This window comes from Euleptes europaea, chromosome 2 (genome assembly GCF_029931775.1).
Source record: "Euleptes europaea isolate rEulEur1 chromosome 2, rEulEur1.hap1, whole genome shotgun sequence".
Taxonomy (NCBI): domain Eukaryota; kingdom Metazoa; phylum Chordata; class Lepidosauria; order Squamata; family Sphaerodactylidae; genus Euleptes; species Euleptes europaea.
Genome location: NC_079313.1, coordinates 62,851,900 through 63,419,957, shown reverse-complemented (window position 1 = coordinate 63,419,957; position 568,058 = coordinate 62,851,900). Strand labels below are relative to the sequence as shown.

General features: G+C 41.9%; 2 protein-coding genes across 5 annotated transcripts; both read left to right on the top strand.

Annotated features, from left to right (window-relative positions):
• The first annotated feature begins 86,909 nt into the window (after positions 1-86,909).
• On the top strand, positions 86,910-392,438 carry PDE4B (phosphodiesterase 4B). Of its 4 annotated transcripts, XM_056867746.1 has the most exons (16): positions 86,910-86,980; positions 88,299-88,531; positions 317,181-317,375; positions 323,553-323,589; positions 325,198-325,268; positions 326,900-326,949; positions 355,705-355,817; positions 377,502-377,595; positions 380,269-380,447; positions 381,976-382,074; positions 382,192-382,356; positions 383,010-383,109; positions 384,327-384,481; positions 384,598-384,720; positions 387,512-387,694; positions 391,588-392,438. In XM_056867746.1, exons 1-16 carry the CDS (start codon positions 86,939-86,941, stop codon positions 391,951-391,953), a joined length of 2,205 nt encoding a protein of 734 aa, XP_056723724.1. In that variant the 5' UTR covers positions 86,910-86,938; the 3' UTR covers positions 391,954-392,438. The 4 variants fall into 4 exon arrangements, with proteins under 4 accessions (XP_056723724.1, XP_056723725.1, XP_056723726.1 ...); XM_056867747.1 differs by lacking the exons at positions 86,910-86,980; positions 88,299-88,531 and adding an exon at positions 149,142-149,633; XM_056867748.1 differs by lacking the exons at positions 86,910-86,980; positions 88,299-88,531; positions 317,181-317,375; ... (1 more) ...; positions 325,198-325,268; positions 326,900-326,949 and adding an exon at positions 339,734-339,871.
• A 28,499-nt stretch (positions 392,439-420,937) lies between these two features.
• Positions 420,938-555,626, top strand: SGIP1 (SH3GL interacting endocytic adaptor 1). The gene is made up of 23 exons (XM_056867431.1): positions 420,938-421,194; positions 452,997-453,060; positions 458,565-458,589; positions 463,759-463,815; positions 469,076-469,130; positions 469,971-470,146; positions 487,983-488,007; positions 494,961-495,012; positions 496,559-496,644; positions 498,952-499,044; positions 503,429-503,503; positions 507,882-508,343; positions 515,460-515,587; positions 516,984-517,110; positions 524,646-524,705; positions 525,931-525,990; positions 539,167-539,278; positions 541,546-541,701; positions 547,386-547,518; positions 548,090-548,292; positions 549,023-549,087; positions 552,841-553,005; positions 555,157-555,626. The coding sequence occupies exons 1-23, from the start codon at positions 421,185-421,187 to the stop codon at positions 555,177-555,179; spliced, it is 2,412 nt and encodes an 803-aa protein (XP_056723409.1). The 5' UTR covers positions 420,938-421,184; the 3' UTR covers positions 555,180-555,626.
• Positions 555,627-568,058: the final 12,432 nt, after the last annotated feature.

The following is a 568,058-nucleotide window of genomic DNA, read 5'->3' as shown; positions in this document are numbered from 1 at the left end:
GCCCTGACCTGGATGGCCCAGGCTAGCCTGATCTCGTCAGATCTCAGAAGCTAAGCAGGGTCAGCCCTGGTTAGTATTTGGATGGGAGACTACCAAGGAATACCAGGGTTGCTGTGCAGAGGAAGGCACTGGCAAACCACCTCTGTTAGTCTCTTGCCATGAAAACCCCAAAAAGGGGTCGCCATAAGTCACCTGCGACTTGAAGGCACTTTACACACACACACAACTGAAGTTATAAATGCTCTCTTTGTACTCTTTTCATAAACTTAGATGAATTGCTGTAAAATATTTTCATGGCAATCATTTAATATCAATATTACAGCAAGTGTTTTACAGCAATACTTATTTTACTCTGTGCACTTATCTATTTTGTAATCATAGCATTATGTTTTCCTAGAAAACTGTAAGTTCAGTGTAACCACTTAAACATCTAATTCATATGAATTCATATTCTAATTCATAGTCATGTATTCATTTTAACATGCTTTATTTTGATTTGTGCTGATTGCATTCCTGATTTAACTATGTAGGGTTAGAAACAGCTAATTCATCAGAGCTTTAGTTGAGCACACTGTTAGGGGGTGGACAAACCCTACCTTTCCTGCCTTGAGACTGGTTTCCCTCTTTGAATGAAACTGTAGGTAGGCACAATACGTCTCTGCACAGATATGTATTATTGCCTTTCCACCATCAGAGTATCTTTATTTACAATATACCTTGATTTGAAATACAATGGCCCTCTTTTCTCTTCCTGTCATGCCAAACCATCATCATGATTTTTATAAAGCTAGTCACTACAAGAAACCCCCTACTCAATATATATGTGTGTGTGTGTGTGGGGTGTTTCGTGAGTTTCTTTTCATCATGCTTTAGCAGCATCCCACTCTAGCAAGATTAAGAATCAGCAGTTATGGAAATTACTTTCCAAAGGCTGATAGAGAGGCCATACAGTGGATATCCATGGTCTCACCAGCTACCTTGGAATTAGTTTATAGAATTGTAGCAAATCAGGAAGTAAAATACCACCAGATTTACCCAACATTTGATCAGTGAAGGGGATTAAAACCACTGGATACTAGTATGTTTTTATTTTCCAAAAACTGAAGATATTTCTCCATCAATATTTTTAAACATTAAGAAAACCTTCTCTTTGAAGTATAGAGCAACCTAACCAGATATCTTTCAGAGAGTTGCCAGGTGAGAACGGCTTTTATGTGCCTGAAGTTGATGTAAATCAGTCAACAGGGTTTGGGATAGAAAAAGTAAAATTGTGCATATGTGGTCAGACCAATGTTGGATCCAGACTAAGGTGTCCATCGGCACAAGGCCTGTTGCCTGTGAGCTGTGATTTTCCCACCTTCCTCCTGTGGCAGCCTAAAATGTCCCCTGAAAGTTCCTGGATTTGGAGGGCAGGAGCAGGATTTGGAGGGCATTTTGGGTTGCCACAGGAGGGGAAGGCAGGGGAATAGTACTCTGTGGGCAGAAATTCCCAAGCCAACGTATCTTCCTGGTGTACTATGAGTCTTATGGCCTAGGGCATGATATTGGTAAGCCTTAGCCACCCTAGGCTTAGAATCTTAGATTGCTTTTGAATGGTCTTTGAGTCTTTACAAGGTAGTAATTACAGGCAATTTTACTTGTTAACTTGCTAATTTAAAATGCTACTGTAATTTCTATTTCCTATCCTCATTTCAATCAAAGGGAAGAGGCCATCCGCTTGTACTTCCTCTTCATTGATAATAATGAAAGCCCTACTCTCATTCAAAGTAAATGTTTTTAACAGTTGTTCTCTTTTTTTCTTTATATAAGGCAATCAAAGACTGGATAGTATTATAAAAAATTGCTATGGTTACCTTATCCATTGAAATGTGTGAAAAAATGCTGGAAATAACTGTTAATCCTAATTCCTGTGCCTCTTTATCATGTATATGCACATTAATTACAATAAAGCAAACACGTTTATGATATGTGAATGCAATATAGTAATTTAGCTTTTCTCCCCCAACATGAGTTAATTTTGAAGTGCAAAATTAAGCATAATAAAATGGAAGCCAAGTGTCCAGGTGTTTCCTCTTTTCTACTCTTATTTTCTATTTGTTACAAGCCATAAATTGATAAATGAGCATTAAAATGTGTCTTGTCTTTTAGCCTGAAACCTTTGAGCATCTCTTTCTCAAGCGCCCTGAAGCACTTTCATTTGGTCCTCTACTTCTGGAGCCAGAAATAGTGTTGGAAGATCTCACTATTCACAAAGCAATGAAAAATGAAGACAAACAAGACTTGTTAACTGTTAATTCACTGTTTGCAACCGTTCAAGACTTGGAGCATGACTCAGCTTGCTCTAGTGGCCATTTCAATAGTGATAGTCTCCTTGATGCCGAAACCAGTGAAGGGACTACAGGACAATCTAATGTAAAATATGCAACTATTATAAGTAACTCCTTGTCAAGTGGGCTTTATGAGCCACCCAAAAATCTAGACAGTTCTTTTGAAACTGGTTTTCGAGGCCACAATTCTTTAATTCCAGCTTCATTTTCTAACGGTTCTTGGGCAGTGGGAAGCGAAGCATTTCTGATATTACCTGATGGCTGTCCAGACCCACCCAGAAAAATGGCATCTGTCTCTGCTGCTTCATCTGAGGGCTTCTCAGAACCTTCAGACCAGGAAAGAAGTTTCACTGAGGAACACAGACTACAGAGCAGCATGTTTTATTTAGGGATGAGTTCAATTGAGAGAAGTGAAAATGACATCTTTTTAACAGAAAATTCAAATGTGATGTGTCAATTTCACACTAATGCCCTTTTCAGGGGCATGAAGTTTCCTCAAGACACCTGCTCTGATCTAAATCCTTTCATCAGCAAATGTGAAACCTCTGTTCAGACCTTTATACCATACAGGCCACAGTTTCAGACACTGACAATTAAACTACACGAGACAGCTACTAGCAAAATATAAACTATCACAAAGCCTATGCTAGTTTCAATAATGATGTTAAAGTTCAAAGTCCAGTGGGTGGGACCCAAAAACACCCTTCCACCTGTGGAAGGTGACTTCTGATCACTGAATGGCTGTTTAGTGTGAAGTGTACATCACACTGAAATGTTGAGTAAGCAGAGTGGCAACTAAACCCCAACATGTGCTTGTGCAAGTAGTTGCCGAACTTCTTGTGCACATAGATATAACCGTGCAAATTCGTATACAAGCTCTTCTGGAAGTGTTAGCAGAGTGACACTAGTGGCTATTTTCCTTCTCATGGTTTTTTTATGCACCCCAATGTGTTTTTCTGGCTAAGGTCCCCATTGCAAGGTATTTTGCACAATAAGTAAATCTGTTACTCATTGTGCAAATGTTACACTTTCTCAAGGGCAACAACCCAACATTTAGGACCTGAGAAAATATGATTCTTCCACCCGATAACACTACAGTAACCTTTGTATGAAATGTGGCTAACCGAAGATCATGGCATCTTTTGGATATTGTCTGTGGTGTCACTAATTTGATAAACAACAAACGCCTTCCCAATCTCTTGATAACTGCTTCACTTCATTAACTTTTGCTTTCATTTTTTAAAATTAAAACATTTATATTTCTGCAGTGACTGCTCTTCCCTACTGTGCAAGGGAAATACAGAAGAGGACATTCCGACATATTTAAATAAATAAAGATTATCCCTCCCCTTCCCTCCCCACCATATTATTATTATTACTACTACTATTACTACTACTACTACTTTTGAGTATCAAAAGGTAAGTGGTCCATAGTAAACTTGCAATGATATAAACCTATATAAATTTGTGTTCTATCCAGTTACACAACCAGTCCATCTAGTTTAGTGCTGTCTATTCTACATGACCACTGCTCTCCAGGATCTAGGTCAGAGAAAGGTCTTTCCCAATAACTGGGAACTCTGGCATGCAAAGTATGTGTTCTACCTCCTGAGACATCACCCCTTTGTGTTACATCATGTTCATAAATATTCGTGTGATTTCTTATGAATAACATGAATAACGTTTCAAATAGTATTTGAAATCTGACCTGCAAAGCACCATTGTTTTCAAGGGAATTGTCACAGGATCTTACAGTTAGCTTTAAGACAGGAGGCAAACAAAATGCTGGGGGAAAACTGCTATAGCAAATTTCCACACACACCCATTTCAATCTCTTGTGCTGTCTAAACCTTGGAACAGCTGGATTTGGTACTGTGTAGGATTTTGTCCAATCTCTTCAACCCCATGCACCAGCATAAATGTATTTAATAATTTAATCCTAATTAAGCTGAACTCTGTGATCACAAACAAGTAATCTCATCTTTTACTTGAAAAAAGAATCAGAAGGCAAACACCTAATAAAAACCAAAACTGCTGTTATTCATACAGGAAATTGATTAGAAAATCTTAATATTTTAAGTCCATAATTTTCTGCAAATATAAAAATATATGTATACAGTTTAAGTACCAGTCATTTTTGAGAATTACTAAATTGTATTGAAATCCAATAATTAAGTATTAATTTGATATATTATTTGAACAAAAGTAACACAAAATTTCAAAGCAATGCCAAAAACCTTGGAACAGTACAAGCTTTTATGAAGTGCAATAAAAAAGTAAATGTCATTTGGAATTCTGAAACAATGTAACCTTTGGTTTTCCGTGATCTTTAGCTTTCAGCTAACCACTGTGAGATCGACGTTGTCTCTAAATCAGTAATTTTATTTAAATATAAAACCCCTCAAATTATCTGAACATTGTGTCCATCAGCAGGTAGGGTCAAAGTAACCTAGCAGCGCTGTTGATTTCAGACTCCAAAAGCCTTCGACAATATCCTAAAAGGACCTTCATCTTACATACCACATAAAGACATAATTAGTTTCTCTCTTCCTAATTAGTGTTAAAAGATTTGCTAAAGGTCCACTATGGAGCTTTTCAGCTGACTAGCTATTGGAACTTTAATTTACTTAAAAGTAAGCGTATGCTACAATGGAGTCATTACACTTATTAGTCCAAAGTATGCCAAATAGAGATCATTGTTTACGCTTTAGTGGGTATGGTAATCACTGGTACTACTTTGGAAGTAAGTTTTCGTGCAATTGAAGTAAAGGATCATGGAGGGGGTTTCCATAGGACAGGAGCTCTTCCATAGCGCTCCCCTATGACTCCCAGCAAGACACTTCTAACATTTGGAAGACCCTTGTGTGTGACTTTTAACAGCACAATGGAGTATAGACTGAAAATAAGATTAGAGAAGTATTTGCATGTGTCCATAAGCATTTTGGGTTCCCAGGCTATATTAATAACTAAAAATACTTTTATAGGAGAGCCACATATTGTTGGGTGTTATTGTTATTGTTGGATTATTATACTAATTCTTACTGGTTTTCCTGTCTGGACAGGAAAATCTAGAAGCTAAAGGATTACAATGGCACAATATCTGTAAACCTTATGTTTGCCCAGTACAAGCTTAAGCTAAGGCTACACATGTTGTGTAGAAGACAGTAGAAGTTGAAACAGAAGGAACTGTGGGATGAGGTAACAATTTGAAAATCTCATACCCATATCTCCCCCTCAATGAACTCCCAGGGGCTTAAGTCCTCCTGGCCAATATCTCCTGTTCCTTTTCTCCCCTTTAACCTACTCTCAATATTTCTCTCAATAACTTGCTTTCAGTATTCCTCTGTCTAGTAGAAGGTTCATGTAATCAAAATCGCTGAAAAAAATCAACCTATGCAATAACTGCTGCAATCGTAAAAAATCAGAAATTGAATGAATTTCACAATTATTGCCCCAACCCACACAGTAACTAGGCTTGTTTTATGTGTTCATATTTCATGCTACTTGTCACATTACAGAGCTTGTAGAATAGGATCAAACCAAAACAGATATAAATACCCATTAAAAATTAAAATCTGTGGTTATTTTAACCTTTTCCTCACTTCCAGCTTAGCCTTATCTATCAAAAGTCAGCTCAAACCACAACAAAACACACATTACTACCTATCTAAAGAATACACATGCCACAAAAATCCTTCTCTCTCTGTGTGTGTTATGTCAGGCCAGTTGTATGGGTTGTATAAACAGGAGAAGTATTACTATAACAGCATGAACAGCTTGGGGAAATGCCATAAAACATCCATTTTGGATTTTCACCTCTCTCTATTCTGACCTTTTTATTAAAACCTTGATTTTTCTCATTGCTGTGCCTCTGAATTCTGAATGCTGTGCCTTACTTTTCTTTTCTTTTTTAATGTTGCTTACCTAGCTGTAAATCTTTGAAATCCAGGTTAGGAGAATATAGGGCCCAAAGGATACACATATTTCTAGAGAAAAATCAAGATTTTGATGGTCTTGAATGGATACCTTTTGATGCCTTTTGTTGGTCTTTGGATACCTTTTGATGCCTTAGCCATATTTTGGCTTTATTTAAAAAATAAGATCAAGTAGCTATTCCTTCAAAATGAACCTACAACCCACTAGGGTTATTTCCCTACTGTATCACTCATCACAGTGGGAATCAGCAGACCTAACATTGCTTCTTAATAATGCCACATTCTTTTTGGTGTTCTTGTAGTGCAATCCCAAATGTTATACTGTTATAAACCCATTCAATATTTAGGACTGAATCGTCAATCCTATGTTTTAACTGCAACCACCAATGAGAGATTACCTGCATTCTCAGTAGCTTGTTTCTTTATCTGTGGATCACTGTGGTATAAGCAAGAGGAGTAAATATACACTCCACCTAGAATGATGATTAAATCTCATCCATACTTACCTGACATTTCAGAGTTGTGCTTCATCACTATATTCAATTCCTGTAAAACTGGAAACACTTACATATTCCAGATCTACCATCTGCTACATTCTATCTGTGCCCTCAACCTAATCTTTAGTAATTATTGTAGCTAAAGTTAATGACAATGATGACTGGCATCTGTTGTTTAAGGCCTTACTTAAAGCTGCTCTTGGTAGTTTTTCAATCCTTAGCCTGTTCAACAAAATGATACCCTTGTAGGGTCTTTTTAGAGAACCGTGTAGACACTATCCTGGTATTCAAATTGTCTGTGCAAGTGAGAAAAAACCCCAATTACAGTTACAATTTTGCTGACAAACTAGCTGAAGACATTGAGCAGGACTGGCAAATGAGCAGTCTGGATTAATGTGAATACTTTTTTACATTTGAGGAAATTATGTGTGTTATGTGCCATCAAGTCACTTCCAATTTATGGTGACCCTATGAATTAATGACTTCCAAATCATCCTATCATTGACAGCCTTGCTCATGGACAGCTGTGGCTGCCTTTCTTGAGTAAATCCATCTCATGAGGAAATGTGGTCACAAGAAAATATTGCAAATTTAGATGACAGTGTCGATCATTATCTAACAGCGCATTCCTGAGTGGAATGGCTGCACCTGTTATAGAAGGCAGTGTGGCTGCGCTGCCTCCAAAGGAGGTTTCCCCCCACACACTGGGGCCGAAACCTCCTCGCAGAATAGGGTTGCCCGGGAGATATGGCACCTAAAAGAGGGCATATCTCACCAAAATTAAAAAGGGGCGTTCCCAGCCCGAAAGGGCTCCTCCCCCAGCCCAGCGCCAGAACACCCCAGGAATGCCCCAGGAACGTCCTCCAGCCAGTGTCTGGGCCTCCCCGCCGGCATCCGAGGTGCTTTGTGTGGTGCACCCCCTTTTTCGCCTTCTGAGCTCTTTCAGGGAAAGAGCTCAGGAATGCGCTCTAAATTTGCTTATTAGTTAATATCTGGAAATCTGCTGTGAGAATCAGAATTTTTGTGAGTTACCAATAAACTCTATCCTAAATCCTGTGGATGTTTTAGGTCATTAGGTACAGTAAGAGTCACTTTGTCCAAACCCTGTTAACAAGAGCACCATGCAGTTACACCTACGGTAAATTTAAGTCATGTTATTTTTAATGATGCACATCATCTTTACTCTCTGAAAGTTCCTTTGATGTGCTTCTGAATAATTCTTACTATATATTGTCGAAGGCTTTCACGGTCAGAGTTCATTGGTTCTTGTAGGTTATCCGGGCTGTGTAACCGTGGTCTTGGAATTTTCTTTCCTGACGTTTCGCCAGCAACTGTGGCAGGCATCTTCAGAGTAGTAACACTGAAGGACAGTGTCTCTCAGTGACACTGTCCTTCAGTGTTACTACTCTGAAGATGCCTGCCACAGTTGCTGGCGAAACGTCAGGAAAGAAAATTCCAAGACCACGGTTACACAGCCCGGATAACCTACAAGAACCAATTCTTACTATCTTTATTCAGAAGTGTTTTACTGTAGTAGGGAAGACTTAATAGAAAATGCAATACTTTAATCAGAGCAGAGCTCACAAAATGTGAAGTAAATAAAATGCCAAAGTTGTACAGCTGAGCCAACTGATTTTCACTGAATGAACGTTGAAGGTGAGATTTATTTGTATACAGAAGAGAAGGAGAGAGGGGTAGGAGTTAAATGAGACATTATGCAGATATATTTTCTACCTCACACTATCCATAAGTACATGCACATCTGCCTTACATTATCAGACTATTAATCTGTATAGTTTAGTACTGTATTCTCTAGCTGGAGGAACCTTTGGAGATATGCAGTGCAGGCCTTTCCTGGCCCTGCTGTATGAAATACATTTAGCCAGATATGCCCGGGTTGGATGTGAGGTTCATACTGAGCTATGGATCTCATCTTAAAAATTGTGTCACAAGTATGTTTTCTACACCACCCTTTTTTATTTTGGTCACGAGGTGTGGGAGATCAGTGGTTACATAAAAGAGAAATAGTCAAACATGTTACACCCTAAGATGGCAGAGGAATTTCAGCATGGCAGGCTTCTCCTGACCCAAATAAAGTTACCTGTATTTTTTGTTCAACAATTTGATAACAAAGCTCTTAGGATACTTTCTCATGTCTTATTCTGGAGGAGAAGCTATTGTTAACCCTCAAAAGATGTCTTGTGACACTCTAAAAGGCACAAATTTTCATTAACTAGAGTCCACTACATCAAATTGATGAAGTGTGTCTTCAATAGAAGATAGATTATTGGTCAAAATATATATAGATCCTGCTGCTTACATCCTACCTCCCCACCCCTGTATGAATGTATGTATATAAGTGTCAGCTGAAGATGCACATCACACATCTGATGAAATGGGCTCCCATCCATACAATAAATAAATCTGCCACAATAAATCTGTTATTGTTTATGGTACCACAAAATTTATTTTCATTTTTTTACACATCCAGGTTACAGAGCTAATTATGTAACACCATGCTTCAGTTGACATAATAGAGTCAGGAATCTGGAAAGAGCCTGAACATAAGGTTCAGTTATGATCAATGTTTGGCCAATCACCATATTTGGGTGTGAGAAGGATTCTTTCCCCACATAGACTAGTGACTCTGGGGTGGTGGGAAGAATTGCTTCCTCCCATTGCAAATTGTTTGCCTAGCTTGTTTGATTCTGTGGGAACTATTAGGTCAGCAGGCATTATTTTCAGTCAACCTCCTTCCTATTTGTGGCACACTATGAATGGATTGATTTTGGTGGATGGCTGGTAAGTTGACATTTTGAGGATGGGTGAGATGCCTGCAAAATAGTCCTTTCCAACTTCAGTTCTGTAACTTTCCAAATGCCTCACTGTACTATGTTCAGTGTGCATGCCTGACATAGGTCTATTCTTCTGTAGGGGTTCTGAAAAATAGGAATTACTGTGACCACCTTTGTTTGCTTTGCTTGTTTAAATTAGTGGAGCACTGGACTCAGAATATAAAATGTGAATAGCTTTCTAGTACTTTCCAGTACTTTCAGCATCAAACAGATCTCTGCTACAACTGTAAATGTATTCTCCCCATTGCCATATAGACACTCTGACACAGAAATATGTTAGAAAAAGATTTAAATGATTTAAATATCCACTTGAACATTATAGACTTGTAACACCTGTTCAGATGGATGTGCAAATACACTTGAATGTTTAACAATGAAAGTCCAGTTATGGCGATATCTGTTGCAGCAAAAGCAACAGATTGCCAAGTGGCCTTTTGAAGACTAACAAATTTTGAAGACTAACAAGCTTTTATGAGCATGATTTGGGTACATTTGTTAGTTTTGAAGATGCCACAAGACACTATGTTGTTAATGAAATTATGGTGGCTTGTTACAAGCTGTTTTCGCTTTTGTTGTCATAACTTGGGATATTAATCACAGTTAAACAGTTGGCCACCATGCAACAGTGTAGAAACCCAAGAAACAGAGGAGGGTGAAGGCATGTTTGTGAGGAAGAGCAACATATGAACTGTGATTCGCAAAGAAAACCCCACTGGAATTTTTAGGACCATACAGCATGCTGGCATGTAGAGAGTAGTCTAGTGTCTAAATTGCACATATATGAGTGTATTTTGTTCAGGAAAACTTAAGGGCTGGTGCTAATGGTAATTTTTAGCGCATCCCTTCCTACTAACGTACCTCAGCCACTGCTAAGTGCAAAACAGGGTGGATTCTTTCAAAATTGGCTGCTAATACAATTATTTTGCTGACAAGGTATTTATCCAGGTTATACTTGAATACCTAACAAGAAGGGTCATACATACTAGTTTTTATTTAAAATATTTCTGTACAGCCTTTATAATAATATTTTCCATGCAAGTTACATCCATGATATATTTCTGGTTACTTTCAAGAATATAACTGAGTCATATCGAATTCACATGTTCTATTCACTATTACGGGTCATTTGAAGCTAAATATTATGTATTAATTTAATACACTCTATTTTTAAAAAATTGTGATTGTATAAGTGCAGCCTTGTTTTTTTTAATATATTTTGTGTGTCTATAGAATTGGGGTTTGTTAATTGCTCACACTTTCTGCTTGACTATCCTCAGTAACTGAATGTAAATTCTTTTGGAGCTTTATTCCTGCCAAAATTGCTGGGCTTTGAACCAGGGTTGCTGGAATGTAAATTTAGGTCATGCTCTATTAATACATGCCAGAGTACTTTTTGTATTTATTTTTGTGAATAAAATGTTTACTGTTGAGGTTATATTTTAGTAAGTTTTTTAATACCCTGCTCGGTGTGGAATATTTGCTCAACTTTTGGAACAAAAAAATACCCGGGGAATTACAAACAGATTAACTTGCTGCTTCTTTTTGCTGATACTAAAAAGAGAACCAGTGAAGCAATTCAATGAGTAGAAGAATATAGGGTATGAAAAACAATGTCCTGCAATAGAGCAAGTGAAGGGTATTGAACTACTATGCACTGTGAACTCATGGGTATTTTTGGAACGCTTAGCTGATGTAGTTTATTTCTATCCCAGCTTTTCTGCCTAAAAGAGATACCCAAGGTCCTTAACGAAAGACAAAATAATGTACAAAATACGTTAAGAAATGCCAAGCCATAAAAATGGATTAGACTTCCTCCATTTCTTTCACATTACTCTCTTTCAAATGTATAGTTCTCAATTAGCCTATCAAATCACATGATATTAATGGATAAATCTCAGTTGTTATGATATACAAATGGTAGGATTGCTGTTGCATGACAAACTACTCTGGCTAACACCCCCTAACCTCAGTAGAATGGCACTAATATATCCCATTCATTTTTGATAGTTGGCAGTTGTCTTCACATCTCTAGCAACATTGAACTAATAGGACTGGAAACTGGAAGATAATAGGACAAACCAGTCCCTGCTACTAGTAGTTACAATGTTGAGGTAGTAAGAGTAATGGCTATGTCAAAACAACATCGGGAACCATCTAAAGAAAGCTAAAGAAGTGTCCCAAGCTTGGAAGCCTTTAATTGTATGCAGGTCTCCTTGATTTTGGAGGGAGTTAAGAGACCTATGTTTCTCTGGATTGCCCCCATCCTCATTTTCCTGTGGGAGGTGCTAACACAATATGGCTTCTGAAGGCCTGACTTCATAGCAAAGCTGTGAGAGGTTTGTTTTACACACATTCCCACACCCAGTGTGAAAAATGTTGTTTATTAGGATTAAATATCCCATTGTGTAACTGCCACTCGTCCCTTTCCAGGGCATGTTGACACAACTGTACCAAGAAGCAGTTGATGTCAGAACATAGCATGAAATATACTTTGGCATTTTGTTTTCAACCTAATTTAATGATCCAAAATACCTGAGGCTGAAAGCAGATGTAGCTGAATACATACATTCCATTCCATTACTGATTTAAGATGTGGCATTTTAACTTGGGAATGAAATTTTCAGATTTTTATTTCGGGGGTTGATTACTTTCTAGGGATTACCATGGCCAGAACAGGCTGTTGGATAAAAGACAGATCATGCCAAAATACCTTTCTAAAAGATGGATTGGTTGGCTATTACTTCTGCTCAAGCTAGATTGATATATTTATGAGTCAGATTCTGTTGGATTTCTCCCCTCCGTTCTTTCAAATTGCTCTGTTTTTTGTTCTCAAAATACTTTTTTATGTGGCAATTGTGTTTTGGGGGGGGGGATTTTCTCTCACAGTGAGTACTGTGAAGTAAGCCAATTACAAAGCAGCATTTAAAGGGGCGGGATTTGATTTGAGTTTGGGGACTGCTGGTGCAGAGATTCCCGACTGGAAAGTGTGGGTCCAGCGAACAACGGACCTCAGGTAAAACTCCCATGCATAAATGACCCAACATGCCCACTTTATGGAAATCAAAATGTTCTATATAAGTATCTGAGAGCAGAAGTTGTCTTCCAGCTATTCTGAATTGCTCGATCCTTCAAAAGAACTAAGTCATTAGTTTTCACCTGATGTGTCTGTGCTGTGCCTTTTGGCATTTCCCTGTTTGTTCTAATGTTCTCTGAAGCATGATGACATTTCTGTAATAACATGACTTATTTTAATGAAAGATACAAAAAGCACTACTAGGAACAAATAGGGAATTGTGTTTTTATCTTAAAGAAACAGGGTCTTAACATTCTTTATAAATAGGAATAGAAGAAGTATAAGAAAATAATTGTTTTATAGCACAATAGTTTTCAAGCATAAATAAGTCTTTAGTAAGATACAAAGTATAACAGGCAAAGACAACTTAGTTAAGAAAGACAGACAGATATGAATCATAATTTGAATGAGTGGTTAATACAAGTATTGCAAATATCATTAGTATAATAAGGGCCAGAGTATCATCGGGGTAAGACAGGGCATGTGGGTCATGTGGGTTATCCTGGACACAGATCATAGTACTGTGGATACTGTTTTATTTTATTTCCTTTTCCCCTTTCCCCTTTTTGCTTTCTGTATCCCATAAAAATTAATAAATGTTTTTTTTTTAAAAAAAAATCTTTATAAATAGGCATGGCCAAACAATAGAAGGCTTCTGATAGAGGAGACAGTGAAGCAAATTTTAGACCTGAGATAACATTTATCTTGTCTCTGAATTTCAAAGAAAAACTAAATTAAAATCTTTTTGTTTAAAAGCATCTTGCTTTGTTGCACTTGGCTGCCATCTAGCGGACTTTAAAATGAGTTTCAACTACTTCAGTGAGATAGAACCACTATACTGTGATAGTAAAAAACTAATACTTCAAGATATTCATTTTTATTTATGTTATTTATAGTCCACCTTTCTCACTTGGATGCAAGGTGGATTACACAGAGTGAGTCAATACAATCAGCAGGGTGGGACATTCAATAAACAATGCAATAGGATTAGGATTGTAGCAACAACCTGACACTTAAAAACAGAAGCAAAACCTTAAGTATTAACATGACACATTAAATGATGAAAAAATTACATAGTAGGATTCTACTTACAGCAAGCTTATACATAGTAGTATAGACCACCGTCCTTAATTTATCCTAGTAATTTTGTGTATCATTTTTTACAGTGCAACCCTATTACCCTCTTGAATAATTCAGTTTGCATAGTTTGCAGTAAGCTAGGAGAGTGGGAGCCTTCCTGATCTCCTCAGGCAGGATACTCCATAAGATGGCCCTCTAATTTATTTATTTATTTATTTATTTATTTATTTATTTATTTATGCTTTAAATTTCTATCCCACCCTCCCTAGCTCAGGACCGGTAACAACAACAATGGAGAAGGCATGGGTATGGACAGTTGTTGATTTTGCCCATTTGCAGGTTGGTACCTGCAGAAGGCCCTGCTCAGGTGAGCAAAGTTGTCATGGCAGAGCATAAAGAGAAAGGCAGCCTTACAGATATGAGGGTCCAAGGCCATGAAGGGCTTTGTATGTGATAGCCAAAATCTTAAATTGAGCCCAATAAGTAATGGGCAGCCAGCAGTGTGACTGCAGAACAGGAGTAATATACATGCTCCATCTAGCTCCTAATAATTGCCGAACCATGGCTTCTTGCACCAGCTGGAGTTTCTGAACTGATTTTGTGGGGAGACCAATGTACAGTGCATCATAGTATTCTAGACTTGATGTTACCGTGGCATGGATCCAGGTGGCCAGATCAGCCGTATCAAGGTAATGGGCCATCATACAGGCTAGGCTAGGATATTGAGAAGATGGATAAGAACTATAATGGGGAATGCTGGGATTGCAAAGAGGTGGACCACATCTTTTATCATATGTGTTGGATGTGCAAAAAGTAAAAAAAAAAACTGGGAAAGAAGTACATACAGAAATCCAGAAATTCTTAAAAATTAAATTTGCTATGGAAGCCAAGAGCATGCTATTGAGCATTTTGCCCAAAAAAATATTCCAAAGATCTTGGAAGAATTGTTTAGACACCTCTACTGCATCACCAGGAGATGTGGATAAGGTGTCATCCACTAAAGGTATTATTAATATTTTAAGATATACTGCATAGATATATCTGCATGGATTAATAGTTGAAGATGTACTGCAGAACACTGGTTCAAAAGAGGTAAAGTTCATCATCATGAAACATGTGTAGTCCCACATGGGTTACACTTCTAACAGCCCATTCCTGAGAATGGGGCTGAAAGTCTATAGGAGGCGATGTGACCTTGCTGCCGGCGTAAATGCGTGTAATCATGCGATTACACGCATTCACACCAGCGGCAAGGCCAGTCCTGCCGGCGGCCAAGCACCCCAGGACTGCGCCTCCCCCCTCCGCCGGCGCAGCCTCTCCATGGCACCAGCAACGGTGTGGAGAGGCCACGCCGGCGCAGGGGGGCGTTCCAGGGGCGGCGCGGAGGGAGGAGCCGCTGCTTAGTTGGCTTCCTATCCCCTTTCAGCCACTTGCGCCGGCGGCCAGAACAGCGTTGCTGCGCATGTTATTTAGCAGTCGCAGCCTCGCTGTTTTCAATGGGGTGAAAAGCCCCAGTTTAAAAAAAAGCTGCGAAACGGCTTTTTTTTTGTTTAACGGCGTCAAGTAAACAGCACATGTAAGTGTAGATGCCAAGGAGCAGCGTGTTCTCCAGGTTACAGAGCTGTCAGCTTTCACTGGTCCCACTAGCAAACTATTTAATATCAGTTATTAGGTGGCGATATTCATGCCCATTTCTGCACACTGAGCCTCTGTTAAAAGGACAGAACATTTGTTTCCTAGCCAGTAGCCAACTTTATATGTGACTTGATCTGCAAACTGAAGTGGTACTATTGAGAGACTGGTTCACTGCTCAGTGAGACCACGCTTCACCTTTCTAAAACATATGAAAATATCTTTATGCTGTGTTTTTATGATAACTTGCTTTCATGGAACCTACAGTCTGGCCAATGTGTGAGGATGAAGTTGGTGTTGCTCTTGGACTGTATGCCCAAGCATGCTTCCTGAAAGTATTTCTCAGACATAGAATAAGGCAGTTGGTTTGCAGTGTTTCAAGAGACTGTGTGTTGACAATATTTTAAGGATTATCTTTCAATTCAGAAATAGAGAATCCCTTATAAGTAAAATTGTCAGAAGATTGTTAGGCATTAACGTGGAGTTAAGTGTACTTAAGCTAATTAAAATCAAATAGACTTAAATATACTGAACTCTGTGGCTTAACCGTTCTTTAAAGGAATCCAGATTTTGAGAGTATGATACTTCATATTAATGCCACTGGCACATGTAAATGTTTTGTGGAAAAGAGAAGGACAGTTAAGTTGTATGTGTATCTAAACATCACAGCAAACAGAAATCATTACTGGATTTTCACCATGAGGAGACAATTCTTCATTTACCAATGTTAATTCATTTATGTGTAAAAAATAAATAAAATAGGCAGATAGCAAATTGGGTATGCCCATTTCCTGTTAATTCAGCAGTAACTCTAGGACTGGAGTACAGGCTTTACTGAAGATAGGTATTGCTGTAAGTTGCACATAGGTTCCATAGGAGATTATTCAGTTTGAAGTCAAAGATGCATTGGTTGCAGAACCACAAGCACTTGATCAGACATACACTTTATTGATAGGCTCCTCCAGAATGGATGGTAAGACATACCTCTTGGTGACATTGCACTACTTTATTACAACCAGCAGCTATATTTTCTTTATATTGTACAGTGTCAGAATCAGGTCACTGACTAATTACTATGAAGTGAGTGTACGGAAGAGGACATTGAAAGTAAATTAGGGACAGGAAGAGGAGAGAGCTGAACTCCCATCGCCCCAGTTGTTTTTAACCCAGTGAGGCTTTGAGAACAGAAGTAATGCCTATCGAGGGTGGAGGGGAAGCTGGGCATAAGCACTTTTGGAGTAGTGGTGAGTATGGGCTGGTGACGGGTTTGGCACCATCTTCCCACATGTCCCAATATGCTTTCTATTACTATGGCTTTATAGAAATTAGGCACAATTCAAAGAGGGCCAAGCTGCCAAAATATCTGATATCACTCAGTAACGTGAAGCAAATTTGTGAATTGCTTATATTTATAAGTTGATTTGAGTTGCTACTAACGTAAAGGGAAGCAGAAAATAGTAGTAACTGTAGTACTGTAGAGAGCCAGCGTGGTGTAGTGGTTAAGAGCAGCGGTTTGGAGTGGTGGAGTCTGATCTGGAGAACCGGGTTTGATTCCCCGCTCCTCCACATGACCAGCGGAGACTAATCTGGTGAACTAGATTTGTTTCCCCACTTCTACACACGAAGCCAGCTGGGTGACCTTGGGCAAGTCACACTCTCTCAGTCTCACCTATTTCAAAGGGTGTCTGTTGTGGGGAGGGGGGGGAGGTGATTGTAAGCCGGTTTGAGTCTCCCTTAAGAGGTAGAGAAAGTCGGCATATAAAAACCAACTCTTCTTCTATTAGTAGCTGTATGGAAAAGGACTTTCAGCAAGTGCTAAATCCTGTATGTTAACCTGTTCTTACCAAAATGTTCTTTTTGCCAATCCCAAACCCCAAATATTGGCACTAGACTGCTGTATGCAAGAAAAAAGTTAGCAAATATTAATGTGGAAAAATGTATGTTGCCACCAATGTGAAGACAAAAAGGTAGTCAGAAGCAAACATAGGTGTGAAAATGGATAATGAGACAAGGGACCAACAACAATATGGTGACAGTTATGTATCTTAATGGTTTCTTTCCCCTGCTGCCACACTGTCAAAATACTCAAAGTATTCCTCGCAATTCTAGGTTCTTCCTTAGCTGACCAGGCTCGGTAATGTCCTTACTCTACTTTCCACCTTTATCCTGTCTCAGAAAGGATAGCAAGTTGTCCCCCTCAGGGCTTCAGACTGTTCCCACTTATTTCATTAAATTTGGTCTGGAGTTTCTCAGCAATCATCCACACAGGTATTTCGCCTTTCATCTCATACTGCTACGTGGACCTGCTTATCTTATTCAACATAAACTTTTGTTATCTCAGCCCCCTACTACTACCAAACTCAGCTGGCTACCAGCTAATTACATTAGTTGCCTAGGTTACCAAATGGTCACGGTCCCCTTCTGTACATTACACATTACATCTCTTCTTCTTAACTATAAACATTCAGAAACTGTGCTCTCCATTGCATCTGATTACCCTAAACCTCCAATGGATGTTTCAAATGTTAATTTCTTCATCCAATTCCATCTGCCCCTTCCCCAACAGTATTTGCCAGCTGTAGCTGCTGCCAGGTAAAACAAGGAAGAAAGGGTGGCGATCATTTACAGATTAACTAACCCAGTGTGTCTAAAACGATTTTGTCACCTATGCCTTGTGAATAGATAAACCATTTTCAATTAAGAGAAACCTAGAGAAACTTGGGTCTAGAGAATGATAGCTCCTTTAACAATTCATTTTCCCCGTAATGTTTTTGTTTGTATTGTTATTGACCTTTTATGCATAAGTTGTTTCCATCTCGATCAAGCCCCAAGTACTTCAGGGCTTTGTTTTCATTATGCATGTATTTCCCAACCTTTAGAAGTCACCCCGTTCTTCCCTTGCATTTCCCCTGCGTTTTGTGGATGCTGTTTTACCCCAAGTTTAATGTCTGCCTCGATCCCAAACTGAAAGCTGGTCCTGTGCATACTTGTCAATTCAGGGTTTTCTCCCCGTGTCCATTTTTGCTTCTTCCTCCCACTTGTTTCCCCCACCCCCGCATCCAACCCCTCCCCATAAAGCTGGAATACTATGAGGCTGCTTATTTGGTCAGTTTCACAGCAAATGTTGGTCAATTTCAGACCTCAGCCTGATGGAACAGGGTTTTTTTTGTTGCAATTAGTGAGAATACTGAAATAATTACAAACGACCCATGAGGCTGTTTATTTGGTCAGTTTCACAGTGAGTGTTGGTCAGTTTCAGACTCCTGCAGAGTGATTTGAGAATTCAATTGCAAATACTGTGCATTGAGAGAGCAGCATATCTCGTGTATAAAAAGCCATTGTAATGTGTAGAATGTTTTGACTTGTGCATTGCAATCTTCTTTGAACCCATTGGGTGCAACCCGGGTGAAATATATTCAGTTTAAAAATGAGGACAATCTGAGTCTCCAAGTTCTAAAACCAAACGACATCAAAACTATAGCTTGACATGCTTGTTAAAAAATTGGATCCCTCTGGATGTAAGTGCAGTTCTGGATTGCCCTCCCCGCAAAGTAACCAGATTTCTTGGAATAACCAGCCCTGTGAAATCTCAGTGTAGATTAGTCATTTGTTTTGTAACCCACTCACACATGCTTTAAAATGTAAAAGGCTCAAAATTAATACCTACCCAACCTCCCTTGCATCAACTGAGACAATGTTCTTCCTGAAGCAGAAAGCAGCTCCTCAGGGAACCTTGACTCATTAACCTGCTTGTAATTTTTCCAGCATGATAGTGCTAGGGCAGCCCAGCCAAGTTTAAATCACACGTTTTTTAAAAGGCAGAACAATCAAGCTGGGCTCAATGTGTCTTCATAGTGATGCCTGAAGGCAGGAAGGTGGTTACATTCTGCTAAGCTTCAGTTTCTGATGGCTACCCAAGATCTAAGCACCACTAAGAGACAGGAGTTAGAAAAGGGTAGGACATGGAAAAATGGAAGAAAATCAAAATGCTTGTTATAAAGGGTCACTGTGTCCTGATGTTATGATTCCTTGCAAACTGTAAACAAATGCTGTTCAATAATGAAAGGCAGAAGTTTTTAATGTTCTTTTTGTTGGTACTTCTGTTTTAATTAGAGCTTACCACTTGCAAATGCTTCATCTGGAAGCATCTTGATAAAATATTTCAAATATCCTTACAGTTCCTTCATGGAAACAGAAATGTTCAGGATGACTGTTTTTCTGTATTCATAGTTTGATTAGCACACAGTTTCATCCCTGATCATTCAAGCCAATGCAAACAGAAATGTTCAGGACGACTGTTTTTCTGTATTCATAGTTTGATTAGCACACAGTTTCATCCCTGATCATTCAAGCCAATGCAAGCAGTTTCCCCCAACCCGGGTTACTTTAATGTGCGATGAACCCAGGTCCAAGCAGGGAAATCCAGCCCATGCATAAAAGACCAATAACATCACATTACACCTCTATTAAAGGGACATTTTTCTTCAGATCAGTTGGCAACTGTAAACATGGTCAGAAGCAGGACAGAAAACCATCGCAGATGCAAACAATTTTGTTTTCTTGGTATCCACATAGGAACCCTAAGGGGTAGCATCAATATATATGCTACTTTGGTAGCTTTGTCTCTGACAACAAACGTTTTTCAAATCCCATCAGTGGAAGGAGCCTGTACGAAAGAACATTCTTAAAAATGATTGAAGCTATCCTGGACCAAGCATCGGTTCCTGGTAGGTTGCATTATCAGGGCCATAACTGCATTAGTGTAGAGCTCTAAATTCAATAGAGTTGGACATAATAATGGTATGAGTGTTCCTTCATACATGAGAGTCTAGCAGAGATTTAAAAAAATCAGTTAAAACAGAATCAACAGCAAAAAGCCCAGGCTACTGTCATTCTCTTTAATGGATTGGATACAAAAATATTGAAAAACAACCCTTAATGATTAACATGTTAGGCTACAAATGCTCCAGGAGTTTTATTACAACAGATTAACAGAGAGGCTACTCTTGTGGGATTTGTTACCATCAAAAGTATTGCAAAGGTGAAATGGATACCAGAATATTAAGATAAACTCAATATTAGATATTTATACCACTGTAAAAATTGTAGATAAAATAATCCTCATTTTAATATAATGCCCAACTGCTCCTGATTTCTGTGCAAGCAGCCTAAGACTGTAACTAACAACAAATTATGGACATTATCGTAAGTGATGCTCAGAACCGCTTTTAGTCTCTGTGAAAATTATAACCTTGTCCAGGATATCTGACAGTCTAATCCACAAAAGCAAAGCAAGTAACACAGTTAAGCTCCTCATATGATGGAATATATCTTAATTCTCTGACCGGATTAAATCTATGGGAAAGTGTCACAGATCACAGGTAATAAATTAAATGTAGGCATTACATCTATGCATTCTAAAGGTTTTTCTGTTGGACTTGCTTACGGGTGCCAGAAATTTACATCTGTGGCTAGATAGGCTTGCCAACTCCCTGTAGAAAACAAAGTCCTGTCCTTTTAACAGAGGCTTAATGGGATGCTATTTACCAGGAGATGTTATTTACCACCATGCTATGAAAAGCTTCAGCAACCAGTTCCCACACATGACACTTCTATTAAAGGTACACAACATTTTTCTCCAGACCTGTTGGAAACCTCACAGCTAGGGTTGCCAACAGGCCTGAAGAAAAATTTCCTGTGCCTTTAACAGAGGCTTACAATGTGGAAATGAATAGGCGGTAAATATAAATAACCTGGTAAATAATATCCCATTATACTTCTATTAAATGTGCAGGGCATTTTTCTTCAGTCCTGTGGGCAACACTATAGCTAATTCCTAAAATATATATAATCAAGGCACAGGCACCAAGGACTGTGCATCTGCTAAGTAGTCACAGGAGAAATGAGGATGAAACTCATTAATCTTTGGAACTACCCTGATCTCAGTAGATCTCAAAAACTAAACAGGGTCAGCCCTGGTTTGTATTTGGATGGGAGACCACTAAGGAATTTCAGGGTTGCCAAATAGTTTGAAGGTACTGGCAAACCACTTCTGTTAATCTCTTGCCTTGGAAATCCTACGGGGTTGCCGTAAATCAGCTGTGACTTGATGGCACTTTACACACACAATAATGGGGGCCAGAATAGAAGCACAGGCTAAATATAAACGCTTCTTAGGTAGTAGATCTGGAATTAAGAAATTACAGCACTTAACTATGTAAATACTTGTTAATGAAGACCATGCTTTCTAGAGTATGCAGAAGAGCAAATGTACAGTTCAACCATTCAGCTTTGACTCCGTCGATGCTATTGTTCATTTTGACTGCAAAGTTTCCAACTTTTCAAACACCCGTGCCTTTAACAGCAGCTTCCTGCATGATATCAGCAGTTGATACTGTTTATTTCCACTGGGTGAAAATCTTCTCCTGCAGATTGCTGTTAAATCCAAAGCAGAACAACAAGCGAAGATGTTTTTCAGGTGAGTTGGCAACTCTGTCTGGTTGTGATCCTGGAAACATAGTCCTCAGAGTGCCACACCAGTGCAATAATGCAACTTAGGACAAAGTTTACAGAGCTGTTCTGGTGTATATCAATTGTGTTGTACGATGGAAGAATTGTCAGAGAAAAAAACACAAGCAAAGCATCACGGGAGATGAACATTACCATTCTTGAGTACTATATTAGTATATCCCTGGCAAATTAATACTTTCGAAGATACACCAACATGAAGCACTAGCACAGCCTCTGTAATTCAGAATTAATTCAGAAAGGAAAATCAGAACAGCAGGCAAAGAGTTTTATAAAATTATGTTATTGCAAATTGAAAAACAAAAACAAAAACCCTGCCCTACTTAAAGACATGGTACAGTTCCAAAAGTATAATTCCAACTGCAGGTAAATGGGAACTCAAATTAAGAATGTTGCATTTCATGCCTGTTTGTGATTATTTGTTTTGCAAACATAAAAATATTGTGCAGTACAAGCAGTCTGTTCTCTTAAATGCCAATATATATTTTTCTAAAAAATGTTAATAAACTTAAATATTAATGGTTCTATTAATTGTATTGTTATTGCCCCACAAATCAATGGCAATCCAGAACCAGGACTTCTTTGTACAATCCTGTTAGTACAGGCCTGTGTGATGGAATCAATATACCATGACTCACTCTATACTCAAATATAAAAAGAAGAAATAAAAATACCTTACAAGTAGCATAATGAGAGAGGCGTTGTTGACCCATTTTTGTTACTGATGTTGCTACACTCCATAATATTTGGACATGCTCTGATCGCACCCAAGTTAGATTACTATAATACACTTTACATGGGACTGTGTTTGAAGACAGCGTAGCTTCAACTGGTCAAGGCTGCAGTGGTCAGGTTGCTAACTGATATCTCCTATAGGACAGGGGCAGTCTCAGTAATACTGAGACCTGTACACAAGTCAAGGATGGGACCCCAGAATCACTGGGTGCAGCAGATGGGGCAGCATACCCCATAGCTGATTGCCAGCCACTGCCTGAGACTCTTTTGGTGTCAGAACCAATGTTTGGACCAGGCACGAGTGCATGTCTCCTTGTAGGGGAGTCTGGGGATGTGTGATTCAGGGTAGTCTGAAGTTTATTTTGTGGTACTGCTTCCCCTATTTCTTAATCTGCGTTTCTCCTGGGGGCACCACACTTTGGAGAAATTAGTGCAAAAACTATGCTTTGGACCAGGGAACAGTCCTTGAATGTAAGGAAGAGTCCCTTAATGTGGGGGTGTATGATATATGTTAGGTAAAGGTAGTCCCCTGTGTAAGCACTGGGTCATTCATGACCCATGGGGTGATGTCACATCCCAACATTTACTAGGTGGACTATGTTTATGAGGTGGCTTGTCATTGCCTTCCCCAGTCATCTACAGTTTACCCCCAGCAAGATGGGTCCCCATTTTACCAACCTTGGAAGGATGGAAGACTGAGTCAACCTTGAGCCAGCTACCTGAAACCGACTTCCATCGGAATCGATCTCAGGTCATGAGCAGTGCTTTTGAATGCAGTACTGCAGCTTTCCACTCTGTGCCACAGGGCTCTATGATAAATGTTGGTCCATAGTTTATTTCTGTGTGCAGCGCTTTTTAAGTATCATCAGTATTTGTGGTTGGATCAACAAATAGGGAAATAAGGAACATGTTGAATTGTTAGGCTGCTGTTTACCTAGCCTTCCTGATAGGGGTGCCATCAAAAAAATAGGGATTGGCGAAAACCTAGAGTGTCAGTGATGTCACTTCCAGGTTTTTGCCAGAATACAAAGCATATTCTGTCTGCACATTCGCCCCCCTTTTTTTGTTCATTTGAGCAGCAGCAGGGGATGGGAAATGGTAGCAGAAGTTCACCTGCCATAATAGAGTGAGTTAGTAAGCTTAAGTCAGCAGCCAGAATCAATCAAGCACTGATTCATACAATGCAGAGAACAAGGCCTCTAAGAACGTAGCCTGTGGGAATGGGAAGGCATCTTGGATGGCTGAGCTCAGATTCAGATGGCTCCACCGGCTTCCATCTTCCCTGAACTATGTGCCATGCAGCATGGGCTGGGGAAGCGGGCAGCTTCTGGAAGAGTTACCAAGCTCCAGGAGGGGCCTGGCGATCTCCCAGAATTATAGCTGATCTTCAGATGACAGAGATCAGATTGCGTGGAGAAAATGGCTGCTTTGGAGGGTGGACTCCTTCCACAGGCTCCACCCTTAAATCTTCACAAATTTCCCAACCTGGAGTTGGCAATCCTAGCTGCCAGCCCTGGCGGGCTGAGCAGACATCCCCCCCCCCCAGCCTCCATCCCTTGCCAGGTGTGTTAAGTCCTGCTGGCTCCACATCTTCAGCATGCTGTCAGACCCAGCTGGCAGAACAGTCAGTGTAGCAAGTCTGAGGCTGGGGCCTGGTGATATCCAAGATATTTGGGACACTGTGACATGTGCTGCCTTCAGTCCCTGTATTGCTCAGGCCATGCAGCATCACTCCTGGCCTGCAAGGGATGGCTGATTTCACACAGGTGTGGTTGGCAGGGCTTCCCAGCCTCCATCCCTTGTCCTGCCTAACTTATTGCAATACCAGCCAGCAGAAGGGACGTTGTGGGGGAGGGGAAGTCTGCAGCTTGGAGGCAAACAGGGCAGTTTCAGTTGGGTGGGCTGCCAACCTCCAGGTGGTGGCTGGAGCTCTCATGGGATTGCAACTGATTGCCAGGCGATAGAGATCAATTCACCTGGAGAAAATGGTTGCTCTGGAAGATGAACACTATGACATTATACCCCATTGAAGTTCCTCCCCTCCCCTCCCCAAACCCTCCCTTCCTCAGGCTCCACCTCCCAAATCTCCAGGTATTTTCAACTGGGAGCTGGCAACCCTACCTGGTGCCCAGGGCAGCTGCCTGTGGCTATGAGTGTTTCTACTACAGTGAGCACATTTCCCCCCATGCTGAAGCAACTGCACTTCCTCTGTTTTACTTCTGGCTCCACCTTAAAGCCCTAAATGGCCAAGCTAGGGTGTTTGAAGGACCACCTATCAAATGACACCTTTACTGAGGCCCTGCACTGTATTTCCTTGCTCTGACATATGGTGTGTTGGCATTAGAAGCAGGGCTTTCTCAGCTGTAGAACCCAGGGGTGGAATGCACTCCCAGCTTTTGCCAAGGTTGCTGATATTCTAGTGCTAGGTGCAGACTTATTTATTTGTTTAGGTCTTCAGTTGAGTTTTTATTTCTCCTTCTCTTCCTTTTTTTAACTTCCCTTATTTTCTGTTTGTTTGGGGGTTTTTTTTGCTGAGTTAGGGTAATGTTTAGCTTATGTTCATTATTTGTAATTGTTTTGGATTTCATTTTATGTTGTATCTCCCCACAAACTGGGATTCTAAGGCTGCAGTCCTGAAGGGGGGGAGATCTCCTTAGGTTTGACCCTGTGCAGACGTAGGTGCCACAGAATAAAGTGGCACCTATGATGGCACAGGGGCAAACATGGCAGTGTCTGGGAGCCAAGGAGCTCTGCTGGGCCCCACTGCCAGCGCAGCCACTCTGAGAACTAAAACCTGGAAGAGAACGCCAGCATGGGGGAGGCATTCCCAGGGCGGAGCTGTCTTTGGGCAGCTTCCTAACCCTGTTCACCCTGGGAATGCACTGTGGTGTGACTGCGCCACCTTTTTTGGTGGCGCAGCCTCACTTTGTTTGATGGGGCATTTCCCCCCTTTTGTTTTTTTAATTATTTTAAAGTGATTTTCCCCCCTCTGTGGTGGCCGAGAAGCCTCAGAGGAGGCAGCACGGATGTGCCGCTCTGGGCTGCTGCCTAACTGCCCCCCCCTTCAGGATTGGGCTGCCCATCTCAGTTTAATGCAGGGGTGCCTGTATTTGGACATCCCAACACACTAGAGTTTGACTTAAAGTCTTCCCAAATAAGGAAGCTTTCAATCACACTTTGCACACATTAGGAAGAGGAAGGGGAGTGCGCAAGCGTGACAACAAACTCTGTTCATGCCTGTCAAAACACATGAATATAGCCATTATATTTTATTTTTAAATTTACAGTCTAGTTATACATGGAGAAGGATTGTGTGATCTTTGTATTAGATAAGAGACATTAGAATGATGGTGTAAAGAAAGATTTTATATAGAAGCCTAATTACTGCAACTTACAGAATTTAAAATGAGGAGACTGTCGTCCATTGGGGAATGGAGGATGTCTTGCTGTCAAGCTTTAAGCATAGTAAGATGTAAAAACAAGGACTGCATCAATGTGGTTCTAGTCTGGGTAATCAGATTAGATTTATCATTGCAATCTGGTCACACAGTTACATATGTGTAAATTGCCTCAGCACTTCCTGGTTCTCCTTGCCAGGCCACATAGCTGACAGAACTATTAATGGACTAGTGTCACTTTGTGATCCACACAGTTTTCCCCCTTTATTTAGAAAATTGATGTCACCTCTCCAGAGACCTGTTGGTGTGAATCACAAGGTTACAAAAATCATAAAAGAAAAAGAAGATCTGTTTTTTATATGCTGACTTTCTCTACCACTTAAGGCAGAATCAAACCGGCTTACAATCACCTTCCCCTCCCACAACAGACACCCTGTGAGATAGGTGAGGCTGAGAGAGCTGTAAGAGAGCTGTGACTAGCCCAAGGTCACCCAGCTGGCTTCATGTGTAGGAGTGGGGAAACCAACCTGGTTCACCGGATTAGAGTCCACCACTCATGTAAACGAGTGGAGAATAGAACCTGATTCTCCAGATCAGAGTCCACCGCTCCAAACCACCGCTCTTAACCACTATACAAGCATAAACATCATTAGTATTAAAACAAACCACATACAATAATAAGGCTCTTGAGCTAGAAGAAAATTATTATAACAGCTAAAAAGGATGCTACATCTCAGTTAAAAGCCTGAGTAAAAAGAAATGTTTGGGCCTGATGCCTAAAGGACAATGGAGTAGATGTCCAAAGAGTCTCAAGGGGGAGGGCATTCCAAAGGTGAGGTGGCACCACAGAAGAAATCCAGTCATTACCTTCTTCTCCTCTAATGTGGGGACACAGACTGGAGCTTGGAAAGAGGATCTTAACTGCTGGACAGTAGGAATTGAAAGGAAACAGAACTTGCCTTTTTATTGGGCCCAAGCCAGGACTTTATAGATATGTTTGATTTTTATTTGGTTCATGTTCTGCAGTATTTCTAAAAATGCAGCAAAGACACACACCATCAGAATATTACAATGACATTGTTTTAAGAAGAATCATTACTTGTATAAAGAAAAGATATAGTCTATTAATTTACTAATATATAAATGCATTTTTCTCATAAACAAAACTAATTGACTCTAACTCATATGGGCATGTAATGCTCTCATGTGCGCATGTAATGATCAGTTTCTTCCTGGACATTTCATAAAAGTTTTCAATTTCTTCCTCATCACTATCTGTAGTTGGGGCATAAATTTGAACAATTGGTTATACTGATACGCTTTCCATGAAGTCTGATTGATATTATTTGGTCAGACTTTGCATTATACTCCCAGACTGTCTGTGCTACATCTCACCTCACTATTAAAGCAACTCCGTTTCTTCTATGTTTGTCGTTCTCTGAGTAAAACACTGTAATTTTTTTGACTGAAAATGTCCTAATCCAGTCCAGTTTAGTTCACTCACTCCCAAGACTGCAACATTTAAATGTTCAATTTCTCATTTTACAATTTCGAGCTTACCTTGATTCATACTTTTCATGTTACATGTTTCTATTATATGTGTCAAACAGCTTTGGACTTTTCTTTTGTATCCATTCATGTCAACAACTGAACATCCTTTCGGCTTCAGTCCAGTTGCGTTATTAAGAATAGTGTTAGTCGTACCTGTCCTCATCTCTTCCCCAGTAGCTGACTGAGTGCCACTTGATCCAGGAATTCTATCTTCCAGCACTATTTCTTTTTCCATTTTGGATTGTCTCATCATAGGGTTTTCGAGGTAAAAGATGTTCAGAAGTGGTTTATCATTGCCTTCTTCTGTGCAGTACTAACCAGGGTTAGCTGAAGTGCAGTACTAACCAGGGTTAGCTGTTCTCTGCCAGTGTTATCTTCCACTACTGCTGCTGCCCTATAGTTACCCTTCAAGGACTCCTCCATCCCCATCACTGTTCGTTCTCTTCTGCTGATGTGGCTGTTGATCTCTGAAGGGGGTGGATGGTTTGTATTTTCAAATTCATTGAGCATGCAAGAACGGAATTTGTATCCTGTCTTCAACAGAGTAGTCCATTACAGATCTATAATAATTGAACATCTTGCTACTTTAATTATTGCTCACACACCAATCTCCTGATGGTTCTGATTTATAAAATGTTTTATCAGAGAAATAAGCAATTGGATAAGGGAAATCTAAAAACTCAGTACTGACAACATAATGCTCAGGGCGGGGAAAAAAAACCCTGACTGGTTTTAATGAAGTAATTGTTGTACATTTACATTATTTTTATTGTATGTAGCTTCAGGCAGTTTTTTTAGTGGTGGCATATCTAGAAAAATAAATATTGTTATGAAATTAACAAATGCTAACTGCTAACTAGATAGGTTTATAAATATTTTAAAACTAAAATTTACATTTGTAAAATGTTACTGCCTACCACTGAAGAGTAGCGGTTGCATTTCCTTATTTTAATACTAGTTTAGATGTTTGATTACTGCATATACTTTTACAATGGGTCATCAGGGTGTTGAAATTCAGACAATAATTTCACATATATAATAACATGTAGTAGTTATATTTTAATAGGGGTGAATCAAATAATCAAGTCTCACAGTTATATAATAACCTTAAAGAGTGTAGCCGCTAAAATGGATACATACATTATGATTTTTATTCTGGGCTTTCTGAGATCCTGAATTCTTTTTATCAGTTAAACCCCTTCTTTATAGAATGCTTTTGGCACTCTGCCATGAGGCTAAGTTGAATAGTTCATAACAAAGGGTTTACACTGCATTTTCTTCCAGAGAATCTTCTGCACTTAGTTGCTTTTGATGACATCTGCACAATCAATTGCAAATTGTTTTAACCTAACCATGACCGTGGGGCTATTGATTTAGCCTCAACATATTTTATGGGTTTTTTCCCCCTCATCCTGTTGCTTCAAGAAGAACACTGAATCAAAGGACAAGGCAGGCCTATGCTAAAATATGTTACGTGCTGGCCACTTCTGAGCAATTAGAACATCCCAGAGCAATGGTAGAGGGTACAGTTTCCTTTAGAAGAGAAAGCCCTGCAGACTTAAAGTATCTTTGAAATAATTGCTTTGTTTACAAATACAGAACGCAATGGGAGCAGACAGGCTCCTACAGCAAGAATCACATGTGCTTAATGTATTCTGTGGAGTAGGTAGGAAAAGAACCAAGTCTAAAAGGGTGCCAAGAGTGAGCAAAGTCAAGGAGCCCATAAAAGGCAAGAGAGCTTCCTTTAACATCTTGTCCAAATGAGGTGAACAAGGAGCATATATAAATTGATGATAATAAAGGTGAAAAAGACTATGAGGATTGCTAGAAATATTCAGACAAATTATAAGAATTTCTTTAAATTCATTAGAAGCAGAAAACCAGCCAGGGAAGTAGTGGAGCTCTTACATAATAAAAGTGTAAAAGCATTGCTGGGAGATTTCAGAAAAAGACTTAATGAATTATTTGCATCAGTTCTCACTAGAAGATGCCAGAGTTACTGTTTGAGGGGAGGGTGCTGGAAGAATTGAGTCAAATAGAAATGTCAAGAAATTTAATTGCAGGACTAATAGACAAATAAAAAACTAAGAAGTCATTGGTTCTGGATGATACGCATCCAAGGAAAGAAAAGAAAGGAATTCAAATGTGAAATTGTTGATTTTCTAACAAAAAAGATGAACCTTGTCACTAAAATTTGGTAGAACTTATTCCTTGCTGGGGGGCTGAGCTGGTGCTGAATGACTAGCAATGATATATCTCTTTCAATGACTCGTCTCAGCAGAGAAAAAAAGGCAAATTGTACACCAAAAAATAAATGTTCTTCTGCCTTCATAGGTGTTTGGTATTTCAGCCTCAAGGCAGTACTCTGTTCACCCTGTATGGTTGAGAGTGAGAATTAGTTCTTTAGGCAGCACCCCACAGTATTTCTTCTCTGTCCCATGCTGCAGTTCTGAACTCCTTATTAGTTACATGGCAGAATCTTCCCAGGCCTTCTCTGCTGCACTCAGACAGATCACCTATGCTTCAAAATTTCTCCCTGCCTCCCATGAGAAATATGAATCCTGGCTGGCCAGAGGATGGAAGCTGCAGCTCCCAAATGTCCCCTCTCTCAATATTACTGCCCCAACTAGCCCCATTTATAGGGCACTGAGCATGGTATTGCTTTTTTTGTGGGCCAGTCAAATTCCTTTCATGTACCTCCCCTGCTCTTACTTCTTTGCCAGGCTCCTCAGCAGAGTCTGCTCTTCTGAGCCTCCTCAGTAGGGTCTGCACATAAGTATTTTTTTTAAAAAAACCTGATATTCATCAATTACCCATTCGCACTGATCAAGGCAGCCAAACTCACGACATTATCCCACTTCTCAAGAAAAATCCAAGAAAGCTTAAATGGATCACAAATGACAAGTTAGGTCAACAAAAGAATTACTAGCATACAATTAGCAGCACATATGGCCAACTATTTACATATAATCTAAGTATTCCATATCACCAATAAATATTTTAGACAAAAATCATCCCCATTCAGACCATCACTATTGACAAAAGGCAAAGGCAATAGTCTCTCAGCAAACAATTGTGCTGAAGGATTCCATGTTTGCAGTATTTTGGATTCACAACAGACTTATAGGCTCATTTCCATGAGGATCACTTGAAACCATCCAATAAAATATCCAATAAATTTGTCCATCCAAAAGAGTCATTTGCTAAGAACTTCTGCTTTGAACTGCCATCATGTCCAAATGTCCAGTCCACAAACCAGATCTTCTGCCAGTCGTTAAAATAATCCTTTTCTTGGGGCACTCTCACATATGCCTCTTCCAGACAGCTGACCTAAGGATTACAATGTCTTTATCTGATTATCTATTCCAGGGGTCCCCAACCTTTTTGAGCCTGTGGGCACATTTCAAATTCTGACAAGGCATAGTGGCTGCAGAAACAAAATGGCTGCCACAAAATGGCTGTTGCAGGAGGCAGAGTCAGCCACAGCTTAACTTCAGTAACACAGCGCAGGTCCTTGTGCTGTGGTGGCAGCTACAGCCAAAGCAACATTTTAAAAAATCTGCACAGCCAATCAGATGCCTTGCTAGACAAAAGCCCTACCTGGTCCCACCCACTTCTTAAAAGCACTATGTGGGCACTGAAAAAGTGTTGGTGGGTGCCCATGGGTACCACATTGGGGACACCTGATTTATTCTAGCTCTTGTCCAGGGATCAGTTGTATAATACGGGGACCTGCCTCTAGATTATGCCAGTTGTTGGGGGCCCCATTCCACCTAGGGGAGAGCCAGCAAGTTGTAGCAGTCACAGCAGAGTTCCCTAATCTGGTACCTTTGGACACTTCCATAGACAATGCCACACCAGCCATATGCTTCAGAAAAGACGGCAGGGCCATTGCCTTTGAACAAATAAATGGGCTTTTCACTTGGATCCTCCTTGCTGCTCACTGGAGAAGAATCCAGGAGCCTGTAAACAGAACTTCTACATCAGTTGTTACGCAGTGAAGGCTAGGGATCACCAGTGGAGTGGAGCACCCATTTTCTTCCTTGGCTGTCTTCTCTCTGTGTGTGTTTTATTCTTCCTTCCCCCCTTTGGTTGTTATCTTCTGTGTGCATCTTATCCCCCCCGAGCTTCTTTGTGCATGTGTGTTTATCCTCATTTCCTTTCTGTGTGTGTACACTGGTGCTTGGCTCTGCCTCCAGTGGTGCTTCCCACCCTACCCCAAAATTCCAAAAGTGTCCACAGCCTCAAAAAGGACCCATAAAAATAGGCCATAAAGGGCACCATGGTATGGTGGGGGAAAGTGCCATCAAGTTACAGCGGACTTATGGCAACCCTGTTGGGTTTTCAAGGCAAGAAACATTTGGGGGTGGTTTGCTATTCCCTGTCTCCGTGCAGCCTGAGAGAGCTATGAGAGAACTGTGACTGGCCCAAGGTCAACCAGCAGGCTTCATGTGGACGAGTAGGGAATCAAACCTGGTTCTCCAGATTAGAGTCTGCCACTCTTAACCACTACACCACACTGGCTTTTAAAAATGGGACACACAGTGGAATCCTAAGCATGTTTTTTTTTTTTTTTGCTGTCAAGTCTCAGCTGACGTATAGCAACCCCTGGTGAAGTTTTCAAGGCAAGAGACATTCAGAAGTAGTTTGCCATTGCTTGCCTCTGCCATCAGCCTGGAATTCCTTGGATGTCTCCCATCCAAATACTAGCCAGGGTTGACCCTGCTTAGCTATTGAGATCTGACAAATCAGGCTAACCTGGGGCTATCCAGGTCAAGGCACCATGGTATAAAAACAGCATAAAACACAACTCAGCAGTCTAAAATGATATTCATAAAACCATCCTCAGGTTAAAAGCTACAAGATGAAACCCCTCAATTTAATGCCTGTGCAAAAAGCAATATTCGGTTTGGTGCCAGGAAAGTAAGGTAGGTACTGGGCAGTGCCAGATTTAGATAAAGAAAGGCCCTAGGCTATTCCCATTGTGAGACCCCTCCCAATCCCCCACCCTCACGGCTAGAGGAAGATGGAAGAGTGTTTTAAACAAAATTTAGTGAAGCCGAGGATGATGACGGGTGTTTAAAATATCGCAATTCACAATTCTTCCTCTAAAGGACATAAGATGTTATTGTTAAATACCATGGTGATTGAAAAAAATATTATATGCCTTGGCTGGGGGCCTCCTAGGCTTCAGCCTGCCAAGCCTATAGGTAAATCCAGCACAGGTAGCAGGTAAGCTTCAAGCATTCTAAAGACAACATACCACCGCTGCACTGAGAAGGCCCAGGGTCTGGTCCCTATCTGCCTTACCTGTGCACGTGGGGGTACAGAGAGCAAGGCTTGGGAAGAGGATCTTAACAGTTAGTAGGGTTGCCAGGTCGCTCTTCCCCACCTGTGGGAGGTTTGGGGGGCGGAGCCTGAGGAGGGCAGGGTTTGGGGAGGGACTTCAATGCCATAGAGTCCAATTGCCAGAGTGACCATTTTCTCCAGGTGAATTGATATCTATCGGCTGGAGATCAGTTGTAATAGCAGGAGATCTCCAGCTATTACCTGGAGGTTGGCAACCCTAACAGTTGGGCTAGATAGTATGGTAAGAGGGAGCCCTTTAAATACCCTGGCTGCAAAGCTGTTTATGGTAAGAACCAGAGCCTGGAATTGTGTCTGGGAACAGACACGCATAGGACATAGGCCTCATTTTTTAATTCCGTTTCCCTTGCGGCACTATAGCTACATTAAAGGGGAAAAAAAAAGAAAGATTGGTGTGGGAAGCATCATCTCTTGGATCCCTGAGATTCATCGTTCAGCTTTTTAGGCGAGATGAATATCCACATTACCAAGCCGGGGCATTTACGCCTAACGCTGTCTGGGTGAGCAGAACAGCATCGACAGGTGGTGGCCCTAATAGCACTAAGGCGGGAAAAAAAAGGCTCTCCCTCCCCCCCCCCCCAGTGCAAATGCTATATTCAGTACACTGGCTGGGGAGAGCGGAAGAGCTTCATGCAAGCCAGTCAGCCAGCCTGCTGCGGCTGCTTAGAAAGAGGCGCTGAGGGGAGACGGAGGCTGCTGGGCTCTGGGCAGCAGAACGGCCAGCAAACACCACAGGTTGGGGGCACGGAAAGCGCGTCCCTCCCCCCACCCTTCGTGAGGGACGCTCGGCGGAGCCCACCGGGGAAGGTAGGAGATCCCTTCGCGGAGAGAATTGGGGGGGGGGGGCGGATAACAACAACGCTCGAACGAGGCGGAACATTTCAGCCTCCTCACCTCGCCCTTCATGGAGCCGAGAGGACCCGGCCTTTCCGTTTTCTGGCGGGCTTCCTGTTTATGCCGCCTTTGGGAGGGAAATGTAGTAACCGGGGAGGTGTTGGGGGGGGGGGGAGCGGAGAGCGCACGCTTCGCGCCGCGGACGGAACCAATCGGGCTGGGATGGGGGCGACGCAGGTAAAATAATAATAATAATTTAAAAAAAGGTGGCGGTTGGGTTCACCGAACCCCGAAGACAGCGCAGCCGCCCCCCGCCTAGGTGTACTGGTCTGTGTTGCATCTCCCCGCCTGGGTTGCCTGGTTGGCGGTTGGCGGCTGCAGCTCCTCTGGCTTTTCAAAACCGAACCGCCGAGGAGAAAGAACCACGTCCGCGCGCTTCGGGGCGGCGAAAGGTGCCCCGCCGGACTTTTCTTCAGCGGGAGGGGGAGATTCAGCCTGTCCGTTGGCTGCGCTGTGAGGTCGGGGACGGGGGAGGCGAAGCGCGCCGTCGGTGCTGGTTGGCAGGACCGCAGAAAGGATGCTAGGGCAGAAAAAGCCTTCCGGTTGCACGTGCGGGCGCAGGAACAAACCCCGGGTAAACGGGAGAGAGCTCGAGAGTTGAACGAACTCCTTTGAAAAGTTAAGATGAACGCTCTTGACTTTGTCCTGTTCGCGGTTGTGCTGCCCTTATTTCCGTGGTTCTCTGGGCTTTGCCCTGCTTTGCGTGGGGGCACAGGGGCAGAGAGAGTGTTGGCTGGAGAGAGTTTATGGATGGCCCTGCTTATAAATCTCAGGTACTGCAATCCCACTGAGTTTAATAGGACGTTCACCCCAATTAGTGCACAGGATTATAATTGTCGTCCATTTTTGCACGTGGTCTTGATTGAATGTACTAAGAAAACCATATATATTCTTGCATGTTAAGATATATGAATGAGTTCGGTTTAATTTTTAGCCAGCAACTGATCATTTTGACAAAAACACACACATTAAAATACATAATACTGTATGAGACATCTGGAAAACCATTCACTTTGAGTTTTAGTTCCACATTGATATAAGCTATTCTCTTTAATGTAGGAAAATATGTGTGTTAACAAACTGCTTTTTCTTTTTATTTGAAAAATCATTTAAATTTATTTTGGTTGTATTCAATTGGTTGTATTCAATTTAATTGCTCCCCCCCCCTTTAGTTTACTACTTTTTCTGGTCTGTTGCTGTCCAGTCATTGTAATATAATGATATGACATATAGATTTTAGTTTCTTGTCAGATCTAGCTGTAGCAACACTGAAGCTGCTAATTCTGCTTGTTATTTTAAATATCATTATAGGAGTGTGTGGTACACTGTCTTCTCTTTGTATGTGCCAGTTCAAAAACTATCCAGTTGACTCGTAAAGTTGCCTCTATAAAAAAAAAACTAGGTAGAGATGCTGTCATTGCTGGAAGGCTTGGGGACTCTTACCTCCCTTATGGATTAGATAACTCGCTTTAAGCATATACTCATGTTTTTAATTTGGACTAATTTGGACAGAGACTTTTTCCTTTGCTGTATTGCGTACTTTATCTTTCTCCTGTTTGGTTACTAGATAATTTACGTTTGCTAGTTTTTAAAGAATAGCCATGCTTGTTCATTCTGTGGCAGCAAAATAAGCAGAAGAAGAAGCTGGTAAAAGGCACTCTTGGCCACAGCTGACACCTGCTTATCCAGCAGTAGGCCTGGGTCCAAGAACACCCCTAGACAATGGACCTGGTCCTTCAAGGGGAGCGCAACCCCATCCAGAATGGGTGACACTTTAAATCCCAGGTCAGACCTTCCACCCACCAGTAGCACTTCCATCTTGTCAGGATTAAAATTCAGTTTATTAGCCTGCATTCACTCAAAAAATGCCTGAGTGATACTATGTGGAAGAAGAAGAGTTGGTTTATATATGCCAATTTTCTCTACCTTTTAAAGAGAATCAAACCAGCTTACAATCTTCTTCCCTTCCTCTCCCCACAACAGACACCTTGTGAGGTAAGTAAGGCTGAGAGAGCTCTAAGAGAACAGTGACTAGCCCAAGATCACCCAGCTGGCTTCATGTGTAGGAGTGGGGAAACAAACCCAGTTCACCAGATTAGAGTCCGCCGCACATGTGGAGAAGTGGTGACTCAAACCCGGTTCTCCAGATTAGAGTCCACCACTGTTCCCCACTATACCACGCTGGCTCTCAAGAGAAAAAAAACAAAGGTTTTAAACAACGACAATCGTAGGTAATAAAATATTACATATCATCTTCTGGGTTAAGGCCATTTAGTGTTAATGTTCACTCTATATTGTTCAGTCTGCTTGTTTCTAATGTGCCAGCATTGGATAGTGATTCTGTTTGAAATGTTTCCAAATCTAAAATACTGTGGTCCTCTAAATTAAAAAGCTTTGCAAAAAGTTGTTCAAACTCTCTTGTTTGTTTGTTTGAAGTATTGGGAATAGGATATGAAGGCATCCAGTTTTTCTAGTAGGTGCTGTGTGATGCCCAGGGTTTTCACATATATTGCAGTGCTAGGCTTGGAGGTGATCCTTTGTTTGGTGTAATACCTCTTGCCAGTCTGTGAAGAATGACTTTTTAAAAAGATTAATACAAGTGATTCAACTACTGGATTTAGAATCATGCAGTACAGGGTTTGGGGACTGGTGGTTTTAATCCAGCTCTCACAAGCAATTTGCGTAGGCTTGGGGACGATGAGGGAACAATATGCTGTCTTTTTCAAGTTACTGTGAAATGGCTACCGGGGGTAGCTTTCTTTAATCTCAAAGTGATATAGTTGTTGAATCATTCCTGACTTTCTTTTGTGCCGATCTAGATTACAAAGATATTACCAGTACATTGCCAGTTGATGAGTGGTTTGTAGGTGGATTCTTTAAAGGATGACTTGATTAAGTGTGTTCATAAAAACATTGACATAAGATGGAGCAACGCAGGAATCATATTCATACTCTTATTTGTAATGGCACTTATTTTTGCTAATGTTACTAATGATATATCCTTTGTAGGAGATTCATTGCTGTTTAGAAAATGTTTTTAAATTTGCCAGTCTCCTATTTGCATATACATTTTGTGTCTGCTACAATAAAATTTCTTTAAATGTAGTACTGTTTAGTTATTTTCCAATCAACTTTGTATCCATATACTATTTATAAAAAGGGAAACTTGGTTGAGTTTAGAAATGTGTTGTCATGATTGCATGATTGTCATCATCTCTATATGTAAAGCAGGCATTTAAGATAATGCACAACAGATGGAGCTTGTCATCTGATATCAAACACAATTCTTTCAATAGAATGTTACGCACATTTTTAGCTGAAGGCTTTCACGGTCAGAGTTCATTGGTTCTTGTAGGTTATCCGGGCTGTGTAACCGTGGTCTTGGAATTTTCTTTCCTGACGTTTCGCCAGCAACTGTGGCAGGCATCTTCAGAGTAGTAACACTGAAGGACAGTGTCTCTATGCATATATGTTGGTCTTTGGACTTTTGAACACAGATAAAATGAGAGAGAATTGTAGCCCTCTGTGTTCAGGAATATTTTTAAAGAAATCATTGTACCCCTGGGCAAAAGCCATTATACAAAACGATAATAGCTACAGAGGTGGAAGACCTGGCTGCCTGAAATATTTTTTTTTTATAGAATATACTTTTCAAAAAGCAGTTACTTTAAAGATGAGCTGAATTCTGAGGTTCAATCAGTTATGTTTTGCTACTTTATTCTTTACTCTAGACAATTACTTAGTATGCATGTGCGTTCCACGATACAAAAAGCCACATGCCCCACTTTACCCTTTGAAAAACACTTGTACCTCCACGACTCCATATTTTAAAAAACTGTCTTTAGGATTAGGAGAAAAGGTGACATGAAAAGTAGCAGTACACTGATGGTGAATATTTAGTTCAAAATTGCTTTACTTGGAAGAAATCTCTGATTTCATGGGAGCTTATCATGAATGTGTCCTTAGGGCTGCAGTTGATTTAAATTTTTGTGGATCCTGGGTAAGACTACTGTACCTCAAAATTCTAGACCTGGTCATCATGCAAATCTTTTACGACAATCCTTTTTCAATGAAGGGGAACCCATTGATAATACTCAAGGATATCCCTCAACATTTCATGATGAAGAAAAACATGTACAAAGAGTTCACTGTGATACTTAAGAGGACTGGAATAAGATTTTCCTGGATATTTCCACAGGGACTTATTCTTACCTACAAAGGGGTCAGAATTACCATCATTTCACTGGAAGACACTGAAAAATTCCTGAAATGTTATGAACAAGATCTAATCAATACTATTCCAGAGCAGAAGCAAGAACAAGAAGAAGGGAAAGAAGCTCCATCTTTGAAACTTGGACAAAAAGGAACAGATATAAGAAACTCTAGAAGTGGTGGAAAAAATCCATGGAAAGAACAAACCCAAAAGACATCGTACAACCTATGGGTGAAAGAGAGACTCAGAGAGCTTACTATGGAATTTAATAATAACCAACAAACTTTAGTTATTATTGATCTAATCCTTTTACTTTAATGATTATTTTTGAAAATAACCTTTCTACTATTATTTTAAGTTAAAAGATAATATGTAACTGTTATATCTATTATAGTGATAGAAAACAGAATTGAAATTACAGTTTGGAACATCCTAGTAGGATTAGAATTTTAAATACAAAAGAGTGTATAAATTTATAGCAAGATGAAGGAAGATGAAGGGGAAGTCTTTTTATTATATTATATTTTCTTAATGATGAAAGAGCTTTTCGACAATATTGTTAAATTTCTTCTTATGCTACCTATTCATAAAATGTATATGTTGTTGAAAAGTATTCCTTTACAGTATAATATTTTGAAAAATAAAAAAGAATTATATATATATAAAAAAATCTAGACCTGGTCTAAACATGCCTGGGGTGTGGCAAGAAGGAGTATTTGACCAAAGTAAATGTGTGTGCTTGGGGAGAAGGACTGGTAGCTAGTCAGCGTACCAGAAAGAGCTCTTATCTGAGGGTATAAGAAAAGCAGGAGACCAGAACACCCTCTTCAGACAGATACTTAGTCATGGAAAGATGTGGGCATGGGACCTTGCATAGTCTTGAACCTTCTAAAAGAGTAGCAAAAGTTCCATCATAAAGGTAGAAGGCAGGCATGCTTCTTGCTCCGCTTGTAATTTATGCACTCATTTTACTGGGACTGAGGGTAATGGAGAAACCCATTCCTCAAAGTAATTTCAAACTAGCCCTTAAAACACTCTTTGCATGGCGCTTTCACTTCTACTCCTGGGGATTCGTTTCTAGCCCTGGAAGCAGGACTGTGTTCCTTCATATTGGCTGCTTTGTATGCAGTCTTTTATGTTCTGATGTCATATGCTTATAGGCTACTTTTAAATATGTGGCTTAAATTGCCTTTCAACATCTCATGTTACTTATGTGACTATGTGATCACTAATCTGGAATAGAAAGCAATAGAGAAATGTGTGTAGTTCAGATGAGCACACTGATCAATATAATTTGGGAAATTCACATTTTAAATTATTTAAACAAAATTCCTAGAATCATAGAGTTGGAAGGGACCACCAGGGTAATCTAGTCCAACCCCCTGCACAATGCAGGAAATTCACGACTACCTCCCCTCTACACCCCTAGTGACTCCTACTCCAAGCTTGGAAGATGGCCAAAAAACCCCTCGAGGATCCCTGGCCAGTCTAGCTTGGAGGAAAATTGCTTCCTAACCCCAAAGTGGCAACCGGCATTACCCTGGGCATGTCAGAAGGGCCCATGAGAGCCAAGCACTGACTGAACCCTTCCTGCCCTCCCGCTCATGATCTGCCTAAGTTCACAGAATCAGCATTGCCTCCGCTTAAAAACCTTCTTCAGAACTTTCATGTGAAATCTTTCTTAATGAGTAGTGAAGACATCCCCTTAGTGTTCACCCTAGGTATTAAATACCTAAGTAGGTATTTGGGGTATTTGCTGTGTTTCTTCAAAGAGCTTTCTGAAAAGGAACCCCACAAAATTCCAACTTTGTGCAATTTCACTCCCAGGATTTGGTACCAAAAAGGATATCACTTACATAGTTTGTATAAACAGTTACATTTTATTTTGTATTAGGAATGTACCTCAGTTTCCATAGGGTCAACATACGTTATTATTTGTTATTTATTAACAATATTTTTACGTCACTTTTCTGCCCTTATTGGGCCAGCAAGGTGGCTAACAAATTAAATGTACAAATTAAAGTCTCATCTTAAAAGTAATTCCCTTCACAAGTGCATCAAGTTAAAGACAGAGCTTAAAATAAGTACAACAGTTAAAATATTGGGGAGGAAGGAGGGAATGCCAAACAGAACAAAAAAGTCTTCACCTGTTGGCAGAAACTGGCTACAGAAGGGGACAGATGAATCTCCCTGGGTAGAGTGAGAGCTTTTGTGCCACTACTGACAAGGCCCTCTTCTGGGTTGCCACTCGCCTAATTTCAGAAGGTGGGGGCACCCGAAGCAGGTGCTCCAAAGATGATTGCAGTGATTGGGTAGGTTCATAATGAAGTAGGTTGTTCTTCAGGTATGTTGATCCCAAACCTAACAGGGATTTAAATGTTAGGTCCAGCACCTTGAATTGTGCCTGGAAACAAACTGGAAGCCAGTGTAGATGAGCCAAGATTGAAGTGATATGGTCCCTATGACCCACCCCAGTCAACATCCTGGCTACAGCATTCTGTACCAACTGAAATTCTGAACATTTTTTTAAGGGTAGCCCCCTGTAGACTGCATTGCAGTAATCTAATCTAAATGTAACCAGGGTATGTACCACCGTGGCCAGATGGTTCGTGCCTAGGAAACGCCATAGCTGGCTAACCAATTGAAGCTGGTAAAAGGCACTCCTGGCCACAGCTGCCACCTGTTTATCCAGCAGTAGGCCTGGGTCCAAGAGCACCCCCAGGCTATGGACCTATTGATTCAAGGGCAGTGCAATCCCATCCAGAATGGGTGTCACCTTAAATCCGAGGTTAGAGCTTCCACTCACCTGTAGCACTTCCATCTTGTATGGATTAAGCCTCAGCTTATTAGCCTGCATCCACTTCAAAACCTGTGGGCAGGGATAGTTTGTAGACAAATATTAGACATATTCTCTGTGTTTTTTCATTTCTGAAGTTTTGTCCATGCCTTATTTGTAATGAGATGTGTTTATTTTGCTGTTGTATCTATTTTTTTCTTTCCTTTCAATGAAAAAAGCATTTCCAGTTGTAATATTTTTTTCCTGTTATATTAGATGAAATTTTCAGGAATTGTACCTGTCATCCAAGGGATCATCCTATCAAATACATTTCAGATTGAAAAATTCCCAGTTTTATAGGCAGCTAAATTAAGTTTTTTTTTAAGTAACCGTTTTTGAATCTATAAAAAGATAGAAGACTTTGTATACCTACCCTGTTATAATGAAAAGGCTCTGTTGCCTCTGAGGGAGCAGATCATCGAAGGACTATGGTACAAAAAATGCCAGGTGAAATTGCACAGAGGGCAGAAGGCAGCTAGTTCCAAGAGGGCACAATAGCAATACAGAGGGGGCACAGATGCTTGTAACCCCACTAAGATAAAGTCAACCAAGCATGGCTGGCATTTGTCACCCCTGGTTCACTGAGCTAGCAATTACTGGAGAAAATACTGTGGAAAGAAAAACCAATTGGCACCATTCTTTGTCCATGTTCAATTAACCCCTGAGGTTATATGTTTTAAAGAACCATAATCAAAGTTATGACTTTGGGTCCTTTTTAAAATGAAATCAGGAAGAGCTTCCCTCAAGCTATTTTATCAACACAGTGGAAAAGAAGAATTGTCAGCACAGTTTTTTCCTGCTGTAAATTTCAGCTTGGATAATGGGGGAAGCTTCTATGTTGTTTTCATTTCTCTGTCTTTTCTAACTCTCCCTCTCTGACCTTCTTGAACTGTCTAAACCAGGAACCAGTGAAATGAATGTTTGTGTTGCCTATTTACATGACCATGCTGAATGTAACAAATTAGGCTTTTGGAGGGGGGAGGTGAATAGTTTGAAAATAATGCATTCCTATTACATTCCAAAATATAATAGGACTTCTTAGATGTCCCTTAGATCAGCCTCTGTACCAGGTGACTGGGGAATGGCCAATGTAACACCCATTTATATAAAAAAGTTGCAGAAGGGACCCAGGAAATTACAGGCCAGTTAGCTTAACAACTGTTCCAGGTAAATTGCTGGAAAGCATTATTAAAGATACAATAGTCAAGCATATATAGAAGGGCAAGCCCTGCTGAGCAAAACCCAACATGGCTTCTGTAAAGGTAGGTCTTGGCTCCCTAACTTTTTAGTGTTTTTTGAAAGTGTCAATAAGCATGTGGACAAGAATGAACCTATGGTAGGGTTGCCAGGTCCCTCTTCACCACCAGCGGGAGGTTTTTGGGGTGGACCCTGAGGAGGGCAGGGTTTTGGGAGGGGAGGGACTTCAGTCTCATAGTCTAATTTCCAAAGTGACCATTTTCTCCAGGCGAACTGATCTCTATCAGCTGGAGAGCAGGTGTAGTAGCAGGAGATCTCCAGCTAGTACCTGGAGGTTGGCAACCCTAGCCTGTGGACATTGTGTATTTGGATTTCCAAAAGGCTTTTGACAAAGTCCTCCACCAAAGACTGCTAAGCAAACTTCATAGTCATGGAATAAGAGGACAAGTCCTTTTATGGATTGAGAGCTGGCTGAAAAATAGGAAGCGGAGAGAAGGAATCAATGGTGAGTTCTCACAATGGAGGGATGTGAGCAGTAGGGTCCCTCATTGATCTGTGTTGGGACCTGTGCTTTTCAACCTGTTCATCAGTGACCTGGAGTTGGGGGTAAACAGCGAGGTGGCCAAGTTTGCAGATGACACCAAATTATTTAGGGTGGTTAAAACAAAATCGGACTGTGAAGAGCTCTAAAAGGATCTCTTAAAACTGGAGGAATGGGCGTTAAAATGGCAAATGAGTGAGTGTAAAGTGATGCATATTGGGTCAAAAAATCCTAACTTCACATATACACTGATGGAATCTGTGCTGGCAGTGCCAGACCAAGAAAGGGATCTTGGGGTGGTAGTGGATAGCTCAATGAAGATGTCAACCCAGTGTGCAGCTTCTGTGAAAAAGGCAAATTCCATGCTGGCCATAATTAGACCAGGAATAAAGAATAAAACTGCTGCTATCATACTGCCCTTGTACAAATCTATGGTGAGACCACACTTAGAATACTGTGTACAGTTCTGGTCACCACACCCAAAAAGGATGTTTCAGAGCTTGAGAAGGTGCGGAAGGGAGCAACCAAAAATGATCAGGGGGCTAGAACAACTCTCCTATGAGGAGCTTTCTCCCTCTCTCATAATACTAGAATGTGTGGTCATCTGCTGAAGTTGGAAGGTGACAGCTTCAAAACAGATAAAAGGAAGTATATCTTCACACAATACATAGTTAAATTGTGGAACGCTCTGCTGCAGAATGTGGTGATGGCTGCCAACTTGGAAGGCTTTAAGAGGAGAGTGGACATGTTCATGGAGGATAGTGCTATTTATGGCTACTAGTAAAAATTGATACTAATCATGATGCGTACCTATCCTCTCCAGGATCAGAGGAAGATGCCTATTGTAGTAGGTGCTGTTTAACTCAGGCATGATAATATTGCTGCAGTCATCTGGTTTGTGGGCTTCCTGGGGCACCTGGTTGGCCACTGTGTGAACAGACTGCTGGACTTGATGGGCCTTGGTCTAATCCAGCATGACTTTTCTTATGTTCTTATGTTTTAAAAACCTTATCCCATGACTTGTTGTTTAAAAGGACAGCTTTTTCTTATGGATGAATAACTTGTGAAGCAGAAGAAAGTTCTCACAATGGGGGAAGTGAGCAAGTGGGGTCTGGTAGGGAACAGTATTGTGACCAACGTTATTTAACTTGTTCATAAATAATATGGAGTTAGAGGTGAGCAGTAAAGTAGCCATATTTTGTAGGTTACACCATCTTATTCAGAATAGTAAAAATTGGGATTGCCAGGCTCCCCCTGGACACTGGTAGGGAGTGAGGGATTAGGGTTGTGAGCTTCAGGTTGGGAAACTCCTGGAGATTTGGGGATGGCACCTGGGAAGGATAAGGACCTCATCAGGGTACAATGTCATAGAGTCCACCTTCCAAAGCATCCATTTTCTCCAGGGGAACTGATCTCTGTAGTCTGGAGATGAGCTGTAATTCCAGGGAATCCCCAGGTCCCACCTTGAGGTTGACATCTGTAGTAAAAATTCAGTTTGTTTCCAAAAGGATCTCTCCAAGCTGGATAAGTGTAAACTGATGTATGATACCACATGGCAAAACCTCCTAATTTCACATATACCCAACTGGGTTCTAAATCTGTGGTAACTAATCAGGAAAGATATCTTGGGTCATTGTGGGATAGCTCAATTAAAACATAATCTAAATGCACAGCAGTAGTAGAAGGGATTATATAAATCCCTGGTGTGACTACTGTGAACAGTTCTGGTTGTCCGATCTCAAAAATGATATAGCAGAACTACAAAAATTACATTAAAAGGCCACCATAGTGATTAAAAGGTAGAGCATTTTGGAACTTTTAGCTAAGTAAAAGATTACTGAGAAACACAATAGATTTATAAAATTATCCCTTTGCCCACAAAACTACAAATTGGGATCACCCAATGAAATTTATTATCTGAGCAGACAAAAGCGAGTATTCCTTCATACAGAACAAAAAGTAGTAGTGGCCAATAGCATAAATTATTTTGAAGGGGTTATATAACGTTTGGAGGGAAGGCAGTATGGTGTAGCCCAATCATATCAGATCTTGAAAGATAAGCAAGGTCAGACCACCAAGGAAGACTCTGCAGAGGAAGGCAATGGCAAACCACCTCTGCTACTTATTTGCCTTGAAAGCCCCTGGCTGTGGTCACCATAAGACAGTTGTAGCTTGACGGCACTTATGTACATAAATATATGGAAGACAAATCTGTCGGCATCTATTAGATGTGGTGGCCTGATGATACCTCAATGTATGGAGGTAGTATGCCAGTGTGCATCAGTTGCCTCAGCCTTCAAGCCTGCTTATGCTGAGAGCATCTGGTTGCTCACTGTAAGAAAGAAGATGCTTAATGGCCATTGTCAACTGATGTTCTTAGAAGGGTAATGAGATGTCCAGATTTTTTCAGAATGTGAGTGAGAGGCTGTAATGTTTATGCTTTCAGTTGGTGGAGAAAATTAGCACTGTTTGTCAATAGAGGCATTTAACAGAAATACAAGCATTTTCACATTGTGGCATTGGATTATCTGAGGAAAAAAACAAATTTGGCAATATTGTGAAAGCCATTTTAATATCATTACAGGACACTAACATCAGAGTGGTCCAAATAATGCATGGATACTGGGATATATCTAATTAGTTCCATGAAATTCATATTCAGTTAAACAGCTGTGGGTAGAGGCAGCTATACAAATGGGAAATTTAGTCTATTAAAAATATACAAATTGATTTGAATTACTTAATATACCGCGTATAAGCCGAGGTGCCTAATTTCTCCCCAAAAATGGGGAAAAATTAGGCACCCGCGTATAAGCCGAGGGTCGGCTTATAACCCCTCCCCCCCTGCAGGCTTACCTGGGCACCCGGCAGCAAGTGACGCGGGCCTGGCGGCGGCGGTGGCACAGCCCGGCAGGGGCCGGGGCAGCCTCCCTGCAGCCGCAGGAGGCCGCCCCAGGCCGCTCTCGGCAGGGAGAAGCGGCGGCGTGGCCGGGCGGGCCCAGGGCAGCCTCCCTGCAGCCGCAGGAGGCCGCCCCAGGCCGCTCTCGGCCGCAAGAAAGGGCGGCGCGGCCAGGCGGGGGCCGGGGCAGCCTCCCTGCAGCCGCAGGAGGCCGCCGCAGGCCGCTCTCGGCCGCGAGAAGCGGCGGCGCAGCCCGGCGGGGGCCGGGGCAGCCTCCCTGCAGCAGCAGGAGGCCGCCCCAGGCAGCTCTCGGCCGCGAGAAGCGGCGGCGCGGCCCGGCGGGGGCCGGGGCAGCCTCCCTGCAGCCGCAGGAGGTCGCCCCAGGCCGCTCTCAGCCGCGAGAAGCGGCGGCGCGGCCCGGTGGGAGCCGGGGCAGCCTCCCTGCAGCCGCAGGAGGCCGCCCCAGGCCGCTCTCGGCAGCAGGAAGCGGCGCGGGCCCAGCGGCGGCGGCAGTAAGTTCCCCCCTCCCTCCTCCTCCCCCCTCCTCCCCCCTCCCCCTCCCCTCCCCTACCGTATTGACCCGCGTATAAGCCGTTCGGCTTTTTCAGCCCTTTTTTGGGGCTGAAAAACTTGGCTTATACGCGAGTATATACGGTAATGTGAATGTATCTAAGCACCTATTCTATGATGTTCCATAATGAGGATGGGCCAGATGAATTCTGATATAATTAGGATGAGAGGGAACATCTTCTCCCAGTAGTTTATCAGGAAATCTTATCAAAGTGTTTTGGAATTAATGAAGAGCCCTGAAACTCAGCTAATGCTGCGGTACCATTCTGCATGATAGTTGATGATATTCAAACAATATTGTCATTGAAAGGCATAACATTTAGAAAGTTGGTTTTAATTTATATGCTGTATGAATATGATTTTTAAAAGCCTCAGTTTAGTAATGCAGAAATCTCACATCTAAAAATGCATGATACAGAAGAAGCTGTAAAAAGCAGCATCAGTTCTAAACCGAATAACTAAATTGCAAAGCACTTGCCATGATTGTGACAGACGGTACCAATAAGGTGTCATACATAATAGCTGTGTTTTAAGAGTGTCTATAGATAGCAAAGAGCTATAGCAAAGAGGAAAAAATATGAATGATTAGGTTATCCCATTTGTCAAATGAGGTTTTAAGAGGCGAGCTAATGAAGCAATTAAATAGGGTGCTGAGGAATTCTTTTGAGATAATTGGAATCAGTTAAGTATTTCTGTGCTGCGTACTAATTAATTATCTACCGTGGTGGTTTAAAATATATTGCTTTTTAATTATTTATGTTTTCATCCTGTAAATGGCCTTGGTGTGTTGACAGGATCCAAAAATAAGATAATTGTTTCATTTTATTAAGAGTTAGAAATACTTTACTCCTAATAAAACTGACTGGTTAGATTCAGAGAGGATAGAGCGAGAAGGAATATGTTTCAAGAACAATGGAGAACTTCTATAAAGTCCGATATGGACAAATCATAAATTAAGATTAGCATAATCCCAGGATTTTCCTTATTTTTCTTTCCCTCCACTTCTGAGTGTGAATGATTACTTATGCAGACCAAGTTAGCCAAGTGTGTGTGGGGGGGTGGTAGCTGCCCAGCACTGAACAGCTCCCCTGCTCCCCTCACTGGCTTCTTCAGTCCACCATCTGTCACCAGAAAAGGCAATGGCTGGATCCAAGCCAGGACCCCCTTTCTCCCTGGTATTTGGCATGGGGATCTGCAGGTGCTGGCCAGCAATGACAGGGTAAAGGTGGCTGCACCATAGGGTTGCCAACCTCCAGGTACTAGCTGGAGCTCTCCTGCTGTTACAACTGATCTCCAGCTGATAGAGATCAGTTCACCTGGAGAAAATGGCTGCTTTGGCAATTTGACTCTGTGGCACTGAAGTCCCTCCCCTCCCCAAACCCCACCCTCCTCAGGCTCTGCCCCAAAAATCTCCTGCCAGTGGCAAAGAAGGACCTAACAACCATACTGCACCGCATGGCCCTCTTGCTCAACTGCTCAGGTCAGAGCTGGCTGAGTGAGGCAGGTGGATGGGTGGGCATAGTGCCCTTCCTTTGTATTTGGTTCTGGCCAGCTACAAGCAGGCATGCAACAGCAGGAGAAATTATTTATTTAAAGCATTTCTTTGCCAGATAGGTGGCAACCCAAGAAAGGGCCTTCTTGGTTGTGGCACCAAAACTTAAGGCAAATTTTTTAAAGGCATTTATTTACTGCCTTTCTGTCAAGAGATTCCATATCATTTACAATTCTGAAATATAAAAACATGAAACAGTAAGCAGCAGAAATTTTCTCAGCCCATCCATTGATGCCAGTTCAGGAACTGGTTCTTTGATCACTTGAGCCTGGGCATCTCTCTTGCATTCCCCTCTGATTTTACATCTCATTCACTACAACTTGCAAGGTGAAGGGGGAAGAATTCCCCTTTTTTCTAAGGGTACCCAGGGCATTAACTAGCCTGAGAGATGGTGGAGCAGGAGGTATACCAACTGCATTATTTCAGTCAATCGGCGGTTTCTTTAGGTAGTAATTGCATTAGCTTCCTGGTGTGAGTGTGCTGCTCATTTGCCTTTCCTAGGCCATACAAGTTTTAGTGCTGCAACTTTTATCTTTCTCTTGTGTTTTTAACCAACAGCATCATATACAATAATATAAGAAGAAGAAGAAGAGTTGGCTTTTATATGCCGACTTTCTCTGCCACTTAAGGGAGAATCAAACCAGTTTACAATCACCTTCCCTTCCCCTCCCCACAACAGACACCCTGTGAGGTAGGTGAGGCCGAGAGAGAATGACTTGCCCAAGGTCACCCAGCTGGCTTCGTGTGTAGGAGTGGGGAAACAAATCCAGTTCACCAGATTAGCCTCCCCCACTCATGTGGTAAAGGTAGAGGTAAAGGTCCCCTGTGCAAGCACCGGGTCATTCCTGACCCATGGGGTGACGTCACATCCTGACGTTTCCAAGGCAGACTTTGTTTGCAGGGTGGTTTGCCAGTGCCTTGGAGTGGGGAATCAAACCTGGTTCTCCAGATCAGACTCCACTGCTCCTTGGCATAACCAATGCCAACGAACATCTCTTGTATGGAGATGCAGTTAAGAGGGACAGCTACACTTAGTAACCCTCTATCTATTATCCAGCTTTCTTGAACCTGAGGGTTCTGACGTAAAAAAAATACCGTATATACCTGTGTATAAGCCGACCCGCGTATAAGCCGAGGTGCCTAATTTCTCCCCCCAAATGGGGAAAAATTAGGCACCCGCGTATAAGCCGAGGGTCGGCTTATAACCCCTCCCCCCCGCAGGCTTACCTGACCGGGCTCCTGGCGGCGGGAAGTGGCGTGGGCCCGGCGGGAGCGGCCTTCATGCAGCCGCAGGAGGCCCCCCCAGGCCGCTCCTGGCTGCAGGAAGCGGTGCGTGCCCGGCGGGGGCGGCGGCGCGGCCTCCCTGCGGCCGCAGGAGGCTTCTGGAGGCCACTCCCGGCCGGGGAAAGGCGCCGCCGCCGGTAAGTTCCCCCTCCCCCTCCCCTCCCCCCCTCTACCATATTGATCCGCGTATAAGCCGAGTTCGGCTTTTTCAGCCCTTTTTTGGGGCTGAAAAACTCGGCTTATATGCGAGTATATACGGTATTTACAATGCCATTCCTCGGTCATGAAGTTCCTAGACACTAGTTTACAAATCATGTTTTCCAATAAAGGCTCTCACTGCTTCAGTGTGTTCTCTGTTCTCTTGGAAGAGAGGAGTCCACTTCCTCCCTTTTGTGTTCACCTCAGCTGTTTCCATAGTGAGGCACACACTTTAAGAAAGTGGTGGTAGATTCTTCTCCATAACCCCCCCAAAGGGCTGAAAATCTGCATCCTCCTGACCTGTGTCCTCCCACTTCTGGCAGTTTTGTGGATAGATCCACCCATCAATATTAAACTAGAGCCACGGAAGCTCCCAATTGGGATTAGGCCTTGGGGGAGGAAAGAAGTTTAACCCTTCCCGTCTCTATATAGTTGTATTAGCCTTGGAAGGGTAAAAAAAATAGGCACCCTTTCTTTGCTTGTCTGTTTATCTTCCAGAGTTCATAACAGATGGGGAGGAATGATGGTTCTGTGAAATCAAGCTGTTACATTCTCTCCACAGCACGGTTCCAATCTGAATTTGGGGTTTCCGAGGTTCCAAATTGCTTGGTAGCTTTATTGCTTGGTAGATTTATTCCTTCAGTTTGGCTCCAAGACTTTGGAAATAATAATAAGTCAAACAATATGTTAAATGCCAACTGGGTATTATTGAATAAGGTCTTGTGGACTAGAGTCCACTTTGCCAGTCTTTCTGTTTTATTTTGAAAGAATAATCTAGGACAATTCCACAGGGTTTTTTTCTCCCATTGAGGTCATGTTGCCAGTGCAGCTGTTAGTCAGTTTGCACTTGCCACAAATATTGCAGGTGTCACAGGGCAATCTGTTTTTTCACTCTCATTAGCTACAGTTTCCCATCCACACATCCAGCATTGCATGCTGCCATGATTCTCTGCCCCACATAATTTGGGGGGGAGTGCATGGGTAGCACTGCTCAAGAATAGCCCATTTCCAACCCCCCTTAAAAAACCATGCATTTGCTTAGCTGCAGCACTGAAGAAGACACTGCAGCAGATCCCCTTCCCTCATCTCATTGCAATTAATTTGTTCCTCCTATATTTTAGGCTCTGATGCAATGCTGATCAAGATTCTGACCTCAATCTCCCTCCATTTGGGTTCCATTTCAGTGCTGGGTTGAACAAGCAACTAGTGCCAATTCCACCCCTCGCATCTCCCTGCTTTTGTATTGACACAGTCTAGTTGTGCCCTGGCCCCTCCCAACTTTTCTCTATAGTTCTGCTCTGTTTCAGCACTGGCCAAGACACTGGTGTCACTTTCATCTCTCCCCATTGGTGCCCATACCCAGATCTCAGAAACTAAGCAGGGTCGACCCTGGCAAGTATTTGGATGGGAGACCTCCAAGGAATACAGAGGCGGGCAATGACAAACCACTCTGAACATCTCTTGCCTTGAAAACCCCACTGGGGTCACCATAAGTCAGATATAACTTGACAACAACCACACGCTCTAGTTAACTGTGCTGTGATGTTGCTCTGACACTCCCCCCCCCCACATCTCAAGTGTGGAGTCCACTCTGAAAATGCAGAGGAATGGGATGTTTCCTACCATTCAAACACAAGGTGCCCCTTTCCTTTTGAACAAAAGAAAAAGATCTTCCCAGCAACATTATACTGGGGAACATCTTATTTTATCAGTTTTTAAAAAGTGTTTATTTGCAGAAAGAAAAGGAATGGGGGATAACATCCTGTGGAAATACAAGAAAAGTGCCTGAGTCTGATGGCTGAAATGGGGAGAATCCTTTGTCAGGAATGAGCCTGGGTTACCTTTGAGGAAATATTATAGTTGTGCTTAGTTTCTCTTAAAATATATATTTTTTGTTTAGGAGATTTATATGCTGCCTTTTCAGAGTTCTGCTCAAGGCAGTTTACAATTAAAATAATAAAATGTAAAGATAAAAACAGCAAGCCATTAAAACAAGCCAAACAAATATTGTTTATTATCTTCTGAATCCAGTTTTTAATTACTACTATTTATTGATCATTAGAATGCATTTCATGGTGAAGCAAATGTTACAATTATGAAATTGAATAAGGAAGTATGCTAAAATTTGTATTTTTGTTGGTGGATCTTGAAGTAGTAACAAATGCAAACAGCAACAAAATAAGGATAGATTTTATATTTTATGTCTAAAGGTACAAATTGTCTGGCTTATATCATTAGCTCTACTAGATATGTTTACATTGTGGTTATTTCAGAGCCTATCCCAAATGAATTGAACTTATGATTGCTATGGTACCAGTACAGAGCACAGAGAGAAAGCGGAAAGGCTCAACACCTGTTTTGCCTCAGTTTTTTTATATGCCGACTTTCTCTACCACTTAAGGCAGAATCAAACCGGCTTACAATCACCTTCCCTTCCCCTCCCCACAACAGACACCCTGAGAGGTAGGTGAGGCTGAAAGAGAGTGACTCGCCCAAGGTCACCCAGCTGGTTTCGTGTGTAGGAGTGGGGAAACAAATCCAGTTCACCAGATTAGCCTCCCCTGCTCATGTGGAGGAGTAATCAAACCTGGTTCCCCAGATCAGACTCCACCACTCCAAACCACCGCTCTTAACCGCTACACCACACTGGCTCTCAGGCTTTTCCCTGAAGAAGAGAACAGGCTCATGTAGAGATGGTAGTAGGCAAGGCATAGCATCCGGGTAGCTGGTTGACATGGACAGAGAGGTTGTTGAGAGGCACCTGGGCGCACTGGATGAGTACAAATCCCCCGGGCCAGATTGTGTGGACCCAAGAGTGATCAAAAAACTAGAGAGCTTGCAAAGTCTTTGTCCATTATCATTGTGTCACAAGACTGGAGGAGGGCAAATATTATGCCAATCTTCAAAAAAGGGAGGAAGAATGACCCAGGAATCTACAGGCCAGTCAGTCTAACCCAGGGGTGGGGAACATCAGACCCGCGGGCCGTATAAGGCCCACAAAATCATTTGGTCTGGCCCTTCGTGGGTCCTGGCAGATCTCTAGCTCAGAAGGATCTAAGACTGGTGATCTGCCCCCTCCCGTGGACAGGAGTAGCCTCTATTCAAGGCAGATGTGAGTTTGTTTTGCCGAGAAAATGAACACTTTCCTCCTTTGCAGAACAGTTGTTAGCTATGGAGCTGCTAGGATTGCCCAAGAAACTGTGTTAACCCTTTCCCACCCAGGCCATGGAAAAACATATTCCCTCTGAACTACAAGAGGGCTGGGGGCGGAAGTGGCAACAATGGAGGTGTTAAAGGGGGGGAGTTCTTAGCCAGTGTGTCCTCATTTCATGCCTGCAGGCGGAGGTAGCAGGAGCCGGCTGTAGAATCCAGCCCTGACCATGCAGAGCAGGAGCAACTCCAGCTTGCAGCTGTGCCACCAGGTGGGCGAGTGTGCCACTGGTTGGATGCCTGCCTGCTTGGGGCTTGGTTGGCTAATTTTTAAGTTGATAATTTTGTATGGCCCGCAAATGATGTTATAAATATCCAAATGGCCCTTGACGTAAAAAAGTTCCCCACCCCTGGTCTAACCTCTGTCCCAGGGCCGATACTGCCAGACCTACCTTGTTTCCTTCTTTGATCATATGATGAGCTTACTGGATTGTGGGAACACCATCGATGTTGTTTACCTTGATTTCAGTAAAGCTTTTGACAGGGTTCCCTGTGATGTTCTGATGGGTAAACTGGAGCACTTAAGGCTGCCTCTAGGATAATTAGTTGGATAGGGAACTATACCCAAAGAGTAGTTGTCAATGGCATTTCCTCTGATTGGAGGGAGGTGTAAAGTGGGGTACCACAGGGCTCGGTTCTGGGCCTGATACTTTTCAATATTTTTATAATCTGGATGAGGGGATGGAAGGACTACTCATTAATTTGCAATGACACCAAATTGGGAGGATTAGTAAACACCCTAACAGATAGAGATAGAATTCAATGAGATTTGAACACACTGGAAAAGTGGGTGGAAGTGAACAAGATGAAATTCAACAAGGATAAGTGCAGAGTTCTACATCTGGGTAATAAAAATGAGAAGCATGCATACTGGATGGGGGATACAATTCTGGGTAGCAGTGTATATGAACAAGATCTTGGGGTATGGCTGGATTGTAAGCTAAATATGACCAGTCCGTGTGATGTAGTAGCAAAAAGTGCTAATGTGGTCTTTGGGTGTACCAACAGAGGCATAACATCCAAATCTCAAAATGTACACTGCATTGGTCAGGCTTCACCTGGAGTACTGTGTGAAGTTCTGGAGGCCTCAATTCAAATAGGATGTGGACAGAATGGAGTAGGTGCAGAGGAGAGTGATGTGGAGGGGCCTGGAAATAAAGTCCTACGAGGAAAGGCTGAGGGGTAGGATTGCTTTCTAGGTATTTGAAAGGCTGTCACTTAGAGGAGGGCAGGGAGCTGTTTTGGTTGGCAGCAGAGGATAGGACTCACAATAATGGGTTTAAACTACAGGTGGAAAGGTACTGGCTGGATATGAGGAACATTTTTTTTACAGCAAGAGTAGTTCAGTAATGGAATCAGTTGCCTAGGAAGGTGGTGAGCTCCCCATCATTAGCAGTCTTCAAGCATTGGCTGTATGAACACTTGTCAAGGATGCTCTAGGCTGATCCTGCATTGAACGGGGTTGGACTAAATGGCCTGTATGGCCCCTTCCAACACTATAATTCTATAAATGTTAATATGTTAAGCAGAAGGTTTACTGCTAATATTTTCTAACCTGGCTCTACAATATAGAAAACCTTGTTAAGATGAGTATTGAAGGTTACATAAGAATTTTAAAATGAGTGCCCTGCGTTCTTATGCAAGTAACAAGACTGATGTGAAAGGAACAGTGTAGTTAAGGTTTTTCACAGTGGGTAGCCGTGTTAGTCTGTTTGCAGTAGTCAAAAAGGGCAAGAGTCCAGTAGCACCTTAAAGACTAACAAAATATTTTCTGGTAGGGTATGAGCTTTCGTGAGCCACAGCTCACGAAAGCTCATACCCTACCAGAAAATATTTTGTTAGTCTTTAAGGTGCTACTGGACTCTTGCCCTTTTTGGTTAAGTTTTTTATGAGCTTTCTAGTTTCATTCATTGTGTGCCAATCCTGCCTGTCTTCATTGCCCATCTGTGCTGTCCAGAGTGGAGACAGAGAGCTGTGCAATACACTTGTGGTGTGGGGGAATGTTTATTATGAAAAAGATGTGAATGGTTGATATGCATTCATTGGTGAGCCAATTTTCATATTTGAACCTTTATCAGTTAGAGACTAGTATGGTAACATGCTATTCCATCCAGAAAACAGACAGATGTATTCTAGCCACACACAGCTAAAATCCACCTACAGGAATCTGTGCATGACAGCACGACAGCGTTAAAGGGCACAAAGATTTCATTGAACATTTATTACTCATGTAAGGTGAAATTCTTTTGTTACTGTGACTAAGCTATGCTGGAACTGAACAATATCAGTGAGATGCTGAATTTTTGAAAAAAATATGAGCAGTGAAAGAGCTGTTCATGAGGCTTTGTTACCAATGTGAAAGTTTCCATGATGTGAGGCAAAAAAGTAATACTTTGGAACATGATGAATAAAGTGTCACGACTGCTACACCTGTGTGTACAGTTTTTTTCAAAGACTGTGTGTGTGCTGAGTGCCGTCAAGTCGCTTCCGACTCATGGCAACCCTATGAATCAATGTCCTCCAAAAGGTCCTATCATTAACAGTAGAGCTGAGTATATTGATAAACCTGAACTGAAAGGTCTTTTCATTGTCTTTCTGGTATAATTTAACCTGAATGTTAAAAGTGGGAATAAAGCTGAAGCTGGATAGCCGATCAACAAAACAGCCAAATTGGTATTCAGCTTTTTTTTTTTTTTTTTTGCTTTGACTATCCCCAGGCTTTTCCCTACGGGAATTTTTTTATGATCTCTGGGGAAGGCATTTTGGAGATAGAGCTCCCAAATTTTCAGGGTAGCTTCAAGGGACTGTCCTTGCATGAACCCCAAAGTTTGGTGAAAATTGGATCGGGGGTCAAATTTTATGGGGTCCCGAAGGGGTTACCCTCCTCCATAGAAAAGCATGGTAAAGTTTACAATTTGTTCATGATTTTCTGTTCCTTGGTCACATTATTAGAAGACAAGAGTTACTGGGAAAAAACAACATGAGATGGATTGACTCTATAAAGGAAGCCACAGTCCTCAGTTTGCAAGACCTGAGCAAGGCTATTAACTAGGGTTGTACAAAAAATCTAGTTAGCCACATCTGTGGAAAAGTTGTCTACAGTCTGTGCAAATTTTCACTCTCTTATTACCATTCTCCAAATGACATTTCTAGGAATATACCTCCATGTTTAGTGGCTTATTTTGTGTATAAAAACAGAAATAATCTATAATATTTAGCAAACAATATTGTTGTAAATATTAGTATGCTGATTTTTAATTTCATCCTTGCAACTCTAATTATTTTTCTTGGAATTATTCTTGCAGAGGTGCCTGGGTTTCACTCTTCTGATGTGCAACTCCTGCTGTGATTTATGGATTAGTCAGATGATATTGTTGCCTCCCTGTGGAGTGCTATGCATCTTAAAGTTCTTAATTTACCACAACAGAAATGATACATAGTTATGAAGAGGCTAACCTTTAAAACCCTGCATATATAAAACTTTTTCTGTATTAGAAATAGGTCATGCATTGCCATGATTGTGTTGCAACTACAGAATCAATTACTTAATTACTTATTTGTACCCAAAAACAGAGATTTAAAATTGATCATTGTATACACTGAAGCATTTTCCTGCACTTTCAAAGGAAAATTTTCTATGCTTATGATTAATATCTGAAAGTGCCATGCCATTTGGCTCATTATGATATGACTAAGGTGCCTGATTTAACCTAGGTTCTGAAAAGAATAGATGTGTCCTTGAGTTTAAAATTAAGAAGATTAAATAACATTATTTAGTCTGATGTGATGAACCTGGATACAGGGGGATGCCATATGTCAGAAGGTAAGTGTGAAAATGAGTGCTTATGCCCCTTTACTTTGAGCAGAATTTTATCAGCTTCCAGTCTTAGACAAAAACAGTTGTGTTGGTCTATAGCAAAATTCAAAACAAAAGGCATGTAATAACTTTTTGGTTTATCCTGACCTGGATGGCCCAGGCTAGCCTAATCTCATCAGATCTCTGAAGCTAAGTAGGGTCAGCCATGGTTTGGATGGGAGACCACCAAGGAATTAAATGGTCACAATGCAGAGAAAGGCAATGGAAAACTGCCTCTGGTAGTCTCTTCCTTGAAAACCCTACGGGGTCTCCATAAGGCGGCTGTGACTTAACTGTACTTCACACGAACACACAATATTTATTTTGGTTGGTCTTAGTAAAAGATATCACATGGCTTTTGTTTTTAGGCCAGAGGATAGAAGTGGAGGTTTGTGAGACGAGAACAACACAAAATCAAATTTGGAAGGGGGAAAAACTTTTCTGCAAGAATAGTGTTCTATATACAGTCTGAAAGGATTTTAGTAGGTGATTTCATGAGGTTACATAGGAGAACCCTAGAATGCCTGCAGTACTAACTAAACAGAATTATAGAGAGCACTTTCACAACATTTTCCTACCTTGCTGTTCTCATAACATACAAGGTGAGAGAAGAGCATTTCATACCTTAACTGGATAGATTCTAAATAGATTTCTTTACATATGAAACATTATTGGAAGGGTGTTGAATGTTTCATGCTCAATTGCAATAGCTAGAATTTTTGTGGCACATTGCATTCTTCAAATTAAAAAAAGGATATTTGTCTTAACTAATTGTCAAGAGCTCAGTCCTACAAATGCAGCTATTAATACACTGTTTAAAATATTTGTATAATTTATGAACTTGAAAAATACTAATGCCATTTTAAGGATTTATTAAAGTGTTATTGTTGTATCAGTGCTATGTCCCGTCTGTTCAAGCCTATCTCAAAAATAATACTGATTTTCATAGAATTCAGATGGTGCCAAGAGGATAACTGTGTTGTCAATCCTGGTTTTAATTTAAAACCAGAGGGTTGTTATTCAGGATGTTGTCAGAAAGATGCTACTGCAGTTAAGAAACAGTATTATTTGTCTACTGTCATGTAGGTCAAGGATTTATCTGGGATAAAAGCATAATTCTAGAATTATGCTGTTTAGCAATAATGCTAAAGTGGCTATAAAACTGTATTCATTTTTATTGCACTATAATTTGGATCACTTATCTATGTACAAAGCAGTTTTTATGAAAAGGTCCCTGGTAGAAAAAAACTCTACCTCAGCACCAGAATAATTTAAGTCTTCATCCCTGAGGAAGGGAAGATTCCTTAATGAATTTTAAGAGCCTATCTGATAAATTAATCTTGGACCTAAGAAGAAATTAACAATAGTTGCTGGGAATTCCTACAAAACTAATTTATATTTAAATTGTTTTTGAGTCTCAAAAGTTTTAATAATATCCTTGGGATTCTTTATGCTATTTAAACATTTTGAAAATTTGTCAGTCTTATGCTCCTACTTTTAAAATCTCCAGAAAAATATGTTGAGATTTAACCTATTCATTAATTTCATTATTTCATTAATTTCTAGCATCATGTCTTCATGTTTAAATCTTAAAATACAATATATTGTTTACATTACATCATTAGTCAGCATAATATACCCTTGGAATATAGAGGGTAGAGAGCATTTCTGCACTTGAAGTCATTGGAAAGGCTGGAAGTGTGGCAAACACTCTGCTGTGTAGCCAAAAAAATGCAGGAAGTGCTGCTAAGGCTTTGCTCTCTAGCCATTAAAAAGGCTGGGAAAGGTCATAGAAAAAGGCAAAAAGTGCGACGAGCAAATCTGCACTAACACTGAAATCTTTGACAGAGTAATTCAGAAACATAAGTCTCTGGCCAAGAATATCCAGGCTTTCTTTCCTTTTAAAAGGAAATTTAAGCCTCTGCTGTATACTTTGTAGTTCATATGTGTAGCTTGGTTTTACATTGAATATTTCTGCATATGTACAACAGTAATACCACAGTTCATATGTTCTAATATGTCAAAGCCTGTAACACTTGGATCTGTTAAGAGCTTTCAGTACTGTCAACCCTAATACAGTTTTGGATTACCTTTTGGAGTTGGGACTGGGAGGCACCTTTTTATGGCCATTTTGGTCCTACTTGAAAGGTAGGTTTCAGAAGGCAGTTCTGGCGGACATTTATATTAGATTACTGTAATATACTCTATGTGGGGCTGCCCTTGAAAATTTCAGAAGCTTCAGTTGATACAGAATGCTGCGGCCAGGACCCACTCCAGTCTGGGCTCATCTGTACTGGCGCCCAGTTTGTTTCTGGGTTCCAATTCAGAGTGTTGGTGTTTACTTTAAAACCCCTTAAGTTTTGGGACCAGCATTCTTTAAGGACTTCCTACTCCTATACAAACCTACAAGACTACTTCAGTCATCTTCTGAGGTCCTGCTTCATGTGTCCTGCCTTCTGAGGTTAGACAGGTGTCAACCTGACAGTCTTCTCAGCTGTGGCACCAAAATTATGAAACTCACTCCCCAGAGATATCCATCTAACCCCTTGTAATGCTGTCTTCCACCAGCAAGGGAAGACCTTTTTTGTTTTGTGCAACATTACCTCAATTACCTCCTCTTTCCTTCCCTATGTTTTAATTGCAGCTTCTGTGTTTTTACATATTCATTTTAGTTTTGATCACTTTTATGATCAGTTTTTGTAATGCTACCTGACTCAGGGCACGACAAATCATCCTTCTTCCATCAGCATTGCTTTCTCTGATGCAAATTTTTTTTGCCTGGCTCAGGAGTGGTGTCACCCTTGCCTATGCTCCTTAGTGCAGCTTCCTGGACCCTATGACAAGTCTCCATAAAATTCTCACCATCTTTCACATTGATGTTCTTCTTTAGGCTCCAGCTACATTTGAAACAGTCCTAAATCAAGAGCATAAATAAAGTATGTGTTGAATTTTTGGTGAATCGTAACACTGATTGGGATAACTCAGGATGTGGGCTTGGGAAATCATGGTCTGCTAAAGGGGAAGATCATGTTAGCACAGTGTTTTGGTCTTGCAGAATAGGAGCTAGACTCTAAAGCAGTTTGATAACAGACCCTTTTAATCATTTTTGTGCCTGGAGTGAGTTGCTAACCCTTTTTTGTCTTATGAGAATATGGTTTGTTTATTTAAAGAATTTATATTTAATATTCATCAGTAAAAGTGTGGAGGAGGCTATGATAAAATAGGTAAAATATAACACTTCAATTCCTTTCAGGCTGGCTTCAAGGCAGGCTGTGGGATGGACATGGCATTGGTGGTTTTAGTTGATGGCCTGCATTTGAATGTAGATAGGGCAACACATCTTTGCTGTTGGATTTATCAGCAGCCTTTGATATAGTGGACCATGCCAATTTGTTGAGATGACTGGAGGTAGAAGTAAGTATTGAGGGATGTGCTTTGGATTGGTTTAAAATTGGTCCTTAAGGATCAAACTCACGAGTGGTGGTGCTGGAGACCACCTGCCATTAGTGTGGGATTTGTCCTGTGGGGTCCTACAAGGTTCAGCTTTATTTCCCATGCTCTATAATCTTTATACAAAAACCCACAAGATACCATTTGCAGTTTTGGAACTGGGTGTCATCACTATACTGATGACACCCAGCTCTGTATTTCTTTGTCCAAACTGCCTGATGATGCTGTAGTGGTCCTAAACCGCTACTGGCCACTAATGATTAAATAGCTAAAGGGGAACAAGTTTAAATTGAATCCTGACAAGATGGAGGTGATGCTGTTTAGGAAGGCTGATGTCTTAGAAGATATTATACTTCCCAGATGTGGTGGAGATCAGCTAGTTAAGAGTTTAGCGGTTATGCTCGAACTAGCATTATTGCTAAAGAAAGACAATAAATTCAGCTGCAAAAATTGCTTTCTACCATCTCTATTTAGCCTGGAAAATGGCTCTCTACCTTGACTCGGTTGATCTGGTCTCATGGATCTGTGCCATGGTGTGACAGCAAAATGTCCTACATGTTTCTGTGTACAACTAATCTGGTTGGAAGGTGAGATAAGGAAGTAACAGCTAATTGGAGCCCATGGAACTCTAGGGAACTGGGCAAGGGAGGGGGGAGAAAAACACGCAGACTGGGATCAGGGCAGAAGGCATCAGGAGATAACTCAGAAATTCCAACTGGTACAGAATGATGCAGCTTGATTACTACCAAGAGCCAGGCTAAATATGCATATTACATCCATTCTGCAGTTTCTCCATTGATACTGATTAGTTTCTGTGTTCATTTTAAGGTACTGCTTATCAACTACAAAGCTGTTAGTGACCTAGGATTAGGGTTGCCAGCTCTTGCCTGGGTAATCTTTGGAGATTTGAGGGCAGAGGTTGGAGAAGGTGGAATTTAGGGCGGGGAGGGAACTCATCAGGGATATGATTCCATACAATCTATCCTCCAAAGCTGCCATTTCCTCCAGGGAAACTGGAGATCAGTTGTAATTCCAGGACATCTCCAGCCACCACCTGGAGGCTGGCAACCTCACCTAGGACCCACATATCTGCAAAAACACATGTTGGAATATACTCAGCTGCTGCAGTTTTGTTTATCTGAGCGAAGCCTTCTGAACATCCCGGCATGCAATTGAGAACTGTCCAGCAACCTGAACATTCTCTGTTGTGGCTCTCACCTGGTGTTATGGTGTGCTGGACAAGGTCAGAAAGGCTCTCGCACCATTTTTATTCTGCAGAATGTAAAATGGAGGGCATTTTAAATGAAGGGAATAGTGCTATAGTTACTGTCTATGAAAGCTCTGGTAGTTTTCATAGCAGTGTACATGGAACAAGGTACCTTGGAGGAACCAGGTAAAGACAGTCCCCTGCTTTCTTTGTTCTGAGGACCAACAACCCCTACTTCCAGAGAAGCAAATGGCGTGACTGGTGGGCAGCCAGAGACCGATCCTCCCCCCACTGCCAGATAAGGCAAAGCCTCACAACCAGGAGTATTTTGTTACCATAAAATCGACAGAACAAATTACTATTGCTCTAAAGTATTATAGTCTGTGATATAGGACTGGCTATGTGGTTCTGGATGGCTTCCTTCCGTCATTATTTTTCCAGCATGACTGGTGTATGATAATTTACCAGACCGAAATGATTCCTGAAGGAAAGATGATATACTGTAGACCTGAAGAAGGCAAACCACTAAGTAATCTCTAGATAGCTATATATATATTTTTATGAGGAATGGTTCTGAGTAGTCGCAATAGCAACAACTTGGTAAAGGCTGCTAGTTAGAAACCTCAAACGGCTTGGAGAATCACATCACATGTATAAAATTAATAACAGTTACTCAGTACTGTTTATGTAAGACTATTAGAGTTCTTAATCTTTGCAATTTTGCATTGCCTCACATAGAGTTTTAATCAAAGTCTTGAGGTTCACATTTCCTTGTTTAGCCTGGATGAATTGAAATTAAGTGATACTGTAATACAGCAGCTCTTACAGATGACTCTAATCTATCAGGAGGTTGGGGAATTTGCCCAGGTTCTGAGTTATTTGATATTAATGAGGACTGGTTCTAGACATTTAGTTGTCCCAAATCAGCTGTCACCATGCAGTAGTGTCACAAGTCCAGGAAGCAACCATCATGGAATTTGAGCAAAGTACAAGCTTAATTCACCCTTTGTATAGTTGTTTTCATGACCGGCCTGTTGCATCAAATGTTCATTGGTATATCTAAGGCATTTGCAACTATAGGGAAAGGAACCTGAGAAGATATGGCCATTTGGAGCCACAGGTAAGTAGGAACTACATTTAGATTGTTGTTAATATCAATATATCTAATTCTTAACATGGTGGGTACTTAAGTATGGAGACTGGAGCCATGAGCAGACAAGACACATCTTTCTACAAACCTGAGAAAAGCCCCAGGGTTGTTGAAACATTTGAAATCTTAGAAAAAACACATGGAGGGATCAACCCCCATTCAAATAATAGAAGCATTGCCTGTAGCGTTAGAAAAAATTGTATTCTGTGGGTGTTGCTAGTCAATCACAACAGAACTGCCAGCCTTCCAGCATTGGTTTCTGTCAGTAAAAGGCAGGGGGAGAAGGTAGGGCCCTTTCCAAGGCTAATTTGGTCTTAGATGGAAAGCCAACATGGCTAAAAGTATCTACCGCAGGGGTGGGGAACCTTTTTCCTGCAAAGGGCCATTTGCATATTTATAGCATCATTTCATACTAAGTGTAGCTCTCCCGGCGGTTGTGGGGGGGGAGATGCTAGGGTTGCCAGGTCTCCAGCCACCACCTGGAAGTTGGCAACCCTAGTAGAGGAAGGAACTGGGAAAGGAAAGAAGGAACTGGGGAAGAAAGGATGGAAGGGAGGAAGGAAGAAAGAAGAGGGGGGAGGACGGCGGGAGACGGCAGGCCTTTCTCTGGCGGCCGCTGCCACTGCCAGAAGGAGGCTTCGGCCAGGAGAGTGCCGCCTAGCCCCTTGCCCAGCTCCCCTGGCCCTGCCCCCAGGAGAGGGCCCCCCGCCCCTTCTATTGCGCCCGGCCTCCGGAGGGAGGCGTCGGAGAGGGCGCCTTTTCCGAAGAGAGCGCAGCACGGCCGCCTCGCAGAAAGGCTCTGGCTGCTGCAAGCGGAGGAGCACCCCGCCCGCCCATGGCAACGGCTCCCCGCGCGTGCCCACAGAGAGGGCTCCGCGTGCCCAATCCAACACGCGTGCCATGCGTTCGCCAACACGGCTCTATGGCATCACAATCTGTGTTCTCTTCCCCTCCCCCACCGGAGTGCATAGCAGATGGAAAGGCTGGCCAGTGCTAGCAAAACATTTCTGTCCCATGCAAGGCATGTAGGCTGGTTAATGCTGCCTACATATCCTGGAGGAGGAAGCCATAGGCTGTCAGGCAAGCAAAGCATTTTATCCTGCTTGCCTAGTATGTAACTAGTTCCTCTAGTTAATACAATATCTCAGACAATCAGAATTTATTTATTTATTTTGATTTTGAATCCTTCTAAAGCCAGTAAGATGGTGCAGTGATTGAAAGAACTAAAAAAAAATGCCAATTGGCTTGAGTCCATCATTACCATCATCTGCATGTGCACTGATTCTGAATCATTCTTTCCCCCTCGCTGCTCCCACCTTTTCCTTCCTTCCACTGGGGAATAAAAAAGACAGGTGCTAGAATAACTGTCAGATCTGCCTGCTTCTAAATGCTGGAAATAATCTTACTGAGATTCAAAGCATTTCTGATATCTATTAATAGATACTATTCAGATAACATCTTAGTACATTTGTGACTGCATGTGCCTCATATTAGCTAAAAGAAAGTATCTGCACACCTCCTTTTCCGCTGGCCTTGGAGTTTTGTGGGCACTTTTTTCCTCCTGTCACCCGTACCTACCCTGCACTGGTTTGCTGGTTATAGTTCAAAGAACTGAACTCACCTTTCATTTATTTGTATTATCAGATTTAAAGGTTGATAACCATCCTTTAAAAGATAAATTCCGGAATACTCTGCTCTCAAACGGTTTGCACAGGCAAAGCCTTTTGAAATTGTTTAGTCAAGCTTCTCTTATTGGATGTGTGAGTAATCTCATAATACAGGTTAAAATGTTTGACTACGATCTGGGAAACCCAGGTCCGAATCCTCACTCTGTCGTGGAAGCATGCTGGGCTACCTTGAGCCTATCACATACTCTTAGCCTAACCTACCTCACAGGATTGTTGCCGAGATAAAACAGAGGAGAAGAGAATGGTGGAAGCCTCCTTGGGTTCCCCTTGTGGAGAAATGTGGGATATAAATAAAGTAAATAAATTACATAAATTCTAACTTTTGTTCCTCATTTGTTACCACTAAGGCAGATTAAAATTTATTATCATGTAAGTAAAGGGAGGGAAGCATCCTTTTACTACTTTGACAAATTATGGGGAAATATTAGCTTTCACTTCTGTTCATAACACTGGTCGTTTATGCATGGGTACTTTCACTCATGTTCACCCCCAGTCTGTCTCGGTTGTTTCTTGGAGTTATCTGTCCATTAGAGATGGACCTCGCGCCCAGCTCTTGCAAATCCCAGGTCTTCTCATTGCTGTTTTAACCAGATTCTTCAATCTCTCCTGAGATTAGCCCGGGTGAAGTCTCCATGCATAAGACAAAGCGCGGGACACGGAAGCTTTCTCCCAGTAAGTACCACAGCCAGTAAGTACAAAGCAGTGTGTCAATGGGTGGGGACTCAAATGCTTCCAGCTTTCTCAGAGTTCCTTCTAAGCAGAAGAAAGAATTTTTAAAACGAGGCTTGGGTTTCTTCATGCACACACACCGTTCCTTTTAGAGAGCTTAGTTTTGTTTTGTTTTTAAAATGCTTTTTAACATGGCACTTGGGTTTCAGCAGAGGGGGAATTGGATGTTTCTCTCACAGTAAGCACTACAGACCATTGGTCCATCAAGGTTAATAGTGTCTACTCAGACTGGCAGCAGCTCTCAAATGTCTCCAGCAGAGGTCTTTCATACCACCTATTACCTGATCCTTTTAACTGGAGATGCTGGGGATTGAACCTGGATCCTTCTGCATGCAAAGCAGATGTTGTACCTCTGAGCCATGGCCCCTCCCCAAAGGAACCCTGTGCAGCACAAAAAATAAAACTGACAATTTTGAAGACAAAAGCAATTTTAAATAACTCCTATCCTTATCAACTGGTGATATAAGTCTACATTCTAGATATGTCTACATTCTATAACAAGGTATACATGTGTGTGTGTATTATCCAAAAATTTATTTCTCTGTGTAGTATTTATGATCAATCAAGATCATTATTCCTGCCTATAACTTTTTTTGAGAAGATGCCTTTTGCATTATGCAGAACTGCAAAGAAATATGGAAAGCAAGGAAGGTACCTCTTAAACCTAACTATAGAAAGGCAATGCCAAACAATGGTTTGGTATTACTTTAGTGAACTTGGAGCCAAATATGGCTTTTTACCATAGGAAGAAAGCGAGGGAATCCAAACACATGCTGAGAAGGAGTCTGTAGTGAACTATGTGTCTGTGACCCTGAAGCTTGCTTATGTAGTGCAAGTAAGAATTGAATCTAACTTGGGCCAATTATTTGCTCATTTACTGCTTTTAGTAGAAAATAGAATTGTTGGAAAATTAACTTGTTCAAGCATTTGGCGGTGGGTATTCTTGACAATAATAATTGTCATACCCCTAATAAATGATCAAAATAGTGTGAAGTCTTCTGAGTTATTAAAAATCTCGTGAATATGATTTTTGTTAATATCATTGTATATCAAGCAGGTGCCATTATGGCATAATATTTCGTGCTGAGCATGTTTTCATAATTGTATGTTTCAGCCTTTTGTTTTGGGTAAGTCTCAAAAATTTCTCCAACATGTAAATTTCTGACATTGAGAGCTAATTTCCTCAAAGTGCTTTACTGGCACAGTCCCCATTTTGGTTGTTTATTTGTGACCTTGGGCAAATTCCTTAATCTCTCTCTGCCCTAATTCCCTTATCTGTAAAATGTGGATAATATTTAGCATTTGGACCTTGAGGTCCATTAGAAGCAATGCGAATTAGAGTTATTATTATTGTGGTTTTTGCTTGTTAAATGAAGGATTCTACAACTAGTTTTGACCTAAAAGGTCACAGTATAGTCATATGAACTTGTACTAATTCAGACTACTTATCAACCTTGGCCAGCACTTCATACTATGACTAGTAGTAGTCCTCCAAATTATCAGCAGGAGCTGTCTGAGCCATGGGACATCCTGAGCAACTATAGTGTGGTCTGGCCCCCATCCTACAATATTGCCCTCCCCTCATATTGCTTAAGTGATTCTAGGCCCCATTCTTGAGTTTTGGCTGGGCCCCAGAATAACGAAGGCCTTTTAAACATGGGTTGGATCTCCCTGGTTGAACCTGGGTTCATTGCACATTAATGTAACCTAATTTGGGGGAAACTGTATGCATTGGCTTGAATGATCAGGGATGAAACTGTGTGCTAATCGAGCCATGAATACAGAAAAGCAGTCTCCCAGGCTCAAATCAAGTCCCACCCCTTTAAATGATGCTCTGTAATTGGCTTACTTCACAGTGCTTACCTTGAGAGAAGATTTCCTTCCCCCCCAAACCCAGCTGCCGCATAAAAAAGCATTTTAAGAACAAAAAACAAAAAAAGCAGTCTGAAAGAAGGAGGGGAGAAATCCAAGCCTCATTTTTAAAAAGCCTTTCTTTTGCTCAGAAAGAGCTCCGAGGTAGCAGGACACAGGAAGCACTTGAATCCCCACCTCTTTACACACTGCTTCATGATTGGCTGTGAGAGAAGTCAGTCTTCTGTGTTTTCCCCTAACGGAGTATGCACGCTCTGTGACTCCGGAATGAGTCAGGATCAACGGTTTAATTTGGGCCAGAAGAGGAATGGGAAAAGCCGGATTCGTTTTGCGTCGAAACAGCATAGAGCTTCCAAGGAATGAGATAGCGTGCATACTGAAAAATTTGATCCTGGCTGAAACAGGGAATAAAAAAGGTTAAAGGGATCATGCATAAATGACCTAAGACTGTTCATGGTTATCAGGCAGACATCTCCCCCCCTCCAGCCAAACCCCTCAAGACTAAAAACTTTTAAATAGAAGATAGCAAGGATTGAGCCCAGGCTTTCTGTATGCAAAGTGAATGTACTACCATGTTGTGGACTTTTAGTCTGTAGCAATTCTGCCACCACAGAAAATACATAGTTTAAAAAGTAGGGTTTCCAGGTCCCTCTTCGCTACCAGCAGAAGGTTTTGGGGGTGGAGCCTGAGGAGGATGGGGTTGGGGAGGGGAGGGACTTAAGTAGCCATCAGTACTTGCGTTTTTCTTTAAACGCTGTTAATTAAGCACGAGGTATTTTTTTGAATCCTATAACCAGTCATAGCACCTGGAGGTTGGCAACCCTATTAAAAAGTCACTCGGTAGTTGATTTATTATTTTTCATTACAGGGCATGAATCTTTTGGGGCAACATTGAACAGCAAATATTAGGGATGCACAATTAGAAATGTACTTATCAAGATTTCATCCAATACTGCCCACTTGTGAATGTTGGAAATGCTCTAAATCTGAACAAAACTATTTCTGGCATTTGAGTGTTTTGAATACAATGGCAGAATGGCAGGTATAGTTGTCACAATATGTTATAGTTGCCAGTAGGGCTGTCGATTCGGTTCGGCCCAAACTGAAAAACAGCCGAATTTCCCCTGATTCGGCGGTTTTTAGTTCGGGATGAAACAAACTCAAAAATGGCGGGAAACCGGGGAGCCGAATTCAGCGAGTTCGGGAGTTCACGAATAAATCAGGCAAATTCGGGGCCGTCAGTAAGCAGCATTCTCCTCCCCTGGGCAATCGGTGGCCAAGCTGGGTCTTCTTCTGGCCAATCAGTCAGGATTGAGTACTGGAGGAATCAGCTGATGTGCGGCTGGGCCGGGGAGAGAGTGAGAGAAATCCTCGTGTGTGTGTGGGGGGGTGCTTGTGCACATTCTCTCCTTTCCGTGGCTGCAGGGGGCGCATTTTTTGGGGTAAAGACCCCAAACCTTCAGTGGAGCTTCAGACAAGGCTTCTTAAGAGACTCTCAAGTTTTGTAAACATTGGGTCAGGGGGTCCCGAGATATGAGCTCCTCCCTTTTCTCTTTCCGTGGCTGCAGGGGGCGCATTTTTAGGGGTACAGACCCCAAACTTTCAGCGAAGCTTTAGACGAGCCTTCTTAAGAGCCCCCCAAGTTTTGTAGACTTTGGGTCAGGGGGTCCCGAGATATGGGCTCCACCCCTTTTCCCTCCCCCTTTTCCATTTTCATGGCTGCAGGGGGTGCTTTTTTGGGGGTGCAGCCCCCAAACCTTCAGGATATCTTCAGACGAGCCTTCTTAAGAGACCCCCCCAAGTTTTGTTAAGATGGGTTCAGTGGGGGCAGAAATATCTGCTCCCCCCTTTTCTCTTTCCGTGGCTGCAGTGGGCGCATTTTGGGGGGTACAGACCCCAAACTTTCAGCGGAGCTTCAGACAAGCCTTCTTAAGAGATCCCGCAAGTTTTGTAAACATTGGGTCAGGGCCCCTCGAGATATGGGCTTTCCCCTTTTCCCTATTGGGATGAATGGATCACCCGATCCTGTATGCATCTCCAGAGCAAAACGTCCTGTGCTTAAATGGAATCATCTTGGATTACCCAGTCCTCCTCCTGATGGAACAGAAGACAGCCACAGTAAGACCCCTTTGGGGGCTTTAATCTATTTTTTTCTCCTGTGTGTGTGTGTGTGTGTGTGTGTGGGAAAGCAGAGTCTGTGTGTGTGTGTGGGGAGGGAGCAGTTTTTGTGGGTGGGGGGGGGAAGCCAAAGGGGGCTTTCACCCATTCTGCCTGGGGTGTGTGTGTGCCCCCTCGAGTCTCTCCCTGGTTTGAGGGGGGGGGGGGCTTCAGTGTGTCCTCAGGTTTTCCCTCATTCATAAGATCGGTTAGGTCTATTTTGATACTTGCTCAAAACTGGTTTTGAAATGGTGAGTTAAAGAATGCATTTGCCTGGTCCCAGTCCGATGCAAAAGGGGAAATTCCACCCCCTCCTGCTCCTTATGCATAGCTAGCTGCCTCTGTCCCTTTCCATGCTTTGGACGGTTGCAAAGGTATTGCTTTGCAGGGTTGTGTTGCTTTGCAGTTGTGTTGCTTTGCAGTTGTGTTGCTTTGCAAACTTCTTAGCATCTGCCCCACCCTTTGCATGTTTGCAAAGGTGTTGCTTTGCAGTTGTGTTGCTTTGCAGTGTTGCTTTGCAGTTGTGTTGCTTTGCAAACCTCTTAGCACCTGCCCCACCCTTGCTCTCATCAGCTGTTTGTCGGGGCTGGGAGCTTTGTGGTGGGCGGCAAGCTCTGCTCAGAGATCCACATTAAGGGTGGGGGGACCCCTTTCGGGGGCCATATCTCAGCCCCTCCTGACCCAATCTTTACAAAACTTGGGGGGTCTGGCAAGAAGGGTCCTTTGAAGCTCCGCTGAAAGTTTGGGACCTCTACCCCCAAAAATGCCCCCCCAGAGCCGCCGAAAGCCGTGGTTGTGTTTTTAATGGCTTTATTTGGCCGAATTTTTTCCCCGAACTTTGAATTCCCGCCAAATTGCACTGACCCAAAGTGGGGGAGTTCGGACTTCAGCATATCCTGAATCTAAATGGGCCGAATTCAAACTATACCGAATTTTTTTTAATTCAACAGCCCTAGTTGCCAGCACAGTGCTGGCAATCCATAGGAAGTGTTTTTCGGATGAGGACACTCAAATGTCCATTGCTACAATATGCAAAGTCACTTCAACAGATTATGTGTGGGAGGTTTTGCCTTGGATTTGCCACTCTCTAGATGCATATTTTCTCCATCTAAATTCTCAAAACTCAACAGTAAGCCCCCATGCAGAGTTTTGAGATCTCAGATGGGGAAAATGGGCATCTAGAGGGCAGCAAATCCAAAGCAAAACCTCCCGTGCATAAATGGCCTTCCAGTACAAAACCAGAAGTGGTGTCTTCACATTGGGGCAATGCTCTAGGATTCCACTGAAAATCTGTGGTAGCTTTGGTGGTACCCTAGAGCATCACCGGAAGTGATGTTGTGTTTTATAATGCAGTATACCCTCCTTTCCCCCCTTGAAGTAGGAGACCTGGCATACCTACAATATATTAATATTTCCTTTCTCCTCACTGTAGTTCTCCTCTTATAATCAATCTAGATGAGACACTGGGAGATTAGCGATTGGTTCTTACCTGTATTAAAAATAGTAATTGTGCAATTGTGTGTATCCTCGATTCAGGTAAGGTCACATGGGGAGGAGAGAGTGGACCTTTCACATCTGCCTGGTGTTACCTATTCGAATTATATCTTCTTTTCATTTCAGTGCTGATTATGATGGGTGTGTCGATACAGTGGTTTTGATAGAAGCAACTGTGCATGGGTATAAGGACTCCACATAGGAGAAGGGGGGAAGGCAAGTCTGGACACAGAATTACAAAGGGTTGATGGTAGTAACAGCAGCTGATAGGAACAAGAAACTGTTAGTGTGGATGGGCACTGGGGGAACACCTATCTAATCTATGTTTTTGTACATGTCCTTCTTACTCTCCCAACATTGACCCTCAAATATTCCCTCCTTATACTTGCCTTCAAAACACTTTCTAGGATCATCTTGCTTCCTCCCTTCCATATTTCCGCTCTCCCTGGCCATCTCAGGAAGCTGTAATTTGTGGAGCCTGCTAGGGAGGGGCTGTGGCTCAGTGGTAGGGCATTGCTTAGCATGCAGACGGTCCCAGGTTCAATCCCTGGCATCTCCAGTTAAAAGGACCAGGCAGTAGGTGATGTGAAAGTCCTTGGCCTGAGATACTGGAGAGCTGCTGTCAGTCAGACAATACTGACCTTGATGGATCAATAATCTGATTCAGTATAAGGCAGCTTCACATGTGTATACTGAAATGGAAAGAAGAGGGGTTGGGGCTGGTATTCTAATGTTAAGTTCCCTGCTGCTGCTTCAAACTTGCCATGGTGAACAACTCAGTTGCCAGCCACTTGTGTGTGGTTTAGTGCCATGCTGGTCTAATATGTTGGGGTCTGTGACTTCAGTAGGAACATGAAAGAGCAGAACTCAATTTAACTTGATAAAGTTTTCCAAAATATCAAAATAATGTATTTTGAAAGGATTACCAGATTTAATAACTATCTAAGCTCTGTAATCATAAAAGCACTGCTAATGATATTTTTAGTTACCTGTTCTAGTTCTAAGCTCTTGGATCTAAAATGTCATTCCATTACTGCAAGTCCTGTTGAGACATAATATTTCATATCATTGGGTAGCTCAAGTTTGCATTTAGCTATTGTATTTTTTCCTTACCATATAAAATAAATAAGATATATTCAATCACAAATATACATATTAATCATGTATTTCTGTCAATAAAAACAAGTAATCCAAACTATTTCTTTATTTATCAAATTTGTAGCCTTCCCTCCCAGCAAGCTGGCTCAGGGTGGGTAACATCATATAAAATCATACAGTACTAATTGCTAACAATAAAATCAACAATAAAATACCTAAAATCCCCAAAACAACAACAAGAGGGCACTCAAAATCCCAATTGTACTGTGAGAGCCAAGCAAGAGGCCACCCCTTTAGGTTCATGATGTCATACAAATGAGAAGGGGGGAAGGGTACGGAGGCCAGTAAAAATGATACGGCTGTCCTCAGTTGTAGGCCTGGTGGAAAAGCTCTGCAATGCACTGTTAGTTACTGGTTCCTGGATCTACAAAAGTCCACATCCAGGCCATTTCAGAGGCAATAACAAACTGTAGTGTACTACTACATGAACAAGTCTGGAACGTCTTTGGGCTCACATGAATGCATGGACTTGAAGGGTGTACCTCTGCTTAGGACTGCACTGGAAATATATGGAATCTATACACAGTAGATGAGCAGATAGCATCTGCCTGATCTGACCTACCCATCCATGGGCCTGCTAGGTGTCTCTATGTAGGATGTACTGTTTGCACTGAGCCACCCTCACATAGAAATGTCATGTCACCTTAGGACAATGTTTTTCAGAAAAGTAACTTCACACACCCGAGCTGCCAGTTATTAGGTGCAGAGAAAGAAAGTAATATATATGCATGCTTTTTTGAGCTCATCCCGTGTGTGTGTTAAGAACCTCCAGATGGTGGCTGAAGATCTCCCACTATTACAACTGATCTCCAGGTGACAGAGATCAGTTCACCTGGAGAAAATGGCTGCTTTAGAAGGTGGACTCTATGGCATTATACCCCACTGAAGTCCCTCCCTTCTCCAAACCCACCTTCCTCAGGCTTCACCCCCAAAATTTCCAAGTATTTCCCATTTGGAGCTGGCAACCCTACCTGTGAATCAATGCTCTCCAAAATGTCTTATTGTTAACAGCCTTGCTCAGGTCTTGCAAACTGAGGGACATGGCTTCCTTTATACAGTAATTTCATCTCATGTTGGGTATACCTCTTTTCCTGCTGCCTTCCATTTTCCCATCATTATCATCTTTTCCAGTGAGTCTTATCTTCTCATAATGTGACTAAAGTACAATAGCCTCAGTTTAGTCATTTGAGCTTCTGTGATGGCCAGTAACCAACACAAATTTTCAATATGATCTCTAGTGCCTCTTAGTTTTTTAATCCAGCTTGAATATGAGGCATTTTTCATTCCATATAGTGTTTGTTCCATAAAGTGTTTGTTGTAAGACTTTGAGCATCACTTTACTCATGTGTGAAGGGGTGTACGCATGCGCTAAATCAAGACGGACACGGCATTCCGAGCTCTCCTCTGAACTAAAGAATTTATAGCTCTAAAAGAATGTAATGAGGGAGTCCTAGTATATTCAACGAGATAAGTGGCGAGAAAAACTAAGAGAAGCAGAGGTGATAAGAGTTTTGAAATCTCAACACCGGTAAGACCGCTTTATTTATAGCCTTCCCGGGGGAAGCCTTGAGGCTGCAAAAAGCCTACTCACACTCCCCTAATTAGCTTCTAAAGATGGCTAAGAATATTAAGGAATTGTCAGAACAAATAGCTGCTCTTCACAATACAGTGACAGCATTTCAAAATAAAATGAGCGAAGAAATGAAGTCTATTAAACAAGACATAGCGGAAGTGGGCAAAGAATTAATAGGAATTAAGCAATTAGCTACCTCTGCAAAAGCACTCGCAACAGAAAACGAGCAGAAAATAGTCCAATTAAACCGGCAAATTACAGAACTCTCTGACCGCAACAGAAGGACTAATTTAATTATGGCAGGGATTTCCGAAGAGGTTTCTGCCAAACATTTAGAAGAAACTCTTAATGAATGGCTGGCTGAGAATGGGGTCAAACTGCAACCAGATGAAATTGAACGAGCTCACCGCTTGCAAAAAAGAGGGAAGGGGGGAGCACCCCGTGATGTTATAATCAAATTTACAAGAGAAAAGCTTCAACAACAAGTATATAAAGAACTGAAAAAAAAGAAGGACCTGAGCTTCAGAGGAAGAAGAGTGTGGGTGAGACAAGACTTTTGTCAGGAAACTCTTAAGAAAAATAATTTAATGCGGCCCCATGCCCAAAAATTGCATGCAAATAATGTAAAATTTACATGGGGCTATCCATCCTCAATAATTATTTTCCAAGAGGGAAAGAGGCATATGGCACGAAATACCTCAGAAGCGATAGAACTATTAAAACGGATGGGAATAGATACAGAAGATATGAGTGAGCAAGAAATGGAAGAAGAAGCAGAATCTGAAGAGGACCCTGAGGAAGGAGGATCAGGAAGAGCTGAAAAACGCCCTAGGACAGACACACAAAGTGAAACCACCTAAAAGGGAAGTATACAAAAGTTAATTGAGCTAATGTGTAATATGTAAGACAATTCAGGAGAGGGAGAAGATGCGTGCACCCCAAGAAGTGGAGAGAGGGGATGCTTTTCTATCCCCAGTCAGCTTCTCTACCACAGGGTGGTATGGGAAAGGGAAGGGGTGGGTTAGCAAACTATTTAAAATATTCTCAGCCACGGAGCCTTAAGTCTCAAAGTAATAAGGAATATGGATAGGTTAATCAGATTACTTACACTGAATGTCAGTGGGTTAACTTCGGATCTTAAAAGATACAGGATACCTAAACTCGCAAGAGACCAAAAGATTGATGTGTTATGTCTCCAGGAAACACATAAGAAAAAAAATGATAAGCCGCTTTTAAAAGATACTGCCTGGGTGTCATTAGCAGAAGCTAGAAGTGATTCTAGGCTAAAAGGAGTAGCAGTCTTGATTCACAAGAAATATAAAGTGGAAGAAGTGGAAAAAATGGTAGATAGAGACAGCAGATATTTATTAGTTAAATTTAAATTGGAAGGTAAACGGTATACAATAGCAAATATTTACGCCCCAAACAAAGGACAAAAGAAGTTTTTATGTAGAATTTTTTAAAAAATCAAACAATTTTCAGAAGGGGAAATCATTATAGCAGGAGATCTCAACATCAATATTACAAAAGATAAAACAATAAATTTGGGAGAATGGGATCTGAAAGAAGCGCATGAATTGATGGGCTTACAACCCAAACCCACGCATATATCTAGTAGACATAAAACAGCATCAAGCATAGATTACATAATCTTAGGAAAGAACAGCAATATGAACATAAAAGGAATTACAACTCACCCAATTTTGATATCTGACCATGTCCCAATAAGTATTGAAATGGCGATAAACCAAGAATATAAAAAAAGTCATTGGAGGTACAATAATTTAATAATGGTTAAGGAAGAGGATAGACAATATATGAAAGAGCAGATAAAGCTGTATTTTGAGGAAAACAGAGGGTCAGTCACTACTAATATCTTATGGGATGCTGCAAAAGCGGTGATAAGGGGATATTGCATAAAAAAGAATTATAAAAAGAGAATGGTACTCAAAAAGACAACTTAAAATTCAGGAATTGGAAAGATTACAGAGTAAACAAACAAACAGATATAACCCTAATATACAGAGACAAATTACGGAACTTAAAAAACAGATAGAGGCTTTAGATTTGGCAACAATATGGGAAAGGGATGTTATGGTGAGGAATGAATTCCAAAGAAATAGCATAAACTCAGCAAAAAGACTGGCTAATTATTTGAAAAATAGAAAGGAAAAACAAAGGGTCAAAAGTATAAAAGTTAATAACCAGTCATCACAAAACCCTAAAGTAATTAAAGAGGTGTTTGAGTCCTTTTATAAAAATTTATATAAGAAAAGAGACACAGTAGGTTTTGAAGAAGATATTAACTCAATATTGAAGGAGACTGAGAAAGTTAAATTGGAATGTAATTAAAGAGATGTAATTAAATAATTAAAAAAAGGCAAATCACCAGGTCTTTATGGGTTTACAAGTGAATTCTATAAGGAAATGGCAGAAATACTAGCTCCAGAACTTCAGGTGGTGTTTAATGAAGTCTTGAAGGGCAAGAAAGCTCCAGACTCATGGAGACAAGCAGAAATAATAGTGATTTTAAAACCACAGAAAGACCCAGAAGAGGTAGGATCATACAGACCTATAAGCCTTCTCAACCAAGACTATAAGATATTCACAAAAATATTGGCAAATAGATTAAAGAGGGTTATTCCAAATATAATAAAAGAGGACCAGTATGGATTTGTAAAAGGCAGGAATATAGCACACCCCATTAGAAATATAATTAATGTCCTGCAACATGGCCAACGAAAAATATTGGGCCTCCTAAAACTGGATGTATTCAAAGCCTTTGACACTCTGTCCCAAGAATACCTGTGGCAGGTTTTGCGCAAATACGGAATAGGAAGTAATTATTTAAATGCAATTCAGGAGTTATATAGGGATTGAACAGCAGTGGTTAAGGTTAACAATGACCACTCGCAAGCCTTTCAGATCCAGAGAGGAGTTCGTCAGGGCTGCCCGCTTTCACCGCTCTTATTTATCATAGCGATAGAGCAACTAGCAGAAAGAATAAGAAATAGCGCAAGGATAAAAGGCTATAAGATTAAGGCTATAAGATTAAGGAAGTAGAAATGAAAATTAACTTATTTGCTGATGATATTATGGTTATTATGACAAACCCTAAAGAAGGAATAAAAGAAAAAGATTATATTAGAAGATTTTGAAAGGTGTTCAGGATTAAAAGTTAATATGGCTAAATCAGAAATAATATATGTCAATGTGAATAGGGATGAAAAAAAGAGATTAATAAAATTTCAAATATAGGATTGGGAGCTAAAAAGTTTAAATACTTAGGTATAATATTACAAAAGAATATTAATAGATTAGCAGAGGTTAATTATAACAAGGTATGGAGAAAGATAGAGAAGGATATGAAAAGATGGAGAAAAAAACTTTAGGAATTTCCTCTAGAATTAGAAGTACTAAAATGTTCTGGGTGCCTAAATTAATGTACTTATTTCAGACGATACCACTAGGAATTAGTACAAAAAAAATAGAACACTGGAATAGGATGATAAGAGGGTGGATATTTGATAGCAAAAAATGTAGAATTAAAAAAAGGTTGATATATGGCCTTAGATCAGAAATGGGTTGGGGTGCCCCAGATCTGAATAGTTATTACGCTGCCTTTCAATTAAAGTCATTATTAGAGATAGGAGAAGAAAGTGACCAGAAATGGGTTAGATTTGAAAACAAGATTAATGGTGACATAGGAAGATTTGGCATTTTCTCAAAAGTTTTAAGTAAAGATTTAAAATTAACTATAGGTCCCAGACGTACAGCACTAGAGGTATGGAATAAATGGCAACCTTTATGGCTAGGAAGGACTTCAAGATGGGCTCCGCTAGAGACTATGCATACTGAAATGAGAGAAAGTAAATGGTGGGAAACCCTAAGGTCAAAAGGATATTATAGATTGGGAGATATGTACAGAGGAGGAATCCTAAAACCTTTACAGGAGATAGTAGAAGAGACAGGCAAGCAACATTGGCTAAAAACATCAGGCCTTTATAGAAGGGTTAAAATGATTAACGAAAAAGGGGAAATATGGTCAGAGGAACCAATGGAAGAAATATATAAAGAAATGCAAAAATCAAAACAAGGATTGGCAGGAAAAATCTACAGGAAAATGATTTCAAATATAAGACAACATATTTACAAAAAACTTGGAGTAAGGAAGGTCAGATATCAGAAAATACAGCATGTAAAATTATGAAACTAGAGGAAATAAAAGTGATTAAATTCAATGAATTGGAACATAATTTTTTTACAAAATGGTACAAAACACCAGCGCAATTAGCGAATATGTTTCCAGGACTAAGCCCCATGTGTTGGCATTGTAGACAATCTAAAGGTTGGTTCTCCCACATGTGGTGGGAATGCCCAGAGGTTAGGGACTTTTGGACACAAATATTAGAAATTATAAGGAGAATATGTAAAGTATCCTTAACCATAGATTTTAAGCTAATGTTAATGAGCACAACAGGGAACTCGGGGGTAAATAAGAGGGATCAGGCCATACTCAAGGCTATGCTATTAGCAAGCAAAGCAGTAATAGCTCTGGGTTGGAAGGATAAAAGTAAATGGACTATAGAAATCTGGCACAACTATCAGTTTGAATTTGTACAGTCGGATATCGTCGAGATGATGCGCCAGAAGACTTCATGGGAAGACAAGAGCAGGGAAATCACGAGTAGATGGAAGACCTACTTAGAGTGGATATCAATGGAAGGAAGAAAAGACATTTGGTGGAAGATCCAGACTTTGTGCCCGTGGCTGGGGACAAGAGACTAACAATTACAAGGAGGAGGAGTGGGCTAGGGAGGGGGATGGGAGGGATGGGAGGGAATGAGAAAAGTATGTTATTCAAACGTATGTAGAATAAGAAATATATAATTAAAATTTGTATAAAAAGAAACAATAAAAAAACTTTACTCATGTGTGAAATGAATGTGATCATCTGATATTTGCTGTAGTCTTTGACATCGCCTTTTTTGGAAATGGAATGTAAACTGAGTGTTTCTAGTCTGTGGCCATTGTTTTGTTTTCCATATTTGTTGGCATATTCTAGTCAAGATGTTGATGGACTCTATTTCTGTGGCTTGGAATAGCTCATCCAAAGTAGTTTTAAACTACTAGTTTAATAGCTGTGCAGGTAAGGGCTACATGCATTAGACTCTGTAGAACTGGGGATCCTATAAAACATAGTATGAAATATGGGCATCTAGGCCTTGAGGAGAAATAAGTGGATCTGATGGGCAGGTCAAGGAATTATATTCTGTTCCCCCACTGCATGTAAGCACTAAACACTTGAAACGCTCCAGCCAATAGAGATCAGTTCCCCTGGAGAAAATGGCTGCTTTGGCCATTGGACTCTACGGCATTGAAGTCCCTCCCCTCCGCAAACCCCGCCCTCCTCAGGCTCCACCCCTAAAACCTCCCACCGGTGGCCAAGAGGGACCTGGCAACCCTATCGGTTTTTGCTTATTGATGTGTGTGAGAGTGCATCCATGAGGCCTTTTCTATTTTTGTGGGGAAAGCCAACAATTGATATGATGCCGCTAGCCTCCATTCGTTACCATGTTAGGTTATGAATTTCAGAGGACTAACACCCACTAGAATTGCCATACTCTAAGTGGGGCCTGGACATCTTCTGGAACTACAACTGATCTCCAGACTACAGATGAAAATGGCTGTGTTGAAGGTGGACTCTGTGGCATTATACCCTGCCAATGTTCTCTTCTAGGGTTGCCAACTCTAGGTTGGGAAATTCCTGGCAATTTGGAGACAGAGCCTGGGGAGGGCAGGGTTTGAGGAGGGGAGGGACCTCAGCAGGGTATGATACCATACAGTCCCCCCTCTAGCCTTTTTTTAAAAAAATCTGTAGCCTGAAAATCAATTAGAATTCTGGGATAGCTACAGACCCCACCTGGAGGTTGGCAACCCTAGTCCCTCCCCTCCCCCTATCTCCCCTTGCTTCAGCCCCAAATCTCTAAGAATTTTCCAATCCAGAGTTGGCAGCCTTAACACCAGTACCTTTCTGTTCCATCGCCAGACAGACTTAAATAACACAGAGAGGACATAGAGTTGTTCAAGAATTGGCCTGTTAGTACTGTTATTATTCACTGGATGTTAGCCACCTATGAGGTAAATAACTGATACTGTTTACACTGATTCTGGCATATTGTGAAGACACTCTTGCCCTCTCTCCTGCCTTGATATTTAACTTTTTATAACCTTGTTCACTTCTTTATTCCAGGAATGAGTCCAGAGTAAACAAAAGCAAAACTTTATTTCCCTTTCTGTGTAGAGGTTTTGGTTTTGAAGAATGCACTATATGCAATTGTTGCCAGGTATGAGACTTAACATGGAGTTTCACTACAGGATGAGATTTTACAGAGACTGAGAAAGAGCCAGCCAGGTATTGCTAGTCTACCATGGGAGGGTAAAAAAGACAAATTTCCCTCAGGTTATCCAACCTGGTTTAAGATTTCTGGAGCTTTTACTAACACAGACCCCAACTGTCCTCTTAGCTTCCCATTATCGAGGAGTACTAAGTTTGAGAACTTACAAACCACCATGTGCCTCTCTGGGCCATCACACTAGACCTTGCCTGCTTTTTGATGAAGACTGATTAGGAGGCAGAGCTTCTAACCTGCCTGTCAGAAGGTCTGACCCTGTCTGAGAAGAATGACAGTTAAACACTTCTTCTCTTCCATTAACTTCCCCTCCCTGTCCCTCCAAGGTTTGTAAGGGCCCTGATTGGTGATTTCTGGCTCCTCTACTGCACCAACAAAAGTGAAAATGGAATTGGATGATGGGGGGAGGGGGAGGACAGACTTAGTCCTGTCCATTTCTGACAATAGAAAAACTACCTCCCCCCAACTTTTGAGTACTATGTTTTGCAATACACAGAACTCCTAGAGGGTTGGATGGATAAGAGAGGAGTTGATTTTCTTCCCATTTTGTGTGTTCTCTAGCAAATCTGTGGGGGAAAAAATTTGCATTGTGTTCATGCGGTGGTAGAAAGTGCTGTCAAGTCACAGCCAGCTTATGGAGACCCCATAGGGTTTTCAAGGCAACAGACATTCAGAGGTGATTTGCCATTGCCTGCCTCTGTGTAGTAACCCTGGGTTTTCTTGGTGATCTCCCATCCAAGTACTAACCAGGGCAGACCCTACTTAAGCTTCCAAGATCTAATGAGATTGGGCTAGCCCGGGCCATCCAGGTCAGGACAATATAATCACAGCCCAAGCCCGGTTGCAATGTATCATGGAATAGAGAAGTGCCCAGCTGTCTTCAACCAGGCCAGGGCAAAGTCAGCTGGCCTCCTCTCCCCCTCCTCTCTATAAATCGTTAAGTGGTTAAATGGTTAAATTATTGTTATGTGTTTTATATTATATAATGTGTTTTTATGATGTAATCTGCTCTCAGCCTGACTTTGGCCAGGATAGGGTGGGATATAAATCAGTCAATCAATGAAATGTTTGTAGTAGCAGGTCAATCTTTTTCACAGAATCTGAACTCCCAGAGCCTGAAAACATACTTTCATGTGAGGTGGAATGTTCTTTTGAGTAGATACATCTCTTCCCTTTCGCATATTGAATAGCTCACATCAGTACTACTCCTTTTTTAAAGCTATTTTTTAATATGAAGCAACAAAATATGTTTTGAACCTCAGATATTAGAAAACTAACAAACTGCTATTTAAAGCAAAGCATCTAAAATTAATAATTCCTAATGTTGTTGGCAATCTAGGAATATCTGTCTCTGTGGTAAGGTAGAAGTTCTTTTTCAAGAAATGGTAGTCAGGAGGAGTTTCTCTGCAGAGCACTTAAAGATGCTTTCCTGGATCAGCGTGTGCTGTAAAAAGAAAAGAAAACAAAAACACACCCAAACCCTCTTCTCATGGGGAATTTTTGTACCCCAATATATTATGTGAACTGTGGCTTGTTTTGTATTATCCCATGTGTTTGTTTGTTTTAATTTACAGAAAGAAAACTGTAAGTGGTAAATGGCCGTCCTTTGGGGTGTTGTTAAATAATATGTGACATTGTCCTTAGAGGAAAAAACTTTAGAGCTATTTCTGTATCCCCCCCCCCCGTCAGCTGACTTATGGTGATCCCATAGGGTTTTTAAGGAAAGAGACTTTCAGAGATGGTTTGTCATTGCCTGCCTCCATGTAGCAACCCAGGTATTCCTTGGTGATTTCCCATCCCAAGTACTAACCAGAGCCAACCCTGCTTAGCTTTCAAGATCTGACGAGAGCAAGCTAGCCTGGGTGATCCAGGTCAGGATTTTTCTGTGTATGTTTTGCCAAAAAAATGCAGCTGATATTGGAAATTCACCCCAAAGTTGTTTTCTACAAATGCTATTCTCTGTGTCTAGCTTTTCACTTTTTGCAAATTTATAACAGCATAAACTGAATGAGTTTCTGGAAATGGAAAATAAAGCTAGTCATTTTTGTATTGAAGAAGAAGTGTAAGTTCCCATCTTTTTAGTGCTGTTTCCAGTAATTACACTGAAAGTCTGCTACAAATAGGTATTAAAAGTGATTGGGTTGGATCCAGTGCTTCCGTCAATGGTGCAAGTTTATGGAAACTATTTATATTTGCTTTCTCCTTTACTCAGCAGCTGACTGTTCCCCCTGAAAAGCCACTGGTGAAGACTGGAGGACTTTCAGAACAGTGTACCAAGCAACATGTGGGCTGCTGCAAGAAGGTTTGGTGGAAATTGCTACCTTCCTCTCTTGCACAGGAGAGGGAAGAGTGAATTCTTCCAAGACATCCTTCTTGATGGAGCCCCTTAATCCCTCTGCACATGACCTCTCATGGTTGACTGAATGCATGGAAAGTGGGAACGCACATGAGTGTGCTGGTTGCACCCTCCACCTCCATGCCTTCACCAGACTTGTGAGCATGGCATTTATATGCAGTGAAAGTATCTATGCATGTTCTCCCTTCTTCTTCATTTCTTCCAACATAGATGCCATGCTCACAAGCTGGCAATCATGGAGGCGCGGGGCCAGCCTTCTTATATTTGCTTATATTTTTATTTGCTTATATTTTCAGTTAAGTGCTTTGCTAATGGTTCAGCCTTGTGCCAGAGCCAGTGTGCATAATGGTTAGGTGTTGGATTAGGATCTGGAAGATGCAGGTTCAAATCCCCACTCTGCCATGAAACTTGCTGAGTGACCTTGAGAGAGTACAGCTTGCCCAACCTCACTGATGACACAGGGGTGTTGTGAGGGTAAAATGATAAAGGAAAAACTATGCCTGCCACTCTGAGCTCTTCAGGGGAAGCAGGAGATAAAAATACACTAGATTGATGTGACAGAAAACAATGCAATATGTTTAAATTGCTATTGATTTCTTCCCTTTGTAGCTTGGACAAATTAAGGCCAGTGGCAGTGTAATTATGCTTTCTGTTAGAGATCACAAAGTGTTACTGGAATTTGTAAAGTAGTCTACCTCTGTTCACATTGTAATGATTACCGGTAGATTGCCTGTTTAAAAAACTAGATGCATCTTTGCAATCCCCTTAGGTGTTGTGAAACAGCATTAGGAAACTTTCAAGCGGAAGTTGATTTCATGTGCGTGTTCATGGGTTTTTAAGGACCGTGTATCAGAAATCATGCATATGGAGATACTGCCTTCCTAGGTAGACTCATATAACTTAATATGATAAAGGATTTTGGACTTAAACATCTTTTTATTATCTGTTGAATAGTTAGGCCCAAGTTTGACAAGGGATCTTGTACAAACAGGCTGGCACTGGCCAGCCTAACGAAGGCTGAAAGTGTCAGTGCAGACAGAGATCCTGGTGGACTCCTTCAGCAACAAACGGAGGTAATAAAACTAGTCTGAGAGCTTTGTAATAAATACTGGCTACAAAATAGTCTCTGTAGGGCTTCCAGACACAGCAGGGCAACCAGTAGGAGACTGGGGGGGGGGGCGGCAGGGGTATGGCGGGGGATGCCTGTCAGCGACGGTATGACATCACTTCAGGGAAAACCTGGAACAAATTAAAAACCTGCCCCAGCAGGCACATGACAACCCTATCCTCCGATGTTATCTAAGGTCATTTACGCATGGTCACTGAAGCCTCCTTTATTCCCTGTTTCAGCCAGGATCAAATTTTTCTGAATGCACTTTACCTCATTCCTTGTCGGCTCAACCCTGTTTCAATGCAAAATGAACCCGGCTTTTCCCATTCCGCTTCTGGCCCGATTTAAACCGTTCCTCCTGGTTCATTCCAGAATCACTGAGCGAGCATACAACTTCCTCAGGTTGATAGGGTTGCCAACCTTCAGGTAGTAGCAGGAGATCTCCTGCTATTTCAACTGATCTCCAGCCAATAGAGATCAGTTCACCTGGAGAAAATGGCGGCTTTGGCAATTGGACTCTGTGGCATTGAAGCCCCTCCCCTTGCCAAACCCTGCCCACCTCAGGCTCCACCCCAAAAATCTCCCGCGGGTGGTGAAGAGGGACCTGGCAACCCTACAGGTTGAGCTTCGCCCCACCCTTTTCCAAACCCCTCTTCAAGGCAGCATGAAGAAAGCCAAACAGGGGAAGCAAATCATGAAGCAGTGTGTAAAGAGGCAGGGATTGAAGTGCTTCCTGCTACCTCGGAGCTCTTTCTGAGCAAAAGAAAGGATTTTTTAAAACGACTGATCCCCAGCCGATAGAGACCAGTTCACATGGAAAAAATGGCCACTTTGGCAATTGGACTCTATAGCATTGAAGTCCCTTCCCTCCCCAAACCCTTCCCTCCTCAGGCTCCGTCCCCAAAATCCCCGCCGATAGCGAAGAGGGACCTGGCAACCCTTCAGGATTCTGTTTATCCCTAATTCATCATCTGTGCTGGGAAGTTTGTTGCTCTGATAAGTATAATTTCTTCCTAAGTGTGGTTTATCACCTTGTTTTATTGAATAGGTTTCAAAGGAGTATATATTGTTGTTTTCCAATACCTTTAATCATTCCACAGACATCTGGGAAATGGTCACAAAATTGTAAGTTTTCCCCTAACAGGTTTTTGGATTTGATCTAGAAAGTTTTGTCCAGACTTTTCCATCTTGTGTTTATTCATGAAAAGATAACACATCATATTAAGCTAGGCTGGAGTCTGGCTGTATGTGATGCAAAGTATGCTCAGTGGCTCATGCTGTGTTGAGTGGGGTCCCCATGTTGACCATCAACCAGGTACCATATTAAATTGTTTCACTAATTTTGTGGTCATATGTCATATTGGTGACTTAGTTATTTTGTAGCATCATCTGCAAATGAAGACACAAGGTTGTTAATGGCTGTTTCTACATCAGCAAAATCCTGTTCTAACTTTGGAAATGATGTTGCTGGCCAACAAAGTGAATTTTCCTGTCCGGTGCTGGAATGAATAGATGGTGAGGATGTAGCCATGGCAAAGTGTTTGTAATCCAGACTTGATAAACACTGTGTCATCCAAGCAAAATGTATAAGGCTAGAATGGAGAGACATAACTTCTCCTCATCTCATCCACATGATTTAACACTTTTTATTTCACTGAATTTTAAATACAAAGTTGATGGATGAGGGATGGGGATACGGGGGCGGCCATGTGAGAACATGCACACACCGTGAATTCACAGGCTACATTTGAATGTACCTAAAAATATTGTTAGGTGCTATTTGCAATCTGTAAACAATTTGTGATCTGAATGGAGGGGTGATCGAGAAACCCTGAATCCAAGTAGATATTCTAAACCAACATTCTTTATGTATATTATTTGTTGTATTCTGCTACCCTTTCCCATTTTAGTGAACTCCAATCTTGCCAATGTCAGCATTGCTGCTCTGTAGCATCTCTTATTGGCAAAATAAACTGTAGATTGTGAGTGGAACTTTAATTTTATGTTTTATTTTTTTTAAACGACCACACTAAAATAAAGAGTTTGTGCATAAGCAATGGGTATTTCCTGTTGGCTTTTATTGTAAGCTCTAAAAACTACCAAACCTGTTAGGACAAGCAAAGTGCTATTTGAAAATCCATGGTGTCTGTATAATAGCACAGTATTTAAGTAACAAACATCAGGGCCTTGGTTCCAAGGTCTCTCTGACCTTCCTAACTATAGTTAGCTGCCTAAGTACTCGCAGCTGGATGTGAATTTTAATCTTTTTAATTCATTGGCAGAGAAAAACGTGTATGGTAGACATTAAAAAAAACCTTAGTCAAAAACAGAAAATACTTAAATTGCTGCTGGAATGGCCAGGGTGACAATCAACAGAACTACATGCACCATGGGCTAATGTCCTTTCCAATGTGCTTTGTATCATGAGAGGAGCACCAGAGCACATAATCTTAAAAAATAAAATAAAAGCTTATTTCACTAATAAAAGGGAGCCTTTCCCTCTTTTCTCCACTAACAGGGTTATGTGTCCCGGAGACAAATTATATATTTATGCAACATAGCAATGCCTTACTGCCCCCTCTCGCTATAAATAATGGTTATAGGACATGGACATAGTGCATTTTGCAAGTGACACATTTGAAATTCAATGTATATTTTCCTTGTGAGAAAAATGAATGCAAAAATTGTACATTGCATTTTAAAAAGAGGGCTTTTCTGCCAGCATGGTGTAGTGGTTAAAAGTGGTGGTTTGGAGTGGTGGACTCTAATCTGGAGAACCGGGTTTGATTCCCCACTCCTCCACTTGAGTGGCGGACGCTGATCTGGAGAACCGGGTTTGATTCCCCACTCCTCCACATGAGTAGCGGACGGCACTGATCTGGTGAACCGGGTTGGTTTCCCCACTCCTACACATGAAGCCTGCTGGGTGACCTTGAGCTAATCTCAGCTCTCTCGGAGCTCTCTCAGCCTCACCAACCTCACAGGGTATCTGTTGTAGGGAGGGGAAGGGAAGGTGATTGTAAGCTGGTTTGATCCTTCCTTAAGTGGTAGAGAAAGTCGGCATATAAAAACCAACTCTTCTTCTTCTTTGTCTCAAATTTAACACATTAAAAAAATGACACATTCCAACCTGTAAGGTATTTTTAGTATAATCTGCAAAAAGGTGGTATCAAATAGCCGGATTCTAACTCTTAATAGTTCTTGCTTGTGTAAAGTTAAAACAAATGAAAAAAGCTATACCCTTTATGTTTTGTGTTTCAGTTTTATTCCTGGAAGCCCCTTATCTCTATTCGCAAATCAAAACCGAGACTACATTGTGTTTTTTCTTTCGTGCTCAATGGCAACTTGCCTTGGCTATTCTTGGGCTGTAGCTTGAAACTATGAGAGTAGAAAAGGTATCGAGGCGCACAAGTCAGCATATGGCATTTGTGTCATGGCCACTCTTTTCCAGTTGAGCCATCAATACCAATCCTGCTATTTATTCATATGCTGTTTGGGCCAGAATTGAGAAATTTCTGGAGGGTTGGGACAGAAAGCATTATATATGCGAGGCTTGTGTTTTACTGATCAACTTCGGCCCCCTCAATCAAATGATATTTAATATTTCTCTACGTGGCCTAAAATACAGGGCCTTCATGAAATTATTTAAATGACTGAATGTTGGTTAATCAGTACTATCTTGTTATATTTGAAGAATCATAGGTATTACCAGATAAGCCTGATGCTGGAATGTATTCGTAGTTTAGAACAATAATTAAATAAGTACATTGAGGTCTTTCACATAGAGGTTTTCTGCAATTTCCAGTGTTTTTTCTCTGACCTTTCTCATAAGGTCATTGTCCGCTTGTCTTTCCAAGTTTCCTCATTGTTCCTCTGTGCTTTCTCAGAGTGAGATCAAAGATTGTTTGAGACAGTAAAGGGAAAGGACAGGGAAACCATGGAAAGACAACAAATGATCAATGATGTTTCAAGGAAGCTTGAAGAAAAACCCACTGCAGTTTGGCACCCAAACCGTGGGAAAACCTCTGTGTGTAAAAGACCCTATTTATCTGTTTTCTTCAAAGAAGAAATAACTGCATGTGGTAGAAGTTAAGTGTTTAATGCTTCTTCAGTTTCTCCTTAATTCTATATTTGTTTCTAGTCTTTCAAGCTACATTCCCCACCCCAGAAAACTTGTCAGTTGTTTTTCAAAAAATATTCCACAACAAAACTGCATGTATAAAAAAAGTCTGGTAAATTTGTAAGAGTTAATAATATTCATTTTGTTCCCGTTTCTGATAGATCTGCTAGTTTGATAGAAGTGTAACTGAGAAGAGTGCTTGACAGAAAAAGAAGGATTTTTCATTGCAACCATGAAGAAAAGCAGAAGTGTGATGACTGTCACAGCTGAGGGCGTAAGTGTAAACCTTTACTTACAGGCAAGAGGCATGATTTGTTTGTTTGATAGTCACGCTACTGCAGGTATTTACAGTAACCTTTTTGCATGAATATAAGTCACACATTCCTGCTGCAGCAGAACTATTATCTTCAAGTGATGCCAGTGCATTCTAATGACAGAAGTGTATATCACTTGGCTTTTGATATCTTTGTGGAGAGAAGTGAAGAAATGAATTTTTGTGTGACGAAATGAATGTTTGGATGTGCACATCTAAGAGAGGCGTTTTTTCTTTTTCATAAGCCAGCAATTGCTTATGAGCCCTCCTAAGTGAAAAATGTGCATTCATCTAGCAATTTCAACAGCACACATGTACACTTAACTGTACATTCTACTGTTGATGCTCTGTAACAGAAAATTAATCAGCTTGAAGACGGGCATGATGTCAAAAGCTGTCTGAGAGATAGCTGTTCGCTCATGGAAATCAGTTTACCAAACACCTCTTCCAGGTTCTGGATCAAAAATGTCTGGCGAGTATATTTAATTTTGAGAAGAAAAAGGATGAAGGAGGCAAGACATCTAGAGGAATTGTATTTAAAAAATGGACCTTACTCCAATGTAAACAGATACTCTGTATCTAAAAAAAAAAAGGACTGCTCTTTGAACTCTTGCTACCAGAGAGTTTCTTGTTCTTGGAAAATTTGTCAGTCCTCTTCACTTTTGTACTGTGGTGGGATTGGATTTTACAGTTAATCAGTATTTGGCTGCCAAAGCCAGCCATCATCTGTGGTCCCCTGGTTTTAAAGTAAAAGTAAATAAGTAAATGTGTTAGAATTTCTACATATGGTAAAAAACCACTTGTGCTTTTAATTGTCTTTTATTTACTGACCTTCACATTGTAGCTGGATTGGAAGGTGTGTGGATTAAAACCTAAAATTTTCTAGCATGCACCATTGTGCACGATACAACCAAAGTTAAGCATTTTTATATCCCACTGATTTCAGCAGAAAAGAACTTGTTCCACTGAGACCAACAATTCATAAAAGTGCTAAGCTTTCACTGGATCATGCCAATGTTATCTTGCGCTTCCCATTTTCACTCACTTATAACCTTTTGTAAACATTGCAGTGAGAATGCAATTACGTATCCTGAACTAAATCACATGGCTTTCTAATATATATGAAAACAATTGAAACAAAATATGGAAACAAAATATGGAAATGTATGAAAATATGTGATTTTCAGAATGGTCTACTTTTTCAATTTTCATTGGACTTATTTTGCTATTCTAATTTTATGGATTGATATACTTGCATACATTTTATCTGTTTGTACAGAATTCTAAAGATTATTTAGAATGTGGCCTCAGCAAGTCTTACAGTGCGTCTAGTAATACCCTTGGCATAGACCTGTGGAGAGGAAGAAGATGCTGCTCTGGTAATTTGCAGCTGCCACCACTGTCCCAAAGGCAGAGTGAAAGAGCAAGAACACCAGACAGAACACCAGACAGACCCACGACTTTGCCTCTGATGACTCTTCCCAGCATTGCCATCACAACGTATCAAGATAGGTAGGTTACTTAAAGAGAAATTTTGTTGGAGACATTTGAATTACCGTATTGTCCGGCATATAAGACAACTGGGCGTATAAGACGACCCCCAACTTTTCCAGTTAAAATATAGAGTTTGGGATATACTCCTCCACAGCCGAGGCCCGTCCCTCGCGCACTCCCCTGCCGCCCCCCTTCGCTCGCCTTTTGCACAAGGGCCGGGAGCTGGGCCGGGCCGGGGGGAGGCGGCACCTGTTCCTGGAAGAGCCCCGCCTGGGGAGTTGGTCACATTCTTGGCCGCGCTGCAAGAGCGGAGCCAGACGCACCAACGCGCAGGCGGGGAGGGAGGGAGGCAGGGGGGGGCGAGGAGGAGGAGGAGCGCGCAGCCCGCCCATATTTGCTCAGCCCCGAACCACCCTCAGTCTGGGCTGGAGCGCGGCGCGGCTGCAGTCGCGACGCCGGAGCGGGTGGGCAGGAGCCAGGAGGCGGAGAAGGACGCGGGGGGAGCAGCTGCCCCAGCCCCGGCCGGCCAGCCAGCCATCCGCCTGCCTGCCTGCCTTGCGCCGCCGCGCAGCCGAGCGCTTCCCTCTGTGCGCCCCGGCGCGCCTGGCTCCGACTCCCAGCCGGGCAGTGAGCGCCCTCTCCAGGCTCGCCTCCCCTCCCTCCTCCAGTGGACATGGACAGAGCGGAGGCTGCTCCCCAGGCAGATTCTCCAGTCCGGCTCGGAAGTTTCAGCACCTGTCCTATAAGACGACACCCGGCGTATAAGATGACACCCGACTTTTGAGAAGATTTTCCTGGGTTAAAAAGTCGTCTTATACGCCGGACAATACGGTATTTAAATTGAATTCTATATGCAATTAATAGATGTTTTTAATCATTCTTTAGAAAATGTATGCTTTATCTGTGAACCCATCAAAGGGATAGTCAAGATGTTAACATATATGAATGAGCCCTGGGTTTGTGGTCTGTTTCCAATTCTTTTCTGCAGACAACTTATGCAAATTATGTTTTTATGGTTTGCTTTTTTAATGCAAACAATTGTTTGCCACAAGCCAGGAAGAACAGGAATTGAAATACCTGAGGAAAGGAAAGTGTGTGCCAATCCAAAATTTGTTCATGTAAACTTGAACCATGGTTTGCCATTATGTCTGAACCAAGTCGTAGTGGTATTGTGGTAGCTTAAGATAGTAGAATGAAGAAGGATGAATGCAGAAGCATCTGATGCATCAGTAGTGATTAGTAATTCTGTTCAGAAATCATATCAATCATGTATTGTATAATAGTGCTTCTTATTTCTAAGAGTTCATTATGAATTCCAAAACATTGCTTGCATCACTATTTAAAAAAAATGAGGAAACACTTAGGAATTTGTAATTATAAAATCATATGTGAAAAGTAATGGTTTTGTGAGGATTATATAATTTTTTTTACCTTCATTTTCCTGACTTAGGGGAGGGGCTGTTGTTCCGGTGGTAGAGCCTCTGCTTGGCATGCAGGAGGTCCAAGGTTCAATCCCCGGCATCTCCAGTTAAAGGGACTAGGCAAGTAGGTAATGGGAAAGACCTCTGCCTGAGACACTGGAGAACCGCTGCCGGTCTGAGTAGACAATACTGACTTTGATGGACCAGGGGTCTGATTCAGTATAAGGCAGCTTCATGTGTTCATGTGTTCAATTTCAATGTATTATAGAGCTATAATAATTACTGAGCCACCTCGCCTTACTTTCTTCTGAATTTTTTAGATGCATATTTTATGAGTTAAAAAACAAACAAACCTCTAACTGCTAACACTCCCTGGTCCTAAAGGCATGTTTTAATTAACATTTCAAGTGGTAAAATTTATTTTGGAGAGAGAGGTCTGCATAATCAGACATTAGCTTTCAGAACAAGAAGTATTATGCTGCCTCCTTGCCATCCTTAGTCTTTCCTACTTTTCACTGCCACCAAAGGCCTTAGACTTCTTAGTTGGACTCAAAGAACAGGATGGATTAGTTATATTTAGTAGAATGATGGTAGGGTTGCCAGGCCCCCCTGGCCACCGGCGCGGGGATGGGGGTTAGAGCTACTAGATCCTGGTTGGGAAAGTCCTGGAGATTTGGCAATGGAGGCTGGGGAGGATAGGGACCTCATTAGGGTACAATACCATAGAGTCCATCCTCCAAAGCAGCCATTTTCTCCAGGGGAATTCATCTCTATAGGCTGGAGATAAACTGTAATTCTGGGGGATCCCCAGGTCCCACCTGAAGGCTTCCATAGCTAAATGACAGAATGGTCAGTGTGGGAGGGTGTCTCTGAGGTAAAAGAGAGATCCTTTAAATAAAACAATTGTTTTCACTTAAACGTAAAGAGAGTTTATTTTTTATTTTTTTTTAATAAATATTTTTATTGGTTTTTAATAGAAAATGGGATACAGAAGGAAAAAGGGGCAGGGGAATAAAATTTTTAAAAAAGAAAAGATATATATATATATATATAGAAAGAGAGATAAATACGTGTATTAATGTTATACAACGTTGGTATATCTAATACTGCCCCCTGATAGGTTGTAATAATACATTAACTTGTTGATAGGTTATATTCGATCTCCATTATGAATCTGCTGTGTCTTATAAGGTTTTGTTATCATTTTTTGGTTTTAATATATTCGTAGAAGGATTTCCATTTATCTCTATTTTGTTTTTGAGTTTCTTTCTGTAGTGTTTCAGTTAATTGTGCCATTGTGATATATTCGTATGCTTTATCAATCCAAGTCTCGATGTGTGGAATTCTATTAGTTTTCCATAGCGATGCTAGAATGATCCTTGCGGCTGTAACTAAGTATTTTAACATGTCTTGTTGGTCCTTGTCGATGCTGTCTGGAGTTTTATTCAGTAGGTATAGTTTAGGGTCATATATAATTTTGTAACCGAGAATGCCTTCTATGTTCTTGTGTATTTTCTTCCAGAATTTCTGGACTGATTTACAAGTCCACCAGCAATGATAAAAAGTGCCCCTGGCTTTGCAACATTTCCAACATAGACCAGATGTCGAGCTATTCATGTTTTGAATATCACTCGGCGTCAGGTACCATCTATGTAACATTTTCAGCCAGTTTTCATGAATCCCTTGGCATAGAGTGAACTTGAGATTTCTGCGAAATAGTTGTTCCCATTCATCGATTGTTATAATTTCATTCAGATTTTCCATCCATTTAATCTGGCATGACTTCACTTGTTCATCTTCCGTATCGTATGTCACCAAGAGCTTATAGATTTTACCTAGTAGATGTTGAGAGGTTTTACTTATCTGTTCAAACTCTGTTTTTGGCTTCAGTGCTCCCCTAGTTATGCAATCTTCCTTGAATCTTGAGATTAGTTGGTGATAGGTTAGCCATGGCATCTGGTGATATTCCTCTTGTATCTCCAACAACGTTTTAATTGTACCATCTGTTTTCACCAGGTCTTGATATTGTATTGTCCCGTATTGTTTTCTGTCCATTATCATACCGAATACGTTAAGGGGTGCTATCAACAATGATCCGTTAGAACTCAATCTTGGTTTAAGTTTCTGCCAGGTAGTCACCATGTTTTCTACAGTTGGATGACCCTTAATTTCTTCTAGGTTTTTCTTCCAGTTTTTCCCCCATAGCAGATAGTGTACTCCACATTGCAGTCCTGAAAGTTCCAGTTTAGTACTTCTTTCATTAATCTGCATGATCCAGTCTTTGATCCATACCAATGTTGCCGCTCGGTGATACATAATTAGGTTTGGAAGTGCCATTCCCCCTCTTTTCTTTTCGTCCGTCATAATTTTAAATTTTATTCGGGGGCGTTTCTTGTCCCAAACAAATCTATTGATTTTTCGTTGCCAGGATGTTAGTATTTTATCTGCGATTTTGATGGGTATCGTCTGGAATAGAAAGTTTAATCTTGGCAGGATATTCATTTTAACTATAGCTATACTACCTAGCCAGGAAGTTTTTAGTCTAGTCCAGGTTTGAAGATCGACCTCAATCTTATTCCATACCGTTTGATAGTTATGCGTAAACAGGTCTTGATTATCTTTTGGAAATGTTATCCCTAAATACTTTATTGGTTTAGTTGATATTGTACATTCTGAGAGAGTAATTATATTTGCTTCCTCTTCTTTGGTTGTATGTTCCAGAAAAAGTTTTGTTTTAACTTTATTCAGTTTGTAACCTGACAGCTCTCCATATTTTTGAATGTCAGTCATAAGCTCTTTGATACTTATTTCTGGTTGCGCAATTGTAAATAGAACATCATCTGCGTATGCCTTTATTTTAAATTCTTCTCCTTGTATTTGTAAGCCGGTTATTTTCTGATTTGTTCTAATTTTATTCGCTAATATTTCCAGTGTTAAGTTAAATAGTAGTGGTGATAGAGGGCATCCTTGTCTGGTTCCTTTCTCTATTTTTATGTCTTTTGTTAGTGCTCCGTTTATTAACAACTTAGCCTGTTGATCTGTATAAATATTGGAAATCCAATGGAGTAGGTTGCCATCATTACTGATACTATAAATTACTTGTCTTATAAATTTCCATGACACGTTGTCAAAAGCTTTTTCTGCGTCCACAAATATAAATGCCAGTTTTTCTTTTCTGCGTTTTACCAACTCTCTCGCATTGATCAGAAACTTAATATTATCTACCATATGACGTTTAGGTACAAATCCAGTCTGATCCGGACTGATCAAGATATCCGCATAGGTTAGCAGTCCCTGTGCTATTATTGTTGTAAATATTTTATAGTCTGTGTTAAGAAGAGATATTGGCCTATACGACGCAGGTAGCATTGGGTCAGCCCCTTCTTTTGGAATAAGTATTATATATGCTTCTTTCCAAGTGTCAGGGACTCTATCTGTTTTACATATGCCGTTCATTACTTTTGCTAATAGTGGTGTAATTTCTTCTATGAACGATTTATAGTACATGGCTGTAAACCCATCAGGCCCAGGCGTCTTCCCGTTCTTCAACTTCCTAATTGCCTGTTGTACCTCTTCAACTGTAATATCTTGATTTAAAAGAGTTATATTGTCCTTAGAGAGTTGATTAAGATGGTTCTGCTGAATATAATTTGTTATGTCCTCCGTTTGTTCATTCTGTAGTCTTTTCTTATAGAGTTCTTTGAAGTATTCTAGGAAGTGTCGTGATATTTGATCTTCTTTATGTGTTATCTTCCTGTTTATTTTTGTTGAAATTATTGCTCTTTTCCGATTTTCTATTTTGATCATGGATGCCAGGTATTTCCCTGGTTTGTTAGCATGTGCAAAGTGCTTTTGTTTTACAAATTTTAGTTTCTTCGCCATCTCCTCTGTGTAAAGTAGATCGATTGCATGTCTGATCTTTTTAATTTCTTTCAAAGTTTTCTTACTGTTTGTTGATGAATTTTTTCTAGATGTGCCAGGTTGGTCTGCAGTTCTGTCAAAGCCTTTTCTCGTTCTTTTTTATTTTTGGAGTTTATAGATATAAAAATGCCCCTCATATAGGCCTTTGAACATTCCCAAATCGTAGTTGAGCTCATACCTGGGGTTTCATTTCTCTGTAGAAATTCCTTAAGTTCTGTACGGCATGTATCAAGTTCTGTCTTCTTGCTGAATAATGTATCACTTAGTCTCCACCGGAATGTTGTCATCATCTTTTTTCGCCATTTTATTACTATTGGGCTATGATCTGATAGAGTTCTAGGAAGTATTTTAATATGTTCTAAGTTCTTTACCAAGGTGTCTGAGATCCAGCACATATCAATCCTCGAGAAGGACCTGTGTCTATCAGAATAGAATGTATAGTCTTTGGTGTTTGGGTTCTTGATTCTCCAGATGTCTTGTAAATTAAGACGTTGCATGTCTATTTTGACATTTTTTGGGAGTTTACCGCTCTTTTGATTTTTTGACCTATCCATTTTGCTATCCAGGACTCCGTTCATGTCCCCAACCACAATGATCTCATATTCTGATTGTTCCTCTAATGCTGTAAAGAGGTCTGTAAAGAATTCTTTTGATGTCAAAGGCGCGTATATAGACGTTAATATTTTTATTTTTCCTGTTGGTAATTGTAGCTTCAAAGTTAATTGTCTGCCTTTTGTATCTTTCATTACTTCCAGTACTTTGATAGTAGAATCTCGAATATATATTGCTATGCCTCTTTTTTTCCCCCAATGCTGAAGATGTATAAACAGTTCCAAGACGCCTATCATTCAGTAAATGGTTATATTTTCTTTTTATGTGGGTTTCTTGAAGGCATATTATATTTGCACTAAATTTAGAAAGTGCATGGAATGTTTTCTTTCTTTTTTGTGCTGTGTTCAAGCCGTTTATATTGATGAACAATATTTCTAGACCTTCCATTATGTTGTTTTTCATTTATAAGCCGCCGCCTCATCCAGTAAGTCTTCTTGATTTGTGGCCGAGTTTTTATCCCCATTTGAGGGTGAACTTGACCTGCTTGGTCTATTGTCTTTGGTCTTTTTTTTCATTTTTAGTTCTTCCTCTAGTTCTTCAGCTTCTTCTATGTTTCGAATCAATATTCTGCCAGTAGGGAGTAGAACACTTAGAAAATATGGTCCAACCCATCTGTATCTGATTTCCCGTGCGCGTAAGAGTTTGCGTATTGAATCAAAGTCACGTCTTTTTTTTCTTACTGAAAAAGGTAAGTCTGGGAAGGTCTGAATTTCTTTTCCCTTATAGATTAATGGTTCCACTCTTTGTTTGTTTAATATGTCTTCTTTTATTCTTTTGTCCGCAAATTTTATTAAGACTTCTCTTGGTATTTTCTTCATTGTACTGTATTTGGAATTGACTCTATATATTTCTCTAATATCAATAGCCTCTTCTTCAATCTCCAGGTATGTAGCGAGCAGTTGGGTCATCTCTTCTTCTAGTCTTTCCTGTGTCATATCTTCAGAAACTCTTTGAAAGCGAAGATTGTTCTCTCTTGCTTGCAACTCAGTTGTAGCTAGTCTATTTTCTGTTTCTTCTTTCCATATCTTGTGGTCTGATTGTGATCTCTCTGTTCTCAATTGTCTTGCTTTAATTTTCTTTATATCTTCTCTATTATCTAGAATGTCCTTAGTGTTCTCCTCTATTTTTTGTTTTATATCCTGGAATCCTGTGACCAGTTCTTGTTTTACTGTCTTCATTTCCATCTGTACATTCCTGACATCCATTCTGACAGAGTTGCACTCTTTAGTCAACCTTTCCAATTCATTATTTACTTTGTCCATCTTGGTGTTTATCTGGTCCACTTTCGCCTGTAATCTTTCTTCCGTTCCTGTCAATTGAGCTGTTAGAGCCGTTAGTTGGATAGCTAGTTTTTCCATTGCTTTTTCCATGTTTGTTTGTGTTTGACTGTATTTCTTTTGTTGAGGTTTATGGCTGACAGTTTCGTCAAGGCCTTCTGATGTTTCTTCCTTCTCTTCTTCTTCTTGGTCTTTTCTTGGGGTTGGAGTAGTGTTTTTTTCCGTTTTTCTGTTTTTCTTCATTAAATTATACCTATATATTTTCCTTCTAGTTTGTAATTCTGTGTAGGTGCCAGACATGCACAGTTAATCTGTATAGCAATTAATAACTTTAAATTTAAATATTAATTGAGCTTATTTAGAAAAAGTATTATTCCACCCAGTTTAAATATTTAACTTGTACCAATTGGTTCAATGTAATTGCTGTAGTCTTAATATAAATAAATAATATACAGTCAATCAATTACCCCTAATTAATCCTGAGTAAGGTCTTTGTTGTCATTATGGTCTTTACAAATATAGAAAGTATATGATCTGGTAGGCAAGGCTGGGTTCTTCTAACTATAGTTTTTAGATCTGGACCAACATTGCCCGCAAAGCCTTCTGGGAGTTGTAGTTTCTACCTCCCTGGAAGTTCCCAAAATAGAAAGCAGTTAGTTTGCCCTCGCAATTGTTGCTGCCTCCTACTCAGTCTCTGGTTATGAAGCCGCTTCTCGGGTGCCGCAGTCTATCAGCCCAAGTTCTGCCAGTAACGCCTCAGCTCCTCCAGAGCTGCCGCCGCCGCCGTGCTGCTACAAGTGCCGCCGGGGCGAGAGTCAGCGCCGTCTCCGCTGCCCTTGAGCTCCCTTCTACTCTGCTGAAACGCCTTCTCAAGCTCTGCTGCCGCTGTTATGCCGCTCCAAACGCCGCCTCCTTGTGAGTAGGCGCCGCCGTTGGCTCTACTGGTCTCCGCTCCGAGGCTTTCGCTAGCTGGTCCCCGCCCCTTTCCGCTCTCGGCCAAACGATCCCTCGGAAAAAATGAAAAAAAATAAAGTTAGTGGAGTTCTTTTCAGTTTATATCCAATACCTTATATCTAGTATTTTTGCATACAAAGAGGGTATTATCGCTTAGGAAAAGGGAGGGGGAGGGAGGGGAAGGGAAGAGAAAGGAAAAGAAGGAAAGGAAAAAAAAGAGAGGGGGGTAGTCGGTTGGGAGGTCGGAGTTGTTTAGGACTTGCCTGAAGTTGCCTGCTGGTACGTCCAGGACCCTTAATGGGTAGCGACGTTCCTCCTCTGTCTTGAGAGGTGGGTGTCTTGAAGAGAATCTTCTAACCCGGGGTTAAAGTCAGTAGTTTATAACCACAATGCAGGCAATTTCACTCCCACTCCTGAAGGTGCGGTCACTCCACCATCTTGCCCAGCCGGAAGTTCAGCCTTGAAGAGAGTTTATTTTGAAGTAAAACAGCGTAATGGTTTCTGTATGGTTCATGATTGTAATGGTTTCAAATAGGTACATAAGTGTAATGGTTTCAGAGAGGTACAGTTCTTCTTTCTCTAAAGTTCCTTAAACAGGCCTAGCCATAAAGATTGGTTTCCTTCACTTGCTACTAGGGTTGCCTGGTCCCTCTTCGCTATCGGCGGGAGATTTTTTGGGCGGAGCCTGAGGAGGGAGGGGTTTGGGAGGGGAGGGACTTAATGTCACAGAGTCCAATGGCCAAAGCAGTCATTTTCTCCAGGTGAGCTGATCTCTATCAGCTGGAGGTCAGTTGTAATAGCAGGAGATCTTATGCTATTACCTGGAGTTTGGCAACCCTACTTGCTACTTAGGCTAATAACTTCCTCAAAGAACACAGATTTCTTTCACTTTCTACAGCTCTTCACTCAATCTCTTCCCCTACTCCACACCTCCTCCTCTCACATACAAACCCTCTCCAAAAACCAGTCAACTCTGTCATCTAGGGTACAGCTACAAACTAATTATAATATACTTCAACCACCTGTCCAGCCCCCCCCCCCTTCCTTATTCTAGAGGCCTGCATCTTACACAACAGCAACTTACATATAAAATCCCACATTAAATAACAGAAAAAACCACACTTAAAATATTTGTTTAGCAAAATACCACATATAATTTTATAAAAAGAGCTAGAGATGTCAGAGAATCTCAGAGAGAGCTATCCTAAGCAGACTTATTCAGAATTCTACTCAGGTCTTTGGTATGTTTTTATGCTAGTCTTGGACCGTATTAAACTTTCTTACTCTTGTGTTTGTTAAGTGCCGTCAAGTCGCTTCCGACTCATGGCGATCCTATGAATGAAAGTCCTCCAAAATGTCCTAACTTTGACAGCCTTGCTCAGATCTTGCAAATTGAAGGCTGTGGCTTCCTTTATTGAGTCAATCCACCTCTTGTTGGGTCTTCCTCTTTTCCTGCTGCCCTCAACTTTTCCTAGCATGTCTGTCTTTTCCAGTGACTCTTTTTGTCTCATGACGTGACCAAAATACGATAGCCTCAGTTTAGTCATTTTAGCTTCTAGGGTCAGTTCAGGCTTGATTTGATCTAGCACCCACTGATTTGTTTTTTGGCAGTCCACGGAATCCGTAACACTCTCCTCCAACACCACATTTCAAAGGAATCTATTTTCTTCCTATCAGCTTTCTTCACTGTCCAACTTTCACACCCATACATAGTAATAGGGAATACGATGGCATGAATTAATCTAGTCTTGGTGGCCAGTGACACATCCTTACCCTTCAAAAGCTTTTCTAACTCCTTCATGGCTGCCCTTCCCAGTTTCAATCTCCTTCTGATTTCTTGGCTACAGTCTCCCTTTTGGTTGATGGTGGAGCCAAGGAATAGAAAGTCTTGAACAATTTCAATTTCCTCATTGTCAACCTTAAAGTTGTGTAATTCTCTTGTAGTCATTACTTTTGTTTTCTTGACGTTCAGCTGTAGTCCTGTTTTGGCACTTTCTCTTTTAACTTTTAGCAGTAGGCGTTTCAAATCTTCACTATTTTCTGCCAATAATGTAGTGTCATCAGCATATCTTAAATTATTAATGTTCCTCCCTCCAATTTTCACTCCACCTTCATCTAAATCTAATCCAGCTTTCCTAATTTTATGTTCTGCATATAGATTGAAGAGATAGGGAGATAAAATACATCCTTGTCTGACACCTTTGCCAATTGGAAACCATTCCGTTTCTCCATATTCTGTTCTAACTGTGGCCTCTTGTCCAGAGTACAGGTTGCACATCAAAACGATCAGATGTAGTGGCACACCCATTTCCTTTAAAACCAGCCATAGCTTTTCATGATCCACACAGTCAAAAGCTTTGCTTTTGCAAAAGCTTTCTTACTCTTACTCAGGTCTTTTCAATGGGGCTTAGTCCCAGGAAAGCATTCTTAGTATTGTCACTTGCCAGATAAACAGCCAAGGACTTACCGCTGGCTGTCCTTGCAGCTCGAGGATGGCTGTTCCACTCTGAAAATGGAACATGGGCTATTCAGGCTCCCAGCTGCTCACCCGGCAGGCCGCATGGCTGGGTGGATGTTTCCTGCCTGCCCCTTCCGCTGGAGTGGGGCTCAGGGGTGAGCTGCTGCTCTGGCCAGGTGGTGAAGGGGGATGACGTGGGCACGCTGGCATCACGCTGCCTCCATGGCCTATTTAAGGCCTCATCGCCTGGCAACCCAGCCTTGTTCACGGTGTAGCAGACCTGCCCCCCTACCTCTGTTTAAATGGTTTATGCTTTGTTTCTTTAGTCAGTTTTGGGCATCAGGCTGGATCCAATTTGGGGAAGAGGAGCCTGTGTGCCTGCCTTCCCCCTTTAGGGGACCCCCTTAAGGGGTCTTGGGGTGAAGTCCTACTATGGATTCCCAGCTCGGGGGCTGTTGTGTAGCTCTGCTCCCAGATGGTGAAAGAACCATTCAAAGATTTATGTCCTAGTGGAACCACTGTTTTCGCCACTCTGGTTGCTATCCCAACACTCGGGTTGGGGATTGTTTCATTGGATGACAGGGATCTTGTCCCGGGCCTTGCCAAATGCTCCTTTCTGTTGTAATCAATAAAGCTGTGGCCTTTGTTAACCCAATTTTTGTGTAGTGCGTATTTCCTGATCATTTTAGCTGCGGAACTGCTTCTTCCCTTAGTACTGCAAGATCCATTTCCCAGTATTCTCTGAAGGAAGTCATGATAGTTACACTGGTATAAACCCAATACCGATGTGTAGTAGAATGAAGCTCATAATGTAATATGTGATGTTAAAGCTGAATGTCTCAATTTTAATTGTTATTAAGAATAGGATACAATTCAGTCTATATTCCAGTTTTCTCTGTAGCATGTGTGAAATTAGATTGTTAGAATTTTAGGGGTGGGATAAAAAAGGTTTTTTTGTGTCTGAAGATGTACTGTGCTATTCATGTTCTCAATGAATATAGAATATATTTTAAGAAAGATTTACTTGAAGGTCTTTTTAACTAAAGTGATTTCCTGCTGAACAAAAAGGAATGTAAAAACCTAGTAAGGTTTTGCTTTCACAAATCCAAAATGAATGGTGTAGATGAGGCAGGTGTTCTCTTCAAGATTTTTTAATGTACTTTGCTTGAACAGCTTGCCTCTTTTATCCTTTTTTCTTTCATCTTTACAACTTTTAGTGCTGTAAAGAAGAGGTTCTTTGATCTAACTACTTCGGCATATTTTAAAAAAACACTAAAGCATTTCTACTTTAGGTCTGGTGTAAGATCCAAACAATACAATTAACAAATTCAGTCTCTATATATTATTTAAGAAAATTCACATTTACATCAGGTGTGTGCTAGGGAAGCACAGCAACATTGACCAAGGATGATTTTCATGCTTGCAGTGGAACCAGAATTGCAGATGGACAGCCCATTCCTGAGCTCTGAGGCTGAAAGAACTGAGGCATGCAAGTGGCTGTGCCAGCGTCTGTGCCACTTGTGCCGATGCCCGTGCTACTTGCGCCATCAAGACTGGCACGGACACCAGCATTGGGAAGTTTACGCCGGCCTTCCTGGACACCGGCTCAGCCTCCCACCAGCGTCCTGCCAGCGCAAGTGCTCATGCCGTCGTCTTGGGGGGTGTTCCCAGGTTGTTCTGGGGGGCGGAACTGCCGGGAGGCAGCTTCCTAACCCCTTCCAGCCTGGGAACGCCCCCCTACGCCTCAGCAGTGCTATGCCAGGTTTTTGCTGCCACAGTATTGCTTTTCTCTATGGGTCTTTCCCCCCCATTTTTTATTTTTAACATTTTTAAAGCCCTTATTCCTGCTCGCGGCAGCCTCCAAACCTCTTTGGAGGTGCTGCTGGGCTCAAGAATGGGCTGTTATTCATAAAATATTTATTCATTAGCATATGTATATGCAGCAGTTTGTTTGAGGTGGCTCGCAGCTAAAACAACACAACAAAACCAAAAACACAGGTCATAAAACCATCATTAGACTTTGAGAAGCCTTGATAATCTAGAGCTGAAAAATAAAGGCTGGTTTCGTGACCAGTTCCGCATACGGGGATCTCACTTACCTTGATTTCCAGCTAATTCAGTTGTTAGCAACATATATAGAGGACTTTGTTTTTGCAAAGTAGCATTTAGCATGTTAAATTGTAAAAATACAGTATTAACTATTTCTCCACCCCCACATGATATATTAATCTCCATTGCTGAGTAAGTTCTGTAGTCCTTTTCAGTTTAGGATAAGAAGTCTTTTATGTCCTGAGAACCAAGGTTCTGCTTTGCCCATTCCTGCTTCAGTGCACCAACACTTTCTGCCTCTGCACAGCCAAGGCAGGTAATGAACCTTTCCAGCTGTCTCCAGCTGCATTAAAATGGCAAATGCCAGCTGCATTAAAATGGCAAATGTGAGCGAGTGTAAAGTGACTCATATTGAGGCAAAAAATCCCAACTTCACATATATGCTGATAGGATCTGTGCTGGCAGTGACAGACCAAGAAAGGGATCTTGGGGTGATAGTGGATAGCTCGATGAAGATGTCAACCCAGTGTGCGGCTGCTGTGAAAAAGGTAAATCCATGCTGGCCATAATTAGACAAGGAATAGAGAATAAAACTGCCTCTATCATACTGCCCTTGTACTCTATGGTGAGACCACACTTGGAATACTGTGTAAAGTTCTGGTGACCACACCTAAAAAAGGATATTGCTGAGCTTGAGAAGGTGCAGAAAAGAGCAACCAAAATTATCAGGTGGCTAGAGCAACTGTCCTATGAGGAGCGGTTAAAACACTTAGTGCTGTTTAGCTTGGAAAGAAGGCGGTTAAGGGGAGATATGATAGAGGTCTATAAAATTACGTATGGTATGACGAGAGCAGACAGGGAGAAGCTTTTTTCCCTCTCTCATAATACTAGAACACGGGGTCATCTGTTGAAGCTGGAGGGTGAGAGATTCAAAACAGATAAAAGGAAGTATTTCTTCACACAACGCATAGTTAAATTGTGGAACTCCCTGCCCCAGGATGTGGTGATGGCTGCCAACTTGGAAGGCTTTAAGAGGGGAGAGGACATGTTCATGGAAGATAGGGCTATACATGGCTACTAGTCAGAATGAATACTAGTCATGAAGCATACCTATCCTTTCCAGGATCAGAGGAGCATGCACATTATCTTAAGTGCTGTGGAAGACAGGAAGGATGTTACTTCAGTCGTCTTGTTTGTGGGCTTCCTAGAGGCACCTGGTTGGACACTGTGTGAACAGCCTGCTGGACTTGGTGGCCTTGGTCTGATCCAGCATGGCTTTTCTTATGTTCTCTTCTCAGCTGTCACAAATAGGTCCACCAAAGAATCTGGTTTCTGATGGGAGCACAATGTGTATGGAGGTGCCATGCTTCTTCTTGAACAGCCTTCCTGTTCTGCCAGCCTACTTTAGCCTAAGAGTTTGCATCTGTTGACACAATTTCTCTGCTAGTGGTTTCCAAGCTTACGCTTTGCTGAAGCTGGCCATGTTATGGCCACCAGTTTGGTTCACCTTTCAGCTTGGTAGGAATGGGGGTTAACCAGTTGGACTTGGTTGCAATTTGCTCATGAGAAGCAAGTGGGTTATCCAGGATCTAGTCTCCTATCTCTTACACCTAGGAATAGTTTTAATGAAGGGTGCCACATACGTGCGGTTACAAGCTTGTTGACACATGGTGTGCAGCAGCAGTCTGGTGGTGAAAAAGCATGTGCCCCTCTCTTTCTCTGCCTTGCCTGCTTCTTCAGAGGGAAGCAGAAACTGCTTCTCTGCCCAGCCAAAGATTCAAGGCATCTGGGGAACCAAACCTCATTTTCCTGCCCCCCTCCCTAATTTGGTGGTGGTGAAAGAGGATGTTGTGCCTTTTGTGCTTCACGCCACTCTGCTGGCTGTGCCTTTTTGGCTGGGGTTGGATATCAGATACTTCCCTGTAGGTACATTACACTAAAGCTGCTAGCCATATCCTCAATTTGTCCCCATCACATTCTTGCGATGGGAACATATCCTCAGTTTTTGTCCCCATAGAGTTTCCCACAATTCCTAAAGAGTTGTCATGTTTCTTCTAGGATTTTCCCTAGAAAACCAGTTTTAAGTAATCTTTGCAGGACACTTGCTATGGATGTAGGGAACAGATTATAGGGTTTCCAGGCCTGTCATGGCAACTAGTGGGAGACTGGGTGGGGGGACATAGTGAATGGCCATCAGCCTGGCAACCCTATAATCAGTTCCCTTCATCCATAGCAAGTGCCTTGCAAAGACTACTTCACGGTGGCTTAGACTGGATAAATAGTTATATAGATTGCCCTGGATCTTTTGGATGGGGTATAAGAAAAATAATAATGAAATAACTATTTCAGAGTTAGTAACTTGTTTTAGTGAACCATTTCAGTCTTAAAACAGCTAATACCGCAAGGATTAAGTAGGCTGCATGAGTTTAGGACTATTCATATGGTACCCCAGAACACTTTTCCTCTAAAAGATGTAGAAGAAAGTGTTTATGTATATGGGTGCATTTTAAGAATACTTTTATTCTGAGATCTGACAATATCAGATAAATACATTCAGAAATTCATGGTTTGTGATAATTTTCTTTATAACACAAGAGGGCATTGCTGCGCCTCGTCTGATATAGTAATGCATCCATATATACTTCTAATGAAGTAGTAACTCAAAATGTGAAATATCTCATTCAATGCTTCTTTTTAAAGTATGATTAAATTATCTGTGGCATTGTCTTAGATTTAATTTTTCTCGTCTGCTGCTAATGAGATCAGGTGGATGATCCAGGATAGTCCCATCTCATCAGATCTTGGAAGCTAAGCAGGGTCAGCTTCGTTGGTACTTGGACAAGAGACCACCAAGAAAGTCCAGGGTTGCTACACAGAAGCAGGCAATAGTAAACCACTTCTGTTGGTCTCTTGCCTTGAAAACCCTATGGGGTTGCCATAAATTGGCTGCAATTTGACAACACTTTCCATTCCAGTGGGAGTGGTATAGCTGCTGTCAGATCTGTTGAAACACTATTCAGTTAAGTGTGGAGGAGTGAACCTATTTTCCTTTCCCATTCCCAGGAGATAAAAAATAATACCAAAGCCAGTGGTTCGAAATAAGGTAAAAATATATTTTATTACTCAGTTAAAATTCCCAAAATTCCCTATTCATTTTGCCAAGAGGCTTCTTCAGGGGAATCTGTTAGTCTTGCGATTTTTTTGTTTTGTTTTGTTTTACAAAAAGAGTGCAAGATCAGTAGCAAACTGCTACCGGAAGGACCCTTAGAAGGCTCCTTATTTTGCATCATCAGCTTTGGCCTTATTTTTTATTTCCTGTGACTGGTGCAGCCCTTTTATTTCTCCTTTCCCATTGCCAGGCATCAGTTTCTGCATGAGTTGAGTCTGGGAGATGCAATGTTTCATCCCTTCATGTATTTTTGATGATATAAGTGCAGATCCCTGGGTGCCTTCAATGTGTATACATACTGATTAAAATAGCAACCATCTGATAAGGATAGCTTAAGGCAAGAGAAGCTGTGGGCCTGAGGGTGAAAGAATGCATCTGAGACTCTGAGGCAATGGCATGTTGAAACAGCACTATCAAAATCTGCTTCCAAATGCACATCTTGATTACCCACATGGGAAGGAGGGAGGTGTTCCTTCACTAACCCCATTTACCTCTGATTTAACCCTGCTGACCAATTTGGAAGAAAAGAAATTTAGTATTGAGGCAAGTGGGACAGTTCTTGACAATTGTGGCTTTCTTGACTCATATAGATTGCCAATTTGTGCTCTAAGCTTTCGCTTCCTTATCTAAAATGGAGCATAAGATTGGGCTGTCTAACCATTTGCAGATCCAAGTATGTTAAAGTCAGTAAGTAGAAAACTTTTTATGTATCAGTTTCATTAGACATTTTTGGACAGGGCTAGCATGCACATTTCATATCAATTAGATTTTTTTAAAAAATTACATTAAAATGACTCATGAATCATGGAACTGATGGCATCTTCAGAATGTCTTTGTTATTAGTCATGTTTTAAATCATGACTGTAAGCACTTAAACGTGACTTCTAATAGCACAGCTATGACAGATTCCTTTAAAACTGTTCTAATCTCATCTATTCTTATTCAAATCTATTATTTTATTTTCTTTCACACAACTGTAAGAATGTATACGTTATCAAAACAAGAAATGCATGGATGGCATTAGGAAAAGAAAGAACAATGTCCAAAATAATTATGTCACTGAAATTGCCCCATTTGGAATGTGAATTTGCATAGCTCCGAATATCTCTTGCCTTGAAAACCATACAGGGTCACCAAATGTCTGCTTGATGGTTGTTCATATCAATATCCCTGAACTAAAAATAAACCCAAAATTAGCCGTTTTTGGCAAGATTTTGGGTAGACCAAATACCCAAACCTGGGAATCTGCCAGAAGCCAAATAGGCGATTCCCGAAAAAGCTGAATAGGTATTCGGCTTTTTCAGGTTCAGCCTTTGCTCAGATGCACGGCTCTGTGCTTTCTCCCATTTTTCTGTCTTTTGACTGGTTTAGTTAGGGCCCCATAATTGAGGTCCTTTTGAGGTAGCAGTTGTGTAATAGGAGCCAACTTGGTCTGACGACTATTCAGTGGGTTGATCTGCAATTCTGCATCAAGCATAAGGGTTATTTAAAAGACGGGGCTCACCCAGTCCTGTCCGGAGGGACATACCTTCCAACTAAATAATGGCCGCTTCTACAGATTCTTACCAGGCTTCTGAAGAAGACTCCTTACCCATGCGGATGAGGAAATCTCCTTCGCAAGAGCTGTCTTGGTCATGACTTCGGCTGGCTCCAATATCACCCTCCGGAAAAACAACAACCCTGCTGTCAAATTGAAGGTCATCCCGAGAAGAGGCTTCGTTTCCCCACACTGTGACCATCTCTTGAAAGCAGATTTTTGATGACTACAGTAAAGGACTGTTCACAGGATGTCATTTGCTACCAAAAGGAATGTTTTCCGTGCCTTATTTTTCTTGCATTTACCGTATATACCCATGTATAAGCCAACCCGCGTATAAGCCGAAGTGCCTAATTTCTCCCCAAAAATGGGGAAAAATTAGGCACCCGCGTATAAGCCGAGGGTCGGCTTATAACGCCCTTCCAGGGCGGGGGGAGCCGGGCACGCCCGAAGCGGCGGCCGCACGGCCTTCCGGCGGCCGCAGGATGCTTCCCCCAGCCCTTCCAGGGCGGGGGGAGCCGGGTGCGCCTGGCGGCGGCGGCCGCAGCATGCTTCCCCCGGCCCTTCCAGGGCAGGGGGAGCCGGGTGCGCCTGGCGGCGGTGGCCGCATGGCCTTCCGGCGGCCGCAGGATGCTTCCCCCGGCCCTTCCAGGGCGGGGGGATCCGGGTGTGCCTGGCGGCGGCTGCCGCACAACCTTCCAGTGGCCGCAGGAGGCCCTCACAGGGCTCTCCTGGCCGGGGGAAGCCGCATGGGCCCGGCAGCGGTGGCGGCGGCGATGGCGGCGGCGGTAAGTTGCCCCCTCCCTCCTCCCTCCTCCCCTCCTCCTCCCTCCTCCCCTACCCTACCGTATTGACCCACGTATAAGCCGAGGCCGGCTTTTTCAGCCCTTTTTTGGGGCTGAAAAACTCAGCTTATACGCGAGTATATACGGTAAGCCATTTCCCTAAGTCCATGTAAACTAGCTTCCAAACATCATGCTATATGCCCCAGATACAAGGGAGCCTCCAGACTTTGAGGTGCTAGCCTGCCAGTTGGCTTTTTCCACCAGTCCTCGGCAACACTGAACTTTGGAACCTGAAAACTGATGGACAGCTCGGCTCACAAATGCCTGGAGGATAGGGGTGACCCCTTTGCTGGCCCATAAAATTGGACTCCCTGTCCCAAGGTTCACCAAACTTTAGTGACCATATAAGGAGAGTCCCTTGCAGCTACGCTGCAAATTTGGTGACTCTACCTCCAAAATTGTCCCCACAGGAGCTTCAAATAATTCCCCTAGACTATAATGGGCCTGATTTTTTTCAGTAAACCCGGAAATAAGCTGAATACCTATGTATTTGGCTTGTTCCGAGTTTACCAAAATAATTGGACCTAATAAACCTGAACCCAAAATTTACTGAATTTTTTTTGCACAACCCTACTTGACAGCCAAAAAAACCAAAACACAAAAAACACGTTAAAAAAAACACTAAAAAACTTCTCAGTTTGTCTGAGTTCTCCTATGACTTAGAGCTTTTGCATACATTTATTTTGTATCCCTTTCAGACCAGACAGATCTAAGCAAACACCCATAAAAATAATTTTAAAGCTCTAGGGAACTGACCAAACCTAGATAACCTTTGATTCATATGGAAAAATAATGATATTCATTTAACCCAGAGGCTTCTGGGAAGAAAGATCCATACGTAGAAAGGTAATCAAATAAAAGCTAGTGGGAAAAAAACAGATAAAACACTTAAGCTTTTCTAAAACCGTAGGCTATCTTTGTAAATAACTTCCTTGAATTTCCAAGGATGGACAGCTTCTTTTTCCTATAGCTCTGGCTTGCTCCCATATCCATGGAACAAATCATTTTTGAAAGTGATTGTGTAGTAATGCATGGGCTACGGTTATGCTTGGTACTTGAATACAAAATAGATTTAAACTAAAAGTTTATTCTCCACATATGTATATTATAAGCAGAGCCATAGCCAGCCTTCCTCACTAGGTGGGGCTGCCACATTCCCAGATGGTAAGAAATCAGACATTTCTTCATAACCAACATGAAACTCTCTTTTCCTGTTGTCAAAGTGAAGTGTTTCTCTGTGTCTTAGTGCCTATGAAATGTCAGCATCAGAAATGTGTAAAAATAATTAAAAATCACTATTTAAATGCAGAAACTACTTGAACACCTCATTAAATAAATGGAAACTTTCTTAAGTTATCTTTTCCCACTTCCTCTCTCTAAAGGTTCTACTATAGTCACAGAGCCATATTAGCTAAAAGGAGAGGTTTTCATGATCACTTCAGCCTCATCAGGATGAGAGCAACCTTGAAAAATCCATCCTGAGCCAGAAAAAAGGAATGGGCAGGCTTGGGAAGTAAGTTGGAAATGTCACTTTTTGCAGGCACTGGTCACTCTTTTGAAAAATCTAGGTGGGATGAGCTAATGCTCCTGGTGGGCCAGGAGTAGGGTTGCCAGCTCCAGGTTGGGAAATACCTGGAAATTTGGGAGGGGTGGAGCCTGAGGAGGGCGGGGTTTAGCAAGGGGAGGGACTTCAATGCCATAGAGTCCAATTGCCAAAGCGGTCATTTTCTCCAGGTTAACTGATCTCTGTCGCCTGGAGATCAGTTGTAATAGTGGGAGATCTCCAGCCACCACCTGGAGGTTGTGGTATGAACTCACTCAAACTGTACAGTTAAGCTGCAAAAATAAACAGTAGTTGGCTCTGCAAATTGTGATATATTGTAATAAAACATCAAACAATCATTTAAACAATGTAACAGGGCATAGTGAAAAAGTGACTGATGATGACAATGTTGTATACAAAAATGTGCCAAAACAAGCAACAAGTACAAGTGAAGATGGCATAAGCAAACAAACGCAACAGCGAAGAGTCACAGCTGAGCTGTTTCTAAAGTTGATTTGGCCTATAGTGAAGACGATAAATTGAAACAGGTGGGGCCTAGAGTTCTCCCAAAAACCATAACTGATCTCCAGACTACAGAGGTTCCCTTAGAAGAAATGACAATTTCAGAGGGTGGACTATATGGAATTGCATCCCTGCTGAGCTCCCTCCCCTCCCCGAGCACCTTCCTTCTCAGGTACTGCCCCTGCATTTCCAGGAATGTCCCAAGCAAGAGCAGGCAACCCTAGTAACCTGGCAAGCTTCCGTGGAGGCTGGAGATTTGAACCTTGGTTTCCCAGATCCTAGGCTGACACTGTAATCACTATACCATACTGTCTCCCAAGCTAAAACGATTAAAATATTTCCTGCCCTGATACAATTATACTCACACATTAAGAATTTCAAGGGCAGCATATATATTAATTGCCTACCCCCTCTGGCCTATTGGAGTTGACACTTTTAAAAATGTTATTATGTGGCTGAATGTCAGACTTCAGTAACTCATTGCGTTTCTTTCATAAGGAACTTCTTTCCAGACGTAGACGTGAGTTTAAAAGTTTTATTAAGAAAGCCAGCAAGTTCAGTAGGTCCATAGGAACATAAGGCCAGAATACAGACATGGGAAACACCGGTACATTTATAGGGTACATACAATAGGATTGATTATGTTCAGGGCATAACACAAAAGGACGAGGTGCAGCAGAGCTGTCTTGATCAGATACAAGGTTACAATAAAGAAAGTATCCGCCGGTAATTACCCATTAAGACACATTCAAGAAATTTACGCGTGAATGGCTGGGTGATCTCCAGGGCTCCCAGGCATTGTTCAGCGGCCCCTGTTATCACAACAGCGAATCTCAGGGCGAGTCCCCATTGAGACGCAGATGCCGGGCGTGTGATAGCTTGGACACGGGAGGTGGGGGAAACGGAACTAGTCTGGACTCTATTTTGTTCAAGCAAGGAGTCATCTTGTTTAACCCAGGGCCCGACTGGATGCTTTCACTGACACTGAAATATAACCCTCCAGTTTATGCCTTTACCTACTGAAACAATTCTTACTGAAATCTATTCAATTTTTATTGGAATTCAGAGCAGTAAGGGAACAAACAATCAGTGAAAAGCATGGACAGAAAAATAATTTACTGACAAATTTCTATCTGGGGAAACCTTAATTTTTTTTGTAGGCAGGTGGTATTCCCGTGCTTGGACAGCCTGAGCCTTGTACTTCAAGATCAATACTAAAAAAAAAGTTCCTCAGGCCAAAACTAAATATAATGGTTTTAAGTTACATAAGGGTATATTTCTGTGGAATTTTAGGAGACCCTTTTTAATGGTAAGGGCAGTTTAATAATAGAGCCAATTAGCTGTGGGGCCGGAGAATGGGCTCTTCTTCGGTAGAGGTCTCCAAGCAGAGGCTTGAAATGATGGTGCCAATGCCTGAGACAATAGGATATCCTGAGTTGCTGGGCTTGTGTATTTTTGGGCAGAAGATAGAAAATGCCTGGTTGAGGTTCTTGTGGTGTGTCCATATAGATCTGTTCCTGTATGTGTGTTGGTTATTGTTTCATCATCCTGTTTAATTCTTCTTGGTATTCCTGACTGGGGTCTGAGAATAGTCATTTGTAGAAAGTGGTATTGGAGAGCTGTCCCTTGACTTAACCCGGTGCTTGCACGGGGGACTACCTTTACTTTTTGTCTTCCTGAATGTAGTCTGATTTGTCCATAATGACAACTGCTCCTCCTTTGTCAGCTTCCTTAATAATGGTCTGGATTGTTTCTGAGGTTGTTTATTGCATTTTTTTATTGCAACAGAACACCACCAGTGGTCACATACAGCTCTCAGCTCAAACTGGTTGAATGCATCATTAATGACCCACAACTATTCCTTCCCTCCCTCTGGAGCTCATTTCATTATTACGTACTTGGTTTTCCCTTCCTCCATTTTATTCTCACAACAGTCCTGGCAGGTAAGTTAGGCTGAGAGTAAGTGATCCAAGATCAGCCAGGGAGATTTCCATGGTAGGTAGGTTTTTTAACCTGGGTCTCTCCAGTTCTAGTCAAACAATCTACCCATTAAATTATACTGTCTTTCTGTTTGGACAGCTCAAAATGCAGGGATCATGAGCACCAGTATTAGAATGGCAACTTCTTGCTTTACTAGAGTTGCCAGGCCCCTCCTAGCAACCAGCGTGGTGGGGGGGAGGGGGTACTTACCGGTAGCAGGTGAGGCCCAGGCTGGTGACATGGTGATGTTGCTGGCCACACGTTGATGTAACTTCCGGCGTGCATTGGAAGTGATGTCAGTGTGTCACCGGCACTGCTCTGGCATTTGAGCAAAATTCTAGAGTTTTACCATATAGTTTTGCTTAAATACCAGAGTCGCGTTGGCTTCACTTCTGGGCACATGAGGAGTGATATCAGTATGTCAGGACACTGCTGGCATCCTGCTATTTTTCACACCATTTCCCCCTGCTGGCGGCTGAGGGCTGGGATCTCTTACCCCCAGCAGGAGGCTAGCATCCCTATGCTTTCCTGATCCTAAGTTCCTGGAGTATAGTGCTGACCACTAAGATTCAGGGCCAGGTAAGTAGGAATCTGCTCATCTAATTCTAAATCTGAAGAATATTTGTTTTAGGAAACTTATTGGACATTTCCATTAAAAATAATCCATATTGTACTGCTTGCAATAAAGCATTAAAACAACATAATGAAATAATAAAAAGACTCTAAAATCAAATCAGAGATAAATACTATATAAGTATTACTAGATTTAATGTTAAAAGCTTGACTGATCTACCTGAATTTCACCTGGTGTCTGCATGAGCATAATGAAGGCATCTGGGAGAGAAGGGGATTCCATAGTCTGGGAACCACCATAGGGAAGCCCTTTTTCTGGTAACTTAATAACAGAAGTTTAATCATTTTGCTTGTGTACACATCTTGTCCTCCTATCCCTGCCATACTTTCCCTTGGAACAGACTGACATTGTTAAAAAACAGAATGTCAGACCTTGCGCTGTTTGTAACATCTAATGTGTTCTATGGGAAAATTGTTTTTAATTACAATCTACTGTTTCTGGACAATATAAATGATAGCTTACTTTGGAAAGGAGAATTACTATGATTACCACAAGTTTCCTTGACAACCCGCTAGATGCTGTGAATATTGAACTGCTTTACAGCAGGATATATATTTCAGGACTACATCTAGAAAGGGATATTTCAGTGTGCTTGTTCTTTTTGTGGATACAACTATGAAATTTTGTCCCAAACATTTGAAAACCATTGCTTTTCATCATTATCATCAATAGATGTTGACACAAGGCTGAGCACTCCTCAGGATTAGCTCCTCATTACTGTATTGGCACCTGTTTCTTTTAATCTGGCAGGCATGTCCAGATTAGTTGGAACTATGCCAACAAAAATCAAAAGGATTGTTTATTGAAAGGGAAGATAGTATTCTGGTTGTATTTTCAGTGTGGCGACTTGAAGGCACTTTACACACACATCTATTTAGATCACTATAGCTCACAGCAGGAATTTATTCTTATTCTATCCAGGGTTCAGAACAAATATTTGCAAACAATTCCTTGCCATGACTCCCTTTGCAAATCATTAAGATGGAAACAGGAACAGTGCTCTTGGACATGGGAGAACTTGAATGTGGTAGTGCCAGGCAGGAACTAAATGAACTAAAGCTAATATCTCTATCTTAGCCAAAGTTTGGAATACACAGGTGGGCAACTCTTCAATGTTTTTGTGTATGTAAAGTGCCATCAAGTCACATCAAGTCACAGCTGACTTATGACGACCTTGTGGGATTTTCTTAGCAAGAGATGAACCGAGATGGTTTGTCATAGCCTTCCTTTGCATAGCAACCCCAGTTATCCTTGGTGGTCTCCCATTCAGGTACCAACCAGGATTGACCCTGATCGGGCTAGCCTGGGCTATCCAGGTCAGAGCTCAATGTTTTTGTGCCTGTTTGCAAATAAACATTTGTATTCTCAGTATTTTCCATAAGCAAGACTATTGGGGTTTGTGCAAAGTATGATGAAGAAAATTGAAACCTACAAGCTACCGTTTAAACCAGACTGAAATAGCAGGAAAGGAATGGGTGAAAGGGAGATAACATGAAGATAACATGGTTTTTATACCCAAATTTTCTCTACCAAAAGGAGTCTCAAAGCTTACAATTGCCTCCCTTTCCCCTCCTCACAACAGGCACCTTATGAGGTAGGTGGGGCAGAGAAAGTTCGGAGAGATCTGTGACTAACCCAAGGTCACCCAGCTGGCTTCATGTGGAAGAGCGGGGAAACCAACCCGGTTCATGAGATTAGAATCTGCCCTCATGTGGAGGAATGGGGAATCAAACTCGGTTCTCCAGAATTCAAGGCCTGTTATGTCCACCACTATACCATGCTGGCACCACACAGGTCTGCCCTCATGGAAGAGCTGTAGTTCACAGTTTGGTGGGTTGCCATTTGTATGTTTTGTTGTGTGGCACTCTAAATTGTTCTTCTATTCTTCAGTGGCAGATCTACTATGAAACTAATGAAGCTCAAGCTTCAGGGCCCCTAATCCCAGAGGGCCCCTGAAACAACTTTTTTTTTTAATGAGTGAATTTTTCAGCAAAATCAATGGAGTTTTTTAAAGTTTGTTATTAAAATAAGGCTATGTTAGTGATAGAATCATAAGCCAATGGATTGAAGTACTTAATATTGACCTTAGAGTATGCTCTAATGCCCATTTCATATGACCTCAAATTGTCCCTGTAATTGGTCAAATTTCAAAATTGGTCAAATTTCAAAATGTCAGGGGCTCGCAGTGCCTGAACACCTAGCTGTATGGGCTCACTGAGCTCTCCAGAATCTATTCATAGCCCACATTTTGGCAGCTGGATCCTCAAATTCTTCGTTGGTGCACAGCTTAACAGTTCTATAGCTCAGCCCTTAGGCTAGAGTCAACCGGAACCATAAAAAGACATCTGAATTCTCAATCTGGCTGCACTCGTCTCACTTGTGCATTTTAACACCCAAAATCAGATTTTTACCTCTTTATCTTAACGAGCCCCCTCTGATTATCTTCTCCCTCTCTATTAGGGAATGAACCAGTACATCTGCCATAGAACAACCCCACTGAAGAAGATAACGGCGGTTACCCAGACCTCGTTGCTGGTGGGAAGGGGCTCACTGTATGGCCCATTTTCAAAGCCTCCACCCCACCACCCTGTTCTTCACCATTTGGGCCTCGAGGTCCTTGCAAGGGCAGCAAGGCCTTCTGGACCTTTGGATGTTGCCCTATTGTTGCTGGTTGTGAAGGGCCCCCATAACAGTTCAAGCTTCCTGGTCCCAAAAATGGAGGACCGCCTCTGCTGTTCTTAAAACTAGTACATTTTCAAATGTGAGGAAACAACACCATACAGTTCCTACACACATTCTGGAAGTTTTTACTGTATTGAGGGTACAGATGCATAATATTCTACAAGACAGCCCAGTAGGGCTCTGATGTAGGTCTTTGTGAGAGAGAAGCAGAGGGAAAATATGTTTTAAAAGCAGCATTCCACCAGATAGGACACTGGGAGGAACCACAAATTGTGTTATATAGGTAACAATTACATTGTAATGGAAATAATGAAGTAACTAAGATATAAAATACGCAATCCTGACACAAAGTTGCATACCTGAATTTAGTTTAACTAAGCATGGGTTTGCAGTCGTACGAACTGCATATACTTCACCCTGTTTAAAACTAGTTAAAAAATTAAGCATTCTGCAGGTACTACATAACCAGAGGCAGACTTCCAAAGAGTTAATTTGTGCTGTCTGTGGTTATCAGTAAAGTTATTTTAACTGAAAATATACAGGGAAGTGTTTTGACTGTATCTAAATTTAGCTTTCATCTGTTGCTGTCACAGATTCTGCATATCTTGGATCTTCAACTCAGCGGGAATGTTTTCTGTTTATGGTGGTTGCATGAGCAATGCACAATTATTATGCTTCATCGTGACTGTTATGTCAGCACAGGATAAGCTATTGAGAATACTTACCATAGGTTATAGCTGTGAAATACTAGGCGATTTTATAAATGTCCTTTGGGTTTTAAATTTGGATTATCATCTGCTATTTGTAGCTGTTTGTCAGGATAAAAGCAGCTAATTTATTCATTGAATTTCTGTGTGCATTAGGCTTGTCTTGCTTTTCCAAGATACTACAACTCAGTGTACCCTGGGAAATATCAAGGTGCTTTCCTATGGTAAACAGGGGTTTCCAGCTCCAGACTGGGAAACTCCTGGAGATTTGGGGATGGGTCCTGGGAAGAGCAGGGGTTTGGAAGGGGATGGAGCTCAGCAGTGATGTGATGCCATAGAGCCTACCCTTCAAAGCTGCCATTTCCTTTAGGGGAACTGATCTCTTTAGTCTGGAGATCACTTGCAATTCTGGAAAAATTTCAGGCTCCACCTGGAAATTGGCAGCCCTATGGTAAATTGAAGCATGGTGTCTCAGAAAAGTGTTGGCAGCTTCTGGAGTGGTGGGGAAAGATTCTTTTCTCATCCAGTGTTGGGTGGCTGGCCACTCAGCTTTCTGCTTGGCAACTGGTTGCTGCTACTGCTGCCACAAGCATGGCTAGCTCTAACAGAAACTATTGCTAGCACAGCAAGTGCACTGGGGGGGCATACACCCCTTATTTTCACTGACACCAATATGAACAAAAGCAAAGTCCAAATGTATGTTCTTCCTTTTTATATGCCAATAAAAGCTTGTGTTGTGTGTAACAAAGGCAAATAATGTTAACAAACATACAGTGGATAATATAACACCTGTGGATGAAATGTTTAAGTCAAAAATCGATACCTCTACTGGTAGGGTTGCCAAGGCCACAGCACAGACCGCGGGGACCCCGAAGACCCAATCTAGTCTCATAGTTAATCTGTCTTCCCGAGTTTTTACTCCCGAGGAAACAAGAGTTTTGGGTTTAGGTCTTGGCTTTGTCCCTACCCCGAAGTACTCGGGCTTTCAAACCCGAATGGATTTATTTAAATTTTTTCGTATCATTAAGTTAAAAGAATTTTTCCAGGGACAGGAGAGACCGGCATCTATTTATAATCAGTTTCGTTCTAAATCTTCTTTTTTACCCAAAAATCCGGGCTTTCAAATCAATACTTTTCAAACCTTGGTTCTGAGGGATATAGACAAAATGGAGAAGAGAAGGAGATGGCAAAATACCAACTCCAATATCTCTTCGTCTGAATTTAACCTGATCAAAGATATTGCTTATCACCCAGCCATTGTATGTTTACCAGCTGATAAGGGCGGGGCTATCGTGTTTCTAGACTCTGGTGCTTATGATTCTGAAAACAAAAGGCAATTGTCCAATGAGAAGTTTTACAAACCGTTGGCCGTGGATCCCACTTCCAGAATCATGCAGGTCATTAGGACCGTTGTATTTGAAGGATTAGCTTTAAATTACATCGACAAGGGCACCGCTGAATTTCTTATGGTTAAGTTCCCCAGGGTCCCTATATTCTATTCTCTCCCTAAAATACACAAGTCTTTGGTGAATCCACCTGGCCGTCCTATTATTTCGGCCATTGGGAGTTAGTTGGAACCTATTTCCCGTTTTGTTGACTCGTTTTTACAACCTTTTGCCAAACAAACAGATTCATACATCAAGGATACACGGGACTTTATAGGGAAAATTGAAAACTTACCTATTTCTCCTGAAGCAGTTTTTGTGATGCTGGATGTGGCATCACTGTACACTAATATTCCGTTGGAAGATGTGAGATTGACCATTGAGAAATTACTGGACACACGACAAGACAATTCAATTCCTACACACTTCATTATGAGGGCAAGAGTCCAGTAACACCTTAAAGACTAACAAAAATATTTTCTGGTAGGGTATGAGCTTTCGTGAGCCACAGCTCACTTCTTCAGATACAGCTAGAATGTGAATCCATCGGTCTTTAAGTAGAGGAACAGTATGTAAATGTGAATAGCAGGCTTGATTGGATTAGGTGTGATATGCAAAAGAGTCTGTGATGTCCAGGGGAGAGATGGGTTAGCCGGCTGTCTGTCTAAAGCAACTTCTCACCCATGATGATAAACTACTTAACAAGAACATGGACTCTGGCACCAAGGCCTGCAACAAACCAAGGTGCCAACTTTGCCCTCACATAGATTCTAGGAACACCATCTGGACCCACCAATGTCAGCCATACTATCTCAGGTTCATATTCCTGCTCATCTTCTAATGTGATTTATGCCATCACATGCCAGCAATGCCCTTCCACAATCTACATTGGACAAACAGGTCAGTCTCTTAGACAAAGATTAAATGGACATAAGTCTGACATCAGAAACCACAATATTCAAAAACCAGTGGGTGAACATTTCAACCTTCCAGGACATTCTGTTGCCGATTTAAGAATAGCAGTTCTCTTACAAAGGAATTTTAAAGGGAGATTGGAAAGAGAAACTGCTGAATTACAGTTGATATTCAAACTAAAGTCGATGCATTTACCTGGGCTGAATAAAGACCTTGCATTCATGGCCCATTACCAATGCTGATTTCTCCACACCCATCTCTCCCCTGGACATCACAGACTCTTTTGCATATCACACCTAATCCAATCAAGCCTGCTATTCACATTTACATACTGTTCCTCTACTTAAAGACCGATGGATTCACATTCTAGCCGTATCTGAAGAAGTGAGCTGTGGCTCACGAAAGCTCATACCCTACCAGAAAATATTTTTGTTAGTCTTTAAGGTGCTACTGGACCCTTGCCCTTTTTGACTACTGCAAACAGACTAACATGGCTACCCACTGTGAATTAACTTCATTATGAGTTTGATTGATATCATCTTTGAAAATAATTTCTTCAGATATTTGGATTCTTTTTTTCTTCAGATTCAAGGGGTAGCAATGGGCGCGGCTTGCGCCCCTTCGGTGGCTAACATCTATATGATTTCATTTGAATTGGACTCCTTCACTCCCCATCTATTTTTTCAAGAACCCATCTATGATTTCATTTGAATTGGACTCCTTCACTTCCCATCTATTTTTTCAAGAACATGTGGTGGCTTATTTTAGGTACATTGATGATTTATTTTGCATTTTAGACTCTGCTTCAGTGTATGAGTCTTTTTTAGGATGGTTAAATTCATTGAATCCTAATTTGCAATTTTCCGGCCAGATGAACTCTCAGGTCATTTCATTTCTTGATGTGGAGGTCTTTAGGACCAAGGAGAATTGAGTGGCAGTAAAGCCGTTCCGCAAACCGACTGATGTGGGAGCGGAACTCCACCTTACTTCTAACCATCCGCTCCATTTATGGCGCAACCTACCTTACAGCTTCTTAGGTTAAAAAGAAATTCCACCTTCCAACGTGACTTTGCGGATGCAGCACAGCTTTTGAATGACAACTTGATAGGGGATATGATTCCCCCACGATCTCCAAGGCTATGCATAAAGTGGCAGTGATAGATCGAGACACGCTACTCCACCCTCAAATTGATTCCAAGCAGAAAGCCTCCAGGATTTTTGCATCTTTTGAGTACAATCACTTAACACATGAACTTCAAAAAATTATTTGCCGACAATGGCATATTTTATACAACATTCCAGGTTGTTCTGATTATCCGATTTTTGGCCTTAGAAAAACCAAATCTTTGCGTAATGTCTTGGTAAAAACTGACAGGTTACCCAGCCGAGAAGGGATCAATATCCCTGGACATCATAAATGTGGCGCATGCGCACTTTGTCCTCAGAGTTTGCCCATTAAGGAAGTAAGCGCTACTGGTTCTAATTTTAAGTATACCTTACGTCAATTTACTAATTATATGTCTAAAAACGTAATTTACGCAATTATTTGCCCTTGTTTTTTGATGTACATCGGGTCAACATGTCGCCAATTAAAGTTATGTATCGGAGAACATAAAGCGAGGATTTGCTCTAGGACCATGGAGGCGCCACTCACTAGTCATTTTTTGCAGAAGGGGCATTCAGATATGGACCTACTTTTCTTTGCGCTATGGCAATACAAACCACGCAGATTTCAACATGAGGACATAGCCAAAATTTTGCATAGAAATGAAATGAAATTCATATATTTATTTAAAACACTTTCCCCTGCAGGTCTGAATAATTAGTTTGATTTCTCTAGTTTTCTGTAAAATTCTCCTGACCTATATGTCTTCCACTTTAAGACCAGCAAATTCTTTCTCCTCCTCTCTCATACCTGTTTAATGCTCATCTGCTGGGCTCATCAGCATTTAATCCTGAATTTTGATTCACTGTTACCAGCCCTCAGAAATAGGGAAGAGCCCGAGTGGTCGCTGGTCTAGGGTATGTATATATGCTTATATGATTATAGGGTACTGGACTGAATGATACTTTGTGATATACATACATTCTTTTGGGTTCTGTTGGAAATGTTTGCTTATCTCTACAGAGGTCGTTGTACCCTAATGAAGGAATAATTTCCTGTATAATTTTCCTGCGTGAATTAATCAACTGAAGAAGCTCTCTATCGGCGAAACGCACACAAATCCGGAGGTGTCGTTTTGAACTTGAACTTTGAATGAACTATGATTTAGCTTTGCAACTTTATGGACCTTTGATCCTAGATTGGACTTTGATTTTGGATCTGGACTTTGGACTTTGGGATTTGGATTTTTGATTTTGCTAGTTCCTATATGTTTCTCTGACTGGTGAGGTAACCAGATATTTATTTGGTCTTGCATTATTTCGTTTTATTATTTACTATGTATAACATTGCTGGGGTCAGCATTATATGATAATTTCTTGGAACATTTATGTAGGTTTCTATTTAAAGTTCCACTGTGAATTATACTGATATTTTTTCCTTTTTTCTTTGAATGGGTTTCCACCCCCTTTAATATCTACATATTTATTAATAGAGTCACTTGAGCCGGGTGCTGTATTTCTCCTTAACCTCCAGGTACTAGCTGGAGATCGTCTGCTTTTACAACTGATCTCCAGCCAATAGAGATCAGTTCACCTGGAGAAAGTGGCTGCTTTGGCAATTGGACTCTATGGCATTGAAGACCCTCCCCTCCCCAAACCCCACCCTCTTCAGGCTCCGCCCCAAAACCTCCCACCAGTTGCAAAGAGGGACCTGGCAACTCTATCTACTGGTTACCTGCTTGTAGTTCTGTCTTCAATCCAGTTATTTTCTAAAGGCTTCATGATGTGAGTGCTTGCAATACAATTACTTTACTAAACCATACCATACAGTATTCAGTGGGGGTATTATTAGGGTTGCCAACCTCCAGGTAGTAGCTGGAGATCTCCTGCTATTACAACTGATCTCCAGCCGATGGAGATCAGTTCACCTGGAGGAAGTGGCCGCTTTGGCAATTGGACTCTATGGCATTGAAGTCCCTCCCTCTGCAAACCCTGCCCTCCTCAGGTTCCACCCCAAAAACCTCCTGCCGGCTGTGAAGAGGGACCTGGCAACCCTAGGTATTATAGATTTACAGAGTAGCTGTAATTATGGAATTTGTCTTCTGTTATTGAAACCTACAATTGATTGCAGTGATCAAAAGCCGTAGTAAAAAACAGCAACCCAAGGGTGGTAGGTACAAAACAGTCCAAAAATTATTTCTGTACATCAAAAGCCTAATCATGGATCCTTATCCAATAAAACTTCTGTTTCATTTAGCATTCATTGTTTATTAACATTCTTAGGAGAAACACTAATAATGTACAAATAAAGGATGGAAACCTCAGTCTTAATCAGGGGTGGGGAACCTTTTTCCTGCCAAGGGCCATTTGCACATTTATAAAATCATTCGGGGGTCATACCAGGTGTAGATCTCCCGGTGTGGGGGGGAAGAGGCTAGGATTGCCAGGTCTCCAGCCACCACCTGGAGGTTGGCAACCCCAGGGGAGGCCACACAGAGAAGGCCTGCAGGGCACCCCCACTCCCCCCTCTCAGGTGGGAGGGCAGCCAGCGGTGGGCCCCAGCAAACAAGGCGCCAGGGGGGCGCAGCCCGCAGTTGATCGGCAAGGGAGGAAGGAAAACAGAGAAAGAGGAAAAGGGAGGGAGGGAGAAAGAGAAAGAAAAGGAGAAAGAAATGGAGAGAGGGGAAGAAAGAAAGAAATAAAAGGACGGAGGGAAAGAAAGAAAAGGACGGAGGGAGACAAACAAAGAGACAGAAAAAGAGGGAGAGAGGGAGAGAAAGGAGAAAGAGTGACAGAAAAAGAGGAAGAGAGAAAAGCCTCCCCCCTCCACGCACGCCAGCCCGCGCAACCGGGCCCCAGCATCCCCACCTCCCCCGCCCACACACACACACACACATACCCTGTGGCACACGGAGCCCCGAGTGATTAGGCCCCTCCCCCCCAGAGTCCATAAAAGGCCTCCTGAAGCCCGATTGGCTCCCGCATGCATGCTCTGCCGCCTGGAGCCGCTGGCCTCTCCCCCTCCCCCCGCTGCTCAACAGCCGACAGGCAGCGAGAGGGGCTTACAATGTGCCGCGGCGTTCCTGCACGCCGCGGCTGTAGGGGGCAGCCTTAGGGGAAGCATCCCTCCCCTCTCGCCGACCAACAGCCGACAGTCGGCGAGAGGAGGTCCAAAGAGCACTGCAGCGCCCCTGTAAGCCACAGCCCCAGGAACACCCTCGAGGAGGACCCCCCTGTGCCCCGCCTCTGTGGCAGGGCCCCGGAGCTCCCAAGGGCCACAAAAAATGTCCTCGGGGGACGCATACGGCCCCCGGGCCTTAGGTTCCCCATCCCTGGTCTTAATAGACAAATCAACGCACCTAAAACTGCTTCTGTTTCCTTCCCGAACGTTCAGCAACTCTGGTTTGGAAATTCCAGTTCTTAAAGTACCGGTGCATATTTTTTCTCTCAGGAAAGCTTTCTTGAGTTTTGAATTCATTAATAAAATATACGTCTGTGCACTTCAGAAGAGAATCCCTAAAGCAGCCCACATTCTCAAGGTATCCTGCCAACTGTGATTATCCATTATGAATAATAGAGCAGACGGTTAGATATTCTTTGATAAATATTCCAAATCAACTAGATTCAGACTTGCTGAGGAAGCTGCCATTGATGAGCTACCATTAAAGTCACTATAGCCTGCTTTATAGTTCAGATTTATAGTTCAAACTCATTTAGTGTATTCCTCCATATGGCATGTTATGCTTGGTGTCATGATAGCATTCAGTGTGAAATATCTCAGATGTATAATCCGTAAACTCTTGGTGTTGCTACAGTAGAGTCCTTTTTGTGACTGCAAAGCATTCTCATTTCAATTGTAAAGTGTTTGTAAAGCAATTGTTGGATTGGGAGGAGAAGCAAACACACCAGAAGATAGAGATAGAATTCAACAAGATCTGAACACACAGGAAACATGGGTGGATGTGAATAGGATGTAATTCAACAAGGATAAGTGCCGAGTTCTACATCTGGGTAACAGAAATGAGGGACATGCATACTGGATGGGGGATACACTCTCCCAGTGTGTGTGAGGAGTAACAAGCAGTGTGTGGAGTAAGGAGTTGTGGGGGCACCTCACTTTCCCCTGCATTCCATTCCCTACATGTTGTCCTCTTTCTCTGCTCCAGGTAGCCCCCATTGCCTCTCCCTTTCCCCTTCCTTTCTTTTATCTGCCCTCCCAATCTTCAATTTTATTATAGTGTTATTTGCTTCATTTATACCATTTATACCATTTTCCCCATGAGGACCCAAAGCAGCTTAGATCATTCTTCTCTCCTCCATTTTATCCTCAATCAACAACCCTGTGAGATAGAGGAGTCCAAGAAAGAGAGTGAGTGGCCCAAGGGCACCCAGCAAGCTTCCATGGCAGAGCAAAGGTTTAAACCTTGGGTCTCCCAGATGGTGATGATGACGATGAAGAAGAAGAGTTGGTTTTTATATGCTGACTTTCTCAACCACTTAAGGAAGACTCAAACCAGCTTACAATCACCTTCCCTTCCCACAACAGACACCCTGTGCGGTAGGTGGGGCTGAGAGACCTCTAAGAGAGCTGTGACTAGCCCAAGGTCACCCAGCTGGCTTCATGTGTAGGAGTGGGGAAACCAACCCAGTTCACCAGATTAGCATCCGCTGCTCAGGTGGAGGAGTAGGGAATCAAACCCAGTTCTCCAGATCAGAGTCCACTGCTCCAAACCACTGTTCTTAACCACTACACCATGCTAGTCTGATACTATAACCACCCTGGCTTTCAGCTTTCCTTCCCTCCCCCGGCAGCCTCTCCCTGGGAAAAGTCTGGCCAAGTTGCAAAAGTTATGCAGTAGCAATTCACTCACGTGATTTGTGTGGTGGCTGCTGCTGGGCCTGGCCAAGACTTGTTAAGTTGTATATTTTGAGTGTTGGTGATACATTGTAATACATATTTTGGTAACGCTTCAAAAATCATTTATGTTCCTAGCATGGACAACCTCAGTGGTAAAGACAACTGTTTATGCTAGGGTTGCCAACCTCCAGGTACCAGCTGGAGATCTTCCGCTATTACAACTGATCTCCAGCTGATAGAGATCAGTTCACCTGGCGGAAATAGCCACTTTGGCAATTGGATTCCATGGCATTGAAGTCCCTCCCCAAATCCTGCCCTGCCCAGGCTCCACCCCAAAAAGCTCCAGATATTTCCCAACCAGGAGCTGGCAACCCTGTTTATACTGGTTGTGCAGGGGAGGATTGGAAAGAGATGAGGGTGGAGGAGGTGGGCGTGACTCTGGTTTCCTGCAAGAAATGAGTAATGCAATGTTCCCATTTTGAGGCCTTTAGGAGACTGGTGAATAAAGGGGAAAAGCAGGAGCAGTGAAGGGTAGAGTTACCAATTTCCAGGTAGTGGCTGAAGCTCTCCCGCTATTACAACTGATCTCCAAGTGACAGCGGTTGGTTCACCTGGAGAAGATGGCCATTTTGGCAGTTAGACTATGACATTATACCTCATTAAAATCCCTCCCTCTCCTCACCAAACCCTGTCCTCCTCAGGCTCCACCCCAAATTCTCCAGGTATTTCCTAACCCAGAGCTGGCAACCCAGGTGGAGGGGTATTACTATAATGTGTACTTCACTTCTCTGAGCAGTGAGGATTTCAGGGGCTAGTACTTATCTGGGTTAGTTCCCTTTGTGAGAAAGAGCACTGTAGGTTTCTGGCATTTTTGAAGTATTAGCTTTATAAATATACAGGCAGAACACTGGTGAAGGCACTGAGACCCTCCTACAGGACGGTAGATTTGCCATGCCATATTTGGTCTCCAAGAGAGATCCTGCCCACTTCTTGCTTTAGCCAACTCACAGCAATGTCTGTCTGCTTTGTCTCCTAGCATTTGAGGCTGCACTTCCTTCTCAACAAACACTCCAGCCCCGATGGGCACTTGGACAATACAATTTCCTGACTCTCAGTGCCAATTGAGGAGGAGGCATCTACAGTTGTTGAGACACATTATCATTCCTTTAACATTCTTTTTTTGCCATGGAATCTAATTTCCTCAAGGCATAACACTTTAGGCCAAGTTTATTGGCCCTTCCCAAATTCTCAGCTAAATCTCTGTGTGTGTTTCATATAATAAAACATTGACGCAAAAGAGATTCCAGGCTCCTTACAGTATCATGTTTGGAGCTCCATTGCAGTTCAGAACACTCTACATCTAGTTATACAATTAATCCTTAAAAAAATGAAATTAGTCTTTACATTGAACACAATACAATGGATACTTCTCTGACTCCGATCCAATAAAATCCATTGTAAATCACGTAACAGTTTTCATGATAAGCTCCAATTCATCTCAGTAGGGTTTGCCTGGGAGAAATTCTGAGGGACTGTTTCTAATTGCCAAAAATTTCTAGGATGAGGAATATGTTGTTTTTTAATAGCTGGAGGTGATGTTTAGAAGTTTGTCTGATTAGGGAAGCCTTAGTCTGTTGCTGGGCAGACTAGACCCCCTCAATACTAAAAGAACATGGAAGAGTATTGAGAAGGAAGAAAGATAGAAGAGGAGGTAAAACAAGGGTTGTAAGAAGAAGAATAAAACCTTACATTAAGAACCTTGCTTTGTGTTGTCTCCTTGCTTGCATCAGGTTACAAAAAGAAAAGGAAAAGGAAAGCCACAGACCTGGGTTAGTATTGTGTTTGTAGGTTTTAGATTGACTCTGCCCACCAGATGATTCCTTGGACCTTGATGGAATATATGAATTCCAGTTCAGGTTGGGACTTTGTCTGGACCAGGACTGGTTCCAGGTTTGGGGGTCTCTGAGCAGACTATGCCCAGGGGCTCCCACCACCAGGCCCATCTCATGCCTCACTTTCCACCCCCACCTGCAGTCCCCCCATCTGCCTGTGCATCCCTCTCTGGCTCTCATGTCCTCCCATCATCTGTGCTTAGTTGCTCACACCACCTGCACACCATTTCACCGACTGCACTGGCTGGTGCATGCAACTGGGAGTGCTGCCGCCATGGCTACCAAGAGCACCACCACTGTCCAGAACTCACATGCCTTTACCCAATACTGCTAAGATGTTTCTGCATAAATCGCCAGCATCAGGAGCCATGTGAAGGGCTGGGCTGGGCCCTGCTGCTTGAGTGGCAAGCTGAGCTCCCTCCAGGCATCTTCATTTGGTGGCAGGTAAACGCCTGGCTTTGGGAAGGCTTGGGTCTCCCTGGGAGGAGGATCCAGGGCTGGGCTGGCTCCTCAGGCTTCCTGGGTGGCTGCTGCCGTGAGTCGCCTTGTTTCCTCCAGCAGCCCTCCCCGCTCATCCCAGAGCCTTGCTGCTGATCAGCTGTTTGGTGGTGAGGCAAGAGGATGGGGAGCTGGCTCGCCTGAAGCAAACAGGCTTCCTGGCTTTGTCAGCCTGTTTTGCCCCCATTGTTTCCTGTGTTGGGGTGGTCGTCCGGGGCTGCTTCTTTCTCTGGCACCCCAGTTTGGAGCGCCCCAACAAACTAGACATGACATCATTGCATAGATGACGCCATCACAGCTCCCAACCCTGCCTTCTTAAACCTCGCGTGGTTGCAAGGTGGGACCTGGCAACGCTAATTGATTATGCTCGAGTTTAATTAAAAACTGTTTGTGGTAAGAAACATACAAAATAAAGCCCCCATGATCTGTATGTTTAATATTGTGATTTATAAGCCTCCTTCAGCCATGAGGAAAATCAGGATATAAATAATTGACTAAATAAATAAAAATAAATGAGAAAATAGAACAAAAAACTTTGCTTTGAAACATCATGTTTTTGCATCAGCCTGTTAGTAGCTATCCATTGAAAATGATATGCAGCATCTCTTGCTGGATGAGGAAACATGCCTGCAGTTTGTCCAACCATCAGGAATACTTCAAAGCTGAACTCAATGGGAATAGTAATGTAGGTGGTATAATTTAAACAACCTGAAATTCAAATTTTGTGTTGTGCTAATGTTAGCTGCAATGATTTCAAATGGATGGATCATCTCATCTGAGCAATCAAGTCTTGCTTTTGCTGAATCATACAGTTTATAACCATGCATGTGTTTCTAGTTAACCCACTATCTTGGAAATGTCAAGCAAAAGATGAGAAAGGTCTTAAAAACATGTTGCCTGTTTTTGAGATCTTTTCAGAGGCCAGTGTCTGGAAGCATTTGACTGTAGCAGTAGCAGATGTTGCAAGCATGCTGTGAGAAGTGTGGGAGAATTCTTATATTTTGTCAGAAAGAAAACAGGTATTGGATGTTCTACAGATCTCATCCTTCACCAAGAGCCGCTACCATTCAGATGATGTTGATGATAATTATCAATTAATTTTTCTTCTGCAGCAACTCAGGAAATATTTCACTCAAATTAGATACCATGTTGGAGATTTGTGATTGGACATGTCTATTTATGTTTTTTAATCAATAGCAACCAGCTGAGGGGGGATTGATTCAGGGCCAGAGTGCTTGAAGAAGAGGTCAATCCTTTCCTCACATGACATTTTCCCACAGTAAATTCTTCCTCACCTTTCCAGAGCTGCTGTTTGCTTAGGTAGGAAATACATTTTCCTTATCAGGAGAAATGCCTTTAATGGCACAGTTCATATTGGGAAAGTGGTGGAGGGAGAAGGATTAAGCCCTCTTTCCACAGGACCACATTCTTGATCCTTTTCCCCCCTTCCTGAAATCTGCTTTTTAAAAGAGAAATGTAAATAGATTGGCAAATCAGTCATGGATCTCCACTGTTACTTCTATTTGTATCCTTAGAGTTATTACAATAAAGGATTTGTTCAATATCACTTGGCCTCTATGAAGCTGCTAGCTTAGCTTCTATACCCTATTTTAGAAATCCTTAAATCTATGCATTGCCCACCAGGGTTGCCAATCTCAAGATGAGTCCTGGGATTCTCACAGAAAAACAGAAGTCCTAAACTAGCTACAGAGATGGATGCTGTAGGAGTTCCCTGTCTCCTTTGGTATACCATCGAGACTAAGAACTGTTGGTCACCTGTAAAACATTAATTTCCAGAGCCCAGCTGGTGACTGAGAGAAGGATAAGACTTCTTTTGGCTGATAACCTCCCATGAGCCTTCAGAGAAGATTTTGCTTCTTAATTCTGAGGAAAAACCTGAAGAGGATTCTGAGGATTTGCTTTAATGTTGAGTGGAACATAGATAGTAGCCAGTTTTTAACCACAAATGATTAGGATGAAAGAGATAGTGTGACATACAGAAGCATACAAGGATGTAAGATGGGAGAAAAAGGCACGGGGGAGTGATATGAGGGGGATAATTCAGATTTTAAATTTGAGCTTTGGTTGGAGGAAGTGACCATGCAGGAAGGGAGGAGTTGGAGGAGCTGACTTTTGACCTAAACATGACATCCCAAGATATAACATCATATCCTCACTGTGCTCCTGCTCCAAACTCTGTTCTCCCCAGGCATCACCCCCAAATCTCCAGAAATTTCCCATGCTGGAGGTGGCAACCCTCTGAGCCTATGTACTGCTAATAAAGGATCTTTGAGTTTCACAGTGCACTCCTAAGCAGAGCTGCACTTTCCCAAATCCACTGAAGTCAATAGACTTAGAAGGGTGTAATTCTGTTTGCAGAGGCAGGCAATGGCAAACCACTTCTGAAAGCCTCTTACCTTGAAAACCCTATGAGGTCGCTATAAGTTGGGTGCGACTTAACAGCACTTCACACACATACACATAATTCTGTTTAGGATTGCACTGTGAGGAAGTGCTATTACAAGCTTGAAAAGTATTGAAACATATATACAATGAAACCAGAAGAAAGTTTATGCAGGGGAATTATACAAATGCTTGAGGTGAGGAATTAACAAATCTCAAGCAATGAAAATAATATCAAGCACTAAATAACAATACCAATTACTAGTTGGCCACTGTGTGAAACAGAATGCTGGACTAGATGGAGTATTGGTGAGATCCACCAGGGCTCTTATGTTCTTACCAGTTAATATAATTTGATGTATTTATTTAAAACATTTCTGTGTCTCCTTTCAACCCTATTCAGGGTTCCCAAGGTGGTGAACGCAAAAGCAGGTCAAACATTTAAACAATAAAATGTTTTAAACATTAAAACAGTGTGTGTACACACACACACACATACACACACACATGTATAAACACACACATACACACACAATTAAACAAAACTAGGGCTACCAAGGGGGACATCCTGCTTCCAGATCTCATTGCAGCAGGAATTTATTATTTTAATTAAGTCTAATGTACCGGTACTTACCAGAAGTTCTCCATCTATTGCCATCATTAAAGTTCCTATTCTACTTTTTGCTGATGATGCAGTTCTCTTAACAAAAACATCAGGACTGTCCTCTCTGATAAAGACTTTTGTCTCTTACTGTCTAGAAGAATGCTCGATAGTTAACTATCAAAAATCCAAGATTGTTGTTTTTGGCAAAAATCTCATGTACACCATAAGTGGCAAATTTATGGTAATGTTATCGAGGAGGTCCTCTATTTTAAATACCTAATGGTTTGGTTTGACCAGAGATTAACGTGGCCATTGCGAGCGGCTCATGTTAAAAGATTAGCTGTAGCAGCAGCAAATATTATTTGGTTAGGTGGCTTCCTATCCCGGTTCGGCCTGGTACGCTGGCGCTGGGAATGGTGGTGCTGTTTGTTGTTCCCTATGGGGTGAAAGGCCCTGGTTAAACAAACAAACAAAGCCGCAAAACAGCTTTTTTTGTTTAACAGCGTAAGCGAAACGGCTTAGGAGGAGGTGCGGCAGCACCTCTTCCCCACCATCTGCGTACACCGTCACCTCAGGAATGGGCTGTCTGACACCCAAGAGGGCTACCTTGGATTGATCAAGAAGGATTCTTATGTTTCCCACTGGGATAAAATTGTAGAGCAACGACTTCAGCTCCTCAATCAAACTCTCTTCAGTCACCAGACAAAAAGCTATGAGCACAATTAAGAAACGTTTATTTAGGTATGATTACAAAAGTACAATCTGTAGAGCATGGCATGTTTGTTCTACACACAATTTGTCAATATCCTTCCATCTGGCCAGCTTCCCGACTATGGTTCATACTTGACTGTTCCTCAATAAAGGCATGCCTTTATGTTGGCGCGCCTAAATGCCTTACCATCTCTCTTTTTTTAATTATATATTTTTATTTCAAAAAGAGGGGTACAATGCCTTACCATCTAGAGTCTTGCAAGGATGGTATCTTAAGACACCCTACTCTGATAGAGTATGTGACTGTGGTGTAGGCAGTGTAGATACTTTGTACCACTTGACTTTTGAATTCAACTATTTTACTGAGGCTAGAAATCTTTTAGTTTTTCCTTTGCTCCAAAATATAGATCAAGCGGGGACATATTTTATTTGAAGATAATAGTGGACTTATCACTCTTTCAAGTATGATATCTTATGGCCTTGTGATTGATTTTCTCAGTCATTCAGATGTGGTCTAGTTTTTAAATATTTTAGTAGCCTGCTTAAAACTAAGTTAAGAAACAGTGTGAGGTAAAGAGAGCAAGAGCAAGAGATAAACATGCAAACAGGGAGAAGGGCTAATAAGAGTTAGTGAGAAAACACCAAGCAAATCAAAAAAGTCTTCACCCACTGATAGAAGACAATGATGGAGGGAGACAGATGAAGCTCCCTGGGGAAAGAATTCCAAAGTTTTTGTGCCATGACTAAGAAGGCCCTTTCTAGTCTCAGATGGTGGAGGTACCCAAAACAAGGCCTCTGAAGATGACTGGTGGAGAACTTGGGTAGGTTAATATGAGAGTGGGCTGGTTATTTATGTTTATATTTCTTGTAGTACTGGTCTTCTGTCATTGGTCTTTTTGATATTGTAAGCCGCTGAGCTGAGAAAGGTGGGCTAACTCATAAATAAAGACCAAGGTGCTGCAGGCACCCAAATTCTAAGCAAGTTACTCCACTCAAGATGCAGGAGAATTGGTAGGGGAGCAAGACAGAAATTTATGGATATGAATTCTAAAGGTCTAACACCAGTTAGGAGAACCAAGAGTCTAAGCATCACACCGTCCAAAAGGAAAATGGAAGCAAGGCCACATCTCATCATGCCCAAATGTAAAACTCTGTTTCAAGTAGTATAAATTAGACCAGCTAAACAAATAGTCCAAGGTGGAAAGTAAAATGGGGCCTTATTCACATGTGGTCAAGGATTCTTTGCTTAGGTGACAGAAGTGCTGATGGCAACAGGGTCTGCTAGTGGCTGAAGTGTCACACTGATTAATTACTTAATCATCTGAATGCTGGGCACTGGGCATGGTTGGGCCTCTTTCAGTTGATTCTCTGGGGTAACCGTTCTGTTCCAGTTAGCATTATTTGAGTGTGGTCCTGATTCCTTTGGCTCTCTGTTTTTTGTTAAATTGTTAAATCTAAGAAGCAAAAACACAGGGGGAATCTGTCCCCAGCAACAAAATAGATACACAGGCAAGATGTAAACAAAACATAATGGATTGGATGAATTTCAGTGCAGACAACACAGAATTGACGCTGATGGGTGACTCAATGGGAAAAAAATGTCTTTTCTGGGTGAGAGTATGCTGTCCTTGAAAGATCAGTTTGGAGTTTGGGAATGCTCCTGGAACCTCATCATCCATGTGGTCAAAAACAAAAGGAGAAGGGAAAAAATCAAACCCAAAAACCCAATAAAATAGCCCAAAGGGTAAATGAACCTCAAAATATATACAACAAATAATAATAAAAAAAAACTAAAATGAGTTTTAATCATCCATTAATTAAAGTAAAATAATGACCAGTAGACCACATACATACACCATAAAGTGACACATATATAGTTGGTCAAAGAATATGGTAAAACAGCAAAAATGTGTTTTGGTATCTGCCTTCCTCCGTCATGCTATAAGTATATCTAGCTAAAAGCTTCTGATGAATATAACAGTCATCAAGCAATCACTACATACAAATTTATCCAAAAATATCCTGTGAAAGTGAAACAATAAATGAGGGAAGAGAGAAAGGAAAAAATCATTATAAAAAGGAAATCTCCATTCAAAATATGATAAATAAATATACATGTAAACCAACTAGTCTCCAAGTGTTTAGTAGATAGACTTGTAATTTCGTTGGGAGTGAGGAGAAGTCTTCCAGGCCTTTTATGGATGGGTTGGATTTCCCTGGTTGGACCTGGGTTCATTGCACATTAATGTAACCCGATTTGGGGGAAATTGTATGCATTGGCTTGAATGATCAGGGACAAAACTGTGTGCTAATCGAGCCATGAATACAGAAAAGCAGTCTCCCAAACTCAAATCAAGTCCCACCCCTTTAAATGCTGCTCTGTAATTGGCTTACTTTGCAAAAAATGGAGCAATCTGGAAGAAGGGGGGGGAATCCAAGCCTTGTTTTTAAAAAGCCTTTCTTTTGCTCAGAAAGAGCTCTGAGGTAGCAGGAAGCACTTGAATCCCCACCTCTTTACACACTGCTTCATGACTGGCTGTGAGAGAAGCCAATCTTCTGTTTTTTCTTATTTAGTCATCTGCATGCTTCCTTGAGCTGGGCTGAGCTCAGGGGAGAGGGAAAAGTCAGATTAACAGAGGAACAGGAAGACCTGGGTTGGTTTTGTGTCAAAACAGCATCGAGCTACCAAGGAATGGGATATCATGCATACTGAACAGTTAGATCCTGGCTGAAACAGGGAATAAAGGAGGTTTAGCGACTATGCATAAATGACCACAGTCTACATTTATAACAAGGCTTTGTTTAAGTCTTATATATGAGATGTAGGCACATAACCTAAAAGCTATAATTCCAAACATCATAAAAATCAATGAAAATGAGGAACCAGACAGAAAATTAAACATTAATTAATATATTATCTGCCAAAATAATAGCATACATTACCAGATCAAAAATGGATAGGATAATATTTGTATAAGCATCAAACAATATTCAAGACTAACTGGAAAAATTCTGCTGAGAAATAGAGACAACTAACTCAATATTAACAGGAAGATTCACTGCTTAAAAGCAATGACATATACCTGTAAGCTGCATGAAAGGGTCCTGTGCACTCCAAAAGAAAGTCTCTTAAAGGAGAAGTAAGTCTACAGTCCCAATATGCAAAACAGCTTATAGAAAAGGAGTCCAGTTTAAGTCCTCATCCAAACCATAGGATGTTATTGTCCTTAGGGTGAATATCCAGCATGCTTCCCTTCTTGACAACACTTGATGTAATCCTGATCTAGAGGCAATAATCTTTTCAATACCAAAAAACTTCAGCTGTTGTTTGTCCAGATGTTCCCAAATGTTTCACCAGTGGTGCTGGCAGTCTCCCCAACTTGATGCAAAAGTTTAGGTTTGCATATGCTATTCTTAATATAAGTTCTAGTGGTCATTCCAGCATACATGAGATTGGAAGAACATTCAACAACATATATCACCTCTTTGGAATTATAGTTAACAAATGTTTTAATACAATAACTCCTGGTGTGCAGTGAATCCTGAAATGTATAAGTCCTAATTGCTACTGTTGCAAACACTATACCGGTCACATGGGAACCCATTGGAATGGTTCCACTGAAAAGAAGTTCAATCAAAGGTATTTTTCCACTTTACTATGTTCTAACATATCCTTCAAATTCCTTGAACATTTGTAAGTAAACATAGGATATGATATACATTTGGGAATACCAGATAGTAAAACCCAGTTCTTTTGCAGAATACCTCAAGTAGACACAAATCAAGGGGATAACCATCCTATCTTTTAGATCGTTTCTTATTTTAGGTGTGAGTAATGTTGCCCTATTAGTATTTCTAGCTTTTAAAAAGCTTGTTTTGAAATTCTTGAAGAATAACTTATCTCCCTTGGCTGTGCCTCTAAAATCCCCGTGGAAACCCATATAATCACTGCAGTTGCTTACTTAACCCTTTTGGCAATTTGATCTCAGCATCCATGACCAGGACTATTTTTTTATCAGCTTCAACTGATTTGCTAGCTCCATGCACTACTGGAACGGACAGGTTTGGCCACTTTGCCACACTGTCACCCACGTTAGGACTATTGTAATGTGCTGCCCTCGAAGACCATCCAGAATGTTGGGGCAGCCCTCGAAGACCATCCAGAAGCTTGGTTACTGCCCTATTTTGAAAGGTATAGGAAAAAAGAAGCATGTATTGCCAGTGTCTCAATAATTTCATTAGCTGTCTGTAAGTGCTGGTTTTAATAGTTAAAGCCCTTAACAGTATGGGGTCAAAGCACATGAAGAAATGCAGTTTCGTTCATATCATTCCAGACATTAAGATCTGCCAGTGAGGCCCTTGTTTAAATAACATTGTAAGTTGACATCATGTTTTTTCCCCCTGTAGTCTTTTCAGTAGCTGGCAATGTTATAGATCTCCATCTTTTAGTAGGTCCAGTAGCCACATTGTTTGTTGGGTGACAGGTAAACAAAGACCTTCCCCCCCCCACACACACACACCATATTTTTAATGATGGCTTTTAATTACATTTTAAAATTAGAATGTTTTCTATGAATTATGGACTCTTTTTCTACTTTTATGAATTCTTGATATTTTAAAGTGGCAGTTTTCACTTTTTAATTTTTTGCAAACAGCTTTGACCAAATTGGTATCAAAGTAAACTAGAAATGTAGTAAATAAACCAGAACTGCACACATGTCAACTTCAGTCGTTTTCATTAACATGCTAATTTTGTGAGTTAGGTTATTAGCATTGCCGTTATACAAATGGAGGGCTTGAACTGAGTATGAGTTGACTTGCTGAAAACCACCCAGATACTATAGGGCAGATATAGGAGTTGGACTCAGGCCACCTGGTTGCAGCCAACCATAAGGCCTCTAAATATTAATTGTAAGCAGTTATTTCTTATATTTATACATGCCATCAAGTTGCAGCCAATTTATGGTGAACCCGTAGGGTTTTCAAGGCAAGAGACATTCAGAGATGGTTTGCCATTGCCTGCCTCTATTTCTGATATTACTTTGCAAAAAATGTGAAACATCTATTGAATGGAAATTCCCAAAGTTTCCTGTTTGTGTCACTGTGGGGAGGGTAGCAAGTACCAGTTTATCTATAATTTGTGTGAAATTGCCTTTTTTAGTTTACTGGTTGACAGGGTTAGTATTATCTTTTAGGATTTAAAGTATACCATGTTAAGAAGATATAGTTTCCTAACATCTGTTACATGAAGTTTTCTTTTCTTCCTATGGGTTTGACTCATTGTTGTTAATCCCTTTAGATGGTACAATGACCTAAGTGACAGAAAGAAGAGCTTTGTAACTAATTTTATCCAAATAATGTGCTTTCATGGAATGTACCTTCTGAGAAAAGCTCCCAATTACTCTGCCATCAGCATTGTAAAGAAAGAATTAGCCAAACCTCCCATCCTTTTCCAGCAAATGTGCAAAGTGTTCTAAAGTTGCATTGCACCCTACCATTAAACTATGATACTGTGACTTAGACCAGGCTGATAGAAAATTTATAATCCTGAGATTCTTAAGCAGAATTCATATTTGTTTTTGTAGACTTACGGAATGAAATAAAATATTCACAAAATGGCTATTTTCTTCATCGCAAGGGGAGTTTGAGTGGTAAATGGCCCCTTGCGATGTGTTTTACACCCAGAGGTGCCGCATCACAATGGGCCTTTTACCACTCAAACTCCCAGTTTGAATGGTAAAGGCCCTGTTGTGATGCAGCACTTATGGGTGTAAACCAGAAGTACTGTGATTGTGTCAGTGTAGCCGCGTGCGCGATTGCACCTCACCTCCACTCCAAAAACCTGCCGCCAGAGGAGAGGAGGGACCAGGTAAGCCTAGTCTGGGAAAGGGTGACAACATTCCTCTTAGCCACTTCTGCATCCTGAAGTTACAGGTACTGCATGAAGTCCTGAATCGTTCCTGGGGTGGGGGAGATGGAGGCTGAATCAGTGATAGGTATTCTCTCCAAATTGCAAGACCTGCTGCCCCTGTAGTCTGGACACAGCTTGATTATGCATATAATGGTTCTTATAGTGGTCTTATCAAATGTTCTCCAGAGGATTTGCTGTAATCATGCAATTTGTTGATTTGTTCTCTGGCGTTTTCAAAGTATTGTAGAAAGTCACTTTAAAAAACATCCTCAAAAACATTATATTGACATCTTGAGAGCAATTTGTATTCTTTAATTTCTTTAACAGTTTTAACTACAAAAAATATTCTGCATCAAAATATGTTGTAAAAGTAATGTAAAAGTTATTTTTTCTTATTTAAGAGTCATGGTTACGTTTTTCCCCTGCCTCTACTAACTGCAATAGACTGACATGGCTTTGTTGTATGCTTTGCCAAAGGGGGCAAATAGGAGCTTTGGGATCAATTAAACTTGAAAATCACCATTAGGAAAGAAGGGTACAACACTGCCTTAACCTAAAAAACAAACTGAAAAATTCTGATCATGGATCTTCTGTGCAGTGTCTTGTTTAGGGTTGCCAGGTCCCCCCTGGCCATCGATGGGGGAGTGGGGTGGGGGTGGGGATTTTACCAGGCTTAAAATGAGGCCTAGGCCTCGAAGTCCCCTGCGTGATGACCTCACTTTGGAAGTGACATCATCACGTTGGTGATACCAAAGGAGGCACTATGGTATTTGGGCAAAAACTCTATGGTAGAAGCTGTTTCCAGAAGTGATGTCATCATGCTGATGACGTTGAGGCCTAGGCCTCATTTTAAACCTGGTAAGACCCCCACCGGCCAGCTGGATGGTGCCAGGGGACCCAAAGCGGGGATCCCGTACCCCTGGCGGGGGTCTGGCAACACTAGTCTTGTTTGGCACTTTGACAATGGCTGCAAGTGTGGATAAATCCTTACACTTATGCTTTCAGCTGATTTCTGAGAAACAGAATTATTAAAACAAATCCAGGCTCAGGGAGTCTCATCTCAAGGATCTTAGGGAGCAAGGCCTAAATCCTGAAGGCATCTTCTGTCTGCTAAGGTTCAAGAAATACTGCTTTGAACTTTCTATAATGAACTTTCAACAGCTGGCTGCTTCCCACTTTTATCAGTGTAAGGTCATTTATGCATGGGTACTTGAACTCACGTTTGCCCCTATCTGACTCAGTTGTTCCTTGGAGTTCTGCATGAGTTTTCCGTCCATTAGAAATGATCTCGCTGCCAGCCCTCGCAATGTCTGCGTCTTCTCATTCCTCTGTTAACCCGACTCTTCCCTCTCCCTTGAGCTCAGCCTGGCTGAAATCGCCATGCAGAAGGAAAAGCACTGGCTCAGAAGTTGGCTCACAGCCAATCACAAAGCAGTGTGTAAAGAGGCAGGGATTCAAGTGCTTCCTACTTCCTCGGGGCTCTTTCTGAGAAAAAGAAAGGCCTTTTAAAACCAAGGCTTGGATTTCTCTCCCCCACCCCTTTCAGATTGCTCCTTTTTGTTGTTGTTGTTACAATGCTTTTTTATGCAGCAATTGGGTTGGGGGGGAATTTTCTCTCACAGTGAGCATTGCGAAGTAAGCCAATTACTAAGCAGCATTTCAATTTCAATTTCAAAACCTTTGATGGCATAAAAGCAAAAAGGAAAGCGGAATAATATAATACAGTACCAATCAACATCAGTACAAATTCGGGAGTAAAATTCCGCAACCAACACCATGAACAAAATAGGCAATAAAATGGACAATTACTTGTCAGTACGAAGACCCTTAGTTAAAATATTTCCCAAATATTCGGCAACTGCTTCAGTCGAATTAGGGCACTTATCAGCTAGTAAATATTGAGTACCGTATATACTCGCGTATAAGCCGAGTTTTTCAGCCCAAAAAAAGGGCAGAAAAAGCCGGCCTCGGCTTATATGCAGGTCAATACGGTAGGGGAGGGGGGAGGAGGGAGGAGGCAACTTACCACCGCCGCCATCGCCACTGCTGGGCCCATGCGGCTTCGCAACCCTGGAAGGGCTGGGGGAAGCCTGCTGCGGCCGCCGCCGCCGGGCGCGCCTGGCTCCCCCCGCCCTGGAAGGGCTGGGGGAAGCCTGCTGCGGGGAAGCCGGCTGCCGGGCGCGCCTGGCTCCCCCCGCCCTGGAAGCCTCCTGCGGGGGGCCCACCGCCGCCACCACCGCCTTCACCGGGAGCCCGTCAGGTAAGCCTGCGGGGGGGGGAGGGGTTATAAGCCGACCCTCGGCTTATACGCGGGTGCCTAATTTTTCCCCATTTTTGGGGAGAAATTAGGCACCTCGGCTTATACGCGGGTCGGCTTATACATGGGTATATACGGTAGTCCTCTTCGCTGAGCTGGAAAAATTCATGATAATTGGATCAATAAAACAATGTCTTAAGCTAGAGAAGAGAAGGCAGAACAATAAAATATGAATCATGGAATCAGGTTCAAGATGGCGATATTTACATAATCTGTCTCCAAGCTGAATGTTGTGAAATCTCCCGGAAAGAACAGCTGAGGGAAAAATATTTAACCTGGCGAGCATAAAGGCCCGCTGATGAAGGGGGTTAGTTACATTTTGAATATATGATGCTCCTCCGGGCCAAGTGGTTGACAGTCCGTAGAAACAAGGGGAACACGTCATGTTGATGTCTGCATTTATAGTCTGTTTCTCTATATCCCTGATTCTTTGCCGAATAATAAAGAAGGTTTGAGACTCGCCGCAGTTGCTTAAGGAGTCTAGACTAATTCCTAAGGAGTTGATTTTCAGCAGGATGTGTTGATACCATTTAGAGACATATGAGTCACTTTACATGTCATACAATAGGGTGGATGTATCCATACAGAAATGAATGCGAAGCCACAGCTTAACGGTGGCAATCCAGGCTTTAGTAGACAAAAGGTGGAGCCCAAGCTCTTTACAAAGAGTGTAGAGTCTAATCATATTGGGCAAGCCCAAAATTCGGCGCAAGAAAATGGCCAAGCTACGATCAACGTCAGGAGTAAGAACCTGGATCCATACAGGAATCCCGTATAATAGTTGGTTGGAGACTTTTGACATGTAGATCTGAGTCGCCGCAGGGATGAACTGGTGCTGGTCTTGATAGTGAAATCGTACCACCACTTGGGATCAGCTCCTTGCTGTAATAATAGCAGCATTTAAAGGGGTGGAACTTGATTTGGGCTTGGAGACTGCTTGTGCAGAGATTCCCGACTGGAAAGTGTGGGTCCAGCGAGCAACGAATCTCAGGTAAAACTCCCATGCATAAATGACCTAAGAGGCTGTTTGGGGCCCTTTCACACCAAATCAATGCTGTGAACCTAATACTGATGTACCTTGTATGTTTGTGACATGGTATAAGTGGGGCTACACTGCCATATGTCCCAAAATACCTTGCTGTAGACCAGCAGCATATTCTCCAACATTTGATAAATGAAGGTAAGAATATCCTTGTGTATGTGTTCTGGGAATGGAGACCAATTAATTAGGGTGTAAGACCACATTTCAGACTACAAACATTCTGGTAGCAGAAACTAATGATGGTCCTGCTGAGCAGATAAGTCCTGATGAGAACAGCAGCTCATGCAGAACGTACGTAATACAACACATAATACAAATGCAGTATGTTGTTAAAGAGTTAAGCATTTATACCATCTATACTTTATAGTAGACAGATATCCCAGTGCTTAGAAACTTTAGGCTCAAAGACAAAGGACATGGCTAAGTTAATAAGTCAACTTATGATAGAGAATTGTTAAATAGAAATAGTGGGTGGGATCCAGTGCATCGTTTCCATTGATGCAAAGACTGCGACCTGCACAGCAATACTTCCTCAGCTCCTCCCTCCCGCTGCAGCTTATCCTAGTTGTGTAAAAACTGACAGGGATTATTATTGTGTGTTGTAGTGGTTAAGAGTGGTGGTTTGGAGCGGTGGACTCTAATCTGGAGAACTGGGTTTGATTCCCCACTCTTCCACATGAGCAGCGGATGCTAATCTGGTGAACCAGGTTGGTTTCCCCACTCCTCCACATGAAGCCAGCTGGGTGACTTTGGGCTAGTCACAGCTCTCTCACAGGGTGACTGTTGGGAGGGGAAGGGAAGGCGATTGTAAGCCGGTTTGATTCTTACTTAAGTGGTAGAGAAAGTCGACATATAAAAACCAACTCTTCTTCTTCTGTTGATGTATTAAAAAAAACACTCTGCATGTTCTAAAAGCTACTCTTCACATGCTCTAGGATTAAGCCCTTGCACTGAAGGCAGACTAGGGCTAAATCCTCTTGTGTTCAAGTTAACCCTGAAAGAAGCTCTTTTAAAAGGATAGATCAGCAACTAATAAGAAATAGGCAGAATTTAATTAAACCAAAATGAGTTTTAATACATTATTTAATTTTTAAAAAACTTACAGTAAATTTTAAATAAAATGTCCCCACTGTGTTTTATTTGGAATATACACTTTTAAAAGCCCTGACCTGGATGGCCCAGGCTAGCCTGATCTCGTCAGATCTCAGAAGCTAAGCAGGGTCAGCCCTAGTTAGTATTTGGATGGGAGACCACCAAGGAATACCAGGGTTGCTATGCAGAGGAAGGCACTGGCAAACCACCTCTGTTAGTCTCTTGCCATGAAACCCCCCCAAAAAAGGGGTCACCATAAGTCAGCTGCGACTTGACGGCACTTTACACACACACACACACACACACACACACACACACACACACTTTTAAAACACATCTTCTAAGGGGGTCATTATGAGAAAGACTACATCCCTCGGTAAAGAGAGTTCTTCTGATCTGTAGAACTTGGTAGGTGTTTCATTTCAGTCCACGCTTGTAAAAACAGATTACATATATGTTATTTATGTATGGACTGCTATTATGAGCATGGAGATATATAAAATAAAACTCCAGTCTCTTCTTCTGCACCACAGGGATTTTGCCAAATAGAGAATCAGAATTTGTCATGATCAGTTTATAAAGAAAAAGAAATAATCTGATATGAATCACAAGATTAAGTGGTTGTTTTTTCTGTGCTCTTAAGAACATCTCACAAATTATCATCAAACAGGGAGAGGATAGGGGAGAGAAAGAATGCTGAATTTTCCCAGTCAAAATCTGTATTCTCTAATGCCCTGACCTGGATAGCCCAGTCTAGCCTGATCCTGTCAGATCTCAGAAGCTAAACAGTCAATCTCAGAAGCTTGTAGTCAATCCTGGCTACTATTTGTTTGGGAGACCTCCAAGGAATACCAGGGTTGTGATGCAGAGGCAGTCAATAGCAAACCACCTCTGAATGTCTCTTGCCTTGAAAACCCTCTGGGGTCACTATAAATCAGCTGTGACTTGATGGCCAAAAAACAACAACAACCCTCTAACATACAATCAGCAAAATCTCATTTACAGTTTAGCAGAGAGTATTTGGTTGGGGGGAGAGAAGTCAGCATGGTATAGCCTTATCTCGCTAGATCTCAGAAGCTAAGCAGGGTCAGTACTTGGAAGGGAGACCACCAAAGAAGACTCTGCAGAGGAAGGCAATGGCAAACCACCTCTATTTCTCACTTGCCTGGAAAGCCCCTTGCTGGGGTTGCAATAGGTCAGTTGCGACATGATGGCACTTTTCACCACCAGTGAGTTTTCTTTTGGTATTTCTCCCTTCTCATCCTTTCAGAGGACCTTAACGGTTATATTCTTGGCTTATTACTTCTTCCAGAAATGGGCACACACATCAAGGAACATTAGGGGAGCCATGGAGCCACTTCTACCATGAGCCATTAAAGGTGGTTTTGGGAAATGAGAGGAGTGGTTTGCAGGCTGGGTGTTTTGCAGCGTGGGACATGCATTAGGAAGGAGAAATGCGTAGAAAAGTAACACATGAACCAGTCTTATGGTTCAGATGTTTATGTTTAACAGTAAAAAAAAAATCTGTGAAAGAGTCCCAGTGATACAATGTCCTGGTTTGCGCTTATGAAAAATAGATGTAGGCAAACAAGCAGGCGCTTTCACAATGAAAGCAAAACACCCCTGCCTGGGTCTGAAATTTCAGCCCATTTGTGAGTGGCACATGAAGATGAGCCTGGAGATAGGAAAATGGCACCCCTCTGGAATTTACTGCCTGAAGCAGCTGCTTCAGGTAGCTTCATGATGAGGTTGTCTCCTGCATATCCATGATCTTAGGTTACCCCAAACAACACCCATTTTTTTAAAAAAACTCTTGTTCGTAATATGTCATTGCTCTGCTCTAGAAAATTCCCAGTTTTCTCCTATTTGCAAAAGCCATTCTCCCTGGCTTTTCTCCTTCTAAAAATTAGACTGCAAGGAATGGGGTTGGATTAGTATACACATGAAGACGTTTGCTTGGGAAGGCTGAAGCCAAGTAGGCGGGTTTGTAAAAAGCATGCTCAGCTCAGAGATGGAGACAAGTCTCAATCAACAAGTTGTACAACCAGTTATAGGTAGTGGGTATTCTACTGAGTCCTTTTCTTCAGCATGCAGTCAGAACTGCCCACCGACCCACCCATGTATCAGCTCATTCAGGAGGCAAAGCCATACCTTTAGACTTCACACAGATATCCTTTACTATTTAAAAGTGAATGTCACAACCCACTCTCTTAAAAGCGGTAAACTACATTTTCTTCTAAGTGAAATCTGTTCTTGCTTCACTGGTATAAAAACCAGGTATGATCAGATCCCCCATCTGTATCCCATTTTAGGATCCATTAACATTGCACTCCTGGGAATTCAGTGTGAAGGTCTTCCTTTAGAGTTCACCAACTTCCGGGATTAGAGCCCCAGGAGTAGTGAAGGAATAGTCCTCTCCTCTCTTGTCCTCTCCAACTTTGGTATTTTTTTTAAATCCCCATGATTTTCAGAGACTCAGACTTCAGAAATTGTGTGTGTGTGTGTGTGTAGGGGGGTGGGAATTCGTCCCATGGCACACACTTCCATAAGCCTGTTATTGATGGTGTTTGCAAAGCATAAAACATGGTCACTGGGAAATGTTTATTTGAGGTTCGTTGATGAGCATTTTTGAAACTATGGGATCATTAGAAAATCACACCTGAGGATTCATTCAAAGGGTTGGATCCTGCAATCTGTAAGTCAAAGCTTATTCCTAGGATCACAGGATTCATGTGATCTAACAACCGCACAAATCTGCCTCCCAGTCAACAGAGACCTGGTTTTGCAGAGACTGGGTCCTTTGGCCTGATGCTGAATGCCAGGTCAGTAAATGGAAAAACAACTGCCTTTCAGTAAATGGAAAAACAACTGATCTGGCGTGTATTATGGAGACCTAGTTGGATGAAGCTGGGTATAAATCTGACTCAGCTCTGCCCTCCATGCTGAGACCAAGCTGGTCAGTGCCTCAGGATTTCAGGATAGAGACTGCTTTGGTCACCTTGTTTGATGACCTCAACTGAGAATTAGACAGGGGGAGTGTCTACAATGGAGGCTACAATGGCTACAATGGAGAGGTGAAGAGGACAAACAGTGCAATCCTAAGGAATAGGGTTGCCAACTGCCAGGTAGTAGGGAGAAAAACGGCACCTCTGTACTCGTACCAAAAGCTAGCTGCACTATGTGATGTACTTTACTGACGTCTGATTGCTCATACTTACCCTGTGTGGGAAGGAATGATGAATATGTAACAGCACTTTTGTATTAAGGACTGAAGAAAGATTTCCACTGCTGTGGATCTGAAACGGCCGTATCCATCGATGATTGTGGCTCTATATGAACTTTACACAAGGATTACAATATTAGCATTCATTTGGTACTCAGTTGAGACCTTTGGAACTTCTTCTATATATTTGTGGTACTCAGTTGAGACCTTTGGAAATTTCTCTACATTTTTTGTGTGAACTGTACATATTGTATATAATTGTGTTGTATATATGTCACGTATATGGTCTATGTTTCACCTCAGTAGCTTATAAATATTTGCACTTTGTGTATATACAGTTTCCTGAACTGCCAGGTAGTAGCAGGAGATCTGCTAATTCAACTGATCTCCAGCCGATAGAGATCAGATCACCTGGAGAAAAATGGCCGCTTTGGCAGTTGAACTCTATGGCATTGAAGTCCCTCCCCTCCCCAAAACCTGCCCTCTTCAGGCTCTGCCCCCAAAATCTCTTACCGGTTGCGAAGAGGGACCTGGCAACTTTACTAAGGAAGGTTACTCCAGTTTAAGCCCATTAATTTTAATGGGCTTAGACTGAATAATTCTGCATAGGATTGCACTGAAAAGCATTCCCTCTGTCAATGCAGTTCTGCTGACAAAACAGAGAGGAGAGAGTGGTTATTTCTACTTCTTTTCTCTCCCCACTGCAGCTTTCCAACTATGTGGCTATTGGACCACACTTATCCATGATCCCAAGGAAGAAAAAGTTTTATGAGTTCAGAAAGGACTATTTGGGGGAAATGTGGGAAAGATCCATGATTCTTGCATCCACAGATAGTGACATCTGATCCAAACTCTCTAACATGATTTTCTGATGTCATATAGATAATGAGAAAATTTTTAATGTGATATTAAAGCTATATTTCATTAGAGAATGAATTGTGTGTGCCTTTTCAGACATTCCTTGAATCTTAAAAATATGTATCTGAGGATCTCAGGACCCCCTCTGTCCCTGCCCTTGGATCTAAGCATTAATTTCTAATGCATGGGGAGATCTTTCTGCAACAATCCCTTACATCATGGTATTGCTGAAGTGTGGGACTTTGTCAGGCAATCAATTTTTGCTTCTCGCTTCTTTGCGCTTTATAAAGGAGTAAAGTTTGGTTCAAGAGTTGTTATCTGCAAGGCAGCTAAAAACAGATACCAAAGGGTAGTCAATATTTTGTGTTGTTGAGCAGTTCTTCAAAGACAAGAAAATTCTGCTTACTAACCTACTTGTGCAACTGATGGAGCATTATCAATGACTGGTTGCTACCGTGGGTGTGTTGCTTACTTGAAAAAAGCAGTGCCAAATGTCTTTACCGTTCATTGTGTCATTCATCGCCAACATCTGGTTGCAAAAAACCTCAGTGATCTCCTGCCTGAGTCATTACACAGTGCCATTATTGCAGTGAATACAATTAAAGCCCAAGCTCTCAATGATTGACTGTTGTGGGAGCTCTGTGTTGAAAATTTTGAAGATTTTGAACATTTGCTGATTCATACTGAAGTTTGTTGTGAGACATTTTTATGACCTTTTTGACACTGTTGTGGAGTTTTTTAAAGGACATGAATGCTTTGCTCAGAGATGGATTCAAAGATATCAGGCATGACATTGCTTATTTATCAGAAGTATTTGTAAAGCTCAATGAAATGAATTTGCAGTTGCAAGGAGATGAGGTTAATCTTATTAAGGCCAAATATGTCCTCTCTATGTTTATTTCAAAGTTTACTGTATTCAAATGCAATATATGCTACTGCAAGCTAAAGCAATTTCTGGGCCTGTCTGAACTAGAAGTGGGATACAAAATGATGATCTACAAGTGTTTTTTACTATTTGAATATGCTGCATGAAGATATGTCTGAGCGATTTGAGGATATTATTTCGATGGAAATTCCAGATTGAATAATAAATCCATTTTAGATACTGAGAAGGTTGAGGTACGATTGTCTGGTTTATCTCACTTGATAAAGAGGTATACTTCTTATGTAAATAATCATTTATATGAAGCCTTTATGCATTTGTGTTTGGCCTTTGATAGTATTTCTAGAACTGGGCTGTGGCAGAAACTGAAGGAAATTATGGCCGTTTATGTAGGGCTGTTTCCCCATGGCACCCTGCCAACTGCTCTGGTGCTTCGTTTTGATTATTGCATGCCTTTCCCAACTGTCAGAGGTTGCCTTGCTCTCCCTGTGTGTTTCTGTGCATTTTGCTCACATTTTCCATATTTTGGCTAAAACAGCATCCAGTAAACATGGACAAAATGTGCGGAAATGCACAGGGAGGGCAAGGTGATCTTTGAAGGTCAGGAAATGAAGCACCGGAGCAGTTGGCGAGGTGACCATGAAGGAAACAGTCCTGCATAAATCACCTATGATTAGTAGACGTTTGTTACAGTTACTAATTAGACTATGGGCGAAAATGCATGGTCACTTTATCCTCCTTTAATCCCTGTTTTAGCCAGGATCGAATGCACATTAAAGGAGGATAAAGTGACCATGCGTTTTTGCCATATATTAAGGTAATGAAGTTAAAATTAGATGCAGTTTGGAAGGCCAGACCATGGACTCAATTCCTGCCTTTCAAGGTGTTCAACAAGGTTGTCACTTATTCCCCTATTTATTTAATGTATATATTAATGATATCGTCAAAGCTGTTTCAATACCTATTTATCATGCAAACATTCTTAACCAACAAGATCTTTCAATTCTACTTTATGCAAATGATATGGCGTTATTATCCTGTATGTCTATAGGTTTGAAGTGTATGCTGTTTTGGTTTCTACTGTGTGGCTGAAGGTTTAATCAGGAATGCAGAAAAATCAAAAATAGTTGTTTTTTTCAAGAAGCTCTCAGACTAAGAAAAAAAGAATGGAGAATAGCAATATTAAGATTGAACAACTAGATGTAGATGTCTAACAGGGCATTGAAATGAATGGGTTCAGACTGGAGTAACTCTCCTTAGGAATGCGCTGTAAATCTGCTATTCTCCCAGAGTTTATTTTGGAAAGCCCAATTTCATTTTCTATCTTAAAAGATATCACCATATCTAAACGTTTTATCACTTTTCACACAGTAGGAGGGAGGTATTATCCAGCAGCCATTAAGAGCTTTTTGGGAAAAATTAACGAAATGATCCTTTACGGTACTAGAGTTTGGGTACAAGGTATTTCAGAGGACATTGATTCCTTTCTGTTAAAATTTCTGAGAAAAATAACCAGATTGCCTAGCAGCCCATTCCTGAAACTCACAGCAGCTGGGGACAGTGTGGCCACGGCGGTGCTACAGTGCCTCCACAGAGGTTTCACAGCCGCTGTGATGGGAAAAAAGGATTTTTTTAAAATTTACAGTACTGTACCATCGCCTGAATTAAAAGGCAAATTTGCTGGAGTCCCTTTTTCAGAATGTTGGTGCTTTTGTAACATTGGGAAGATAGGTACCTTGCTCACTGGCAGCCCATTCCTGAAAGGGGGGGGAAGAGCCATGGCATCCGGGAGCAGCGCAACTGTGCCACATCCTCAGAGACTTCCCAGCCTCCGGATGGAAAATTGAACAATTTAAAAATGTTTAAAAAAGAAAATTCCCCCACAGAAAACAACAGGGCTCTGCCACCAAAAAAGTGGCATAACCACATCACTGTGAGAGGGGGTGTTCCCAGGGGAAAAGGGGTTATGAAGCTGCCTAAAGGCAGCCCCGCCTTGCCCCAGGAAGGCCACCCACACCAGTGTGGGCTTTTCCTTCCAGGACTTCCCTGCTGGCTGCATTGGTGGTGGGGGCTGGCGCAGCTCCCCGGCTACCCAGCTCTGGTGTTTTTGCCCCTGGGACAGTGTAAGTGCCTGTTATCCTGGGATAAATTGGCATATGCTGGGTCAGAATCATGCTGGCTCCTAAGGAGCTTCACCCTTCTTCTTTCAGGATTGCAGTCTTAGTCCTTGAAGGTCTTTTATTTGGTGAAGATAGAGATGGATAACCCTGTTGTTTATGAGCAGTGATCAAAGTTTTTCCTTTCTTTTTCAGGACAAGGATCCAAATGTTACTACATCCTTGTCCTCTTATCTTTTAGTAATTCCGCATAAAATAAAAATGTAAAAACTTTTTTAATTAGGTTGGATTTAGAAGGGAAAAGGGAGATTAAAAATAGTGTGGTTAGGCTTCAGTATATAGTCAATAAAGCCATATGATGGATGGATGGATGGATGGATGGATGGATGGATGGATGGATGGATGGATGGACGAACGAAAGGGAGGGAGGGAGGGAGTTGGGGTAGAGGAGGAAGAACTAATTGAGTTACAAAATGACATTGAGATGAAGCCAGAGTTTAAGAAATCATATCAAGAGTTCTGGTTACAGGAGGAAATTTCTGATAACTATCGAGCACTATGAACAATGTTTAAGAAGCTCCTTGTTGCATTTCCAACATCATATACGGTTTTAATCTGATCATCCATCTTTTGTCCAAGCAAATAAATGTACTCTGGATTGCTGAATTTGGTGATTTAAGACTCCTGCTGAGTGACTTTAAACCAGACACTGGGAAACTGCTATCTCTTCATCAAGCTCATCCATCACATGAAGAATTTACTGAACAGTGAAGTAGTTACTAAATGTGGTATCTAAGATTGTTGCTAAATGAGTATCAGACTTTGAAAAGCTGGTATCACTGGATCATGTTCATCAATTTTGTTGAATAAATTAAACTAAAAAGTTTTAATTGGATTTTGAATAAATATGCACTTGTTACTGTTTTGAATTTTATTGTTGTTATCTTCCTTAGTGGGTCATGCAAACAGCTATTCTGAATAATGCTTTTTTTTAGGGCAGGGTAGGGGACACTGGGGATGAGTTTATGGAACCTAAGGGGCGGTAGCCTGAAAAAGTTTGGGAACCACTATTCTAACCCAACTTGGAAGTCAACTAGCAAACAAATGCATATTAAATTGTCTAGGAACATAATCCTTCCATTGCAAGGGAGCAATGTGGTGGCTAGTAGAATCAGAGGGAAACGAACATTGTTTAAAAAGAAAGAGAGAGAGTGATAACAGCTACCAGGTATTTCATGTATGCCTGGCCTGGCAACTGTCAGAAGATAGGAGGAGGAGGATACTTACTGAGGGGGGGGGATCTTTGTTGCTGCATGATGACATAACTTCTGGCGCAACCCAGAAGCCTGGCATTGCACCAGGGCGACTCTCTAGTACTCACCTAGTACTCCATAGAGTTTTGGGCCGAGTGCTAGAGCATTGCACTGGTGCGATATGACCACTTATGTGTCATGCCAGAAGTGATGCCATCATACAGCGATGAAGTTTGCCACCCCCCCCCCCATGCTCATGTGCTTCCGCCCGCTGACTAGATGAGCGTCAGTGGGCATCGGCAAAAATTAACAGGTGTTTGCCCACCATTAGCGAGCACCTGATAAACCTACATGTTCCCCCATTAGGAGAAATACCAGATTTAAAAAGCAATGGTATTAGCTGCACATTTACCCATCACCAGCATACAAGACACATTTAATAAAGTGGTAACCTTTTTAACCCCGCCCCCCCAGCTGTGTCACTGTTTAGACATTGGCATTATTTTATACCAGTTTGTGTTTAAGGTTTGATTAGTCGTTAAGAAAAATGTATGTGTTCCTGCATTGTTCTTCCAGCTTTCCACAGTAGAACGATTGCCACTTCCCAGTGTGCGCTTAAACATTTATAGAATTCATGGTTTAGCAAAGCTGTAGCTAGTTAATTGCCAAGATTTTTTTTTCTATTACACGTATTAGAATTTTTAAATTTTGCCATTTAAAGCAGAGCTTTTGTGTCTGAGTATTTGTATTTCTTGTTCTAATAATATACCAAGTCCCAGGCTTGCCTTTGCTTAGAATGATAGAACTGGAGTCTCTTGGTATGAGTGCATGAACTGTTTTAACCAGTCCAATTAATATAATATGGTACTGTAGCACCTTTTATGTATAGTACAAGAAAGGACTAACGAGAGTCCACTTGTCAGAATAAGTTGAACCAATAAGCATAGTGTAGGTGGAGCAACTGCTGTGTGGGCTGAACAAAATAATTCTGAATGAAGACTCTTAAATGGAACATGCTGGATTTCAATGAGCTTTTTTTCTCTGGGTTTTGTAATAGGCATGGGAACGGTGCCCTTTTTATTAGGCAGGAAGACACAGATCAATTTCTGTTGATCGGGTATTTTAAGCATAAGGTTATACGGGAAAAGACTTGATCGGGAGCCCTGATGAATTTTTCATGAGCTGGTATGTGCAGCTGAATGAATTCAGTGAGTGTCACCATGTAGCTTGCAGACAAACCACATCCACAAGGAGGCTACTGACACAGAAAGCACTTTGGCGCATTTTCAGAGGGAAAGCGAGGACTGATAAAGCTCTTTCTGACAGGATTGACTTATGTTCTTCGATTTTGCTGCTGTTCCTTTAGGCAGCTTTTCACCCAGACCTAATCTCGATGAATGACCACACAGAGCTTGTCGATTTATCAGCATTTGAATCTGCAGCAATGTCTCCGGGCTGTGCTATTGTTGTGATTTTTGAATGAGAAAGCTAACGTCACATCCAAGCTATGACAGCAAAAGATTCTTCCAAGGAACTCTCGGCTCCGGACTCAGAGGTTTACATAAAGACTTTCAAAGATCAAATGCATTTAGAACTTGAGCTTCCCCGAGTGCCAGGGAACAGACCCACCTCTCCAAAAATTTCCCCCCGCAGTTCTCCAAGGAACTCTCCATGCTTTTTCAGAAAGTTGCTGGTGAATAAAAGCATCCGTCAACGTCGGCGTTTCACGGTGGCACATACATGGTAAGGCGACCTTGGTATTGATATCTTTTCAGAAGGATGTGTGCAGTTTTGCTTTTTTATATACTTTATAGGACAGAAAACATGATCTAGTCAAAATACCTCCTCAGTAACTAAATAGTGCTTATTTATGTCATTTTGCAACTCTCGTTTTTCCAAACACATAATTTGCTGTTTCATGAGACTTTACTGCCTTGGTAAACATTATTTCTGAAGATTACTTTCCCAAAGAGTGAGCTTTTTATTTAAAAATCAGTACTGATATGAAGATTACGTTGAAATTGATTGGTTTTGGCATCTTGCACTCAGATATAAACAGTGGTGATTTGCTAGAATTTTGACTAGACTGTCATTTGACTGTGGGGAAAAATATGCCTCTCCCAAAAGGACTTGAAGAGAGGATCTACCTAGCAGCTAGATTCCTTAAACTGACCATTTTTGGTTTGTCAGCCATTTGTGTTGATTTTAGTCTGGAGTTGATTGTCACTGCAAATAAATAGGAAATGGGTGTGTTAATCTAGGTAAATCAAGTAATAAAGAGTTAGCAAAAGAAACAGGCGTTGATTGGATTAGTTTTATTGTTATTTTTCTCTTTATATGAAGTCTGTATGTTTTTCATGGGTATATTTCCCAGTCCAACATTTTTAGATGGCAACATGTATTATATTCTCAAATATTTTGTAACTTGATTTTTTTGAATAGTGTTTTCTAGCCTTATAGTATATACTTGTTGACTTCTAACACTATAAGTTAGGGAGGGATGCACAATAAAATATGAGAGGAAATTTTTTATAAATATAGACTGGGTACTCTGCTACTCTTGAAATTGCCATTTTTCTTCTTTCACGGTGAAATCCTAAATGGAGTTATACTCTTCTAAGCCCCTAGATTTCAATGTACTTGAAATGGTGCAACTCTACTTAAGATTGCACTTTCAGATTCCGATTTATTTACACTGTAAAAGATTTCATTTAAAATGTTTTGTTAGAAAAAGCTTACTGTGGCTCTAAAATAAGAACTTTGCAAAAAAGAGCTTTTATTTTCTTTCTCTTTGTGTTATTTATCTATAACAAATGAGCAGCCATACAGTTTATTTAAATCTTTTTGGCCAATAAAATAACATGGTGAGGTAAAAACCTGATGCCATATGACCAAATATTAAAGCCAATATAACCATTAAGTATTGTACTCTGAAGGTCTAATATGCATTTCAGACAGCTTTTTATATATGAATCATATTGTTTTGGGATGTGTCCTTCAATGTGTTGACTAACTTGCCTAGTATTTATTTATATATTTATATTTATTTATTTATTATTTGCATTTATATCCCTCTCATTCCTGGCAAGTCGGGCTCAGAGCAGGTCACAACATAATTAAAAAAACATCAATTAAAACATATATTAAACAAACTTTAAAACTCATATTTCATAGTATGAAATATGTCTTAAAACTTTATTACATTGTCATGATTAGAAGTTTGCTACATGTTCATTTCACTCTTCTAAAATCTTTGCCAGGTGTTTTCCAGTGCTGCAGTGAGTTGTGGTTAATTTCGTCTGTCACTGGGTATGGATAAAGACATTAAACAGTACACATGGTTTATTGGAAGGAGCAGGAGCCAGAGGTCACTAAAATAAACCAGCAGATACATTGGTGCTGATATATTTAATTGCAATATCTATATTGGGACAGTAAAGTTACCCATTTGTTTTCTGTGCCTACTGTTAAATAGAGCCAGGGTGATTGGCCTATTCAATTCAGATGAGAAATGCAGTAAACTTTTAATTAATTGTTTACCAGAAGAAACCAAATATGTCAAACAAATTGCAAACACATTCATAATAGCAGTTCGAGGACAACCTAAATGTTCTTACTTTTGATCCAGTATGCTCAGATTGTTTTATTTTAGGCAGTTCTGTAGATTTCATGAGGTTTACCTATGTGAATAAGGACGTCTTAAACAAGGGGGATGCTGTTACATTTAGAACAGTGTGCATTTGACACCCTGACTTCAATATCCAGGACCCCTGAAGCCATGTCTGTTCCTTTCCAGATATGGGGATGCAACCCCTTGAGTGAAAGAATCCTCCCAAGTCCCTGCTTTGAGGTGCTCTTCCTGTCCTCTGGGCAGAGACTCCAGTCATGCAACCATCCAGTCTGATCCAGGCAGGAATAACTGGGACTGATGAAGTTTGAGTCTCTGTTATGCTCTTTCATTGATGCACCATGTTTAATTTATAGTTCTGTGACGGGGACAACCATGACTTGGTGTATGCATAGGCTCTTGAATATCTGGCCCTTGAGATCATTTGATTGAACCTAATAATTAAATGATGAGGGATACTTCTCTTATTTTTTTAAAAAATTGCAATTTTGGATGAAACAACAGAGAATAGGCCTTTGGCCTATGTATAGTTTTTGAATTTAATTTACATAGAACTTTGAAACAACTGCTTTGGAGTATGCTTGTACAGGATGTGTATGTGTGTACCGACAAGTCACAGCTGTCCTATGACGACCCAGTAGGGTTTTCAAGGCAAGAGACATTCAGAGGTGGTTTACCATTGCCTGCCTCTGTGTGGGCTGAGAGAGTTCCGAGCAAACTGTGACTGGCCCAAGGTCATCCAGCAGGCTTCATGTAGGGGAGTGGGGAATCGAACCCGGTTCTCCAGATTAGAATCTGCTGCTTTTAACCACTACACCATGCCTGGTTCTCTGTACAGGAGACCACCAGTTTTATTTAGAGATACCATGTAATCTTGAATATTTTATTTTTTTCTTTTATAAGCTGTATAATATTATAACATTTAAGAGGAGACTGTTAAATATGTAAATTGTTGACTTGTAAATCATACTGACTTCTTTTCAGAGGCAGGCGCCCATGATTAGAATTCAGATATACAGCTGGATGTCTTGTAAAACTATAAATACAGGTTTTGTCTTTCATTTTAGATTGCCCTGAGTAGCCTGCCTTAACTAAGGAATTAGTATGCCACTGTATTCTGCAACCATTTGCATTAGTTCCAAGTCTAGTGAACGCTGAAGTCATATGTCTATCACTTATTGCCCTGCCAAACAAGTGATAGTACTGATATTTTCAAACCATGGAGCCCTATCTTCTAGTCACCAATTAGAACAAAATGCAGGAAATTTGTGGTTTATAAATGGCTTAGATTTATGCTGTAGGATTCTGTTAGAAGCATAAGAATAATATGTATGTTCCTGAGAGCCAAACTCCACTTGCTCCCTGAAGAACAATCCATCTTGTCCTTAGTAAGACTTACCAGTAGCCACAAGAAAACTGTGGTCTACAATTGTCTATGATCTAACACAACAAGAATGGAGAGTGAAAGAATCTACCGACATTCACTCCTCAGTGAGTAAGATCTGAATTTGTCTTTATTGGAGAAAATGATAACACTTTTTTTTAAGTTCTCTGTGTGTAACAACATTGTTAAATGACCCAGTTGCTGTTAATAACTGCATAAGACTTGCAGAAGACATCACTTTTTATTGTCTTGTTTATTTTTGAAATCTGGAAAGCTATATTCCATCCTGAAGAAATATATATGTATTTGGTTGTGGTTAGATACAGGAGGTATGCAAATAAAATCTCTGCACTGCATCTGTTAATAATGTAATATTGGCAATAATGTTGGGCATAGCTCTGCTTTTGGATTTGGGAATACACTTGTGTAGGATGTCTATGCTGAAGGTCTGTATGCTCTTCTTAGATGTCCCTTGAGTAAGGCTGTGTATCTATTGGTTTCTACGTTTATTTTCAGCTTTGCTACTATAATAATGGTTCTCTTTGTTTCCTTAGTCTGTCTTAAAACTCTGTGACAAAGGTTAGATACAGATTGCAATTTTCTGAAGAGCAGCGCACACTCTAATGCTATCAAGGAGCTAGCCCAAACCAAGAATTGATTGCAATAACAGAAAAATTGTAATGGTGTGGGCTGAGGAGCATTTCATTTACTTGTTTGGTCCATTTTTCTAATTCAAGCAGCTTCCCTTTGTCTCATAGAAGTTAGTGTAGTAGTGAAATTGACTGGACAAGTTGTGGGGTATCTGAAACTGTATCCTCCCCCCACCCCCCAGACTTTAATATTTACAGGCACACATGTTACTTTCCATAGAGGCAATTGACAACAGTGAGATCAGGGCCTTCTCTAGATTGGTGCCAGAGTTATATTTTCTCGTAGGTTTTTTTTTTAGCTGTAAGCTTCCAAGAGGCCCTAGAATGGTTTGCTTGACAGAATATTGATTTAGAAAGAACATTTTTATAAATTAATAAAAAATGAATCTTCGCCATTGTGTCCTGGACTGATCAACATACTAGTGATGCTGCTAGTGCAGCTTGAAGGTGATTTTATTTTTATTCATTTGTAGTGCTTGAAGCATTATAGAAACCTGCAAAATCTGTTTTGTCAGACCATGGTAGAACAGTAAAAACATGTATAGACAATGATAGCACTATAATACCAACTCCAGCTCTTTAAAAAGCTATTATATACAGATAGCCTTGGAGGGGCAGCTTTGAGGTTCATGGTTTATCTGCATTTTAAAAAAAATCAGGCAAGGAAAGACTATTCAGAATCTAATTAATGTAGCCTTTGTTCAAAACGGCTTGCATTTTGTTCTGTGAAGCAATAGTTCAAAACAGATTACCAATAGCCTTTATCTTTTGTATTCCTTTTGTTAGTTTGTTAGCCACAGTGACCTTGTTTGTGGCTTCCTAAAGGCACCTGGTTGGCCACTGTGTGAACAGACTGCTGGACTTGATGGGCCTTGGTCTGAGCCAGCAGGGCCTTTCTTATGTTCTTATGTTGATGGCCCAGGCTAGCCCCGTTTCATCAGATCTCAGAAGCTAAGCAGAGTCAGAACTGGTTAGTACTTGGATAGGAGACCACCAAGGAAGTCTAGGGCTGTTATGCAGAGGTAGGCAATGGCAAACTACTTCTGAATGTATTTTTCCTTGAAAACCCTTTGGGGTCGCCATAAGTTGGCTGCGACTTGATGGAACTTCCCACCACTAGTTTGTTAGTTACTAATGCAGGATTTCAGCAATTGCTTGGTCCAATAAAAACTACTGCGTCTCTTCTAATAAAGGGTTGCTGCCCTGAATGTGCTTCCCTGTGTGCTGTCCTGAACTCTTTGAATGAAGGCCAGGATAAAAATGTTATAGATAGAAAATGTTCAAATTTATTGTTAACTTGATTCTCATGGCTACTTTTGTAATCTAAGACATGAAAAACCAGACCTGAACTTCTGTTCTCAGAGTTAGCTCCATTGAATTAAGTGCTAAATGTGCCCAGGATTTAGTTATGGTGAAATCCTGTTGACGTGATGTCCATAAGGAAGATGTTGAAAAGTGGTAAAGACAGTGATAATTCTGTACTGTTTGTTTGCCCTGTGACTGGGGTTGGAGCCCCTGCACTTATCACCATAATTCGAGGTGTCCCCAGGCCAGCCACAGCAAATGCATGTTCAAATCCAGAGGCAATATGCCACTAAATAGCTGGGGTTGCCAGCTCTGGATTGGAAAATACCTGTAGATTTTGGGGGTAGAGCCTGAAGAGGGCAGGGTTTGAAGAGGGGAGTGCCATAGAGTCCAATTGTCAAAGTGGCCATTTTCTCCTGGTGAACTGATTTCTGTCTCCTGGAGATCAGTTGTAATAGCGAGAGCTCTCCAACCACCACCTGGAGGTTGGCAACCCTATAAATAGCATTAGCTGGGGAAGGGCTATAGACTGTATGCCCTACCTCTGTGGACTCCCACATAATATTTGACTGGCCACTGTGGGAAACAGAATACTGGATGGTATTGTCTTTTTGGTCTGAACCAATAGAACTATTCTTATGGTTTCAGAATATAAGAAGAACCTTACTCTATCAAAGCAATAGTCTGACTGGTCTTAATAGCTTCTACCCCAAAAAACCCTGGGAAGTATACAAGGAAGTCATGAAGGCAACAGACATCTCACCTCTTGTTTGTCTCCAACATGTGCTATTTAGAAGTATTCTGCCACATAGATATTCCATAAGTGTCGTGCCTGATAGCTGAAAGGTATATCCTCAGTTTGCCTACTTATTCATTCATTTGCTTAGCTGTGAATCTTCCCCCCCATATCATAGTAGACATTACTGTATAAATTCAAATACTAATGTGTAACTTCCTCAAACTTAGTGACAAACCTTCATTTAAAAAATAAAGTCAGATTAAAACTAGATGAAGAATGTTCAGTGATAAATAGAATGTGATGGTGCTTGTGATGAAGAGGTCTTCAGTGCCTTTTCATTCAAGTGTCTCAGACTGCTGTTATAATATTCATTTCCTAAACCTAAAAATAAATACTATTAAAGAGCTATTGATATAAAATTTTAGATATAAATCTTGCTTGAACCAGTATTAGATGTAAACCTGAATTATTGGACTGCTGAGATCAGCCTTAACGCTTTTTAACACAGTACTCTGTATATTCATTGTGTATAGTATTCGGGGACCAGTCACAGGTCAATCAAAATCTTTTCCCAGTTCAAGGCAAGATTAGAAAAAGATTGCATTTGAAGGGCTATGATGAAAATCCAAATACGAGCTGACCAATTTGTACTCTGCTTTCTCAGGTCATTGTTGACTGTTGTTTGAGTGGTATGTTCTAGTTGGGATTGATCTGTGCTTTGATTTGCTATGTACATTTGTGTGTTCAGAGAAGAATATGAGTTCATCGAGGGGAAATTAGATCTCTCCAAAGCAGGCACTTCAAATTACAGATGCTAACAAATCAAATTCCTTGCTTTTATCACTGAAAGAGAAATAATTTTGATCAAAAGTGTTTTCTCTTCTGTATTAATATCAATGATTTGAGATTTTAAGGTTAAAAGTACACCAGGAGAATCCCTCCTCTGCCATGGGAGCTTAATGGATGACCTTAGGCCGGTCACACACTTTTATCCTAACTTACCTCACAGGGTTTCTATGACAAGAAAAAAGAGGAGAGAACAATGTAAGCCACTTTGGGTCCTCATTTGGGAGAAGGGCAGGATATAAATGAAATAAAAAATTTCAAAAAACTTTTGTGCCCCTTGTTGCCCTCAAAAAGCCATCCATAAAGTAGGGATGTAAAATTAATTTTAAAAGCAACTATTGAAACTATTCATTCTTTGTCACTAAAACAATTAATGACATGAGGAAAAGAAAGCTCCAGAGCAACTCTACCCCATCCACGACATCTTTTTATATACCATGTTCTAAAACTATTTAGGTGTATGGTATGATTAGGTGAATATGACAGGCAGCTCATTCCTGAGCCTTTCGGCAGCCGGGGATGGCATAGCCAAGGCGCCACCACGGTGCCTCCAAAGAGATTCTCTGGCCACCGAAAGGGTAAAAAAGAAGGCTTTTTAAATTTTAAAAATAAAAAATGGGGAATTTTGCCCCACTGAGAACAGTGAGGCTGCAACAGGAAAAATCTGGCTCAGCAATGCTCTTGCTGGAGGGGGCGTTCCCATCATGGAGGGGCTGTGGAAGCTGACTAACGTCAGCTCTGCCCCCGGAAATGCCCCCCACACCAGCGCTGCATGTCTCTTCCGGAATTTAGGTCCAGGAGAGACTGCACCGCTAAAGGAGTGGCATGCAGCTCTGTGACACCCAGGCGCCGACGGAACTACCCTCACTGCCAGCGCAAGTGGCGGGGTCACGTTGCCCGCAGAGCTCTTATTCACTCAATGTACCAATTGCCAATGAAAACCACGGCAAAAGCTTTGTCATTAAATCCAGTGTCCTCCTGTGGAAGATCAAGATCAGTATGTTGGTAATGTGTTTCTGATACAGTGATGATACTAGGTTTGTGCCTGGGAAACTGAGGCTTTGCAGGAACCAGATGAAAGAAGCAACATTAATAACTTGTGCTGACCCCATAAAATTCAGTCCTGCGAGTAAATGTTAGATTGATATTTAGGCATCTAGATAAATGGGTCAGACTTCCATGCTGAGTACAAGACAGCACCCGGGGATTCTTTGCTGGATAATAGTCAAAGGCTCTTTATCAAACCAAGCCTTTGCTATAATATCTGAGTTCTGATGCTCATTAGTGCTGAACACATATTTAATAGATTGAGCAAGATTTATGGGGCCTTAAAGACACGTGTTCTCAGTGAAAAAATATTTTCAAAATCAAACTTGCCATAATTGACGCATAGTGTAGAAACCAGTGTTTCATGCCCCCAAAGTTTTAGAATGAATGCACTTTTTTGTTCACTCAGGTTTTCTGTATTGTAAACTCATTTCATGGTAAATGTGCTTCATAAATGAATGGCTGTAGTGGCTAATCCCTATGGCTAAATTAAAATTTGGCCTTTCATAAGCTCCATGGCTATATTTACTGTAAAACATCATTCCCAATAGCAGCTATTATTAGAAAGTAACATAAAATATTTTACAGTGCTTGTTGACAACTAGCACATATAGCTTGTTTATTCTGATAAGATATAAACATTGTAACTAGAAAAAACATGATAGGCTGCAAAATATTGAAAGTGGGAAAGTTACAGTGAATATCTCTGTTCAGTTAGATGATGTAGAAAATAAAATATTAATAAATATTTTAAAAACCAAATATATACCAAATATACATACAGAACAAAATGAGAATGTAGAGACAGATGTACAACACAAATAAATATTCACTTAAATTCACTGTATGGAACTAAATTGTTGAGAATTATCATTGAAACTCCATTTTTATTTACTGGGAAAACTTTAACGTATGAAGATACTTCGCATGATTGAGGACAAAGTTTTAAAAAATCCTACCCAAAGCTTGCACAAAGTTGCTTTTAGAGTGGGAAAATGAATGACTCACCACTCCATTTCTATTGACATGACAAGTGCTTTTCATGTGTTGTACCATAGTGTTCATCGTTGTGTCTTCAGTGCAGTCCTGCAAGGGAACTGAGCAGGTGCAGGCCAGCCGCGAGTTTGACTACCAAGCTTCTAGAAGGTTTTTAGCTCCTGAGGAGTGCTCCTGCACCCTCTGTCTCGAGCTGAGGCTTTCCTGCCAAAACGGTCATGTGACGGAGGTGGGGAATGCTCCTCTCCCTCAGTTTTCACTTTGCTGCCATGGAGTGAGGATGTTAGTGATGAATGACCAAAAAGTTGAATATTTAGACAACTTGTCTAAAAACTTTTTGCCATGCACTAGTCATGGGAGTGATTTTCTCATCGATTATGACTGGTCCCTTGGGGAATGTGCATCCTGTTTGCCCTTCTGCCTCTGTTGAGGCTGCTTTCCCTGATTTTGGGGGAAATATTGCTGGTGAGAACCCTGATGGGGTTGTTGCTGGGGATGGTAGTATTTATAGGACTTTCTGTACTGGTATTGATAGGAGTGTAAAGGAAAATACCTCTGTTTGTGTGAAACAGGATTGGCCAGTAATGCCTAAGGACTTGGCTATTAACTTATTTTTCCTAATTTTGTCTAACAAGACATCTTCTTGTTCACTAAGTAAGGTTTTGCCTTCGAACTGAAGGTTTTCAACCCTAGGTTTGGTATCTGGGGCCCTCAATCATGCATGACATCTTAGGACCACAGTGAAGGCCATGACCCTAGTGTAGGGTTGCCAGCTCCGGGTTGGAAAATACCTAGAAATTTTTGGGTGGGGTTGGGGAGACGAAGAACTTCAATGCCATAGAGTCCAATTGCCAAAGCAGCCACTTTTTCCAGGTCGGCTGGAGATCAGTTGTAATAGAACGAGATCTCCAGCTAGTACCTGGAGGTTGGCAATCCTACCCTAGTAGCAGCATCTGCCATATGCCAGGAAGCACTAAGTTGCTGCTTTCCAAGTCTGGACCCCACTGCAAACAAGACTTTAACCAGAGTTCTTTGGCATATCATCAATGCACTAAAACAAGCAATCCCACAAAAAACATTTGGTAACATCCCATTAGGGCCATGAAGTTGGAGACCCTCAGGCCCAGGGCTCCATATGAGTAGACTTTTCTCTCCAGACCATTCAGTTTTCTCCCTTCCTTGTCATTCGGTGGAAAGTGAGCGCCTCCTTTATATCTTGAAGGTTCCACTTCTGCCATGATTGAATTGGTTACAGGATGATGGAAGAGAAATTCAGAACCTTGTTCCTTGATTTTATAGAGGTTCTCTATCTTCTTGGCAGAGGCCTGGCTGGAAGATGGCCTGGCCCACACATTCTCGGTGATTGATACCCTTAACCAAAGGCAAAGCTACAGGGCCTGTATCTGGACCATATAGAATGTCCATAATAAGGTTGGCTGACCTAGGGTTGGTGTGGTCGTAAAGCACTCCCAAGGCCTTAGCCATACGGGTCAACTGTTCTGAATAAAGTTTCCAATCCTCAGTAGGGGAAACAGGTGAAGGATCCCCTATGGCTTCCTCTGGGGAGGGCTGAGATGTATAGTCTGACTCTCTGTCAGATAGGGCTGTCGAGTCGGTTCGTCCTGAACCGAAAAACAGCCGCATTTCCCCTGATCCGGCTGTTTTTCGGTTCGGGATGAACTGAACTAAAAAAAGGTGGGAAACGGGGGAGCCGAATTCGCCGACTTCAGGGGTTCGGTGAATAAATTTGGCAGATTCAGGGTCCCCCCCGCACGCCTTCAGGGGGCTTCCATGAAGGCACGCGGGGGGCCCCTTTAAATAGACCTACGCCTCCCGGCCGGGAGGTACAGATCTCTTCAACGCCCTCCCGTGCGCCTTCAGGGGGCTCCCCTTTAAACAGATCTGAGCCTCCCAGCAGACATCGCAGAGGGGCTTGACAACCCACCACCTGCCTTCCCGGGACTCTCGGGAAGAGGAGGGGGGTCTTTAAACCCCTCTGCGCTGCCTGCACAGTCAGCGCAGAGGGGCTTGACAACCCACCGCCCGCCTTCCCGGGACTCGCGGGAAGAGGAGGGGGGCCTTTAAACAGATCTGTGCGTCCTGGCCGGGAGGCACAGATCTCTTCCACCACCACCCCCGCGTGCCTTCAGGGGGCTCCCCTGAAGCCGGGCAGGGGACCCTTTAAACAGATTTGTGCCTCCCGGCCGGGAGGCACAGATCTCTTCCACGCCCCCCACGTGCCTTCAGGGCGCAGAGGGGCTTGACAACCCACCGCCCGCCTTCCCGGGACTCCCGGGAAGAGGAGGGGGGTCATTGAACCCCTCTGCGCTGCCTGCGCCGACAGAGCAGAAGGGCTTGACAACCTACCACCCGCCTTCCCGGGAAGAGGAGGGGGGTCTTTAAACCCCTCTGCGCTGCCTGCGCAGACAGCGCAGAGGGGCTTGACAACCCACTGCCCGCCTTCCCGGGACTCCCGGGAAAAGGAGGGGGGGTCTTTAAACTCCTCTGCGCAGACAGCGCAGAAGGGCTTGACAACCCACTGCCCGCCTTCCCGGGACTCCCGGGAAGAGGGGCGGGGGGTCTTTAAACCCCTCTTCCCCCCCCCGCGCCTTCACGGGGCTTCCAGGAAGGCGCGTGGGGGTGCGAATTTTCCCCCGAACTCCAGATCTCGCCCAAATTTCAGGGATCCGAAGCGGGGGAATTCGGACTTCGGCACGGCCCGAATTTAAAAGGGCTGAATTTTGCCGAAGCTGAACTTTCCCAGATTTTTTTTTCAACAGCCCTATTGTCAGACTCATTATCAGACACATTCTCATGTCCAGGTGAAAGATAAGATGTGGAGGCAGACGGCTTGTCTACAGTAGACAAAGGCTGCTTCCTGGGAGCCCTGTGCCTGTGTTGTGGAGGGTGACGATGGGGAGTGGCATAACCCATTGACTACAGTGGGTTATATGCATTCCAGAACAACAGGCCCAAGGAGGTTGCCACAATGCACCTTGCATAATGTCCTGGTGAACTGAAGAAGCTGCACAAGAACTTTCAGTGCAAAGGATACCACAAAGACATCCCTGTCAGAGGAATGTGATGAAGACAACCTCCTCCTAGATGGTGAAAGGAGTCCTGGGGTGATTGAAATTATGTGGGCTGGAATGACATACCAATAGGCTTTTGTCAGAGGAAGACACTGAAGCCTGGGTAAATCCAGTTAGAATAATTCGTCACACCCTGTCAGCCTAACCTATCTCACAGGGTAGTTGTTGTGAGGAACATGTAGAGGAGGGAGGTTGCCACCAGCCTTTTGGTGGGGCCTGGAGTTCTCCTGGAATTATAACTGATCTACAGAGATGAGTTCCCCTGGAGAAAATTGCAGGTTTGGAGCGTAGACTCTATGGCATCACAGTTCTGCTGAACTCTCTCCATTTTCCAGGCTCCACCCCCAAATCTCCAGGAATTTCTTAGCCTGGATTTGGTATCCCTAATTCTTGTAAGCTGCTTTGGGTCCCAATTGAAGCCAGCCAACAAACAATTGTTTAAAAATGGAAATAGTGGCAACATTTTAAGATGCTTGTTCTACATTTTTGGCACTGGGAAACTGGATAAGGCTTTTGCCAGCTCTGAGATCTCTGTGGGTTGTACAATAGAACAGTTTCAGACTAGATATAGCTACATTGTATAACTGAAGACAGAACGATTAGTCTTTTTGCTAAGGTTCTTCAAGAAAGGGCAAGTGCTGTGCTATTGACACATTTTATGTACAGGATTGTTTTCTCACAAGAAAGATCTTTATAACATGAAGCAGCTGTTTGCATAAACACACTTTTGAGCAATATCAAGCACTACCCTGCTGTCTACTTCTTACACACTTTGAGAATTATGCATTGATATAAGGCAGGTGTTTCACTACCAAACTAAAATGCATTTTCATTCCAAAGCATCTGTGTTGATCTGTGCTTAGAGTTTTGCTTTTGTTTTGACCCTCTGAATGTTACATTTGTTAGCATCTACAACTGAACTGTGGACACATTGTTCGGGAGTAATCTCATTGAATTTAGTAGAACGCTTCTAAGTTCTATAATTGGAGGACTGCAGACTTTAAATCAGCTGAGTTGTGTTTTATAAGTAGTGTATTTTCATTCCAGCATTTCCTCTGTAGTTTGCCTAAATGAAAGGAAGACAGTAATTGCATATCAAACTGTTGCTGCACATTTTTATTAATAATGAATATCCTTCTATCTAATAGCCAAGGGCTAACCACTATGTGAATTTTTTAAAAAAATAATATGTAAAACAAGACTAGCCCCTGCTACAATTTAAAATTCTGCAAACTCAAGGGAACCACCAGGTTTGCATAAAAATCTGTAATGTTTTAAAATGAGGAATAAAAAAAATAACAAGCCAGGCATTAAAAGCAGTATCTGTGCATGTGCAGACGTGGGGGGTGGAGAAAGAGTTCAAGTGACCTATTGGGGTGCTATAGAAAAAGGTTGACTAGACTAGAGGAGAAAGAGGGAGTGAGGGTGGAGAGGAGCTGAGCTGGAGCCTGGATGGGAGGGAGACAGAGCATGACAGTGACAAGAAATGGCATGACAGTAAAGTGCCATGGGGGAAGGGAGTGGAGATGGGCAAAGAGGGAAGGGGGCATTGCCAGAAAAATACTGTGTGTATGTGTATAAGCTGGTACCGAACCCAGGATGGGGAATCAGGGACCAGTGGGGGAATGAGATTTTCTATCCCCCATGAGTCTTTGCAAGTTTCCCGTTTGTTAATGTTGAATGAATTGTGTACTTTCATAGTTGTATCATCACTGTGCCATAAGAAGATGTCATCGCTATGCTAGTACACAGACCTATCAAAATTCCACAAATGCAAGTCACCAACAATGCCAAGCAGCCCATAAAATGGAAAAGCAATGCTTCTAAGGAAGGGGAATAACTGAGAATAATAAAACTGTCTCAGTTTAGATAACTGAAAATGATAAAAAGGGTTACTGCATGAGAGTATCTAGATTTGAATGACTTGAATCTCACTGTTCTACTGCAGACCAACACTCCTACCCTCTGACACTATTTGCACAAGAGTGTTTATTTCATAGGATGGATCAGCCAAAATGATTACCCTGACCCTCTTGAACTGTCCATTGGACAGCCTCTTCTGGTGAGCGGCTAGAGGTTGTAGAATAGAGGGAAACTGAATACTAATCTACTCTCTGCTGTATCCCCATCCCCTCACAAACAACTACACCTGTTTCTGCATCAGGCATGTGCAACAGTCAGATTCTGGCCTTGCCCTGGCTGGACCCCTGTTCTGTGTTTTAGCTGTCAGTCTGATTGTTCAACCTTGGTTTTTTGTGCCTGCTAGCTGTCTTCACAGGTTTGCAGCTATTGATCTGCTTGCTTTTGGTTTCTGTCTCCCTCTCCCCCCAATATCCCAGTTCCTGCATCTCTTGGCTATAGGGTTGTCAACCTCCAGGTACTAGCTGGAGATCTCCTGCTATTACAACTGATCTCCAGCCGATAGAGATCCGTTCAGGTGAACTGATGGCCGTTTTGGCCATTGGATTCTATGGCATTGAAGTACCTCCCCAAATACCGCCCTCCTCAGGCTCTGCCCCAAAAACCTCCCGCCAGTGGCAAAGAGGGACCAGGCAACTCTACTTGGATAAATAATTCCCGGTGGGCACTCACTGCTTCAAAATGGCGGGGCATCCTTAGAGACACAGCCATATCATCGAGTTTGGCCCTCAGTTTCTTTCAGCATTTCCCCCCAGCTCAGGGATGGTTGTGGTGGTGGAAGCAGACAACTCCCTCACCCATGCACTCAAGTTTGTTTACAAATAGACCCTCCAATTCTTCACATTAAGTGGTGGACTTGTGTGTATGAGGTCTCCACATAAGTACACTGCTTTCAAAAAGAGTAAGGATTACTGGAATCCTGAATCAGCAGTGTTCTCTCACACAGAGAGATTATCTGATCCTTTATAGTAAGTCATCTCGCATCTCCTAAGTGTGTATATGCATTTGTTCATTACTGTCCTGGAGGAGAGAATCTGCCTCTGTTCTCACCCAGCCTACAGGCAGGCTGCATATCATTAGGGAAGGAGTACACTACCTTGGATTCTACCTGTGTTTCCCCGATGTCTTCAGCCTGCCTGCCTACCAACATGTACAAGCAAAACCTTTGACACTTTCTCCTTTATTTCACAGAAAAGGAAAAAGGGAAATGTACACCATTTCTGCCTTTTTTTGCCTGCCATGTCTTACATGATATGAAAGCAAAGCCCTTGCAGATGCAATCCCAGAAAATGAAATAGGTCATGCAAAGAAGAGCCATAGTTATCTAAAAACTGAAACCCCTCACAACTATTGCCAGAAACCTGAAATGTCCTGTGCAGAAATGTCGTTTTGGGCAATTCCCTTTTGCAAGAAAATAAGCTAAGTATTCTGGTTGGATAATATCCATGTCAGACTCAGATCTGTTGAACCCCCCCTCTGTCTCCTCAGTGCCTCTCTGCTTCCTGCTGCCTGAGAAAACTGAAACTACAAAGCACGAATAATTGTGAGATGAGAAGTTTTCCTATCATGCATGGATGTTAGAAATAATCCTGTTCAGATAGGAGCATTTACAATATTTATGAAAGGGTATTTTTCAGGTCTCTAATACCCACTGAATTAATGGTAGAAGAGCCAGATGGCAGCCAAACACATATTTCTAATAATCTCCAATAACTGGTTCTCAATTTGTTCAGAATGAGCTGCTGAATTGCAGAGATGATGAGCTGATTTGAACGATTCGTCATTCTGGTGTTTCTCCAACAATTTTTATATTCTGAAACCTGAACTTGAATGTTTTGAAACAGAACTGCATAGTTCTCCTTTCCAACATCCTATCACCTGATCCATAAGTGTGTAGTTTCTAACTAGCTAATAGTCTGGTGTTTTACATTTCCCAAGTAATTAAAACTTTATCGTAGGAGTCCAGCACAAAACCACGTTCTGTAGTATTAATTACGGTTTCATTGCATAGTTTGGCTCCCTTGGAGGATATGGAGAAAAGTTAGAAGGCTGCACATTTGGCCTTCTGAATTCTGCAACAACAAATTGGTTTCTTGATCCACGTAGCTGTTGTGCATAATCCTGCTAGGTCCTGTTAGGTTTTGGGTACTTTCACTCACATTCACTCCCTGTCTGTCTCGGTTGTTCCTTGGAATTATGCATGAGTTTTCCCTCCATTAGAGATGACCTCGCTACCAGCCTTCACAAATCCTGGACCTTCCCTTTCCTCTGTTAACCTAGTTCTTCTCTCTCCCCTGAGCTCAGCCCGGGTGAAATCTCCGTGCATAAGGCAAATTGCAGGACACGCAAGGTTAATTTTGTTCAGAGCCAATTACAGAGGCGGGGATTCAAATACTTCCTGCTTCCTGGGAGCTCTTTCTGAGAAGAAGAAAGGCTTTTTAAAACCGAGACTTGGATTTCTTCCCCCCCCCCCATACACTCTTTTTAGATTGCTTTGTTTTATGTTCTTAAAATGTTTTTTTATGTGGCACTTGGTTTTTTTGGGGGAGGGACTTTTCTCTCACTACAACCAGCATTTCAAGGGGTGGGGATTCAAATACTCCCTGATTTGAGCTTGGAGACTGCTGGTGCAGGAAAGTGTAGGTCCAGCAAGCAACAAACCTCAGGTAAAACTCCCATGCATAAACGTCCTTACTCATCTTTCCCCTGCCCCCAAGATGTGATGACGATAAAGTAACTAGGATTTGACACTTCCTGGCATGAGCTGCTCAGTATCTGAATTCAGCCTGTACTTATGTTCCTGACCTTCCTGTCTTCCTTTTTAGGACAATCTTAGTTATCAGTCAGGATTGACTTTGGTAATACCTGGCAAATGACCACATGACCATGTCATGTACCGTATTTTTCGCTCCATAACACACACTTTTTCCCCTCGCTTTTGAGGAGGAAAATGTCTGTGCGTGTTATGGAGCGAATGTGCACAGAGCCGGCTGGGCCCGCTAGAGCGGCGCGCCCAGCCGGCTCTGTGCACATTTGCTCTAGGTGCGCTGGAACGATGCGAGCCTTGCGCCCCGCCCGCCTCCCAGCTGGGAGGTGGGCGGGGCACGCAGAGCTGGCGCCAGCCTGCAGCCTTCCCTCCTCCCTCCCCGGTTACATATGGGCCAGATGGGGCCTGGCACGCTAGCCTGCAGCCTTCCCTCCTCCCTCCCCGGGCGCACACGGGCCGGATCCGGCCTGGCACGCCAGCCTGCAGCCTTTCCTCCTCCCTCCCCGGCCGCACATGGGCCGGATCCGGCCCCGCGCGCCAGCTGAAGCCTTCCCTCCTCCCTCCCCGGGCGCACACGGGCCGGATCTGGCCGGGCACGCCAGCCTGAAGCCTTCCCTCCTCCCTCCCTGGGCGCACACGGGCCGGATCCGGCCCCGCGTGCCAGCCTGCAGCCTAACCTCCCTCTCCGGGCGCACACGGGCCGGATCCGGCCCACCACGCCAGCCTGCAGCCTTCCCTCCTCCCTCCCCAGGCGCACAAGGGCCAGATCTGGCCGGGTATGCCAGCCTGAAGCCTTCCCTCCTCCCTCCCCGGGCGCACACAGGCCAGATCCGGCTGGGCACGCCAGCCTGCAGCCTTCCCTCCTCCCTCCCCGGGTGCACACGGGCCGGATACGGCCCCGTGTGCCAGCTGAAGCCTTCCCTCCTCCCTTCCCGGGCGCACATGGGCCGGATCGGGCCGGGCACGCCAGCCTGCAGCCTTCCCTCCTCCTTCCCTGTGCGCACACGGGCCAGATCCGGCCCCACGCGCCAGCTGAAGCCTTCCCTTCTCCTTCCCCGGGTGCACACGGACCGGATCCGGGCTCGCCTGGGCCAGGGGCGGGTGGGAGCGGAGTCGCCGGGGACTGAACCTGGGACCTCCTGCATGCCCAGCAGAGGCTCTGCCACTGAGCTCACAGCCCCCTCCCCTCGCTTTTCCCCGCCACCCCCCTCTCCCGTGCGATCCTGGCCCCGGAGAAGGCCAGGCTCGCTTTCCCCGCCCCCCCCTCCCGGGCACAGTCAGGCTACCCATTGGTTTGCATGGCAGTAGACCTGGCCTCCTGACAGACAGGAGGCCAGGTCTACTGCCATGCAAACCAATGGGTGGACCTGGCCTCCCTGGGGCATTCACTCCATAAGAAGTTTTTAGAGGAGGAAAACAAGATTTTTTCTTGTTTTCCTCCTCTAAAAACTAGGTGCGTGTTATGGTCAGGTGCGTGTTATGGAGCGAAAAATATGGTACTTCATAATTCTGACTATATTTATTGATAAATGTAATGTTCCCATAGGGCACATTGTGGTTTCCTTTGCCTATGAAACACTATCTATCTAATTTTTAACACAGCCCCAGAATACCAGTCAAAAAGTCCAGAGAGGCGAGATATTTCTGGACATCCAGGAGAGCCCCTAGGTTCACAGAAAAATCTGAGACTGAAAAAGAAAATGACATCCCAAACTGGTAAAGGCAACTCCAACAAAAGAAATGCCAAACAAGAACTCATTACATCATGAAATCACTTGGCATTATGACAGAGATTACAAGAAAAGCGAAGGCAGAAAAACAGCAACAGGAGGAACCTGGAGGAAAGAATGTCTGCAAGCTTGGGAAGAGGGAGGAGAAGGAAGGCAAGGCTGCAGAAGCAGGGATGCGGTGGTGGCAACACATCTAACCATCAAGCCCCCAATCAGCTAGCCATCAGAGGGGATAGAGGAAGGCGGAAACAGAACAAGTGTTCCACTTTTTGTTTCAAAGCCTCTTGCCATTGGTACTAGGGTTGCCAACCTCCAGGTACTAGCTGGAGATCTCCTGCTGTTGATATCCAGCCGATAGAGATCAGTTCTCCTGGAGAAAATGGCCGCTTTGGCAATTGAACTCTATGGCATTGAAGTCCCTCCCCAAACCCCGCCCTCCTCAGTTTCCGCCCCAAACATTTTCTAGTAGTTCACAGCTTGGAGCTGGCAACCCTTGTTGTCACTGCTGCCTGCCTACTGACGGGCAAGAGAAAGGAGAAAGCCCTTGAAGCAGAAAGTATTGGAGATGCTCCGGCTGTTTCAACTCTCCATCTCCTTGCATCCTTGGCTGATTGGGCCCATGGCCATCTGGAGGGCTGAGGGGGGAAAGAAGGCAATTGGTGTGGGGGTCAGAAGGAGGAGAAACAAGGTCCAGGAGAACGGGGGGAGGGAAGGGAAATAAAGGGGGCTTTGGGGAGAGGGAGGAAAGGGGGAGGAAGGAGAAACTAGGAGCAGGAGGCAGATGGGATTTCCCTTCCTCACAAATATTGTGGGTCACTTGTATAGTTTGTTTTGGCACCATTTGGAGCTTTTTCTTCTTCCATCCTCCCTATGAATAATGTATCTGCATTAAATTTTTTGCTTTTTTCTTTAACAGAACATATATGTGCTTTATTCATTCTGACCAAACTTTTATCTGTGGGGTTTTACTTGTCTTATGCCCATTGTTTCCTGCAAAATTTGTGCATCTTGAAATATTTCTCACTGGTTTTAAAGGTTTTTTTTAAATTCCCAATTATTTCAGATAATCCTTTGCTAAACTGCTGGATCTGATCTGAGCTGATTGGTTTGCCATGTTTCTGCTGTCTGCTATACTTGGATTCACTTGTTTATGTAGAAAGAGATAAACCTCTGGACATCATTAACTTTAGGTCTTTTGAGGTTAGGCTAACAGGAGGGAGGATGGGATTAATAAATTTTGGCTGGCTTTGGCATCCATTTTCCACTTCTATTTTGCAAAAAAAGAGTCTTGTGGCATCTTTAACAGATTTTTGGAAGCATAAGGTGTTAGTCCTTACAGTTCCACAAGATTGGCTCTCTCGCTCTCTCTGCAACAGCAAATGTGGCGACCACTTTGGAAATTGTATTAGTAAGTGGTTGTGAGACTGTAAAAGAAGGTATTTAATCCATGTCATTCCTTTTTATCTTTCCAATAAGTAATTTTTACACCCTTCACCGTCTCAATTTTTGCACTTGTTATCCCAAGGTTATGCTATACCCGTGCCTTTGTGGTAACCTTCTGCTTCAAGAAATTGGTATTGCGGGTGGGTATAAAAACTGGCCTTTAACAAGCAAGAGGCATCTTTCACAGGAAACTCTGTCATGGGATGCTTCTTAACTAATATGCATTTTGTTACCGCTCTTCTAAATTAGTAACATTAGACCATTTACCACCTCCAGTTTCCCTCCCTACGCAAGGGAAATCAAGATGCAGCCATTATTTTCACTTTAATTTAAAAGCCAGAGGAATTTTGGTGGAGGAGAAGGGGGCATTTTCCTTTCTCTTGTGATTCTGTAGGGGTCACCCGTTTGTTTTACAGTTATGCTGAACTCAGAATCCAGGAATTTTTGTGGGGGGGGGGCTCATTTCAATTTTGTACTTCAGTCTTTTGGCACGTCTTCTGATCCATGATAGGTTCTCATTTTCAATGTTCATATATTTGCTATTTCTAATGTTCTAATTTGCTAATTCTCATGTTCATATACTTGCTATTTTTCTTTTAAGATTTGCTTATATTTGTTATTTTTCTTTTTAAGATTTGCTTATGATTCCTTTGTATTGTATTTTAATGTATGATTCCAGAAGAATAAAATACCCATTTACTTAATCGCTTAACTTTGTACAATGGTTTTTAGTGTTCCTATTCAATATGCAGCATGTAAACACAAACTCAAAGCCATTTCTCCAGAGAGGAGTCAGTAGAATTTCCCTATTATTTAAATGAATTAACAAGTAAAAAGAACTGTTGTTTTTCTATGTTGTGATGAACCTTTCATCAGTACAATCTGCATCATTTAAATAATCATTCAAATAATCATTCAAAATAAGGGTTTAGTTGTTGTATTCTGATAATGTGTGCACTTTATTGACATTCTCATAGTTTATATGAGAAGGAGTAATTAAAAACTGACAGAAGGTTTAATGTTTGCCTCTCTTTGGACATATGCACATGCATGTTCTTTATACAACTCAGCTCTACATGCATTTTTAGAAGACCACTTAGATCAGAAGTGAGCTTCTCATTTAGATTTTTTTGATAAACCTATTAATGCTTTTGAACAGATTAAGTCTGATTAACAAGATAGTTGCCCCTTATGAAATGAGAGCCACTAAAATGCTGCCTTGGCTTTCCTGAGCTTTGGAAATGTTATCTGAGTTTCATCTTTGTGTGAGCATCATTATGACTTATGTGGGAGTTAACAGAATAATGAGAACATAATCTATTCCTAATAGGTTATGTTCTGTCTTCTCATATAGGGAAACAGTATCTAAAAGTAACATTTTCTAACCAGTTTGTGGCAAAAACAGCCATAATTTTTAAAGGAGAGAAAGACTAAATTCCATACATTAAGAAATTAATTTAACTACAGCCTGACACGCCCCCATTTTTTAAATTCCCAGAGAGGCAGGTTCTGGTTGCATACAATGTTTACAAAAATATGTTTAACAGTATCGATAATTTACTTGTACCCTTCAGAGCTGTAGGGAAAAAAATGTGTTACTGCTCCAAATATAAACGCATTGCCTGAGATCCACCCCACCCATATGAGCAGAAAGCACGTATACATGTTTGATACTTTACTCCAGTGACAGTCTCTCATGCCTCATGTGTGTGTGTGTGTGTGTGTAAAGTGCTGTCAAGTCGCAGCCGACTTATGGCGACCCCTTTTGGGGTTTTCATGGCAAGAGACTAATAGAAGTGGTTTTCCAGTGCCTTCCTCTGCACAGCAACCCTGGTATTCCTTGGTGGTCTCCCATCCAAATACTAACCAGGGCTGACCCTGCTTAGCTTCTGAGATCTGACAAGATCAGGCTAGCCTGGGCCATCCAGGTCAGGGCCTCATGCCTCATAGACGCCTGGTTTCAGGTAGGCAAGAAAGTCTACTAATGGACCACCACTTCTAATGGATATCCATGTATAAGGGGAATATTACATACTGCAGTTGGGATCTCAACATTATATGCTTGACTTCTTCCTTACAGAAGGCTTTTAAATGTTTCTCAGTTTTCGGGCTCCTTCACACACTGATTTACTGTGAAGCAAACTGAGATAGAACTACTGTTTTCGGCAAGCTTATAACATTTACACATATAGTCAATGCAAAGGTAGCTATATTTTTGTTATTTTTTCACTGTTAGTGATAATTGGTATGTGAACTCCCCCCCCCCACCTTTTAATGTTATCTCTATTCCTAGAATAAATTAAATGGGAAGGGAGACAAAATGTGAATATGTACATATAAATGTTAAACTATGTCTAGAAATGCTTCTATGTGTGCTGTCACATATAGGGCCAAAGTTTATTAATTGAGAGGTTCCTTATGTTTCTGACTATGTTGAAGAAAACAAAAACCACTGTTGGAGTCATATATCAAAAATTAAATACCCATGTTTCAAGCTGCCATTCTCCTGCAGTGCAGAATAATATTTTGAAAAAGAATCAATTTAGTTTTCCCAATTTGAGCTAGAAAAGCATCTACTAACAGATTTAGACTGAAGATCCTGAATGGTTTGGACGTTATTATGCAGCGTTGTTCTGATAAAAAAGAAGTCTATTATAATTAGGCATGATTGTTATCTAGTTGTGGAGACAAAAACATTTTTGATCCAGATTTGTTATTAAAGGAGTGTGCAGAAAGGATTTTTTTTTCTATTGAAGGAAGTAATTATTGAGTTGTCAGACGTCGTCTTTAAGGATAACAAGTGGGGACATGCAAGAAACTTGTGGGGAGTGGGCATTCTCCCACCTTTGATTCCTTCTCCCCTTTCCCTTCTTCTTTCTCTCTCTCCCAAGCCAATCCCCCCTTCTTACTTTCTCTTTAGCCCCAAACCAATCCCCCTTCTTTATCTTTCTCTCCCTCCCAAGCCAACCCCCTTCTTTATCTCTTTCTCCCCCAAGCCAACCTTCCTTCTTTAGCTTTCTCTCCCCCCAAGCTAACCCCCTTCTTTATTTATTTCCCCCAAGCCTATCCCCCTTCTTTCTTACTCTTTCCCCCAAGCCAACCTTCCTTCTTTCTCTTTCTCTCCCTCCCAAGGCAACCCCTTATTTATCTCTCTCTTCCCTAAGCCAACCTTCCTTCTTTAGCTTTCTCTCCCCCCAAACTAACCCCTTTCTTTCTTTCTTTCTTTCTTTCTTTCTTTCTTTCTTTCTTTCTTTCTTTCTTTCTTTCTTTCTTTCTTTCTTTCTTTCTTTCTTTCTTTCTTTCTTTCTTTCTTTCTTTCTTTCCCCCAAGCCAAGTACCCTTCTTTCTCTTTCCCACAAGCCAATCCCTCCTTCTTTCTCTTTCTCTCCCACAAGCCAACCCCTTTTCCTTATCTTTCTCTTCCCCCACCCAAGCCCACCCAGCAGCTCCCCCCAGCACACACTCATCAAGGGCAGTGATCTCTCTCGGCCAGCTGTCCACTCAGCAGCTTTCCTCAGCTTCCCCCTCCATGCAAACGAATGGCAGTGGAGACTTTCCTGGCCACCTGCTCAGCAGCCTCCCCACGCTCACACCAACAGTGGTGATGAGTGTCCCAGCAATTGCCCCCCCACAAACACACACAATAGCATCAACGACCTTCCCGCCTTCCTGCAGTTTCACTGCCTCAGGGCAGGTGCAGACAAACCTTTTTTTGAAGGGGGGATGTAACTCCCTTCCAACGTATTTCCCCCCTCTTACCATTCCCCCCATGGCCACTACTGCTTTTCCCAGGCCCAGCCAGATGCCCACCCTCAGTAGCTGGGCCCGCTACAGCTCTCTCTCCCCCCATGGCCACTGTGGCTGCCGCTTTCAGGCTGGTGAGGAGGAAGTTTTTACAATGTCTGCACATGCACAGATAATGCTTTTTAAAAATGGGGGGAGGGTTAAATCCCCCGTTTTTTTAAAATTTCAGATTTTTTTCCTGCAAACTTGGGGAGTACCCTAAGTTTGAAGAAACATCTGTTTGGGGTGAGTGTGCCTCCTTTCTGCGAATTTAAATATCCGCGGGCAGAAGGCACACTTTGGAATTAGATATATAGATTATTTCTATAGTCCTTCTCCAACATAGTTCATATATTGAGATGTCAGAATGACATCCGGATGTACCAAGAAGCATACAGGAAATACTCCTAGGCCAGGTAGTTAAGAGAGAGGCAGTGGCACCAGGGCTATGCAATACTTTATTCATTTATTGAGATTTATACCATGCTTTTCTCTCCAATGGGGATCCAAAGTGGCTTACAACATTGTTCTCCCCTCTTCCCCTCTTCCCTTTTACCCTTACAACAACCACCCAGTGAGGTAGATTAGGCTGAGAATGACAGGCCCAAGATCACCTAGTGAGCTTGTTGCTAAATTCAATGTAGGGTTGCCAACCTCCAGGTGGTAGCTGGGGATCTCCCAGAATTACATTTTATCTCCAGATAACAGAGATCAGTTATAGAGAAAATGGCTGCTTTGGAAGGTGAACTATATGGCATTATAACCTGCTGATGTCCCTCCCCTCCCCAAATCCCAGGGCTCTATCCTCCAAACCTCCAGGTATTTCCCAACCCAGAGCTGGCAACCCTAGCTCAGTATCAGCGGAAAATCTCTTCCCATTTCCACAGCCTGGCTAGCTTGGAAAACTGACACACTCACCAACTGGGGGAAGCAGAACATGTGATTTAGGGACCTTTACCTGCATAGTGCGCAAGGAAGCCCAAAGTGCCACTGATATTCATGCACAATCACCTTTTTTCTGCAACATATTTGGATGCAGCTGAATAGTGTGTCAAATGTTCAGTTTCAATTACTACTATCTGTGAGCAATCCTCAAGCCAAAACAGCAGGTGATCGAGCATCCCTGGTGCTATTTTGCTTCTAGCATAATAAAACCTGTGCCAAAATGAGATAAGTGACACAAAAATCCAGTATTTTCCATATTTAGGTCTTGATATATGAAATGCTTCTTCACATATCATAGGAAGGAAATGAGTGCCAGAGCTGTGTGGTAAAATGTTTTTATTACATTTATTTTCTGCAGTTGCTCACCAAAGATAAATTTGGGAGAAAGGCAAACAAAACAGCAGGTTTTCTGGATTCCGTTATTTGTATGTTTTTTGTTTTCAAATATTATCACACCTTTGCCCATTTACTGGTTGATCTGGTCAATAGCTAGGAAATGTTTTGAAACAAATCGTTTCTTTGTGCCACTGGAATAACCATTTTGTCTGGGTCCGGCTCACATGGCTTCAAATAGTCTTTTAAGTCAGTTGGTGATGAGCCTTTTTGTTGGCTTATTAGAGGGTCTTTCTGCCTGCCCACTGTGAAAGACGGCTGCTGTCGTCATCGTACAGTTACAGGTTGCACAACATTCAATATACTGCTTTTTCCAATGTTGCTTCCTCTCTTTTTCTTGGCCGCTGACAAGAGGAATATATAAACATTAACAGATGTACTCTCCATTGCAACACAGACTGGAAGTTCCACAAGCAGAGTCACATAATTGACTTATTACTCAATTAAGTTCTTGGAGATATTGCTTTCTTTTGAAGAGCCCAGCTGCTCAAATAATTCACTCTTGCCTACAACATTAGCAGCGATTCTGCTGAATGGGTAATCACAGTAAGATGCATTAATTCTGACACTTGTTTATGTGACAGAATGTTCCACAATATAAAATATAATTAATCAATAGATTCTTCGCCATCCTTTTCTGGAATCAGTAATTTAGTTAAGATTAAAATATGCTATTAGATTTCATTGGCGTCTTTTACATTTCATTTCCAGTATTGATATTAACATTTAGAAGCAGAGTACTTCGGTTGAGGACAGATTGTGATGCAAAGGTTAGTTGCTTTAATATTGAATTATTGATCTCCCAAAGAATAGAGTGGAGGCTTTTTGTCTGCAGCTCCAACAGCAACTTTTGAACAGAGAGGACCATTTTCTCGCTCTTTACAGTTGTATTCCTCTTTTCTTTTTATATGGCAAAGGAAAGGTATATATTGATTGCTAATTCCTTTCCCCCCCACCAGAGGCAGCCAACCCTTGTCAGAACTTACTTTTGTCACAGGAGTACATTGAAGAAGCTGTGGTGGTTGTGGCCCAAGTGACCATGTGTTAAAACTAGATGTTTCCGACACAGCTTCTCCCCTCCTTGCCCTCCTTTCTTCTGAGGTAGAAATGACTCGTTTCCACTGCCCTTAGGGTTGCCAGGTTGCTCTTCACCACCGGCAGGAGGTTTTTGGGGCAGAGCCTGAGGAGGGCAGGATTTGGGGAAGGGAGGGACTTCAGTGTCATAGAGTCCAGTTGCCAAAGTGGCCATTTTCTCCAGGTGAACTATATCGGCTGGAGAGCAGATGCAATAGCAGGAGATCTCCAGCTGGTGCCTGGAGGTTGGCAACCCTAACTGCCCTGCATATTCTGAGTTTCTCCAACCTATTTTTATAAAAGGGAAAGATCAAGAAGAGGAAGGGTTACAAACACCTGCTTGAGAAATATCTGGAGATTTGGGGGTGGAGCCTAGTGGAGGCCGGGGTTTGGAAGGAGAGGTACCTCAGAAGGGTATTTTGCCATAGGCTTCTCCTTCCAAAGCAGCCATTTTCTCCAGGGAGCTGATCTCTGTCATCTGGAGATTAATAATTCGAGATCTCCAGCCCCCACTTGAAGGGTAGCAACCCTAAGAACAGGTGGGATGAGCCTTCTCCTCTTGTCCCTGTCCTCATCATTTCCACCTTTTCCTCCCTCACTGGGAACCAATTTGTACCCTATAATTGCCTATAACCTATCTGCTTACTTTGTACTCATGATGTGTGTGCTTGCTTTCTGTCTGTTGGCTGATCTCTTCACCTTCCCTATAACTGCTTCCTCTCCCCTCTCCCCCTTCCCTATAACTTTGCTTCCCTCCTCTCTCCCTCCTTCTCTTTGTGTCTGTAGAAAGATGATTAAGATGAACCTTAGAGAAATCCTAATTTGGGTGAAATACAATTAGGATTACCAGAATTATTTCTTAAAAGAAAATGCTACTGTCCTATAACCTGAGAAATTACGAGAGACTCATGGACAGTGCTCTAGAGTTTTAAAAGTGATACAGTTAGGTATTATATGATCAGTTCTTTCTGGGCAGAAAGAAATATCACTTGGTCTTCCTATCAATCTTATCCTGCACACATGCTTAAAACAAATGGAGATGCACAAAAAGTAAGCAGAAATTTGGAGCTATTCCTAATTTGATCTGAACACGCTTTACACCGTTTTCAGAAAGCAGAAACATACTGAAGTATTGGCTCCCATGCTATTTAACTACTAGTCTATGCACTTCAACAATGTATTTAAAATCTTTGGTGTGTACTCATGATGACTGATCCAGGTCTCAGTGAGAAAGTACAAATGCTTGTAGTTATGGAAAGTATATACCAGTAAGTGTGGTACAAAGCACTCCAAAGTGTCCATTTTCTTCAAGGGAACTGATCTATGTAGTCTGGAAATCACTTGTAATTCTGGGAGATCTCCTGGCCACACCTGGAGGTTGGCAACTCTGGAACAAATAAATAATAAAATCATACATGTATATTATACTTAACTGATTTTAAACAGTTAACATTCAAAACAGAGGAAGTGTTTGTCACTCTGCAACCATGCCAGGCAAACCAGGGTTGTTTCCAAGATACCATATGCAGGACGATTATGCCCCTGCTCTGATGGGAGTACTGAGACCCTCAAGCACGTTGTGTTTGAATGCAAACTCTACAACAAGATACGAGAAGCCATTCTTTCTGTATTATCGGACCTCCCAGGGCGATCCAGAGCCTTTAGTCTTTTTAACATGCTCTCAGACAAAGATATGGAGATAACTTTTAAAGTGGCCAAATTTGGGTGGCAAGCAATGAGGACCAGGCGTGCATGGGTTGAACTTAATGGTTGAGCGATTTTATATTTATATTTATACTAATTCTAAACATGTAATATTTTTAATTAAGCGCTTAACGGCTTTTATGAGTGAGAGATTGTAAGATGGTATAGGGGTTCACACGTGATGCACTTTTATATGTGTTATGTTATGTATGTATATCTGGTATGTTTTTATGCTGGTCTTGGACCGTATTAAACTCTCTTCTTTGGGTTGTTTCCACATGGTGGTGATTCTGTGGTGTAGTGATTAAGAGCGGTGGTCTCGAGCGGTGGAATCTGATCTGGAGAACCGGGTTTGATTCCCCACTCCTCCACATGAGCGGCGGATGCTAATCTGGTGAACCGGGTTGGTTTCCCCACTCCTACACTTGAAGCCAGCTGGGTGACCTTGGGCTAGACACAGTTCTCTTAGAGCTCTCTCATCCCCACCTACTTCACAGGTTGTCTGTTTTGGGGAGGGGAAAGGAAGGTAATTGTAAGCTGGTTTGATTCTTCCTTAAATGGTAGAGAAAGTCGGCATATAAAAACCAACTCTTCTTCATCATCATCATCAGCAGCAGCACTCAAGAAATGCTGTCCTAGAAATAGCAAAAAACAAAAACAAAAACCTTGGGAGGCATACATAGGTAGTCACCGCAACATTAAAGGGCCCTTTTAGGAGCACAGGGAAGTGCTAAACCGAACCTTAGTAGGACCTCTCTCTCTCCCTCCCTCCCTAGCTGATCAAGAACAGCAGAAGTAATGCTCCTTTGCAGGCACCTCCGGGAGAAACTTTCCTCCCCTGTTCATTTGTGTCTATGATCCAAGCAATCTCAGGCTCACGGGCAGTACAACCTTTCAGCCTCTCACTTGACTTCCTCTTTGAAATCAAGGAGCAGTCTGGCAAGTCTTCCTCTGCCACCCAACGTACTGCATCACCAGGGGCAAGTTTAGTTCATCGCATGACTCCTCCTCTTCCTCCCAGTTCTCCCCCCCCCGGGGTTTTTTTGTTTAAAAATAGATAGTAGGTATATGTCTATAGTATTATATTAATAGCTACTACTGATTTAAACAGGCAACAAACCTATGGCTTGTGGGGGGGTGGGACGATGCTGGATGTGAGTGGGGGAGTGTGAAAATCCACACTTTCCTGTCCACGCCAAGGGCAAACTCATTTTGGACCCTATGTTTCCAGACACATCTGATCACAGCAGACTTCAGAAACATCAGAGCAAAGTACAGGAAACCTTGGAAGGTGACTGAGGTGGAACAGGAGGAGAACAATGCTGTGTGAATGCTCTGACCCCCCCCCCCCCACACACACACACTGCTTTTGGAGAGCTGAGGTAGAGCACATCGTCCATACGAAAACAGTCCTGGATTAAGCTGGGTTTCCTGTATTCAAATATCACAAATAATCAGAGGTAGTACAAACCAGGATACAGAAGCCTAACCTCAATTAAGACCCTCCAGCTACCAGTGTGATGTGATACTGCATAAACCATGTTGAACCTTGTCATCTGAATGCATCCTATCTGAATTTGTTGAGCCTGGTAGGTACTGATAACCTCTGCACTGTGGACAATACTTGCTACCTTAGATGATCAGGTGATGATTACTTTTCAGAGAAGCCCTGTATTCTGACCTGAATCACAGTTAAACTGAACCCAACAACATTTTGGGTTTCATCTTTAATGCCTGACTCATAGCAACATCATTTCTGTGTCATTAGCTGGTGCTGTATTCTTGAGCTGATATCTTTAGCGGTATTCATTTATGCATCCTACTTGTGTACACCAGCTGTTCCTTTGAAACTGCAGGACTCTGCAGGAAACTGAAGGTTGTTATCTCATGTGCATTTCCTATCCTAAATTACATTATTACATATATACATGCCAAGGAATCTTTCAAACCAAGTAAATTATGTTAGAAAGACTTGGGGGGGGGGCATTACTTCGCTGAATTATTTCTTTGGTTCCTCTATAAATGTCTAATCAAACAGCAATTCATAGCTCAATTTTAACACCTTCTTCACACACATAAAACTGTATATATAACTGCCCAGTGTGTTTTTTACTTCATTTATACTCCATCTTTCTCCCCAGGGAAAGGTTACCTTATACACCTCTCCTCCATTTTATCCTCTCAACAACTAGGGTTGCCACCCTCCAGGTACTAGCTGGAGATCTCCTGATATTACAACTAATCTCCAGCTGATAGAGATCAGTTCCCCTGGAGAAAATGTCCGCTTTGGCAATTGGATTCTATGGCATTAAAGTCTCTACTCTCCCCAAACCCCACCCTCTTCAGGCTCCGCCCCAAAAATCTCCACGTATTTCCCAACCCGGAGTTGGCAACCCTACCAACAACCTTGTAAGGTAGATTAAGCTGAGAGAGTGTGAGGGGCCCAAGGTCACCCAGCAAGCTTTCATAGCAGAGTGAGGATCTGTCCCTGAATCTCCCAGGTCCTAGTCCAGCACTCTGACCGCTACACCATGCTGGGTCTCCTGTTTAAGTTATTGAATGGACTTCATCTGAAAAAATACTGAAGACTAATCTGTACTTAAACAAGTGGTGAGTGATTCACTCCCAGGAATGCAGGAAAGTTAGATTCTATAAAAACAATGGAGTCCACTGTGATATTCATAATGTTAATGCCACAGATCAACTTTGACTGTGTCAGATCAGTACTTGGTCTGGTACAAAAGTAAGCGTTCATAAATATCAAAGACTTCATTATCCTATTGGTATGTACCTCCTTGTACTTACTCGGGTCATCTCATTGTGGTTACTGATGTATGCTTATCTCAACAACAAGCAAAGCTATTCCAATTACCAGACAGAAAACAATCTTGGTAAAAACAACAACAAAACAACAACAACAAAATTAGGGTTGTTACCACAAGTAAAGCATGTAAAACTGAATTAAGCTGATGCATAACAGGGATGCCTACCAAGGCTAGAATGTATAGTATTTTTCAGATAAAAGATACTGAGTAAGTTAATGCAGTCCTGTTTGAAAAAACAATTAGCTCTGTTGCTTGCTGCTACTAGGTCAAATGTGAAAGCCAGATCAATTAATGTGGATGCAGTCACATGTATTTCCATCGATCCAGTATTCTGTAACATGTGGTTTCTGTTCATTATTCTAAGAATAGTGTGAGGGGAATGCTCACAGGCGAGATCCTCTGTCAAGTATTTGTCTGGAGTTTCACTGCTTAATTTATCTCTTTAGTCTGGAGGCAAAATATATGTAAAAAGCAAAACTAGGCTATCCATCTGAAAATAAGTTAAGAAATGATAGTAGTATTTAGTGTTGATAACAAAAGTAACATATATTCTAAAAGGTTTGCTTTCAGGTTAATGTGAAGCAAGAGAAGAATAACCCTCAAGTCAAAGGTAGCCGTGTAGAGAATACAATGAAAATGGAATGTTTTTATATCTCATATAGCCTTATTTTAAAAGATTCATATCCAGGGCTGATAGGGTGTGTGTTTTTTTAATAAACGATGGCTTTGTACCATTTATGGTAGAAATTCATCACGATACATCATATGGAACTATTTGCTTATAAGATCACACACAATATTTTCTCAGCTGTTATTGAGATGACTAAACACATCAAATCCATACCAGTGCATTTATGAATACAATCAAGCAGAGTTCATGCCAAATAAAAATGTAATATTCATTGTGCACTGGTATGGATTTGATTAAAGGTCATTGTGCACTTTAATAAACTTTTTTTTACACAAGCCTGTACTATTGAACTCACATACATGACCAAGTATTAGTGGTGGCAAAAGAATACCAGTGGTACCTATATAATCATTATAGGTCACTTGTACACTTCCTGAAGGGGAAAATGTTTGGAATTCTAATACAAAGTAGTAACATTTCCAACAATCATGTGATTTAATAGTCAGAAGAACTAACTGTGAATGGAGACTCTTATAGCCAGAGTTACTGGTTACATACGTTGATATAATATCTACCACATATTAAGACAGACATATTTTCTGTTTACCCCAGGACTGAAATTTTATTGTCTTGTTGTGTTGTGCTGATAGTTTTATATTTTTTTTACTGCAGCTAGATGGATATTACTTGTGCTTATTGTATTAATTATTATTTTATAGATGTAGCATTTTTATGCTTTTATTGTAAATTTATATGTTATATAAGTTGCCTTCAGCAAGAAGAAAGGTGGGATATGAATGCCTTAAATCAGTGGTTCCCAAACTTTTCAGGCCACTGCCCCCTTGGTTCCACAAACTCAACCCCAGCGCCCCCCTACCCTATCCTATAAAAAGCATTACTCAAAATAGGGGTTTGCATGACACACTAAAGAAGATAATAACAATAAAATTTCAAAACAGTAACAATGAATTACACATCTATTCAGAATCAAATTAAAACTTTTTAGTTGAAATTTATTCAGCAAAACTGATTAACTTGATCCAGTGGTACCAGCTCTTCAAAGTCTGGAAAAAAATTCTGATAGTTTCCACCAAATTTGCCAGTATGGTGCCATAGTATGATCTATTGTAAATTAGTGAACAACACAGTTGAAGAGGCCCACCCCTGCTGCCCCCTTCCCTCTTAGTGCCCCCCAAGGGATGGTGCCGCCCACTTTGGGAACCACCACAGTCAGATATTGGTAACCAAATAAGATGCCCAATATTTAATGTGTTGAGTCAACAATATTGGATGCCACTGCTCTCTTCCTGACATGACTCCTAATTCCGATGTTTTCACACCTGATAACATTGGAATCAGAAGATGTTTGGGGAAATCGCAGCAGTTAGGAAGCAGAGAACACTCCACAGCTGAGACTCACACAATTTCAAAGGGCTGCTAGGCCAGGTCTATTTCCATAGAGGATAACAGCCCTTTAAAATTTAAAGGATTGAGACCCTACTTGTAGTTGGCAGTAGATTTCCCATGCATGGTAGGTCAGGCTTCCACAGTCCAGAGGCTTGGTATACTGCCCATATATTTGGCCATGCTGGTGGTTCCAGGGTAGCTCTGTGACCTGCTGGAAGCCCCCAGATGTTCGACCAGCATCAGAGGTGGCCAGAGCATGCTAGGGTTGTCAGCTGAGTGCTGGCAATGGGCAGCAGGCTCAGAGCAGTGGGGAAAAGCAAACTGCTGTCTCTCCAATGGTGCAGTGACATTTCCAGCATGAACTTGGATATGGAATCATTGCATTGTGGTGAGGCTCTAGGATTCTCACTGAAACTCTATGATTTTACCAAAGTGGAATCCTCCCCCACATTTCCCCCCACTACCCTACCGAGCGATGGCAGGGGTTGGGAGTTTTCAACAGAAAAATGGTAGGTGGCCCATTGGCTGGCTGGCAGGTTCTTCTGCTCCCATGAGGCTTGACTGCCCCTCAGGAATCCCAAGCCAAGCCTTGCAGGAATTAAAGAACTCACCAGCCAGCTCAGCAGCCCACCCACCATTTCCCATTGTGAAGGTTGGCTCCGCTGCCCATGATGCTGGCAGCAGGGTCTTAAATCTTCAGTTTATCAGCAAACCATGCATTGATAGTGAAGGAGTGAAGGGCTATAGGTAGAAGTGTGAAACAATGGCAACATGCCTTTTCCAGCCCAGCTACTTTGACCCTCAGATAGTACAACCCACTGCATTTGTTGTTCACCCACAGCTGCTATCTATAGGCTTTTGTATAGTGTTGTTTTTCTATGCTCAGCATGAATGTGACTGTTTTTAATCAGTGATCAAGCAGAGACAGGAGTTCTGATTCTCACTTCAGCAGAGATTTCTAGGTATCAGCAGGAGCTGGTAATGGCCCAGCCAGTTACTAATCACCTCTGCATAAGACAGCCTCGATCTTCTATCCTGCCTATCCTCCAGCCTGGCTAGCAGTGCCAGATTTGCCACAGAAATCTCAGAACTGGAAAAACGTAGGTATTCATGGGGTTTTAGTGCAGGATTTTGTACAATGTTAACTGCTTTAGCAGTGTGCTGCGTACACCCTTGATGGAAGTTGACAGTGCTCAAAGCAGATTTATCTGTATGATCATCAAATCTATCTCTATCTCTATCTGTGCCTAAGCCTAGATTCAGATTATTATTGCTTCCCCCCCCCCCATTTTGTGCAGGTCTTTATCAAACTTGCAGTGCCATCCTAAGCAGAGTTATACCATTCTAGGTCAATGGGGGTCAATGGGTTTAGAAAGGTGTAACTCTGTTTAGGATTCCACTGTAGGTTATCTAAAAGGGTCCATCATGTGATACATGTTGGAAACAAGCTGCAAAAATAAGTATTGCTGGCTGAAAGTAAGATGGCACTGACATTCATAATGAAGTGGGCCTTTTTAGATAGCTATACATGATGTTGTAGAGAATCATAATAGTCTCAAGACAAGTTTATTTACTTATATACTTCATTTATACCCCACCTTTCTCCTCAATGGGGATCTAGAGTGGCTTACAACGTTCTCATCTTTTCCAGTTTATCCTTGCAACAACCCTGTGAGATAGGTTAGGCTGAAAGTGAGTCCTGGCTAGGGTTGCCAACTGCCAGGTATTAGCGGGAGATCTCCTGTTAATTCAACTGTTCTCCAGCTGATAGAGATCAGATCACCTGGAGAAAATGGCCACTTTGGCCATTGGACTCTATGGCATTGAAGTCCCGCCCCTCCCCAAACCCCACCCTCTTCAGGCTTTGCCCCCAAAATCTCCCTCTGGTTGCAAAGAGGGATCTGGCAACCCTAGTCCTGGCCTAAGATAACCATGGCAGAGTCAGGATTTGAACCTGGGCCTCCCAGATCCTGGTTCAGTAGTCGTTACCATGGTTGCCAGCCTTCAGGTGATGGCTGGTTCACCTGGACAAAATGGCCAGTTTGGAAGATGGACTCTATGGCATTATACCCCACTGAAGTCCTTCCTCATACCCCACCATCCTCAGACTCCATCCCCCCAAATCTACAGGTATTTCCCAACATGGAGCTGGCAACCCTAGTCATTACACCACACTGATATGTGAAGTGCTTGTGTAATGATTGCTTATATTGTGAACTGCACATAAAAAATCCATGTGTATCTCACTAGCATTCCTTTAGGCACTAGGCGAAAACATTTTTATTTGCCCAGGCTCTCTGTAAAATCACAGCACATTCCTGAGTGGAATGGCTGCACCGGTCATAGGAGGCAGCAGGGCTGCACTGCCTCCAAAGGAGGTTTCTCCCCCCCTCCCCACCGGGGCCAAAACCTCCTTGCAGCAGGAAAAATTAGATACACCTAAAAGGTGGCGTATCTCACCAAAATAAAAAAGGGGTGTTCCTGGCCTGAAAGGTCTTTGGAGCCCACCTAAGGCGGCTCTTCCCCCAGCCCAGTGCTGGATCACCCCAGGACCGCCCACCTGGGGACGGTGCACAGGCGTGCGTCATCCGGACGCCAGCGTGAGGCTTTGCCGGTGTCCCTGGGCCGTGCTGCCAGAACAGCACAGGGAGGACAGTGGACATACTTACACTGGTGCAGCCCCCTTTTTTGCCTCCTGAGCTCTTTCAGCCAAAGAGCTCAGGAATGCTCTGTCAGAGCTGTTTTAACATTGATGGTTTTATTCCATCTATTACTTCCTCCTTTATCTTTATTTTAGGTGGCCTCTTTGCTTTTAATTGCTGTTTGTTATTGATTATCTACTGTTTTTATTGTTTGAGTTTTATTTTAATATCATCGTTTGATTTTCTTTAATTGTAATTCACTTTTGGGTATTATGCTAATCAATTATTCAAATACACAAAGCCATTATTTAATGTATTAATATACCACCTTTTAATAGATTCCCAAGGCAGTGAACATTAAATATTGTAAACTATAAAATCAGTATAAACTAGCTAATAATGGTAAAGAGCAGTACTAAAAAAAATTAAACACAAAAGCCAGCAGTACAAAAATCAGAATTGTATTTTTTTAAGTGAAAAATGGCATATGTAAAAACATTAAGATAGTAAGGAAGGGTTGAAAGTATGAGATCAAAATGCCAGAATGTAAAAAGAAATGCAGCAGCCATCAGATTTGTGGCTAACAGTGCATTCCTGAAGGGGGGGCAAACCGCGGTGGCCACAAGACTGCACAGCTGAGAAGTCTCCTCAGAGGCTTCCCGGCTGCTGCGGAGGGGAAAAAATCCTTTTTTTCCAAAATAAAACCAGGGGGAAAGACTTTTTCCCCCGTAGGGGAAAGTGGGCCTGCACCACATAACAAGGTGGCACAGGGCTGCCGCTATCCTGAGAGGCATTCCCCGGGGCAAAAGGGGTTTAGAAGCTGCCGCTGTGGTCCAGCAGGGCTGACTTAAGTGGCACTACGGTGCCATCTGTGCCTGTGTGCCTGGCGCAAGTGGCTCTACGCCGGCGTCTGTGCCAGTTTGGACGGCGCAAGTGGCATGGACGCCAGCATAGAGATCACACCGGCTCCTAACAGCATTGCCCCCCCCTTCAGGAATGCACTGTAAATGAACTGTTCTGGGAAAGGCATTCTATAAATGAGGAGCTGCAAAAAAAAATAAAAAATCCCTGTCCTTGGTGAAAACCCATCTCATCTATGTGACTGGAGAAATGCAGATAAAAAGCTTCCAGTCCTGATCTTAGTTATTGGGTGGGCTAATGTGCAGTAGGTGGTACTTCATTGCCATAGCCCCAGGTCATTTGTGATTTTAAAGACAAGGACAGTCATTTGAAACTGAGTTTGAACTGGCAACCAGAGACATTCGTTCAAAATTGTTAGGATGTTTCCTTGTTTTTTTTAATCTAAAAATGTATGCCCTACCCCTCCTGAACGTTTGGTGCTTACATAATTACAAATATCAAAATATATTATCATCAATAAAATCAAAACCGGTCAAATTAACAACTGCACTGGTCATAAAAGGTTGAACCAATTGAACCAAGGCAGGAAAATTGCTATAGTTTGGGGGAAGGGAGCAGGCAGGAAAGAAGGACTACAACCACCCTAGGGTCGTGTCATCAACTTCTTATCCACTGTAAAACTAAGGCCTCAGGAAACTATTTCTTTGCTTTAAAGTGCTTAAAACTGCAAAAGGGTCTATATATTTGATTCCCATGTTCAAGAACAGAACTTCTGTTGCTAATTTTTTTTGGTATTGAAAATAATAGCTGTCAACAATATTCTTGGCAAAACATACCAAGATCTATAAATAAATCTCAAAACAGGTGAAATTGCAAAATAAAGAAATAAATCTGCTAATGTGATCTGATGAGAAAAAAATGGGAAGGTGGTTAAAATAATTTTCCTCCTTTTTTATCATCATTTCACTTCTCCGTCAAATTCTTATGCTTGTTTATTTAAATTAGTATTTGTGCTTCCAAACATTTCTGTAAACATTTTATTAAATTCCTTATTTAAGAAACATACACCTTACTCCTGGAGATCTTAAATTACATTCATTATGCAAAATGACTATATCTATACATATTTTTTTAAAATAAAAACAGCTAAGGGGAAAGTGTTGTCAATTATTTTGTTTTTCTTGTTTCAGATCACTAATTCTGGCTGAAGCTCTGAGGCTATCAGCCTACTTGGGAGGGAAATGAGATGTTCTCTTTGTTATATTCGGCAATGCACATTACCTATGCATGAACCAGATTACATAAAAAGTGATTTTGCTGATGCTTACAAAGTACTAATTGAGCATATTACTGAATCTCTTGCTTTAGGCTGAATACTCATTTGGCTCTTATGCAGCGGGATAATAATAAGGCTAACGTACAACACAGTTCTCTAGCGTTTTTCTGTGGAAGATTTCAAATATACCCGTGCAAGGGGAGAAATTATCTTTATTTTGCAGATTTTGGAGGGGGTGGGCTCTCTGAGAACAGCCCTGCTGTTTGAAATGATCTGTTGTATCAGTGGCAAGAAGCATGACCAACGCTTTGTGCAGCCATGTTGTAACCATGACACTAATGACGTCATTCAGACCATTTGTGAAGTGAAGCTGGAGCTGCTGCTGTATTTTCTGTGCAAGGACCCTTTGCTCAGTGTTGCAGGGAGGGAAGTGTGTACTCTTCATTTGCATAGATGCCAGCAATTCCTTTTATGAGTCTCTTGGTATCTGTTTAAAATGGGTTGGGAATTTTAGATTGCATTTGAAAAGCCATCCACCATTGCGAGGATTTTTGTTTTGTTTTTAAGACAAGAAAGAGAGAGAGAGAGAGAGAGAGAGAGAGATTTTGATATTAGGGCACAGCCAGGCATTATAAATTGATGCCATCTGCTTGTACAGTTGGCTTCAGTTGGGGTTCAAGTGCAAGAAACTGGAACACACACACTTTCTTTTCAGTAGGGTTTTTCCCCGGGAATGACAATTCTGCTAATTCAACAGCCATCTATTTTATTTATTCCTGACTTTAACTGGGGGGGGGGGGGACTAATGAAAAATGGAGCTGACTATGCTGTAATACAACAGCAGTTAACGCATTAGAGATACCATTAAAGTGATTTTCATTGTCACTGTGGCAGAGAGGCTGTATAAACACAGAAGGAGAAGGCAGCAGTAATAAAGCAAGTGAAGGATGAAGTGCTAAATAAAAGAACATGCATAAAGTAATTGGCAAGAGCATGGATATGATGAAGAGGTTGAAAGAAGCAAGTCGGAGGAAAATGAAGAAGACTAAAGATACAGGGCCTCTGACTAATCAGATGTAGCCTTTGCAGATGCAGTCTATCATTCTTTTGTTGTTAACTTTCAGTTATTTATATTGTGAGCACTTTATGGACAGGTATTGGTAAAATTGCTATAAACCAAATTGAGTCTAGAGAATATAACATATACACACCCGTGTGTGTAAATAAAAGCTTTTACAATGTTGTTTTAGCATTGGGGTACTCATTCTTCTCCATAGCAGCAAAAAGGAATGTTATGCATCTTAAGAGAGTGTTACTGCATTTATGAAGGGGGGGATGTGGGCCCTCATCTCTATACCCCTCCAATGTCTGGAGCCCTGGGAGTACATCGGGTGCAAGCAAACTGTGTGCCTTTGTCATCCACTGTAGGGCAGATGTACTCTCTGTCAAGGTGAGGGAAAGTCTGAGCCTCTGTGTCTCTTTCAGAGTCTGTGCAGCTTGATATGCCTACCACCAACTACAAAGCTGGATCTCATCACCCAACCACCTTGATCCTGCTACCACTGCCGCCTCTCCTACCCTTGTCTTTCCGACTGTCACCACCTTTCTCCTCCTTACTCTTTCATTGCCATAGTGTCTTCCTGGTGCCTAGGGTTGCCAACCTCCAGGGGGTGGCTGGAGATCTCCTGCTATTACAATTGCTCTCCAGCTGATAGAGATCAGTTCACCTGGAGAAAATGGTCGCTTTGGCAATTGGACTCTGTGGCGTTGAAGTCCCTCCCCTCCCCAAACCACACCCTCCTCAGGCTCCACCCCAAAAACCTCCCGCGGGTGGCAAAGAGGAACCTGGCAACCCTTCTGGTTCCTCTTTCTGTTCTTACCTGCCTGCTTGCTCCTCTGTCTTCCTTCTGATGCTGCTGTCTCCCTGCTGCCAAGTGCTGCTGCCACGTGCTTTGCCACATGCTTTGGCATTGTTTATGGGATCTGCTAGGCAACCCACAAAGTGGCAATTGAGATCTCATAATGTAGTATCATGAGATCTCAGCTTCAGGAATTTAAAAGGAGGATTTAAAATCCCTCTCATCTTTTTTTTTTTTTTTGCCTTTTAAGTGTTTTCTGCAAACCTTGGGCTGTTCCCCTTCTCTGTATATGGCCCTATTGTGCAGATGTTTTTGTCCCCATTTTGGGGCCATGCTCTGAATTAGATATATAGATGCGATTGTACTTGAAGGCCAACTGAATGTAAGCATCCCATTAGAAATAAGGAAAAGTGTTGTGTGACTTCGAGTGGTCAAGAATAATTTGATAGCAGTGTTTTAATTTGTCAATAAACACATTGTTGCTTTTCTCTATAAAAACCAGCTATTCTATTGTTTACAAGAAATAGGAAGAAAGGGCAATGGTCTTGCGCCATTTGTTTGGGATGGCGTTAGTGGTTTATGCAGCATAAGCCTATAAAGACTGTGGTTCCAGCTATCATCTGAGTCAAACGCCTGTTGCAGTTTGGCACATACCTCCAATTTCTTTCTTTTATATTTGTTTGCTGTTTTTATAGACAGCTAGTATATTAGACCTACAATTTGCCTTAGAATAGTGTAATAAAGTAAGGATTATAACTGGATTTGGAAAATATTTGCCGTGGAAGCAAAACAAACACATCTTATTTGCAATAAAATTTGGAATAGGAGGCCGTGCACACCACAGCATGAAAATAGTAATGTAAATAATATGTTATAAGGAAGGTTTTGTATACTTTAACTTGACATACTGTCTCTGGGGATTTGCAAAAGGCTGTGTAAGTCTCTTTTGCAGTATATAGCTTGTCTTTTCATAGGAAAAATGTTAGAGACAATTATGAAATGGATGAGCAGGCAGATTAATTGCAATTTTAGACTCTTGAACTTCTGGTTAAAAAAAGGTTTTTGGCAAGACCTTGCAGGAGGTGAAAGAAAATGTTGCTTCAGTTACATTTTGTAGATTCATGTTGGTATTTATACAAGAATAAATATGTTTTACCGGTATATTACATATTCAAAGTTCTAAGGTATTTTTAAAAGGGTAGTAATGTAATGACAATAAGGGATAGTCTGAGTTAGATTAAAAAAAACAAAACAAGCACAGTAGTCTTTAAAAGAATTTTTGTGAAATAGCTTGGTGGTATTCAATGTGATACTCCTTGACCTAGGTGGCCCAGGCTAGCCTGATCTTGTCAAATCTTGGAAGCTAAGCAGGGCTGGCTTGCTTAGTATATGGTTGGGAGACCTCCAAGGAAGTCCAGGATCACTGCGCAGTAGGGTTGTCAGCTCTGGGCTGAGTAATACCTGGAGATTTGAAGGCTGGGGAAGGTGGGGCTTAGGCAGAGTAGGGACCTCATAAGGGTATAATACCATAGTGCCCACCCTCCAAATCAGCCATTTTCTCCAGGGGAACTGATCTTGGTCATCTGGAGATCAGTTGTCATCAGGGAGATCTTCAGGTGCCGTCGGGAGCGTGGCAACCCTACTATGCTGAGACAAACAATGGCAAACCAACTTTGAAATCTCTTGCCATGAAAACCATACAAGGTCGCCATAAGTTGGCTGTGACTTGATGGCACTTTCTACCACCATTCAATGTGATGCAATGAATATTTTTCAATTTGAATTTGGGAGGTTCCCATTCAACATCTAAGCTCAGTGAACTGGACAGTCTCTCTCTGTCTCTCTGTCTCTCTCTCTCTCTCTCTCTCTCTGTCTGTCTGTCTCTCTCTCTCTCTCTCTCTCTCTCTCTCTCTGACACAAACACACACCTTTCAACTGATGTTACTTCACTAACCATGAGGTTAAAGTGAGGGAGGGGATCTAAAAGTAAACACAACTTGTCGTACAACATGTTTTCTACTGTCATTCTGCTTTTTATGATCTCAGAAGACCCTATTTTTATACAATAACACCTCTGGTAGCTTTTTTTAATCCTCTAGATAAGAGGTCAGGCAAGATTCTTGAAACTTCATCAATGTCACCTCCATAAAGATAATATAATTTCCAATACAGAATTAATCAAACTACTGTTGTTATACTGGCAAAAGGAGTTTAACTTGAAGGAAATTGTATTTTTTTCTGACAAGGGCATATTGAGTCTGAGTCAAACGCCACACAACTGCTGAAATCAATTCACCAGCACTTACATCATACACGCAGCTAATACTTTAACCCTGTTTCTGGGTTCAAAAACTCACCACTGTACAAAATCTGGCACAGAATTAGATACTAAGTAGATTTGTGTGATTTACTGGGTATGCCACTATTGTGGAATAGCCAGAGTGTCAAGACATTTCTGTATAAAAGATCTGGAACGAACACACACAGGGGAAAGAGCCTGGAAATCAATTTTTAAAGCTATTAGGGAAGTAGAGGGAAACCTCATTATCAGTTCTGTTGAATGCCTATTTTGTTAAAATAGCATTTCATATTATTTTCCATTTTAACAGCGCATTCCTGACTTCTGAGGACAAAAGTCCTCAGGAGGCCAGGAAGGGGCAGTACCAGCGTTGGGGCCCTCCATGCCGGCGTCTGGGCTACTTACACAGCCGTGACTCCAACGCTGGCAGAGAGGCCTGGACGCTGGTCTCCCAGCGCTGCCATGGCAGTGCCACCCCAGGATACTGATGGGGCCTTCCGCCGGTGTCCCACCAACGTGAAGTCCCGCACCGGCATTCCGGCGTCCTTGGGGGAGTCCCTGGGGCATGCTGGGGGGTGGGAACAGTGGTGCAGAGCCTGCTTTTTAGCAGGCGCAGCCTCACTGTTCTCTATGGGGTGAAAAGCCCCATTTAAAATGCCTTTAAAAGGCTTTTTTTGAATTTCTGGCACCAGGAAAATGGGTTAGGATGTGCCGTAGTGGCACCTCCTCCCCGCTGTCCCCGCAGACCGAAAGCTCAGGAATGCACTGTAAGCGACTTTTCTGTGTTAGGTGGGATATGCATTGTTTTCAGTATATCCAGTATGCCTAACCTTGTAGTCCATGTAAAAAACTAAAAATATGAATTAGGGAAAACTAAAATAACCAGTTGATGGGGAAAAGCAAGCATTTAGGGTCCTCTAGAGATACAGTAGGAGCCCCATGGTGCAGAATGGGAAGCTGCAGTACTGCAGTCCAAGCTCTGCTCATGACCTGAGTTCGATCCTGACAGAAGTTGGTTTCAGGTAGCCAGCTCAAGGTTGTCTCATCCTTCCATCCTTCCGAGGTCGGTAAAATGAGTACCCAGCTTTCTGGGGGTAAAGGGAAGATGACTGGGGAAGGCACTGGCAAACCACCCCATAAACAAAAGTCTGCCTAGTAAACGTTGGGATGTGATGTCTCCCCATGGGTCAGGAATGGCATGGTGCTTGCACAGGGGACCTTTACCTTTAGAGATATAGTAATAATTATACAAATAGCTGACAATTCAGATGTACAACAGTCATCTAGAAAGATGGTGCAGACATCCAGTAAAGACTGTATGAGGAATGTGGAAGTCCAGTACATGATGTGTGCCATCTTGACTCGAATACACTCAGAACAGTGAAGCATGGCCCTATCAGTGTTTGCTATGCCTCTATGCAGCAGCCTCTGGCAAAACTTTCTGATGAGAATCTGATGTTCATGTCAGATGAATGTGGCTTTTTTGCCAGCTTGAGTGAATATCCATGAATGAAAGTAAACACAAGCGGAAAACCTGGAGTAATGCATATACCATAGCATCACTACTACTTTGAATGCACATCACTTTTAGAACAAAAGTAGATCCGGTAGCACAGTGAAGTTTTCCACAAAAAAGAAGACTAAAGCATATGTTAATAGATAAACACCATCACTATTTGTTGTGAATTAGAAGCTCGCAAATTTAGTAATTCTTCAGTGTGCCTCTTGTGCTTAGTCAATTTCGCTATCTTTTAAAAACTCCATAATTCCACAGATGCCCATGGCTGTTGATTTATCTGTATTCCTGATAAAACAAGGCTACTAGTAATAGAGAAGACAGGAGTCACTAATGCAAGGGAAAGTTGAAGGCAGCAGAAAGACCCAAAATGAGATGGATTGACTATAAAGGAAGCCACTGCTCTCAGTTTGCAATACCTGAGCAAGGCTGTTAACTATCGAACGTTTTGGAGGTCATTAATTCATAGGGTCGCCATGAGTCAGAAGCGACGATACTTAAAACACACATACTATTAATAGCTGAAATGACATTGTAAACTCTTCCTGTATTGATGACATTACTAGGGTTGTGCCTCAAAGAGTGCAGAAGTAAGTATGCCAACTTTTGTTGGATTTGTTTCTCTCTTGACAAGGACAACTTCTGGAGATGGCATTGTAATATCTGTTTGATGAGTGATAACAGTTCTCCTACTGGAGACAGGAATTGGAAGCCATGCCTTATGTTGCACACCTGTCAACATACGGTTAAGGACTATAAACCTTAGGTTAGGTCAGTATGTCTTCAGATGGCAGCTGCATCTGCTTAGTGTCCAGTGAATGATGTCAGTTTTGGCCTCGAGTTTTCTCTCGATCTGTCTCCACATCTCTTTTTCCACTCAGCCATGCAGGTGTCACTCAGGCATCTATATGATCTGTTTGAAAGCTCTCTACTGAAACTCGGCAGCCTGTGAAATTGAACAGGATAGGTTTTAGGAAGCTATTTTATCTTTTTATCTCTTTCTATACCATTGTCCCATGAACATAAAGCAACTTTTATCTGTGGCAACTATCTAAATGAAGGTATCAGGGAATCCAGTGCTGTTAGAAGGTAGTAGGGAATTCAGTGCTGATGTTAAATAATTTTTTTAAAGGTAGTGGTAGATGCTTTAGAAATACTTGGAAGAAAATGGGGGCTGCCAGTACAAGGAAAAGAGGGTAAGTAACTTTGTTTCACCTCTTCACAACACTGACCTAGCTATACCATGAGGTACGAGGCTGCTAATTTCTGTCCATAAGGAACTGAAACAGATAATGTTGTGGGTCCTGACTAGTGATGCTTCTGAAAATGACCACTCTTTTATCAAGCATTGTCCATATTTTGATAGTTTCAACTTTGCTATACTGTGTGTATTATGAGCCATCAAGTTGCTTCCAATTTATGGTGACCCAATGAATTACTGACATCCAAAACATCCTATGATTGACAGCCTTGCTCAAGTCTTGAAAACTGAAGGCTATGGTTTACAAAGAAATTAATAAAACAGTAACAAACAGGTACCCACAAAGACTTACGGGAAGCATCTCATTTCCCCCCTCCTGTTTTCTTTTTCCTTTTCCGGAAACCCCCATAGACTTTCCATCCTGCCCCTATTTGGCATGTGCTAAGCTTTTATAGCCATCTAAGGTCACATTTCCTAAGATCCAGTGGGATTTTATGGCAGTTTCCCTGAAATCTCACAAGGTCTGGGGGAGGGCTCTTATTTTTGGACAATATACAAAAGGATAGAGTCAGCCACTGTCAGGGAATATTGAAAGAAAAAAATGGTGTGGTTTTGTCGGAGGTGTTGTGCAGAAATGCATTCATAGTGTTCACTCTGGTAAGAGGAATTCTAGGTGAAATCAATTTTATTGCAGTTCAGGGCCATTAGGGTTGCCAACCTCCAGGTGGTGCTGAGAAAACTATACACAAGTACTAAAGATAGTCTGGCTAAGGTAAATATAGTACAGGTTCTCAAGTAAATGCAAACACATGTATTGACAAGTACAGAAGTGCAAGTGTTAATTGTGACAAAGGAAACTTATAACTCTAAAAACGGATACAATACACAAAAGTAGCAAGGCTACTTCAACAACAAGGATATTATAGCAACAAGGATATTATGTACAATTTTTCATATGCCAACTGTGATAGAAAACAATTCATGTACATTAAAACTCAGAGTCAATGACTCTTTATCAAAGTCTCTTATTTCAAAACAGGAGGCAAAAAGGGAGATTGAAGTCGGAACGCCGTCCGGATGCAGTGCGTTTTCGCCGCCACCAGGGGCGGCTTCTTCAGCTCTCCGTGTGCAAAATTCCTTGAACAGTTGAAACAAATACTTAAAGTCTAGACAATAGAAGCGATTCTCAGCTTGTCACTACTTGCTCCCAAAGGGTTGCTCAGTGCTCTGTCTTTGTTTCAACTGTTCAAGGAATTTTGCACACGGAGAGCTGAAGAAGCCGCCCCTGGTGGCGGCGAAAACGCACTGCATCCGGAAGGCGTTCCGACTTCAATCTCCCTTTTTGCCTCCTGTTTTGAAATAAGAGACTTTGATAAAGAGTCATTGACTCTGAGTTTTAATGTACATGAATTGTTTTCTATCACAGTTGGCATATGAAAAATTGTACATAATATCCTTGTTGCTATAATATCCTTGTTGTTGAAGTAGCCTTGCTACTTTTGTGTATTGTATCCGTTTTTAGAGTTATAAGTTTCCTTTGTCACAATTAACACTTGCACTTCTGTACTTGTCAATACATGTGTTTGCATTTACTTGAGAGCCTGTACTATATTTACCTTAACCTCCAGGTGGTGGCTAGAGATCTCCCGCTGTTACAACTGATCTCCAGCCGATAGAGATCAGTTCACCTGGAGAAAATGGCCGCTTTGGGAATTGGACTCTAAGCCATTGAAGTCCCTCCCCAAACCCCGCCCTCCTCAGGCTCCACCCCTAAAACCTCCCGCCGGTGGCGAGGAGGGAGCTGGAAACCCTAGAGGCCATCAATGAGGGGATATAATTGTTCTTGCCCAGGGCCCCCCAACCTTTTTGAGCCTGTGGGCTCCTTTGGAATTCTGACAGTGGATAGTGGGTGAAATCCTCCTCCTCCTCTTCTTGTTCTTCTTCCCAATAATTAGAATTTCACTTGGACACCTTCCTGCCAGACTTGTTTCCCCCCCCCTTTTTTTAAAGGGAAGGGAACCGATGTTTCTACTGTTCCTCTTTTTAAACAGCCTGGCTTCCACAATTCATATATTAAATCCAGTTTCATAGGTAATGCCATTAATTCTAGCTTGCTTTGTTATAACATTCAAAATATATATCAGTAGTTAATTTTCTTTTCACTGTGTTAAAGTATTTTGCTTGAAAAATGTAAATGCTGTCTAGCAATTAGAACCTATTTAATCATCCCCCCCCCTCAGACAGGTTTATCTTTTAACTTTAATCCTTTTTAGAATGAATGTTGTGCTATTGTCAGTTTGGGAGAAAGTCTTGCTACTTTGAATGTAGAGCTTGAAATATGAGAAATCAGAATGTTTGATGGAACAAAAGACTAGTGCCACCTAGGACCCATACTGGCATCAACTGATTGCAGAGTTCCCATTGGGCTCTATTTGTTAAGTTTTCATCCATTACTTTTGATTATTTTTTGTATTTTAATTGGTGAAACTTTTATATTCTTTTCAACAACTTAGATCATAGTAAGCTGACATGGAAAGGCAAAAAGCCTTATTTTGCTAGATCATAAGTTAAAATGGTACTGCAGACTAATGCAGCTATCCTCTGAAACCATCTGAGGACAGAATCATAGAAATATACTAGTTACTGGCAGTCAAGGAAGAAAGAATGATCAATTTATCAAGTAGCAACAGGAGAGGTCCAGGAGAATGAAAAACAGAGTAGGCAGGACAGATCTTCTGTGATTCTGATGAGGAATGATTTGCACAAGGCTGATTAATTTCCAAGGATGTAGAGCATGGGTGGGGAACGTCAGGCCCGGGGGCCGTTTAAGGCCCGTGAAGTCATTTGGTCTGGCCCTTCATGGGTCCTGGCAGATCTGTAGCTCAGAAGGATCTAAAACTGGCGATCCGCCCGCTCCCGCGGACAGGAATAGCCTCTATTCAAGGCAGATGTGAGTTTGTTTTGCTGAGAAAAGGAACCTTTTTTCCCCTTGCAGAAGAGTCATTAGCTATGGAGTGCTAGGACTGCCCAAGAAACTGTGTTAACCCTTTCCCACCTGGGCCGTGGAGAAACGTATTCCCTCTGTACTACAAGAGGGCTGGGGGCGGAAGTGGCAACAATGGAGGGTTTAAAGGGGGCAGAGCCAGAATGCGTGGGGGGGGGAGTTCTTAGCCAGTGTATCCTCATTTAACCCCTAATTTTTAAGTTGATAATTTTGTATGGCCCTCGAATAATGTTATAAATATCCAAATGGCCCTTGGCGGAAAAAAAATTCCCCACCCCTGATGTACAGGATCAAGTCTGGAAAACAACGTATTAGTTTTGCAGTTTGGACCTAAAAGTCAGTCTCATAGTTGAACTGTGTCCAAAATGTATCCAAAAGTACTGTATTTCTAAATTGCTTTCTGAAGTCTATTGTTGTTTTTTAAAGAAATTGTGTGTTTAAAATGTTATATTTTTTTCCAGGGTGCACTGTTATAAAAAGTAGAATGTTACAGACAATTTCCATGGAAACAATTACCATATAGTATTGATTGAGTAGGATAGATTAGTAAACACAGGAGTTGTTGCCATGGAAATGTAGATATTTAGAGCATTGCAGTATAAGATCATTCTTATTGTTGCTTCTTCCTTGAGTTACACAACTGCTCAAAATAACTTTGTTCCTTACAGTTGTGTCAGGATTTGTTTTTTTACACGACATCATTCTTTTTTATTTTTGTTTTCAGAAAATGTATTTTTTCTTCCAAATTAATGTGAGAATAAGTTGGAAATATACTGAATGTTAACAATTGTGGTTGTTAATTGAGAATTTACATTTTGTAAATTTTAGGACATAAATCAATAAATATTGAAGCATTGATATGTGTGTGTGGGGGTAGGTGGGTGTATGTGTGTGTAAAGTGCTGTCAAGTCGCAGCTGATTCACAGTGACCCTGTAGGCTTTTTAAGGCAAGAAATTAAGCAGAGGTGGTTTCCCAGTGCCTTCCTCTGCAGAGTCATCCTTGGTGGTCTCCTATTAAAGTACTAACCCTGCTTACCTTCTAAGTAGAGTTGCCAGGTCCCTCTTTGCCACTGGTGGGAAATTTTTGGGGCAGAGCCTGAAGAGGGCGGGGTTTGGGGAGGGGAGGGACTTCAATGCCATAGAGTCCAATTGAAAAAAGTGGCCATTTTCTCCAGGTGAACTGATCTCTGTCGCCTGGAGATCAGTTGTAATAGCAGGAGATCTCCAGCTATTACCTGGAGATTGGCAACCCTACTTCCAAGATCTGATGAGATTGGGCTATACTATACCCTTCCACATCCCCGGTAATTGATTTAGGTTGTATTTATTTATCTGTTTGTTTGTTTGTTTGTTTAAAACATTTCTTAGCCACTGTTTTTCTCACAGAGCTCAAGGCAGCTTACAATGGAAATAAAATAAATAAAATAGAGCACATAAAATCCAAAAAACTAAAATTTAAAATCCCAATTTAGGACGGCTTTAATCAAATGTAGTCCTAAATAAAACAGCCTTCAGCTGCCTCCTAAACATCAAAAGTGAGAGGTCAGGCGCACTTCCTGGGGAGGTTGGCTTGGGAGTGGATCAGTAGCCCATGTAATTGCTGTAGTATCAGGGTCACATGCTGTCAATAGCTGGCCCCAACCAGCAGTCTAGCCATAGCGGGGGGTGGGGAGGAGGAGAAGAAGAAGAGTTGGTTTTTATATGCCGACTTTCTCTACCATTTAAGGAAGACTCAAACTGGCTTACAATCACCTTCCCTTCCCCTCCCCACAGCAGACACCCTGTGAGGTAGGTGGGGCTGAGAGAGCTTTAACAGAGCTGTAACTTGCCCAAGGTCACCCAGCTGGCTTTGTGTGTAGGAGTGGGGAAACAAATCTAGTTCACCAGATTAGCCTCCGCTGCTCATGTGGAGGAGTGGGGAATCAAACCCGACTCTCCAGAGCAGAGTCCACCACTCCAAACCACAGCTCTTAACCACTACTCCACGCTGACTGCAGCTTCTGAACACTTTTCAAAGGTAGCCCCAAGCAGAGTGTATTGCAGTAGTCCAGACTAGGTGTAACTAAGGCACAGATCACTGTGGCTAGATCTGATGGACTCAGGAATGGGTGCTGACATACCAGCTGAAGCTGGGCAAAAGCATCTTGAACCACCACAAGTTTTCAAAGGTGACTGCTGTGTCAAGTGTGTGTGAAGTGCCGCCAAGTCATACCTGACTTATGGCGACCCCTTTTGGGGTTTTCATGGCAAGAGACTAACAGAGGTGGTTTGCCAGTGCCTTCCTCAGCACAACAACCCTGGTATCTTGGTGGTCTCCCATCCAAATACTAACGAGGGCTGACCCTGCTTAGCTTCTGAGATCTGACGAGATCAGGCTAACCTGGGCCATCCAGGTCAGGGCGCTGTGTTGAGTAGCACTCCCAAATTGCAAACCTAGCTTTTCAAGGGGAGTGTAACCCGATCCAAGGGTCTGCCTTTCTACTAACCCAGAGAACCTCTGTTTTGTCAGGATTAAGTTTCAGTTTATTCATACTCATCCAATCACCCAACCCATGAGCACAAGAGATTTGTACAGGCTTCCATGTTTACTTCAGCTGCATTTGGAGAGTGGATGAGATTGTTTTGTGTAAACAGCAGGATTTGTGCTTAGAGAAGTTCTCTCCATTGAGATTAATGGGGATGCTTTTGTGGGTGAGCTGAACAGGTATCCACTGGATGTACTGGCCAGATTCCAAAGAGATATTTTAGGTATATCTACTGGAATTACCCCTTTTCTTCTATATCACACAAATGTATGTGCAATGGCCATTTTGTCTTAGAAAATGACACAGAGGGAGACAGAGGCCCTTTCCCCCTTGCACCATGGTCCTGATCTGAATTGGGTCCTGCGATGCTTGAAGAAATAAATTCCTCCCAGTTGCTATTTGTCTATGGGGAAGGCAAGTTGGGTTAGGAAAACCTGACCTAACTTGTGGACTAACATCTCATCTAGTTTGGTTCAGATTGGCAACTTTTCTCTTGAGAGACAATGTCTTTTGTTTCCTACTTTTCCTAATAGAATAACATCCTTTTATTGCTGATTTTTGTGCTGCTTAAGGGATCTCACTAGATTTTTAGAAAGAGAGTAGGTACTGGTAGTCATCAGCAAGAGGGGAAAGGTTGGGGAAAACTGTTACTGGGAACATTGGTTGCACCTTAGAGCTATTTCTCCCCGCCCCTAATGCTTTTGGCCAAATTTCTCTCTCTAAACAGTCTTATTTGACCCATGTTCCAGGCTATCCATAGATTCCTCTAAATTGCCTTCATATATTTAAATACGTTGCCTTATTTGTGATATAAAGATAAAAAGGAATCAAAGCAAAGCCAACAAGATAAATAATCTTGTATATAATTGCAACAACCAGGGCCATGTCCACACTTACCATTTGCGGCACCGGCTTCCGCGGGCTTTGCTTGCATGTTCCCACTGCAACTCACCCGAAGGATTCCGAGGACGTCTCCAGAGCGCAATTTCGGCGCGTTAAGCGCATCTGCTTATACGGCGAATTAAAAAAAATAAAACGTCCTCCACACCCGGTGCCTTACAGTGGGAACATGCAAACTGTGTTCGATTCATTTCCTGCTGCCAGCCCACTTCCTGCTGCCAGCCAACCCCCGCACTCCCCCTGCCTCCCTTACTCACGCTGGACCAATCGCCGTCCTTGCTTGGAGAAGCCGACTGGGCATTCGTGGGAGCGTGCCAGTCTGGGCTTATCAAAAGCAGCGGACAAAGGCGGTGCGGTGGGAACAGAAATTTAAACTCGTCTTGGATGCTTTTGTACTGGATGCGTGTAAATAGCGAGGTAAGTTGCTGGTGCGTTCACAGGCCAGAATTCATCTTGAAAGAGACTCTTTAGAAGTGGAGGTTTATAGGGGTGATTTTAAAGGCTGCTTCCTTCACTTTTATTATCTGTTTTCTATTTTGGGTAATGCATGAAACAACTTGTTCTCATTTTAATTAAATGCAATCCAATCAATAGATGACCTTCTCAAAGAGGTTTGTTGTGGCAGCTTTTTGTTTCCTTTGGGATTTGTTTATTTAGTGCATTTTAGAATGTCTTTCTATTATTAAAATAATACCAAAGGCAGTTTGCAGGTTTAAAAAAGTAAGAATTAAAATACAACATCTAAAACAATATTTTCACAACCTAAAGGAGCAACAGCCTAACCACAAGTAAAATTTGCAGTAAAAACAACAGAATTGACTCAAAAGAAATACATAATCAGTATATTTATTTAAAACGCCTCTGTACTTAAAATGTCTCTATGCTGCTTTTCCACCCAAATAGGGTCCCTAAGTCTGCAAACATCAAAACATTACAATGTTAAACCGGCATCTAAATTAATATATAAAATGATACAATAAAAACATATAAACACAGAACACTAAAACCAAGGAGGAGGGCCAATAAGAGTTATTGGGAGTATGCCAAACAGAACAAAAAGGTTGTCATCTTCTGCCAGAAGACAACAATAAAGGGAGACAGATGAATGCAATAAGATCAGTTTTCTATGGAGTAAGTCCTGTTGAATAGACCTGAGTAGGTACCAGAGTAGACCTGCTTAAGATTGCTCTTGGGATCTTCTGGAGAGATTCCCTAAGACTCCGAGATGAATCTAACTTCATCTGTAAATTCCTTTGGTGACCTTAGGCAAGAAATTCAGCTTCAGCCAATAGCTGTGTTCTCTATTTCTATTTCTCTATCTCTATTTCTTCAGTAGGGGGAATAATAATTTTTGTCTTGCTTACATAGGTTTATAAGAATTACTTGTGAAATGGCCTGCCTGAGGAGGTCAGGAAGGCTTCCGCTCTCCTGGCTTTCTGCAAACTGTGCAAAACTGAATTATTCAAGAAGGCTTTTATATGCAGGCAATAGAGTAGTAGGCTGAGGTTGACTCAGCCTTCCATCCTTCCGAGGTCAGTAAAATGAGTACCCAGCTTGCTGGGAGTAAAGGGAAGATGACTGGGGAAGGCACTGGCAAACCACCCCGGAAACAAAGGCTGCCTAGTAAACGTCAGGAAGTGATGTCACCCCATGGGTCAGGAATGACCCGGTGCTTGCACAAGAGACTACCTTTACCTAATAGAGTAGTACTGTTACAAAAGGCTTGGGGACTGTGTTCTGTACATCATAGAGTTTGCTGTGGGTTGGCTCCCACTGTGTAATTTTGCAACATTTAATGTGTCATTTTAACACTTATGCTTTGCTTCAGTTCCGTTTTTTTAGACTTTGGCTCTACAACCCAAATCCTATTTCATTGTTTATTGAATGCCCCATCTTGTTGATTGTATGGACTCACTCTGTGGAATCCATCATGAGTCCAAGTGAGAAAGGCAAACTATAAATAAGATAAACAAATACAGTATAACTGATATGAAGCACTTTTTACTTGAAAAAGTTCCAGAAAGATTATTATAGTGAGTTCATCGCTGAGTTAAGATGTGAACTGGTCATAGTATGGTCCATTGACCAGAAAAATAATACATTTCTGTATGTCTCAAATGGAATCTCTGCACCTGGGTTAGGGTTGCCAAACTACAAGTAGTAGGTGGAGATCTCCTGCTATTACAACTGATCTCTAGCCGACAGAGATCTGTTCATCTGGAGATAATGGTCACTTTGGCAATTGGACTCTATGGCATTGAAGTCCCTCTTTTCCCCAAACCCTGCCCTCCTCAGGCTCTGCCCCCAAAATCTCCAGGTATTTCCCAATCTGGAGCTGGCAACCCTAACCTGGGTCATTGTCTTGCGCAAACAGAAATTGCCAATATTGTTCCTTCACTTGCACTAGTACCCGCTGTTCCTGAAAAACATATAAGCATGTCAGATATTTATTATCATGGCTATACAGTCTACTTGAGAGCATTCCTTTCTTGGAATTATTTGGTAAATGGTGCTTTTAGTAATAATTTATTATAGTACATTCAGCCCTCTTTGGTACTAAAGCATATGCCTGCAAAGCTTTCTATAGAAATATAAGAATAATAAATTTGAGAAACAATATTGTGGCTTCCTAGTGCCCCGAGGAGGCAACTAAAAATCTAACAGTTGACCCCCATATGGGATTTTTATTATTAACTCATAAAACAAAGTGGCATTGCTGTTATAGTGTTGTTGCTGTTCTTAAAATACGCTTTAAAATAATATTGCACACAAGTGTTTTGAATATGAAGAGAGAATACACACCACCCAGAAGAGGGAATAAAACAACTGCAAGGTGGAATATACTTCAAGAATCAGCAATAAATGAACAGTGGACCTATCTTGAAAAGATTTGATCAAAGCACTCCTTCTTTGAAGTTAGGGATTAGTTGGTACTATTTTTAGCATTGGTAAAAGTGATCCATGTCCATTCAGCATGGGAGCCCTCTCTTTTACAAGTTTCTTCCTCCCTGAAACACCTTCCCAAACTTAAAAAGTTTCAGGTGAGAAGGAGGGAAAATAGCAGGGAAGAAGTTTAGCAAAAGCTGAGGGAGCTTAGCTCCTTGCGACGAATGCTTCTGAGCATACTTGAACCCTTCACTGTTGACTGGGAATTGTAGTTTTATTCCTTCTGTTAAGTGATCCAGGATGGGTATTAATTATGCTTCTGAGAGTCAGGGCTGCAGGTTCTGATAATGCTTAGAAGTCATTGCAGAATATGCATACAATTGATTGGCTTTGAGATTGGTTTATTCTGTGAAGTTATCCTTTGCGGGAGGGCTGGCCTTTATTTTGTGCTATTCAATAGTTTGAACTATTTATTTATTCATCTGGTTGTAGCACTGGACTGACTCCCTTCTGTTGAGGAGCCTTCCTCTGGTGAATCAGGGCTCCACATTCAGAGGAAGAGAGATTGTGGATCCAAACATACGTTTCCAACGTGGGTTGAATTTCACATTGTTTTAATATTATGCCTGCCGTCTGTGTTTTTGTTATGATTTATGTCTGAAACAAGTTATGCTAAAACTGAAAAAAATAATTATACAAAGGCATTTTTTTCCAGCTTGGTACGTCGTATAGCAAAAGCTCTTGGGTTTGATAGTAAAATTTATGAACAAGTTTTCTGTCTGAAAACAGTAGCACACTGGACAAGATGTACTTGTGCTGGCTATTGATGACCTATTTTTCTGGAACTACAAAATGTTATACCAGAATTTTTTTTTCTGTGATGAAAGTGGATGAACTATTTTGTTGGAACTCTTGTCTACCGCCCCCCAGTTTCACTGCTGCCAGCACATGAAACTCAATTTTCCATTAGAGAGTTTGTTGCACTATTAGTAAGGTGTATGGGGAGGGTCATAAAACACAAACAAGAAAAAAGAAATAATCAGACGTGTAAAAAGTAAAGCAGAGCAAACCTTAGACCTTCAAACAATAGAATATCAATATAAGTAGAATAATAGAATGACACGTAGTATTAATCTTTTTTTATGTACAAAAATGTCTCATAATTTACAACTGAGCTTATTTTTCAATATTCTCTAATATCGTATTGTTTTTATACTTATAACGTGTTATCCCTCCCTCTTTTTTCCTGTACCCCTTCAATTATACAAATAAAATCTTCAAAAAAAAAAAAGTAAAGCAGAGCAAACAAAAGGCACATGAGAGCAATCACACTAACTGGCTGGGAAGAGTACTGTAAGAAAAAGGAGTCAGAATGACAAGATTAAATTAGCTACTGCCTTGTTTGTAGAAGAAGAGTTGGTCTTTATACCCTGCTTTTTTTCTATTTTTAAAGAGTCTCAAAGTGGCTTACAGTCATCTTCCCTTCCTCTCCCCACAACAGATACCTTATGAGGTAGGTGGGGTTGAGAGATTTTGGAGAGAACTGTGACTAGTTGAAGGTCACCCAGCAGGCTTCAAGTGTAGGAGTGGGGAAACAAATCCAGTTCACCAGATTAGAGTCCGCCGTTCATGTGGAGGAGCAGGGAATCAAACCCAGTTCTCCAGATTAAAGTCCGCTGCTCTTAACCAAGACCCCACGATGGCTGTCTAAATAGACACACTTTCCATATTGGTTTGCAACAAGCATGGCTGTGTGTCAGCATGTGAAGACCCAAGTAAGTTTCCTAAAAGTCTGTAAACACCAATGTTGATTTTTTAAAAGAAGACTTTTGATGATGGAGACATGACTAGAATTATTTGCAGGATAATTTCCTATCTTCTCAATTTGTCTCAAGCAGAATAATTGCTGGAATCCAAAATAACAATGGCCCCGCCCTTATCCGCGGGCCTGCACGTAATTGTGACATTATCAGCAAGTGTTTTTAGAGTAGACATCTCAGTGGGGGTCATGTTCGTTTGTCCTGTGTTTTTCCAAGCTCTGCGCTTCTCTAGCCTGTCCACATCTCTTAAAACCAAGATTGGAAAGTGTTTACATAGTGGCTAGGATTTTTTGGAATGAAGGACGATTTGGGGTGAAATGAACGACTCATGGTGGAGTGTCCCCGAAAAAATTCTTTCAATTTGATGACTGAAAAATTTATATAGATCCACCCTTGTCTGAAAGGCTGAGTAGCGGGGAGTGGGTACAAATCCCAAACCTAAGTTTAAAATGCGTTCCTCCTCGGGAGTCAAAATTTTAGAAGACAAATTAACTATAATGTTGGTTTGAGGAAGGCGTGGAGGTGGTTCTTCTCATGGCTATGAAGTTTGTTGTTGTTTGCGACGGGGTCCTCGTTGCAGTCTAGGGGCATAGGAAAAATCTCGCCGGCTGGGGTGGAGATAATAGGAGGAGCCATAGGAACCTCCACTGGAAATGCTCGAATTGCCTCGCTCAGTAGATGAAGCTTCTGAGTCCGAACTCCTAGCCACTCCCGTTTTTCCTCTATACTTCCATTGTTTGTCAAATTTCCCAGAGTTCCTATTTTCTATTCTTTGCCAAAAATTCACAAAACCCTTCAAAACCCTCCTGTCAGACCCACAATTTCTGTAATAGGAAGCCTTCTTGAACCAATTTCCAAATACATTGAATTTTTCTTACAACCCATGACAAAAATGACTCCTTCCTACAACAAGGATACAAGGGATCTTATCAACAAGATTGAACATAAGACAATTCCTCCTGAGGCAGTGTTTGCAACCCTGGATGTTTCCGCCTTATATACAAACATCCCCTTGGATGGTGCCAGGAGGATCATCGAAGATAGACTCCATTCCCGCGTCACGGCTGTGCCCCCTACACATTTTTTGTTAAGTTTGGTTGATATCTTATTTGAGAATAATTTTTTTAGATACAAGGATCAGTTTTTTGTTCAAACACAAGGGGTGGCCATGGGCACAGCATGCGCCCCTTCTATTGCAAATTTATATATGATTTTTTTTAGCAAGAATTTTTGTTATACAGTGACACCTTTGCTTCACAAGTGTTGTTTTATTTTAGGTTTATTGATTATTTATTTTTTATAATTGACTCTGCCACAGCCTTTGCACCTCTTCTAACATGGATTAACACTCTAGATGAGCACCTGAAGTTCTCAGGCTTGCATGATTCAAACTCCATTTCCTTTCTGGATGTGATGGTCTTTAGGACCCAGCAGAACACCATAGCAGTGAAACCCTTTCGAAAACTGACGGACTTGGGAGCAGGTTTACATTTTAATTCCCGCCACCCTTTACATCTCCGGCGGAATCTACCATTTAGCCAACTCCTAAGATTAAAACACAATTCCACTCATCAGTATGACTATGATAGAGCTAGGGCTGTTGATTCGGTTCGGCCCGAACCGAAAAATAGCCGAATTTCCCCTGATGAACCGAACTAAAAAATGGCGGGAAAACAGGGGAGCCAAATTCAGCGAGTTCGGGAGTTCACGAATAAATTGGGCAAATTCGGGGCGCAGCAGCATAACCTTCAGTAAGCAGCATTCTCCCCCGGCCAATCGGTGGCCAAGCTGGGTCTTCTTCTGGCCAATCAGTCAGGATTGAGTACTGCAGGAATCAGCTGCTGCGTGGTCCAGCCGGGGAGAGAAAGAGAGAGAAATCCTTGTGGGGGGGTGCGTGTGCACATTTGCTCCTTTCCATGGCTGCAGGGGGTGCATTTTTGGGGGTGGAGACCCCAAACTTTCAGCAGAGCTTCAGACGAGCCTTCTTAAGAGACCCCCCAAATTTTGTAAAGATGGGTTCAGGGGGCAGAAATATGGACTCCCCCCTTTTCTCTTTCCGTGGCTGCAGGGGGCGCATTTTTGGGTGTGCAGCCCCCAAACATTCAGCATAGCTTCAGACATGCCTTCTTAAGAGACCCCCCAAGTTTTGTAAACATTGGGTCAGGGGGTCCCGAGATATGGGCTTTCTCCTTTTCCCTATTGGGATGAATGGATCACTCGATCCTGTATGCATCTCCAGAGCGGCAAATCCAAGGCAAAACCTCCCGTGCTTAAATAGAATCATATTGGATTATCCATTCCTCCCAGCCCCTCCTAATGGAACAGAAGACAGCCACAGTAAGACCCCTTTGGGGGCTTTAATCTATAATTTTTCTCCTGTGTGTGTGTGTGGGGGGGGGAAGCAGAGTCTGTGTGTGTGTGGGGAGAGAGCAGTTTCTATGGGTGGGGGGGAAGCCAAAGGGGGCTTTCACCCATTCTGCCTGGGGTGTGTGTGCCCCCTCGAGTCTCTATTTTGATGCTTGCTCAAAACTGGTTTTCAAATGGTGACTTAAAGAATGCATTTGCCTGGTCCCGACTCGAGTCCGATGCAAAAGGGGAAATTCCACCCCCTCCTGCTCATTATGCATAGCTAGCTGCCTCTGTCCCTTTCCATGGTTTGCAAACTCCCAGGTGTCAGGTGTTGCTTTGCATGGTTGCAAATGTGTTGCTTTGCATGGTTGTGTTGCTTTGTAGTTGTGTTGCTTTGCAGTTGTGTTGCTTTGCAAACTTCTTCGCACCTGCCCCGCCCTTGCTCCCCATAGCTCAGCTGTTTGTCGGGGCTGGAAGCTTTGTGTGTGGGCAGCAAGCTCTGCTCAGAGATGCACATTAAGGGTGGGGGGACCCCTTTCGGGGCCCATATCTCAGCCCCCCCGACCCAATCTTTTACAAAACTTGGGGCGTCTTGCAAGAAGGGTCCTTTGAAGCTCCGCTGAAAGTTGGGACCTCTACCCCCAAAAATGCCCCCCCGGAGCCGCGGAAAGGCACCGTTGTGTTTTTAATGGCTTTATTTGGCCGAATTTTTCCCCGAACTTTGAATTTGCGCCAAATTGCACGGACCCGAAGCGGGGGAGTTCGGACTTCGGCATATCTTGAATCCAGACGGGGCGAATTTGGCTGAATCTGAACTATACCGAATTTTTTTTTTCAACAGCCCTAGATAGAGCTTCCTCTGAATTAACAGCGAAATTGCTCACGAGAGGTTATAACCATTCAGTCATCCAAAGAGCTAGGGATTGGGCAGAAAACACAAGCCGTGACTCTCTTCTTCGCGAGAGGAAAGAACAGGAAACAACACCTCTCCCATGACTATGTGCCTCCTTAGAATATAATCATTTAACCTATGAGCTTAAAAGAATCATCAACCACCATTGGCACATTCTACAGGATGTACCAGGCTGCCAGCAGCCGCCCCTATTCGGTTTAAGAAAAACACAATCTCTTAAAAATCACATGGCTAAAACTGACCAATTGGGAAGCAAATCAGGAAGCAGGGTGACCGGCCATCACAAATGTGGGACGTGTTCTTTCTGTACATTCAGCCTGCCTGTCAAGGAAGTTAGCTCATCTGCATTTAATTTCAAATATCAATTAAAACATTTTAGTAATTGTCTTTCCAGCATTGTCGTGTACGCCATCCGGTGCCCGTGTTCTTTTTTGTACATTGGCTCCACATCGAGACAGCTAAGACTAAGAATCGGGGAACACAGGCCGCATTTACGCGCGAGGAATATGGCCGCTCTACTCACTCAACACTACCTTCAAAAAGGTCACTCTGAGGATGACATTCTTTTTTTTGCTCTGTGGAAATATAAACGATTTTATCACCAGCAAGACGTTGTGAAAATACTACATAGACAGGACATGAAGCTAATTTTTCTGTTTAAAATGATGTTCCCTACGGGACTCAATAATGAGTTCGATCTGGCATGTTTTCTTTAAATGTAATCTCGGGTGTTCTGCCCAGCTGACTCTGACTTGTATTAATTAGAATAGGCTCCCACTGAGGGGAACGAGATACATCATCCTCTTAGTAGGAGACTAGAAATCAGGAGGTCTTGAACCCTAATATAATCCTATATTAGTAAGAATGCATTTTAAAAAAAAAATTCTTAAAACCTTGTAATAGCAATTGATTTTTGAGTGAAACTATGTTATTATGTATGTATTTTTGCAGAGGCAACTTGCCCTTAAAACAGTACAACTACAGACTAGGAGATTTTTCTCCAGGAAGAAGTTAAGAAGTTTAACTGAAGAAGCCTTATAGGCGAAACGACCACCAATCTAGAGGTGTCGTCTGCTTGACTCACTTCTATGCCTGACTCACTTGCTTGATTCTTTACATATTTTTTGATTTTTCATATTTCTACAACTACTTACCTTGAGTGGAATTGAAAGGACTTTGTTCTCCTCGTTACGGTTCCTACTCATCTGGTATTATTCTAAATGGACGTTCAGTCTTGATTTTTTCAGTTTGAAAGGACACAGTCCCGTTTGGAACTTCGTATATTATCTTTGATATTTATTTGCTGTATGGTTTGGATTTATTGGTTATTGATCATTGTTACATAAAACTGCAGAACTTAAGTTTGCATTTGCATTGCTTTCAGATTTTACTACGAGCTTTCGTGCTGTTGTTTCTTGTTAACTACGTTATTCTCAGCACAGTTTATTTATTATTTGAGAACCTCCAGATACTAGCTGGAGATCTCCTGCTATTACAACTGATCTCCAGCTGATAGACATCAGTTCACCTGGAGAAAATGACTGCTTTGGATATTGGACTCTATGGCATTGAATTCCCTCCCCAAACCCTGCTCTCCAAGGCTCCACCCCAAAAACCTCCTGCCAGTTGTGAAGAGGGACTTGGTAACCCTAATAAGGATGGAAGTTCAAGTAACGTCATAGCAATGTTACTCATCTATATAGCACATAAGAACTTTTCCCTAGACAGACATATTAGCTAATATTGAACAGTGAGTTCTGGCATTGGCTTAGAAATCACCATAAACCTTAGTAGTAGTTAGTGCAGCTATAATTATTTCCGGCCATACTTCTGCTTATTTGGTTCATTTGGTTTTTTCAGTTAATTTTATGTTTAACTCAGAAAACAGATCTGTACAGTAGTCACACAATTGATGCTAACCCTTCAAGGTAATCTTCATGTGTTAGGACCAAATAAGATGCTGGGGGTTCCCTGATGAAAGCTCCCACCGTTGCAATTATCTAGTGTGTGGGGACCTAATTCTGAGCAGGGAAGTAGTTCAAGCTTTCCCTCCCTGTGCTGTTTCCTCAATGTTGAGTGTGGGGTGGGTGGGTGGGGGGAGAAGCTCCCATTACACTCCCAATCAGAATCAGGTACCGTAAGCCTAAAAACTGCCTTTTTCAAAATGTTGGGCATTCTGGTCATGGAACTCCAAGCATCTTGTCTGGTTTTGGCCCATGGTTAGTACAAGTTGTAGGACATTATCTCTGCAATGAGAAGCTAACTATGTTGTATCACATCAGGCGCTGGTATAGCAGCTCTCCTTTGCTGTAGAATTAGATCACTGAGAAATCTTGGCAGGCTGTTGCTTTAATGTCTTAAGTGGCAAGAGTAAAGGATGACCTTTGCTAATTCCTTACTCTCACAGCAGCCCCCAGCTGGTTTTCCTGTGGGGGGGGGGTCCAGTAACCTCTAGCAACACCATTTGGAGGGTCAAAGAAGACTGCAGGAGGAGGAGGGGAGGCGTGAATGATGCTGTTTGTGCAGCTCAACTCTGCTTGAGATGCACAGGATGCAAGCCAGAGTCCTGCACAGAAGTTATGATCTATTAGTAATTTAGGACACATTTTCTTCATTGCATTTTGGGTTGGGCTTTTTTTTTTTTTTAATATTTTAAAACTGGAGACTGTATGATGTACTTTTTTACTCCTTTTTATTATATTCTAACTATAGTTTGCAATTTAACACCATTGAACTCTCTCTAGGCTTACCTTTTAATCTCTATGTGGGGTGATGAAATAGTTGGAACTGGACTGATTGTTTAATGTCTACTCTGTTAATGTGTGCAGTGTTGAATAATTCATGTTGAGCCACAGCTACACAAAATAGGCCTATTTTTGAAAGTTTTTTTCCTAAAGAGTTGACTTATTCATTATGGTACTCGTGCAAATAGCATATGTGAGAATCACTCATGTTTTTGTTATGCTTTGAATGATATAACATCCAAAGCATCCCATGGATATGATTTACAGTTAGTTATCCTGAAATGAACTCTGAAGGTACTAGATCAGTCCACAGGTTTCAAGAATGTCACAAGTGAGATGTGGGTACTGTATTGTTATTAATAGTAGGGAAACAGAATCATCCACTGTTTCCTTGGAGTTATGGTGGGCTTAAAACCTCACAAATCCATGCATTGAAGTAAATTCACTCTTCAGTATATGACATCAACCAATTAGTTGCTCTCATCTGTTACACAAATTAAAGAGCTCAAGGTAGAGTATCCCATCTTAGAAGAGTGCCAGGAATCCTATTTATTTTGCATTTAATCCTTAGTTTAATGCCTAGTATTTGGCAAAGTATGATCTTTCCCACCTCAAGGGGGGGCATCTTGTGACTCAAATTGACACAATGCAGATTATTTATGTGAGGCACTTTTTAGACAGATCTAAAAGTTACTACTGTGTGTTTGTGCCTGATAGATCCAGGCCTGCAGGTGACAATATGGTGTAATGCAAATGAATTTATTTTAAAAGTGGAGTCCCGCAGACTTTCACATATCTCTGCCTGCCAAAAAATTCACAGGTCAATGGCCTGCCTTGTATCTATTTAAGGAGCTCTCACAGAAACATCTTGTTTATCCCACATGATACAAACATAGAAGCCTTTCTAATTCACAGGGATAATCATGTTTATCTCTTGTAGCAAAAACAACAAAGAGTTCTGCAGCATCTTAAGGATTAACATATTTCTTATGGCATAAGAATTCATTGTATAATGATGCCATTTTAAGCAGTTATTCCCTTCTAACTCTGTTGAAGTCAGTGGGTTTATTTGGGGGTTATGGATGGCATTACAAGCCACTGTATCAGATGCATGAATAGGGTTGCCAGGTTCCTCTTAACCACCAGCGGGAGTTTTTTGGGGCAGAGCCTGAGGAAGGCAGGGTTTGGGGAGGAGAGGGTCTTCAATGCCATAGAGTCCAATTTCCAAAGTGGCCATTTTCTCCAGGGGAACTGATCTCTATCGGCTAGAGATCAGTTGTAATAGCAGGAGATCTGCAGCTAGTACCTGGAGGTTGGCAACCCTGTGCATGATGAAGTAGTATATTAAATTGGTGGATATAGATTTACATAGGGAGAAAAAGGACAATGGAATGGTAGCAATAAGTCTGTCACATTTCAATGTAGAGCCTAAATGCATCCAAGATTTTCTAAAGCCATTGTCATACAAACACTTGCATTCAACAAAACAAGAGTATGTTTATATACATGCCAACTGAGGATAATACTGTATCAGACAAAATGGGTTCTAGTCTTCAAAAGCTGTTACCAAAATATATTTGTTAGTCTTCAAGGTGCCATGAGACTTCGAGTAATACCTGGTGAATATTGTACACATTTATCCTTTTCCAGTTGGTATATTATGTGCTCCATAGGTTGCAATGCCTTTAATTTAAAAAAGATGTAGACAAGCTGGAACATGTCCAGAGGAGGGCAACAAAGATGGTGAGGGGTCTGGAGACCAAGTCCTATGAGGAAACGTTGAAGGAGCTGGGTATGTTTAACCTGAAGAGGAGAGGACTGAGAGGGGATATGATAACCATGTTCAAGTACTTGGGGGCTGTCATATTGAGGATGGTGCTGAGTTGTTTTCTGTTGCCCAAGAAGGTCGGACCAGAACCAACAGGTTGAAATTAAATCAAAAGAGTTTCCGTCAAGACATTAGGAAGAATTTTCTAACAGTTAGAGCAGTTCCTCAGTGGAACTGGCTTCCTTGAGAGGTGGTAAGCTCTCCTTCCCTGGAGGTTTTTAAGAAGAGGTTAGATGGCCATCTGTCAGCAATGCTGATTCTGTGGCCTTAGGCAGATGATGAGAGGGAGGGCATTTTGGCCATCTTCTGGTCACCAGGTGTGTGTGTGGGGGAGGTTGTTGTGAATTTCCTGCATTGGGCAGGGGGTTGGACTTGATGACCCTGGTGGTCCCTTCCAACTCTATGATTCTATGATTCTATAATCTTCAGAGGAAATCTATCAATAATATTATACTGAGCTGGTAGTAAATGAAAGAGAGGCTTGCTGTGTAATATTGTATTTAATATCACTTTAGTGTTTATTGGGGCTTTAATAATGGTAATTCTTTAAGCACTAAAATATAGGCTTTATATTCTTCCTTTATTGTCAAATGTCAGACTCTGAGCCCTGTTCTAGAAGCTGCAATGTATAATTCTCTGGTTTCTGCTTGTGTGGCTTCTCTTTTAATGTGCGTTCATTCATATAATGACCATAATTATAACCACTATTACAATTACTAGTAGACAAAACTGTAAAACTGAAACCTGGATGATCTTTTCAATGGTTGGAGTAATTTTAGAGTCTGTTGATTAAAGGTTGTTAAGCAAGATCAGTGATTTACAGGAGGTAGGAATTCCAGGGTATATTACCCACAGACCCTTATAGTATACCATGTACATCCTGTTAATGGGAAATACCACTCAACTCTTGAGGGAGGATTATATAATTAAAAGAAACATATTTGGAAGCCCACAAGAAGAAAAACTGCTGGGGACATAATTTGTAATGAGTAAATGGCAGGCAAGGAAAGAGTTAAGGGCTGTCTGTTCTGTTGCTTTCGGGCTTCTCCCTAATTGTTTCTCCCTTCTAAATTCCCTCTTCATAACAGTTGGGTTACCAGTGGGTTACTGGCACACTCATTACTGTATAATATGTATTTTGCCCTAACATGCCAACAGACTCTCTGTGGATTTTTTTCTGAAATAGACCAGCACAGCTACTATTCCAGAATTCATGACAGATCATTAGGCAAACACAATGCAAGGGGATATTCAGGATGGGTTCTTAGCTATGATATGCAGATGAATGAGAAATAATAGGATGAATACAGGAGTTTTATCACTTAGGAGATGATAGATAGAAACTGTGGTGCAAAACAAGATATTATTACTTTAGATTGTAAATAGCAATGAAATGCATGTTGCCTTCTGAGAAGTCATTTTAAAAATGCATAGTGAAATTCTGCTTTCGATTGGAAGATCCTCATTGCTGCACATTGCTTTATGGTTTCTGGGAATTAGGGCTTACTACAAGTTAGCTAATTGTAACATTAATGATAAATTGTAGATGAATTCCAACTGTAAGGAAAAGGAGGACAGAAATGTAAAAAAGAAAAGGAACAGCCAAGAAATAGTTCTAGTTTTTTTTAATCTGAAGATTCAGTAATTAATCATATATCAATATATATGGAAGGTCTTAACATTACCAAGAAACACTTTAAGCTTCCCTTTTGTGGTAATCTTTGGCTGAGGCTGAGGAATGAACAGTGCAGAGGTGACATGAAGATAAGCTTGTGCTCCTCTTGAGCCTGTGCATGCATAAATGCAGCCCGAGGCTGCAAACCAGTTTTGTTCTCCTGTTGCTTTATTTAGCAAGATTACAAGAGGCGGAAAGCCTGTGTGAGTCATCATTGCATTACCTAGAAAATTCATGCCCTGTAAAATAATTCGAAGGGTTTCTGTGTGGGTTTTTTTTACACTTTGTCACCAAAAAGGATGTCATAGATAACCAAAAGGAATCTCCAGAGTCTTGCCGCATTGCTCCATTGGATGCTTGCTATACTGTTCAGCTTAGCATGAACATTAGTATTGAAAGGCAAGTGGAACTCTTCATGAAGATTCGATATTACTGTCAAGAAGCCAAAGGTTTTCTGTTCATTTCCAGTTGTGCAGTCATAATGGCATGAGGTACTTGAAGAATTGTCTACAAGTTAGTTATTTTCAACCAAATTTCCTCAATGCTTTTTTTAAAAAAAAACTATAATTCATTTTTTCTTGTTCTCACAGTAAAAATATGCACATTTTCCTTTATTTGTATGTATTAAAGCTGCATTGACTAAGAATTTTAGATTTTGCAGCAAACGGAACTAGAAAGTTCTGAAGAAATCCTTCAAGAGGTTATTTTAAACCAACATTTCTAGTTCTGTTTTGCCTCTGGTAATTATTGATGTCTAACAGATGTTTAAAAGATTCCCCGTGTCAATAAAGTATAGCTTTAGAAACAGCTGCACCAGACTAATAGTTGTTTTATTTATTTATTTAGAAAAATTGTGTGCTGCCTCTTCAGAACCTGCTCAAGGCAGCGGGTACAGTAATTTTATTCACATTCAGGTTAATTATTTATTTGTTTACGTTATTTATTGTCCACCTTTCTCACTAAGGCTGAAGACAGGTTACACAGTTCAAGTCAATACAATCAACAGGATGGGAGGTCCAACAAATCTGAACAGAGCTAACACAAAGCATAAACATTAACATGAGGCTTTAAACAATGCAGACATTACATAATAGGATCATACTTGCTGCAACAGACATTATATACTATGCGCAGTACTATAGTTCACCAGTCTCTGTCTTTTCTCTATCCCTTTATTCTATTTGTGGTATTCGTATACCATGAATAGAATAGAGTAGAATAGAATAGAAATTTTATTTGTATTCTGCCTTCCCCTGGCAGGGCCAGGCTCAGGGTGGCTAACATCATAATATAAATACATAACAAATTTTAAAACCATTACAATAATAATGCTGGATATAACAATATATCTATAAACGACGCCATATTACTTTCTATAAGGAATTACATCATTCCAGTGGCTGTTGCTCGACCATTTTGTTTGATGTCAAGCCTCAGCAGGAAGGAGATTTTGTTATCCAACAAAATCCAAGGAAAGGAAAAACACATGGGAGGAAAAGAGGGAACAAACAGGAGGAGGATGGCCAGGAAAAGGGGAATGGGAAAAAGGAAAGGAAAGAGGGGAGGGAAGAGGGGAAGCGAGGCCAGCTGCCTATGGAAACTGTCACTGCCCTCAACCATATGCCTGGCGAAGCATCTCTGTCTTACACACCCTATGGAACTGAACCAGATCCCACAGGGTATGTGTCTCAGACAGAGAGTTCCACCAGGCTGGGACCAAGGCCGAAAAAGCCCTGGTCCTGGTCGAGGACAGCTGGTCATTCTTACCATGAGGGATCACCAATAGATTATTCCCAGCTGATTATAAGGCTCTCTTGGGGAAGTGTATAGGGAGGAACACATTTGAAGTCATTGATCAATTTGGTAGCTGTTTCAATAATAAACACATTCCCATTTGTAATTCTCAGAAACTGTGGGCAACTTGTTAGAGTTTGGGAGGGTGGGGACATGGGAGGCACCATCAGCCAATGATGTGACATCACTTCTGGAGAAAACTTGGATATGACATCAATCCACTCCAGGAATTGGTGGAAACGCTATGTTTTACCATAGAGTTGTCACACTGTTCTGCACCCCACTGCATTAATTGCCCGCATTGCAACTAGGTTTGGAATAGGTTAGCCTGTGGGTGCTGCAGATCCCTTGACTGAAATAATTAAATAATAATTAATAATGACTGAAATAATTAAAAAATTAAATAAAGTTGGTCTTATAATTATCTCACCCAGTGATGTTGGCTATTCTTATTCCACATGCGCCTGCAAACACAAAGGACCACTAAACCCCGAACACACACATGAATCCTATGTTGGGCTCATTCAATTTATCATATTTCTTTTAGCTGGTGTCTACCTGAAATAAACAAAAACAGAATACTTTGCACAATTATATAAAGAATGGGAATGTATGGGCTTTACCTCCTTTTGCCTGCATGCTTAGTTTATATATATATATATATATATATATATATATATATATATATATATATATATATATATATATATACACACACACACACACACACACACACACACACATATATGACCACCCCTACAGAGATGAACTTGTGCATAATTGGGTCCCCCCAGGGCTGTGATATGGTCCTTCTCTTGCCTTACCACTTGTGTTCCTGTGTTGTTTCTTTTTGTCCCTTTTGTGAGGGCAGAAATTTCAGCATCTGATTGGTAAAGCAGGTAGACTTCCTATCATGAGGATGTAGGAGAACGAGGCACATCAAAACCAGTTTCTGGCGTTTAGACTGGTCCTCCATGTAGCTCAGTAGCCCTTCCAACCTTACACAGACTATTTTCAAAGAGTTTTAATTCCATACAATTTCAAAGGGCTCAATTCCAGTGACTAATATGGCGTAAGATTTGCATCTATCATATCTGACTTTTCACCCTCCAGGAAAAGGGTTACAAGTAGATAGCACAACTTTAAAAGTTTTTTTTCTGAATCCATAAATAGTTGATCCAAATTCCCTGTTAAAGAGACTGCTGGAGGGCCTATAATTCATATTTACTTGTCACTATCCATGTTCCCACCTGCAGTTACATCTAAATAAGAAGGCAAAAATTGCTGCCATAATTATATGGTTTCCATTCTACAGAGTATGTGTAACTCCTTTTTCTGTCAGTAATTGTCTTTACCACCCCTTCAACTCCCCTAATTATTTTGTCATACCCTGATTAAATCTATGGATAAGGACAGATATTTTATGCTTTCATGTAACATGTTGGAGCTGACTTAAAATGCAAAGCAACAATTGTTAATTCTATCCCATAGTTGAACATAAACAACATTGTTTTGCAGGAATGGAAAAATAATTATAAATATATGTTCTAATAAAAGTAGGCTCGATGTTGGTGATTTCTCTGTAGTATTCCATATTCAGAGGTTCTTAAATACTAATGCTAAACAACAAACTGAAATTAATATAACAAATGTAAATAGGTACATTCTAGGTACCTCTGTTAAAATCTGTACATCAGGCAAAGCCAGGCAAGGATCAGGCTTATGACCCAGTTCTGGTATGATTTAATGTGCAAATGTGTGTCATTTCGAAACACAGGATAAGATATTAAATATTTGAAATTATTTTAAGGTAATGGGTGATTAGGAGCCCCGTGGCACTGGCAAACCACCCCATAAACAGTCTGCCTAGAAAATGTTGGGATGTGACATCACCCCATGGGTCAAGAATGACCTGGTGCTTGCACAGAGGACCTTTACCTTTTAATGGGTGATTGCTCACATGAAAGTTTCCTAAATACTTTGGTTTTGTAGCATGGGGAAAAGTAGGGGAAGTACGATCAGAAAAATCTAATCCAAACACACTCAGTTCAGAAATATAATAAAGTGGGGCCCAGTGAAACTTGAAGGGAAGGGGAAATTCCATCACCCCTCCCCCTCCCATGGCTCATTTTACAGTGATGAGGAGATAGGTAGGCCCACTGCAGGCTTCCCTGCTGCTCCTGGGCTCCATCCTCTCGAGCTCCTCACTCCCCGCCCCCACAAAAGGGCAACACTGCCGGGGCCACTGCGGTTCCTAGCTTCCCCCCAGCTAAAGGGCGATGCTGCTGGGACTGCTGCAGCTCCTGGCTTCCCCCCTACCTGAAGGGTGACATTCCCAGGATTTCTTCGGCTCCTGGCTTCCCCCCACATGTAGAGCAATGCTCTTGGCACCATCACAGCTCCCAGCTCCTCCCCCTCCACATCTGAAGACAATGCCAATTTTAAATGGGAAATTAACCCACTCATTTTTTAATTTTCAGATTTTTCCGTAGACCTAGCGGGTTCCCCAAATCTGCAGAACCCTCTGTATGGGGTCAGTCTGCCCCCTATCTGCAGATTTAAGTATCCACAGGCAGAGGGCAGACTTGGGAATTAGATATATAGATAGGATTGTACATTTGGATATGCGGAAATGGGGCAAAAAGCCATTTCCACTTTTTCCAGTTTTTTTCAGCTCCCCTCCCCCCGGTTCTGCATATCCAAATGCACAATCCTATCTATATGTCTAATTCCCAAGTCTGCCCTCTGCCCGTAGATACTTAAATCTGCAAATAAAGGGCACCACTTCAATGGAGCCGAAAAAGCCGAATCCGAAAACGCCGAAAATAGGTCTTTCCATAACAACTACAGAAGAAGGTAGTTTGGTGGTTATGTGCAGCCGGTTTTTTTAATGCCCAAGAATGTTCAGACTGTCATCCTGATGTCAGTGGTTGGTTTGACACTGCCAACAATGAATACGTCATCTAGTATACCATACTGCCTTTGGCAGTTAATTAGCGTTTCTCTACAGGCCTAGTTTAGTTCTGAAGCTATAACTAACAGTAAAGAGCCCTGAAACCTAAAATATATTGATGTGATTCACATGACAGGGAACTTCTCCTTTAGTCATTCATCCAAAAAGGACAAGGTATTGGTGCATTTCCTTGAATTTTAAATATGTCATTTATTATGTAAACAAAATTTCAGCAGCATAAATGTTCAACCAAATTGATATGTCAGAAAGACAAATCTTCATCATTCCAAAATATTTATTTGAAACCAAACAGAACCTTGTTCTAAAAACCCAGTAATTGGCAGCAGCTAAAACAAACTAAAACTAACTATTGCAAATTATTCCCCATTTTTATATTTATTTTTGTACAGTACGCATTGGAACATTCCTTGTGTCTGTGAGTGTGTATGTAAATGTGTATGTGCCGCGTATGGTAAAAATCTAATCATTTGTGAACAATTGCTTACAGCTCAGTTATATAAACTAGCTTATATGTATTGAGAACAATGATACAGTGTTAATTGGAATGGCTGCATATTAGTGAATGAAAATTTCACTAGAATTTTTTTTCATAATCTCTTTGTAGATTCAGAGAATATGTAATTAATTTTAAAGAGTAATTTACAATTTTCACAACTGCCTTACTGACATACGTTAAAACAATATATGCTCCTCTGAATAGTATTTTGAACTCAAGGAACACAGTGAATAATACAGCAAATAGATTATGTGGTTGTCAAGTACAGTAGTCTCAAATTATACATACTTCCCTATAGCCTGGGAAATTGTAAGAGGAGTAGGTTAAATGCACAGACAGATCCATCTGCAATGTAAGCAGTGGAGAGCCCATATATGTAAGTAACTTAGTATTGTGAACAATGTTAATTTTGAAAATGTTCTTTTGTTATAATAATGATTGAAGAAGACATGAAGAAGACCTCAACTATACCTCTCTCAGTGTAACAAAGATTAGGGTGACTAGCAATAAAAATATATTTGGCATCTCCAGTTAAAAAGATCAGACCTCTGCTTGAGACATGAAAAGGCAACTGCCAGTCAGAGTAGACAGTAATGATCTGAATACACCAGTGACCTGTATAAAGCAACTTTCATGTGTTCATATTGTGGCTGATGTCAGGAACCCAAGATGGACCCAAGCTTGAACCTTGTATATCATGAGCAGAACCTGGAAACATCTGGTAGGAGATGGGTAGATCAAGGGTGGACTCTCTCAAGTCATAGGCGGGGGCATGAGCTCCAAAGCCTATTGCATTCTAGACACCAGTGCTGGTCACTGCTCATAATGAGAAAGTATGGTTGGAAACTCTGCCGTTACTCTTAGTGACCATTGTACTTTTTACTCTCAGAACAACTGTAAGTAACCATCACAATCAAGAATAAAGGTAGTTTGACTTGCTTTGCACCCCAGCACTTTATTCAGGATAGAGGCTAAACCAAGCAAATTGGGGTTCTTTAGGATCAAACTGACAGCAGTACTGTTGAGATCTATGCACCTTTCTCAGGCATTCAAAGTACTTTGTCAACCCACTGGTTTTATGGGTTTCTAGATCACTAGAGAGATTTTGTAGGAAATCAGTGCTTCTGAATAACTCAGGGCAAAGCAATTAAATATTGAAACAAAGTAACCCTCCTCCAAACAGAAGTTTACTAATCGAGTGTAGGGACTGAGTAGACCTCAGAATAAATAACAAAGAATGAGTAACAGAAATATAGAAAATCTTGAAGTTTGCATTTAACAACCCACTATGAAGAAACAAAAATCAGCTTGTTATTAAGTATTTTTCTTTGACAGTAAAGGAATAGAACAGCAGCAAATATACCAGGGAAAAAAGATTTGAAAAGTAATGAAACAGGGTCCCCAACTTTTTTGAGTCTTTGAAATTCTGACACATAGTGGTGGGCACAACCACAAAATGGCTACCACAAGAGGCAGAGCAGACCATATAATGGCTGTCTCAAGAGGTAGATCCATCCACAAAATGTCAGGAAGTAAGTATTAATAACTCTAATAGTAACTGAAAATCCTTGTGCTGTGGTGACAGCTGCTGCTGAATCAACATTTTAAAAAAATATGGACAGCCAATCAGATCTCCAGTGTCCAATCAGAATCCTTGCTGGGCAAAAACCCTGTACGTCAAACCATCTGATTTTTGATTTTGTTTTAACTGGATTTTAACTGAATTGATGGTTTTAATAAATACTGTATGAATTGAATGTTTTGTTGTTTTATGGTATGCATTGATGTGACCCGCCCTGAGCTCGGCCATGGCTGGGATAGGGCAGGATATAAATCTAAATAATGATAATGATAATAAATTTAGATTTTTTTAATGCTGCCATTCCAGGGACCTGCCTGAGGCAGTTTACAAAATTTAAAAAATGAAAAACAAAATATAAAATTGTAATAATTAACATCTAGCATTAAAAACCCAGCCCAGCATAAAAAAACATAGGCCATAAGAAAGGTATAAGTCTGCACACCATCCTCTTTGTGTGTTTGTGAGTACAGTAAAGTAGTCTCTCCTTTTGAGAATTCTTTTCCTGCTCATGCCCTGTATTGAACAAAGTAGTCAGGAGGGAAGAACAAAAAACAAACAAACAAACAAAGACTTTTTAATATGATGTGTCACTATTATTTTTATGTGAGGGATTTCTTTCAACAGAGTGTTAAAACACAATCACAGTCATTCAGTCAAATAATATTTTTGCAGTTAATTCAATGGCTTAATTGTTTCCGTTCATATGATGAATTTATTGATTCAGTAAGCTAGCTGAGGAAGTTCTTTCAGGTCTATTGTTAATTTTTTTTAAAAAACAACCAGTGGTACGCTGATCTTGCTGGCTTAAAATAACTAAACCTTGGCCCTAATTACTGAGTTCTCTTTTGGTTAAGGTTCTGTGCAATGAAGGTGAAAGGCTTTGTTTCCAAGGAAACACATGTACGGCAGTTTCATTGCATAAAATGTTTCTTGTAAGAATATTTCAAGGTGGTGAGCCTTCAATATATTAGAGAATAATTGAAGAATTTGGGCTGTATATGTTCTTTTCTTTTACCTTTATAATGAGTCATTCTTCTTGAATTTTTGTACTTTCTGCATTAAAACATGCTGATCCCTTATCAGTACTCTCTAGCTCTGTAACGTGAACCTTTAAATATCAATTAAAATAAGTAAGTAGACCATTTCTAAATATACCGTAAATTAGAATGTGAAAGTCATTTTTATTGCAAAGAATGAAAGTTCTGTGTTATTTGACCAAAATATGAACATCTATGGAAAAACGTCCCAACAGCATTGAATCCAGGGCAGGATAACCCATCCGGAAACAGCCCTATTGACTTGAATGGACTTAGAAGGATGTAACCCTATTTAGGATTGCACTGTGAGGCTTACTCACAACAGATTTTTTTAAAAATAGTTTCTCTATACATGGAAGCAAATGAATTATCAACATTTACAATGGAAATGTTAGAGGAACCAAATGCTCAAAAGAAATGTAAGACATGTACATACAGCTGATAAATGTTATTTCATGTAGAACTAGAAAGCATGGTAGTATTTTCGTTTTGCTTATAAATGTTGTATCTTTAGGAAATACCTCTGTGAGCTACAGATCTCCTCTGGAACATCTTACATATATTCATTATGGAAACTTTTGAGACTTCAGACATACACAAAGGGAAATTAAAAACGAACTGTCTCTCAAGTTTTATACTTGAAATGTGTTACAAAATATAGTCCAGATGGTAAAGTTCTGTTTTCTTGCCTTAATATTTGGGTGTCCACTTGCAATTGTGTATGAAATGGTTTTGTCATATATGGATAACTATAAAATGTTCTGATAAAAATTATTTTGGTCATATAGGATAAAATTATAATCTTCAGGGTTTTTTTCTAGTAAAATTTATTTTTTCTTTACGGCTTCAGTTACTTGCTTGGGTACCCTGAAAATGTGAAATCCAAATTATGACTTTACATGGTGGGTGTCAGTCTTACTAATGGTGGCATACTAAGTGTGGCAGATGGGAAAATCTGCATTGCTAATATGTGTTTCTGCATTATTAAGCAGTAGTCAATAAGAATGAAGGAGTGAAAGGATCTGGTCTGGGTGAATAAACTGATGGAGCCACAAGCAATTTTATCCTTTTAAAACCCAATGGATGCTATTGTACTCCTGAAATTAGCCTCTGTGGGTTGTAAGCAGCAATTAAAAAGAGACTTTTGAAAAAGAGAAGTGTTTTCCAGGATAGAAACAAAATAAAGTTTTAACACTATGTATGAAAATGTTTCTGCACCACCTATAAGATACATCTTATTTTAGTTTGGCAGTATATTGAGAAGAACATAGAACATGTTCCTGATACATGAACAAACTGGCAAGCAGGAGTAATTCCTTGATTGTTTTGAAATTTAGAGCATAAGGAGATTCTCTGTAGTCCTTCACTATTTTTCCCTGTAGTAATTGATATAACTTTGAAAGTTTCTTAAAACATTTTAAGAGAAGTTAGAACGATTCCCACATTAGCTCTCCATTACTGTAGAAGTACACAACTCAGATCCCTGGGGATTTGAGCAGCATGCCAATGAGGAAAGGCTAAACAGTTTGGGGCTTTGTAGTTTAGAAAAAGTGAGACAGGCAGAGCTTTCGAAAATGGAATATTGTGTGGAGGAAATGGAATTTCCCTCCCATAATACAGGAAGTTCAGAGACAGTGAACTGGATCAGTGTAGATTCAGAACATGTTCAATACTCTGCTTCTTTACACACCACGTTGTTAATTGATGGAACTTGCTGCACAAAGTGTAGCAATGGCTGCTAGTTTAAATAGCCTTAAAAGTAGATTACACAAGCTCATGAATTGTTAATGACTCTCAGCAGCAGAAGCCAACCCACCCAGGTTCCTACCAGAGGCAATCCTGGCTCTGGGTCCCATGGGTGCTCTGGTAAAATGGCAGGGAGGATGGGCAACACTGACATTAGAGGAGACAGGGTAGGGCAACCAGTTCTTTGATGAGCTCCAGGGGGAGAAGCCAGTGAGCTCACCAACCCAAGACAACCCATGGGCCTGTCACTCTTTAGGACTGGGTTGGGGAGGAAGGACTGGCTGAACATTTAAAAGGCATGCCAAGGAGCATCCAGGGAGGAAGGGATAGACCTATTCCCAGGCAGGTGGCAATACGTAATCAGCAGAGCAGAGGGCGAGAAACAGATGAAGAGAACCTCTCCCCCCCTTTTGCTCTATACTGAGGCTATTCTGAGACACTTGCCCAACAAAAGCAACCCTGGAGGGTGGGACAGTCCTGGACTTGGACCCAGCCCCAGTGGAACCTAACAGACTACTAGCTGTGATGGCTGAAGAAGAACCTTCATGCTCGGGTACTGAGAAGGAGTTGCTTAATTCAACAGCAGGAGAGGTTTTCTCGCTTGTGTGCTCTGGTTGTGATCTGCTGGAGTCATCGTTTGAGCACTGTAGGAAAAAAGACACCAAGTTAGGTGCACTTCAGCTCTGATCCAGCAGGATCATTTATATCTTTACTAATTCCAGAAAATCACGTTGCTAGGGACAGGCATTTTTATTACAATTTTAACTTGGTGTTGTCTTTTACTAATTGTTTCTCAGAGAGCAATCCCAAATGGTTCTACTCCGAAGCAAGTCCTAGTTTGTTCTGTGGGGCTTAGCATGTTAGAAAGTGTTTTGAGGACTAATAATCTCTGATTATTAGTTTTTTTAAAAACTACAATTTTGCTTGCAATTATGTTACATTATTGTATGTTTTAGTGTGTATAAATTTTACTGATTGTTGATTTTTGGATCTCTTCTGCCCTGCTTTCAAAAATAATGTGGCTGCTTAATAAATTGTTATTTATGTTTTATGAAAATCTACAGTACTGTAAACCAACATGCTGGCATCATAACTCAATTTTATGCATCTTTTACTTGTATTCATACCCACATTATATATGAATACATACATTTTTAAGCTGCAAATTTTCACCTACTCTGACTTCTTGAGAGTCATATTTCAGTTAAAGCTGAGCATTTAGCTGGTGGGAGTATGCATTTTTTGAGCAATGAGTTTGAGGATGCATTATACCATTCCTGTAATAAAAATAGGAAAATGGTCTTCATCATTTTTGTGTTCTACATTCTAATTTGGGGGTATTTATCTTGCTTGATCAACAAACTTGGTTGCCAGACTGAACTTGCATGATAGAAATGTATTGCAAGAGGTGCCTACTGTTCTTTTCATTACTCCTGAATCTTTTTCCTGTTCCTTGAATGGTGGTAGCTATTTAATTTTACTGTAATAATGGTTCCAATAAATACATGCCTGTAGCGCCTCAGAAACAAATGTAAAAGAAAAATCAGAAAAAAGGTGGAAATCTTTCAAAAATTATCTGTGGGAAGACATCTTCGTAAGCATTTATATCAGAAATATTTGCAGTGTCACTGAGTCCCTTCCAGAAAGTTGTTCTCATTCAACAGATTTAACTCTGTTCCCAATAATGGATGTCTGGAGAAGGCACCAGTTTTCAGTATTTTAGCTGAAGTGGCCTTGATTATCTTCCATTGGAAATTTATAACATGATGTGAAGAGGAGTTTTCTTAGATGGACAAGGAAGTTTATTTTAAGAAACAGAACCATCCAGCTGTTTGAGTTCCTATAATGTGCAACCTAAAAATAGCAACAGTTATCAAGGAAGACCAGTCTTGCAATATTTGGGATCCTTTTCACATGTATGTGAGTAAGGGAATTTCTGCCAATATATATTATCATGTTACTACATTGCAGGGGGTTGAATTGATTTATTTTCCTGAATTCCTCTACCTTTGTAACTTGAAAATAGCAGTAGCTAAATTCCCCCACCTTTGCATCTTAAAAATAGCAGTAGATGAATTTCACTCTGTTTGCCTTAATTTATGTTTACATTTTGTAAGTTTTCTATGTGTGCACTCAAAAAAACCTTGCAGTATTTTCCAGATATATTTGGGTACCTGGATGGTATCCAGGAATTCCCAGGATATTGGGAAATGTGTCCTGAAAAATCCTGGAAATACTTTGGAGCAACCAGAAATATTGGGAGCCAGCATTTTAAGGCTACCAGGAAGGTTTTTCTTTACTTTTACTGTGTATCCATTTCCCCCCAGAGTTGGTATTGGCTTGTCATATTGGCTTGGCTTTGATTCTGTCCTTTGGAATAGGTTTTATTGGTATTGCAACATTGTGTTCTTTGCTTGAGTTGGTTTGTGTCAAGTTTGTGGTGGATTCACATGTTTGACATTGCCTTAGATTCTCATCTTTCACTGTCTCAGATTATCTGGCATTATATTTGTTGGGCTTGCAGCAGCATTTCTATTTGGTTTTACTTGGAGGATTCTCTGGTTTCACATTGGCTTGGATTCTTGGGTTGTACACATGTTGTGTTAGGATTGCCATGTTGTCCTGTACTTCTGCTAGGATTCCCTGGTTCTGCATTGTTTCTTTGGACTTGTTGGTTCTGCCTGCTTTGAGAGGCTCTTGGACAGTGGTTGCTTTGCTTGCCTTTGTGTCTTTGGCTATTCTTTGCCCCGGAGAAAGAAAATATGAAGAAAAAGAAGAGTTGGTTTTTATATGCTGACATTCTCTACCACTTAAGAAAGAATCAAACTGGCTTACAATCTCCTTCCCCTCCCCACAATAGACACCTTTTGAAGTAGGTAGGGCTGAGAGAGTGTGACTAGCCCAAGGTCACCCAGCTGGCTTCATGTGTAGGAGTGGGGAAACAAATCCAGTTCACCAGATTAGCATCGGTCGCTCATGTGGAGGAGTGAGGAATCAAACCCGGTTCTCTAGATTAGAGTCCACCACTCCAAACCACCACTCTTAACCCCTACATCACGTTGGCTCTCATGAAGCAATGGAGGATGGTTAGGATCACCTTGTTTAGTGGCCTATAGAATTGTACCTTTTGGTCCAATTCACTTGAAACCTGGGGGTTATTCAAGGGACAGGTACAAGCAGCATCACTGCAATTTTGGTGTCATTTGCTAAAAAACAAACAAACAGCTCTTACAGTCTTTTGGAAAGATTCCCCACACGGAATAATAAAGTCGAATAATATATATTTTTAAAAAGCCTCCCCTCCAAAAGCTTTATTCCGAACACCGAGGGTATTTTGAACCTAGATAACCCAGAATACCAATATTTTTCATCTCTCTGACATTTGGATCCAAAAACTACCGATTTTTTTAGGTGCTCATACTTACATCCACCTACCCTTTTCCTTTTTAAAAACATATCCAATGGTGTTGCAACAGCAGTAGCAAAATCACTACTCTCTCCTTCCAAAGCTTCAACAGCAAAATGCCAGGGACAACATTGTTATTGAGTTCTAATAAATGAACTCAAATGTCCTGAAGAACTACATTTCCCACAGGACCCTTTCACTTGCCATGTTGCTCTTGTAAGAAGAGGAGCTTTACCGCTATCACTGCTTTGACACCATATAAATTTAGGTGAAGAGGTGATAAGGAGATCCTGGAAGTCTGGTTGTGGGCTCACATTTTTCTGTTATGAAAGTTCTTATTTTGATGTCCCTGAACTTGAACATCATTAGTACCACTAATACGTGAGCCCTAATATTGAAGGGCTAGCTTTCCCTATTTTACATTATAATACATTAGGGGTTTAAATAACTGTTACATAGTAATAGATAAATGTTTTCTTCATTGCTTATGAAATTTTATAGGGGTTTGTGTATCTTGCTGCGTAGACTCAGTTGGTGATGAAATGTGCCATTGTAAAGGGTGCCAAACTGTCACCCAGATAACCCTGGGCCAGAGAAAGAAAGCTACCAAGTTGTGCATCTTGTTTTCAGTGTGCACGCTGGTGTTGAAAGAGAGAGAAGAAGGAATTATGTAATTGCACATAGCTCCTTTTCTTTGAAACCCATCTTTATTATTACTGATTAGCCTGTGCCATGTTTATTATTGTCTGCTTTGCTCAGGAACATGGAGAGAATCATAACTGCAATAAACGGCTGAAGCTTTCCCATACAATAATTAAGCAGTTTTCAATATTCTCACATGTCTTTTGGGTCAAATCAAGCGAGTAAAATACCCACAACATCTGTAGTTCATATTAATCTTAGAATTAATAAATCTTTATTTAATGTAGGGCTTCTTTTCAAATTAGAGCTAATAATTCATTCCTAGTTTTGTGTATTTTAACAGAAGGTCAAATATAAAGGCTCATTTGGCTGTACCATCTGGATGGCTTTACCAGATGATTAGTCGTATTACCCAAGGACTTCTGAGATCGGATATTTTATTCTATCCTTGTGGCATGCTATAATATAGATTACATTGCTAGTCTGTAAGGAATGAATGATGGGTATAATTTGTTTATGCAATATGCTTCTTAAGGTGCACAGAGTAAAAGTAGACTAGAGAGGGATTCCTTCAAATCCTGTGATTTCTATCTTGTATTTTCATTATTTTCTTGAGTAATTAAGCTGTTAGATGTATCCAGAAATATGTTCAGATCCAAAAAGGAAAATAACAGAAAAAATCATCTCTAATGTTTAGATGGGATACATGAGAATTTCTTTCTAATGTGTAACTGTTTGGTTTTTCAACCCAACACCTACCTGGCTTATAGTGTGAGCATCAAATATACCTGCTATTTCTGAATATCATGCCATTTCTGCCTACTCACTTATGTCCAGCTAGACTGCATAGAAATGAATCCTTCTTTTGCTAACTGGGATAGCAGATCCTTTAATTTTTTAGAATATGAAAAGGGACCCAAATGAACTTTGCTTAGGGAACATCGCCAATATATACTGAAAGAAGTATACCCAACTTCCATCACTATTGTATCTGCGACCATAGAATGCAACTTCCTGCAGACAAATTTGGACTGTAAAACAAATGAAAAACAAAGGAGCAAACACTCTTGTATGGGCTGCATGTGAAAACAAAGGGGTTTTTTTCCCCTTTACATTGTATAAAAACTTGATTCCATAAGATCATAAGAAGAGCTCCGCTGGATCGCTTCTTCTGGATCTGACCAGCTGTCCATTTAGTCCAGCATACTGTTTCACAAAGCGGCCAACTTGTTGCCCTGGTGGGCTAACAAACAGGATGTAGAGGCTTTCTAATGTTACTGCCTCTTAGCACTAGTATTCAGAGGTTTGCTTCTGCTATATATGTCAATTTCAGCTTCCAGTTCCTGCTAAATTTATAGAGCTATAAGTCATAAATATACTGTGAAGCCTGCCCCCATGACTCATTCCCAGTATCTAACCCCACCTCCCACCCCCCTGGGCTGTGTATGCCATGATGAATGCTCATAAAACCCAGGGTAGCTGGGTGTGATGAGGACAGACTGCAAGGTCTGAACACCTTGGAAGAAAGATTGGACCCTTTAAAAAGCTAATTCATAGCTAGGGTCTGAATCTATATACCATTTAGCATTTCCGTGTGGCTCCAACCCTGTTCTTCACTCTTATGAAGTTTCTTCACCCTGATGAGTTTTGGTTTCCTTGGTGACAGCCCCACTACGTAAAATTGGGTTGTCAGTTGCCTCCAGAGGTGCGGCTGTTGCCTGTGCAACTTTTCTTGGGATTCAACCTTTTTTGTCCAAAGGTTTTGTTTTCCCTTGAGCCTTCTGCTGGGCCAACCCTTAGGCTTCCTAGTTTTTCCTGCTTAGCCACTGTCTCACCACTTTCAATGGGGCAGTGGCTCTTCTGTGTGTGGCTGTCCTGCTTTCACAGCCCAAACTGTAGTTTGCCGGCATCTTCCAAGTGATTGCATTACTTTTGCTTAAGGGGCTTCTCCAGTCATTGGTTGCAGTGCCTCCCATGGATGTGGGAATGGACACACTATACCCACAGAAGTGTTGGGTGCTCAATGCTGGATATCTTTCTTTTGTTGCAGTACAATGAATGAACAGCTGCAGCTCAAACATTAACAAATTCCAAATTCCATGCTGGCCATAATTAGACAAGAAACTGCTGATATCATACTGCCATTGTACAAATCTATGGTGAGACCACACTTGGAATACTGTGTACAGTTCTAGTCACCACACCTAAAAAAGGATATTACAGAGCTTGAGAAGGTGCAGAAAAGAGCAACCAAAATGATTAGGGGACTAAAGCAACTGCCCTATGAGGAGCGGTTAAAATGCTTAGGGTTGTTTAGCTTGGAAAGAAGGCGGCTGAGGGGAGACATGATAGAGGTCTATAAAATTATGCATGGTTTGGAGAGAGTGGACAGGGAGAAGTTTTTCTCCCTCTCCCATAATACTAGAACGCGGGGTCATCTGCTGAAGCTGGAGGGTGACAGATTCAAAACAGATAAAATGAAGTATTTTTTCACACAACTCATAGTTAAATTGTGGACCTCCCTGCCCCAAAATGTGGTGATGGCTGCCAACTTGGAAGGCTTTAAGAGGGGAGTGGACATGTTCATGGAGGAAAGGGGTATTCATGGCTACTAGTTAAAATGAATACTGGTCATGATGCATGATGCATACCTATTCTCTCCAGGATCAGAGGAGCATGCCTGTTATCTTGGGTGCTGTGGAACACAGGCAGGATGGTGCTGCTGCAGTCGTCTTGTTTGAGGGCTTCCCAGAGGCACCTGGTTGGCCACTGTGTGAGCAGACTGATCCAGCAGGGCTTTTCTTATGTTCTTATGTTCTAACAAGTAATGATCAAAGACAACTAAGAAACATCAAGAGACAGTTGAATCTAATACAATCTCAGAATCTTCACTAAACCTCATCCATCCACAAAGATTCCCATTGAAGTCAAGCCACTAGAGGAGAGGATCAGACAAACACATAGAGAAGAGTAGGGAAGGAGAGCAATAGCTGGAGGAAGTGATAGTGAAACAAATGAACTTGCACAACTGTGACCACTCATGACAATCCATTCCAACTGCAAACCATTAATGTGCACCAGAAGTTTCCCTTTTTTGGCAGGCAACTCTTTCATAAGTTCAGTGAGGTCTCTTCTTAGAGCAGGGTTTTGGCAACAAGGTTTTGCTAGAGGCACAGTGGAGTAAAAGCTACAGAGCACCATAAAGTCCTATGAGATACTGCCCTATAACTTACCCACTATTTACAGAGTTCAGTAAATTAACTTTGTTGTGTCTCTGTCTCTCTGGTAATTACAAATTCAGGATACAACGGCTCCTGCTCACCTGGAGCCGGGGTTGTGGGTCCACGCCAGGATCCGGAGGTCTGGCCTCATTTGGCCTGGTCCGTTTGGGGTGGGGGGAGAGTTCGGGAGAGGGCAGCTGGGGGCACACCTCTCCTCCCTGGCTCCTGGCAGCTACAGCTGCCTCCCGGGCTGGAAACAGTGGCGGCGTGCTGGGAGTGGCCCACTTCACTCTGTGCCCATGCGGAGGAAATGGCGGCAGCTGGCTGGGTGGCCAGCCGTGTGCTGTAGTCTGCGCCACCCACTGTTTGAATGGGCCAATCAGGGCCCTTGCACCTGGTTCCTCCCTGGCCGGCAGCAAACAGACCTGAGAGTTTCTCTCAGGTCTGCCGGCCGGGTATTTATTACCAGCCCCTTCCTGGCCTGGGAGGGGCCGGGCCTCTGGATCCCCCATTGGCCTGGGCCCACAACCATACTATTCCATCTACAAAATGCTCTTTTGATCTGTTCACAAGGGAAATACTCCCAATAAAAAGAGGTGGTCTGCACTGGATATCTGCGTTCAGTAATCCAATAGGGTTGGCTTAAACGTCCTCAGCAAGAAGTGATACCCAGGCCTTAATAGAACTCTACTGATGTCTAATATGTCTAATAACCTATGCAATGTATAAGAGAAACAGAATGTATATATGTGGGGTGGATATAGAAGTTAATTTTATATGTCAGTCAGGGCAATGAAGCATTCATTTATGCTTCTACCTAAAAAACAATGCGCATGGAAAGGACTAGCATTTTTTTCTTTGTTTTGATTGTCAGATGTTTCAGTCTGTGAAACCTTATTTTAGTATATAGCAGTATTTCCTTTTAGATGGAAGATTTAAAATCTCTGGTATAAAATCACAATTAAGTAAGTGGTCTAAGTGCTTATTTTTCTTTTTATGCTTGCCACTTGTTTTCCCAGGCATTATTGGCCAACATGGGATTCAGGAGTCAAGCCAGTAATGATATTCTTCCAGCAGTGGTGTGTGACTCATCATTAAATGCCACTGGCTGCTAGCGGCTAGCTGTTCAGCTGATAACAGAGATTGTTTCAGTAGCATTCATGCTGTTAACCTATTGACAGGCTGCTGGGTACATTCTTTTGTATAGGCTGATAACACATCTTTAAAATTACTTATGAACCTGATGAAGTGAAAGCCTGCTTGTAATCAAGGGTTCCCTGCAAAATTTTCTTTTCTAAGTAATGTGCAGTTAAAGTAGCCTCCAAATTACGGTTCTGAATGCGGGACCTGTGTTCTTGAATCCTAAATTTTATTGCTCTTTTCGTCTTACCCCCCAGATTCGGTGTAAGTAGAACCGGCTCTTTAAAAGATAAACTAATTAAATCAGACTGTATGACTCCTCAGCTTTCTGCCCAAACTGTCGGCCATTTTAGATGTGGCGACTGCAGCGCGTGTGCGCAGGCGCTGCCTGTAAAGGAGTTTTGGGATGCAAGAACGGGTTTCAAATTTACAATAAGGAATTTTAGCAATTGCAATAGCAAATAGGTGATCTACGTCATCAGGTGTCCGTGTGAGCTTCCCTACGTGGGTAAGATGAAAAGAGCAATAAAACTTAGGATTCAAGAACACAGGTCCCGCATTCGGAACCGTAATTTGGAGGCTCCTTTAACTGCACATTACTTAGAAGAGAAACACCAAGACTTCGAAATGCAGTTTTTTGTTGTATGGCAGTACAAAGGGAAATCTTTCTCCATCAATAACATTGATCGAATCATGTCCCAGCAAGAGTCCCGTTTTATATTTATGTTTAACTCTTTGATACCAAACGGACTCAATACATATTTCAATACATCTTTCCAGTTATCTTTAAAAAGTATAGGGTGCTCCAATTCACATACACTGGGTAATTGAATGTTGGGTAGTTGAATGTAGAAGTAATACAGTAATTTGGAGTTCGCTTGCTCCGGCAGCCTTTTTAATGGCGCGTTGAACGAATGTATTTAGACGTCTTATCTAGCCGTTCATGCATACAGGGAAGGTACACTCATTCATTTTATGAATGGTATGTAAATTTTGAATGTTGGTTATTGATTATTGTATTTATTCTTGGCATTTCATAATGAATAGTGTGCTATTTAGTTATGTATTTTTTCACAGAACCTTGCAAGGAGAGACTAGAAGCTTGAGAAAGTTTTACATGAAATGGAACTATACCGGAATTCCATTGCACAGCGTCTTGATTCCGTTGCCTGATTGTTGCACTTTATATGTATGGACTTGAGATTAATTGAGCATTTATGCCTATATTTACTATTTTGTAACGTCTAGTGTGCCATTATATTGGGTCTAAAATAGACCAGTTGTAAATTCCTTGTTTGCTCAACTGCGGTTGTGTTTGTGAGATTCTATTCTCAATATATTTTTCTGAACAGCAATATTGTATTATAGTAGCCTTATTTAGGGTTTACTTTTGCTTGTGCTTTGACTTTGAATTCAGAACTCCTGAGTAGCACTTGTAGCCGGTTTTGACTACTATCCTCCAGGTGGTGGCTGGAAATCTCCCACTATTACAACTGATCTCCAGGTGATAGAGATCGGTTCCCCTGGAGAAAATGGCCTCTTTGGCCACTGGACTCTCTGGCATTGAAGTCCCTCCCCTATCCAAACCCTGCCCTCCTCAGGCTCCACCCCCCCCCCCAATTCTCCAGGTAATTCCCAGCCTGGACCTGGCAACCCTAGGTCACGTGGCCTCAGCTGAAGGGGACAGCCCCCTGGGACATTGGCCCTCTGGGAGTTTTCCCAGTGCCCTTGATGGCCAATCTGACCCTGTTCAGGAACAGGTATTGGGATAGACTTGTTCTCTGGCTGAGGCCCTAGGGAGCGTCTGCCAGTCAGAGATGACTGTATTGAGCTAAGTGCACTAATTGTACCAGGTAGCTTCATATACACATATTAAAAGTCCACACAAGAATAAAGTATTGAATAACCATTGAAAGGAAATGTTGAAAAATTGCCCTGAAATATAGGGATTGCCCTCCACAGTCAGAGTTAAATGGCACGTGATACAACAGGGCAGTGATCAGGATCTTCTCCCTAAATCTCCTCCCCCCAATTAATAGCAGCTATTAATTGGGAGCTATGGGAGCATTTAACTCTTCTTTTTTGTGCTGTTTTCCTTATGCTATTTATAACAGAAGATGAAACATACAGATTTGGGGTACCTGAAGCATTAAATATTCCTCTCATGCAAACAGAATTAGTTTGCCTGAAGCTCATAGAACAAAAAAAGGAGTCTTGTGGCATTTTTTGTTAACCAGACCTCTGCCTGATACCTTGGAGAGCCGCTGCCTGTCTGAGTAGACAATACTGACTTTGATGGACCAACGGTCTGGTTCAGTATAAGGCAGCTTCATGTGTTCATTTTGAAACCTGATTGTGGCGTAATGTTTTGTGGGCTAGCATCCACTTCAACAGATGCATTAAATTTCCTTCAGTTCACGTATATATTCTTGAGCATAGAAACAAGAATGTAAATGTGGGTCAAAAGGCAATGAGGTGCTAGAAATACAGTCTGGTCAAAAGAAGCATCTTTTTAGGAGAAGCTTTTCTCCAACTGGAATTGAATTGCTTCGTAAAAAATATCATAGGTATATATATGCTCTCCTCTCAAAGCAAGATACTGTCTTCTGTAATTCAGGAATGTGCTTTATCCCTTCATAGACATAATTGATAGGGGCTATCCACTGCTACCAATGGGCATATTTGACTCTTTGGCAATGTTAATCCAAACTGTTCATTCCAGAACACAGTTATACATAATTGGTATGTTGGTTCTCAAACTGTTTCACTACAGTAAACTCATCAATCTGGTTAACAAAAAAGGTGCTAATTCTCATATTTCAGAAAATTGCACCTTTCCTCACAATATTACAATTTATTTCCTTCTCCTCCTCCCTCACCATAGAACCTTGGTCCTTGACTCACCTGGAGCCTGTTTTGCGGGAACAGACAGGGAGTGGCGCCGGCCGCTCGGGGGTGAGGTGAGCAGGCTGCTGGCATCCTGCCAGGCTGCAGAACAAATGGCGGGGTTTTCCCCACCTGCAGGTTTGGCTTCATGGTGCGGCACGGGGGGGAGCTCACTATTTGGAGCACAGCGGCTGTGTAACAGCGGCTCAGCACTGCACTGCCTTGCTGAGTCCCTGCCGCCCTCCCCTTCAAATTCAAATGGACCACTCAGGGCCCTACAGGGGAGGGGTGTCCAGGCCAACTCGCAACAGACCTGAGGTTTTCACTCAGGTCAGGCAGCCGGGTACTTATTGGCTGCCTGCTCACCTCCTACTCAGTTCTCCTTTCGAATTTGTCGCGCCTTGGCCTGTTCTCGCTTCCCAGGGATTCTATAGTGTTTGGGCTTTCGGTTTAGCCGGGCCAAGCACCTGGGGTATGTTGAGTCTTCAGCCGTGGGAATCCTTATCTTTGGGTTGCCTGGCAACGCCGGGCCGGGATCCCAGAAGAAAGGCTTTTAGTCTAGTAACTTTCCTAGAAAAGTATTGCCTGCTTCACTGCACCTATGAGCAGTCATGTCTTCAGTCTATGCCTGCTAGTCTTTGAATAAAGGGTTTTTACTTCAGATCACACCTATCTGAGTCCTTTTACAAAGAACTAGAGGTGGACTCCTGATCTTGACACCACCCTCCCTACATTCTGTGGTTTGTTGTGCTTTGTTTTGTCACAGCTTTAGAGGTTGGCAGTTTGGGCATGGGGCCGGATCCAGTTTGAGGGGAAAGCCAGGCTGTGTGCCCCCTTTCCCCCAATCTGGAGATCCTAATAAGGGGTTTTTGGGGAGGCCTAGAATGGTACATGCCCAGCTCAGGGGCTGTGAGGTTGGCCTCCTTCTAAGTGGCTGTGGAACACACAGCAGGCTTCTGTCCACGAGGGTCCTAAATACTGTCATTCCAGGCTACACCCAGCAAGCGGGCTGGGTGTAGGAGGACTTCAGTTGACAGTCAGGTCAGCTAATGCCTGGATCCTGCCCCTAATCTACGCCAATGCGTAGTGCTGTAACCAATAAAGTTGTGGCCCTTTCCTCCAGCAAAAAACTCTGTGTATCATTTGCTAAGCTTATGGGGACCTTGGACTTGGGCAGGGTCAGGTTTGCATGCCTGTAGGAGTGGGGATTTTGGGTGGTGGCACCGGGCTCCTCAATTAAGCACTGTGTCCGCAAACCAACCTGGTTGCTACAGGCCATGGGGTAATGGCATGTGGAGTCCCAAGACAGTGGGCGGGCCCCGTGACTTGGGATAAATAATTAAAATACACTTTTAAAAGAACATATGTTGTTTAGAGTAAAGTAATATTAAATACACATTTTAAGGTAGCAAATTAAAATTGCAGTTAAAATAGCTACAGAATCACAGGATGTTTAACGAAGCACTGAGTTAATGGCAGTTGCTTGGATTTTTAGTGCTGCCGAGATATATTTGGCAACTGCCAGAAAGATGTGATATTCATTTCCAGGCAGAAGACTGAGTATGTGATAATTGTTCAAATGGCCAGGAGAAGTTGTGAGAAGGGGGGTTATCAGAGAAGCTCTTATACTGCCATAGAATTTGCATGTGGGGAAAAAATGTAACAGGGTTTCAGGTACCTCAAGACCACAGGGGCAAATCCTTTAGCCATGTGATATATTAGAAAATCCCCCCAAAAGAACAGCAATAAGTAATGAATTGAAATGGGCCAGGGAGAAAAGACAATGATAGGAGGGATCTGTGAGAGAATATAGATAGTTATTGCTGACAAATGGTCTTGAGGGAGTAAATCCCAAATACAATGGAGAGCAAATTTGTTTGGCTTCTGACAGAAGATGACTCCAGACTAATAGTTCCAGGTGTTTTTAAATCAAAGGACAAGCCCTATTGTTAGCCAAATTGCTCAGTTATTAATCTTTATATGGGGGAATTAGCAAATCAATAACCGGCACTGGGCATAACCGCAGGATCTAAACCTGGGTCTACGGGAGTCCGTTCTGAGGTTCAAAGAATAAGGTGGAAGCACTGATTTCTTTTAGAAAGTTTACTTAATAGCATGTGCACAAGCAATCCAATGACACGTACGCAACACACAGTCAAAGCCTAGAAAATAAAGGTAGTAGAATAGAGATGTTCGCCAATGTGGCAGTTTCCCTTTGAAGAGGGGCAATACTACACCTGATCCAGAAGCGAACGTCCGGGGTTCCATGCGGTTAGAATGCAAGAAAACTGGGGGCAAGGTATTCCCGGGGCTCGGCCAGCGAGACGGGAGGGTATCATGGCTGGGCTGCGCAAAACCCACACCAACAGAGTGACAGCGAGTATGGGAGGGGAAAAGGAAGGTAGCTTATGGCTGAGAGCGACCCCAGTTATACTCTTTTTAGGGTGGGGGATAATGGGATTATCCCCTCGTGGTTCCCATGGTGAACAAAAGGTGAATGAAACCTTAATGGTTGGCTGGAAAGGTGTGACAGGGGGGCAATTGAGACAGGCTAGCTAAAATCTATGGCTTGGGCAATTCCGGGAGGGTCATGAGATGATCGCTGATGAGTTTATTTTGCTGGATACAAAGGCGCGAACAGCTGCACCCAGGCGAGTCACTTTCGCAATGCCGGAGGTGCGATCTTTGGTTGCTGGTATCACGGAGGCTTCCTATGGGCCGTTAATCATGCAGATGGCTGGGTGGGTGCTGGCTACGTGTCTGGTTGTTCTTTGCAAAATGGCTTCTGCTGGACACTTGAATGGGGTCACAGGAAAATGGATTCCCTCTGGTTCACTAGGAGGGGCCGTCCTGCCCGCGGTTCCTTCATGCTTGTTTCGCGGGGCTATGCGGGAGCTCTTTAACGTTTGGGGCTTGCCCCAAGTATAGAAAGGTGACGACACATGGCTTCTGGGGTTGCCATACATCCAGTCCGGGAGATTGGCAAGCATGGGGTAACACTATCAAAGCCTAGCTCAGACAAGCCAGAGAGGGAAAACTGTTATTTTAGAATCCAGAAATTGGCATCATTGACTTGCAAAGGGAGGACTGAGAAAAGTGTAGGAACAGTCTGAACTTTAAGGCAGCAAACCAAGTAGAGGTGGCAAGCTGTTTCATGCCAGCTTCAAGGTGCGGGAGTGAAGAAGCCACACATCTGGGAGTGCCAAACACTGCATGGAGGAAAGATGATTGGATGGCTTCCATGTTGGAACAAAAAGCTTGGATCCATATAGGGACCCCATTTAGAAGTTGGGATGTGGGTTTTTTTCTGAAGCACCTGTAAAGCTGATGGAATATGTTGTCCGCCACTGGTAAAAAAGATTCTTTGGATAGTCTCCATGTTGGTCTTTGTACTTCTTAAGGTACGACAGGAATGGGGAGTCCATGAGAGAGAGGCATGAAATAATAAACCCAAATAATTAAATGTATACACCTGCTCAAGATGATGTTTATCTAAAGACCAAGAGAATGATTGACACTGTCTGGATTTAGAAAAGACCATGACTTTGGATTTATGATTATTTATGTGGAGAAATTCAGCCACATAGTATTGTGAAACGATTTTAAGAGCTTGCTTCATGCCCACTGCTCAGAGGGAAAGTAAAACAGCATCGTCAGCATAGAGAAGAATAGGGACTGGATGACCTACCAATTTAGGGGCATGTATGCCATTTGCAGAAAGTTTCTGGGGAAGGTCATACAGGTAAAGATTAAAAAGTTACAGAGCCAACACACAGCCCTATCAAATTCCCTAGGTAGATGCAGTTGGACTGGTTAAATAACCCAGATGGTTTTACTGCACCCTCGGTTCGGAGAGTGCATAAAGGTGTTTAATTAAGTTTAAAAGCCTAGGTGATATTGAGGTAGCCTCCAATTTCTCCCAAAATTGCCTGTGGAAGATTTGAGTCAAATGCCGCTTGTGGATTGATAAATGCAGCATAGAGCTTTCCCTTCCTTTGAGAAGTATACTTTGCAGCAAGGTGGTGCAGGACATGGGCATGGTACAAAGTCAGATTCCCCTTTCTAAAGCCAAGCTGTTCAGGACCCAAGACAGATGAGTTCTTGAGCCTCAATTCCAGTTTTAGGAGCAGATGAGCAGCATATAATTTACCTAACATAGATAAGAGGCTAACTGGACAATAGTTTGCAGGATCCTTAGTGTCCCCTTTCTTGTGGATTGGTATTACAATAGCCTGTTTCCATTGATTGGGGATATTCCCAGATACATCTATCATTGCGAATAATTTGGCAAGCACTGGAGCCCACCAGGAAGAGTCAGCTTTAAACAGATCAGGGGGAATATAATGCTAGGTCTCTGCTATGTAATATGGTTAACATAGAAGGCAGAAATGATTCTAGCCAGAATATGAGGTCTAGTGGATTTGGGGTGTGTGTGATAAAAGCTTGCAATTGCTTCACTTATTGATAATACTATAATCGGCACATTGCTTCTTTACTTCCCCTGCAGTGGGTAGTAGGGCTGCCAACCTGCAAGAGAGGCCTGGAGAGCTCCTGGAATTATAACTGATGTCCAGGCTATAGGGATTGGGTCTCCTGGATAAAATGGCACCTTTGGAGGGCAGACTCTATGGCATCATGTCCCTGCTGAGCTCTCTCCTCCCCAAACTCCACCTTTCCCAGGCGCTGCCCCCAAATCTTCAGAAATTTCCCAATGCAGTTGGTGACCCTAGTGGGTAGCAATGAGGAAAATAGAGTTTAAACATTGTTTTCCTCTGCTGCTGCAGCAACATATGTAATTGAAGAAATCCGATTGTCTGTTAGGTCTGCTTCCAGTATGTTCAGAGAGCTAAACAATGTAGAGCTATTCCAAGAAGAGGTAGTACAGCTGCAAGTATAATATGAAGCACAATGAGAGAACTGTAATTAATGTGGTTTAAAAAGGGATCCAAAAACTTTGGATTTCACTTTGGAAGCTGATGGTTCAACACGGAATAAACTTCCTACTTATCTTTCTCATTTTTGGATGTCATTATCGTTGGAGAGAGATTATATAAATGCAAACAGGAAGCTACAGTCAAGATCTTTTTGCCAAGAATAGATTTTTTTCTCTCCAATATAAGCAAAGAACTATGGGAGACTGCAGAGGAGGTACTGAACGCACCCTTGAATTTTGATTGCCAAGTCATTTGCATTCACATGTGAAATGACATGCACTTTGAAATGGGAGCTGACATGTAATCACAAAGAATAAAAACTCTTTGAAATGCCTTGTGCAAGTAACTCTCTCCCCCAAGTATGAAGAAACCTGAAGTATAAGAAAAACAGTTCTTAATATATTGTGAAAAACAGAACCAAAAATCTACAAAGAAGATGTTAAATATTAGAGGTTTTCGTAGCCGCCGTCATTCATGGATATGGTAAGTTTTTTATCAATGGATTTACTTTACATTGGCAAAAGATAACTAAATGTATCTAATCTACCATTGTATATAATGGCGATGGAACACACAACAACATAGGAAACACTTTTCTGAAAATTTAAGACTAGTTATATGGTTTATCAATACATTTTTCTTCATTGCCCATGTTGGGATACTAGTTAATTATTGGCTTTGTTGGATACTGCTGTGTTTTGTTGTACTTCCTTTAGTTAGAACAATTAGCTGTGTTTCTAAACAGTAGTCTGTTCCTTTAACCTTTAAACAGAATGCATATTTCTGATCATTACATTAAGATATATTTTTAGTTTTGTCTTTATAGACAGACAACAGTAAAATATTGTCTAATACTGCAGCCAAAGTAGGAATAATTTTCTGTGTACTTCATTGAAATATAGATCGTACCTTTGAGGAGCATACCACTTTTTTTAAAGACTGAGATTGAGCAAACAGAAGAAATGTAAAATGTGAATTTCAAGTAATATACTACTAGTCACATATGAATTAAAGCGTGTATCCTTTAAAGGCACTGAATGTTGAGACAGCCCAAAACAATATATATCTCAGGGTGGACAGTGAGTAAATAGTATTATTATTATTTGCAGCAGGAGTTAAAAATGCATCTGGAAGAAGGCATTTAAAAACTCAGGGTGAAAGTTCCACTTATAATGAGAAGGAATTTGGAGATTATGAGGATATGGACATTAGCATCTTAGCAGTAATGAGAAAGGGAGAATGCAACCCTCAAGAAGTAGAGTGCCTTTCAGAAGTGTTGATACCCTTTGAAAACCAGACACAAAAAGATACCGTAACTTTTCTGAACAAACTCAGCACCTGAGTATTAAGATAAAGTTAGGGGCAGTGCTCACCAACAAGCTGATGTATCTCTTTGACATGGTTTTATTAGATGTACTGCAGTAAGCATGTCAGCTATATGTTTAGGGTTAAATAGTATAAATCTTGCAGACAATCACAAATTGAACACATGAACACATGAAGCTGCCTTATACTGAATCAGACCCTTGGTCCATCAAAGTCAGTATCGTCTAGCAGCAGCTCTCCAAGGTCTCATGCAGAGGTCTTTCACATCACCTACCTGCCTAGACCTTTTAACTGGAGATGCCGGGGATTGAACCTGGGACCTTCTGCATGCCAAGCAGATACTCTACCACTGTGCCTCACCCTCTCCCTAAATTGTGTCTGTTAGAGTTGCCAGGCTATAACTGGCAACCAGTGGGACGGGGACATGGGGGTTCAATATTCTCTGCATCACAATGTCAGTTCCGGGGAAAGACCAGAAGTGACACGAGAATAGCTCTAGGAATAGATAGAAACTAGCCCTAATTCTCCATTATTTTTGAAGATGTGACAGGCTATAAAGGCCAACCAACTTGCCTACAGAAAAAACAGGGAAGCCATAGCCCTCCATACCTTTCCAGCTATTCCTAGAGCTACGCTCCATCACTTCTGGGTTTTCCCTGTAAGTAATATAGTGGCACACAGGATGCCGCCTTTTGAAAAGTTTTTCTCCCCCTGCCACTCCAAAGATAGCTCCCTGTGGGGGGCCTGGCAGCCCTAGTGGAACGGGGCAGAGGACGTCATTCTCAGCTGTCTCCGCGTTGTTGCTTTGCGTTGCCGAACCCTGCTTACGGTTAAAGAGACAACCCTCCCCTCTCCTCGGAATTTTTGTATAGGAGCACCCTTCGTCTGCCGACCAAACTGGAGTCCGAGTTCTAGCCTCCAGTCTCCATGATAGAAGCCATTCCTATCATGCATCAGCAAACACGGATTGGATCTGTCTCCAAATCATTTTGGGTTTCTTAATTAAAAAAAAAAAAAAGGCAGACAGCATTTGAGTTTTTCAAAAAATTACAGAGGCGTATTTCAGGGATGGAGTTTAAACACACACACACACACACACACATTTGTATAATTGTATGATGAAACACATTTTAAAAGCACACTGATGCGCCAAAATACCCCTTGTTTTGCATAAATATTATGGATAGGTCTGTCCCCCTTTCCTAGTGGATCAAGTCACAGCTGAAAACCCTCATGGGGTTTTCAAGGCAAGAGAGGTTCAGAGGTGGTTTGCCATTGCCTGCCTCTGTGTGGGCTGAGAGAGTTCTGAGAGAGCTATGACTGGCCCAAGGTCACCCAGCAGACTTCATGTGGAGGAGCAGGGAATCAAACCCGATTCTCCAGATTAGAGTCCGCCGCTCTTCACCACTGCACCACGCTTGACAACGTAAAACTGTAATTATACACACAAACGTAAATGACATATAAGAACAGACATTTTACTGTTATTTGTATAGTATTGTTGCTAGACATACATAACTTACATTTTCTGCTGGTGCCTGAGAAATTAATACACAGGCCAACAGACCATCATAATGCTTTTCTCCTACAGCTCTGTTCCTGTAACTCCAGAGCTTTCCTCTGGTGCAAGAAGCCTTCCCCAGTGCAAGAGTGCACTCTTCTGGTGCAAGAGTGGTTACTGGGTCCAGGGTCCAAATGCTAAAAAGGTTATGGAGGGCTATGGCCTCCCTGCCTTTTCTATAGGGAAGTTGGCTGGCCTTTATACCCTGTCACATCTCCAAAACTAATGGCCTATCAGATCTCTACAAGTTCTTTAGACTCAAAGGTCTTCTCTGGGGCACCCGATCACTTGTAGTTGAAAGGTCATGTTTATATGACATTTGATCTCAACTTGTATCAGCTTTGAATTACAGATGTATGGATTACAGATATCCCAAAATCAACTACAAAAGAGCTGGGGGTTCTCCACTTACTTCAAGTGCACATAACATCCCTTACAAAAAAGGAGTGCAGAATAATTTTTAATTTCTCGTACATATGGGGAAATATTATGTCTGGATAAAAACCTTGAAGCGCAATAGCCCTGAGAGAACACAGGTTACAGTGATATGCACTCAGTCATAAGATGAGAGTGTAACTGATGTCTGTGTTTGCATCAGAAATAATTTCCTCTGCAAGTAAGATTGGAAGGTGACCCTGGCTTCCTGTGTGTTGCTTTTCCTGTAGTATGATAACTTTTGATATTAGAATATCTGATTCCACTAGATCTCTGTTGTGATCTTGTTCACTCAGGCTTCCACTGTGATTGTCTAATATAGGTTTTTGTGATAGTGGTGAATATGACACATGCATGGATTGATGACAGGTGATGTGGAGTCTTAATTCTGCTACTACAACCAGTATACTTTTAGTTGTTCCACCAAAATCATCCCATTGACCCGTACAAGTTTCCTGTTGATGAATAATGTGACAGCTTCCTCTAGTACAATGGATATGTTGGGCCACAGGAGAATGGCATAACTGATAACATATGAGAAAAATTCAGGCTACCAGACAACTATGCAATTGTTGGAGTCAATCAACATTGAATTGCATCCAAGGTTACTTAAAGAACTTGCAAATGTAATTTCTGAGCCTCTGTCCATTATTTTTGAGAATTCTTGGAGAACAGGTGACGTGTCAGAAAATTGGATGCAGGCAACTGTTGTTCCCATCTTCAAGAAGGGGGAAAAGGAGGACCCGGGTAACTACCGACCCATCAGCTTGATGTCTATACCGGGAAAAGTTTTCGAACAAATCATCAAACAGTCAGTCCTTGAACATTTAGAAAGGATGGATCTGATTACTAAGAACCAGCACAGGTTTCTCAAGTACAAGTCATATCAGACTAATCTTATCTCAAAATATTGTCGAAGGCTTTCACGGTCAGAGTTCATTGGTTCTTGTAGGTTATCCGGGCTGTGTGACCGTGGTCTTGGTATTTTCTTTCCTGACGTTTCGCCAGCAGCTGTGGCAGACATCTTCAGAGGAGTAACACGGAAGGACAGTGTCTCTCAGTGAGACACTGTCCTTCAGTGTTACTCCTCTGAAGATGCCTGCCACAGCTGCTGGCGAAACGTCAGGAAAGAAAATACCAAGACCACGGTCACACAGCCCGGATAACCTACAAGAACCAATAACCTTATCTCCTTTTTTGAGAAAGTTACTACCTTGCTGGATCAGGGGAATACAGTAGACATCGTTTATCTTGATTTCTGTAAGACTTTTGATAAGGTTCCTCATAATATTCCTGTTGATAAATTGGGAAAATGTGGATTAGATCCTATTACTGTGGATTAGATCCTATTACTGTTAGGAGGATCTGTAACTGGTTGACAGATTGCACCCAAAGAGTGCTTGTTAATGGTTCCTCATCCACTTGGAGAGGAGTGACCAGTGGAGTGCCTCAGGGATCTGTCCTGGGCCCTGTGATGTTCAACATCTTTATAAATGATTTGGATGAAGCAATAGAAGGGATGCTTATTAAATTTGCAGATGATACTAAATTGGGAGGGGTAGCAAATACAGTAGAAGACAGAGCCAGGATACAGGATGATCTTGACAGGCTGGATAATTGGGATAAAACCAATAAAATGCATTTCAACAGAGATGAATGTAAAGTTCTACATTTAGGTAGGAAAAATCAAATGCATAATTATAGGATGGGGAAGACTTGTCTTAGCAGTAGTGTGTGTGAAAAGGATCTTGGGGTCTTAGTAGACCAAACACTGAACATGAGTCAGCAGTGTGATGCAGTAGCTAAAAAGGCAAATGCGATCTTGGGCTGTATCAACAGAAGTATAGTGTCCAGATCATGCGAAGTGATGGTATCAGTTTGCTCTGGTTAGACTTCACCTATTGTGCTCATTTTGGGGCACCACAATTTAAGAAAGATGTAGACAAGCTGGAACGTGTCCAGAGGAAAGCAACAAAGATGGTGAGAGGTCTGGAGACCAAGTCCTATGAGGAAAGGTTGAAGGAGCTGGGTATGTTTAGCCTGCAGAGAAGAAGACAGAGGGGATATGATAACCATCTTCAAGTACTTGAAGGGCTGTCATATAGAGAATGATGCCGAGTTGTTTTCTGTTGCCCCAACAGGTTGAAATTAAATCAAGAGAGTTTTTGTCTAGACATTAGGAAGAATTTTCTAACAGTTAGAGCAGTTCCTCAGTGGAATAGGCTTCCTTGGGAGGTAGTAAGCGCTCCTTCCCTGGAGATTTTTAAGCAGAGGCTAGATGGCCATCTGTCAGCAATGCTGATTCTATGACCTTAGATCATGAGAGGGAGAACATCTTGGCCATCTTCTGGGCATAGAGTAGGGGTCACTGGGGGTGGGGGGGAGGTAGTTTGGAATTTTCTGCATTGTGCAGGGGTTGGACTAGATGACCCTGGTGGTCCCTTCCAACTCTATGAATCTATTATTCTAGCCTATAAAGAACATAATGTATGTGCATCCATTCTTTACAACAAAACCTGATTGTAAGTCTGTGGCCAGACATATCCATTGGACAAGTCTTACTGATCATCATCTGTTTTCACAATTTTTATAGTAATTAATATTAACATCTGGAGAAAGAGCAGCTTCTTTACTACACTGTGGGATGAGAGACAGTGTGGTGTAATAGTAAGAACATTGGATGAAAATCTAGTTCAGTTTCCCACTGTGCCATGAAGGGTGATCTTGGACGAATCACATTCTGTCAGCCTGATCTAACAACATTTTTGTGAGGATAAATGGGAAAAGGGAGAATGTATGCTGTCCTGAACTCCTTAGAGGAAGGGCAGGATAAAATGTGAAAGAGATATAGAACAAAGTGACAGAGGGGTGACTCCTATAATTTTGTTATATTTCTGCCCACACACGACTCCACTGCAAGACCTCTCTGCTGATGCAAGATGCTCTTACATGGAATGTAAGGAGGCATGGTTTGCAAGCGGACGGAGACTCATGCAAGTCATGCCGCCGCTCTTCCCCCCCCCTTTCAAACCAACGTGGCCGGGCTGCACCCCAAACGGGAAACAAAACCAAGGCGGAGGAGGCGCAATTTGCAAGCGGATGGAGACTCATGCAAGTCGCACCGCCGCTCTCCCCCCCCCTCAAACCAACGCGGCCGGGCTGGGGAAAAATAACCAAGGCAGAGGAGGCGCGGTTTGCAAGCGGACGGAGACTCATGCAAGTCGCGCCGCTGCCCTTTCTCCCCCCACCCCTTTCAAACCAACACGGCTTGGCTGCTGCACCCCAAACGGGAAACAAAACCAAGGCGGAGGAGGCATGTTTGGCAAGCGGAGGGAGACTCACGCAAGTCGCTCCGCCGCTCTCAACTCCAGGGGCAAAAAAACGCCACACCGTCGCACTCAACCCCCCCCCTCAGCAGAAGGGGCAAAAGCCCCCCTTTGGCTTCCCCCCCACCCACAGAAACTGCTCCACCCACCCACATACACACACAGACTCTGTTTCCCCCCCACACACACACACACGCGAGAAAAGGTATGCAGCAGTGATGGCGAACCTTTTAGAGACCAAGTGCCCAAACTGCAACCCAAAACCCACTTATTTATCGCCAAGTGCCAATACGGCAATTTAACCTGTTTAGAAAAAACAACTCATACATTCACATATTTTGCGTTAAAAGAAAAACACACTAACAGAGCTTTCAATGATACAAACAACTTTTTATTGAAAGGTAAAAGTTTGCATTTGGCATGCATCTCTCCAGGACTCGTCCTCTGCTCAGCCACCGGACATTATTGTACATAAGTAAACAATTATACTGTGCCTGAACCTCTTCAAGAAGTGCTTGAAACTGTCGACAATTCAGAGCACGAGCCATGATGTAATTCACCATTTTTGTGACATCTTTGAGGACATCGTCAAATTTTTTGATCAATTAATGTGATTTTTGCTGTTGTGTGCATGCTGATAATTGGTCTACCCTTGGCTGATACTTTGTAAGTTTGAGAGCAACACATGCAGCACTCAGGTCATCTGTTAGCCTGTTTCTGGTGTCAGATTTGATATAATTCAAAGCTGAAAACAGCTGCTCACAAGCATAAGATGATCCAAACAAAGTAAGGAAAGCAATCCCAAGTGCTTTTATTGACTTAAAATTATTTGGCAGAGAATTCCACACTTTAAGGATTTCAGTTTCAGAACTAACTGTGCTGTCCTTTGGCATCCCTTCTATCTTCTCAAGTGTTTCACGCAGGTCATAGAATTTATTTTTCCAGATAGAGCTTTCTTGAAATTCTATTAGCTCCATTTTCAGATTTTCTAAATCTAACCAGGAAAGATCAAGTTCTTCAAATTTGGCTTTCTCTGGCGAAGTAAGAAAACACAGGGTTGTCTCCATCTTACGGAACTGTAAAAATCTGTTACTAAAATTCACCTTTGTAGCTGCTACAATGCTAGAAAATTCCTTGTAGATTACCTGATGGCTTGTAGGATTGTCTGCAAATGTTGTAGAATTTTCTAAATGCTTTTTTAGATGGGCGGGCCCCCAGACAAACTGAAGACAGGCGGGGCCCCCAACAAACAGCTGAGCTGCCCCGCAGCTCAGCTGAGAGGGGGGCGTGGCAAGGTGCTCAGCCACAGCCTCCCGGTCCAAACTGAAGACAGGCAGGGCGCCCCGACAAACAGCTGAGCTGCGGCCGCAGCTCAGCTGAGAGAGAGGGAGGGGCTTGCCCCAGGTGCAAGGAGAAGGAGGGTGCCAGCGCAGGCTTGGGGAGCATGGGCTTGGGGAGAAGGAGCACCGCACTCAGCGCCCTCACCAGGGCAACACGGCACTGCCCTAGGCAGACGCAATGGGTTCTCCAACACGGGTATAGCGGAAAACCCCAAAAATCAAACTGTGTGATGTCTTCTTCAAGCAAGAGCACAGAGGAGAAGTAAATCCAATCCTATTCCGGTAAGCAGCAGCCCTCGGCCCAGTCAGGAATCGGATCTCTCAGTAGCAACGCTACCAAAATGGAAGGCAAGGCAATGATTAAATACAGTCGGGACGGGACAGGAGGGGAGGGACGGGACTTTTTATACTCTTCTACTGGCCATTTCAAAAGTGAGAATCCCTGCTCTGATTGGCCAGGAGAAGACCCAGCTTGGCCACCATTGGCCATGAGAGAATGCAGCTTACTAAGTGACGGTTATGCTGCTGCTTCCGACCCCCCAAATTTGCCAAATTTATCCGGTGTTCGCACGAACTTGCCAAATTCGGCTCCTCGTTTTCCCGCCTTTTTTTTTTTTAGTTTGGTTCTATCCGAACTGGAAACCGCCAAATAGGGGGAAATTCGGCTGTTTTTCAGATCGGATAGAGCCGAATCTACAGCCCTAAAGCTAAAGTTCATTTTGGATTATAAGATCATGCAGACACACTAACAGGGACTTGAGCTTCTTTTGAATAGTTGTATACAGCAACGTCTGAAGCTGGGTTCAGATCCCAGGTGAGCACCTGGTTCACCAAGTAGCACTGAGTGAATCAGTAGCTCTTAACTGTGGATCCCAGAATGGGAAGTATACAGAGCTACTTTTGCAAATGATTTTAATGAAATATGAAGACGTCATTGTCATCTTCTCTTAACCTTATAGCTATGGAGGTTATAGAGGTTAATAAATAATATTAATGGAGTGCTTGTGTCAGCCATGTTTTAAGCCGTCATCTAATTTTTTTCATACTCTTAAATCATAGCAAGATCTTTCCAAACTTCAAGACGTGTTCATTTACTGATGCTGGGAAGCGGTCACATTAATTGCTTCCAATAATTTCCAATCTGTTCAATCTGTTGGCCAGGAAGCACTGCAGCCGCAATACAACTGCTGCTTTTTCTTCAATTGGTCTAGAACTGTTCTTTCATAAACCAATGTGTCTTTTATCTCCTGGGGGTAGCTATGTGAGTCTGTTACAGCAAAACAAGAGTCCCATGGCATCTTGGAGACTAGAATTTATTACAGCGTAAGCTTTTGTGGCCTGAAGCCCACTTCATCAGATGCATTAGCGTGCCATTAGTTAGCAGAGAAGAACAGAGCAAGAACATGTCAAAAGGCAATAAAATGCAATTGTGGAGTTCCTTGAACCCAGAGGTGTCACAGCGTCTCATAATTACATTTTATTCTTCCTTTGGAAAAGAAAGGATGGCCACATACTTTTTACAGCATTGATCAAGAGGAAGATTCCAGTATCGACTGGCCTAATTTATTATATCCCACCTTTTTTGCTGATGGGGACCCAAAATCGCTTACATAGTTCTCCTCTCCTCCGTTTTATCCTCACAACAATCATGTGAGGCAGGCTAGGCTGAGAGTGTGTGACTGGCCCAAGTTCACCCAGCAAGCTTCCATGACAGTGTGGGAATTCGAATCTGGATTTCCCATATCCTAGTCCAACACTGTCTTGAACCACTACGCCATGCTAGCTCTCATTACAGCCACTCAGAGTACCCAGAATAAGGTCCCACCCGCTTCATTGTATGGCTTGGCTTCACTTGAGTGTTTCCACAGATGGAAGGATTTCCACCCATGGAACATGACTTTCTTGACACCTCCTTCCTGCTGCCATCCAAAATGCCCCCTGAAATGCTGTTCCTGGGGTCCCCTGTCCCCAAGGAGGAGCTTTTCAGGGGGCATTTTGGATAGCAGTGGGAATGGGGAGGTGAGAAAGTCATGCTTTGTGGGTGGAAGTCCTTCTGTTCACGGTCACACCAGTGGACCCAAGTCTATGCCCCTGCTGGACCACCCTTGCCATCTGAATTGACCCCATCCTCATTGATATGAACTGCAACAACTTCTGGCACAGTTCTCCCCTTATACATCTCACTATTACTTGCCTTGTCTCAGCTCAACAGGAATGAGAGGATGAGGTGCACATGGGGAAATTCTGGCTAACCTTTGATTGTTCACACTGCTGGGAAGCCAGCTAAAGAACATTTGGCCTGTATTTTTGGCTGAACAGATGAGATATATAATAAATGGAAGACTTTGCCTATACCTCTCTAGCAGTTCACAATGGATGGAGAAGATAGAGTTCGTTGGCTGAATGCTTACATAGCACAGAAGTAGTAACATACTGAGAGGTAGTTTGGATTGCAGGTTGTGTTGAATACCACATAGGAAGTTCTGGACTGAACCCCCCCCCCCCCAATGATGGCCAAATCCTATGCCTGGGATAAGGGAGAATGCAGTGGTAGTTGCATTGGGCTAGCTGGTATGCAAGGCACAAAACTGTACATAGTTGTTAAATTGCCAGTGATTCAAACCTCTGTCACATTATGGGATGTAACAAAACCTCAGGCCACACAAGTATCCAGATGATGCTATGTTCAGAGCAGAAGCTCACACTGTCCTCATTGTCTGTCTGGAATTGTCTCAAGCAGTGCTATTGTCTCAGGAGGGAAATGGAGCATTGTGCTCTCATGGGAAATTTGTGACAGAGCAGCTGGGGACCTCTCGGATCCTCATGAAGACTTCTATGTCACATTACTTTTTATTTTTTCTCAGAAATTAGGTTCCTCTTAAAGTGAGAGGTGAAGTATTATAGTTTAAAACTCTGTGTTATCTCCAGTTCCCATTAAAGACAACTGTGGTGGTTCTCTCTTGTCTTACATTTCCTATTTAGGAGAAAGAAAGAAAAAGGGACTGTAAGCACAATGGACGTGGAAAGAAAAATATTTCCACATACTTTGAAAGGGCTTGTCAAATAAGAACAAAGAAAACATTGTTTAGTTGTGTTTTTGATGAGCGAAAAGGCCATGAGCTGAAGCAACCCAAGTGTGAGTGAGTGTGTGTGTGTGTGTGTGTGTGTGTATTGTTTGCATTAACTTTCTGTTGTCTTCATTTGCAAATCTGTTACTTTAAGGAAATGAAAAGAGTAACAGCAGCACTGCAGATTCTTTAATGTGTACAGAATAATTTACGCAGCCATGTCAATTAAGTTTGTTTATTTAGAGATACTAATTTTGATAGCTTCAAAATGCTGCTTCTCATTAATCACATTTTATGAACATATTCAAAGGATACATCTTGGATCCTCTGGTGGTTAAAGAATGTTTTGTATGTTGCGATGAGCTGACAAAGGTGATGATAATTCTGGGAGGACTAACTTTTTAGTCAGGGGAAAAGATGCCTTCTCCCAAACTGAGTTGCTCAGGTTCTGGATGCCCATGGCCCGTTACACATTGTGTATGTGTACACACAAAGACTCTCACACCATACACACAACACCTTGGCTGGGTTGGTTTGATCTGCAGAATGAAAGGGGTTTTTTTTGTTATTGGGAGATGTGATTAATGCAGAAACCTTTAGGGTATCCTTTCCTTTAGTGCTGAGCGTGTCCTGGCACGCTGTTAGAAAAACTAGGCAGCAGAACTGCATTTGAGTGACTAGTTGCTATTCTCAGCATTTCCACTGAGTTCTCCATAGCTGTGGTGGATTCCAGAAGTCTCTGCTTTGTGGCACAGCTCCTGAGGCGTCTCTTCTTCACTTCTTTGCTCAGTTAGTACTAGAGCTGTAGAATTAACTGTTAGTGGAGGTAGTGATGGCCACCAGCAATAGGTGGCTTTAAAAGGGACAGTAAGACAGATAGGTCCATCAGTAGGCACCAGCCATGGTTAGTAAAAGGCAGCAAACGTCTGAAGCCCGGTGCTAGGTGGCATTATTTGTTGGCCTTCCAGGGCAACTGGTTGGCTACTATGTGTGAAACAATACGTTGGACCACTGATCTGATCTAGAAGGGTTCTTCTTCTGTTCTTATGTAAAAATCATGGTGAAATTGTGTTTTCATGCTTTGTGGACAGGAAGGTGCACATTGCTGTTCCAGCCCACATTAGTATCATTTTCCTTGCCTTAGCCTCCTTCCCATGGCCACAATTTCCCAGTCACTGGAGGGCTTTTGTGTTTTGCAGTAGTTAGAGTGTTGGATGAATATCTGGGAGACCCAGGATCAAATCCCTAGTCTACCGTAGCAGCTTGCAGGGTGACCTTGGATCAGTTACACACACACTGTTACCATAAGAAGGCAGTCTCCACATTGGTGGGGAGGAATTAGCTGGAGATAGAGCGAGATAGTGGGTAACTGGGCTCAATAACCTATGTATATCAGGATAGTCCTGGGTGAAAACTCTCAAACGAGCAGGCCATTGTATAATTAAAATTGGTTTTATTAAAGAATAAAAATAGTAAAACAAGAAATATATTTTAAGCAATGAGCACACACACACAAAGCATACAAGAGCTGACTAAGAGAAAAGGGATGAAGTTGGATAGGGTTTCAGAGATGGGTAATAGTTATCAGTCTTAAAGGGACGTCCAGGGAAAGCAGCGCTGAAGAGGAAAATGACCAGCGTTTCCAGGAGCAAAGGAAAGAGCCCACATGTACGGTGTGTGCACAGATCCAGAACACACAGAGCACAGTCCTAAAGGGGGGTTGTTGCGGTGGGCTCGGGGATGGCACAGCCACACTGCCTCCTGAGCAGCTTGCTGCCAGGCGCAAGCCGAAAATGATATTTTTCAAAAAAAACTGTGAAACCTCTCCAAGTTGGCACCTGCAAAAGGAGGTGTTCCCAGGGAAAAAGGGCTTAGGCAGCTTACTAAAGTCAGCTCTGCCCCTGGGAATGCTCCCTTTGGTGCTGTTGTAATCCCCTTCACCAGAGTTACGTTCATGTAATGGCTGTGGTGGGCCCAGGCAAGGTGCTGCCGCACTGCTCCCCGCTGCCATTATAAGTGGCTCTGCGCCAGTATAGGTGCCACTTTAGAAGCCATAAGTGGCATCTACGCCAGCATAGGGGTCACGCCAGCTCCTCAGCCGATTCAGCTCAGGATTGGGCTGCCCCACTATGAATGTCCAAAGGACCAATATTTATACCCCAAAATGGGTCCTGAAGCAGAATCAGGGAAGCTGGCCGGAAAGACAAAGAATTGATTGCTTTTCCGGATTTCCAACAATAAGATAGGAGAGGCTTGATGAGTCTCCTAGGCTAGTCTCCAAAATACTGATTGATTGTTGGGATGGGCACAGATAGGATAAGTAATGGTTAGGGTTAGGGGGAACGTTCAGCTGCCAACCACCTTGCTGTCCAGGCTTGACACACAAGTTGGATCCCAAAACCCTCTGAGAGGCATCCATTTTGTGGGAGCAGTGTCTTGCTCTTATGCCAGTCTTTGGCCCCCATGACTTTATGGCACCCCTTAGTGGGAGGAGGGGTCCGACTGCTTATAACTCAGCCTAACCTACTTCATAGGGTTGTTGTGTGGATAAGATGGAGGAGACCAGAACAATGTGAGCCACTTTGGGTCACCTTTGGAGAAAAAGGTGGTCTATAAATGAAGTAAATAAATTGTAATGTTATAACATCTAGCTCCCCTGGCAACTGGCATATTTTATTTATTTTATTTGCAGAATATACTGCCTTTTCTGCCCTTATCACTATAGCATGGTAACAATCTACGTCCTAGCTCCTCTGAATTCCCAGCTTTCCGTTTTGTTTTTTTTAAAGTCTCTATCCCTTTTCATTGGGAGGTATGTTATTTCCTCTTGCAACAAAAGGGAATAGAGACTAAAACATGAAATCTGGAATTCAGAAAAATTAGTAGATAGATTGGTATAATGCTGTAATGCTATAGTGCTATGTCAGCTGCTGTTTTTTTTAAAGCCCTCCCATGGCATGAGGGGTGGCTGAGGTTGAGACAGGGAGAGTGCAGGGGAAAAATGCTGAGTGGATGCTCCACTTGCACTGCCATTTGCAGAAAGCTAAGCAGACATGTTGCCATGTGGAAGCAGCTTCAGATATGCTGCACTGCCTAAACTGGTTCAGGAGATGGCATAGCCCAGGTTCAACCCCACATATCCAACAACACCATACAACTTTTGATCTGAGCTGCCAGTACAGTACAGTTCCATTCATTCCAATGAACATGCTGATGGTGGGGGTGGGTGGCCATCAGCTGGTGTCAGCCCCCTCTATGCACTCAGTGTACATGGTTTGGAAGAGAGCACAATGTTTGTATGTCATGGGCATTACTTGGCATCTCAGTGTCCATTCACCAAAATTTCTTTCTATTAGGTGCTCATTTTAATGATTAACGAATGTGGCTTAGTGTGGCTGGGTTTGTGCCATAATCACCGTGAATTTCACAATCAGCTTATTTGATTATGTCTGAACTGGGAAGCACATCAGCAGATCACTGTTGCTCATTTCTGTTGCAAGATAGCACAAGACCCTTTGGCTGGTTTTTCCCCTGTGGCCAGTACCTCCTATGCAATGACCCATCATGAACTCTCTAGGGTAAGCTTTCAGCTGCAAGCAGTAAAGAACATAGCACATATGCTTCTGAGCAAATATGTATTTAAAATCTAATGATTGTCCTATAAATAAATGTTGCGTGTCTGTGTTTATATGCATCATATTTGAATATAAATGTTAGCACACCTTACATGTCATTTAAAATATGTGAAAAAGTCACGACCACATGGTAGAAAACCCCTGAAACGGTATATGAACAAGTGTCTTTATTAATAGCAATCATGCTCCTTTGCCACAGGCAAAAGGCTGTAAATGAAGTCCAGAGCTACCATCCCTCAACTTCCACCCATGGTGACAATTCTTGAAAATGTCACAAAATTATAAATTGTTATCTTTTCCCCTACAGTGTGAACAGCAGATTGGGTGGGCAGTTTCAAAAAATACAAATGGCTAGCAAGAAAGGTAGAACAAGCTGTTCTGGAGATACTCCTTCTTCAAAGGAGGTTTCTTTCACCCAGTTATGCAGGTTTGTGGATTAATAGCAATAATCCTTGCCCTTAACTTTTAAACTACCTTACACAATGCTTTGTAACTGTAATTCCCAAGATCTTAAAAACCAATTTCTTACATAGTACAGTGCAGCAATTCTGTTAGAAAGAGAATTCTGTGCTAAAGCTGAGGATATTATAAAATCAATAATGTTAGAGTGGTCATAAAAGAAATGACTGAGGAATTCTGGGGGAAGGGGGGAAAGTTAGCCCCTACATATAGCTTTATTGGCTATTTTTATTTTTAACAGGGGAGACTAGACTGACACTGATGTGTAAAGAAAAATATGTGTGGAACTGCCTATGTCCTTAAAACAGATTTGTTAAGTATTGTTATAATTCTCTTTTCCTTCTGCTTTCCTAGATTCATAATTTAGACTACAGAAAAGGTATGGGGAAAACTGAGGAAAGAAAAATAAATGAAAACCTTGTCCTATGTCGCCTGACAGTTCTGACTAAGGGATCCCTCTCCCCTTTTAAGGGATTTTGTTGATCAGTTAACAGTTTAAATAATACTGCTATTTATTGTTGTTATTAATAATCACATTAGGCAAAAACATTTCTAAGCTGTTCTGAAGGGTTCTAATTGCTGCACTTTACAGATGCAGAATGCTGAAGCGTTGCTGCTTTGGTGCTGAGCCAAGAACGTCTGATTGATAATATCTGTCTCGGGTGTCACCATGAGAGCAAAGAATAAAGTCTCAGTAGATTCAGTTTAGTGCAGCTGTCTCGCTTAGCACTAATTTCTCTGGCCCATTGACGTCATTGGGAGGTTTCAATCCAGTCCAAGACGTCTAGTAAACTTGCACATAAATGAAACGAGGGGGGGGGGAATGCCCTGATTCCATAATCCACTGTTCGGGGAAAGTTAAGAATTCTCTTCTCATTCCAGGCCTTTGTACTTCCCACATTAATTATTTTCTTAGAAACACACACACACACACACACATGCAAATATTGCTTTGTAGCTAGGATGTGGGGAAATGCCTTAGGTCACAGTTGCAAAGAGAACAGAAATGGCACTGCGCATATGTTGGTTTTGAAAGAATCAGAATTGCTAAATGTGTTTGTAAAGATTTAAAATATACAAATGCAGCAGAGTTTCCAGATTTTAGAGAAATGAATGCCTCCCTTTTCTCTCAAAAACTCACTGTGTTCAGCTTTAATTTAACTGTACAATATTTATAATTTTCCATTGAATTAATTCAAAATTACAGGGGAAAATAGAGTAAAACAACAAAAATAAGGGTTTTGTTTGTCAGTGCACATAGTGAGTAGCGAGATCTGCTAGCAAATAATTTGCTTGTTAGAAATAATGTTTGCATTACGTTAGTATTGATCAAACTCAGTTATTGCTTTTTACAGAGCTGGAGACACTGAAATAACTTGCAGTAAGTAGTAATGATGCAAAAGACATTCATTTCTGATAAGTGTGTGTTATTGAAAGTGGAAACACTTATCCACATAAACAATTTAGATCTTTGTTTGCTACAGCTTCTTGCCATTACCAAAGTGTTTATAGCTTTGTAAAAACAATGCAAACATTAATTTAGATTGCATTTCACTAATTGTGCTCAGTATGTAAAATATGATATTTGTTTATCAGTCAATTTAATGATGTAAGACAACATAGCAGCCTTCATTAGCATGGTGTAATGTATATATGTGTGGTTATATTCAGGCCTTTCATCTGTACATTTTTCCTTCCCTTCTTCTTATATTTGTTTCGTAGGGGTAGAGGAGGAGTGTAATAATAATTACTTAATAATAATCCGAAAGTCAAACCAGACCCAGACCCAAAAACTGGTTCAGAAAGGTTTTTCTCAGTGAACCGTCTGGACATGAACCTAAAATCTTTCAGTTGCTTTGATCCTGAACTGAACCCTTAAATGCAAACATCTATCTTTAGTCTCAATGAGAAAGGTAGACTAGGGGCATGCAAAGAAAAAATCGGGAAAATTCAGATTCAGGTATATTGGACCGAAAAATTTTCAGCATTCCTGAATATTTATGAATCCCCATACCTATGTGTTTTTTTGGGAAGTGGGTTTTTGGGAATTAAAAAAAATTGGCTCCATTATAGCCTATGGGGAATCATTCTAGGGCTTTTTTAAAATTAGAGGTACTATATTTTCAGCATAGCTTCTGGTGACCCTTCTTAGGAGAGCCCCCAGTTTGGGAAAGATTGGTTTGGGGACCAATTTTATGGTCCCCAAAGAGGTTGCCCCTCTATCTTCCATTGTTTCCAAAGGAGGAAAAATGGGGGGCCATAAAATTGTACCTCTGACCCAATCTTTACCAAACTTTGGGGTTCTTGTAAAGAGAGTTACAAGCAGCTATGCTGAAAATTTGGTGTTTCTACCTTACAAAACAGCCTTCCCCAGAGCCCCGGAAAGATTCCATATAGACTATAATGGAGCAGAAGGGAGTGGGGATTTAAACTTTAAAGTTTTGGAGAGTTTGGCACAAATGCGGTTTATTTGTTTTTTCTTTTAAAAGGAGTTTCTTCGCTTTTTACTGGTGTAACCAGCATTCCTGAAATGATCTCAGGAAAAAGCCTTTTTTTGTTGTTTCTTTCAGGATTGGGATTACAGTTTTAATAGCCATTGGTGGGGTTGACTTTACCAAATGCACACCCCTAAAATAGACTATGAACAAAGTAAATAATAAATAAATAAATAAGCAAGCAGTAAACGGTTCAAAATAAGTGGTTCAATAATAAGGCACTCAGGAGATTCTTTTGGTGTGTTGTGAGTGTTCCTCTCCCTCTGTATTTGGAGAAATTATATTTCCCAGTGAGCCATCTGGAGAGAAGGAAGAGCAGGCAAGGGTGGTAGACAAGGCCTTGATCTGGTGCACCTTCTGGTGCTGAATTAGAGAGTTGTCCACCTACAAGCTGTTGTCCAGCAGTATCCTCCATGTGGAGAATTCCTGAACTGTGAGGGTTACCAATTCATGGTCTGGAAATTCCTGGAGTTTAGAGTTAGAGTCTGGGGAGGGTGGAGTTTGGACAAAGGAGGGAGCTCATCTGGGCATAATGCCATAGAGTTCACCCTCCGAACCAGCCATTTTCTCTGTGGGAACTGATCTGTATCGCTATCAGTTGTAATTTCAAGAAATCTCAACTCCTCACCTGAAGGATGACAACCATATGGAACTGAGGCTAGACACCTTGGCAGTGTAGTTCCTCCTTATTGCCATTGTACCATATCTTAACAATGTAAGTGCTTTTCTTGCTAAGTTAGTGGGGCTTTTTCAAAGAAAAGAAGTTCAGGAGATACTTGAAAAGGAGACACGCGTTAAGGAATTACTGAAAAAGGAACATAAGCTATGAGTATGGGATGAAAGCGATCTTAGTTTGAAAAGCGGGGTAAGGGTGTTTAGCTAATTATTCAAATAATCGCTGTGTTGTTTTGACTCCTTATGTGGATCAGCTAAAGCTTAGTTTTCAGCTCTGGTTACTATCTAAGAGGAGATTTTTCTTCTCAAATACAATAATTCTTCAAGAAATACAATAATTCCATGTAGCTTGTTTGAGTTGAGAGTGGGGAATTGCAGGTTCATGGTCCAGGAGGAACTTTATAAAAAGCAAATCACAAGCCTGAGCTTGCCTCACAGTTGCTTAGTCAATGTATCATATTTGGGCCTCATACTCCAGTTTCCAAGTGGCAGTACAAGATGCAGGAAAAAACAAATGTTCAGAGGAAGTGATTTTTCATTTAATTTTGCACATGATGCTTCTAATTGGTGAGCCAGCTGTGATTCCTCTATGGTTCATACTCCCTTTCCTTCTTGTTCCCAGGACACTGTGTTTCCTTACCCTCTAACTCACCCAGTTTAGCTAAGCAGTCTCACTTTTCAAAGCTCTGTCATGGAGAAAGCCTTCCTCCATTTATCATAGAAGTAGCTATGTATCTATCTTAGCCAGAATCCCAGAGAGTTAGAATCACAAAAAGGTTGTTGGCCGAAACCATGTACCTTTTTTTAAAAAAAACACCTACATTTCTGATTACGTTATGGTGATGTCAAACACTATAATTGTTGACATAGAAACAGAGAGCTGGAGGGGACCCCAAGGGCCATCTAATCCAACCCCCGGCATAATGCAGAAAATTCACAGCTACCTATTCCCCCAGTGACCCCTGCACTGTGGCCAGAGGAAGGCAAAAGAAAACCCAGGCTCCTCAAGCCAATCTGACCTGGAGGAAAATTCCTTCCTGACCTGGAGGAAAATTCCTGACACTTCCTTCCAAAGTAGTGTTCAGCATTATCCTGGGCATATAAGCAAAAGCCACAAGAGTTGAGCACTGGCTCATCCCTTTCTACCCTCCCTCTCACAATCTGCCTAAATTCATAGTGAGTCATAGAATGAGCATTGCTGTTAGATGATCAATTAGCCTCTGCTCAAAAACCTCCAAAGAAGAAGAGCCCACCATCTTCCGAGGAAGCCCATTCCACTGAGAAACCGCTCGGTCAGGAAGATCTTCGTAATGTTTCACTAAAAACTCTTTTGATTTAATTTCAACCTGTTGGTTCTGGCACAAGCTTCTGGGGCAACAGAAAACGACTCAGCACCATCCTCTATATGACAGCCCTTGAAATACTTGAAGATGACTGTCATTTTACCTCTAAATCATCTCCACTCCAGGTTAAACATACCCTGCTCCTTCAACTTTTCCTCGTAGGACATGGTCTTCAGATCCCCCACCATCTTTCTCGCCCTCCTCTGGACATGTTCCAGCTTATCAACATCCTTCTTAAACTTTGGTGCCCAAAACTGAATACAGTACTCCAAGTAAGTTATAACCAGAGCAGAGTAAAGTGATACTATCATCTCATGTGATCTGGACACTATACTTCTGTTGATGCTGCCTGAACACACCCCATTCTTTAATATAGTTATTATATTGAATCTGAACTAAAAGATTAAGAAGAACATAAGAAAGGCCATGCTGGATCAGACCATCAAGTCCAGCATTGTTCACAAAGTGACCAACCAGGTACCTCTAGAAAGTCCACAAACAACTGCAGCAGCATTATCCTGCCTGTGTTCCGCAGCACCTAATACAATAGGCATGCTCTTCTGATCCTGGAGAGAATAGTTATGCATCATGACTAGTATTCATTTTTACTAGTAGCCATGAATAGCCATCTCCTCCATGAACATGTCCATTACCCTCTTAAAGCTTTCCAAGTTGGCAGCCATCATCACATCCTGGGGCAGGGAATTCCACAATTTAATTATGTGTTGTGTGAAGAAATACTTTTATCTATTTTGAATCTCTCACCCTCCAGCTTCAGCAGATGACCCCGCATTCTAGTATTATGAGAGAGGGAGAAAAGCTTCTCCCTGTCCACTCTCTCCACACCATGCATAATTTTATAGACCTCTATTGAGTCTCCCCTTAAACGCCTTTTTTCCAAGATTAATGACATTCAAAAATAATCAGAGAAAATAGTTGATCCTTAGTGTTCCGGTGGTTTGCAAACTCTGTTTTCTTTTGAGTGCAATGAAAGTATGACGGAAGAGGGGAGAAAGTGATCAAATAATGTAAATATTGGGCCATTGGCCAACAAGCTGCCAAAGGGGGATTGATAGGTTTCTTTACATTGTACATGCTCTGGTCATTGCACGGGATCTGTACAAGCCCAGCTTTCCCCCTGCCTGTGCAGAGTACTTTCTCTCTGCTTCAACAGGTTTTCTATCACTTGCTTTTGCAGTTCTTTTGCTCTGCAACTGCAAAACTGTGCAGATGATTTAGTGCCTTCCCCTTGGGTGCCCAAATGCAAATCTCTGTGCCAATGTGTAACTCTACCTGACACTTGAGATTGCCAAATGCCTTCTTGTGCTACTCTGTGAGAATTTGGCAGGTTCCTTCAAAGAGATGCAATTCCGGACAATTTCATCCTAATTAGATGGGAAAACAAAAGGAAATAATTGGAAACGTGACTTTGTCTATCTATTAGGTAGCTAATATGATGACATTTACAACTAGTAACATTATCTGAAGAAAGCTGACATATTTTGTCGCAGGCCTTTTCTCTGAAAATGGTCAAGCGCTAATACTGCAGAAGCCTTTCTGTAGTTGCCAGATGCTTGCATAACCTGCCTTGGAACTTTTGAGACTATTTTCTTCATGTTAATTTCATAGCTCTCCATTAAAGTAAGCAATAGGTTCAGTCAGCCTCGTACGTCATTCTTTGGGGGGGGGGGGGAGAGACCAGGGCAAAGGAAATGAGATCCGGACCGAATGTCAATTTGATTGTGCTGTCAGGTGGATCTCAAAACAAAAGTCTGTGACAGCTGGCAAGCTCCGTATTTTCCAGCAACAGTAAGGCAGTCCAAAGACAATTATCTTTGCCTTTTGTGCAGCCAACACTATGAATGTTAGACAATATTTGGTGTCCTAATTGCTCCTAGATAAGTGATCTTATATGAAGTGGAAGTGCCTGGTTAGAGATTCTCTAAATAACTGTATCCTGAAATGTGCTTTTAAACTTAGCTCTAAAGTGAGAGCCAGGCTAGATAAGATGTGAGTGATGCATGAGCAATCCCAAGCCTTTTTATAAAATTGAAATAACAACTGCAGGAGGGTACAAATTTGACTGGAGTACTAGGGAGAAGGGGGTACTTAACTCTTTTCCTGCAGGTTATATTTCAATCAAAATCAAATACCCCTTCTGTTGAACTTGGTATGGACAAAGATATGGACAAAGATATTTTTGCCCTGTAGAAAGAAAAATCATTGGACTAAGTTGATTGGAAAATTGGCCTAAGGCAAATAAATATCATTTCAATTTAAGCTACATTTCAATTATTTAAAAATATATATCAGGAGACAGTTTTTGCATCTCTTACATAATTCTCTAGTTTGGCTCTTGGAATGATCCTGATCCATTGCCAAAGAAAATGTTTGCCAAGGAATCTGGATCAATGGGCAGATTTCTTCCTAAAGTGGATCAAGATTATGCAATTACACAAGAACTACTTGGTTGCTTAGATTATACTGTGAGGCTGTCTCAAAATGAATAGGATAATGCTTTCTACATTGTAATTCATTTTTCACTCCACTGTTAATAATATCTGTTTTCATCCCATTGTTTTCCCAAGCTAAATATTGCTAGCTTTCACGGTATTGCTAGCTTAAGGACAGTAATGTACAGACTGTAGAGCAGCATTATTTGAATCTCAAGATTTGGGGGAGGGGAGGTCTGACTCCCTACCAGCTGTCCCCAAGCAGCTTAATGCCCTCAGTGCTTCCTACTGTTTTTCTGGCTCCTCAGACCCTTGCCTGGTCACCCCAACCATTTTCTCTCCACAGTCACTGTGTCACAGAGATTGCACAGGGAAACAGCAAAGCATGGACCCCCACCCTTTTTGAGTCTCTGGGCACCTTTGGAATTCTGTCCCAGGGTGGTGGGCACAACCACAACCACCAGGAAATGCATTGTTAGGTGCCACATTGGAGCCCCATGTAGTAGCGAAAGAAATTACAGCAGGAAGAAGAAGAGTTGGATGAAGGAATAGAAGGGATGCTTATTAAATTTGCAGATTATTCTAAATTGGGAGGGGTAGCAAATATGGTAGAAGACAGAGCCAGGATACAGGATGATATTGACAGGCTGGATAATTGGGATAAAACCAATAAAATGCATTTCAACAGAGATGAATGTAAAGTTCTACATTTCGGTAGGAAAAATCAAATGCATAATTATAGGATGGGGGAGACTTGTCTTAGCAGTAGTGTGTGTGAAAAGGATCTTGGGGTCTTAGTAGACCAAACACTGAACATGAGTTAGCAGTGTGATGCAGTAGCTAAAAAGGCAAGTGCGATCTTGGGCTGCATCAACAGAAGTATAGTGTCCCGATCATGCGAAATGACGGTATCGCTTTACTCTGCTCTGGTTAGACCTCCCCTAGAGTATTGTGTTCAGTTTTGGGCACCACAATTTAAGAAAGATGTAGACAAGCTGGAACGTGTCCAGAGGAAAGCAACAAAGATGGTGAGAGGTCTGGAGACCAGGTCCTATGAGGAAAGGTTGAAGGAGCTAGGTATGTTTAGCCTATAGAGAAGAAGACTGAGAGGGAATATGATAATCATATTCAAGTACTTGAAGGGCTGTCATATAGAGGATGGTGCCAAGTTGTTTTCTGTTGCCCCAGAAGGTCGGACCAGAACCAACGGGTAGAAATTAAACCAAGAGAGTTTCCGATTCATTAGGAAGCATTTTCTAGCAGTTAGAGTGGTTCCTCAGTGGAACAGACTTCCTCAGGAGGTGGTAAGTGCTTCTTCCCTGGAGGTTTTTAAGCAGAGGCTAGATGGCCATCTGTCAGCAATGCTGATTCTATGACCTTAGGCCGTTCATGAGAGGGAGGGTATTTTGGCCATCTTCTGGGCATGGAGTAGGGTCACTGGGGGTGTGTGGGGGAGGTAGTTGTGAATTTCCTGCATTGTGCAGGGGGTTGGACTAGATGACCCCGGTGGTATCTTCCAACTCTATGATTCTATGAGTTGGTTTTTATATGCCGACTTTCTCTACTACTTCCGGAAGAATCAGACTGGCTTACAATCACCTTCCCCTCCCCTCCCCTCCCCACAACAGACACCCTGTGAGGTAGGTGGGGCTGAGAGAGCTCTAAGAGAACTGTGAGTAGCCCAAGGTCACCCAGCCGGCTTCATATGGAGGAGTGGGGAAACCAACCTGGTTCACCAGATTAGCATCTGCCACTCATGTGGAGGAGTGGGGAATCAAACCCAGTTCTCCAGATTAGAGTCTACCACTCCACTGCTTTTAACCACTGGCAAGGGTATGACAGCCAGTCCAAAAGTCTCCAGGGAGGCAGAATGGAAAGGCAGATTGCATTCTCAACGTTTGGGAATCTAGGTCCAAATCTCCATGCATGATTCTAGTAGTCCTACAGAGTGGCTTCAGGAAACAAAAGCTCTTCTCAGAAACTTGTGCTATTCCTTGTTGGCCTCGTTTTCTAAATTGCTCCCAACCTCAAGTGGCTTTCCCACTTAGCCAAACATTCATTTGGGCAAACTGTTGTTCTGGGTCCCCCCCACTTTTTTCTATTGTGCTTTATCATAGTTGTAGAAGATGCAAACAGAAATATTTCAACATCAGATGCTTTACACCGATAAGCGAGGCTGAGAAGTGTGGGTTGATGAAAGCAGAGTTTTTAATGTTTGCTTTAATCTAACTTGTTTATTAATGATCTGAAAGATGAGAAGAAACAGCCTGCTAATTAAAATAAGCAATGATACTAATTTGGAAAGTGTTGAAAAAAGCAACGAGGATGGAGAAGTAGGTGCCGGCAGCTAGAGTCAAAGACTGCAAATAGATTATTAGGTGTGTGGGTGAAGAAAGAAGAGGGAAAATGTTTCTTTTGCAAAGCTGCTTCGTGACAGAAAGTAATGATAAAAAACAATAGCAAAAAGATTGTGATCATGCTAGATACATGCATATCAGAAAATGCATTTCTTCCAGTTGGTTTTTATCGCCATCTTCCTTTTTCCTGGCAACTGCCAACAGAAAGATTTGATAAATGACATTGTGGTAGGAAAATGGCAGGTATTGTCTGAATGGGTTAGATTGGAATCGGTTTGTATTTGTGTATTTTTGCCCCGGTTCCTCTTGACTCCTGCTGTCTAGGAAATTGAAACCAGAGAGCATGGCACCAAAATAAGCATCAGATTAGAATGACTCCGCCTATCACCGGGAAAAATTCTCACCGGCATTGGTGCATTTATAATTTTTTTGAATGGGGAGCTGTTCAGGTCAGATTTTTTTATTTATTTTTGCCATCAAGTATAGGATTGCCAGGTCCCTCTTCACCACCGGTGGGAGGTTTTTGGGGTGGAGCCTGAGGAGGACGGGGTTTGGGGAGGGGAGGGACTTCAGTGCCATAGAGTCCAATTGCCAAAGCGGCCATTTTCTCCAGGTGAACTGATCTCTATTGGCTGAAGATCAATTGTAATAGCAGGAGATCTCCAGCTGGTACGTGTAGGTTGGCAACCCTAATCAAGTCTCAGTTGACTTATACTACTGATGGACTAAAGCTTATTTGAAATGATACCCTACTTTGATTTTCTGAAATATTATTATTATTGCTGCTGCGACTGCTACTACTAATACAAGTGTGGAACCTGTGGGGAATTTTCAGGTAGGATAATTCCCATTTCCTTCTTCTTGCTCACTGCCAGCTGTGCCCCCACCCCCAGCTTCAGCTTTTCCTACACTTCTTGTTTCCTTCATGCCTGCTGGCTGTTTCCACTGCCTTGTCCTGGCCACTGCTGCCTCCCTACAAGCAGTTTTTGCACAGGATTTTAAACCAAAATGGTGTCATTTCTTTAGAAAGTAAGATTTTTCAGCACATCTGGAGATTTCCCCACATGTGCAGAACCCTGAATTTTAGGGCATTTCTGCATGTTGTTATTGTGTTGGTCCTGATCCCAAATGGCTTTGGTTTATTCCCTGGCTTCCACATTTATTTTTAGATTTGTATCCCACCTTCTATCCCAGCCAAAGCCGGGCTCAAGGTAGCTACCATCCATCAAAACACAATATGATAACCAACAACAGTATACAAAAATAGTTCCTTTCCTTTATCCCTTAGAAGCTCCTTGATCCACTGATCTTGAGCAGCATAGTTTTGAATCTAATTTTTGAGGGATATAAGGACTGAGATAAATTTTGCCACTGCCACAAAAATAATCCCAATACCAATTTAAAACAGCTCTAACATTAAAATTGAGTTGGCGCCCATTCATCCACCACAGACCTGTGGCCAGCCCAGAAAAGAGCAGTCAGCCCCCGCCCCCGATTAACAAAGCCAGATGAGATGACAAGGGTGGGGGGAGGGAGGCCAGCTATGGCCTATGGTTGCTGCCCTCAACTATAGGCCTCGTGGAACATCTCAGTCTTACAGGCCCTGTGGAACTGCGCCAGATCCCGCAGGGCCCTGGTCTCACAGAGAGAGAGTTCCACCAGGCCCTGGCCCTGATCGAGGACAGTTGGCACTTCTTGAGCCAGGGACCACCAGCAAGTTGTTATTTGCTGAGTGTAATGCTCTTTGGGGGGTGTACTAGGAGAGATGGTCCTGTAGATACTATGGTCCCAGGCCATTTAGGGCTGGTTCCTTAGGGACCACTTTTACCCTGATCTTTTTCTAACAACGTTGAGTCACATCTGTTCCCATGTGTAACTCACCTGTTAGCCATAAATCACTGTAAGAAGGCACAGGAGGGCTAATTGGTCTTTCCGGCTGCTCTGTGATAGCGATAGATCTCTATAAAATGTGCTTGTGCCTCCTCCCTTTATTATGTTTCTTGTTCATGGGAATTTGATATTTTATGGGGCTTGGGGTATTTATTATCACTTTCACTTCTGGTGGGCATGGTCAAAGAACAGCGTGCTGGCCTGCATCATTGTCCTCGGCCTGCTAGAGACATTTACATCACTAAATGTTATGTACTGGCCACTTGAAAGATGGTTGATCAATTGACTTTTCTCTGTTTACCTGATGTTTATAGACAGAAACACTTTTTGAAACCAGTATCTACTCCAAATATTGGGGTGAACCTTAGAGTGGATTTTGCTGTTTGCATGGAGGCCAGTCCTTTGGAATTAGATACAGTGACTGTGTGTGTTCCTGGAGAATGATCTAGTTATCCCAAGGTTATATTGTTCTGACATGGTGATTGAGAAGCTCACTGAAACCCAAACTGTTGTTTGACCTAGTAATAACTCTTGCCATGGGAACATATTCAGTTCTACTACTTAAGACTTCAAAATATTTGCCCTGCTGAACCCCATTCATGTTGGAGAGAAGATGTAAGTATGAGGCATCCATGTATCTGGCCAGAGAGGAGGATAGAAACCACCAACATTGCTCCTTGTGATGTAACTGTTCTATGTTATAGATATTGAATTAAACGAGAACCCTAAAAATACACATTCTTATTTTAAAGTATAGTTTTAAAAACAATGTGAGATACAATACAGAAAAATTAATGTTGGTTTTGAATAGATTAAAAAGGTAAAGGTAAAGGTCCCCTGTGCAAGCACCGGGTCATTCCTGACCCATGGGGTGACGTCACATCCCAACGTTTCCTAGGCAGATTTTGTTTACGGGGTGATTTGCCAGTGCCTTCCCCAGATAGATTGGATATATGATATTCCCCCATATTACTTATTTTTAATATATAATTATTAGCTCCTTAGACAAAGAGCAGTGCCTGAAATATGTCAGGTAGATAAATTGATTTTCCATATTTCTTGGATATTCCTTCCGGTAACATAGTTGTTACAATGAAGAATATACAGTGATGACAGAGAAATGTCACATGGGGTGATGGAAGAGGTGACTTTTAAAGCTACACGTTGCGATGGAATTTCACTGTTAACAGATGAGAGCAACATATACACAGCTTCTCTTATTTCTGCAATTCAGCGTACTTGGGATGAAAGAGATCATGAAAAGCACTTGAGGAGCTGGTTGCTTTTATTTATTTATTTAATTTAAAGCTCACCTTTCTCCCCATGGGGACCATCATTCTCCTTTCCTCCATTTTATCCTTACAACAACTCTGTGAGTTAGGTTAGGCTGACTGTGCGTAACTAGCCCAAGATCCCCCACCAAGCTTCCCTGGCAGAATGGGGATTAACATCTGCATCTCTCAGAGCCTAGTCTGATACTGTAACCACTACACCACACAGGCTCTTGTACTGGTTTTTAAAATTCAAAACCCATCAACATAAATGTTTGCAAACGTGGTATGACAAAGACAATGCTTGTGATGCAATACCGCACAAACGTCTATTCCTGTCGGATTTCCAACTGAAAGTGAGCGCTAAAAGAAATCCTCTTTGACAACTCAATGGTAATTTTCATGACAACAAAACCAACAGCAAACGTCAGTGAGAATATTTTCTAGGTGAAAAGATGTTGCGAAAATATTGCTATTCAGGGGGAAAAAAGTTCTTCACAGGTCTAACAAAACATACTGGAGAATATCAAAGATTGAAAAAGTTATTGCACAATGTCTGTCACAAGCAGGGCCAATTACAGTTTTTTGTGCTCCCTGGGCAATAGTGTATAACTGTGGGCACCCTTTCCCTTTTGGTAAAGCCCCTTCCTCCTCTAACCCCACTCCTTTGATTGGGCCTCTCCCCTTTGGCTCTACCTTTTCCACTTTAACCCACTCCCTTTTCCATTTCAGTTTGCTTAATGTGGTAAAGGGAAATCATACAATGTTTTGCTTTCTTGGTTACCTTTTATTACTTTGTATAAAACCAGAGGCCCTGACCTGGATAGCCCCAACTAGTCTGATCTTGTCAGATCTCAGAAGCTAAACTGGTTGGCCCTGGTTAGTATTTGGATGGGAGAAGTCTGTGGTTGCTAGGCAGAGGCAGGCAATGGCAAACCACCTCTGAACATCTCTTTCCTTGGAAACCCTGCAGGGTCACAATAAGTTGTCTGTGACTTGACAGCACACACACCCACACACACAAAAACCCCAGAGAACAAAATATCCCTTCCATGATTTTATTTTGTGTGCTATTTAGTAAAATTGGAATTATTTATGTAAAAGCAATGCAGATAGATAGATTGTTTATTTACAGCCCTTAGCCAGATAAAACAAGAAAGATATTGTTCTAAAAGAGCCTTGGTCTCAGGCTTGGCAGAAAAATATTTCTACTCTCATCATTGGAAGTGAGGAAGCCAATCCATGTCCATCTGAAATGCTTAAACATCTGAACAATCCCAGCATACTGAAGATTTTCATTTGGAAACATATGGTAGAAAAGAGGGAACTTAATTTATCACTCAGCACTGGATCAAGGGGCTATAACTTAGTTAATACAAGAAAACTACTGAGAAATGCATCACTCAGTTTTTTAAACCAAGTGTTACATCTTTGATGCAACACATTTAATCCTACAACAAATATCACAACCAAATATTTAATTAGTGGTTTTAAACATATGTGCTGTTGGTTTTATACATATGTACTTTTTAATGGATTTGTATTATCTTTTTTTTAACTGTTCATTGCCTTGAGAGCCTTAATTGGGTGTATAGATGGCTTTAAGTATATTGTTGTCAAGATGTGTACCACAAGAAAGCTCCTCCAGTGTATTAACTAGTTGTGGTGACTGCAACAGAACCAAGCCGACAGCATCTTGGCAAGCACGCCAGTGTGTCCGAGACAAAGCGTTCAGGGTCAGTTATGGAAAATGCTGTAAGGCCTCTTCCCAGTGTTTTGTTGCTCCAGAAAAAAATGAATAAATGTGATGTAATATATATATTAAAAAAAAACCATTCCTTTGCCCAGCTGGAAGTTGTCTGTAGCATGCACCAAACACAAGAGTCCAACTGTGGGAAGAGCAAGTCTGAGGCTCTTTTTCTATAACAATGGCTTGCACTCCTTTGCACCATTATTTGTAGCATTGGCCACCAATATTAGACACCAACAATCCATACTTTTCTATCACCCTGTCCACCACCCTGCTTCCCTGTTGTGCAGATTTTTTTTTAAAAAAAAACTCCTTGATGCCCAATGATTTGCTATTAACAAAGAGAGGGGGAGTGTGTGTGATAAAAGTAGGCAACGTGTTGTGTGTATTGTGTGTAGTGTGTACTGATTGTTATGTATTTTGTGTCTGATGTTTTTTGTGTTTTGAAAATAAAAGTTGATTTAAAAAAATGAGTAGGCAAAGTGTCCTTTGGCAAGAGTTTAGCAGATGTTCACTTTCTCAAATATCTATCACACTGAATTAATAAAGTTAACATTCCCTACTTGACTGTAGAATAGGGTTGCCAGGTTCCTCTTTACCACCGGCAGGAGGTTTTTAGGGCAGAGCCTGAGGAGGGCGGGGTTTGGGGAAGGGAGGGACTTCAATGCCATAGAGTCCAATGGCCAAAGTAGCCATTTTCTCCAGGTGAACTGATCTCTATCGGCTGGAGATCAGTCGTAATAGCAGGAGATCTTCTGCTAGTACCTGGAGGTTGGCAACCCTACTGTAGAGTGAAGTTTGAAATTTTGAAAAAACATTTCACAGCAGGGTTGGGCCTCGGCATCTGCCCCACCTCAGCCAATGCTGAGGCCAGCAGTGGTCACAAGACTGCTGCTTGTCTGACTGTTTTCCCTGTGTTGTGGCAAAGCTATTCTATGTTCAATATTTTAAAATGTCCAGGTAGTACTGTGGCGTTGTTTCCTTGGCAAATGTGCAATCTGAAATATTTAAATAACATCTAAACAAGCTAATTTTTTTTCTAGAGAAAAACATTGGGAAAGGCCCTATAAATGCCCCCTTCTCAGATAGCAAACAAGGAAACAAATAGGGCAAATATTGGGAATGGATTTGATATGCAACAAAATTACCTGATAATATGGGCGATTTCACACAAACGGAATAATGCACATTCAGTCTACTTTCAATACACTTTAACAATAGTTTGCAAGTGGACTTTGCCAATTCACACAGCAAAATCCAGCTGCAAATTGCATTGAAAGTGGATTGAAAGTGTATTATTCGGCATGTTGTAAAAGCACCATATGTATTGGTTTACAGTTGCTATACAACAATCTAGACTAATTATTGCAATTTCTAAGGTTTTGCTGGACAGGGAGGTATTGATAGGACACAATCAAACTACAGTTAATCATCTGAATTTTCATTTGAACGTTAAAAGTGCCTGCTTAACTGTGCTATTGATATAAATGAATCTTTAAAGTGCTAAATATTTGGATTAATTCACTATAATATTACGCATGTTGCCTCTACCCCAGGCTCTGCACTCTCGCTGCTACTAAGTGGGGCACTACTCAGCCAAAAGTGTCATCCCTATGACACTGTGACACCTTGTCACTTCTGGTAATGTACCTAGAAGTGATGCCACACCATAACAGCGAAGTTCTGGGAATTTCCCAAATCTCTAGAGATTTGGAGCATTTCTAGAGCATTGGCATAATGCTGGGATGTCACTTCTGGGTATGTCGCTGGGAATGACATTACAGCACTATGCACCATAAGTCACAATGCCCCATTCTCCGAAGCTTCTGGGAGCTTCTGGTAGACAGCTGGCAATGCTAACCCACACTCAAAAGCATGTAAGACTGAAAATGTGATCCTAAATGAGTTATACTCTTCCAGGCCCATTGATATCAGTGGATGAAGAATGGTGTAATTCTACATAGAATTGCACTGTCAGTTTCCTTCTTATGCCTTTCTTTCCTGGTAAGAGGAGAAATTGATAGTGGAAGATGGTATTAAAATGCTGGACCTGCTTTTATTTTTGTCTAAAAGAACACATTTACAGCCATTTGGCTGTGGTAAACCTTGAAACCCTTAGTAAATATACTATATTCTTAAGTATTATGTACCAGAAAACACAGAAAAAGAGATGTCTTAAACCAAATCTTATAAATAAAACTATTTTTGTTACGTTGAGAAACATGAATGAACACATGAAACTGCCTTACAGTGAATCAGACCTCTGATCTATCAATGTTATTATTATATACTCTGACTGGCAGCTGTTTTCTTTAGGGCCTTGTACACTGGTCTTTCACATCACCTGGTCCTTTTAATTGGAAGTGCCCACAGATTGAAACAGGGAACTTCTAAACGCACATCAGACGCTTGACTATTGGGCCAAAGCCCGTCCCCTATTGAAACTGATTTTTCAGTATCTGGTGTTGCTTTCCGAAGGGCGTGCTTGTTTTAAAAGGGCATAACAGGGTTATATGCGCCCCCAATTCTCCAAGTAATTAGAAGTTCAAGGTCTAGTACTTACCAGATTGGTTCCCTTTTGAGGAGAAAGCACTGGAGGCTTACAGTGTCTTTGAAGTATTTGCTTTATTTACAGAAGTATAGGTGGAGACATAGAGGCACTCTTATGGGGCAGCAGATCCACTACCCTATACATAAGATCCTCAGAGAGACAGCACGATCCTGCATCACCACCACTACCACCATCCTGTACTTCAGCTAACCCATAGCAAAGTCTTCCCTGCTTCTCTCTCTGTGTGTCTTTCTTAGCATCTCAAACTGCACTTCCTTATCATACAGGCACCCATCTGCATACTTCTTCCAGTCTTGATGGGCACTTGATTGAACAAAACTATTTCCCAGCAATTAAGGGCCATTGAGGGGATATCCACAATCACTGAGTAGCATTACCATTTGTCTCGGGTTCTAGTTCTTCCATAGGGTTGCCAACCTCCAGGTAGTGGCTAGAGATCTCCCGCTATTACAACTGATCTCCAGGAGACAGAGATCAGTTCCCTTGGAGAAAATTGCCACATTGGCAATTGGACTCTATAGCATTGAAGTCCCTCCCCTCTCCAAGCCCCATCCTCCTCAGGCTCTGCCCCCAAAATCTCCAGGCATTTTCCAACCAGAAGCTGGCAACCCTATTCTTCCAGGCATGCCTCTTTAGGCCAAGGTTGTAGAGTAGAAGCATTCCCAGGCCTCATGCCCCTTACAATAGTATAAGTGCTTCGAAGATCATAATCCAGTGGGAGGTTTATGAGATGGAGCCTGAGGAGGGTGGGGTTTGGGGAGGGACTTCAATGCCATAGAGTCCAATTGCCAAAGCGGCCATTTTCTCCAGGTGAGCGGATCTCTATTGGCTGGAGATCAGTTGTAATAGCAGGAGATCTCCAGCTAGTACGTGGAGGTTGGCAACCCTAGTCTGCCTGAGAAGGCTAGAAGGCTCCCATACTGCTATAATTCTGCGAAGTATATAAAACAGAATTTTCAGGAAGATGTTTTTTAACAAAGGGAATAGGGCTATAGTTTAAAAGAATGGATCAGGAAGGTGCTTTTATAAAGGGAGTCAGGACAGCGACTGTTTATGGTATATCTTACCTATTGTAAGTTGTCACACTTGGGCTCAATGGGGCCTCAGGGAGCAAGGGTGCCCATCATATTATGTTCCCCTTTTTTGCCCACTCTCATCGTCAGCTGCCACAAGCCCTTTATTTACAATTTTTGATACATGGCAAAAGGGTGCTCTCCCTTTAATTTGAGTTTGCAGTCCCTTCCTTAGGTTTGGAGCCTCCTTGCTGGCTCTGCCTCACCTAGGGTGCAGGTCTGTCTGGAACTGCACTCTGCTGCTTGGACCTCTTTGCCTCCAGTCCCAGAGTCTTTTCCTTCCTTGAGAGCTATCTCTGCTCCTCCCTTGAGCAAGCTGCCTGCAAGTATGTCTTACCTTGGCAACCTCTTTTCCTTGCATTCTTTCCTCCCCTCTCTAGTGTTGCCAGGTCCCTCTTTTCCATTAGTGGGAGGTTTTTGGGGCAGAGCCTGGGAAGGTGGAGTTTGGGGAGGGGAGGGACTTCAGTGCCATAGAGTCCAATTGCCAAAATGGCCATTTTTTCCAGGTGAACTGATCTCTATCAGCTGGAGATCAGTTGTAATAGCAGGAGCTCTCCTGCTAGTACCTGGAGGTTGGCAACCCTACCCCTCTCCCCCCTGGGCCTGGCTTTTTATTAGGTTCTAGCTTGAGGACATTGTCCTGCCTGCTGCAGCCTATTGATAGAGATCAGTTCCCCTGGAGAAAATTGCCACTTTGGCAATTGGACTCTATGGCATTGAAGTCCCTCCCCTCTCCAAACCCTGCCTTCCTCAGGCTCCACCCCAAAAATCTTCAACTTATTCCCATCCCAGAGCTGGCAACCCTACTCTTCTCCCTCAAACATATATTATGCTGTTTTACTGCATTGTGTTCTAATTCTGTAATTACCTTCTTTGCATTGTTTGATACATCCATTTGATTTTGTTTGCATTGTTTCTAACTTTTCTCATCCTAGTCCTATTGTGCTGTTTATTAAATATTTCATATTATTACACTGCTTTATTGAATTGTTTATACCACGTAATCTGCCTTGAATCTCAGTAGATGGGCTATAAATAAATAAATAAATAATAGGTACATATGAACACCCCAAATCTTTACCTATAACTGCAGGGTATGCCCTCAGTTTGCAAGAACTGAGTAAGGCTGTTAACAATAGGACATTTTGGGGGACCTTGATTGATAGGGTCTCCATGAGTTGGAGGTGACTTGACAGAACTTATCACACCCACAGTACTTTTTTAAAAACAACACGCACATTTCTGGCATTTCCGTCTCTGTTGGTCTTGTAAACTAATAGTTTTCTTCTTAAAAATCACTTCAAAATGTTTAATCTCTGAATTGGAAATAGTTTTAGTTATTACAAAATCACTGGAACTCTCAGCCCATTCAGCAGCGTTTACTGTCTGGAAAGGCATCTTGCCTGTCCGCCTTCACAGATGTGACAGATGTGACAGGTGAGGGAAGGGACTGGCACCTCAAGAATGGCAAACATAACCCCCAAATGTCCCCGGAATGCAAAATCAGAGAGAAAAAATTAGGACGCTTTCCCCAGGTGCCAAAAACTGGGGATACTTGGATGGCATGCTATCTATCTATTTATCTGTATCAATCAAAATAAGATGCTTCCCTGCCAGTCCTAATTCATAAAAATGGATTTACCGAACAGTCCGACATGGTTAATTTTTTATTCAATGTAAAAAGAAACATGACTATTCTGGGATATAGTCCCAGTAGCAATGATGAGTCATCGACTGCAGCAGTGGTAATGATATGAGAATCTATTTATTCTTCTTCGTCTTAGCATCTTGCAGTTAGCTCACTGAGCAATTATGTTATTATTCCTTCTGGATGATTTTTCTTTATTGGTTTGTAATCATAAAAATATTATGGGGGCTTTTTTGTATCTAGAAATTAAGTCTCCATAGTTAAATGAGAACTCCAAGATTAAATCTTACCCAGTTTGCAGTCATTGTGCTTTTTTGGAAATTAATAATGTACCTTGCTCATTATCCCCGGCTCTTGCAGATTCCTCAACATAGTATCCTGTCCATTTTCACAATTGCATTTAAACTATAACATGCCAAGCTGGTTTAAAAGTACCTAGAGAAGGCTTTTCCCCACAGAAAGCCTTGGGTTTATCCCACTTCCTCTGTGTGTGTGTGTGTGTGTGTGTGTGTGTGTGTGTGTGTGTGTGTGTGTGTGTGTGTGTGTGAAGTGCTGTCAAATTGCAGCCGACTCATAGTGAGTGACCCCTGGTGGGGTTTTCAAGGCAAGTGATTAAGCATAGGTGGTTTGCCATTACCTTCATCTGCAGAGTCTTCCTTGGAGGTCTCCCTTCCAAGTACTGACCCTGCTTAGCTTCCGAGATCTGACGAGATCAGACTATACCATGCTGCCTTCCCTCCCTCCCGCTTCCATAGCATATATTAAAAGGAGGTGTGTCTTAACTCTTTTTATCTGTCCAAAAGCTGATAATTCTATCAACCATGAGCTCTTAGGATCCCCGTATCACCAAGGATTAAAGGCCACCCCACAAAAACTTGCCGTGAAACAAACTTGATGCAGACCTCTGATTCATCCTCATGATGTTCCTAGATGTCCTCTTTTTCCTAGGAGCAGCATTTGGGGAGGTAGTTTAGGCTTAAGCAGGACAGGGGAGCCAGGAGAGTCCATGGATGGAAATGCTTTCAATTCACAGAAATCTCTGGTTGATCCTAGCCTAAGCTTTATTCCTTTGTCCTTCCCAGATAGAAGCGAATGGAGCCAAGAGATTAATTTACTGCCATCCTCAGCACTAGGGTTGCCAACCTCCAGGTAGTGAAATCAAACAATAACTAGTGCCTCACGGAGAGAGTGTATTATTACAATAACAGGCACTTCTGGCAAAAGGAACATGCAACAATTATGCTATACAATGCAGGTGAGTATAATGTGAGCACAAAGCATCAAACATGAAGCATGAACAACAAGTATAAACAATCAATATATGTGTACAAATTTTTGCAAAATTGCAAGGTTATAATCCATCTGGATATGCATCAAAAGTCCGTTTCACAAATAAAATAAAGTCCATTTCACAAATACTATACAGAGAGGGGGAAAAACTCCTCATAAAAAACTGGACAATTCAAAACTCGTATTTAAGCCATTTGGCGATAATGTATTAAAAAGAAAAATGAATCTACTTTCTTGTTGGGATAAGATTCGATCCACATCTTGGTGATGATAAGGTTTACCTAGATATTGCCAGACCATGAAGAACTGCATTTCGTGGTCGGCATGTTTTAGCTGGAGGTAATGGGCAGTGAGTGGTGCTTCCAAATTTATATTCCTAACACGTGACCGATGTTTGCCGATTCGAAGTTTGAATTGTCCAGTTTTTTATGAGGAGTTTTCCCCTCCTCTCTGTATAGTATTTGTGAAATGGACTTTATACATCAATTATGGATGAAATATAAATGTTTTTATTAGTAAACTATTCAGGATGTGCTTATACAATCAATTGTACATACCCTGTTAATGTATTTTTGTAACGGAATTTTAAATTGGAAGTCTTTTCAGCTGGTTCTAATTAGATGCTGCCCCTTTAAATCTAAGAATGCTATACTGTTTAGCAGATGACGCAGATTCGCCATCCGCTATTACAGAGAGGCTACAAGCCTGTGATTCAGGTATGTATCATTAATCTTATTATTTTGTTAATTATCCTGCAGACACCTTGTATTTCACTCTAAAATATTTATGAGCCTATATGCATCTTTATAGAACATATGTTCTGAAGGACTAAAATCTCCCGTCATGGGATTGCCAATAACGAAAAAGCGATTGCGAAATAGGACACCATACCAGAAGCCTATTATGGCTTTCACCACTCGGCTTAAAAAAAACCTTCAGGTCCAACAGACTTTTGATGCATATCCAGATGGATTATAACCTTGCAATTTTACAAAAATTTGTACACATGTATTGATTGTTTATACTTGTTGTTCATGCTTCATGTTTGATGCTTTGTGCTCACATTATACTCACCTGCATTGTATAGCATAATTGTTGTGTGTTCCTTTTGCCAGAAGTGCCTGTTATTTTAATAATACACAACCTCCAGGTAGTAGCTGGAGATCTCCTGCTATTACAACTGATCTCCAGCCGATAGAGATCAGTTCATCTGGAAAAAATGGTTGCTTTGGCAATTGAACTCTATGGCATTAAAGTCTCTCCCCTCCCCAAACCCCACCCTCCTCAGGCTTCGCCCCAAAAACCTCCTGCTGGTGGTGAAGAGGGACCTGGCAACCCTACTCAGCACAGTTATAACCTTCTAAATCAACTGGCTTAGAAGGGTGTAACTCTGCTTTGGATGGTACTGTAAGACTTCAGTCCCATGTAAGGCTTGAGAATCAGTCCCACTGATATCAGTGCACCTTACTTGGGAGTAAATGAAAACAGAATCGCACATGTACATACAAATTTATAATTAACATATCAGCTCTACATGTCTTTGAAAGGCCACGCTGGCATATGTTGTAGTTAGACGAAGTGACACTTGGATGGTTGTGGCTAATGCTTCTCCATTACAATGTGCTACTAGCAGGTAATGGCATGCAGTCATTGTTCCTTGAAGTTGTCATTTTGAAGTATTCAGAGCTGCTTCAGATGTTCAGCTCTAGCTTTTCACCTCATTATTTGCAAAGGTTCACCTTGTGTTGTTTATAACATTAGAAATGAATAAAAAATCATTGGAAGAGCAATTTCCTTCTCCAAATTAAATGACTTTGTTTGGAAAAACTTATACTCTTTATACGCTTGTCAGAAATTTTTGGGTCATTAACTTGATTTTGGTGTGTGCAGACAATAGATTGTTCAGGGACTGGCCATTTTTTAAATCATTTTCTCTGTTGTGACTCAGGAAAGCTCATACTCTGCCAGAAATTTTGTTAGTCTTTAAAGTGCTACTAGACTCTTGCTCTTTTCTACTGCTATAGACAGACTAACACGGGTACTCATCTTGATCTATCTTGCATATAGTTAACCTTCTTCAGTGTCATTTAAGCAGCCTGCATGTGCACAGTTAGCCTGTGAATGTAATCTCATTCAAATAATAGCCAGAAAGTTGGGTTTTAGATGCATGCATATTTATGTCATTCAATATTAAATTTAAAACTGAAGTTTAAAAAGTTTTTAAAAAGCAACTTAGAAGTTAGGTTGCTGCTGATTAGTATATGTGATAGCAAGAAATGGTTTTAACATACTAAAAAGCATAACAAATATTGTAAACATTTTCATAAGGGAGTTGATGCATTAGAATAGCTTGGAACTCATAGCTACCATCATGTATTCTAATTCTTAAATCCACAGATTGTACCTGTGAAGGGTCAAGATGGATCTTTCAACAAACCTGAAAAGGGCCCCAGGTTTGCAGAAAAATCTGAAATCCAAAACAAAAACCCAGCAACAAAAACAACATGGGAGTTATAAAACCCCAAAATGATAAAAGGAACACCTGTAGCTTAAAAAAAAAAAAAAGGATGCCCTCAGTGACCATTGCTAGGCACGCACACAACAAGCTTGGTTTCTGTCAGTGAAAGGCAGGGGGAGGGGACAGGGCCCTTTTAAGGACTGTTTTGGCCTTTGTGGGAGGACTCACCAGGGCGAATCGATACCACATGACTTGCATGACTAACCTAGGTCTGGCTGCTTGGTAATATGTAACAGCAGTCACTCCACAACAGCCAGTGTTTTGTAGTGGTTAGCATTTCAGACTAGGACCTCGGATCTCCATTCTGCCCTGGAAACTCACTGGGTGACCTTGAGCCAGTAACACATTCTCACCCTAACTTACCTCACAGAGGCAGAGCCAAGGTTGACCATTAAGAACACCTGGATGCCTTCTGGTGGTCTGATGCCCCTCTCCCCTTGGGCCTCCCAGCCCTCTGACAGAAGGGCTGTGCCCAACTGACTCATGCTGAGGCAGATGGTGGCACCTGGCCCAGCTGAGCCCTGCCCAAGGTAAAACAGATGGTGCCCAGCCTGGCTGAGCCGCATGCAAGGCAAGCCAGAGGACAGCACCCAGCCAAGATCCACACAAGGCAAGGCAAAGTCCAGCACCAAGCATGGCCAATACAAGGAAAGGTGAGGTAAGGCAGAAGGCGGCACCTGTAGGGATGCCAGCCTCCAAGTGGGACCTGGGGATCCCCCGGAATTATAGCTCATCTCCAGACTACAGAGATCACTTCCCCTGGAGAAAAGGAATGATTTGGAGGGTGGACTCTATGGTTTTGTACCCCACTGAGGTCCCTGTCCTCCACAGGCTTCATCTCCAAATATCTGTCAGTTTCCCAACTTGGATCTTGCAATCCTTCCCCCACATCCCCTGCCAGTGGCCATGGGGGACCTGGCAACTGTATGTATGTATGTATGTATGTATGTATGTATGTATGTATGTATGTATTTATTTATTTATTTATTTATTTATTTATTTCAAATGTATAACCCGCCCTCATCCCCAGCAAACCAGGCTCAGGGTGGGTAACAACAATTAAGAACATAAATATCCGATATACCTCCTTAAAACCGTAATCATTAAAACCATTAAAATCCTAATCAGATGGCCATAACTATACCTAGGTGCCACAACAGATAAGTGTCAGCAGATCAGCCCCCCACAGATTTCAAGAGTGGGGACGAGATGGGGAGGCCAGTAAAGATGGATCTACTTCTTCTTGCGGCTGTCCTCAGTTATAGGCCTGACGGAATAGCTCCGTTTTGCAGGCCCTGCAGAACTCCTTAAGATCCCGCAGGGCCCTGATGTTACCAGGAAGACTATTTCACCAGGCCAGGGCCAGGGCTGAAAAAGCCCTGGCCCTTGTTGAGGACAGCCGCACATTCTTTGTGCCAGGGACCGCTAATAAATTACTATTAACAGATCATAAAGCTCTCTGGGGGGGGGATACCAGGAGAGGCAGTCCCGCAGGTGCCAGAGTGAGCCACATGCTAGGAGAGGAAAAGTAAGGCAGAGGATGGTGCCTGGGCAAGCCCTGCATGAAGCAAGGCAGGGCAGAGGGGATACTCAACTGAGTCTTATGTGAGGCAAGGCGGTGCCCAGCTGGGCCCTTGCAAGGGGAGGCAGAGGGTGGCGTTGATTTCCTGGTTTGATCAAGCTGCAGTCCACCATGACATCCAGATATGGGTATACTGACAATGAGAGTTTCTCTCCCCCTCCCTTGGTTGTCTTCTTTGATCCAGGACAAAGCTCATGATTGAATCTGAGCTGTTCTAGAAAATAAAAAAGAATGACCCAAAGAATGTACTTGAGCTATTTATAATATTTACAAATCTTAAACTAGATTATGTTATTGGCTTGCTTTTCATACCCTGTGGGATTCCTATTTGGTAATATCCCTACCTCAACCATTCAGCTGTAGGGTGGGCAGTCATTAAAAGCTTATCCATTGAAGTGATCATCAATGTTGATGGCTATTTGACCCAGGCCAGTCTCTTGCAAAATAAAACAGAAGTCCAGTAGTGTGACTGTGAAGACATTTATTTTAGCATGAGGTTTTGTTTAGTGTTAATCACTGGATTGTCATGTCTTACAAATTTACCATATCATGGTCATGGAAGCTGCCATTGAGCCTGTCTTTGTAAGGCAAGGGAGAACAGATTTGGTACATATCCATTCAGAGGGAATAAAAAGGTTCCTTACTCAATTCATAATCTGAAAACTGCAGTTAACCTGAAGTTAGCCTGGCTCGTTGTCCTTGATTGGGCTTTGTGACATGAAGGAAGGAAGCCAACAAATTGCCTGGTGAGGGATCAAAGCAGCTTAGGACATGAGTATCCCTCCCCCCCATTAATTTACCAATCTTCTAAAATGAAACCCCATTGTTAAGATTATATTAGGCCCTGACCTGAATGGCCCAGGCTAGCCCAATCTCATCAGGTCTCAGAATCTAAGCAGGGTCATCCCTGATTAGTACTTGGATGGGAGTTCACCATGGAAGACTAGGGTCACAATGCAGAGGCAGGCAATAGCAAACCAATTCTTTTCATCTCTTGCATTGAAAACTCTATGAAACCTGACAGCACTTTACACACGGATTATATTAAAATTGTTTTCTTTCAAAACAGGTGAATATCTGTAGCAAGTTTACAGAGAAATTATCTTCTGTGTGCTTGCAGAGCAGGGTGAGTTTAAGGATGTAGAGTAATTTGGGTTTTAAGTGTGAAAAGTAAATCTGCTTGCCTGTAAGAATTTGTAAAACAATGGGTTTAACATGCACATATTTTATACAGTTTAATGCCCTTGACTCTCTCCAATTCCTCTCTTGAGTTATTAAGAAACCAGAAAAGCTCTTATGGAAATTAAAGTGTACAATAGGTTGAAATGGCTCTGTCAAAGCTGTTTTGCTGGATTCTGTGAATATGTATGCAATCTGTGTTTATAATATGTATTTTAGGATCAAAAAACCTTTGGCAGGGGATAGTACACATTTCACTTGTGTCCCACAAAACATCGTAATGTTTGTCAAGGCCTTTCTTACCTTAAACTTGTTCGCCATTTCATGCTCAGCAAAGTATTTCCTCCCCCTTTTGTCACTCCTCATTATTTTTGCATGAATTTGAGGGGGTCGGTTTAGGGCATGCTTTGAAATGGGGTCATCCAACACCCTTCATAAATCTCCTCTAAGAAGTTCTGGGGTAGAATATTTAGTATGTGGAATATCTTTTTTGGATGACTTCCAAAGGATGACATTTGCTGCTGCTGCCACCTTCCTTTTTTTTTTTTAAAAAAGTGAAATATCTGAGCAGAACCAGGGAATTACAGGGAACCAGAATTACAGGGAAATCTAGTCTTCTGGCTTAATTAAAGAGCAGCCAGCCTTTAACTATGGATTTTCTCACATGCATTCTTTTTTGTTCTAGCGGTTAGTATTCACTGGAGAACCTCTGCCCCTATTTTTCCCTTTATGCTCTGAGGAAAAAACAATGCTGCACATAAGCACTAAATATGTTGTATAGTCTTGCAAATTTGCCTTCAATGGAGGCACCCGGGCTTAGCGTTTAAGCCTTAGTCTTAGTCCTTCGCAGCCTGGGGGCAACACAGAAGCTGATGTCCATGCTGTATTAATGCTGGTTTAAAAATTTTTTGAAGAGGAAAAAGAATAGCTGGAAATAGGGGGGGAAATCTTCATTAGCCTTCAGTTTTTTTAAGACTGCTGGACTGGATTAGTGTCTCATACATTTCTTTACCATTTTGACAGCTTGTATCCCTCTGACCCAGGAGTATCCTCCACTGCAAATTTCTTCTGTCTAAGACAAATGGTTAAACCTCAATTTTTTAAGGAACTAAAAAGTTTGTATTTTATGAGAGAGGATGCCTCATGCCTTAATTACTATAGAGAAATCTGTTTCTCTTCGGCCAGTAAGCAGGATGATGAAATACATTAACAGCATGCACTGAATTAAAATATCTGTGCTTCTGGACAGACACCTTGAAACTGACATTATTTTATAAACAAAAATAGTTTGAAAAAGCCAAGGGGGGAAAACCTCCCAGAACAACCAGCTGAACTTATTTTCCCCAGCTGTTTCTCACATGATCGGTTACCTGTCTTTTCCTTTGACGCCTACTTCCAAGCTATCTGCCCCAAATCGAGTGGTACAGCTCAAACACATCTTTAACACTTCAGTGAGAACTGGACCTTAGATGCCAGGGCAGTCCTGCTCTGTTACAGAGTGGGCATGTCACCACTTGATAAGTGCCCGGGAGTCATCCAACATTTACAAGAGCTGTTTGGAACAAATCCTCTGATTCATCTTCAGTCTTCATTGCAGCCCCACATTGGGACTGCGCCTGCACGCAGGCCTGCCGCTAGAGATTTTTTTTTTTAATATTTTTTATTATTTTCATAGAAGATGGATTACATTGATTCAATGTTACAACAACAAAGAAAAATAGTAATGCTCATTTTATCCATTACCTCCATTTTATAACCCTCCATCCCCTATCACCTCCCTTCACCGTGATCGACTCCCGTTGATTAATCTCTTAGATTTATACTTATCTTACCCTATACTTATTTGTTTTACTTACAGCCCCTTCATCATTTTTGTAAAATCTACCTCTGCCGTTTTTGACCAATATATAAATGTTTTTTGCCATTGATTCTTAAATATTTCTATATCTTTTCCTTTCAAGCTATTTGTAATTTTATCCCTTTGCCTCTCCAATCTTTCATATGAAGTTTTCCCCCCCTTTCCAGGATTTAGCAATTATCAATCGCACTGCTGCAAAACTATACTGATTTTTTTCATAGCTCTAAGCCTAGCAAGGGGATGCCTCTCCCCTTCGGAGCAAGCGGGACGGCTTCCCACCAAAACCATCACATATTCCAGGGCAGGGCATCCCTTGTCCCCTCAGTTCTTTCTTTGCCAACGCCAAAAGTGGACACATCTAGTGTTTTTCTGAGCTTCTTCATCTTTGATGAGTTTTTTGCACATGCCTGGCTATTCCAAATGGAGAAAAGCTCAAGTAAATGGACAAGTATAGCTGAGCCCTCAGTCACTTTCCCTTTCATACAATGAGGGTGGGGTGGGGGCCAACACCTTGCCTACCTTGACAAAGAACCTTGAGAAGACTCTGCTTAGCAATTTCATTCTGACCAAACAGTGCACCCTCTAGTGACAGCTGCCGGTGAGCATGCATGGTATGTGTTCCATCCTTTTCCATTGAACAGTGCGAGGAATGGAAAATACCATATGATTAAAACCACACAGTGGGGCTTCAGAAAATAAATAGAAAGCACAATTCAGTGGTAGAAAATATGTATACCAAATTATATATTTAAACTGTGTTTATTCAGAAAAAACCATTCTTCCTTCATTTTTTTAATTGCTAAAGCTCAATCATATCAATATATCTAATTCTCAATTGGTCTCATTTGCAGATACTTAAATCCAGATACTGGGGCCATGAAAAAACAAAACAGATATGTTCACAACCTGAGAAAATACAGTTTTTTCAGAAAAAATTGAAATCTAAAAAAAATAAATTCACAGAATAATAGAAATAGAAACTGAAGCTTTAAAAAACGAATGCCCTCAGTGGCAGTTCTTAAGCAACCACAACTGTATTACCAGCCTTCAAGTCTTGGTTTCTGTCAGTAAAAGACCCTTTCAAGGGCTATTTTAGTATTTGAGGAAGGACTCATCAGGGCCAGTCATGCCAGAAACCACTGGGCTACTTGCTACCACCTGATTTGCATGACACCCAGGCCTAGCTGCTGGTTACTGTTCACCATCAGCCATCCCATGAAAGACAGTGGTGTAGTGGTTAGAGTTTCTGGGAAGCCCAGGTTCAAATACCCACTCTGCCATGGTGCTCACTGGGTGAGCTTGGGCCAGTCACATACGTAATTTACCTCAAATGGTTATCCTGAGGATAAAATGCAGGAGAATGAAGTGGGCTGCTTTGGGTCCCATTGTGGAGTAAGGCAGGGTATAAATGAAATAAATGATAATAATAAATATAGTTGAAGAAGGGGGGCAGATAAAAGTTTGCTTGATTGGTGGGCAGAAATGAGAAAAGGAAGCAGGGAAAGGTGAGGATATGGATGATGCCAGGAGGAGGAACAGAGGAAACACTTTTGGGAGTGGAACACAGGAGAAAGTCATTGCAGTTTCCCTACCACACAAATGGGCCTGACCTAGAGGCCAGCACTACACAGCAGGACCCAGCTCAGCAACTGGAACTCTGATTAATTTTTCCTAGTAGAAGCAGCCAGGGGGAGGAAAGGAGGGAAAGATTAAAAGAAGGGGGGCACAAAGGCTAGCTGGCTGGTGGAGAGGAGAGAAGGAAGCAGGAAAAGGGGAGAGGCTAGGGAGGTTTTCAAGGAAGGGTAAAAAAGGAAACAGTGGGGAGAAGAAATGATGTTCCCCCTGTAAGTCCATGGGGGTTTTCCCTGCTTGCTTCATATGATTTCTCAAACATTTGGACAACTTTTGTCTCACATCTCAGTTAGACCTACCATCCAAGAGGCCCTCCATAGGACAAATAATCTTTATCTTATGGTTTTAATAGAGAATGCCCAATTGCTTAACTAGAATTATTTTCTATGAATGGCTGTAATTTTCAGATTAGAAACCAGCTTCACTTAAATCTCAAGTGCCACCGCTAACTGCATTTAGTTTCTTCTAGAAAGAGATTAACTTGTTAACTAATTACTCAGATGGTTAACCAGCTGCTACTGGAAAGAAGGAGGGTTGAAAATAGGTGACTACCAGGAAGGTTTCTGTGTTAGTAATTAATGTATTGCTAGCTTCCTGCTCATTTTCGGATTGTGAATGTTTAGCCTTGGGCTGCCTGTAGAACAAACAGCGTCAAGCATCTTCCCAAAAGATAATCTACAGATATATCACATGATCCAGCTAAAAGTGTTTTCATGTTCAGCTGCTATGGGCCTGAGTTAAATAATGCTCAAAATGTTTCTTGTGCAGCATCAGATATGCATGCATTTTATCAGTTGCAAAGAAGAAACTAAGAGGGACCTACAGTGAGGAAAAAAAGTATTTGATCCCCAGCTGAATTTGCCCGTTTGCCCTCTGATGAAGAAATGACCAGTCCATAATTTTAATGGACTTTGCAAAAGATGACTTAGTACTTAGTGGCAAAATCCTTGTTGGCAATTACAGAGGTCAGACGTTTCTTGTAGGTGGTCACCAGGTTTGCACACATCTCAGGAGGTATTTTGTCCCACTCCTGTTTGCAGATCCTCTCCAAGTAAGTAAGATTTCGAGGCTGATGTGTAGCTACTCGAACCTTCAGCTCCCTCCACAGATTTTCGATGGGATTAAGGTCTGGAGACTGGCTAGGCCACTCCAGGACCTTAATGTGCTTCTTCTTGAGCCACTCCTTTGTTGCCTTGTGTTTTGGGTCATTGTCATGCTGGAATACCCATCCTCGACCCATTTTCAGTGCCCTGGCTGAGGGAAGGAGGTGCTTACCCAAGATTTGACAATATATGGTCCCGTCCATCGTCCCTTCGATGCGGTGAAGGTGTCCTGTCCCCTTAGCAGAAAAACACCCCCAAAGCATAATATGTCCCCCTCCATGTTTGACGGTGGGGATGGTGTTCTTGGGGTCGTAGGCAGCATTCCTCCTCCTCCAAACATGGCGAGTTGCGTTGATGCCAAAGAGCTCGATTTTGGTCTCATCTGACCACAACACTTTCACACAGTTCTCCTCTGGGTCATTCAGATGTGCATTGGCAAACTGCAGACGGGCCTGTACATGTGCTGTCTTGAGCAAGGGGACCTTGCGGGCTCTGCAAGATCTCAGTCCTCCACGGCGTAGTGTGTTTCCAACTGTTTTCATGGTGACTATGGTCCCAGCTGCCCTGAGATCATTGACAAGTTCCCCCCTGTAGTTCTGGGCTGCTTCATCACCGTTCTCATGATCATTGCAACTCCACGAGATGAGATCTTGCATGGAGCCCCAGACCGAGGGAGGTTGACAGTTAGGGTTAGGGTTGTCACCTTCTCACTAAGCTGCTTGGCAATAGTCTTGTAGCCCGGTCCAGCCTTGTGCAGATCTACAATCTTGTCCCTGACATCCTTGGACAGCTCTTTGGTCTTGGTCATGGTGGCTAGTTTGGAATCTGATGGATTGATTGCTTCTGTCGACAGCAGAACCCTAACCCTAATCTGGCTGGTAGATAGGGGATCAAATACTTATTTCACTCATTATAATGCACATCAATCTCTGACTTTTGTCTTCTGAGTTTTGGGGTTTTTCCTGTTGTTATTCTGTCTCTCACAGCTACAATAAACCTACCATTAAAATTATGGACTGGTCATTTCTTCGTCAGAGGGCAAACGGGCAAATTTAGCAGGGGATCAAATACTTTTTCCCCTCACTGTACTTTTATATCAGAAACACCAACAGGGCCCCTTCCAAGGTTTGGATCCAGTGTAGCATTTCCATAGGGACAAGGACTTTCTTCTGTGGAGCTTGTCTTTCTTGGCTCTCCTTCTCCTGCACAATCCTGTTCCTGGGGGTCCCAGGCTACTTGGGGAGGGAGCTAAGAAGTCATGCTCCACAGACAGAATTCATTATGCCTGTGGAAACTGTACTGGATCCAACTGCAAAACTGTACATAAGAAGTCTTCCATAAGGAATATCCGGAAACATTCAATAAGTTTTGAGTCCATTAACATCAGAGAATGCTTTAAAAAAAGTCAGAGGAAGGAATAATTACATGAAAGTAACTTGCCTTGCTAGACTTCATTCCCTACTATTTCATTTTTAAAAGAATTATTTTAAAGAAAGAATTATTTTTAAAAAGAACTAAAGTTGCCCTGAGCCTGGCCACTTCCACCTTTAAGACTAACTGAATTATTTTATTAAAAGTGCATGAGATTTTGGTAAATTTTGGTAAGGGGAAATATCTACTGCAACAGATAAGCTTCTGCAAGGAGCAGTACTTTTCCAGGTTTCCTTTCAAAAGTAATTGTTGTGTTAATTGCTACTTGTTCCTTAACAAAGCAAGACGAGGAGGGCCATTCATTTCCTGAGTGTGTGTTAAGTGCTGTCAAGTCGCTTCTGACTCATGGAGACCCTATGAATCAACGTCCTCCAAAACATTCTATCGAGAACAGCCTTGCTCAGGTCTTACAAACTGAGGGCCATGGCGTCCTTTATAGAGTCAATCCATCTTCTATTGGGTCTTCTTTTTGTACTGCCTTCAATTTTTCCTAGTATTATCGTCTTTTTCAGTGGCTCTATCTGCTCATAATGTGACCAAAGTACGATAGCCTCAGTTTAGTCATTTTAGCTTCTAGGGAGAGTTCAGGATTGATTTGATCTAGAACCCACTGTCTTTTTGGCAGTCCACAGTATACGTAAAACTCTCCTCCAACACCACATTTCTAAGGAATCTTTCTTCCTGTCAGCTTTCTTCATTGTCCAACTTTCACACCCATACATAGCAAAATCTGCCAACAATATTTGATTCTGCTTGTTTCCTACATTGATTTCCTAGTTATAGCTTTTGTTGATTTTAAAGGGACTAACTGCAAAGAGTGCCCAAGGTGCATGCATGTAATAATACTTATGCATTGATACTCAAAAACAAAAGGTTCTAGAAGCCACCCTTAGAATGTGGTGCAACTCTGAAGGACTGGTGCATTCGTCTGCACACAGTTCTGTGGACATGTTAGTGATCTCATTCCCTTGGAACACAGAATGGACCTTGGAAGGGCTGCTTAGATTGATACAACCATAGCATCACAGAGGCTATTAAGGCAGATCCAACCTATAGACATCAGCCTCCTACAGATTAACCAATAATTCAGGCTATGCAATGCACCCCATTCAGAGTGCAAAAGCAAATTATGAACAGAATGCCACTACAGCGGACAGCTCAAAATGAGTCAGATAACTGAGGGATCTTACTGTTACACTGAGTCAGCTGTACTCAGATGACAGCATCTGAATATAAAACACCCTCTTGTGGCTTAGTAAACATTTTCTCCTGTAAATTATCTACATGCAGATCCACATATCTCATGTTTTTAATATTTCAGCCTTTTACTATCTACTGGAACTGACCCTTCTTCCTGTCTGTTTACATCAGTTGTGTGAAAATTCAACATCAGCTCTCTAATACTGGTCCAATTTTTGTTTTCCTTGGTCAAATACCCCCTTTTGGTTGATTTGGCTGATTAATACAGCATGTCACAGATGACCTTCATGGAATTTCATAAAGGCAATGCCCACTATATTCCTCCTGCCCATGTGATCTTGCTCTTTACCAGACATTCCCTGAGGCTGGTAGACAGATAACACATAATTCTCTTAGCTTCCTGATTGATTGGTATTTTGGACAGCATCCGCCTTAAGTGCTTAAACACTTTTCTGAACTGTCTTTCAGGACTAATAGTAGGATTGTCGCATGTGGGTAAATATTTGGGTGCCTATGCATAATGCAAAAGATTTCATATAGAAGTTGAAAAGCATTGATACAGTACAAAACTCATGAGTTGAAAAGCATTGATACAGTACAAAACTCATGAGAGTTTTCATGGTTCTGAAACAGTGTCTTCAAGCAAAATTCTTGTTAATTCACTGTATACCTTTCTCACATTCTGTGTCTGTTTGGAGAGGAAACAGTTTAAACTGTTTGTATTTGCATTTGTTTACATCATTGTATTTCTATATAGGTGTGCAGACTTAAGAAAAGGTTTTAACTAACCACTGATGAAGGCCCTAGAGGCCGAAACGCGTTTGGGTTTGTGGCTATAGATATCAACCTAAGTTTTGCCATTGTGCTATTTTAATGCTTTTAAAGAATTTTAAATTTTGCATAGCGCTTCTAATAAATTATATTTGTAATATTTCTACATAGACTTATATAAATCTTCCTCTCACCTAACCTCGGGTACCCAGCCAGTGTCTCCTGTGCTTCAGGAAGCAGCACCCAGGAAATGCCTTCCTCCTGCAGTGGATGAAATGCCAGTTGCTTACCTGTAACTGGTGTTCTTTAAGTGGTTATCTGTGCATTCACACAGCTTGCCTTTCTTCCCTGCAACTAGATGTGACCTTTTTGGAAGAAATGAACAACTTTCTCTCCTTCTTTATGTGCAGTTGAGACTGCGACTCCAAGGAGAGGATTTTAGCACCTACAAGCTAGCTATAGAAGTGTCCAAACTATTCAGGTGCAAAGTCCATTAGTGTGAAAGCACAGATGACCATTCAAAGAACAGTAGGTAAGCAGCTTGTGGTTTTTTTTTTTTGGGGGGGGGGAGACATATTGAATGTGCAAATGCTTCCAGAAAGTAGGATGTTTGCAGCAGATTATTTCCTGGACCTATTTGGCTCTATGATTCTGTGCAGTTTTTCTTTTCCTTAAAATGGAAGAAAATCCAGTACAGGTGCACTTTCTTTTATATCCCTTTTATTAAAGTGTTGCATGAATGTGTCAGCAAGAACATTTCCTCTTTAACAAGTTTTTCATATCAGACACTTCTCAGCATCTCAGCACATGTTTTAGTTTCAGCCAGTGAATGTATCATCTACATTTTTTGAAGGGGGACAAAAGTACAAAACGGCACTTTCCATATATTATATAATTTTTTCTTTATATATATATATATATATATATATATATATATATATATATATATATATATATATATATATATATATATGTATATAATCAACACATGAACACATGAAGCTGCCTTATACTGAATCAGACCCTTGGTCCATCAAAGTCAGTATTGTCACTCAGACCGGCAGGTGGCTCTCCAGGGCCTCAGGTAGAGGTCTTCCACATCACCTACTTGCCTGGTCCCTTTAACTGGAGATGCCGGGGATTGAACCTGGGACCTTCTGCATGCCAAGCAGATGCTCTACCACTGAGCCACAGCCCCTCCCCAAAGTATATAATATACATATACATGTATAATATACTTATATAATCAATAACTCTTTTAAAATATAGAATAAATTGTGTTGACCTTTATGAATTGTTAATGAATAATTACACTTTTAAATTATACTATTTTAAAATTATACTATTATCTATGAATAATTACACTTTTGACACTTATGGAAAGTGTAAGTTGATAAGGCTTATAGAGGAAAAGGTTCAGAGCCTGTATAAGATTGCTATTCTTCATGAGATCAAGGATGGAAAGTGTGGTATATTGGTCCTGTTGCTGTAAGGACAATTTATAACAGAGAGAATTTCATTAACAGCAGCCATGAGGCCCTAAAGTGATTTTTCTGTAAATTTCACAAAAGTGTATTTCCTTAAACCCTATTTCCAGTGCACTTCAGATATTCAAAAGATCTCTCCCCCACCCCCCACCAATGCATTGAGTGAAATGTACTAAAACTATCAGAACAGTCTCACTGGGCTTTGACAAAACAGTGACAGGATGAAGTCACTTTGAAAATTTAGCATTACACAGTGGTACAGCAAGCTAGCTCTTTTGTAACATGAAATGGAAGACACCCCCCTCACTTCCTATGGGAAGCCCTAGTTACTTTGAAAGCTTGCCACCAACCAAGGGGGTACATTATCCTCTTAATGCACTTGTGTAACTTCCATTAACATTGACTGGAATTGTATGTAGTTGCTGAGAGAATATGTATTTTTTATTAAAATGGAAGCTCCAGTCCATTGTGACTGATTTTCTTATGATGTTAGCAACTGGGTTTTTTGTTTTTAAGCTTTGCTGGCATGCTGGGTATGTTTTCTTTTTTGGAAAAAAAAATTACCAGAAATTTTGTATTTAAAATTGTTTTCCCATACTGGGTTGAGAAACTTAGTTTTCATAGAATTGTGATTCAAAGGGGAAGAAGTGATCAAATTAGGAGAGTATCGTGTTTACCTACCCCCTACCCCCTCCATACACAATCCAATGTGCAAGTACTGGTTAAAACACAGATGCATTATGTTTTTCAGTGAATATTTTTTTCTGTGGTTTCAAGCAAATTTGTTTCCATGAGGGATTCTAAAAGCTGGAAAAATAATATTTCCCAGGAGCACCAGCTCAGATTCGTAGCCCCGGGCAGGATTGTGCAGAAGAAAACAGAGGAGGAATTTAAATCAATAACACACTCACCTTTTCAGACTTTGGAATACTCCAAGCCAAGACAAGCAGTGGGGACTCAAGTAAGATTTCCACAAGACAGCAAAGTGATAAAGGAAAATTAAAAAAAAGAAAAATGCAACTAGGAAAAGGTAGGGAAGGCTGGCCAGAGGCACGAGCTTTACAGACTGCAACTTACAAACCGCAGCAACTTCAGAAAAGGGGAGGAGTCTCGACGGCATGAGAAAAAAAATAAAAACACATGAGAAGGGGGAAGTGTGAATGTGTCTGTGTATATACCAATCTATTTAAAGTTGAAATCCTCTGCACCCATTGCAAACTCTGTTGCAAGTAAATTTACTCATGAGTAAACTTACCTGTTAGTAAACACGCACGGGCTGGAGAACCAAGTAGTTCTGCTCAGCTGGGGATCAGCTGCTACACCTTCAGTCTCGAACATGCCTTTTCTTTGGAATGGAGGGGCCTAACGTACTCAGTATTTACTACGTTTAAAATGTGTTATCCAGGTTAGATCGCACTTCAGACCTCCCATTTCGGCTTGGAAATGCTTTGGAAGCGCCAGACATCTGTTTTTTCCCAGAACGCCTATACCACGATGTATTTCGTTATGTTGTTTCAAAACCGGCAATCCAAGGGGTGTGTTCAGTTACATACGCTATTCAGTTCTCCTCCCCTCTTTTTGCAACACCCAATGAAAAGCCTTTCTCCTCCCATCCCACCTTCCCCCTCCCCTCCCATTTGCATCCACCAATCATTATTGTTACTTAATCCCCCCCCCCATTAGTGCTTGTGGTCTTACAAAGGAACACGGGAACGTTGGAACATTAGACCAACCATTTTTATTTGTGCAGGGTCCCAATCAAATATTTCCCTCATATGGAATGTCCTTGAAGTGGATTTTGTAAACTGTTCATGGGCTTGAGGGGGAAGGAATGCAGAGGAGGGCGAGGGCTGGAAAAGTAGCGAAATTGCAGCGAGCGGCAAATGGGGGAGGGGGAAGCAGCAGGAGGAGGAAGGGAGAGAGACTGAGGGATAGAGAGAGCGCCCGCACACACATATACACGTCAGGGCTCTCCTGCCGGCACAAAGTTTCTCCCCGCCGGTTCCTCTCTTTCTCCCACTGCCAGGGTTGAGCGTGCCTCCCTGCTCTCCAAAAACTTTTTTATTGTGCTCGTCCCAACGAAAAAATGCAAGATCGTTGGACCAACGCCCGAAAAGACGGCAGCTCTGTGATTAGCACTGTGCAAGGAACAGCTCGTTTTGGGTTTTTTTTTGGGGGGGGGAATGCCTGCATAGGTTGTGATTAGGGTTTCCCTGCCGTGCAAATGAGGCAATTCTTAATGGCGTACAGCGCTCCTTCGGATCAATGATATTGTGCATGCTTGAAACAAAGAAAGTGGAGGGGAGGCGGGGAAGCATTAGCGACGTAGACATAACGCAGTGCTCCTCCTCTCTGGAGGTGCGATATGACAATAAACCGTCTTGGGAGCAGTCTTAACAGGCACGGTGCGATTTGAAATTAAGAATACGCATCCAAAACACACACACCGAGCACGATGATAATATGCTGTAAATTGTTGGTGCATTAGGCCCCGGAGACTGCAAAAAGAAAAGCCACCTCAGAGCCAACCCAGGTGACACACCTGCTCCAGCCTTTTGTATTCCTCAGTCTCAAAATGATAACCCCACCCAAATGGGGTGTGGGGAAAAAAGAAGATGTTTCAGAAGCCATCAAGAAGATTGACTTGTTATTACATTTGCTGAGGTATGTGTGTGTATGTTGTTGCTGCTAGGTGTCTCATAAGCCCACAAAGTTGCCACCCCCATCTGCCTGCCGCCTGGGGCAGGCACTGCCCCCCAAGCCCCCCTAGATCTGGCCCTGTGCATCATCCAAACATAAAGTCATCTCTGTGCATTCAGAGCTCTGCTGGATCAAGTTCTTGATAGTACTTGATAATTGGTTCATTTTTTAGTTACTGGTTTCACAGTGTGGGTGCACATATGATTATTATTTACCTTGTTTGTTTTAGTAGAGGAGCTGTAAAAATCATTGATCTGATGATGTAGGTTAAGTTTCCAGAACTGAGCCATTACTGATGTGGGTGGTAGATAGATTCAGTTATGTATGTCTTTGTCACCTTATCTCATTACATTTCACACATCAGACATAGCCTTCATTGGCACTCACCTCCATACCTTGCAACAACAAAAAGTCGGTTCTGGTTAACTGTAAGTTTGTATGATGCTCAAAAGATGTGGATTCTGTGAAGACATGGGAATGAAATTTGACAATGAAACTACTGGTAAAGCAACACTAGATATCATTATATCTAATTCTGAGCCTTAGAAAGTGGTTCATAGAAATCACACAACAGAGCTACAGACAATCAGGGAGATTTTTCTGCAAGCCTGAGGGGAGCCCCAGGTTTGCAGGAAAAAACACATTGGAAGATTAAAAACTCAAAATAAGAGAAGTAATGTCTGTAGCTTTAAGAGATGAATATCACAAGACTACATCCTGAGATTTTGGTGGCCATTGGGGGGGGGGGGTTCCTAGGCAATCACAATAATATTGCCCAGATTTCCAAACTTTGGTGTCTCTCAGTTGAAGGGGAGGTAAAAGGTAAATGAAGGAAGGAAGCAGGGAAAGGGAAGAGTAGAAGGAGATGATAAAAGGAGGGAAACAAAAAGATGCATGGGTGAGAGAGAAGAAAAGGGGGTATGTTGCTGGAGGAGGGCAAGAGGGAAAGCTGAACAGTGTGTGTGTTTGGGAGGGAGATGTAGAAAGGTTGGTTGGAGGGAAGGAAAGAAAAGAAAGCAGGGAAAAGGGAAAGGCTATAAGAGAGGAAGAGGAAATAGTGTGGGGAGGAAACATGGGGGGAAATGGGATGCTTCCTGTCCTTGTGGGTCCCTTCTTGTATATTGGTAAATTTGGGGGTCCTTTAATTTTACATTTTGTATCATTATTTGTTTCCTCTTTAAGGCCGGTCCATATCTTGCTTGCTTCCAATTGTCTCAGTAACATAAACTCTGGTCATGTGGAGGTGCACCTTCACTCTTCATGCACTGTGAGCAGCTGGGAGGGTTGTGGATGGCACAAGCAAAGCAGAGGAGCCCTGTGTGATCTTGGGCTTCCATGTGTTTTTTTGGATTGGAGGTTTTCTGGATGCCAATCATAGTATGTTCTGCAGCAGTATGATTGGCATCTAGAAATTATGTCTGAGTCTTATTCTTTCACCTGTTTGACAGTCCAAACATTCGGGTATAGGTTTTGGGTTCTCGGAAACTGATCCCACTACCATGAGGTTTATAAAATCTGGGAGTGGTTTCCCAAAGAGTACAGTTAAGTCTTAACACTGGAAAATAAAGAAGTTTGCGTTTCTGAACTGATCATAGATTAAGATAATCCAGCACCCAGATATCTGGACTCCTAAAGTTGGCCAAAAGATTTGGATGGGAGCTGAAGTTCTTTGTGAAAAGTTTAATAAAAAGTATTGTCGAAGGCTTTCACGGTCAGAGTTCATTGGTTGTTGTAGGTTATCCAGGCTGTGTGACCATGGTCTTGGTATTTTCTTTCCTGACGTTTCGCCAGCAGCTGTGGCAGGCATCTTCAGAGGAGTAACGCTGAAGGACAGTGTCTCTCAGTGTCAAGTGTGTAGGGAGAGTAATATATAGTCAGAAAGGGGCTGGGTTTGAGTTATCCAACAGAGTTCTTCAGAAAAAAATATTGGAGTACTTAAACAATGGTCTGATTTGGATGGCCCAGGCTAGCCTAATCTGGTCAGATCTCAGGAACTAATCAGGGTAGACCCTAGTTAGTACTAGGATGGGAGACCACCTAGGAAGTCCAGGGTTGCTCAACAATAGAGGCCGGCAATGGCAAACCATCTCTGAATGTCTCTTGCCTTGAAAACCCTCTGGGGGTCTCCATAAATTGGCTGTCATGTGATGGCACTTTCCACCACCATTTAAATCACAAATAAACGAATATGTTTAGATTTTTGCTTTTCCCTGTAGCCAAGAATCTCACAGCACCTTACTGGCGGGCAGCATTATAAATGAGATTGATACTGAACAATTTTCTGTTTCAAAACTGAGGATTTTCTTTCAGCATGTCTAGGGTTAAACATCTGGGCTTTTTTTAAAGCTTAGGCAAAAAAAGTGTTGTGGGTTTATGTAATAGCCTAGAAAACAGTGGTGTTTAAAAAGGGAAAAAAAGCCAAAGCAATATATTTTTACCAAAATCACACATCAAAGTTGTTTATACTTAATGTTGGAACAAATCAAAGTATATTTATCCTGGACAATGTATCGTGCTTCAGTATCTCTTTCAAACAGATTTTTGTAAATTAATATAACAAAGCTATGTTTTCATTGCAGCGGCTGCATCGTACCAGTGACGCTGCACCTCCACCTACTGTTCCATCTTTAAATAGCATGTAGAAGGGAGATGCATGCGTTCCTCCTTCTTTCCCAAATGTTTTTGCTGGTTTTATAAAATTGTGCTTCAGCGTGATTTAGCATATGATCATGTTACTCAGTTTCTTCTTGAACTGTGTGCCTGCTTCTGTTAGCAGTTTCTAAAGTACAAAGCAAGGCTGTGTACTGGCACCATCCTTATTTAATTTATTTATTTCAGATCTCCCTGCTTTTTTAGCTAATACTGATGGTCATGCACCTAAGCTAAGCTCTAAGAAAGTCCCTATTCTGTTATATGCGGATGACGCAGCAGTCCTATCCCTTTCAAAGATGGGTCTTAAACGTTTATTAGCTTCTTTTATCCTATTCTGTAAACGGAATTCTCTATCTATTAATTTTGATAAGACCAAGATCCTGATCTTTTCTAAGACTTGGAAGCAATCAGTTTGGAAAATTGAGGGAAGAGAAATCGAACAAGTGAAAACGTTCAAATATTTGGGGGTCTCTTTTCATTATAATTTAAAATGGATTGCACACCGTAATCAGTCCCTAACCTTGGCCAAAAATAAGATGGCTGCAATAACTCGTTTTTACTATAAGAAGGGTAACCATTTTGTTCCGGCCGCCTTACAGATTTTCCAAGCCACTGTGATTCCGCAACTTTTGTATGGAATCCCAGTTTGGATCCAGGGTTTTAATAAAGAAGTGGAGCGTCTCAGGGCAGTTTTTTTGAGACGCATCCTTGGCGTCACAAACTCTGTTTGTTATTTCTCTCTGTGCGCTGAGCTGGGACTGCACACGATAGAATCTGGTGCTTGGATCACTACTATCAAATACTGGTTACGCTCTCATTTTCGATCCCCCGCAAGTAGTTTATTGGCAGCTTTACATACTGACTCAACTGTTTCTAGATGGTCTCGGCTTATCTTAAATAGGATCAGATCACTCGGGATTGATCTTGATTCCTTGTCCAATTCCAGTGAATTATATATTTTTAGGTCAATCCAAAAAAAGATATGGGACAGTGATTCCCAAATAATAAAAGCCGGTGCTGAAGGTATCTGCTCCCCTCGTTTTTTAGGCCTTTCTTATCAAACAAACTCTATGGCCCAGTATTTTTTTAACTTAACTATACCCTCTCACCGTAGAGCATTTTTGATGGCCAGATTTAATATATTCCCTTCAGCTGTAGTTAGTGGTAGATACAAGGGAATACCACGCGAAGCAAGATATTGTAGGTGTCAATGCAAAGAACCTGACACAATACAACATATTCTCTTGTACTGTCCACTTTTCACACAGCTTCGATGCAGCTTAATTAGCTCCCTTCCTCAATTTACTATTGCAATGACTACTGGAAACATAGCCCATTTATTGGATGACAAAAGCTTTGAAGTTACCACTCAAGTAGCCGAGTTCCTGGCCAAGGTCCTAAAGGAGGGAGAAAGAAGGAGGGGAACCCTCATTTAATTGTTTATTATAACATTTACCGATGAACTGTGTATTTATTCTTTTTTAGATCCATATCTAGCTGCTTTACATGTTTGTTTTGTTACTGTTAATGCCAATAAAGGTTCTGTTTTCTGAAGTACAAATTTTAGCCCTCTGACCAGCAAAATGGCATAGGCAGGTAGATCCTATGTAGCAAACAGAGAAGTAGGAGGAAATTTCCTCCCCCCTCTTCTTATTATAGCCTGCTGTGTCCCCAGAAATAATCCCCTCATAGGACAGCAGACCCCAGGAACATCATGAGACAAAATAGTGGTTTGCAGTAGGAGGTGGGTTCACCAAAAACCGCCCTCCACCACTTCTGTAGATGGAAGGGCTTTCTGGAAGTGAAAAGGAGGACAAGATTCACGGTAGAATCTTAACCATCATGTCTTTCTCACCCTACCTTTATTCTCTTTCTCATCTCTTTTTTTTTCTTGTTTATGTACGAAGTCATTGATACAGCTTACCTTGCAGAGAATACATAGAAATAAAGTGGAAACAAATAGTGCCCCTGCTTTGGAATGGGGCTCTAGATTTGTTTCCCATAGTTAAAGCTGTAACAGAAACCTGTGTCACAAAAACAATTGCTCACAATGTTATATTGACATCTCAGTGTTTAAAAATATATACATATTTTAAAAGGCGGATGGGTATAACTCAGCAGAAGAAATTATGCATTTGTGAAACACTCACTGGCATAGTGATGAAATTTGTGTTGTTTGTTTAAAAGAATGATGACCGCTTTAGTGTCAGCATAGGATAGCGCTGTAAGCCTTTATTTTTTTTAACAGTCCAATTCCATCATCAAATTACACTGGATGAAAGAGGATTGGATGAACAGTGCAATCCTAAACAGAGTCATGCCCTTTTAAACAAATTGACTTCAATGGATTGACTGGATTTCCACGGACAGGGTGTAACCCTGTTTAGGTTTACATTGTTAATTTACTAGTTGTAAATCAAAATTTGCTGAAGTTTCAACAGTGTTGTGTTATAAAGTATAAATGAATGAACATTTAAAAATTCATTAGACATGGTGTGATAAATGACCAGAGGACCTGAATGGAGGATGGGAGGGAAATGGCAGGAAGTAGCACATTTCTTTGGAAATACCATTTGAAAATTCCAGACATCAGTAGCTAAGGGGAGATGCATCGATACATTATAGGCCACTTAATGTCACTACATTAAGCAAGGAAAAAAGGATTTCAGATAGTGTGGATTTTCTGAATGTTTTTAAAGGCAATGCTAAAAAAAGCATCCCAGTAGGTGGCGCTCATGACAGCAGCTTATTAGAATTAAGATTCATAATATAGAACTCAGTGCCAGCTGTAGACCCATGTTGGAGCTCATTCTGTTGTACACAAATATACCCCATGATTTTCCTCATAATGATTTTATCTATATCTTATTACATTGCTTGCTGCAATGAAGTGGTTAACAAACAAACAAAAAAACCCTACAAAAACAATAACCCACAGGCCATCTTCAAGCATATCTGGATGAGGCTTCTTCCATAGACCTTTCTTGGTCTACCTCTGAGCCTAGTTTTGAGGCATAGTTAGCTTTAGTAGCACAAATAAACATAGGAAAATTCTTCCCCATTGAGCATCTCGGATCTGTCTGCCACACTCAATATGGTTGATCATTCCAACTTATTTAATCATGTAGAGCAAAACTTCTTAAACTGAATGTGGGGGTCACAAAAATCTCATTAGTATGCAAATGTGCTTTAGTCTTTAATATTAGGGTAAAATTATATGTATACAAAAAATTGTTTTAAAATAAATTTCTTTATGATCTATTATCAGTAAATGTTTGATTTGTATACCTATTTTATATACCTATATACCCGGGCTCACGTAAAAATTTCTCAGGCAAAAAGGGGTTGTGAGTGGGAAGAATTTAATTTTTAGTTGTTTAATTTTTTGTTTATTGTGTTGTTTTAAATTAATTAGAAGCTGCCTCAAGCATTTCTCTGGAGAGAGGCTAAGAAATTGCCTAAATAAGTAGTGACTTTTGGTTTCCAAATATCACCCTACTAGCAGAGGAGGACTGGGAAGCAAAAAACATCCCTGAAAAGTACCATGCCCCCCAGTCCTCCTCACCCCACCCCCCAAGGAGATGTGAAAGTCTGCTCCATGCAAGGTTGAAGCTGCCAGCTGATTGCAGCGGTAGTGGTGGCTTCTTGCCCATTGGAAAAGACAGGCAAGTAGTGCAGTGACACAATTAATCAGAATTGTGTTACTAAACCGCTTTCCTATATAAGTACAGACATAGGCACAAATTTAGGCTTGCCAGTGCCAGCCGGCCATAATTTGCACTGTCACTAATTGCTCACAGGCACACCTTCCTTCACTGCAAGTCCATGCTAGATTAATTAATTAAACAGGTGGGGAAGGCTTGGGGTTTCTGTAGACAATGTAATCAAAAATATAATTTAATGAACCCATTTATCAGAATACTTGGAAACAGATCTTAACAGTGAATCATCTCTTGCCTGCAAATTCGCTTGGTGATTTTAGCTTGATGTTTCAGTTTGTCCGCCCATGTTTACCATCCCAATAAATCCAGCTCCTGCCCTTTCCCTGAAGAGATGTTAGGGGGGAAGTTAGGAGTTCTTCTGAGTTCAAAGATTTTGCAGCTGTGCAAATATTCTCTGTAGGGCTCACGCAGCAGATTTTGTATATCCAGCACAGACTTTGAACAAATTAAGATCATATGCTTCTTGCATCTCTGTCAGGTTAGGAACAAAGTTCCTGGGGACTGATATGAGACACAGTGGAAGTTCTCAAAACACTGGAATTATAGTAATTAGATCTGAGTGATGTTTGGGATCAGTGCATTTTGTAAACACTTGCCACATGTGAAGAGCTGAACGTGTGATGTGTCGCTGAAGGGAGAGCAAGGGGCAGCAAATCACAGCCTAGCTTGGGCAGGCAACGCATAATCTGTGAATAAGTGGGACAGCCTTCCTAAAGCTTCTTCATATTCAATGACAAGCAATATGCTTGCCATATGCTTGTCATTGGGGGAGAGGAACCATCAGCTATTTGAGTTCATTGGTATCTTCTAACATTGTGATATGGTTACGGTCCAGACCATCTTTTTTATGGTTTACTAATAGACCTTCTGCATCAGTTCAGGTACATTTCATACGTAGTGCCATCAAATTCACATGGTTTCAGTGTCACTTCCATATGAATTCAGTGACATATCAAGCTAAATTATTAGAGAGACATTTTTTAAAAAACATGTATGATGCGTGAATTCTTCAGGCATCCTTTAACCACTGAGAAAAATTCAACTTATCAAATGTTCTTTCTGTATTAATTTACACGAACCTAATCGGAGTACATTGGGGGCAATTTCTTTTTCCCCAGCTGCAAAGAACAGCAAATGAAATATCATTATATAAATCTAAGGTGTTATTGCAGTTACAACATTTGGTGTCCAATTCCAGTCAGAATATCAGAGAGCTGCAATAAGAACAGAAAGGCAACTAAAATGATCAAAGGCTTAAACGCACCTTTTTTGACAGATGTGTTTTGAAAATGTGATTTAATAGCTGTTGGCAAATCAATCTTATTGTTCTGTGATTCTAAGACAATGGTTCTTAGCCTTTAATCCACCACCAGTATACAACTTTACCATCAAATGCCCTCTATTTTTTTGCTTATCTATTTAAAATATTTATATGCTGCTTTTCTCACAAACCACAAGTCTCGCCAAGTGGTTGAAGCCAGTTTACTCTTGAACCTAATTCCCAGATCGCACATAATTAAAATGGTCAGATATAGACAAGAAAAACACAGCCTCATAGCCTTCCCTCAAAATATAGCACTCCTTATAAAATTAACTTCAAAATGTCCCCCACAAAGAACTGCTTTATATTTCCTGTGCAAGGCAGACAGCTTGGGGTTCTCTCCATACCACCGTGGAGCCATCATGGAAAAAGAATAGACCCATGGTTAGGGTTGCCAACCTCCAGGTACTATCTGGAGATCTCCTGCTATTACAGTGATCTCCAGCCAATAGAGTTCAGTTCACCTGGAGAAAATGGCTGCTTTGGCAATTGAACTCTATGGCATTTAGAATACTATGGCATTTATCACTGCATTTAGAATACTGAAGAATGAGGGGGGTAGAGCATTTTAGTGGCGCAATGGACTGTGCCACTTCAGAGTGGAAAGCCAGCTCACACTCCCTTTCCTCTTTCTTGCTGACATTAGTACAATTACAGATCTATCAAAGTGTAAAGCAAAGGCTGGTTTTAAGCTTCAGCTGTTACTAATTCATTGTTTAAAATTAAATCTTTTGGATTTGTTCACTGTATCTAACGGTGAATTAGCTGGCCCTGTTGTGATAACCAAAGAAGCAAAAATGTCAGGGGAAAATATGGATTTGAAATTAACCACCACTAAGGTTGCCAACTTCCAGGTACTAGCTGGAGATCTCCTGCTATTACAAGTTATCTCCAGCCAATAGAGATCAGTTCACAAGGAGAAAATGGCTGCTTTGGCAATTGGGCTCTATGGCATTGAAGTCCCTCCGCTCCCCAAACCCCACCCTCTTCAGGATCCACCCCAAAAACCTCCCGCTGGTGGCAAAGAGGGACCTGGCAGCCCTAACCACCATCAAAATACCCCCCCATAAAACCCAGCTTGTAGGAACCAAATGTGCTCTAGTAGAATGGAAGGCTGGGATCATCTGAGTATTAGCTAAAAAGGAAATGAAGAATATAAGAACAAATCAGCCATTTCAAGTTCCTCGGAGCTTAGTATTGGGGGAGACAGTTTGGGGGCAGGAGATTTACCACTTGTTCTTCTTCTCACAATTCATCCCATCTTGTAAATATCAAGTACATTGTGAGTCGGTCTGCAACCATTACACATGCTGGATTTTGCCAAAGATTCAGATTTGTTACAGCCATGCAAACTGAGATGTATGAAGAAGAGTTACCTTAATTCAAAGAAAATAAATCATGCAGACATTCTTCCATACATTTGTGTCTTTTGCAAGAAAAATAAATTAGTTTAGATTTTTCAATGCTGGGGATAAACAGCAGGATTTCTTTTAACCCATGAGAGATCTTATATGGTGTTTAGGGCTGTCGATTCGGTTCGTCCCGAACTGAAAAACAGCCGAATTTCCCCCGATTCAGCAGTTTTTAGTTTGGATGGAACCGAACTCAAAAAAGGCTGGAAAACGGGGAGCCGAATTCGGTGGGTTCGGGCTGTTCGGCGAATAAATTCAGCAAATTCGGGGTTCAGCACAGCAGCATAACCGTCAGTTAGTAAGCAGCATTCTCCCGCGGCCAATCGGTGGCCAAGCAGGGTCTTCTTCTGGCCAATCAGTCGCGATTGAGCACGTGAGCCTAGCTGCTGCGTGGCCCGGGGAGAGAAAGAGAATATCTGTTTGTGTGAGAGAGAAATCCCCGCGGGGGGGTGCGTGTGCACATTTGCTCCTTTCCGTGGCTGCAGGGGGCGCATTTTTGGGGGTACAGCCCCCAAACACACACCCTGACCCAATCTTTACAAAACTTGGGGGTTCTTGCAAGAAGGCTCATCTGAAGCTACCCTGAAAGTTTAAGACCTCTACCCCCAAAAAGCCCCCCCCCCCGGAGCTGCGGTAAAGCTCCAATATGCTTTAAGTGGCTTTATTCCTGTCACTGTGGGTGATTTTTGGGGGGGCAACCTCTTCCGGGCCCCATATCTCGGGACCCCCTGACCCAATCTTTACAAAACTTGGGGGTTCTTGCAAGAAGCGTCTCCTCAAGCTACCCTGAAAGTTTGAGACCTCTACCCCCAAAAATGCCCCCACGGAGCCGCAGAAAGGCTCGAATGCATTTTTAATGACTTTATTCGGCCGAATTTTTCCCCAAACTCAAACTAGGCGCCGAATTCCACGGATCCGAATCGGGGGAGTTCAGACTTCAGCATATCCTGAATAGAAACGGGCCGAATTCTGCCGAATCCGAACTATACCGTTTTTTTTTCCAATTGCCCTAATGGTGTTGTTGAGAAAACAGTGGCCATTAACTTGGGAACAATTTTTGTGATTTAGGCATCTACTGATGGTTAACTGAGAAAAAAGTGAAAAGTGTACTTTGGTTTCTGAATTAAGTATTTGATAAAATGTTAAGTAAACAGACATTGGGCGAAAACACATGGTCGCTTTAGCCTCCTTTATTCCCTGTTTCAGCCTGGATCGAATGCACGTTCGGCAAAACACATGCGTTTGATCCTGACTGAAACAGGGAATAAAGGACGCTAAAGCGACCGTGCATTTTTGCCATTATCACAATCTGATCTTGGAGAAAGCAAGACTTTATTTTAGAGTTCTCATTTTTCACTTCCAGTTAAGAAAAAACCCTCTTTGCTTCACCCAACCTAAGTAGATGTGGTTCACAATAGCACATTTAATGAAAATCTATTTTATAGATTTCATATGTGAAAGTATAAAGTGTAATTTCTAGAAGAAGAGGTGGGCCCAGGCTCCTTATCTTCAGATCCCTGTTGAGCCCTGATTCAGATTAAGCTTTGACTGGCTAGTTCTATTAGTAGCTGACAAGAAGTATGTCTGTCTATGCACATGCTGAAGATCGTGGATTCAAGAAAAACAGTAGAAGGTGATTCAGTGGGATCTTTATACAGTGGGATCTTCATACCTTCACACATTTGCCTGCTCAGAGCTAGGGCAATCTCACCATCATCAGCAGTATATATTTTTTCACATGAATGGATTCCTGATTGCTTTTTTTCTGTCAGTCTCACTCTTTGAGGATGTGTTGCAATATGTATTGAGTCTGCTTGGCTCTACAGAGTTTCCCGTTTGATCTATTAATTTTGTATCTGTTGGCATTTGGGAATCATTAGAACATGTTCTGCCCAGCTTGTATCTGTCTGATGATTCATGCATGCTGCTGAATTACATGTCTAGCATCTACTTTTAAAATAAAAGGTCTTTAGGGGTATTGAAAAAGGCCATTTGTCGGAATGAAGCTAATTTCCCCCCTTACAATGGCACTCTGCCTTAGCCTTTAAAACAGCAAAAATTCCCCTGCATTCGATTTAATGTCCCATTGGTAATTCATACATGAGTGAATTCATGATCTCATCAACATCAATGAGAGCATCTAATGCAGGAATGATCACTGTGCACATAACTGATGCTTCTATGAAATTTAGATTAAGTTAGACCTAATTCAGAACTACACTCAAGCTCCAGGGCTCACCTTCCTTAGAACAAACTGAGTGTGGAGTCTAGATGAGAATAGGGGAAGTGGGCATAGATGGTCCGTCTCCTGTAATGGCTTTGTATCATGACAGTGCACAAATGCTGTGGGAGGAGAGGGGAATTGATATTATTGCAATTGTTGTGCCTCAAACAGGCACTCTGTGCAGGCAGGGAAAGATTATGCCATAAAGATTAATCATTTTTCAGTGTATAAACTGAGATACATATGAAAAATATTCAAGCAGTTTTAATGCCTCAGCTGAGTGTGAGCTCAGAATTCACACGCACCATTTCCCTGGCCTGAAATGGTCCCAGGGAGCTGCTGTTTATCCTGAGGGAGAAAATGTACATGTACTGATGACTAGAGGTAAGCTTCACCAACAGGACAAATAGCAGCTCTTGGGGCTGATTTCAGTTCAGGTAAATGTTCTGAAAGAACAGTATTCCTCTGCAGAGAAGATAGTATTCACAATTGGGGGCTAGATATCTGTTTGTTTTAACTTGGATCATTTCAATCTTTAAAATACATATACAATCCAGTTTTCTGTGTAAAGCCAGCTTTCACCTTTTTTTTTTTAGCATTGGGACCAGTTTAATGGAAGACATTAGAATATATATATTTGAATAAATATTATTTCCCTTGAGCTCACCACAAGCTGAGAAGGGGCGGGAAAGATGGCAGCCGGGTCTACATATGCTGCTCCTCAAGCCCAACTTCTCCCTAGATATTGAAAATTGTGGAAGGGGTGTTTCCCCCGAGGTTTGCCAGCCCACATCTATGCCCACTTCCCCTATTCTCATCTAGACTCCACACTCAGCTTGTTCTAAGGAACATGAGCCCTGGAGCTTGAGTGCAGTTCTGAATTTGGTCTAACTTAATCTAAATTTCATAGCCCTGAAGGACTACTTCAGAGGGGGTCGCCACTTCATGGAGATGCAGTATCCAGTAACTTTGTCTTTGTGTAAACCTGGACAGAGAGGCCAGGTGACAGCATTGAAAAGGAGAAGAGCCTTTTGTCTTTAACCAATGTGTTTGGAGAAGTAGTTGGGGAAGTATGTATGTTGGGCATCAGGAGATATAGTAGTTGGAGCCAGACATGCCAAGGTAAGGTATGGGGGGTAGGGGGGTATTTGTTAATTGTTATTGTCTATCTACAATAATGGGGGGATTGTTAGTGATTATGGTAGTTTTATCAATTTTATCAATACATTATAAATATATTGAATGCCAGGCTGGTCCTAAGAAAAATAGCTCATCTAGGATTTGATCCTGAATGAATAGGCCAGTGGTTAGTGCAAGCCAACGGTTTTAGATGCCAGACAATAGAGGTCTTAGGTTTTTTAAGTGCACTAGCCAATGCTTTTCATATTCTTGGTGCTGATTTGTTTATTTTGTCTGCTGCAAAAATCTGACCTATTTCATTTGCTGCAAGACTTTTAAGCAAATAACATATAAGCTATAACTTTTATTTATGTGTTATTGTATTGCATTTTCTAAATTTTATTGCTGCCAATTCTGGTGTGGTATTTTTGATTGGATTTTATTCAGTTGGACACATTTTGATTGGATTTTATTCAAATGTCCTGAAGGGGAAGGCTTAAGCCCCGCCTCCCTGTGTGCCATGGTCCCAATCTGAATCAGATCCCCATATACCTAGAAATTTAGTTCCAAGCACAGAATTCAAAGACCATGTCTATCATCCAGGCACTTAGGGAAGTGAGCACTTTGGCCCTCAAATGAATTGGCCCTCAAGGACATAATCATAAATGCATGCTCACCCTTTACCTCCACATTGATCAAACTTTCTTAACCCAGAATCCACATTTAAACCTCAGGCAGCAGTATGGGACCCAGTGAGCTGCAAATATATGTTGGGAAGTCATATGACCTCACAGACCCATGCCATCACATTACAGAAAGAAGGGAGGCCAGAGTTATGACCTCACCAATATGGACAACAAATCAAGGTAGCTGGAGACAGGAAACACAAACTGAGGACCAGGAGGTATACCTAGGGTTGCTAGGTCCCTCTTCGCCACCAGCAGGAGGTTTTTGGGGTGGATCCTGAGGAGGGCGGGGTTTGGGGAGGGGAGGGACTTCAATGCCATAGAGTCCAATTGCCAAAGCAGCCATTTTCTCCAGGTGAACTGATCTCTATCTGCTGGAGATCAGTTGTAATAGCAAGAGATCCCCTGCTAATACCTGGAGGTTACAATAAGTGAAAACACCTGTGCCAGAATTAATGCAATTGGAGAAAATGGCGGCATGGAGGCTCAAGAAATACAAACCACACTGGAATGTAACAAATAAATTATAATGATCTGAAGGCATTAAACTCATGCCAATCATCAAGAAACATAAACTCATAAGCATCAAGAGAACAAATACATCATAACAAAACAATACCCCATAAGGTGACAAATTAACCAAAGGCAAAAACCCAGGTCGGGAGTCTCCCGCCCGGGAAAATAGAAGTCAAATAATAGTCCACAAGTCAAAGGCGAGGTCCAAAGGAAGTGGTAGGGTGGGAGAACATGTGGCTAGTCATTGATGCACGTTTCAAAAGGCTTTCTTCAGCTCCAAAAAAACAACCTAAAGGCAACTGTAACGCTTTTAAATCCAATTGGAAGTGAGCGCGTTGTCCGTTGACCGTCAGCTGTGAAATTAACAAAAAATTATATACACGTGTCACAGTAACATCAAATAAATAATGCAAAGTGAAAGGCGAACTTACTGTATAAAAACAATGTTGATTCATGCTTACCTAAAGTAAATGCGTCTATTTGGAATTCAAGTGCACATGTAATTTCATAAGAGCGGTAAGGGGAGGGTTTGGGAAACGCAAAGCTTTATAGAGCAGTGAGCCAATCAGCACGAAAGAGGATGGAAGGAGGTGGAGAGCAATGCCGCCGAAAAACAGGACTCTTAAAGGGAACGGTGTTCTTATGACAATCTAATATTAAGACTTCATATAAAACAGGAAAGATCAAACTCGTTGTTGAGACCATTAGGTATAAGAGTTTGGAACGCATGAATTAGGCGGGATTCTTGTTGGAGTAGAATCTTCTTAGCATCTTGGATATGGAAAGGTTTCGTTTTAAACTGCCAGAGAACAAAAACAGTATGTCAGTATCAGAATGATGTAAATTAATATAGTGTTGAACGAGAGGTGCTTCTAAATTCTTCGCGCGTATGCGTGCCCTGTGCTTGCCGATCCTAAGGCGAACAGGGCGGGATGAACAGCCGATGTACATAAGCCAGCACGGACAGAGGACCGCGTAAACGGACATGGCCGTGCCACAGTTGCTGAAGTGTTGAAGAGAATAAGAAAATTTAGACGTAGTTGAATGCACATCTTTAATTGGAAGGCTGTAGGGACACATAGAGCAATGGCCACATTTATGATGGCCTTTGACACGAGGGGGGACTTGTGGTGGTAGAGTGTCAGTTTTTATAAGGACATCCCTGATAGAGTCTTCCTCATACCCAAAATAGGTAATTTCTGACAACCCGGGATATCATGTAGCAAGTGCCAGTGGCGCGCCAAGATCTTTTTAATATCATACGACAAATATGAAAACTGGAAAGAGGCCACCACACGGTCAGAGGTTTGTCTAGAAGAGGGAGGATCCCTATTCAAAAGTGCAGAGCATGTCCTGGAATGGGTCCTGTCAAAGGAACGTTGTATTATTTGGGGAGGATATCCTCTTTTTTGAAAATTGGAGGCAAGAGTAGCTGCTGAAGACAGGAAATCCTGTTCTCTGGACGAGTTCCTCTTGATGCGGAGAAATTGACTGAATGGTAAATTAGATCGTAAATGTAATGGGTGATAAGAAGAAAAATGAAGGTTAAACCCAGAATCAGTGGGTTTGGTGTACGGTTTAACAGCCAGCTTGTTATTGGGAAGACAAAAAATGGTAACATCCAGAAAGGCAATCTTCTCCTTGTGGGTGGAGCCTGTAAACGATAAGGAATTGTACAAAGAATTGAACCATGTAGAAAAATCTTGAAAATGATCAGAATGTGTGAGTATGGTACAGATGTCATCAATATAACGTCTGTACCAAAAGACCTGGGAAGAAAATAAACAGGTTTTTTCAAAATGTACCATGAAAATATTGGCAATGGATGGTGCCCCCATCACAATGCCTCGAATCTGGAGGAAAAAAGTATCCTGATAATGAACGAAATTATTCTCAAAAAGAATATCAAGGAGACTCATCAAAAAATTAGTAGAAGGAGAATCTTCTGGTCTGGAAAGAAGTAAGTCTTCTATGATGAAACGGACTTCGGAGGCATTGCTCTCTGCCTCCTTCTTCCATCCTCTTTTGTGCTGATTGGCTCACTGCTCTGTGTTTCCCAAACCCTCCCCTTACTGCTCTTATGAAATTACATGCGCACTTGAATTCCAAATAGACGCATTTACTTTAGGTAAGCATGAATCAACATTGTTTTTATACAGTAAGTTCGCCTTTCACTTTGCATTATTTATTTGATGTTACTGTGACACGTGAATATAATTTTTTGTTAATTTCACAGTTGACGGTCAACGGACAACGCACTCACTTCCAATTGGTTTTAAAAGCGTTACAGTTGCCTTTAGGTTGTTTTTTTGGAGCTGAAGAAAGCCTTTTGAAACGTGCACCAACGACTAGCCACACGTTCTCCCACCCTACCACTTCCTTTGGACCTCGCCTTTGACTTGTGGACTATTATTTGACTTCTATTTTCCCGGGCGGGAGACTCCCGACCTGGGTTTTTGCCTTTGGTTAATTTGTCACCTTATGGGGTATTGTTTTGTTATGAAGTATTTGTTCTCTTGATGCTTATGAGTTTATGTTTCTTGATGATTGGCATGAGTTTAATGCCTTCAGATCATTATAATTTATTTGTTACATTCCAGTGTGGTTTGTATTTCTTGAGCCTCCGTGCTGCCAATACCTGGAGGTTGGCAACCCTAGGTATACCATAGTGAGCAGAGACAGTTTCAAACACACAAAAATACACACATGCACACTCCCCACAAAAGCTTTCCTTCACTTTCTCTCTTTCCGCCCAGCGGGCTCTGGACTACCAGCATGTGCTCAGAACACTGGAGGCCTGACTGACTGGAGTGGGAGGGAGGTCACTAGGTCAGGCGGAAGGATTGAGAATGGGCAAGGGAGAACTGTTGCTGGCAGGGGGGTTATTTGAACCTGCCTGTGCTGAAAGGTCCGTGACCCGCTTGACGGCCCTGATTTCAGGGTAGATTTAAAGGACAAGCCTATATACCTAGTATTACCCCAGAGCAAAGTATACATTGCATACTAGTGTATAATAAAGTTGTAATGGTTATTTTTTTCTGAAGAAAGTCACTTCAGGGGGGGCTCGTTGTGTGTGACTACCGTCCAATGAGCCACTACGCTCATACAACAGTTTGTACAATTGGGCAATAAAATTCTGAGAACCGAGGGCTGAGCTGTTTCTAAGGAGAATTCATTTCCTGTTCCCAGGGACTGATTTGGCATTTGCATGCAGCCATCATAATGTTCTGTTCATGCGTCCACATAGTTTATTGGATACCGTCTGCAACAGACTAAGATTTAGGCAGCAGCAAATTGCTTTTACCTGTGAAATAATTTTGTAGAAGTGTTTGTTTAAAATTTTGTCCTACTGTTACAATTCATAGAATTGATATCTATTCACAACTGCCTGCCACTGCCAAGTAGTAAAAACTATGCAATTTAAACCAAAAATTGTTCTCCTGAGCAGACTCAGTTAATAGCAAAAAAGAGAGAGTTCTCAGTTTTGATGCGGCAGGTTTTATGTGTAATACATACTGTTATGATTTGTTTCTACTAGGTAGTATGCAGAGATTTGTGCAGATTTAAGAGGCAGGAATTCTAGAGTAAATTCCTTATTTCACTTAGTTATGCATAGATGCTGCACCACAGATGGTTTTTTCATCAGACAGATTAATTCCAAAAGCCCAGCTAAACGAGGACAACCTGCTTATTTAGGTAATTTATGAAGGGTGTTTCTTGCTAAAATGGCCCAAGTGACTCTAACCGCAAGCTTCAACATCCAGACAATAAATATCCTTTCAAAAGTTGGTGTATAATGGAAACTGTGACATGATCTTCCATTTTATTCAGTTTGGAAAAGCGTATGAGGAAATATATTTCTCACAATCCCTGAACGAAAAATATGTTTGAAGGAAAAAAACAAAACTGTAAACAGTGAAGGGGAAAATGTAATAAACATACCTAATCTTCCTAAACAGGCAATGTGAAAAAATGTATGGAAGTAGAACAGGCAGCTCTGCCCCCCTTGCCCTTCATTGCAAGCCCCCCCCCCAAATTACCCACTCAGGTATCAAAAGTTAAGCTTCAAGGTACGTGCACTTCCTGTGCCACTGTTTCCTGATTATTCTTGAGCCCTCACCATGAATGAGGGTTCACATTCTGCCATTGAATCATATTTTTAGCTCCATACCTTTATACGCTAACCAAAATAAATGCAACGAGACATGAATTTGTATCCTTATTCTACCTTTTTACTTTCAAGATTGTGTTCTATTTTCTCTCATCTTTAGCAAGCAAGGTTGAAGAGCATCCCTGCAGCTTCAGGGCTCCAAAAACAGTTGATAGGCTCCTTTAGGGACGACAGCTAGCTTCTTCTAAATCTTCGGTGTATGCTTACAGTTCCAACTACCATCGTATGGAGATGGGAAATGACCTAGCACTAACAGCTCAACTACATTTTACTTTTAGCACAAAGTTAATTTTAATATTTTTTTTTAAAAAGAGTGGTAAATAGTTCACCTCTTTAAAGCCATGTCATTGTAACATAGGGTTGCCAACCTCCAGGTGCTAGCTGAAGATTTCCTGCTGTTACAACTGATTTCCAGCTAGGGTTGCCAACTGCCAGGTAGTAGCAGGAGATCTCCTGCTAATTCAACTGATCTCCAGCCGACAGAGATCAGATCACCTGGATAAAAATGGCCACTTTGACATTTGAACTCTATGGCATTGAAATCCCTCCTCTCCCCAAACCCAGCCCTCCTCAGGCTCCCACCCAAAAATCTCCCGCCGGTGGCGAAGAGGGACCTGGCAACCCTATTTCCAGCTGATAGAGATCAGTTCCCCTGGAGAAAATGTGTGCTTTGGCAATTAGACTCTATGGCATTGAAGTCCCTCCCCTCCCCAAACTCCACCCTCCTCAGGCTCCACCCAAAAAAAATCTCCTGCTGGTGGCGAAGAGGAACATGGCAACCCTATTAGTACAGCTCACATGCCCAGAAACTGTGTATTTGTTAAGTACTATCAAGCTGCTTCCAACTTATGGTGACCTTGTTTTAATTAACAGCCTTGCTCAGGTCTTGCAAACTGAGGGTTTTATTGATTTAATCCATGTTATATTGGGTCTTCCTCTTTTCCCGCTGCCTTCAACTTTTGCTAGCATTATTGTCTTTCCCAGTGATTCTTACCTTCTCATTATGAGACCAAAGTACGATAGCCTCAGTTTTGCCATTTTAGCTTTTAGGGAGAGTTCAGGGTTGATTTGTTCTAGAATCTACTTATTTGTCTTTTTGGTGATCCATGGTTTCTAGGCCTTTAGCTACCATTCCCAGTCTCTATCTCCCTCCTCAGGGAGGCTATTCCGCTGAGCAGGAGCCATGATGGAAAAGGCCTGGGCACTGGTAATCCAAACAGGCCACCCTGTGGTAAAATAACCAACAGATGGCTACCTGAAAACCATAGTTGGTGCACAGGGACATGAGGAAGGAGACAGTCCTTCAGATGTATGGGTCTCAGTTCATGAAGGGCTTTATAGGTCACAACTAGCACTTTGAATTGACCTCAGAAACAGACTGGCAGCCAATGTAGATGTTTCAGAATGGGTAACTCACATTCCCAGAGGTTAGCCCCTGACAATAGTTGGGCTGCCTCATTCTGGACCAGTTGCAGTTTCCGTGTTGTCTTCAAGGGCAGGCCCACATCGAGAAGGTTAATCCAACTGTGAGGTTACAGAAGCATGGATAAGTGTGGCCAGATCAGCTGAGTGTATGTAATGAGAGATTCAGTTGATAGAAGGCCCTCCTGCCCACCATGCCAACCTGCTTTTCAAACCGCAAAGCAGGGTCTGTGAGCACCTCCAAGCTCTTAACTTGCTCTGAAAAAGGCAACATTACTCCATCTAGGACACGTGGATTCAGTCCCTCTAGAACCGTGTTGGCGAACCTATGGCACGCGTGCCACTTCCGGCATGCGTAGCCCTCTCTGCCGGCACGCACTGTTTCTCCAAGCCGCTGGCCTTTCTGGCTCTGCCCCGCCCCGGATAGGGGAAGCTGTAGCCCAGGGGTGGGGAACCTCCAACATCATTGGCGGTGGCCCCCAGACTCTCCCACAGAAGCCGCCGCTGGAGCATGCGTGGCCAGCCAGGTGGGTGGGAGAGTGGGCAACAGAAGCCGAGCGCCCACACTCGGCATGGCCGGCGGCTTCTCCGGCACCCTCTGGGCCTGTGCGGGCGGAGGGGCGTGGCTGGCCGGTGGGTGCGAAGGAGGCGCCCTCTGCCCCACCCCACTCGCCTCTCACAAGCCTGCCGCCGCGCCCCACCGCCGCATCCCCCCCTCGGGGCAGGCAGGCAAGCCGGGTGGGAGATCCCCTCCGGGCAGGGGGCTTAGGGGCCTGGGCAAGCCAATCAGGCAGGCAGAGAGGGGCGCTGAGCTAGGCTGGGCTCCCTCCCTCCGCGCCAGACGCCAGAGCTCCACTCTGAAAGGGGAGGGTGGAGGCGGTGGCGGCGAGGCCCGGCCGGGCAGGAGGTCCTCCTGCTCCTGCTGCTCGCCCCTGGCACGTGGGAGGCGGTGGGGCCCAGCCCCGTCCATAGGCAAAGGGCGCCGTGGCAGGGCTGGTGGCTGGTGAGCCGCAGGGTGGGAAGTCAGGCGGCGGCTCTGGGGCGCCTCCCTCCCCTCCCTTGCTGGCGGCAGGCCCAGCTGGGTGGGGGCAGCTGTCAGCGGGGCAGGGTTTTTTTTTCTTGTCCCCCTTCCCTTCTTCCCCCTTCGCAGCTGGTGCCTGATTGGGGAAGGCTTCTGGGCCCTTGTCCGTTCCCCCTTTCCCCCCTTCTCCCCTTGCATGCCTTCCTGCGTGCCGCCCAGCTGGCTGGTGGGCCTGAGCCACACCGCCGCATTGTTGGCCTTCCTTGGGCTGCTGCCTCTCCTGCCCCTTCACCCTTCCTCTCCCAGCTCCTTCTCCCTCACCCAGGACCTGCCCCAGCCCTCCATGGGTGTGTAGGAGTGGGGCAGGACACCAAGCCTCCGCGGGAAGGGAAGGGTCTCCCGCCGCCCCGTGCGCTGCGGGCTGTTCTGCATGCTCCCCCCCCACTTCTCTGTTGAGGGCTGAGGGAGGAGGCGGGGGCCGTGTGTGTGTGTGTGAGAGAGAGAGAGAGAGAAAGCAGGAAAGAAGGCTTTTCTGTCTCTGGCCATTCAAGCATGGGAGGTTCTGCCTTGGATTTGCCACTCTGTAGATGCACATTTTCCCCATCCAAATTCTCAAAACTCATCTGTAAGTCCCCATGCAGAGTTTTGAGAATCCGGATGGGAAAATGTGCATCTGGAGAGTGGCAAATCCAAGGCAAAACCTCCCATGCATAAATTGCCTCTTTCTTTCTCTGTCTCCCTCTGTCCTTTTCTTTCCCTACTTTTCTTTCTCTCTCGCGCTCCATTTCTTTCTCCCTTTCTCTTTTTCTTTCTTTCTCCCCCTCCCTTCCTTCCCTTTCCCCCTCCCTTCCCTTCTTTCCTTCCTTCCTTCCTTCCTTCTTTCCCTCCAGCGGCTTCTCCGGCGCCCTCTGGGTCTGTGCGAGCGGAGAGGCGTGCAGTCCTATTCCACCTTTGAAGTGCCCACAAGCCATCCTCCAAACACCTTTCCATTTGTCTTGATATGTAGAGAGAAAACACTAAGGAACTAGTTGCCAATCTCCAGGTACTAGCTGGAGATCTCCTGCTATTACAAGTGATCTCCAACCAATAGAGATCAGTTCCCCTGGAAAAAATTGCCACTTTGGCAATTCGACTCTATGGCACTGAAGTCCTTCCCCAAACCCCGCCCTCCTCAGGCGCCACCCCAAAAACCTCCCACTCATGGCGAAGATGAACTTGGCAACCCTAGCCTCTACCTCTGGGCCCCCTCTGGGGGTGGTATACAGGTTAAATTGCCACATTGGCACTCGGCGATAAATAAGTGGGTTTTCGGTTGCAGTTTGGACACTCGGTCTCTAAAAGGTTCGCCATCACTGCTCTAGAAAGTGAGCCTTCCTGACTAGCATTACCTCTGTCTTGTCTGGGCTTTAAAGGAAACAACCTTTACTGAACTGAACTCAGAAACAAACAAACCACCTATACAGAGATCTCAAAGTAGGTGTAAATATGCAGGGAGGCTGACCCAAGCTAGTAAGTGGGCTACTGTATTTTACACCAGTTGCTTTCCAAACTGTCTTCTAGGGCAACCCCATGTAGAATATGTTACAATACTCTTATCCTCGAGCAATAGTTAATTTATATTTAGTTTCAAGATTTTTATTAGTTCAAAATGTGCTTCTTTAATTCTGAGAAACAGATGTCTTTTTAAAGTCTCACACAATATTTACACTGATGTTAGACCTTTGTTGATTGTGCAGGCTATTTGGTTTATGTTTCTCAGGGTTTGTTCCTGCTTTCCCCCCCTTTCCTTTCCTTTCTTTTCTTTTTGGCTATTTACATCCATTATTCTTTGTTAGCTGGGGCAGAAGACTGTCTTTGAGGCTGAGAAATAGTAAAATGAAATTAACATGCTGGCTATTGGAAGATACTTTTGGAAAAACATCTGTCCTTGAGAAACAACCTTGTGCTTGTGTGTGTGTGTGTGTGTTGGTCGTAATAGGGAGTGTATTGGGTTTTATATGGTTTGTTTCAGTGAATAATTTCAGAGGTGTGGTATATCGATACAGTATATAAATACTATTTAGTTTGCCTCATTTGAAGAATTCAACAAAGTTCAAACTATTCTCTAACATTAGAGTGTATAAGCCAAGGGAGAGGGAGAGCTTTAGAAAAAAATCAAATACAGGGTTCCCACTAATATGAGATACGAGAGGGACCTGTAACAGATGTATAAGGGCAACAAGTGTATACTCTCCATCTAAGCCCTCTTCAGCTTTCAAATAGTCTCTCATGCTTATGCACACACTATCCATTCATACTTAGCTACACACACACACACACACACACACACACACACACACACACACACTGTTCATACACTATCAGTTGACTGACCAAGAATATAGTGCTGCTATATTCTTTCCGGTCCACAGCATTAATCTACCACTTGTGTACTGACCAATTTTAAAACTTCTGATAATATTCTACAACACTTCAGCTACTAAGATTTCATTACAACCAATTAAAGCCAAAGACAGACATTTTGAAGACAGCATCTGCCCCCTTTTAAATCACTTATCTAATGTGGAAAACTACTATTTTCTGTTGTAAATTTCTGTATTCCATATTTTGATGCCACATCCCCCATCATAAATCTCTAAAATCATAAGTAAACGATTATCCAAAGCTTTGATTCTGCAAATACATATGGTGATTCCTCAGAGAAGGACAGAGTGGATGGGAAGTATCAGTGGTACCATCAGGGCTAGACTCTGAGGCAGAGGTCCCGGACCCTCAGCAGAGAACCCCCAAAAGTAGGCTATAGCTTTGCATTACCATATGGGTGGGGCATAACAGCATTGCCAAAACTCAAAAATTCTTTACCTCTAGGAAGTATGCTGGAAGAAATGCTAAGGAAGATGCTATTAACAAAACAAAATCTAAATTAGAATAAAAACATGAACGTCTTGGGAATTAAGTGGCAGCCATCTTTAATGTGCCAGAAGACAGACCCTTTATGCCTCTACTTTTCCCACTGGCAATGGGTTCTTTGTGAAATTGCAAAGGAAACGACGTTGCTTTGTTTGTATTTGCAAATATTAATGAAGCTATTGTTGATGCTTGATATGCTGTGTCCTGTGCCTTGTTTACAGCTTTGATGTGGAAAATGGCCCCTCACCAGGTCGCAGCCCTCTGGACCCTCAAGCTGGCTCCTCTTCAGGACTTCAGCTTCATACCACTTTCCCAGGACACAGCCAGCGCCGAGAGTCATTCCTTTATCGATCAGACAGTGACTATGACCTGTCACCAAAGACCATGTCCAGGAATTCCTCTGTTCCAAGTGAACAGTAAGTACATAAATCTCACAGCACCTGCACTACTGTAGGTCTTATGCTATAAAACACATATCAGTGAATTGATATTGAACAACAAACTGTTATCGATACAAACTGAGTATCCCTTATGTGGACATCTGATATCTGGACTGACCTGAAAACCAGACCTTTTGAGCCGGCATTCAGGCATTACTCACAGGCCCTCAGCATAGGGTTGCCAGGTCCCTCTTCGCCACCGGTGGGAGGTTTTTTGGGTGGAGCCTGAGGAGGGCGTGGTTTGAGGAGGGGAAGGACTGCAATGCCATAGAGTCCAATTGCCAAAGTGGCCTTTTTCTCCAGGTGAACGGATCTCTATCGGCTGGAGATCAGTTGTAATAGCAGGAGATCTCCAGCCACCACCTAGAGGTTGACAACCCTACCTCAGCAGCATTTCAACTTGCTTTCTGATTGTTCAGTGTACACAAAATTATTAAAAATATTGTTTAAAATTACGTTTAGGCTATGTGCATAAAGTGTATATAAACATATATAAAACAAATTAATTTTGTGCTTAGGTTTGGGTTCCATCCCTAAGATATCTCATTATATATATGCAAATATTCCAAAATACAGAAACATCCGAAATAACTTCTGGTCTCAAGCAGTCTGGATAAGGGATACTCAACCTGTAGTAATAAACTGCTATTTGTTGCTAGGGATGAACTAACCATTTAGGGCACCGGGAACATTCTCAGAGGGCTGATGTTATGGAAAGAGCAGCAGCATGATGGCTTATCTATTGCTTTCAACGATAGGCCAGCACGACTTGTTCTTCTTTGACCAGGGCTGTGGCAACACATATAGCTCATGGGCTCTTGCCTTTCAGCTTGCAACCAAGAGCTTATGCCTCTAGGCATGCCCAGACTTTATTATACCTGCAGCAGGAAGGAGACAGAAAACACAGCTGAGATAGTGTGCAGCTGTCAAGATGTTCCCCCAACAACAGTTCCCCTTCTTATGAAATGGTGTGCTTTCTCTCTTCAGGCATAGCCTGCATTTCACCTATCCACATTTCAGTAGATAAAAATGAAAGAGGACCTGGATATTTTAAGAAAGCCAACAACAGCCCAACTAGTGAAAAAGTGGGGAGGGAAACATTTTTTTAAACTACATATGCAAGGGAAACAGAAGACAAAAGCCTGGTCAGGTTCAGGCATAGTCCCTTATAGTTCTATGCCCTTTGACCTGCTAGGTACTACCCTTCAACTTCAGGATGTATTTCCCCCTGTTTTAACTTTCCAGTCCAACCCTGTTTTTTTTTCTATTCTATTTACTATTAGGGTTGCCAGCTAATGGCTGGTGCTTAGCAGGAGATTGGGGGGAGGTGCCAGCCTTGCGCACATCATGATATCATTTTCAGGGAAAACCAGAAGTGATGCCATGTCACTCTAGGCATCCCTAGAAACTCTATGGTAAAACCCTACTTCCCCAGAAGTGCTGTCATGTCACCCATGAAGCCAGCATTTTTCAAAAATCTTCTGCCGCTGCCCTGACAGTCATTGATCATATATCCCTTTTCTAATTTTTTCTTCCTTTGTCCTTCTCTTGTTTCTCTAGTGTTTTTCTTTTTTTTAAAAAAAATAAAGAATGTATTAGTATTACAACATATAGGAACAATTAGTAAATTTGACATCTATATATAGAACTTATTACATACATTTCTAATTATTCATTTCTATACTAGGTTTCATTACACTGCTTTCACAATAGCTCTTAAGTCTTATTTTCATCTACATTTGCTTTTTGAAAAAGCTTCTTTTAAAACGTTTCTTTAAATCTTTCCCTTTTTACTTTAATTCTCATCTGAGCCTCCCACCTCATATGTGTAAAATGCATTCCATTTTTCCTGAAAATTCTGATTTTGGTCTGTTATGTATATAGGATGTTAGACTTGCCATGACGCCGTCCTCTGCCAATGTGTTTTTCCATTCTTCCAGGGTTGGGCATTTGTCTGCTTTCCATTTTGCTGCAAATATTATTCTTTCCACTGTTACCATAGATTTGAATAACTCATTATAAATTTTCAGCATATTGCTTGGCAATATATTTAATAACAGTTATCTAGTCTTTTTCAATGTAAACCTGAGATCAGTTCATGTGTCTTTATTTTGATTTATGTTTCATACCTAGTTAAGAAAGGCAGTCTCTAAATAATATATCACCTTTTTCAGATGCAAGTAAATGTAAGTATACTACTAATGCTTTAGAGACAAAGGTAATAGGTTGGGTATAGTGTGATCTTTCCCATGTTCCCTTCCCCCCCAGCACTCCCATCCAGCCCTGAGAAAGTTAATTTCCAGGGCCGAGGGATCCATGTGGACTAGTAGCCACATGGGCTGATAGGCTGCAGGGTGAGGGGATGAAATCTCCCTTCCTGTGTCTTAGATCAGTAGAGCTATGTGATGGAAGAGGGAGGAGAGGAGTAATTTCCCCCCTTCCCCCTCCTCTGTGCAGGCCAACAACCTGCATGACTGATAGGCCAAGCAGGTCCTATTACCCCAGACATAGTTTCCAGGATCAGAAAAGACTAGCAGATGAGAATGTGAGAAAGATCCATGATTCTGCCCACAGATCACTATATGCAACCCAATGACTGTTTCATATTCCAGAATCTGATGCATTGGCCATTTATGCTTGGTAATTAGCAGCTGAAGTGCCCCGCATATTTTTTTGATTTCTTCACGCTGAACTGTCATTCCAGACATCACTGCGAAGCCGGCACATACCTGCTTTGCATTTCTTAAGAGACCCTTTAACATGACCTTTTGTATTTGCTCCACCCCGCCTCGAAGCACTCACATGAAGAATCACAGCCGCTTTAGCTATGCAAACGTTGATTGCTAATGGCTATGCAAATGAAGGAACGAAGGTGCAGGCGAGTGGGAGGTGGAATTTGTTTGACTTTCTCCTTTTGCATTGGGACCGTGAATAGTCATTTTAAAGGTCGGGTTTAAAAAAGGAGCTTTGAGCGAGCATCAAAATTGACCCTGCATAAATGGCCGTTGTTTTCCTGACTGAAATATGCAGAATAACATAAATGGTCACTCCTTCAACACAGACATGATTTCTGTCTCAGAAATATATACAGGTCATTCTTTATTTGTTTAGAAAATGTGTATTTTGCCTCTCCAGACCTTCTTGAGGTGGCTCATAAGAATAAAAACAAAACCAAGCCTATGGTAAAAGCAATAAAAACAAATACGAACAGTAAAAACATAATAGAACAATCCAGATAATGATGATGATGGTGATGATGATGATGATAACCATGAAAAGCAAACCAAGGCATAAAATCACATAAACAACCATCTAAAATTATATTAATCAGTCCTCAGTATAGAAGCAGACCATAAAACACCTTAAAAAGTTGGAAGCCCTTCATTAAAAGCCTAGGTAAAGAGAAACATTTTGACCTGGCACCTAAAGGAAAAGAACGTAGGCACCAGGTGAGCTTCAAGAGGGGGCACTGCAATAGGGTTGTCAACCTCCAGGTACTAGCTAGAGATCTCCTGCTGTTACAACTGATCTCCAGCTGATAGAGATCAGTTCACCTGGAGAAAATGGCCGTTTTGGCATTGAAGTTCCTTCCCTGCCCAAACCCCACCCTGCTGATGCCTCACCCCAAAAACCTCCCACCGGTGGCAAAAAGGGACCTGGCAACCCTACACTGCAAAGATGAGATGCCATCACCGAAAAAGCCCTGTCTCTGGTCGACATCTCCCCAAACCTACCTTATTTTGCAAGCTGAGGTACAGAGAGTAGGGCATGACAGGAAGATCTCAACTGGTAAGCTGGGCTATATAGGAGGAGGCAGTCCTTCAAGTACCCCCACCCCTAGTTTGTAGCTAAGAACCAGCACTTTGAATTGTGCCCAGAAACAGATAGCAGATGATGTAGATCTTAGTTTTAGCACAGGGGTGTTCGGATCTCTGTTTCTAGTCCCTAACAACAACCAGCTGAAATTCCCAACAGTTTTCAAAGGCAGCCCCATACAGAATATATTACAGTACTCAAACTTGGATGTGATCAGAACATTGGATCACCATGGCCAGATCATAGCCATTGTAGTATCCCTTTATTTCAACCAATTGACTGTTTTAAAATGATCTCAGTGTTTTTTCCTGGAATAATTTGTGCACAAAGAAGTGGACCCACAAAACTTGCCAGTGCTTTAAAACTGTAACATGAGAAGTATGTGTGTGTGTGTGTGTGTGTGTGTGTGTGTGTGTGTGTGTACAAAGCAGCTGGATGGGTATGGCCCTTTGCTGCTGACATTCTCGGCATATCTGATCAGGCAAAAGGCTGCCTCCCAGTATTAAGAGTTTACTTGTTGCTATTGAATGCCACACGTTTCATTACAGTTAACTTAAAAGAAAGTAGATGGGCTGACTGACACATCTTCTCCAGCCATTTGTGTGGTCGTGAACTACTTTTGATCAATGTAATGCTGTGTACATATAAAGAACAGTATTCAAACATTTGCCTTTAAAAGTTTGGTATGTTTTTGTGTACACTTCAATTATAAATGAAAAAAATATATTTAATGAAAGCTTCAAAGGTTTTAACTAACTTTGTGTTATACAGGATATCTAATATTTCATGCTGAAAATCAACATTAAAGGCACTGATACAAGTCAACAAAAGCCAGGAAATACAAAACTGACCTTTACTCAGACAGTTGCCCCTTTTTTTCCCTAGCAGAGACTAGTGTAGAGCCCTACCTTTGAATTTCTTGGCTTTTTTTTTTTTTTTTTTTGCCTTATGGTACTAGAAGTGAATAGTGGCTCCTGCTCAGATTTAAAGAAAAAAGTTTCTTGAATGTACCAGGGTTGCCAACCTCCAGGTGGTCAATATAAACAAAACAAAAGCACTCCCGTGCCTATACCATATGGTTTGGAAATTAGCACGGGTAAAAGGTACACAAATGCACAGAGCCAAGTAGCAAAAATGCAAATGTTAATAAGTGCAAAACATCAAAGACAGCAGTGTGAGACAAATAGACCTAACAGCAGTGACTACACAATGTACACTAACAGCAGTGACTACACAATGTACAATATATACATGGATTATAGAATAACCAGGCAAAAAAGTCCTCTTCTTAAGTCTATCAAAGTTGGTTGGTTCCAATTGTATAGTATGTTCATCTGGTATAAATCCAGGGAATATAAATCCAAAGATGGGGGACGGCCGTTTCACCGTGGTTTCTTCAGCCCCATATTATCTCATCCATGTAATGGTAATTCCAGAATATAACAAAGTCCACAAAGGTACACTATTAAGCCACAGCAATGTCCAGCAATTTTTTTTTTTTTTTTTTTTGCCTTATGGTACTAGAAGTGAATAGTGGCTCCTGCTCAGATTTAAAGAAAAAAGTTTCTTGAATGTACCAGGGTTGCCAACCTCCAGGTGGTGGCTGGAGATCTTCTGCTATTACAACTGATCTCCAGCCGATAGAGATCAGTTCCCCTGGAGAAAATGGCCACTTTGGCAATTGGACTCTATGGCATTGAAGGCCCTCCCCTCCCCAAACCCCACCCTCCTCATGATCCGCCCCCAAAACCTCCCATCGGTGGTTAAGAAGGACCTGGCAACCCTATGAATGTACTCTGTGGTTAGGGAACCATTTGACTTAGTAAGAGCCTTTGAGGTTGAATAACCCAGAGCAATACTATGGGTGGTAACGAGTTGTTTAATGAACAAAGGGTATCATAAGCACAGTTTTTTTTCAAGGCACTTTTCTAGTTTTGCTAGGCTGAAAATGCAGCCCTCCCCTCCAACTGATTTGCTCCCAATCACAGAGAGAGAGATGTGGAAGACTTCATAAGGCCTAGACCCAACAGTACTGTAGAGGCAAAGGTTGGGGAAATGCAGGGAATGAGACTAAAAAGATGTTAAAAATAAGGAGGGATAAGGGAGGGTCTCTATACAGGACCTGCAAACAGACTGCTATTGGGAAGGTGTGCCTGGAAATGCAAAGGATTGTATTTTCCATACTGGCTTAAACTTTTCACTCACATCTTTGGGTGCAGAAGATGCAGTTGCTACATTATCTATACTTTTAGAACAACATGAAAGTTCATCATGAGTCTGGGTGGTGCTGAATAACCTATGCCTAACCTGTGTGCTTTTATTTTAATTTCTTACTAGACATGGAGACGACCTGATAGTTACACCATTTGCCCAGGTACGTTCCAAATATTCTAATGCTCCAGTACCTTAAGGTCTGACATTTGAGTGCTCAGAGTGAACTTGCAAAATTGAAGTCCTCAGTTTTCTGTGGTTCCTGGCCCTCTTGGTCCTTCTTCAATCACTGTGCCTTCCCTTTGAACTTGGCAAGTCTTGACAGACTTTCAACTCCTCTAAGTGCAATAACTTTGAAGATTCCTAGGTTTGCCCCCATCCCCCTCTCTCTTGATTAACACTATCTCATCCCTTGATTGGCTGCTTCTGCTATTTTACATGTTCAGTATTTTGACCGCTCCTGGTTTTTTGGCCACTTTCTCATGCCCTAGAAAAACAGGGCCTCTATCTTCTCTTAAATACCCTCTAAAGACAATGTACCAAAGTGATGTAAGAAAGTCAACATTCCAGCTGTCCACTGTTGCAAATGTGCTCTTTGAGCATTTAAAGGTTAAATGCTCTAGAGGTTAACTGTGGCAGCTTAATATGAAAGTGGACCCTTATAGTAGACATCTCGCCCATACTAAACACGTTAAGTGTTGAAATCCATTTTGTCTGGAAAGAGAGCTTGGTGGTATAAGAAGTAGCTGTGAAGCTCACTCCTCTGGTGTTGCTGAAAGCTGTGGAAGAGGAGGCTGTTGTGAAGATTATTCAGTTACCCATCTGTGCTGTCCTATCATGTATGACTTTCAGTGGATTGCAGAAAGTTACTGCAGTCTAACATTGTCATAACTGCTGGTTTATTGCTGAGATTTATACAGATACAATGGGTTTAGAAGTCACATTAAAGGTGGCGAAATGTTTGACAGAAGTTGTCAAGACTAGGATGAAAGTTTAAATCATATTTATATGGGAAATGTATGGAATGAGGATTCTTGTATACCATCTATGCTATATTTCTGAGAATATGCCAATAAAGGTCGTTTGATTTGATTTCAATGGGTTTACAAAATGGTTTATACTGATGCTTGGATGGCTAACCAGAATGCCACCAAATTGTCCCTCCAGTGCTGCCCTGCCCCGCCCCAAAGTACCCTGTTACTTCCATTGCTGACTTGTTTTTCATGCCCTCCTGAATTACCAACTTTTATGAACACATGAAGCTGCCTTATACTGAACCAGACCCTTAGTCCATCAAAGTCAGTATTGTCTACTCAGACCGGCAGCGGATCTCCAGGGTCTCAGGCAGACGTCTTTCACATCACCTACTTGCCTAGTCCCTTTAACTGGAGATGCTGGGGATTTAACCTGGGACCTTCTTCATGCCAAGCATATGCTCTACCATGTCAAGCAGAGGCCCTACCATGCATGAGTAACTTGAGCTGGGTGTCTTTTACAAGTAGTTGGCCATACTAAGCAGGTGTGGTATACGTTGCATGTGCTGCATAAAGAATGACAAAAATCCCCACATATCAGCATGTTCTCTGTCATGGGTATGATCCAGCCAAAGATAAGTGCATTGAAACCCTACAGATTTCTCTGGGCGCCGGTTATGTATTTCACTCTCTTACATTGAAATCAATGGGCATCAAAGTATTGATCTACCTATTTTATATGTGTTCAAAATCTCCATTTTTAAAATATACATTATGTCCTTTTGTATTTTATATAGGTCTTGGCAAGTTTGAGAAGTGTAAGAAATAATTTTACATTATTGACAAACCTGCAAGGAGCATCAAACAAGTAAGCTGCTTCTTTTAAAATAATTATAGTTGCAGCACTCACATATTAAGACAGGTCTTAATTATTAGATGCAGTGTGGTGTAGTGGCTAGAGGGTTGGTCTAAGTCCTGGGAAACCCAGGTTCAAATCCCCTCTTCCCTCTCAAACCCCCTGGTGACCTTGGGCCACTCACTTTCTCTCAACCTACCCTACTTCACAGGATTGTTGTGAAGATAAAATGGGGGAGGACAGAACCAAGTATACTAGATAGGATAAATAAATAAGGTAGATCCTCAGTAACCTTTCATCCCAAGTCACATACACAAACATTCATGAAGCTGCCTTATATTGAATCAGACGACCATTCCATCAAGATCAGTATTGTGGGCCCAGTGCTGAATAGGTAGCCGGTCCCAGCAAACAAAGACCCCCTTAACCAGCATGCACCCATTCCCTTCCCCAAGCCCAGAGTCTGCTTATGCTTTGGTGAATAATGCACAGAGTCTTTATGCAGGAGGAAACTGGCCACAACTTTATTAGTTACATAATTAGGCAATGGCGTAGCGTAGGGGGGGATACAGGAATGAGATGACCCGACTGTCAACTTAAATCCTCCTAAGACCCAGCCTGCCTTCTGGGTGTAGCCTGGGATGGCAGTATGAGGCACCCACATGGGCAGAAGCCTGCTGTGTGGTCCCCTGCCACTTGGGAGGAGGCCAAACCTGCAGCCCCCGATCTGGGCTTTCACCAAACCAGGCCTCCCCCCAAACCCTTATTGGGGTCCCTAGTGTAGGGGAAAGGGGGCACACAGGCCGTCTTTCCCCCCAAACTGGATCAGACCCCATGCTCAAACCACCTACTACTAAAGTTGTGACAAAAAAACAAATAACAACCAACAGAATATAAGGAGGGCAGGCGAGACAAGCTTGAGTGAAGGACTGAGCAGGGAGGTGAAGGAGTCCGACTTATATCCCCAGCCGGCAGACCTGAGTAAAAACCTCAGGTGCTATTGCAAGCTGGCTGGTAAACAGCATTACTACTGGGCCCTGATTGGCCTGTTTGAACGAAGTAGGCAGGGCAGCTGAGACGCCATGTGGTTGGGCTGTGCAAGGCTGCCATTCGCCCAGCCGCCGCCTGCCTGAACAGAGGGCTCCTGCCACACCACTAGCCACGTCTGCGGCCAGGAGATCCCCACAACCTCCAAGAGGCTCGGAAAACTGCCGGTCACCTGCTCGCCTTCCCCCCAACCCTGCCAGCCCCGGCTCACTGCATGTGCCCGCAAAAATGGGCTACAGGTGAGTCAGATCTCTCGTGCTTGTCTACTCAGCCTGGCAGCAGCTGTCCAAGGTGTCGGGCAAAAGTCTTTCTCATCACCTACTACCCAATCCTTTTAACAGTGGGGATGCTGGGGATTCAGCCTGGGACTTTCTGCATGTAAAGCAGATTTCTACCATTGAGACACTGCCTGTGATTTTTGCAGATGTTGTTTTCCAGTTGCATTCACATAGCCATTGCATGCTGTTTCATGTGAAGTGCCTTAGTTATTCCGTATTAATGGCAAATATACTTCAGATTGTACTAGCAGGTAGTTCTCAGTCCTGACTGCACCCCTATAATAAGTACTTCATACCATATTATTTATTCCTCCACAGGAGGTCCCCGGCAGCAAATCAGCCCCCAGTTGCCAGACTTAATCTTCAAGGTACGTGTTTTGTTGAAGCACATTATGTTTAAGTGAAAACTGTAGGCTTGTTAAAAATCCGATTGAATCTATTTAAAAACTCTTAGAGTCCCTGCATCACAAAGACCAAAGCCAATGCATTTATAGTATGGAGCAAATCTGTATACTCAAAACAATCAGAATTGCGGTGCTTAATACTGTTTGAGTTGGCTGTTGCAATTTAAGACTGAGTGGAAAGAATAGAAAACCATTAATTCATGTATTTCTACCTTGGCCACATGAGTGGTTTCTCCAGGTGAAACACACTTTTAAACAGCCTTAAGTTTGGACATTTGTGGTTCAGGAGAGGTGTTGGTGGAAAAGTGAAAGACTGAAGAGGGCACAGAAAAACCAGTAGCAGATGGCAAGATATATAAGCAGTGTTGGCTAGAGGAAAACTTTTGGTAGATAAGAAGAGGGTGAAGGAAATGATTCATTGATGAAATATGGGAAGACTGTAACAGTAAAGATATACAATTAACAAGAATTGTGAGCAATGGTTTGTACTCAACAAAAGATAACCAGTTCTGTGCAATCTTTTGAGACAGCCAGGGTTGCTGGGAATTTCTGAGCAACAAATGCATATGCATTTTGAGCAACAATTGTTTCTCAGTGTGTGAGCAGACTGCTGGACGTGATGGGCCTTGGTCTGATCCAGCATGGCCTTTCTTATGTTCTTATGTTAAGCATTTTGTCAACTAAAAAACAAATGCAGGAGTTGTTTGTTGCTGTTGTTTAAATGTGCTGCTTAGCACTCTTTTGTGAATGTTTGCTGTAGAAGTCAAATTCTGAGTGTTTCCCAAGCATCACTGACCTATAACGTATATAATACCTATAGAAATTCTTACGTAACTTTTCAGAAATATGGCATGAGACGAAGTTGGAAGAAAACATATAAATAATTGAGGCAGTATTATACCCGGCTGGCATAGAGAGTTTGAACAATACTCTGGGTTACGGTTTATCAACAAATACAGAGTATGAATACAACTACAAAGGTTGCGATCACAAAGAAAACATTCTTGAACTCTTCTAAATATTTTTTTCAGTGAAAGGTTAAGGCTTAATCTCAGTAAGTGGTAGAAAGAGAAAATATTGATATTTTTTTTAAAAAATTTTTTGAAAGCAAGTGTTGCATGGTGGTTAGAATATCAGTCTAGGTAGGATCTGGAATACCCAGAATCAAACCCCCACTCTACCATGGAAGCTTGCTGAATGACCTTGGGCCAGTCACACACTCTCAGTCTAACCTACCTCACAGGTTGGTGTGAGGATAAAGTGAGGAGAGGAGAATGATGTAAGCCACTTTGGGTTCCATTGGGGAGAAATGTAGGATATATATGAAGTCAGTAAATGATTACATAATTTAACATTTCTCTCTGATTATAGAAAAGAGCATACTAAAATGTGTGAGGAGTAGGTAGGATTCTGTTTTTTAATTAAATGTTAAATGGGAAATGTTTTATAGTTGATATTACTTTGACCTGGCATTTGAAAAGAGGAATCTTTATCACAGTACATGTATCATTTTTATTTTGTGCGGAAAGAAACACTAGAATTGAAATGTACCAAGCAGCACTTCTTGGTGGCTCAAGGAGATAACTAGCCATTATCTTATTAACAATGGAAAGTGTTCAACATATATCTTCCATTATTAATCTTGATTCGTAGAATCCACACAATCAACTGAAGTTCGTGTTAGAAAAATAGCATATTCTTTTATCATATTAACATCTGATGTGTGATGTATCCTGTTATGAAAAGTATGACAATCCTAAATCCAAGTAACGTAAATGTGTGGAATAATTGTTGTTGAAGAACATCATCTTCATCTTATATTCTGATAGCAAAGTCAGCCAAATCTGAGGATTGAAGCTGTGAATAGGCAAGAGAGATCTTTTTACAAACCTGAACAATGGCCCAGGTTTTCAGAAAAAATGTGAAATCTAAAAAAAAAACATTGAGGGGTTTAAAAAAAACCAAATTGATCCTGAGGCAGGATTCATTTGGGCCCGGGCCTGGCAGCAACCACTTCACAACTTGATACCACCTGACTTGCATGACTGAACTAGGCCTGGCTGCTTGCTACTGTTCAACAGCAGCCTCCCTAAGAAAGCCAATGTGATGTAGCAGTTAGAGCTTCAGAGTAGGGTCTGGGAGATCCAGGTTCAAATTCACATCTTGTTATGGAAGCTCACTGGGTGATTTGGGGCCAGTTACATACTTTCAGCTTAACCTACCAGACAGAGTATTTAAGGATAAAAAAGGGGGAGAGAAGAATAATGTAAGCTGCTTTGGTTTTCACTAAGGAGAAAGGTGGGATTCAAAAGAAGAAAATAAATGATAAATATAGTGGAAGATTGAAGGGAGATAAAAAGTAGGCTGATGAATGGCTGAGAAGGAGATAATGAGGCAAGGAAAGAGAAGAGGATATGGGGGTTTCCAGGAGGAAGGAAAGAGGAAATAGCGCAGGGAACAGGATACAGGGGAAAGTGAGATGCTCCCCACTAGTCTTTGAGGTTTCTCTGCAGTGCAAGTGGGCCTGGCCCAGTGGACCATAACTATGTTTGCCAGATCCAGGTTAGGAAATTCTTGGAAATTTTGTGGTGGAGTCTGAGGAAGGCAGGTTTTGGGAGAGGAACGGCCTCAGCTGGATATGATGCCATAGTTCACCCTCCAGAGAAACCATTTTCTTCAGTGGGACAGTGGGACAGATCTTTGTTTGTTCAGTTATAATTCTGGGAGATTTCCAGGTTCTCCCTGGAGGTTGGCATCACTAGGCCTGGTAGCAATTTTTGGGTGACTTGATACCACCTAATTTGCATGACTCAATTAGGTTTTATGCCAGTAGTTTTGATATTGATATTGACTCAATTAGGCCTTGCTGCTTGCTACTCTTCTACAGAAGCGACCTTATGAAAACCAGTGTGGTGTAGTGGTTAGAGCGAGAAGGAAAAGAGGGGAAAAGTGGGGAGAGGAAAATGAGATGCCCCCGGCAAGACATTGCGGGTTCCCATTTGTAGATCCAATTCAGCATTTGCAATGGAAATTAACACAGTACATTTCCTTGCACTAAACAGAAGCTTATGCCTTTTTTAAAGTTATAAGAGGAATTACTATATCCTGGAATGGGACATGTTATTGTTGAGAATACTGTACATGGGAAATCCTTATGACAGCCCTACAAGGTAAGTCAGCATCATCCAGATGTCCTAGAGAGAGACCTAGACTGAGAGAACACTGGCTTCTCTACCACCACAAATGAATCTGTGGCTGAGGCAAAATACAAACTAGGGATTTCCAATGAAAACTCAGAATATAACTGGATAGCTGCAATGGTACATTTTTGTATTTTGAGGTGGGGAAGTTGCAAGATGTGGAAATACAACATGGATTAATAACAACATTGACTGTATGCATGCTGTTTTAAAATAATAGTTTAACGCAGTTTGCCAAACACGTTTCAGCAGCCTAGATGTGTTAAATACTTGGCTTTTTGGCCTCTTTGGGGTCTTTTATAACTGTGGGAACAGCTTGCTGTGTTCCTGCAGTCTGTAATTACAATAAAATAAAAGAGGAGAAATCTGGCAGAATTGGGCGGGGGGACACAGGGTGTATTCCTAGAACATTATATTCTTCCTCACTGTGACTTTAAGTATGAAGAAAGGATCTTATGAAAAGACTGGACAGCAGTATATTTTATACAAAAAATGTAACCTTAATTATTCATTATGGTACGGTATAATAACCAAGAGGAGCCCTGTGGTGCAGAGTGGTAAGCTGCAGTACTGCAATCCAAGCTCTGCTCATGACCTGAGTTCGATCCCAACGGAAGTTGGTCTCAGGTAGCTGGCTCAAGGTTGACTCAGCCTTCCATTCTTCCGAGGTCGGTAAAATGAGTACCCAGCTTGCTGGGGGTAAAGGGAAGATGACTGGGGAAGGCACTGGCAAACCACTCCACAAACAAAGTCTGCCTAGTAAACGTCAGGATGTGACGTCACCCCATGGGTCAAGAATGACCCAGTGCTTGCACAGGGGACCTTTACCTTACCTTATAATAACCAAGAGTTTTCATTGGGAATGAGTTCTATTTGAAGTATTATGCCAATATTAGGGAGTTGTATTGACACATAGAGGACTGCTGGTGGCAAAGAGCAAGCAGAGCCAAGCCCAGTAAATCTGCCCGAGCCTCAGAGGCCACTTGGCCCAGACCCCTCATCAGCCGTGGCAGTTTGTGTCAACTCACCAACCGTCTCCTCCTGCACTGCTTCTAGTTTGGGGGGGGGATGATGCAGCGGCTGAGCTAATGCCCATTCTTGGCCCCAATGAGCTAAGTGGCCCCGCAGTCCTGGCTTGTAGCAAAGCAAGGGCCGCTCTGCCTGACTCACTCCAGGGTCGTTTTCCCTTCCCAGTCCACTCCTGGATCAAGCTACCCTAGTATTTTTGCCTTTTATGGTTTTGGTCATTGGTTGCTACTTGCTCTCACTAAGTCATATCGCTCTGCTTCCTATATGGAACTCTTCTTTGCTTGTCAGATTTTGCTCATTCTCTCTTTTTTCCCCTTCTCCTCATATCAAAATCTATTTCTCCTACCTGGCCCGTGAACGCACCAGCAACTTACCTCGCTATTTATACGTGTCGAGTACAAAAGGATCCAAAGTGAAATAATATTTCTGTTCCCACCGCGCCGCATTTCTCTGTTGTTGTTTTTTTATAAAATCCGCAAGATTTCTGTTCCCACTGTGCCGCCTTTCTCCGCTGTACTGAGCTCGAAGGAAGGGTGGCGATTGGTCCAGGGATAATAATAAAAATTCGCGGGCCTTCCCACAATGGTAGCGGGGAAGGCTGTTTAAAAAATGGCGGGGGGAAAGGGAAAAAACCCGAGAATTGTGGGAGTTCGAGGGGAAAGCGAAAGTGGGACTTGCCGCCATCCCACCCTCTCGCTTCTAAGCACTGCAAAGCCGAAAAGGGGGGGGGGACAAGTGTGGGCGGTTAGAAAGGATGAGGGCGGGGCTGTGGACTTTCAGCGGGGTTGCATGTTCGCACTTCAAAGCTCCGCATGAGGAACACGTTTCATTTTAATCCTCTTACCGCGGAGAAACTGTGCACTGAAGCCGTATCCTGCATCCTTCGGGTGAGATAAAGTGCGAACATGCAAGGAAAGCCCGCGAAGTCAGCGCCACAAATGGCAAGTGCGGACCTGACCCAGTTTTGGCATTTTCCCAGAAAAACATCCTAATCTGTAGGAAGCATGATTGTAACCACCCCCCTCTGTTGCTAATGGTTTTATAGCATGCTCCGCAACCATTTTATGTACTTCTTCAGGTACTTCCATAGCTACAGTGGTGAAATAAGAAAGGGCTCTTTGCTAGGAGCTTCCTCTACTACAGAATCTCTACCAATAGTGACAGGGCCAAAGGCCACCCCCCCCCCTTCAATGGAGAGGAGAGGTGCAGTTTGGCTGTTGGTGGGGGGAACAGAGAGCCAGCAGCATTCATCCTTAGGTCTGACATGGGAAGAAAGACTGGCCCAAGGAGAAGGGCATATAGGAGCTGCATCAGGCTGTTCCTCCATTATTGGGAAGCGAAGGCAGGAGACACCATCGACGGCAATGTCTCCAGCTCCTTGCAGCCTGTAGGCTGGGTGGGGGGGATGCTCTAGTGAAGGGATAAAGAGTGCTTGGGCAGAGTCTTACAGTACGCGCTAAAATTACCTAAGCTGTCATTAATTCCTCTCCTCCTTCCAAATTGCTTGCGTTGTGTACTCTCACCCACACACACACTTATCCTGCACATGGGCCTTTGTCTTCTCCTTCTTGCTGCCGTGTCTTCCTCACTGCCTCCTAACGTTCACTTTTCCAAAGAGGAAGGGTCAGCCTGACACAGGCTCCTGTATGCCCTTTCCTTAGGGTTGCCAACCTCCAGGTACTAGCTGGAGATCTCCTGCTATTACAACTGATCTCCAGCCGATAGAGGTCAGTTCACCTGGAGAAAATGGCCGCTTTGGCCATTGGACTCTATGGCATTGAAGTCCCTCTCCTCCCCAAACCCTGTCCTCCTCAGGCTCTGCCCCCAAAACCTCCTGTGGGTGGCAAACGGACCTGGCAACCCTACCTTTCCTTGAGTCACATCTCTTTCTGCATTAGGCCCCAGGTATGACAGCCGACTGGCTCTCTGTTCCTGCCACCAGTGGCCAAACCACATCCCTCCTCTCACTTCCTTGAAGGGTGAGGATGGGGCAGCATTCTTCTGGTTCCAACTCCTCTTCACCACACTGCCTTGGCCTTCGCTCTTCTCCCCTAAGAACTGGGATGCGCAAAAAAGAGGAGGCTTGACTTTTCTGCATCCCAACAATTGCCTGCACTGCTAATAGCTCTGGGGGGATTTGGCTTGTGTGCGCTGCAGATCCCTCTTGAGCAATAAAAATGAAGTCGGCCCTTTGATTATCCCAGTTCTGGTGTTGGCTCTCTTTATTCTGCATCCACAAACTATGTCCTTTCTGCTGTCTCCCCTGACTTTGACAGATTACCTGTAGGCTTAGCATTCTTTTGTGGAGTACTATGCTTTAAGCTTTGCTTGATAGGTGTTACTACCCACTGATTTTCTAACTTACAGATATTACAGGCTCTTGCCAATAACTGGGCAGAGAATTTCTCTTCAAACACACAATACCATCCCTACTTCGACACCAGGCATTCTTTTCTATTTGCTGACAGTACCATAATTACTTCAAGAACATTCCAAATCTGTATCAGACACAGTTGACAATACACTCAGTCAAACAGAGCGATCTGGATCCAAATTGTACAATTTACACTGCTCCATTTTAGTTGCAGTTATTCTGCAAGCTGCTTAAAAATAGTAAAATAACTATTTAAATGCTCAGATCAGAAGGCAACACAAGGATGCCCACTCTCTCCTACAAGGATGCCCACTCTCTCCACTTCTTTTCGATTTATCAATGGAGGTTCTCGCGAACTACATAAGAAATGATCCTAAAATCTTGGGTCTGGTAATAGACAATGAAGAACATAAAATCAAAAGCTATGCAGATGATGTTGTATTGATTTGTCAAAACCCTGAACGAACTTTACCATATGTCCATCATCACATCAGAGAATTTGCAAAATACTCTGGCTACAAATTGAACAAAACAAAGACAAAAATTTTGACTTTTAATACTACAACTAATGAAGATATGTATCTACAAGGAGTTACTGGATGTCAAATTACGAAGGAGCCAATCAAATACCTCAGTGTCAGAATATCATCACAGAATAAGACAATTATGAAGTCGAATTATCTGAAAATATGGGGAGACATAGAAAGAGATCTAAGTTCATGGTCAAAAATGAACATTTCCTGGCTAGGAAGAATATCGGTGATAAAGATGAATGTACTCCCGAGATTGAATTTTTTATTTCAATTTCTGCCGATCAGTATACCAGACAGAATAATAGCAAACTGGCAAAAACAAATAAACCGATTTGTCTGGGCTGCGAAAAAGCCAAGAATTAGATTTAAAGTTTTACAAGATGAAAAGAAAAGAGGAGGCCTGGCATTACCCAATCTCAAACTATATTATTATGCAGCCTGTCTAACCTGGATTACAGAATGGATAAAATATCCCAATTTCAGACATGTGATTTTAGAACTAGCGGATCTTGGGCAAGGATTTCACAAAATCCTGTGGGACTCTACAGCAACAACCCAAAAAGAAAAAACACCAGAAGACTGCGATATTAAAACAGCGATACTAAAAGTATGGAAAAAGTACAAGCAAAGAATAAGTCCAACTCCACCATCTATAATGTCCCCGACGGAAGCATACCATGACAACGTTAAACTAAAACCAGCTGTTCAATTTACTTATAATGACATGATAGAGCCAACAGGTAAAATTAAAAGTTTAACTGAACTTCAAAAAAAAATTCAAAAACTAAACTGGTTAACTTATCTCCAACTGAGGTCCAACTTGAAGAAAGACTGTTCATATCCTCGACCATTTCGAGAACTGACAGAGTTTGAACTGTTAATAACCAAAAATGATTCTCACTTATTAGGAAAAATCTATAAGCTTCTCTTGAAATACGACACAGAAGAAGAACAAGTAAAAACGAATATGATTAAATGGATGCAAAACTTTGGCGAAATGATCAATATGGAATCCTGGGAAAGACTTTGTACCTCTGAATTAAAGTATACTGTGTGTCAAGAAGTTAAAGAAAACTGGTACAAAACATTTTACAGATGGTACCTGACCCCAAATATGCTTTCCCATATGACACCCTCCGGAAAAAAGGTGTCTGCTGGAAATGTCAAAATACAGATGGGTCTTACTTCCATGTTTGGTGGACATGTCCCAAAGTTCAACTGTATTGGAAACAGATTCACCGAGAACTTCAGACGATATTAAAAATGAAGATACCACAAGATCCTAAATATTACTTACTTAGTATCGTGCCACCAAACCTGCGTTTGAAACTTCATGATACTTTTAAATATGCCACAACAGCAACAAGAACGGTTTTGGCAAGGACTTGGAAACAAACGTTTATTCCCGAAATTGAAGAATGGAAAGAAAAGCTTTTAGATTACGCCAGTATGGCAAAAATGACTTTTATTCTGAATCCAAAGATCAATGAATCCACGGAACAATTCAACGAAAAATGGGAGTCATTTTACACTTATATGTTGTCTAGTTAAGTAATTGACCAGTCAGTATTTCTTTCAAAACGATAATACTTTGTAAATTAATGATATTTTTTCACTTTTAAAGTACCATTTCATCAGATAAACTATACAATACTCATTTGATATTTTGTTTGTACTCTACTGAGCTTATTTTTTAACTGAAACCGTAACGATGTTTTTATATATTCAATTATTAAATTTTTCCCTTTTCCCTTTTTTCCTTTTTGTACCCCTTAAAATATATATATATAAAAAAGAAGGCAACACTGTCCTTTAGACCCAAATCCAAAGTTTATCCCCCTCCCCCTCCCAATCTCCCCCTCCCCTCACTTACCTCAAGTCTAGGAGTCCAGCATCAGCAATGGCCACCTCCGATTCCCACATGGGCCCAGAGGCATAGGCAGTGGCGGGTGTGGAGCTACACGCCGGGCTGGGTTGAGCCTGGCAGGCAGCTCTGCACTGGCAGCCAACTTCGAGTCCCACGTGGAGCCTGGAGGCAGCGGTAGTGGAGGTTTGCACTGGCCTGGCTGGCTATCAGGTGAGTGAGATGGAGAGGGAGGAAGGGGAGGGGGGATGCCCCTAGTCTTTTTTTTATGGCAGCAAGGGCGAAGCGGCCCGAATCATGCCAAAATAATTTGGCCTGATTTGGGATCTGCTTTTCAGCTCCCTTTAAACTGCCTACTGCTGTAGCAGTAGAATGGGGAGAAACCCCTGTTAAAAGGGAAAAGGCTGCTTTGGCTCATTTGTGCCAAACTCTACAGCACTGTAAAGTTTTGAATCCCCCTCCCTTCTGTTCCATTATAGTCTATGGAAAATCTTTCTGGGGCTTTGGGGGGGCTGTTTTTTTAAGGTAGAGGCACCAAATTTTCAGCATAGCTGCTGGTGCCTTTCCTTTCATGAACCCCCAAGTTTGGTAAAGATTGGGTCAGGGGATCCAATTTTATGGGGCCACATTTTTCCTCCTTTGGAAACAATGAAGAATGGATGAGCACCCACTTTTGGGGAGAGTTCTTGTCTGGAGAGTCATCAGAAACTTTGCTGAAAATTTGGCACCTCCACCTTAAAAAATACCCCCCCCCCCGAGACCCAGAAACATTCTCCTTAGGGTATAATGGAGCCTAATTATTTTTGGATTCCTGGGGGTGCGGGGGGACTGGAAATAGCCTCATACTGGTATAGGGATTCGGGAATATTTAGGAATCCCAAAAACTGTTGAGTCCAATATATTTGAATTCAAATTGGCCCGTTTTTTTTCTTCCACACCCCTATTTTGAAATAAACAGAACTGGTATGGACATTTTACTTGAGCTTTTTACATTATCTACAAGATTGTCCTGTGACTGATTAGTTTTAAAGGATTGAAGCTATTGCTTCAGCCTAATGGGAAATAGCATAACTTTAAAAGTATGAAATCATTTTATTAAAACAATGTGTTGTTGCAAAAGATTCCCAAACAGAACACCCCTTAAGAGTTTGAGGGCAAAATATAAATGCAGCATTTATAATGAATTACATTCCCTGCAATACAATAGCTGGCTGTTACGCTTTGCAGCATTAGGCTAAGGCTGTGTTCAGAAAATCACATAGCACTTCCCAGGGCTCATAGGATTAAAGTATTGTAAAAAAAATCCCACTGTAAGAAGATGGTGTGAAATGGTATTTTTCTTTACTTGCTGCTTTCACTGGCCAGTCCTGTAAACCTTCACAGCATTGTGTAGCGGTTAAGAACAGTGCCAGCATGGTGTAGTGGTTAAGAACAGTGGTTTGGAGCAGTGGACTCTGATCTAGAGAACCGGGTTTGATTCCCCACTCCTCCACATAAGGCCAGCTGGGTGACCTTGGGCTAGTCGCACTCTCTCAGCCCCACCTACCTCACAGGGTGTCTGTTGTGGGGAGGGGAAATGATTGCAAGCCGGTTTGATCTTCCTTAAATGGTAGTGGAAGTTGGCATATAAAAACCAACTCTTCTTCTTCTTCTTTGCCTGAGCTCCTAGGATGCCTTCACGCGAACAATCAAATGTATGCGTGTTTATTTTTGATGTGTTTGTGCATAACTTATCAAAAAAAATGTAGTTAGGTAATCAATTAATGAATGTAGGTCACTTTAGGAGTTGCTCTGTTTTAATCTGTGTCGATTCTGAATGTGTGTGATTCAGCTGCCGTGGTCTGAAATCTCCTGAGAAGCATCGAGGATATTCTAACACGGCTCAGGCTGTGCATACTGATGATAGAGAGCGTAGCAGCTCATTGACTTGATGAATTTCTGCAGTGTGCGGTGTAGTGGTTAGACTAGAACTGGAGATATTTGGATTCAAATCCTCACCCAGCTATAAAACTCATTGCATAATCTTGGGCCAGTCATTTTCTGTCATCATAAACTACCTCACAGGGTTGTTGTGAGAATAAAGTAGAGGGAGCAGGGGAGAACTATACACTGCTTTCAGCTCCCTGTCAGAAGAGCAGGATAAAATATAATAGGTACACCAGCACTTTTAGTTCATGCAGTTCTATTACTCGTTTCATTGTGGTTTTCCCTTGCAGTAATCCTATGAGGTAGGCATAGAGAAGTGCAATTGAGGTAGAGACGTAGCCGTTTTCCCGAGGCCACAGAATAAATCTGTGGAGAATTGAATATAATCTCCTGTTCCTACAGAGTACTCTCTTGCTACTGGACCGTACTGGAAAAGTGCAATTTGTGGACATTTTAATTCAATATGAATAAATATAAGACAGTATTGAGGAAATGGTATTGAGTGGCTTTAAGGATCAACAGTAATTTTCTTTCTCTGAAAACCCAAAACTGCTCCATAGAGGAAGTCAGAAATGCAAAACATAGACTTATGATATGTTCCTTTGCCGTGGCTTCTCTTGTTGTTTCATGCTTAAATACTTGAAAGATTAGCAAGTATATGAAAGTGTCTGCTACCTCCATTTGTGTAGAATTCAGCAAACGTGATCTTCAAAATACAAATTCTGTTGAAAAACCAAATAATCCTGGAATTGCCAGAAATCAAAGTTGTGTTGCTCGTGTCAGGTGAATCTTATAATTCTTTCTGAGAGAGAGAAATTAATTGACTGGTGCTCCAATGATCTTGCTTACAACATTCATTTCATTTCCCGTAGTTCGTTCCCACAGAGAATCCACTTCTCATTTTCCTATTGCTTAGAAACCCACACCCCCTGAAAGTTGGAATCATGCATCTTCGTAAGTATTTCAGTTATGCTATTGACGTCAATGCAGTCATTAAATAGATTGCTGGCCCTCCCAACAGTAAGCTTATGCCAAAGACCTAGAGGCAGACACGTTTTAAAAGAAGAACATCAGGTTTTCTTTTAGCAGTCGGAGAAAATCAGGGGGAAAGTTTCTTCCTTTCAGGATCTCTGTGCTTCACGACACTCTCCCCTCTCCTTTTAAATCTTCATTTACTTTTTTTTTTTTTTGGGGTGTGATAGCCGTAGCGGTCTCACTGATCTGTTGCTATTCTGCTAGTAGACATATAAACAACCTTAAAAGAGTGACCGAGGCGTAGTTTCTTGTGATCAGCTCCGGCTGAAAAGTGACACTAATTTTATGTCTCGTAGCTAGACTTACTTACATATATCATGTAACATTAGTCAGCCAAACCTTTTTAGCCTTTAACTCCAGACGTTCTTCAGGGATTGATTTCATGGCGTCTATTAAAAAATAGCTTCCATTTCTCCTCAGCAGGCCTCCTGTGGGCTCTGAAGATGTGTCAGCCAATCAGGGTTCCATAGCAACCGATATAAACTGTTCCCGGTCAGCTACACCTGTGGGCTCTCATGTTAGGCATTCCACACGTGCTACCCCCATCATGCATTCTGTCATTCCATCCGATCCAACTGCCATCTACGGCAGCTGAGCAAGTAGCAATGATGTCAGTGGGACTCCCTGAGTGTAGTCAAGGAACCCTTCTGAGGCTGCAGCATGTGGGAGAGGAGAGGCTAGTGCTCTTCCAAGACTGAGTGACTGACAGATTCATTCATTAGGTTAACCGGGGTATAATACGTACACCCTACAGCTGTCCCGTCTTCTTTAGGTGTGCAGCGCAGGATATGCAGCTCTCTCAGGCAGAATGGATCTGACAGACACGGGTTTTCTTTCAAAGGGCTTTTAAAATTGCGTAGTTTTGAGGATATATGGCTCCCCTAAGCATGTGGAGGAAGATCTTACCTTTTGACGGAACAATCAGGTACGTTTGAGACAAAAGCACAAGATTGATTTCAAGTGCCTCATAGAGACTAAGGCTCTGCTTTGTTTGTGATCTACCCTTTTTTTCCTGTCACTCCCTGCTTTCTCCCTGTGTTAGAAGGAGTTTTCCTCTCTGCTTCTGGAATCCCGGTTGGGCCATGTAAGCTGGAGGATTCCAGGCGTCACTTCCCACTCTGTGTGTTTTAAACCCCTCAAGCTGAATTCTGAGTTTTGTACTCCACTTTCTACAGCCCAAATGCAGATAGTCTCAAATTCGAACAACAAAAAAAGCAGCTAAGGGTTTAGAAGTGAAAATACGAGGTAATGAAATGTGTTTTATCTTGTGCTTTATTAAGAGAGGTGATGTTATAGTGACCGTTTTTATAAACAAGCTGAAGTTATATGACTTCAGTGGTGACTCTAAATCTTCTGTTTTCCTTCACAATTTCATGCCCAACAGGAAAGGTCAGTCAGCCCTGGGCCAAAGGTCCTTGAACTGTCACCATCCCCATATCTTGTTATATGGACCTCACAGATCCTGTTATGCCTGCTGGGAATTGGGAAAGATTGAATACAAAGGTGTACCAAGGAAAGAGTGTTTGTAGACTGTGAGCATGATGTGAAGAAGGCTAAATAGTTCATAGGTCCAACTTTCAGTTGTGAGAAAGGAAATTCAAAATACGTTTATCTTTTGGAGCAGAGCACATTTGAAGCATGTAAGCTGCTGCTGCTGAGGACTCCCTCAAGCTGAAGAAAGATTATTCTGTGGTTCTTCCATTAACCCTTGTTGTTGGGGCCTGCTTTCCTAGCTCCTGCTAATGTTAGTGCCAGTCAGAAATATTGGGGGGGGGGGGCATAGAAGCTGCTGCATGAGTCAAAGTTAGAATTGCATAAAAAACTTTACTTCTGGTGCTTAGAAAAAACAAAGAAAAGATGCGAGGGGCTAGAAGTGCTGTCTTCTCCAGTGAATTCCTTGGCCTGGCTTTACTACTTGATATGGGATTTTATTTTATTTTAAATGCCTTTCCATCCCAAAGGGACTGCCTTGGGACCTCACATTTTTAACTAAAAGATAAATACAGTTATATTAAAACCAGCTGTAAAATGTGCAAACAGTAACAATGAAGACAGCAGCAGCAAAGTCAACATCATGATAATAATATTAAGAACAACCAGATAAAAGCCACCTACGTCCCTTAGCCTGATCTGATATCTTGCTAGCACACAAAACTTTGGACTGAAGATTAGCATTTTGGTTGAACCTGTGTTTTTTGAGGGACAAATTGCACGTTACTTTTTGGATGCCTAATTTTTTTCTTGATGGAGAGGAGCCCGGTCTGTTTATCTGCAGCAGAAAATATGTTCGTGCCATGTACCAGAGGATACAAAATTATTTTTCCCCAATAGGGAGATTAGCCTCTGTATATAAAAACATAACATGTGAAACAGCCCTCAGTGTTGGCAGCCTCATTAATTAACTACTCTCTGTGTAAACAATCACTACTCTAACAACACTGTGATCATCCAAATATTTCTCTTTCCCTAATCTGTGTTGGAAGCAATTGTGATGTTGATACCAGTAATTATCAGCCACAAAAAGAGTCAGAACTGAAACCTTTTCTGCACCTTAATCAAGCAGAAATAAGTTTTAATATTTGCTTCATCCTTCTGGAGATAATTTGGAGTAATTTACCAGTATTTCAAAATTGGTTTAAAGGAAAGCTCACAGGAAAACTGGTGTACACGTGCACATCTGGGTCACAGCCAAAGAGATTGTATGGGAAATTATTGTGCCAAAAATACTGTTACATGATCCCCGCTTCTCCCAGAGAAGTTACATGGGCAGTGCTTACCTCGGTCAGTTCTCTTTGGAGGAGAGAGTACTAGAGATTGGTGGTGTTTTTGTTATTTACTTTATTCACAAATACAGAAGCACTACACAAGTAGAGGCAAAGAGGCTCTCCTTAGGGCAGCAGATCTGCTACCCCACATCAGATCCCCAGAGATAGAGATCCTGAAGCCCTAATGATGCTTCTGCCAATTCACAAAGGTATCTCTTTGCTACTCTCTAAGTCTGCCAGAATGTAAACTTCTGTTTCTTTCAGAAATGCTAATCTTTCCACTCCCTTCAACTGTGAGGGACAGTCACCTCCTCTAGGCTCTCATGGGTGCTTGGAAAGATCCATTCTCTGGCACCCTGCTTTGGGTCGAGCCCATAGGACAGACCTCAAACTCAAACATTAAACAACACATTAACAGCAGCCTAAATTGTGGGAGATCAACAGATGTTCCAGCCTTTTTTTATTTTTAGGAATGTACTAATAAAGCGGTATAAGTCTCAAAGTGTACAAGTGAGGAAAAGCTGGACAAATTTGAGCGTATTTCAAAATATTTCTTCCTATTTTATCATTAATATAATATTCCATTATTTAAAATAAGAGCACTATCATGCATTTCTTCCATTTTCCCTCAGATATACTTTAAGCAGATGTTTATTGAAAATAGTTTTTAAAATTTACACCATACTGTTAGACTTGTGTGACTCTACATAGCAAATTGTTACCTATAGTTGGATGACACCAGGACATGCATAAAACACTTATGAGCTGTTTCCTATATAAAACGAGTAAAGAAATATTAGGCAATTGAAAAGCTTAAAGCCTTTGGAATAAGCAGTGGACTAACAGTTTAGGGAGTCCCAGTTTCAAACACTGGTTCAACCAGAATCCAACATACATACCTTGCTTTGTATGATTTTCCCCTTTGTGAGGAGCAATGATTCACACATATAGGCCTATTTGTGAAAGCTCTGGCTCTATTGTAGGATTGTTTGGAGCTTGTGCACCCATTATCCACCATGCAAAGTCAGTATATTGGCAGGGTGAGTTCATTGTCCAGCCTTGAGTTGTGTGATTCTCTGGATTGCCCTCCAAGGCAACAAGAAAGAAACTAAATAAAGTAGCTGAATAACACTGAATCACCAGTGTCATGCTCTAAATTATGTCTCTCCTGTAAGAACAGCAAAATGCAGATATCCTTTGTACTCCAGTCATGTGTCTATTGAGTGATTTAAAAACAAACCTAAAAATTTGCCATCATATTCTCCTGCGGAGGAAATGGCAGTAGCATGAAGGAGATTAAATCTGAGTATTGTCACTGGAAAAAATGGGTTTAAAAAAAATTGTTTTAGTCTTTTCCCATCGAGCTTTTTCTGTCTGGTTTACTTAGTGACACTTTTACAAACTAATTTTGAGTTCATGAGAAAAACACAGTCCATAAACCACAGATTCATTAGTCAAGGAAACTAAAGTTATTTAATGGAATAAAATCTCTCTTTGAAGAATTTGGTTTTTAAGGATATCTTTAATTTTTGAGCTGCTGGTTGTGGTTTATTCCATTGTGTTTACTATTACAGAATTACATAATGTTTAACAGAATTGAATAAAGCCAGAAGTAGCTAAGCATGTTATCATAATGTATTATTATAATATATTCCCCCCCCAAAAAAAATTATGGTGCTAATGATGTAAGACATACATCTATCATATGAACTCATGAGCTCATTGTGCCACATTAAAGGATTGCTTTGGTTTTTGTTCTGAGATTACTTTGCACTGTTTTGTTTACATGTCTCCAGCAAGTGGACCATGATAGAGCTGCAGATTACTCAGAACAAATTTTTATAAAACCCTTAAAGATTCGTGAGTATGGGAAGTAATGACAGAAATACATAAAATCTAGACTGCATGTTTAATGGTAGCAAGTCAAGCTGGGCTGCTTAGTGAAATACTGCTGATAATTTCCCCCCTTTTAATATACAAATCCAATGCCTCTGTGACTGACATAATGCCTTTTTTACTAAGTGATAGGGACCCCAATGCTACATTGTCAGTGGCAAGATTTGTTTCAGTCCTTATATCCCTCCAACACTAGGTATATGCTGCTCAAGATCAATTGATCAAGGAGCTTCTAAGGGATAAAAGGAAAAGGATAATTCTTTGAGAATACAAACACATTTCTATCTGACCATAGGGAACAGTGGTATAAAGTGGTATAAAGCTGGTGTTGGTTTTCTCACTGGAAAAGACTAGCATCCTCATCTAAAATGGTGATTCCAGATTTAGCAGTACCTAGGACTAGGCAATGATGCTTCAGGGGTTGGCCCAAGGGTTTTCTGTGCCCTAGGCAGTCCAGCCCAAGCTCCAGCGTGCCCCAAGCCACAGACTGGCTGGCTGGCAGCTTGGCACTCACTTGCCCACTGATGTGGAGGGAGAAAGTGGGAGGATTGCATCTGAACCCAGAAGTGACACCACTTCTGGGCGATGCTCTAGGAATTCCTGAAATCTCTAGTCAAGACTGTAGAGGTATTTGGGCTCCTAGAGCATCAGCCATCTCTTTTGGGTTCCAATGCAAAAGGTTATTGGGATAAAATGGTGCTGAAAAGTGAGGCCACGTTTCACTTTTGCTACGAAGCACCACTGCCACAGCCTAATTCTCCTTCTAGCAATAGGTTCTGCAGGCTCTGGGGCCAAGTACTGTAGACAATATGCCATGGCTGTTGCAAATCATAAAGAATAGTGACAGCTCTTGGCTAGTGCCAAAATGGAAGTAGCAAAATGCAGGAAACGTTTTGTCGAATGTCACTTAGCAATGATATCATGAAGGAATTCGGGAACTGGATTTGCCTGCATACTAGAAATACCACCGTTAGTGAATCCGAAGCAGCAGCAAAGCAACGGAGAGACTTATCTTGAGCTGCTGAACGAAAAGGAAAGATTGCACAGCTCTATTTCCAAGAGTTAATGTGGGTCATCTGACATATTATCATTTTACTTACTAGGCTTAGTTCTTCATTGCCCTGTTCTTGCATGCATTGCTGAACAAGTGAGCAAATGACTAATAGGGAAGCCCCTGTGTCAATAGTAATATGATAGAGGCAGCTTTAAATTTACCCTGTCCTCATCAGCTTGGAGGGAGAATCTTGAGAGTTACCAAATGGATCTTTTGGGATAACATTTCCAAATAAAGCAAATAGCTTTAAAATGTGTTTCACGAGAGAAAATAGATGATAAAAATTAATGTGATTAAATTCATGCTATTGCATGAATTGTATCACTTATTCCATTGTTAGCAGAATGAATGGAAAAGACATCACAAAGCTATTCAAATGGCTGGTGCCAAAATCTCAAAGGGCTGCTGCTATTGATTTTATAGGACTTTAGAAAATGTTAGTATGATGAAGCAGGAGTCTCTAAAACTGAGTTATAATCAGAGTGAGGCTATGCTTGCCATGTTGGATTTTCCATATGGCAATGATTCTCATTAGTTTCCCTGTTGCCACTGGGACTGCCAATTCAGCCCAGCAGCAATAGGGCTTCCGGGTGGTGGATTTCCCTGTACTTTCCGTTTCATTCATCCACAATCATCTTCTCCGCCCCGCCCCCCCACGAGCCTTTTTCTTTTTTTAAAAAAATAATCTGCAATAGCTGGATTGTTATAATGTTGTAACGTTGTACCAGTCTAAGTGCAAGTTTCTCTGAATTCCCCTTCATTCTCTAGCCCCTTTATTGCAGAGATACAAGGTAAAAGGTGTATTTCAACAACAGAAAGGGCTAGAGACTTACTTAAAAAAAAAAACCCTGAAAGCTTGACATTTTATTTTATTTATTTTTGAACTTATATCCCACACTCTATCCTGGACGAAGCCAGGCTCATAGTGGCTAACATCTAGGGTTGCCAACCTCCAGGTGGTAGCTGGAGATCTCCTGCTATTACAACTGATCTCCAGCCAATAGAGATCAGTTCACCTGGAGAAAATGGCCGCTTTGGCAATTGGATTCTGGGACACTGAAGTCCTTCCCTTCTCCAAACCCTGCCTTCCTCAGGCTCCACCCCCAAAATCTCCAGGTATTTCCCAACCCGGAGCTGGCAACCCTACTAACATCCATTTAAAACACCATAAAACACAATAAGAGTAAACAGGAAATTCCAATTCTAATTTAAAACCAAAGTTTCTGAAGCTAAAATCGAGTAGGCGCTCACTTTTCAGCACACAGTGCCGCAGCCAGCCTGGGGAGAGCAGTCAGGGTCTCCTATCAAAAGGTCTGATGGAATACAAGGAGGAGGAAGGGGAAGGGATGGGAGGCCAGCTATGATGGAAACTCTTGCTGCCTTCAACCATAGGCCTGGTGGAACATCTCAGTCTTACAGGCTCTGCTCTCACAGGGCCCTGGTCTCACTGGAGAGAGAGTTCCACCAGGCCAGGGCCTGGGCTGAAAAAGCCCTGGGCCTGGTTGAGGACAGCTGGATACTTTTCGGGCTGGGGACAACCAGCAGGTTGGTATTTGCTGAGCGTAATGCTCTCTGGGGGGGTCATACCCTTTACGAGAGAGGGGAAAGCCAATTCCACTCCCTTCATCTAAGGTGAAGATTCAGTGCACATTCCTAGAAAACTGAGATTACTCCTTCACATTAGCCAGATAGGCGCTGCAAGAGGGACAACCATCAAAAATCAATTCCTTTCATTGTGGTACCATAAATAGGTTTGACCCTGGTGCTGCTGAGCCAGTAACCACACACCAAGGGGGTGAAAGGAATAAAAGTTTATTTCTGTGCACACAAATAAGGTGCCCCCCTCAGCTCAAGGGGCTGTTGAAGAGAGAAGCACACTGTCACTCCCAATCACAAACAATATATAGCATCTCGTTTCCTCTTCCTGTTATACATATTTGGAAAGCACGTTACTAATTGGCACATCTACTCATTATTATTCAAGCATCTACTCATTATTATTCAACACTTTACTATCTGATATAATTAAACTCCTACTGCGATTGCGCAGCCATCCTTGGAAGAGGACCACTTTGAAACAAGAGGTGTGTTTTGGCCATCTTTACGTCACTGAGTAACTCTCGGTCACTTTTCAAGGCCGACCTGTGCTTTTTGTGATTTTCCAGTTCTTCCTGTTATCTGTTATTCCCCTCCCAAAGCTGTGAACGCTAGACACATCTAAAGTATGCCTCTGTCAGACCTTTAGTGATGCACGTTTGAGCCTAATGAAACCTTCAGGGTCTGAATCTTTATTTAGGGCCTGGGCCTTTCAGGTCTGGGTATCAATCATGTACTTGCTATGATCTACAGTCTCGTTTACAACTTGAAGTGTAAGTTTGTGTACATAAATAGAGGAGTTGCTGCATCTGAGAAGCACACCCACCACCTTCTTGCCATACATACCTAATCAAGAGGGGCCAGGTGGGAGAAACTGATCCTGACACTTCACAGTGGAAGATGTCTGTGCATCTTTGTATTTGAAGTCAGTGGTGGTCAGATACTGGACTCTCCATAGCCACTGAAATCCCATTCTCAATAAAACAGCAAACTACCCAAACCTTGTTATTTTTTTACACACCCCTATTGATTAATCCTGTTATATACCTTTTACTTCTGGATTCTTCTTAACTTGTCAAAGTGTCAGGAGGAACAAAATTGCCTCAAGAGCAAAAGTTTGAGAAAACAGGTTTTACTTATATTTATGACATGTTTCTCTGACTTGCTCCTGTCATGGGAGTTTCCATGTCGTCCTCGAGCAAGAATGATCTCACTGATTTCAGTGTGGGAATTGACACTCTCTGTAAATTGTCATGAGTATGAGGCATACAAAAATCTCTACGTTGGGTTCCCTAATAACTTTGTTGCATCTCACAGGTTGCCAGACCTTATTTCTAGATGAAGAAAAAATTTTTTTTGCATCTCTTCAACATTTTTATTAATATTACAGTATGCTTGCAATTTTTGTTGCTTTTTGCTTTAAAGCTATACATAGAAAATATGAATATACATAACAGAATTCTTACTAAACCTTGTTTATATGGACCCAGCCTCATATACCTTTAGTACTATGGGAGCCATAGTGAGATCTCGCACTTTTATGGTATGCATATGACTACTGAAACAATGTGTAGTGGGTCAGGGGTCCTATCAGTTTTTCCCAGTGATAGGTGCTCTTCCTCCCATTCAGGTGGTGATGTGATGGGAAGGGCTCAGGTAATAGACTGAATTGGTATTCATTGCAGCCCAGAATTATACCATAAATCAAAGGCCATTAGAGATATGTGTGAAATCAGAACAAGCACTGACCATATGAGGAGGAGGAGGAGGAAGAGAAGAGGAGTTGGCTTACAATCTCCTTCCCTTCCTCTCCCCACAATAGACACCTTGTGAGGTAGGTGGGGCTGAGAGTTCAGAGAGAACAGTGACTAGCCCAAGGTCACCCAACTGGCTTCATGTGTAGGAATGGGGAAACCAACCCGGTTCACCATATTAGAGTCCACTGCTCATGTGGAAGAGTGGGGAATCAAACCCGGTTCTCCAGATTAGAGTTCACTGCTCTTAACCACTACACCACGCTGAATATTTTATTATACTTATTCCACTGGATACTTTATTATATTATATTTTATATATTATATACATTTTAATATTTTACTATGCTTATTCCACTGAATTTTTTATTATACAAAATATTATTTATCAAATAGATCCATAGAAGCATAAATAGCATACAACAAAAGGGCTATGCTTGGACTCACTCCTAAATAAATGTGTTTAGGGTTGCAGGTTATGAAGCTTAGTTTTTGTGAAGTAAGTGATTCATTGTCAGTTATTCATTCAGCACTTTTTAATATAAATGTGCATGTATAAATTCAGCCTCAACAACACCCATGTTAACTCTGAAAGGCCAAAAATTAATACTGGCTAACCTATATAGAAAGCAGATTTCCATCATGTTTTGGCATGTCAAAATAAAATGTGGCTCTGCTACCTTGGAAAGTTAAATGTAGGGTGTTTCTTGTATACATGTTTAGTTTGAGATTAATGAATGATCAGCTGAACCCTGCCCAAATATCTGTGCTGTCAACTGCTGTGGGTCATCCTGTCTCTTTCTCAATCACATTTTTAATCTCCAATGTGATTTTCATGCACGTGGTTGGTATTCTGTAAAATCATGGCCTGACAATAAATAAATATTATGGCAGTTGGATCAAGACTTTTTATTTTTAAGGAAGAAGAAGAAGAGCTGGTTTTATATGCCAACTTTCTCTACCACTTAAGGAAGAATCAAACTGGCTTACAGTCACCTTCCCTTTTCCGCCCCACAACAGACACCCTGTGAGATAGGTGGGGCTGAGAGAGTTCTAAGAGCTGTGACTAGCCCAAGGTCTCCAAGCTGGCTTCATGTTTAAGAGTGGGGAAACCAACCCAGTTCACCAGATTAGCATCTGCCGCTCATGTGGAGGAGTGGGGAATAAAACCTGGTTCTCTAGATTAGAGTCCACCGCTCCAAACCACCACTCTTAATCACCACACCACGCTATAGATTGCTTTTTTGTTCAAGTTCTCCAGAACTATCATGTCATAGTTAAATAGCTAAGGCAGAAAATATTGAGCAATATTGACATAAATGTTCTGTAAAGTATTTTATAGTACCTATTGTGCCACTACTTAGGATCCTTGAATGGAATCACACCATTTATTTTCCACCACTGCAGAATGATTTCTGCTGTGACCTCATGGTAGGATTTGTACAAACTATGAAACCTGTGGCAAACCTGTGGGTCCCAGACCAACACAGTCAGATTATTATTGGACACTGTTTACAAATCATGAATTAATTTTAGCCACTGTGTAGAAGTGGCTTCATATAAGACCCAACTCCAGCTGCATTGGTATACTCATACAGGTGATTCTTTCCATTCACATACAAAAAGAACAGGAATGGGGAGGGGGTATTTTGTAAAGAAAATGGAGTATCCAAGTCAGAGGAGCTATTCTCTGCCCCCACCCTACATCTTATTTTGGTAGTGAAGCATTTTTTTTCTCCTATTACTGAATCGCAGCAAAAATAAACAGGAGTCCAGGGCCATCTTAAAGGATAACAAGATTTTATTCCAGCATCAGTGTTCATGAACTACAGGCCACTTAATCACATGTAATGGCATTTGCATGAGAGCTGATGTTGGAATAAAGCCTGTTAGTCTTTAAGGTGCTGTTAGTCTTATTTCTCCTAGCTAGGCTGCAAAAGGAGGGACAATCAAGCCAGATGGGAGAAAAAAATGTTGAAAGTACAGGAAAGTGAAAAGCAGAGCAAGGCAAAGGGATGCAAAGTGTGGTGTAGTGGTTAAGAGCCGTGGTGTAGTGGTTAAGAGCGTTGGACTCTGATCTGGAAAATGGGTTTGATTCCCCACTCCTCCACATGAGCGGCGGAGGCTAATCTAGCGAACTGGATCTGTTTCCCCACTCCTACACATGAAGCCAGCTGGGTGACCTTGGGATAGTCACACTCAGCCCCACCTACCTCACAGGGTGTCTGTTGTGGGGAGGGGAAGGGAAGGTGATTGTAAGCCAGTTTGATTCTTCCTTAAGTGGTAGAGAAAGTCGGCATATAAAAAACCAACTCTTCTCTCTTCTTCTTCTCAAAGGGTTTAGATGTTCTTGCCTACAAATTTTGTTTTTGTCAAAAAAAAAAAACTTGTGGGCACCTTGGTCATATGGCTTGTGGGGGGAAGGGAGGTTCCCAGAAAAGGAGTAGAAAGCTCACTCGTGCCGATTGACACCTACTTGCATCTGCTCAGCAAGTGAGAATTCTAATTGCCTATGGAATGGAGAAGCTTTCTCCTATCTGCCTAAATTTGCAAGAGGATGAGGGTGCAGCCCTTGAGGATTTCCCTGCAGGAACAGGTAACACCTGGAAATATTTCTCCATTGATACTAATGGAAAGGACTAGTGTTACTACCAACATTTAAGAATCCAATTCAGGTTTTTCAAATTACACCCATGACTGACTGACCTTTTTTGGTGCACTTGTATTAATTTTAATTGCTCATTCACACATGTCAGAGATCTGTTGATGCTGTAGTCAGCAAGTGGTGAACACAAACAGAGAATCTCAGTTCCAGCTAATCAACTTTGTTCCCTGTTGTTGAACTGAATTGAAAAGTTGTAATTTTCATACATTTTACAGATCAAGGAGAGAAAAGAGATGATGGTTGCAACTGCATGTTTCCAGCACTGTAATAACATAATGTACTAAATCAGCCATCTAATAAGTCTTTGGCCTTCACTAACAGTCACCATCCCAGATAAAATGAACCCTGTTCATGGGTTCCCATACTATTCACATTCTTCTCTTTCTCTCTGTGTTGTCTCCTTCATTAACATTTAGACTGCCAACTTTCTCACTCTCTATAAAGACCCATGTGCATTAGTCTTAGGCAATGTTAAATGTGCTGAAGGGTATTTTTTGTTTTTCTGTCTTAGGCACCACTGTGTCTTGGAACAACCCTGTTTAACAAGGGCAGAATGAGACTATTTAAGCAACCTTCCCAACTGAAACAGAAGTGTTGGATCATGGTCTCCCACCCTTTCTTAATAGTAGTGGGATAATGTTGCCAATAAATGATGCTGTAATCTGGGCAAATATTTGTTACAGATTATCCAAAGTAAAATATCAATGGGATAATTTATATAGTGCCTTTTAAATGTATGAGATCTTTTAAGGGACAAATTGTGTGTTGTGTGATCCCAGAAAGGGGCTCTCAAGCCATGTGAGAAGCAGAGATGGTTTGCCATTGCCTTTTTCTGCAGAGCCTTCCCATCCAAGTACTGCCCCTGCTTACCTTCTGAGATGAGAACAGGCTATCCCATGCCACCTTCCCTCTGAATGAGGCATTTACTATTAGGAAAAGACACTCAAATTTCTCCCTCCTTTCCTAGGTATGCATTGGGTGGACTGTTTTTAAATAAAGCAGAGCACATAGAGAGGAGGGTTACTAAACACTTCCTCCCTTTCCTGCCTTACCTCCCTGCATTCAGTTGATTTCAGCTTTTTTCATCCAGCCCATTGATTTCCAATATTGGAATTGGGGTTAGGAGAAAATGTTTCAAGACTGGAATAAGTCGTGAGAGTGGCCTCAGTTGAGGTACCCTTTCGCATGCTCTCTCGCTTCCTTTACAAGTGAGCAGAAGGTTCCTTGTCTCCCACCCCCCACCCACCCCCAGACTAATAACAATTGGGGCTGGGGAAATGTCTTGGGTGTTTTTATACAAAATACACCAAGAGATAGAAATTTTATCCCTCTCATCTTTTACACAGACAGATCTCAGATTCCTCCTTATCATAGATCTCTTGCATCCATCTGGTTTGGCCATGTCTTCCTTGATGACGGAGAGGGAGAAACATGAGTCCCTGAGTCTGCAGCATCTGCCTTCAGAGAATACAAGCAAAATATTAGCCCCTGGGCAGTCAGGCAGATGCACACCAAAACAAATAACAGAACAAAAAGCAAACAGGCTCCATTGTTGTTCATATATTATAGAACCAAGAAAGCTTTCAGAGCAACGATTCACAGAAAACACTGTGAAATGTATATGGATGCAATCCTCCTTAATGGAAACATCTGCTTACTCTTCTGGTTGGAAAATGCCCCGCCAGATTATTTGATGAATCACTTGCTCCTGTTGTAGATCCTCTCACTGCCCCTTTGCCATGAGGCTGTCAAAATAAACAGCAAAGCACTCAAATAGGCCATTTCTGCATTGTTTTTAGCAATTGTTGTATTCAGCATATATCAATGCAGAAGTGATTTGATTCAGATTTCAGTTCATTTCTTAATGCAAACCTCTAAGGATTTTTCTTCAACTAAATTCTTTCCATAATTCATACAAAATTAAGTGACTCTTTCATAGCTATTTTCACTATTGTTGAAATATATTAAGTAATAATTAGATAAGGTGCGTTTGAGCATGTGAAGAGTTCATTACTTCAGTGCTGATTAATCATAAATCTGTTTTATGCGTATTGGTTTTCAGGCAAGACCTTCAGGCTTGAGTAGTAACAATTTAAATACAAATACTACTGAGCCAGATAATATAACTTTGTTGGATTATGGTACTGGGGACAAATTAATTAAAGGTGCCTGATTCATACCTTTGTGGCAGAACTCCCAATCTCATTCCAAAAGCTTCCTCAACATATATTGTTCAGCAGACAGATGCTATCAAGCTAATGTTGTCATCCCTGTTAATCTCCCTAGCCCCCACTCCTGTTTATTCAGTCCCGATATCAAACTGGGACTTTATTTGATCTGCTCGCCAGATGTAGTTTATGTTTACACTCTAGGGGCACCTTAGGAAATTTGGGATATCGTTTTATATGACTTTTTAGAGGGCTATTTTAAATGTTCTTTTAATGGTTTTATTGATTTAATGGGATATTAGAATCTTTGTAAGGGGCTCTGAGCCGGGTCTTGGCCGGGGAGAGGGGGGTAGTAAACTGAAATAATAAAATAAATAATCTGTCAGGCCATTTATGCACAGCTGTTTCCTTGCAGTCACCCTGCCGATTACTTCGGGACTTTACTTTGATACGTGCATTTTCCGACCATCAGAGGTTGCCTCGCTCTCCCTGCGCATTTCCCCCATGTTTTCTGGATGCTGGCTAAACACGAATCCAAAAAACGTAGGCAAAAAGCACGGATATGCACAGGGATAGCAAGGTGACCGCTGACAGTTAGAAAATGCAAGCATAATCAAAGCAAAGCCCTGAAGAGGTCAATAGGGTGACCGCAAGGAAACAGCCATGCATAAATGGCCTCAGTCTTTAAGTTTGCATTGGCATCCTAATAATTAAGCAATCTGAAGGCAGATACTTTAAGTGAAGTTAAAACTATGTAAATATACTCACATTGGATAAGTTTTTAAAAGTGTAAGCCCCTCTGCTGATGAGGTACCACCAATTTCAGCAAAAGAGAGATAGTTGATTAAATATAGATCATATGTTATAGTGGAATAAATGGCTGTTTAGTTCTCCCTCTTTCCTTATATAGATGTTTCTGCCTCAAACAGTGCTGTACCATTCTGTCACAGAGCTTTTCAATTTCCTGCTAAATTTTCTGAGGTATTGATGGACCATTGCCAAAACGTGTATCAGTGAGATGAAAAATGTCAGCACGTTGCTTTTACAACAGGTTCTTAGGCTGATAAATGTTGAAGTGTGTAGGGTTGCCAGGATTGCCACCTCTGGGTTGGGAAATACCTGGAGATTTTGGTGGTGAAGCCTGAGGAAGGCGAGGTTTAGGGAGAGAAGGGACCCCAGTGGAATATAGTGCTATAGAGTCCATCTTTTGAAGCAGCCATTTCCCCCAGGGGAACTGATCTTTTGTCACCTGGAGAGCAATTGTAATAGCAGGAAATCCCCAGGTGTTACCTGGAGGTTGGCAACCTTAGGCAGTCTCCAGGTGGGGCCTGGAGATCTCTTGGAATCCCAACTGACCTCCAGATTACAGAGCTCAGTCACGCTGGAGAAAATGGCGGCTTGGGAGGGTGGATTGCATGGCATTATGGCCCACTGAGGCCCCTCCCCTCCCTAAACACCACCTTCCCCAGGCTCCACCCCTAAAATCTCCAGGAATTTCCCAACCCAGAGTTGTTAAGCCTACGTATAAAGCTTGCACCCAGGCATCAGTATAAATAAGAAAACACAGTGATTGAAATGCTGTGCAGTAGGGAACGGTAGATGTAGGCAGAGGAAGGGAGGCAGAGTTGGACGTGTATCCTTACTTCTGAATGGCTGCTTGACAAGAATTTAAAAAACTGAGGAACTTGGCAGCCGCAATGCTTTTGCATGTAACAGGGCTCAGTGTGTCCGTAACCCTCCAGGGCTCTTTGCTATTATGATTGACCCTTTAGATTTATCATTCGAAATCCCACTGTCCTTGCAGCAGGGAACATGTGTATGCTGACCTGTGGCTTTCAAAAACGTTTTTTGACCAAAGTGTTAGTTGCTTGGGAGCCCTTGGGGGCTCCTTCAGGTCCCTCGAGGAAATCTTTCGGGAGATGTATGCTTCTCAAATCAAAATGTGTAAAGGGGTGTGTGTGTGGACAGCTGGTAAAAAAAGTATTTTACTCCTCCTAAAAGTCCAGTTCAGAATTTCCCTATGACCTTGGCATGAACTAAAAGCAATTTTTTAATTTGGTTAAAGGAAGGATTTTTATTTTACTTCTTTTTTAAAGCCACTGCCATGGTTTCTGTTCATTTCCCTGTCAGAGACAGCTCGTAAAACACCCGACTGAATAAATATTTCTTCAGAAAACAAGCCCCTGCACTATGGAAAGGCTTCCTTTTAGCTGGCAAGGAAGAAACGTCCACAAGTGTAGAGAAAGCCATCAGTGTTTCCATAGCTCGCAAACTTCCTTCCAGTTATTTTTTCTTCTTCTTTCTTTCTTCGTTTGAAACCGGTTTTTTTTCCCCCTAAAGGGGAGGGAGACGTACAATTTGACTGCTTAATCTCTCGGGCTGACATTTCACAAACCTTCCTCAAACGTCGTCACTTTGCACAAGTAGTGCTGCGGGGTGATTAATACGGAAGAGGAGAGAGAGAGAGAAGAAGGGGGGGGGAAACACCACCCTTGGGCGGGAAGACCTGTTTTTCCTCCTCTCCGCTGTGAGTCCATACACGTGCGGGCGAGGGGCCTGGCCGAGCGCGTCCCTCCTCCCGCACTCCTTTCTAGAGGAAGTTTGTTGATCTATTACTCGCATCGCTTCTTCCAAGCCAGGGAGAAGGGGGGAAAGGGGGAGGGAGAGAAGCACCACGCCGCCGCCACCAAACCGCAACAGCCGTTGCAAGGCAGGACGTGCCTTGATTTGTTCCCTGCGAGCGTCGCGCAGGAGCCGGCAGAAGTCCTGATGAAAGAGCACGGTGGCACCTACAGCGGCTCCGCCATGGACAGCCTGCAGTCCCTCAAGGCTAACTACATGTCTCTCTGTGTGTTTGCAGAGGAGTCTTATCAAAAATTAGCCATGGAAACGTTGGAGGAACTGGACTGGTGTTTAGACCAACTTGAGACCATTCAGACCTACCGATCCGTTAGTGAGATGGCATCGAATAAGGTAAGACGGTTGTTTGTTTGGGATATGTTCCGGTTCCAGTGCAAAAAGAGCGCCTGCGTGCAGATGGGCATTTAGGCGTCGCTTGATTATAACTTTTGGGGTATCTTCAAAGCGGTTGTTAAGTAGTAAACTGTGGAGAGTGACCGCCTTATCATGACCAGACGGCAGGTAGAGTAAGTGTCACACTGTCCTGTGTGTTCTCATGACTGCCATCAATGGAGGAATCAAAGAAGACATTGTAGAAGAATATAAATCACAACTGAATAAAAAATGGAAAAGTGTTTCTGCCTTTGCCTTTCCACACGGGCAGACTCTGTTCGACTGGGGTTTTCAAACATCTGCTAGTTAATTCATTGAGGGATAAGGCATTATGTCTGGCCAAGAAGAATAGTCTTCAAAAAGTTGGAATTGTTAAGAATTCAAGATAATCTGGGAGCACTGGAAAAGATGGGGTGCTCTGTCCCCAGAAGGAGGGTGCGCATTGCCAACAGTAATTTGTTTTAAAAGAGGGGGGAAAGCAAGCGCAGTGCAGCAGTTTTAAAACATGTATGGTTGTAGGAAAGTCTGTTTTCCGAAAATAAAGGTAAAGTTAAACTGTTGTCCTCTTCCATCTCCACCCTCAACTCTTTGTTGGAGCTGCAGAATTTCAAAGGTGCAGGCTCATATCAGACTGCTGCTGCAGTGCAAATGCACAACATCAAACTTTGTATGTCCTGAAAGAGGACTTGGTTGCACTAAAAACCAAGTTTTGCTTTGGGAATTATTGCTGATTCAGTTTCCCGTACACCTTAAAATGGTAAACTACAGTTTTCTACTAACTGGGGATCTGTAAATTTGGGAAGTGGGTTATTGTAAATATTGATGCACTGAGCTCTATTGCAGAATGAATATGGTTAATTAGATGTGCAGGAGCCCTAGTTAGTACTTGGATGGGAGACCACCAAGGAAGTCCAGGATCGCTATGCAGAGGCAGGCAATGGCAAACCACCTCTGCCAACAAGCCATATAAAAAAGGTGGTGGTATATTTTGGTGGCATATTTTTAAAAGAGTGCACAAAGTCAAATGTAAGTGAAAATGACGGGTCTAGAGGTATGTTGGGGAAAAGGGTAAAAGATAGAGTGAAAGGTATGAATGGCCCATGATGGCAACTGCTTTAATTGGAAACAAGTGATTTCTAACAAAGGCTGTTTACACTTGATCTGTCTACTGTAGGACTAAATTGTGAATTTCCTCTAAAGAAATCTCATTGCTCCTAAAATGCCTTTCAAATGAGCTTTCCGTTCTGTAGCTGAAAATCAAATCGATGCTTCAGGTTGTGTTCCCTTCAAAGTCACTCATTAATTGGCTAGGGGCCTGAATGCTAGATTGACTGACAAAAGGCACACCCTCTTCCCTGGGGCGGCAGGCACCACCTTTGCTGTGATCCCAGGCTTGCCCAGTGGAACATGTGGCTCACGTCTATCTCAGGAGTCAAATGAGTTCTCCTGCAGCCCTAACGGAGAGCTTTCCTGCTCTCTGCCCTCTGGTTAACTGAGAGACTACTTTAGTGATTCCAAAATGTATGATTTTCTCCAGGTGCAATTATTAACCCCTGTGAATGTGGTCTTACCTGACAAAGCAACCGGTGAACCCTAAAAATGTGCTTCTGCCTCTGTATCCAAAGGATCAGGTTTCGTGTGTTCTTCTCCGTCTTTCTTATATCTGGTATAAATTCAAAACTCAATTAATTCAATTTTGCACAATCTTTCCTTTGTTACGTTTAAAATAAGTTACTTCTCAAGTGTTAACTCGTACTCATCGGAGAACAGAAGTGCTTCTGAAGTGGACCAGAGGACAGAATTCACAAATCCATCTTGGTCTTGGGCAGATCATTTTCTTGCACCTTGTTTCCCATTGTGGAATAAGGGGCTGCTATCCAATTTCACAATGTCATGAGAAATGTTAAAATAAGATAGCAGAAACTTTTGTGTAGTTGGAAGTTCTATATAACCAGCCAGCAAGTTCAAGAATGGTAGTACAACTGAATATTCCATGGTTTCAATGTCACCTAGAGTTCTGTCTCTGTTAGCACATGACAACTTTTTACAGGGCAGCAATAAAGGTTTAATCGGATTAACTAGAAAGTAAGTGATGTTATTGGTGTTGGTTAGCAAGACAAAAAACAACAGTCAGCCTTCCATCCTTCCGAGGTCAGTGAAATGAGTGCCCAGCTTGCTGGGGGTAAAGGGAAGACGCCTGGGGAAAACCACGGCAAACCACCCCGTAAAAACACAGTCTGCCTAGTAAATGTCGTGATGTGACGTCACCCCATGGGTCAGTAATGATCCGGTGCTTACACAGGGGACTACCTTTATCTAAGCAATGAAACAATCAGGATTCATGGTTCTTTCATTGCTTGCTTGGGACATTTGAGTTAAGAAAGATCCCCCTGAGAAATGCGTAGGGGCAATTTAATTATTAAATAATTTTCCCTTACACCAATTGCTGTTTTTTGTCTTTGTTGGTTTGGTGCAGCCCTCTTTTTGTTGTTGTTGCTGTTGGTTAGAAACAAACTAAATTCCTAGAAAACCAAGATTTCCTGCAATATTTCCCGCTATAATGTCTGATATGCTGGGAACTTCTCTCCCATTTCACCTTTTCCATTTTGATCAGAAGTCGCATTGCATTTTCTGTTACATTATGGTAACAGAGGTGAAAAGGGATTGCAAATAAATGTATCTGGCTGTTTTTGCAGTACTGGGAGTGACTCAGGTGAGACACACAGCTTGACAAACACTTATGGGTGAACGTAAAGGGTGACAGGAGCTTGTTCAGAAAGTTCTTACAGATGTTTGTTAATTAATTTATTGTCAAATTTTCTGCATCTGTGAAGTATCTGAATAATCTGCCTTCCTTCCGTCAAGGGTTTCTGCACAGAGACTTGCTAAATAGCAAAACAGTCTAATGTTTTGAAAACAGGATGCTTCAATCCCCTGTTAGTAAAGAAGAACGGAAAGAGAAACAGTTGAAAAAGGAAGAAAGCAAATAGACCCTGCATGATCCCAACAGCAAGAGCTGTATAAACAGTGACCTATCTTCCTGACCTCTGCTATTGCTAAATTCCTGGCCCTGTACCACTGAAGCCAAACTACGTCATTTGAGAATGATAGTGGGCATGGCACAGCTGTTGTAAGTGTGACTCGAATTTCCTGTCTCCTTCCTGACAGACGTAGTTTTGAAAGTACCGCATTGCAACAGCAGTAGACAAAGAAGGGAGGACTCCCTGCCTGTGGCTTTGTCAGAACTCTTACCAAAAAACAGTTTCTGGATAATCTGATGGTAGGCAAGAGAACCTGAATGAAATGATTCAAGGAAATTGGATTGCATACATTTTTTCAAATAAAACATTGGTCAGGCTTATGTGAAATTTGATGTGTGGTGAGCCTTGTTCATTTGTTACAGTAGACCCTACACATATGGGACAATCACACTACACATAATCCCCCAATAACATGCAATTGCTCTTCCTTCTGGAATAGACAACATGCATATATTCCACCTTTGGAACATTTGCACAAGACTGCAAATTAATCTGGTGTCTGGTATCCGTGTACCAAGGTGGAAAATCCAGGCTCCCCTTTCAGGAGAAATGGTGATCACACAGGGCAGAAGGATTGCATGTAGCACATGCATTTTGTACATATGGCCACAGCTTCAGGAACATAGCATCTGAAAAGGACTAGAGTCAGTAGTGACTGGGTCTGAATCTCAGGTGCCATAGTTTACAGCTTCACAGGCCAGAGGTTCCCTTAGGGTTGCCAGCTCCGAGTTGTGAAATACGTGGAGATTTTTGGGGCAGAGCCTGAGGAGGCTGGGGTTTGAGGAGGGGAGGGACTTCAATGCCATAGAGTCTAATTGCCAAAGCACACATTTTCTCCAGGTGAACTGATCTCTATTGGCTGGAGATCAGTTGCAACAGCATTAGATCTCCAGCTAGTACCTGGAGGTTGGCAACCGTAGGTTCCCTGCATTAAGGACAAAGAGCAACAAACTAGCAATGTGACTGCAAAGTGTGCTGGATCTTACCAGCTTTTCCACTAGTGCAAGAAGAAGCGATGATCCCACCCTGTGCAGCATGGTGTTTTGCCCATGCAGGTTCCACAGTCCCAAGCATACTTTGGAGGGGGGGGCTTTCCTGCTTTGCTCCTGCTTTCACCAGAAGAATTTGGATGGAGCAGATCCGTGAAAATGATAACAAAAATGTTAATACCATGCACGTAATGTATATACATCAGCTGCTGAATCAATTTCTACTCTGTACTTTGAATTGATTTCTTAGTGGCTGGTTATTCTTTGGAAACTCTTTATAGAGAAATGTTATTTGGAGGAATCATGTGGCTGATATAGGCTTTGGGCAGATTACTACTTCCTCATCGTTCCTAGAAATAGAATCACAGACCCCTGTTGCCCTTTCACTTAATATAGCAAGAAGACTTCCATGAAGGAGATGGATGTTCATTGTATCTTCATGATATAAAAGGCATGAGCATTGTATCAGTAACAGGAAGAAGCAAGGAAATTTTAGTGAGCCGGGTGACATTTTTAGCTAGATTGAAAAGCCTGCTCTTAGATAAGACCCAGTTGACTTATGGCAACCCCGTAAGGTTTTGAAGGCAAGAGATGTTCAGAGGTGGTTTGCCATTGCCTGCCTCCACATCACGACCCTGGTACTTCTTGGAGGTTGCCCATCCAAATACTAACTAGGTCTGACCCTGCTTAGCTTCTGAGATCTGTCAAGGTCAGGCTAGCCTGGCTATCCAGGTCAGAGCTCCTAGATATTATTAGATAGTAAATTGCCAAAAGTGTTGTGTTTTAAGAGCATTAGGTATGGTTACTTTGTATAATCATTATAACTGTCTATTAACGTGTGTGTGTGAGAGCCATCAAGTCACAGCTGACTTATGGTGACGGGGCGGGGGGATATAAGCACCTCATGAGCCACAGCCCTACATCACGTAGGCACTGCTGAATTGTTGTACCATGGCACCTCTCACTTTTGTTAGCAAATTCGGATACTAGGCCATTATCTTTGTTATCTGTAAACTAAACTCTATTGGTGTACACAAAAGTCTTGCTTCAATATTTCAAAAGGAGTTTCAATCACATAAGACATGCAGTTCATGCCCAAGTTTTAGGAGGCTAAGTAAACATGAGGACACTAATGTAAACTGTGGGGGTAACTCCTGGCAGGCTGCCAGCTGTCTATGTGCTTCTCTGCACAAAGTCCACATTGGAAAAGGAGCAGGATCTTATTGTGAGGCTGCCAACTCTTAATCTTGCTCACTTGGTACGTGATGTTTCCCTTGAGGTGTGCCTAACTGTTCTCTTCTCTTTAGTTTACTGTAACTTCCTTTGTTTAGTATACATTTAGGATAGCCATATGTCTTGCAAAAACTGACTGGATTAGCAATTGGGCAGTTAACTAGAAAACCTACCACTAACTGGAAAAGCTACCTTTGTTTTGTTTTAAAGCAGTGGAATTGAACAGGTATGATTCATGGAATCTCCCCCACACACACACACACACATTTATGACCTTCTGTTTGGTATTCCCCTCTTATGATGGGCTGGAGTGTCAATGGTCATCTAGTCCAACCCCCTGTATAACACAGGAAAGTCACAACTAGCTCCCCTGCCCACTCTCCCAGTGACCCCTGCTGTATGTCCAGAGGAAGGCAGAAAACCTCCAGGATCCCTAGCCAATCTGATCATACTACCATACTGGTAGTTACTTTACAGTACCTTTCTAAGCAGAGTTACTCCACTGAAGGGTGTAACTGCTTATGATGACAATTTTAGAGAATCCTAGGACTGGGAGGGGTGGAGAAGATAAACAGGTAAAATCACTGTCCTGAGGCAGGATCCTTCATTCATTAGCATTTCATGTGGTTTAACCCACACTATTCAGAATAAATGTACATTCTCATTCTCCCCAAAGAGCTCTTATAACCCTGAGCTGGGGAGGGGAGTCAAGTAGCAAGCAACTTTGGTCAACTTCATGAAGTTTACCCAGCAGACATTGACTCACGTTTTCACCGGATTTGCAATTTCACATTCTCATTTTCTGTTTTAACTGACTCAGACAAATCAGGAACTTCTTTAACATGTTATGTTTGTGACCTGGTTTGATTAGTCATTACATTTTTACTCTCACTTCCAGTTCAGACAGGTCCTAGTATTGCTTTACCTTTCTGCTTTTGCTTTTCTGAATTTAACATCATCCATATTAAAAGGACCATCTCAAACCATCTTAAATTAAAATTAGCCTGCTGCATCAAACATACATATCATTACATAGTTTTGTTTTTAAAAACACACCAAAATATCACACAATCCAGCCAAAGTTAAAACATCATGAAGTTTAAAAAGTACTGAAGCCTTACAGTGAAAATGATAGGACGACGTGAGTGTTTGACTTCTACTAAATCAGGACCACATGATGGTTAAATAAATGACAGAACATGAGTTGCTTTATCTCACAACAAGTACTGGCATGATTCATGGGCATCAAGCTACTTGTCTAAGAAGTCATTACTGAGTCAGGCAACCAAATACAAAACCGTATATAAACTGGTAGGTGTTTTCAGATAGGGAAAGATAGAATTATTCCAATCAAATGAAAATGGAAGGAAGCATGGGCTCCAACTCACCTCAAGCCCCAGTTTGTAGGCCTGTGCCAGGGAGTGGAGCGGAGCTCGTGCAGGAGGCTTGGGGGCTTCTTTGGGGCCAGGTGCAGGGGGGCCTCCAGGGCCAGGCTAGCACGTCGCAAAAAAATGGTGGCTGGGGGAAGGGCAGCGGTGTTCCTGCTGCCGCAGGAATTGTCATAAGAACATAAGAAAGGCCCTACTGGATCAGACCAAGGCCCATCAAGTCCAGCAGTCTGCTTACACAGTGGCCAAACCAGGTGACTCTAGGAAGCCACAAACAAGACGACTGCAGCAGCACCATCCTGCCTGTGTTCCACAGCACCTAATATAATAGGCATGCTCCTCTGATACTAGAGAGAATAGGTATACAGCATGACTAGTATCCATTTTAACTAACAGCCATGAATACCTCTTTCCTCTATAAATATGTCCACTCCCCTCTTAAAGCCTTCGAAGTTGGCAGCCATCACCACATCCTGGGGCAGGGAGTTCCACAATTTAACTATACGTTGTGTGAAAAAATACTTCCTTTTATCTGTTTTGAATCTGTCACCCAACAGCTTCAACAGATGACATGGCGTTCTAGTATTATGGGAGAGGGAGAAAAACTTCTCCCTGTCCACTCTCTCCAAACCATGCATAATTTTATAGACCTCTATTATGTCTCCCCTTAGCCACCTTCTTTCCAAGCTAAACAGCCTTAAGCATCTTAACCGCTCCCCATAGGACAGTTGCTCTAGTCCCCTAATCATTTTGGTTGCTCTTTTCTGCACCTTCTCAAGCTCTGTAATATCCTTTTTTAGGTGTGGTGACCAGAACTGTACGCAGTATTCCAGGTGTGGTCTCACCATAGATTTGTACAATCTATGTATGATAGCAGCAGTTTTATTCTCTATTCCTCGTCTAATTATGGCCAGCATGGAATTTGCCTTTTTTACAGCAGCTGCACACTGGGTTGACATCTTCATTGAGCTATCCGCTACCACCCCAAGATCCCTTTCTTGGTCTGTCACTTCCAGCACAGATCCCATCAGTGTATATGTGAAGTTGGGATTTTTTTGCCCCCAATATGCATCACTTTACACTTGCTCACATTGAATCTCATCTGCCATTTTAATGCCCATTCTTCCAGTATGTAGCGATCCTTCTGGAGCTCTTCACAGCATTTTTGTTTTAACCACCCTAAATAATTTGGTGTCATCTGCAAACTTGGCTACTTCACCCCAACTCCAGGTCATTGATGAACAGGTTGAAAAGCACCGGTCCCAACACAGATCCCTGAGGCACCCCACTGCTCATCTCCCGCCAATGTGAGAACTGACCATTGATTCCTACTCTCTGCTTCCTATTTTTCAGCCAGCTCTCAATCCATAAGAGGACTTGTCCTCTTATCCCATGACTGACGTTTGCTTAGCAGTCTTTGGTGGGGGACTTTGTCAAAAGCTTTTTGGAAATCCAAATACACAATGTCCACAGGCTCATTCCTGTCCACATGCTTACTGACGCTTGCAAAAAACTCTAATAGGCTAGTGAGACAGGACCTACCTTTACAGAAGCCATGTTGGGTTTTGCTCAGCAGACCTTGCCCTTGTCCCATGCTGCTGCCAGCTGCCCTGCCTGTCGTTTGAAATGGGCCAATCAGGGACCAATGTTTAGTGGGGCGGGCCTTCCTGGGAATTTGGACCTGGGTGTTTCAGGTCCGATTTCCCAGCATAAAAGAGGCCTCGCCCGGTCCCATTTGTTATTCGGCTTTGAGCTGTCCTGCCCACCCACCCTCTAATTATGGCTTCTGTTATAATTTTATTTTGTCACAAATTTAGCAGTTTGGCATGGGGCTGGATCCAGTTTGGGGGGAAAGCCGGCCTGCGTGCCCCTTTTCCCCATTTGGAGGATCCCAATAAGGTATTTTGGGGGAGGCCTGGATGGGGGCATGCCCAGCTCAGGGACTATCAGAGACAAGCCCAGCTCAGGGGCTGTCAGGGACATGTCCAGCTCGGGGGCTGTCAGAATGGCCTCCCGCCAGGTGGCAGGGGCCCACACAGCTGGCTTCCGTCCAAGTGGGCTCCAGATACTGCCATCTCAGTTCACTCCCAGCAGGCAGGCTGGGGGTTAAAATGCATCGGCCGGCAGGCAGGTTGGCTGATGTCTGAGGATCACGCCCCTATGCCACACCAATGCCATGTTGCTGTTACCAATAAAGTTGTGGCCATTTCCATCCAGCTATTACCTTCTTTGTCTTCCGTTGCATGCCAGGGTCAACTATTGTGATGGGTTGCAGTTACATGGCAGGGTAGTGGACTCCTGACACTCACCAATTTGGCACTAGGTTTGCAATGGAGTTGTTTCTGAAATGGGCTTGGCTCCAAAGATCCCACTGCATGATCAGAAGACACATCTGATCTGGATGGGACTAGGATCAGCAGTCCTACTCACGTCTGCCAGCCCCTTAGCACCTTGCTCAGGGATCCTTCAAGGTAGCTTTTCAGAGTTAGGGGTACTGGAGAGAGGGCCAGAAGTGTTCTTCTTCCCCAATACATGAGCAGAAGTCCCTGTATGCTGCTTATCTTTGGATCCAAGCCAGGATTTCCAAGAATGAGCCATATTAGTTCTACCCATGACTAATAATAAAGTGGTCCATGCTGGTCTCATGAATGCAGAAACCACCAGGCCATCCACAGTCAAGGAAATGGTCTCTGCATACTCAGGGGACTTCTCAGTTTTGCAGAAAAACATGACTGTAAATAAAGCAAAGGACACCCACACAAATAATCCTGAATAAGGACTGCATATGCTTCTGGAGGCTGGGGTCCTTTATGCATGGGTACTTTGATTCACGTTTGCCCCCGAAATAACTTGGTTGTTCCTTGGAGTTATGCATGAGTTTTCTGTCCTTCAGAGGTGACCTCACACCCAGCCCTCACAAATTCCAGATCTTCCCAATGCTGTTAAAACCCGATTTTTCAATCTCCCTTGAGATCACCCCGGGTCAAATTGTCCTCATCTCCATTTTCAAGGGGAGGGGACTCAGACGCTTCCCGATTTGAGCTGATGATTTTGCTGGCGCATGGCATTTTTTAGAATATGCAACAGAAAAGTGTGGCTCGAGCAAGCATCAAACCCCAGGTAAAACTCCCATGCATAAAAGACCAGAATGCTCAAAGTTGGTTAAAGGGGAAAGGGGAAGGGAAAACAGCCTGCTCAAACGAATCCTGCAGGGGAAGATCTGGGGAGGGGGTTCCCATATGGTTTTCCCTCTTGCAGGTCTGATCACGCAGCAGTGTCTTTTGGATCCATTCCTGTACCTGTGTGTGGTAGTCATAAAAAAACTCATTTGTGCAGGAGATATCACCTATCTTCCTGAAAGAATGAGCAAATTGCAGGAAGATCTACCTGTTGTTCTAAGAGCTAGGACTATGTGATCAGTTCTGTGTTAATCATGTGGTGCCCTTTACGGTATCACATAACAAGGACTGGTTAATGTAACAGCATGGTCTATGCCAAACGTGTACTGTTTAAACACAATTAGTTCATTTCAGATTAGTGTTGTTTTTTGTGACTTTCTTTTTACATAGCACTTAGCTGATGGGTAAATCTCACTCCATATCCACCCCATTATGGGAATCAAATCTTTTACAAAACAATGGCAGTCCTGTTCAAAATTGTTCCAACCTTCTGTTATGTACATGCACTCTAATTGTCGGGCAAGCTACTTGGAAATGGTTGAGTAATAATATGTGCATCCTATTAAAAATATTACATTGTGTATGCACTATTTATCTCAATAGCATAAACATTTGAAACGGATTGTTTTTTCAAGCAAACAAATACTGGGAGCATACATGGCACACGCTTATGGAATTGTGGTAGGTTGTAAATCGGTCTTACATTTTAAGGGAATGGCCATTTTGTATATATATAAAGCTGACTGTCATTGAATGAAGTCCACTTCTTCAGTAAACTATAAGGAAAAAAGTGGCCAGGGACTTATTGCTGGCTGCCGCTTGCGACCACTGGGCTGCTTCTCCAACCCAGAAACATGGGTTAGCAGCTGGGCATGTGTCTCCTGGATGCTTCCTCACTGGCCACATGGTCTGGCTGTCTACGCTTCATCCCCGCATGTCACCCTATCACTGCAGCGAGGGGTAGGCGGCTGCTCGGGCGCTGGGGGTGAGGAGTAGGATGCAAGCATGCCAATGTTGCCCCACCCCCTTGATCTATAAAAGGCTCCCTCACCCAACCTTCCAGCCTTGTTACCAGCGATAGTGGACCCGCCCACCCTCTCTTTGTTCAAAGTTATTGCTTTGCTCTTTTTTTGTCACAGCTTAAGTGGTTTTGGCATTGGGCCAGATCCAGTTTGGGGAAGATGTGCCTGCATGCCTGCCTTCTCCCTTTTGGGGACCCCCATAAGGGGTTTTTGGGTGGAGTCCTACTGTGGATGCCCAGCTCGGGGACTGTCTTGTGGCTCCACTCCCAGGAGGCGAAGAAACCACTTAGAGATTTATGTCTGAGTGGAACCACTGAGTTCGCCACTCTGGTTGCTCCCCCAACACTTGGGTTGAGGATCACTACATCAGCCAGCAGGGAGTTGCCTGATGCCTGAATCCATGCCCTGTGCTTCGCCAATGCTCCATCTGCTGTAATCAAGAAAGCTATGGCCTTTTGATACCCAATTTCTTGTGTATTTGCATTTATTGTTTCCCTCCATGTCAGAACTGCCCCTGCCCTTAGGACCACAACAAGCTTGTGTATTCAAAACAACAGACCATGGCCAGATAGAGTTGCCGGGCCTGGTCTGGAAAACAACAGGAGATGGGGGACCAGGGATATGGGGTATGGCCAGTGGCCATTAACTGACAATATGACATCACTTCCAGGAAAACACAGAAGTGATGTCAAGCCTCTCTAGGAATTGATCAAAACTCTATGGTAAGACCATAGATTCCTAGGGAGGCATGATGTCACTTCTGGGTTTTCCCAGAAGTAATGTTATGCTGTTGGCCAATGGCTGCTATGACCAGCGGTGGGAAATGCCAGATGGGGGTGAAGGATCCCTTGCCCCTGCAGGGGGGCTTTCAAGCCTATGGCTAGAATACACCAGGAACACATCTTGTGCATTCCTCCTTGAAGTAAACTGAAACTGTACAATCCCCTGGGTTTACTTTTCTCTTTGTATAGAATAGGTTTCTGGTAAATTCTGTTCTATATGTCCATCAATATTTGTTTGGTCAGGCATAGGCATGTAGAGCTAGCTACCTTATTCCTAAACACATGTTCCCTAAGTACTTTTGCACATATTCAAATAAATAAAAGTGATTGTTTTTTCTTCTTGGACATAATACTCTTCTGTGCTCCATTTATAAACATCTGCTTAGCAGCATTTTGCACCTGGGTCCCTCCAAGTACTGAGGAAAAACTACAAACTACAGCTATTTAGTTATACAGACACATCAAAAACAAGCTACCGCTGTGAGAGTCTAAGAAATGGTGCACTGAGTGACTTGAGGAGGAGGGAAATCATGTTCTTTGTAAATATCAAAGCAAACATCATTATGATGTATGCAGTTGTCCCTAAGTCTTAAACTACTTTCAACTTATTAACATTTTCTTTCAGCCCCTTGGGGCAAGGATCATGCCTTTGACTACAGATTGCACAAGCTCTTCCAGCACACTATGGTCCCTAGATAAACAATTATCTAAGGATTACCAGTCAAGCAAGTTCTAGGTTTGGAAAACCATAAAGATGTGTGCAATTGGCAAGTCCTTGCTTAACTTCTCTGACGCAGATACTACCCAATGTGTGTGCTCATTGTTTTGCATCTTATTTTCATGCAATGTGTCATTGGACTGATTTTAAGCATGTAGGAATATTTGCCTCTGCTACTAAGACCTAGAATTTTTACTGTGCTTTTTTGCAAAGTTAGTTGGATTTCCTCCTGCATAAAGCTTAGTCAAATTTGGTTTGAGTAGGTTCACACATCCCTGTCATAATGGAGCTGCATATATATGAATTGGTATTGGCCTGTAGTATCAGATCCAAAAAGAGAGCCTTCCCTCTTTCCCATGTAGTTAAAAACAGATAAATATTCCTTGAGATCAGTTCAAGCCTCCCCTTTTCCTATATCCAGGGATAACATTTAATCACCTACAGTACCCAGCTCTTCTTTCTCTCTCAGTTCCTAATTTATTCTGGTAATATCTCGGGGAAAAGCAAATGCTTTGGTTTGGTAATGGGAACATTCCACTGAGCTCAATTCAGAATTGGCTGTGTAGTAACAAACTTGCTCAGAGAACTCCCAGGAGGCAGAGAGCTCACTTTTTCTGCAAGTTCTTTCCTAGCTTGTAATGCTGATACATATGGAAGTAGGAATAGGACAGGATTCTGCTAGTCACATGGGATAAGGGCAGGGCTTACACAGAATATACAAAGATACTCTTGTGTAAACTTCATCTTATTTAGGTCAGGGAGCTTCCCATGGTCAGACAAGCGCAGAAATGACGCAGCCTATGTGTCCAGCTCTGAACTGGGAGCCAGTAGATCAGGGACTATAGAATTCCCTGGCTGCCATGGCTCATGAATTCTGCTCAACTGTGCTAGCTTGAGGACTTCACAGTTCCCTGGGACCTTGAAAATTGGCCTTTTAAAAAGATTAAATTTCTAATTGGATTAAAATGCAATAAACTTTTGTATGATTAGCACAACGAAAGCTTCTCATATGCGTGCGTACAAAGTAGTCCAGTGAGGATGAATACCAACAACTCGTGCCGAGTCCCGTTTTATGTTCCAAGCCAAGGAAAAAACACCTCAGGGAAATGACATTTGATTTGTATTATGAAATTGTGTTCTGAACAAGGTAATTACAAGGTTTAATGACACAGGTTTAGTGACATCATTGCCAAAGAGAGCCTGTTGTTGGGAAAGGAAAGACTAGAGATTGTAGCCAAAGGCTGCTGGACTCTGGGGTGATGGACAGCTAAACATAAACTAGAAGTGCTTTCAGAAAATGACTGCTTGCTTTGGTTCTTTGCTCCTTTCTGGAGCCAACACAGCCAGACAGGGGGTCTGCACACCCGGAGCCTTATTAAAGAAGTTAACATGTGAACTGACCCTTGACTTCTCAGGTGAGCAAAACTGCTCAGGTGAGGGGGAGAGAAGAGATGAAAGCATATTAAGCTTTTGTTTTCTTTGAGGAACCAGGAAACCACCATAATTTTGGTCTGCGGTACTCACTTTTCTCAGGTCAAATTGTCACTTTTTTTAGTGAAGGGAAGGAGATGACAAACCTGTTGCTGTAAATACCTACACAGTTGTTCAGATGAGGAATGAAAACAGCATTTAAAATTTAACTGAAATATAATCTAAGGTAAATCGCCAAAACTTGAAAAGAATTGCAATCACAGCATTTTTTTAAAAAGTGAGGGATTCTTTCAAAAAGCGATTGTGTTAGCTGAGGAATGACTGAATTAATTAGTCAATAATTACTTTTACAGTTGTTTGAAATCATACATAACAAGAAAACTTCACAATTGGAATCTGTTGTTCATAGCTCTGCACACGTGGTCAGCCATTGTTAAGTTTAAGGTTGGTATACGTACATAAAATGTGAAGATCGTAGTTAAGATCATGCAGTTTAGCCCAATTCTACAGGAGGATAAAATTGTTATGATTTAAACTCATACATTTTTGAAATGTGTTATTAACTGCATTCATACAGTTAATGAACGGTAGTTAATTGCAAACTAGATGTTTTCTGTTTTGAGGGTATGCTATATATTTGTTTGTCTCTTCTCTGCCTTTGATTTAGCTTTTAAAAAAAACTTTCCAAAGGATTGAATTTTACATCCTTAATTGAACTAAGTGGGAAAAGCTGTATATATGTCCCCTGAAGACATGGTAGACAATTTGCAGAATGCAGAAGAAAGAATGCATTTGAAATCAGCTGGTTCTCCAAAAATTTCAAAAGTAATACTAATACACCCAAGCAAGCGTTTTACGTATATAGCAGTTGCTTCTACATTTCACCGCAGCTGTACTCATCAGCCCTTAAGACGTCTTTCCCCCTTCACCTTAGAAGTCCCACGAGGCTGCACAAGCTCTTGGGTATGCCTTCTGGCCTATGATTTCAGTGTATAAAATCCAAAGAAAATGAAAAACACCGTGGTACTACTGAAACCAGTGGGGCTCAGTTAAGCACCCATGCCACTGATTTCAATGAGCTTTAGGCATGTCTAACATCCTCTCAGTTGCACTCAAAATGCGTAGCCTGTTTCAAACCAAAGTATTGCGACTGTAAACAGTTCCATGCTATCAAACTACAATTCTCTAAACAAACCCAGATTCTGGCATTCAGATGGGAAGAGAAAAAAATGAGGGAAAGCTACTATAAAACTTTGTCCTTACCATGTGCAATAAGAAATTCAGGGATCATGACCTGTTATTTCTGCTTTGGAACTGTAGGCCTGTTCTTGGTTGTATAAGTGCCATTGATCACAAGCATGAGACAACCTTTATTCAGTATATAACCAGCAAAATTACAAAAAGTCCCTGATCACAAGCATGTTAACTGTATCTATGCAAGATGTAGAAGTCTTGTTTAAGATCAGAAATGTTTTCTAATTAAACAGATTTGTTGGACAGTTTAAATAAAATATTGTAAGGGACCTTAGGCAAATCACTTATGCTTCTCTTTTGTTCCTTGTATATTTGGGACGGGAGAATAATCTTTCTTGACTTCACAAAGGCACCTTGAGGCTAATTTTCATCAGTAAGTAGTTACTCATGGTAGAAGTTCAGGATATTAACGCTTTTTTACTATTCCATTTTTCTTCTTGCGTGTGTTCATCATCTTCCAGTCTTTTGGACACACCCAATTTCATATATCCCTGGGGTTGCCAACTGGCAACTGGCAGAAGTCTGGGGTGGGTGCGGACATGGGGGGGGGGTGCCATTGGACGATGGCATGACATCACTTCTGGGAAAACCAGGATGGGATTTACATCTCTTTAGTAAAACTGTAGAATTTCTAGAGTGGAATTATGTCACTTCTGGGTTTCCCCAGGCATGACAGCATGCCATTGACTCATGGTGATTTCCCCTCCTCCTGGAGCTGTCAGCATGGCAGCAAGAAACAGGAACTGTGGGCAGGGAACCCCTGCCCCCAGTGGGAATTTGGTATCCCTGCATATCCCTGTGTATTCACAAATGTGGATATGAACTAGGGTTGCCAGGCTACAGCCAGCAACCTCCAGGAGCAATTGGGGTGGAGACTGGAGCTTTGATGTCATGTGAGCACACCGATGTCTCTTCCAGTGAGAATAAGATAACTGACTGTTTTTCCCCCCAACCTTGCTCATAATATTACAACACAGCAATATTCTTATATTCATGTCTCCCTCTCCCGCCCCAACCTAGCCACAGTGATCCATGTGACTGTCACCTCTAGACTAGATTACTGTAACTCGCTCTATGTAGGGCTGCCCCTGAGACTGACCCAAAGGCTCCAGCTGGTGCAAAACACCGTGGCGAGGCTCCTTATGTGGTCTTCACTGTGGGATCATATAACACCAGTGCTAAAACAACTACACTGGCTCCATCTGGCACATCGGATCAGGTTCAAGGTGCTAGTTTTGACCTTTAAAGCCTTACACAGTTTGGGACCATCGTACTTGCGGGACTGCCTCTCCTGGTATGGCCCCCAGAGAGCTTTACACTCTACTAACAGTAATCTGCTGGTGGTCCCCGGCCTGAAGAATGTGTGGCTGTCCTCAACAAGGGCCAGGGCTTTTTCAGCCCTAGCAGAATAGTCTTCCTGGTGACATCAGGGCCCTACGGGATCTTAAGGAGATCCACGGGGCCTGCAAAATGGAGCTATTCCACCAGGCCTATAACTGAGGACAGCCGCAAGAGGATCCATCTTTACTGGCATCCCCATCCCGCCCCCCACTCTTGAAATCTGTGGGGGGCTGAGCTGCTGATATTCTGTTGCACTGTGGCATCTAGGTACATTTATGGCCATCTGCGCATGAGTGATTTATTGAGGTTATGATTTTAATGATGTTGATGATTTTATGTATTTTATATATTTTATGTTTTTAATTGTTGTTACCCGCCCTGAGCCTGGTTTGCAGGGTTGAGGGTGGGATTATAAATTTGAAAAATAAATAAAATGTCTGAACTAGAACCATGATGCACAACGTTGCACAAGATAGTTGATTTCTTATATCCCCTTTCTTTTTTCAAAAGCTCACTTAAGAAGACAGAGTTTTGCTTTGATAAATCTTGACAAGGAAGCCTGGGTGGCCAGGGCTTCATGTCAGTGTTGGAAACAGTTCAGAACTAGCTAGGACTAAACTTAATTTTGAAGCTGCACCTTTGTGATTCATTGTTACCTTCTAAAGGGTAGGAAAAGATTAACTATTTCCCATGAGATAGATGGTTCTTTAGATCACCACTTACTTTGGCATCAATAAGACTGGAAGGAAGTGTATTGTGAAGGACAGACAATGCAGAGACAACCTCTGCCTTTTCCCCTGGAAAGTGACTAATCAGGCTGCTGTCAAGGAAATCTCAGGGCCAGCCAGAGTTTAATTCATAGGGAGTTGAGGTCTCAGAATGGTACTACAGACAGACCCCTGGTCTAGACTACAGTGAACATAATAAAATCCCTGTGTATTGCTTATTAGTGCTAGTGTGGTATAGTGTTAGTGAGTCAGACTAGGATCTTTAAGGCTCAGCTTCAAATCTCCTCTCTGTCATGGAAGCGTATTAGGTGACTTTGGGCCCGTCACAAACTCTCAACGTAACCTTACCCCACAGGGTTGTTGCGAGGATAAAATGGAGGAGAGGAAACCAAAATAAGCGGCTCTGAGTCCCCACTAAGGCAGAGTATAAATGAAACAAATAAACAAACTGCTTCATTCACATTTCAAAGTTATATTTCTGTGATTATCTAGATAATATTATTTAGGGGGGCTGCCTAAGTTTTTCTCTTTGCTAGCTCTCAGAATTGCTTCATTCTGAAGACTGTTATTCTCTGGTTTGAGCCTGGTATCCCTTGGTTTTGTTGTCACATCAGTCCATTAATGCCAGCCTGAAGTGAGATCAGGAGCTGAAAGTCATTCCCCTGTGTGCCCAAATGACTGGGATTCCTAACCTTAACTCCGAGCATCATTCACACCTTCCTTTGCCCATATCTTATGACATACTCCTGAGTAAACCCATCATGTGCCAGGAGGAGAGTGACGCACAGAGAAGCTGCCTCTGGCCATGTGATGCTCCTCCTCCAGCCGTCCCCTTTGAAGCAGAAAATGCCAGCAGGCAATACGTAGGGTCTGGTTCTGCGTGTGTCAAAGGAATCTTCTTCACGGCCTGCCTGGGAGTGGGAAGCAGATATTGAGCCCTTGGCTGGCCAAAAGCAAGTTAGGTTTTACAGGCATATTGTAGTTTACCTTGCATTTGAAACCATATAGCATTTTTTTGTTTTTACGTAGTCATTAGCAATAGACTTTCTCGTCAAGCCTTTAACATTTTTGATTCAGTTGTCTATATATTCAAAACCTACACTCAAATAATACAGACCCTACAAGCATTTTCAAACCCATGACAACCACGACTGCTACTGCATATGCACCTGCTTTCATATTCTAACCCAAGTTACAGCAAGCAAGGGCTGAAGAGCAACTGGCAGAAGCAGCTTGGAATGTTCTTTCAGAAGATGTTCAAATCCAAGATGCAAAATAGTTTTATTTGGGCTATTTCAGTTCTTACCTAAAGTCGTTCTAGTATACATTTTACCTGAGCCATTTGAACAGATGAATGATGTGGCTAAATATGATCCATTGACCAATGGAAAGCAAAGAATAAGGTCAAACACTTCTCTGAGCTATTACTGGCATAAGACATAGGCTATGGGAATCCACCCTGGGCAAAACCAATGAAGATATTAGGATTGCCAATAGACCTTATTTCGAAGGATCAAAAGGCAATAATTTCGAAGGATCAAAAGGCAATAATGGTTGGGAGAGGAATGGAATTTCTACTGAACGCTCAACCCAGGGCCGAGTAGGTCTCTAATTTCTGGAACTGGGAACTGACACTCTTGTTATTAGGCAACTCTGTGTGAGAGAGAGTGGGACATACATCCTAGCACTTCTATAGGGAAATCAAAAATAAGGAAAGGAATCCGAGTCATGCAAGATATATTCTGTCACCACTGAAGAGTTTTGAGGCTTAAGCAAATGAGAGATTCTGGAAACTAAGTAAGGAATGAGTCCCTTTAGAGTTTAGAATTCAAAGCCTGGATTGAACCTGGGACCTTGTGCATGGCAAGCAAATGCTCTTCCACTGAGCCACGGCACCTTCAGCCATGACTCCCAATTTGATTTATATGATAAAAGATCTGCATTTAGGAGAAGGTTTAAAAAGGGCCGACATCTGTGGTCATCATTCGAGACCACTGGATTAATGAAACCATAAACTGGGCAACAGAATTGGAATATGTACTTATGCAGCTGAAAAAGAAATTACGGTATTCTAGTGTTGAATGATCAGGAACCCTAAACCATGTCGGAATTTGAGAGAGAATACAATCTTGATGCAGATATATGTCACACTTTGTATTTTGTGACTCAGATCTATTCATCCATGAAACAAATCATGATACAAATCATGATGCCATATTTTTGTGACCTGAAATGCTGATAACCTTTTTTTCATAAATCGATGAGAATTGTTTCCTGGGAAAAGCTTGGATTGTTCAATCCAAGCTAATACACATTTCAGACTATTTGTCTTGAACATTCTAGGCTAGACTTGTTCATCATTCCCTTTAGGTATTCAAAATGAGCTTAAAGTAATGTAGGAATTCTTGTAACAGGGACTATTGCAGCTGCATGACAGTAATCTGATGGGAAGTCCTACAGTAAAAGAGGCTGATTATCATGTGATACTGTTGCCATGGTACCAAGGTATTCTTTTGACTATCACAGTACATGAACTCTCAAAGAGGGGATAGAGATGAGGGCAGCTTTATATTATAAAACAACACTGCTCCTTCATATCAAGAAACAGAAATAATTTTAAATTCACCTTTATTGTTCATAATTTCCTGATAGGATTATGCCCTAACCGGGGGGGGGGGGGGTTACTCAAGCTGTGTTTTAACTGGCAGTAAGCATGTGATCTAGTTTTTCACTTTAATTATATTTTTAATTTTTGTTTAGATTCTTGTATTGACTTAAGAGCAGGCAGGGCTTGGAAGGAATTCTCTCTTTTGCTGCATGAATTGCAAATGAACTTCCAACATCCTGAATAAAATAGGAGCTCTGAAATAATTTATTTTAGAGTACAGGATGTGGAAATAATTTTACACTTGGTTCTGCACATATAAGCTTACAAAGGATAGCCTAGGTGAAAACGACTGTGAGTCAGTTAAATGTTTAGAATACTGCTGAGTTGTAGGCTGGAATAAATTTTCTGCCTATATTTTCACAAGCAAAGATGTACAAAACCAACATCATGGAAAATCTGCCTGCAAAAATTTGCTTTACAAACCTTAAGAGAGTGAAAGGGGAATGTTCTAGGATTGCAGTGCAGTGATTGTGAAGGGGAGGGCTGCTTGTCTCCTTTTGACATATTTAAATATGCACAGGGCTTCCTCCATTTTAATCTTCGTTTTGAAAAGATGGCTATAAGCCGGCAATACCTACAAATGCCGTCGTCATTTCTTCCTCACTTCAGCTAAGGAATACTAATCTGGAATGGGAGATCCCCTTCAGCCAACTAAGCAGCCAGGATGATTCATAATTCATAAGTGCTTCAAGGCAGCTTGCTGGAAATATTTGGACGAGCTCCTTTCATGGGATTTTTGTCTTCAGCCAACAAAAACTCTAACATTGCAGCCTTTTTTGCAAAACTGAAATACAAACCTCAGTGTTGTTCTGGCTTAGCAAATAGCTGTGATTACTGGAACTGGTTTTTTTTAACCAATATTAATCTTTTTATTGACTGGAAAATCGGGGCATCCTAGTTCTTGAGGAATTCCTCCCTCTGATCCGTGGAGTCTTCAGAAGGGATTTGTTGTTTGTGGTGTGCCGTCTTCCAAAAATGCCTGAGGCAAATTACTTGTTATCTGTATCTTGGGGTTACATCAAGGTGGGTTTAAATTATAGCAGATAATAAATGCCAACTGTGTTCTGTGTGTTTAGGATAAAAGTATGTGTTCCTGTATAGTTAGACGAATATTGTATGAATGCATAGAGCAGTAATTTAGAGTGCAACATAACACTAGGATAAAAACAGAATGGCATGAAAACTAGGAACATCGCTTTATGGGCATTAACATTAAGCGTATTGAAGTTATATACCAGCATAATAACTTAACCAAATGTTGAGCTGATGGCATATTTTCTTCTGCTGGATATTTCTGTAACATGAAATCACTTTTGCATTTGTTTTTTGGGGGAAAGAAATACCTGTTTGATATTATTTGATTTTAAAAAATTGAAGACAGACTTATAAGGTCTGAAATAAAAAATGGTTGTAAAATATATTTTCTTTTAAAAAAATAATGATGATTAAATAATTAGGTTTTTTAAAAAAATATGATGGCATTATAATCTTGTTCAAACATAAGGGGCTAGATACTAAAGTTCTTTTTCATTAAGGAAGCCATTGTGTGCTGCCCGGGCATACTCTGCCAGCACTAGGATGCTTGCTGTGGCGGAAGGGGTGTGTTCCATCAGTGGGACGTGCCCCTACTGCTAGGGCAAGGCTCCTTGCACCGTTCTTCAGTAGTGGAAGATACTTTCCATTGATGCAGTGTCCAACCATTTGTGTAACAGAACCTTTGTATACAACCCAAAGTATAGAAAACATTTCTTTGTGAATATTGTTTATTTCTAAAGATGTTTCTGTGCATTCTAGTAGTTAATACCAAACTTAACTTACCTTGCATTCATCATCCACAGGAACTGACAATCTATTAATTTTTTTAACAACAGTTCAAGAGAATGTTGAACCGGGAGCTGACGCACCTATCCGAAATGAGCCGATCAGGGAACCAGGTGTCTGAATATATATCAAACACTTTCCTAGGTAAGATATGCTGTACCTCTCTTTCTATGGGAGTAGGATCTAAACAGCCATGGCCTGGATCCAAGACACCTGCGTGGTTGCTTCTAGTTGCTCAGCAGAACTTCAAACATCTTCTAACTTGTCCATCGTGCCACATCCCATGTCTAATCACACAGGATCTTAGAAAACCATTAACAGTATTGTAAAAGCTGTGGTTGAAAAAGGAAATTGAAAAAGCCCCGGTGCACACTGACACAGAGTGAACAGGAGAATACTGTCTATTAGATCCCATGTGTGAATTATGAAGTTCCAGAGAGAAAGTACATGCAGATTTTGTGGAATCATATTACCAAGGAGTTGGCTGAACTCCTTAACAAACTCATTTTCCCTGTTACTATGTATGGGTGTGAAAGTTGGACAATGGAGAAAACTGACAGGAAGAAAGTCGATTCCTTTGAAATGGGGTGTTGGAGGAGAGTTTTACGGATACCGTAGACCACCAAAAACAAATCAGTGGGTTCTAGATCAAATGAAGCCTGAACTGTCACTAGAAGTTAAAATGACTAAACTGAGGCTATTGTACTTTGGTCACATTATGAGAAGACAAGGAAGTCACTGGAAAAGACAATAATACTAAAAAAAGTTGAAAGCAGCAGGAAAAGAGGATGACCCAACATGAGATGGATTAACTCTATAAAGCATGGGTTCTCAACAAGGGGGGAATTCCCCCCTCCCGGGGGGGGAATTGGGATCACTGTTCACCAAAGATTATGTACAATCTGTAAATTTGTAGTTTGTTTTTAATTTAATCTGCGACATTCAATAAAGTTTCTGACTATATTGGGAAGGGTGGAGTTATATTCTGAACAATGGTGAAAGGGGGGAATGGAGCAAAAAAGATTGAGAACCACTGCTATAAAGGAAGCCACGACCCTCAGTTTGCTAGACCTGAGCAAGGCTGTTAATGATAGGATGTTTTGGAGGACACTTATTCAGGGTCTCCATGAGTCAGAAGCGATTTGACGGCATTTAACACACACACATAGTGCTTTCAAGATTACGTTATTCTCCTTCTGCTAGTTCCATTTTATACTTTCAGATTTTACTAGTTCAGTTCTCTCCTGCTTAGAAGTGACATTAGTAAAAATTCCTGCCTTCTGTATACCTCCCAGTTTTACATGTTGAGTCTTCCTCTTTTACTTCTGGCTTCAACTTTTTCTAGCATTATTGCCTTTTCCACTGAGTTGTGTCTTTTCATAATGTGACCAAAGTATGATAGCCTCAATTTAGTCATTTTCATTCAATATGTTATACAATTATATGTTATACAATTTTCATTCAATATGTTATACAATTATGTTATACAATTTATCACAATTATTGTGGCAATAGTAGTAGTCGTTTTTTATTTAAAATAATTACAACAGGGGAACCTGCAAGGAGTTGTGGGGAGCATCCCTCCCCCCCCCACACACACAATATCTTCTTTCTCTCCCCTGAAAGCCCCCATCTTTTCCTACTTCCTTCTTTCCTTCCCACCCACCAGCCAACCTTCCTTTATCTGCACTCCTGTCACCAGCTTTCTCTCCTCCTGGCAGCCTCTCCCTGGGAAAATACTGGCCAAATTGTGCAGTGCCAGCTGACCAGGACCCAAGTGTTCAGTGGAGAACTCTCAAGGCACCTCATTTTCCCCTGTATCCCCTTCCCCACATTATTTCCTCTTTTTGCCCTCCTGGCAACCTTCTTATTGCTCCTTTTCCCTGCCTCCTTCTTTCCTTCCCTCCTACCCACCAACCTACCTACTATATATCTGCCCCCAATCTTCAACTATATTTGTTATTTATTTACTTAATTTATACCCTTTCTGTTTCTACAATGGAGACCCAAAGCAGCTCACATCATTTGCCTCTCCTCTGCTTTATCCTCACAACTACCTTGTGAGCTAGGTTAAACTGAGACTATGGAACTGGCCCAAGGTCACCCAGTGAGCCTCCATGGCAGAGTGGTGATTTGAACCTGGTTCTCCCAAATTCTAGTATGAAACTCTAACCACTATACCACACTGGCTTTTGTGGGGGACTGTTGTTGAACTCTGGCAAGCAGCCAGTTCTGGATGAGTCATGCAAGTTACGTGGTAGCAAGTTGCCCAGTGGTCGCTGCTGGGCCTGGTCACAAGTCCTTCTTCAAAGGCCAAAACAGACCTGAAAGGGCTCTTCCCCCTCCCCCTGCCTTTTACCGACAGAAACCAAGACTTGAAACCTGGTAATACTGTGTGCATGCCTAGCAACAACAGCCACTGAGGGCATTGATTTCTTAAAGCTGTAGGCACTGCTTCTCTTATTTTGGCTGGTTATAACCGCAATGTATTTTTTTCAGAGTTCAGATTTTTCTGAAAACCTAGGCCATTTTCAGGTTTATAGAAAGATCAGTCTTGACTTTTCCTGACTCGAAACTCTGGGTTTAAGTATCCACACATTGATTACACAGTGCCTATAGATTAACTTTCAGAAATTTACAGTGCCATCTTATGCAGAGTTACTCTAGTCTATACCTACAGCAAAACTATTTTGAATAAGCAAGCAGTGGTAGTAAATTTTAAGCATAAATATTATAGAATATGTAACAGTAAGTAAAGAAGGTGCTTATTCAAAATGTTTGAAAGCTGCATGTACCTTTCTCTTTTTTCTTATGCAGACAAGCAGAATGATGTGGAGATTCCCTCTCCCACCCAGAAAGACAGAGAGAAAAAGAAAAAACAGCAGCTCATGACACAAATCAGTGGAGTGAAAAAGCTAATGCATAGCTCAAGCTTGAATAACACAAGTATTTCACGATTTGGTGTGAAAACAGAAAAAGAAGACCATCTAGCCAAGGTATGTGTGAGACTCAGAGTTATCAACTTCAGTAATATCAGTCTTTTTATAGAAGGGGGAATAGGGGAGATATAATATTGAACACCTGTCTTAGCACAGTTAACTGAAGCCCTTTTTTGTCTCTGATGTTTCGAACTTGAAGTTACCACTTTATCCAACTTCTCATGGATTAGTCAGTTAGAAATAGTTGCTTCTAATTTCACCTGGAGAGTATGCAGATATGGATTTTATGTTGATGCTGGAGTAAAAAAAAACATGGTTAAAAGAGGCTGATTTCTTCACTGCTCATCTTCCCAGACCCACAGCTGGCCTTTGGAATGCTCTGCCATGGCATGATGGAATGCCAAAAACCAAAACAAAAAACCCTCACACCTTTAATGAAATATTAACTATAGCTCTGGGGAAAAACAGTATCTATATCTCTCTGTTTAGGTGTCTTGGATATGTATCCTCTTAGGAAGAATACTTCTAATTTTTTTTCCTTTCCTTTCTCCCTTAGAAGTGCCTTGATTCATAAATCTTAAGCAGCATAATTCTAAATCTATTGATTAAGGGATATAACAACCTCTAAATCTGGAGTAATCAAAATGATTGATAATTCGGGTTGCCAACTTCCAGGTGGTACCTGGAGGTCTCCCAGTATTACAGTTGCTCTCCAGTTGATCAAGATCAGATCCCCTGGAGAAAATGGCTGCTTTGGAGGGTGGACTCCATGTGCCATGTTGAGTCCCTCCCCAAACCCTGCCCTCCCTAGACTCCACCTCCAAAATCTCCAGGTATTTCCCAACCCAGAGCTGGCAACTCTATAATAGAGAACTGTTCAGAATAATGTGCTGTCAGAGGCTGGCCATGCTCAGAGATAAGGAATGCTGTTATTGTATGTACTGCATTATCATTCCAATGCTACTGCAGGGACCCTTCTACACCATGCGCTTATATCCCTTTTATATCACCTGAACTGTCATGGCTTCCCTTGGAGAATTCTGGGTATTGTAGTTTGCTGAGATACTGATGATTCTCTGTTAAAAACCCTTGTCCTTAGAGTTTGCTCAATTCCCAGAGTTCTCTGAGAAGAAGCAAAGACCATTAAACTGGCTATAATCTCGTGTGGATACATCTAGTACTAGTACCACCATTTATACTAACTTAAAACAAAACCAGTTTTAAGTATTTACATAATCATATTAAAAGTCTGCCTGTATTCTGGAATACATAATAGCACCATTGTCTCTTTGCCATTTCATATTCTCTTCTCTTCAATCTGCAAGCAGACATACTGTGCTCTAAATAATTATCTGACTCCTTTAAAGTGCTCTCCACTTATTAATTATTTGATATTAAATTCCCTCTGGGTCCTTCTGCATGCAGTGTTCTCTTGATAACCATGTAGTTAGCATTCATTATCAAGCTTTGAGGATATGGTAAAAAAGAATTGATTGAGCTTATAAATACAGTAATAGAGTGCATAAGAACAGCTAAAATTTGGTGACACTAGGTACACATTAATTTTGTTTTGTTTTCCTTATAGGAGCTGGATGATCTGAATAAATGGGGTCTGAATATATTTAACGTTGCAAGATATTCACACAATAGACCTCTCACCTGCATTATGTATGCCATTTTTCAGGTTGGTAATTTCATGAACTGTTGTTGCATTTCTTTGGTGGTTACCTGTTAAAACGCATACCCACCACTCTACTGATAAATCTATGCCACTTTAAACTGTTTAAATTGCCTCAAACAGGAGAGAGATCTACTGAAGACATTCAAAATCTCATCAGACACTTTTATAGCTTATATGATGACTTTGGAAGACCACTACCATTCCGATGTAGCCTACCACAACAGTCTCCATGCAGCTGATGTAGCCCAATCAACACATGTTCTTCTGTCCACCCCAGCCTTGGATGTAAGTAGAATTTTTTTTTTACAGAGATAAAATTATTCATGTTGGAATAAGGAATTTGTTTTGCTGGAAAATACTAGTTTATTTTGGCATTCTGCCCCGCTGTTCTGCATTTCCTGTTCCTTGGCAAGTGGGGGTTATGATATATTCCTATACATTAAATTATTATTTCACACTACTTTGTCTTCACTACAAAGACACAATCTGTAATCAAAGCTTATTAACTATTTAGTCTGTTAAGCACACACTAGAATCAGTTTTAATTTAGCTATATAGCCAGTAAATTAGGCCTTGATTTTTGAGGTGGGACACTGGTATCGAGTGTTTTATTTTTCTGGGAGGGGGGAGATGAAAATCCTAAATTTGAATGTGGTCGTTTTATTTTTGACTACTTATTTTATGTTGCTGTAAGGAGAACTGGAGATAGTGCAGCACAGATAGGTGTATCAGGATGGAGGAAGACTAGCAGGCAATCCAGGGGAAGACAGTGTTCACTTTGAAACCCATGGACCATTTGAAGAATGTTGTTGTAGCTAGAAGGGTTTTGTTTAGTGAACTGTTGTTTTAATACACACAAATAACTTGGGTTGTACATCTAACAGAGCAGATAGTGAATTCGTAATAGTGGCTTATTTATGTGCTATTTTTTCTTCTAGGCTGTTTTCACTGATCTGGAAATTCTTGCAGCAATTTTTGCAGCAGCAATTCATGATGTGGATCATCCTGGTGTCTCCAACCAGTTCCTCATTAATACAAGTGAGTTCTGTGTTCAGCGAAACCAGACACGTGTGCACTCACCACCATCATCAGTTCAAGAGCCAGTGTAGTCTAGTAGGTAGTTTAGGGCTGGGGAAATGTGAAACTTATTGGGTGACCTTTGGACAGTCCCTCTCTCTCACACTGACCTACTTCACAGGGCTCTTGTGAAGACAACATGGAGGATGAGAGACTATGGATGCCTGTCTGAGCTTTTTTGAAGGAAGAGATAGATTAGTATATAATAAGTAGAATAGTTCTGGCATTTCTTCCCCATGACATCAATTTGGTAATTAGATTTTAAAAAATCACATGTGATCCGGACATAAAGTTCATATGGGGTGCATAGTGTGTGCTACACTGATTTCCCTGCTTAATATTTGACAGTATGTTATAACACTATAAAGTTCTTAGAAAAGAAGTAGCTTGAAAATGCCAAGCATTCTAAATCAGTGCATATAGCAATAGGATGATACATATGGCTTCACATACCTTGAAGAAACCTAGGGGATAAATAAATTGAACTCTCCAGGTTCACAGGGAGTAGATTTCTGGATAGTAGTTGCTCCGACACAAACAACAGGGAGGGTATATTCATTCTTGTCCTGATTGAGTCAGTTCTTGGCTCTCATGAGCCTTTCTTACATGACCAGGGTAATGCCCATCACCACTCTGAGGTCAGGAAGGAATTTTCCTCCAGGCCAGAATGGCCTGGGATCCTGGAGGTTTTTTGCCTTCCTCTGGGCATAGAGCAGGGGTCACTGGGAGAGTGGGGGGAATAGGTAGTTATGAATTTACTGCATTGTGCAGGGGTTAGACTAGATGACCATTGAGGTCCCTTCCAGCTCTATGTTTCTGTTTGTGGGCTTACTAAAACCATCTGGCTAGTAAGCAGGATGCTTTACTACATAGACCCTGAGTCTGATCCTTCAGACCCTTTCTTAAATAGTATGAACCCAGGGAGAATTGAGATGGGCATGCAAAACGTTCATATTACTAATTACGTTGAGTTCTGAAATGTCTTGCTTTAACTGTCCTTTTAGATTCTCTTTATGTATAGTATCTATAATATTAGGCAAAAGAGCACCCAGAGAACCATAAGTGCTGCCATCCTAGTTCTTGCTTTATGTCCCCTTTTAAATTTATGAAGTCTCTGAAACGCTGAAGATAAATTTCCTGTGTGAGATCATGTGGTTTCCTTTGACCCTTTTTGTCAGATTCTGAACTTGCTCTTATGTACAATGATGAGTCCGTCTTGGAAAATCACCACCTTGCCGTGGGTTTCAAGCTGCTACAGGAAGAGCACTGTGACATCTTCCAGAATCTGACCAAGAAACAACGTCAAACTCTCAGGAAAATGGTGATAGACATGGTAAGAATGCAGTGCCTCCTAACTTTGTTACTGTTCCTTCTGCTGCTGTACTGATTCAGAAACTCACATTAATACTTTCCTCATATTTACCAATAATTCTTTCTCCTTTTGTGAAGGTCTTGGCAACAGATATGTCCAAACACATGTCCCTTCTGGCAGACTTAAAGACCATGGTGGAGACTAAGAAAGTGACAAGTTCTGGGGTCCTCCTTCTTGATAACTACACAGACAGAATACAGGTCAGTATGGGAGATTCCCTTGCTAAGTTTTCTTAAAGCATATTGCCTGCTTTTTCGTCTCTCTATCGTACATTTCAATCAATGCCAACCCTCAGGAGTCAGTGCAGCAAAGGTGAAGAGGCTGGTCTCTAAACTCTTGACAAATGGAGGACCCTAAACGGACTCCATAATTTTGAAGTCTGTTTAGAACCTAGTCCTTGCAAGGTGGTAACTTGCTCAAGTGAGGGGAGCTAATCCGCTTCCCTGTTCTGAGGCATCTGGGGAAATCCCATGCACAGCGAAGTGTGTTTTATAGGCAGCTGTCAGGGATGGAGGGAGAGAACGGTCTTTCAAAGAAATTATGTCTGTCAGAAATTGTTGGCACACTAGAGGCTTGGTGAGGTAAAGTTCAAAATAACAGATTTTAGTAATAACAGCAACATAAGATGAGGGTTTAAATGGGCAAACTTGGTTGTCAGAAAGGTAATAGGCGAGTCACAAACAAAAAAAATAGGCACTTCACTCTAAATGTATGTACACAAGAGAGGGTTGGATTGTTTCAGATGGTAAATCAATTTACTTCAAAATGCTAGATACTTGTTTTCACTGACTGAGAGGCTTGCTTAAGTTTGACAGTTTCTTGTTTAGATTTCACTTAAGATTACTTAAAACACATGGTTACTTCAGTTTCTGGAGTAAGGAACTACTAGAATCACTTCACCAGTTTAATCGTAAACTGGACTGGGTTCACTCTTGAGTATAGAGAATAATTCTCCTTAACCCTCTAGGGATCACTCAGTACACCTGAGTGGACTTCCCTCTCCCTGGTTTTGAGAACTCTCTTTCATTCAGAGCTATCTCCCAATTTCAATACCAAGGAGCCCTCTAAACACTAAGGGTTATTGCTTCTATAAATCAGTTGCTGATCCTGTGTTGATCAAACAACTTAAGGTATGTTCCTTTGGTGTTTACTCCTGGGGACAAATCCTCCTCAGACACCCCACAGCTCTCACTAGCTGCTTAGAGTTCCAGTTCGGTCTGTTTCTGAACTCTGGGGCTGAACTGACTCTCACAGAGTTCTGAAAGTTACAATTTCACTAGCCACTCCCAGAATTCCTTAGCTGTCACTCAAATGCCTCTAAGGCATTTAGAATTTTTGCATTCTTCGCAGCTTTTCTAAGGAAGGGCTGCAAAGCCATCTGCACTCTTCGCATGGCAAACTAATAGCTGTGGAGTCACTTGCATCAGAAAAATGGTGCAAATGGTTCAGAGGACAAGGGGCAGAGCTGTACAAAAACCACTGCTGATGTTCCAGTAGAAATGTTTGCTTGTGTCACAACTGCAGTTGGGGACAGGCCTGGACTGATAAGCACATTTGTGCACGTAAGCACATAAACCTTTCCGGAAGACAGGAATTTGGTGGTTTGTGGTTTCCTGAATTCTTCTTCCCTCCAACCCACTTGGAGAAGACAAGATCCCACAGTCATAACGAACATAACTAGTTTAGTGTTCATTTGGATTAGTAGTACAGTCAGGTATTGTGCAATCCTCAAATTTGTTCTTTGGATGTTTATGAGCTCTGAGGATTAAGTCTTGTCATGGCTGGTTAAAAATATTGAGAGAAAGGGTTTCTTCATTAAAGGCAGGGAATCTACCTCCATCGTTTCTCTTTTCAGAACACACACTGAAACATCCATTTCAGTATTTTCCTGGATCAAAAGGGAAATGTCTGTGTCTTTTCAAAATAAAATTAATAGAAAATACTTCTTATGCCTTCCTTTGTCTCTGCTAAATCCTTTTATCCCACAGTTATTCAGGTACTCTTTTGAAGGGCTTGGGAAATATGCCTGTCATACCAGATAGGCCAGAAAGTGGCTATCGGGTTTTGTGGTAAACTGTTGGTCAACAGTTTTAAAAGAGCTCCAGTTTTCCTTCAAAGTTACTGTTTCTAAGGCTTAATAAGCATCACTCAATGTCATTATGTAGGGAAAATACACACAGGCTCCTTCAAAGAGAACCTGTCATCCTTTAAATATTTCCTATTGCATGGATTATAGTAGTAAAAGAGTTATATACCACCATTGGCAGAAAAGTTGTGCTACAACCTGCCCCCAGCCCAATCCAAATTGCATCCTTTCACTGTTATCACAGGGTGTGTGCTGGGATGCTGATAAAAAAGGCTGAGGGGGAATGTGAACAAGGATCCATCAGGAGGTTTAAAGGAGTCTTCTTGCTCATCATCTTTGTAGCTTGTCCAACTTCATGCTTTCCCCATCCTGCTTGGAGATGGCAGCCAATTGTTTTTTCAGCTCTGCATACTCTTGATCAGCTTCTAAAGAACTCCACCGTTTTTTCTAAATTTTGCTAAGGGATCATAGACATATAGTCATAACTGCTGCACATTGTGAATGTTCTGGGAGAAACCAAAAGAGGAGTGAAGCTGTGTTCACAAACACATTTGTAAATGAATGGAAGGAAACATCTGTATTCAGGAGAGATCCTGGATAATTTTCACAGATTAGTCATATTGCTTTTCCATTCTGTAAATCCACAATGAAATTAGGTTGACATAAATTGACATCTCTGGTCTATAATAGATCTTACCAAATACATCTGAACCATGACTAAAAATGTACTTAAATGAAGTTACCTTCACATAACATGTTCCAAAGAAAAGTGTAATTTTGTGACCAAAATGTTCTTCTTTTAATGTGAAATTGTACTGAATGTACTAGCAATCACAGAATGAAATGTTGTTCTGTTCTGCCTGATTATGCGAGCTTTCAAATGAACACAGCTTTTGCAATGACAGGTTCTCCGAAATATGGTTCACTGTGCTGACTTGAGTAATCCCACAAAGTCCCTTGAACTCTATCGGCAGTGGACAGACAGGATCATGGAGGAATTTTTCCAGCAGGGGGACAAAGAACGGGAGAGAGGAATGGAAATCAGCCCAATGTGTGACAAACACACAGCATCTGTAGAGAAGTCACAGGTAATGAATTTTCCACTGTTCTCCCCACCTCCCACTGGCAGTATTTTTCTAGTTCATCCTTGATATAATTCCATTCCAAACAGTTATACAGATGATTACTTTGATCTGCTTGGGGTTTTTTTAACCAATAGTGTGAGTGTCTTAATTTTGTTTCACATTATTTACATTTATTAGGAAGTGTAAAAAAACTGCTTATATTTGCTGCTGAATGCTTACTCAAAGGCTAGTCACCTCTGCTACCTTTATGGACATAGATGGTAACTGAAGAGTACTACCTTCTCCTCCCTTCCAGGGGAACCATCATTTCAATTGTCGAAGGCTTTCACGGTCAGAGTTCATTGGTTCTTGTAGGTTATCCGGGCTGTGTAACCGTGGTCTTGGAACTTTCTTTCCTGACGTTTCGCCAGCAACTGTGGCAGGCATCTTCAGAGTAGTAACACTGAAGGACAGTGTCTCTCAGTGTCAAGAGTGTAGGAAGAGTAATATATAGTCAGAACGGGGTTGGGTTTGAGCTGAGTATTGTCCTGCAAAAGTATTGTCCTGTAAGTATCAAGATAATGTGCTAATGAGGGTATGGTATGTTAATATGGAACCATTGTATCCTGAAGTGATCTGTTAATGTGTGTAATCCAAAACTAATCTGTATGGCTATTGTTGAATGTTGTCTTTGTCTGGAGGTTTTTCAGGGCAGGAAGCCAAGCCTTATTCATTCTTAAACTCTCCTCTTTTCTGTTAAAGTTGTGCTGATGTTTATGAATTTCAATGGCTTCTCTGTGCAATCTGACAAAATAGTTGGTAGAATTGTCCAGTCTTTCAGTGTCTTGGAATAGTCTTATTCCAAGACACTGAAAGACTGGACAATTCTACCAACTATTTTGTCAGATTGCACAGAGAAGCCATTGAAATTCATAAACATCAGCACAACTTTAACAGAAAAGAGGAGAGTTTAAGAATGAATAAGGCTTGGCTTCCTGCCCTGAAAAACCTCCAGACAAAGACAACATTCAACAATAGCCATACAGATTAGTTTTGGATTACACACATTAACAGATCACTTCAGGATACAATGGTTCCATATTAACATACCATACCCTCATTAGCACATTATCTTGATACTTACAGGACAATACTTTTGCAGGACAATACTCAGCTCAAACCCAACCCCGTTCTGACTATATATTACTCTTCCTACACCCTTGACACTGAGAGACACTGTCCTTCAGTGTTACTACTCTGAAGATGCCTGCCACAGTTGCTGGCGAAACGTCAGGAAAGAAAGTTCCAAGACCACGGTTACACAGCCCGGATAACCTACAAGAACCAATCATTTCAATTGTTATGTTCCTTTACAATTCAGGAACTAGTAAAACAACTCTTGTCTGCTTTTTTGGTTGGAGAGATGTCTGTCTAGAAACATTATTTTTTGGCAGGTTAAAAACTGGAAACATTTCTGTTAGTATTTCTTTATGACTATGGAGACCTTTTAAGAGCCCTACTTTCCAATAACCAGGCAAAGCTATTTAACTTAGAAGTCTCTACTGAGCAGTCTTTTACAGGAAGTTTTCATCACCTTTTGGCTTAAGTAGCCTCCACAGTTACAATAGAATTATAATGGCTCGCTCAACATCCTGTTGTGTCTGAAGGAGGCAAGTGTGATTTCCAAACCAAACATCCGAGCCCTGAGAAGGGCTCCTTTGAGAGCCGCTTTCCTGCTCTGCAGAATTGCTGCCCAACAGCTTTTGGAGTTAAGTGGCAAACTCAGTCAAGACAGAAGACTTTCCAATGGATTTTACAGCCATTCAGAGTTCAGTATCCTGGACTTCCTGTTTGTGAAGCAACTAGCAGCACAATCCAGAGGAGGGGAGATTTGCGCTGCAGCTCTGTTTCTCAATTGCATTGAAAGCCCCTTGCTGGGGTAACCATAAATTGGTTGTAACTTGGTGGCACTCACATATGGATGTAGGTCATAAACTAATACTTCTGCAGATGGTGTTGGCAACCTTATCCTAGAGTCCTGTTGAACTGGATTAGCCCCTTGGACCTGATTTGGAGTCCTCAACTGCTGTTATTTCTGAAGCCATCTCAGAATTACATAGGCAAATTAATAACTAGCATGCTCTAATCCTCTCAATGGCTTTGAGTGAAATCATAAGACCATTAACTGGAAAGCTCCCTACTTGAAGCCTGCTTGAGGCTGCCTATAACTGATGGTAGATTATTAATCTGAAAAATAAATAAATGTGTCTATGATAGAGAGCTAACTGCAGATGCCTTATACCAGTCTGAAAACCCTGATTGACAGGGAGGTTATAAAGAATTCTGCTGTTGACCTGAGAGAGCGGCAGTTGAGAGTGGCAGTTGGGAAGGAAGGTGAGGGAGCAGAGAAAGAGATGAGTGAAGGATCAATGAGGGTCCAGAAATAGGGAAGTGAAACCAGTAGTCCTTCCCTGAGGAAAATAGCTCCTAAGGGTGATCCCTTTCAAGTGTTCAAGAAGGAAAATTGGAACCTGTGTGTATGTTCATGTCTCCACAGACTTTAGAATTTTTGTGTCAAATAAGCGTATGCCTGTATCTAAGCAGTGACAGCCAAGTGATCTCTCTCAACAGTTACAAACACCTGTTGGTAGAACAAAACAACTACCTATTTGTGTCAAACTATCCATTGTATATAGTTATACGAAGTTTCCCTCATTCCTGTTGCCTTTTCACCTGCCAAGTTTAAAACTGAAACCTCCCAGACAGTCTGACTTGACCATTTCCCCATAAGAGTGAAATAAAACAGTTTATGTGTTGTGGATTAATATCCACCTCTCATGTGCCATCTGCAGACATATACCAATGAAGCATTTTTCAGATCCTTACCTTCCTAGGCTGGGTCAGAATACATCTGTGTACATTCTGACATCTGGGAAGGGGGGAGGGACAGAGAAACAAAGAAGAAAAAGCCACCCAGTTAAGTGAAAAAGGAATTGGGGAACCATCATAGTGTCAGCCAATAGTAAGCAATGCCTGACTCATCTTGTATCTTAACCCCCAGACTTCTGTCGCTTTGCATGGTTAAAGCTGCCATGAAGAGTTTTTTTTTTTAAGTGGGAAGTCACATGTTTATTACTCTACTAGGAAGGCAGTAAGAGTGTAAACTCCCAGTTCTCCGCATTGTCACTGAAAGAGCATGGGCTTGCCTTTAGTGCCAGCAGTGTGATATCCTGTTCCCCTGCAGTTGATGGGGGTAACCTGCTGCAGCAAGCAAACTCATGCTGTGTGGAAACCAGGATCACACAGGACTAAAGGGGAGAGACAGGATAAGAGACAAACAGTTCATGGAATGGTAGGGATGCTGTGCAGTTCATCTGGCTGGAACGTTATCCCCCCCTTCAATTTTATATTTCCTTTAAAATAAAGTAATGGTTCTATTAAAGGCCATTGAAACAGTCAGAAAAATAAGTTGTAAAGGAGATTAAAATCTTTTTAAAGTACTCAAAGTGGATCAGACATGAGTAGGAGTGTATTGTCACCAGGTATTAGCTAACAGGTGTTCATACCAGTTGCAGAAATGGAATAGGCAATGCTCCAGATTGCAGTGGGTCTGTCATTTTTATCTGGGGGGGAGGATCAGAGATTATTGTGGTTTACTGATAACAAAATATGCTTTCCCATAACTACCTGTTGGAATGTTTGGATCCTCTACGATAACAGAGTAATAAGACATACTCATTGTTCAATAGAGCCATTATCTGGAGCTATTCTCTACATTCTTGCAGAGTTCCATGAAGAAGATGTTTACATCCTTAGCCAGTGACCTCTTCTTAAGTTTGGACTTAGTTACAGATATTTCTTTTTTCTTTAACAAACAAGTGTGGTGACCAATTTTTTCTGTTGTTTTTGTTTTGCAGGTTGGGTTCATTGATTATATTGTCCACCCCCTTTGGGAAACATGGGCAGACCTAGTGCAACCTGATGCCCAAGACATCCTGGATACCCTAGAAGATAACAGAAATTGGTATCAGAGTATGATCCCTCAGAGCCCCTCTCCTCCCCTTGATGAACACAACAGAGACTGCCAGGGCCTTATGGAGAAGTTCCAGTTTGAGCTGACCCTTGAAGAAGAGGACTCCGATGGGCCAGAGAAAGAGAGTGGGAGTATCAGCTATTTCAGCAGTACAAAGACACTCTGTGTGATTGATCCAGGAAAAAGGGATTCCCAAAGGGAAGCAAACATAGAAATTGTGACAGAAGATACTTCGCCTGTTGACACATAATGTACTGTATCTGTCTCTCTGGGTGATGTAAGTGCTTCATGCACAAGCAGGTTGTCATGCTGACTAGCCTACAGTCTGGGTCTAAGGCCAACCTCTACCATTGGCTAAAAGATCTTTCCAGCTACTTGAGATTGGAGTCAGGGTTGAAGAGTGTGTAGTGTCTGCTCAGGAAATTCAGAGGTGATTTATATTGCAGCTTAAGCTTCATCAGCCAAAAAAGCAGAAAACATTATTGTGGTGGTCTGAAGTCAGTGTGAATTTGTTACTGAACAAGCCTGATAGCGAATGACACACAACGGAAATATTTTTTATTCTTAATAGATTTTGAAATCTATATACATCTGACAGCTAAAACTACTGACTAGTAACTGCATTTCAAATGTGTCCGCCTGTCTGCAGACCCGTGTGCCTTTTTTATAAACATTTTCATGTCTTTTCAAGAAACCTATGAAATGCGCAACAAAGCGTGTTCAATATTGATGTATATTTTTTTTAAGTATTCCTGTTTTAAAAGGTCTTCCGTTTTATGGGCAATACTTGTTCCTTTATTGCAATTTAATCTCTCTGAGTAGCTAAATAAAGCAGGGTGCCCTCCTCTTTGCATTACTGCACCGTTGGTTACGTTATCAAGTCCTGCGAAACCTGTGCGGATCATCTGTCTGTTCTCTACTGGAGAACAGTATTTTTTCAGTCTACTGTTTTTTTCACCTTTCTGTGCACAGGATATTGTGTAGCTGTGTGTTCTGATAGCACAATAGGGCACATGTGAGAACCAGCATACTGAGGTCATGTGACATGCATTCGCCCCCTTATTGGTTTCTTTATGCGGTGGAACTTGCACGTGTGGTCCTTTGTGTTCTCTTCTACCGTCACCCCACACCAAGTTCATGTCCTCTAGGTTGAATCTTTCCTTTTTTCCTCCTGCACTTGCCTTGAGCTCTAACATGTCCATTACTGTTTATAACAGTGTATTTATTACTTAATGTATATAATGTAACGTTTTGTAAGTATTAATTTATATAAATTAACATTGCCTGTCAGTGGTGATGTTACTTGTGTAGAAGACTCTGGATAAGAGTTGCCCTTTCTTGTAACCTTTTGTATTGAATAAAATAGAAGAACCTGAACATAGCTTCAAAGAGACATATGGACCCAGAGAGGGCATTCGGGTGGTTTGGGCTGGTAGAGGTTTCCTTTTCATTATGATCTGGGAAATCATCCTTGGCAGTGATTGGAAAAGATTTAGAATGGTCTGTCTGGATGAGCAAAACTGAAAATTTTGAAAAAGAAACCCTAGTACATGCCACAAAAAGTTAAGTGTCATTTTCTGGTTTATGAACAACCCAATGTGAATTTCTATGACAAAATGTGAACCAATGTTATAATTGTGCTGTGAAACTTCTTCCAACAAAGCTTGTTAGGCATGTATACAGTGCCAATCTCAGTTTGTAAAACTATGTTTCAAGCTTTCAGTCCAACTTGTGACTAACTAGTCGATGAAAATAGCACAGTTGTGCATGATCAGTGGGTTTGTATGTCTGTTGAATACTGCAATGTTCCAGGTGGTTATTTTATTGTTTCAAAGTTTCACACAATGTATGTTGTTATAGTATTATATATTGTGTTCAGATGCATTCTTAAGAGATTTTTATATGAAATGAATAAATTAAAGCATGACTTAGACTGGGCTCTTCTGATTTTTATTTTATTTTAGTTTTTGGTATCTGTTAGCTTGAGTGACAGTGGTGTTACCCAAATAATTTCCCATGTCAGGCCTTTCATGTATGGAGCATCTTCCACGTAGAACCATATGCATATTCTGGGCCAAATACCTGGGATTAACCAGTATATAGTATATATGGGTCCCAGTCTAGCACAGTATTCCCAGTTAGAAAGAAGAAACTGAAAGAAAGTCAAAAGAAACACTTAATAACCTTTATTCCCCTATTGAGATATGATGCTGAAATATGAAACATCATGGGAAAGTGAAATGAGACAGTATTGCAATATGATAGCTGTATGCAGTGGCCAAATAAAACTTGAATAATCCTAATTGTGTTGTTTTGCACCAGTAACTAATTGGGGGTGCCATGGGGAAAGCTAAAGGGTAAAAAGGGGGAATGAAAGTCATACGTTGTCTCCCTTGAGTGGCGGAGTCTGGTGAGGTTGGGTCCAGGGTCCAGTAAGATTGTTGCAGTGAAGAGAGACAACTACTGGGATGGGGTTCCTGAGATTTCAACAGTGGAACAGTTCAGATGACAGTACCATTCATCAAGACTGGTGGCAGTGGCAGAGGTTTGAGAACAAAGCCAACTGCAAAGGCTGGGGCTTAGGATGCCCTTTTTAAAAAGCATATTTACCATTAGCTGGAAGAGTTGTGTTATTGGACAAATTACATGCAAAGTTGGGTTCCACGTTGATATAGGTCAAGAATACAGGGTTTCATTTCTTATTAGTAAGTCTGAATTTTTGTGTGAAGGTGCCCAGGTGAAGCAGGAAGATATAGGCATGTAAGGTCAGCCAATAGGAGCAGCTGAAACCTCTACGTAGGAGTGATTTACTTCAGTGTTGGCCCAGTTAAGGCCAGCCTGACAAAGGATGAGCAGAGGCTTGAGTGCTTTTCTTAAACTTAAATGATCTTAAACTTACTGCGTGTAACAATGCTTAACTCCTATGAGGAAAGGTTGAAGGAGCTGGGTATGTTAGGCTGAAGAGAAGAAGACTGAGAGGGGATATGATAACCATCTTCAAGTACTTGAAGGGCTGTCATATAGAGGAGAGTGCCGAGTTGGTTTCTGTTGCCCCAAAAGGTCGGACCAGAAGATACAGGTTTAAATTAAATCAAAAGAGTTTACATCTAGACATTAGGAAGAATTTTCTAACAGAGCGGTTCTGCAGTGGAACAGGCTTCCTCGGGAGGTGGTAAGTGCTCCTTCCCTGGAGGTTTTTAAGCAGAGGCTAGATGGCCATCTGTCAACAATGCTGATTCTATGACCTTAGACAGTTCATGAGAGGGAGGGCATCTTGGCCATCTCCTGGGCATGGAGTAGGGGGTCACTGGGGGTGTGGGGAGGGGAGGTAGTTGTGAATTTTCTGACTTGTGCAGGGGGTTGGACTACATGACCCTAGTGGTCCCTTCCAACTCTATGATTCTATGATTAACTCTATGTTAGATTCTGGTTTCAGTTCCTTGTCTTTTTCAGCATTGGGGACAGTAGTAAAGAATATGCAAACTTGTTTATGTATTTGAGTTTTGAGTAAGTAGTGCCTGCTGGCGCTATTTGAAAATGGCTATTGTAATGGTTAGAATGATTATGTCCTTATATGGGATTTAGTGACGGCCACAAGCACAGGAACCTTTAAAAGAGGAGTTAGCCAATGACTGACCCTGTCTTTCATTAATGTTTCTATTATACTCTCCACATGCAGATGCAGAATAACTCTTTAGGGCTGTTGATTCGGTAAAAACCAAACCGAAAAAATACCCAAAAATTCCAAATTCGGTAAAATTGGGTTTACTGAGTCCACGAAATCCAGGAGGTTGGCAAAGCCAAATTTGCCATTCCTGAAAAACCAGGATAAAATCTGGCATTTTGGAGAACGTCTGTCCGCAGCTCCTGAGGGGCATTTTTGCAGGTAGAGGTCCCAAATTTTCAGGGTAGCTAGAAGGGACTCTCCTTGCAAGACCCCCAAGTTTGGTAAAGATTGGGTCAAGGTGTCCAGAGTTATGGGGTCTGGAAGGGGTCACCCCATCCTCCATTGAAAAGCGTTGGCAAAGTGGCGGTGTTCAGATGCTTTAGTGTGATCTTTGCAATGTATCTCAATGGGGAAGCCGGGCTTTAAATGGTGGGAACGTTCGCCCCAGCCTCCATAGAGATACAATGTATTCGGATCTCTATGTTTTCCCAAGAGTTCTAAATTGGTTAGGGGGCGGGGTGGGGATCTTGTGCATCTGTGTAGCTCCCTGCTAGGAGAAACACATCCTTGAACTGCCTTTTGGGATCTGTAGTATTTCTCCATAACAGAGCACAAAGTCACCCAGGCTTGTGTGAAACTGACTGTGGCCCTTGCTGACATGCAAATTTGTGACAATTGGTTGGTTTGATTAAATTTTAAAGTCATTGGCTATTTAAAACGATTGGCTGTTTTTGTTGTTATTCAAAATGTATTAAGGGGCACATGTAAGAGTTTCCCCAGAGAGGATGACAGCAGTTTGATTTTCATGGCAATGGCATGAGAGGAAAGGATAAAAAGCTCCTTTCCTTCTCTCCTAAATCGCAACCCTAGAAGCTATGTTCAGTTTTTAAAATTGATTAAAAAAAAAAATCTCTGAACTATGATACTGGCAATGTTCAGTCCTGTCCTTAGGGAACAGGAATGAAACACCAGTGACATGGAAAGCGCAGAGGAATCTGGTGGCAGCTCTGCAAGCCTTGTCAATCCTTGCATGCCCAGGACAGAAAGGCCCCCAAGGTCCCTGCTGTATGTGGTGACTGCCCAACAGCATTTCATTTGTTAGTTATATAGTTGTGTCTATTCTGGTTCCTTGAGTTGCCAGATGTCTCCCTGTACCCATTCTGCAAACAAGAATGGGAATGCTTTACCCTCTCTGCCTGAAATTTGGCACCTATATAGGGATGGTCGTGTTCACCTCTCCTCTGAAGGCTGTGACATCTATCTGGCTGATCTGCATCAGGGCCTGTGCAGCCTTATAGTCAGCAGGCTGGGCAAGGTGTGTTAAGCGAGGCTAACCCCCTTGGTTGGAAGGATGGTTCAGGTTGGTCAGAGTAGCTTGGGAGAATTGGCAAGTACCCAGAAGGCATTGGTTGTGGTGGGTTGTCACTGCCTTAGGATAGAGTGCCAGTTTAGAGGAAGGGTGGATGTGTCTGGCTAATGGCAGCCATAGTAAAACTGCCCAGTGCCGCTCGCCTCTTAAAATAAGCTTTCATCCCGTTCATTGGCAGAGAGAACAAAAAAAGGACAACAGAAAAAAAGAGGATGATCAGCCATACATGTCAAATATCCAACACCATCTCTGAACGTCTCTTGCCTTGAAAATCCTATGGGGTCACCATAACCCAGCTGTGACTTGATGGCAAAATTACACACACACACACACACACAAAGGAGCAGAAGAACCAAGATATATAATGTAAAAGGTAATAAAAGGAAGAGGACTGAGCTCTGATTTCTGAGAAAGAAAAAGATCTATTCTTCTAGTGATGGGATTTCTCCCTAATTCAAGGAGTCTTCCTCTGAGGCAGGGGATGTTTCTGTCAGGGGAAGGGCCTTTTTTTATCTGCAAAAGGCTTCTTGTGCTGACAGAAGCATGGCCATTAATGGAACAGGTCTGTGGGATCCAACCCAGGAAAAGGGGAAGAAACTGAAACCCTAAAAGAGGAATTTAAAAGATATAACAGAAGTGACAAAAACTACCCAAGAAAGCAAAGGAAGTAAGAGAAGAACCATCAACAATAGCTAAGGCTGAAGAAACATCCAAGAAAAGGTGTACAGAGAAAAGGTTTTGCTGGAAGAATATCATTGGAAATGTGGGCCACAGCAGCCTCAGCAGAATTAAAAGAGAGGCACAAGAAGAGAACTGTTAAAAAGGAAACTGAGATGCTTGGAGGGGGGGAAAGCACTCAAGAAGATGAGAACAAAAAGTGGATCGGAGGAAGCATATGCTGATAGCCTGAAGGTGGTGGAGTTACTCCTTTGTATTCAGCTGGGAATAATTTAGGCCTGGTCTGAACTCTATAGTACCCACATTCTAGGCTAGGGTTGCCAAGTTCCTCTTCACTACTGGCAGGAGGTTTTGGGGCGGAGCCTGAGGAGGGCGGGCTTACGGAAGGGGAGGGACTTCAATGCCATAGAGTCTAATGGCCAAAGCAGCCATTTTCTCCAGGTGAACTGATTTCTATCAGCTGGAGATCAGTTGTAATAGCAGGAGATCTCCCGCTAGTTCCTGGAGGTTGGCAACCCTATTCTAGGCTAGTGACATGGAATCTGGTAGGAGTCATTTCCATGAGTGTTGATCAATGTAAAGGTTAATCTGCATTGCAGGATTTTAAAAGAAACTTCCCTCAGAGCTTCAGTGGTTTTTTATGCCATAATACAGGGGTCCCCATCTGTTTTGAATCTGTGGGCACCTTTTGAATTCTGGCACAGGGTGGTGGGCACAACCACAAATTGGCCACTTAGGAGAAGGAGCCACACACGTACACAGAGGATGTGCAAGGAACAAGAGGAGTAATCTTCAAAATACACTGGGAAAGAGAGAGAGAGAATAAAACCAAGACTGTGGTGGCAGCCGTTGCCAAAGCATCAGATCTCCAATAGTGAATCAAAACTCCTGCTGGGCAGGAGCCCCACTTGCCCCCAACCAGAGTGTAAGAGAGGTGGTTTGGAGCAGTGGACTCTAATCTGGAGAACCACTTTTGATTCCCCACTCCTCGACTTGAGCGGCGGAGGCTAATCTGGTGAACTGGATTTGTTTCCCTGCTCCTACACATGAAGACAGTTGGGTGACCTTGGGCAAGTTACAGCTCTCTTAGAGCTCTCTCAGCCCCACCTACCTCACAGGGTGTCTGTTGTGGGGAGGGGAAGGGAAGGTGATTGTAAGTCGGTTTGAGTCTCCCTTAAGTGGTAGAGAAAGTCAGCATATAAAAACCAACTCTTCTTCTTCAACCACTTTCCAAAAACACTTGTCTGGTGTCAGGAAAGGTATTGGCAGGCTCCATGGTGCCCAAGGGTGCTACATTGGGAACCCCCTGCCAGAAGAGATTGCAAACTTCCTAAAGATAGCTGTAGAGGACCATAGAAAAAGATGGCTAGATCATCTGAAAAAAAGGGAGACTGTTTGGAATCAAAACTTTATGGACAACTGCTACTGAAAGCCTCATTCCCCTGGAGAATATAATGCAAATATTCTGAATGCTATGGGCCAAAAATATCACACGAAATCACAGAATTCTTGAAGTGGACTTGTGAAATGGTAAGTTATAAGTTCAACACACCCAATGCACACGGTAAGTCTTATGAATGAACAAATATGTCACGTCAAGTGAAACCAGAAATGTTTCCATGATGCCTTTATTATCTAGTCTAAATTTAATTGGCCTGTTACACTTAAACATTTACCTCTCATGCCTAATTAAACATGGCAAATCCCAACTCAGTTTTGCTAATCAAAATTGCCACCCAAGTTCTCATTAGCATTTTGAAGGGGAAAAGGAATGCCTTTTTCTTAGTGAAAATGCTAATAAAAGCATGTGGAACCCACTTCTGTGTGAAAGGTTAAATCCCCTCTTCTCTTATGACGTGGACAATATCTAAATCACAGCTGTGCTTGCAATTTACCTTTCACAGACTGAAATCATAATTTTGCCGCTTGTTCTGGCCTAATTTTAATACTTTGTGACTTGGATCCATCTTAGTGTTCCTGCAAATGGGACAGTTCCCACCCCCCATGGAGCATGACCCCCTTCTCTCCCTGCTGCAGCCCAAGTTGCCCCTCCAAATGCTGTTTGATGGGGCATCTTGGGCTTCAGTGGGGTTTGGATTGCACTCCTGGTCTGTCTACTCTGGATTGGGAAATTCCTGTAGATTTAGGGGCAGAGCCTGGGGAAGGAAGGGTTTGGGGAGGGATTAGAGCTCAGCAGGGATATAATGCCAGAGTCCACCCTCTGAAGCTGCCATTTTCTACAGGGTAACTGATCTCTGTGGAGATCAATTGTTTTTAATGGATGGCCTCCAGGCTCTACTGGGAGGTTGGCAATTCTATGTACTTTGCAGGAAAAAACTGTTCTGTCTGCAGAAACAATTTGGTGACTCCAAACCAGTATGTGTATTGTACTCCTGAGCATTCAAGGCATTTCACATGCATTATCTTATCATCCTTATGATAACCTTGTAAAGTAGGCCAATAAGCCAGTATTGTAGGTGGAAGGGCTGACAGAATGTAGCTTGCCTAAAGCAACTTAATAGGTACAGGGGGAGTCAGACTGGGGACCTCATTCTTTTAGTACTCATACTTCACCAGCTCTCAGCAGTTAATCTTAAGTTTATTTCTCAGTTCCTAAGTGTTGGTTTAAGCGAAGTGTTTTTTTTTATTCCTGAGCATGGGCTAAAACAGTACTTCTAGCAATGTTGCTGTGTTCAGTCAAAGAGTTGTATCACCATCTGGTGGAAGAAAAGGACAATTATTTCAACCTTTTTGGTTGTCTGCTTTATTTTGATGCCACCCAAGAGGCTGTATTATATAGCCATGAGTCGTTCTCTAGAAAAATCATTACAATTCTAATCCTTATAAAATCAAGATAATTAAGTTCATCAATACAATATTTGGCTTTAACAATCTCTTGGTGCAAAGTCCCCAAATTTCAAAATTATCAGATGAACAAATGGCTGAGCAACACTTTAAACATTGGAGGCAAACAGGCCCATTTTTGTTGTTCCCCACAAATTTTGTTGAACTGAAAAATGTAGTTTAAACATATCTTTTGGGGAGCTATTTAAACATCCTGCAAAAGTTGTGGGGCCTCCAAAATGGTCACTCTTATGAGAGACCTCCGGACCATTTAGAGGGTAGTAGTAGTAGTAGTAGTACCCAGCTTGCTGGGGGTAAAGGGAAGATGACTGGGGAAGGCACTGGCAAACCACCTGTAAACAAAGTCTGTCTAGGAAACGTCGGGATGTGACATCACCCCATGGATCAGGAATGACCCGGTGCTTGCACAGGGGACCTTTACCTTTACCTGGTAGTAGTATAATTTATTGCAGTCCTTGACAGCAGGACAACCATTTAGAGGGTTGTATTTCTTCCAATATTAATCTGATAAGGTACACAGAGAGGATCAAACTTGTAATGCTGAATCAATACCTCTAATTCTTAACATGGTTCAATCTGTGAATACTTAAATCCAGAGACTGGAGTCATGAACAGCCAAGACGAATCTTTCTACAGACCTGAAAAACACCCCAGGTTTGCAGAAAAACTGGAAATTAAAAACACAAACAAAAACATGAGAGGTTAAAAATCCTCACAATATTAAAACCAGAAACTGTAGCTTTAAGAAATGAAAGTCCTCAGTGGTCATTGCTAGGCAACCATGACAGTATTGCTAGCATTCAAATCTTTGTTTCTGTCAGTAAAAGGGAGGGGCAAGGACTTTTCCAAGGCTATTTGGACTTTTGAAGGAGAACTGATTGGGACCAGGACCAGCAATAACCACCAGGAGGGGGAAATGAAATGCCCCATTCAAGTCCTTTCAGGTCCTCTCCTTGTAGTGTACATAAATTCAGATTCTGAGCCACAGTGTTGAGATTTAACTTCTGGACGTATTTATAACAACTTATTTTTACTGCTGTAATAAGTATTGAAGTAATACTTGAGAGAGTGGTGGGAGAGGAGCAGTTGGAAGGTGGGTGGGAAGGCAGAGGATCTTCAGGAAGAAGGTTATCAGCCAAGGCCAATTAAGAGTTAGGTGAGTGAGAAGCTGAAGAAAAGCAAGGAGGGTTCACCATTGAGGAGGAGCCAGAAGAAAGAGCACAGATAGCATAGGCTGAGTCTGCCAAATGAGATGGAAAGAGTGCCTCAGCGAGAAGCCTAAGAAGAACTGGCTGGAGGTGGAGGAGTGGGGAAATCGGGCCTTTTTATTTTAATAGTGTGAGTGACTGTTAGAAACCTATCTTGGCAAGAGTCCTTTAGTGTGGGACAGTGATGCAAATATTTGATTTGCAGTTGTTTAAAAATAAACCTCTCTCTATATTTTTTTCTATTTAAGAATTAAGTCTTTATTTCTCGAGGACCTGATTGACAACCTGGTGAGGCTTGCAAACCCTTTGGGGTCTTGTCACAATTCAAAAATTACAATATTGAGGAATTTTCTAAAGTTCAGAGTTGCCCTTTTAATGTTTTTTTTTTTTTTAATCTAGTGCTTTCGAATGTTGGCATCTTTTGATAGTTTTCATTTCGGCAGGCTTCAGATATGAAACCTCATAAACAGTCAAATACTATTATCACTGCATATTATGACCATTTACCAAATACTGATATATTTTTAAAACATATCAATTGTAAAATATTGTCAAATAACAAATACTATTTCATGCCAACCATTTAAACTGTCTGGTATGATATACCAGTTCTTTTCAAACTATCATTTAAGGAAACCTGGACTCTTTGGGAGCTCACCAGGATTCTTCAATGAGAAGACCATCCTCAATGGATACAAAACGATCCTTGACAGACAATTTTATGTACAAAATACAAAATATTCCCTAAAAGTAGACAGTTTGAAAACCCTTTCACCATCAGCTGTCAGTAGTACTGTCAAATACTAAATAGTAGGGAATGTCAGTGTCGAGGCTTGCCCTAGCCCTGCCTTCTCATGGGGTGAAGACTCCTCAGAAACCTTCTCAGAAGAAGATCTTCCCATGGTTTCCACTATGCCCAAAGCTGTGTGTGCTCCAGAAGCAATTTGGGAAGACCCTGTGCCTTCTCTCTATCAGCAAGCTCCCGTAGCACCAGAAAACGAGGAAACTCCTGAGTGGACCTGTCCACCTCCTTCACCTCCAGACTCTCTCCCAAGACCCTGAGAGCAGAGGGCCAGAGCTGAAGTGGACCAGGCATGCTTGGCAGCTCAAGGTCTCCCACACTCTAGCCTGTCTCAGGAGGAAGAGAAAGCTCTATAGCTCTTTTCAGGATTTGGGACATAGCTACAGGAAAGGGAGGGGATCTCAGTTCAGCTATATAATCCTGCTGATGTTTGCCAACTTTTGATGGTTTAAAATTTCCTTTCAACCAGCTTTAGCCTAGAAAGTAGCTGGTTGATGAACTGCAGTTTTCTAGGGCCTGTCTGTATTTTGTGGAGAGCCCTAGCCTCCAGCCTCAGCTCCTGCTTTGACCTTTGGAACTTGGCCAGTTTATTTCTTGCCTACCTGTTATAACCTGTGATCCTAGAACCTTGCTGCCAGATTGCCAGAACAGGCAATGGAAGAGGACTACTTCACCTGTTAAGCCAAGTATAGGGTTGTACCCCCCGCAAAAAAAAGGTAAATTTTGGGTTTGGGTTTATTGGGCCTGATTTTTTTCAGTAAACCTGGAATATGCCCAAACCGGTAAATATTGGTATTCAGCTGATTTCCGAGTTTACCAAAAAATTCGGGTCCATTATAATCTATGGGGATTTTTTTCAAAGCTCCCCAAATTTGCAGCATGGCTGCAAGGGACTCTCCTTAGATGGTCACCAAAGTTTGGTGAACTTTGGAACAGGGAGTCCAATTTTATGGACCCACAAAGGGGTCACCCCATTCTCCAGGCATTTGCGAGCTGAGCTGTCCATCCATTTTCAGGTTCAGAAGTTCAATGTTGCTGAGGTCCGGCAGAAAAAGCCAATAGGCGGGCTAGTGCCTCAAAGTCTGGGGGCTCCGTTCATATCTGGGGTGCATAGCATGATGTCCATGCAAATTAGTTTCCAAACTGAGGAAAATGGCTTAAATGCAAGAAATATAATGCACGGAAAACATTTCTTTTGGTGGCAAATGACATCCTGTGAACAATCCTTTCTTGTGGTAATCAAAAATCTGATTTCAAGAGATGGGCACGGTGCGGGGAAACAAAGACTCTGTCCATGTGCTATGGGTGAGGTGGAGATGATGATACATGTTTTTTCAATGCCAATATTATAAGGTTAAGCTTGTTTATCCTATAATAGCTAAATTCATGGTAAGTTCAGAGCAGGTATGGCTGGAAAAGTGATTAATTGGTGAAAATCACATGATCTCAAAACAAGTGGCCAAATTATGTGCTTGTGTGTAAAAGCACAGAGCAAGAACGGGGTTGCTGGAAAGGACGGAGAACTGTAATAAGTATAGAAATACTGCTCCCAAGTTTTACACTATTTGGCCTAATTAGTATTTTATCTGTTTTGTTAGCAATTCTTGAAATATGAGAATTTAGGTTTTTGGAAATGTAGCATAGATATGCAATATGACATTTTCTGGTTTATGACTGCAATAAATTATTATTATTAAAAGAATAATCTGCTGTCAAATACTGTCCAATATCAATGTTTAAATTGAAATCCTGCTGGTTATCAAGTGCAGGTATCAAAGAGTTGCTGAATATTCAGTAGTGCAGAGAACATGTGACATTCACATTTGTGAAGGATAATTTTGGGAACCAAATAACTTCTATTTCTTGTACATATCTTTGCTGAATTTGCCTCTTTAAGACAAGTGGTTCCCATTATTTTACTAGTTCTGCTCCTGAGCCTTTAATAGCAACCAGACATGCTGACAGCAGGTGTCGCTATGCTGACATTTGAGACAAAATTTAGTATTCCAGCTGCACTCTTTAAAGACAGTTTACTGTCTGTGTTAGCACATATATGGACTTGTAAACTGGACAATCCCATCCCTCAAAATGACTTCATAGCTGTTCTAATCAAGTTAAATGGTAGGATCCTCTTTCTGCAGTTGTAAATATAATTTTCTCTTCTCTTCCCAACAAACAAAAGCAGACTTGAGAAATACAATTCACTTGCCAGTGAGAGAAATGCGGGCCTCATGGAACTTGCAATTCAGGACAGGGACTGACCTTAATCATGACCCAAAGAAAAACATTACAAGCAACCTCCCAGTGTCACAGTTTTGAAATGAAAAGTGAACACGTAACCCCCCCACCCTGGAAAAAAAACAATCCTGAATGGGAATGGAAGACATACTGAGAAGGATGACTTCCATATAAGTATAAATTTTCAAACCAGAGATTTCATTTCTGAGATCTTTCCCCCATTTAAGGTGAAATCTTTGGTTAGCACCAACACTGATGTTCATCAAAATTTCATATGTTTCAGTAAATATATGTTCTTGGCCCTGAATCATTATTTCTTCGAACTTTATAAGTTTCCTTAAAATTGTCCCCTTATAAATTTTAAAACAAAAAATCTGTAAGTACTCAAAAATGGTTATACTGCCATAACTTATTGGAGTAACTGATGCATGTGTGTGTGTGTGTGTGTGTGTGTGTGTGTGTGTATCCATTGATAGGTTTCTACTAAGTAGGTCCCAAGCATGGAGTAAATTGTTAATAACAAAGTTGTTATAATTATATTCATTGTTCCTTACAAGTTTTTAATGGCATGTTTACAAAGTTTGTTCAATAGCTATCCCAGAAATATCACTGTTGTTTATTATCCATTTAACAATCAAGTTAACTTTGTACCATCATGGTACAGTAAGAGATTTGGTGTGCCTAGACTTCCTTCAAGGTATTTACCTTGGGCAGTTGACCTGCTTATCCTGTGCTTTTTATTCTCCCAGATAAAGTTGTTTATCAAACTTTGCCATTTTCTTAAAATTTTGTCTGGGATTACTTTTGATAAATTGATTAATAGATGGCTGAACTTTACTATGATTATTATTTTAACTGCATTTATGCATCCCAATAAGGATAAATTGAGAGTTTTTCATACAATTCTTATCTGGAGAACCAGGTTTGATTCCCCATTCCTCCACATGAGCAGTGGACTGTAATCTGGAGAATGAGGTTTGATTCCCCACTCCTCCACATGAATCCTGCTTGGTGACCTTGGGCTAGTCACAGTTCTCTCAGAACTCTCTTAACCCCACCTACCGTGTGTCTTTGTGTGTGTGCGGGGTGTGTGTGTGGAGAATGTTGATTGTAAGCTGCTTACAGACTCCTTACAGTAGAGAAAAGCAGGGTATAAAATCCTCCACCAACAACAAAAAACAAATTTACTTTTAATAGTGGTAAGTGCTTTCAAATTTATTTTTAAACAATTGGCACTGCCCTAAATATGTAATATGTTTACTGTTAATTTTCATTGTCATAATCCAATTTAAAGGAGGTTAATTATTTATATTCATATTGGAAAAGGAGCTAAGTTTAGCTTTTATCCCACAACATTGTTACAAGGCTTTCTATGTTTTTGCTAAAAATTTCTATTTCTGATAAAAACATCACAGTATCATCTGCAAATACATTGAGTTTGTACAGATGTGTTTGAATCTTAACTCTTGTTATAGTCTAGAACTCTCTTATTAAACATGCAAATAGTTTTAAAGATATATTAAAAGTAAGGCTGACAAAGGTCAACCCTGCTTCAGTGCCCTGTTCATCTCAACAGGAGATGTTGCATCATAGATAGTTAATTTCACTATAGAGCTAAACTAAAATGTTTTGTCCCAAGCATTAACTTTCTCCCCAAATCAAAAAACATCTAGACACGTCAGTAGAAACTGGTGTTCAACACTGTTGGTGTCTAACAAGAGAAAAGTTGAATCCATCTTGCTTAATTTAACAAATTCTATTAAGAATAACTTTTCTAATATTTGTGGTTGCTGATCTGCCTGGGATAAGACTTATCTGGTCTGGTAAGAGATATTTACTTATATTTTTAACTCTTCTAGCCAATATTGTTTAAACCTTGAATTCATAGTTTAGGAGGCAAACAGGATGGTAAGAACTTATACAAGTTAAAGCTTTCTTGAGCCTTAACTTATACAAGTTAAAGCTTTTCCTAGGTATTACAATAATTTTTTACTCTGTCCATGTTTGGGACAATAATTTTTGACTCTGCCCATGATTGGGGGAATTATTTATCTCTAAAAATTGTGTTTACTGCAGCTAATAACAGCTGGGCTACTACAATCATGATCTAGGTTTGGCAGAGCTTTGGAGTCAGCCTATCAAAGCCTGGTGCCTTGCATCTATTACCTCTTGTAATATAATTGATGTATCTAGCATCTGTTGGTCTTGTTAATGATGGGTGTGTGTGAGGTTTTTTATTCAGTCTGTCCTTATTTGAGAAGGACTCCACTATAGCAGAGTGCAGTCCTTCAAGGTGATATCATCAGTAATGTTCTCTTGACTAAATATTCTCAAAATATTAGAAAAGGCTTCCTAAGAAGGTCAAGAAAACTATTAGTTAGTGTACAAAATCATCTCTGCTCTCTCCACCACCAAACATGCGTCTTAACTGGCCCAAAGGTGGAACACCAGCCTACACATGTCTTTCTCATTAGTGTAACATGTTCCAATTCACAGATGTTTCTTGGGATCTATATGGGAGAGGTTTTGAGGGACCTATTCTTTAGATGCTACACACAAAGTCCCCTCTTAAGTCTGTCATGCCCCTCCTTCAAGACAAGATTCATTTCCATCTATCTTTGTTCTATCTATTTATCTATTAAAGGGTGGTTAGCAACCTTTAAATCTGATAATAAAAAAGAGTAAAGGGATTAGTTCAGTTCTTTGAATTGTTAACTGGCGAACCAGACAGAAAACCAGACAGTATCCTAACTCAAGCATTCTAATGTGAAGTCAACCTTATTCCTAGCGAGACCTAAAGCACGCTCATGGCTCTTTAAAATTGTCACATCTTTTGTAACAAGAGATTCCCTCCCTCATCCAATTAGAGGATCTGAACTAAACACTTTAAAAGGCTTTGCCTATGCAAAACTATTTAGCAGCAGAGTTCTCTAGGATTTATCTACTAAAGGGTGATTAGCAACCTCTAATTCTGATAATAAAAAAGAGTAAGGGGATGAGTTCAGTTCTTTGAACTGTTAACTAGCAAACCAGACAGAAAACCTGTAGAAACGGTTAGCTTTTATTGAGATCAGAACTTGTTTTCTTTATTAAAAGACAGAAGAAAATACACACAAATAAAAATTAACCCTACAATTACTGTGAAGATGAATACTAAATTTATCAAGGTTCCTAGCATTGCTTAATCATACTAGAGCAGTAATAGTTTAAAAAGTAAATCAAGTTTCAGCTTTTGTCTCATTGCTTTTAGGGATTATCAGTAAGGCCAAAAACCTCACCTACAGTGCAATCCTATGAAAGGTTACACCAGTCTAAGCCCTGTTAGTCTACTTCCATCCAGAGAAATCTAATGTACTCGTCACAGTAATGTTATAGAACATTATCAACCTTATCTTTCTCTAAATCTGTTCTGTCATAATCATGTGATCATTATCTAGAAAACTGATCAGTTCATAACTAAATATGAGATAATCAACAAAATTGGCAAATCAGCCAATCAGCAGTTAATCTAATTTTTCTGTAACTGTTCCAGTTAGCTATTAAAGATGAAAGCAACTTGAAACAAACCAAGTTCATTGACAGCTGAAAAGAGTTTGAACTCTCGGTTATCTTGCAAACAGCAAGAAAAGGTTAATGATATCATAGCTACCACCAAGAAATAAAAAAGTTGCAGAGAAACAGTGTGTAGAAATATATTATCAAAAATGGGTACCAGGTCTCTCTGTATACAGAAAATACCAAAACAAATCAGAAACGCACAACCATAATATAATAGATTCAAATTATCACCATATAACACAAATCAGAATTACCTGGCCAAATGTGTTTCGACCAAGTCTTCTTCAGTGGTCATTAACTCCATTAAAACATTGCTAGAATACAAGAACTACATACTAAATAAAGAGCCAGGGCTGTTCTCCATCACAATAGACAAACCTCATCCTGGAAGCAATGTTAATGTTTGTGTGCTTCCTTGAAGCACCTGGCTGGCCACTGTGTGAACAGACTGCTGGACTTGATGGACCTTGGTCTGATCCAGCATGGCCTTTCTTATGTTCCTAATAATTCCTCCACAGGGGAAAAAAACATTTTATTAAAGTATCCTGGAAGCAATGTTGATATAGCAGATTGCCTCCACAAGAAAAAAGCTTTTTGCTCTAATACCACACCAGTCCTGGCTCCAGAAATTCTTTTCCTGCCAAATAACAAGTGTAGCCACTACACTTTGGAGGCTGCAGTCCTATGAAAACATGAATGAAGCCTCATTGAATTCAGTGGGGAATACCTCCAAGTTGATGTGAGAACTAGGAGGTGGTACATTTGCAACCTGCATCATGTTTCCACATTGAAGCTAAATGATGCCTCCATGTTTGAACGCAATGTATCTCTACCAGATACCAGTGATAAACAATGGAGGGTTGTGTAGGGTTCATGCCCTGCTTGTGAACTTTGAGAAACATCTGCAGGACCACTATTGGAAACAAAATATTAGATCACTTATCTGATCATGTAAGGCATCCTCCTGTTATTCATCACATTTATTTTTTGAAATATCATTTGAAGCCTGGAAAAAACATCAGCCTCATTAAGAGAACAAACAGGAATATTCTTGGTAGGCATTACAATTTACTTTAGCAACACTTCATAAACAAATGTTGTTATACTGCCTTCTCAGGATGAAGGAATAGCAAATAATTGATGGAAGGGGGGGAAAGCCGCACCCAAGTTAATATGCTTTGAATATCCTGGACCTTTTCCAGTTCATGTATGATCTTGGTGTTCCCTGTGCCTCATTTGAGGGGGTGACAGCATATTGCATTTCCTTGTGAACTAATCATATGTAATGGTACAAATCATCTCCCACAGATTTCAAACTAATTTATTGAACAGAGTAACACTTTAAGATCATGTCATGTGAGATTAAAAAACAACAACACTACATACAGGCTTTTGCCCAGCCCTCCCAAATACTTGCTGACTTCTTTTAATACTGCAAAAATGTGGTATGCCTCAGGTAATCGCATGCAAGAGAGGCCAGAACTCCTGCAGCTTTAATAGTTGTGTAGATGCAGTGGCCTTGCCAGGTGCAACTTGTCCTGAAACAATGCTGCAAGGATAAGATATCTGCATTAGCTTGGCTTCCCCAGCTGCACAGGCCTTAAAGATACAGGAGCTCTGTTTGTCCTTGCATCTAGTCTCTTTTAGCTTGTCCTAACTGTAAAGGCTCTGATACTTGGATAGTATTGTTATAGAGAGTGATTGCCCTGGGTAAAACCACTTGTAATCAACCTCAGAGGGTGTCCCATGAGGTATGAACTGAGGTATGAATAGTTCTTGGAATCTGATGTGTAGGGATCAAAAGGATTTGTGTAAGTATTCTATATGCATCATTCCATAATACTAAATATCTTGCACATATCTTTAGTCTGTGCCCATAAATGAGAATCACAGTTGGTGATATTTACTATAGAAACTAGCTCCAATGTTGCACTCTTACACTCATTTGTAGCGTGGCTCTAATGCATGTACTTCAAAGTCTAGTGATTCAATGGGAATTACTCCCAAGTAAGTATGCAGCCAAACTTGGATATATGCACCATTGAATTTAAAGCGATTGTGTGTGTTAAGTGCCGTCAAGTTGCTTCCGACTCATGGTGACCCTATGAATCAATGCCTTCCCAAACATCCTATCTTTAACACCCTTGTTCAGGTCTTGCAAATTGAAGGCTGTGCCTTCCTTTATAGAGTCCATCCATCTCTTGTTGGGTCTTCCTCTTTTTCTGCTGCCTTCAACTTGACCCTAGTATGCATGTATATAGCCCACTTTGCCAAAAGATTTGTCTGATTTTTTTTAAGATCTGAAGCTAATATCTGTCATTTATCTTTTTTCTCATTAAAATGTTTCTTGAGCAGTGAACCTACAGCAATGTTATAAGAGTCAGGTTTATGTGGGTTTTAGAATAAAATATGTATGTTTATTTATGGTAAGGGGCACAGAAGGAGCCTTAGCTATTAAAGATCATACCAACCTCCTTCAGTCGGTGGAGAATCGTAAATGACAGTTGCCACATATAGTCATATGGGAAAGTAAGGCTAGATGGGAATTTATTTATTTAGTAGGATCAGTTGCTTCTGTTCACACAGTGTAAAATGACTGAATACTACCACCAAATGAGTACCTGGCACAGAGAGAGCCCACCGTGAGGCAAGATCTCAGGTGGTGGATATAGGATGCCATTGAGGATGGTGGAGTGGGAGGCAGATAGATCTCACCTCTGCAGCACAATCCACCCCAAAATAATGCAAGCCTCACTGAAATGAATGGGACCTCAGCCAGGCCAGTCATGATTTTACATTGTTCCTGTTAATGTTTGGAGGTTTCTGCAAGAGAACTCATGATGGGTTGTGCTATTAGTTATTATGGGAGGGAGAGCTGCCACATAGGGTTGCCAAATCCCTCTTTGCCATTGGTGGAAAGTTTTTGGGGCGAAGCCTGAGGAGGGCTGGGTTTGGGGAGGGGAGTGACTTCAATGCCATGGAGTCCAATTGCCAAAGTGGCCATTTTCTCCAGGTAATCTGATATCTATTGGCTGAAGATCAGTTGTAATAGTGGGAGCTCTCCAGCTATTATGTGGAGGTGGTCAACCCTACTGCCACACCACCCAGATTTTCCACAATGGATGAGCCCTAAGCAGGGCCATCTTAACGCATGGGCCCGATGGGCACTTGCCCGGGGGCTCCATGAGCGTAGGGGCCCTATGCTAATCTGTGTATGTTAAGTGACTTGCCATAAATAAATACTATTATTGACCATTTACTTTTTATTCCTGTGAGTGGTTGTCATAGGGGCCCCAGCACACTGGTTTGCCCAGGGGCCCATAGTGCTGTTAAGATAGCCCTGGGCCTAAGTAGGGTTGCCAGCTCCAAGATGGGAAATACCTGGAGATTTTTGGAGCAGAGCCTCAGGAGGGCGGGGTTTGGGGAGAGGAGGGACTTCAATGCCACAGAGTCCAATTGCCAAAGCAGCCATTTTCTCCAGGTGAACTGATCTCTTTCGGCTGGAGATCAGTTGTAATAGCAGGAGATCTCCAGCTAGTACTGTAATGTCTGTAATCATCATTGTATGCTTATGTGTTCAGTTTGCATAATTGTTCTTCTGGAAAAGCTAGGCCTAAAGTATAAAAACAGGTTTGGAATACTGTGTATTCATACCGCACACATGGAAACTTTGGGAACGTTGGCATCCATAACTATAAGAGGCCAATAGAACACGTTGCCTGGTACAGGCTTTCCCCTGTAGAGACAAACAGTGTCTTACCTTCACTGTTAGGAATGTGAATCACAAGACCAAGTGTTTGCTTAGAGACAGCTTCTACCAATCTCTATACACTATGTTAATTAAAGTAAGATAGATAACCAATGTCTAGTAAGTCTACGTATTTTGTAACACCCCTGACCAGAGGTTATATATGTTGTGGCAATCCTTTGTTCTGGTGTGCGAGCTGTCCTCCGCTTTTGGGAAGCTCCCACCCGGTATGTATTATTAAGCTTAATAAACAAACTGTTCTAAATTATCAACCTCTTCCTGTGTTATGGTCATTTGGAACTTCAAACCATTTCACAGTCATAACAGTACCTGGAGGTTGGCAACTCTAGCCCTAAGTCCTGATTTAGTGTCAGATTTTGCCATTATGTACTTGAAAAATCTTGTTCTGACAGTCAGGGGAAAGCTTGCAAGGGCTCAATGAGAGGTTCTGTGAACCAAAATATAAAGCACCTTGTGGCCACAGCTGATATTTCTTGTTTCCCCATCATCCCTTCAGTTTGTAAATCCAAGAGCGGTTTTATCCTACAGTCAATTCTGTGTGGGTAACAAATAGTGAAATGGAAAGGCTTGGGCACTTGTTTCTTTCTATGAGGTTGACTTTATTGTGAGTTGGTTCTTCATAAAGGAAACAGCACACAAACTGGAAATGAATATCCATGTGGTCTGCTCGAAAGTTAATTAGTCTGCACTAATTGATGTACAGGGATGAACTACAGGCAGTGTCAACTGGTATCTGTCAGATCTGATTTTCATAAGCTCTTAAGAAAGTCCAGCATCTGATATTATGTGCATATATGTGTGCTATTAAAATGCACACACAGTGAAATATGAACTTATTTGAAATCCAGGATTCTAGCAAAGGTCAGATACGGCATCAAGGCAATTAGAATTATGTTCTATAACCTTTCTCATGTTGTGTTGTGTTCAACTTTTGATTCGTTTAATAATCATACATAGTCACTGCAAAGAAAAAAAGTTTATCCATTTTTAATAACTGTTGTTGGACTGGATATGCCTGTGGGCTGGCTGATAGTACTATATAAAATACAATTTCTTCTGGCACTAATATTAGCAACTTGTTTCTATCTCCAGTGGAGCTTGTTGCCCTCTCTTAGTGGCTACTATTGAGAGCAGCTTGCCTGGATGATAAATCCATTCAGAAACTGGAACCAAGTCTTCTGACATAAGGTAAGAAGAACTGAAGTGTCCTTTATCCATGCCACCTTCTGTCTAGAGTCAGCAAAAGTAAAGAGATAAGGACAGGAGGTGTCCATGCATAACCCATCTCCTAGCTCAACAAAGCATGCAGAATTTGTTGAAAATGTTCCTGTAGTAGGCTTGCTAGCCCCCCGCCCCCGCCAGTGAAGATTTGCTGCCTCCGCTCAGCACAGCAGCAGGCTGACAGTATGACAGCACTTCCAGGGGAAACCCAGAAGTGACCTCCAGTCCTTTCTAGGAATTGGTAGAAACTCTGTGGTAATTTTCTAGAGAGGCATGATGCCACTTCCAGGTTTCCCGAGAAGTGATGTCACACTGTTACCAATGGGTGCCCGCCACCATGTCCCCACTGGTTTCCAGGCTCTGCCTTGCAACCTTGTCCAGTAGTGATACCTATATTGTAGCTAATCCCCAAAAGATTATGAAGCGCTTTGCAAATCACGGCTGCAGCAGTCTCAGGGAGGAATTAGACAAGTCGTAGGAGTCATGTGAATGCTTTGTTTGGGGGATGGACTACTGAAATGCAGCCACAGGGGACTGCAGGTTTGGTTGGATTTAGGAGAGAAGATATTCAGCCCTGTCTCCGTGAGCTGTTTGTCTAGTCAACAACCCTCTTTGGCTGCTTTTCCATCACAAGGTAAAACATTTAGGAGGTGGGGCTGAGGCCAGAACTGAAACTTGCCAAAGACCAGTCAGTGAGACTCATCCGGATTCCCTACAGGTGCTAGATATGGGAAAGAGCTTTAAACAGCTTGCTGGTTGAGGTAGGAAGAAAGGATCGTTTGCAATGGCAGATATGTTGCTGTTATGTTCACGGTGGATTAGTGAAATGGCTGTAAAACCATATATGCTAATATGTAGACAAATATCTGTGGGTTGTCCTGGTGTTCCACTTTTGCTGCAGCATTTGCTGCTGCTCTACTTTGACTGTGGATGAAGCTGGCAGATTTGAGCTTTATTTAGCAAATCCCTCGCCATCAGGATTTAAAGCTCCTTGCACTCGGCAGCATGCAGTGTCCAGAAGGCACCTTGTCTAGCAATCCACATAGGAAGAAGCACTTGGAGACAACCGCCAAGGGATACATCTGCTCCAGCAGGAGCCTGTCACATGTGATCAAGCGTGACTTCAGTCTCTGCTGTGACTAATTCGTTTGATTTTGAATGTACATGTGCTGAATTGAAGCTGTTTTTTAATTTGTGTTTTTGGGTTGCCAAACCAAGCCAAACTTCAAGATTCACAATAAAATTCAAGGGGATCCTCCTAAACTAGGGTTGCCAGGTCCCTCTTCGCCACTGGTGGGAGGTTTTAGGGGTGGAGCCTAAGAAGGGCGGGGTTTGGGGAGGGGAGAGACTTCAATGCCATAGAGTCCAATTGCCAAAGCGGCCATTTTCTCGTGGTTAACTGATCACTATCAGCTGGAGATCAGTTGTAATAGCAGGAGATCTCCTGCCACCACCTGGAGGTTGGCAACCCTATCATAAACTGGTACTTTGCATTTCTGCCCTGCAGATACAGCTGCTAAACTTCAGTTGGGGCCTAGAGGGCTGCTAGAGTTATAGCTAATCACCAGAGCGCAGAGATCAATTCCCCTGGAGAAAATGGCAGCTTCAGAGGGTGGACTCTAGGGCATCACATCCATGCTGAACTCTCTCTTTTCTCCAAACTCCACCCTACACAGTCTACACCCTCCAATCTCCAGGAATGTCCCTGCACAAAGTTGGTAACCCTACCTATAGAAATTGCTGTGTTAAAAACATGGCTGTAGGTGACAGCTTTGCATCAGTTGCATCTCTTAATAGAGGATTACTAAAGCTTGGTACTTTGCAGGCAGAAGGTGTCTATTCCTGGCATCTCCAGTTAAAAAGGATTTTGGATAGCAGAGCTAGCAAAAACTGAGGTCTAGGTGTGTCAGTCAGTGCTGACAATACTTAGCTATAAGGACTGATGGTCTGACTCTAGCCCTATTCACAGGTTACAGTGAGTAAACACATGTATATCTTGCATGTACAAGCACCCAAATAGTGCTTGCTAATGGTTCCTCATCTTCTTGGAGAGGAATGACAAGTGGAGTGCCCCAGGGATCTGTTTTGGGTCCTGTGTTGTTCAAAAGCTTTATAAATGACTTGAATTAAGGAATAGAGGGGATGCTCATTAAATTTGCAGATGCTTCTAAATTGGGATGGGTAGCAAGTACAGTAGAAGACAGAGCCAGGATATAGGATGATTCTGACAGGCTGTAAAACTGGGCTAAAACTAATAAAATTAATTTCAGTGGAGATAAATGTAAAGTTCTGCATTTAGGTAGGAAAAATCAAATGCATAATTATAGGATGGGGGAGACTTATCCTGGCAGTAGTATGTGTGAAAGGATCTAGTGATCTTAGTAGCCCATAAACTGAACACAAGTCAGCAGTGTAATGCAGTAGCTAAAAAGGCAAATGCGATTTAGGGCTGTATCAATAGAAGTATAGTGTCCAGATTATGTAAAGTATTAATATTGGCTAGGGACCATGGGTTTTTTTGGGGAGGGTTGGCCATCTTTTGGGCATGGAGCAGGGGTCACTGGGGTGTGGGGGGAGGTAGTTGTGAATTTCCTGCATTGTCCAGGGAGTTGGACTAGATTAGTGGTTCCCAAAGAGGGCAGTACCACCCCCTAGGGGGCAGTGGGATTACCTAGGGGGGCACTAAGAGGCAAGGGGGCAGTGGTTGGGCACTAGAGGTGGGCCCCTTCAACTGTGTTGCTCACTGATTTACAATAGATCAAGCTATGGCACCATGCTGGCAAATTTGGTGGAAACTATCAGAATTTTTTTCCAGACTTTGAAGAGCTGGTACCACTGGATCAAGTTCATCAGTTTTGTTGAGTAAATTTCAACTAAAAAGTTTTAATTTGATTTTGAGTAGATGTGCAATTAATTGTTACTGTTTTGAAATGTTATGGTTATTATCTTCTTTATTGCGTCATGCAAACCCCTATTTTGAATAATGCTTTTGATAGAGTAGGGGGGCACTGGGGTTGAGTTTGTGGAACCAAGGGGGTAGTGGCCCGAAAAGTTTGCGAACCACTGGACTAGATGATCCTGGAGGTCCCTTCCATGATTATATGATTCTACATTATTTGTAAGAATTTATTTCTATTATTACTTCTTAATAATTACTGTTTTCATGACTAGACTCATAAACAGCAAGCATCACACACTAACAGGGAAGCCTCAGGTTTACTGTCTGAGATACAACATAATTTTAATACAGCCACCAAAAATTTAGCTACACGTGAAGTTACTTGTTTGTCTTTGTCTCTTAGTAGCCAAGAAGTTTCCTTTTTTTCCCTTTTATCCCTTAGAAGCTCCTTGATAAATTGATCTTGAGCAGCATATATCTAGTGTTGGAGGGATATAAGGATTGAAACAAATCTTGCTACTGACAATGTAGCCTTGGGGTCCCTATCGCTTAGTAAAAAAGGCATTATGTCAGTCACAGAGGCATTGGATTTGTATATTAAAAGGGGGGAATATAGTGCGATCCAAGTTCCTCGTAAAAGCAGCATTCCAAAAGGGCATGGGCTAATGAGTCAATAGAGCCAGAAGAGCAAGGGCAGATCCTGTCTGAGTATGGTATATTCAGAATTCTGCCCTGCATTACCATAGAAGGGTTAGCATTCAATCTAGCCAAGCAAAAAGTTCTACAGAGACGAGGAGTTGTCAAATAATATGTATAGGCAGGCAGACCACGTGGAAGAGGTATTCCGAAGAACTGGGATGAACAGACGCGACGAGCACGAAAAGTAGTGCTGTTATAATCAAGCTCTTTAATGCGCTTTTTAATTTTTGTAAAAGCTTCAGTTTTCCCAAGATCTAATAACATATCCTGCGAGAAGCCCAACAACGACAGTTTCTCATCTAAGATTTTTTGCCATGAGGGCCAAGAAGTTTCAGCTTCTAGAGAGACACAGTCCTGCTTAAACAAAGAAAAAAATGAATTCAGCTCTCAAATCTGAAAATTCAGGGCAATCTAAAAGAATATGATCTATAGAGTCAATTTGGTTAGTACCACATCCACAGAATCGATTAGAGTAGGGAATACCATCAAAGCTTCCTAACAACACCTTGAAGGCAAGGCATTCCATACTTTGGAAGAAATAATTCAAACAGGACATTTGGCATTTTTATCAGGGGAAGAATACCAACTGAAAAGGATGAACATACTCTACAAACTCAGTCTAAGCAGCATACTATTATAATCAAAATCCCACAAATGTCTTTTAATTGACTTGACTCAATTCACAGCTATTCAGAATTTCTATCATATCATAGGTGATACCCAAACATTATATTTTGAAGTTGGGTAAGTTGGTTGGAAACAAGAGAAGGAAGCAAGAATAGTTGAGACTCTGGGGGCTGCCAGGAGGTGAGAAAGAAGATATAGTGTTAGAAAGGGGATACAGGGGGAAATGAGGTACCCCCACAAGTCCTTGCAGGTTCCATACTGCAAAACTAGGCTAAGCGCAGCATGGCAGCAGGAACTATAAAGAGCTTTCCTTGGGAGAGGCTGCCGGGGATAGATAAAGTTAAGTTGGCTGATGGGTGGGAAGGAGAGAATAAAGTAGGCTATGGGAGCTGTGAGGAAAGAGGAAATAGTGGGGGAGGGGAAAATGAAATGCCCCTTGCAAGTCTTTGTGGACCCCCTGCTTGTTATATATATATATTTGTATATATAGGTGTAGCCTACCTGTCCCAAAAGGTTTAGGACACATTAAATAGATCTGGCAAACAAAAGTAAACCAGCTAGGATTTTTAAAAAGGTAAAGGTAGTCCCCTCTGCAAGCACCGGGTCATTCCTGACCCATTGGTTGACGTCACCTCCCGACCTTACTAGGCAGACTATGTTTACAGGATGGTTTGCCAGTGCCTTCCCCAGTCATCTACACTTTACCCCTATCAAGCTGGGTACTCATTTTACAGACCTCGGAAGCATGGAAGGCTGAGTCAACCTTGAGCTGGCTACCTGAAACTGACTTCCGTTGGGATAAAACTCAGGCCATGAGCAGAGCTTTTGACTGCAGTACTGCATCTTGCCACACTGCACCACGGGGCTCTATCTAGAATAAAGCAGAATCCAAAATGAATGTCCTGACCTGGATGGCTCAGACTAACCTGATCTCATCAGATCTCAGCAGCTAAGCAGTGTCTGCTCTGGTTAGTACTTTGATGGGAGACTGTCAAGGAAGTCCAGAGTTGCTGTGGAGAGTCAGGCAATGGCAAACGTGAAACGTTTATGGAGTCGCCATTAATCCACTGTGATTTGGTGGTACTTTTCACCACCAAGATATAAATTTTCAAGCAAATTGGATCAAGGGTCCAATTCTATGAGCCCTTGAAAAAGGTGCCTTCAGGCATTCCACTTTCAGAGAAAAAAGGACTCCACCTCAACAATGGAGGGAACAAAGGAGAACAGCAGCTTTATACAGCTTGTTTCCAAAGGTGATTGGCTGGGAGCACTCTGTGCTTTTCATCTGCAAGAATCTGATTGGAAGGGAGAAATGACATGGCCCAGGAAATCAGTGGAATCAAAGAAAAACATGATCACATGCTGTATTTCTGGTAAGCACCCGAACTAAAAAAAAAAAAAATGGATTGCTTGGGGAGGGGTGTTTCATTATATTAACAACCCCAGATTTGTATCACCATATGCAGGAAATCTCTGTACCTACCCAAATCAGCAATTTCTGTGTATATCTTTGGCTCAGCAATTTTCTTATGCACGCCTCTATACACAACACAGCAGTGAAAAATCTGTATGTGAGTGATGAAAAGCACACTCCTAACACTAAATATCCTTAATCTTTCCATATCAAAAAAGTCAAAAGAACATGGGAATGCTATATGTGCATCTGAAAATGTGCACACATGGCCTGCATTGCACAATGTACAATGTGTACAATGGAACAGCTCATGCAGGTTCACCCTTCCATTGCATGTATGACACTAGTAAACCACACATGTGTACTATGTACAGCAGATGTACAAAGCAATTGAATGTTCACATAGATGGGAAGGGGAGCAACAGAATGACAAAGGCCATTGTGTGTGTTTAGCAGGAACAGTGGAACTTCCTGAAGGCTAAACTATGGCTCTACATTTTTACTGAAGTCTTAGAATTTGCTGATGCTTGTGCCGATGACCTTTAATGTAGTCCTCTCAGACCAACACAGTGCTGTACTGTTTTTGCATTTACATTATCATCTTTAGTGCATAATACACAAATCAGTAGAGGTCTCTGCAGTGTTGCATAGAGAGGCAGTGGGTGCCGGGAGACATGTTGCCATGTAGATCCAATGACATCTTCCAATCCCAAAGTTCCAAACCAAAATTAGATTCATAGAAGGTGTGCACTGATGCAAATATATTGTGCAAGATGTTGGATTTATGTACAGAAGTGCAGTTATCTGCTCTATAGCTACACTTTTATAACAAACTAATCTCTCAATTTAAATAATGGTACAGGCTGTTGGGAAACCATGCAGCAATGCGTTTCACAGAGCACATCCCTTCAGAAAACATAGCAAGCATAAGCAAATGGGAAGTAGGTTAACTTCGCCTGGAACCTCTAATCCTGGTATAATGTGAGAAAGTTATTTACTTTCCCAAAGCAATGACAAGCACCACTATCTCAGCATTTCCCATGATTTCTTCTGTTTTATTTGGCTCTGGTTAATGTTCTCCCATAGTGCGACTGCAACGCCAACAGCTACAGACACATTACCTGGCCTTGATTAAATATGGATGGCTATGCGAGGAGCGGGCAGAGCACTGAGGTGGTGATAAGCAGCTGCACTCTGCTTCTTCAGCGTGGAGTGGAATATCCTTCTACCTTGGCTGCGTTGCATGTTAAGACCTCTTCAAATAGCCATTGATAGTGGTGGCCAGGTGCTGATGTCAGTGTGCCAGTTGTGAGTTTTGGTTTTAAGAGTTGTCCCTGGCGAATAGCTGCAGCCCACTTCACAGCTTGAGGGTTCTTTTCTCTCTCAAACTCTCAGGCTTTTCTAGCCTGGTTTGAAAGTCCCTCATGCCTGCGTGCCTTTTGTTTCGTCTCCCTTTTTCATGGCAATTCCCTGCTCTTTGGCACGGATGCTCTTCAAGCGAAATTAATTCCTAGGCATCCTTGGAAAGGTGGTCTGGTTGAAATTTCTTCTGCATCACCCTCCTGAAGATAATTGCTTCTGATGTGACGTCAGGCCAATTGATTTTTTTCTTGAATGGCTGAGGGAGGGAGGGATCAGCCGACACAAATGTGAAGTCAAGCTTACAGCTTCTCTGTATTATGAGAGCGAAAGAAATTGACATGCTGGATACACAAACACCGTCAGAATGCAGCCACATTTCTCCCTTTGTAAGGTGCCAGGCCTGTGGAATGCCTAGCTGTTTTGAGGAAACTTGATGTTTTTTGGTTAGAATGTACAAATCGATTCCCGCCCTCCTCCTCCTCCCCCCCACCCCCCACCCCGCGCCAGAAGCCTGTTTACATGCAGCTTTCACAGCCGAGCTCTCTGTAAATCTGACAGTGCTTGATAATTAATCTCATCCCTCCAGCTGCTGCAGCAAGATTATTGAGAAGGGAAATACAGCACAAAGTACAGAAAGGGGGTTGTGTGTGTGTGTGTGTGTGAGAGTGAGAGAGAGAGAGAGAGAGGCTAAGAAATGCAGGGGGAAGAGGTTCCTGTGTTCTCCAGGGGTATTGTGTCAGGAGATGCAAGCAAGCCATGTGACGAGATAGAAAGCTGGAGGGATTGGCTGAGATACTAGCAGGAGTGTGAGCTAAGCCAGCTCCCTCCACCCCTCCCTTTCTTTCTCTCTCCCTCTCTCAGCATCCTTCTGTGATCCTGTAGGTGATACAGCTATAGCAGCATCCATGGCCTGTCTTTTGCCTTAGTGCACACTCATTCCTCTCTTCTTCTTTTTTTAATTTCAAAAATTTGCTCTGGCAGCTGTACCCATCATGAATCTGAGAGACTGGTTTTAAGAGCTTACATTAAGCATCTGGTAACTGGAATCGTAATTTCCTGTATTTTTTCAGGCTCCTTGGAAACTGAGGAATGCAATTCTGCCACCATGATGGAAGGTAGGTTGTTCTGATTATGCCGTGATGTTTATCCTGTGGTTTGTTTATAGCTGTACTTAGAGGGGAAATGCTGTTGATGCTTAAGACTGTAGAATTCATTCTGAATTCTGAATATAGGATTAAAAAAACATAAAAAGTCCAGATGGGGTGGTGCAGATAATCAACATGCTACATGCCATCTCCATGATCAGATTCTCCATTCGGTGGATGCAATTGAGGATATATACATGTTTTTTTAATTCCCATAGGTCTGTTTGTAATAGAACCGGTGAACAGAGAGCCCTTAGTGGCTTGTAGAAATGTTCTTAGATAGATAAAGAGAAGGAGAGAAGCGCATGCACAACAACATGGAGCATTTCTTCATTAAGTAAAATCTTTTAATTATGCACTGCACTCTGGAAAAAATCCTTACCATTTTTTTTTCTGGAAAGAGTCCTATGAAACATTTGTTCAGGTCATATTTGCTGTAAGCCTTTATTGGGGGATGATTTCGTTTTTTCTTCAGCACAAGGATTTTTATGCATGCACCTGAAGTATTTGAAGGCTTTGAATATATTGAAATGGAAAAACAGCAGATCTGTCTCCCTCTCTCCCTCTCTCTTTCTTTAATCCATCCATATAACGCTTGTGATTTGAGGCCATAACATGGCAATCCTACAGTGCTGTAATTTGCAGCAGTTATGACCATACAATGTTAGGCTCTGTTAGTTTCCGCACATGAACAAAATAGAGGCATCTTCCTATAAAGCAACATGGCCAGCTGAGTGGCATAGGACAGTCATCGCATTGTGTTAAAACGTGTACATGTAAACATGTGTGGTCAAAATGCAGAAGATGATTTGGTCTGACAGGTTTTTGGCGAGGGTTTTTTTTGGAGCAGGGGAGGGAATTCAACCATGTAGAATAATAATTTTCATTTCACCATCTCTGAACTCTTGAGGTAAAAGGTATCTTCTCATCTCCTACGAAAACAACTTGTTTTTAGTAATAAGATTATATTCTGAATTGGTTTATATTTTCTGAGATGAGGGCAGAATGGGCAGTGAGGTTTGGGGTATTTATACCAGGTGAACTGTGACTGGATTTCTTCTGGCTTTTATACTATACAATGGTGCAGAGATAGCTTTTTGAAAACAGTATTTACACTGTTTTGAATCCGGCATAAATCTAATGAACAAGTCTGTGCAGTGTACAAAATAAGCATGAAAACAGGATTAATGTTGCATATATGAATAAAGATTCATAATTTAAAACCTAAAAAACTCTGCTGTGATCCAAACCGTTATTTGCAATTTACCCCCCCCCCATACACAAACACACATATCTTGCTATGAGCTGTCTGCTTACTATAGTTGCATTTCACAGCCTGTTCTTGACTCATGGCAAATTTCCCAAAGACTGAATTGAGACTGGATTGCAATTCAACACTTCATAACATCAGGAACGGCAGATTTCAAAAGTGCAAACTAGTTATTTAAGGGTTAAAATACTTCAGTTTCTTAAAATTAATCAAAGCCTCATTTATAACAAGATCTGCTGTATATAGAGCAGAAGGTCCTGAGTAAATTTATATGATTTGCTCTTTATGGCCCATCTGAGTTAAAAAAAAATTGGCCTAGCTTGCAACAATATTTTATGCAGTCAAAATGGTTGAATGTGCTAGATTTTAGCTACTGAGTCTTTGTCATTTTCAGTGAACTTTGGAGTTCTTACTCAACTAACATATAGTTTTGATTTGATTTTTCTTCCCTGTATTGTCACAGAAACTAACATATAATTCTGCACAAAAATTCTGCTTAATTTCGACATGTGGTGAGTTTCTGGTTTGTAATATTAGAAATTTGCAGGTGTGACTGAGGTTCATAGCTTTAATTTCTTGAGCAACAAAAAAAAAAGGCAATTTCAATTATTTTTGCTGTGGACCGGGAAAAAAATTACAGACTTTCGCCTTGAGGTAAAGTATTTTTGGACTGTGAACTCAGTCAGCTCCATACCAAGCTCTTTAGTTGCCATAGTGTGTCTCAGGGCCAAACTATAGGAGATGTTGGAGACCCCTGGCCAGATCTTTCTAGGGTTGCCAGATCCCTCTTTGCCACCAGTGGGACATTTTTGGGGTGGAGCCTGAGGAAGGCGGGGTTTGGGAAGAGGAGGGACTTCAATACCATAGAGTCCAATTGACAAAACAGCCATTTTCTCCAGGTGAACTCATCTCTATTGGCTGGAGATCAGTTGTAATAGCGGGAGATCTCCAGCTAGTACCTAGAGATTGGCAACCATAGATCTTCCATATCTTTAAATTTCTACATATAACTGTGGAGGCCTCCTATTTGGATCAGGACCATGACAGTGGTGGGGCACAAGACAGATTTTTTATCTCTTCTCTGCTGCCTGCTCCCTAATGTAAATTGGCCTCTTGGAGGTGCTGTATTGGCCAGTAGGAAAAACATATGGGAAGACTTAGGTTTTCCTTACTAAAGCAAATGACGCCACTAGAGGGCCAATGTACAGTGAGAAGCAGGCAGGATTCATCCAATACCCCTTTTAGAAGCTATCTGTAGAAATAACTAGCCAGCCCAAGGGAGCCCAAACAAACAAGTTAAAAACATGCGTCAGCCATGTGAGAGCCTGCATCTTTCAAAGACTAATATTTAAGCTGAAGTCTAACTGCAGTATCTCAATGCAATTAAAATTTCCCTCCAAGTTCCTTTTTAAATCTTTCCTCCTGGGCCTGGGTGTGACTCACTTGCTGATGGACAAGAAATTACATCTTAATGTTTTACATATTTCAAGAGATGTAAAAAATTCTATTTGTTTCCTTAATTTGTACTAGAAATTATGTTTACTGTGTGTGCAAAGACAATGTCTGCTTTTTCAAAGTTGCCATACAATTATAACATGCACACAAAATTCATTGATACATTTTGAAGTGAACCTGCCTCCTCTTTAGTAGAGACCCTTTCGGGTCACAGCTGTTCTCTACGTTAATACAGTGGAGATTGAATATATCAGGGGTACCCATCTTAGTTGTAGCCTCCAGGTGGGACCTTGGGATCCCCTGGAATTACAGCTCATCTCCAGACTTCAGAGATCTGTTCCCTTGGAGAAAATGGATGTTTGGAGGGTAGATTCTATAGCATTGTACCCCACTGAGGTCCCTTTTTATTCCCAGGCTCCATCTCCAAATCTCCAGGAGTTTTTCAACCTGGAACTGGCATACTGAACCCCCCCCCATCCCCCACCAGTTTCCGGGGGGTGGGCAACCCTACTCAGTTGTAACTCCGGTCTTGTGGAACTCTTGTGGAACTCTTACCTATGTATTGTGGGGTGTAAACAATGTAAGGCTTTTTGATTAGTGCTACTAACATTAATAAACAACTAATCTGGCCTCTCTCAAACATATCTTGGATAATAACAAAATACTTTGCTAAAACCATAATGTTTGAAAAGCAAATGGTATAAGGTATAGGCCACTGGTATATACATATGAGCTCTCATGGTGTAGTGGTTAAGAGTGGTGGTTTGGAGCAGTGGATTCTGATCTGGAGAACCGGGTTTGATTCCCCACTCCTCCACATGAGTGGCGGAGGCTAATCTGGTGAACTGGGTTGGTTTTCCCACTCCTCCACACGAAGCCAGCTGGGTGACCTTGGGCCAGTCACTCTCTCATTCACTCTCTCAGCCCCACCCACCTCACAGGGTGTCTGTTGTAGGGAGGGGAAGGGAAGGTGATTGTAAGCCGGTTTGAGTCTCTCTTAAATGGTAGAGAAAGTTGGCATATAAAAACCTTCTTCTTCTTCTCTCCCCACCCACGACTTCAGAGTGTATCTATACTTCTATGCATTAAAAGCTCCATTTGAGATGGACAGAGTAAGCCTATACTGCTGGAAGGTCTTTTGGACAAATACACATGTCCAATATTTTGTTCAGAGGTTCTTGTAGGTTATCCGGGCTGTGTTACCATGGTTTTGGTATTTTCTTTCCTGACGTTTCGCCAGCAGCTGTGGCAGGCATGAGTGTTACTCCTCTGAAGATGCCTGCCACAGCTGCTGGCGAAACGTCAGGAAAGAAAATACCAAGACCACGGTCACACAGCCCGGATAACCTACAAGAACCAATGAACTCTGACCGTGAAAGCCTTCGACAATATTTTGTTCAGACTTCAGGGATAATGTAGTGTAAGTGAGTTAAGAGGAGGGAATTGTGTGACCATCTTGAATGGTTAAGAGGACTCAGTGAAGGTTGAAAAATGCAGTCATTTAAATGCTTCTTTTTGAAAGGCTGTAGCTAGTTTGAAGCTCATATGTACTATTCATTTTCTATGTTTCACAGACGTTTGCCATTAGGTTCCACGAAGGTTGAGCACAAATAATATAAGAATGAATTAAACAAAATAAATCAGATTACTATACAGTGCACTTAAAATACAAATTTAAAAACATAGGCCTTGAATATAGCCTTTAGAATGAAAATCATCTAATGGGCAGAGCAATCCTAAAGGGGGGGGTAGTTCTGGCACGGCTGGGGACAGCGCAGCCATGGTTCAGCTGCGCTGGCTCCTGATCGGTTTTCTGCGCGATGACGAGTAAGCCAATCAGGGAAATTTCCCCAAGCTATGTGAAACCACTGTATGCAGTTCCACGGGGCTATGACACCACTTTAACTGGCATAAGTCTACATTGGCAAAAGGAGGCGTTCCTGAGGCAAAAGGGCTTAGGTATAGGGTTGCCAAGTGCCAGGTGGTGGTGGGCAAATCCCCTCCAATCCACCTGGCTGCCCACCAACCAGCTGAGGGTGAGCAGGCAATGCGTGCATGCATGCCTGCCTGAGGCACCATGTCACTTCCGGTTTACACCTGGAAGCACCGCATCGCAAGGGGCCATTTACCACTCAAACTCCCAGTTTGAATGGTAAAGGCTCCTTGTGATGTGGCACTTCTGGGTTTAAACCAGAAGTGACATGGTGCTTCAGGCAGGCACGTGTGCACCCATTGCCTACATGCTTTGGTTTGATTAGTGCAATTCATTCAGTTTATTTTGTGGGGAATGGATACACAGTTTGGACAGTTTTCTTATTCTGTGATTGATGGTCCTCATTGCAAGAACTTTGGATTTCCTCCATTTTAAGCAAATATCAACTTGCCATTGAATCACAGGTAGTTTCCTTTTTGCTGGCTGACATTAGTCCTGCAGTTATGTGATTTGTGGCCAAATTCTTGTGATTTGTGGCCAAATAATAACTTTGAGACACTCTTCTGCTAAGTATTAATGTGACTATCTTGTAATTTTATTAGTGGCATAGTTTTCTTTTGTCATCATTCTGTAACTGTTATAGATATCTGTACTATGATTTTGTTGCAAGGTTATGCCCCTGTGGAATGAATCACATAGAATCAGTTGCACGTGTTCTTTTGCCCCCTTTATCAGGGAATCTGCCTTAAGTAGGGAATGGCACCCAGTTGAACGCAAGGTAGCCTTTCTTATGTCTACTCGGGATCTGGCCACAATTGACCAAGTAACCAAGTTTTTGCAATATGCAATGTGGATCCACGAAAGACAATGTACTATGATTTTATTGTATGGCTGAAGACCTCTGGTCGAAGGAGCTTATTGTTAATAAAGGAAAGGAAAGGAAAAGACATGTGCATTTTATGTTGTTAAAGCAGCAAAATGAGTTTAGGTTTGATAAGAAAGTTAGTGTTGCATATCGTCCCAATTTCTGGGAGGAAAACATTATTTTGTCAATGGCTTCAAAATTTCCAGAAGTTTTATATCTCAAGTGCTATCATGGTGTCATAGCACTAATCAGCTTGAACGGGGGAAAAACAAAAGCTATGCAGTTATACCTCTGCCATTGTTGGTAATTGTAACATTTTGACCAGTAACACAGTAACATTTTAAACACATTTTGACCAGTAACATTGTAACATTTTAAACACGTTCTGTTTAAAATCTGATTTCCCTTATCTTCTTGTGATCATTTTGTAATTTGCCTGTGTGTGTGTGTTTTAAGGTTTTTGATTCTGTAAACCAACTTGACCTTGTCCATTTTCCTAATCTCCCTCAGTTATTGCTCTAGGCTTGGGTAGGTTAGGGTTGCCAATTCTGGGTTGGGAAATACCTGGATATTTTGGGGGTAGAGAGAGGGGTTTGGGAAGGGGCAGGACCTCAATGGAGTATAATGCCATAGAGTTCAACCTTCAAAGCAGCCATTTTCTCTTTGTCGCCTGGAGATCAATTACAGTACTGGGAGATCTCCAGGCCCCACCTGGAGGTTGGCAACCCTAGCAGGAGGTAATCAATTCACAGTTGCTCATTACAGCACCACTTGAATCTCACCCTCAAGAACTGGAGACTCTTCTGTTTTTCATAAATGTTGTGGCTTACTGGGAACAATTCACCTTTTATTTCTTGATGGAGGAAATGTATGGAATCAGCTCCTCTTTTTGTCTATGTTGGCCTATTGGGAAGACAAAAAGGAGAATGTCCAAGCCAGGAGCACAAAGTAAAGATGAGAAGGGATACCCAGCTAGGGATGCCAGGCTTCCAGCTAGAGCAATCCTTTTGGTTGCCTGTCGTTGCCTTGGATGCCAGTAGGAGACTGGGGCGGGGGGTAGGAATGCGTATCAGCATTGCCCCAGAGTGCTTATATCACTTCTGGTTAAAACCAAAAGTTACATAGCGTGGGAGCCAGTGGGATGTAGTGGTCAAGAGCGGTGGTTTGGAGCGGTGGAATCTGATCTGGAGAACCGGGTTTGATTCCCCACTCCTCCACATGAGCGGTGGAGGATAATCTGGTGAACTGGATTTGTTTCCCCACTTCTACACACGAAGCCAGCTGGGTGACCTTGGGCTAGTCACATTCTCTCAGCTTCACCTACCTCACAGGGTGTCTGTTGTGGGGAGGGGAAGGGGAGGTGATTGTAAGTCGGTTTGAGTCTTTCTTAAGTGGTAGAGAAAGTCAGCATATAAAAACCAACTCTTCTTCTTCTTCCATAGGGAATGCTCTAGCATTTCACAAAAACTCTATGGTAAGTGAGCCAGGCCCCACCCCTGGTTCCTCCTGGGGGCTGCCAGCTGTGGGAGCAGCCAGTGCTGCTTATGTTAGCTGGCAGCAAAAGGACGCCTGCTCCATTCTCCCAGAAACTTGTTATAGGAACAAGGTGGCTTGTTTCCCCTTAAAATGAAGGTGATGTCTAAATTGACCATTGGTGACCTTAAGGTAGGAAAACCTTGCCACCTTGCTTTTCTGTGAACCTTTTGTTGGCAAACCCTTTCAGTCATAATGGAATTCTGAGGCATCACTCCCAACAACATGGTTACTATGGAGCTTCTTAGACATGGCTGAAGAAGGATGGATTTTCCTTTCAATTTCAGGAACAACAGAAGGGGGGATGGATTTTGAGGGGGTCCAAGCTGTCTACTGTCATCTGAAAAGAGTCAAGGGGCAATGGCCCATCCTGTAACTGGTTTGTCTACAAAGTCCATGGGGGTAGAATCAGCAGCTATATTGCACAGTGGCACAACTACTAGGCATCAATGTAATAAGGAAAGGAAAGAAGAAACCAGCTCACGTCCTGATAAGAATGAGGGTAAGTTTGATGTAATATACAAAACAATTCATTTTTCTGGTGTGTGAATTGTGTTCATATCCAAAAGATTAACCTTTATGCCAGCCCCTAAATTCCAGGGACACTAGAGTTGCCAGCTCCGGATTGGGAAATATCTGGAGATTTGGGGGGTAGAGCCTGAGGAGGGCAGGGTTCGTTGACGGACTTCAATGGGGTATAATGCCCTAGTGTCCACCTTCCAAAGCGGCCATTTTCTCCACATGAACTGATCTCTGGTGCCAGAAGATCAGTTGTAATAGTGGGAGATCTCCAGCCACCACCTGGAAGTTGGCAACCCTAACTGAAACACATGATACTGCTGTGTAGCATCCAGCTAATAGCAGCATGAATCTAGCATGGGTGAGAGAAAGTAAAGTAAGCCGCAATTAAATATGATCAAATAATTTTGAATGGAATCAAGTGGTTTAAGATTCTCCCCTTCTAATGGTTATGTAGTATATGCAGCAAAGTAACCAAAATATACTTTTGACTTTTCTGCTACTATTTAAAATTATAGATGAAAACCGAATATTAGGTGAAACACTAGCCTGGCACCTCTCAAAGACTGGCTCTGTTTTGTTTACAATGTACTGCTGTTACACAAACTGTGGCCAGTATGTGTCAGTCCCTATTATTCTTGCAAAGATGGCTTCTTAGACTTGTGATAACGACTTTCATCTGAGGGAATTTATTTGGAAAACAACAGGTGAAAATAAAATTTAAAAGCAATGATGACTCTGCCCCGGACACACTGACCAGGTGTTTGGAGGCCGTGACTGGATGGTTGAGATAGAGCTGGCTGAAATTGAATCCATCAAAGGCGGAGGTCTTGTGGTTTGGCCAGGGCAGCTCTGAGATGGCTGTGTACAATTAAGACCTGTGTACAATTGACGGTGTACAATTAAGACCTGTTCCTGCCGTCAAGAGCCTGGGTGTGATTCTGGATGCCTCCTTATCAATGGAGGCCCAGGTCACAGCTGCAGCCAAGGCAGCCTTTTTCCATCTCTGCCAGGCTATGCAGCTGGTTCCCTGTTTCTTCTGACCTGACCTTGAGTCACCGTTGTCCTTGTGACCATCACCTCCAGGCTAGATTACTGTAACTCACTCTACGTAGGGCTGCTCTCAAGAGTGACCTGGAAGCTCCAGCTGGTGCAGAATGCTGCAGCTAGGTTCCTCACAGGGACCCCGCTGAGGGCTCATATTCGGCCAGTGCTTTGTTAGCTGCAGTGGCTCCAGGTAGAGCAGCGGATCAGATTCAAGATGCTGGTATTAACCTTTACAGCCTTGCCAAATTTTCCCCCTTTTTTGAGTTCAGTTCAATCTGAACCGAAAAACCGCCGAATCGGGGGAAATTTGGCTATTTTTCGGTTCGGGCCGAACCGAATCGACAGTCCTAGAAATGACTTTTAAAAGCATTATTCCCATACATGCATGATGATCCTAGACCAGTACCATGGTATTATATGCATCCACGGGCTTGAATATAAATTACCTACCAGTAAATTGCCTTGCTTAACTGGAAATTGTGTTTATGTTTGCTGCCTTGGGCTATAAGGAAATGGACACAGAAACTCTCAGATTTCAATTAAATTTTCAATATAATGTGTACTATAGATAATGAAGGGATATTTTGTGCATCCTGATGCTTAATTGTATAGGAGAGAAGTACTCAGATGAAAGAATTCATTGCTATTTATTAAAATATGTATATCCTCCCTTTCCCTTGTGGCTTACAATTTCAAGATTAAAAGCATATACAATGCATTGAACCCTCTACTACATTAACACTCTTCCCCAGGAAAATGCCTCTCAAATTATATTTATTAAAATTTTGTAATTTTGTAAATCACATTGGTGTGGGAAGGAGAATTTTATCCCATGATGATAGCGGTGTCATGGGAGCATGATATTGCACAACCTTGTTCTGTACAGTGCTCACAATTGCAATGGGCATGCTGATCGTAGGGCAACATTTTCATGTTCTCATTGACAAAATACTGTGGTGCAAGTTACTGAAAAATCTGATATCCATTCAGTAGAAGCGCTACCAAGAGGGAGGATTTCTAATTCTTCTGTATTCACACCAGAAGGGGGAAAATCCTTTTTTTATTCTTTAAAAACATTTGCTTAAGCAATCTTGGTATGCATTAAGGCTTCCATTCTCTGCTTAAGTTGAAAAAAGAGCATTTTAAGAACAGCTTTTTTTTCCAGCAAGGTTCCTCCTGGACAGCAAGTCCTTTCCCTGGTGAATGAAATTAAGTCTTATATTATGGCAGCTGCCAGTGTCCTCTTCATTTCTTATTCATTTTTTGGTCTTAAGACCAGGGAGGGCAGGGAAGAGGTTAGTGATCAAAACAGCACAAATGCTGCATCTTTTCAGTTAGTCTACTACACAGCTATGATATACTGCCTCCTGGGATAAGGGGAAGGGAGCTGTGGTGATCCTCTGAAACAAAATCATGACCAGACAGATCATGGATGGCATCTGTGATGTAATAAAGCTTTTTTCAAATGCAAGTTGAGTCAGAGTCGGCAGGGTTGAATAGAGGTGATTTTGCAAGTAGATGTTTTAAAGCAGACTGTGAAGCAGGAAGTCTTTTTGGCTGTGAATTCTGTTGCTGGTAGGGTTGCCAGGTGGGTGGTTTCAGCTGCTCCGGAGAAGCAATTTACCCCCAGGTATACCCCAAAAGTGTCGCATCACCCCGGCTGCTTTAGCACTCAAACCCCCAAAATTTGGGGAAGTGACATCATCGCCCCTGCCCCACACCCTAAAACCTCCCACTGATCGAGAGGGGTACCTGGCAACCCTAGTTTCTGGCTATTTCAAAGTGCTAACTATTACCTTTATAGCATGAACAGTGGACACTAAAAACGTGGCAGGAAACCTTCTACCAGTAATTTATAATTTTATATTATATGTTTTTAATTTATATATTATATTGGTTTTATTTTGTTGGAAGTTGCCCTGAGCCCGACCTACCTGGGAAAGGGTAGGATATAAAATAAATAAATATGCTTTCTGTCTAGGGTTTCCAGGTCCCTCTTCACTACCGGTGGGAGGATTTTGGGGCGGAGCCTAAGGAGGGTGGGGTTTGGGGCAGGGAGGGACTTCAATGCCACAGAGTCCCATTGCCAAAGCGGCCGTTTTCTTCAGGGGAACTGATCTCTATCAGCTGGAAATCAGTTGTAATAGCAGGGAATCTCCAGCTAGTACCTGGAGGTTGGCAACCCTATTTCTGTCCTATATGCTCACATTCATTAATGTGATGACAGTTTGGGCACAGAGCAGGGTACCTGCTCTCTGAACCTCGGTTTTGAGTGGCTCAGTAGGTTTTTTTCTAAATAGTTTCTTTTCTGATAGCAAGTGAAAACTCTAACATTCTGAAAGGCTTTTCCTACTGTCTTAACTGCTGGTCTGAGTGCTACTGCTTCCTGTTCCTGTTTCATTTTGTGGCTTTTTAAAAAAAAAATCTTTTTGTATTTTTAATCATGAGATATAATTTTTGCCATAGGTTGTTGTGGGTGTGTGTACTTGTGTATTGGGATGAGAAAAGTGCCGGGGAATTAATTATACTGATGTGGTGGCCACTTAAAATATTGCTGTCTGTTAGCTAGATTCTTGTGGGAGGCTAGCCCAAACTGTTATCAGTGAGCAAAAGTTGACAGTGCTACATTCTTCTACTCCTGCTTTTTCATGTGGCCATGAAATGTGGCTTATCTCCACACTCCAAGAAACCTTCCGCCCATGGACCAACAGGACCTGGGGTAAGCCTACCCCAACCCCAATAACTCTATGTGAATGAGGGCCTTTTATTAAAGGGGGCTGGGCTACCATGTTTGCAGATGACTCTGTGAGTAAGAGAGAGGACGTGAGAGGGGAAATTGTCAAGGCTCTTTATATATTTTAAAAGAGCTGACAAGGGTGGCGAATGCTACATCCTGACCTACTTGTACCCTGGAACCTGAGAGAGAAAGAGGTTGTAGAGGGTGGTAGCCAACCACTCTGTGTGAGTGGAGAAGGTGCGTCACACCAACATGTATGCATTGAGGCACTGGGTTGACTAACCATTTCAGTGCACCATTTCATATTCTACTGCATCCAAGACAGTGGAATTAATGTGCTTGCTTTTTCAGCATAACTTGAGGGTAAGTATTGAGGAACATGAATGGCTGGAGGTTCAGCTACATGGTAGTATGGCAGTGGCATCTATAGGGATGGCTCTAATACCCTCTTCTCTGTGTGGCCTTCTCTGTGTTCTTCATCCAGGTACCTTTTGAAAAAATTAAAATTGATAATCCAATGCTGGAAAAATAGCTTGTTGTGTGTACAGAGGTGCCATGTTGAAAGAGTCAAAGTGACCACCAGTGAAGTGTTGATTTGTTGTTGTCTGAAACCGATGTATTACGAAGTATGATCAAGTATTATTATCTAAGGACAACAATGTAAAGTGGCAGAAGCCATGGTAAATTATTGAATATGGGGGGAAATATTTTGGAGCTCTTTTTAGTTGTAATGTTAGTGATTAGAGAATACTAAATACTAACACGACTACCCATCACAATCTAAATGTTTGGGAAGATTTTGTGTGTGTGTAAAGTGCCTTCATGTCGCAGCCTACTTATGGCGACCCCTTTTACACATAACAGTGCCCTGAAGGGCTTTATACCAGGGCAGACTGGCCATTTGACTTGCTGGGAAAAATCACAGTGGGCTGCTGCCATGAACCCCACCATCTCTACAGTGAGGGAAAGTGGGCATGGTGGCACCCAGCTTCACCCTGTGCCAGCCAAGCCCCAGTGTGCCTCGCGAGGAGGGGCACAGGAGCACCTGGTTTTGCCCTGTTCGTCCAGGTGTGTTGCAGCCAGAGAGAAAGAACATGGCAGCACTTCTGCTGGGTCTGTGGCCTTCAGGTGAGGGATTATGGCAGCAGTACAGGTGTGCAAGCGGGAGGGGTGTGTGGCCTTTTCCAGTGCTGTTTTCACTTCCAAGTCCACTACTGGATTTATAGGTAATAATCTGCACCTTTAACTGAGCACTGGAACAAATAAGCAACTAATCTAATGTTTTTAAAATCAGCATAATATGCATGTACCTACTGCTTCCCTCTAAAAAGCAGGTTGCCGCATTTGTACCAGCTGAAGTTTTTGAGTGATCTTCAAAGCTACCCCCACATAAAGTGTGTTAGAATAGTCCAGCCTCAAACATACTGTGGCATGGATCACCATTAGACTTGCCATTTGCTAGCTGAAGGCTGAAGGTAAACTGTGCAGCCATCCCCCTCCTGTTCTCCTTTAGAGTGGCAGGGAGAAAATGGTTGGAGAAATAGTGACACAGTCTTTACCATAAAGATTGGGGGAATTCCTAGAGTGTTGCTTGAAGTGGTGACATTACTTCAACTCGAAGTCACTTCACACTTCACCTGGAAGTGATATTGCTGTATTGTGTGACACTCTCCTTCTCTATGCCTCACCTCAAAAAGTTCCTGGGATTGCCAAGCTCAGGCCTGGTGAACCTATTCAGCATGGCCAGATTGGCTGAGTCAAGGTAAAGGTCTAATTTCCTTATAAAGTTTAGCATATGATAAACTATGTTATTAGAAATCCCACAAATTCCCCATTCTATCAGGACCATAGGATCCAGCCTAACTCTCAGAGTCCAGACCAAGTTAGAGGAAGGTAAATTAATGCCATCCAATGTTGGGAGAGTTTTATCCCTCCCAGGAGTGGTCTTAGTAGTTTTGGGGGCTTGGGCAAAAGTCCAGGATCGCCCCCAAAATCACTGCCACCCCACCGCTAGCTCCCCTTGCCAGAGGCAAACAAGGGGTGGCAGGAGCGAGGTGGGCAGGAGCCACCACTGTTGCCAGAAGCCAGCTGCCTGAATCCCAGGCAAGGCAGGGGCAAGTGGTGTGAGGAACCTGCTCTTCTTCTCCTCCATTGGTGGGGAAAGGGCCACCAGTGGTTGGGGCCTCCCAAGTGTGGGCCCTGGGGCTGCTGCCCCTGTTGCCCATTGGCTGTGATCCCCCCAGATCTCTCCAAAACCTCATCTTTCTGACCATCATCACTTCTGTTTTTCCTGGATTCAGATTCAGCCTGTGCATTCAGTGATTTTACAGGAATTTTCTGATTTGAAATCATTTTTAAAGAGCTTGAGATGTCACTGGGAAGATCTACAGAGGGGTGGCAAAAGAGTAGCAAAAGGGTCGGTGATTATGTTGAGAGGAAAGCTCTTTCATGCAAAGTATAATCTACCCACACAGAAGCAAGTCTATATTTCACATTCAGATGAGTTAGGCAAATGAGTGGGCAGGCAGTTTAAGGATAAGCATTCTTGCCTTCCTCCCCAGTGCTACCTATGAAGATAAGTCATTGTTGTCTCACTCAGCCATCTAGTCGGGGGTAAAAGCAAAGTTACTCTTTGTGGAAAATTCACAGGGTAAACCTGTTCTGACCCAGCAGTGCTGAGTACCTTTTTAAATAGCAAAGCAAATTGCATTGTTAAAATGCTTCTTTCAGCTGCAGCAAAGGATTAAATATATGAAAGTAATGTTCTGCCTCTGTCATGTGGCACTGAAAGCTAGAAGCAAGCACCCACAGTTTAGCAGCATTCTGAAAAGAAATGAAAGATGTGTTCTTTAGCAGTTCATCTAGCGGTTACGTAAATTGCAATTCTGTATGTTCATAAGCATTGAAGACTTCCACATCCTTAATTTTTTTTTTTTTAAAAAATAGAAATCTTAAGAGGACTGCCGCATAGGAGGAGGAAGTAAGGACAAGGTTCTGTTTTATGTCTCTACCTGTACTTCATATCAATCAGGTTGGGAATAAGACTGCATTTCAGACTTATTCTATTTGTTGCACCTCCAGAAACAATAGCAAAGAGATCAAACTTCAAAATAGCTTAGCAAGCAAGCCTAAGTTGTGATGTGAACAAAACCATTAATTATACAGGTTGAAGGGGTCACAAAGGTAACTAGAGCAAAAATTCTGAGACACCTTCAGGCTCGCAGATTTTACTGGCATGAAATTTTTATGGGCAAACACCTGTTCAGTCAGGAGCATCATCAAACTGTACTCGACCAAGAGGAGTTTTAGGTAAAACGTTCCAAGTTGACTTGCCCTTATAATGGGATCTAACTGAACAGTTGAATTATGTTAAGTATTTCAAACTCTCCTAGAAGCAAAGTCTTGTGTGCTTACAATTATTTGCTATCTTGGAACCAGGTACCTTCTCATCAATTGAAACTTGCAGGTGTATGCATACCTAATCTGATAACCTGGGTTGGTTTCCCCACTCCTACACATGAAACCAGCTGGGTGACTTTGGGCTAGTCACAGCTCTCTTGGAGCTCTCTCAGCCCCACCTACCTCACAGGGTGTCTGTTGTGGGGAGGGGAAGGGAAGGAGATTGTAAGCCGGTTTGATTCTTCCTTAAGTGGTAGAGAAAGTCGGCATATAAAAAGCAACTTCTTCTTCTTTTTCTATCCTTGGTCATGGGGCTTTTAGACAATGGCTTGGATGACTCTAGTGGTTATTTGAGCATTGTGCTAGTTTGTCCTTCATGCATTCCTTTAATAGGTTTTTTGGTACCACTTACTTCACCATTACCTCAGTTCACCTTTGTGTTGCCTTGCCTATGCTTGTTTGCCAGTGAACCTTAACTCTCTTCTTCAGCAGTAATCATGGATTAAGCCAACCTTAAAATAGTAACAGTCCTCTTTTCTTTGATGACGAGTGTGGGAAAGGTGCCTGGATAGGGAGGTTAAGTGAAGACTGTATACCCAGATGGCAGCAGCATGACTTTGCCAGCTGGGAATTCTGAATGACTGATCTGCCTGCTTTGATGTGCCCAGAATGGTAAAGCGGTAATAATTTGACCCCCATGAACTGATGAACAGCAAAACTGCCAAAGCTAGAAGTTCAAAAGTCAGAGCAGAAAAGAATCAAGAGTTATGCTTCCTGTGTTTTCCTTCCTACCTTTATGTGCATATTGCCAAAAGACATGCTCAAGTTACTTAGGTAGAGAGTTTGTTCTAGTAATGTCACACATTAGCAGTTTACAAAATTATATTCCACTCTGTGTTGCTGGATTTCCAATGAATGTTTTGTGCCATTTGGGTTGCATTTTTTCCTAGTCTTCCATTTGATCATCAGCGTTTAATTCTTTGTGCATAGGTGTTTTATTTCATTTTTCCATGTTATCCTAAAGTAACTGGGCTCTGCTTCATTATGTATCATGTGTGTTACTTTCCAAGATTATCCACTTTATTTATTCCCAAAGGGAAGGCACATACTTGTGTGGTCATAGCAGCCTTAAAAACCTCATACTGCCCATAGCAGTGTGTCCCAGGTACAGCAAACTAAGTGCGAAACATGGCCAACCAGATACCTTCTCATCAATTGAAACTTGCAGGTGAATGCATGTTTATGCACACAAACCCTGTAGCAAAAGTTACAGTTTATGTGGAGAGACCTGTTTTGTTGGAAACTCTCTTATATTAAAATATAGTCAGTTGTCTGTGAAATAATTCCCTTTTGTGGGGAAATTAACCAAATGATACTTTATGGTACTGGAGTTTGGGTAGAAAGTATTTCAGAGGACATCTATTCCTTTCTGTTCAAAATTTTGAGAATTTTTTGAGGAAAAATAACCAGATTTCCTAAGTGTGTATTGGGTATAGCTATTCAGCAAGAATTTGTGATTCCTTCATTGGAAACAACAGCATGGCTAAATGCATTCAGATTTAGGATTAAGATTCTATTTAATTATAGATCTAGACTAATTTCACAGTAACTGGAAGAGGTCAGTTGATCAAAGATTGGAACAGCTAGGCTTCACTTATGCTTTTTTATTATTATGGAGAATGATAAAGTAGTGCTGGCACATGCTAAAAAGCAGTTGTTAAAGTTACATGTCAGAAGTACAAATTTGCGAGTAAGAAGAGTGTTTACTCTTTCCTATAATGGATTACACAACTTTAAGGTTGACAATGAGGAAATTGAAATTGTTCAAGACTTTCTATTCCTTGGCTCCACCATCAACCAAAAGGGAGACTGCAGCCAAGAAATTAGAAGGAGATTGAGACTGGGAAGGGCAGCCATGAAGGAGCTAGAAAATATTTTGAAGTGTAAGGATGTGACTCTGGCCACCAAGACTAGATTAATTCATGCCATCATATTCCCTATTACTATGTATGGGTGTGAAAGCTGGACAGTGAAGAAAGCTGATAGGAAGAAAATAGATTCCTTTGAAATGTGGTGTTGGAGGAGAGTGTTACGGATTCCGTGGACTGCCAAAAAAACAAATCAGTGGGTTATAGATCAAATCAAGCCTGAACTGACCCTAGAAGCTAAAATGACTAAACTGAGGCTGTCGTATTTTGGTCACGTCATGAGACGACAAGAGTCACTGGAAAAGACCGTTATGTTAGGAAAAGTAGAGGGCAGCAGGAAAAGAGGAAGACCCAACAAGAGATGGATTGACTCAATAAAGGAAGCCACAGCCTTCAATTTGCAAGATCTGAGCAAGGCTGTCGAAGATAGGACATTTTGGAGGACTTTCATTCATAGGGTCGCCATGAGTCGGATGCGACTTGACGGCACTTAACACACACATAATGGATTAGAACCTCCGGTGACCCTCCTGATATATTTAAAATCTCTGATTATTCCTATATATTGTAATTTTGGGGGCTGCCAGATTAAATGCTGTACCATCCCCTGAATTAAAAGGCCACTTTGCTGGAGACTCTTTTCCAATGTTGGTGCTTTTGTAATATGGGGAAGATATAGGCTTATCAATAGCCCGGTGGGGGTGGGCAAAAGCCCGCCAATCCACCAGGCTGCCCACTGACCAGCTGAGGGTCGGCGGGCAAAAGCATGGGAGGCGCATGATGAGCGCGTGCATGACCCCATGCGCTGCGCTGACATTACTTCCAGGTTTACCCAGAAGCGACGCGGACACTCTAGCAACCTCTGGCGAAACTCAATGGAAACCATAGTTTTGGTGGAAATTGCTAGAGCATCCACGTCGCTTCCGGTAAACCCAGAAGGGACGTCAGTGTGTCATGCAGGGTGCGCACACATATCACTCACCCCCAGCCACGCCCCCACAAAGCTTCCACGAGTGGAGCAATGGCACCTGGCAACCCTAGGAAGATAGGTACCTTGGCTCACTTAGTCCTTGAACATCCTTTATTTGGTGAAGATAGAGATGGATAACCTTTTTGTTTGAGAAGGATGAGTTTATGAGCGGTGATCAAAGTTTTTCCTTCCTCCTGCAGATACGCATCCAAATGTTACTAAATTCTTGGCCTCTTAATTTTTAATAATTCAGCACAAAATAAAAATTAAAACATGTATAATTAGGATGCACTTAAAAGGGGAAAAGATTAAAATGTATGCATACATACATACATACATAGAAATATATATGTTTGTATGTGCATGTATGTTCTTGTGAGTGTGTATATATTAGTGTGGCTGGCTTTAAGGCTTAATGGTACAGCCAAGGAAAGGAAAGGATATAATGAGCCTTCTGTATATCTTTAAGGCACTACAAATCTAATATTTTAAGAAATGTACACTGATACATATCATATAATTAAACGTCTCTTTGTGAGAACTTCCCTGGCCTACGCAAAAGCTTTTGCTGTTTATTCCAATGAAGGCCCAGTGCCGTAGAATTTGCGAGCGTGTGCACTTTGGGGAGATATGCTATGCTAATTGGAGTCAGAATCTTCTCAGTAGCTAAGAATGATGCAGGAAAAGGTTTGCAGCTGCTTTTCAAAATCCTGGCTAGAATTTAAGCTGCAGTGCCAGGTTCTTCTCAAACAACAGCCGGACTGAAATGTTTTGTGAGTCTTACAGCAATAAAAGTTTATGTGAGGTGAACTGTGCCTGTCTGATATTAATGGACATGATTTTGGCACAGGTTTATACTATCACTGTGTGCACCTTAGAATACTGAAAGAAAGAGGTGCTTAAAGCAGTCTTCTTAACCATGTAAATGTTGCTGGAGAATTTAATTTAAAATCACAATATATTTTTTAAAAAGATTACTCTTATCTTGTTTGCTTGTTAAATAATTCAAAGTACACGAAGGTTGACATTTACTGCAATGTGAAAACTCCAAAGAATCCAAAGCAGTGATTCTAAAAAATCTTTTAAAAAAATCTTCTATTATCCCCGCCTGCCTAAGCTGGGTCCAGTGCCCAAGTATTTTTACTCAGGGACAAGTACAAACATCTAACACAGTTCCACAGGTACACACACAATTTTACCCCCTGATGTCACTCAATGGGTCATGAGTATAAATTAAATTTAGGATAGAATTTAGAATCGTATTACTTCTGGAATGACTCAAACTGGAGTCCACGATCCCAAGGGGTCTGTTAAGTGCTTTTTTATGAAACAGCATGATCCCTTTTCATGTCCATCCAACTAATATGAGAATGGAGCTCTCTCAGAGAAGAGGACAAAATCAACTTTCCCCTCTTTCAAAGGGTGGGAGCTCCCAGAGCTGCCACTGTGCAGCAGCCAGAAAATGCTCTGATTGGTTGCTGGGAACAAGTAGATCAGCCCTAGGAATGCTGATTGATGGAGAGACATCAAGGACATACAGTCCTTCTACCGCTTAATAGTTAGTTCTGGTATAAATCTGAGCTGGTTGTCACTCTGTTTTTTAGTGCAAACGATTTCAGCATATGACAGGGGGGATGCTACTCTCCATCCATAAATAGCCAATCATGGTTTTAATACTGGAAGTACAACTTTTGTGTAATGCTGTTTTTTTTCCTATGAAAAAACTCTGACAGTTTCTTTTAGATCCATTCCCTCCCCTGAGCTCAGATGAACTTTGTCTAGAAGTTATTAAATTATTATTAATAAGAAATGTTTTTCTTTGGCGCAAAGTCCCTTCCAAAGTTCCGATCAAGAGGTGAGGTTGATTAAAAGTTGGGTCAGGGTCTTTTGAGTTGTGACCTTATAGAATTGGCTGCCCTGTGAGATCTGATAATGTAGGCCCTGATCCAAGAGAGTATATTCATGTGGGTAATGAGGCCCAGTGGGAACATGGAAGGAGGTGAAATGGTTCCCCCTTTTTTTCATCTGTCAGAAGAGCTCTGCTTCTGCTAGATGTGATTTTACTACTTGGTACACTAGCCCTGTGACCCATGTGGCTATTACTCCATGTGGGTCCCTGGCAATAAACTTTCACTGAGTCAGAAATGGCTGGTGGGGAGACAAGTAGGCTGTAACTCGCTCTACGAAGGGTAGGGTTGCCAACTGCCAGGTAGTAACAGGAGATCTCCTGCTAATACAACTGATCTCCAGCCGATAGAGATCAGATCACCTGGAGAAAACTGGCCGCTTTGGCAATTGAACTCTATGGTATTGAAGTCCCTCCCCCACCCAAACCCTGCCCTCCTCAGACTCCGCCCCAAAAATCTCCTGCCGATGGCGAAGAGGGACCTGGCAACCCTAAAGTAGGGCAGCCCTTAAGACTGATCCGAAGGCTCCAGCTCGTGCAAAATGCCACGGTGAGGTTCCTTAGGAGACTTTGTCATGAGACCATATAACACCAGTGCTGAAACAACTGCACTGGCTCCAGCTGGAGTACCGGATCAGGTTCAAGGTGCTGGTTTTTACCTTTAAAGCCTTACATGGTCTGGGACCATCGTACCTGCAGGAACTCCTCTCCTGGTATGCCCCCAAAGAGCTCTATGCTCTACTTGTAGTAATCTGCTGGTGGTCCCGGCCTGAAGAGTGTGTTGCTGTCCTCTACAAGAGCCGGGGTTTATTCAGCCCTGGCCCCGCCTGGTGGAATAGTCTCCCTAATAACATCAGGACCCTGCGGGACTTTAAGGAGTTACACAGGGTTTGTAAAATGGAACTATTCTGCCAGGTCTATAATTGAGGACAGCCGCAAGATTATCCATTGTTGCTGGCCGCCCTATCTTCTCTCCCCCCACACGCACACACACAGTGTTGGTATCTGTGGGGGGTTGATCTGCCAAAACCCAGTTGCATGGTGGTGTCTGAGTTGTTTTTAAGGCCACTTTGTTTACTGTCTAACATGAGGTTTTAATTGATGTTTTATAGCTTTAAGTGTTTTTGAGGTTGTTACCCGCCCTGAGCCCGGCCTTGGCTGGGAATGAGGGCAGGCTACAAATTTGAAAATAAATGAATAAATAAATATGATGGGCGACCATCAGAGCCTTCCACTGACAGGTTGTGGGATCGAGCCCCATGCACTGGCAATAAAAACACTTTTCTTTAAAAGCGACTGTAACTGCAATTGATGTAGTTCTCGCTGTGTTGCTCTGAGGATGCCAGAGGACAGAGGCCTCCATGGGGCATGCATGAATTGTTGCACAGTTTGAAAGGAGGTTGCCAGATGCATGGTAAATTGCTGCAATTTGAGAACGACTGAACTTGTCTTTTCCGCTCGCTCTCTTTCCCCGCCCAACAGCTAACAGTTAAAAAAAATAGGGGTTGTCTTATACATGGGGGCGTCTTATAGACGGAAAAATATGGTATATCATTCAAATATGTTTGCAGACTGGCATGGGCCACTGGAAAGCATACCCATGCCTCCAGCCCTACTTGGGCCCTTTTAGATATCCTTTCACCCATGTGGAATTTTCTGACCTATGAGCAATATGGTGCAGATTTGAAATGGTTCAGCTACATGAGTATTTCCAATAGAACTAAACCATCTTCCATGGCTGGTGCTAATAAAGAGAGGCTGGATCTCCTGTTTTGGCTCAACATCCATCACTGCTGTTTAGCTGGGTGGTGAGGGGGAAATGGGGTGTGTGACCAGTGTTGCGCCAGTGCCAGGACGTCACTTCCAGTGCAACCTGGAAGTGATTGTAAGGTTGCCAGGCCCCCCTGTCCGCTGGTGGGGATTGTGGGGGGGGGGTAGGGTTGCCAGATCCAGGTTGGGAAACTCCTGAAGATTTGGGGATGAAGCCTGGGGAGGACAGAGACCTCAGTAGGGTATAATGCCATAGGGTTCCCCCTGCAAAGCATCCATTTTCTTCAGGGGAGGTCAATAGGCTTCTGAAGACAGTATGATCCCAGCACCAGCCTAAATGCCACTTGCAGTGTGAAAATGGGCATCTATGCTGGCAATGGGCCACTTACGCTGGCACTAGGGAGTGGCACAGCCATGCTGTGCTCAGGTGCTTGAGTGGGTGACAGAGCAGCCACCACCGCAGCATTTCACCTGCACAAGAGCTCACGCCAGTGCCAAAGGAAGTGTTCCCAGGGGCAGGGCTGACATTAGTCAGCTCCCAAAGCCCTTATGCTCCAAGAAAGGCCCCATTTGCAGGCACAAACTTACACCTGCAAAAACCATGGCGTAGCCACGTGTAACTCAATGGGGCAGTTACACAGGGTTTCAGGGAGAACGATATTTTTCCCTTCTGTGCGGGGCCACCAAGCTGCTCAGGAGGTAGAATGGCTGCGCCATCCCAGAGATGCCATAAGTACCCCCCTTTTAGTCTACTCTACAGCGAAGGCAGGCATCTGTTATCCAAGGTTGGGCATTCCTAGGGATTTGGGGGAGGAGTCTGGAGAGGACAGCCTTTTGGGAGGGGAGGAGTTCAGCAGAGTTGTGATGCCATAGAGTCCACCCTCAGAAACTGGCATTTTCTCCACAGAAACTGTTCTGTGGTGTCTGGAGATCATTTGTAATTCTAGGGCAACTCCAGCCCCCAACTGGAGGTTGGCAACCCTCAAGTCTCAGATCTCATTAACTTTTACAATGCACCTGTGAACTATGTTGCAGGTAATTGTTATCTCCATATTGTATTTAGGGTTGGTTGGGGTACATAGGGTTATCAACCTTAAGGTGGAGCTTGGAGTTCTCCCAAAATTACAACTGATCTCCAGACTACAGAGATCTGTAGATCAGTCTGAATATCAGTTCCCCTGGAGGAAATGGCCACTTTAGAGGGCAGACTCTATGATATTGCATCCCTGCTGAGCTGCCTCCCCATAAAAACTCCAGGAATTTCACAAGCTGGAATTGTCAGCCCTAGGGGGTGAGGCTGAGTGATTCCCAAGGTTCCTCTGAGAATTCTTGGCCCAGCTAAAATTTGGGGATTTCACACTCCATGTTTGATTCCTTTAACCCCAGTGCTCTGTTGTTAGTTGAAGACTTCAGACTAACTCTACTTGGGCAAAATAACTTGTCACCTCTTACTCTGGGTTCTGTTGATACACTTGCAGTGTAATATGCAACTATGATGTAAAGTACTTTGCATGAATTTCTATTTCAACAATTGTAGTAATTCCTTTTCATAATATTTTATATAAGAAAATAGTGAGATTCACATGCTTCCTGAAAATATCTGAACTAATATATGTGTGCAATGGTAACATTTATGGAACACTCATTTAAAATTTTTCCTTCCTTCTAATTTCTATTAGAATGGGGAAACTATTTGCATGTTTTTAATAACCTTTGAAGCAAACATTTTCTTTGGCAGCATTTTGTGTGCCCAATGCCAATGGAAACTCAGATGGCTAGAGAGTGTGGCTAAAATATGATATTTTATAGTGAAATGATGAGGAAATTTCCATGCTTAATCCGTTGTGTATGATCAGTGAGACTGGACTGAGGGCAATTTGAGTATCAACAGTAGAAAGATGACCATTGTTAGGATGCAAATATTCGGCTGGAAAACAGTTTTGAGATCTTGTCTAAGGACAATGTAAAAACTTGCAGGTTTTTGTTTTTTGTTTTTTTGCTGACACAGAACTCCAGAACTGGAATAGAGCTCCAGGTCCCATTGTTGGACTTCTTTTTGTTTTTAACCCAACAGATGCCAGATAAATGGGATGGCTATAGCTGTTAATTCCTTATTCATAAAGTTCTCTTATTTGAAGAACAGCCAGCCCACATTAAGGTACAGTCTCAGGGCCAGTATGCACTTAATATTTTGTAGTGGGGATCTTACCTGAGAATAAGATAAATTTTCTCTCATAAACACTGTGAATTCAGGATGTCTCCCTTTCTCTGAAAAGTTCAGAAGAGGGCAGTGGTGCTGGCGGGGCCGGACTTTGGTGCAGAGGTCCAGGGTTCCTGCTTATGGATTCACCAGGGGGTACCTGAACCCAGGCTGTAGCTTCATACCTGCAGTTTATATTACCATATGGGGTGGGAGGAGGCGCCATAAGACCATTAAATCCCAAGCCTAAAATTACCAAAAATTACCAAACTACACCACTGGAGGAGGTAGCCCAGTACTTCCCCAGGTGCTTTCAGGTTTTCCACGGGATATGTGCCTGTCCGCCTTATAGACAAACCCTTCATGGTAGACAACAACTATGCGTATCTTTAAGTCTGCAATTCTGAGGGGCTGACTACATGCTATGCACATATACGAACAATAGATCTCCAATACTTTTTTTTTTTTAAAGAGACACTGATGAGTAGGCTTAAATCCTCCATAACCCATCTTGCTTGGAGATTATTGCAGGCAGGTTGGCCATTTACTTTATCAGGGGAAATCCCAGTGGGCTGTTGCTCTAAGCTACCCAGTCCCCAAAGTGGGGCTGGTGAGGAGGACGGGTGTCTTTGGTGTAGGGCGAAGCCAGGAGTTGCTGTGCCTATGCTTCTTCTCACCCAGGACAGTGGAAAGGAGCATAGGCACAGAGGCCACGGCCTTTCCATTATGCCATCAGCACCCATATAGCCTCTCGGCTGCCCCACTGCTCCTAGGCCAGTAGTGAGAAACATGAGCACACAGCGCCTGCCTTTGCCCTGTGCTGGTGTTGGGCAGCTGGTAAGATGGAGCTCAGCACAGCTGCCCTGCTGGCATGGGTGGGGTGTGGCCAGCAAGGAGAAGCATAGCATCACCCATCCTTCTCTTTGCTGACTCTACCGTGCCCAGCCTGGTGAGGAGGAGCATAGACACAGCAGCACCTGGCCACACCTTGTGCTATCTGAAGTGTAGTGTGTTTGGAGAGAAGTGGGGCATTGCCGCCTTTGCCCTGCTGGCTTGGGCAGTGTACAGCTTACAAGGAGGAGCTTGGTGGCACCTCCTTTCTCTCCAGCTGGCCTTTCAGCCCTCCATAATGTGTGAGGGGCATGGCCTTTTTCCAAGGCCATTTTGGACTTCCAGCCTACCCCTGTACAGACCCTGATTTCTCCTTACAGAGAACAGACAGTGGATGTGTTAGTCTGTTTCAGCTAAATGTAAAAAGTAATGTGGATTCCAACCCACATGTGTTTAAATGGGATTTTGCCCACAAAAGAGCAAGTCATAATTCTTTTGCTTTTGTTATAGGAGGATACTTAAGTCTTTCTCTGCTCATTATTCCTTTATTCCAAATCACTTACTTAAGTGGTTCTTCCCACATGGAATGGTTCCTGCATTTTGAACTGGGGCAAGGGAGTCTTCGACTATCCCATCCTCTGCTCAAAACTGCCCCCTCCAAAAGCTCTTTTTCTTAATGAAAAAGATGCCACTGCCATGCCCCCAGCTTTTTCTCTCTTCCCCCTGTTGCACCTGTGCAAAAGCACCCAGAATCCCCTTTTCTCCCTTACTGAGCCATGCTGTAACACTATAGAACAATTCAGCAGGGAACCGAGGGAAGGAAAGCCTTTTACAAGGCTTAAAGTGGAATAGGAGGGAGAATGGGGCATGTCATTTTGATAACAGTGTTTAGCTCCACCCCCTCCCCATAGTGAAGGAGGTGTCCACATGGATACACCACAGATTCCCCATTGAATTGGATTTTAAAAGGTTTCTTTCCCACCTCTGGCTGAAAGGAGAAAGTCCCAGTGATGCCAAAAATCATGCTTGAAATGAGCACAATGTTGTGTGAACCCTGAGTGGGTGTGGGGGACATTTGGGCTTGTTGCAGGGTGGGGTCCTTAGGCAAATGTCTCTAATTGGTAGTAGATTGTTGATGGTTTGATTAGATTACTGTCTCTAAGTCAATAAAGGTCTACGTGAGAGAAGTATCATTGTCCAAGATGGGCTGTTGATCATTGATGATTCATTAGAGTTGTTCTAACTGTCTCTGCCTGTTATTATTCTAGGTATCACCTTGCTCTTACTGCCTTTCTAACTACACACTCTGCATTGTTTATAGTACATCCTGCCTTACACAGTTTGCTGTTCACATTGTCTTCTGCTGTTGCAACCCTAGTCCTGTTGCATTGAATGTTTTGTGCTTTATTATTGCATTTTGTCCCTTCTGGGATCCACGTTATTAGCAGTATCTTCTAATTCTGCAATCCTGGTCCTATTGCATTATTCATTGGACGGCTCTTGTACTGTATGATTGCTTTGTTGTTGTTGTTGTTTTTCAGTTCTGTTACCCTCCTTAAGTCTCAGCAAGAAAGGCAGGCTATAAATACAGTAGACTGGGTGGTTTGGACTGTCCAGTGGTAGTCCCTCTATAGTATAGCCTTGTTAATCGGTTTCTTCAGTTCATTGGGTTGGGGCTGCAGTTTTAAGAATGCCCAATATAAATCACCATGGGTTTAGAGTGGAATTAGTGCATAGGATTACATTGTGTGGCACTTTTGTAATAAGGCCGTTGTCCTGCCTCGGCTGTTCTAGTCGCTTGGCCTTTCCTCCTTTCATCTTCACTGTGTGACATCTGCAATTCTCCTTGTAAATGAGTTCAATGAAATATTAATGAACATATCAAATTGTCATGTGAGCTATTCAAATCCTCTTTGCAGTATTGGAGGCTGTCCCCCCCACCCAATTCACCCACAATGAACTGTAAGGGAAAAGGCTAGTCCTGTGACTTAAATGAGAAGGTAGAAAGTCTAGTAATAAGTTACATTTAAACCAAGATATTTCTGTGGTAATTGAGAGAAAATTGTTTTCATAAATTTCTCTCAATAAGGGCTGATTTTGCCCTGAAGTAGGCTAATAAACTTAAGCTTTGTTTTGTCACTTCATCCTGTTATGAGAGTCTGCCTCAGCCCTGGCTTTGATAATGATGCCAATTCTCTTCCTGAAGCTCTGTTAGTTCTGAGCAAAGACCCAAGAAGGGGCAGGCCACAGGCAGGAGTATGAATCTGAGCAGACAATGTTATGGTAATGGGCCTGGGCCAAACTGTGGTAACATAAGCCCATTTCCCCCCTCCCATACATGGATCCTGGAAGCAGAAGTTGTGTGGGCCTAGGGTTGCCAGGTCCTTCTTCTCCTCCAGCAGGAGGCTGTAGCATGAAAGCATGCGTGAGCGTGTGCTCGCCGACGCATGCGCGTCACTTCTGGTTTAGAGCCGGAAGTGCCACTTCGCAAGGGGGCTTATACCTCTAAGTTTGAGTGGTAAAACTGCTCTTTACCACTCAAACTAAGAGGTATAAGGCCCCTCACGAGGCAGAATTTCTGGTTCTAAACCAGAAGTGATGCGTGCGGTATGCACTCGCACAGATACATTTGCCCGCCGACCCTCAGATGGTCGGCGGGCATAGGGGCAAATTGCCGGGGTTTGCCCACCACCAGCGGGCACCTGGAAACCCTATGTAGGCCCTAACTGAGGCAGGGTAAGGGTTCATTGTGTAAAGTCTGCAATGTGAGAAATAAATCTAAAAACAGATATATGCCTCCAGGAACTAGCTGGAGTTCTCCTGCTATTACAACTGATCTCCAGCCAACAGAGATAAGTTCACCTGGAGAAAATGACTGCATTGGCAATTGACTCTATGGCATTGAAGTCCCTCCCTTCCCCAAACCCTGCCCTCCTCAGGCTCCGCCCCCAAAACCTCCCGCTGATGGCGAAAGGGGACTTGGCAACCGGAAATTTTGGTGTGGTTTAGCCTGATAATAAGAACAACATTCAAACGACATTCTGGTTTACTAGGATTTCTACGTATGTGTGTTGGTATTCATTGACATGCAGCTTTAGGCTTCAAATAATCCAAGCCCCGAAGCACAGGTGGTCGTATATTTAACTAAGCCCCTGCAGGCTGCAGCGCTGCATGCAATTGAAGCAGATTTCTCTGTGATGGTTCAGTAGGGAAAGAGTTGCAAGAAGTTTGGATACTGACAGAACATGAGATCAAAGGTTCTAAAGCTTAATTTTGTTCTGAAGTCATCTTTTAACATTTGCTTCTCCTTCCTGCTTCTGCTTTGCATGCCTTGGAAGAGACAGTAGAAAAGAGCAAGAGTCCAGTAGCACCTTACCAATTAATGAAATTTCTGGCAGGGTATGAGCTTTCGTGATTCACAGCTTACCTCTTCAGAAGTTAGGAAGAAGTGAGCTGTGACTCATGAAAGCTCCTACCCTGCCAGAAATTGTGTTAGTTTTTAAGTGTTACTGGATTCTTGCTCTTTTCTAGTGCTGCAGACAGACTAACATGGCATTGTGATCTATATCCTTGGAAGAGACAGGATTTGGTGCTATCTGAGGTGGTAGTCTCAGCTACAGTAAAAGGCAGAACAGCTGAAGGGACAGTGAGAGAAACGACATCTAATTTATTTGTGCTCCCTCTATAATGCACTTCCACAGACTCTAGAAATTGATTTGCTAACTGAAATTTGTTTCTCAACCACTTCCTTGGATATCAGCCAACCTCCTTGTTATGTTGCACCTTTATTTATGCTGCCAGAAGAAGAAGGGGGAAATAGACAGCGGCTCCCAGTAGCATACTTCTTTCTAATTATGTTTCCTGCTGTGAGAGGGGAGAATGAAGGGAAATTGACCAGCACTGCTGTCTTTGTGCTGATTTGTTTTTTCTTCTCCTTTTTATCTTGTCATAAGAAAAGCTAGCATTTTAATACCTCTAATAACCTGTGACTAGGCAGTACAGCAGGATGAATAAGTACAGCAATATTTTACATCCCCACAAATAATTTCTTTGTGCTTATTCAGGATGTTCATCCTTGAGTTGAAATGCACACTCTATAGAGTTGTTTCTAGATTTTTTTAAAAAATGCTAATGTTTAATTATAAGTTGATTTAATTGAAGGGAAAAGTAAAGTATTGAGAGCCAGCGTGGTGTAGTGGTTAAGAGTGTTGGATTAGGATCTGGGAGACTGAGGTTCAATTCCCACTGGTGCCATGGAAGCTTGCTGGGTGATCTTGGGCCAGTCTCTCGGTATAACCTACCTCATAGGGTTGTTGTGAAAAGCCCATTGGGGAGAATTCCCAACTTAGTTACCTCATCTATGTTGGGATTGGATTACATTAACTCTGTTTTGAAATTGTCTTTTTTATTTTAAGAATTCTACCAGCATTGTAAAATTGTGTATTAGGTTTCATGGTAAATGCAGAAAAGCAAAACTTTTCTGGCTAGAATCTTCCTTAGAACCCTGTGAGAAGAACATAAGAAAGGAGTGCTCTCATACAGAATTCTGGCCCAGGAGTCATTTGGAAATGACAGGAAAAACTTGCAGTTCATTGCCATTCAAGGACATGTTCAAAATAAAAATTAACAGATGAGAGAGGTACAAGAACACAGTGGAATTGCAAAACTAATTAATAATGAAAACATTCCTAGTATAGGTCTGGGTATTATGTGTTGTATTAACATGTCACTTCAGATATGTCACAATTAGATTTACTGAATTATACTGAGTCACTGTCATCATTAATATGGAACAAAAAACACCCTAAAATGTGTCTTGTGGGATGTCCATTTCTCAGTGGTAAGTTGGAGAGAAAGGATGTTGGTCCTTGGTTCTCAAACCATGAATGCATAAAATGAAATGTTACCAACTCCTATTAATACTTTAGATGGCAAAGATTAATAAATGTTGTTACCTCAAGGGATAAGGAATATCTAGCCAAGTGATTTATTCATTTAATCTTGCAAATAGTTGGAGGGGGGGGTTCAGTGTCTTTCTTTTGTGTTCCATGTACTGTGTTTAGAGCCCTTTAGCCTCTATGGCTTTGTCCATGTGCAGCAGTGATGGAGGAAGTTGTAACGTTTGACAAGATGTCCACCAAAGGCTGCTGAGTAAGTAGTCAGTGGATAAGAGGACAGGTCCTCTCATAGATTAAAGAGGAGCCTAGTGGCACTTTAGATTAACAACATTATATTCACAATAAGCTTTCATGAACTAGAGAGTAGGAAAAAGTGGATAAAACATTTATTCCCTTTCCAGCAATACTAGAATTTAGGGTAATCCAATAAAATTCACAGTTAATAGATTTGGAGCACGCTAAAGTATCTTTTCAAACAATGCATTTCAAACCATGCATTTACTGGCTACCAGCTTAGATGGCTTTAAAAAGAACTAAACAGATTAATAGCATATAGATTTATTGACTGCTATTAGCCATAATGTCTTAATGGAACCTCCCTGCACATAGTATACCACTGAATAGAATCATAGAGTTGGAAGGGACCACCAGGGTCATCAAGTCCAACCCCCTGCACAATGCAGGAAATTCACAACTACCCCCCCATACCCCCAGTGACCAGAAGATGGCCAAGATGCCCTCCCTCTCATAATCTGCTAGCTGCTGGCGGGCAACTGCTGGGTAGAGTTTCACGCCCAGTATCTGAGCATCCTGGAAACATTTAGCTGAGAAAATCAGATCCTGGACTAGATTTTATTTATATATTTAATGTATTTATATGCCCTGCTTTTCAGCCGCAATAGTCAGGATCCAGTGTGGGTAACAGCAATAAATACAATCCAAAAACAATGGACTTCTGGTTTGATGTAGCAGGACTCTTACACGGGATAGACTGGGAAGTTAAAATGGCCCTGGAGCCAGGCAAGCTGAGGTGCCCTTTTTGTGCTACCAGCCAGGATTACGTGGCCACTTGGCTCAGTGGTACCAACAGTGGGCGTTGAGGAGGCCATTGCCTCCTCTCGCAAACTGGCCACAGTGTGAGAAAATACAATTGGCAAGCTAACACCAATTACCAATTTCCAGTGAAGGGTCTGAGCTAAGTGTGCCTGAGGTGGTGGTCAGAGTTGCTGGTTCTTGGGTCTGCCTTCTTCTTGCTGCCAGTGGTCTTCTAGGGCAGCACCCATGAGGAAATTTCCCTGTCTACCCTTATATTCTTATATTCCCTCTTTCATTATTCCAATGAGCATTTTGGTAGTTTATAATACATGTTGTGGCTGCTTTGGTTGATAATAGATTAGACTTGTTGGCATTATTATTACTACTATTACTACTACTACTACTATTATTATTATTAAGCAAAGTCGGGATCATCCAGTGTGTGTGTGTGTGTGCCTACAGAAAGCACAGTTCTGTATAGAGATTAATGATAGTTTTAAGATAGAATTTGTTTGCAATTATGTTGCTATCCAGTGAAGCAGCTTCCAAACTTGCATGTTGCTGCCTACCTTTGACTCAGTTCCCAAAAGTGATCACTCTCTTGTAGTGAAATGCCATTTTCTATTTGCTAGGCAATATCTTTTCCATGTGAGCTAAAAGTGGAGCTTGACTACCTCCGTTTCTTGCCCCAAAGGCAGAAAGCTGCCCTTACTTGCAAGCCCCGTGGAACTGCTTCATAGTGTTCCATGGGGCTACGCCCCTTAAAAGGTGGTGTAACTCGCAGTAAGGGCAAAGGGGGCATTCCCAGCCTGAAAGGGGGTTAGGCAGCTGCCTAAGGCAGCTCTGCTCCCAGAATGCCCCAGGAACACTCCCCCCCCCAGGTGATGGTGGGCAGCTGAGCCGGCGTCCCAGGGTTGCGCTGCCAAGGCAGTACAGAAATTCCGGCCTCTGGACCCCAACACTGGTGTCTGTGCCAGTCATGGTGAAGCAAGTGGCCCTGGCGCAGGCGCACATAGTGCAGATGCCGGTGCGGGCCCTTGCGTGTCTCCAAACCACTTTCGCCCACACAGCTCAGGAATGGGCTGTTAGCTTGGGACTGCAGTTCAAGGAGAAGAGGAAGGGTTTGAAGCTCTTCCCATGCTGCATTTCTTACCCAAAATGACCACATGTACATTTTACATTTTGGGCAAATAACCCTAGAAGTTTGTTTGGGGTTGAGGACCAGACATGGAGGTAAAGCTTAAACCCTCTCCCCCACACACACCACAGCTCCAATCCAAAAGGTGGCCCTTCACACCAGTTACTTAAAAGAGAATAAACCTCTGTGAACAACATAAACAGGACTCCCAGTGTCCAACATAGTGCGACCCTGTGTTATAAAAGCCTTGATTCCACCTTCTAGCCTAACGGTTCTTGAGAGCTTACAACCAAAGTAAACCCATCTGATTTGCTCAGTCATTCTTTTTGTATTCATAGGATTGAAAAAACGTACAAGGAAGGCCTTTGGAATACGGAAGAAAGAGAAGGACACTGATTCCACGTAAGTGTGTTTGGTGAAGGGAAGCAAGTCCTAAATGGTAGGAGGTGATTATATTGATGCTTCATGACAGTGCTGGTTGACACTGGCAATGTGAAATCAGTAAAGCAGTATTCAGTACAGCATACTGTGAAAAATACACTGTGAAACAATGACTTCATGTTGTGAGGGTGGTTGAGAACATTATTCGTGTTTTCAAGTGATGGTGGTTGTTTTGGGGTGTTTTGCAGATCATCTGTATAGTATCTTTTTGAAAGCTGGTGAGACCCAGCTTAATTCCTCAGACACCAAATACTTGAACACATGAAGCTGCCTTATACTGAATCAGATCCATCAAGGTTAGTATTGTTTGACACAGTTGTGTCAAACGTGCCTTACATAACATATCAAGAACTGGTGAATTCTGAAGGGGAGATCAAAAGTTTCCAAGTCCTCCACAAAGAATATAAGAATATCAACTGGCTGACATATCTTCAATTAAGATCTTGTCTCAAACAGGACTGTTTAAAAACCGGAGACATGAGAGATTTAACAGAGTTTGAAACAATTATAATCAAAAATAATCAGCATCTCTTAGGAAAAATTTATAAGCTTTTTTTGAAATACGATTCAGAAACCGAATAGGTCAAAATTAACATGATAAAATGGATGCAGAATTTTGGCGAAATGATAATCATGGAAACATGGGAAAAATTGTGTACTCAAGAATTAAAATACACAGCAAGTCAGGAAGTAAAAGAAAACTGGTATAAGATGTATTATAGATGGTATATCACCCCCAATATGATTTCCATGCAGAACAAATGAACAAGAAAAAGGGGGCATGTTGGAAATGCCGGGAGACAGACTGTTCCTTTTTTCATGTTTGGTGGACGTGCCCGAAGTTACAAATGTATTGGGAAAAGATTCATGGCAAAATACAGACAATGCTTAATCTAAAATTTAGTCTGGACCCAAAAAATTTTCTACTGAGTATAACACCATCAGATCTACCAGTAAGACTCAAAGACTTGTTTAAATATGCTATAATGGCAGCGAGAGTGGTGCTTGCAAGGAGATGGAGACAAACGACCTTACCAGAAGTTGACAAATGGAAAGAAAAGATGTCAGAATATGCAAATATGGCTAAAATGACTTATTTGATGAACTCAGCTGATACGCAATCTGCAGGGCAATTTCATGAGAAATGGCTACCATGGTATACTTATATGTCTTTAAACATTTAGCTTTAACTTTATTTCTTTCCATATGAGTAGATGTTTTCTATACTTACAATTATATTTGATTCACTTAAACAACGAGCAATTCTTAGAGAAATGGTAATTACGGTACATCTATAGCATCATTCCTTTTTATGTTAGCGACTGTTTTTCATGCTTAAGAATATATTTGATTCATTTATTCGGTTTTTTAAAGAATTTTTTAACTGAACAAGATTAGGATAGAAATTAGTGCATTGAATTAATTGTAATAAGTTTAAAATCTGTTTTATGAATGTATAATATTGACCAAAGAGAACACTTGTCTATTGCAGACGGAAGTGAATTTTCCCTTTCCCCCCTTTTGTATCCTACATAAATACAATAAAAGCATTAAAAACATTTTTTTAAAAAGGTTAGTATTGTTTACTCAGAGTGGCAGCAGATCTACAGGGTCTCAGGCAGAGGTCTTTCACAGCACCTACTACCTGAGCCTTTTAACTGGAGATGCCGGGACCTTCTGCATGCTGAGCAGATGCTTTACCACTGAGCCATGGCCTCTTCCCAGTTATTTAATCTGGTAGTACTCCTCTGAGAGGCTAGGATTGAAGCTGCCTGCTTGAACTACTTATAAGATTATAGCTGCAATGTCTGTCGAAACAGAAAGCCTTGACAGTAGGTGAAAGCCAGCTCTTGGAATTAACAAAGCATTCCGAAGTTTTTATGTCCATGTAGAATTGTCCTGGTTTTTCAGTGATACTTCAACATCAGAGAATTGTTCCACAGCTGAGGTTTAGAATATATTGAACAACTTTTAGTGTTGTTTCATAATGTGTGGTGCCCTCAGTTCCTAGACGATGAGGGGGGAAATAATGCACATTTCCCTTACCCTCTGTTTCTAGAGCATAGGATGGCCCTCTGGCACAGATAGAACTAGAGTGTTTGTTCTGAAAAGATTAGAACTTCTCCAGAGCCGAAAGACCTAAAATTGTGGAGGGGGAGACAAGGGCATGCAAAAACTTCTTTCAATGTCATCTGTGAAAATGCCCTTTGTTGACAGCTTTCTTTGTCCTGCACCTGTCCTTTGATACTAGTGGTTAGTGTGCCCGGCTCTTCAGTTGCTTGCTGCTGCCAAATCTGAGAAGTCTCTTGACTGTACTCTGCCTTTAAAAATAAAGGGAGAGGAGCTGTGCTCTAGATATATATATATCTGTGCTAGCGAAATATATTTGTTCATTGTTCATAAAGGAAAAGAGAGAGCAAAGAAAGGCACCAAAACCAACCCAGAACATTACTTTTTGCTGCCTGGGACAAATTGAAAAATGGTATTATTTGTTGCCAATAATGTTTTTATGCTGGGTGAAATGGCCTGTCAGCTCCAAGCTCAGGAGATAAATGATCACTGCCCCACATTTAAGGCTACTTTCCTCTGTTGCAGATCCAGCTTGTGAGTGCATTGCTTAGCAACAGACTACAGTAGGCAGCTGCTGTCCTAAAGATCATCTGAAATAAACAGAGAGACGGCATTCAGTGCCTCAAAATCTCCAAGTGCCAGTGCTCACTTACATGACATGTGATATAAGAACACTGATAGTGCCTTTGAACATGGGCCATCTCCATCCTTCTGAAATAAGGAATAAGGGCTTCTTAGTCAGAAGGCATGATTTAACAGCAGGTGTAAGTTTGGGTACCTCCATTTAATTAAAAAAAAACACCAGCATTAAGGATTGTTCCAAACATCAGTGTTGTATACATAAAACATGACAAAATAATGTGTGGGCAGAATACACATGTTTTCAAACATGTATAGTATAAAGGTACAATCTGGGAGCTTACAATCGATTGCAAGTATAGGGAAGGGGAATATTTGGTATGCAGTATTTCTCAGCAGTTCAAGGCCATTTTGCTCTGTGGCTAAATGAGCAGTTTCCTGCTCACCTAGCTCTGAACATCAGAAGTCTAATACTGTGACAAAATTGCCCTTATAACACTGTCTGATGAGTAGGAAGCTGCTTGTCTAACCTTGAGCCTAAGCTGTACAGCATCGGTGGGAGGTTTTTTACCCAGGCTGTATGGGTGAGTCTGGAAGCAACTGGGATTGGACCAACACCTACAATCCTACTTTCCTGTTCCCTGGTATTCTAAATGATGAGGTTTTTAAATTGAAGTGGGCCCTTAAGGGAATTCAGTTAATAACAATTAATTGACCTTAATTCAGATCAAAAGAAAAACTTTGACTCCAGGCTTGATTTAATCCTCTCTGCCAGGAGTCTATAAGCATCAGGTTGTTGGAGCCCTTAAAGCATATTACCTCATGGACTAGTACAGTGGGTATTTGAGGTCAGGAACCCTAATTTCCCCTCCAGGACACTGTAAATGATTAGGACCTCAAACAATCCAATATTCTTACTCCCCTTTGTATTCCGTTTCTCTGATGATCAACTGATCTCAGGGGAGGGGGATGTGTGCCTTCACCTTATCTTTAGGCCACTGGACTAGAAGGAATCTGATCTTTTAAAATTTAAAACTAGTATATTTGGTAGGGTTCAGGGAACCCCCCCCCTCCCACACACACACACACACACACACACACACACACACACACACACACATCATTACTTTGTCTCTGGGTAACATGAAACTATCATGTTCACTATTAGAAGGATACATGTAATTCTCCATCATGTGGTCTTGGTCGCCGTGTAATATGTAAAGGCTCCCAAGAGGCAGAAGGCAGAGAAGAGCTGAAATAAAAGATCTTTCAATGAAGGAAATACATTAAAATTAATTGCATTTTAAAAATTAAAAGTATATGTTTTAAAACCTGCTGAATGTAAACAATTCTTTCTATGCCCTGGGTGAAAAATGTTTAAGCTTTTTATTGGTCCAGGGAGAAAGTTAAATTAAAGGGTATGTGATATGAGCACAAGGTGTTAGAAGAGAGCAGCAAACATAAAACCAGGCACACATTTCTGTACATTGATTTATCAACCACCAAGATAACTAATACAACACCAGTCAGACTCAAATAGCTCACTGGGAAGAGTCTTCCCCCAGAAAGGTCTGCATACACTGTTGTTTCAGAGGCAATAAAACCTGTCTTGATTTCATTAATTTCCTTCAGAGAGAATACAAGGTCTAGTTTTCTGCCTTGTATTTAGCCAAATACCCAGCATAATGTTGAATAATTTAATTTGCCTTTTTTTTTTATGGGCACTCCGGGAGCATTGATGGCATCATTTTTAGATAATCGTAGGGTATATCCTTGACCAAAGAACAGTACACTCCTTCCATCTGGGATGGTTTTCTTCTTCCCCCGAGTGCACAGCTTCAGGAGGGATGCACATGGAGCGGTGAGGGAGGTAGGAAACACCCGCCTAGCCAGCCAGATCAGTCGAATCAACCCTGGCGATCAATGGGGTGACAGATGTTGCAGCCAGATTGCCCTCACATCCGATAATCGTAAGGTGAAAGTGTGTAATTATAATGGAGTGGCTGAAAGTACAGTTTTGATATGTATAAATTAGCAGAGATATTCACCTCAGAGATGCCTTGTGCCATTTTCTTGTTCAGACATGAAGTATGTTGCATATGTGCACTGCAGTGCAGTTTGAATACCTAAACGTAGAGATTGACACAAGCAAAAGTAACCTTCTCTGGAAGAAAAGAGTGAAGGAAAACAACCCCCTGTGGGAACTTGGTGCCTCTGGTGTTGTCAAACCCCTCTCCCTACTGTAATAGATGGCATTGTTCATGGGCAAGGCTTTATCCTCTTTAAGTGTTTTTGCCTTAAGAATGTATCTGTTTGTTTGTTGTCCTTCCCATTTCATAGGTGGAAATTTGAGTTGGAGAAAATGAGCTGTCGTAAGCCACCCACAGGTTGCTTGGATCTTAGTACAAGTCTCTCTCTACCGCGTCTTTCTTTAGCAAAGACATATGAGCTAAACTATGGGCGAAAATGCACGGTCGTTTTATCCTCCTTTAATCCCTGTTTCAGCCAGGATTCAGCCTGGATGGAACGCATGCGTTTTGCCTAATGTGCGTTCGATCCTGGCTAAAACAGGGATTAAAGGAGGATAAAGCAACCATGCGTTTTCGCCCTATGTTTACTTGGATCTCAAACTGTCTACGTAAAAGAAATGATGGGTGCCGCAGTGATTTGAAAATATATTTACTACTAATTTTGCAACACAGCACATGGGCCTGTGAAAAATATGAGGAAAAACAATTTCATATTTTTAAAAAATCTAGCTGGTTTTGTCTATTTTTATTAGTGCGCTAATGATACAAATTTTGCCTTCATTACAGGGGATCACCAGACAGGGATGGAACTGTAAGTATTTAATCAGATTAAATTCTTATTAGTAAAAAATTAGTGCTGTCTGATAAAAAAAAATGCTGCCCCCATCCTGTGAATTGTCATAAGCAATTCTTAACTCTTTGCCCTATTTCTATTTTAATACATTAAGATTATCAGTTACAGTATAACTTCTGCTTGTGAAATGTTAGCTTAAATCCAGAATTTTATTCCATTTTCTCTGGTGGGTTTTGTCAATTGGCCAAAGGAGGACAATACGTATATATACATCGTTATATTTCCTGTATAAAATAACTATACTGAGCCAAGACATTTTTTAAAAATTAATTTGTGAAACTGTTTATAATTAAATGAACACCAGAAATAAACTGGAAATAATGGACAATTTTACTGTAAAAAATAGAAATAGGTGAAAGGTTGCTCCTGAGTTACCGTTGCTTTTATTTATGATTTTAGGTTTTCTGTATCTTCTAGAAGTGAACTTTAGAAGAAAATGTATCTCTTCAGCGATTAGATTTTAAGTTTGCAATGAAGAATGTTGGGTTCAGATAGAGATTTCACTGCTTTAAATTGATTCCTGATTTTAAATCTCCTGCTTTAAATTCAATCTTGTGTAATTTCTAATGAAAATTGGGGATGTTTTTTAAAATTAATGTTCTTCACCATATATTCAGCAATGGAACGGAGACCCCAGCAGCCATGCCATATCCTCTACCAAAATTACAGGAATTAAAATATTTAAGGGCCTTTCCAGATGATCATGTTCACACAATACATGGGCAATGATTATATTTTTCAGGATCCAGATGTCTTCCTTCAAGAAAATGCATATGTACCTGGAATATTGCATTTTTCCAGCATATGTTTTGTTGCTGGGAAAATGTGGTTCTTTTCCTTCTAGCAGGTGCTTTGCTATTGTGAATCCTATGCAGAATGTATTGAGTCTATGCTATGCTTTCAGATAGAAGAGTTGGTGGTTTTAGTGATAAGTAACACCATTCTCTCCACCACACAGAATTGTGTGTCTTTCTATTTTTAATTAGTTAAGAAGCTAAATGTTCCCTCCCTTTATAATTCCAGTGTGGGAACATTTATCTGCAAAAAAAAGTGGCAAACCACATCAAGGCTACTATTTCCTCCTGTGGTAGCATCCCACTGTTTGGTAAATCTGTTTGCTTTTTTCCTTTAATTTAATTATTCAAAGGCTATGCTCTTTTCCTCTCCAGCACACCACCCCCAGCATTTTTTTAAATAAAACAAGACTGAACATCTGTCCTCCATACAGCAATATTACCGCTCCTTCCAGCTCTCAATTTTTTTTTATTTATTTGGAGAATGACACTGTCAGGACCCAATACATGGGGTGGCATATCACACTACTGCTGCTGGATTGGGGGGTAGCACAAGTCTGGCTCTTAAAATAAAATCCAGGGGAGATTATCTTCTGGAAAGGCCCTACTACATACTATAACTGTTTTTTCCCACTTCTGACCCAAGATCCTTAAGCCCAAATCCTAAACACGTTTTCTTGCAAGACAATATTATTAATTCAAAATGACTGAATTTTCAAGCAAATGTGTTTAGGATCACTGCCGTAGATTTGAAAGAGCCTGCATCTACATGCCCTTTTATGCATCCCCCTGAATTTTGTCAAGTGGTATTTTATTTTCAATGGCAGACCACATTGGGAACTCTAATTTTGAGTGCTGGTTTGGTTAAGGCTCTGTTCAACAGAAAACAGCTGTAGATTTTTTTTTACTTGGGAAAGTTTCAGACAATCTTTCTCTATGTATCTTGCCTCATTCTTCTGAGTTGTCTCCCTTTTAGGGCATACTGGCATTTGTTTGGTCAGTGTATCTGATTCTTCATGTTGAATCCCTTCCAATCCCTGGACAGTATTGCATACTGGAGGAATAACAGTCTGGTTGTCAGTGAGCTATCTGCTCTCCTGCCTTAATTGCTCCTCTTCAGTTCTAGCAACACAAATAACAGCAGCAATGACCTAATGAATACTAAATCAGTGTGAGCATAGAATAACTGTATCAAAGATCAAATACAACAAAACATAACAACACCCAATAAGTAATCCTGGAAAAACCTATATGTTGGGATGACCTGTCAATCTGTAAAGCACAACATCAGCGAACATCACTCTAGAATAAGAAATGCTGTGATGGAAGCCTCCCTTGTCCAACACTATCTGGAAAAGAAACACCTTGACACTGACATACAATTCTTCATAATGTGGCAGTATAAGCATCGGGCATATTAAAAAAACAATATAGAAAAAGTATTAATACAACAGGAGGCAAAATTCATTTATTGGTTTAATATCACCTAAATCTGCGTACCCATGTTTTTTGCCTAACTGGGATGGAGGCAGCTTTGGGATGCTGTTTTTCAGCAGAAAAACTGCATGAAAGGATTTAAAACCTCTTTCCTCTCCCCTGTGCCATTTCCTTCCCCATTAAAATAGCAGCCCTAGTGGCTGCATTTGTAAAGGGGGAGGTTACCAAACTTGGTGTAATATGTATATTGTACAGAATTCCTCTTAAAGTTAAGCCTAGGAGAGGTTCTTGTTTCTGTGAAACAATTGTGAGCCTGGAGTGTAAGAGTTTATTCCCAGAGAAAGTCTGGTGCTATTTTAGCATAGTGCCCCCTGCTTACGCTGATTTTTTTAAAAAGTACAGAATTCCAGCTAAACTACTCATACAATTGCCAGAGTTTTAAAACAGGTTTTAAGAACATTGGTCATAGTATCAGTTACCCTTCATTCTACAGATGTTCTAAAGGATTATGGGAGGAGCTAGGCTGGTTCATAGAAAAGCAAAATGTTCCCTGGGACAAGATAGGTTTAATATCAAAGTTAATTGCTTCCTTGTCTAAAAAAAAATTGGATGAAAGCACTCAGGATCATATTATTTTATTATTATTTATTTTATTAAATGTATATCCCACCCTCCTCAGCAAAGCTGGGCTCATACTTGCTTTAGGTATGTGTTTCGCTAAAAGACGTGTTGAAATATTGCAACAAATAGTGCAAATGGCCCAATGGCTTAGGGCTGCCAGATTAAACAAGGGCTTTTTTAGCCGATGCATTCTATGGGGAAATGATTCTAAAATACGTGAAATAATATTAGATCTTATAAAGGTCTTTTTACCCACTTTTGAACTGTCAAGTCTCTTTTCTTCTGAGCAGATCACAATGGGCAGCCGTGTTAGCCTGTCTGTAGCAGTAGGAAAGAGCAAGAGTCTAGTAGCACCTTAAACACTAACAAAATTTCTGGCAAGGTATGAGCTTTTGTGAGTCACAGCTCGCTTCTTCAGATACTTCTTCTGAACAGAGTCGTCTCCGGTGCTCCCACACGAACAGTGAAATCCTAAACAGAGTTATGCCCTTCTTAGCCCTTTGACTTCAATGGATTTAGAGGAGAGATTAACACTGTTTAAGAGTGCACTGAAGGTCTGTCAGCAGTGGCACTAAACTTGACAAATAACACCTTTTAAAAAGTGCATACCAAGCTTGCTTACTCCATCATGTAATTCATTTCATGTGTTTAAAAAAATTCAAACCACCCAATACTTTAACCCTTTTTCTATAAAAACGAAAATCCATTCCAGCCACCCAGCCCTCATCCTCATGAGCTACCCTCCAATAGCAAACCAGAGTGTGCACAGGAAGGAGGAAAAACTGTTTCGGTAAGGACACAAATATTGATTTAAAGCTTCTAAGGGGTTGGTTGGAACAGTGTATAAACCTAGTGGAGTTCTTTATGCTGACTTAATACAAGAAATATATTTAATTATACATTACTTATTTCAGTGTGTGTTTCTTTTTTGAAGCTCCAAAAGGATGCCATCTATCTATATTTGTTTCATTGTGGCTACTGTATGCCTATAAACATGTTTAGTTCCTTATTGGTGAAAGCTTCTCATTTAACTTATTAGAATTTCCTTTGATTCATTTGAAATCTGTGATGATAGCAGCAAGCAGGAGTGGATTGATTTGCTTTATGTGCTAGGAAGAGAAGAGCCATTCTTAACACTTTCACCTTAGATCCTTTTTAATTGTCATATTTGGGACTTTTTGATGCTCTACCACAATGCTTTAGCATTGAGCCGTCACCCTACCCATTAAAGATGAGTTAAAGTGAGAGAGGCCCTGACCTGCATGGCCCAGGCTAGCCTGATCTCATCAGATCTCAGAAACTAAGCAGGGTTAGCCCTGGTTAGTAATTGGATAAGAGACCACCAAAGAATGCCAGGGTTGTTATGCACAGGAAAACAATGGCAAACCACTTCTGTTAGTCTCTTGCCTTGAAAACCTTACAGGATTGGCATAAGTTGGCTGTGACTTGACAGCACTTTACATACACAAAATGAGAGAGACTGTGACTACCCCAGGACCACTAAGTAAACTTTATGGTTGAGCAGGGATTTCTCCATTCTAGCCCAGTACCTTTAATTACTTAGATCAGGGGTGTCAAACATACGACCTGTGGGACAGATCTGGCCCCTTGAGAGCTCTTATGTAACCCGTGAACCAACCAAGGCAACCACCCCCATGCTCCTGATATGGGCTGGTGAGTCCACTGCAGGCTCACCAGCCAGGGCAGCCACCCATCCCCTGTCCTGATCTGGGCTGGTGAGCCTACTGTGGGCTCGCCAGCCGAGGCAGCCAACCCCCCAGTCCCGAGGTGTCAATGATCAAAGACTGTTAAATAAAAGAAAATACTGTAAGAGTGTTATTGTTTTAAGCATGTTTTTATTTTAAGTAAAAAATAACTTAAAAAATAATATCATTAATTGGCTTTGACCATGTCTTCTATAAAGTTATTATCTCCGGTACCTGGCATTAAATTTTATGGTACACATGGCCCAGCCCGATGAAGTGACGTTTACGTCATATCCAACTCTCATACCAAATGAGTTCGACACTCCTGACATAGATTTTAACCACTTAAAAGAGTAATGCCTAGTCTTCTCCAGAAAGGAATTGCCAGTGTTTGAACTTCTAGGAAACCAGTTTCCAAACCTGAGCAAGGATTCTGTTCTAGATGCAGGGCATCTTTATAAAAGTTGTCTGCTATTCTTCATTTCCAAATCCTTATGATATCTTACAAGTGAATGTTGATGTTTTTCCCCTTTAAAATAAAACTTCTAATTTTTAACAATGTATTGCAGAAGAGAACAAATGGTGCTCCAAATGGGTTTTATTCAGAGATTGACTGGGAAAGATACGTAAGTAAAGAATTTCATGTTTGATGCTCCTATATTCTGTCAGAATTCTGATACCATAAATCTGTGTGTGTTTTGGTGTGTGATTCTTGGTGGTGCTTTGGACTTTTAGCACATCACATCCTGACAGCACAACACAGATAATGATACCTGAATAGTGATTATCTGCTTCAAACAATAAATATACCTGGTAAATTACATTTGACCTATATAGCAATACATTTTTTCTGTAAAACTACTTTGGAAGAAATTTAAAAAAATCCTATGAAATATTAAAGACCAATTGTGCTAATAATTGGAGTTCCATCTGAGACATTGTGCTGTTGGTATGGAAGCTCTCTAAATTAATTGGGAAGAATTTAAATTGTAATTAAAAGAATTTACCTGAGTTTTTATTTGTAAGGAAGTGAAAAGTTCAAATACACTCTGGTTTACTCTTTTTAACTTTTCAGTATTTAACATACTTACAGCTCATTCCTGACTTCTTCCCTGTAGGCAGGGCTGCCTGTAGGCAGCCTCCTATACCCTTTCACTCTGGGTACGCTGGTGGAGAGAAAAGCAAGGCTGTGCCTGCTTTTAAGCAGGTGCAACCTCACTATTCTCAGTGGGGCAAAAGGCCCCATTTTAAAAGAAAAAAAGCTGCAAAATGGATTTTTCGAGCTTTCAGTGGGCAGGGAACTGCTTAGGAGGTGCCGCAGCGATGCCTCCTTCCCGCCATCCCCGCATGTTGAAAGCTCAGGAATGCACTGTAACATGACTTTTTGGTTGGTACGTAATCTTATATTAATCAATTGAAGAAAAATTCTACTTTTTTTACAAAGTATGCAAGGATCTATGCATGTGAATATATTTAAATATTGGTTTTGTAAGTTATTCACGAAACACTTGGGTTGGGATGATATATTATTTGGTATGTCTGTTGTTGCAGCCATCTACCAGATTCTTTATGATTATGTTATTCATCCTTCACAACTATTGTGTTTTTATGGGGAGGGAAACAGTTTTTGAACAAATAATATGGAGAATCTAATAACAGAGAAATTCCTATCCTTACCCCAGCTCAATTAGGAATTGGAGGCAGAAAACAAAGCTATTTTGTTTTTATTTTTTTAATCAGAAAATGGGGGGAAATCAGTGTTCAGTTCCAAAAGTAAGAAATAGGGGTGTGCATATTAATATGCCGAACCAAAAACCCCCCACTTTTTGGTATGTGTTGGGGGAGGGGGTTGTACCGAGAAAAAAATGGTGGCAATTAAAGGGAGCTGAAAAGCAGATCTCCAAATAATGTCAAATTTATTTGGCCCTGCTGCCATTTTTTAAAACCCCTTCCCTCTCCCCCTCCCTCACTTTCCTGCTGCTGACTGGCGTCACTGCAGGTTCTGAAGTCCTGGACTTTGGAGTGGCCGGTGACACTAAACTTTACCATTTTTTGTTTAGTATCACCACCAGCTATGAAGTCCAGGACTTCAGAACCTGCAGCTACATCTCCCGGACGGGAGCCAGTAGTATCTTCAGTTCCTCCCTGCTCCAGCCATTCTCCATGTGCAGTTTGGCTGGGGTGGAACAAAAACTGAAGATTGCACTGAAGCACGGGGGATTCAGATCAGTGCTCCTTGCCAGCTCCCACCTTCTCCAGGAGCCAACAAGCAGTGCTCATCTGAGCCCTGGGAGGATCCGCGCAGCTTGCTGGCTCCCACCTCTTCCAGTAACAGCACTTGTTGGAAACCTGGGGGGTTCAAATTAGTGCTGCTTGCCAGCTCCCACTTCCTCCAAGAGGTGGGATCCAGCAAGCAGTGGCTATCTGAACCCCAAGGGTTTCGGATCAGCGCTGCTTGCTGGCTCCCGCATCCTAAAGTGAAGTGAAATGTATACTTTCTGTGGTAGTTTAACAGTATGAGGAATAGATGGTTCAGAACAGTCAGACATCACATAGAGAGAACCATAATGCATACTTAAGATCATATCAAAAGTGCTTCTTTGCAGTGTTAATACAAAGATTCCCGCAGGTAATAAAGCAAGAGGGGGTACACGTACAAAGTCAGCTCTGAGAAGTGAAAGAACAAACTGTACATGCTCAAATTGTGGAACATTTTGAAAATTATCTTATTTGAACAGCAGTTCAGTAGAAATGTGATATAGGACAGAGCAAACTATGGAACAAAAAGGATTCACCCACATAGGGACATGAAAATCCCCCACACACACATACACACTGTGGAAATAGCAGTGAGTGGGATGGAGGCATGTGGGATTGGTGTCCACATACTCCATTCAGGGCAAGTTCTAGGTTTTGAGGGGCCCTAGGTAGACAGTGTTCAGGGGCCCTATCTGCCCACCACCTGGCCTCCCTGATACCTTTCTACCCCAACTGTCTTTCTCCCACCTGCCTGTGCTACCTTCTCCCACTTGTAAGCCCTCCCACTACCCATGCTCAATTGCCTGCACCACCTGCATACCCTTTTCTCAGCAGCACAGGCCAGTTCATGCAGCTGGGACTGCTGCTGCCATGGCCACCAGCAGCATTGCTGCTGTGCTCTAAATGCCTTTCTCTACTGGCTTTGGGTAGCTGGGAGCATGGATGCAGAGCTCTTCAATCAGATGGGGAATGGGATGCAGACAGGTGGCATGGGAGGTGCATGGGTCAGGTCAGCAGCAGTGGGCTCCACCAGAAGGCCCACCTCAGGGTATGTTGGTGCCATCCCTGGCTCCATTCTTCATGTGCTGCTCACTCCTGGCACTGTCCTTCTCCGCCCTTTTCTTGCTCATTGTGTTGGCACAAAAGCACTGACAGGTGACAGTCTTGCTGGCCTCCCTGCAGCCTGGCAATTCCCCCTCCCCGGCAGCTGAGCTGCAGATCAGTTGTTAAAGGGCTGAGGGGGGCTATGCTAGAGCTTATCGCTGACATTTGGGAGGTGGCACTGAACACCCCACCAGGCTGGCTGTGGGCAGAGCTTCTTTGTGTAGGCTCTGCCTGTACCCAGTGTTGGAATAAAGGAGGTGATTTGTTTTTGTTTTGCTCTGGCTTCAAAGAGAAAACCCCACAAGCTATGCTCAGAAAGAGGAAGGAAGCTTCCAAAGAAAGCAGAGGCATGCTGTGTTCAACCTGATCAAAAATCTCTGTATGCAAACAGACTGAGAGTGTACAACTGGAGAAATCCATTTATCCCTAAATATGTTACATTTCAATCTATGGGGACCAATCTGTTGTATTATATAGTAAGGGAATCTGTGTGATAAATTTATCATTGTCATCTTTTACAGGGAAGTAATCAGGAGGGTTTAGAAAAAGAAATAAACTCAAAGTTTATTCTTCTTAAGCAAAGGAAATTTGTGCAAAAGTGTCCATAGGCTTTTTTGGTACAGGTTGGTTATTACTGATATTGTAAAGACTGTTGGTACAGGTTTTCTGATCAGATTTCTTTTACCGAGGGACCTTTATCTATAAGAAATATATCCCTGTTTCCTCCGTCCTGTTGAGAGAGCCAAAACAGCTAACAGCATGGCAGATTATTGGCAATGAAAACAAATTCCCTGGCTGACTATTATAGTTATGTGCACTTGGATATAACCGAGCAGAATATATATCCAAAACATACCTTATCAGTATTGGGTCCCCCAAATATATCTGGGATTTTTTGGGCATTTTACACAGTTTCAGATTCTCAGGTTTTACATAATTTCATGTTCTTGGGTTTTACGTGGGTTTAAATTCTTAGGTTTTACATTGGTTGGGTTTAGCAACAGCTTGAAATAGCCTTCCTGGGGGAAGATTCTTGGGTTTTAATTTTTTGTGGGTTTTTTTCTCCACAGGAAACAGTGGAGGATGGCAGGGGACACTTTGTTCAGGGGCCCATAGAATTGGACCCCTTGGTTCAATTGACTTGCAATTTAGGGGCTATTTAAAGGACAGGTACCAGCAGCTCCCCAGCAATTTTGGTGTCAGTACCTTTAAAAATACCCCTCCCCATCTCCTGGAAAGTTTCCCTATAGAGAATAATGGAGCAGAAAAATATCGGAAACCTGAAAAAAACCTTATTTGTATTTGAAACCCTGGAAACCAGGAATACCAATATTTTTCAGCTTCTATACATCAGGATCCAAAAAAAAATTTTTTTTTTTGCAGTACACCTTTACACTGTCATGCAATTTATGCCAAAACAATTGTGGAAATATTTATATTGTCACACGTTCCCCACTTCTCCAAATATTGAGAGGTTTGAGAAGCTAGAACCTGCTCAGGTTGGTTCCTTTTGGAGAAGAGAGCACTGGAGAGTGACGGTGTCTTTGTAGTATTTGCTTTATTTACATATATACAGAGAGAGGACTGTTGGAGGCAAAGATGCACTCCTAAGAACATGAGACCCCTGGCAAGAGAGGCTCTGAACTGTGGATGCTCTGGCCTATTCACAGTAAAGTTTCTGTATTTTTTTCTCTCTGGCTGCAGTTCTGAAGGGGGGGCAAATCATCATAGGAGCCAGTGTGATCCCGCACCGATGTATGTGCCCACTTATCCCAGGATAAGGGGCACTTACACTGGCACGGGGGGCATTCACGCCGGTGCCGGTAAGCCACACCACTGCGTGGGACTCCCCTGCCTGCGCTGCTACACTGGCAGCAAAATCCCGGAAGTGGGAGCCCACAGCGGTGTGGGGGAGCATTACCAGGGTGTTCCAAGAGGCAGAGCTGATGTTAGTCAACTTCCCTTTCACCCCAGGAACACCCCCTCGAGCAGCGGCGTTGCTATGCCACCTTGATTGGTGGCATAGCCCCATTGCTTTCCATGGGGGCATTTTCTTTTTTGACCATTTTAAATTGTTTTACTCTCCTTGTGGCAGCCAGGAAGCCCCTGAGGAGGTGGCATGGCTGCGCCACTCCTGGCTGCCACGGATCTACTCCCCCCTTCAGGAATGGGCTTTCTGTCTCCTGTCAGTGTATGAACACTGTGCTTTCTGTTCCCACACACCTGCTATCTCTTCCCTTCACCTAGTGGTCCTCTATCCCAGCCCAGAGAGTGCTTGGCCTGGGCCATTTCCCATCAATTAAGGACCATTAAGAAGATATCCAAAGCTGCTGAGACACCATCATTCCTTTTGTCATGTAGGATAGACTAAGCCATGGTGATCAGAATCCAAGCCGTAATAGTGCACTGGGAAAATTTACTCTTTATTGATTTGTACATGGGAAATATTGGACGAAGAAAAGGAGGTGTCTGTTTTAAGCTTTGTAAGTAATTTAATTGCTTTTACTGTGTTTGCTATACTAGAATTCACCCGAGCTTGATGAAGAAGGCTACAGCATCAGACCAGAAGAAGCAGGCAATATCCTTTATTGTCAGTTCTGTGTCTAAGTTAACAGGCTCTCAAATGGTTGAGGATAGGGTTGCCAACTCCAGCTTGGGAAATGTCTGGAGAGATTTTTTCTGGGGGGGGGGGAGAGTGCCTGTTGAGGACAGAGCTTGGGTAGGGGAGGAAACTTAGGTTTAATATACAACATGGAGTCCCTCCCTCGATCAGAATATGATCTGAGAAGTCATGTAGGAAGGTGACCCAAAAACATGACTCCTGACCCAGGGGGCTTGTGTGGGTTACAAAAGCACTTAATGTTGCCTAGATCTGATCATAAAAATTAACAGGAAGGAGTGATAATAAGGCAAACATGTGGAACAACAGTTGCTCCACTAGAAAAAGCAGGTGTAGCAATCAGGCCTATTTAGGATTGTCAAGCCCCCAGTCATGATGGGGAGTGCCCCACCCTGAGCTTCTGTTGCCAAGCATCAGTGAGGGGTGGAATAAAAAAAACTCACTGATATTGTGAGATGATGATTTCACTTTTGTGGAAAACTTGGAAACAATGGTGGTAGCACTAGTAATTTCAGGAAACTCTATGGTAGTTACTGCTGTTTTTTCTAGGTTTTCCCTGGAAGTGATGTCAGCACACTTGCAATGCTCCCCCCCCCCCCCCGTCCTTGCCACCAACCCTCCTGCCAGTTGCCGGATTCGGCCTGGCAACTCTAGGCACCCAGGGATAAATCTACTCTTCCTACATTGACCTAATCCTTTAAAGAATTATTTATTGAAATGATCACCCTTGCCATGTGCCAACCATTTTCACTGGTTAAATCCCATTGTTCTTTAGCATTTCTCTTAACTGTGATCTACCTACCAAAGGAAAGCACTTTTATTCCTCCAGTGAATCTGAAGAAGAGGAGGAAGCACACAAGAAATTCAACATTAAGATTAAGCCCTTACAGTCTAAAGACATTCTTAAGAGTGCAGCAACTGTGGATGAACTGAAAGCTTCTATAGGCAACATCGCACTTTCTCCATCTCCAGTGGTAAGCAAAACCTTGTTTAATATGCCAGTTTGTTAGAATTCCAAAAAAAAACAAAAAAAAAACATCTTGTTTGCCTTTTTATAGTTGGTTTGTTATATTAGTACTTCTATTATACTAAACCTAAGATTTGACCGCTCCAATAAGCTCTCAATGTCAAGGCTTGTCAGTAACAATGTTGGGTTTAGATGTGTTGAAAAAATGTTTTAGTCTTCTGAATGTGTTTGAGATTTTTGACAGGCTGTTAAAAGTACATGGCTCAGCTGATGTAGCATCTATCTGTGCATATTGAGTACATATCCGTAAATGTTGCATTTCTTAAATCAACAATCAGCATGTTTGATGCATACTTACAGAAAAGCACTGACAACATACATGAGAAACTAAATTGCCCGTTTCTGTAACTTTCCCTGTTCAAAACAGGATGGTGTTATTCTTGATACATCTTGATGATAATCATCTCATTTTAGAGATCCATGGAATGACTTTTATAAGTCCAGCAGAGGTTTTGATTTTTATTCTGAAATACTACTGTCCATGCTTTATGTCAAGACACCTTGGAAAGCTCAGGGAAGCTTTAAAAGCCATTGTAGTATAGCAGGAAGGCATCAGATATTATTTATAAAGTAAAAACAAGATTTTAAATTACCCAGCTTGTTAGCTGTATTAATGGCGTTTGGAGCTTGAAGTAAAATTTCTTCACTTGTGGGTGAATTCTTAGCTGTCCAGGAGTCTCCTCTTTCTGAAATCATCAGGACAACTCATTGTAAGAAGCTAGAAAGAATGAATTGTGTTACTAAAGGTTGGCCCAGGGTCATGCTTGGTAATTTGCTCCAGGTTGCACAGAGATTCTAGTACTTTTGTGAAATAATGCTGCCGTGGAACAGGAGGCTGGAGCCTTCTCGATGCAAAGTACTAGACACAGGTCCCTTTAAGCTTGGTATGGCTTGGCCATTCTTAGCTAGGCTGTTTTGTTTTTGAACCAATTTGTGTATCATATTTTTTAAGGGTAAACCGAGGATATATTTTTATGTACAACTAAAATACCAAGTGTCAATGAAACTAATGTATATATATAGTACAGGTACATGTCAAGAAACCCTGATTGATCCTCTGTGTAATATGCTCCTTGTGGCCCCATTGTTTTGAATGAGGGAAGCCCCATATTATGCACTGTACAGCGATCCAAATAGGAAGTCACTGAAGCATGGATGATGATGATGGGGGTCTGAGTCAGAGCGAATGGGTTGCAGCTATTTTATCATCTGGGATGATGGATGGCAAATCCTGCCAGCTGTGAATCAAGCAGAAAAGCATCATCTGGGATCATTCCCAGCCTGTAGATTTGATCTTTCGGGGTTTCTGTGACCCTATTGTCTAGGTAGATCTTTGGGTCACACGAATGCCCAACCATTATCACTTTTGTCTTCTGAAGAAGTTTTTCATGTTTCTTTTCAATATGCGTTTCTTGTACACATATTATGTCAGCTTCTAACTTCAAGAGTGAGTGAAATGTCTTTCTTCTTTTAGCTGGAATTATCTTTAATTTTCCCATTTTGAGTTATATTCCCTTAGCTTTATTTCTTTTGTAGTTGAATCTTCATTTGGATGCTGAGGCTTGATCTGACTTGTCCTTTTCTTCAGTTAATGTGCTTGGTAGTGGTATCAGCCCCGCAGGGTTTTAAGAACTTTGTAAAGTTTGTAGTTGAAGCTGGACTTCTTGTAGTAATGGAAGACTGTAGGTTCCCCCCTCAACACCTTCAGTAACTTTAAATCTTGAATCTATCAGTCTTAAGTAGTTCTGCAAATATTGTTGTTTTTCTTCTTGCTGTTCTCTAGGAGTTGGTCTTGGTGGTCAATGTTGCTGCCATTATCACTTCTGTCTTGTCCAGATTCAATTGGTGGTGGCACTGGCACTGACACCCTGCACCGGGTGGCCGTGAAGGCCAAGGAGGATTCTCTGAGGAACTGAACCATCATGGGCCCAGTCTGAGGCCACAGGAGACAGTTACACCATAATTAAGACTTCTTCAGAAAAGCATGCCCAGGGTTTGGTGAAGTTTCCCTGTGTCCCCTGAACATGGACACTGGAGAAAAATGATGTTTGAGGTACCTAAGTGTACATCTCTATGATTCAGGGACCTTCTGAAAAATTTAGTTATATTTTGTGGTGTTTTAAATTTCAGGAGGCTTCATCTGAATCCCATACTTTGGCCTTGGTTGGCTACAGTTACTAGTCTCATAGTTTTTGAAACTTGCCATGTCCTACCTTGCAAGGGTGACTTTCTTTATCTTAGTCCCAGGAAGGTCAGAGGTTTGTCCCTTGGTCTCTGGCTGGCTGGGTAGTGAAAGGGACTGGGGGCAGGCTCCTTACTGAGGCGTGTGGACTCATTCACAATTTTTGAGTTTTGTTTTGTTTGTGCTGCACCATCCCCGAAGACCTTACCAATAGGGTCTTTTGACAGACTGTTTTTTGCTACTTAATGCTATGCAGTACATATGTACTAAACAGGCTGTTTCCCCCCTTTAAGGAATCATGGGAATTACCGTTATCTGAGAATAGGATCATAAATGATCAACAAAATGTTCTGCCTTGTGGACCCCGACTGGGTGGAAAGGCGGCATAAAAATGTTTTAAATAAATAAACAAACATCATTACAAAAATACTCTTACAGGAACTGGGGAACGGGATCTGTGACAGAACATTGTCTTGTCATAGTATAACTGCAACAATCCCCAAACTGCTAATAATACTAACATATCTATAATTCATGACTGTTGGTGTTAGTATTCTCAGGAGTCATAATTGCCTCAGCGCTGTTGAATTTCCAGTTCAAGAAAATAACATGGTCATTAGCTATTTTAATTTGCCAGTAAGTAAAAGTTTCCCATTAATAATTGCACTTTCATCAATTAATCAGGTTTTGCCAAAGTGGAAATAAGCAACACAACTAGGAAGTAGGTGACAGTTGCTGGCTTGAATCTTTTCTTCTTCTTTGTGATGCAAAGCCAAAACGGAAACGGTATTGAGCTCACAGTCACACACTCTGTGTTCGTGCTATTGCTGGGATCACATTCATGGTTTTGCTGCATTAAGCTGTGTGTGTGAGAGAGCGTGTGTGACTGGTTGGTTGTCGTGGGCGAGCTTTGCAGCCATTATGAAGTCACCAGGCTGTTGCAGCTGGGTTTGGAGACAAGACAACAGCGTATTATATTGTTGTGTGTGGAAGCCAGATTCAAGAGGTGATTTGTGACACTCATTTCCTGGACTGTGGGAACAGTAAATCAGAATGATGGCTTTGTTGCACTGCAGAGAATGCAGCTTCCTGATCTACTGGTTCTGTACGTATTAAGGAAGCTGGGTTGCAGAGCTTGTGATGCTTTTCATGGAAAGAGGGGGACTGAACAGAGTCACTCGAACAGGGCTATTCAGGAAGACAGTTTGGACCTGTACCGATCACATTTCCATTACTTTAAATTCTTCAATGGAGCTATGCTTTGTGTATGTTTCAGGTGCTGTCAGTGACTTACATGCTTTTATATATACATGATAAAATTTAAAATGCAGGCAGTGAGTAAGGGCCTTTGAAAGCTTTGTGTTATTTGATCAGTAGAAGTGATGTCTTATTTACTAGATAGACCACCAATTTGACAATAGTGAGTTAGATTTGATGTATTGTGTGAAAGCATTATTTTAAGAATTTATTTTCTATTTTCAGTGTTCTGTACTGTATTGAAAATAAGGCAACGCCATAGGTCTAATTACTGTACACCCCTCCAAAAGATCATCTGTAACATTTTAGCAGATCTCTTTATATCACCTGCTAAAATAGTGTCAAGTAAGCCAGGTTTAACTAGAGATCGATCATTCAGCAACACATCCAATAGGTCAATCTGCTGCATTTTTTTCCAAAGTATCAAGCAAGACAATATTTTTCTTTCTTCAAGGAAGTTTTAATCCTTCGAATCTTTCTGTGCTACTGTTTGGGAGTCTGATTCATACCACTGCGATACAGTTCAGGAGAAATGATGCAGATGTGTAGTTTTAAAAGATAGCTGTGCCTTCTGTGTTATGAAAGCATATAATTATCCTGCTAGGTGAAATATTAAGATAAAATTAGATATTCGGGTGGAACTAGAAGTGTACCTTTGTATAGCAGCATGTTAACATTTTGCTGGTTTAGACTGACTACTTGGGGTTGGTTGGGGGTTGAATTTGTTTCCTTACTTATTTGTTAAATTCACTTTACATTTATCTCTACCAGTACAATTATCAATGCCTCGTTTGTAGTGTAGCAGTTAAGAGCGGTGGCGTCTAATCTGGAGAACTGGGTTTGATTCCCCACTCCTCCACATGGAGCTTGCTGGGTGACCTTGAGCTAGTCACAGTTCTCTCAGAACTCTCTCAGCCCAATCTGCCTCACAAGGTCCCTGTTGTGGGGAGAGGAAGGGAAGGCCAGGTCCCTCTTCACCACTGGTGGGAGGTTTTTGGGGCGGAGCCTGCAGAGGGTGGGGTTTGGGGAGGGGAGGGACTTCAACACCATAGAGTCCATTTTCCAAAGCAGCCATTTCTCCAGGGGAACTGATCTCTGTCTGCTGATCAGTTGTAATAGCAGGAGATCTCCAGCTACTACCTGGAGGTTGGCAACCCTATATAAAAACCAACTCTTCTCTTTTTCATACTTTTAAAGAGAATGTTCCCCTGGCATAAGTGTGTACAGGCAATGTGACAGGTGGCTCCACCTTCATGTGTTTGCCACTACACCAGCTCAGAGCTTATGTGTGTACTGCTGTTTGACTAACTAGGCCTGGAAGCTCCACCTCCTTGTGCCTCATTCCCTATTAAGGGCCCTCCTGAACCATGTTAGTCTCCCTTTTCAAGCATTCCAGCTGCCTCTCTGTAGCTGTCACTGCAGCTAACTATCTTAGTCTGGGTATATTCAGAATGCGAAGATCACCTTTTATCCTAGATTCCATCATTTCTAAATACTGTGAATATGGCACTCAGAGCAGAAGAGATTTTTAAAAAAAGAACTCTACATTCTAGGCAATGTGACTTTAAAATAAAAACTGATCAGCGGACACAAGAAATGCAAAAGGAAAACCTGCTTCTAATGTGCTTGTGTGTCCTGTGATAGCCTTGGGGAGAAGGGTGGGATCTAGCTATAGCCAATGTTCAAGCACCTAGACAGCTTGAATCAAGCAACCCAAGGTGGCCAAAGACAACTTTCTAGCAGTAAAAACTTGATCTTCCAGTAATTAAAGTCCTGGCCTTTCACTGATCTTCGTTGTTTCTGCCATCTGCTGCCAGTATTCCCATGTGGGGAGAGGTTGCCATTTTGTCTGCAGCACTAAAGCTAAAACTGCCTTCCCCTTCTTTGCTAGCTTGTAATGAATTTCGAGGGGCTGCAGAGAGAGTAGGCAGCAGATAGGGCTGGGACCCTTTCTGCTTTGTTTGTAAGGGAGACTGTGCTGGAAGACAGAGGTGGGAGTGGAGGGAGGCCTTCTAGAATAGTGCCCCTGTTTCATCTGTGTGCAGTACTGGAGGGTGTCTTATACAGTTCCATTTCAGGCCTAATAACCATGCAATATTAGCAATAGAGTTTTTTCATTCACAACTGAAAAGGGGTATATAAGATATAGCTCTGTTTGCTTCTCTGTTATGGTATTTTATTCCAGGCTGATCCAGGGGTTTCCCACAAAATTGAGAATATTGCAAGTTCAAATCATGTTCTCTAAGTACCCCTACTTTCTGATATTTGCTCCTGATTTTGTCCTGTTTTGCCTTTTTGGGGAGAAGTTCAGTCCACTGAAAATTTGCTCTGAAGTAAGGGTGTATAACTTTGCAGCCATGATTACAGAATTTGGGAGAGAAAAGGTGTTATTAGATGATATTTGCTCTTTACCAGGAGCTGCAATCCTATACTTATTTGTGAATGCATATGGAAACGAAAGGACCATGCTGTAAGTATTCACTTTAGGAAGTATTTTTAATTATTATGCTCTGCTTCTGATACCATTGCCATAGCCGAACTATTATAGAATAAATGGAGATGGAATACAACAAGAAAAGAAGAACCAGCCCTATTTAGGCAGTGACCCTTGCTCTGAGGATAGGGAGGTTGCAAGTATAACAGAAGTCAATATTTTAATCTGTAAACTATTCAGTGGCATGGCATTTTTGGCCACTATTTTTGACTTAGCACTTTTTTACCAATCAATTACTGGGTTCAATTCAGGGTTTTAGCTATCACCTGTAAAGCCCTTAATAACAATGAACCCATGTACCTGCAGGATTGCCTCTCCTGCTATGTTCCACCACAACAAATACGCTCATCTCAGCAAAGTCTTCTGAAAGTGACACCCTGCAAACAGGTAAAATCAGCAAGTACCTGATCATGGGCATTCTCTATATTGGCACCCACATTATGAAATAGCCGCTCTGAGCCTGGCTTTGGCCGGGAAGAGCGGGGTAACAAATGGAAATAATAAATAAATGTCCCGGGTCGCCCTCCTGCCCAGGCTCCGGGCTGGAAGCCCCAGCCGCCGCCGACAGGCCCACTTGTCAGCTGGCGAGCGGGGAAAATGGCCCGAGAAAACCACGCCTGGCGAACGGTGCGCGGCAACAGCCGCAACACCCCGCGGTCCCCAGGCCGGCCAGCAAGCCGGGGGCCCGGGGAAGCACCAGAAACCCGCCCATCAGCTGGCAGGCGGGGGGAGACGCGGCGGGGGAGGGAGACCCCAGGGCGGCAGCCGGTCCAGCGAGGCTCCAACCCCAGCTGCCGCGGGGAAACAGTTGGGGAGACGGGAGAATGAGTGGGCCCGGGGAGGCGACGCCTGAAGAAGGGAAGACCAGCCCAGGGCAGGACAAGCTCAGGGCAAGCGGAAGAGCCAGGGCAGAGCAAAGACAAGCCCCCGCCCTCTGGGGAAACTCTCCAAGCAAGGAGAGGAAGAGGTACAGGGGAGCATTTGTAGCCTCGGGTTGAGGCGAATGGGGGCAGAGCCCAGAGGGAGGAAGTATAAAGCAGAAGGGGGTGGAGGCCAATGAGGAAGCTGGCTGGTTACCTATTGCTCTGAGCTCTGTGTAAGGGATACCAAGCTGGCAAGCTCAGAGGAGGAAAGTTCCTCATCCTCCTCTGAGTGGTCTGAGGCCGAGGAAATCCTCGCTGCTAAGCCTACGGTAGCCCCCACTCGAACCCAGACACGGGAGACCCCTCTTGGGGGAGTGGCCTCACCTGAGAGGGCACGACAATAAATAAATAAATAAATAAATAAATGGCCTGCCTGAGGCTATCAGGGCCGCCATGCCTCTGTTATTTTGCAGAATGTGCAAAACAGAAATGTACATAAGGACATTCCTATAAAGGGACCAGAACTATAGTATAGTTACGGTTGCCAACCTCCAGGTGGTGGCTGGAGATCACCCACTATTACAACTGATCTCCTGCTGATAGAGATCAGTTCACCAGGAGAAAATGGCTGCTTTGGCAATTGGACTCGATGGCATTGAAGTCCCTCCCCTCTCTAAACACTGCTCTCCTCAGACTCCACCCCCAAAATCTCCAGGTATTTCCCAACCTGAAGCTGGCAACCCTAAGTGTAATGGATCAGCTGAGGAGGTTGCATCTGTAAGAGACAGTATTATAGTATCCTGCAATGTTCATTGTACCACCACCACCCTTTTCACTGCCGTTCAATGTCTTCTGCCTTTGTAACCCTTTCTTCAGCATGGTATGCCAAACTTTGTTTTGTCGCCTTAGACAGGTCTTGGCCTACATTGACTGTTTTGTTGCCTTAGTTAGTTTTTTATTGTTTGCTTGTATTGTGTTCCATTTTTTAATCCTACCTCTGTTGCATTGTTTTGTTTATTAGAGTTCTCTGCTGTTTGTTTGAATTGTTTTTATCATGTTTTGTAATCTGCCTTGAGCCTCAGTGAGAAAGGCAGGCTATAAATGAAGTTAGTAATAAAGAATAATAATTTTGTTGCACTTGGGGTGCACTTGTCTTCTCTGGAGATAACTAAAAAATAATTTCTCAGAGAATGACTGCCAGTATGGGTGCCAATATGGGTGAGAATCGGGAAAATTCACTTCACTGAATTAAACTAGGAATTTTCATGTCAAAGTCACCCATCACTGGTAGGACATTTGTTTTCTCCCTCAGCGCCAATTAAGCTAATAGACTTAGCAGTGCTTTGCTGTGCCCTCTAGCCTCTTTTTGACAATGGCCATCTGCTCAAGTAAAGAGAAAAATGGGGGAGGGGGGCTGGCGCAGCCAGGCTCAACAAATGCTAAGCATTTGGGAGTAAATAACATTTGGCTTGTTGCATATTGCAAAGTCTAAAAATAAAAAAGCATTGGTAGAACAGTTAGGAATCTTTTTGGAGTATGAATTGCATACTTTGGCAAAGACAGGCTGTCTTGTGAATCTTTGCTCATCCCATACCGTAACAGCACATTGACAATAAATGCTTGATATAGAGCCTCGTTTTATAAGATGCTTCTGTTGTTATATCCAATAGAGGAAGTCCTACAAATCTTCTGTAACAGTTCTCCTTTAATAGATTACTAGAGGAAGTGCGCTGTGTCAAACTTACAACCTCCGTGCTCTCAATTTAAATGATGTGGGAGACTGTTTTTACTAGTCTACTTAGGCAGAGATGGGTGTTTGTATCTTTGGTTATTTAGTTATTTTCCTTGCTACTATTATTAGCAAAGATAAAGAGGGGAGGGGCTGTGGCTCAGTGGTAGAGCATCTGCTTGACATGCAGAAAGTCCCAGGTTCAATCCCGGCATCTCCAGCTGAAGAGACTAGGCAAGTAGGTGATGTGAAAGACCCCTGCCTGAGACCCTGGAGAGCCGCTGCTGTTCTGAGTAGACAATACTGACTTAGATGGACCAAGGGTCTGGTTCAGTATAAGGTAGCTTCATGTGTTCATCAGATAAATCTGATGAGTGCACCCTATGTGTTGTTTTTCTGAATTTTTACATTGTGCTATGTTGATAGTACCAGTAGAATGGTGGGGCATCTGCTTGTTGGAGGGAGCAGGTGTCAGGGGCAGTTTGGCCATAGGGAAAATTCCAGTGGGCTGATGGCCTGGGGGGTGCCTCTCACACAAGGGGCACCATAGCCCCTAGCAAGGGGTGGTCCTTGCTCCATTCAGGATGACCATTGCCCCATTCAGGGTGGCCCATGTAGTCACCTCTGTAGCAAGCTGGCAACCATCACCCCATGCAGACTGAAAGGACCATTTTAAATTTAAAAATTTAAAAACATACCAGTGATCAAGAGTAAAGTGGTCACTTTGTCCACTCACACAGGTTTACTGTCATCCCTGTAGTAAAGAAAATAAAAAATAAGTTTGCTCTTCTTGGGAAGGCAACAGCTTTTGCAGACCATTAGGCTCTTCTTGTGTTGCAGTGTTTGTCTAGTAATATAACCTGTCAAATTAATGCCATATATACATTGTAATAATAGATTAATTGTGTGATGCTTCAGTCCAGGTCTTGTTTGTCTGATATGCCTATGTGTAACTGGGCATCTTCAATGTAAGATGCAGTGCTTACGTGGGGGCATGTTACATTCATTCCAAACAGAACTTAATTCTGAGTAATTAGGTATAGCATCAGGTTGTGTATATGTTCTTAGAATATGCTAACAGATGTACATATTCCAGTATGCCCCTGTTTATTCTAGAGTGTGTGGTAACAATGTTGAGAGTGTTGCCAGTTTATTTGTAAAATTACTTATGCTGCAATCCTAAATAAACTGATTTGGAAGTAAGTTTGATTGAAATTGACATGATTTATTTATGACTAAGTCAATGTTATTTTGCATTGGGCTGTAATGTCCTTAATATGCCGTTTCATGGAGAGGGATCTTTTAATATTTCATCAGTTTCTGCTTAATGGAAAGTGCCTTTGATAATTTGTTTGTCATTTCCTTATTTTTGAATGCATTCTATAGAGGAAAAGTCCGGTAAGAAATCTATTCTCACTCACTCCCTTACCCTTTGTCACTTTAATTGATTATTTTCCTGGCAACTTGTGTTGTGCCACTGGACTTCTGTTTTGTTTAGATAAATATAGCCTCTGCTCACCTCCAGGGCAAAAGGATGAACTTTCTGCCTCCTTGTTCCCCAATTTTCCTTTCAGTCCTCTGGGGGATTTTTATTAGCTATCTCCCATTATTAACCCAGTTAATTTTTTTGCCACATTATCAGAATATCTGATTTTATTTATTAATTCTTCCAAGGAGGCTGGATCAGAGATAACCCATGATATTTTGGTGCCTGAGACAGAAAATCCAAATGGCCGGTTGTGGGAATTCACAAATTGTTGCTCTTTAATGGTACTTCAGAATCTGCCACCTATATATTTCACCCTGCCTTGTATTAGGGTTGACTCTATGCTGAGTGATTTGCTCATGTTAATTTCCCTTTTGCAATCTTGGAGACTGCAGTATAGCTCACTTGTTATGCACATCAACCAAAATGCCACAGTTTTGCTACACTAATAGTTCAGCTGCTGCCCTGAAATGTGTAGAGACAGTTATATGCACCAGTAGAGGTATATTAATAAGTAAGGTGTTAAACTGACAATGGCTTATGACATCTGTACTGTGCTGACCACAGCTGGGGTTATTTGGACATGTGCACCATATCCTGATCCAACTTCCTTGGCTTCCTAGGCTACAAGCCTCTGAGAGGCTGGGGAATCAATGTGTGTGTGTGTGAGAGAGAGAGAGAGAGGGGGGGCTTGAACCCACTTTTAGGAAACCCTACACCCCCTCCCCCAACCATTTACCCTAGGTAGTTTTTGCCACTATCCAGGCTATCCCTCTGCTTGCTGATTTTACCTTGGCAGTTCTCCCTGAGAAATGGGCACAAGGCAGTTGGAGCTTACAAAAACACAGGATGGTCATTGCAGACTTCACTCAGCTTTCCTGTCAGTACCCAGCCCCTTAGCTTGTGCAGCTTGCAGTGTGTGAGCTGAATCTTTTAACCCGGATGTTGGAGGCAAGCTGGAGTGATGAACCCAGTGGTTCCACTAGGACATAAATCTCTTGAGTGGTTCCTTCGCCACCTGGAAGTGGAGCCACACGACAGCCACCAAGCTGGGCATCTATGGTTGGACTCCACCCCAAGACCCCTTATGGGGGTCCCCAATAGCTTGTGCAGCTTGCAGTGAGTGAGCCTAATCTTTTAACCTTTTCCTCCTCAGCTGGGAGGGGTTCTGTTTGTCTTATCCTGAAATGGGGGCTGAGTCCCCATGTTTCCTGCCAGCTGGCATTTAACCAATGAAGTTTGTGGTTCTCCCCTGGCTTTGAGCCTCTCCCCTTACCAGGATATCACAAGTAACCCATCTTGTTTTTTTCCTGGCACTGTGGCAAATGGTCCCTCCAGGTCTCACCATAAATGGGGGTGCTTTCCTTCCTGTTGCTAACAAGAGGCCTTTATTGCCTGGTTCCCATAGGATCTAAGGCCGTTGGGGTTGTAAAATGAGCTTGTGCATCCTGCATTCCCTTGTCATAACAAACTGTAGCATGTGAAAGTTATAGTAGCAGCTTACATTGAAATGAACAGGTCTGAGATGGGGATAATATGACTGGAATTTCCATCTGGTTATTTGCAGTTAGTTTGGTGAATAGTACAGTATAAATCTGCAGTAATGCATATACTTGTCCTGATCCAGCTAGAAGTTGGAAGGCTTCCAGCCATGTATCCCTAGCGGGCTTGATGGAAAATGTGTGTATAAAGGTACTGTATACATGGTTTTCTTTCTCAATTAAACAGCCAGAGCTGTGCACATGTTGCCTTTGTACAAAGTTGAAATCCTGCCTTAACAGTTTGGCATGGATATGTGCGTGTGTGTGTGTGTGGGGGGGGGGAGGGAATCAGTCCTAGGGGCATAAGTGGTTCCACCTTGGAAATGACAACAGAAATCAAAGCACGATACAACAGAGATGGGAACAAAAACAGCTACAGCTGTATTGTTTACAGCAGATGGGAGTGTTGGTGAGGCATAGGGCACAGTTCCAGCATCAGGCAATCACTTTGTTGGCTGATGAACATACCCCAACCCAGATGTTGGGAGGCAAGCTGGAGTGATGAACCCAGTGGTTCCACAAGGACGTAAATCTCTGAGTGGTTGCTTCACCACCTGGAAGTGGAGCCACACAACAGCCCCCGAGCTGGGCATCTGTGGTAGGACTCCACCCCAAGACCCTTTATGGGGGTCCCCAAAAGGGGGAAGGCAGGCACGCTGACGCATCTTCCCCAAATTGGATCCGGCCAAGTGCCAAAACCGCCAAGCTGTGAGAAATTAACAAACCGAATTAAAGGGTGGGACGGCAGGACCACTTCCAAAGACGGCAAGGCCGAATGGCCAGGTGAGCAGGCATATTTATAGGTTTCGAGGGGCGGGGAGACGCCAGCACGCGCACGTCATCACCCGGCCCCATTCCCTGCCCCCGCAGCAGCCTGCCCCAGCCAGTGACTGGCTGCTGACAAAGCGGGCCGGAACACCTAGCCATACAGCTGTGGCTCGGGAGCAAGCAGCCCTGGCAGCATCCTCCTTCCTATTTCCAGGGAGGAACCATAGCTCCCCCCGCCCCGTCCACAACTGTGGCTTGAGGTAAGAGCCTTGGCCATGTATTTCTTGTATTCAGATTTCAGGAATGGTTTCCATAGTGATATTGATTATTCTGGTACCCAGTGCTGTTTCAGAATTCAGATTTGGGGTGTGGGTTTGTTTGCTTTTTTTAATTTCAATGCTTTTCAGGTCCATTATTCCCTATGCGGAACTCTTTCCCAGCAGGTTGGAGTGGCTGTTTTTATGCAAACAACATTAAACAATGCAGGGAACCTAGTACTATCTGTCCACTAAAGACCTCCCCGCGAAGGTTTCAAGCAGATTGGATCAAGGGGTCCAATTCTACAAGCCCCCGAACAAGGTGACCCCAGCCATCCTGCTTGTCCCCATTGTTTCCTATGGGGGGATTCTGTGCTTTCTCCAGGGCAAAGAAGCCAATAGCCAAGCACACAAGAGCAACCACTGGCCAAGAGCCTCCAAATGCAAAAAGAACCAACAAGCCCAACAGAACCAGTGTCAAACCAGGGAACTTTATTTATTTGCTTTATTTATATCCCACCTTGCACCCCAATGGGACCCAAAGTGGCTTACATCATTCTTCTCTCCTCCATTTTATCCTCACAACAACCCCGTGATATATGTTAGGCAGAGAGTGTGTGACTGGCCCAAAGACACCGAGCTAGCTTCTATGGCATGAGTGGGGATTTGAACCTGACGCTCCCAGATCCTAGTCTGACACTCTCTAACTGCTACACCACACTGGCTGTCATGGTGGAATCCAAGTCAAACCAACTGAAGCAAGGAACACTGTTGCAAGCCCAACAGAACCAACATCAAACCAGAGGATCCAGGACTGCAGCTAGAATAAAGTCATGAAGGTAGCTGCCCAAAGTTTACATATCCCATGTATAACCAACAATAATTCACTCTTAAATGAAAATGACAGACAGTTGCTTACCGGAAAGAAAAATGGGGAAACTTGTATTGACAAAAACTTGGCTAGTGTATATTGGCATAGTTTCACTGAAGTTAATAAAGCTGTGTGAGACACAAGCTGAAGATGTATACAGTAGGATCTCAGGGAAAGAAGGAAAAAATCGCAGCACTGCGTCTTTAATTATACATAATCAGTTGCTTAAAAGTTTGCTCATTGGCTTGATTTGTGTTTGAATGTGGTTTAGACTGATCCGTGTGCATCTTGAACTTTTTGTGTGTGTTTATAATCATATCCAAATTAATAACTCAAAATCTAAATTCAGGCTGCTTGTGTGTATTTTTGAGCTGTTCTTGGCTTAAAGAATTTCCACAGACAGAAGAGGGGAATTTTTTTTCCAATTCCTCCTTCCTGCTGCTGACATCCAAGTCCCCCTACATGCTGTTGCTGGTGGATTCCCTGTTACCAGAACCAGCATTTTAGGGGCATTTTATGTTTCAGGGGGAGGACAGGCAAGAGAGTCACTGCCCCCCCAAGCAGAAATACTGTCTGTTTGAAGAAATTAGCAGTGCACCCTCCGTTCTCTTGAAGACAATCCGTCAAGTACCACTACCTCAGTTTCTTCACTGGGTATTCAGTGTACTTATAAGTACATTGTTATCTAGTTAGATAGGTGAGAAAGGGGGGAGACTGCATTTTTAATCTCTCTTCATGGCCACATATCATGATGGTTTCTTAGGATGCATCTTTGTATACCACAAAATAAATATATCACTCCCTGGATAAAACAGCTAAATACGCTTTCTGAGAAGCGGATACTGCGTTATCTGTTGTCAAATAGATCGGTCAGTTGTATGAGAGATGTGGTGACTTTTCTCTTTATAGTGTCAAGGAAAAATTAAATTTCATCTCCCCTTTTTAAAGTGTGAAGTGGTCGATGGATAGCTGGTGGCTGTTAAATCTAGGGAAAGGAAGTATACCATAGCATTGGCTCAAAAGTATATGTGAGTTAATATGAGGATTTCCCTTACAATTCTGACACATCTACCCCTGAGTTTCTTTGGTAGAAATCTCTCATCTGTACTCATACATTCCTGCTCGCAAAGCTGGGAAGAAATGGCTTTTTCATTGGGAAAACAGCTGTGAAGAGCTTAAACATCCCTCCTTGTGCTGCTGCTTTGACATGCAAGCTTCCCCCCACCTAAATTTTGATCACAGATCTGCTGCATGAGACTTCATTTGCCCTAAGCTGTGAGCTTATTTTCAGCAGTGAACACAAAAAAATTGGACCAGCTCTTTGAATTCAGATAAAATTTGATAGACTTTATGACAGTTGCACCATCCTATTCCATTGCTGTAACATGTATTGTTTTAAGCTAGTTTTACAGGTTGTCATAGATTTCTGCAACTATTTGTGACTTGTTCATGCAGTTCTGCCCTCAGTACAGGGGTAGTCTTCAGCATGGAGCATCCTGAACAATTGCCCCCAGGACTTGGGTTGCCAGGACCCTCTTTGCCACCAGGTTTTTGGGGCAGAGCCTGAAGAGGTCGGGGTTTGGGGAAGGGAGGGACTTCAATGCCATAGAGTCCAATTGCCAAAGTGGCCATTTTCTCCAGGGAAACGATCTCTGTTGCCTGGAGATCAGTTGTAATAGCGGGAGATCTCCAGCCACTACCTAGAGGATGGAAACCCTACCTAGGACCCATGGGGTGGGGCTGCTCTGAGAGGCCCCTAACTCCTGAGCTGTCCTGTGGGAGCTCCTCCGCCACTGCCCAGGACCTTGCCAGTGAGACCTGAGTCAGGCAGAAGGCAGCTGTAGGGCAACTGGTGGGGCCCACTGCCCAACAAATTCCAGCCACTCCCAGCCATTCAGGCAGCACTGGCAACACCATCACCCAGTTCATGTCAGCTGGCCAGTACCTGTTAGTTAGAGCTGGCAGTGGCAGTGAACAGGGGTGGGGGGTCCCACAGCCCTACAGCCAGCTGCTAGGTGGGGAGTGGCAAGGGGTTTGGGGGCTTCCCCCTGCACCCACCACCCAGAATTCTGGGACCTTATCATAAATTTTTTCACAGGGCCCTCAAATCCTTAAGACTGCTTCTTCCTCAATGTATCTCACTGCTGTGATGAATATAGATTTAGGTGGCTGGAATGAATCAAAATCAATCACCTCTTCAGCATTAAAGCATGCCAGATTTAATCCTTTCCAGTTTTTTGTTTGTTTTAAGTTTTTAGGAATTATGAATTTATTATAGAATTTAGCAGTTGACAAATCTGACTATTGCTGGAAATATTAGCTAGATCACAAACATTGCATGCAAGAGGGACCTCTCTCTCTCTTTTCTGAGACTGGAAAAAAGAATGGATAGGCAGGCATAAATGTTGGGGGAGGGGCTTGGAAATTGCTGAGAGGGTTGTTAGGCTGCTCTAAGCGTGCAGATGTGTAAACTGTAAAGGATGAAGCTCTATTTATGCACCAACCCCAAGAGGCTTCACGGTTTCTTTTCCACAATTTCTGTGAACAGCTATATAGTAATAATGTTCTAACAGAGCGGTCCTTCAGTGGAATAGGCTTCCTCAGGAGGTGGTAAGCTGTCCTTCCCTGGAGGATTTTAAGCAGAGGCTAGATGGCCATCTGCCAGCAATGCTGATTCTATAATCTTAGGCAGATCATGAGAGGGAGGGCACCTTGGCCATCTTCTGGGCATGGAGTATGGGTCACTGGGGGTGGGGGGTGGGGGGAGGTAGTTGTGAATTTCCTGCATTGTACTAGGTTGGACTAGATGACCCTGGTGGTCCCTTCCAACTCTATGATTCTATTATTCTAATTTTTTTCCAAGACTGCAGAGCAGGTTCAAGGTCTTACAAATGTATTAGGGAAGTAGAAAAGCATGGTGACATAGTTTTTGAATAAGCCAACTTGGGAAGCTAGGGAAGATCTTGTGTCATCCAAAGTGGCATTTTATTGATCTGTCACTCTCTGATTAGGTATCTGTTCTCTCTTCCTTTTTGCTGATCACAGAGGCGCAGCCCGGTAAGACGTTGCATGACTTTTTCACGTTGAATCAGTAGCAAAAGTGACTAGGAGTGATTGTGATCTAGTTTCGCTTGGTTTGTGAACTATCCATACAGCAAATATATGTAATTATTCTCTCAAGGGAGTGTAGCTATAATGACAAAAATACTGATACTGTAGGAACTAAAGGAAACATATTGCTTGTGAAGGTTTTAAACTAGCATTTTATTTTCACTTAGGAACAGTTGTAGGCAGCATATATTTAGGCTACATGCCACTCTTGAAACTCTGTTTTTCCTCCACGTCAAGGGCTCTTGTTCGGATTGCTGTCCAAAATGAAGTAATTTGCTAGCCATCCTGACCATAATGGAGGATTTCTAGCCAATGTGTGTAACAACTTGGAGGCAAGCAAAAAGAAATCCATGTTATTCAAACTAGTTCTATGTACATACAACATATCCACTAATATGTCTTGCATATCCCGTAGAATATATTTGGGTGGATTTCAGAACAGCTGAGAGATTCTTGCCAAGGTTTCCAGTGACAGTCCCTTAGCTTTGGAAGGAAACAATTTTCCATCTTCAGGCTCCATGCAGCCTTCCACCTAGCATGCTATCTATAATTCTGTGCTATTTGATTATCTCTCTTCCTCGGACTTCAGTTTTACTGCCTCCAATCTCCAGAAATGCATCTAGAAGAGCTACTTTCATCGGGAGGGTTATTCAAAGCAAACGGTGTATTGTATGAGCAAGATGGAAAAACTCTCACCTTGGCAATTCATGCATTCTGCAGCAATGTGGCATGGCTAAATAGTAGTGTGCGATACTTACAATGATGAAGACCAGGAACACAGTGCCTTTGCTGTTTTTGTCTGGTACTGTGATAAATGTATTTAGGAGACCTTCATGGAGATATGCCTTAGTAAATACATGTACTGTTCCCAGTCTTCTTCCTCAGACTTTCTGGGCTTTCCCCATTTAAATCACCCTGTTTTATTGTCTGGAATGTCTAATTAGATTTTTTAAAAATTTCAGTCAAAAACCAGTTATAAATGTGAGACCATGTATGAGTGTGTTGACTTAGTTATGGAAGGGTAAAAAAGAAAGATCTAATTCTATGTATGGATCAACAAAGAGAATGCACAAAGAAGCATGTCAAACAACACGAACCAAAATTAATGTACACTTAGCTTGGTGCCATTAATGTCCACTTTCTGTCTTGCTAAACAAACCCGTGTTTTTTGTATCTGTTATAAATATACTTCTCTTGTCCTAACTGTTTTGTATTTAATTTTAGGGTACAATTAAAAGGAATTTATCCAGTAAGTATATACATATATTGTTGTTGTTGTTGTTGTTATATAAAACTTATAGATACATAGTATATACGTAAGATCTTAAAAGATGGTACAGATTTGCTCCATACTTTTCAAACCCTGAAAGGATTACAACTACTAATTAAGAACACTGTTTCACATAATACTATTAAATCCTGCATGAATTCATACAAGGTAAAATGAGGAAATTCTCATTCTGAAAATGAGATGACACATTTTAAGTCAAAAGGCATGTGGCATGTTTGCTGTCAGCTGAATGTACAGACCAGTTCAATCCCTCCCTAAAATTGCATATGCTAGATATTGGGAATGAGAGAAACCATGACTAAAATAGGGTTTTAAAAGATGCCTTGTGTAAAACCTGGTCCATGTGAAATTAAACTAATTTCATATTGTAGATTATGTTGTCTTCTTTAAGTATACAGTCTTTGTTTATAAGGTAGCAAACAAAGATATGTAATTCTGTCGTTGAATCAGGATGTTACATGGTGTAAAAGCCAATGTGTACAAAGGGTTTAGAAGTGGGTGGGGGAGAAGTATGCATTTTTCATAATCTAGCTATGCAAGATTGGACCTGCCAAGTCATGGAGGCAGTCAAGTGGCCATTTCGAAAAAGCAGAAACACAGAATGGGGATAGATTACATATAAGCAACTCAGAGCAGATCTACATATTACCAATGGCACATGGAAGCATCATGAAGCTACCTTTGTATGCAGCAGCTCATGATAGATAGAGCTACTCATCACATGAAAAGCTCCTAGAGTATGAAGAGACACACCACTTACAGATATGAAAAAATGTTATGGAAAATCTTGGTACAAAGGGAGCAATGCACATGGGAAGCCATTAAGCATATTAGAACAACATTATGGAAGAGTTGCACATAGTGGCTATTTCAAGCCATTTTCATATGTCATTAATAATATGTAGGCTGACCATCGGACTGGATTACAGGTTGGGACAAGTTACAGTGAGCTTTCGTTTGGACTGTTAGGCTGTTTTCACAGTTGAACTTGTCCTGCGTGATCCTTGATGTTTTGCATTGTAGCACATTGATTCAGTTCAGAAATCACTGCTAGTTATTGCAGAACAATGGTTCGGTGGTCAAAATTGTGCTGGGAGTTCACACAGCCCTTCCTTGCCTCTTACACAAAGATCCCCTTCATTTCCTTCCATCCTTGGTTTGCTCTAACCATAGCTTAAATCGTACACAACTCAGTTAATCTACAGTTGAAGCTTAACAGAAACTGGTTTTTGAAGTGGGTTAGCAAATCATAGTTGGAGATATCCCTGGCTATGTTTACCATAGTTTAGATTTCACAGCATCTATGGTTGGATCATATCAGGAAAGACAAGAATCTGTGCACAAGAGAAGGAGGGAGTGCATGAACCTGTGGGACATACTTGACTGCCAAACCATGGCTTATCAGTCAATTGCTATAACATCTAAACTGGGCCATTGTTACTTGTCCCCAAGTAAATGCTTTGGGTAGTTTAACTTCTTCATAGTATGCATGCGTGTGTGTATAAATAAGCAAAACTCTCTAAATATTTAATCTCCTTTAAATTCTGTATGCATATTTGGAATTCTTACAGCAGTTGCATCTGAGGAAACCCCTCTGAATTAATATTTTGCTAAATTTATTGGTATGGTTCAAAATTTAGAAGGTAAAGAGAAATCGCTTTGTTGAAAGATATCAGTGTTCAGTGGGAGTAGGGGTCAGTTAATGTGGTGACTGTGCAAAATAGACAGATTCTAGAAAAAAGATAAAATCTACATAGTAAGACCAGGGCATTAACAGGAATGAAATGATAATTGAAATATTGTCTCAGTTACAAAAAAACATGTTAGAACCTACATATGAGTTACTAGCTGAGCACTAAAAAGAAAAGAACAGAAATAGAGCAAAAGAGGGAATTGGTCTTGTTGTTGGATTCAGACTGAAGAGTGTTCTATTGGCATTTCTAGCATCAGGTTGAGAAGAGATGCTTAAAGAAATAATTTGGTGTCCTCCAGTAGAAGGAGGGGGACATTCTAGATACTTGGGGAATTTGTTCTACTAACTGAACATGAAACAAATCCTGCAGTATACAACTCCGTTGAAGAGGAGGAGTTCTTTCCAGACGAGCCCTATCCCATGCCATGGAAATAAATTAGTGGCTTGGAGCCTTTATCTATTGGCTCTTATTTTTCTCCTTCCATCCAACAACTCTATACAGGAGAGGAAGAAAGTGTGATGGGGTATCGTTCCCAGAGTGTTTTGACAGGGTCATCAAGGAAGAATAAACTAGCCTAGCTCAGTCCAATACTACCATTGACTGCCTAGCAAGCTATATACTTAGCTTGTAGACAAGATGAAGCAATCCAAGACAAGAACAGTAGATATGCCAGTGGCAGCATGTTCACCTTCCCAAGTGATTGCTGTGGAGGGCAAACAATGACTGAAGAACGCTTGAAGCAATCGTGTCGAGGTGCCCCTGAAAAGGACAGATTTGCTATCAGCCTCTGTCAAAAATAGTGTCTTTAAAAGGGCAAGAGGCTCTGTCAAAAAAAAGAGGGGGCAACGTACACGAGGGCAGAAAAACTCAAGACCTTAGATCCTAACCAGTCCAAGACACTTTGTGAAAGAATTCCTGCTTGGCAGACCTCATAGCTGACTCATTCCTGGGTACCTTTCAGTTCAAATCCATAGCTATGGCATTTGGTATCAGAAGAAATGTTTGGCTGTGATAAGGAGACTAGGTTTGCAGTCACAGTTGGTGGGCATTCCTTTTCTGGGCACCAAATGCTATGGATAGATGTTTGAAGCAGTTCTGATAGATATCAAGAATAGGTTCTTCTCACTGCCAAGAAAGAAAAGAGAAAGGCCAGTTCCCAGCAATCATTTCAGACCTACTTTTAAACATCTACAGACCCAACTGGCTACCCTTCAAATTGTCATCTAGAGAAAACAGTTGATATCCCTCTGGGTTACCTTTCCAAAGAGAGTAAGACCACATTCACTATCACCAGGATACCCAGTGACCTCCCCCGCCACACACACACACCCCTCCATCTATAGGTGTTGATTTATTTCACAGGCTGGTGGAACAAGCCATCACATACTTTGGTCAGACAGACAGCAGCGCTAGGATACTGGATTGCCTTCCAAAATCTTTAAAAACATTTAAACCTGCAGGCACGTTTTGAACATCGAGGACATCTGTGTTATATTAGTCATCAATTCTGTTTAAAGAATCTACAGATGTCCCTGGGTCTGCTCAATTGTTTTTCTATTCCCACTTGGCCATCCAACAGGTGGTTCTTATAGTTTGTGTACAGCCACACCCCATATCAATACAGAGCTATCTTCTATGACCTTCACCAATATTTCTTTGGCCTTAAGTGCACTCTTGAGACTGTGAGTGGAAGGCTTCCTCTACTCTTTTCTGGATGACTTCTCAGTCAGCTCCACTACAGTGGATCAGAATTTTAGAAATGTACCAACTATCTTGGTGTACTGCCAGGAAACAGGTTTGTGCTAAATCAGGGGGAAAACTTTTTAAAAGCAGAGGAAGTCCTAGCCCACCTGGGAATTTCATTGGATACTCCATGTTTTTGTCCAAATAAATTGAGGACATCATCTTCAGATTTACCAGGAAGGTCACAAGTGGATATCATGGCACTCGCACAATTCTTGAGGATGATGGTGTCTTGCCAAAATGTGGTAAAATGGCTATTTCAGTGTCTCTACCTGTCCTTCCAAGAAGAGATTGCAGCCCAAAGCATCAGGAGGATCTCCATCTCTGTCTGTCTGAAAGTAGCCCTGAGGTAGTAGCTGGGAGAAGGCTGACTGCAGGTGGTAATGAAGCTACCAAAACCTACCAGGATAGTTACCACTATAGAAATTAACCTGCTGGGTTGAGGGCACACATGCAAGACCAGGTGAATCAGGGAGTCCATAACTCCTGAAGTCGCCAGAAGTCGCAAAGATGCATAAGCAGTCTGTAATTTAATGGAGATGTGCTTCCCCACATGGAAAACATATCAGCAAAGGATGCACCAATAGGCACAGAGGAACCCATTTGCAGACCTTTTACCAGGAGGTCAGTCAGGTGAGCAGAGAGCCATATGTCATCAAAATGAAGCACCCAGCAAGGATGTCAAATGTGAGTGTAGACTGGCTGAACAGGAAGGCCATTTGGTAAGCAGAATGGACAAGTCTTCCATATGGTGGCCAGATGCTTCTGCATGCCTCTCCTGGACCGACTTGCTTACTACATCAGAAAATAGACAGTTACAGATGTTCATATCCTGGGTTCAGTGCACAAAGGCAGAGGGAATAGGCAGCCTAAATCAAGTTGGCCACACAGTATTCTGTAGGCTTTTCTGCCCACCAGCCTAAAATTCTGGTTTCTACAGTGGATCAGACAACTGAAAGCAAAAGCAATTCTCATTGCACCAGAGTGGTCAAGGAGATTGGTTATTGGATTAGGCAAAAATGTATGTTAAGCAGCATTGGCTGTCACCAGGAGAGATCGCTTCATACAGGGTCCATCCTTACTTCTTCTATCCTTTAATGTGCAACTATCAGGGCGGAGACTGAGAAGCAATGGCTAAAGGAATCTACATATTCAGTCAAGGTGCTAGATACTTTCCTAGTATCTAGATGCCCTTTCAAGTAAGAGTATATAACATCACTTGGAAGGTCTTTCTGTACAGTGTTCTTTTATCCATCCCAGGTAGCAGCCCTCAACAGTATCTTAGAGTTTAAGGGGAAGGGCTCCTTTTCACCTCACCTCACCTGTTCCTTTTTTTTTTTTTTTTTTTTGGAAGGAGCAGCTTTCCTCATGCCATTCATTATATATGGTTTATCCAACTAGAATCTAAACTGGGTTGTGACAACTCTCTGTGGAGACCCCTTGACCCATTCGTAAGGTTATCTTGAAGAAGCAACTCTGAAAACACTATTGGGGCACACACAGGAGCCCTCTCTTGCAATCCAGACCCAGGCATTTTTCATGTAGATCAGTATTATTATTTTATTTCTGGATCCATTGTTTATGGCAGAGTTTTAATTAACTGTGTCATAGGTCTCTGGAGGTTATTGTCCTGATATGGTTCATCCCAAGGAAAAGAGCTGGCAAAACCCTCAGGATTTTTTTTCTGGACAGATGTATTTGCATTACGAAGTCTCAAGGATTGCTCATACTGTTTTGTAACCTGGGAATATCCCCCACACCCTGTTGGAGACTGCACTGAACAATTTTCAAGACTTTGCCTGTGAAACACTGATCAGCCACAAAGTCCACTAGGATTTATCACATTAGAGAAACCTTTTTTGCTTCTAACTTCTGATAATGCAAAAGTTTTTTGGACACAAATCCATTTTTTTTCTCTTGAACTTTTAGCAAGCCAGACAAGGCACCTGTGTGAACTTTTATCTTTTATTGAACTAAGAAAATGTTTTTTTTTTATCGAGCAAGACAGAAAAAATAGAAAGATATAAAAGAATTAACCCCACACAAACCAAGAAAATGAATGCTAAAATTATCAGCATTCCTAGCATTGCTTTATCATATTATAACTGTCAGTCTTTTAAAACAAATCAATTTTCAGCTTTGTCTCTGCTTTTAGAGATTATCAAAAAAGCCCAAAGTACCCAATATCTCACCAAGAGATCTCACCTTAAAACTCTGCTTCTGAGAATTATAGCCAGAGAATCTGATTTGCTTTTCACAGGAGTGCTTATTTATAGAACAATATCGGTCTTCTCTTTCTCCAAGTTTGATCTCTCACAAAGGTGGTTATTTCTAGATATCTGATTGGTTACTCTAAATAAGCACTAAGCAACACAGGTGCAAATAGTGAATCAGCAAGTGCATATGAGATCATCTGATATACCAAGATAAGAAGGCCAAAATCACACCTCTTAAAAAGCAATTAATCAAACCTTTTTCTGTAATTGTTCCTACTAACTGTCCAAGATAAAGGCTGATCTAAGCAACAGGTGTGTAAAGTCTCATTCAACTTTCAAACTCAACAAGAAAAAAAAAGAATGATATCACTGCTACTGCAGCTGTTTAAGGAGATGCAAGAGTCTCTTATACAGGTATTGTAAGGACTCCACTGAAATGGGGTACAGGGAGACAGAGAAACTCACTCCACCAGGCATTCAGGCTACTCTGTTAGAGCATGACCAAGATGGCTGCCATTTGCAAGAGCTCTATGGTAGTTGTGACCTGCTCACCCAGTATCCATCAGGGTACCTGAAAACATATTCATGAGGTATTACGAGTTTTACATGTTGTCCTCTGCAGATGTGTTCTTTAGTAGGAGAACCCTACAAATGGTTCTGATACTGTAAAGGCTGTCTGCTGTAAGACTCACTCTGAGGGATGCTGCTCTATGGTATATCAAAGGATCTAGAATTCCCTCCTACCTTTTCTGTGGGAAGAGAGAATCTGTTAGCATGAATTCCTATTCTGAGGGGAGACAGGAAGGCATTCTACTTGCCACCTATATATATTAGGTGAAATCAACTTCTTCTTGTGGACAGCAGGCCAAATGTAGGTAGGCAGAGACTCCTGGGATTAGTTCTCTTCTATCTCTTCCCTGTTGTTGGTTCTTTTGTTTTGTTAATGTTTTATTACAGAAGTAGTGGCTGTTCCTCCTTTTTCCAGTCCTGTCTGGAAAGGATGGGCCCCTTTTCAATGGATGTGTCATTTGCTTCAAGCAGTGCCTGCTTCTTGTCCAGTTTGGACAGGAAGGGAAATCCTGTAGAATGCTCTCCTACCTCTCCAAAAATAGGAATGTATGGTAAGAAATTCTCCTTTTCTCTGTAAAAACTGAGTTGGGGAGGAAAAGCACTGAGGTGGCTGACATTCCAATATCTGTACAATTTTGCTAGAATGCCTTATGAGAAAAAAACTTAGACTTTATGTGCTATGTGCCAGGTGAGGAGATAGCAAGACCCAGACGTTCCACACCAACTCCAGAGCTTCTGAGGTCAGTATAAAACAAGTCACTGAAGCCGTGGTGTTGTGGGGGTCCTTGTACCTTAATAATACTACATATTTTCCTTTACCATGCTTTGTCAAGTCTGTCTCATTATAAGGCTCATTGTACATTGTTTACCTTTAAAAATGACCATATTGCATTGCCTCTAAATTGTATTACTTTTCATCGCTGAAAGTCCTGCCAGTTATTTAGTATGCAACTTCATGTACAAACTGACAGTTCCTGTTTTTAAGTCACAAAATTCTGTAGTGTATACAGTCTTCAGTTGTCATAATTATCTACTAAATCAGTTTTTCCAGCGATGGCATGTGCTCTCTCCTCCCACCAGTTTCTGGTTGCATACATTTAATTGTGAATCCATCTCTAACCATGGGTTTGTTCCAAATGTACTGAGAATTGTAAACTCGGATACTGCCAGGAAATAAATTGGATGGGTTAAAAAAGGCGATTATCCAGTAATTGATAGAGTATATTTTTAACACAGGGCTCAACCAGTAGTACTGTGTTTTTTTAAAAAAAATACTATTGGTATGATTTAACCTTCTATTCCATACAGAAGGCTTTTACAGCCTTCTAGTTTTTGACTGTGGTGTAGTCTGCCTGGGAGGAAGATATGCAGACTCCTGTAAACAGGCTTTGGTGTATCTGTGGTCAGCAGAGGATACCGTATTTTATTTGCTGGTATTGTAAATTGTTTGCAGCCATAAAGAGATTTTTTTGCATGGACTCTTTGGCAAGTGTGTTGACAAAAAATGTTTCGAGAAAAATGTGCTACCCTTTTTCATCTTGAGACAAGCCTGTAATTAACAAAACTGCTTTGCTTGCTGTTGCAGCTCAAAAGGCCCAATATCAATCTGAGTAGCTGAACACAGTAGCATTGCCCCAGAAATCCCATTTCACGATGTCATGTTCTATATCTGCATTTGTGATGAATTTTAGTTTTAACTAAACTAACACCTTTATTAGATTTTTTTAAAATGCATTATTTAGAAACACAGTCCTAAAAAGAAGTCACTTCCAGAATCTCATGCTTTAATTTGTGCTGCTGGCTCTCCAGGATGCAGTCTCAATAGCTGTTTCATTGCCAAAGCACAGCTGTGAAAATTGCTGCTGGGCAGGTTGAGCATGTCAGGGGATTAGATGGAAGGACCTCCATATCAGAGGGTGGTAATCCCAGACAAATTTGCTGCAAGTCCTGTCTAGGAATTAAGCTCTGCAAAGCCTGCAGATTGCTGGAATTGTTTGTAAATTTAAAGGAATCCTGCAAGAAAAGTCGCTGTAATCAATGGCAATGAGTCCAATATAAGTAGGAGCGCAAATCCCTCTTGGCTGCTGTTTTCCCAGGCCTAGTAGATGTGCGCTGTCACAGAGGGCTTTCCACTTGCAGACTTGACAAAGTCAAATGTGCCACCAGTGTGTAATACGGATCTGTTTTGGGATCACGAGTCAAAAGTGGTCTCTGAATCCTGCAAAATCAAATCTTTTGACACTTCTGCTCAAACAGTTATCCTTCAATATCTATATTGTACTGCAGCAAAAAAGCCCCTGAAGATCCTACAGTCTTAGCACCACTCTTTGGCCCACCACTAGAGTCTGCATTTGAGGAACAGAAGTTGGAAGGTAGGCAGAAAATCCAGTGCTGCGATTGGCTTGGTAATTTCATGTATGTAGCTTTCTGTGTCAGAGAGTCCAGTAATAACTGGAAAACATTGTTAATTTGCTTTACATCGTGTGTTTTTGAACACGTTACCTACTTTCATCCTATGGGATGGGGTGGATTGTAAATTGGATAAACAGATAAAATAAATGTAAAGCAGATGAAATGTGTATCTGAGGAAACATGTGAGGCTGAGTACCCATAAGTACGTACCTTGAATGGTCAGCCTGGTGTGGAATCTGCAATCACACCTTTTTAGACAGTGAATAGAAAAACCACTCTGGAAGAACTCAGGGGAATTCAGTTCTAGGTCAGAGAAGTTTTTTAGGGCGGGGGAGGGATTAAGTAAAAAAACACAGATTGGCTTTTTTTCTTTTAAAAGGGGGAGCACAGAATAAATAGCTAAATTGATAACTGTGCTGGGAGCCTAAAAAATAGTTTTTAAAAATCAAAAGCCTGACAAAGTATACAGGTTGGGTAGGGTGAAAATTAATGGTGAAATTTGTGGTGTTTAAGGACCAAGGGTAGAGAGATGCAAAGGTTGTCTCAGAGCTGGAAAACACACACCCAATTTAAGAGGGAGGTATGTCTGTGTCCTTTACCTTTACGTTTATGTCTGTGTCAGCCTAAATCTGTCTGTGAGAATATTTTGATACAGGAAAAAGTAGGGAAGAAAATGCTTAACAACAGCAAGGTATAACTCCCCAAACCAAAAACATCCGATGTGTGTGTGGGATGTCTGCTTTCTTCCTTGTGTAGCAGCCAGGAACAACTGCCTTATCTTGTTTCTAGACATGTTATGAAATAAACAACAATCCCTTGTACTGGCAGCAACAGACCAAGAAAGGTATCTTGGGTTGGTAGTTGATAGCTCAATGAAGGTGTCAACCCAGTGTGCAGCTGCTGTGAAAATGGCAAATTCCATGCTGGCCATAATTAGACAAGGAATAGAGAATAAAACTGCTGCTATCATACTGCCCTTGTACAAATCCATGGTGAGACACACTTGGAATACTGTGTACAGTTCTGGTCACCTCACCTCAAAAAGGATATTGCAGAGCTTGAGAAGGTGCAGAAAAGGGCAACCAAAATGATCGGGGGCTAGAGCAATTGCCCTATGAGGAGCAGTTAATACGCTTAGGGCTGTTTAGCTTGGAAAGAAGGCAGTTAAGGGGAGACATGATAGAGGTCTATAAAATTATGCATGGTTTGGAGAGAGTGGACAGGGAGAACCTTTTCTCCCTCTCTCATACTACTAGAACATGGGGTCATCTGCTGAAGCTGGGAGGGTAAGAGATTCAGAACAGATAAAAGGAAGTATTTCTTCACACAACACATAGTTAAATTTGGAACTCCCTGCCCCAGGATGTGGTGATGGCTGCCAACTTAGAAGGCTTCAAAAGGGGAGTTGACATGTTCATGGAAGATTCATGGCTACTAGTAAAAATGGATACTAGTCATGCTGCATACCTATTCTCTCCAGTATCAGAGGAGCATGCCTATTATATTAGGTGCTGTGGAATACAGGCAGGACAATGCTGCTGCAGTCGTCTTGTTTGGGGGCTTCCTAGAGGCACCTGGTTGGCCACTGTGTGAACAGACTGCTGGACTTGATGGACCTTGGTCTGATCCAGCATAGCTTTTCTTATGTTCTTGTGGTCTTTCTGTTGTCACATGCAACAAAGGCATTCTATCCTTTTCTTATCCATTTCTGCTCTGAGAACAGGGGAAGTTGCTGAAATCCTATTACTTGTTGCCCAGAAAAAAACTGGAGTCAGTATGAATGAGCAAACATGTGAAAAAGAATGGTAGATATCTGAAATATAGCATTGAATCAGGCAGCATTGAACTGGCAGAACGCGTGCCAATCTGAGCATCCATCTCAAGATTCCTTTTCTGTATATGAGAGTTTTATTATTCTTGACTTTTTTTAACTCGAATCTTATTATCAGAAAAAGTACATACCTTATAATGTATTCATAGCAATGAAAATGTCTCTTTCATCTTAGTTGCTTGCCTTAAAAATCCATTGCTGTCTGTGTTAGACTTCTGTGCATGTCTGTGCATGTCTGTGAAAAAGATAACATACAATGACAGCATTCCCCACCATAGAGAATAATCTGTGTCTTAAAAATTAGCATGCCAAGTAAACTTTACAGATCAGTGTTCAATTCAGCTGACGCTGTAAAAGAGAAGCTATAATTGGAATCAAGTCCTTATGTTACTTCTAGATTTGTGTGCATCATGTATATATATATATGTGGCTTCAGCTCCCATAGATCAACCTGAAGTGTGGGGTTCTGTGCAACCAGCAAGTCCAAGTGCAGAATCTGCAACTCCGCCACGACCTTTTCCTGCTGGAAGTAAGTTTAATTATCTTCTATTTGAAACATTGTCTGCTGGTTTTTATACTCTGTGACTGAAACATTAGATGGATGCAAGTAGCATGGTTGGCGGTTAATGTTCATTGCACTGTCATGGAAACCAAGAGATATTGGTTGAATTATGCATTGGAAACCCAGCTTTCAGAACAGGGTGAAGAGACGGTTCTCAGTCCCTGGGGAGAGTAGCAGTCCGTTTGTGATCTCAGTTTGCAATGCTAAACCTGACTCCTTATCGGAAAGATCATCTCCTAGCAACCACTGCAGCATGCCATAAATACAGTAGCTCCCTAATGACTATTACAGATTTGGTTCCTGATTGGGGGAAATGAGAATAAAAGTTTTAACATAATTTTAAAACATTTTAACAGCCTGTATGCTCTGGAGACTGAAGACAGAAGTTGTCATCTCATGAAAAGTACAGCACCTCCCGGTCAGACTGCATATTTGTGATTAGGTTATCCTCCTAGCCAGTGTGGTCTAGTGGTTAAGAGCGGTGGTTTGGAGCGGAGGACTGGAGAACCGGGTTTGATTCCCCACTCCTACACATGAGTGGCAGATGCTAATCTGGTGAACTGGGTTTGTTTCCCCACTCCTACACATGAAGCCAGCTGGGTGACCTTGGGCTAGTCACCACTCTCTTAAAGCTCTCTCAGCCTCACCTACTTCACAGGGTGTCTGTTGTGGGGAGGGGAAGGGAAGGGATTGTAAGCTGGTTTGATTCTTCCTTAAGTGGTAGAGAAAGTCAGCATATAAAAACCAACTCTTCTCCTTCTCCTCCTCCTTCTTGTTTTAAAAAATAAATTAACAAAACTCATGGCATTTGTCGCTGTCTCTTTTTTCTTGTGGAGCTAATTGCAGCTTTCTGTGGTGGGGGGGGGGTGTTAAATTAAAATAAAGGTTAAATACCTTTTGCTCCCAGTGACCATCTCTGACCTTCAGTGCAGCTGCATGGAGCTGCTAATTAATTTTAAACTGTGCACAAAATTCTAATACTAGATCTCTTATGTCATGTCTTACTTGATGCGCAACTACCCCTAAAGGGGTATTTTGTGGTCGTATGTATGAATGGGTTTCACTTACCAAATTGATGAGCAAGTCTGGAGACATTTGGGTCACGGCACAATGTCCTGGGCTACTTCTAACCTTAGCTATCTGGTTAGTGAATATGTAGGAAATTAAAATAAGGCCAAGGTCAATAGTGCAAAATAGGTTAAAAGATTTTTTATTACTCAGAATAAAAATTTCCCAGGGGCTTCTTCAGAGGAATCTGTAATGTATAAACTTAGTAATGTAATTATATATTATATAAGTAAATATTTGGTTAAAATTATACAAACAAATAATACACTATATTAAAAGTCAAAGTACAAGCTATATCATATACAAAAAACTGCCAGAGCTTATTCATAGGGAGTTTAAATGGCTGTTTTTAAAGCAAATGACACCAAAAATTGCAGGGAATCTGCCTGTCCTCTAAGGACCCCCCAAGTTTCAATCATATTGTATCAGGGAGTCCAAATGTATGAACCCCTGAACAAAGTGACCCCCAGTCATCCTATTTGTCTCCATTGTTTCCTATAGACAGGGCAGAGAAGCCAATAGCCAAAAATAGAAGAGCATCCACTAGCCAAAGGCCTCCAAATGCAAACAGAGCCAACAAGCCAAACAGAACAAAGCTTAACCAGAGAATCCCAGCAGAACCACAGGCCAGAGCAGCAAACCCTATGTCAAACCAGAGATGCCAACCAATACTAACCTGGCAAGCCAGTATCAAGGCAGGCAGCCAGACCTGGCAAGGCATACACACACAAGCACTTTCCCAAGGAAGGCCTCAAAGTGATGGGGGGGGGGAAAATGGGGGCATCCTAGCTCTTTGCCATCTGCAGTCTGCAACCTATACTATCATTGGCTCACAGGAATAGCCCCAGGAGCTGTCCATCACTGGTGCTAATTGAGATTCTCAGCACATCGGAGGGCATGAGAGGAGCCTCTGAGCCACAAGAGAGGAGTCCTAAAAGCTCTCTGTTTCCTGGTGCAGTAGCTCAGCAAATAAGTTGTACACAGCTAGTACAGCTTAAGGACCTCCACCGTCTGCCAAAAAGTCAGCCGCTCCTCATTGCCAAACAGTCTCTTTTCTTGTGCAGTGTCAACCTCCAAAGCCACCTTGTCCAGGAGAGTGCTCTTCTTCTCCACCAGATTCTCAAGGATTGTGCAGGTGGAAATCCAGTGAGCGCTGATGTCCCTGATCAGGCAGTGCGCTGGCATGCCCGTCAGCACCTGCTTCTGGCACAGCAGAAGGGTCGTCTTCACACTGTGCAAGAAGTGACTCATGATATTGCGACAGTTCTGGAGCAGACTCTGGACATCGTGAGTCACAATGTCGAGTTCAGGATTCTCTGCAGAACCCATATGCAAGGCATCCCTCACCACCAAGTAAATGAAGTGGGCCAGGTAATAAATGTGTTTCAGGCCCACAGCCTCTGCAGGAGCAATTTGGAATGCTCCCCTTCAAATCTCCCCCCTCCTTGCCTTGCATCAGCTCTCAAGAGCTTGAGTGGCTTGTTCCTCCACCTGCACTTTCCCCCCTGTAACAGCCACTCCTGACATTCCATTAATCCTGAAGCATATTTACTCCTGAGTAGTCCAGTTTTGATGTTTTGTCCTTTTTGTTAATTTTACAAAATCACATTTTCCTGCATACCTGAAGACTCTTCTGCGTTGGCCAAGACCCTTACCTTTTCTGAGAGTGGCCTGGTTTTTACTGCTTCCCCCACCCTAATTTTTCTAGTTTTTCAATTTTTTTTTCTTGCTAGTTTATTATTAGATGCAGCAATGGTACATTTAAATAGTGTGCTGTTGATGCGAACAGCTATCATGACAGTAGAATTTAGAACACTAATAAAATGAATTATTAAAGAAAAACATGATCTGGACATTCATCAATAAAATATTCACATTTCTCTGAGTAGCAACAATTCATATTAATTGAGCTGTAATCATCACCTGTTCGAGCATATTATTCCATGATAAAATAGCAGCTGTGACTAGCATATTATTCCATGATGAAATAGCAGCTGTTGTCCTTATCTCTGGCTCATTGGAGATTTGTGATCAGTGTGCAATTAATCTTTCCTAAGAATGTGCCATTCTCCCTGTAGGAATCCGTTGAAGAAGCTTTTTTTGTTTTTGCCATGATGTCTGTCAGTACCCTAAAATGACTAAGCAAAGAGAGTCCATTATGTATGTAGGCTTGAGTGAGTTCATTAGTGAAGATCCAGAGATCCAGATTAGTTGAAGTGTTCCTGTTTGATTCAGAAGAATGGAGATAGATTCCATTTTTACTTTTGTTTTTCAGCCTGTGTTGTTAGCCCGCCATGAAGATAGTTTCAGACCCTGTTGGTCTGCAGTAGAATAGCTAAGTTCAAGTCCAGTAACACCTTAGACACCAGCAGGATTTTCAAGGTATAAGCTTTTCAGAGTCAAAGCTCCCTGATATTTGGTATCTGACAGAGGGAGCTTTGACTCTTGAAAGCGTATACCCAGAAAATCTTGTTGGTCTCTAAGGTGCTACTGGACTCAAACCTAGCTAGCCTGGTGATTCTCAACCTTTTTAGAGTTGGGATTCTGCCCACCCACATCATTAGTTGTTTGATTTCAGGCCATTCCATTTCCTCCTAAGTAGAATAAATAAACTGGAATTGTGCCCGCAGTCTTAAGAAAACTTTCCTGGAAGTAAGGCCCATTTAATAAAATTGAACTTGGTTCTGGGTAGATCTATTTAGGATTGCCATTCTATGTAGGCTAAAAACCTTTTTTTTAACAGCTATCTTATTTAATTCATTTAGTAATTTTGGTGTAATTTTCATGTAGCATTGTACTTGAAATTACATATGCCAGTTTACTAAAGTCCCATTTGCAGAAAGAAAATTCCCAACCTACCCCTCCCAGTCTGTGATGCTCCCTGAAATTCATCTTCTGAGGGCTGGTGGACACAACGGAATGAGCCGATGCATTTACACTTCTGAAAAGTGCCCAGAAAGAAAGTGCTATATGGAGTGTATTCTTTTTTTTAGAGAAAAGTGGATTAAAATTGTTTTGAAAATCTGTTGACAATTCCATAACACTCCCTGGTGAGATATGCTAGAGTGTGGAAAGCCAGGGATGGGAATTACTGCATTTGTCTGTAGTTTTCTCATCTAATTTTTAAAAATAAGTCCCTGATGTGAAGAACTGTATTTATGCGGCGGTTAGTTTTTATGGAGACGTAGATGAATTTGCTCTCTTGGTGTGACTGAGCTATAGATTATTTTAAGACCTTCTCCCCACTTTTAGCTAAAAGATTGGCATCTGTCTCTCTTCACAGCACCTCCACCTCTTCCTCCGAAAAATATTCCAGCTACACCTCCTCGTACTGCTTCTCCTTTAACAGTTGGAGTAGGTAAGAATGTCTGAGACAAATGGCTACTGGTTCTGCAGATCGCAATATACCTTTTAGTCTCTATATGAGTTCTGAACTTTTAATTCTAACTAAATGTAAACCCCACCCAATGAAACCCATTTTATGCATACCTAACATCCACACATTTAATGTTTCCACCCATCTTAGAAGATGTTGTTTTGCTAAAAAGTCTAATATAGAATCTTTTTCCACAGCTCATGAGATTTTTGAAAGTATTTTTACTATCATATTCATGTATTGCACAAGTATACCACAGAAATATGATTATAGTGTTAAACTTTTGTATCCATTGATTTCTCAATAGTTTTGTGGACTCCCAACAGTGTGTTGCACCTAACTTTATTGAAGGAAACAATTTGGGAAGCTTTAGTTAGCCTGCCATTCTTAATACATTGAGGGATCCTGCTGATATTGGCAGAAGGCCTAGATGGTAGAATAAGAGCGGGCTTTTCCTTGAAGTTACGTGTTTCATGATTATAGTGGAGTAAGATAATGCTGGAATCTTTATTGAATAAAAAGACATTGTGGCAGACAGAAACAGGAATAAGGTGCTTGTACAGGTAAATAATTCATGTCACCAGAGAATGTGCTCAGTTATGTAAGGACTAAGAGTGCCATTGCTTTGAGTAGAATTTATATGTTCTGTGTGTTCAAATAAGAAAAAACAATCTGAGCTTTTGAAAAGACAGGCATGATACAGAACATCAGTGTTACCTAATGCATAATACGTGGTGTTTTAACTAGTTCCCTACCAATATATAAATTTTCAGCTAAAAACTTTGTGCTTTATTCATCACTATTCAATTCATATACACACTGCCACTTACCCCAGTATATGTACTACTCAGCAGATGTAACATGTTTTCTAAATTAATTTAATATTACATATCCACATATCCATATATGGTGTTTTATTTCCTAGGATGGTTTCACACACACACACACACACACACACACACACACACACACACACACACACAATACGTATATTCCTACAATATAAGTTTATCTGTGACAAGTTAGGAAATGTCACAATTCTCTAACTTGGAGCATTTTAAACTTACAGATAAAAAGGTACAAGTTTTCAAAACTACAGCAGTTTCACCTCCTTGGGTATGCGCACAAATTGGGTACCTGAGAGAGACCTGCCCCACTTGTGGCACTGCCCAGGCACCTTACAACTGCAAATGATAAGATTAACTTAGTTGATCCCTCTCTGCTTCTTGGAGGATCAGTTCCAGTTGTTTCCCAAAATTTGGCTGAGATAGAACCTCAAGGGTAACGCAAGAACAGTCCTCTCCTTATTGACCCTCTCCCAATTTTTCTGTAGAGCTTTTCCGCAGTACACCCAAACACTGAAGGGGGGAAATGTTCCATGGACATAAACTTCTGAAATTCAGACCACCTTAGAAACCTGCATTCAGTGAGTCTGGTAAAGTTCTCTAGTGCCTGGGCACGAGGAACACTTGGGGGAGGGATTTTGAGGTACCCATTGCTGTGATTCAGGAGTCTGCAGAAAATCATACCAAAGGATTTAGCAAATGCTTAACCATGAGATGGGCAGCCCATTCCTGAAGGGAGGATGAAGCTCCTTAGGAGCCAGTGTGACCCTGTGCCAGCATAGGTGCCACCTTATCACAGAATAAGGTGGCATCTATGGCAGCGTCCGGGAGCTACCAGCCCCTGCTGCCAGTGCAGCCATGCCAGCTGGGATTTCCTGGAAGGAAAACCCTGTGCCGATATGGGGGGGGGGTTCCTGGGGGCGGACCTGCCTTTGGGCAGCTTCCTAACCTCATTTGCCTCGGGAATGTCCCCTCGAGCAGTGGCAGGGCTGTGCCACTTTTTGGGGTTTGCAGCCTCGTTTTGTGCTATGGGGAATTTCACCTTTTTTATTTTTTGAACTGCTTTTTTTTGTCTCTGGTGGCTGGAAAGCCTCTGAGGAGGTGGTCTGGCTTTGCTCCCAGCCAACATGAATCCACCCCCCCCCCAAGAATGGGCTTTTATACTCTATTGTGATATTAAATAACATCACATTGAAGAATCCATGTGTACTCTGACACAGAATTATTTAAATCTAAGCCCATTAACTTCTCTGGGCTTTGATTTCAGTAACTCTTTATAAGATTGCATACACACACACACACTTAAATGTAAGAAGTAGAGGTCCGAAACACCATCAGAGTGCTCATTCATGGTCCCATTTGTTGGGTTAAATCTGATAAGCTGGCCAGTTGGTAGACTTTCCACATTTGGTCACAAAATATGTGCTGATGGAATGTCATGATCATCCCTGATTCCAAGCTGTCCATTTGATGGTCATGGAATGAAGAACTATTTTACAATCTAGAGACCTGAATGAAAGAATGTATACTACCTCCCATTTACTCACATATTCCTTGCTCTTACCTTTTGAAGTAAGCTGAGCGGCAACCAGAGACAGGGTCTTCTGACAGTGGTGCCTCAACTGTTGAATAACTTTCTGATAGTGTTCACCTTGTACCTAGTCTGTTGTTTTAGGTGCTGGGTGAAGCTCTTTTTGTTCGCTCAGGTATTTGTCTAATTTTAGTGCCCCCACTTTCTATCATGTCCACTTTTTTGCTTTTTTTATCCTTGCTGCTTCCAATTTTAGATCATCTTGATTTTATTAGTTTCTGCTTTTAACTTGACTTTTTAAAGCTTTGGGCATTTTCTGCAGAATACAGAAAAATAAATAAATAAATAAATAAACAAACCCCTAAACAGATTGGTTCTTGTAGGTTATCCGGGCTGTGTGATCGTGGTCTTGGTATTTTCTTTCCTGACGTTTCGCCAGCAGCTGTGGCAGGCATCTTCAGAGGAGTAACACTGAAGGATAGTGACTCTCAGTGTCAAGCTTGTAGGAAGAGTAATATATAGTCAGAAAGGGGGGTGGGTTTGAGCTGAATCATTGTCCTGCAAAAAGTATTAAAGGTAATGTGCTAATCATTGTCCTGTAAGTATCAAGATAATGTGCTAATGAGGGTGTGGTATGTTAATATGGAACATTATTAACATACCACACCCTCATTAGCCCATGTTCTTGATACTTACAGGACAATGATTAGCACATTACCTTTGATACTTTTTGCAGGACAATGATTCAGCTCAACCCCCCCTTTCTGACTATATATTACTCTTCCTACACGCTTGACACTGAGAGACACTGTCCTTCAGTGTTACTCCTCTGAAGATGCCTGCCACAGCTGCTGACGAAAAGTCAGGAAAGAAAATACCAAGACCACGGTCACACAGCCCGGATAACCTACAAGAGCCAATGAACTCTGATTGTGAAAGCCTTCGACAATACCCTAAACAGATTAATATAATTCTGCAGTTGTTACACAAGTGGTGCATTTCTGCTAACTGTGACATCCATTTTAGTCAGCTCTGTACACACAAGCATTTCCCACTATACATGCTTTTCCCATTATACATGTTTACTCAAAACTACAAAACTGTGACCATCAGATGCAATCTAGAAAAAATTAGACTTTAACCCTCTTAACTTCCTTTGGCTAGTCAACACCCAGTCATTGGGAATAACTCATATACAACACATTTGAGTGTTTCTTCATGTTAGTTTGGAATGGGAAGCCACTGCACAGGGCTTCTGGATCATGGCTATTGTTCAGAATCAGAATGTTAACTGTCAGTTGCTCCAAAGTGCAAAGAAATAATGCATTCATTATATGTACGGAATCTACAAAATGCCTTCTAGCCTTGATAATAGTATAGTTTTTTAGCAAGAGACACAAATGGAAAAGTATAAATTATATTTTTACCGCCTCGCCATAGCTATGTTCAATGAACTTTGTTTTTCTGTTGATAAAAAGGTATGTTTGCTCCAATAATAGAGAGTAATGATCAACTTAAGAATACATTGCATTAAAATAATACCATAGTTTATGCACAAATATGCTTGATGTATTTCTATTTTCAGCATAAATATCCATATTTGCATGCAAGTCATCATGTTTGAATTTCAGGTTGTTTGAAATTTTTGCTTGTAATATTTACTAAGAACTCACCAAGCTAGTTGAGTTGCCCAGGTAGCTTCTTAGATAATGATATATTTAATTTCAGTATAGATATATGAAGCGAAATATGTAGGCAGAGTCCATCTAACATTTATTGCAATAATATGTATCCTACATTTCATACAATCCTGCTATGCAGTTATATGTGCACATGAATTATATTCCTGAGAGCACCTTATAATGTTAAATGTCTGTGCTAGGCTGAAGCTGGTTTTAAAAGCCCCATACATAAGTAGAACATTAGTACAACTTAGCTATACAAGTTGATGTTAAAAGTTTAAAATCAACTACTTTGACCACAGGAAATGACCAGACAGCAACAGAGGTCAAAAGTGACAAACTACCATCAATCAATGACTTGGACAGCATTTTTGGCCCAGTTTTATCCCCCATGTCTGTTGCTGCTAACACGGATGATAAGGATAAATGGATCAGTTTTTCTGATCCGTCCCCGGAAAACGTAACTCCAGAGGTGACTTCAAGGGAAAAAGTGGTGTCCCCACCAGTGGCATCAGAAACTCCAGATGAGCCTCCAGAGGCTGAAACCTCTCGCAATGTTCCATCTCCACTCAATTTAGAAGAGGTTCAGAAGAAGGTTTCTGAGCAGACCCACGTTAAAGATGATAACTTAGCATCAGCAGCATCTCCTAAAGATTTTGGGGTGGGACAGAGAGCAACACCACCTCCCCCTCCACCGCCTACCTACAGAACAGTGGTGTCATCACCTGGACCCAGCTCTGGCAGTGGCACAGGAAGCACCAGTGGTATGTTTCAACAGCTTTGAGTGTGCTTCAGTGTGGCCTTGAATGCTGCCATGTGAACACAGACCCTCTTTAGCTACTCTTAGTTGGTTGGCTTTTCAGCATCAGTCATCCCCTTTGTTTGATTGTACTGTGCCCAGTGGCTTTTTTTATTCAGTGCTCTTGTGGTCCAACTTAACCTTGAACCCTTGATGATGTGTTCTTTCTTCCCTGCCATTGCTGAATGTCTAGTATATTATGGGGGGAGTTTTATTTCTTTAATACCACAAAGATGGAAAAGCGGTCTATTGCTTCAAATGAAGATTTCTCTAATACAAAGAAGGGGGAGGGGTTGTTGCAGGATGATTTCTGTTCCCCTTTCTTCACTCCCATAGTGATGTTACCTGACAATGGGCTGAAAGATTATAGTGATCATCCTCTCCCCAACCATGCTTCAGACAGGCTGTCTGCTTTGGTTTTGTTTTGTTTCTCCACCTTCAAGTACCGGCATGCTTATCTACTCAAAGGTCTGTTCACTGTTTTTTTTCCCCACTGTATTTTTCTTTGAACACTGCTTGGGGGAGGAGGGAAGTGTCTTTATGACTAACATTAGGGTCAGCCAATCAGCACTATGCACAGCCTAGTTTGAGAAGGGACAGAAGTTGCTTGCTGACTGACCCAAGGGTTGTTAAATTAGTATTGTGCAAATCCAGTGTCTACTCCAAATCAAAAGAAAAAGCTCTCTCTGAGTCTGATCTGGTCAACGAGATAATACATATGTCAGATATCTGGCAAGGATGTCATGAACTTCACAGAAAAGATGTTTGGTGGTTGAACATGCTGTGTTTGACACTCACCATGAGACTTAGCTGATACATTCAAAGCTCACACAGAACAGCTTGTGCAGCTGCCAAACATGTTCTGGGGGGGAGGACCTAGAACTTCCCCAGCTCACTACCAAAAATATGTATGTTTGCACATACCAACAGACTTTGATTCAGAGGGGGGACGCTCTTTGAACCTCTGATTCTATAACCATGCTTCCTTTCTGCCCCAAATGGAGAGTCATTTCTTGGTGTTTTTTCCAGGGGAAGCGATGGTCAGACATATTCCCCATTACCCAGTGACCACAGTCTCTCCTTGACCTTTCCTGTAAAGGAGAGAAGCATTATTTTTAATCTTTAGTTCAGCATTTGCCAACAGATGTGAGGTCAGTTGGATAATGACCATGAGGTCCTCACGCATTCTCACCAATGCACCCTGTGTCTCTTTTGGGAACTCTTTTGGGAATTTCAGATAAATTAAAATGTCAATCATTGTTGAGTTTTTTTCTTCCATATGTCAAAGTATAGTTCATAGAAGCAGCAAATCTTATGCCAACTGATGGGGGAAGGGGTTAATTGGAATGCAAGTTTAATTTTAATGTGAGATTTTATTTACTTGTCTGTCAAAGCAGCTTGTCCTAAATCTTCTAATCTTTTAACTCAGAATATACCCTATAATAGCACATGCAAAATTTTGCAGAGGATTCTTGTCCAGGGTGTGGGGGGGGGCGTGGGGGGGAAAGGGTGACACAGATTGATACTATCTACCTTTGCTTCCTTGGCTTACTGTAGCAAAGGCAATTACAGTTCTCAGATGAGCTTTTCAAAGGAGGTCAGTTTGGTTTTTTTGTCTGTTGTGTTTCTTTTTGTTTAAGAAGAATGGCTGTAGGCATTAGAGAGCAAATTGTAAAGAGCAAACTGCAGAATTCTTAACTGCTGAGGGCAGAATTAAATTTGGGACATAGTGGCCAAAGGCCAAACTGTCCTAAAAGCTCCCAAAGCTTCTATATGAACAAAACAAAGTTCTAAAAGCTTCTATATGAACAAAACAAACACTTCTAGCAACCTATGCTGTTTAAGGAAGAAAATGTATGTTTATGTTGGTCCAACAATCCCTATAAACGGGGTGCAGTGAAAAAGCACTAGTCTGAAGTAGAAACAATGTTACAAGAGTTATCACTGTGATGAAGGGCAGTGGCCTTTTATTGAGGTAACTTCAGATAAATAGCTTTTCTTCTTAATCTTTTATTTTAAAATGTAAAATAGAATCATGCATCTCATTAGTTAAGGTTTATGAATATTGCTTCTAGCTAAATGGGTTTGAAAACCTTATTCATATTTCCCCTCCTTTACACTCATATATTTTCTGAATAGCTCACATCTAAAGGAAGGAAATGGTTTTGCTTTAACTTTGCAGCAATGTAGTTACTCTGACAATTCTGAATCAAAGAACAGCAAGGCTCAGAGCACATTCTTTTCTGCACTTGCTGTTCTCACCGAGCAACTAAAAGATTTTAGCCAGAGAGCTAAAATCAGTCTCATCTTTAGCAGCTCCCAGGTGGGGAAGCTTTTAATGGAGAGTTGTTAAAGGTATCCCAGGTGTCAAAACCCCTGCTCTGTGCTCATTCCCAGTAACTTAGAAACCTCTCACATTCTTTATGTATTTTTAACATTTCTGTCTCGTCTCTCCCACAGCAAATACAGCTTGAGACGACTAACAGCGATGTAGAATGACATGATTTAAAACATATAACAGCTAAGCAATGTGGAATAACATAATTTAAAACCATATAAATAAACAGTAAAATCAGTATAAAATCTAAAAATATCAATATCAAAAACTGGAAGCCCCCAAAATCTGAAAACTGGAAGGGAGAAATAGCCACAGCCACAAGAGTCACTGGAAAAGACAGTCATGCTAGAAAAAGTTGAGGGCAGCAGGAAAAGAGGGAGACCCAACAAGAGATGGATTGACTCAATAAAGGAAGCCACAGCCTTCACTTTGCAAGATATGAGTAAGGCTGTCAAAGATAGGACATTTTGGAGGACTTTCATTCATAGGGTCGCCATGAGTCGGAAGCGACTTGACGGCACTTAACACACAAACAGAGACTGTCTGATAGAAACACTATCAGATGAAAGCAGGGCACGAGTCTTCTCTGACAAGGCATTCCCCAAATACGGGCAACCATGGAAAAAGCCCTGGACCTACAGGCAGAGTGCCGAGCTAATTGAGGGCGAGGTACCACCAACAAGCTGTGGGATGTCAAACACAGGCGATGTGGGGGGCTATAGCAGAGAGGCGGTCCTTCAGATTAGATCGTCCCAGACCATTTAGGGTTTGAAAGGTGAGAACCAGCACCTTGAATTTGATCTGGAAGCCAATTGGAAGGCAATGCATCTGCTTCGAGATAGGTTGGACACGCATAAACCAGGCTGTACCAGCGGCTGTAGTCTGGACAACCTGCAGTTTCCCAATCATCTTCAAGGGCATCGCTGCACAGACCGAGTAGCAGTAGTCTTTGTCTTTGGAAAATATTCACAGAGACACTCTTCTAAGTTTGGTACATAGGTAATTTATATGATGTGGATGAGGCTTCCTTCTTCCAGCAGTCTTGTGTGTCCATGCTGCAGCAGGCCACCAATGAAAAATTATTTCCAAATGTAGATTCCTGTTCCTGGACTGGGACAAAGGCTCAGGAGAAAGTAAGGCCCCCTAGAATAATAAGCTAGTCTGTTGAATACTATAAAACTCATAAAGAGTTAATGTTGCTTAATGATTTGAGAGAGGAGTGATATTAAGAAAGAAGACCTTTTGTTTCTTAGTTGTCTCCAAAATAGTGTCTTTTCCCCCTGGCAACAAATCCAAGATTAACAAACTGAATTGACACTAATTTTAAGGATATTTGTTTATGTTGATTAACAAAATATGTATAGGAATTTGGAGTTCAGTTGGGGGTTTAAGTGGAAGATCATACAGTGAACCAACTACTAGAGGAATATATTGACAGAGAGTTGCTTCCAATGTACTGCAAATTAAACCAAGATTGCAGAACACCCCTTTCCCACTGAGCTTCTCCCCCTTCTGATCCAGGGGTCAAGGGACCCTCAAATAGTGGGGGGATGCAGTAGGTCAGGGAAATTCCCTTACCAATAACAACACAAGTGCCACTGCACTGGTAGAAGACACCTTTCAATCCATCCCAGGATTTTAAAGAAATAATAGTAATGTCTACCATATTTTACATGGTATTTTAAAATTTGACAGTAATTAAATATTCTGTAAATATTGTTTTATGACAGTTTGGAGACTCCTCTAGCTGTACTGACCAGAAACAGGGCTTTTTCTTAGGGGCCCCTCACCTTTGGAATGTCTTCCCCACTGAGGTTTGCTTGGCTCATACCTTACTCTCCTTTCAGTGACAGACCCAAACATTTCTTTTTTACTCTAGCTTGTAAAAAAACTGTTTTTATCATCTGCTCTAGGTTGAAGACTTTTATTAAATATAATTTTAGACAGTTGTTTTATGTTATTTTAAAGCCTTGGCTTGTATTTCAATGAGCTGTTTTGTGGTTTGTTTATGATTAATAATTTTATCTCTATTTGTATGGTTCTGTTGTATAGTTTTATTTTGTGATATGCATTGGGCAAGTCCCTGGACCAGTAGCATATACCATTTCTAAATAAATAAATACTGCTCTGCTAGTGCCCCTAAGCTTTTATCACAATCACAAATTTGATCTTGTGTTCTTGTACAACTCCCATTCTTTTTGGTGGTGTTTCGTAGCACAGTCTTCTAGTGCAAGGGTGTCAAACATACAGCTTGCAGGGCCGGCTTCAGCCCCTTGAGAGCTCTTATCCAGCCCATGAGCCAGCCAAGGCAACCACACATACCCCGCTCCCGACCTGGGCTGGTCTATTTAGTCCTCTATGCAGGTCCCACAGCCCTAGGAATGATGTTTCTAAGGCTGCAGGAATGGCGAGGTATAGGAGGTGGCTAGATACAGGTCAGTTTTCCACTTCCTCAAAATCAAGATTTTCAGAGATTCCAAGAACTTTATGAATCTATAAGGCACCCTCAAGGTGATTCCATGATCTGAATTTAATAATTTTGTAGATCATTTGGAGAATTGGTTAGTGTGTTAAACTTCGTATGTTAAACAATGGTTTGGAGTGCACAGCATTTGCATGTGGAAGAAGTGTTTTAAAACTGTCTGCACTTTTCTAAGAACATCTGGGGAAAGGACGTATTTAGGATATGCTTAGTAAATGAAACATCTAATCATCATGTATACTGAAATATTCTTCAAGGTCTGTCTACTTCATCCCCTGATAGTTGTGTGAGGGAAAGAGAAAGTTGTGCATTGGCTGCATGAAGTCATGTGATCAGTCAGTAGGCTGGATCCAACCATCCTCCAAAGAGCTCTTCTCCCACCTAAGAAAAATTCCTTCAACTGAGGTGGCTCTTCCTTCAATGGAAGAGCCACTAAAGTTGGAGGAAACCTCAAGCTTTTGGGAGGCTTCATACTTTACGGCGGGGAGTGGTAGGATAGGGGTAGCATTCACCTCAACGTTTGCGAACAAAATTATAATGCTGATCTGATAAACCTTGTTTGATATCAAAGCACTGAGGTCAATAGCCATGTGTAAGGAACATCCCCTTTCTTTTCTTGTTTCAAATACAACATGGTCAGTTACTTTCCAGAGACTGTTCTTTTGATCTTGTGAAGGAGTGAGGCAAACTAAAAATATTGCACACTAGAAAATAAAAGGGCAAATATTGTTACAAATAAAAGAACAATTTTAAGACCCCTTTTGATGTTACCTTTAGCAGCTCGTAGTTCCTTCCTTTGACATTCAGGAATGTTGGAAGTTTGTAATCAAGTGGGAAAAATCCATGCCATCCATGTCCTTCTTATTCTGTAGTTGTTACGGTTTCGAAAAGTGTAATGCTAGAATGTGACAAAGATATGGCATGGACTCCTCTTGTGTGAGAGTGGAGTTCTGAAAATATTGAGAAGTGCAGAAAAGAGCTTCACTGATACCTCAGAAGGTAATCTCAAGGACCCTCAAGTGGTAGTCCTGTTGCATTCTGCCTCCAGTGATAAGCAAAGACCTGAAATTATCTAAGTTGGGGATGGTATTGCTCAGTGTAAGGGTCATTTTTAAAACATCAGCATGTCATCTGTACCACTACACTCCCCCCTTGTTGTTCAACTTCATGTGGATACAGTAATTACTGTGTAGAACTATTTATTCCTACACTTCTTAGTAAAAGTTCTCTTGTGGCTAGAGACTTTTGCAGCGTCTTCTGTGTCAGCATTTTATTCTGAGTCACAATGTAATCAGTCCTCCCACCAGTCTAATTGTCTTAAGTATTCTCTGATTGGCTAGCATCTTACAATCAGAGAAAAAGAACTGTGCAAAGTTTGTCCATTTCACTGCAACCCACTGTTCATTAAGTGTCTAGGTGCTCATTGTAACATCATTGCTTTCTGTAACAGCCCAGTTACATGTGCGTAGCAAGAACACATTGTGCCTTTATACCCAGACAATGTTAAAGAAAGTGCAATCTCAAGGGATGCCCAAAACCCGCCCAATATTTTGGTCTCTTTAGCAACCATCATCTAAACTAGATGCAGTTTACCAAGTGCTGATCCCTTATTTAAGTGTATGTAGTTTATACAGGAAGGAGCCCCGTGGCACAGAGTGTTAAGCTGCAGTACTGCAGTCAAAAGCTCTGCTCACGACCTGAGTTCGATCCCGACGGAAGTCGGTTTCAGGTAGCCGGCTCAAGGTCGACTCAGCCTTCCATCCTTCCGAGGTCGGTCAAATGAGTACCCAGCTTGCTGGGGGTAAAGGGAAGATGACTGGGGAAGGCACTGGCAAACCACCCCGCAAACAAAGTCTGCCTAGAAAACGTCGGGATGTGACGTCTCCCCATGGGTCAGGAATGACCCGGTGCTTGCACAGGGGACCTTTACCTTTTTTTTAGTTTATACAGGAGCAGCATATTAACTGCAGCCACAATGTCTTCTTTGTTGAGTGCATGAGAAAACTCAGTAGCAGAGGCCGATGCTTTTTTATTTTATTGTAACCAGTTATTTCCTTCTGGACTTTCTTTATGCGGTTCCCATCCACACATATGAATTGTCTTGTCATGCAGTATTTGCTAAGATGATGCAAAAGCTGTTCTGGCAGTCGTTTGCTTGATGGCCTGCTGTGTGTTGGAGGGCTCTACCTTGGGTTGGGGGGGGGGAGGACCGCAGTGGGAGAGCAGCCTTATAGCATATTTATAGTGTGTATTTATTTCAGGGTCATCGTCTCCTGCTCGCCCTGCAACCCCATTGGCAGCCTGCAGCAGCCCCACTCCCCCACCTCCTCCGCCTAGACCCCCATCTCGGCCGAAATTGCCTCCAGGAAAGCCCGGGGTTGGTGATGTGGTACGTGTTGCTTTCTTCATAGTGAAATGGAAACAGTATGTTTTCTGTTCCAACGTGATACTGACCAGTAGAGATGGACAAATAATTCATAACCAAGTAATGAGTTAACAACATCCTTAGTTAGTACCCAGCTTGCTGGGGGTATAGTATAGACAACTGGGGAAGGCAAACCACCCCATAAACATAGTCTGCCTAGTAATCGTCTGGATCACCCCATGGGTCAGTAATGACCTGGTGCTTGCTCAGGGGACTACATTTATCTTTTTAGTTGGTACCCTGCTTCTCCCTTACTTGTGCCTGTTCACAGAAAAAATGCTGACAATTGATTAGCACATTTTGTGTGAACAGTCAAGGATTTAATGTTTGCATCTTAATTTGAGGGAATGTGGTAAGATATAATTTATCATGTCAGAAAACAATTCTGATACAATACACACATGTAAGAATGCAAATATCTTTGAATGAGAACATCTGAGTAGGGCTCTTACACTTGGCCTCTAAGAGTGCCATGAGTCCTGCCAGTGTATTTTCTGATGTTCACATTCTGCGTCACTCTGGTATGATATACAAAGGAACTAGAATGGAACAGAAGAGAGGGAGGTTAGGGTCATCCCCTACCAGCTCTCTGGCTACTAAAGCACTGTGCTCATTTTGGACGGGCATGGGCCCTGAGCTTGGCCGTAGATTTTCTTTCCTGATGTTTCGCCAGCAGCTGTGGCAGGCATCTTCAGAGGAGTAACACTGAAGGACAGTGTCTCTCAATGTCAAGTGGGTAGGAAGAGAAATATATAGTCAGAAGGGGGTTGGGTTTGAGCTGAGTCATTGTCCTGCAAATTATTAAAGATAATGTGCTAATCATTGTCCTGTAAGTATCAAGATAATGCGCTAATGAGGATGTGGTATGTTAATGTGGAACCATCCAAAGCATGGCTATTGTGGACTGTAGTCTTTGTTAGTCTGGAGGTTTTCAGGACAGGAAAGCCATTGAAATTCATAAACATCAGCACAACTTTAACAGAAAAGAAGAGAGTTTAAGAATGAATAAGATAATGGGCACTTATGCTGGCACGGGGTCATGTCAGCTCCTAAGCCAATTCACCCCCTCATAGGAATGCACCCTTAATGTCCTCCAAAACTTTAACAGCCTTGCTCAGGTCTTGCAAACTGAGAGTCCTGGCTTCCTTTATAGAATAAAGTCTTTCTTTTTTCCTGCTGCCTCAACTGTTCCTAGCATTAAGAGTCTGTAGATCTTTTTAAGGTTTATGGATTAATTCTGGGTGTCCCAAGAGCTTAGGCAGAGGACATTATATGGTTAGAAATATTTCTGAGTTCATTCATATTCAGTGAAAATGCTGGCAATGATGTTTTTATTCTCATGTTGTGTCTTTTTCTGCAGTCCAGACCTTTTAGCCCACCAATTCACTCCTCCAGCCCTCCTCCAATAGCGCCTTTAGCTCGTGCTGAGAGCACCTCTTCCATTTCGTCCACCAACTCCTTGAGCGCAGCCACAACTCCCACAATTGGTAAAAAAGAGCTTTTTTTTTTAGAAACACAGTTTTTGTGAGCTTTTTTTGTTTTTATTTCTGAAACCCTTTACTTGGTTGTTTTTTGTTGTTTTCTGTTGTCATGTTCATGTTATGTTAAAGCACTTTCTAATGTTCATGTTATGTTAAAGCACTTTCTAAATATGAAAGGAAATTGCAATTTTGATGAACTATAAACTGACTCTGATATATATTGATATAAATATATAGTGGCCAGGATCTAAGGGGTCATGCACACATATGTTCTGCATATGACCCATTTTTTCCTAAGCTACCCATATAGAAAGTGTCCCCCAATTAAAAAAAAAAACCCAGTGGTACCAAAAACACATTTTTGATTGATTTTCAAAGGGGAAATCAGGGCAGGGGAAGGAACAGAGCTTGTGTGCTGGCCAATATTCCTCATGGGAAACTCTTGTCTCCCAAATCCAAGCTGCTTTTTGATCTGGGGAAAATTTACAATAGTTTGGGGATTCGGTGGGACTTCTCTGGAATGTTGCACAGAAAAGGGGGCATGCCTGGAACAGTCATGTGTATCCTTTAGAATGCTGGTTAGCATAGTTCTAAAACTGTCTTTCCTGTGGTTATAAAGCAAAACTTAAACCATGAATATTTAGTAAATAACAGAGAGTGTTGCTGAATTAGTTAGGTGCAGTTAAGCTGTAGTAGTGAAAAAGAAAGATACATTTCTGTAACAAGGAAAGATAGGAAAGGATGGCAGGAACTGGAACTGCACTGTAAGATCGTTTATTGCCAAGTGAGGCTATAAACCATTCATATTTGCTGCTTGGATAGGAGTGAACATCTTCTGAAATTTTAGAAATATTTCAGAATGTCCCCGACATGAAGCCTTTTCCTATCTGGAATGTGGAAGTTTGTATTGAAAAATAAAGTAGAGATTGGGTTAGCTAAATATTCTGTTGCTGACAGCATTTAGATTGGGATGCCTTTGGTTTTGTTTCTTTCTTTGGCCTTCTCTGTTCTCCCTGTCTTTCATTTTACTCAGACCAACATATATTTGGGCTCTTTGCCATTTTTTTATTTCCTTTTCAGGCCTTGATTTTTCTATCTGCTTTTAAATCACCCTCTTCTTTCTGATATGGCTCCTTTGTGCTGCAGACTTTATGACCTAGCTATCTTTTCATCAACGCTTCTGCTCTTCTACGAATAATTTCTTGTCTCCTTCGGCTTTCATTGTATGCCAGGCTGTTGTTTTTTAAAAAATTGTTTTTTCTTATTTCCCATATCTTTGGACCCATTTTGCTAGTAGTCTAAACTTTGCTTTGTGAGTGTTGCCACCTTGTAGCTCAGCTTTCTCTTGACCAAATTGTCCACATGACTGTCCTCAATAAGTGGCAACCAGTTGGATGTTCCTTTCAAGGAAGTCAAATTTGACAATCTAGAAAACCAAAATGAACTAAAGTCTCTGTGTGTTTGCCTTTATTTTAATGATAGCCATGAACATCGTGTTTCCCACAGTTATGGGAAGCAGTTGGCTTTGATTTTGAACACAATCATATAACTTTATGTTATTGTTTATTAGAAAATAAATAATACTCACAACTGGAGCAGATACTCAAACCTCCAGCGGTAAAGTGTTACAAGACTAAATGTGGTTTGAAGTGCTTGAATTTTTAGTTTGCCCTTCTGAAAACCTAAGATCACATTTGTTTCTCTTTGCATTTTGTATGTCAGTTGGATGGGGTGGAGGAGGAAGAGTGCTGGAGTTAATTTTCTAACTTTGTGTTTCTTTCTTCGTATATCTGTGTGCTTTGCTCCTTCTTGCTGTTGGTCAATGAAATAACCAGAGTGATGGCAATGCATATCAGTCAGTGGACTGAGTAGCATTGAAATTAATTCTTAACTTCCAATTTCAAATTTTTAACAGAGGCTGTGTCATCATTGATTTGCCCCCTTGTCTACAGGTACATATGTTTCATGGGCTGGTGCAAGTTGTTTGAAACTTCATCAGTGTAGTTTTTAATGAGATATGTTGAGTAATGTGCTGTTACCGGTAATTATATTTAGGGACTCAAGTTTGCAAACAGGTTGACTAAATTGATTAGTGAAAAGTTCTACTTATTATTCGGAGTATGTAACTCAGGTTTTGTGTACCATAGGTGGTCAAAACATGCACCATTTCCCATTAAGATAACAATTTTCTTGTGCATGTAAGCATGTCCATGATTTTGTCTGAGTGTGTGTTTGTGTGTGAGAGAGAGAGCGCACACTCAATTTTCGCTGTCTGTATTTTCCGTTAGTGAACGTAAAATTGCTCTCTACTTGTGTTTCATTTTTATCAGTGTAAAATTTTAGAAACATACAAAATAAAATGTTCTAAATAAATGTAATGCTTTCTAAAGAAATTGCTGTGATACATAATAGACCATTGCTGGTTTCTGCTTATTTTGGTATTGCAACTGTGGAAGTGAAGGTAAACATTGTATAAGAATCAAGATTCTTGGCATATTATGCAACATGATTTCACAAATTTGGCTGCCCTTCAAACTGATGTATAGAGAGAGATGTTGTGACCACAAACATATCCCAATTATTTATTTTATAATCAAAATATTTAAAACCCACATTTCTGCCAAGGCGGCTGCCAGTATCTTATAACTTTTACTAAAAAAAAAGGACAACTTATAAATTATACATTACAAGCAGAAAACCCACAAGGACTTGCAGGGGGCATCTTATTTAACCCTCCCCCACTATTTCCTTTTCCCTTCCCAAAAAGCCTCCATAGCCTTTCCTCTTGTCCCGGACTCCCGGTTCCTTTTCTCTTTCCCACCAACCAGCCAACCTACCTTTATCTGCTCACTGCCTTCAGCTTTTCCTCTTTCCCTCTCACTTGCATCCTCTACCTGGGAAAACTATGGCCCAGTTGTAGTGTGGCAGCCACTAGGCCCAGTTGCACAAAGGGGAACCTGCAAGAATTTGCAGTATGGGCATCACTTTCCCCTGTATCCCCCTCCCCACCATTACCTCTTTCCCTTCTGCTGGAAACCCCAATATTCTCACCTTTCCCTGCTTCTTTCTGTCCTTCCCACCCACAACCAACCTACCTTTTATTTGCCTCTGCCCATCTTTGGCTATATTGATAATTATTTCCTTCTTTTATACCCCACCATTCTGCACAATGGGAACACAAAGTAGCTTCCATCATTCTCTTATCTTCCATTTTATCCTGACAGCAACACTGTGAGATAGGTTAGGCTGAGAATGTGTGACTGGCCTAATGTCACTCATTGAAGTTCCATGGAAGAGTGAGTTTTGAACCTGAGTCTCCCAGATCTTATTGTGAAACTCTAACCACTACACTACACTGGCTTTTGTGGTATGGCTGCTGTTGAACAGTAGCAAACAGCCAGGTGAATCATACAAGTCTCATTGCAGCAGGTTGCCTGGTGGTTGCTGTTGGGTCTGGCCTCTCAAAGACCACAACAGCCCTGAAAAGGGCCCTTCCCCTGCCTTCTACTGACAGAAACCAAGACTTGAAGGCTGACAATAGTGTTGCGGTTGCCTAGTAAAATCTACTGAGGCCATTTGTTTCTTAAAGGTACAGGGGCTGTTTCTATTATTAGGGGGGTTGTAACCCTTCAGACATTTATGTACTTACTTACTAGATTCCAGATTTTTTTGCAAGCTTGGGGCTTTTTTCAGGTTTGTAGAAATATCTGTCTTGTCTATTCACAGCTCTAGTCTCTGGATTTAAGTATCCACAGATTTTGCCACATAGAGAATTAGATATATCAAGCATTAAAATATCCATTGTAACAATGTCAACAAAAGGCTGCCTGAAAAGGGTAGGCTTTATAATCTGTCCTTATTGGCCTTTCTTCCTCAGAAGCATAGTCTATAGTCCTGGGGTCTCCCTGAAATAATTTTATTCCAAAGGGTTCTAATGTGGATAGATGGTACCTGGAAGTAAAAGGTCTATCCTCCTGATTTAATACTAGTTAGTAACTTTATTGGAGGGAAGGCAGCATGGTACAGCCCGATCTCGTCAGATCTTGGAAGCTAAGCAGGGTCAGCCCTGGTTAGTATTTGGATGGGAGACCACCAAGGAATTCCAGGGTTGCTATACACAGGAAGGCACAGGCAAACCACTTCTGTTAGTCTCTTGCCATGAAAACCCCATAAGGGGTTGCCATAAGTCGGCTGCTGAGTCATACATCAGCCAAGACTGACACACAGACAATTAACAGCACATCTACATACAATAAAATTTCAAAGCCACATAACAGGCTGATTTCAATAGTACAGACATAATTAATAGGAAGACTTAAATAAACAAATAAATTTTAATTTGTATCCTGCGTTTTCCTGGTGAACTGGGCTCAGGGCAGCTAACATCATATAAAATACAATATAATTACAAATTCATAAAATGTAAATTCAATACAACATAACCAATTTAAAACTCAGTACAATTAAATCCCACCCCCTATGGCACCTAAAATCTCCACATTTAAGGAGGATGTTGTCAAGGGTGGTCATGCTTCCATGACCTTCACTGATGTTTCTCAATCCTGGTGGGGGGAGGGAAGAGGATGGAGATAGAAAAAACATAACAGCAAAAAGGGGGAGGGAAAGGAGGAAAGGAACAATAAGAAAAAGGTTTGAGGAAAAGGAAAGGGAGGAAGGAAGGGAATAAAAGGGGAAAAGGAAACAAGGGAAGAGAGGCTGGCTCAGCTGGCTCACCATGTATTCCTGTCACTGCCCTCAACCATAAGTCTGGCGGAACATCTCTGTCTTATATGCCCTGCGGAACTGGGTTCGATCCTGCAAGGCCTGGGTCTCATTTGTTAGAGAGTTCCACCAGGCTGGGACCAGGGCCGAAAAAGCCCTGGCTCTAGTTGAGGACAGCCAGACAGTTTATGGGCCAGGGATCTCCAATAAGTTCGTACCAGCTGCTTCCTTGTTAAACATGCTGAGGTGCAAAATTTGGCCATCTTAAAGCTGGCCTCGTTAGAACAATCCGAGTGGAGAAGGGAAATGTAAAATCCATGAGGTCTGCCTGGAAAATTTGATAAGATTGGAGTCATGTTTAGAGACTGCATGTCAATTGGCAGGGGCAAACATGTTGAGAGTAAGGGGTATGTGCGTATCTCCCTTCCAAAAGAGCTGATGGTAAAGCATTAAAGTGGGCCAAGGCCAAGTCTCTTTGGCCAAGAGTGGCCAAGTTGGCGATGGATAAACAACTTCATTCAGCTGCTCTGCTTATTTAATACGTACAATGCTTCCTGCCTTTTCTGTATGACTTCTTCTGTAAACTGTCATCTTAGACCTGCCACAATATTTGCTTTCTTGAGCTCAAAGGAGCATTCCTGTCTCTTCCTTTCAGTGATGGAACTAGATGCCACAATGAATAGCAGACAAGTAAGTTCTTGGAACTGCACCCCTTTAAAAGAGTCAAAAGCCTTAGCTAAAGCAAATGTTAAATTGTAGCTATGACAAGTTAGTGCAGCATCCTCTAAAGAAAGGAGCTCCATAAAATGCCAGTGCTTTTAAATGATCATCCAAGAACTTGATTCAAAATAAGGCAGGGAACATGATCCAGTAATCATCCATATTTTTAGGCTGCTCTGTATATTGGAAATGTTTATATGTTTGTAAGATGCCTGGTCTTGTGTGTTAAAATTACCAAAGCAACAGTAGCCTTTTTCTGTGTTGTCTTGGGAGATTTTATTCAGCATAAGGTGGGATAAAGAGACTGGGGTACAAAATTATTGATGAAACTGTAGAAATTCAGAACTAAAATGGTTAATAAGGAGTTACACATTTGTGCTTTATTGTCCCAACGGTGTTTAGTCATTGTTTATTTGTTAATCACAGGCAGTTTGAGTATTGTTTATGCTGATAATCTTAAAGTCAAGAATTGGGGGCTAAATATACTGATCATGCACTCAGTCAACCTACTCAGTCTCTTAACTTTTTGATAGGCGGGTGTTAGTTTGTATATCTGTTCCTAGAGACTTGAGCTGATGTAGTGTTTGCTTCTAGACATGGCCATGAGAATGCTTACTTTCACATACAAAGCAAACTATTCCTGGAGTGCTTGCTAGAATGCATTAAGCACAGGCACAATTTTTTTGTAATATTGGGGGCAAAGTGTTTTGTCCTTTGGTATTGTTGATTGTTCATGGCTGTGTATAAGCAAGAGTGTTCATTGTAGTAAATAAGAGAAAAATCTCATTAAACGTTCAAAGTCTGTGTTCTCTTCAACACTCTCTTTGAGTAGGAACAGAGGGAAGACCATGTTCCCAAAAGGTATCTTCATTTTAACCACTTCCCTTCTGTTTTCTCATGTCACAAAAAAACCTCTTAGTAGTTTTCCAAAATATATTAGTTTTTGGAACAAAATAACTGGGACTGGGTTGTCCTGTTTTCAAGGGTTACCTGTTTGAAGTTACCTGTTTGAAGATCCCACCTGTCTAAACAGACAGTTGGCACCATACAAGATGATATAACCAATTAGTATATGGCAATATATGTGCAGCACACTAAAAACTATGCAGTAAGAGGTAATGAATGTGCTTAATGCCTTGACATGTAAAGAGCATCCAGGGTCTAATCAACATTGCATTTATTGGGCCACTCCTGAATTACTCTGATGTAGAAAGCCTTTGTTAGGAACCACTGCTGTATTTATTCATTTCTTTGTTAGCTGCTTCCCCGTGTATCACATATGAAGAGGCTTACAATAAAATAATCGACTATTTGTAAAATCAACTGAGTTTAAGAAGTACATGCTAGGAACTAAAAGGCCCAGGCCTTTGTGGTTTTGTTTTGTTTATTACAGAGAATATTTAGTAAGAATTACTTTAGACTGTGTTGGGACTTGGACTCAGCAGGGTCTCAGAGAGGGAGGCCACTGGCAAGAAGCCATTAGCACCAGCGAAAGGAAAGCAGCCTGTGAAATGTAAGATCCATGTAACTGTAAGATCCATTGGACAATGGAACACGTTGCTGGGAAAATTTGGGCAATCTTGTTTTCTGGAGTTTTTTAAAGTTTCGTGAATCATGTTTTTTTTTTAAGTTTAGGGAGCATTTACTGTTGCAGTGGGCTGGAGTCAGTGGGGACATTTTCAGTTCTATGATTCTAAGAGTTGGAAAGTAATAATGACTCATAGATACTTCTAGTTGAGGAGTAACATTAACTCAATCAGCACACATCCATCTACACTGCCTTCCTGTGTGTTAAAGTTTTAGCTGCAAAAAGCTATCCCATATATGTAGAGTTTGTACAGGGGAATATAACACAGAAGTATTTCATTTACTTGCCTGTTTTTGTTTTTGTTTTTTGTATTTGATTTTAGGTTTGTGGGTTGACTGTTGCATACAATTTTGATAATAAAAAGAGATGTGTCCACCATTTCTATGTCTATGATCTTTATTTTTTCATTATAATGTTTGTGTTTTGGTTAATACGCAAGCTATTTAATTTTCATTTGGAATTTGTGTTTTCATTGTTTTTCTTTTACATTTCTTTTGCTCATGGGTTTCAGAAGATGATGCATATGTTGACAAACTGCCCACCTTTGAAAGGCACTGTGAAACTCCTGCAGGTACTGTACTAGCAGAGTGGTTTCAAGAAGTCTGGATTAAAAATCCAAGTCATTGTCATCTGAATGCCTCCTTCACTACCACCCTCACCACCATGAGTGTCAAGTGCATACAATTACAGCAGCGGAGCTCATGCCACACACACCAATTCAGCAATAGCACATGACGTTTTCCAATGACCAGAATTTGGGAGAGGTGACATACTATTGACGTGTGATGCTTCTATATGTAAGGAATACCTTTACTACTCAAGAGATACTCTTCACCTAATATTTATTTTTGACACATACCCTGCTGTTCCCCTGAAGTACTCCGAGTGATTTACATGTAGTTCCCAGACATTCTCTAACCCGTCAATTTAAAGGGCCAAACTTAGTCTCAGAAGCAGGACAGCATCATGTGCTTTCTGGTTTTTTTGTTCATGTTTCCTGGACTTTTAAGTGGTGTGAGTCAAAGTAACTGGTAATTTTTGGTGACAGCAGGCAAAAATACAGCTTTAAATACATTTTTTTGAGCCAGAATTTTTAACCCTTTGAAGAATGAAGTTCAATGAAATTGTGCATTTAACTAACATTAAGAAATACTGCCCAGTAACTTGATCATCTCAAATCAGCATTAGTAGAATATCAGAGAAAAAAGTTGATGCCCATGTGGGAAGCCCATCCATGTTGAAGTCCATAAAAGCATAATGTCATAACAACAGTGCATGTCTGTCTCAAGAAGAATGCATGTAAGCTACAGAATCATTACCAGGATTTCCCTTTCAGTTTTTTCCCCCTTCAAGACAAGATAATAGCTTGATGTTGCATTTTGAGATGCGTCCATGCACTGCTGTGTCTCCCACAATTACAACAGTGTCTTTTGAAAGTAGTTGGGATGTGATCCTAGGTGGAAAATTATACCCAAAGCTAGTGTAGCTACAATACCTATTTTCCCCAACAGGAAACTTCTTCAACCCTCCTTCCTACCCAGACAGTTATCCAGTGGGCAAAACTTCTCTTCCATCTAGGATTCCATAGCTTGCTTTTTTTGTGCTTTTTGTTTTCCAAAGCAAAACAAGAATATTGTTTTCAGTTCCCCTCCACTGCTCCTTGCACGTTAATGGCTTGCAGCGCCTCTTCTTCCCCTGTAGTGAGATTAATTACCTGCTTCTGTGACTCACACTTATGTCCTTCTCTCTCCCTCTCCTTAACCTTTCCCATCCCGCTTCAACTCCTGGCCATACAGAGAATGAACAGCCTTCCCTCGTCTGGTTTGACAGAGGAAAGTTTTATTTGACTTTTGAAGGTAAGTAGTACATAGCATACTGGGTTGGACCTTTAAAACTCCCCTCTGCTCTTATGATTTAATAGAATCCCTTTGGTTTCCTTTTAAAACGAGAAAGAAAGAAAAGAGAAACCCATTCTACCTTTTTGTATGGAAATGCTATGGCTACTTAGGGAACATGACAAGTTGGATCGTTTTGATTTGGTGTGGAAAACTGTGCCTCTTCAATTGCTATATTTTAATTTTAGGAGGAACAGTGGAGGAATCACTAAATAATGATAGTCTTCGAGTGTTATTGATTACCAAAGAACTTGACTCTGTCAACCAGGGCTACTTTGTATACATTTCACAAACCATGTTTACAAGTAATAGTAGCTATATAATACAAAAGTAGGTAGCATTTTCTATTGTCCTATAGTGCCTTTTGTAGAATCTTCTCTTATCTTAACAAATGGCATATTTCTGAGAAACATAACCAGCAAGCATTGTATTCCAAAATTCTAGTTCAGTCCTTTTTTTAAGTGTTCACTGTATTAACAGCATCATCAACTTATAAAACAAAACCGATAAATCCAGTATTTAAGCCTAAATGGTGGCCAGATATAAAAGTAAAGTATTCCTCTAGTACTTTAGTGCCGTCCAGTTAACCTTTTCTCTTTAATGCATATGTAACCTTTTCAATACTACTTCATCAGCAATATAAAATTTGCCTATAATCAATGTTTGATTTTGGCAACCTTTTTTTCTACTGTAAATAACCTGGAGCAGAGACTTTGACACCAGTTAAAGTTATTTGTGATATATTAAGAACATTTTAGTCTGGGGGGGGAACTGGGAAAAAAAGACTAATCTAATTGTTTATTTTAAATAAATAAATCAACATTTATTATGATCAAGAGATTGACTGTGTTATCTCTTAACAATTTACACACCACATTGCTGAAGACATTGTGCAAGTGCAGCTGACAACCTGTGCTAATTGCTTGTGTGATGTTGTACTGAATCCTAGATGGATTTTGCTAATCCGTTTTTACAGGGTAATGTCATAATGAAGAGAAAAATTCCTGTAATTCTCATTTGCTTGTTTTTCATTTATAACATATGGTGAAACAGAGGCATGGGTGGGTGTAACCCAGATGAAATACACTTAATTTTCTATGGATACCTTTTAAATATTAAATACACTGTGTGTGGTAAATTTCTAAAAAATAAGTAAGCAGTGCAGCATTGCTAGGTTTTTTTTGTTTGTTTGTTTGTTTTTGTCATATGGTGAAATTTTGTTGTCATAAATTGTAAGTAATACAGGCCTGGTTAAAGTTACCAAGACAAGTATGATGGAATCTGAAGTGGAACAGTTTTCTTTCTTTCATAGACTAGCAACAGCAAGCAAAAACAGTGGCTGGAAGGAAAAATACAACCAGTCTCTGCCTAAGCTTACCTGGTACTAGAATACCATTGCAATTTGCAGGTACTAACATGGCCCATTCAGTCTTCAAAGGAAGACACCCTCCCCACAGCTTGTATATGTCAAATGTACTTCACCAAAAACAACCCAATAAGGAGAAAACTCTACTGCTATGATTATAAAAATCATTGCCTATCTATGATCAGTAGGAAAATTCCTAAGTATTTTTTTAATGGAGACAGTTCACAAATGGCTTTTGCAGAGAAACAACTATAGTGCTGCTGGTCTGGTCCCTATAGGGTTTAGTTATGCAGTGGCTGGCAGGAGAATAGTGGGTTTTCGAGGCTTTCTTTGTGTGCAACCGCATTAACATCTCCAGCAACTGTGCTGCTGCGTTATGTGGAGGTGTTGTGATAAAGCGGCAGGGCCCTGATGGACAGGGCAGGCAGAATCAATTAGGGGTCACTAGGTATGGAGGCTAAGCCAAGTACCTGTCACAGCTCAGGGATGGAGACGGGCGGGGCAGGGAGGCTTGCTTGCTGTCAGAGGCACACACACACACACACACTATTAAAGGGACCAAGTTCCATCACAATTCCCTGACCATCTACCAATGGTGGCAGGGGCCCCAGCATTCCCCCCCACAGACACCCAAAGCCAGCCCCCTGCAAATTGAGCATGAGTGGGTACAAGAGTACATATGGTGTAGGAGGCGCCCTGCCACCCAAGCCACCTGTTGGGGTCCTGCACCCTCTAGCTCCTGCACCCTCTAGCAGCCTTGGGAGGGATGATCCAGCAGCCACAGGATGAGCAGCAGCCCATTATCCTACCCCTGTTCATAGGGGTTCAGAACCCCTACACACACTCCACTTCCCCCCCTTCCCATGTCTGGTCCTATTCTGTATTCAGGATAATTGATTAAAGTCCCCCTTTGCAGGGAGGGCTTCTTTTGAACAGGTCCCCCGTCTGTGTCCCCTCAGCTTGGCACCCGCACAGTCTGGCTATAGTCTCATGGGCCAGGGCTTGGGGGGTGGGGAGAAGATGCAAGCAGCAGCACTGTCCACTGCATCCACAAGCCCCTGCACAGGCATATGTCACCCTGAGCCAGCCAACCCAGGGGAACACGGGATGCCTGCTACAAGCCCTGCGGTCAGAGACAAGGGCTTTTCAAAGCCCCCTCCAGAGTTTTCTGTTTTGGTTTTTAACAATTGTTTAGATTCCCTGAAAAACGGAATTCCCAAATTGCGTGAGCAGAAAATATTCTGCTTCATCAGGACATGGATTTTTTTTCTGCTGGCTAAGGACATCTGCAGAACCAGATTTTTCTCTAAGTGTCCAGCCGCGGTGGGACCTAGATGGACTGCACGTCCATATGGATGGCTGATCGCTCCATGGTGCAGTTCTGTGCACCCACCTCACAAAGGTTGGGTGCTCCTAGCTCTGAGGGCACTGGGCCCCAGGATGAAACAGAAGCAGCTGGATGCTGATACACCACAAGCAGCAACCACGTTTTTCATTATGGTTGCCATTTCCACCAAGGATGCCAGTCGGCAGCCTGACCCACACAATGGCCATGGCACAAATCCTTTTTGCAAACAGTCCCCTATGAAGTCTGAACTTCATGGTTTTCTCTTTCTCTAGCTCTTCATTAGCATATCCAAATAGGGAAGAGGTAGCTGGGATCCACTTGGCCTTTCCTGACCTCTGTAGTGCCAAACTCCCCAAAATTGACCAATATTGCTTCTTACCACCGGAAGACAGCCATCCAATGCAAATGCTAGTGATGAGGCCCTTCTAGCGGCCTGTTCCACCTGCTTAACCCTCACATGAATGGAACAGGGAAGGCAATGTCCAATTATGTGCAATCTGACAAAATTGTTGGTAGAATTGTCCAGTATTTCAGCGTCTTGGAATAAGACCCTGCGTTCTGTTTGTGTCAGTCCATGTTCAGCCACTGCTGATTTCTCAGGTTGGCCAAGTCTGCAGTATCTTTCATGTTCTTTTATCCTTGTTTGTATGCTGCATTTTGTGGTCCCGATGTAAACTTGTCCACAACTGCAAGGTATACGATATACTCCTGCAGAGGTGAGGGGGTCTCTTTTGTTGATCGTAGTATCTGTTGTATTTTCTTGGTGGGTTTAAACACTGTTTGTAGGTTATGTTTTTTCAAAAGTTTTTTCCATCCTATCAGTTACTCCTTTAATAAATGGCAAGAATACCTTTCCTATGAGAGACTGTTTTTCCTGAGTTTTCTGATTTTTGTTTGGGTTAATGGTCCTTCTGATTTCATTTGTAAAGTAATTACATTCATTTGTAAAGTAATTAAGAGAAGAGTTGCAAGTAGGGTTGCCAACTTCCTAATGGTGGCTTGAGATCTCCTGCTATTACAACTGATCTCCAGGTGACAGAGATAGTTAACCTGGAGAAAATGGCTGCTTTGGCAATTGGACTCTGTGGAATTGAAGTCCCTCCCCTCTCCAAACCCTGTCCTCCTCAGGCTGCACCCCAAAAATTTCCAGGTATTTCTCAACCTGGAGCTGGAAATCCTAACTGCAAGTAGGATTTCAAAAAGGTTTCGGCCATTTCAGTTTCCACATCTTTTGATTTTGAAAATTGTGTGTGTGTTAAGTGCCATCAAGTAACTTCTGACTTATAGTGATCCTATGAATTAATGACCTCCAAAATGTCCTATTATTAACAGCCTTGCTCAGGTCTTGCAAACTGAGGGCCTTGGGTTCCTTGCTTGAGTTAATCCATCTCATGTTGGATGTTCCTCTTTTCCTGCTGGCTGCTGCCTTCAACTTTTCCTAACATTATTATCTTTTCCACTGACTCTTGTCTTCTCATGATGTGACCTACTGTATTTTTCGCTCCATAAGATGCACCTGACCATAAGACGCCCCCCCAGCTGGCCGTCGGATCGGGGAACGCCAGCTTGCGCCGTCCCGACGCGCCCAGCGGGCTCTGTGCGGGCCCACCCGCCTCCCAACTGGCCGTCGGGGCGGGGAACGCTGGCTCGCGCCGTCCCAACACGCCCAGCTCTGTGCGCCCCGCCCGCCTCCCAGTGCGCCGTCCCGACGTGCCCAGCTCTGTGCGCCCCGCCCGCCTCCCAGTACGCCGTCCCGACGCGCCCAGCTCTGTGTGCCCCACCTGCCTCCCAACTGGCCGTCGGGGCAGGGAACGCCGGCTCGCGTCGTTCCAGCACACCCAGCCGGCTCTGTGTGCCCCACCCGCCTCCCAGCTGGCCGTCAGGGTGGGGAACGCCGGCTCGCATCGTTCCGGCGCGCCCAGCCAGCTGGCGGGAGGGGAGGGGGTCCCTCTGCCCGGCTCTGGGAGTCCCGGATGGAACGGGCTAGGGTCCATAAGACGCACATTCACTCCATAAGACACACAGACATTTCCCCTCACTTTTGAGGAGGAAAAAGGTGTGTCTTATGGAGCGAAAAATATGGTAAGTATGATAGCCTCAGTTTAGTCATTTTAGCCTCTAGGGAAAGTTCAGGCTTGATTCATCACTTATTTGTCTTTTTGGTGGTCCACAGTATCTGTAAAACTCCTCCAACACCGCATTTCAAATTGCACCTCCTTTCTAAATAGCCTTTAACAGACAGTGTTCCATTTTGATCTTTTCCCTTCCTGTTCTCTTTTGGAATCAACAAGCTTGTACAACACCTGGGCTAAATCATGGAAAATGTGATGCAATAATTAAGGAAGCTGCCTCCAAAAAAAGTGCTCTTTCCTCATCACTAAGCAACTGTAATGGCCTGTGCCTTCACATGCCATTAAAAGGAAAGGGGATTCAGGGGGATATAATAGCTGCATTCTGCACTACTAGAATATAGCTCTGTGGCTGTTCCTTGCTTCAGAATAGTCCATGCCATTTTCTCTTTTATCCCCCCCATACATCAGTGTGCAAGTCTGTCTACAAAACTAGTGCTTCTGCTGAAGAAGCCTTTTGCCTTTCACACATGCCCTTTTCTCCTATGGGGGTACTGTAAGGCTTCCCTTCCTAAGAGTCTTTTGGTGTGGGGCAGTAGAGTTGCCAGGTTCACCCTGGCAACCAGCAGGGGACAGGGTGGGATCTTACCAGGCATGAAATGAGGCCTAGGCATCAACATCGTTGCCATGATGATGTCACTTCCAGAAGTGATGTCATCACAACGACTCTGGTATTTGGGCAAAAACTCTATTGTAGAGGCTGTTTTTACCATAGAGTTTTGCCCAAATAACTGTGTGTCTCCCTCATCATCAGCACGTCCACATAAAAGGTTCTAGACATGTTCTTTACACTCTGTACTAATTTTCACTTGTGTGTGTGTGTGTGTAACGTGCCGTCAAGTCGCAGCCGACTTATGGCGACCGCTTATGGGGTTTTCATGGCAAGAGACTAACAGAGGTGGTTTGCCCATGCATAAAAGGCCCTAGACATCCTTGGTGGTCTCCCTTCCAGTTACTAACCAGGGCTGACCCTGCTTAGTTTCTGAAATCTGACAAGGTCGGGCTACCATCTGTTAATACATGTTGTGTTCTGTTTTCATATTCAGATTTTGTTCTTCATTACAGGGACCCATCCATATGAGACCTTTTGGTTTGCCATTGCTATAAATTATGTCATTTCCAAATATTTAATATAGAGATTGCCACTTTCCCTGTGTTTAGAACTGCACTCATTAGGAGTGCATGAAATAGAAGCTATAAATCTATAATCCTTTTGTTGTTGCAGAATTGTGAAGATGCCATGATGAAATACACAGGCATTGTGACAGTAGTGTGTATGTGAAAGAGCAAATGAGTGCCTAAGGTTCATTTAAAAATGGTGACATAATTAATCTGATGAGAACGGATGTGTGTTGAGTACAAAATGTTTTAAATCATTTCATTATAGCAACTGAATTTTCAGTACTTGAATAATCCAGAGTGATAAAATATTGGAGTAGGTAAATACTGACTTTGGATCTTGGAGACTTGGGTTAAAATTCCTTTTTGGCCACAAAAATTATTGATGTTGAAGGAGTTTCTGCACTTGGATTTTCTTGCTGGATATAGAATCACATGTGCAGATATGTCTTCGTTGTCATATGCATATGGGTGTGCAGTATCCATTGTAATGTGAATATACATTCCAAAACAGTATACATGTGTTGCTGCATGTAACTATAACTGAATTAAAGCCATAACCTTGATGCATTCATCTAATCCCCAATCTGTTTTACCAGCTATTCTGTAAATAAACGCAGAGACAAAACTCTAGATTGAAGACATGATTTGATAACTTGTCAGGTTTCTACAAACTGGAAATAGGCCAATTAGCTGATGGCTGTTAGCTGAATTTGATTCTCAGATTCAGGATGAAAAAATGGAAATACTTATTTACTCAATGAGTGATTAAATTATAAAACCTATGAAACCTAATGCTAGAAGGCAACATTAAGGGAAGGCTTTGATCTCTATGCCCTGTGCGTTGGTACTCCAGGGCAACAGTTTAGCTTCTGTATGAAACTGGATGCTAGAGTAGATGGACCACAGGTCTGATTCAGCAGGGCTCTACTTCTTTTATTGTGATTCTCTAATGTTAATATATTCATGCTTCCTTTGGAAAGATTTGCCTTAGAGTAGTGACACTGAAGAATGTATTGCAGCACTATGAGTTGAGTTTATAAGCTGGACAATGATAAGTGACAATCCATCTGATGATAAAACTAGATTATAGCTTGGCTACTAATGTTCCAAAATAAATGTTTGCTCAATTATTGATAACTAAAAAGGGAAGATCAAGTAGCTTGAAAGAGGATCGTTTTCATTCCTTTGTGCTGCATGTTAGAGGAGGGTGAAATAGTTCTTTCCCTCACCCTGTGTTTTCCAGATGAGAATGTCTGTTATATGTGTGCAGAAGACCTGGTGGTTGAGCCCATCATTTCACACAGAACATCATCTATGACATATGAAATGTGTGCAACTGTGCTCACCATTCCAAATTCATAATTCCTTTATTCCCAAGTAGGGCAGTCGATTCGGTTCCATCCAACAAGAAAAACAGCCGAATTTTCCCTGATTCGGCGGTTTCTACTTCGGATAGAACCGAAGTAAAAAAAGGCGGGGAAACGACGAACCGAACTCACCGAGTTTGGGCGGACACCGGATAAATTCGTACAAGTTCGGTACCCCCAAAGCAGCATTCTCCCGTGGCCAATTGGTGGCCAAGCTGGGTCTTCTTCTGGCCAATCAGTCATGGATGAGTGTGTGACCCCAGCCGCTGCACGGCCCGGGGAGAGAAAGAGAGACTAGGAGTGTCTATTTGTGTGAGAGAGAGATCCCCGTGGGGGGGGTGCGTGTGCACATTTGCGGCTTTCCACGGCTCCGGAGGGGCATTTTTTGATGTAGAGGTCCCAAACTTTTAGTGTAGCTTGAGGGGACCCTTCTTGCAAGAACCCCCAAGTTTTGTAAAGATTGGGTCTGGGGGTCCAAAGATATGGGCCCCGGAAGGGGTCCCCCCCAAAATCACCCATTGGAATAAAGCCATTAAAAACACATTCGTGGCTTTTCACGGCTCCGGGGGGGCATTTTTGGAGGTAGAGGTCCCAGACTTTCAGTGTAGCTTGAGGGGACCCTTCTTGCAAGAACCCCCAAGTTTTGTGAAGATTGGGTCAGGGTCCCCCGAGTTATGTAGTCCCCCCCATCTACCCATTGGAATGATTGGGAGCAGGCGATCCTTAATGTTCATCTAGAGAGCGGCAGATCCAAGGCAAAACCTCCCGTGCATAAATGGCCAGAGAGAGTCTGTGTGTGTGAGTCTGCTAGAATCGTACTGGATTACTCCTGAGTCCTGACTCCCAGTCCCTGCTCCTGATGGAAAAGAAGAAGACATCCATAGTATGACCCATTTTGGGCCTTTTCTCTATAACTTTTTTCCTGTGTGTGTGTATGTAAGGGGGGAGATTCTGTGTGTGTGTGTATGTGTGTGTGTGAGGGGGGAAGCCAAAAGGTTTACAGGAATTTACCTGTTCTGCTGGGTGGTGGGCTTGATTGCCTCTATTTGGGACTGTGCTTTCTGCTGTTTTCACCGGTTGCCAACTTCGTCTGGAGTTAACTGTGGGTTAACAGAGTCTCTCTCTGTCTGGCCCGTTCTTCTCCTTCGTTTGGAATTTGCGTCTTCTGATTCGAAGGGCTGTTCTGCTGGGGGGGCTTGATTGCCTCTGTGGAGTGTGATTTGGGGGGGGTTACCTGTCCTGGGGGGGGCTTGATCTCTTTGCGAGTGTGATTGTTGCTGTGGAAGATTTGAATCCAGCAGCATGAAATCTATCAATACTGAAGATACGCAATATGCGCAGGTCGCACTTACGCAAGTAGTGTTATAAGATGCACTTTGGCTGTGTTGAAATGAAAAGATACATACGTTACCCATGATACTTACGCTGTTTACTTACGCTTTGAGTGGGATGCACTTTCGGCGTAGTTACATCGGCTCTTAGAAGCCATGGACTGGCTTCTACTGTGGGGGGGGGGGAAGCCAAAGGGGGGGTGACCTGTACTGGTGGGGGGGGGGTTGATCTATTTGCGAGTGTGATTGTTGCTGTTTTCACTGGTTGCCACCTTCGCCTGGAGGTCAGTGTGGGTCAGTGGTGAGTCTTTCTCTGGCTGCCCCAGAAACAATGGGAGGTTTTGCCTTGGATTTGCCGCTCTCTAGATGCACATTACGGATTGCCTGCTCCCATTCATTCCAATGGGCAGATGGGGGGGACCGCATATCTCGGGACCCCCTGACCCAATCTTCACAAAACTTGGGGGTTCTTGCAAGAAGGGTCCCCTCAAGCTACACTGAAAGTTTGGGACCTCTACCTCCATAAATGCCCCCCCAGAGCCGTGGAAAACCACGAATGTGTTTTTCATGGCTTTATTCCAATGGGCGATTTTGGGGGGGGACCCCTTCTGGGCCCGATATCTCAGGACTCCCTGACCCAGTCTTTACAAAACCTGGGGGTTCTTGCAAGAAGGGTCCCCTCAAGCTACACTGAAAGTTTGGACCTCTACCTCCAAAAATGCCCCCCCCGGAGCCGTGGAAAGCCCCGAATGTGTTTTTAATGGCTTTAAATGGCCAAATTTATTTGTGAACTCCGAATTGCGTGCCGAACTCCACGGATACGAATCGGGGGAGTTCGGACTTCGGCATTTCCTGAATAAAAACGGGTCGAATTTTGCCGGATCTGAATTTTACCGAATTTGTTTTTCAACATCCCTATTCCCAAGTCTCATTTTATGCATAGTAACTAATTACTAGGTTGTTGTCTACTGTGAAATATTGAAGTTAGGGAATTCCTGAGCTTCAGATCTTTTCTTCTAATCTTCTTCTGTTTTTTCTGTGAATTAATTGTATATAATTAGTATGCTGCTTTTGCCCCATTAGGGATGAGCAGCTGCCCTATTTATCCATGTATGCTTCTGATCCCCACATACAGCATTTTATAGTAGTCAATCCTATGTATTTATCAGCATAGCAAAATCCCCCCCCCCCAATTCAGAAAGGTGAAAACCTACATAGCAAATCCAGGTTATAAAATGGGCCTGCTGATCAAGGAGTAAGGAGGAACCATAAGTACCCTGAAGTGCTGTACATATTCAGATTGGGAGATTGCCACCCCATCTATTACAGTATAACAAACCTCTCTAAAATATTAAGGTGTTTTTTTTTCCAGCTTCATTTTGGTCTTGTGGGGATTCATCCATCTTTAACCTCATCATTGAAGTTGTTTAACCTCTTCATTATTTAGCCTTATCCACACATTAGTTTAGAAGCAAAACAGCAGTTTTTGGGGATGCTTAATTAATGCCTGCAGGTGTTTAAAATAATCTCTTCCAGCATCTTTGTATAGACATTAAACCAGGGGTGTCAAACATAAGGCCCAGGGGCTGAATCCGGCCCCTTGAGAGCTCTTATGCAGCCCATGAGCCAGCCGATATAGATAGATAGACAGACAGACAGACAGACAGACATAGAGATATCTCCTATAAAGTCTGTATCTCTGGTACCCTGCATTAAAATTTATGGTACACTTGGCCCGGCCTGACCAAGTGACATTTATGTCATATCCAGCCCTTGCAACAAATTAGTTTGACACCCATGTGTTAAACAGTATCAGTGATGATACAGAGCTCTAGGAGACTTCACATGTTTGCTACCTTCAGGTGGAACTAGAATTCCAGTTACTTTGAGATTGGGGTCGGGGGAGAGAATGGAACAATCGTAGAGCTACTCAAGCACCAAACCTACCATGGTCCACAGTATTAAAAAGCCACTGAGATGTCCAACAAGAATAAGACCAAGATCATCACTCAAGTGTTATGATGAATGTCTCAGTTCCACGATCAGTTTCAGTCTAGTTTGTGAAATGATTCACTGTCTAAAAACTGAAAGGATACAACCTTCTGATCACATTTTTATAGGGACACAGGGGGTTGCAGCAAGAAGGGAGAACTGGGCTAAATTTCACTCACTTGCCCTTTCCAATGAGGCATTTGACACTAGCAGAAATTCCACCAATGGGAGAGTAAGGAGGGGCAATTTCACCTGTTTACCCCTCCTTAATACAGCCAGTTCTATCAACCACAGTCTGTCTATGAGGCTCCTTCAACCCTCAGCATCAACTTTTCAGAGGTCTCACAGAGTTGCTAAGAAAAGGGAGGGCTGTGAGGGTCCACGAACACAGTTGCACTTATGGCTGTTGTGATTCAAAATCTTTTGGGCCAGGAGCAGCATTTTAGGGGGCATTTTGTGCTGCTGAAGGAGTGGGAGGTAAGGAAGTTGTACTCTGTTATGGAAATTCTTTGGTCAGACGTAATTTTGGTGGGATCCAAGGGAGCTGTGGCTCAGTGGTAGAGCAGATGCTTGGCATGCAGAAGGTCCCAGGTTCAATCCTCGGCATCTCCAGTTAAAAGGATCAGATGGTTGTTGATGCAGAAGGCCTCAGACTGAGACCCTGGAGAGCTGCTGCTAGTTGGAGTAGACAATAATGACTTTGATGGACCAAGGTCTGATTCCGTATAAGGCAGCTTCATATGTTCATGTGTTCTTATGTTTTCTTCTGAAGTGAACCTAATTAGGATCCTCCCTGCTTCCAAATTGTGCGTGCACAATTTGCTACTGTTTTCTGTTCATTTGCACCCGTATGTAGTTCTGCATTACGGATGAGCGTATTCATAGAACACTGCAAAAGTCCAGTCTTGATGTAATTGTCTGTAGGTTTGCATTTTCTGTGGTGTTTTACCATAGGAACATTAGTGAAACATCAAATAAAAGAATGTGTATGTACTTATGGTCACATGAAGGATTTTTCAGTGCTTTTCAGTCTGTGCATGTTACCATTTGTGCAGAGAGGAGAACAGTACAAATGAGCTGAAAGAATGGAAAGCTGTAGCAAAACTTTACATGCTTCAGTGCAGAGTTTAGAAGTTTTTCTAGGTAACATGAATTAAGGAGGAATGGAATGCAGCACAGAGCAAACTTCTAGAAGAATAAAGCCACTGAGACAATCTCCCTTCCATATTCTGCTTAGGCTTCTTTTTGTTATAAGATCATAATAAATAGAACACAAAAGCAGTAATTCTGGATCAGACCAATTGCCCACCTAGTTCAGCATCCTGTATCAGCCAGTGGCCAACCAGGTGCCTTGGAAGTCCTATAAGTAGGGAACAGAAGTCAGAGCTGCCTCATGTTACCCAGCACTGGTATTCATAGGGTTACTTCGTTTCATGGAGATTCCACAAAGTTGTCATGGCTAATAGCCATTGATAGGCCACAGAAGACAGGTTATTCTCTATGATCCTGGCCTATCTCTTATGATTTCCCAAATATATATAATTAACAGCAGTGTACTGATCTAGTGTCCTGATGTTTATTAAAATTAAGTACTGTAAATACAGATATGTTCCATTCACTTTTGGGGTGATCTCCTGTAGCCACTGGATTAATCTGCAGCCTGCAGGGGATGCACCACCTCTATAACCCAGCTACATGTTATGGTTTTCAACCTGTCTTTTCAATTGATCAATCACAGGTTAACTGCTGGGAACTCAATTTGCGAGTATGAGGGGGCCTAAATTAAGATCTGCACCATGGTGTACAGTGATAAGGGCTTCAGCCTTCCCCCGCACTATTTTCCTGACTTGAAATGGCCTGGGGGGTGCTATTCACTGCTTTGGAGGTCTACACATATAGCCCTTAAATGGAGTAAATACCACAAATGCACGTTTTTTGCATTGGAAAAATGGTACGTGAGAAGGCTGAATCTCTTTCTTCTTGCACAGCACAGTTCCAGTCCAAACCATGTCCATGCATGCTGGGAAATTAAGGGAACTTGCAGCTACCATGTGACTGATTGACTGAGAGTTAGGTTGGGGAACCCAGACACAACATATGGAAAACTGTAATGCGTAGTTTGGCCTGAGTCGGTTATCAAATATTCCTCATTAGACTCAGAGTTAGTTTCAAAATGGGGTTCCCCTACAGCATCTTATGGCTCTGGGCTATTGTGGTCAGGGATGGGGGAGCAGGGGATATCAGGTCCAAACAAGAAGGGTTGCCTAGTGCATCTTATCACTTATAAGAATGCTGGGAGGGGATGAGCGTTTGTTCTGATATTGGCGCCTGTGTGTTACTGTGTGTTGTTTCTGAATCATTTCTTAAAGGACGGTGCATGCCTTCTCCTTTCATGTCCTAACTCTTTCCGTGTGGCATTGGTTTGAAGCAATTGTAAAGGTTTATATATGCATAAAAAGCAGCTGTCTTTCCTTGTTTGCAGGCTCTTCCAGAGGACCCAGCCCCTTAACAATGGGTGCACAAGACACTCTGCCTGTAGCTGCAGCTTTCACGGAAACTGTTAATGCGTACTTCAAAGGAGCAGACCCTAACAAGTAGGTATCATTTTTTTGCTCTGTCTTTCCCGTGCAGTGTAGGAGACCTGTGGTGACAGCGGGAAAGCTAGAGAAACTATTCACTGGCTGCTGACAAGCAATTGCTAAAGCCATTTGCTTTGATTTTTGTCATGGGGTTCCTCAGCTGCTTCTCTGTGTTAAAGAATGGATTCACCTTGCATGGAAAATTGCAGCAGCGTCTAAAATTACTGAGCATACAGGTAAGAGAAGGATGGAAGAAAGGGCAACAGTTTCTTTCATGTTAGCCAACTTTTATTAATATTCGCAGATGATCTGTATTCATATATGACATGTAACCACAGTTAAGGAAAACTGTGCACAAACCTTATACTCTCAGACACATCTCATGCCTCCCTCCTTGTCTCTCCCACAGTAATAATAAACGCTCTTTGGTTACCAATGATGTACATGGGCTAACTAGAGCTAGTTTTTCTCCTGCTGACCAGGATTCCATCTCCAGTTAACCAACACACATGCCTTTGTATGTCACAGCTGGTAGGCAAAATTAATGTTTAACCATGATTTTCAGCATGAAATGAGAAGGAGGGAGTGGGCCTGCATGCAAGCTGGTCAGCAAGCCAGGTCAGTTTTCCTTAACTGGAGTGATGCCTGAATTTAGCTAATTTGTGTGTGTGTGTGTGTGTGTGTGTGTGTGTGTGTGTGAAGTGCCGTCAAGTCACAGCTGACTTACCACAACCCCAGCAAGGGGCTGTCAAGGCAAATGAGAAGCAGAAGTGGTTTGCCATTGTCTTCCTCTTATATTATTGTTGTCTAAATTTTGTTTTCATTTGTGATTTGCAATGTAATGTAAAACAGGGAAATTCTGACTTCGCTCTGCAGTAAGTGTCCCCATCCCCTATTTTTGTACTGTTTGTAGAGAATTATCTGCCAACTGAGAACTTCATGCATCTGATGAAGCTGGCTCATGAAAATTTCTGCCATAATAAATTTATTATATTTAAGGTGCCAGAGGACTCCTTATTGTTTTGCTTAAGCAAACCAACATGGCAGCCTCTCAGGAACTGACCTGTAAAGTTCCTGCCCTTAGTCCTGGTTCAATATACATATTTGGAACACTGCTAATGTGTTTATGGATACTTTTATTTAAAACAATCAAAACGAATTGTAAGTGTGAAGCAAATGGCAGATATATAGATATATACAAGTTCTATTAACAGCTGTAGAAAAAAACAGTGTAGTTAGTTATATCCCCTTCTGTTACAACTCGCCTGTGTCCTCACCCATGCAGATTTTAGATACTTCAGTAATCTATTTTAATAGAACTACTGCATTACTAGCAACTTCAAGACTTTTCAAACCTTGGTATTTCTCCTTTCTCCACACCATTCAAATTCCTAGTTGCATTTCTTTTCACTATTTTAATCTCTTACCATTGAGTAGATTTAATTATTATTAGGTAGCTGTTACCTATTTATGAAAAAGGGTTGAAATGATTTTCCCCCACTAAGGGGTCTACATGCCACTTCTAGCTGTTCTCACTTTATGTATTTCAGTCACAGCAGCTATAATTACTGCTTGTTTATAATAAACTGAACCTGACATCAGAACTGCCCCTGATGCAGTTATATCTCTAGTGCAGGGGTGGGGAACCTTTTTCCTGCCAAGGGCCATTTGCTCATTTATAACATCATTCGGGGGGCCATAACCAGGTGTAGATCTCCCAGCGCGGGAGGTTGGCAACCACAGGGGAGGCCACGCAGAGAAGGCCTGGAGGGCATCCCCTCCCTTCCCCTTCCCAGGTGGGAGGGAAGCCAGCGGTGGGCCCCAAGCAAACGAGGCGCCAGGGGGGGTGCAGCCCGCAGCCGATCCTCAGGGAAGGAAGGAAGAAAAACAGAGAAATGGAGGGGGAGAAAAGGATGGAAGGAGACAGACGAGGAAAGAGACGAGGGAGAGAGGGGGAGAAAGAGTGACAGAAAAAGAGGAAGAGAGAAAAGCCTTCCCCCCCCCACACACACACACACGCTGGCCTCACGCAACCGGACCCCAGGCTCCCCACCTCCCCCAACACACACACACACACACGGCAGCACACGCAGCCCCGTGCGACTGGGCCCCAGCCAGATGTTCCCCATCCCTGCTCTAGTGCCTGCTGGTTTAAGCTAGTGAATGATGCTATTCGCATATCAAGAGGACAGGAAATGCTCTTTAAAAGCCGATCAAGAAAAAAAAAAGTGCACTTGAATCAGAGGTGTGTTCTCTTTCCCTTTGTCTGCTTGATTTTGAAGATGCATCGTGAAGATAACAGGAGAAATGGTGCTGTCATTTCCCGCAGGAATTACGAGACATTTTGCCAATAATCCTGCCCCAGCTGTTCTAACATTCCGTGTGACAAATTACAACAGGTTAGAACACGTCTTGCCAAATCCCCAACTTCTCTGCTGGTAAATATCATTTTAAGTGAACGTTGAGACTTATTGGTGGGGGAGGGGGGGCTACATCTGTAGTCCGCACGAGAAGTTTTTCCTAAGTAGTAAATGTGATGTTGTGTTTTTTCTACCCAAAACCTTTCTGTATATTTTTATGTCAAAAAAATTGTTACTTAAGCCCCTATGAAGTTTTATTCTTCATTGGCAAAGCCTACTGTCAAAGTGCTGTCAGATGTCAGTCAGCTTTCTCCCATTTCAATCTGCCGTGACATTGACAGAAAGCAAACACACAAGCCAGATGTCAGCTCTGCCAGTTCTCATACTGTTCACTGCCAATCCAAGAGGGTGTCAGCAACAGCTGAATATAACTAGATGTAGTGAATCTAAAACAATATGATACCTCACTTATGAGATAATTCCTGTTCCACTTCTCGGTTTACAGCTACTGTTGCTGGGTAAGCTGACATCTGGAAGCCCACTCCATGTCATGACAGCACTGACAAAAAAGAAATGATACCTCTCGCTGGATCATGGAGGTCTTTGGTTTGCTTCCTCTTCTTCACCCAGTCCACAGGATCTGTGACTCAGATCACTGCTAGGCTTCACATGAAGCTGCCTTATACTGAACCAGACCCTTGGTCCATTAAAGTCAGTATTGTCTACTCAGACCAGCAGCCGCTCTCCAGGGTCTCAGGTAGAGGTCTTTCACATCATCTACTTGCCTAGTCCCTTTAACTGGAGATGCTGGGGATTGAACCTGGGACCTTCTGCATGCCAAGCAGATGCTCTACCACTGAGCCTGTCCTTCATTAACTCTTTTTCCCACCTATATAAGTGTTAGGTGGCAATTCTTGTCATCCCAAATTAACCCCTTACTTTTGTGCTTCTTGGGACCCAGTCTTACATTCCATTTCTGACACAGTAAAGTCACTAAAACTTGACATTTATCCATCATTTCTTTCACATTTATTCTTAAATTGCCTTCCTTATGGGGAGATCTGATATTTTCTGCACCCTATAGGCTGGGGTCCCCAACCTTCTTCAGTTTGTGGGCATCTTTGGAATTTTGACATACAGTAGCAGATACAAACACAAAATGGCTGCTGCAGGAGGCAGAGCCAACCACAAAATGGCAAGCGGTGACTTATATGTGCATCTAATAGTAACCCAGCATTATAGGCAGAAGCTAAGTTTAACAGGACACTTTTTTAAATGAACATATTGCTGAAAAATATGTTCTTGCATATACACAGCTCACATTCAGTAACACATTGAAGATCCTTGTGCTATGGTGGTAGCTGCTGCCACAGCAATTTTTAAAAATCTGTACACTCAATTGGGTCTCCAGTGGCCAGTCAGAAGCCCTGTAGGGCAAAAATCCCAACTGGTCCCACCCACTTTCTAAAAAGACTTGGTGGACACCAGGAAAAGTGTTGGTGGATCCTTTGGCACTCATAGGCACCACATCGAGGTCACCTGCTTTGCAGCCCATTCCTGAAGGGGGGGATAGATCCACTGTAGTTGTTTGTTTCTGTTCATGCTATAGCTTTATGATTCTTTGTTGTTCACTATGACTTTGAGTCAGTGCAATAAAAGTATTTGGTTTGGCTAGGTTTGAAATGGTTTATAACAATGGACAATTACATCAATTAAAATAGGTACAAAAATAGCATAGTAAATATCCAATAAAATCCTGTATAGTTGTATAAAATAATAAGAAATACATAAAATCAATCTAATCCCAACCCTAAAACTGTAGGAACTTTACAAATGACTTCGAATATTACAATACCCACAAGCCAACTATGCCTTACAATAGTTATTATAAGCCAAAAGCATGCTGGAATAATTCTTCCTCTGAAACATCATCAGGTCCTGTTGCTCATGGGTATCTTTTGACAATGCATTCCAGAGGGAGCAAGCCACAACTGTGAAGGCCCCCCTGGTAGAAGAAAGTCATGCTACCCTGGAACCCAGAACCACTAACAAGCCCCGCAAAAATGAACGAAGGGAGTGGGGGGGGTCATAACGAGAGGTGATCCCGTAGGTATTAGGGTCCCAGGTAGATAAGGGATTTAAAGGTAAGAGCCAACATTTTGAAATGGGTCTAGAAACTGTTAGACAGTGCAGCTGCTTCAAGATTAGTTTGTATGAGCAGAACATAATGATTTGGTCAGCAACCTAGCAGCCACATTCTGTACCACCTGGAGTTTCCAAAGCGACTTCAGGAGTAGCCCTATGTAGAGCGAGTTGCAGTAGTTTAAACAAGAGGTGACCATCTCATGGATCTGTGTTGCAAAGTTTGACTAAGATAGCTATGAGGGAAGTTATTGGACCGGGAGAAGATGGGAAAATGCCATTTTAGCCACCCTAGTCACCTGTTTGTCCATGGAAAGCAAAGGATTAAGCCCAAACCCCAAACTCTTCACCAAGTCCACAGTGGAAAGATGGGCTCAATCAAGTGATGGGAGTGGCAAATTCCCCATAGCCAGAGTGCTTCCCAGCCACATGACTCATTTTTCAAAGGATTTAGCTTCAGCCAGCTGCTCTTTAGCCATTCCACCACAGCATCCACCAGGATGTATCTTTTTTCCCCAATCATCACCCTCATCTCACAACCTTGGAAGAAGGAGGCAAACCACCATAAAGTGATACCTCTTACCACCAGCGAGGCTAGGCGGTAGATCAGGACCAAATGGTGAACTGTGTCAAATGCTGCTGACAGATCTAATAGAATCAGCAGCTCACACCCGAAGCTGGATGTCATCAACCAGGGCTATGAAGGCAGTCTCAGTCCCAAAGCCTAGCCTGAAACCAGACGAGACTGGACCGAGCACCAACATATCATTCAGGAATCCCTGGAGTTGCTCGGCCACCGCCCTTTCAATTACCTTACCCAGGAAAAGCAAATTCGACACTGGGCGGTAATTTGCTAGCTCCCCTTTATGTAAGAATGGCTTTTTCAACAAGATTTAACTAGCCAAGAAGGGCAGGGGTTTAACAAGCAGGTGATACACCTTACAGCCATCAGGATCCTGTCAACATCTGTGGGAGTAAGTGGCCTGAAGGAGTCCAAAAATGGACCTGACAATACAGACAGAGCTACTGGGATGCTACTGACAGCCAGGCTGGAATGGAGAGCAGAGACTTTATCTACAAAATAAGTCACCAGTAAGTCACAGCTAATGGCCAAATCATCTAACACCGTCGACACTGTGAAAGGAGTGGTTAAATGCTAAATCACCCTAAACAGTTGGACTGGACACAAACTAGAGGATGCAATGGAGGCGGAAATGTTTGCTGCCTTCACCCCCCGTTCATTGGCGTTCAACCGGGCTCTGTAATGTGTTCTCGAAGCTTCATCATGGGTCTTGGGCCATTTGCACTCTCGCCGTCTTAATGTCTTAATCAGAAGAAATGTTCACTGATGAAAATTAATAGTGATTATGATTGATTGGGGAAATGACAGATGACCTTTGCAGTACAAGGGATAGTCACTGTTAATTAAAAAAAACTCCCTCTGGATGGCATTTGCATATTTGACTTTGACACTCAGCTAGCTGCTGCTGTTCACCAACCCGCCTACCTTCTCCTTGTGTATCTGTTGTTAAGATTATTTGTTTTTTGTTTGGTCTTTTTCCTTTCCTTTTTGTCCTGCCTCCTTATGCCATCAGATATTACACCCTTTCCATTGCTTCTGTTCCTTTTGTTTCACATGGCAAAAAATGAGGCAATTAACCGTGTGTGGACATTTTTAAAATCGTGTTAATGCATTCTATAAATCAGCACAATAGGACAGTACTCATTCCAAATACATGCAAAATTCACATTGTAGATGATGTATTAATAGAAGGAAACCATTGGTAAGTAGTTTGTAATGGAAGAGGCATCCAAAATAAGTGTTGCTTCAGATTATACCAAATAAGTGCTATGTGCAGCCATTTCCTCATACTTGAATGAACCTGTAATTTGTGAATATGGGGACTTAACTCTTCCCAGACAGTCATTTGTCCATTGACTGCCCCCCCCCCGCCCCGCTACTTTTTTCCCCTTCTGCATCTGAGAAAAAAAGTAGCTTGGGAGGTGGGGGGGATTTTGAATGGACAAATGACTGTTAAGCACCTCTTCTCTCTTACCAGACCTTCAGTCTCCCCTAGAGCTGCTTGTGGCGGCTTTACATTAAAAAAGAAATCCATAGAGGGAAAGATTCACAGGTGTTCACCGTTACCTTCAAACTCCCGTATCAAAGAATCTTTAGTCTGTGCTGCAGCAGGTGCAAACTTGGGCAATGCCTCTAGTAAGGATTTAGAATAGCAGACAGAAAAGCAGAGGATAAACATGACAATAACAGGAGGAAATGCAGGTGGATTGGAAGGGCAATATAAAATAATAAATATGGGGGAATTGCTGGGCTATGAGCTGGCCTATAGAATCAAACAAACAAAATTGGGGAATGAGCACCAAGAAAATCAGACAATTCCTAGTGGAAGTTATTCCAGTTATGCTAGGTGCTTCCTCAGGTTACTCCAAAGTTAGAACCCACCCTTGGTGGTGGTAAGATCATACAGTGTCCCCAGAGAGGGGGGGTAGGTCAAACCATGGAGGCTCAGTTTTTCCTCTGTGAACAGCACTCAGAATGGAGGGAGGAAGGGAATGGATATGGTTTGGGGAGCAAGGAGGCTGGGAAGAGGAAGGAGGGAAGAGCATATCAAAGAAGCAGAACAAACAGTTTCATACATTGTCTGATCCAGAAGACTCAGTGGAGTTGGAGAAGGTCCAATTAGCAAGGGGCTGGTTTCAGTAGTGGATCAGATTGAACTTGGCTTTCCCTTGACAGAATGCCACTTTTATCCTATTTTTCCTGAATGATTACTATTGGGACCCAATTATGTGGGTGGCATATTTGGATCTTCTCTGTTATTGGGCCAAATTTCCAGAATTCTATGAATTGGGGGCTTTAGGATGTTCCATGACTGGAGAAATGATAGGAACTGTGATCCCATTGGGGAAGAGTCAACATCCTTGCTCCTATTGGCAGATTTTGAATTGTTCAAAAATGTAATGAGGAAGGAAAGGAGGGAAATAGGTTCCAGGTTAGATAACTGGGAAGGTGGGATGGATCTGGGTGGGATGATTGGATTTCCTGAATGCCAGGGCTGATTGTCAGTTAACAAATGGCCTAGGGCACTGGCATCACTTATGATTAGGTTTCCAGAGAAGTCTGCATTGTCAGGCAGATTCCTATGCGATCCTAGAAGGCTGATCGTTGTACTGCAAACCTCTTGGCCAGAATTTTGATAAGGCCTCAGGAAGCCAAAGACTAAGGCCATTGTCATGGTGTGTCCGTGTTCCTGGGAAACCTGGCTACTCCCTGTGTGTCAGCTTTTTGGTTGCTTGTTGCCCAATCTTAGTTTTTTCAACTTTAATATCAAACATAGATCTCAGACATCACATGGTCTGAGAAGTCATGGAGGAAGGTGCTTTAAAAACCTGTCTCCTGACCCAGGGCTGCTTTGGGGTTAACAACATGATAGGTACTTTGGACCTTAAAAGGTGGCTTTTGCCAGTGCCTTTTCTTCAGTAGCTAGAATAACATCTGTCTACCAAAAAGGTAATGTTGAGCTCTTATTTTGTGCTGACGAATGTAATTTCTGCTCACGAGAGTAGCTAATTCTTCTCCATTTTATAAACAAATGCAGTGACAGTACGCAAGCTGATGCCAACACGAAGGAATTCTGGGTCAACATGCCAAATCTGATGACTCACTTAAAGAAAGTGTCTGAACAGAAACCCCAAGCAACATACTATAATGTAGATATGCTAAAATATCAGGTAAAGCCCTTGCAGAGATTAATCTTGAAAAATACTGGCTAACAATAACATTCATGGTCATAGTTTGATATTAAAGTTTTCAGCGTGGTGTAGTGGTTAAGAACGGTGGTTTGGAGCGGTGGAGTTTGATCTGGAGAACCGGGTTTGATTCCCCACTCCTTCACATGAGCCGCGGAGGCTAATCTGGTGAACTGGATTTGTTTCCCCACTCCTACACATGAAGCCAGCTGGGTGACCTTGGGCTAGTCACAGCTCTCTTAAAGCTCTCTCAGCCCCACCTACCTCAAGGGTGTCTGTTGTGGGGAGGGGAAGGTGATTGTAAGCCGGTTTGATTCTCCCTGAAGTGGCAGAGAAAGTCGGCATGTAAAAACCAACTCTTCTTCTTCTTCTTCAGTTTTAAATTGTGATCACCTAGATGTATAGGATATTTTGCCTTCTCTTTGTCACTGGGGGGGGGCATACCCATTGATGAAATATGGGGGGGAGATCTCTGTTCTACAACCAGCGATGCCTTTTATTCGTTCGTTTTTTTTATGCATACTAAATGTTCCCTTTTTGTCATGTTTGTAAGGTATCAGCCCAGGGAATTCAATCTACTCCATTAAACCTGGCAGTGAACTGGCGGTGTGATCCTACAAGCACTGATCTGCGCATTGACTACAAATATAATCTAGAGGCAATGACGACGCCAGTCGCTTTAAACAACGTGCAATTCCTTGTTCCCATCGATGGAGGAGTCACAAAACTTCAAGCTGTGCTTCCACCTGCTATTTGGTATGAACCAGAGCTTGCCCTCCACTCGATCTGTGCCCTCTTTTAATGGCTACAGCTGAACCAGCCTGCTGGACAACCTCAGACAGATTCTGGTCAGCCGTATTCTGCCTGAATAATCCCTCCGCATTTAGCGGGTAGCTGTATGTGTGTGCATGTGGCCATGAGAGAGGAGAGAATCGTAATGCTACGTTCCCCGGCACACTTTTCTGGAAGTAAGTCTTGCTGAAATCAGCACAACTTAATTCCATGTAATTATGATTCCGCTGGAAGTGCGGTAGTACTGGAACTCGAAAGTAAATATGAGAATGTATACTATTAATGGGAGGCTGAGTACTTTAAAATTATTCTGTTCTATAGAGTTAATGGATGTGATTGTTTTTACGTTGATCATCACCATCATTTTAATTATAAGGAGACTTGTGGTGAAACTAGTTGGGACGGCAGCAGGCCAATCTAGAACAGCATTTTCTAAATGAAGCAGAGATTCGTTTTTCTCTCTCCTCTATCTCGTTTTGTTTTCATGTGTCATTGTTTTTAGTTTTATTGTGGATGAGGGGGGCCTCAAAAGCTGGAAGTGGCCCAGGCCGCCTGTCCACATCCTCTTCTGCAGTGCAGGCGGTGAAGATGAGTCATAATATATTCACCTACCTCACAGTTCAAAAGGCTGAGAAAGACTCCTTCAGGATCCCTAACCTTCACATGAGCGTTCTTTCTTTTTTGTTGTTTTTAGGAATGCTGAACAGCAAAGGATATTGTGGAGGATTCCTGATATTTCACAAAAATCTGAAAATGGAGGTAATAATGCAAGCCCCTCAAAACTCAGCCTTCTCTTCTCGGTCTTGCCCTCTGTGAGCCTTCTGGTGTCAGTTAGCCTCCCCTATTGCATCTTCACTGTTCCTTTGGCACAAGTAGTCGTTTTATCCTACTGTTTTGAAGGGGTGATAGGATGTGCTTAAGGGCTTAACTCAAAGTGATGTGGGAAACACATGACTTACTTCAGGGGAGGCCTGATTTGCACTGAGGCTGTGGTGCTGGGGTAGGGTTGCCAGGTCCCTCTTCGCCACTGGTGGGAGGTTTTTGGGCAGAGCCTGAGGAGGGAGGGGTTTGGGGAGGGGAGGGACTTCAATGCCATAGAGTCCAATTGCCAAAGCAGCCATTTTCTCCAGGGGAACTGATCTCTATCAGCTGGAGATCAGTTGTAATAGCAGGAGATCTCCAGCTAATAACTGGAGGTTGGCAACCCTAGGCAGGGGGCTTAACTCTTTCCTTCACCACTGCTGTTTCCACCGGAGAGATTTGCACCCCCGAGCTGTTCTAAGCCTTGGTGGTAAAGAGACAGACAGCCTAACCCTAGTCCAGTCATTGATCCCTACGGTTTCCAACTGCCTGGAACAAAAATGTCGTGTCCCTTTAATGAAGTTTAATGGGATGTTTATCTCATCGAAGGCTTTCATGGTCAGAGTTCACCAGTTCTTGTAGGTTATCCGGGCTGTGTGACCGTGGTCTTGGTATTTTGAGCTGAGTCATTGTCCTGCAAAAGAACATTGTATGTTAACAGATCACTTCAGGATGCAATGGTTCCACATTAACATACCACACCCTAATTAGCACATTACCTTGATACTTATAGGACAATGATTAGCACATTACCTTTGATTCTTTTGCAGGACAATGACTCAGCTCAAACCCAACCCCCTTCTGACTATATATATTACTCTTCCTACACACTTGACACTGAGAGACACTGTCCTTCAGTGTTACTCCTCTGAAGATGCCTGCCACAGCTGCTGGCGAAACGTCAGGAAAGAAAATACCAAGACCACGGTCACACAGCCCAGATAACCTACAAGAACTGATTATTTATCTCCGTTGCATGAAAACCTTCACCTGCCCATTTCCATACATTAAGCTTTTATTAAAGTGAGAGGACATTTTCTTTAGGCCTGTTGGTAACTCTGTGGATCTCCCCTGTGTCAACATCTAGTTAAACTTAATGCAAATATAGTTTTTGGCTGAGTCATTTATTTTGACCTACTGTCATTTCTGTTCAAACAAGTTTTTTTGGAAGATATGAGAATGTATACCTCAGGCAATGGTAGTTCTATCTTACCTCATCAACCGTCTGGTGGGGGAAACCTGCTGTCTGAGCCTGTCTAGATGATCCTTTTACCATGGTGATTGGAAACTTCATGGTGAATGTCCTACACGTAGATAGACTAAGTCCCAAATGATATTAACAGTACAAGTTGGGGCCATCATCTAATGAGTTTCTTTCCATCCTGATGATGTCCACCATTGAAATTGTTCATAGGAAGAGAAATTTTCTGACAGATTGTGCCAACTCACCTGCTGAATTTCCCCAGGGTGTTGCCAGAAAGTATATGCAATGGAATCCACCATTTAAATGATTGTATGATTTTTCTCTTTTTGGTTCAAAATGGAGGCTGATTTGGCTATTGTGTATTTGTGATATGAGATAGAACAGACAGTTGGCATATCCCAGCTAAAGAGAATAGTATGAGCCTTTAGGAATGTCAGTTATCTACAAACCTTTAACCAAAACGCTACTGACCTAAGCTTCCATCTAAACACTGTCGTCCAGAGGGACTTTGTTCAAGAACAGTAGTATTTACAGGATAATTATCTAATTATGGTAAACATCTGATTATTTAGAAGTTCCAGGAGATTTCATTGGTCTAAAGAACAATACAACAAAATCCATGTAATACCATTTATTTAAGACCAACCAAAATAACAGCTTTCCAGTTATCCAGATCTCTTCATCAGACTGGATATTGAAAAAAGGGAAGATGGATGTTTTAGGATGTGATCTTGTGGCTGGTTTTGATTTTGAAAGGCTTAGGTTACAGGCATTGAGGCATAGGGCAGGGTTAGTATCAGGCATCCTTGGCCTTCTAGGAAGAAATATATTTATGCTACAAACTACAGTTGTAGATTAAGGTATATTGGGATTGGGGAGGGGTTGCTAAGCTACCCAAATCACTCAGCTGGTGTGAACCAGTATGGTTAACTAGGAATTTAGATTATTAAAATAAACTTTTGCGGTTTTTACCTTTTATAAGGAGGGACCCCAAGCACTGGAGTCAGTCAGCTGATTCCACCTAGTATGGCTCATGTCTCCGGGGAAATCAAAGAATGACTGACATCATAGCTGTCATGGTAACTATGAACCTCTGGCCAGAATCTCTCTCTCTTTTTTCTTTTAACTGCAATCTTAAATCTCTAATGCATTTTGGAACTCTGAAAGACCTTGCTTCAATAAGGAAATGTTCTAGTTGTGTGGCAAGAAATCCAATTAAAAGGCTCGCGTCGTTCTGGCATGCCCAGCCGCTCTGTGCGGGCCCCCCGCCTCCCAGCTGGCTGTCGGGGCGGGGAACGCCGGCTCGCGTCATTCTGGCATGCCCAGCTGCTCTGTGTGCCCCTCCCCCGCCTCCCAGCTGGCTGTCGGGGCGGGGAATGCCGGCTCGTGTCATTCTGGCAAGCGGGATGCACAGAGCTGAGCGCACCAGAACAACACGAGCCGGTGTTCCCCGCCCCGAAGGCCAGCTGGGAGGCGGGCGAGCCCGCTCTTTGCGCCCCTCCGCCTTCCAGCTGTGCGCCCCTCCGTCGGGGCGGGGTACGCCGACTCGTGTCGTTCTGTTGCGCAGGGCGCACAGAGCTGGGCGTGCCAGAACGACGCGAGCCGGCGTTTCCTGCTGGCTCTGTGAGCCCCGCCTGCCTTCCTTCCAAGCTAGAATGTGTATCTTATGGACTGTACTAGGGTCCATAAGACGCACATTCACTCCATAAGACTCACCAACATTTTCCCTCACTTTTGAGGAGGAAAAAAGTGCTTCTTATGGAGCGAAAAATACTTCTTTCCACTTATTCTTAAGATTATTTTTTCATTTAATCATGTGTCCATTTCCCTAAAACCTTTATATTTAGATAAAGCATTTATAAAATCCTTTTTGCCTGATTTCTGATTTAAGGGATCCTCTGCAGGGGGCTGCTATTTTGGTAGCCAATCACACTAAAGAATTGGGGCATAGGAGAGCTTCCCTATTACCTGGGGAAATCTTACCAGGTGCAAAATTTGTCACAGATATCAATACCCATGGCAAACATAACATCTAGACAGGCTCTTAGTCCTCAGACTTAGAACTTAGGCTGCCGAATGTGTTCCAGTTTCAAATTTACCCCCCCCCCCCAAGAAGGGATTTGGGGAAGAGATCAGAGATGTTCCCAAGAGGTCCCCTGTCCTTACCTTTCTAGTGCTGCTTCACTGCTGTTGAAACAACACCTGAGCAGCTCTGCCACTCTGAGCTATGGTTGTTCTTTTATTTTGGAGACATGGCCAGAGAGCATATAAACACTCACACCTACTCAAAGGGAAAGGGGGTGGAGATCTGGGACTGATGACCCGGAATGAAAGCTTTTTGCAGTGCACCACCTATGAACTTACCCAACAAAAAGGCACATATTAGCATGTTCAGTTTTCCATGTATTCCATTTTTGTAATATACTCGTTTGGTTTTGTGTTTGAAGGTGTGGGTTCTTTGCTGGCAAGATTCCAGTTATCTGATGGACCAAGCAAACCTTCCCCCCTGGTTGTGCAATTCACCAGTGAAGGGAGCACTCTGTCCAGCTGTGATATTGAACTTGCTGGAGCCGGGTATCGATTTTCACTTATTAAAAAGAGATTTGCAGCAGGTAAGAACATCACAGGTTATCTTTTCATAAATGACTGGGGTGATATATTTAGCACACTGCATGGTTAGACTAATTGACACTGTCTTGGAAGAGTGTGGTTTTCAGTTTCATTTGGTCTGGGCAACTATATCCCCGCTCCAGCTGTTGAACAGAGGATATAATGCTGGCCACCATTTTTCTTTGTAAAACCAAGCTATTGTCTGAGGTATTTGTCAAACTCCCTCGGGAAGTACATGTGTGCTCGCCCTCACACAATCCTGAAAATAATAGATCTTCCTCTCCCAAGTTTGAAACTTCAGTGGAGACATCTGCCCAGGATACAAGAATCCCTCCACTTCTTATGTATTCCCAGAACAGTTTTGTTTCTTTCTCAGTATGTGTGTATGTATGCATGTGTATGTCTCTCTGTTTTAAATTGTTAGCAGTCTTGGTGGACCTTGCGAGGGCAAAAGAATGTGGTACAAATTTTGTAAACAAATAAAATGAAAATACTCATTTTGAGTGAGCAAATCCTTGTCCTAAAAAGTACTAATTCCAAAACAGAGAATATGTTATAGGACTTCGTTCAATGCTCCCCAAAATTCCCAATTTTTTCACTGCAAACACTAAAAAAAGTCCTCCAACTTGGAGTGCCATTAAAATAAATTGTTGTTGTTGTTGTTCCACCCTTTGGATTTTCTTCTTGAAAGGCCAAAATATCTTAGGCTGTCTCCGGATAACTGGACCTGCAGCAATTGGGGACTTAGAACTGAACGCCTACCTTTTCATGATCCCCATAGGGGTACGATATGCATTTCTGAAATCTCTGGAAAGGTGACATAAAAACTCCCTAAACAAAACTCATGCTCCTATCATTAAGAGATGGAAAAACTGTATGAGTGTCTCTTCTTCCTATGCCATTACCCAAGATATTTCACTCAGTTTGAGAAATATTGGTATAGTGTATAGATACATAACACAGTAGAAAAAAGCAAGGAAAGTTCATACAAGCATGCTTCAGTAGCTTTTCAGTATGTTCTTGAGGAATCATAGAAACAAAGAGTTGGAAGGTACCACCAGGGTCATCTAGTCCAGCCCCCTGCACAATGCAATAAACTAACAACTACCTCCCCCCACATCCCCAGTGACCCCCCCTCCCGCCCCACATGCAAGATCCCACAATCAAAGCACTCCTGACAGATGGCCATCTAGCCTCTGCTTAAAGACCTCCAAAGACAGGGACTCCACCACCTTCCGAGGCAGCACATTCCACCGTCGAACAGCCCTCACCGTCAGAAAGTTCTTCCTAATGTTTAGGTGGAATCGCTTTTCTATTAGTTTAAATCCATTACTCCGTGTCCTAGTCTCTGGAGCAACAGAGAACAAGTTAGTTCCCTCATCAACATGACATCCCTTCAAATATTTAAACATGGCTATCATCTCCCCTCAACCTTCTCTTCTCCAAACTAAACAAACCGAACTCCCTAAGTCTCTCCTCATAGGGCATGGATTCCAGACCTTTGACCATTCTGGTCGCCCTCCTCTGGACACGCTGCAGCTTGTCAACATCCTTCTTAAATTGTGGAGCCCAAAACTGGACACAGTATTCCAAGCGAGGTCTGACCAATGCAGAATACAGTGGTAGTATTACTTCCCTTGATCTTACACCTTATGTAAGCTTGAAGACCGTCATAAGGTGGAAGATGGGGATAATTTATGTTGCTAGGTGACTTATATTGAAGTCTAGAAGCTATATTTATTCAGACTGTAAGAAAGATGGACTAGCCAGCCAGCATGTAGTGAGTGCATGAATGAGTGAGTGAAAATGTCTGCCTCCTTTGCTCGCCTTGGAGGCTGTATTTCCCATAATGTACCTAATACCTCAAATCTGATCAACAGCCTCTGAGGTGCAAGGATGAAGGAAGTCTGGCTGACACCACTTGTGCTAGCTGGCTACAGCCCCCACTGCCAATAGCCAAGCTGTGTTTGGGGTTGTGAGATGATTCCAGGGATTGGGTTAGCACTGAACTTTTCAAGATTTGGAATTGGGCTAGTGGGGAAACTAAGAGATTTTGCAAACTAACTCTATTTGCCAAGCGCAATTCTGATTCTGGTCTTAGGAGTGGGGGAAAGGAATTGCACATCTCTAATGCATTTTTTTTTTCCTTACAGGAAAATACCTGGCAGATAACTAGGAGAAGTTTATGCAAGTATGTGGGAAATCCATATAGCTGAGGACTGCTGTGGGTAGACGGGTTTTATATGCTGTTTGAGGAAAAACTAACTAAATCCTGTACTCGGACCATTTCTGTTGGAAGTGTCAGCAACTTTCCACACTCCTCCCTCAGAAAATACCGTGTTGACCAGTCCTACAGTATTTACTTCTAGATATAATATTGTTAATGTTTTAAACTGTAATTATTGTATTTGTAAATTGTACTCATTCCAGTAAGGCTGTATTTTGGCAGTTAGACACTTGAGTTTTAGCATTTTACCATTCATGAAATGGATGTAATTTAAACTGTGGTATATAAATTTAATAGTAGTACTGTTAATGGCACAATGCTTTCAGAGGTAGATAAAATTTTGTCAATATATACAATTTGAATACAATGTTAATAGCTGTGAGAAAGGGGGTGCCTCAAAAAAAGAAAGCTAACCAGGAACCTGCAAACAAACTTGATTTTTCTTTAGTCCTTAGTACCGTCACATAAATTATTCAGAGTAAACAAGCCTGTTTCTAAATGTTTAGTTGATTTAACTCCAAGACATTTCAGTAAATGTGGTTATTTCCAAAAACAGAACAAACTGATCCCCTAAAAAAACACTTTTTCATCTTTTCAACATAAAAATATCAGTTGTTCCAGACAAGATTGTTTTAAATGAGATAAATGATTTAAAACTTCTGCTTCCCATTTGTCTGACCTGATGCAGATGTAGCGAAGAGACAAAGTGCGAAGATGTGGCAAAGAGACAAAGGCCTTTTATGCATGGCTGTTTCTCTCACAGTCACCCACACCCACACCCACACCCACATACACACTACTTTGGGGCTTTGTTTTGATTATGCATGCATTTTCCGACCTTCAGAGTTCACTTCACTCTCCCTGCGCGTTTGTGAATGTTTTCCCCAGCATTTTCTGGATGCTGGCAGCATCCAGAAAATGCAGGGAAAGTGCACAGGGAAAGCGAGGCAACCTCTGAAGGTTGGAAAATGCATGCATAATCAAAACAAAGCCCCAAAGTAGTGTTGGGGGGGGTGACAGCAGGGGAGGGAAACAGCCATGCATAAAAGGCTGATGTCTTTTTCTTTACTCCCCACCCACTATGTAAGCCCTGTCGAAATGAATGAAAGCACAGCCATGCTGTTAAGCAGTTCCAGTTCTTTTCACTAAGGCTGACATAGGAAATGATCCTGGTAAATCATGCCAATAAATAAGTAAGTGGCAGCAGAAAGCATATAGTGGCAATATGGAATCCGTAAATCTCTTTTTGATTATGGATAGTGGCTCTGTGTGTGTGTGTGTGTTTTGGCATCAGTCTCAGATTTTGTAAGCATGCTTATCTAGTCTTTACGTTTTACACTTAAAATCTGGTGAAGGGAAAAATAATATACAGTTTATATTTTAAAGGTTGGTAACTTGGTAGAGAGAATCATTATGTGAACTAATGCTTGGGGAAAGTGAAAAGAAACCCAAAGATTGCTAGGCAAAATTGGTAGCAGAGTCATGAATAATTCTGGCTTGTATGCTCCGCTGAAACTGTCAAGATAGTCTGTTTTCTTCAGAAAGATGCTTGGGCTTCACGTTTCTAATTGGTTGTGAGGCATTTCTTATCGCGGAGAAACATGTAATGGTATTTTTGGTTGTTTAAAAAATCCTGTCAGATTCCCCCCCCCCCCCCCCACTGCTAAAATATTTTCTAGACAATGTTGTTTTATTTCTTCTGGCACTTGTTCATTTTGCAGTTAAATTGCTGTAGAAACTAAACAGCAGGGCTGTGAGAGGGCATGGTGCAGTGGTGCAGAAGGTTATGTGTCTAGTGGGTGGTGTCAATGTGGCTTTTGTGGGCACAGAACTCATAATTCTGTAAATTACGGTCTAAACAGGTTGGCATCCAACTGTGTCATTTGCATGTGGAAAATGGCTGTGCTTGAGAAACAGCTGTGTCTGCAATATATGCTGGCAAAATTAGAGGCTCTCTTAGGAACGTGGCCCTGACTACTCAGTATTGAGCACGGGAAGTTCATATCGGACAGAAACAGAAGTTGAAGGGCGGAAATTAGAGTTGCTTCCTCTTTTTATAGGATGAGAAACCTGACATGCTGGTTTTAGGGAAACAGAATGCAGAAAACAACCTCCCCTTTCTTTTTTCTTCACTGGTTCCTGATGAATATGACAAATGTATATACTGTGAATTGCCAAAACTTTGCATGGCCGGAGATGGAAAACTAAGCTTTGTCTTATACTTTGTTCTGTTAACGGTTGCAAAGTTAGAATTGTGTCTGATTGAATATCATCCTTTTGTGTGAAAACAGAACTAGCTTGCTGATGACGTCAGGTGACTTCCATTGCGATGCTTAGTAATGAATACTAAATTTCTTCCAAAGTGTTGTGTTTACCCATCATTTCCTTAGTTATTGGCATTTTGACAAAGGTGTGGAAGTTCCTGATGCAGCATTTCAAGCCAAGTTTATTATTTATGTCTCAACTCACTGCCAACTAGCCTTAACCCATTCTCCACCCCTGTGTGCCATGTGTCCCTATTATTATCATACATATTGCCACCATCAGGAAAGTTCACATGTTCCAGTGTGAATTTAAAAAGCATAATGACATGCAAAGTGGCACTTTTGAAAAGCATTTTTAATGTGTCTTTTTGAAAGGCAAATGTTAAGAGCAAATAAAGGAGATTGAATATGTTTAAACTCTGAGCGGACAGTTAGATGGTAAGAAATATAGTCAAAACAAATGATTTTCTGTATGTTCATCTCTGTAACTTAAAGGCACCCCAATTTTAGAGTTAAGCATAGTCTTAAAATGGTATAATTCCTGAACAAGTATAATTCCTAAATAAGAGAAAACTTCCTTTGCTTCTCTACTTTTCTAAAGCAATCGTTCTTACATTTCTCAACAATAAGATCCACCTCATGTCCAAGTTATCCTCATTATCTAGAAGTCTTTTGTACCACAATCAGCTATTGGTAGTCCTAGAGATCCATCCACACATGCCTTTTTGATGTCATGACGAAACAGAAGTTTGCACAAAGCTGGTTTTGTGTGCTGAAACGCCCCCCCCCCCGTGCTCTTGCAGAGAGCACAGCTGAAGACGTTCTTGTGAAAGTTTTCAGTCCAAGACCAATTTGTTGTGACTTCCTGACCTTTTGGGCAAACTGAAGTAGTCTTCTCCACTGACTGAGACTCTTCTAAATCTGGAATAACTCATGGTTTAGAATCCTGTTTTGTGGGGAAGAAACAAATTCTAATTTTTTAGGTGCCCATATGTGGGCATTGAGACAAACTGGAGTTGAGAGGGCTTCTGAAACCAGACGTTTCTGTTTGTGTTGCATGCATAAAGAGAGGAGTCCACAACAACACACCAGAAATGTGCCCATCGCAAGCAAAACTCTGTTCATGACATCTAAATGCAACCAAAAAAAGAGCACAGGTCCACTCTTTAGAAATGGACCTACTTACCAAGCAGTTGTAGAAAAAGAAGCTGTTGTGCAAGCTTGATTTGCATAGTAAACACATGCACAAAGCACACTTTCCCAAGAATTTTAATTGAATATTGATTCACATCCTAGGAGTCCAACTAGCATTCTTTTGAAAAAAAATACTGACATTATAACGTGAGGAACATTATTTTTAGTACATGGTTTACTGATTTATTTTTAAGATTCTACGCCTCTCAAGTTTACTTTTGTGTGTTCATTTTAAAAAAATGCTAAGCCCCTCCCTAGAACAGGAGAACATCAAGTGGAATGTTGATATTAGTTTGGACATTATACTAACTTCCATTCTGTCTTGGAATCATTTATCTAGAAGCAAGTCCTATTGTTTTAATGGAACTTCCTTCCAAGTAACTTTTTTTGGGGGGTAGGGTTATAGCCTTGTATATAAAATCTGAATCAGCAGTAAACATTAGACCAGCAGTCTAATATTCTGCAAGTAAAAAGGACCTTCTAAAATAATGGGCACAATCTACTGCTGCCACATCTCCTTGGTGGTTGGAATGCTATTTCATTCAGTGTTGTACACATCATTTTTCTGACAACCCAAACATAGTTTCCTAATCCTTTTGCAAAGAAAGCACCAGTTTATATTGGTGCATAGTTGTTTCACACTTCTGAAACATCCAACAGTGCCTGTATGAGATTATCTTCATCTCAGATCTTGCTAAGATACAACAACAAATTTGGGAAGGGCATCTAAACTGGTTGCTAACTCCAGGTTGGGAAATTCCTGGAACTTTGGGGGTGGAGCCTGGAGAGGGGAGGTTGGGGAGGTGCAGGACCACCGCAGGTATAATGCCATATGGTCCATCCTCCAAAGCAGTCATTTTCTCCAGGGAACAGACCTCTGTAGTATGGAAATCAGCTATAATTCTGGGAGATCTCCAGGCCTCACCTGGAGGTTGGCAATCCTGGGAGCATCTTATTAGGATTGCTAGGCAAGGGGACTTACCAGTGGTGGGGGCCATCGGCAGTGATGCAATGATGTTGCTGGTGATGTCCTAACATCACTCCCTGTGTGCCCAGAAGTGACGTTAGCATATTGCAGGGGATGCACTAGGGTTGCAATCATTGTATTACAGTGATAGCCTTGCTGTCTATATTAACTGCCATCCTCGTCTATTGCTTGTTTATTTTTGCCTACTACCCTCTGTAGGTTGGCAACCCTAGGATGCACCAATATCACTTCCTGGTGCATGAGGAGTGATGTCAGCACATCAGGATGCTACTGGCCAGCTAAGCAGTGGCAGGGAAGCACCCGCTGGAGGTGGGCAAGCCTAGATCTTATAGAGCATTGTTATCCAATTCAAAGAGGCAAATGTATGCTGTCCTTCATATTTTAATTTTACATATTGTAAACTAGACAGAATTAATGGTTGGAAATAATCTGAGCCAGCAGTGATTAATCAAAATCATCATTGGGGAGAAGATACAGGGTTATCCTTTCTCTGATAACTGCTGGTAGATGGATCCTTCTTGTGGAAGGCATGTTCACACAGGACTGGCATTTCATCACATTTTTTTAAAAGCATCTAAAACATACTATGTCTTGTGAACAAGCTGTTAAAACTAGAAACACATCTTTCTATATATTGCATGCGAGATCTCTAGAAGGGAAACATTTTTTCTTAAACTAGAACTACAGTCTAATGCACGCTTGGGAGGAAGCCCTACTGAAATAGTGGGACTTACTTCCATGTAAAGTTACATAGGGTTGGGCTGTACGTTGTCTAAAGTTAAATTATAAATTAAGACTATAGAATGGATTCTTTATATACAAAGCTGAGATTACCTTTCTTCAGAGAAAGTCCAATCTTGTCAATCGATCTAATATTTAGTACTCCAGCTGGATTAGTGGAGCACTGCTCTTTTTATTTACTTTAGTTATATTCAAAGACCATTAAAAGAAGAAGGGTCAGATGCAATATTTAGTTATCGATTTAGATTTTACTGGGCCTACCTCCTGCTCTTAAAAAAAAGATATTAAAACAGTATGAATAGAGTTTATTTTCCTGAAGAGGAAATACTTGAATTCAATCAGGATTTGCTTTTATAACTAAAGATATTATTATGGTTTTATTTTTGCAACATTAACACTATTTAGGACATGTTTCTGTTGTATTAAGAAGCTGACTGGCTGGAATTTCTGTTGACTTAGCGCTATGGCATACAACATAGCCTTAGTTAGCCATAGGTCATGTTGGCTATTACAGAAAATCAGAGCACACTATCATTGTACATTAGGTTTCTTTTCATTAATTCTTCTTGGTGATTTAATGGTAATAAACATTCTCCAGTGCTCATGATACTACAAAATAGTGCCCTAAAGTAAGTATACACCTTTTAAAGTCATTCCTTGATGCATAATTTATCCATGACAACATTTCACATAAAATGCATTGTTGGATAGAAAGGGATACTTTTCAATATATTCATTGCGCAACCTAGGTTTTCTAAAAATGTATATACTTCATATTTGGGATCTGATGTATAGGTTATGCACACTGGGCAACACAGGAGGGAGAGCAGAACTTGTAGAATCACACGTGGCATGAGGTGAACATGTGCATGTGCATACCTTACCCACATAATCCAGCTAACCCTTATTGTGGAGGACAGTCCCTCGTATGCAGGGTACACCATAAGATCTGTAATATTGTACATGCATTCAAGGGATGCACACAAGCTTGAGACTCGCTACCGTGTTCCATCATGCATCCCAAGAGCCTGTGTGAACTACTTCTTAAAAATCAGTGTATTTCCCTTCTACGAATTCGGGCGAACATTTTTGTTTTGTGTGTGTGTGTTTTAACTGCCATCAGAATGCTTCTGACCTATGGTGACCCTGTGAATTAATGACCTCCAAAACATCCCATTGTGAACCCTTGCTCAGGTCTTGCAAACTGAGGGATGTGGCATCCTTGATTGAGTCATTCTATCTCATGTTGGGTCTTCCTTTTTTCCTGCTGCCTTCAACTTTTCCTAGTTTTATTGTCTTTTCCAGTGAGTCCTGTCTTCTCATAATGTGACCAGAGTATGACAAGCCTCAGTTTGGTCATTCTCACTTCTAGGGAAAGTTCAGGCTTGATTTGATTCTTGTTTTAGGCAGGTAGGTATAACAAGCTTATTTTCCTTTTTTGTTGAAAATTGTTTAATTTACATAACAGAACACATTTGTTGTCAGGAATAATACTAAGCAAATACCTTACTGTAATTTTTCTTATTCCTTTGGGGGGGCTATTTAAAATTTCTGCAGTTAACTATTTTTAGCAGAACTTGTCATAGGCACAAGCATGTTATCTAGGGTGCACCAAATATTAAATAGTTGGGCATTCAAATGACATATTTTGATTCCACCGTAATTAGATTTACATTTATGTGTAAGGAAAAATGGGACACGAAAGAGCTCAAGTGAGAAAACAGAATTTCTGCTCAATGAATTTGGGCAAATGAAAATCAGATGCTCAGCTGCTGTCACAAAGGCAGGAAAAGCCACCTCTGCTATGCAAGCAGCAGCAAGCAGGATTGAGAAACGCAGGGATGGCATTCATATGTCCTGCCCCATGCTGCTCACTGCTGGCAAAAGCCCTCCTCACCCCTTTCCCCTATCATCTTGCCAGACACAGCTGAGCCTGAGTCCTGTGGAAGAACTAAAAGGAGGGGAAGAACACCAGAGCTGAGCATCGCCATTTTCTGCCCCCCTCTATATTGTCCGCAGGTGGACCTTTCACATGGCGGCTCTGCCTGCAGGCAGCTGTTTTCTTTTCTCCAGCTTAAAAGGGAAATCCCAGGAGCCATGGTCAGAAAGAGCATGGCATCGCATGGATGCTCCCAAATAAAGTGGTGGCATGCTATGTGCCACCCCAGGGGGAAATCCTTGTGTGGAAACAGCTGTGGTGACAATTGCCCTAATCTGAATTACAGCATAGTGAGATCCTTCTGACCCCCAGTAAACTGTCCCATATACCTGAAGCATTCTTCACCAGTGGTCTCCAACATGGTTGCAGGGACCTTCTGCCAGAAACAACAACTGGATTTTTAAAAACTGGGGTAATTAATGTGCCCATCCTCAGTTCAGAATATGCAAAGCAATGGCTTATTTTGATTATGGTTAGTTTGTGAAACCAGGATTACTCACAAATGATCTCTGAAATCCGATTTTGCATACTCAGATGTTGTTTTCATTTTCTCTTTGTGATCTGGGAAGGTGTCTCCAGGGAATAAGCCAAGGTGTCTGCATTAATACATGAAGCAAAACCATCGTTAAAACTCTTTGGTCAGTAAATCACCTTCAGATCCTGGTTTGATAAACCCTGACCAGTGGAGTGGCCTGCATTCAGACAATCACACTAACCATAGTTAGGTTGTTTAAACCATGGTTTTGCGCAGTGCCTGAGCTGAGCATCACTTTTGCATGTACTTAATGGGTCTCTTTGGATCCCAGTCAGTCCGCTAAAGTGCTAATCTTAAATATGCTGTAAACAGAAAGCGCCACTCTTGGATCACCCCGCCGCAAATGTTTTGATGGTGCTTTCTGAGATTCTTCTAGCACGAGAATTAAACGATCAATACTATATCTTTTATATGAATAACATTTTGAAATGGCTGGATCGTGATAGGCATAAATATTTTTAAACAACCTGACAAGAAAATGTGAAATAATTCTTTTAAAGGTTTAGCAAAACTGGTGACGGCTTCCCTGTCATCTATTTCCTGTTCGTCAGTTTTCTATATTTACAGTAGGATAATAGGAAAATCAAAAGCTTCTCTCTGTATAGAACTTTATTAGAAGTTACATTCTAGGTCTGCATATGTTTAAAAAAAACTCTGGAAAAGTTCAAGGTTTTTTTTTTTTTTTTAAACACCTAAACATGGTATAGTGTCACATTCAAATGTTTGACACCTACTTGGGTGCCGAGTTGGTTCAATATACTGAAATGTAGACTTGTTTGTTGTTGTTTCTAATGTGCATTGTTTGAATGCGTTTCTTGTTCAATTCTTCATTTTGAAGCTTACCACGATGAACAGAATGTGTAATTACTTCAAAACACAATACCACAATAAATATTTTTCCTCATGGGAAAAATTCCAGTCTTGGCCTATTCCAAAGCTGGAATTGTTTTCTTGCAGGTTTACCATAAGAATAATTTCTAGTGGTCCTGGATATCTTATGCTGGTCAGTATTTTGCACCATTAGATGTGGTTAGAAATATTACATAAAGCAGCTGATCTCTCACTGTAAGTGGGATCACAGTAGTTACTGCTGGACAATGCTTACTGTTTTTAGTTGATGCATGTTGATGTGCAAACATTTACACATGAGCAGGGTTTCACTACAGGCGAAGCGGTATGTGAAAGTGCAGAGTATACCTTTCAGTGGTGCTAAGAATGTTGAATGTTGTCATAAATTGAGCTTCACATTAACAGTTTTAACTCCAGTATATGGGGCTTACAACACAATCACATCCCTTTTCAACTAGATCATACTGGTATTGTAGAAGGTGAGATGAATCATTTTAAAAAATGTATGTTTATGGCAAGTAAATTGTTCTTTGTGGATTTTGTTGACAGGCTCAACCCAACTAAAATGCTAAACCCCAGTCCTGTCAAACGATTGTGCACATGCTTTTTCAAAGGCACTATTTACCTGCGTAAAGTTAAGCATGTGTATAAGCATTTACAGGTCTTAGGTCTTAATTCTTAGCTGCAACTTCAGCAATAAAGGACATTTGAGACCTAAATTAGATTTCCTGTTTTATCAGATATCAGACTATATCATTTTATAAAAACAAAAAAACAAAAAACAACCTTGTGTATAAACTGTTTATAGATATTTGTGGACTTAAAATACACATGTATATTTTTAAACATTTAAGTTTTAAAAGTCTGGACTCTGCCTATGTGTGCAATGAAATATCCTTTTAGTCTAGTTGACCCTGTTGCTGCTTAGTCTGTGAGGAAAGCTTTGCTGCTAACCTGATGATCTTGGAGAAAAACTGTAAACTATATAAAAGGTATGTTGCATCAGAAAACACTGCAGCAAAGCTTTTTATCTGATCACTGATAATATTAATGTGTTGTATTGACTTGTTGAAGATAATCATAAAACCACATATTGTCAATTTTTCTTTCCTTATAAATTAGGATACAAATGTCTATTTTTTTGTAAATAATGATTTTTATAAGTGTCTTTCCTTTATGATTTCCCCCAGTCATCCATTTCATAAAATCCTGAATATGCAATTATTTATCATTCATAACAGTATACAACAAATAGGGTCCCCATTTCAGAACAAAGTTTATTAAATTCTATACATAAAAACAAAATGAAATAAGTTGTAATTGAAATGTGATTTTTTTTCTTGAAATTAAATGAGAAATCTAAAAATACCATTTTATGTTTTGGCTGGTTTTTCCCCTAATATGTGCAATACATTTAACAAATGTGCCAGTCCGGTTTATTGAGTACCTTTGACACACAAACACTGCGCATGGAACAAGCAAGTGAAAAAAAAAGTCCCTACAACAGTTTTATAATCAAAAGTATGTGTGACATGTGAGGAAATGAGGACATCTTGAGGGAAAACGAAAACAGAAGAGGACTTTAGCTGCAGAGAGAGTCAGAACAGGGGAAAGGGTTAACATTAGAAAATGTATGTCTCAAAGAATTTTGTGAAGACAAGCATTCCCTTTTTTAAAAGTGCTCATATTTATATATAAGGTTGCACTTATTTCCACCAATTCCCCCATCACAACTTGGGAAAGGGGCTGGTGCTCAATACCAGTGGATACCACCACAAAAAGCCCTAATGATAAATACAGACCAAACAGTTCAGAGATCCAGTGTAGCATAGTGGTTAGAGTAGCAGAATATGACCTGCAATTTCAAATCCCCACTCTGCCATGAAACTTACCTGACTGCCAGTCCCACAGTCTGCCTTAATTTACTTCACAAAATTGTTGAGAGTATAAAACAAGGAAGAGAAAACCACGTATGCTATCCTGAGCTTGCTGCAGAAAGTATTGGCTGAAAATGTGCCAAAAGATAAATATCAGGCAATGGGAAAGTCCATAAGTAAGGTGACACACAGAAAAAAATAGAGTATGTTGGATTTAGTGAGATTAGAAACAACCAGAAAAAGGTAGAGAACATGGAAAAGGTAAATTGAATTTGGTGACAGATGAGACACTATAAAGAAGAATAAGTTTTATACTGAACATGAAAGGGATAAAGATGGCCATGGAAAAAAAGATGCGGCTGGAAAGAACAAGTCAAGAAGTGGAACTAAAAACAGAAATTAGATGAGGATAATAGTTACGCTACTACAACAGGTAACACTGCAGTGGTTGATACAAAATAACAAGATCCAAAGTTAGAGCAGAATTGCTGGAGACACAAAGGACTCTATTCCAATAAGTGCCCTAAATGGAAGTGGTGACTTGTAGCAGCAGTGGCAGACCTACATTTTTGGGACCCTGAAGCTTGAACTGTTATGGGGGCCCCTTCTCAACCAGCAACAATAGGGCAACATGGAACAAGGTCCAAAGGGCCTTGCTGCCCTTGCAAGGACCCCAAGGCCCAAATGGTGGAGAACAGGGTGGTACAGTGATTGAAAATGGACGATGCACCAGCAACAAGGTCTGGGTAACCGCTGTTATCATCTTCAGTGGGGTTGTTCTATGGCAGATGTATTGGTTCATTCTCTAATAGAGAGGTAAAAAGGTCATCAGAGCGGGCTCATTAGGATAAAGAGGTGAAAATTTGATTTTTTGTATTAAATTGCACAAGCATGATGAGTGCAGCCAGAATTGAGTTCAGATGTCTTTTTTATGGTTCCGATTGGCTCTAATTTAAGGGCTGAGCTATAGAACTATTAAGCTGTGCACCAACAAAAGATTCGAAAATCCAGCTGACAAAATGTGGGCTATGAATAGATTCTGGCAAGCTGGGGGTTCAGGCACTGCAAGCCCCCCCAACATTTTTGAAATCTGACTGATTACAGGGACATTTTGAGGCCGTATGAAATGGGCATTAGAGCACATTCTAAGGTCAATATTAAGTACTTCAACCCATTGCCTTATGATTCTATCACTAACATAGCCTTACTTTAATAACAAACACTTTAAAAAACTCCATCAATTTTGTTGAAAAATTCACTCATTTAAAAAAAAGTTGCTTCAGGGCCCCTCCGGGATTAGGTTTAAGTTTCATTAGTTTCACAGTAGATCCGCCACTGTGTAGCAGCGCATTGAAGCTGAGGAGAAAGGGCTAAACAGCACTGAATGAAAATTACAGCCAGGTGATTTGCCAGGAAAATACAGATTAAAAAGTTCTTAAAATAGCGGCTATGGGGTAACCACGAGACATTAGCTATACTGTAACACAGGGTAAATAAATAGTGTGGTCAATTTTGCCAATTCTGGCTTGGGAAATTCCTGGAGTTTTGGGGGCAATGCCTAAGGGAGGGAGTTGAGAGCCAGCATGATGTAGTGGTTAGAAGCAGTGAACTCTAATCTGGAGAACAGGGTTTGATTCCCCCCTCCTCCACATGAGCGGTAGAATCTAATCTGGTGAACCGGGTTTGTTTCCCCGCTCTTCCACATGAAGCCCGCTGGGTGACCTTGGACTAGTCACAGTTCTCTCCAAACTCTCTCAGCCCCACCTACCTCACAAGGTGTCTGTTGTGGGGAGAGGATGGGAAGGCAGTTGTAAGACAGTCTGAAACTCCTTAAAGGTAGAGAAAAGTAGGGTATCAAAACCAACTCTTCTTCACTGGGCATGTGATGTCACAGAATCCACCCTCCAAAATTGCCATTTCCTCCGGGGTGGGTGGGATCTCAGCAGGGAGGTGATGTCATAGAATCCACCTTCTAAAACTGCAGTGTCCTCCAGGGGAACTAATTCCCGTAGTCGAGATCAGCTGTAACTGTGGGAGAATTCCAGGCCCCACCTAGGTTCTTGAGATTTATCCGTTAGTGCAAGCTTGGGAAAGGCTGGGGATTGCTCTCTGGGACACACTGAGGCCATTTATTCAGGGAAGGTTTTCCCTTGGATTTGCCACTCTATAGATGCACATTTTCCCCATCCGAATTCTCAAAACTCTGCATGGGGGCTAACTGTTGAGTTTGGAGAATATGGATGGGGGGAAAGTGCATCTAAAGAGTGGCAAATCCAAGGCAAAACCTCCCGTGCATAAATGGCATGAATGTTTTACTTCACTTTCACTTCAAGTATAGTATCCCTTTCTCACTGAGACTCAGGTAAGTTAGATAATTCAAAAAACATATTTCAAAAGGCAGTCCAATATATACAATCATTACCACGAGATTACAAAAACAG

Bases quoted from the DNA above. Each gene is read 5' to 3' on its own strand.
- PDE4B (XM_056867746.1), top strand. From the start codon at position 86,939: ATGAAGAAAAGCAGAAGTGTGATGACTGTCACAGCTGAGGGC. The intron at 88,532-317,180 runs GTAGGTTACTTA...CCTTGTTTACAG, and splicing joins ATCACAACGTATCAAGATAG to CTTTGATGTGGAAAATGGCC. The intron at 380,448-381,975 runs GTATGTGTGAGA...TTTTCCTTATAG, and splicing joins AAGAAGACCATCTAGCCAAG to GAGCTGGATGATCTGAATAA.
- SGIP1 (XM_056867431.1), top strand. The intron at 488,008-494,960 runs GTAAGTATATAC...GCTATGTGCCAG, and splicing joins AATTAAAAGGAATTTATCCA to GTGAGGAGATAGCAAGACCC. The intron at 548,293-549,022 runs GTATGAACCAGA...TGTTGTTTTTAG, and splicing joins GTGCTTCCACCTGCTATTTG to GAATGCTGAACAGCAAAGGA.